The 517,382-nt window shown below is 41.3% G+C and overlaps 1 protein-coding gene and 1 long non-coding RNA gene across 3 annotated transcripts; one reads left to right on the top strand and one right to left on the bottom strand.

The window, feature by feature from the left end:
- Window positions 1–30,123: 30,123 nt before the first annotated feature.
- On the top strand, window positions 30,124–515,852 carry LOC134344369 (E3 ubiquitin-protein ligase HECW1-like). Of its 2 annotated transcripts, XM_063044047.1 has the most exons (29): window positions 30,124–30,245; window positions 174,790–175,090; window positions 198,627–198,734; window positions 270,288–270,382; window positions 298,372–298,444; window positions 311,806–311,975; window positions 317,324–317,466; window positions 321,366–321,466; window positions 322,868–324,229; window positions 343,267–343,368; window positions 379,372–379,522; window positions 394,326–394,396; window positions 399,820–399,941; window positions 403,613–403,798; window positions 407,892–408,026; window positions 412,717–412,822; window positions 413,794–413,890; window positions 420,882–420,965; window positions 434,105–434,214; window positions 434,822–434,942; window positions 435,598–435,711; window positions 450,537–450,689; window positions 467,406–467,504; window positions 481,258–481,387; window positions 484,255–484,401; window positions 486,756–486,870; window positions 493,156–493,241; window positions 493,666–493,778; window positions 515,192–515,852. In XM_063044047.1, exons 1-29 carry the CDS (start codon window positions 30,216–30,218, stop codon window positions 515,301–515,303), a joined length of 4,737 nt encoding a protein of 1,578 aa, XP_062900117.1. In that variant the 5' UTR covers window positions 30,124–30,215; the 3' UTR covers window positions 515,304–515,852. The 2 variants fall into 2 exon arrangements, with proteins under 2 accessions (XP_062900117.1, XP_062900118.1); XM_063044048.1 differs by lacking the exons at window positions 30,124–30,245; window positions 174,790–175,090; window positions 198,627–198,734; window positions 270,288–270,382; window positions 317,324–317,466.
- On the bottom strand, window positions 142,919–168,922 carry LOC134344370 (uncharacterized). The gene is made up of 3 exons (XR_010017426.1): window positions 168,152–168,922; window positions 166,026–166,152; window positions 142,919–143,925 (listed from the first exon to the last, which is right to left on the bottom strand). It is a non-coding gene; the product is annotated as an uncharacterized LOC134344370 (long non-coding RNA).
- Window positions 515,853–517,382: the final 1,530 nt, after the last annotated feature.

The following is a 517,382-nucleotide window of genomic DNA, read 5'->3' as shown; positions in this document are numbered from 1 at the left end:
CAGAATTAGGCCACAACCCATTGAGTCTGCTCCGATATTCCATTGAAGCTGATTTATTCCTCTCAACCACATTCTCCTGTCTTCTCCCTGAAACTTTTGATTCCCCAACTAATCAAGAGCCTATCAACTTATGCTTTAAATATACTCCACAGCCGTCAGTGGCAATGAATTGCACAGATTCATGGCCCTCTGGCTGAAGAAATTCCTTCTCATCTCTGTTTTAAATGGACGTTTTTCTATTCCAAGGGTTCCCAACCATTTTTATGCCATGGACCAATTATATTAAACAACGGGTCCGTGTATGGCAGGTTGCGAATCCCTGCTCTATTCTGAAGCTGTGCCCTCTGGTACTAGACACCCTCTATGGGAAACATTCTCTCCACATCCACTCTGTCTAGGCCATTCAATATTCTATATATTTCAATGAGATCACCCCGCATTTGTCTAAACTTCCATTGCATACAGGCCCAGAGCCATCAAACACTCCTCATACATTAACCCTTTCATTCCCAGAATCATTCTCGTGAACCACCTCTGGACCTTCTCCAATGCCAGCCCATCTTTTCTGAGATAAGGTGCCCAAAACTGCTCATAATACTCCAACTCCAATGTCTTGTAAATCCACAGCATCCTATCCTTACTCATACCGTATTCTAGTCCTCTCAAAATGAATGCTAACATTACAGTTGTCTTTCATGCCACTGATTAAACCTGCAAGTTAGCCTCTAGGGAACCCTGCATGAGGACTCCCAAATACCTTTGCACCTTGGATTAGCCTACACCTTGATTCCTTCTACCAACGTGCATAACCATGCAGTTCTCTACACTATATTACTTCTGCCACTTTTCCCATTCTCCCAATCTATCCAAGTCCTCCTGCAGACTCCTGCTTCCTCAATGCTACCTACCCCTCCACGTATCTTTGATTCATCTTCAAACTTGGCCAAAAAGCTATTAATTCCATCATCCAAATCGATGACATATAATGTGAAAAGAAGCAGTCCCAGTACTGACTCCTGCAGAACATCACGTCACTGGCAGCCAACCAGAACAGGCTACCTTTATTCTGACTCTTCGCCTCCTGCCATTCAGCCAATCTTCTATCCATGCTAGTATCTTTCCTGTAATACCATGGGCTGTTATATTGTCAAATAGCCTCATGTGTGGCACCTTGTCAAAGGCCTTCTGAAAATACAAGTAAACAACATCTACTGCCTCTCCTTTGTCTATCCTGCTTGTTATTTCCTCAAAGAATTCCAACAGATTTGTTGGACAAGATTTCCCTTTAAGAAAACCATGTTAACTTTGGTCTACTTTATCATGTGCCTCCGACAATCCTGAAACCTCATCCTTATTAATGGACTCCACCATCTCCCCAACCACTGATGTCAGGCTAACTGACCTTTAGTTTCCTTTTGCTTCCCTCTAGTCTTAAAGACTGGCATGTCATTTGCAGTTTTGCAGTCCTCTGGAACCATGCCAGAATATATTGATTCTTCAAAGATCATTACTAATCCGTCCACAATCTCTTCAGCTACTTCATTCAAAACACCGGGGTGTAGGCCATCTGGTCCAGGTGACTTACCTGCCTTCAGACCTTTCAGCTTCCGAAGAACCTTCTTAGAAATAGCAACTACATTCACTTCTGCCCTCTGACACTCAAATTTCTGGCATATTGCTAGTGTCATCCACAGTGAATCTTCTCAGTCTTGATGATTGGACAATCAAAGACAATTCACTGCCTTTTATAGTAGTTCTGGTACATCAAATCCTTATAAAGTGGTGACGAAAGACCATGATGGGAGTTATAAACTTAACAGGAATTAAATTAATCTGCCATTTCTTTGTTCCCCATTACTACCTCTCCAGCATCACTTCAAACAGTCTAATTTCCACTTTCACCTCCCTTTTGCTCTTAATATATGTGAAAAATCTTTTGGTATCCTCTTTGATATTTTTGGCTAGCTTACCTTCATAATTAATTTTTTCTCTACTTATAGTTTTTTTAGTTGCCTTCTGTTGGTTTTTAAAACCTTCCCAATCCTCTAGCTTCACACTAATTTTTGCTATATGCCCTGTCCTTTGCTTTTATGCTGCCTTTTACTTCCTTTGTCAACCACGGTCGCCTCATTCTTCCTTTCCAATATTTCTTTATCTTTGGGATATATCTACCCTGTGCCTTCCGATTTGCCTCCAGAAACTCTAGCCGTTGCTGATCTGCTGGTGTTCTCTTCCAATCAACTTTGGCCAGTTCCTGCCTTATGCCTCTGTAAGTCCCTTTACTCCACTGTAACATTGATACTTCTGACTTTTTCTGACATTTTCCTCTCAAACTGCAGGATGAATTCTATCATATTATGATTACTGCCTCCCAAGTGTTTCTTCACCTTAAGTTCCCTAATCAAATCTGGTTCATTACACAAGACCCAATCTAGAATTGCCTTTCCACAAGCTGCTCTCAAAAGCCATCTCACAGGCTTTCTACAAATTTCCTCTTGGGATCCAGCACCAGCCTAGTTTTCCCAGTCTACCTGCATACAGAAATACACATGACTATTGCCCTTATTACATGTCTTTTCTATTTCCTGTTGAAATTTGTTTCCCACATCCAGGCGACTGTTCAAGGGCCTGTATATAACTTCCACCAGGGTCTCTTTACCCTTGCAGTTTCTTAACTCTACCACAAAGGATTCTGCATTTTCTGAACCTATGTCACCTCCTTCTCAGAATTTGATTTACCAGAACCATTAGGCTGTGAATTGCCTTTGGTAGTCCAAGAGGCCAAACTAAGAAGATGGATGCCAAGCCTCTGAAAATAGTCTATGTACTCTGCAAAAACTGAATTTGGATCGTTAAGTAGTTCAGAGGTGCGTCATAAGGAAATGTCTGGAACAAAAAACTGAAGACTAATATTCTGATCATTATGTCTGATTCTAATGCTTTTTTTCTAATTTCTTCTAGGTAGTTAATTTTCGGTGTGCCATTATCAAATTCTCTCATACATAAACACAAGAGGTGCTGGCAATCCAGAGTAACACGTACAAAATGCTGGAGGAATTCAGTGGGTCAGAAAGCATCTGTAGAAAGGAATAAACAGTTGCTGGTTCAGGCTGAGATCCTTCATCAGGGCTGGAAAGGAAAGGGGGAAGAAGCTAGAATAAGGTAGTGGGATGGGGAGTGGAAAGAAAAAAGCTAGAAGGTGACAGGCGAAGCTAGGTGGGGTGGGCAAGTGGGGGATGGTGAGAAGCTGGAAAAGGTAAAGGACTGAAGGAGGAGGAGTCTGATAGGAGAGGAAAGTGGACTATAGAGGAAAAAAAGGATGGAGGAGGGGCACCAGGGAGAGATCATAGGCAGGTGAGGAGAAGACAAATAGATAAGAAGGGAGTCGGAGTAGGGAAGAGAAGAAATATAGAACTGATATAGTACCAAATATCTATGGTATGGGGTAATGTTTATTACAATCTACCAAATCTGTACAACTCTGTCAGGTTCCGCCTTACTAATTTGGTGTTCTTGCCTTTTTCTAGTGACTTGCCTAGTTTCCGTTAACCTAGGCTACTTGTGAAAGCCAATACCAGCCTGCTAATGAGTTAATTTACTATGCTGAAGGACGATATAAGGGTGATACGTCTGCAGGGATCAGCTGCTCATTGTATTAGTGAATTGAGTTCACTAGTACTCAAATGTAGCCTTAAATCACAATTTCAGTTGCAGCCATGCAGCAGCATTTTGATGGCGAGCAGTATGCAGAGTGAAGTCCTAAGGACTGACAAGTTTGGCTGCAATTAAGCAAGAGAGTTTAATTATGTGGGGTATTGCCTTGATATGCAGATGATAGGGTAAGGTTGTACAGTCGACTTGATAAAATAATCTAATTAAAAAGTCATTAGAACAGTTCTCAAAAGCACTGGAGGACTGATGTGTATAAATTTGAAAGTCTGATGAGTACCTTTTAAATGAAGATCAGGAACAGAAGAAAGAAGTTCACTGATTTTTGTTCTGGCAATCTTGAGATTGCAGGAGATTAAAACCGGCCTTTTATCTCTGGGTTTAGATGAAAGAAGCAGCCAGTGTTCTTAGTGTGACTGTTGATTTAGTTGACTGGCAAGAGCAGGATCTGGCAAAGGGTTGCTGCTGTGGGATCAAATATCCTGCAGTTAGCCTACTTTCATATGCTTGCTTCGCTTTGCTCTCTCCTTTTCTGTAAAGCTTTAACATTTGGGTGGAGAAGTTCCTCTGAAGGCTACCTCTGACAAAGGCATGTTTGTGTGAAATGTGCATGTATGCTTCTTGAAGATCAATAGCCTGTTCAGCTTTGCTGAAGTGATGAGCTAATGACCTCCACTTAAGTGTAATAACCACTTTTAATAACATCTCGCTAAAGAATGTCAGTGCAGGTGTTTTACTGCGCTACATGGGATAACACAACTGTATCACAAGAGCTGTATTTGGTTCTGCCTTTATTCAGAAATGTCAGAGGTCTCACTTCAACATGAACTTTGCCTCTCTTTTGACTTTCAACACAAACTATATCTTAAGGTTGGATTGCAAATTTGGTGCAGCGAAAATAATTCCACAAGGCTTCACTTTGAACACTGTATATTTGTAAGTGTATAATCTCTTTCTCCTCCCAATCAGGTGAGGAGAAGATAAAGGATAAGACATGTGCAGCCTCATCAATGATCTATACAGCTACAACATAATGTCCCTACTCCTATACTCAAGGACCCTAACTGATAAAGGCCAATGTGCTAAATGCCTTTTTCACTACCCTGTCTACCTGTGATGCTGCTTTCAACGAACCGTGCACTTGTACTCCTAGATACATGTAGCACCATGGTCCTGAAAAATGTTGTCTCGTTTTTACTGTGTACTGTACCAGCAGTTATGGGCGAAATGACAATAAAATGTGACTTGACTTGACTTGAGGTCCCTCTGTTTCATTCCATGGCCTTGTGCCCTACTATTCATAGTATAAGTTCTACTTTGCTTTGAATTTCCAAAAAGTTTCACCTCACAATGAAATCCATTTGCCACTCCTTCACCTAATTCCCTAAGTGAGCAAGATTCCCCTGTAATCTACAATAATCTTCACTATGTCAAACAGCTCAGCAAACTTGCTGATAAAACCTTATGCATGCCCATCCAAATCATTAGTATAGGTGATGAATAATAAGCATCCCAATACTAATGCCTGTGGCACACCAATAGTCGCTGGCCTCGATTTTGAGAAATAACTTGCAGTCACCACCCTCTGCTTCCTACCTTTGAGGCAATTTTGAATCCAACTAACTAGCTCTCTTTGAACTCCATGGGACCTAACCTTCCAGATCAGCCTGCCATGCAGGACCTTGCTGAAGGCCTTGCTAACGTTCAAATAGACAATATCTACTACCCTATCCTCATCTACCCTTTGGGTTACCTCTTCAAAAAACTCAAAAAGATTCATCAAGCACAATGGGTCGTCAAATCATTAAAGGCATAGCACCAGGGCCTTGGGACCACACTTAAGACCTTCAACATCATCATTAAGTTTTCTCCATTGTTCAACTCTCTGGAGAGTTGTCTGTCCTACTTCATCCTCTTCCTCCAGCAAGTCCTCTTGTGAAGCATCTAGAAATTGGAGGACACCCATTGACATCCCTTTCCCAGGTTATGTTCAGTTTCAGAATTCTCATGTTTTCTCTTACCAGCGGTGGTGGGCATTTGGCTTCTTGTGGCTACGCTGCTTGTCTGAGCAATGGCTGTGAGCCTGTGCTGCAACCACAAGGTATCTCCCCTTTAAAGAGTGCAGATTCCCTTTAATGATATCTCCACCATGGTCAATAGCTACTCACAGAAGTCATTGTAATTATCAGCCAGCAAGAAATTAGCATGCTGCCTGCATTCCAGCCCATGGGGTTAGTCATGTGTGACAATTCCAGATCTGTGTGAGATCTGATAAATTTAAAACTAGCTCTTTATTTGAATCAGAGTCTGATTTATTATCACTGACTTGTACATGAGAACTTTGTTGTTTTGCAGCAGTGATATAGCGCAAAACCATAAAATTACTATATATTGCAAACAAAACAAATAGCAGAAAAAAAGGATTAATGAGATAGTGTTCATGGGCTAATGGACCATTCAGAAATCTGATGGTGGAGGGGAAGGAGCTATTTCTGTGTGTGGCTAAGTAACATTAAATGTGTGCTGTTAACAATGCACATTTAATATCACTTAACCACTACCTAATAATTCATTTAATATCTTTTATGTTTTGCATTGATTTTTCAATTTTTGTCCCTTCTTGGATACCTTATAAAATCACTTCCATCTTTCTACTTGAACTTTGTCCTGTGTAAGAATTTGGTAATAATTTTACAGGATTTATACTAGAAAATATTGGTTCCATAGCACTTTTAAAGAATGGCTATTTCTTCCAAATTTCCAATCCTGTCACAAAAGTGATTTTTATGTACTTGTTGGAAAAAGGCCATGTGAACAAAGTCTCATTTATGTTTTCCATGAATGTTTTCCACGGGACTGGTACCGGAGGACTGGAGGGAGGTGAATGTTATCCCCTTGTTCAAAAAAGGTAGTAGGGATAGTCTGGGTAATTATAGACTAGTGAGCCTTATGTCTGTGGTGGGAAAGCTGTTGGAAAAGATTCTTAGAGATAGGATCTATGGGCATTTAGAGAATCATGGTCTGATCAGGGACAGTCAGCATGGCTTTGTGAAGGGCAGATCGTGTCTAACAAGCCTGATAGAGTTCTTTGAGGAGGTGATGAGGCATATAGATGAGGGTAGTGCAGTGGATGTGATCTACATGGATTTTAGTAAGGCATTTGACAAGGTTCCACATGGTAGGTTTATTCAGAAAGTCAGAAGGCATGGGATCCAGGAAAGTTTGGCCTGGTGGATTTAGAATTGGCTTGCCTGCAGAAGGCAGAGGGTCGTGGTGGAGGGAGTACATTCGGATTGGAGGATTGTGACTCGTGGTGTCCCACAAGGATCGGTTCTGGGACCTCTACTTTTCATGATTTTTATTAAATGACCTGGATGTTGGGGTAGAAGGGTGGGTTGGCAAGTTTGCAGACAACACAAAGGTTGGTGGTGTTGTAGATAGTGTAGAGGATTGTCAAAGATTGCAGAGAGACATTGATAGGATGCAGAAGTGGTCTGAGAAGTGGCAGATGGAGTTCAACCTGGAGAAGTATGAGGTGGTACACTTTGGAAGGACAAACTCCAAGGCAGAGTACAAAATAAATGGCAGGATACTTAGTAGTGTGGAGGAGCAGAGGGATCTGGGAGTACATGTCCACAGATCCCTGAAAGTTGCCTTACAGGTAGATAGGGTAGTTAAGAAAGCTTATGGGGTGTTAGCTTTCATAAGTCGAGGGATAGAGTTTAAGAGTCGCGATGTAATGATGCAGCTCTATAAAACTCTGGTTAGGCCACACTTGGAGTACTGTGTCCAGTTCTGGTTGCCTCACTATAGGAAGGATGTGGAAGCATTGAAGGGTACAGAGGAGATTTACCAGGATGTTACCTGGTTTAGAGAGTATGGATTATGATCAGAGATTAAGGGAGCTAGGGCTTTACTCTTTGGAGAGAAGGAGGATGAGAGGAGACATGATAGAGGTGTACAAGATATTAAGAGGAATAGATAGAGTGGATAGCCAGCGCGTCTTCCCCAGGGCACCACTGCTCAATACAAGGGGACATGGCTTTAAGATAAGGGGTGGGAAGTTCAAGGGGGATATTAGAGGAAGGTTTTTTACTCAGAGAGTGGTTGGTGCGTGGAATGCACTACCTGAATCAGTGGTGGAGGCAGATACACTCGTGAAATTTAAGAGACTACTAGTCAGGTATATGGAGGAATTTAAGGTGGGGGGTTATATGGGAGGCAGGGTTTGAGGGTCGGCACAACATTGTGGGCCAAAGGGCCCATACTTTGCTGTATTATTCTATGTTCTATGTTCTATTTGTGATACTCCATTTGTTTTTTGGTTGGGATTTCTTAAGTGTCTTTCCTGACAGTTCTAATGGTATGGCTTACGGTTATTGGTAGCTCTAACAAAAGATTTTAAGAAATTGCTCCAGATGAAAGGTTCACCCAATTAAAATGTTGCAGATTCAACTTGTTTTTTTTTAGCTGTGCTGTCAGATGTGACGGTATATTGTGGCACAAGCATGGGTATCAGCGGTTCCTATCTTCAATGGGGCAGGGGATGATTAGAAATGTAGTTGTAATGAAATTAGCTGTGGCTGCCAATCATAAGCAGTGCCACTGACCCTTACTTTTGCTGTACATTTGTAGGTGATGAGTGATGATGGGATTGATAATGACTCTAATTCTCACTTGATCAGAGAGCTTGCCAGGATTGGTTTGGTGTTATACGGAAGGGAGAAACTCACTGGTAAGTTTCAACACTGATAGAACTGCCTTCCAGCTCTTCTTGTACTTAATTTGATTTTGATTTCCCATAGTGAGATCTCCAACTTTTTAATTGTTTGTGATTTAAATTTGAAACACCGCAATGTGCCGTCATATCCTTACTGGTCAATTCTGGACACAATAATGTAAATATGCTTTCAAAGGTACCTCACAATATTGCTCACTGTATTGTCAAATATAATGACTGAATATATAGTGAATAGCCTGAGAAAAGTAAAGCAAGGTATGTAAATTGCTTAAATAAGGAACAATAAGTTATATTATAAAGTATCCAAGCCACAAACACCATTTTGATCAGCCGGTGTTGATAAAACTATTTGACAGAGAAATTAGTGATGAAAATTATTAGAATTTTCATTTATGAACTGTTTTCATGTTTTTCTTTACAAATGATAAAGGATATGTGTTTCTAGTATTCAGAATTAGCTTCATTATTAGACATATTATGAAATTTGTTGTTCAGTGGCAGCAAGACATAAAATATAGTATGTTATGAAAATATATTAACCATTAATATATAAATATGAAAATTACGTACGTAGTGCCAAAAGAAAGCAAAAGAGTGAGGTAATGTTCATGGGTTCAATGATGAGTTCGGAGAAGGACATAAAGATACGGAAGGCGCTGGCGTGGAAGGCTCTGAATGACATGAAGGAAATCTGGAAGCCGAACCTGACCAGAGGGCTTAAAAAGAGGATCTTCATAGCAGTCATAGAGTCCATTCTCACGTACGGATGCGAGGTGTGGACACTCACCAAGACGATGCGAAAGTCTCTAGATGGTTGCTATACACGAATGCTCCGGATGGGTCTTGACGTGAGTTGGCAACAGCACATGACGAGTATCGAGCCCTATGACAACCTACCGATGCTCACCACTAAAATCTAGGCGAGAAGACTGCAACTAGCGGGGCACTGTCTATGCCACCCCGAGCTACCTGCCAGCCTAGTCATCATATGGGAGCCCAAGCATGGGAGGATGAACCCTGGGCGCCCTCCCAAGACTCTGGTCAACACGCTCCTACAAGACAGTGGCGCGGCTATTGTAGATGAACTGAACATACTGATGAGGGAGAGGGAGAAGTGGAGAGTCTGTCATCGTGCCCGACACCGGCCCCCAGGCCTGAGTCGATGTAATAGTTCAGTGACCATTCAGAATTACAATGGCGGAGGGGAGGAAGTCGTTCCTAAAATGTTAAGTGTGTTTCTTCAGGCTCCTGAACCTCCTCCCTGATGATAGTAATGAGAAGAGGGAATGTCCTGTATGGTGGGGGTTCTTAATGATAGATGCTGCTTTTATGAGGCATTGCCTTTTGAAGATGATCTCAATTGTAGGCAGACCAGTGTCCATGATAGAGTTTGCTGAGTTTACAAAGGTATCTTTCCCATTACAAGAAAGATACTGGCATGGATAAGAGAATGGCTGACAGGCAGGAAGCAGGGAGTGGGAATAAAGGGAGCCTTTTCTGGTTGGCTGCCAGTGACTAGTGGTGTTCCTCAGGGCTCAAAATGGGGACCACTACTTTTCACATTGTTTGTTAATGATTTAGATAATGGAATTGATGGCTTTGTGGCAAAGTTTGCAGATGATACACTAAGAGGTAGAGGGGTAGGCAGTGCTGTGATTGCAACAGGACTTAGACAAATTGGAAGAATGGGCAAAAAAATGACAGATGGAATACAGTGAACAACAGGAATTCTGCAGATACTGGAAATTCAAGCAACAGACATCAAAGTTGCTGGTGAACGCAGCAGGCCAGGCAGCATCTCTAGGAAGAGGTACAGTCGACGTTTCAGGCCGAGACCCTTCGTCAGGACTAACTGAAGGAAGAGTTAGTAAGAGATTTGAAAGTGGGAGGGGGAGGGGGAGATCCAAAATGATAGGAGAAGACAGGAGGGGGAGGGATGGAGCCAAGAGCTGGACAGGTGATTGGCAAAGGGGATACGAGAGGATCATGGGACAGGAGGTCCGGGAAGAAAGACAAGGGGGAACCCAGAGGATGGGCAAGGGGTATAGTCAGAGGGACAGAGGGAGAAAAAGGAGAGTGAGAGAAAGAATGTGTGTATAGAAATAAGTAACAGATGGGGTACGAGGGGGAGGTGGGGCATTAGCGGAAGTTAGAGAAGTCGATGTTCATGCCATCAGGTTGGAGGCTACCCAGACGGAATATAAGGTGTTGTTCCTCCAACCTGAGTGTGGCTTCATCTTTACAGTAGAGGAGGCCGTGGATAGACATGTCAGAATGGGAATGGGATGTGGAATTAAAATGTGTGGCCACTGGGAGATCCTGCTTTCTCTGGCAGACAGAGCGTAGGTGTTCAGCAAAGTGGTCTCACAGTCTGCGTCGGGTCTCGCCAAAATATAGAAGGCCACATTAGGAGCACCGAACGCAGTATATCACCCCAGCCGACTCACAGGTGAAGTGTCGCCTCACCTGGAAGGACTGTTTGGGGCCCTGAATGGTGGTAAGGGAGGAAGTGTAAGGGCATGTGTAGCACTTGTTCCGCTTACAGGGATAAGTGCCAGGGGGGAGATCAGTGGGGAGGGATGGGGGGGAACGAATGGACAAGAGAGTCGCGTAAGGAGCGATCCCTGCGGAATGCAGAGGGGGGGAAGGAAAGATGTGCTTAGTGGTGGGATCCCGTTGGAGGTGGCGGAAGTTACGGAGAATAATATGTTGGACCCGGAGGCTGGTGGGGTGGTAGGTGAGGACCGGGGAACCCTATTCCTAGTGGGGTGGCGGAAGGATGGAGTGAGAGCAGATGTACGTGAAATGGGTGAGATGCGTTTGAGAGCAGAGTTGATAGTGGAGGAAGGGAAGCCCCTTTCTTTAAAAAAGGAGGACATCTCCCTCATCCTAGAATGAAAAGCCTCATCCTGAGAGCAGATGCGGCAGAGACGGAGGAATTGCGAGAAGGGGATGGCATTTTTGCAAGAGATAGGGTGAGAAGAGGAATAGTCCAGATAGCTGTGAGAGTCAGTAGGCTTATAGTAGACATCAGTGGATAAGCTGTCTCCAGAGACAGAGACAGAAAGATCTAGAAAGGGGAGGGAGGTGCCAGAAATGGACCAGGTAAACTTGAGGGCAGGGTGAAAGTTGGAGGCAAAGTTAATAAAGTCAATGAGCTCAGCATGCGTGCAGGAAGCAGCGCCAATGCAGTCGTCGATGTAGCAAAGGAAAAGTGGGGGACAGAGACCAGAATAGGCACAGAACATAGATTGTTCCACAAAGCCAACAAAAAGGCAGGCATAGCTAGGACCCATACGGGTGCCCATAGCTACACCTTTAGTTTGGAGGAAGTGGGAGGAGCCAAAAGAGAAATTATTAAGAGTAGGGACTAATTCCGCTAGACGGAGCAGAGTGGTGGTAGAGGGGAACTGATTAGGTCTGGAATCCAAAAAGAAGCGGAGAGCTTTGAGACCTTCCTGATGGGGGATGGAAGTATATAGGGACTGGACATCCATGGTGAAAATAAAGCGGTGGGGGCCAGGGAACTTAAAATCATCGAAAAGTTTAAGAGCGTGAGAAGTGTCACGAACATAGGTAGGAAGGGATTGAACAAGGGGGGATAAAACCGTGTCGAGGTATGCAGAAACGAGTTCGGTGGGGCAGGAGCAGGCTGAGACAATAGGTCGGCCAGGACAGGCAGGTTTGTGGATCTTGGGTAGGAGGTAGAAACGGGAAGTGCGAGGTGTGGGAACTATAAGGTTGGTAGCAGTGGATGGGATACAGTGTTGGGAAATGAATGATAATGCATTTTGGTAAAAGGAACAATAGTCTGGACTATTATCTAAATGGGGAGAAGGTTCACACATCAGAGATGCAGAGGGAATTCGGAGACCTTGTGCAAGACTCCCAGAAGGTTAATTTACAGGTTGAGTCTGTGGTAAAGAAGGCAAATGCAATATTAGCATTTACTTCAAGGGGAATAGAATATAAAAACAAGGAGATAATGCTGAGGCCTTATAAGATACTAGTCAGGCTGCACTTAGAGTATTGTCAACGGTTTTGGGCCCCATATCTCAGAAAGGATGTGTTGTCATTGGAGAAAGTCCAGAGGAGTTTCATGAGGATGATTCCGAGAATGAAGGGGTTAACATATGAGGCACTTTTGGGAGCTTTGGGCCTGTACTCACTGGAATTTAGAAGAATGTGTGGGGATCTCATTGAAATCTACCGAATGTTGAAAGGATGAGATAGGGTGGATGCGGAGAGGATTTTTCCTTGTGGAGGTAACCAGAACTAGAAGGCACAGCTTTAAAATTGAGGGGCAACCTTTTAGAACAGAGATAAGGAGGAATTGTTTTTAGCCACAGAGTAGTGAATCAGACTGCGGTGGAGGCCAAGTCCGTGGGTATATTTAAGGCAGAAGTTCATAGTTTCCTGATCAGTCAGTGTATCAAAGGATATGGTGAGAAGGCAGGTGTATGGAGTTGAGTGGGATCTGGGATCAGCCATGATGGAATGGTGGAGCAGACCCGATAGGCTGAATGGCCTAATTCTGCTCCTATGTCTTATGGTCTTACAACCCTTTGCAGCTTTTTCTGATCCTGTGCAGTGACCCCTCCAGACTAGACTGTAATGCAACCAGTTAGAATGCTCTCCATGGCTAATGAAGTAAAGCTGCTATCATGCCTTCTTTGTAGTTGCATCAATATGTTTGGCCCAGGACAGATTTTCAGAGATGTGGACACCCAGGAACTTGACTGCTCACCCTTTCCACCGTTAACCCCTCGATAAGAACTGGTGTGTGTTCCCTCGACTTCCCTTTCTTAGAGTCCACAATCAATTCCTTACGGACATCGAGTGGAAGGTTGTTTTTGAAACATCACTCAACCAGCTGATCTATCTTACTGCTGTATGTCTTTTTGTCATCATCTGAGATTCAGCCGACAACGGTTGTGTTCCCTCAGGATCTGTACTCAGCCCTGTGCTCTATGTTCTCTACATCCAAAACTATGTGACTAGGCACAGCACAAACACCTTCCGTACATAAAAAGATGTGCAACTCCTGTGTTACAGTTGTTCAGGTTAAAGAAATTCACAAATCAATACCAAAAAGTTTGAGAGACAGAATAAGATTATGTCTCAAGGAGCTCATGTGGTCCATTTTCTAGGAATGAACCTCCCCTCCCCAATAATGTGTGGATGGCCAATATTTCTTTCTTAGTGTGTGTCTGGTTCATCCCTGTAGATTACCTACAATGTTACTGTTGTGCGTTTAATATTTCAGCAACATTTGAGCAATATTGTAAATGTACTGTTTGATTAAGTATTCTTTGTTTAAATAATTCATTATAGGTTAGATGTAAAACTACATAAATGGCATATGTCATCATGCCAGTACATCATATGTGTGCGCCATGCTTAAAGTAAGAACGAAGTACACCCGTTTATTAACAAGAGGAAATCTGTAGATGCTGGAAATCCAAGCAACACACAAAATGCTGGAGGAGTTCAGCAGGCCAGGTAAACGCATGTTTATCCCTGGTCCCATGTCATTCTTTCGATTGGTCGAATGGTTTGGAATTACAAAACATAACAGTAGCAACAAGGATGGGATTGGAAAACTCAAACATATCATGGGTAAAATAGTGCTAAATGAAAATACCACACCCAAGTTTTGCAAACCCCATCCAGTTCCTTATACTATCTGTGATAATGCAGCCAGTGAGCTAGATCACATGGATGCTGAAGGAATTCTTTCCAAGGTTGCGTGGAGCCCATGGGCAGTGTCAGTGGTCCCAGTAAGAAGAATGGGTCCGCCAGGATTTGTGGTGATTCTAAGGTCAGCATCAACCCAGTATTGAAAGTAGATCAATACCCTCTACCCAGGATAGAGGATTTCTTTGCAGTCCTCTATGGAGGAAAACACTTCAGCAAAGCGGGCTTAGCTGAGGCTTACCTTCAGATGGAAATGTAAGAAGAGTCCAAAATGTTTCTCATGGTAAACACTCACAATGGGGTTTTATCGCTACAATAGGCTTACTTTTGGAGTAACATCTGCAGCTGCATTCTAGCAAGGCTGTCAAGACACTTGTTGTTACCGTTGTTACCAGTAAGGATGACAAAGAACATTACCAAAATCTTCTTTTCTTTTCCAATATTTTTATTGATTTCTATATAGAAGAATACGGAGTCCAAGAGAATACATATTATAAAATAAAAGAAAAAATATAATAATACCAGATACAGTATATTGAATCACATTAACGAATTCCTTACTCTATATTCATATAGATTAGATTAATTTGTATATTAGAATATAAATAATTTTATTTTAAAAATCTACACCCACTACCAAAGTCGAAGCTGTTTGTGGAAAAAAAAGAAAAAAACTTATCAGATAATAAAATATGCTATTAACCAACTTCTGTATTTTAATGAGAAGTCAAAGATTATGAAAATAATTTAAAAACGGTCCCCACAAATCTTGAAAATCTTGGTTAGATTCAGAAATTGAACAACAAATCTTTTCTAAATTTAGGCATGCCATAACATCCTGTAACCACTGAACATAATTAGGCGGAACAGCATCCTTCCATTTAAACAAAAACGTCCTCCTAGCCATAAGAGAGGTAAAAGCCAGAATGTGCAGATCAGATGTCTTTAAAATGATATCTTTCCTTCGAACAATACCAAATAGACCAGTCAAAGGATTAGCCTTAAAATTTACTTTAAAGAGGACAGAAAAAGTTTGGAATACAGTACTTCCTTCCAATATTTTCCAAGACTTGGGCACGTCCAAAACATATGAATAAATGAAGCTTCTCCATTGTAACACCTATCACAGTAGGAAGATATATCCATATAAAAATGAGATAACTTATCCATGGTCATATAAGCCCTATGAACCACTTTAAATTGTAGAAGGGAATGACGAGCACATAACGATGAAGTATTAACCAATTTAAAAATCTCATTCCAAGTTTCTTCAGAAATTGAAGTCTGTAAATCTTAAAATATTGTTAAAAATATGAGAATATTATGGGCTCAGAGCACAATGCAACGAGTGTGAATTCTTTAAACCAAGTAGTCACACCATTAATGCACAAGGATTCTAGAAGTGTACGGAGAAAATTCAAGCAGTGTTGTATGCCCCAGGTCTAAAAGACATGTCACAATTGCGGTCCTTTTTAGGATTTGCCAATTACTACAACAGGTTCCTGCCTATCCTGGCTACTGTGCTGCACCTCTTCCACACATTACTACAGATCGGGAAGAAATGGTAACAGACAAAGCAGTGTGAGGTGGCTTTCCAAAAGGTAAAGGAGACACATCCAAAAGGAAGGTGTCCAAAGCTGTCAGAACCATTTCCAGCATTCACAAAGCCAACTCCTACAACCACCATGTTGGAGGCCTAAGATTGTTTCACAGCCACAAGTCTCACCTGCCAAGCAGAGTAAACTTGTCTGGAAAGATGTTACCCTACAAGAGTAAGAAATCCATCACAGCAATTAAATCTTCAGGCCTGAATGGGACAATTTAAAATTTACTGTGCTGTAAATGTCGGTATAGTAGTTGTTTTATATAGTAGACGGTGTATATATGATTGAGATACATTCTCTACTGAGTTGGAGTTTATAGTTAAGCAAGGAGGAGCATTGTGTATTTGATATTTCATTAATATTTGTGTAATATTGTAAATATATTTGAATAAGCATTCTTTGTTTAAATAATTCATTATGGATTATATGTAAAAGTACATAAATGGCGTATATCATCACGCCACCACATCATACATGTGCACTTTGCTTAAAGTAAAAACGAAGTAAACAAGTTTATCCCTGGTCCAGAGTCTTTCTCTCTATAGAAGTTACAAAATGTAGAGAAAAGATGGCAACCTGATACACATCTAAGAGATACTCCATGGTTGTACTTTGGTCCCTGCTTCTCTTTGTGTTACTACCAATGGAAGTTCATTAAGTCGATAGGTCAATGGATACATTTAATTTCAGAGAAGTGTATACAATACACATCCTGAAATTCTTTTTCTTCACAAACATCCACGAAAACAGAAGAGTGCCCCAAAGAATAAATGACAGTTAAATATTAGAACCTCAAAGTCCCCTCCCCCAGCCCCCCCCACATACAAGTGGCAGCATGGCAACGACCTCCCCCCCACTCCCACTAGCAAGAAGCATCAGCACCCTCCAATGAGCATTCAAGCGTGCAGCAAAGCATCAATAAAGACACAGACTTGCAGTACTCCAAAGACTATTCGTTCACCCAGTATTCGACATACCACAGGCTCTCTCTCTCTCCCTAATAAGGGAAAAAGGAGTGTCCCTGTTTCACAGTGGGAGGGGAGACATAACAAACAACTCGTCGATTTATGATGTTGAAAGTCTGTTGTGTCGCTTTTTCTGAGATCTGTGCTCAAAGAACTTGGGTCTCTGGGCACACAGCCACCAGCAAGCTCGCCTCTTCTGATCTTCCGTGTTCTCCTGCGACACATCAGTAGGCAGCGGCACCAGCCTTGAATCAGCCCTTCTCCAAAACCACGAAAATCCGGCACCCTGACGTGCTAGTCTTCCAGGCCGCATCCTTGGCATATCGAAAAGTGGCCAGTCGTGAGGCCCTGAGAGCAGGTCCCATTCCCGCAAAGAACTGAAGTCAGCGTCAAACTCCAGGTCAGGGTCTTCAAAAAAACCTTGAAAGGTGAAAAAAGAGATATCGAAGATAGAAATAGAACTGTTTCAGAAGTACAAGCAAAGGAGTTGCCGATTAGCATGATCATCATTAAGCTCCGCCCTTCATTTGTTAATTATGACACCATTAGGACCTTTGCTAATTCAGCCATGAGTTCAGATACATGAAAATGCCTATTGCAGTTTTGTGGTCAACTAGATATAATCACTTGAATGATCTTCTCCAAGTTATTTAAATTTAACAATTAACACTTTAAAAATTAGTGTTAGTTGAACAAATTTCCAGGATTTGATCCTAATGTATATCCACCAGGTTAATTCTGCAAGGATACAATCATCAAGATAGCATGTGGAAATTTGGCAATTACTTGCATGCTTTTTTCCTGTACTTTATCAAATCTTACACATTTTTTTGATTTGAACGTTTCCTGTCTGACCATATCATTGCACAATCCAGTTGGTTGATAAGCAAGGCAGTCAAAGGACTGCCAAAGGCTTTTTAATTAAGGCAGGTGATTACAATACATTGAACTGGTTTTTGTTAATGGCACATTGTCGTTGTCTCATACCTGATTTTCTATTAAGGATGTTGGTTTTTAATATGTGTCTTGATATTGGTAACCCGAGTTTTGGCCAGGCATACAGGTGGGAAATTGTGTGTGTTGCTGGAAAATACAGAAGCTACTTTTAACCTTGAAACAAGACCTAGGGAATTAGTGAGTTTATTAAATGGGTTAAAATCTGTCATGACCATTCCAAAGGTAAGCTTTGCAAGGTTGCTGCTTATATTTTAAAAATACATCAAGTCATATATTAAATTCACTGTGTCTATCAAGCACCTCTTGTGATTTGTATGCAAAGTGACCTCACATAAAGAATTGCCTTCAAAGTAGTGTTGGAATTCATTAAATCCAAATATCTTATTTTCCAGTATTAAAATTATCTTGATTGAATTTATTTATACACTAGTTGATATATAAGGCATTTCCCACATAGTGACAGATTTATAACTTAAACACCTATATGTTTAAGGCAGCCTAGCATTCAGCATAACACTACAAAAAGTAGTGGATATGGCCCAGTCCATTGTGGGCAAAGACCTCCCCACCATTGAGCACGTCTACATGGAGAACTGTCACAGGGAAGTTGCATCCATCATCAAGGACTTCAACAATCTAAGCCATGCTCTCTTCTTGCTGCTGTCATCAGGAGAAGGTACTGGAGCCTCTGGACCCACACCAGCAGGGTCAGTTACTGCTCCTCAACCATCAGCCTCTTGAACCAGAGAGAATAACTTCACTCAACTTTACTTGACCCATCACTGAACTGTTCCCATAATCTATGGCCTCACTTGCAAGGACTTTTCATTGCATGTTCTCGATATTTATGGCTTGCTTATTTATTTATTTATTTTTCTTTCTTTCTGTATTTACTCAATTTGTTGCCATTTCTACATTGATTGTTTGTCTGTCCTGTTGGGTGCAGACTTTTATTGATTCTATTGCGTTTCATGTATTGTAAATGCTTGCAAAAAATGAATCGCTGGGTTGTATATGGTGACATATATGTATAGTACTTTGATAATAAATTTACCTTGAACTTTTGAGATTTGACTGTTGGTTCCAGAAGCATGGTGACACTTGCGGGCTGCCCACAGTGCATACTTGACACTAACAATGCATTCACTGTATTTTTCTGTTACGATGTACATGTGACAAATAAAGCTAGTCTTCAAAATACTGTACATGTGTGAGTATATAGTGAGTGAGTGAGGGCCTCCGTCAGCAGAGTTGGCCATGGATGTTGCATCCTGGCTGTCTAGATATGCAAGCCTGGGCAGTACAATATGGAGACCATGTAGCAAGCTCCCCTCTCCACGCATCTGATGAACCCAAAGGAACGGCAGAAACTGATACAGTTTGGGAGCTACAGTGTTGCAGGAGTTGTCAATCAGCATTGACTCAATGTAGAACTGTGTCAGGGACTCCAGCTCTGGATCTTTCCCTTGGGGTTTACTCCTGAAGTCTTCCCCATGAATGGGTATAGCTGCAAGGCAGCGGAGGTTTGAGATCGGAGTTTTCCTTCTCCTAGATGAGCTGCCAACCACAGCTGATGGGCCTCATCTGCCCAAAGGAACTGGTTTTAAGATGCCAGCAACTATAAACCTCCTGAAAGCTGCAATCAAATTCACTAGAAAGAAAAAAAAAACCTGTTTGTACAATATATTTAAACAGGAGTCAATGTTAGTACATTGGTGATCAACTTATGAGTAGCACACTGCCATGAAATCACAGTAAGTTCATGAGATAAGTAGTTAATTCATGTATGAGGCTCATGGTTGAAAGATCATTGTTATGCTTGATACTGGGGGATCTCTACTACAAGCCAATAATGGGTTAAGAATGTTCAACACACGGACACCCCTACAAACAAACAAACTCCCATAATATTATTAAATTCAAAAGTCTGATGTACACACAGTGCCTATAATACGTATTCAATAAGTATTCACCTCTGCCCCCACCCCCCCACCCAGGAGGTTTTCATATTTTATTGTTTTACAACATTGAATCACAGTGGATTTAATTTGGCTTTTTTGACACTGATCAACAACCAAAGACTCTTTCATGTCAAAGTGAAAACAGATATCTACAAAGTAATCTAAATTAATTACAAACATAAAACACGAAATAACTGATTGCTTAAGTACTCACCCCCTTTCATATAACTCACCAAATAATCACTGATGCAGTTAATTGGTTTTAGAAGTCACATAATTAGTTAGGGTGTGCTAACTATAAACCTGTGTACTGTCAAGGTGTTTCAATTGATTGTAGTAAAAATACACCTTTATCTGGAAGGTCCAACTGCTGGTGACTCAGAGTCTTGGCAAAACTACACCATGAAGCCAAAAGAACACTCCAGGCAGCTCTGCGAAAAGGTTGTTGAAAAGCACAAGTCTGGAGATGGATCCAAGGAAATTTTCAAGTAACTGAATATCCCTTGGAGTACAGTTAAGCCAATCGTCAAGAAATGGAAAGAATATAGCACAGCTGTAAATATGCTGAGAGCAGGCCATCCTCAAAAACTGAATAACCGTTAACAAGGTGACTAGTGAGGGGGGCCACCAAGAGACCTATTGACAACTCTAGAGGAGTTACTGTCTTCAGTGGCTGAAATGGGAGAGATTGCACATGCAACAACTGTTGCCCAGGTGCTTCACTGTTGCAGCTTTATGGGAGAGTGGCAAAGAGAAAGCCACTGTTGATTTAAAAAAAACTCACATGACGTCTCAGCTAGAGTTTGCCAGGAGGCATGTGGGAGACTCTGAAGCATCAGACTAAACACTATGTTTGGCGTAAGCCAGACACCTCACATCATCAAAAACATGAAGCATGGTGGTAGCCGCCTCATGTTCCCCTGTTTTGTGAGGATTTGTGGCTGGACTTGAAAAGGACTGTTCACTCACAATTCCTATGCAATCTGACAGAGCCTGAGCAGTTTTGTAAAGAAGAATGTTATGATGAGGTTGTATAAGGCATTGGTGAGGCTGAATCTGGAGTATTGTGTTCAGTTTTGGTCACCAAATTACAGGAAGGATATAAATAAGGTTGAAAGAGTGCAGAGAAGGTTTACAAGGATGTTGCCGGGACTTGAGAAACTCAGTTACAGAGAAAGGTTGAATAGGTTAGGACTTTATTCCCTGGAGCGTAGAAGAATGAGGGGAGATTTGATAGAGGTATATAAAATTATGATGGGTATAGATAGAGTGAATGCAAGCAGGCTTTTCCACTGAGGCAAGGGGAGAAAAAAACCAGAGAACATGGGTTAAGGGTGAGGGGGGAAAAGTTTAAAGGGAACATTAGGGGGGGCTTCTTCATACAGAGAGTGGTGGGAGTATGGAATGAGCTGCCAGACGAGGTGGTAAATGCGGGTTCTTTTTTAACATTTAAGAATAAATTGGACAGATACATGGATGAGAGGTGTATGGAGGGATATGGTCCATGTGCAGGTCAGTGGGACTAGGCAGAAAATGGTTCGGCACAGCCAAGAAGGGCCAAAAAGCCTGTTTCCGTGCTGTAGTTTCTATGGTTCTATGGTTCTAATGGAGGAAAATTGTGTCCCGATGTGTAAAACTGATAGAGACCTATCCGCACAGACTCAAGGATGTAATTGCTGCTACTAAATACTGACCTGAAGAGTGTGAGTAATTATGCAATCAATTAATGTATTTTGTGATTAATAATTGAAATAAATTTAGACCAGTTTGTTGGAATCTGTTTTTACCTTGACACGAAAGAGTCTTTTCTGTTGAGCAGTGTCAATGAATCTCAAATTAAACCTACAGTGATTCAATGTTGTAAAACTATCAAACGTGAAAACTTTGGGGGTGGGGTGGGTGGGGTGAATACTTTTTATAAGCACTGTGCGTTCGTTCTTACCAACAGCAGAACTAGTTTCTATAAGAATGTTCAGATTAACTCTCAGTATGGCAAACATATGAGGAGAGATTATGTACGATCTTTCACTTAGTGATATAGAAATGATCCCATTCATTCAAACTTTGTGGAGGCCTTCATGTGGTGGATGTGGGGCTGATGGTTCCCCTGACCGAGTGTGTGAATGCAGGGATCACAGTCTCATAATAACTGTCTGCTATTCAGGCAACTTTTTCACACTGACAGTGGTGGGTATATGGAACAAGTTGGTAGAGGCAGGTACAGACGCAGTTATGAAACATTTGGACAGGTACATGGATGGAAATAAAATAGTGGAACATGGCTCGAACACAGAAAAAATGGGATAAGTGTAGCTGAGCATATCGGTCAACATGAACAGGTCATGCCAAATGCTGGTTTCCATTGTCTATGACTGTGGCAGAGATGAGAAGAAATCCCTTCATTGGAAGGGTCTTTTGACCTCTACCCAAGGGAATGTGCAAGTTCTGTTACTGAGTATGCTTAAGGCAGAGAGCAATGAAGATTTAAATATTAATGAATCAAGTTATTTACTGTAGAGCTACTGAAAACAGTGGACCTGAGGTTAAATATCAACCATATCATTACTGAATGGCGGAGCAGTTATGAAACAGTCCCTACTTCTACTTCATGTGTTTTTATGTAATCACATGAAGTGTGAGCATACTTAGTAATGGAATTGCTTTCTGTTTTGTCAAACACAAAACATTTGGGATTTTATTTTATTTTATTTTATGTGATAAAACAAAGAGTGAATACGTAGGAGAACTGGGATAGTCACAAGACCAGAAGCCATTAAAGGCAAGCGTGGTAACTGTGGAATATGTAGAACTAGGTTGTTGAGTTTATTATGGAACTGTAATTGATTCTGTACTCTTGATGTTTGTGTGATAAACTTGCATGGATAAGTCTAAACCACAAGTGTTATTTTAATTTAAAGACAATTTCTCACAATAACAAAATACTGTTCGTACTAATGCGGTGTGGTTGCAAAGGTTAAAGTGATTTTGGTTACAAGTCATGACAGCCAGTACACTGCATGTACATAAACCTGCACACATTTCTCCCTTATGCCCATTGGAAGACCATTAGTGTACTCTTTAGGCCTCCTGGAGGGCCAAGAAGTCTACCTGATCCAGCAGCTAATGATCCAGTGATATGGACTTGAGGCTTTCAAATGATGGCATCCACAAAAAACTGCAGAACATTTTAGATTACGATATTGCACTGCAATTTTGTGTAAAACAATGTGTCTGTATCTCAGATGTCCCACCCTACAAGAACTCATTTCAGGGAGGTAGCACCAACAATTTGCGGGGGACTTCTGGGAGAGATGGGATGTCTGCAATCGAGTAGCTCCTTAGCAGCTGGCCAGCTAGTTTAAATAACATTAGCTACGCTAATGAACGAATGACACCTGTTAAACTCACCTCAACATGTCTTTTACAGTCTTAACCCACCATGGGCAATAGAACAGTCGTTGTTGCAAACAGTGCAGCAAGCAACACTGTCATTAATTTTGACCCCTATTAGGCTGGGGTACACTTTAGTGTAGTCTGGGGTGACGTACGTTTTATATTTTTTTTGGAACACTCTGCCACTCTGACTTTTTTTGGAACTCTCTCGCTTGTGGTCACTCTCACTCGCTCTTGCTTTCTCACTCTTGCTCTCGCTCTCTCGCGCTTGCTTTCTCGCTCTCTCTCTCTCGCGGTTGCTTTCTTGCTCTCTGTCTCTCGCGCGCTTGCTTTCTCGCTCTCTCTTTCTCTCTCTCTCTCTCTTGCGCTTGCTTTCTCACTCTCGCACTCTCTCTCACTCTCGCACTCTCTCGTGGTCACTCTCATTCGCGCTTGCTCGCACGTTCTCTCACGCTCGCTCTGAAAAAAATCAATTTCCGGGACATTGTATATAATTTGCGGGCATCAGGGAGCCACTATTAATTTGCGGGAGACTCCCGGACCTTCCGGGAGAGGTGGGATGTCTGGTATCTATCCTGTCAAATCTCTTGATCTTTTAAATGCATCAAATGCGATTTGCGAAAATTAGTGGAAAACATACTGAGATTACACAACCCGGACTTGTGGAGCACAGAAAGAGCTGCTTGGCCCAACTCATCCATCCCAACCAAAGTCTTCTTCAGTGAGTCCTGTTTCTCTGTATTTGGCCTCATATCCCTATAAATCTTCTCTGTCCATGAACATGTTTAAATGTCTTTTAAATGTTGTAATTGTACCAAACCCCACCACTTCCTGTGGCACTCACCGACAGATTAATGTAATAATATGCCTCAGAGAACATCTGTCACACTCTGTGCAAAATAAAAACACTTGGCCCTTGAGCTGGTTTAGACGTTGTGCCAGGCAATTGAACACAAAATCCAGGATGCCAAACAAATACACAAAATTTGGTGCTGTTGTAGACTGTGGGTTGTTTCTCAGCTGGAAATTTGAGTAGAGCAGGTGAAATTTCATCATGACAAGTGCAAAGTGACGCATTTTGGAAGGTCAATAAGGGTAAGATATACACAGTACTTGGTAGGACCCTGGGAGTGTTGGGGTACTCTCCCATAGCTCTCTGAAAATGGCAACACAGGCAGAGAGGTTGGTTTAAAAAAATACATTTGGGATAGTAGTTTTCATCAGCTATGATATAGATACAACTGGAGGGACATCTCTGAGGATCTAATCTGGTCCCATCATATCAATGCAGCTAGAAAGAAAGCAAAACAGTAGCTGTATTTCATTAAGAGCTTGAGGAAATTTGGTTTGTTACCTAACAATTTGGCTTGGTTTGGTCAGTGTGGACATGGTGGAGGATTTCAAATACCCAGGGATACGAATTGACAATAAACTGGACTGGTCAAAGAACACTGAGGCTGTCTACACGAAGGGTCAGAGCCGTCTCTATTTCTTGAGGAGACTGAGGTCCTTTAACATCTGTCAGACAATGCTGAGGATGTTCTACGAGTATGTGGTGGCCAGTGCTATCATGTTTGCTGTTGTGTGCTGGGGCAGCAGGCTGAGGGTAGCAGACACCAACAGAATCAGCAAACTCATTCGTAAGACCAGTGATGTTGTGGGGATGGAACTGGACTCTCTGACGGTGGTGTCTGAAAAGAGGATGCTGTCCAAGTTGCATGCCATCTTGGTCAATGTCTCCCATCCACTACATAATGTACTGGTTGTGCACAGGAGTACATTCAGCCAGAGACTCATTCCACCGAGATGCAACACTGAGCATCATAGGAAGTCATTCCTGCCTGTGGCCGTCAAACTTTACAACTCCTCCCTTGGAGGGTCAGACACTCTGAACCAATATGCTGGTTCTGGACTTATTTCCTGGCATAATTTACATATTACTATTTAATTATTTATGGTTTTATATTGCTATGTTTATACTCTATTCTTGGTTGGGGCAACTGTAACGAAAATCAATTTCCCTCGGGATCAATAAAGTATGACTATGACTATGACTATGACTATAAAACACTCAAACTTCTACAGATGTACCCTGGAGAGCATTCTGACAGGTTGCATCACTGTCTGGTATGGGGGGTGTGCACTTCTGCACAGGACCAAAAGAAGCTACAGAAAGTTGTAAAATTTGTTGACTACATCTTGGGTGCTAGACTCCATATTATCCATGACATCTTCAAGGAGTGGTGCCTCAGAAAAGTGATGTCCATTATTAAGGTCCCCCATCACCTCGGACATGCCCTCTTCTCATTGTTGCTGTCAGGAAGGAAGGCACACACTCAGCAATTCAGGAACCGCTTCTTCCCCTCTGCTGTATGATCCCTAATTAGGCATTGAACCCATGAATACTTCCTCACTTCGTAAACATATATTATTTCTGTTTTGCACTATTTTTAATCTAGCTATTTAACATACATGTATATACTTCAATTGATTTACTTTTTTTTCTTTCTCTGTTATCATGTATTGCATTGTACTGCTGCTGTGAAGATAACAAATTTCAGGATGCATGCTGATGGTAATAAAGCGGATTCTAATCCTGATCATGTTTCATAGAAACACAGAAAACATAGAAAGCCTACAGTATAATACAGGTCCTTCAGCCCACAAAGCTACAGTATACCGAACATGGCCTTACCTGAGAAGTTACCTAGGGTTACCCATAGCCCTCTATTTTTCTAAGCTCCATGTACCTATCCAGGAGTCTCTTAAAAGACCCTATCGTATCTGCCTCCACCACAGTTGCCGGCAGCCCATTCCACACACTCACCACTCTCTGCGTAAAAAAACTTACCCCTGACATCTCCTCTGTACCTACTTCCAGGCACCTTAAAACTGTGCCCTCTCATTTCGGCCCTGGGAAAAAGCCTCTGACTATCCACATGATCAATTCCACTCTTCATCTTGTACACCTCTATCAGATCATCTCTCATCCTCCATCACTCCAAGGAGAAAAGGCCGAGATCACTCAGCCATGCTCCCCAATCCAGGCAAAATTCTTGTAAATCTCCTCTGCACCCTCTCTATTGTTTCCACATCCTTCCTGTAGTGAGGCAACCAGAACTGAACACAGTACTCCAAGTGGGGTCTGACCAGGGTCCTATATTGCTGTAACATTACTTCTCAGCTCTTAAACTCAATCCCACAATTGATGAAGGACAACACACTGTATACCTTCTCAACAACAGAGTCAACCTGCACAGCAGCTTTGAGTGTCCTATGGACTCAGACCCCAAGATCCTTCTGATCCTCCACACTGCCAAGAGTCTTACCATTAATACTATATTCTGCCATCATATTTGACCTACCAAAATGAACCACCTCACACCTATCTGGGTTGAACTCAATCTGCCACTTCTCAGCCCAGTTTTGCATCCTATCAATGTCCCGCTGTAATCTCTGACAGCCCTCCACACTGTCCACAACATCCCCAACTTTTGTGTCATCAGCAAATTTACTAACCCATCCCTCCACTTCCTCATCAAAGTCATTTATAAAAATCATGAAGAGTAGGGGTCCCAGAACAGATCCCCGAGGAACCCAACTGGTCACCGACCTCCATTCAGAATATGACCCGTCTACAACTATTCTTTGCCTTCTGTGGGCAAGCCAGTTTTGGATCCACAAAGCAATGTCCCCTTGGATCCCATGCCTCCTTACTTTCTCAATAAGCCTTGCATTGGGTACCTTATCAAATGCCTTGCTGAAATCCATATACACTACATCTACTGCTCTACTTTCATCAATGTGTTTAGTCACATCCTGAAAAATTCAATCAGGCTCGTAAGGCATGACCTGCCTTTGACAAAGCCATGCTGACTATTCCTAATCATATAATGCCTCTATAAATGTTCATAAATCCTGCATCTCAGGATCTTCCCCATCAACTTACCAACCACTGAAGTAAGACTCACTGGTCTATAATTTCCTGGGCTATCTCTACTCCCTTTCTTCAATAAGGGAACAACATATGTAACTCTCCAATCCTCTGGAACCTCTCCCGTCCCCATTGATGATGCAAAGATCATCGCCAGAGGCTCAGCAATCTCCTCTCTTGCCTTCCACAGTAGCCTGGGGTACATCTCGTCTGGTCCCAGTGACTCGATGCTTTCCAAATGCTCCAGTACATCCTCTTCCTTAATATCTACATGCTCAAGCTTTTCAGTCCGCTGTAAGTCATTCCTACAATTGCCAAGATCCTTTTCTGTAGTGAATACTGAAGCAAAGTATTCATTAAGTGCCTCTGCTATCTCCTCTGGTTCCATACACACTTTTCCACTGTCACACTTGATTGATCCTGTTCTCCCACGTCTTGTGTTTTAACCTTATAAACATTGTTTAGGCTACACCTGGGGAATTGTGTGCCACATAGTCGCCACATTAGAGGAAGGATGTGGTTATGCTGGAGACAGTGTGGGAGAAATTCATGAGGATGTTGCCTGGATTGGAGCACTTCAGTTATAAGCAGAGATTAGGGTGGCTGGTTTGGTATTCCCTAGAGCAGAGGAGGCTGAGAGGGACCTGATAGAGGCATGTAAAATTATGAGATGGGGGAGATGGTGTCATAGCTAGACAGGATGGTGAAGAAGGATTTTGGCATACTCTCCTTCAATCAGGGCATTGCGTGTAGAAGTTGGCATGCATTTTTATGAGACATTGATGAAGCTACATTTGGAATACTGTATTGCATTCAGTTTTGATCCCACATTATAGGAAAGATACCCTTAAGCTGGAAAAAAGTGCAAAAAAGAATTAAGAGGATGTTACCAGAATTTAATGGACTGGGTAATATGGAGAGGTTTAGAAGGCTAAGTCTTTAGTCACTAGAGTATTGATTCATTGAATGAGTAGTGTATAAAATCATGAGGACCAAAGACAGAGTGAATGCACATGATCTTTTCCCCAGGGTTGGGGAATCAAGAACTAGAAGTTTAGATAGAGATAGAGGTTTAAGGTAAGAGCAGAAAGATTTAATGAAAATCTGAGGTGTAACTTTTTCACCCAGAGAGTGGTCTATATACAGAATGAGCTGTCAGTGGAAGTGGTTGAAGCAGGTACATTAACAACATTTAAGGTTCACTTGGACAGGTGAATGAATAGAAAAGATTTAGAGGGATATGGGTGAAACTTAGGCAATTGGGACCAGCTTAGATGGGCATCTTGGCTGGCATGGACCAATTGGACTGTTTCCTTGATGTATGAGATAGAAATAATCTTGCTCTCTCGGCGGGGCGTGGCGGGTGTTGGTAGGGGGAGTCTAAACCATGTTTACAATAAGAGGTAGGAGGCTCAGAGGAAATTTGAGAAAAGATGTTTTCACCCAAAGAGTGGTTGGAGTCTTCAAAACACTACTACCCATCTGGGTGGTGCAAACAGATGCTCTCTTGGTAAGACATCTACATAAGCAAATGAATCACTCAGACAGAGAAGGCTTTGAACCACGTGCAGGTAAATGGGATAAATGCAATGATTAATATGGACATGATAGACCAAAGGGGCTTCTTTCTGATTCCATTTCTATGCAATACTGAAAGAATGCTGAAGATATCTAAAGATATGAATGAACCATTAAAACGTTCTCTCAGATTGACATATTTTTGAAAAGTGCATTGTTTATAAAAACTATACTGAGTGTCCTGGCCAAAATACCCTTCGGTGAATAATGGAAAAAATGTAACTTGGTTATTATGACACTGCTGCTTACTGAACACAAGTTGACTGGTATCTTTCTTGTATTGCATGAGTGGCTGCACTTTGGAAGCTATAAAGTTCCATGGAAAGGAATGTGCAAAACTTAGTACTAAATGCAGAATTTTCTTAGGAATGTCCCAGCAAAGCAGTTAAACATTGTCGTTAGTCATATTGGTTTGTCAACACTGAGCTGCTCACAAAATAAGAGGAGAAAGTGAACTGGTACTGGGAGATAATTGGCTGAGTACTGTGATAAAAGTATTTCTATTCAGTGCCTCCTAAATAAGTGCTTAATCTCATAATTCAGAAGTGTAGAGATTTTCATCCCTAGAAAAAAATATAGTGCTTAACATTTAAAGTTGAAGTGATGCAGGAATTTACACTTTTATCACTTCATCTTGTTCAGATATATATTTTTAAATTCATTGTAGTTAGAGCTGTATTAGAATATCAACAATGCAATTTTAGAAAGCCTACATCACATTTATTGTAATTATTGATGATGAAAAGGAACTTTTTGAAATAGATTTAATTTCTTTAAAATAAAATTTTAAAAAACGTGATTTTAGTGAGATTTACTGCTGAAATTTAGCTTGGTTAGCACAGTCCAGTCCAGTCCAGTATTTGGAAAGGCTGGCTGTATCCGAATAAATGACACCAGTATCAAGCACTTGCTCAATTGCTTCTACTTCCTCTGCAGTTTCTGTGAAAGTGTTGCATTTTGGCAGCCACCAGATGGAATGCAGAGAGCTGTCTTACTGAATGAATTTAACCTTCTACTCTGCCAAGGCTGGTTAATACAAAAAATAATATAACAGGTTATGTGTTTTCCCTCATCTAATCTGAGCGCATTAAAAACAGGTAGGAAACACTAGTTCTCTATGAAATTCGGAATATTGAACCTTAAACGTATATTAGGATATTCCTGTGTCTAAAATTCTAAATTACTATTGTTTGGAAAACCTAATTCAGGATAAATGTCTTAAGAGATGCATTGAATTACATCTACTGCCTATACCTAAATATCACACAGCAGTTGCAGCATCATGTATATAAATTTCTAATAATGCTGCTTCCCAGCCTGAAGGAAACTCGTTGCTGCAGCAGAGAGTGCGGAAACGATCAGGCTTGTGTACGGACAGCCCCCTGGGACAGGGAGGTACAGCTGCAGAATTGACAACGCTTTGCTGAGCACTTGCTTGATATGTGTGGTATTAGTGTGTTTGTGTGTACGTGGGGAGGATAAGGAAAGAAAGGGGTTGGTTTAATAGCCTAAGTAGCAGGGAAACAGTAGCTGGTTGGCTGCAGCTGTCTGGTGCCGAGAGAGAGGCAGAGGGTGGAACGGAAATGAAGTGTGCAGTATCTCACTGTAGCAACTGTTGTTTGTGCTGGGATGTGATGAATCAGTGATTGGCTTACGGACTGTTACTACAAATCTAATCATGAGGGGTTTGCACTTGATTTAGCCAGCTGGTGAAGTATGATTCCTGCCCAGACCATTATTGTACAGGTAACGTAATGAGATGCTCTTTCCGTTGCTAAGCAAGTAATGTATATTTGGTATGATTTTTGCTTAAAATTACGAGGAAAAACGGATTTTACTGCTTTCTAGTACAGCATCAGGCAATGCATTAGTGTTGACATTAGGCATTGACAAGGGATAGCGTTTAATCAACAGATAACAGGATGAAATCGGTGTGTGTTTGGATCTAGGATAGCTGCTGCAGCTACTTTGCAGGTGAATTACTAGCTGAGCACTTTTGTTCGCGTAGTTCTGTGAATGATACGTGATGTGGCATATTCACGAGAAAATCATTGCACTGCTGGCAAGAAATGGGCACTCAAGACTAATCATTAGTGAAGCGCGTGTAATGCGGTGATGAAAACTATTTGCAGAAGAAGATGATTATAATATTTTAGAAATTAAAATAATAACTGAGGTAGTATGTTTCCTTTTGCCAGTGAAGTAAGATCTGCATAAATAACACAAGCACTGAACAGTACACAGCCAGGTTATGTTGCGGCAGGTTCTCAAGCCTGTAGTATCTATTTTTCCAGACCTGATGGCTCATTGAAAAGACAAAACAATGCTCCTAACAGGCTTTTAATTGTAAGTCCCGACAAAATTAAAGAAAATAATAGTGACAGTACATAATTAAGATAGATATTTTCAATCAAAGGGAATGACATGTATTGCGAGCATTAAGCACGCTACAGATCGGGGTTGATGTAATATGTTTTCTGTAGTGCTTAGCAGAAGTAGGGACTGACAGTCGTATCTTCCAGTGACAGAGACTACCAATTCTTCCAGTGCAGGGTGGAAACCTCTTTTGTTGTCTACTGCTGTCTTTAATTAGTAAGGTTAGGGCGCTGCAAATACACCCTCAGCTTGAATAGGATTTTGATTAGTAGGGACCATTTTGCAGTCCCAAAGAATTCACAGTCAGATGTTCAGCTATACTTTCATGCTTAAAAAATTATTGCCATTAATATAATGTCTCGTTGTGGTTAGATCTATTTATGCTCTAATATAGTGTGACATTATATTTCAAAGGAGTATATGAATTTTATATGTTAATTTTACTTGCATTCAGCTATTGACAAATGACATTTGAAAGAAAATGTATTTTAAGCTGGAAAATATATTGGAAATTATATAAACATTGGAAATTATTACTGCAGGGTTATACGGAATGTACAAATTGGGTACTGTTCAAGAGCCCATGTACCCTAAGATAGCTTTAAACCACTGCCCAACTCTCAGTGTCAATCATTGGATTGTCTTGGAGTCAGATTAGCAGTCGGTTTTATATACAGTATGACCTGATTAATGATTTCAAGTCACTTGGTTTGTATTTAGAGGAAGTTCTAAGAAACTGTTTAATGTATTTTTATAGTGGTGATACAGTCTAATTGCCAGTAGTTAGGATTATAGACTGGAAGAATATCTACAGTATATTTGAGAAAGCTTGAATTTAAATCAATCGAGAAAATCTGGATAACTTTTTCTGTACATCTAACTTTTAATATTCTGCTTCTCTTTACCATCATTATTTAATACCTTTCAAAAAATACACAGATGCTGAAAGTTTTATGCTGGAAATTGTGATGTGCATATCTTTGCAATTCTTTTGGTAAGGGCTTTTTAAACGACAGTAATGTTTCTATAAGAAAATAGGAAATAAATACAGGCTCTTTTTATAAGATTAATTTTAAGATGGATTTTACATATTTGCTGTATTTTTATATTTTCTCTATTATTAACAGTATAAAACAAAATGTGTAGTATGCTGCCAGATTTTCTTTCAACTGCAGTATTTTGTGAACCAATGGAAGTAGTAATTCCTTTCTCATTGTCTGGAAAAAGCATGCTGTCTGTGGCAAAGGACAGTTATAATTTCATCATGCAAAAGAAGCCCATACTAGCATATTCCCAGATATTCCACATTTGGAATGTTAGATTATAGTACCTGGCTACCTATAAAAAAGCATTATTTTGAATGGATTAAGTGATTTGTAATAATCACAATTTTTACTCTTTTAAGTGAATGTTATGTGCATTACTATGTATACAACTTGCAACACCTGTTAAAATAAAAATTGCCTTGTTTGCTTGTTATTTGGAATGGTAAATTTCCACTTGTTCTGAGCACAAGGTTTCTTTTTCTTTAATTGTGCACTATATGCAAGCTAACATTGTAGTCACACTATAGACTCTCTCAAATTAAAAAGTTATTCCGCAGATTTATTAATTTCCATTCAATGGAAGCACTGTTTCCAACATTACCAAGATTTAGGTAGACCAGTTGGCAAGTTATCCATTTTTGCTTATTCCATCTTTTTTGAAACAAGGTGGAATGTTCTATCACTTCTCCTTCTTTCCCCTTCCTCAAATGAGATGGTGTTTTTAAAAAAATCAGTTCCAGCTCATCCCCTACCTATCCCTTCACTGCTGGATATATAGTGTATAGATACTTTCAACCAATGTATAGACATTTTCCCTATAGACATTCACTCATCTATCCATCAGGAGATATACTTCAGCATGTTGGGAGATGGTCCCTGGCTGCTTTTTCTTCATCTCCACATGCCAAACTAGAAACAGTTGACAAAGTTTCCTCAGTAGGTAACCTAGTGGAACTGTTTCTTTTGCCTAAATATTAACTTTGAGGTTAATAGCAATGAGTGCATCATTTTAATGCTCTAGTTTAGAAATGATTTCTCTGATCACGCAAGACCGAATGCAACTAAATGTACTTATAGAACATAGAATAGTACAGCAGGCCATTTGGCACATTATATTGCGCCGACCTTTTAACCTGCTGTAAGGTCAATCTAACCCTTTCCCATAGCCCTCTTTTTTACTTTCATCCATTTGTCTATCTATGAGTTTCTTGAGTGTCCCTAATATATGTGTCTGCCTGGAATACGTCAATGTATTCTGTGGAGTGAATAAGTAAGAATAAAAATCTGCCTGTTAAATATAATTTAGCAGAATGGCCTGATAGCAGCTGTATAATTTAGCAACAAATGGGTGGTTATCCTGTGTTATCTGGAACCCAGACTATATTTAACATTTTACCTGATTTTTCTTTTGAAGAACATTGCTTCAAATTTGTAGTATCTGGTGTGATTATCTGTTACATTGGAGAACACTACTCAAAATAAACCAAAGCAGGATGACTTACAAATTTCAAGGTTAAGATCAAAGCAGGCTTTCTTGTAAAAAAAACATTTTGCTACATAATAAAGCATATTCTAGATGTTGCTAAGTATACAATAAACACAAAATAAAATTTTCTTGGTAGGATGCTTGTCTGTTTGTGGAGCAAACATCATCTCACTGGGAAATACATGGTTAAAATTTGAATTTGATGCGGCGATGTATTCTAGTGTTTCACACTGCTGTCCATCAAAATAATTAAGAGAATTATTCAAGTTCTGCAAGAATATTATGTGGGCAATCTCTAATAGGACCCCACTCAGCTAAATCCAATTGCTGAAATTTTGCTGCATGTGTGTGACATTTAGTGCATTGTCCTGAGCTACTCCATGCCTTCATACAGAAGATGGGCAGGCAAGACATGATTGAATGACAGGGCAGGCTTGAGGGGTTGTGCCCTATCCCTGTTTTCCCATGTTGTTCCTGTGTTCTTATTAACCCTGCAACCTTGAATCTCAATATTGAGTTAAGTCTCAATTTAGGCAATAATGACAAACATACTCAGTTTTCTTCATCATCTCCATGCAGGCAAGGACAACAAGAAATGAGAGGAAGAGCATCTATATGAGAGGTGTGGGAAAGATGGAGAGTCATGATTTCATTGTCTGTTTGCAATACAGGAAACTGATTCCCAAACTCATGTGACCTACCAGGTTTGCACACTGGCAGTACTTCATTGTGATCCCCTTGGTTTTAATCCAGAGTAGATATCGTAATTACCATCTGAGCTGCTTACATCACCATAAAGGTGCTTATACCACAGCTTGCATGCAGCTTCCTTCTGCTTTGCCTTTGCTGAGTATCAGAATAGTCTACCTGTTTCTCCTTCCCTTAAAGAGGAAGACGCCGAGCAAGGGAAATGGGAGGAAGAGGAAGAGATGTTGGAAACAGGAGGAGAAGAAGTAGATGAAGAAAACTTCAATTCATTGTGTGTCATTGCAACTAATATACTCCGGAGCATCTCAAAGATCAGCAAAATAAGAAGAGAGCATTCCATGCCTTCTCCCTGCCAATAATGAATTATTATATATTATTTATTCCATTATTGTAATCAACTATTGGCTCTTGACCTGAAGAAGTAAGGGGGAAATGAACACAACTCTGTCCGCTTTAATGGAGCACTGATCAAGAAAGTGCTTACATAAATTTGACATGTCCACAAGGATTCTTGAACTCGTTATAGAAACTGGTTTGCTCTGAACTAAAGTAACCTGCAGAGAGTTGTAAACACTGCCAAGTTTATCACAGGTTCATCACTTTCTTCCATCTAGTCCATCTTGACAGCACATTGCTTCAAGAAGGCTGGTAGAAACATCAAGGATGCCTGCCATCCTGCCGTACCCTTTTCACTTCTCTGTCTTCTGGGAGAAGATACAGGAGCTTGAAATCCCAGACAACCAGACCCAAGAACAGCTTCTTCCTCACTGCTTTCAGACTTCTGAACCAATCACCTCTTTCACACCCTTTTCCAGTAGTGGTGCCATTTTCCTATATGCTTAATTCTCCCTCTATTGGTGATTCTGTTATTGTCACCTCAGTCTGCAGTGCAATTTACCATTTTATTCTTGTATTTATTATTATCATGTATACTGTTTACTCTCAACTTCATATGAGCCAGGAATTTCATTGCAGCTTGGTGTATATGATGATAAACTAAGCAGAATCTGAAATGTTGGTTCACCTTAAAAAGGGCCCTAACCGTTTCCATTTGCCAGGTCAGTTTTAATTGATATTCTGTGATTGTTGATATGATTGTTGATTTGCTTTTCACTATCAAACTGCTCTCCTGTAAACTTGGCAGTTAAATAACCCTTGCAGACTAGATAGTTCCAGGTTTGAATTACAACACGCACTGAATTACCTGACTTGAGCCTTGAAATACCTGGACAAACCTTATTATCCTTCAATGTTTGCATAAGTGCCAGTTAGGGAGAGGTTTACCTTTGTTCTGATCAACTAACTCATACATCCAGCCTACTGCAGAGTGTCTTCCACAAAATCAGGTGCTACGTAAATTCAAACTGCTGCTCCTCACTTAATGAACAATTGTTGGTGTAGGATTTTTATTTTACTGAATTTTGAAAAAGAAATTAGTTAACATGCTACACATCATTACCTTAATTTTATCCATTGTCTGAAAAAATGCATAAAGTTAGTTCCATATTGTCCTGTAAAGGGTTTCTAAAGGGTTACTCTATAAAAGCTGGCAATTCCAGTAGCTGGACAAGCTTGAAACTCTCCTTAGAGCAGACATCCCACCTCTCCCGGAAGTTCTGTGCTGTCTGTCTGTCTGTATCTTGTTTTACGGCGGTTGGCATCCAGCTTAATGGTGCATTACCGCCACCCTCTGCTCCAGAATGTGCACTAGACATACATTCTAAATCCCTTCACCCAATCGCGCGCACACACACACACACACATATATATATATATATATACAAACCTACACTTCACCCTCCCATCTTTGACCATCCTAGTATCCTATTCCTGTTTATTCGTCATATTCTATAAAAAAAACCCTGTACCCCTTAAAAACGCTAAAAATACCGGGACTTGTGCTCTCTCACCCATGCCCAGCAACCCTTTTAATGTGAATTCCTGCATCCCCAACTCCCTTAATCTCCCGGAAGTTCCGCGAGTCTCCCGTATGTCAATAGTGGCTCTCTGACGCCCGGAAATGATGTACAATATCCTGGAAATAGATTTTTTTTGAGAAAGAGAGGGAGAGGGAGAGCGAGCATCCCGATTGGTCTCTCTTCGTGCTAAGATCGGTCCCCAACCACCGGGCTGCGAGGAAACGATATGATTTGGCGATATGAAACGATATGAGTCAGTTGCACCTTTCCTCATTCCCTGTCACGCATTGTTGAGCTTGAACGCATGCGAGGTTATTACCCGCGTGTCATCCATGCCAGTGCGGGAAGGAGATCAACTCCTCGAGCTTGCAAATGACGACGGGCTGAAAAGTCTGTTTGACCTAACATCTCTGCTGGATTTCTGGATCAAAGTGAAGGCTGAATATCCTGAGATAGCCACGAAAGCATTGAAAACTTTGCTTCCATTTCCAAAATCATATCGCTGCGGAGCAGAGTTTTCTGCAATGAATGCAACGAAAACTAAATTGCGGAATAGACTGGACATAAGGAACCCCCTTCGAGTATCGCTGTATCCCATCACCCCTCGATGGCACCGTCTTGTTGCAGGAAAACAAGCCCAGGGCTCCCACTGATTCAGCGATATTGGTGTGTTGCAATGATTTTATATGTTCATACGGGGAAAATATGTGCTGTGTGTTTAATATCCAAACGTTACTTAAAATGTTATGATGCTATTGACTTATCACCTATATTCCGTCGTGAATCCTACACCAACAATTGTTCATCAAGTGAGGAGTAGCAGTTGCATTTAACACCCCCCCCCCCCCCGTTGGCCGGTCCGCAAGAATATTGTCAATATTAAACCGGTCTGCGGCGCAAAAAATGTTGGGGACCCCTGCTAAGTAGACCTATCAGTTTTCCCCGTGGGCGGGCTTTACAGTTGACCTCAAAAATAATGACAGTGTTGCTCGCTGCACTGTTTGCAACAGTGACTTTTCTATTGCCCATGGTGGGTTAAAATGTAAAAGACATGTTGAGGTGAGTTTAACAGGTGTCATTCATTCATTAGCATAGCTAACATTATTTAATCTAGCTGGCTGCTAAGGAGCTACGCTATTGATGTCCTACGTGATGAGGCCAAACTCCCTGTAGACTTACTTAAAGTTGTAATGGAATGAATATGATAATATAAGTACATATTTTAATGTCATATTTTCTGCATATACCCAACTTGGTTTACAGATTAGACAAAATCACTAAACAAAGTATTACATACACCCTTGGAGGTCGACGGGTGGGGTGGGGGGATATGGGGTTGTGGGGGTGGGGTGTGGGTGATACCTCCCTGAAATGAGTTTTTGCAGGGTGGAATGTCTGTTAGAGGGAAGAAGTCTTTTAAGGACGTAGTCACTTAAGTAGAGTTGAATGCTGTATACACTATAATTGTCACACATTATGTTATCTGAAAGAAGCTAAGAAATTAGAGAGTCACTCACTTAATGTCAATATGTCTGATCTTGACATGTGAAAAAGGCATCCAAGGTGAAGTATGGCTTAGAAAAATACAAAGGGGCTATGCAGGCACACAAAGGCTGGAGCTGAAGTTAGAAACACAATGTACCTTGAAGATATTCAGATGCCGAATCAAAGGGATTGGGATGTTGCACGCAAAAACTACAAACCACTATGAAGTTAGCTAATTGAGAAGGATACAATGTGATAAATGTGGTGGCCACTTTATTAGGTACATCATCAATGCAAATATCTAATTGGCCAATCATGTAGCAGCAACTCAATAAAAGCATGCAGACATGGGTCAAGAGGTTAAATTGTTGTTCAGACCAAACATCAGAATGGGGAAGAAACGTGATATAAGTGGTTTTGATCAGGACTATCAAGACTAGGACTGGTAGACTGGGTAACAGCTTCGTCCCCAGGCTGTGAGACTAATGAATACCTCGCCACTAACGAGGTCTCATCACCAGGACAGTGAGCTGTTTACTGTTGACGTGTACTTCACACTTTACATCCATTTTGAATTATATTTATGTGCTGTGTGTGATGTATGTGTTGGGGTGAACCATGGTGTGGAGGAATGCTGTTTCGTTTGGTTGTATATATGTACTGTCAGACGACAATAAACTTGAACATTGACTGTGGAATGTTTGTTGGTGCTAGATAGGGTGGTTTGAATATCTCAGAAACTGCTGATAGAACATAGAACATAGGAATCTACAGCACATTACAGGCCCTTCGGCCCACAATGTTGTGCCGACCATGTAGCCTACTCTAGAAACTGCCTAAAATTTCCCTAGCGCATAGCCCTCTAGTTTTCTAACCTCCATGTACCTATCTAAGAGGCTCTTAAAAGACCCTATTGTATCCACTTCCACCATTGCTGCTGGCAGGGCATTCCACGCACCCACCACTCTTTATCTGAAAAACCTACCCCTGACCTCCCCTTGTTACCTTTTCCAAGCACCTTAAAACTATACCCGCTCGTGTTAGCCATTTCAACTCTGGGAAAAAGCCTCTGGCTATCCACACAATCAATGCCTCTCATCATCTTATACACCTCTATCAGGTCACCTCTCATCCTCCGTCACTCCTAGGAGAAAAGGCCGAGTTCACTCAACCTATGCCGGCATTTATAGCGAGAGGATTCGAGTACCGGAGCAGGGAGGTACTACTGCAGTTGTACAAGGCCTTGGTGAGACCACACCTGGAGTATTGTGTGCAGTTTTGGTCCCCTAATCTGAGGAAAGACATCCTTGCCATAGAGGGAGTACAAAGAAGGTTCACCAGATTGATTCCTGGGATGGCAGGACTTTCATATGAAGAAAGACTGGATGAACTGGGCTTGTACTCGTTGGAATTTAGAAGATTGAGGGGGGATCTGATTGAAACGTATAAAATCCTAAAGAGATTGGACAGGCTCGATGCAGGAAGATTGTTCCCGATGTTGGGGAAGTCCAGAACGAGGGGTCACAGTTTGAGGATAAAGGGGAAGCCTTTTAGGACCGAGATGAGGAAAAACTTCTTCACACAGAGAGTGGTGAACCTGTGGAATTCTCTGCCACAAGAAACAGTTGAGGCCAGTTCATTGGCTATATTTAAGAGGGAGTTAGATATGGCCCTTGTGGCTAAAGGGATCGGGGGTATGGAGAGAAGGCAAGTACAGGGTTCTGAGTTGGATGATCAGCCATGATCATACTGAATGGCGGTGCAGGCTCGAAGGGCCGAATGGCCTACTCCTGCATCTATTTTCTATGTTTCTATTCTCACACTGGACCTCCTGGATTTTTCACTCAAAACATTCTCCAGAGTTCACAGAGAATGGTGTGAAAAACATCCAGTCAGTGGCAGCTTCTGTGGGCAAAAACGCCTTGTTAATGAGAGAGGGCCGAGGATAATGGACAGACTAGTTCTGGCTGACAGTAAGTCAAATTACTGCGCCTTGCGACAGTGGTGTGCAGGAAAGCAGCTCTGAGCGCACAACACATTGAAACTTGAAGTGGATAGGCTACAGCAGTAGAAGACCATAAAAATACACTCGGTGACCATTTTATTAGGTGCAGGAGGTACCGAATAAAGTGGTCACTGAGTGTATGTTCATTGGTGGATGTTGTTCAACAATTATTTAAGATAAAATGAATGAAAAATGCTACATTCTTTAAATAATTAATTCCTTTAACTTAGATACCCAAGTGTACAGAATCAAAATCATTACTACACTAGGATAGAAGAATCACTGATCAAATCAAATCAGATTTTTAATGATAACAGTCAATTGTACACCAGAGTAAGAGCAGAAATATTCAGCATCTGTCAAGGAAAATATTTCAGAACAATCACCTTTCATCGGATCTAGACAAAGTTGAAGCTGAGAGTGTTTTAATTTGCAGAAGGGATGGAATAGAGAGAACACTGGTAGTGTCAGTGATGTAAATAGTTTTGATGTTGGCCACGAGAGAAGATCGTGAAGGTTGCTAATGGCAGGTGATGTGTTTGAAGGAAGTATGGGCTCTGACCAACAGAGCACCACAGCAATTAGTGCTGCGACCCGTGCTTCTGGATGAGCAAGTACTTAGACAGTAACTTTGCAAATGACTCAAAGAAGGGGAGGAGAAGATGGCGGCACGATGCAGCACGTGTGGCGGCTCCGAAATGATATAGTATTTGTTAAATAGGGGCCGTGCACAATCCTGATTTGATGGAGACAGACGTAAGAAGCACGAAGGAACATCTGGAGAAACTTCTGAAATGCCTGCTTCGCTGCCGCTGCTACTGTGCGATCGAGAATCTCTGGAGGGGAAGGCCCCAGATCCTTGGCTTTGCCTATTGCCTGTTGCCGGGGCCGGGGTCGGGGTCGAAGCACTCGACAGAGATGGTGCTCAGTGCTCGGTGTCGGAGGGCTGGTTGGAGGCTCGAAGTTTTCGGATGGACTCAAGAGTCGACTGTGGTCGGGTGCTTCCAGGGTGCTGCATCAGCAAGTTTGCGGCACTGGAAGCTCATGGCAGGGAGAGTTTCTCCCTTCTACTGTCTGCGTGAGATGATGAGACTTTCGAGAGACTTTGAGACTGTTTTTTTTTACTGTGCCCATGGTCTGTTCTTATCAAATTACGGTATTGCTTTGCACTGTTGTAACTATATGTTATAATTATGTGGTTTTTGTCAGTTATTTTTAGTCTTGGTTTGTCTTGTGTTTCTGTGATATCATTCTGGAGGAACATTGTATCATTTCTTAATGCATGCATTACTAAATGACAATAAGAGAGGACTGCGTGTCCTCATAATCTAATCTAAAGATTGCTGGCAGTGAGTCAGGGAGTATTCTGGAGTTATGTGAAAATATCTGCTATTAATTCAAACTGGAACCAGTCTTCAGTTTTTATTGTAAACTGCAAGCAGTAAACTGAAGTTAAAAGCCCACAAGCTAAGAGATATGATTTGCACAATGGTGACCATGAAGCATTTGCACATGCAAGGGCCTAATGTTAAGACAATGGGGTAGTGTTAATTGGCTTTGCACCATTGTGACTTGAGTTCAAGCTGTCAGATCAGACTGATGTTGTCACTTAGTGTATCAAACATGGTCACAGATATAGGTAATCAATAGTTTTGAGTACTCAGGATATTTGTGCACCTTGACAATATTAAATTTGGGTGCCTGGCTCTCTGTCATGGGAAGTTTTTAGAATATCTGTGGCAATTACTCTCTTGCAGCAAAGGTGTTTGAATCTTCAGAGGTGCCTTATCAATTACAATATGCTTCCACTGTAATTATGTACCTCAATGGAACCATTTGTCAACTCAAAGTATTGAAGTAAACAGTCATTGTAACTATTGAAATTGTATTGAATCAGCTGCTGTTAACTTTGACTTTAAAGGTATAAAAATGTGATGTATTTTTGGGTTTGGGAGCCTTTACCAAAGGTGACTCCAGAATGGTGGTCTGTTTTTTGTGATGAAAAAGACTTCTATATCACCAGTTTCAGTGTCTCTCCAGTGACTTAGTTCACAGTCTCAATGTTTGGGGCCTCGTCTGGGATACATTTGTGACCCACTGTGTGGCCAGCGATTTAAGTGGTCTAAGGTGGTGAGTATTTTTAAGACTAGCACCAATGCTTAGGTCAGAGTTCACATGGTCTGTTCAATGACCATGGGATGGCAAAGTATCAAAGAACATGGCAGAGAGCTGAACTGGTAGATATAAAAGTTGTGTGTGTGTATGTATAACGGACCAACAATCAGACAGTTTTTGGGTAGTTTGGTGAGGCAGGGCCACTAGTTACGGCTACTGACTGTTCAGGATATCAGAGGGATACGTGTATACTTGGGATACTGTGTAGTAGTATGTTCGTTTGTGCGTGTGTTTGTGTGTTTTAAGAATAAGTTTGAAACTTTTTGGAGTAACAGACTTTTATATGAAAGGGAATTTTATATTGAGTGAAAGGCTGTAACTAAGGAAAGCTGTTAGCATGGCATCTGTTGAGGTCAGACAACGACATGTTGAGAATCCTGAGAATCCCAGCCAGCCCTTGACCCCGATTACTACCATTCACAGACGCTTCACCCCAGGGAAAAGCAGAGCAATTCGTATGAACTGCCCTCACTTAATGTTGCTTGTGGGAATTCAGAATTCTGATGCAAGGAAATGATTGAAATTCACCAGGTGTATTCCAAAGATATACATGTGTTGGGTAAAGCAAAATGCTTGAGGAATATGTGAGACAGGGTGTGTGGGATGGTAGATGGATAACTACTGGTGATGTCAGTAAAGAAGAGAGAGATCATTTCTTTAAAGGTGAAGTGAGGCAGCAACTAGTGGAGGTGAGGGTAACTGGGGAATGATAATGTCAGCGGTTCAGAGAACTGATAAGCCAGCCATGGTGTTATACAGGGTGTTAATATTGAGCATACTATATGAGGAGTACATAGGGCTGGACAATCCAGAGAGGGATAATCCAGTCTTCCTGAAAATGCTGAAAGAAGCCCGAAGTTAAGCTCACCAAGAAGTTTTAGATTTGGGATAGCAGTAGGATCAACCCATCCCACGATAGTAGCATGGGCTGGGAGATAAAACGGAGAGGGGGAAGATAAGTCACAAAGTAACTGTAATGGATGTAGCTGCTGTGAAGGCACAGAGATTTGTTTTGTGTGCCAGCAACCAGGGCCCCTAGCAAGAAACTGCCAGAATAGACGCAGAAGGATAAAGGAGATGATTTGATACAGCTGTGGCCTGTCAGACCATGGTTGGAGGCAGTGCTCTAAAAAGGGAGGAAGGAAACAGGCAGAAATGACAATGCCCTTTCTGTCCAATTTAACCTCTGACCAGCTTATAGAGCTGTTAAATATAGCATCCATGTTCGAGAAATGGCTGGCAGCAGCCCCCATTGCCAGTAGTGGTCACCCATAGATGTAGTGGAAAGGTTTATTAGGGAGTGGGGCCAGCAGTATGATATGTTAGTGGACACGGGCTCATCAGTGTCAATAACTGACCTACCCTTGCCCACGACTGGAGAAGGGATTTACATTACCAGTGCCGGTCGTAAAGGGTAGGGAGAAGTAAGCCTCAATATTTCAAATTGAGGGAGTGCAGTATCCTGTGGAATTTTGGGTATGCCCAAACAGTGAGGTACTGAAATGGAGATAGGTGCACTACATAGGGTATGTGCTATCATAGATTCAGGAGAGGGAGAAATCACATGGACATGACAGGGACAACAAACAAGTATGATCCACAAAGCAGGCACCATGGCCCACAGCGAGGCAGCAGGAACAGTGTGGGAGTCATGTCAGAAAGTCCCAGGAGTAGGGCCCTAATATCGACTAGAAATGTAGAAGCAGAGCAGTTGCCTGCAGAGGGAGCAACAGTTAATGTAAAGACACACCAAAAGGGCAGAGTAAGGAGCAGAAAGGACAAGAATGTGCAGATCATGGGGCAAAGATGCAACAGAAGAACACAAGACAGAATTTGAAGAAAAAGAAACTAATTGGAGCCAATTTAGTTCAATTAAATGGAGATGTGAAGGTCAACTACAACCAGGTTAATGCGTTGAGGGATAGATCAAGAAAAACAGCAGCAACATATTGCAGATGAGAGAGAGACGGAGGGAGGGAAGATGTTCCTCCCACAGCTGAGTGACCAAGGCATATTAAGGGAGCTGCCTGAAACGGCTCCCAGGTGGATAGGATCAGAATCAGGTTTATTAGCATCAGCATGTGTTGTGAAGTTTGTTAATTTAGTCCCAGCAGTACAATGCAATACAGGATAATATAGAAAGAAAAATAAGTAAATCATTACAGTAAATACAGTGTACATATGTTTAGTAGATAGATTAAGAATAATGCAAAAATCAAATTAATATATATTTTAAAAATGAGGTAGTGTTCATGGGTTCAATATCCATTTAGAAATCGTATAGCAGAGGGGAAAGCTGGTCCTAAGTGTGTGCCTTCAGGCTTCTGTATCTCCTTCCTAATGGTAACAATGAGAAGCGTGCATGTCCGGGGGTGGGGGGGGGTGGTGTGAGGGTCCTTTCTGAGGCGCTGCTCCTTGAAGGTGTCTTGGATACTACGAAAGCTAGTACCCAAGATGGAGCTGACTAACTTTACAAATTTCTGTAGCTTCTTTCAGTCCTGTGCAGTAGCCCCCCCTCCCCCAACTCTCCCCATACCAGACAGTGATGCAGCCTCTCAGAACGCCCCTCCATGGAGCATGTATAGAAGTTTAGAGTGTTTTAGGTGAGAAACCAAATCTCTTCAAAACTCCTAATGGAATATAACCACTGTCTTTCTTCCTTTTTATTCCTGCATCAATATGTTGGGACCAGGTTAGATCATCAGAGATCTTGCTTGACACCCGGGACTTGAAACTGCTCCCTCTCTCCACTTCTGATCCCTCTATAAGGATTGGTTTGTGTTCCCTCGTCTTACCCTCTCTGAAGTTCACATTCAGCTCCTTTGTCTTACTAACATTGAGTGCAAGATTGTTGCTGCAGTGCCACTAAACTAGCTGGTATATCGTGCTGCTATATGTCCTCTATCTGAGATTCTACCAACAATGGTTGTATCATTAGCAAATTTATAGATGGCATTTCAACTATACTGAGCCACACAGTCATGTGCATAGAGGGAGTAGAGCAGTGGGCTAAGCACACACCCCTGAGGTGCACCAGTGCAGATCGTCAGCAAGGAGGATATGTCATCACCAATCCACACAGATTGTGGTCTTCCGGTTAGGAAGTTGAGCATCTAATTGCAGAGGGAGATACAGAGGCCCAGGTTCTGTAGCTTTTCTATCAGAGCTGTGGGAATGATGGTGTTAAACGCTGAGCTATGGTAACAAACAGCATCCTGTATGGTCTAGGTGATCTAAGGCCGTGCGAGGAGCCAATGAGATTAGGTCTGCCGTTGACCTATTGTGGTGATTGGCAAATTGTAGTGGGTCCGGGTCCTTGCTGAGCTGGAGTTCATTCTAACCATGACCAACCTCTGAAGGCAGTTCGTCATTGTGGATATGAGTGCTACTGGACAATTGTCATTAAGGCAGCTCACACAGGTGACAGATGACGCCTGCGTCAGTGTGCAGACCCGGTCAGGCAGCCAGTGGAAACACTGGACTGTATGACCCACCTTCTTGTTGCCCCCACAGACAAAACAAGGGATCAGGTCTACCCATTAACAATGTCATTTTAGAGAATCTAAGTGATGAACGCCAGCCTGCTGCTTCACATCTGGCCACTCCTGATACAAGTAGACCCACAGCTGAAAGACAACGGAAATACAAATTCAGTAGGCACGGAGAGAGTGCGTCAGCAACTGTAATAAAGTGTTAAAGTAATGCAGCAACTGAAATTGTTTCTGGATGGTAGATGATTAGTTGTATGGATTAGAATAGAAAGATATTGGGGAAAATAGATGGGAAAGGATCTGAGTTACGGCAGAGACATCAAGTTCTAAAACCTTGATGGCAAGACACACTGGGAAGGAGAAGAAATTACACACAGCGTCTATAGGCATTGACCCCGAACCTGGAATAGGTGTGTGAACAAATGAGTTGTTTTTCTCAGCAGGGTCAGCGAGCGAAAGGACAATCCAGGAGGGGGTGTCACTAGGGTGAGTTCCTTGTAGACATTCGAATAGAGACCACCCCAGCCCTCCTGTACATTGATCAAAGGGTCTGAGAGATTTGTCAGATTATTCTGACAATCTTTTGTCATGGTGTGGAAAGTGAGCAGTTGTCTGTGAGTCTGATATAGTCAGCTTGCTGATGGCCCCTGCCCACAGAATAACTACTGATAGCCACTGCTGAGTTTTAGCTATCAGAGGATAAATGGACAAAGGTAAGGATATGATTAAACTGTGGTGGGTCAACGGGGGAGGAAGCAACAAACACAAGAATGGCAAAACTGTATTTTAAAGACCGTTTGACAGTGAGAGGACAAAAATATCCAAGAGGAAGATATGATCAAATTTCTGTAATGTTTTATTGCCTTTTCTGCTTAATCTAGCTTAATCTTTAGCTAGCCAGTTAGGGATGATAATGTAGATGTACATAGAGACATAATAGGTTAGTAATTGGAGAAAGGATCCAACATGAAGGGTATTTTTGCTGCCCTACTTAATTAGATCCTCCTTAATATTTGGCTTTCCTGCGACAGATTTCTGTCTGGGGCCAAGAGGAAGGTATGTTAAGGAGTATTCAAGAGTTATATGAATATAGTAGATATTACTTCAAATAAGAATCAGTCTTCAGTTTTTATTGTAAATTGCAAGCAGTAAACTGGTTAAAAGCCCACAGACTGAGATATGGTTTGCAAAATGGTGACCATGCGATATCTGCATATGCATGAGCCAACCATTAAGATGTTGGGGCTGTGTTAATTGGCTTGCATAAAACAAAGTCATATTGGCTAAGTTATTTGCATCATTATGACTTGAGTTCAAGCTGGCAGACCAGATGGATGTTAACACTTAGTATATCAAACATGGTCACAGGTATAGACAATCAATAGTTTTTGTGTACTTAGAGACAGTATTGACAACGTTACTTTTGAGTGTGTGGCTTTCTGTTGTGACAAGGTTTTGAATGTTTGGAGGTATCTTACAATGTGCTTCCACTATAAATATATACTATATCTCAAAGAAATCATTTGTCAACCCAGATGTTGAAGTAAACAATGTCATTGTAACTATTGAAATTGTATTGAATCGCCGACTGTTAACTTTGATCTTAAGAATATAAAAATGTGGTGTACTTTTAGATTCGTGAGCCTCTAACCAATGGTGCTTCCGGAATGTTGTGATGAATGAATACTTATTTATCTCCAGCGTCAGTGTCTCTCTGGTGACTTTGTTCACAGTTACAACAATGAGAAAGATCATCTTTAGCCGTGCAAAATACTAATCAGTAGGTAGGATTGGTGGTGAAACAGCACATGGAATTGAATCTTGAAGGAAGCCATGTGACACATTCTGGGAAGAGTCATAAGGATAGGCTGAGGACAATGAGTGCTAGGATTCTAGGGAGTACTGAGAAAGAAAGGGATCTTGGTGTACGTGTCCAGTGGTCTCTGAAGGTTGCAATATGTGGCTGGTATGATTACAAAGTCATACACAATTCTTAACTTTATTAGCTGAGCCAGTGAATATAGGAACAGAAGATTAGGTACAATTTGGGGAAATGTGATTGAAACGTGATTAACATGAGGAAACGATTTGAAGCAGCGGAGATGTGGTTTTTGAGGAGGATGCAAAGAATAGCATGGATGAAACAAATATCTAATGAGGATGTCATGAACAGACCAAGCACAAAAAGAGAAATAATGTATGAGATCATGAAAAGGCAATGTAACTTCATTGGATATGAGATTAGGAAAGAGGAGTTAGAATGCATGGTAATTATACTTTATACTTTATGCTTTATCGTTGCCAAACAATTGATACTAGAACGTACAATCATCACAGTGATATTTGATTCTGCGCTTCCCACTCCCTGCATTACAAATATTAAATATTAAAAATATTAAAAATAGTAAAATTTAGTAAATATTAAAAATTTGAATTATAAATCATAAATAGAAAATAGAAAAATGGAAAGTAAGGTAGTGCAAAAAAAAAACTGAGAGGCAGGTCCGGATATTTGGAGGGTACGGCCCAGATCCGGGTTGGGATTCGTTCAGCAGTTGGAAAGAAGCTGTTCCCAAATCTGGCTGTATGAGCCTTCAAGCTCCTGAGCCTTCTCCTGGAGGGAAGAGGGACGAGAAGTGTGTTGGCTGGGTGGATCATGTCCTTGATTATCCTGGCAGCACTGCTCCAACAGTGTGCGGTGTAAAGTGAGTCCAAGGACGGAAGATTGGTTTGTGTGATGTGCTGCGCCGTGTTCACAATCTTCTGCAGCTTCTTTTGGTCTTGGACAGGACAACTTCCATACCAGGTTGTGATGCACCCTAGAAGAATTCTTTCTACGGTGCATCTATAAAAATTAGTGAGGGTTTTAGGGGACAGGCCAAATTTCTTTAGTTTTCTCAGGAAGTAAAGGCACTGGTGGGCCTTCTTGGCAGTGAACTCTGCTTGGTTGGACCAAGTCAGGTCATTTGTGATATTGACCCCGAGGAACTTAAAGCTTTTGACCTGTTCCACTTGACACCACCGATGTAAATTGGGTCGTGCAGTCCGCTACTCCTTCTGAAGTCAACAACCAATTCCTTCGTCTTGCTGATATTGAGGGATAGGTTATTGTCTTTGCACCATGCCATCAGGTTCTTAATTTCCTCTCTGTACTCAAACTCATCATTACCCGAGATACGGCCGACAATTGTTGTGTCATAGGCAAACTTATATATTGAGTTTGATGGAAACTTGGCCACACAATCATGGGTGTACAGTGAGTACAGCAGAGGGCTGAGTACACAGCCTTGTGGGGCACCGGTGCTCAGAGTGATTGTAGAGGAGAGCTTGTCCCCTATTTTTACAGCCTGGGTCCTGTCTGTGAGGAAGTTGAAGATCTAGCTGCAGATCTGAGTGCTAAGGCCCAGGTTGTGGAGCTTAGGAATCAGTTTATTTGGAATGATGGTATTAAAGGCAGAGCTGTAGTCAATGAAAAGGAGCCTTACGTATGCGTCTTTATTCTCCAGGTGTTCTAAGGAGGAATGTAGGGCCAGAGAGATGGCATCTGCCGTTGACCTGTTGCTCCGGTAGGTGAATTGCAAAGCAGCGAGGTTGACCGGTAGGCTGTGGTTGATGTGTGCCATAACCAATCTCTCGAAGCACTTCATAGTAATTGATGTCAGAGCCACCGGTTGATAGTCATTCAGGCATACCACCTTGCTCTTCTTCAGCACTGGGATTATCGTTGCCTTCTTAAAACACGAGGGGACCTTCGACTGAAGCAAGGAGTAGTTGAAGATGTCAGCAAACACTCCTGCTAGCTCGCTTTCACAGGCCCGGAGAACCCATCCTGGGACGCCATCTAGGCCCGTCGCCTTCCTTGGATTTATCTTCAGGAAGACCCTTCTAACGTCCTCCTCGGTGACGATGAATCTTGATGCCACCAGGTCCAGTTCATCCGGAGGGAGCAGGATACTCCTCTTCTGTTCGAATCTTGCGTAGAATACGTTTAGTTCGTCAGGAAGAGAAGCGCCGCAGTTATTGATATTCCCAACCTTTTCTTTGCGCCCAGTGATCTCATTTAGACCCTGCCATAGTCTACTGGCATCCCTCTGGTTAGCCTGGGCTTCCAACTTGGCTCGATATTGCCTCTTGGCGCCCTTAATGGCTTTTCGTAGTTCCAGCCTGGATTCCGTGTAGCGACTGGTATCCCTGGACCTAAAAGCCTCAGCTCTAGCCTTTAAAAGGGACTTGACCTCATAATTCATCCAAGGTTTCCAGTTAGGGAATACCCAGATCATCTTGCGAGACACACAGTCCTCTGTGCATTTCCAAATAAAGTCCGTGACAGCTGAGGCATACTCATCGAGGTTAGCTGCCGAGTCCTTGAATACTAACCAGTCCACCGATTCAAAGCAGTCACAGAGGACCTCATCCGTTTCCTCCGTCCAATGCAACACTACTTTTGACACCTTGACCTCCCGCTTCAGTTTCTGTTTGTAAGCTGGGAGGAGGAGTAAGGCCTGATGGTCTGATTTTCCGAAGTGAGGTCGTGGGACGGAACGGTAGGCATCCTTGACTGCTGTGTAGCAGTGGTCAAGTATATTCGGGCCTCTAGTGGGGCAGGAGACATGTTGGTACAACTTTGGCAGCGCCAAAATTATTGGGAAAGATTGAAGAGAAGAAAGCAAAAGGAAGGCAAAGACAAATGATAATGGAGGCAGCAGCCAGAGAACTGGAAATGAATACCAATGAATTGATCTACTTGATCCGAAACAGGAGTGTGTGGGCCATGGCAGTCAAAGCTCAAACTGGGCATGGCACATGATGATGATGACAATTTGATGAAACATTGGATAGGCCATGGCTGGATATTATACACAGTTCTGGTCAGCAAGATATAGGAAGGAAGTGATTGGAGAAAGTGTAGATGAGATTCACCAGGATGTTGCCTGGAATTATTTGTTTCAGTTATTCAGAGAGGCTGTTTTCTTTGGAGCAGAGAAGGCCAAGAGGTTACCTGATGAAGGTTACCTCCCACTGTGTAAAATCTCTACTCATTCTCCTCTGTTTCAGGGAACAACGTGCTTACCTTTTCAACTTTTCCCTATAAGTCAGGTTCTCAAATCCCAGCAACATCCTTGTGAATTTTCTCTGCACTCTTTTTTTATATATTTTATTTTTTTATTTGGGAAAGGTATTCATAAGTATTAGACAAACTTTTTTGCATATAAAAACCTTTTCCATTTTTTTTATATATGTATAAATCTGTATATATTTATACATTCACAAGTAAATGTTCATATTTGCTCCTACCCACAGGCAAACTTATCCAATCCCTGTGTACTTATTTACTTCATTTTATCATTTTTTTCCCCAAATCTTTTCCTTTACCTGTATTAATTCCATGTTCTCCATAAATAAAACAGTGAACATTCTAACCAAGGGAGCTTACGTTAACACTATAACTACATTGATGAGGAAATCAGTGTGAACCTTAAGCAGCGTCATATGAAGTCTGCTCACATTGGGGTTATAAGTTCAATCCATTTATTCCAAATTTGATAAAATATTTCTTTTTGAATTCTCAGAGAGTAAGTCATCTTTTCCATATTAAATATTTCCAAAATAATTTCATGCCAATCTTCTAATATTGGTGATGTTGGATTTAGCTACTTTCTGGAGATTGATTTCTTACTTGCCGCTAAAAGGACCTGCAGCAGCTTTATGTCTTTCTTCTGTTCCAAAAACAATACATGCCCCAAATAGAGAGTCTGTAAGTTCAGAGGTATCTGAGTCTTAAGTACCTTAATTAAGGATTCTGTGAATACCTTTCCAATATAAACTTAATTTAGGGCAATCCCAAAAAATATGAAAGTGATTGGCCTCCTTGGAGCCAGTGAGAGAAGACGTTTCCTCCCATGTTCCCCTTAAACTTTTCACCTTTCATCCTTAACCCATGACTTTTAGTTGTAATCCCACCCAACCTTAATTGCAACATCTGAGAGATGTTTGGATGAGTATGTGGATGTGACATTATGGAGAGTGACGGTGCAGCTAGATGGGACTAGGCAGAAAAATAGGTTGGCACGAACTGGAAAGGCCAAAGGGGCTGGTTCTGTTCTGTAGTGCTCTATTATTCTACTGACGTGACAAATCAGGCAGCATCTGTGGGGGTTGGCGGGGGGGTAGTTGAAATTTTGATTTGAAATCCTGCCTGCCTGACTTTTTAACCTGGAACATTGACTCTGTTCCCTCCTCACTCATGCTGCCTGATCTGCTTTATTTTACGTATTTACTTTGACTTATTTATAGAGCACTTTCCATACAATGGAGTTCGAAGTACTTTACAGTGGGATAAAGTGCAAACATGATATAAAAGACAGAATGATGTTAGTTATTGCAAGGTTTTGAGCTGGACTTTAAAAGTGTCAGCTGAATGCATCCCTTATAGTTTTAGGTTTTGAATTCCACAGTTTAGGATTGTGGTACAAAAAAGCTGACCAGCCAATTATCTTTTGAGGGATGTTGTTTAAGTTTGAGAGACTGGCAGAAGAAGACCTGGGAGCTCGAGCAAGATTATGAAGCCAAAGCAATTCTGTGATGTACTCTGGTCCCAGACCATTGAGAGCTTTCAAAATAAGTAGGAGAACCTGAACATCAGTCGGAAAAGAGACAGGAAGCCGATGCAGGATAACTAGTTTGGAAGTGATAAGCTCTCTCATCCTGCTTTCAGTTAAAAGTCTAATGGATTTTAAGTATGTCGATAGATTGCTTTGGAAGGCCAGTAAAATGTGCTTTGGAGTAATCTAGTCAAATCTATATTAAGCCATGAATTAGATTTTCAGCATCATTACCTACATACCTTTGTAATATTTCTTAAGTATAGAAATGCTACTCTGGTTGTTTTCTTTATGAGGGGTTTAAAATTCAAATCTGAATCAAGGATAACACCAGGTTTGTTATTCTGATATTACAAGTTCCACAGTTTATCAAGATTTTTTTTCCTCTTTTGGCTTTGGAACGAACCAAAAGTATCTCAGTTTTATCTTCATTTATAGAATAGTACAGCACAGTACGGGCCCTTCGGCCCACAATGTTGTGCCATCCCTCAAACCCTGCCTCCCATCTAACCCCCCACCTTGAATTCCTCCATATACCTGTCTAGTAGTCTCTTAAACTTCACGAGTGTGTCTGCCTCCACCACTGACTCAGGCAGTGCATTCCATGCACCAACCACTCTCTGAGTAAAAAACCTTTCTCTAATATCCCCCTTGAACTTCCCACCCCTTACCTTAAAGCCATGTCCTCTTGTATTGAGCAGTGGTGCCCTGGGGAAGAGGCGCTGGCTGTCCACTCTATCTATTCCTCTTATTATCTTGTACACCTCTATCATGTCTCCTCTCATCCTCCTTCTCTCCAAAGAGTAAAGCCCTAGCTCCCTTAATCTCTGATCATAATGCATACTCTCTAAACTAGGCAGCAGCCTGGTAAATCTCCCCTGTACCCTTTCCAATGCTTCCACATCCTTCCTATAGTGAGGCGACCAGAACTGGACACAGTACTCCAAGTGTAGCCTAACCAGAGTTTTATAGAGCTGCATCATTACCTAACGACTTTTAAACTCAATCCCTCAACTTATGAAAGCCTACACCCCATAAGCTTTCTTAACTATCCTATCTACCTGTGAGGCAACTTCCAGGGACCTGTGGACATGTACCCCGAGATCCTGCTGCTCCTCCACACTACCAAGTATCCTGCCATTTACTTTGTACTCTACCTTGGAGTTTGTCCTTCCAAAGTGTACCACCTCACACTTCTCCGGGTTGAACACCATCTGCCACCTCTCAGCCCACTTCTGCATCCTATCAATGTCTCTCTGCAATCTTCAACAATCCTCTATACTATCCACAACACCACCAACCTTTGTGTTGTCTGCAAACTTGCCAACCCACCCTTGTACCCCAACATCCAGCTAGTTAATAAAAAACATGAAAAGTAGAGGTCCCAGAACCGATCCTTATGGAACACCACTAGTCACAACCCTCCAATCCAAATGTACTCCCTCCGCCATGACCCTCTGTTTTCTGCAGGCAGGCCAATTCTGAATCCACCAGGCCAAATTCCCTGGATCCCATACCTTCTGACTTTCTGAATAAGCCTACCGTGTGGAACCTTGTCAAATGCCTTACTAAAATCCATGTAGATCACATCCACTGCACTACCCTCATCTATATGCCTCATCACCTCCTCAAAGAACTCTATCAGGCTTGTTAGACACGATCTGCCCTTCACAAAGCCATGCTGACTGTCCCTGATCAGACCATGATTCTCTAAATGCCCATAGATCCTATCTCTAAGAATCTTTTCCAACAGTTTTCCCACCACAGACGTAAGGCTCACTGGTCTATAATTACACGGACTATCCTTACTACCTTTTTTGAACAAGGAGACAACATTGGCCTCCCTCCAATCCTCCAGTACCATTCCCATGGACAACGAGGACATAAAGGTCCTAGCCAGAGGCTCAGCAATCTCCTCCCTCGCCTCGTGGAGCAGCCTGGAGAATATTCCGTCAGGCCCCGGGGACTTATCCATCCTAATGTATTTTAATATCTCCAATACCTCCTCTCCCTTAATACAAACATGCTCCTCAACCTCACTCATATTGTACTCACCATCATCAAGTTCCCTCTCATTGGTGAATACCGAAGAGAAGTATTCATTGAGGACCTCGCTCACTTCCACAGCCTCCAGGCACATCTTCCCACCTTTATCTCTAATCAGTCCTATCTTCACTCCTGTCATCCTTTTTTTCTTCACATAATTGAAGAATGCCTTGGGGTTTTCCTTTACCCTACTCGCCAAGGCCTTCTCATGCCCCCTTCTTGCTCTTCTCAGCCCTTTCTTAAGCTCCTTTCTTGCTTCCCTATATTCCTCAATAGACACATCTGATCCTTGCTTCCTAAACCTCATGTATGCTGCCTTCTTCCACTTGACTAGATTTTCCATCTCACTTGTCACCCATGGTTCCTTCACCCTACCATTCTTTATCTTGCTTACCAGGACAAATTTATCCGTAACATCCTGCAAGAGATCCCTAAACATCGACCACATGTCCATAGTAGATTTCCCTGTAAAAACATCATCCCAATTCACACCTGCAAGTTCTAGCCTTATAGCCTCATAATTTGCCCTTCCCCAATTAAAAATTTTCCTTGTCCTTTCTGATTCTATCCTTTTCCATGATAATGCTAAAGGCCAGGGAGTGGTGGTCACTGTCCCCCAGATGCTCACCCACTGAGAGATCTGTGACCTGACCCGGTTCGTTACCTAATACTAGATCTAGTATTGCATTCCCCCTAGTCCGCCTGTCAGCATACTGTGACAGGAATCCGTCCTGGACACACTTATAAAACTCTGCCCCGTATAAACCCTTGGAACTAATCAGGTGCCAATCAATATTAGGGAAGTCAAAGTCACCCATGATAACAACCCTATTATTTTTGCACCTTTCCAAAATCTGCCTCCCAATCTGCTCCTCGGTATCTCTGCTGCTACCAGGGGGTCTATAGAATACCCCCAATAGAGTAACTGCTCCCTTCCTGTTCCTGACTTCCACCCATACCAACTCAGAAGAGGATTCTGCTACATTACCCACCCTTTCTGTAGCTGTAATAGTATCCCTGACCAGTAATGCCACCCCTCCTCCCCTTTTTCCACCCTCTCTATCCCTTTTAAAGCATTGAAATCCAGGAATATTGAGAATCCATTCCTGCCTTGGTTTGAGGAAATTATTGCTCATCCAGTTGTGTATTACATTCTTAGGAATAAATCAGAGAAGAAGGGTGTTATCATCATCAATTGAGATATACAATTTTGTGTTATCTGTTTAAGTTTGGCATCAAGTTTGTGCTCTCTGTTGATATCTCCAAAGCAGAACATGTATAAGGAGAAGAGTAGGAGAACAAGATCTGAGCAAAGCCAAAAGGTACGTTGTATCTCTTAGAAAATTGGTCTTCAAGACAGACCAATTTGTGTCTTTTCCGATTTGTCACTTTGATCTTCAGCCTGTTGACAAGCAATAAATAGTGCATATGCAGAAGAAGTTAATTATGACAGATGCTGTTCTAAGAGTAAAATTCATTTGCAGGCGATGTGCAGAGTTCCAGCTGAAATTTTATTGTTTTAGTTTCTTTATCCTGCTGGTTTCAAGGATACTAGCTTACTGCTCTAATTTCTCTTTCAATGATCTTATTTATTAGATAGCTCAGTATACTGTACAGTTATTAGTAAACTTGCCTCATTCTGATTTTATGAGAAAGGACACATCATTACAGCAAATTGGGCCTAGGACTGCATTAGAAATTCCTGGCATGAATTCTGGGCTGAGATAATTGACTTCCAACACCACAGCAATTTTCTTTGAGCTCTTTCTAAGTAATACTTTGCTTGTACAAATGTTACTTCAACAATAAAGTAGCCTTTTCAATGAAGTAGTTCCATAAGGAAAAAGTCCACATTTGTAGTGCTCCAACATAGGTGTATAAGATCATGAGAGGTATTGATCATGTGGATAGTCAGAGGCTTCTTCCTAGGGCTGAAATGGCTAACACAAGAGGGCACAGTTTTAAGGTGCTTGGAAGAAGGTACAGAGGGGATATCAGGGGTAGGTTTTTTACGCAGAGAGTGGTGAGTGTGTGGAATGGTCTGCCAGCAACAGTGGTGGAGGTGGATGCAAAAGGGACTTTTTAAGAGACTCCTGGATAGGTACATGGAGTTCAGAAAAATAGAGGGCTATGGGTAACCCTAGGTAATTTCTAAAGTAGGTACGTGTTCGGCACAGCATTGTGGGCCGAGGGGCCTGTATTGTGCTGTAGGTTTTCTATATTTTCTATAAACGTATAACCTCTTCACTTTGAGCATGGTTCTTTTTTTACATAGTGCTCCATTTTGAAAGAGAAGATGAAAGTAGAAATTCCAATTCTTTCACTGAATGCCTGGCAATTCTCAGATGCAGTTCCTCAAAGCAAAGTAAATTGATACTTAGGGTCATGCCATTGGTTTTCAAGATTTATTTTGTTTACTGGAAAGTTACCAATGGGCCAAATGCGAGCAGATGGGATTAACTGGCTGGACATAAACGAGCTAGGCTGAAGGGCCTGTTTCCATATTCCGTGACACTCTGATTCGATAATCCACCATATTTACAGAGCTGTACTATAGAAGATTATTTCTAGATGGAAAATAAACCAGATTTTCTCTTTCACCTGTCCCTGCCCTTTCTGTGATTCCTGATGATCATCAGATATGAACTTGTATTTGTCAGCTGATAATACAGCAGCGTACAAAAATTCTTCAGCTTATTTTCATTGTTTAATCTTGAGTTTGATGTTCCAACCTTACAATAATACAGGAAACTATCTTTCATTAAATCACCTCTATAAGCAAGTTTTACTGAGGAGATTGTGCCCAGTAGCAGTAGGTATTGAGATTGCTTTTCAAGTCCTGAGTGGTGCCAGTGGGAGAGCAGCATTTCATGCAGGGGAGATTATTTAAATCGCTGGTGATATTTAGAAGGATGTGTTTGCTTATTATTAAGTAGATTCAAAGAGACACGAAAGGTCTTTCCAGCTGTGGAAAGACCAGTGCCTAGAAGTTCATCGTACCACTACGCTGACATCATCCAAACATACCCACTTTTCAACATTAATTTCCATTGATTTCGGTCACTGCTATATATCACATTTATATATAATGTTCTCTCACTTGGGGCTGAAATTGTGACAAATCTTAAGAACCATGGAATGTTACCCAGGTCTTCTGCGTTTAGCGTATGGACTTAGACTACAGACTTTTTTTTTTGTCTTATAGTTTTTTATATTCTGTTTTTTGCCTGTTCTTTTTTTTTGTCCATGGAGGGGGATTTGGGGGGTGGGGGAGGTCAATGAGCCTGTTCCGTTTTGTTAATTTTTCTGTGTGCGAGAAGGGATTTGGGGGGTTGATGATTGTGCTGCCTTTCTTGGTTCATGGCTACCCGGAGATGAAGAAATTCAGAGTTGTACACTTTGATAATAAACCTTTGAAAATAAGCCAGGCCAACACTGCCATATAACAAGTTATGGTCCAATAATGACACAGTTATGCTTACTGCTTCTTCATGCTTACACATAAGCGATAGCTCTTTGATTACTTTACAACTTGCAACTTGGCAAATGTGGTGTATTTATATTTTCCCAGAGATGTCGGTATTGATGATTACTAACACAAATATGGTTGGTTATGATACCTGGACTACAGATGCTGGAGAAATAAATGAAAACAAAACCTGCTGGAAATACTCAGTGGCATCAGTCGTGAAAGAAACAGAGTTAACATTTTAGTTTGATTACATTTCCTCAGTATCAGCTACAGTTATGAGCATGTTTTAATTTGTGTGGAGATGAGTGGGTGGCAGAAGGTTGTGGAGAGAATAAAGGGGTACATGACAAGATGGATCTCAAGTAACACAGTGATTATGGAGAAGGTTACTTAAGCACACGTGCTTAATACAGTCATCAATGATTGTTAGGACAATCATCAATGCCCCTTGTACTTCAGAAGTTTTGATGTAGTTATTGTCAACTGTTGAGATGGGAGGGAAATTCTTTTCTGATTAATTCTGTACATGTGAGTGGCACGTAGGCATGAATTTAATGCTCATCCGTAATTGCTTTTAAGAAGGTGATGGTGAGCCCCTTCTTGAACTGCTACAGTCCTTGTCGTGAAGTTGTTCCATGGTACTGTTTGGAGAGGAACATCCAGGACTTTGACACGACAATGATGCAAGAAGAATAAGAAATTTCCAAGCCAGTGCGAAGTGCACTTGGAGGAGTACTTAGAGGCTATAGCATTCCTGTTTGCCTGTTGTCCTTGACAGAGATGTTGGAAGGATCAGGTTAGAGACATGATGTCAAAGAAGTAGTGCATAGTAACTACAGGACTAAGGCATTAACTGATCGATGGAGCTGCCAAGTGATTGTCTGACCTTTTCCTGAATAGTGCAAAACATCTTGTGTGTTATTGGAACTGCACTCATCTGGTCCTCTCCTGACTTGTATGTCCTGTGTGGTGGAAAGGCTTTGGGGTGACATGTGCTGAAATATTCACTGCAGAATGCCTGGCCTCTGACTTGCTTGTGTACGGCCAGTCTGTTCCCATCTGTGGTGATGCCCCCCTCATGTTTTCTGACTTTGGGGGACACTGCAAGGTAATGGCAGGGAGTATCTTTTTCAGAGATGAAAATTGACCTGCACTTGGATGGTGTGAACATTTCTTGCCAATTATCTCAGTATACCTGAATCTTTTCCAGGTTTTATTACATGCAGAGATAAGCTGCCTAATTAACTGAGGAGTTACTAATGGATTTATGTAGGGTACAGTTATCAGTAGACTTACCTCAATCTGACTTCATGAGGAAGGACATGTCTTTAAAGCGAATTGGGCCTAGACTGCATTAGAAATTCCTGACGTGTATTCTGGGGCTGGGATGATTGATTTCCAACACCACAGCAATTTTCTTTGTGCTAGTTGTGGCTCAGTGCAATGGATATTTATCCAAATGGCTTGGTGTCAAGGGCAGTCACTGTCTGTTCATTTTCGAACTCAATTTTTCTGTTCATATTTTTGTCAAAGATGTAATGGTGTCTGGATCTGGATAGTCTTGGCAGAATGCTAAGGGAGCATCATTGAAATGGTTAACAGTAAATTCCTGCCTGTTGGCATCCTGGCCGAGTTTTTCTTATTTTCTTTGTATGGGCTGGTCTGCTGGGCATGGTCCACAACCTTGCTGTTTACAACAACATGATGCAAACAAAAAGTTTATTATGCTCATAATTAATTCCATTAACCCAGCTGGACATCTATCAAAGATGTTGCCTTTTATTATACCCAAACCTCCTTCGCTTTCTGTTTTATTCTAAATTAGTTTGTTTATTTTTTCCTAGTTTTGATGAGAGTTCCAGACCTGAACATAACTTTCTTCTTCTTTCCACAGGTGTTGTTGGACCTTCTGAAGTGAATGTTTCTTGCTTTTTCTGTTTCAATTTCAGATTTCCATCATCTGCAGTTTTTTGATTTTCTATTCCGTTGAATTGTTGAGTTATACAGTAGTGTTCAAAAGTCTGAGGCATGTGTATATAATTGTAATACTGTGTATTGGCTAAAATAGGAAGGTGACAAGGAAACAGAAATAAGTCTACTTATCTTTGTATTAGCTCAATAGTATTAAGTGTTTCTTGGCAACTGGACATATGTAATATACAGTACTGAACAAAAATCTTTGGCACTCTAGCTATGTGCCTAAGACTTTTGCACAATATTGTAAATTAAAATGAGTTCATTTTTTAAATTCACAAATGAGATAATGGATAAAAATGGAACTTAACTTTTTCAAAACAGTAAACAAAATTAAAGGAGTGGGGTATGAAATCTTTGAACTGAGTACAGTTGTAAATCAAAATACAGAAGCTGTGATGTCATAGTCACAGTAGTCATAGTCATACTTTATTGATCCCAGGGGAAATTGGTTTTCGTTCTCCTTATAGTTGCACCATAAATAATAAATAGTAATAGAACCATAAATAGTTAAATAGTAATATGTAAATTATGCCAAGAAATTATGAAATAAGTCCAGGACCAGCCTATTCGCTCAGGGTGTCTGACCCTCCAAGGGAGGAGTTGTAAAGTTTGATGACCACAGGCAGGAATGACTTCCTATGACGCTCTGTGTTGCATCTCGGTGGAATGAGTCTCCGGCTGAATGTACTCCTGTGCCCAACCAGTACATTATGTAGTGGATGGGAGACATTGACCAAGATGGCATGCAACTTAGACAGCTTCCTCTTTTCAGACACCACCGTCAGAGAGTCCAGTTCCACCCCCACAACATCACTGGCCTTACGAATAAGTTTGTTGATTCTGTTGGTGTCTGCTACCCTCAGCCTGCTGCCCCAGCACACAACAACAAACATGATAGCACTGGCCATGTATGAAGTTTGCTAAAATAACTTTGCACATATTTTCAACAAGGTCATTTAGCCAACTTTAAACAGGTTCAAGCTTACATCAAGATAGCAATAGAGTGCAGATTTGGTTGATCACAAAGAAGGACCATGCTGCTGAGTTAAAAGTGGTGGATTCCCAACTGAACAATATTTTGATTTCCAAATACCTCGTCCTCTTGGGCTTGGGTATAATAAAGGCCAACTTGCTCATTGTTTAGGATAAAACAGAAGGAGAGCTGGCAAATGATGGAGAAATGTGAACTCTTTAAGAATATGGAAAGGCACAAGATGATGCTTTATAGGGAAAAAGTAAAGGAATGGTAGTATGGACTCATAGAAAAGACAATAACATGCAGCTGAACAAAGACTTTGCTGCTGAAGTATATAATTCCATTAATGCATGAGTACAGACAGATTAAGTAAGTAATTTGTGGAGAATAAAGAGATGTTGTTTACTTCATACAATACATTGGCTTGAACATTTAAATTAATAGTGTGTGCAGTTTTGTAGAACCCATTTTACAGAGACATTAAAACCAAAGTAAGTGTTCATTATACATTTCCTAGGCAGCATACCCCATTATAAAGAGTAACTTGAAATGCTGGGGCTGTTAGTGGAACAAACGAGGTTAAGAGAAACTTTAATAGCAGTTTTCAGAAGTTTGAAGAACTCTGACAGAATGAATAAGCAAAGACAATTATCTCTGGTTGTAGAGTTAACAGCAAGGTTTTACTGAGGAGACTGGGAAGCGGATGTTACTTTGCAATGAAAAATCACTGCTATGGATACAGAAAAATGCTCACAGTCATAAGTCAGCAAATCTGACTAAAGTTCAGAATTGCTGAGTTCAAATATGATCATGGAAATTTGATTTTTTTTAAGTAAACTGCTAAAATGAAAATTGGATATTTGTAAATAAAGATCATGAGGGTATCAAAGTGCCATAGACACCCACTATCATTTATCTTTTTACTTAGCTGCCCTGAATGTGACTGCAATTACACATCTCTAACATTTTTAACTTCCTCTGTGACAACCCTACATTTCACTATGTCTGATTAAAGCTACTACAAAATATAACACAGACTGCAGAGGTGTATCACGTCCTAATATCAGACAGTATTCACATTCCAAAAATAGGAGGGAAGCTGTGTTGAGCACTACTCTAGTTGCACATCTCTGACAGAAAAAGCCATCTCTCTGGCCCTACACTCAGGTGCACCTGGACAGTACTTTCATTAGACGATTGTTTATTGAATATGCTCAGCCTTCAATTACAAGTAAACTTCTCTCCAAATCTTTAGATCTGGGACCTCACACCTCCCTTTTCTTGACTTCCTGACCAACAGACCACAATAAGTAAGCATAGGTAGCAACAACTCTGCCATGATTATTCTCAATACTGATGCCCGTCAATGCCGCATCCCCAGCCCCCTATACACTCACGAATATGTGTTCAGATTTACTCTAATTCACCATACTGGGCCAAACCTCAAATGATGAGTAGGCGGACTACAGAAAAGAGATAGAGGGTCTAGTGACGTGGCATCATGACGACAACCTTTCTCTCAATGTCAGCAAAACAGAAGAACTGATCGTGGATTTGGGGGTGGGGTGGGGGGAGAGCAGTGCATTTGCTCCTGTTTACATCGATAGATTTGATGTTAAGAGGGTTGAGAGCTTCAAATTCCTAGCCTGTCCAGATCCAACCATATAGACACCTCAGCCAAGAAAACTCACCAACACCTGTACTTCCTCAGGAGGCCAATGAAATCTAGCATGTTTCTTTTGACCTACACCGATTTTACTAATGCATCACAGAGAGCATCCTGTCCGGCTTGGGATGGCAACTGCTCTGTCCATGACGGCAAGAACACTGCAAAAAGTTGTGGACACAACATAGCACATCACAGAGAGCAAACTTCCCTCCATGGACTCTGTCTACACTTATCACTATCTCTGTAAAGCAGCCAACATAGTTAAAGACTGACCCCTCCCCCCACCCGGACATAAGACCACAAGACATGAGAGCAGAATTGAGCCATTTCGCCCTTTGAGTCTGTTCTGCCGTTGCATCATGGCTAACCCTGTTCCCACTCAAACCCTTCTCCTCTTTACATTTCATGCCCTAATTACTCAAGAACCCATCGACCTATGCCCTAAATATATCTAATGACCTGGCCTCAATTGCCACCTGTGGCAATAAATTCCACAAATTCATCACCCTCTGGCTAAAGAAATTCCTCCGCATCTCCGTTTTAAATAGACATCCTCTGTTTTGAGGCGGTGCTTTCTGATCTTAGACTCCCCCAACAAAGGAAACACCCTCTCCTCATCCACTCTATCTAGGCCTTCCAACATTCGATAGGTTTCAGTGAGATCCCCCCTCATTCTTCTAAATTCTGGTGAGTGCAGGCCCAGAGCCATCAGTCACTCCTCATGAAATAATTTTCCCTCATGGACTCATTCCCACAATCACTGTCATGAACCTCCTGTAAATGCTTTCCAATACAGTATCAGCACAAAACTGTTCACAATACTCCTAGTGGAGTCTCACCAGTGCCTTAAAGCCTTAGTGTTACATCCTTGCTTTTAAATTCTAGTCCTCTTGAAATGAATGCTAACATTGCATTTGCCTTCCTCACCACTGACTCAACCTACAAATTAACCTTCAAGGAATCTTGCACAATGAGTCCCAAGTCCCTTTGCACCTTGGATTTTTGATTTTTTTCTGTTTAGAAAATAGTCTATGTAGTTATTCCATCTACCTAGGTGCATGACCTTGTACTTCCCTACACTACAACAGGAATTCTGCAGATGCTGGAAATTCAAGCAACATATATCAAAGTTGCTGGTGAACGCAGCAGGCCAAGCAGCATCTATAGGAAGAGGCGCAGTCGACGTTTCAGGCCGAGACCCTTCGTCAGGACGAGGGTCTCGGCCTGAAACGTCGACTGCGCCTCTTCCTATAGATGCTACTTCCCTACACTATATTGAATCTGCCACTTCTTAGCCCATTCACCTCCTCCAGCCTCCCTGCTTCCTCAACACTATCTTCCCCTCCACCTTTCTTCATATTTTCCACAATCAAAAAGCAATCAATTCCATCATCCAAATAATTGACATACAACTTAAAAAGAGGTCCCAACACTGAACCCGAGGAACACCACTCGTCACTGGCAGCCAATCAGTAAAGGCTCCCTCTGTTCCTACTTCTCCTTCTGCCAATCAGCCAATGTTCTATCCATGCTAGTATGTTTCCTGTAAAACCATGGGTTCTCTTCTTGTTAAACAGCCTCACGTGTGGCACCTTGTCAAAGGCCTTCTGAAAATCCAAGTACACAACATTCACCGATTCTCCTTTGTTTATCCTGCTTGTTATTTCCTCAAAGAATAACAACAGATTTATCAGGCAAGATTTTCCCTTGAGGAAACCATGCTGACTTTGGCCTATTTTATCATGTGCCTCCAAGTACCCTGACACCACATCCTTAGCAATCGACTCCGACATCTTTCCCATCACTGAGGTCAGGGTAACTGGCCTATAATTTCCTTTCTTCTGCTACCTTCCCCTTTTGAAGAGTGGAGTGTGTTACGAGAATACACATAAAATTAAGATGTTTGCTGGCCTGGGCTAGCATCAGTGGCATCAGCAGTTTGTCTGCCACCTGCCCTCAGGGGAAGGAGAGATAAGGAACAATGGAGCAGCGTCTGGAGATGTGTAATGAAGGGATGTGGGAGAGAGAGCTGTCTGGAGCGGCTCCCCCTTTGAACCCTGAACTGTTTGAAGTGATGGACAGGCGATACCCCAGCAGGGGGATAAAAAGGGACAGGTTCGCTAAGACAGGGACACACACGCCACCCGAGGTAATGAGACCCTGGAAGCGGTACGCTTCTCACGAGTGGGTGAGAAGTACCAGACAACGACCAGGGTGGAAAGGTACGATCAGCGGGAACCCGGTGTGTGTCCGCCCTTGCCTGGGTGCCGGGTTCACTGCAGAGGATCGACCGCATCTGGAGGAGGGGTCACAGTCGGTGACCTCAGGTGACATCACCGAGGACCCGCCCAAATGCTGTTTGTGAGCCATCTCGCTGGTCTGTGAGTGAAGCTGTGCTGAATGATGAGTTGTTCCTATTCTATGTCTCTCTTCCCCCACCTTGTCCATCGCCATGGCAACGATTACTGCGAACTGAACTACAAACTGGACTGAACTTTGAGTCATTTTGAAATTGGTCATTTACCCCTAGACAACGATAGAGCTTGATTGATGCTGTTATCTTAATTCTGTGCACATGTGTGGTTATCATTGTTGAATTGTTGCATTTATTATCCTTTCGATTACTGTGTTGCTTGTTTCTTTAATAAAACTTTCTTAGTTCTAGTAATCCAGACTCCAACTGAGTGATCCATTTCTGCTGGTTTGGCAACCCAGTTAAGGGGTACGTAACATAAGTGGGGTTCTCGTCCGCGATTTTGAACGCTAAATTTGGGACGGAGTAAATTGATTGGGTTAAAATTCCCGAAAGAAAGAAAAGACAAACAGCAGAAATGGAGGTTGAGGAATTTATAAAGGCGCCGACCTTGGAGGCATTAGAGGATGCCAGGAAATCGGAATTGATAGCTGTGGCCAAACGGGTGAATCTTGCTAAGGTGAAGTCGACAATGAGGAGAGAGGAGATACACAGAGCTATTGTAGAGCACTATGTATCTAAAGGTGTGTTTCCCCAAGGTGAGCTGGGGGAGGTGTCTGTTGAAAAACCTGCTGGAGACGCAGTACAGGTACAGCTTGAAAAACTGAGACTCGAGCACGAGTTCCGGGTACGGCAGTTAGAACACGAAGAGAGAGAGAGGGACAGACAGTTGGAGAGAGAGGAGAAACAGAGGGAAAGGGAATTTGAGCTGGAGAAGTTAAAGATAAGGGCCGAGCAGGGGCTCGTGCCGAACCAAGGTGGAGGGTTCCGGGCGACCCAGGAGGTTAGGCTGGTTCCCCCATTTGACGATACCGATGTGGATCGGTACTTTCTCCACTTCGAAAAAGTAGCTATAAGTCAGGACTGGCCGAGGGATAAGTGGGTTGTTTTACTTCAGAGTGTACTGAAAGGGAAAGCCCAACAAGCTTACTCAGCTTTATCCGCGGAAGATGCCCAGAAGTATGAGGTGGTGAAGGAGGCCATCCTCAGGATTTATGAGTTGGTTCCGGAGGCATACCGGCAGAGGTTCCAGAATGCGAGGAAGCGGTGGGACCGCACGTATTTGGAGTTTGCTCGCGAGATGCAAACATATTGTGAGCGTTGGTGCGCCTCGAAAGGGGTAGAGGGGGATTATGACAGACTGCTGCAGCTGATTCTGATTGAGCAGTTTAAAGGTTGTGTCCCTGAGGGTATGAGACCCTACCTCGATGAGAAAGAGGCAGCCACGTTAGCCGCAACTGCTAAGTTAGCGGATGAGTATGCGTTGACGCATAAAATGAAGGTTGCCCCGAGTAAAGGCTACCAGAAGGGTAGTCAGGACGGCGGGGAGAGTCCACCGGAAAAGTCAGAAAGTAAGCCGGGGACTAGTGAAAAGGATAAGGTAGACCGGGAGCAGCCTGGTAGGAAGTCTCCTGGGGTCGTCTGTTATAATTGTGGGAAAGTCGGACACTTTGCGTCCAGGTGCTTTGCCCCAAGGAAGGAGACGGGGAAAGGAAAAGCGGAAATTTTGAATGGCTGTATTGAGCTGTTAAGCGAACCGCTAGGGAAGGACAGGTCTGAAAAAGTCCAGGAAGGGCGCGAGAGGTTTATCTCGGCCGGACTGGTGTCAGTGAAAAAGAGGTTAAAACCAGTTCCAGTGCGGATCTGGAGAGACACGGGATCGTGTCAGTCACTAATACTGAAGAGTGTATTAGAGTTTAGCTCAGAGACCCAGACTGGGGAGGTAGAGGTCAAAGGTGTTGGGGAAGGGACAGAGTCAGTCCCTTTGCACCAGATACATTTACAGAGCAACCTGGTCTCTGGACTAGTCACGATCGGGGTGAGGTCCGAATTACCGATGAAAGACGTGGAAGTCTTGCTCGGTAATGACATCGCCGGAGGAATCGTGTTCCCAGTCGTGAGATTGACGGGTCAGCCTGCCAGCATGGAGGCCCCGCCCGCGATGGTGAATTTGGCTGAAACATTTCTGCCAACCTTGTATGAGACAGGGTGTAGTGAGATAAGAGGTAGTGAGGGAGCTGGGACGGACGTAGCAGTAGCCAGGAAAGAATTTGTGCAGACGCAGGAGCGAGACGAGGGGTTGATGGTTTTTGCCGAGACCGCTCTCTCTGACACAGCCTTGACAAGCTATTGTGCGGATGAGGAAGTGCTAAGGAAGAAAGGGAAATCAAGTACAGCATCCGCAGATGAGGAGTGGGGGGTGGTGCAAAAGAGTTATGGGGATGAGGTTTTTAACATGGCCCACGAGGTACCCCCCGGTGGACATTTTGCGGTGCTGGAGGAAACAGTTGGTGGAATCATGAAAGAGATTTACCGGCTGCCCAGGGGGAAGAATGTTATCGATCATGACCGACGCGAACTGAGACGGTCACCGGCTTTTGATATGCTAACAAACCTAGTCGGTGTTAGCGTGGAAATCAATGAAGCTAGGGGCCCCCTGCTAAGAGAAAAAAACCATTTTGAAAAGATTAGGATGGGATTGGTCAGATGGGAGAAGGCTATTGTTTTGGCCAGGTCTACTGATAAGGTCTCTCCCTTAATCCCCGAAGGAGTAATTAAACGACTCGCACCCATGTGTTTGATTGTCCCGAGGAAATGCAAAGAACTGGGACGTTGGGTGATTGTGGTTACAATAGGGCAGCCAAGTAAACAACACCCATATTTTTCGAGTAATTCAGTGACTAAAGGGCTGATGAACACAGAGGTGTGTATTGGCAATTTAACACGGCTGTCTGAAGCCAGTTTGATAGTGAACCTTGAAAAAAATGAATTCGGCCACACGAGAGTCACTTACCTGGGAATTGTGGTGACACAGGGGCAGCTGGCAGTGATGCAAGCTACAGTGCAGGCTATCGCTGACCTCCCAACCCCGACAGACAAGAGGGCCCTCAGAAGGCTTTTGGAGATGGTGGGGTACTGCAGGAAGTTTTGCAATAACTCTGCGGTCAATACCCGTCCCCCTCCTACTAAGCCCTTGCGAGAGAAAATTGAGTCGGAATGGGACGACCCTTGTTGTTGTGGTCCGGGACAAAACCAAATGAGAGGTTACATTGGTCGCAATTCATCAGTGTTTTTGGCCACTATGAAGTTTGCTGAGTTGGAGCCTGGTCTAAGGGATTATTAATAACACGTGTAAAAGGAACAGAAAATGTGATGACTGTCTGTCAAGGTGTTGACAGCTTCAAATTCTCTGTATTAGCTAAATAACTGTTAAAGATGTATATTGTGTATGTATCAGATAATGTAGTCATGTTTGTAATTTTTACCTCCCGGTAAAAATCCTTAAAGGGGGGAAGTGTTACGAGAATACACATAAAATTAAGATGTTTGCTGGCCTGGGCTAGCATCAGTGGCATCAGCAGTTGGTCTGCCACCTGCCCTCAGGGGAAGGAGAGATAAGGAACAATGGAGCAGCGTCTGGAGATGTGTAATGAAGGGATGTGGGAGAGAGAGCTGTCTGGAGCGGCTCCCCCTTTGAACCCTGAACTGTTTGAAGTGATGGACAGGCGATACCCCAGCAGGGGGATAAAAAGGGACAGGTTCGCTAAGACAGGGACACACACGCCACCCGAGGTAATGAGACCCTGGAAGCGGTACGCTTCTCACGAGTGGGTGAGAAGTACCAGACAACGACCAGGGTGGAAAGGTACGATCAGCGGGAACCCGGTGTGTGTCCGCCCTTGCCTGGGTGCCGGGTTCACTGCAGAGGATCGACCGCATCTGGAGGAGGGGTCACAGTCGGTGACCTCAGGTGACATCACCGAGGACCCGCCCAAATGCTGTTTGTGAGCCATCTCGCTGGTCTGTGAGTGAAGCTGTGCTGAATGATGAGTTGTTCCTATTCTATGTCTCTCTTCCCCCACCTTGTCCATCGCCATGGCAACGATTACTGCGAACTGAACTACAAACTGGACTGAACTTTGAGTCATTTTGAAATTGGTCATTTACCCCTAGACAACGATAGAGCTTGATTGATGCTGTTATCTTAATTCTGTGCACATGTGTGGTTATCATTGTTGAATTGTTGCATTTATTATCCTTTCGATTACTGTGTTGCTTGTTTCTTTAATAAAACTTTCTTAGTTCTAGTAATCCAGACTCCAACTGAGTGATCCATTTCTGCTGGTTTGGCAACCCAGTTACGGGGTACGTAACAAGTGACATTTGCAATTTTACAGTAATAGATGCCAGAATCTATTGATTCTTGAAAAATCATTACTAATGCCTGCATAATCTGTTCCGCTACCTCTTTCACAACACTGGGGCGTAGTCCATCTGGTCCAGGTGATTTATCGACCTTCAGTCTTTTTCAGCTTCCCAAACACCTTCTCCCTAATAGCAGCAAATTCATTTACTTCTGCCCTCTGACACTCTTGAACTTTTGGCATTCTGCTAGTATCTTCCACAGTGAAGACTAGTGCAAAACATTTATTCAGTTTATCTGCCGTTTCCTTGTCCTTCATTACTACCTCTCCAGTATCATTTCCCAGCGGTCCAATATCTTCTCTCATCTGACTTTTACTCTTTATAAGTCTGAAAAAAACATCTGGACATTCTCTCTTCCCCGCCTTCCTTTCAGGCAGAAGCTAAAAAAGTCTGAAAGTATGTACAACTAGGCTCAAGGACAGCTTCTGTTCTGATTTTATAAGGCTATTGAGCAGTTCCCTATTGTGATAAGATGGGCACTTAACCACACAATCTACCTTGTTGTGATCTTTCATCTTATTGTCTGCCTGCATTGCACTTTCTCTGTAGCTATGCTGTAGCACTTAATTCTGCATTCTGTTATTGTTTTATCTTGCATTACCTCAATGAACTGTTATAATGAATTGATTTGTATGGAAGGTATGCAAGAGAAGTATGTAACTGTACCTCAATATATATGACAATAATAACCCAGTTTATGAAAGCTAGAAGCAAGGTATTCTGCAGCCATAAGTAGGACATTAATTTTCTCAGAAGAAAGAAATTATAAATAAATAACAGAACTGCAAATTCATAAAAGAGGTTCATCAAAAATTCCTTGCATAGCATGTGGAACACTTTTAGAAACATGATAGAGAATGTGTCAGATAAATGCATGATTAAATTCCGCAAGGAGAAACCTTATCCTAATTGCCTTTAGATCAATAAATTGATTAACAAGAGTCATAGGCACAGTAAAAGGCTCTTTAGCCAATCCTGTGCATGATGTCTATTGAACCTTTTACACGAATGTGATCTATCCATGTTAGGGCTGTCCCCTTCTGTACTTTTTTGATTAAAATACTGGTTTTGATGCTTCTTAAATGTTTTGAGAGTATCTATCTCCACTACTGCTTCTTAAAGGATATTCCAGACACCCTCTACCCTTTCCATGACAAAATTCTACCTCAAATTGCCACTAAACATGTCTCACCTTAAACCTACAATATGTCATCACATCTTTGACACCCCCTCCCAGATATTTTTACTATTCATCATCTTTATAATTTTATATACCTTTGTCAGGTCACTCCTCAGCCTGCTTGCTCAATGCCAGGGGGAAAAAAACCAAGCCTGTACAACATTTTCTTACAACTGGAATACTCTGATCCAGGCAACATCCTAATGAATCTCTGCTCCTCTCCAGTGCAATCACATCCTTTCTCCAATGTGATGATTCAAACTACACAGGACACTCCAGGTGTGGCTTAGTCAATATTTAACAGATTTGTAACAGCATGTCCCAGCTGTTATCAGCCACCTTCATCACCTCATCCACCAGTGCTCCTTTTTCCAGAGCCCTATGAACTTGAACCCCAAGATCCCTCTTTTCATCAACAATACTACTATGTACATTCTACCATTGTTCGTCCTCCCAAAGTGCATCATCACACACTTGTAAGTATTAAATTCCACTTGCTATTTTTCCGCACAATTTTCTAGCTAACCAATTTTCCAGCTATACCATTCTGTAGCCTTGGACAACCTTCCTTGCTACCCATGATACCACCAATTTTCAGATCATCTGTAAACTTACTGATCATAACTCCTACATTCACATCCGGAGACGAGGAGGAAAAGTAATTTTCCCCAATAGGGAATAAGCATGTTAAAGACTGATAAGAGGAGGAAAGAAAAATCTATGTATAATCTGAGTTGAGAAAAGAAAAGAATAATGGGGAAATGTTGCTCAGCAAGATCATCATTGCTTTTGTAGGTTTCTGTCATTGGTTGGACTTCCCCTTGTGTCCTTCAATTGTGCAACAAGGGATTCCAATATCTCCTTAGCCACAGGGATTTAACAAGTGAGGACTAAACAATGGAAAGACAGAGAGGAGAGTAAAACAAAATAGTTATATTCAAGGTTTAATCAGGTACAGGAAAAGAAATATAGAAAAGGAGACTTGGGAATGAAAACATTGGGAAAATGGGACTGTTCTCTCAAAATCATGAAGCTCGGGGACTGAACTCTGCACTGTTAACTAATTCCTGAGGGATGATGGCAGTATTTAATAACTATTATATTGTTCAAACAGTACTTGTACTGTTAAGTACTGGACATATATAACTGTGTGGCTTCAAATCATGTCTGCCACACTAGTCCTTAATGCCATTAAAGGTGGCATGGTAGTATTGTGGTTAGCACAATGCTTTACAGTGCCGGTTATAAGATTGGGTTTCAATTTCTGCTGCTGTCTATGAGGAGTTTGTATATTCTTCCTGTGACCCCAGGGGTTTCCTCCCACATTCCCCAAAAGGTGAATGAAGAAGAAGAAAGCCCTTAACTCTGAGTGGAGTCATCAGGACGCCGTCATGACGGCGGTTTTTTTTAGCAGGCTTTCTTATTTTTACAAGGCCCAGTTGCTAGTTCGACGCTCAACCCAGCACGGATGGAAAGCGTGTAAGGGAGCTGGCTGGCTGGATTGGAACTCAGGAGCCTTCGCTCCGAAGTCCGGCGCTAATGCCGCTACGCCACCAGCCGGCAAAGGCACATGGGTTAGGGTTATTAAGATGTGATCCTGCCTTGCTGGCATTGGAAGCATGTTGACACATGTGAGTTACCATGATGCAAGCAACACATTTTACTGCATGTATCGATATATATGTAACAATTAAAGCTAATCCCTGTGTATATCAGTTGAGAGAAAGTCAGCAAAATGGTACTTTTGTAAAGCTAATAGTGGAGAAATGAACCCAGAGCAAATTTTGGATATTTATGATGAGCATCTGATTCTCATGTACAGTTGCAGTAGTATTTATATAGTAATATCAAGGAATCTTATTAAGGTCAGGGTTAGCTTGATCGGAAATCTGGGCCAACAGTAATTTTTTCCAGTCGTACAATTGTAAGAGGGCAATAAGAATACAAAAAGTGATGAGAAAATTGCTCTGAAAAAAAGATAAACATATGTTTACTTGGAAGAAAAACATGATGTTTTTCTTCTGAGTATTCAAAGGGGCACTGATCAGCAAGAATTTGAGCTCATTCAGTGATATTGATGTAAATGAAGTAGAAATTGTAATCAATGACATTGGTTAAGTTCAATTGCAACTTTAGATGGGAAGCAGATACTCATTTATTGTTAAGATCCAAATGTTGCTTGTCTGGTTCGCTTCTCCATCATTTGCTTTATGAAAGTGACATTGTGATAACTTCCGCATTACTGATGCACAAAAATGTTATGATGAGGTTGTATAAGGCATTGGTGAGGCCGAATCTGAAGTATTGTGTTCAGTTTTGGTCACCAAATTACAGGAAGGATATTGATAAGGTTGAAAGAGTGCAGAGAAGGTTTACAAGAATGTTGCTGGGACTTGAGAAACTCAGTTACAGAGAAAGATTGAATAGGTTAGGACTTTATTCCCTGGAGCATAGAAGAATGAGGGGAGATTTGATAGAGGTATATAAAATTATGATGGGTATAGATAGAGTGAATGCAAGCAGGCTTTTTCCACTGAGGCAAGGGGAGAAAAAACCAGAGGACATGGGTTAAGGGTGAGGGGAGAAAAGTTTAAAGGGAACGTTAGGGAGGGGCTTCTTCACACAGAGAGTGGTGGGAGTATGGAATGAGCTGCCAGACGAAGTGGTAAATGAGGGTTCTTTTTTAACATTTAAGAATAAATTGGACAGATACATGGATGGGAGGTGTATGGAGGGATATGGTCTGTGTGCAGGTCAGTGGGACTAGGCAGAAAATGGTTCGGCACAGCCAAGAAGGGCCAAAAGGCCTGTTTCTGTGCTGTAGTTTCTATGGTTTCTAATGGCACATTGATACATTTGCATGGTAAACATGTTTGGAGCTATTTAATAGAATAAGTACCCTTTGACCATTGCAATAATTATGATTAATTTAGATATTATTTTTCCAAGAGATAAACAATGGAAAAACTGTAATCCATTGATGAACATTATAGTTTGAAAAAAAGACTACAGTACAAGAAAGTTCAGTAAATAAGGTAACACAATGGAACATAGGACAGTATAGCACAGGAATAGCCCTTACAGCCACAATGTTGTGCCGAACTAATTAAATTAGTAATCAAATGCCCAAATAAACTAATTAATTCTCCTTATATGATGTCCATATCCTGCATTAATCTGTCTTCATATACATGTAAGTAATGGGCTGAATTACCATGAGTAAGCTATTCATGTATCCAAGCAATAATCAGTCAGCTCTTACTCCCAGCAATGGGCTGCCTCTGCTTCTTGCTGTGATAAGTAAAACCATGGAGAAACACCATGGTCATCTTTCAATCCCAAGCTTGCCTGATTTCTGATGACAAACCCATGTGTGGAGGTAGCCCCTTGTGCAATATGAAGTTCTCATGTTAGGGGGCAGGATAAGTCCCATCTAACCATAAACAAGCTGGCTAATCTATACTCCCTGCTTTGTCAATTGTCAAATAAATGTTTCTGAATGTCTCTGGTATTGGAATCCCAAACTCTATCAAAAATTTAAAAACTGTTAATTTCCAATTAAAATAATTTAAATGTTGTTTAAAATTACAATAAATAAAAACTAAAGTACTTGGAGCATTTAAGACATTAGAATAATTAAACATGTCACTAATTAACAATGTTAGTTAGCTAATAGATAACTTGTTTCACATCCAGCTGTGCCAGGACTAATGAGAAGCAGCTTCAGTGAGTAGATTTTTCCCAGGGAATTGCTGTAAGTTATAGCACTGCTTATGGGGGTCATTGGGAGCTCAATATCGGAGAGCTGGGAGGAAATTGCAAATGAAGATTGGTTAGTAGGCTTGTGACATCTCTGCTAGCATTGGAATCCCAAACTTTCAAAGAAAGCCTAGTAGTTCCCCACAAAATCCAACAAAATAATTTATAGTCAATGGGAGTCCACATGAATTACAAAGAGAATGGTTCTGTCTGAACTTGTTGACTTTAGTTTTAGACATAATATGAGTGATGCGCCTGAAATATTTTTAGAACTGGGAGTGGAGTTGGGTAGGATAGGTTGCAAGGGAGATCTGGGTTCTTGTTTGATGGATAAAGTAAGATGGTTTGAAGGATATTATACAAACCTCTGTGTATTTTAAAGGGCTTAATCTTCAATAGAGTTTGACCCAGTCTCCAACCATAATTTGCAGGATCAGCAACATCTCCTGAAAAGGAGTAGATAACCAATTTTTGTTTATTTGACTATGGTTTTCATCTGTCTTTGGGTAAAGTTAGAATTAGAGATTGAGACGTTAACCACAGAAGTTCAATGTTCCTGCTTCTTTAATTGCAGCCAGAGTAATTGGTGCTAGCCCAGTTTAAATTAAAATAATCAAGCCCTATCTTTTTGGAGATGTAATGTATTGGATGAAGTATTAAAACAAAACCCCTTCTGCTTCTGCATTCCTTCCTAAAGAAAGGCACCACCTTAGCCACCCTACAGTCTTCAATACCTCACAGAGATAAGAAAGGTACTAAAAACTCTATTAAAGTCCCTGAAACCTCTTCCCTGGCTTCTCACAATGTCCTGGAATAGACTTGATCACACTGCAAGGATTTATCAACTATTATCTGCCTCAACACTCCAGCACCTCTTGTTTCATAATGTTGATTTCCTCAAATGTGTAAAAAAGTAAGATTTTAATTATTTCAAGACCTTCTGGACTAGGTTTTCAGTGGACTTGATATCTGGCTGTTGAATGTACTTTAGAGAGAAGTTGCCTTGAAAATATTTCATAAATGGCAAATTGGGTTCACAGTTTATAGATATCATATTTTGCATTGTGAGCAATCGGTCAAGCTTGCAGAAAGTCTATCTTTCCTTTATCCTGTGATTGAACTTTCTTCACAGGTGTATTTTTTCACTGCAGGGTCAATCTGGGTATGACTCAACACTAACGCTTAAGTATAAACAAGCAACCACAACCAAGCCTCAGGGTTTGTGTGCTGGGGGTTAGGCTGGAACTGGTTTGTATAATATCTTGTCAGTAATTGTGTGTCGGTAATCTTGCAGAGCAGGTCACCCACCCATTGCAGCAGCTCCATTTCTATTGATTTAATTTTGGGGGTTAATGAATTGAGGTACTTGAAAACATTAGGAGATTTTACAGAGGCGATAGAGGAATTATTCCTGAATCAGAGCAAGAGGGCACAAGAATTATTTCTTAAAATTGGAACCAGACAGACCTTTTAGAAATCAAGAAACATTTCATTAAAGAAGGGTTAGCGACAATATGCAAGTCCCACCCCAAAAGCCTATGGATGCAGGTTATTTAAATTTTTATGACTGAGATTAACACATTTTAATAAGGAATTTGGGACAAAGGCAAATCAAACTGGAGTATGATGTAACGGGTGAAATGGATTTGAGAAGCATAGAAAGAGCAGCCCAATCATGTGAAAATTCTTGTTTATTTGGATTGTAATGCTTGTTAATTTTAATTAATGCATGTTTTTCCTGCATGCTGAAAATATTTGAATCTATGGCAGATGTTTTGTTTAAACCTTTTGTCCTTACATTATTATTGCAGTTGAGTATTTTGAATTTTTTTTGACAATTTTACAATGTAGTAAATTTGCATGGGCTTTCTTATACTATGGCTGCAGCATTAATTCTGAGCCACAGCCTTGGGCACTGCAGTCAGGGATACAATGACGCATACTGCTAGGCAAGCCAGTCCAACATTTCAGGCACTCTGCCAGCTGCAGAGGCATTTTATTTCAAAGCTAGGTAATGGATTCTTTTTCAAAGGTCCAACATTCACGCTTCCTTTATCAGAAAGTCAAAAAAAAAATCAACATATACAGTGGGAGACAAATTCTCATCCAAATGTTACAAGTGGTAAACCTCGGACACTGACTGAATATTAAACTCATCCAGAATCAGGCAAGATTAAATGAATTAATGGAACATAAAGATTGGTTTCAATATGTATATAATTTGCCTTGACCTATTTTTAAAGGAAATTATATGCTGTCACTCAATTTTTAGCACCCTGGGGTGTTATATTGTATTAAAATAAGTAATTTTTGATTGGGAACAGGTTGCAAAGATGGCAATTAGACTTAAGAGAAAGGCAGTCTTCTACAATATCAGATTAATAGCTGCTCTGGAATATTATATGGCAGGAGGGATAGTATTACATTAGAAAGATGCACTCTTACCAATCATTCTAACTTGATTGCTAGATATTTACCCAGGTCCTCCTTGAAGTTTCCAGCAACCCGTACATCCATTAGAATAGAAAACCTACTTGATAACTAATAGATAAAGCAATTAAATATTGCTCTTCCAGAGCAAGCATTTATTGAATCCACATCAATATGGGCATCTTAAGTTAGCTACTTCTCACAGTATTCTGTGTTATACTTCTGTGTAAATATACCTGTGTTGATAGACTTGTGAAAGCCAGGAAGAAAATTAATATTTTGAGAAGCATTATATTTTTATTCAAATTGCAGTGTTTTGAACAGGATCATTGGTATGGATGGAACAAGTAGTATTTTGGAATCTTATCAATATTCTTGAAAGGGTATGAAGATTCTGTGGAGAAAACTGTCGCGAGTTAGATACTGTTAGATTATATCTTACAAATCCACTCTAAATCGGTAAGCAAAATAGCAGGTATAATTTAGTAATTTTTTAAAGGTTGCCTATACAGATCCATATCCCCAACTTAAACAGCTGGTCATTTAAATTAGCGATTGCTAGTTGTATAGTTGAAAGTTGACTCATCAACAGTAAACAGAAGTGGCAACACGTGGACATTGCTCTACCAGTGTACCAATGATTAGAGAAAGTCTAATGGACCTGCCCTCTTGCATCTCACATTACTTACAGTGCCTGTAAAAAGTATTCACCCCCCCACCCCCCAGAAGTTTTCATGTCTTATTGTTTTACAACATTGAATCACAGTGGATTTAATTTAGCTTTTTTATTGTCATTGATGAACAGAAAAAGACTCTTTCGTGTCAATGTGAAAGATCTCTACAAAGTGATCTAAATTAATTGCAAAAACTCATCCCCTTCAAGTCTATATTTAGTAGTTGCACCTTTGGCAGCGATTACAGCCTTGAGTCTGTGTGGATAGGTCTCCACCAGCTTTGCACATCTAGACACTGCAATTTTTCCCCATTCTTCTTTACAAAACTGCACAAGCTCTGTCACATTGCATGGAAATCCTGATAACAACCCTTTTCCAGTCCAGCCACAAATCCTCAATTGGATTGAGGTCTGAACTCTGACTTGACCACTCCATAACATTAATTTTTCTGTTTTTAGGCCATTCCTGTGTGGCTTTAGCTTTATGCTTGGTGTCATTGTCTTGCTGAAAAACATATCTTCTCCCAAGCTGCACTTCTCGCAACAGGCTACATCAGATTTTCCTCCAGGATTTCCAAGGCTTTCCAGGGCCTGCTGCAGTGAAGAGTCCCCACAGCATGATGCAGCCACCACCATGCTTCAAGGTAGGGATGGCAGGGAACGTAACATTTAGTCTGATGGCCAAAAAGCTCAATTTTGTTTCATCAGATCATAGAACCTTCTTCCAGCTGACTTTAGCATCTACCACATGCCTTCTGGCAAACTCTAGCTGAGATTTCATGTGCGATTTTTTTCAACAGTGGCTTTCTCTTTGCCACTCTCTCATAACTCTGTGACTGGTGATGTACCCGGGCAGCAGTTGTTGTATGTGCAGTCTCTCCCTTCTCAGCCACTGAAGGTTTTATTTCCTCCAACATTGTCATAGGTATCTTTGTGGCCTCCCTCACCAGTCCCATTCTTGCATGGTTTTTGAGGACAGCCTACTCTAGGCAGGTTTACAGCTGTGCCATATTCTTCCATTTCTTGATGATTGACTTAACTGTACTCCAAGGTCAGTTGACTTGGAAATTTTCTTGTATTCATCTCCTGACTTATGCTTTTCAAGAACCTTTTGGCAAGGCCTTTCAATATTCAGTAGGTTTCAATGAGATCTTCCTTCATTCTTTGAAACACCAGCGAATACAGGCCCAGAATCATCAAATGATCCTTATATGTTAACCCTTTCATTCGCAGAATCATTCCTGTGAACCTCCTCTGGACCCTTTATAAGACCAGTATATCTTTTCTTAGGTAAGGGGCCCAAAACTGCTCCCAATACTCCAGGTGTGGTCTGAACAATGCCTTATAAAACCTTAGCATTACAGCATGCTTTTATATTCTAGTCCTCTTGAAACGAATGCTAACATTGATTTGCCATCCTTACCACCAACTCAACCTGCAAGTTAACCTTTAAGGAATCCTGCATATGTCCCAAGTTCCTTTGCACATATGATATGTTGAATTTTCTTTCCATTTGGAAAATACTTTATGCCTTTATTTCTTCTACCCAAGTGCATGACCATATACTTCCCCACACTATATTCCATCTGCAACTTCTTTGTCCATTCTCCCAATCTGACTAAGTCCTTCTGCAGATTCCTTGATTCCTTGACACTACCTGCCCCCTCAACCTATCTTTGTATTGCTGGCAAACTTGGCCACAAAGCCATTAATTCCATCATCTAAATCATTGACATACAATGAGAAAAGAAGTGGTCCCAATTCCAACACCTGCAGAACACCAGTCATCATTGGCAGCCAACTACAAGAGGACCCTCTTTCATCCCACCCTTTGCCTCTTGCCAGTCAGCCAATCTTCTATCCATGCTGGATCTTCCCTGTAACACCATGGGTTCTTACCTTATTAAGCAGCCTCATATGTAGCTTGTCCTTCTGAAAATCCAAGTAAGCAACATCCACTGACTTTTCTATGTCTATCCTGCTAGTTATTTCCTCAAAGAATTTCAAAGGATTTGTCAGGCAAGATTTCCCCTGACTTTGGCCTATTTTATCATGTGCCTCCAAGTACTCTGAAACCTCATACTCAATAATCAACTCCAACATCATCCCAACCACTGAAGTCAGGCTAACTGGCCTGTAATTTCCTTTCTTCTGTCTTCCTCCCTTCTTAAAGATTGGAGTGACATTTGAAATTTTCCAGTCCTCCGGAACCATTCCAGAACAAGATCACTGCTAATGCCACCATAATATCTTTAGCTCCTTCTTTTAGAACCCTGGGGTGTAGTCCATTGGTTAAGGCAACTTGTTTACCTTCAGACCATTCAGCTTCCCAAAAATATTATCCTTACTAATTGCAACTACATTCACTTCTGACCCCTGACACTCTCAAATTTCTGGCATACTGCGTGTGTCTTCCACAGTGAAGGTTGACACAAAATACTTATTAAGGCATCTGCCATTTCTTAGTTCCCCATTACTACCTCTCCAGTGTAATTTTCTAGCAGTCTGATATCCACTGTCCCCTTTCTTTTACTCTTTATATATCTGAAAAAACTTTTGGTATCCTCTTTAATATTATTGGCTAGCTTCCCTTCATATTTTGTCTTTTCTCTCTTTATGGCCATTTTAGTTACCCTGTTGGATTATAAAAGCTTCGCAATCCTCTAACTTGTCACCGATTTTTGCTATATTTTATGCCCTCTCTTGCTTTTATGCTCCCTTTGACTGTCTTTGTCAGCCACGGTTACCTCATTGTCCCTTTAGAATACATCTTCATCTTTGGGATGTATCTATCTTGCACCTTCTGGCTTGCTTTCAGAAGCTCCAGCCATTGCTGTTTTCCTATCATCCCTGCTAGTGTCCCCTTCCAATCAACTTTGGCCAGCTCCTCTCTCATGCCTCTGTAATTCCCTTTAGTCCATTGTATACTGATACATTTGACTTTAGCCTCTCTCAAAAACTGCAGGGTGATTTCCTCAGTGTTCCTTTACCTTAAGCTCCCTCATTAAATCTGGTTCATAACACAACACCCAATCCAGAGTTGCCTTTTCCCAGGTGAGTTCAACATCAAGTCGCTTTAAATAGACATCTTGTGGAAATTCTACAAACTCTATCACTTGGGATCAAGCGCCAACCTGATTTTCCTGATCTACATGAATATTGAAATTCCCCAATGACTGGCATTTACCCTTTTTACGTGTCTTTTCTACAAACGTTTGTATTTACATTGTTATTTCTACACCATCCAGGCTATGGTTTGGAGGCCTGTATATAACTCCTATCAGGATCTTTAATCTTTACAGTTTATAGAACATAGAATAGTACAGCACAGTACAGGCCCTTCGGCCCACATTGGGCCGACCCCTCAAACCCTGCCTCCCATATAACCCCCCCCACCTTAAATTCCTCCATATACCTGTCTAATAGTCTCCTAAATTACACTAGTGAATCTGCCTCCACCACTGACCCAGGCAGCGCATTCCACGCACCAACCACTCTCTGAGTGAAAAACCTTTCTCTAATATCCCCCTTGAACTTCCCATCCCTTACCTTAAAGCTATGTCCCCTTGTATCGAGCAGTGGTGCCCTGGGGAAGAGGCGCTGGCTATCTACTCTACCTATTCCTCTTAATATCTTGTATACCTCTATCATGTCTCCTCTCATCCTGCTTCTCTCCAAAGAGTAAAGCCCTAGCTCCCTTAATTTCTGATCATAATCCATACTCTCTAAACCAGGCAACATCCTGGTAAATCTCCTCTGTACCCTTTCCAATGCTTCCACATCCTTCCTATAGTGAGGTGACCAGAACTGGACACAGTACTCCAAGTGTGGCCTAACCAGAGTTTTACAGCTGCTTCATTACCTCGCGACTCTTAAACTCTATCCCTCAACTTATGAAAGCTAACACCCCATAAGCTTTCTTAACTACCCTATCTACCTGTGAGGCAACTTTCAGAGATCTGTGGACATGTACCCCCAGATCCCTCTGCTCCTCCACACTACCAAGTATCCTACCATTTACTTTGTACTCTGCCTTGGAGTTTGTCCTTCCAAAGTGTACCACCTCACACTTCTCCAGGTTGAACTCCATCTGCCACTTCTCAGCCCACTTCTACAACCTATCAATGTCTCTCTGCAATCTTCAACAATCCTCTACACTGTCTACAACACCACCAACCTGTGTGTCGTCTGCAAACTTGCCAACCCACCCTTCTACCCCCAGGTCGTTAATAAAAATCACGAGAAGTAGAGGTCCCAGAACCGATCCTTGTGGAACACCACTAGTCACAACCCTCCAATCCGAATGTACTCCCTCCACCATGACTTTCTGCCTTCTGTAGGCAAGCCAATTCTGAATCCACCTGGCCAAACTTCCCTGGATCCCATGCCTCCTGACTTTCTGAATAAGCCTACTGTGTGGAACCTTGTCAAATGCCTTACTAAAATCCATGTAGATCACATCCACTGCACTACCCTCATCTATATGCCTGGTCACCTCTGTAAAGAACTCTATCAGGCTAGTTAGACACGATCTGCCCTTCGCAAAGCCATGCTGACTGTCCCTGATCAGACCATGATTCTCTAAATGCCCAGAGATCCTATCTCTAAGAATCTTTTCCAACAGCTTTCCCACCACAGACAGAAGGCTCACTGGTCTATAATTACCTAGACTATCCCTACTAACTTGTTTGATCAAGGGGACAACATTCGCCTCCCACCAAACCTCTGGTACCATTCCCGTAGACAACGAGGACGTAAAGATCCTAGCCAGAGGCTCAGCAATATCTTCCCTCGCCTCGTGGAGCAGCCTGGGAAATATACCGTCAGGCCCTGGGGACTTAGCCATCCTAACGTATTTTAACAATTCCAACACCTCCTCTCCCTTAATATCAACATGCTCCAGAACATCAACCTCACTCATATTTTCCTCATCGTCATCAAGTCCCCTCTCATTGGTGAATACTGAAGAGAATTATTCATTGAGGATCTCGCTCACTTCCGCAGCCTCCAGGCACATCTTCCCACCTTTATCTCTAATTGGTCCTACCTTCACTCCTGTCATCTTTTTGTTCTTCACATAATTGAAGAATGCCTTGGGGTTTTCCTTTACCCTACTCGCCAAGACCTTTTCATGCCCCCTTCTTGCTCTTCTCAGCCCCTTCTTAAGCTCCTTTCTTGCTTCCCTGTATTCCTCAATAGACCCATCTGATCCTTGCTTCCTAAACCTCATGTATGCTGCCTTCTTCCACCTGACTAGATTCTCCACCTCACTTGTCACCCATGGTTCCTTCACCCTACCATTCTTTATCTTCCTCACTGGGACAAATTTATCCCTTACATCTTGCAAGACATAGACATAGAATAGTACAGCACAGTACAGGCCCTTCGGCCCACAATGTTGTGCCGACCATCAAACCCTGCCTCCCACATAAGCCCCCAACTTAAATTCCTCCATATACCTGTCTAGTAGTCTCTTAAACTTCACTAGTATATCTGCCTCCACCACTGACTCAGGCAGTGCATTCCATGCACCAACCACTCTCTGAGTAAAAAACCTTCCTCTAATATCCCCCTTGAACTTCCCACCCCTTACCTTAAAGCCATGTCCTCTTGTATTGAGCAGTGGTGCCCTGGGGAAGAGGCACTGGCTTTCCACTCTATCTATTCCTCTTAATATCTTGTAAACCTCTATCATGTCTCCTCTCATCCTCCTTCTCTCCAAAGAGTAAAGCCCTAGCTCCCTTAATCTCTGATCATAATCCATACTCTCTAAACCAGGCAGCAGCCTGGTAAATCTCCTCTGTACCCTTTCCAATGCTTCCACATCCTTCTATAGTGAGGTGACCAGAACTGGACACAGTACTCCAAGTGTGACCTAACCAGAGTTTTATAGTGCTGCATCATTACCTCGCGACTCTTAAATTCTATCCCTGGACTTATGAAAGCTAACACCCCATAAGCTTTCTTAACTACACCCTATCTACCTGTGAGGCAACTTTCAGGGATCTGTGGACATGTACCCCCAGATCCCTCTGCTCCTCCACACTACCAAGTATCCTGCCATTTACTTTGTATTCTGCCTTGGAGTTTGTCCTTCCAAAGTGTACCACCTCACACTTCTCCAGGTTGAACTCCACCTGCCACTTCTCAGCCCACTTCTGCAAGCTATCAATGTCTCTCTGCAATCTTCGACAACCCTCTACACTATCTACAACATCTACAACATCACCAACCTTTGTGTTGTCTGCAAACTTCCCAACCCACCCTTCTACCGCCACATCTAGGTCATTAATAAACATCACGAAAAGTAGAGATCCCAGAACCGATCTTTGTGGGACACCACTAGTCACAACCTTCCAATCTGAATGTACTCCCTCCACCACGACCCTCTGCCTTCTGCAGGCAAGCCAATTCTGAATCCACCTGGCCAAACTTCCCTGGATCCCATGATTTCTGACTTTCTGAATAATCCTACAGTATGGAACCTTGTCGAATGCCTTACTAAAATCCATATAGATCACATCCACTGTACTACCCTCATTTATATGCCTGGTCACCTCCTCAAAGAACTCTATCAGGCTTGTTAGACACGATCTGCCCTTCACAAAGCCATGCTGACTGTCCCTGATCAGACATGATTCTCTAAATGCCCATAGATCCTATCTCTAAGGATCTTTTCCAACAGCTTTCCCACCACAGACGTAAGGCTCACTGGTCTATAATTACCTGGACTATCCCTACTACCTTTTTTGAACAAGGGGACAACATTCACCTCCCTCCAATCCTCCGGTACCATTCCCATGGACAACGAGGACATAAAGATCCTAGCCAGAGGCTCTGTAATCTCTTCTCTCGCCTCGTGGAGCAGCCTGGGGAATATTCCGTCAGGCCCCAGGGACTTATCCATCCTAACGTCTTTTAAAAACTCTAGCACCTCCTCTCTCTTAATATCAACATGCTCCAGAATATCAACCTCACTCATATTGTCCTCACTGAAAATCAAGTTCCCTCTCATTGGTGAATACCGAAGAGAAGTATTCATTGAGGACCTCGCTCGCTTCCACAGCCTCCAGGCACATCTTCCCATCTTTATCTCTAATTGGTCCTACCTTCACTCCTGTCATCTTTTTGTTCTTCACATAATTGAAGAATGCCTTGGGGTTTTCCTTTACCCTTCTCACCAAGACCTTCTCATGCCCCCTTCTTGCTCTTCTCAGCCCTTTCTTAAGCTCCTTTCTTGCTACCCTATATTCCTCAATAGACCCATCTGATCCTTGCTTCCGAAACCTCATGTATGCTGCCTTCTTCCACCTGACTAGATTTTCCACCTCACTTGTAGAGATCTCTAAACATCGACCACATGTTCTTAGTACATTTCCCTGCAAAAACATCATCCCAATTCACACCCGCAGGTTCCAGCCTTATAGCCTCATAATTTGCCCTTCCCCAATTAAAAATTTTCCTGTCCTCTCTGATTTTTTCCTTTTCTATGATAATGCTGAAGGCCAGGGAGCGGTGGTCACTGTCCCCAGATGCTCACCCACTGAGAGATCTGTGACCTGACCCGGTTCATTACCTAATACTAGATCTAGTATGGCATTCCCCCGAGTCGGCCTGGTCACATACTGTGACAGGAATCCATCCTGGACACACTTAACAAACTCTGCCTCGTGGAACTAATCAGGTGCCAATCAATATTAGGGAAGTTAAAGTCACCCATGATAACAACCCTGTTATTTTTGCACCCTTCCAAAATCGGCCTCCCACTCTGCTCCCCGGTATCTCTGCAGCTACCAGGGGGCCTGTAGAATACTCCCAATAGAGTAACTGCTCCCTTGCTGTTCCTGACTTCCACCCATACTGACTCAAAAGAGGATCCTGCTACATTACCCAGCCTTTCTGTGGCTGTAATCGTATCCCTGACCAGTAATGCCACCCCTCCTCCCCTTTTCCCCCCTCTCTATCCTTTTTAAAGCACTGAAATCCAGGAATATTGAGAATCCATTCCTGCCCTGGTGCCAGCCAAGTCTCTGTAATGGCCACTACATCATAATTCCATGTATGTATCCAAGCTCTCAGCTCATCACCTTTGTTCCTGATGCTTCTTGCATTGAGGTACACACACTTTAGCCCTTCTACCTTCCTACCTTTATACCCTTTATTCTGCTTCTCTTTCCTCAAAGCCTCTCTGTATGTTAGATCTGGCTTTACTCCATGCACTTCTTTCACTGCTCTATCGCTCTGGGTCCCATCCCCCTTGCAAATTAGTTTAAACCCTCCCAAACCATGCTAGCAAACCTACCTGTAAGGATATTGCTGCCCCTCGAGTTCTGTGCAACCCATCCAATTTGTACAGGTCCCACTTTCCCCAGAAGAGATCTCAATGATCCATAAATCTAAAACCCTGCCCCCTGCACCAACTCCTCAGCCACACATTCAACTGCCATCTCCTCCAATTCTTACCATCACTATCAGGTAGCATTGGCAGCAATCCTGAGAATGCCATCTTTGAGGTTCTGTTCTTCAGTCTTCTGCCTAGTTCCCGAAACTCACACTTCAGGACTTCATCCCTCTTCCTGCCTATGTCGTTGGTGCCAACGTATATCACGACTTCTGGTTGTTTCCCCTCTCGTACCAGGATGTCGTGCATCCGGTCAGAGACATCCCGGACCAGGATACCCGGGAGGCAACAAACCATATGGGTGTCCTTCTTACATCCACAAAATCTCCTGTCTGCTCCCCTGACTATAGAGTCTCCAGTGACGACAGCTCTCCTCTTCTCCATCCCACCCTTCTGCACCACAGGGTCAGACTCAGTGCAGGAGGCCCTGCCACTGTGGCTCACACCTGGTCAGTCATCCCTGCCAACAGTATCCAGGACGGTAAACTTATTATTCAGGGGAATAGCTACAGGGGTGCTCTCCACTACCTGTCTGCTCACCTTCGCTTCCCCCCCCCGACTGTCACCCAACGACCCGCTTCTGGCAGCCTAGGTGTGACTACCTCCTTGTAGTTCTCATCTATGACTGCCTCATTCTCCCTTACGAGTCGAAAGTCATCCAGCTGCTGCTCCAGATTCCTAACATGGTCTTCCAGTTCACCCAGCCGCATGCACTTCTTAACTCTACCCACAAGGATTCTATATCTTCCCATTCTATGTCACATCTTTTTAAGGATTTGATTTTACCCATAGAGCCATCCACCCCCTCTGTCCACCTGTCTGTCCTTTTGAGATGATGTGTATCCTCGGATGTTAAGCTTCCAACTCTTATCTTCCTTTAGCCATGATTCGATGAAGCCCACAACATCATACCTGCCCATCTCTAACTCTGCCACAAGATCATCTACCGTATACTACATGCATTCAAATATAACATCTTCAGCCCTGTGTACATCACACTTTCTGATTTTGCTCCTGTGTTACAATTCAACTGACTGAAATTTGCCGTTCTCATCTGCCTGCCTTTCCTCACCGTCTCACCACACACTGTTAGTACTTGTACACAAACTGCTCCATCTTCATCCCTGTCGCTCTCATGCTCATCCCCTTGCCAAATTAGTTTAAACCCTTCCCAACAGCTCTAGCAAACCTTCCCACAAGGATATTGATCCCCCTTGGGTGTAAACTGCCCATTTCGTACAAGTCATACATTTCCCAGAAGAGATGGCAATGGTCCAGAAATCTGAAACCCTGCCTCCTGCAGCAGTTCCTCAACCACACGTTCATTGACCTATTTTTACCGACACTGACACATGGCACAAACAGTAATCCAGAGATTACCAACACTGAAATCCTGCTTTCTACCTAACTCCCTATACTAACTGGAAAGATGGGGAGTATTGAAAGAAATCTACTTACAATAAGTAATAAATCAAGAATTCATAAGCTACTGACATGAATACATTTAAAGATAGGTTGATGTGGGAGTGACCATTTGCAGTAAAAGTACAGGAAGGACACTGAACAGGTTGTATTTTAAACATTTTTGTTGCATAATTATTAAAAACCAACTTTTGAAATGGGAAATCTGACAGAATCAATACCTGCTGATTTTTCATCATTTCCTTGTGCTATTTGGTCCCTCTTGTAATCCTTCACTAAATCCTGAGCTCTTTAATTTACATCTTAAATATGTTCATGACCAATGGGAGCCATGTGGCTTCATGTCTCCTGCTTTCACATTTGCATTGAGTAATTCAGTCTGTGTTTTGTATGTGTGGAATCTCGAGAGTTTTTTTGGAGTAGCTGCAAGTACAACTCAGACAAGGGAGAGCCACCAACAGAATATCCTGTATTGAGGACAGCTATTTAAATTAAACTATAATGTTTGGATGAACAATCTATGAGGGCTACATCTCATTGTTAACTCAGTTTGTAAAGTTACACTCACACTTATAGATGTTAAATTGCACCTTTTAATAAGCGTGCAATAAACCCTTACAGTTACTTTCATACATTGTAAATTTGATCAGTTGCTAATTGTCTATGTCTAAGTCAATCTACAAAACATTTCACTGTCAGCAATGCCTCTCACTTATTTTGCTTTTTATTCCTTCCTGCGGATTTAGTCACCATTTTTTCCCTCAGGATACATGAATCTTGGGCTTTGTCTCCATCAGAGCTCTCCAATGCAGTGCTGCTGTGTTCGGGCTATGTTAGGGTTGCCAACTGTCCTGTATTAGCTGGGACATCCCATATATTGGGCTAAATTGGTTTGTCCCATATGGGGCCGCCCTTGTCCCGTATTTCCCCCGCTAAGGTAGAGCGTTCCTATGAAACCATTTGTAAGCCAAAATGGCGTAAAGCAGGGGTCCCCAACCTTTTTTGCACTGCGGACTGGTTTATTATTGACAATATTCTTGTGGATTGGCCAACCGGTCGGGGGTGGGGGGTACGGTTGCCAATGGACGAGAGTAGCAGTCAAATACAAAATACTCTGCAGATGCTGGGGTCAAAGCACCACTCCCAACATGCTGGAGGAACTCAGCAAGTCGGGCAGCATCAGTGGAAATGATCAGTCAACATTTCGAGCAGGAACTCTTCGTCAGGACTGAAGAGGGAAGGGGCAGAGGCCCTATAAAGAAGGTGAGGGGAGGGTGGGAAGGAGAAGGCTGGTAGTAGGTCTCCAACCACCGTGCCTCTTCCCTCTTCAGTCCTAATGAAGGGTTCTGGCCCAAAATGTTGACTGATCGTTTCCATGGATGCTGCCCGACCTGCTGAGTTCCTCCAGTGTGTTGTGAGTGTAGCAGTCAAATACGTTGTGTTTACCCGAGAAAGACTACCATGACCATGAAGCCTTTCATGAGCACCTGTGTGCACATGCATGTACGTGCCGATTTTTTTCTACAAATCATTTTTGGTGATTTTGTTCAGTGAAACTACACTGTACTTACATTATTTCTGCTTTATATAGGCTATGTATTCATCATATCATCCTGCTTTTACTATACATTCGTGTTATTTTAGGCTTTATGTGTTATTTGGTATGATTTGGTAGGTTATTTTTTGGGTCTGGGAATGCTCAAAAATTTTTCCCATATAAATTAAAGGTAATTGCTTCTTCGCTTTACGCCATTTCAGCACGAAAGGTTTCATAGGAACGCTCTACCTTAGCGGGGGAAACATGGGACAAGGGCGGTCCTGTATGGGACAAACCAATTTACCCCTATGTACGGGATGTCCTGGCTAATACGGGACAGTTGGCAACCCGGGGTGGGGGGGGGGGGTTGTGTGTTAATCACGACCGGAATATAGGTGATAAGTCAACTATAAATCACTTATAAGTGGCTAATACACACAATTTCGTTTCTAAAAGGGTTTATCTAATGAATTTAATATTAAACACACAGTGCATATTTTCCTCACATGAATATAGTGATGTCAATTATAAGTCACTTATAGGTCAATAGCATCATAACATTTTAAGTAACGTTTGGATATTAAACACACAGCACATATTTTCTCCGTACGAACATATAAAATCATTGTAACACACCAATATCACTGAATCAGTGCGAGCCCTGGGCTTGTTTCCCTGCAACAAGACGGTGCCATCGAGGGGTGATGGGAGACAGCGATACTCGAAGGGGGTTCCTTATGTCCAGTCTATTCCGCAATTTAGTTTCCTTTGCTTTCATTGCAGAAAACCCCGCTTTGCAGAGATATGTTGGAAATGGAAGCAGCGTTTTCAGTGCTTTCATGGCTATCTCAGGATATTTAGCCTTGACGTTGATTGAGAACGCTGGCAGAGAGGTTATGTCAAACATACTTTTCAGCCCGCCATCATTTGCAAGCTCTAGGAGTTGATCTTCTTCCCGTGCTGACATGGATAATGCATGGATAATAACCTCGCATGTGTTCAAGTTCAATAGTGCGTGACAGGAAATGAGGAAAGGTGCAGCTGACTCATACCGCCAAATCATATCGTGTCCTCACGGCCCATAGCACATGGTTTGTGGCCCGGTACCAGTCCATGGCCCGGTGGTTGGGGACCACTGGCGTAAAGCGCAGAAGCAATTACCATTAATTTATTTTGGGAAAGATTTTTGTGCATTTCCAGACCCAAAAAATAACCTACCAAATCATACCAAATAACACAAAACCTAAAATAACACTAACACATAGTAAAAGCAGGAATAATATGATAAATACACAGCCTATATAAAGTAGAAATAATAAATGTACACAGCGTATCAGAATCGGGAAGATTAAGCCAAATCCAATTTGTAGAAAAAAAATCGACACGTACACGCATGCGCCCACAGGTGCCTGCGCAAGGCTTCATGGTCATGGTAGTCTTTCTCAGGGTAAACACAACTGTCCCGTATTTGACTGCTACTTTTGTCCCTTATTTGGGAGTGAGAAAGTTGGCAACCCTAGGCTATGTAGACAATCCACTTACTGCCCCCTGTTGAATCGTCCAAGCCTCCTTGCACTGTCAATGGCCTACAAAATCTAAATGTGATGTTCCCTGAGCAACACTGATCAAGCATGTGTGACATTTATTTTGAATGAGGGGAGTCATGGCTCATATTCTCTTTAAAGCTTCTTCATTTTCTTGTTTGCACCCACATCCATCGTCACTTATTTCCATATTCTGGCTTCTGACTGTCGACCTGTTTACAGCCCTGTGTTCACTGTACTGTTTCCATTTCTGGAGCCTTGGTCTATCTTTAGATTACTCTTGCCCTCAGCCTACAGCGTCTGGAAGCATCTCTCCTCCTTTTCTTGACCAGTGCTGTGTATTTTTATGTCAATGTCCGTTATATCAGAACTTGCTGTTTTCAGTGTTATAAGTATCTTTGAATCTTGATGTGTGTTTGCAAGATCTACTGTTGAGATGCTGATGTGAATTGTAAACCAGCCCTTTGTTTCTACACATTATCCCCATTCCATTGTTTCTGCTGCTGCTGTCCCTTTACTCTCAAATAAACATAACACTCAGTTTTCAGTGACAAACCAGGAGCCCCCGTTCTAATATTTAGAGCATCATTGAATATTCGTTGGAAGTCAGCCAGCAACTTTTTGTGGGGATGATTGTTAATAATGTTCTGTAGCTAATCTCTGAGTTGCCATCTCTGCAGTAGCTTCATCGATATGGAATCGATATGGGTAGAGCTACGTAACACTAAGGGGCAGAAGACGCTGGTGGGAGTTGTGTACAGGCCACCTAACAGTAGTAGTGAGGTCGGAGATGGTATTAAACAGGAAATTAGAAATGTGTGCAATAAAGGAACAGCAGTTATAATGGGTGACTTCAATCTACATGTAGACTGGGTGAACCAAATTGGTAAAGGTGCTGAGGAAGAGGATTTCTTGGAATGTATGCGGGATGGTTTTTTGAACCAACATGTCAAGGAACCAACTAGAGAGCAGGCTATTCTGGACTGGGTTTTGAGCAATGAGGAAGGGTTAATTAGCAATCTTGTCGTGAGAGGCCCCTTGGGTAAGAGTGACCATAATATGGTGGAATTCTTCATTAAGATGGAGAGTGACATAGTTAATTCAGAAACAAAGGTTCTGAACTTAAAGAGGGGTAACTTTGAAGGTATGAGACGTGAATTAGCTAAGATAGACTGGCAAATGACACTTAAAGGATTGACAGTGGATATGCAATGGCAAGCATTTAAAGGTTGCATGGATGAACTACAACAATTGTTCATCCCAGTTTGGCAAAAGAATAAATCAAGGAAGGTAGTGCACCCGTGGCTGACAAGAGAAATTAGGGATAGTATCAATTCCAAAGAAGTAGCATACAAATTAGCCAGAGAAAGTGGCTCACCTGAGGACTGGGAGAAATTCAGAGTTCAGCAGAGGAGGACAAAGGGCTTAATTAGGAAGGGGAAAAAAGATTATGAGAGAAAACTGGCAGGGAACATAAAAACTGACTGTAAAAGCTTTTATAGATATGTAAAAAGGAAAAAACTGGTAAAGACAAATGTAGGTCCCCTACAGACAGAAACAGGTGAATTGATTATGGGGAGCAAGGACATGGCAGACCAATTGAATAATTACTTTGATTCTGTCTTCACTAAGGAGGACATAGATAATCTTCCAGAAATAATAGGGGACAGAGGGTCCAGTGAGATGGAGGAACTGAGCGAAATACATGTGAGTAGGGAAGTGGTGTTAGGTAAATTGAAGGGATTGAAGGCAGATAAATCCCCAGGGCCAGATGGTCTGCATCCTAGAGTGCTAAAGGAAGTAGCCCAAGAAATAGTGGATGCATTAGTGATAAATTTTAAAAACTCGTTAGATTCTGGACTAGTTCCTGAGGATTGGAGGGTGGCTAATGTAACCCCACTTTTTGAAAAAGGAGGGAGAGAGAAACCGGGGAATTATAGACCGGTTAGTCTAACGTCGGTGGTGGGGAAACTGCTGGAGTCAGTTATCAAAGATGTGATAACAGCACATTTGGAAAGCGGTGAAATCATCGGACAAAGTCAGCATGGATTTGTGAAAGGAAAATCATGTCTGACGAATCTCATAGAATTTTTTGAGGATGTAACTAGTAGAGTGGATAGGGGAGAATCAGTGGATGTGGTATATTTGGATTTTCAAAAGGCTTTTGACAAGGTCCCACACAGGAGATTAGTGTGCAAACTTAAAGCACACGGTATTGGGGGTAAGGTATTGATGTGGATAGAGAATTGGTTAGCAGACAGGAAGCAAAGAGTGGGAATAAACGGGACCTTTTCAGAATGGCAGGCGGTGACTAGTGGGGTACCGCAAGGCTCAGTGCTGGGACCCCAGTTGTTTACAATATATATTAATGACTTGGATGAGGGAATTAAATGCAGCAGCTCCAAGTTTGCGGATGACACGAAACTGGGTGGCAGTGTTAGCTGTGAGGAGGATGCTAAGAGGATGCAGAGTGACTTGGATAGGTTGGGTGAGTGGGCAAATTCATGGCAGATGCAATTTAATGTGGATAAATGTGAAGTTATCCACTTTGGTGGCAAAAATAAGAAAACAGATTATTATTATTATCTGAATGGAGGCCGATTAGGAAAAGGGGAGGAGCAACGAGACCTGGGTGTCATTATACACCAGTCATTGAAAGTGGGCATGCAGGTACAGCAGGCGGTGAAAAAGGCGAATGGTATGCTGGCATTTATAGTGAGAGGATTCGAGTACAGGAGCAGGGAGGTACTACTGCAGTTGTACAAGGCCTTGGTGAGACCACACCTGGAGTATTGTGTGCAGTTTTGGTCCCCTAATCTGAGGAAAGACATCCTTGCCATAGAGGGAGTACAAAGAAGGTTCACCAGATTGATTCCTGGGATGGCAGGACTTTCATATGAAGAAAGACTGGATGAACTGGGCTTGTACTCGTTGGAATTTAGAAGATTGAGGGGGGATCCGATTGAAACGTATAAAATCCTAAAGGGATTGGACAGGCTAGATGCAGGAAGATTGTTCCCGATGTTGGGGAAGTCCAGAACAAGGGGCCACAGTTTGAGGATAAAGGGGAAGCCTTTTAGGACCGAGATTAGGAAAAACTTCTTCACACAGAGAGTGGTGAACCTGTGGAATTCTCTGCCACAGGAAACAGTTGAGGCCAGTTCATTGGCTATATTTAAGAGGGAGTTAGATATGGCCCTTGTGGCTACGGGGATCAGGGGGTATGGAGGGAAGGCTGGGGCGGGGTTCTGAGTTGGATGATCAGCCATGATCATAATAAATGGCGGTGCAGGCTCGAAGGGCCGAATGGCCTACTCCTGCACCTATTTTCTATGTTTCTATGTTTCTATCTGTTTCTCTCCAGTTATCAGCAATTCCTTGAACCGTTTCTCCTTCACTGGCTTTCCCAACTGTGGGGGCTTCATTTAACACACTTTTGTGAAGAATTGCTTTCTTTTGTACTACCCTACTGTGCTGAGATATTGTTCAGCAGATGACTTCCCTGGTTTTTCCTGGAGATTAGGCACCTATGTTTCTAAATCTTGCAGCTACACTTGACACCTCAGTTTAATTTGCTTGATCTGGTCACAGAGTGAACGATTCTCCTTTTCCAGATCCATCAAGTTATCTGTCGTGCCTTCGTGGGTAGAGTTAAGAAACTACATTGGTAAAAAGATACCAATGGAAATTATATGCAAGCTTCCAAACGGTAGCTAGGATGTGGTGTACAAATTACATTGGGAGATAAAAAACAAATGTAAGAAGGGCAGTGCTAGTCATGGGGGAATTTCAATATGCAGGTAGATTAGGAAAATTAGGTTGGTGCTGGATCCTAACAGAAAGAATTTGTAGAATGCCTACACGATGGCTTTTTAAAGTTGCTTGTAGTTGAGCCCACTAGGGAAAAGGCAATTCTGGATTGGTTGTTGTGTAATGAACCAGATTTGATTAGGGAGTTTAAGGTGAAAGAACCCTTAGGTGGCAGTGATTATTATAGGATAGAATTCACATTGCAGTTTGAGAGGGGAAACCTAAAGTGAAATGTATCAGTACTACAGTGGAGTAAAGGGAACTACAGAAGCATGAGAAAGGAGCGAGCCAAATTGATTGGAAGCAGTTACTAGCAGGGATGGCAGCAGAACAGCGATGACTGAAGTTTCTGGGAGCAATCGGGAAGGCACAGGATAGATGCATCCCACAGAAGAAGAATCTAAAGGCAGAATGATGAACCGTTACTGACAAAGGAAGTCAAAGACAGCACAACAGCAAAAGAGAGGGCATGTAATATAACAAAAATCAGTGGGAAGCGAGAGATTTGGGAAGCTTTTAAAAACCAACAGAAGGAAATTAAAAAAGTAATGAGAGAAAAAACAAACTGTGAAGGAAGCTACTTAATAACGTAAAAGAGGATAAGAGAATTTTTTTCCTGAGGTATAAGTGTATAAAGAGAGGTGAGAGTTGATATCATAGCACTAGAAAATGATGCTGGAAAGGTAATAATTGGGGGGGGGGCGGGAAACAAAGAAATGGCGGACAAACCTTAAGTATTTTGCATTGGTCTTTACTGTGGAAGACACCAGCAGTATGCCAGAAATTCACAAATGTCAGGGGGCAGAAGTGAGTGGAGTGAATATTAATGAGGAGAAAGTGCTTGGGAAGCTAAGTTCTGAAAGCAGATAAGTCATCTTGACCAGATGGACTACACCCTATGGTTCTGAAAAAGGTGGCTGAAGAGATTGTGAAGGCATTAGTGGTGATCTTTGAAGAATCCCTTGATTCTGGCATAGTTCTTTTGGACTACAAAATTACAAATGTCACTCCAGTCTTTAAGGAAAGAGAGAGACAGAAGAAAGGATATTATAGGCCTGATAGTCTGACTTCGATGGTTGGGAAGATGTTGGAGTCCATTATTAAGGATGAGGTCTCAAAGTTCTTGGAGGCACATTGTAAAATAAACCAAAGTCAGCATAGTTTTTTTAAGGGGGAATCTTGTCTGTCCAATCTGTTGGAATTCTTTCAGGAAAAAAGACAGGATAGATCAGGAGTCAATGGATATCGGCACCCAGTTGCCCACCATTGAGAACATCTGCCATAAACGCTGTCTGGTCAGGGCGAGAAGAATTATCAAGGATGCATCTCACCCTAACCATGGACTTTTTACTCTCCTCCCATCCGATAGGCACTACAGGAGCCTCCGCTCCCGCACCAGCAGGCACAGGAAGAGCTTCTTCCCTGAGGCTGTGACCCTGCTGAACCTCACATCACAGCGCTAAGCAGTATTGCACCCATATTGTACTGTCTCAGTACTTTGATATTTGTGTGCTGTAGCACTTACTTTTTATTCACAGTTATTTTGTAAATAACACTATTCTTTACATTTCTGGTCAGATGCTAACTGCATTACATTGGCTTTGTATCTGTACTTGGCACAATGACAATAAAGTTGAATCCATTCTGAAGATCTTGGAGCTAGTGTGCTGTATCAGAGGGACATTAGGACCACTTGCATCTTCTGTTTTACAGACTCTTGGTTAACCCCTTCTGGCTGGATGCAGCGATTTGGATTGATGTGTTCACAATACACCACCAAGGTAGGACTGCTGAGTCTTTCGAAGGCAAGGGTGGTGGCATGTGCTTCACACCCAACTCCTGATGGTGTACAAATGTGGTAGTGCTGTCTCAGTCCTGATCACCAGACCTGGAACACCTCGCGATAAAGTGGTGTCCATTTTACCTGCCGCGGGAGATCACAGCGATCATTTTGGTAGTGGTGTACATCCCACCACAGCCCAATGTCAGGTTCTAGATGAACTGTGATCAACATGCATGAAACAACACAGTCTGGTGCCTTCCCCTTTACTTTAGGGGATTTTAACCAGGCCAGCTTGAAAAAGTCTCTAACTGATTATCACCAACAAATCACTAGTAGTACCAGAGGAACTAACACACATGACCACTGTTAGGATCAGAATCAGAATGTTACACCATTATCAAGAGTGCTTACTGTGCTATCCCACGCCCACATTTTGTAAAGTCTGATCACCTGGCTGTACCTCTACTCCCTGAGTATAGGCAGAGACTGAAAACGGCAGCACTAGTAGTGAGGACCAAGAAAGTACTGTATGGACAAGGGAGGCACAGGAGCGCTTACAGGATTGCTTTGAATCGGTGAACTGGAGTATATTCTGAATATGCCACAGCTTTCAATGACTTCATTAAAACCTGTGTGGATGAGTGTGTGCCTCTGTGTATAACCAAATCAAAAACCATGAATGAACTAAGAAGTTTGTGGTCTGTTGAGAGCTAAATCTGTGGCATTTAAGTCTGGCAGCTCAGATCTGTACAAGAAAACCAAGAATGACTTGCAGAGGGCTGTTTCAAGAGCTGAGGAACAATTCCAAGTGAGGCTCGAGGCGACATTGGATGTATGTCAACTCTGCCAGGGTTTGCAGGCCATTACTTCCTACAAAGGGAAAAGCAACATCATGAATGGCAGTGATGCTTCACTCTCAGACGAGCTCAACGCCTTTTATGCTCGCTTTGTAAGGCAGAATAAGCTACTAGGATCCTTGCAGCACCCAGCGACCCTGTGATTTCTGATTTGCAGGCTGATGTCAGGCTGTCTTTCAGGAGGGTGAACCCTCGCAAGGTGCTAGGCCTCAATGGAGTACCTGATAAGACCCTGAAAGCTTGTGCTAACCAACTGGCCGGTGTGTTCAAAGATATTTTCAATCTCTCTTTGCTACAGTGGGAAGTTCCCACCTACTTCAAAAGAGCAACAATTATATCAGTTCCCAAGAAGAGCGGCGTGAGTGCCTTAATATCATCCAGTAGCACTGACATATACAATGATGAAATGCTTTGAGAGGTTTTTCATGGCTAGAATCAGCTCCTGCCTCAGTAAGGAACTGGACCCACTGCAATTTGCCTATCACCACAATAGGATGGACTGGGCTGAATTTCTTACTTTTTGTAGACTTTCCATTGAAGGGCATTGGTATTTCCATACCAGGCTGTATATTCTCCATCTATAGAAGTTTGTCAAAATTTTAGATGACATGCCAAATTTCTGCAAGCTTTTAAGCAAGTAGAGGCGCTGTAGTGCCTTCTTTGTAATGGCACTTTAAAGCTGGACATGCATTGTTGCATGTCATTGACTCCTAACCAGAGCAAGCAACTGGATGCAGCTGCACCTTCTACTCACCCAACAGTCCATCTCATCCATGTCTTGGTCCACTTCCTTGGACAGTGGTAGAAATATTCTTTATATGCATCTTGTCTCAATATAGAAGGGTTCAGAACACATCCTTATGATTGCTCCCTCCATGGCGTTACAAGCATCATCTTAATCATTATTTTCAGCGGTTCAACCAAAAGCACTGAATATTTCCAGTTCCAGTCTACATGGCTCTGTAAGCCTGTTCTATTATGTTGCCATGTATTAATTCAGGTATTACTTCCTCCATTGGCTGCTAGCTTCTTGAAGGAATTGTACAAGGTACAATGTGTTTTGTCCAAAGGCAGTTTTATCACCGAGCTGTAGAATAGCATTTTGAGTTTAGGCGCCTCCCATGGCATCCATAAGAAATAGGAGCAGGAGTGGGCCATTTAACATCATGGCTGATCTGGCCATGTACTCATCTCCACATACCTGCCTTTTCCCCATAACCCTTAATTCCCTTACTATACAAAAATCTATCTAACCTTGTCTTAAATATATTTACTGAGGTAGCCTCCACTGCTTTATTGGGCAGAGAATTCCACAGATTCATCACTCTCTGCAAAAAGCAGTTCCTCCTCATCTCCGTCCTAAATCTACCTCCACCGAATCTTGAGGCTATGTCCCCTAGTTCTAGTCTCACCTACCATCACCTACAACTTTCCTACCTTCATCTTATCTATCCCTTTCATAATTTTATATGTTTTGCTAAGATCTTTCCTCTCATTCTTCTGAATTCTGGCGAGTACAGTACCAGGCGACTCAATATCTCCTCATAGGTTAACCCCTTCATGTCCTGAATCAACTTGGTGAACCTCCTCTGCACCGCCTCCAAAGTCAGTATATCCTTCTTCAGGTAAGGAAACCAGAACTGTACCCAGTACTCCAGGTGTGGCCTCACCAGTACCCTGTATCGTTGCAGTATAACCTCCCTGCTCTTAAATTCAATCCCTCTAGCAACGATTGCCAACATTTCCATTTGCCTTCTTGATAGCCTGCTGCACCTGCAAACCAACGTTTTGTGATTCATGTGCTAGCAAGAATTCATGGCAAGGCTCATGTCCTTCCACCCCTGTGAACTGTAGCTTCCCTTCCTTTAATGCTAATGAGACTTATTTTCCAGCTTAACCCACAGGAGCATTCAGTTCTCTTGCTGTCACAAGGATCTTGGCACAATTAGCAACTCAATGCTAAAAACTACTTCATTTTTCCACATAATAGCCCCTACTTGTGGTGAAGCCCTCCTCACCTTTGAGAACTTCTATAAGAAGTGCTGTTGTAGGAAAGCAGCATCTATCATGAAGGACCACCTTCATCCCAGCCATGCTCTCTTCTCACTGCAGCCATCAGGAAGGAGGAGAAGGAGCATTAGGTCCCACACCACCAGGTTTATGAACAGCTGTTACTCCTCAACTATCAGGCTCCTCAACCCGAGTGGGTGATGGTACTCACCCCAACACTGAACTGATTCCACAAACTTCGGACTCACTTTGAAGGGCCCTGCAACTCAAGTTCTCAATATATATTATTTATTCATTTATTATTATTTTGCTTTTTTTTCATTTTTGAATTTACACAGTTTGTTGCATTTTGCATATTGGTTGTCTGTCTTTGTTGTGTGCAGTTTTATTAACTTGATTATGTTTCTTTGTTTTTACTATGAATGCCCATAAGAAAATGAATTTCCAGGTAGTATACACTGACATATATGTACTTTGATCATAAATTTACTTTGAACTTTGATCCTGCTGCTCCCTCATACATTAGAGCTACGATATTGACTCCTTTTGCTTGAATTGTCTCATCATTTCCCTTCAGCATCAGACCGGAATGCCCCGTTAGTTTGCAACCCAGGTCAGCGGTGCATAAAAAGAGCTAGCTTTCAATCAGGATGATGATCAAGATTTTAAAGGCAGAGCTTTGCAGCAGTTCCTCTGAGTCGAGGAGTGACAAATCAGTAAGAAGGATTAATTAGAAAGGGCAAATAAAGGTGCAAGCGGAGCGGCCATTGTTGTGAGTGTGCCAGTATTTAGAGTGGCTTTGGCTCATCAGGCCAGAGATCTGGCTTGGGTGAAGTATCTCGGGTAAAATATCTTTCAGTTACTCTCATTCTGTTCTTATTTGTTCATTCCTCATCTGTTAGGACATAGAAGCTCAGTGAGAATAGCTCCAGGGCCAGTGCTTTGTACCTTCAGTCTCCCAGATAAACACATCTGCACCAGGTGCACCGAGCTGCATCTCCTGAGGGAACGTGTTAAAGAACTGGAGCTGCAGCTTGATGACCTTTGACTCATACGGGAGAATAAGGAGGTGATGGACAGGAGCTGCAAGGAGGTAGTCACCCCTAGATTGTAGGAGACAGGTAACTGGGAGACTGTCAGGAGAAGGAGGGAAAATGCACAGCCAGTGCAGGGTATACCTGTGGCTATTCCCTTCAATAATAAGTATACTACGTTAGATATTATTGAAGCAGATGACCAACGGGGGGAGGGTGGGAGTGGGTAGTGGGGGTGGTTGACCACGGTGACTGGGTCTCTGGAATTAACTCACTAACTCAGGTGCTGTGGCTCAGAAGAGCAAAGAGGTGAAGAGGATTGCAGTGTTGATAGGAGATTCCATAGTCAGAGGAATAGAGATGGGGTTCTGTGGGTGTGATAGAGAAACCCAAATGGTACAAATGGTACATTGCCTCCCTTGTGCCAGGATCAGGGATGTCTCAGATCAGGTGCAAGGTGTTCTTAAGGGCGAGAGTGAACATTCAGAAATCTTAGTGTTGTGCAATGAACCAGAATTGATTAGAGAGCTTAAGAACAATTGGACAAGTGATCGTAACATGACTAAATTCACCCTGAAATTTAAGAAGCTAGTGTCAGATGAGTCAGTAATACATTGGAGTAAAGGGAATTACAGAAGTATGAGAGAAGAGTTGTCTGGAATCGATTGGAAAGGAACACTGGCAGTGCTGACGGCAAAGCAATAATGGCTGGAATTTCTGGAAGCTGTTTGGAAGGCATAGGATATATATATCCCAAAGAGGAAGAAGTATTCTAAAGGAAAGATAACACAACCTTGGCTAACAAGAGAAGTCAAAGCAAACATAAAAGTCAAAGAGAGAGGGCATATACTAGAGCAAAAATTAGTGGGAACAGAATATTGGGAAGCTTTTAAAAACAAACAGAAGGCAACTAAAAATGTCATTAAGAATGTAAAGATGGAATACAAAAGTAAGCTAGCCAATGGTATTAACGAGGATACCAGAAATTTCTTCAAATACATAAAGTGTAAAAGAGAGGCAAGAGTGGATGTTGGACAGCTGAAAAATGATGCTGTAAATGTCCTGAGGTAGTAATGCAGGATGCGGAAATGGCAAATGAACTAAATAAGTATTTTGCATCAGTCTTCACTGTGAAACACACTAGCCGCATGGTTGAAGTTCCAGGTGTCAGGGGTGATGAAGTGTGTGAAGTTACCATTTCTAGAGAGTCCCATTGCTAAACTGATGGGACTGAAGGTAGATAATTTATCTGGGCCAGATGGACTACACCACAGGGTAGATAAATCTGTTGCAATTCTTTGAAGAAATAACAAACAGAATGAACAAAGGAGAATCAGTTGATGTTGTTTACTTGGATTTTCAGAAAGCCTTTGACAAGATGCCACACATGAGGCTGTTTAACAACCTTTGAGCTATGGTATAACAGCAAAGATTTTAGCATGGATAAAGCAGTGGCAGGAGGCTAAGAGTGGGAAATTCTGCTTTGCTGCTGGTGACTAGTGGTTTTCCATAGGAGTCTGTGTTGTGACCGATTCTTTTTACGTTATATGTGAATGATGTGGATGATGGAATTGATGGCTTTATTGCAAAGTTTGCAGAGAATATGAAGATAGGTAGGTAGTTCTGAGGAAGTAGAGAGGCTACAGAAGGACTTAGTTTAGGAGAATGGGCAAAGAGGTGGCAGATGTTGGGAAGTTTATATCATGCACTTTGGTGGAAGGAATGAAAGGGGGTTGACTATTTTCTAAATGGAGAGAAAATACAAAAAACTGAGGTGCAAAGGGACGTGGGAGTCCTTGTGCAGGATTCTCTAAAGGTTAATTTGCAGGTTGAATCTGTGGTGAGGAAGGCAAATGTGATTTTAGTATTCATTTTAAGAGGACTGGAATATAAAATCAAGGATGTAATATTGAGACTTTATAGAGCACTGGTGAAGCCTCACTTGGAGTATTGTAAGCAGTTTTGGGCATGTATCCGTATACAACTCTGAAATTTGTATTTCTCCAGATAGCCAAGAAACAAAGAAAGAAGATGAAAGTAGTTCAGAGTGAAACTGAAAGTACAACACCCCCCCATACAAAAAAAACAGCATCCTGATCATCAACCCCCCCCAAAACCCTCCTCCCCCACACAAAATGGAACAGGAACATCAATACCCCAAAAATCCACCCTTCCCCTGAAGAACACAACAGAACATCAACCCCCAAGCCCCCTCCCCACTCACAATAAAACGGAAAAGGAACAGGAGATTTAAAAACGCACAATATAAAATCCATTTCTGAAAATGTCCATGATCCATTTGTACAATCAAGACACCCAGAACCATGATAAGATAGGTAGTGAGGCCTACAGCGAAAGGCCGCTCACAGACTCCTCTCTGGCAGTGATCAAAAGTCAGGCGGTCGGCACTGAAAGTCTTGCTTGCCTTCTGCTTTCGCCTCGATGTCTCAGTTGTCTTCGATGCTTTAATCAGTGATTAATGGACACTCTAAGTGGCAAAACGAGGTCAAACTTCAGCTTGGGCCCCATCTTGAAGTTTCTTGGCATCGAGGCTGTTTGAGTATGCGCTTGCTTCCTGGAATCTTCTCGGAGTCAGTAAAGTGCTGAATCACTCAAATGATCTCCAAACTGGAAATTGCAGGCTCTAGCAGTCCCAGAAATACATTTAAGGTGAAAAACAGACGTAAAAGAAGTTAAAAAAAGCTATTTTAATTTGCTATCTGGAAGATGTCAACTGAGGGAGCATTTTATGCTGGCGTCATCTTCTGTGTGTGTGGCATACATTTATCTATTCCTGACAACCCCAGACCACCAATAACCTCTGTGAAACTCCCCAACTTCAGCTTCAGCCTTCAGTGAGCTCCCTGGAATTGCATATGTTCTTCTGCAAGTGTGGGGATCGGGGTGGAGTGGGTGTAGAATGGCAGGCCACAGGAAGCTGTCATCATGGATCTAAAGCAATGGATTGTGATGATTAACCAAGTAGCTGTGAGAAGGTTTGGAAAGGCTTGTGGTGGATGGAGAGGAGTAGGTGGGGCACAAAGTCTTAATAGGGGTCATCATCTAGTGTTGAATCACCTTTCCCTTTGTTATCTTTCTTTTCTGATACTGATTCATTTTCCTCACCAGTCTGACCTGGTGAGAAGACCACCATGGCTTGGTTCAACATATAGTTTGGACAATTGGGACCACACCAAGGTATTCAGAGAAAACACCAGTATTTTTTTGTGTGTGCAAATTTGGAACCCAAAGAAGACAGAATTACTGAAAGAGGTGAGTGACATTGGTGATTCTGCAATTCTGGCTATTTAGCTCTTTATGATTCATTCCTGTGGCAATTCCAAGTTTGGATTTAATGGACCAAACCGAGCTGACTGACAGCTGGCTGTTAACTGCTCAGGATTCTCTATGACTAGACATGAGTGCATGCCAGTGAAACGCAGAGGGCCAAGGCAAGCTGGAGATCAAATAGTGGTGTACCTGACCATCTGCTGATGGATATTATCTGTCATGTTTTAATGTGTTTTTTATTATTTTTAGATCTTTGTTAATGACTTGAATGTTTTCTGAATGCCTCTCGGTGTCAGAAAAGAGGCTCCAGAGGTGACCAAGATGTTCTGAGGCACAGCATCAGATCAAGTTCAGTTTATTGTCATTCAGCTGTTTCCATGTATACTGCCAAACAAAACAACATTCCCCCAGGCCAAGTTGCACAACGCAGTGCATATAGCTCACACACATAACACATAAAGTAATTTATTTGTGGTAATATTAACAAATAATAAGGTGCTTCATGCATGATGAGACCTGGGTGGTGGCAGAGAGTTCAGTAGCCTTACCGTCTGGGGGAGAAAGCTGTTTCCATCCTAACAGTTCTCCTGCCTAATGCGGGGTTCAAAGAAATTGTTACACCTGAAGACATAATAGTTGAGGCCTACTCTCCACTCAGAGCCAACTCTGCCTCTCAAGGTATGCCTTAGGGTCAAAGTTGAAGGAATCAGCTGATTCAGTCTTTGCATCCAGAGAATCTGAGTCCAAACAGTTGGGGCCAGAGCGTGATGAGCCTGGACAATGGATGGGCCCACTGTGATCTGGACCAGGACACTAAGATCCTATTCTTGGGTTTTCCTTCCGGGACTTCAAACATCTGGAGAGACTGTTGAGAAATAACAGATAGTCATGCTTTAGGAGTTACAGATAAACTGATTTAAAAAGTCAGTACAATACAATTTATAACTGGTTTAATGGACAAAATTTGCACAATAGATTCCTTGGTTTCATTTTGCAGATGACATCAAAATTGGTGGTGTAGTGGAGAATGAAGATTACAATAGGATCTAAATCAGCTTGGAATTGGAACATGGATCAGGGAATAGAAGATAGAATTTAACTTGGACAAGTGCAAAGTGAGACATTTTGAAAAGCGTGACAGAACCCTACAGAGTATTGGTGAACAGAGAGACCTGAGATACAGGTACATAGTTCCCAAAAAGAGGCAATAGAGTTTGACGGCATGATGAAGAAGCTGTATGGCATCCCTGCCTTCATCGATCAAGGCACTGAGTCTAAGAGTTGGGATGTCATAGTTCAATTACACAAAACGCTGGTTAGGCTGCACTTAGAATATTGTGCATAGTTCCAGTTGCCCCAGTGCAGGACAGATGTGATGAAACCAGAGAGGAGCAGCAAAGGTCACAAGCTATGTTGCCCAGATTGGAGGGCTTGAGTTATTGGGACAGATTGGATAGGATGGGTCTGTTTTCCCCAGAGCAAAGGAGGCTGAGAGGTGACATGATAGAGGTATATAAAATTGTGAGAGGCATGCATAGAGTAGATAGCCAGAGGCACTAGTGTCATATAGGTTTAAGGTGAAAGGAAGAAGGTATAAAGAGGATATGAGTGGGTACTTTTTTCTAGTTGTTGGTATTTGGAATGAGTGACCAAAGGAGGTAGTGTAGGCAATACTTAAGAGGCATTTGGACAAGTACTTCAGTGAGAAAACCATAGAGGGATATGAAATGAATGCAGGCAAGTGGGATGTGCAGGTAGGCAATATGCAGTATAACATGGTGGACCAAGATTCTGTTTCTATGCTGTACTACATTCTGACACTGTTTCTTACTGTGCAAGCAATTAAACATCAAAGCAGAATCTGTTGTTATATGGTGACATCACCATTATAAACCCATTTAGAGGGAACAAGTATGGTATTGTTGTCTCAGGAAAAGATAGTTGGGAAGAATAATACAGCAAAGGATAATTACATGCTAGTTGTTCATTATTCTAACTAAATAATCTATTTTTTTATCAGTTCCTCCTTGGAAGCTTGTGATGTACACCATTAGTGTCTGCTGAGGAAATAGAGCATGCCAAAGGAACCCCCTTGGCGTGAACAAAATAGCAGAAGAATGAGCACATTGACTCCAGTGACAGTAACAGGATTCCCTTGACTGGAGTTTCAGTGCCTTTGCTTTTAACACATTATACGAATGAGTCAGTAAGGTCTCCACGGAGTATTATCTGAAGTGAAAATTTAAATTTGAATACTTAAAATAGATACATTTTAATAGTAGATTTTATAATTTATTTTTAAGATTTCATATTTATGGGTATGTAATTTACAAGTTGAAGTATGTTTCCCCAGTAGTCACTCGTTTGCAGGGATGATTTCTCATTGAAGACTTTGCTTCTTTCATTGACCCAGTGATGCTGATTGGCGTTTTAAAAACTAAATTCTTTATATATCAAAGATGAAATATAGTTACTGCCATGCTGGATTTTGGAATATGGTTAAATAAATATATTGTTTTATTTCTGTTTATACTTCTGGTTCAGATCCTTGGGATGTTTGATTTCTTTCCAAAGATATTACATTGTTCCTTTTCAAAATGTTGCCTATTTATTCTTAGTACTTTCATTGTTATAGTTCTTGCAATCCATAGTTTGAACTGCTTTACTCTGTCATTTAACTACAGAGTAGCAACTCTCTATGTCTGGTCATATGACCCAGTCCCCCCCATGCAGCAACCCCATCCAGGATGTTTCAATGGTTTTGGATTTGTCTGATATCTAATGAAAATTTCTCCACCACATAGTCTTTGGTTCCTTTTTGAAGGTCATAATGGAATCTGTCCTATGATAACTAAAGCAAAGGACTCTAACCACATGCTGAAAAGAAAAAAAAAAAATTTTCTTACGTTACTCTTCCCTTTTATTTTCTATCCATCAATTCTTCTAGTATTGATGACAACTTACCATAATCCATTCTATTTAGACCTTTCACCGCCATTCCAGAGAAAGCAAACCCATGCAAATTCATATCCCAGAAACCATTTTCGTAAATCACTCTGGGCCCACTATAATGCCTTCACATTCTTCCTGTAGTGAACAACCAGAAATGAACACAGTACCCAATGAGGCCAAGTCAATGTTCTATAAAGATTCAATATAACTGCAGACAATACTTCACGCACGGTCTAATCAGTGTTCCATAAAGCTATAATACAATGCCTATACTCTTATATCCCATGTTTCAACTTGTGAAGGCAAACAAACCATATGCCTTCTGCTTCATCCTGTTCACTTGTGTGGTCATTTTCAGGAAATTGTGTACTAGGTCTCATTGTTTATCAATATTCCTTACTGGCCAATCACTTATTACCCCTATTAGACTTCCCAAAATGTATCACCTTGTACTTGTTGGGATTAAACTCTGTCTGCCAATGGTCGGCTCATCTTTCCATCTGACCTATAACCAGCTGTAATTTTAGACAAACTTCATTGCTATCCATAATACCACAAATTTTAATCTCATCTACAAACTTACTAATCATATCTCCTATGTTCTTATCGAAGTCATTAATATATATCACACACATTAAAAGTCCCAGCACCAGATGCTGTGGACACAAATGATCATAGATTTCCAATCAGGCTGCAATCATAATGTCTCTTAGGCACTTGGCAGGGGCCAACATAAAGAAGTGGGGTGTAAGCAGAACAGCCCTTGTTGGAGTGGACAATGTTAGAGTGGCCAGACTTTGCCTCAACAGACTTGGGCAAGAACAGGTGTAAGCTGGAACTCAAGCTTGAGAAGTTAGAGGCATAACAAGTTTAGGCAGGATGGTAGTTAAGGGAGTGGAATGCTTCTCCTGTGAGACGTGGAATTTCAGGCTACGTGACAGTTTCCGTGATGACTCCATTTATGAGAAGTGCATCCAGCTGCAGCTGCTGAAAACCCAATAGAGGTGGTCACACCCAGAGTGCAGGCTTCAGCGAGTAGATGGGGACCACCGGGAGAAATAAGGGGAGTAAACAATCAGTGCAGGCCATTCCCTTCAGCAGCAAGTATGCCCTTTGGATGCTGCTGGGGGGAATGACCTATCAAAGTACAGCAGCAGCAGCCAGGCCAGTGACACTGTGGCCAGGGAAGGGTAAAATCAGACAGAGTGATAGCAATAGGAGACTCAGTAGTTAGCTGGATGGACAGGAGATTCTGTGACCACTAAAGAGACGTCAGGATGATATTATTTCTACAGTTTTGTGTATGGATTTACAACCTCACCCCATCACTGCAGTTTTTGGGTTACCAATGATGGAAGGTAGTTACTTATCCCGTTCTGCCTGCCGGATGATTCCATTCCTTACATTAACGGCTAGAAGATCAATCTTATTGAATTAGAAAGATGTCAATTCTCCTACTACATTTCAATGGTTTTCTAAAACTATATCTTGCTTAAATTTAGAGAAAATCAGAAATGGCACCTCTGATCCTTCGGTTAAATTTGAAGAAGCTTGGAGACCATTTATTCAACATTTTCATATGATGTAGTTTGACCTTTTTCGAATCTTTTGTTTTAACTAAAAATATACAGATAGAGGAGTGGAGTTAACGATGTCAATGATTATATCCAATGTAATATGTTAGCCCGACTTTGTTTTAGTTTAGTTTAGGTTTGCTTAACTCAATTTAGTGTGTCATTTTTCATTTCTAGTTTGGGGTTTTTTTTTAGTCTTTTTTCCATTTATCTTTTACCATGTTCAATTATATTTAGAGCTGGGGAGATCTAATATACTTGTATTATCAGCAATTTTATATTTGCAAATGTTAGCTATTAATAATGTAATCCCATTCTCTGTTTATCACTATTATTTTTATGTCTATAATTTTGAAAATTAATAAAAGGACTTGAAAAGAAAGAAAGAGATGTCAGGTTGGTGTGTTGCCTCCCAGGTTCTAGGGTCTAGGATGTCTCAGAGCAGCTGCAGAAGATTCTCAAGAAGGAGTGTGAACAGCCAGAGGTCGTGGTGCACGTTATGATACAAAGATAGGTGGGGGCAGGTAGTGTTGAGGAAGCACGGAGTCTGCAGAAAAACTTAGACAAATGGGGAGAGTGAGAAAAGAAGTGGCAGATGGAATATAGTGTAGGAAATTTTATGATCATGCATTTGGGTAAAACCATTTTTTTTACCAGTAACGGTTGTTAGCCCTGAGCTGAACCCTTGAACCTGAAGGACCACTTCTAAAAATTCTTGTGCCTGCTTCGTGTTTGCTTGAGCAGAACTTCTGCAGTGTCCCAGTTAACGTGGTGTCCTTCTCGGTCTTTGTGTACTGAAATCAGTGACAGTGGATCATGTCTCTGTGCCGCTGGTTTCCGTTCCCATAAACGAGTTGAGAGTTTGGTTTGCGTGATTGTGATGATATGAGGTTTGAGCGGTTGCGCTGTCAGTCCTGAGCTGTTTTTGATGTAGGACAAGGTTGTGCGTTTGTTTCAGTGATATACTTTGAACTTGGTAAAGGTGCTTAACGGATTAGGCCAAAAAAATCCAAAGTGCTTCAAAGGTTAAAGTCACAATGTAAAGAATGTAGGAAATTAATGAGCTTAAAAGGAATTGATTTCTTTTATCCAAATATCTAGACTCGAGAAGAAACAAAAATACATCTATGAACTGGACAAATGGGAAATTAATATATTGGGAGTAAATAGTTCACAAGATCAATGGAATGCTATAATGGGCTGGCTATCAAATATGGCAGATAATGACAAGAGAAGACTAAAGGGAGGTGTATTTCAATAATATTTAGAGGATAGGGAAGGAAGCATAAATATTTAAAGAATAGTAACTTTGTCAATAAAATTGATTGAGAGAATTATGTCAGCGAAGGACCATAAATTTCCTGCTCTACCCTTGTATCTCTTACACTTGGACCTGGGAAATTTTTTTTAAAAGTTGCATTACTACTTATCTTTCAAATTATGGGAAAGTAATAGAGAGGACGTCTTATTTTGGGTCAAAGCTTTGATCATGAATAACAATGTTACTGTTAGAAAATGGCCAGCATTTGTTGCCCATCTATAATTGTCCTTGGTGAGTTGTTACATAAACTGCAGCAACCCATCTGGTAAAGTTTGTAAATAGTATGCTAGCTTTTATAGCAAGAAGATCCAAGTATAGAAGCAGGGATGTCTTGCTACAGTTATACAGGGCCTTCTTGAGACTGCACCTTGAGTATCATGTGCAGTAAATGGTGGTACACTCGGAAATAGTGAACAACAGGGCAATCTAGGGATATCCTGTAAGTGAAAACACAGGTCAGTAGTTAAAGAAGGCATTTAAGATGCTTGCCTTCATAATGCAAAATCTGGGAGGTTATATAGCAATTTTACAAAACACTGGTTGGACAATGCTTGGAGTATTGTGTGCCTTTCTAGTTGCTATGTTATGGAAAGAATGTGTATGTCCTGGAGAGTGTAGAGGATATTCATTAGGATGTGGCCTGATCTGGTGCGGCTTAATTATGGGGAAATATTGGGTAGGATGTGTTTGTTTTCCCTGGAGCAAGAGGTCATCCTTAAACCTCAAGGGCACTCATTCCCAATTTACCATGCTAAGAGCAACCCTGTGATGAGGTCGGTACCAACCGATCCAGGCAAGAATCAAACTGGATGCTGTTGATGAATAACTGCCACTTGAAAGCATATTGTGATACCTTAGTCACTTCACTGCACTGATGGTTAAGATTGGAATTGATTTCTTCTCTTTGGAAAGTGTACATTGCTAGGTTCTCAGCAGTGGGGATATAACATGGACTGAATCAAATTAGCTGTTGATTAATTTCCAGGACGGTAGGAATCTTGGAAGGAGTCCATGGTGGATCATCCTCTTTCCTGTTCTGATTGAACATAGTTGCAAATGTTTCGGTCAAGTCTTTGGCACTCATATGGTGGGCCCTACCACTGTTGAGGTCAGGGAGCCTTCACTATTCATGACAAGATCTGGTAGGATTGTGGAGGCGGCATTTTGGGATCACTTGTCTCTGCCTATTGCATAACGTTTTCTTTCTCACAAACATGTACTCCCGTGTTGCACCTTTGGTGTGATGTGACCTCATCATATTTAGGTACACTTATTGATCCGGTGTAACTCCTAGAATGCCTTCTACATTCCTCCTTGAGCTTGGATTGGTTCCCTTGGTGGGATAACTGCTGGGTCATGAGTCTAAATACAATTCTGTTGCTGCTGTTGGTGCAAAAGCTTCATCAGCTGCCACATTTTCATGATCATATACATATTGATTAGACTGAAAGCAGGAGATGGAATATTTCCGAAGTATTTACAATTTCTTCAGCAAACATGATGTTAGTTTGTCCGTAGTGAGGCATTGCCAGCTCTGGTATAGGTATTAGTAATGATTTTAGTGGAATATCGAAATATAGGTAAGGAACTTGGAAGTTGTAACCATTGTAATTTTTGAATTTCATTGTTGTGTTATGGAACTTTTAGTTCATGAGCCAGTAGGGTTGATCAGTACCATCTGAGGGGAATAATGCTCATAGTGATTTTTGGCAAGGTATACATCTCTAGAGTTAGAAAATATGTGATAGCATTGCACCAGTGGTAGCTTTATCACTTCAAATAAGTAATCACTTTTTGTATATATTCCATATTAATATCAGTACAGCAGAAAATGTTACCTCACCCCCAAAAGGTAAAAAACCTCATCTGGAGAGATTTCTGGAGTTTTATCAATGTTATGATATTTTCCATATTGTTGTATCAAATCAAAACAATCTTAAGCTTTTGTCCTGTACAATAATTCAAATGTGGGGTTCCACACGGCCATAACCTAGGCCCCATTTGGTTGTAAAATGAATATGTTTAATCAAAGACTGCTTTCCATACTTTGTTTTCCATACTTTTGTAACCTATTAATAAGCATAATAATTTTTGCAAGTCTTCCACGTCTTCCACATCTTCATCTGAACTTTCCACACTCTCTGAGGTGGATGCCTGGTTCTCACAGTCTGCCAGTCTACACATGTCAGTATATCTGAAGCCATTTGCAACACACATACATCTTGGGAGTGATCATTTTTTTGTACAGTTACCCACCAGTAGATCCAGGACGGCATCCGGTGCTGGCTGGCCTTCCATCCAGTGCACCACCAACTGTTCAGCTTCCTCTTCTCTCTCTATCTTCCATCCTCTGCCAACAGGGCTTGGCACTTGTGGGTCCTTCTCCAAACATCTCCTCCGTATACCAGCCTGGTAGTTGGGTCGCTGTGCATGTTTTGTTAAGCAGTCCTTGCATGGTGGGAGTTGATGACTTTCGATTTCACCTTTTTTGGGACAGAAAAGGTGATACCTGAGCTCATTGACCTTGGTGGTCGATGCTTTTGGGGCATACAAGAGACATGTAAATGCCTCCAGTTTGTCCATCAGTTCTGGGGAGAGGTCCCATTCCTGACGCAACTCTAAGAATGTGTCCTGAGTTTCCTTGTTGCTGGTCAGAAGTTTTAGGGCACTTGTCTTCCCTTTGCCTGCAAAAGCACTTACAGTGTCACATCCTGTATATGCGTGCAACCTGATGAGAGCCCTACAAACCTCTATGCCAACAGTGGCAGCAACCTTCCTGATGTCTACAAGCCTTGTACGGGTTCTAGTGCCACACTTCTGGAACAGTGGGGCCTCAATCTTGTCACAAAATGCTAAAGACATGATAAAGATATCTGTGTCTTCTGAGCAGATCACTACAGATTGGTATCCCTCTCGTGGCATGGGCAGCATGGAGAAGTAGGCAGCCATCTGCTTCTTCTTGTTGACATTGAAGAGCTGACACCTCCTCACTGTCTTGAGACGTGATTTTGTAACATTTGTCATTCACAGTTGCATACAGAATCTTCTCCTGTAGCTTTGCTCTGTACTCTGCCTTCCTCCATTCATGGACTATGAAGCTAATGAGACTATTTTTGTTACTGACTTTGGTCAGGAAGCTTCTCCACTGCCTCAGCATTTGTGTGCCTCTGATACCTTGCAACTCATGACCAGTCTGTTCACCCCATAGAGATCTTTCACTATTCGTGATAGAGTTCTCCTTGTATGTGTTGAACACAACATCTATTCTGTTACTCTGACTGCCTTCCTTCAGAACCGTACCCAGAATTATTGTGGCAACATCTCTGAAAGTAACTTGATCACCTTTCACTCTTTGGACCAAGTTCATTCCATCACCCACTGTAGCAGAGTTTCCTAGGAGTTGCTCTACTACTGCTTTATTTTTCTGCAAGGTTGTGGCTAAAGTAGCTTTATTTGTCTTTCTCAGCAATCCTTCTGGTGTGGACAGGGCCCAGGACAATGGTCCAAGGAGATGAGAAAGGATATCCTCCATACGTAGACTGCGCCCTTGTGTCATCACTATGATGTGTCCAAACAAAGTCCTGTCTGCTTTCAAGATGATCACCCTCTCACTTGATTTCACTTCTCTCTTCTTGCACATATCACTGAATGTTTTCAGCTTGTTGCTTTTCATTGGGTCATGGAATTTCTTTGCTGGTGGGTCTTCCTCTAGTCTCCCATCCTTGAAGGTTGCATAGCATTGCTCACCAATCTCATATGCCTTCATCAGGTTGGAGGCAATGTCCTTGGGGGCTGCCTTTGCTGTAGGGATGCTAATGAGGTCCCGCTTCTCTGCAAATGGGTTGACCCATTCATGTATGAGGCTAACCACTGCTGAAACTGCTTCCTCGTCCTTCTGGATTCTTGGCCGCTGTAGCTCCGCATGACAAAGCTCTGATTTGTTGTCTTGCACCATCTCCCTTAACTGTCCCAGGAATGCACTGTGGTGCTCAGCTGTTAGTAGTAACGCTTGATAGTTCCAGCATTCTGGCTGAACTGTGACGTGCCTCCAGGAGTCTGTGTGTCTTTGTTCACTGTGGCTTCAGTAGCCTGGTCCACAGGGATCTGCCCAAACGGGGTGTTACTTGACAGCTGCACTGAGAATTGGCCTGTCTTGAAGGCCTCATACACAGAAGGATTCTTCTCTGGGAGGTTCATCATCTGAGCAAAGTGAGGGGACAGGTACCTGGCATAATTCATCTTAGCATAGGCAAAGCACCATGGGATCATGGTTCTTATAGCATGGAGGTTACCATTGCAAGCTACCACTGCTACAATGCTATCACATACCTAGCACTAGGGGTGTATGCCTTGCCAAAAATCACTATAAGAATTATTCCCCCCAAATGGTACCGGTGGCCCAAATTTGGGGTCCTGGCTCACGGACTATTTGGGCAAGATACCACAGAAGCATATAGCATGGAAGGATATCACATTGGCCATTGTGTCTATGGGATTAGTGAATAATCACCAAATATTTTCCAGTATCTCAAAGAAAGATAGAGATGTTATCTCATCCTTACCAATTAGGCCAAACTCCCTATCAATACAAATATTTCTCCGTATCTACCTACTCAAAATCATTGAAAATGTTCAGACTTTATAAAGCACTGATCAGGCCATACTTGAAGTATTGTGAGCAGTTTTGGGCCGCTTATGTTAGAAAAGATGTGCTATAACTGGAGGGGTTTCAAAGGAGGTTTGCAAAAATGATTTCAGGATTGAATGGCTTATCATATGAAAAGTATTTGATGGCTTTGGGCCTATATTCACTAGAAGTCAGAGGAATGAGGGGTGACCTCATTGAAACCTATCGGAAGGTGAAAGGCCTTGATAGAGTGGATGTGGAAAGGATATGGTGGGAGAGTCTTAAGACCAGAGGACTCAGCCTCAGAATGGAGGAATCCTTTTAGAATGAAGATGAGGAGGAATTTCTTTAGTCAGAGAGTGGTGAATCTGTGGAATCCTTTGCCATAGGCAGCTGTGGAGAACAAGTTTTTATGTATATTTAAGGCAGAGAGTTGATAGATTCTTGATTGTTCAAGGCATGCAGGGATACCAGGAGAAAACAGGAGATTGAGGCTGAGAGGAAAATTGGATCAGCCATGATGAAATGGCGGAGCAGATTCGATGGGCCATACGGCCTAATTCTGCTCCTATGTATTATGGACTTATAGTCTTATGGAAAATGTTAAGCATTTCTGGTAAATCCATGACAAAAACAGGAATTGCTGGAAATTCTCAGCAAGGTCAGGCTGCATCTGTGGGAAAAGAAACAGGGTCAATGTTTCAGGTCAGGGAGGTGAAGGGTCGGATCTGCTGAGTATTTCTAGCTGCTTCTGTAATTATTTTAGATTTCCAGTATCTGCAGTTCTTTTTAAATTTTCTTTCTGGTAAGTACATCTCTGCCGTAAGGAAACTAGCCAAAACTGCACTCATTCCTGTTAAAATAATCATAAATCATTATATGGTTTCCAGAACTGAAGCCAGTACAATAACTGAGTTCTAACCAATGATTTGAAGCTTTTGCCAAAGTTTCTTTGTCCCTGTTTTTTAAATGCCTGCTCTGAATACAAGTTCTTTTCCTGACATAAGACGTGCTTACAAGTAAATTGGCAAAATTAGTTTATTGCCCATGTACTGAGATACAGTGAAAACTTTAGTTTTACATGCCATCCATACAAATAATTTTATTACATCAGTATATTAAGGTAGTACAAGGGAAATACAATAACAGAATGCAGAATATAGTGTCATAGTTACAAAGAGAGTTCCTTCTGAGTAGGCAATAATGTGCAAAGCCACGATGAGGAGGATTTTGAAGTCGAGTCTTTCTGATTGTACGAACTATTCAGTAGACTTATATCAGTAGGATAGTAGCTGTCTTTGACCTAGAGGTATATACTTTAAGGCTTTTCTTTTAAATCACTGCCCATGGGAGGTGAGAAAAGAAAGAATGAGGGGGGTGGGTGGAGTCTTTGATTATGTTGACTGCCTAACTGAGGCAGAAAGAAGGGTAGACAGAGTCTGTGGAGATGAGTCTGGTTTCTGTAATGTGCTGAGCAGCGTATGCACTGCCTGCAGTTTTTGACGGTCTCGGGCAGAACAATTGACATACCAAACCCTGATAGTTGGTGAGAATCCAAGTGGAAATGCCAAATTTCTTTAGCCTTCTGCTGGTGCACTTCCTTGTTCATGGAGTCTTTGTGACTGAACCAAGACAAGCTGCTAGTAATGTTCACTCCTGGGAACTCGAAGCTCTCAACCACAATGCTGTTGATGTAGACAGGAGAATGTGCACTACACCCTTCCTAAAATCAATGACCCGCTCTTGTGTTTTGACGACATTGAGGGAAAGGGTGTCGTCATTGGCACCATGCCACTATCACCTTCCTACACTGAGATTCAGCCTACTATGGTGGTGCCATATGTAAACTTGTAGGGTTAGAGCCGAAGCTGGACACGGTCATGAGTGTATAGGGAGTAAAGTAATGGGCTGAGGATGCAGTTTTGTGGGGCACCAGTACTGGGAGTGATTGTGGCGGAGGTGTTGCTGCCTATCCTCACTGTTTGGGATCTGTTGCTCAGAACCTTAAGGAATGATCCATACTATATTTTGAGCCTGTGACCCATGCGTTTATGCAATGCAGTCAAAGGAAAAATCATCCCTGCATCTCCCTTCTAGCTCTGTAAGAAATTTGTATATTTCATTGAGATCACCTCTCAAATAATTGTCCTGCCTGAGAAATCCATCTGATATACTTTTGCTACATGTCCTCTTGCAAGTGTGTCCTTCCTTAAGTACCCTTGTACTCAAATCCTTTTGCAATAAAAGCCATTTATGCTATTTTACCATTTAGTCATCTATGTGCCACAACATCTAGGTTCCTCTGAACACCAACACCTTTCAATCCTTCTTCATTAAAAAAAAATGAGCTTCCATTCTTTCCATCACATCATAATTAATAAAACTCTGTATAGTAAAGATGTCGGATCATAGGAGTGATAGGAGTCTATTAGTGTCACAATATAATTTGGAATTCATTGAACCTGTGGCATTATTTGAATTGAGGAATATAAAGTGAATCATAACTTCCAAGGATGGGTGGGGTGGTTTTCTAAGGTAGGATCTAGTGTTGGTTTGTTCCATTGCAGTACGATTCTGCCCTTACATTGGGCCTTCAGTGATAAAATTGGATATCGGGAGGGAGGGCGGGAGGGTTAGCCTGCAGGCCAAGTTCTATGCACACAAAAGCCCGTAGAAAGTCCTTGACAGCTGACTGTCAAAATTATCAAACTCTTTGAAGGATTTTGAATATTTTTGTCATTGAATTAAACGCAATTAGAACAGACTTTAAACATATTCAATTAAAAAAATAAATACATTCAAACAATTGTTTCAAATATCCAAATTAATTAATAGTTAACTGCTCCGTCACATTTCAACCCCCTGTTCAAATGAATAGACGTGCTGCCCACACTCTGGGAACTATGCACAGATTCCCCACTGAGGGTAGAGGGGTGTTATGACACCATTACACTGGCTTACTGGATGTCAATACAGCGTAGTGTTAGCTAACCAATGGTATTACTGGACCAACAACCTCAAAAACAGAGCATAAACTCTACAGAGTTGAGTCTAATCCCAAGGCAACTCTGGAATTTAAATTTGGATAATATTTATTTTAAGAAGTAGAGTCAAAATAACCAGATTATTGTTAAAATATGGTTCAGATCAGCTGACAGCACTTAAAAAGTATTTAGATGGACATTTGAGCAATGCATGCAAAATGGCGAAGGAACTCAAGTCAGGCAGCATCTATGCAGGGAAATGAACAACTAATGTTTTGTACTGATTCAAGTACTGATGAAGGGTGTTGGCCTGAAATGCTGGCTGTTTATTTCCCTCCATTGATGCAGCCTGGCCTGCTGAGTTGCTCAAGATTTCCAGCATCTACAGAGTCTCTTATATCTCTATAGATGAACACGCGAATTGCCTGGCATAAAGACTATGAGACGTAAGCATTAATATGGAGGAATATCTACAAGTCTGCATGAATGTGGTGACCTGAATGGTATAGCTCTATCATTTTATGACTGCAATTTCCCTTAGAAGAAGAAATCTGCTGGCGTTACCAGATCTGGCCTGTAAGTTACTCAATAAAATGCTCAAGGATAATTAGGGATATGGAATAAATGGTGAGCTTGCCAGGAAATCCTATTCCTGAAGAATGAAAAAAAAAACCTGATTTGATGTTTAGGACATGCATTTGCTTATATCTTGTCAAGTTGATGAAGGCTGAATGGGAGATATGGTCAGATTTACAGACAAAATGTGATGTTTTTTCATAAGATTGGAACATTTGGTTAAACAGATGATTGTACAAGTTGGTGTTGTATAGATTCATTTGAAAGGTAGTTGGAGTATAATATTAAAGTTAGAGCATGACATGGTAAAATAAACCGGACTCTTGCACTGAGTGAATGATCTTTATTGAAAAGAGTGTCAATGTAGATGCAGAATTGAGTTTGACTATATTGTCCTCCAGAATCACATGGTACACTGACACTCAATGATAAGGATGTTTTTATACAAAGCTGAAGGTTCCCCTGAAATACTATATAGATATACTTCCAGATTTTCCATGTTGCTAATGAAAAGTATGGGGCGCAGAAGTGCATTTTCCAGTTTTTGTACGGCACAAGATTTCCAGATTTATTTTTAGGTATAAAAATTTCTGAGCCATTTGCTATTGCGTCTATGATGCATACTTTCATACCTCAGCAATAAACTTTAAAATATGACTGATCCCTAGGCATGGAGGCTCGTGTTTATATGAATATAGCAATGTAAATTTACAGAGAACCTGGAGTTTTGATTGATGGAAGTGAAGTAAGATGAAACAGCTGTCAGAAAAAAGACAAATTTTTGACTCTTTTCCCATCAAAGTCATGACATCTCAGTAAATTTTCATTCTGGTGTTCATAAAACTGAAATTCTCCCCTTGTATTTCAACATGAAATTGTTTTCACTTTAATATGTGAACCAAAACCTTTGTGTTGTTTCTTTTCTTATTCCATCATTGTGACAGAAAATTTTCTATGCTTCAGAGCTATATAAAACCTTTGCAGCTACAATAGTTCTTTCCAGATAACAAAGAAACAAAGTTCAAAGTAAAATTTATTATCAGAGTACATACACGTCACCATATACAACTCGGAGATTCTGTTTCTGCGGGCATATTTAGCAAATCTATCGAACAGTAATTGTAAACAGGATCAGTGGATAACAAACTGTGCAAATTCAGATATAAATAAATAGCGATAAATAGCAAGCATGAAATAACAAGATAAAAGAGTCCTTAAATGAGTGTGGTTATCCCTTTTTCTTCAAGAACCTGAAGGTTGAGGGGTAGTAACTGTTTTTGAACCTAGTGGTGCGAGTCCTGAGGCACCTGTACCTTCTGCCTGATGGCAACAGTGAGAAAAGAGCATGGCCTGGGTGGTGAGGATCTTTCATGGATGCTGCTTTCCTACGGCCACATTCCATGTAGATGTGCTCAGGGATTGGAGAGTTTTACCTGTGATATACTAGGCTGAATCCACTACCTTTTGTAGGATTTTCCACTCAAAGGCTTTGGTGTTCCCATACCAGGATGTAATGCAGCCAGTCAGCACACTTTCCACCACACATCTATAGAAGTTTGCCAAGGGTTTTGATGCCATGCAGACTCCTGAGGAAGTAGAGGCACTGTTGTACTTCGTTTGCAATAATATTTATATGATGGGTGCAGGACAGGTCCTCTGAGATAGTAACACCCAGAAATTTAAAGTTACTGACCATCTCCACCTCTGATCCTCTGATGATTAAAGGCTCATGGACCTCTGGTTTCCTTCTCCTGAAGTCTACAATCAGTTCCTTGGTCTTAGTGACATTCAGTAAGAGGTTGTTGTTATTACACCACTCAGCCAAATTGTCAATCTCCCTCCTGTGTGCTGATTCATCACCACATTTGATACAGCCCACAATAGTAGTTTCATTAGCAAAAGTGTGTTGGAGCTGTACTTAGCCACACAGTCACAGGTGTGAAGCGAGTGGGGCAGGGATCTAAGTACAGATCCCTGTGGTACTCCTATGTTGATGGAATAACCTAACAATGGAGAACCAAAAGTAACTAGTCTTGAAATTTGGCACATGCAATGACATGTGACCCAAGTTTTTCACAGGGTATGTATGTAAGTGAGACTGGTATAGATAAACTGCAGCCCGTCCAACTGGCCACCAAGGTGAGCTACTTTGAGTCACATTCATAACCGAGATTGTCTTTCTTCAGGAAATATATAACCAAAGATATCAAGACACAGAGTAAACTGTATAGGCTTCTGAGGTCAAGATGCTGAACATGCAGTGTCTTAGTAGACAGATGGATGGAGTTTCTCACTAAAACTATTAGGTCAAAGGCACCTTTTACTTTATCTAATTATAATATTTACAGCATTAATATTTGGTCTATGCAAATTCCTTAAGATTTGATGTTACACAACATTAACTTGCTGCCACTTTTGTCGTCTCAACTATTATGCAGCTACAATAACATATACATATCTATGTGCAGAGTATGTATTGAACATGTGTCACTGTGGAAGTGTTGCGCATAATTCCCATTCTAAGTAACTTAACAATTGTTCTCTACTGAGCTGAGTTAAATAGAAACTATGTTGCTGATTTTGACATAAACCTTGAATCAACTTGTCTCAGCACATTGAATATACTTCTGCAAATTAAGGATGTAGAAATAAATGCAATGGAAAGTAATAAAATACTTATATTGTACTAGCCAATATTCTTGAATAATTTAGTGGATCAAAATCTTTGCTTTCCCAGTATTTTACTGTTCTCCACTTTCACTTATACCTACTTGTTCTTTGATATACTCTCCTTTGAATCATTGCTTAGCTACCATAGAGAAGAAGGCTGGGTGATGGTACTTGAAGTGAGTTTCCAATAACCTCCTCACAAGATGAACAGATAAAGGAATTTTGCAATTCGGTTTCAACAGTGGCTTTAAAGGCAAGATTCACAAAACCAAGTTTCACAGGACTTTTCCCCATATTAGGTTTATGTTAAGAACTTGCCACTTATTAAATCCCTTTATTAAATGACATAGATAGGACAAAGGAGGAGGTCCTGAAGAGAGATTTCCAGGAGTTAGGAAGGAAGCTGAGAAGCAGGCCCTCCAGGGTAGTAATCTCGGGATTGCTACCTGTGCCACGTGCTAGCGAGGGCAAGAATAGTCGGATTAGGCAGATGAATGCGTGGCTGAGAGACTGGTGTAGGGGGGCAGGGCTTCAGATTCTTGAATAATTGGGATCTCTTCTGGGGGAAGTATGACCTGTTCAAATAGGGCAGGTTACACCTGAACCCGAAGGGGACCAATATCCTGGCGGGAAAGTTTAATAGAGCTGTTAAGGAGGGTTTAAGCTAATTTGGCAGGGGAATGGGAACCGGAATGACAGAGCGGAGGAAGGGGAAAACGGAAATAAATCTAAGATAGTGAGCAGTTGAGCAGTAAAGATGTCAGGAAAGACAGGCAGGTGATGGGGCAAATTTGTAGCCACTGGGATGAGTTGCAGTGCAATAAAGTTGCAGTGAAATCAAAGAGAAAAGTATCAAATACTGGTCTTAAGGTGTTGTACTTAAATGCACACAGCATAAGGAATAAGGTGGATGATCTTGTCGTACAGCTACAGATTGGCAGGTATGATATTGTGGCCATCACTGAGATGTGGCTAAAGGATACACGGTGTATCGGAAGGATAGGAAGGTAGGCAGAGGGGGAGGCGTGGCTTTATTGGTAAGAAATGATATTAAATCATTAGAAAGAGGTGATATAAGATTGGAAGGTGCAGAATCTTTATGGGTTGAGCTAGGAAATAGCAGGCGTAAAAGGACCCTGATGGCAGTTATTTATAGGCCTCCAAACAGCTGCAGGGATATGGACTACAAATTACAACTGGAAATAGAAAAGGCTTGTCAGAAGGGCAGTGTTATAATAATTGTGGGGGATTTTAACATGCGAGTGGATTGGGAAAATCAGGTCGGCACTGGATCTCAAGAGGGAGAATTTGTAGAATGTCTGTGAGATGGCTTTTTAGAACGGCTTGTTGTTGAGCCCACTAGGGGATCGGCTGTACTGGATTGGGTATTGAGTAATGAACCGGAGGTGATTAGAGAGATTGAGGTGAAGGAACCCTTAGGAGGCAGTGATCATAACATGATTGAGTTCACTGTGAAATTTGAAAAAGAGAAGCCGAAATCTGATGTGTGGGTATTTCAGTGGAGTAAAGGAAATTACAGTGGCGTGAGAGAGGAACTGGCCAAAGTTGACTGGAAAGGGACACTGGCGGGAAAGGCAGCAGAGCAGCAGTGGCTGGAGTTTATGCGAGAAGTGAGGAAGGTGCAAGACAGGTATATTCCAAAAAAGAAGAAATTTTCGAGTGGAAGAAGGATGCAACCGTGGTTGACGAGAAGTCAAAGCCAAAGTTAAAGCAAAGGAGACGGCATACAAGGAAGCAAAAATTAGTGGGAAGACAGAAGATTGGGAAGTTTTTAAAATCTTACAAAAGGAAACCAAGAAGGTCATTAAGAGAGAAAAGATTAACTATGAAAGGACGCTAGCAAATAATATCAAAGAGCAAATATCAAATATCAAATATCTAAAAGCTTTTTCAAGTATATAAAGAGTAAAAGGCAGGTGAGAGTAGATATAGGACCGATAGAAAATGATGCTGGATAAATTGTAATGGGAGATAAGGAGATGGCAGAGGAACTGAACAAGTATTTTGCATCAGTCTTCACTGAGGAAGACATCAGCAGTATACCGGACACTCAAGGGTGGCAGGGAAGAGAAGTGTGCGCAGTCACAATTACGACAGAGAAAGTACTCAGGAAGCTGAATAGTCTAAAGGTAGATAAATCTTCTGGACCAGATGGAATGCACCCGTGTGTTCTGAAGGAAGTAGCTGTGGAGATTGGGAGGCATTAGCGATGATCTTTCAAAAGTCGATAGATTCTGGCATGGTTCCGGAGGACTGGAAGATTGCAAATGTCACTCTGCTATTTAAAAAGGGGGCAAGGAAGCAAAAAGGAAATTATAGACGTGTTAGCTTGACATCGGTGGTTGGGAAGTTGTTGGAGTCGATTGTCAAGGAAGAGGTTACAGAGTACCTGGAGGCATATGACAAGATAGGCAGAACTCAGCATGGATTCCTTAAAGGAAAATCCTGCCTGACAAACCTATTACAGTGCAGTGGATGTTGTATATTTGGATTTTTAGAAGGCCTTTGACAAGGTGCCACACATGAGGCTACTTAACAAGATAAGAGCCCATGGAATTACGAGAAGTTATATACGTGGATAGAGCGTTGGTTGATTGGCAGGAAACAGAGAGTGGGAATAAAGGGATCCTATTCTGCATGGCTGCCGGTTACCAGTGGTGTTCCACAGGGGTCAGTGTTGGGGCCGCTTCTTTTTACATTATACATCAATGATTTGGATTATGGAATAGATGGCTTTGTGGCTAAATTTGCTGACGATACAAAGATAGGTGGAGGGGTCGGTAGTGCTGAGGAAATGGAGAGTCTGCAGAGAGACTTGAATAGATTGGAAGAATGGGCAGAGAAGTGGCAAATGAAGTACAATGTTGGAAAGTGTATGGTTGTGCACTTCGGCAGAAAAAATAAATGGACAGACTATTATTTAAATGGGGAAAGAATTCAAAGTTCTGAGATGCAACGGGACTTGGGAGTCCTCGTACAGGATACCCTGAAAGTTAACCTCCAGGTTGAGTCAGTAGTGAAGAAGGCGAATGCAATGTTGGCATTCATTTCTAGAGGAATAGAGTATAGGAGCAGGCATGTGATGTTGAGGCTCTATAAGGCGCTGGTGAGACCTCACTTGGAGTACTGTGGGTAGTTTTGGTCTCCTTATTTAAGAAAGGATGTGCTGACGTTGGAGAGGGTACAGAGAAGATTCACTAGAATGATTCCGGGAATGAGAGGGTTAACATACGAGCAACGTTTGTCCGCTCTTGGACAGTATTCCTTGGAGTTTAGAAGAATGAGGGGAGACCTCATAGAAACATTTCGAACGTTGAAAGGCACGGACAGAGTGGATGTGGCAAAGTTGTTTCCCATGATGGGGGAGTCTAGTACAAGAGGGCATGACTTAAGGATTGAAGGGCGCCCATTCAGAACAGAAATGTGAAGAAATTTTTTTAGTCAGAGGGTGGTGAATCTATGGAATTTGTTGCCACAGGCAGCAGTGGAGGCCAAGTCATTGAGTGTATTTAAGGCAGAGATTGAAAGGTATCTGAGTAGCCAGGGCATCAAAGGTTATGGTGAGAAGGCGGGGGAGTGGGACTAAATGGGAGAATGGATCAGCTCATGATAAAATGGCAGAGCAGACTTGATGGGCCGAATGGCAGACTTCTGCTCCTTTGTCTTGTGGTCTTTATTCTTTCCAATTACACTGCTTTTCCTTGTTATCTGGAAAGGAGTTTGCAAACCAGGCATTATTTAAAACCAGGTATTATCTTCTGCGCTCGAAATGACTTTGGGTGTTCAATAGCATAAAATCAAGAGGTTCTGCAGATGCTGCAAGTCTTGAGCAACACACACACAAAATGATGGAGTAGATCAGCAAGGTATAATCTCCCTGCGGTTGTCCATTTCAATTCAACTTCTGATTCCCACTCTGTCTGTCCATGGCTTCGTATTCTGTCATGAAGAGGCCAAACTCAGGTTGGAGGAGCAGCAACTCATATACCATCTAGGTAGCCTCCAACCTGGTAGCATGAACATCAATTTCTTTAACTTCCAGGAATTTCTGTCTTTCCCTCCTTCTTTCTTTTTTTTTTAGTTCCCAATCTGGCTCCCATCTTACCCCTTATCTTCTCCTCACCTGCCCATCACCTCCCTTAGGTCCTTCCCTTTCTTCCATGGTCTTCCATCCTCTCCCATGGGATTCCTTCTTCTTTGGTGCTTTATCTTTTTCACATAATCCTTCTCAGCTTCTTACTTCATCACCCCTCCCTCCATCCATCCAGCTCCCCCCCCCCACCTGAGCTTACCTATCGCCTGCCAGTTTGTTTTCCAACACCCCAACCTCCTTATTCCTGATTCTGTCCCTTTCCTTTCTATTCCCAATGGAGCATTTTGTTTGGGTGTTCAATATTCTTGCTGAATTTAGGACAGGTACTCTGAACACTGGAAAGATAGTAATATGTCTTAGATATTTCCTGTCACTTAACACCCTGGTAAAACTGGCTGAAGGGAATACTAATTGTAGCCCTGTTGGAGATCCACCCTCAGCTTCTCGAGCAACCATCACTCTTTAGATCAAAATCTGCATCTTTTTTGGGGGGGATTTGGGCATGATCGTGATTAAGTTTAATTTTCCATCCTGTGGTGAAAATAATATAATCATTCCAATAAAAAATATATAAATTTCTTATTCTAGGGTCATAGCATAAACATAGCTTCAACCATTTTCTTACTGCAGTGCCTGTATTGATTTCCTTTTTCCTATATTCATTCCCAAATACACTTGAGAAGGTGGTGCTGAGTCAACTCCTTGGATACTGCAGGGTTTCCGGTGAAGGTACTCCAATGGTGCACGGAGTTCCAGGATTTGGACCCGGTAACAATAAAGGATGTGTGACATGTTTCTCATTCATGACAGTGAACAACATGGAGAAGAACCTGAGATGGTGGTAATCCCATGTACTTTCTGCTCTTAACCCTTTGATGTTATTGGAACTGCAGTGTATTTTGTTGGTGTTTACACTGCAGCCACTGTGCAGCCGTGGAAGTGGCCATGAATATTTGGACAATGCATGTGTTACCAGATTTGAATAGTTGGAGCCACACTCGTCAAGGCAAATGGATGAGTATGGCTCCACTTTGCCTTGCTGATGGTAGAAAGACTATCTGTTGTCGGAAATAGGCTATCCATCCTTTGACCTACTGGTCCATTTTGTTTCAGGTCACTGGTAACCTCAAAAATACTGAAAGCAAGAAACTTGGCAGTAGAAATGTCATTTAATAACAAGGACAGGTGGTTAAACTCTTTCTTACTAGAGATAATCATTGTTTCAGTAGTTAACATGCCTGTGACATGAACGTTACTTATTGGGCATCAGCACATGATAACATAGAACATAGAATAGTACAGCACGGTACAGAATGTTGTGCTGACCCTCAAACCCTGCCTCCCATATAAGCCCCCACCTTAAATTCCTCTGTATACCTGTCTAGTAGTCTCTTAAACTTCACTAGAGTATCTGCCTCCACCACTGACTCAGGCAGTGCATTCCACGCACCAACCACTCTCTGAGTAAAAAAAACTTCTTCTAATATCCCCCTTGAACTTCCCATCCCTTACCTTAAAGCCATGTCCTCTTGAGCAGTGGTACCCTGGGAAAGAGGCGCTGGCTATCCACTCTATCTATTCCTCTTAATATCTTGAATACCTCTATCATGTCTCCTCTCATCCTCCTCCTCTCCAAAGAGTAAAGCCCTAGCTCCCTTAATCTCTGATCATAATGCATACTCTCTAATCCAGGCAGCATCCTGGTAAATCTCCTCTGTATCCTTTCCAGTGCTTCCACATCCTTCCTATAGTGAGGCGACCAGAACTGGACACAGTACTCCAAGTGTGGCCTAATGATGATTGAATATTGTGCATCATGTACACACTTCTGACTTTATGATGGAAGGTTGGTTATTACTGGAGCAGCTGAACATAGCTGGACCTGAAGTAACACCCTGACAAACTCATTAAAACATAAGGAGTAGGAGCAGATATAGGTCATCCAGTTTGCTCCTCCATTCTCAAGATCATGTCTGATCCATCTCAGCACCATTTTCCTATATCCCTTGATGCTCAGAAATCTATTGATTTCTGCTTTGAACATCATGATAGAGCTCCTCCTGTGATGCCCTCTGACAAGGTATTGACTTCCAACAACTACAACCATCCTTCTTTGTGCAATTTATGATTTCAGTTCTATCAGAGCTTCTTGATCCGAATCAGAATCCTTCATTATTGCCAGTATGTGGACACATACAGGGAATTTGATGCCAGTTTCCCTGAGCCCTGGCTGTACAGAATCAAAAAGCAAACAAAACAATAGTGCAAATAATCGTGAACTATATACAATGAGGTATACCTGTGTATGTACAGGTGGACTTGGTTTATAATAGACTAAAATTCAAGTGTTCATAAGACTGATGGCATACGGAAAGAAAGTGTTCTTGTACCTATTTGGCCTGGCATACAGTGATCTAAAGCGCCTACCAGAATGAAGGAGTTGGAACAGGTGATGTCCAGGGTGTGATGGGTCTACAGCGATGCTGCTTGCTCGCTTCCTGACTTTAGATGCATATAAGTCCTGGATCGAGGGCAGCTTCACACCAATAATCACACCGGTGCCCCACAAGGCTGGGTACTCAGCCCCCTGCTGTACTCACTGTACACCCATGATTGTGTAGCCAAGTTTCCATCGAACTCAATATATAAGTTTGCTGCTGACACAACAATTATAGGCCGTATCTCGGGTAATGATGAGTTTGAGTACAGAGAGGAAATTAAGAACCTGGTGGCATGATGCGAAGACAATAACCTATCCCTCAACGTCAGCAAGACGTAGGAATTGGTTGTTGACTTCAGAAGGAGTAGCGGACTGCACGACCCAATTTACATCGGTGGTGCGCAAGTGGAACAGGTCAAAAGCTTTAAGTTCCTCGGGGTCAATATCACAAATGACCTGACTTGGTCCAACCAAGCAGAGTTCACTGCCAAGAAGGCCCACCAGCACCTTTACTTCTTGAGAAAACTAAAGAAATTTGGCCTGTCCCCTAAAACCCTCACTAATTTTTATAGATGCACCGTAGAAAGCATTCTTCTAGGGTGCATCACAACCTGGTATGGAAGTTGTCCTGTCCAAGACTGAAAGAAGCTGCAGAAGATCGTGAACACGGCGCAGCACATCACACAAATCAATCTTCTGTGCTTGGACTCACTTTACACCGCAGGCTGTCGGAGCAGTGCTGCCAGGATAATCAAGGATACGACCCACCCAGCCAACAGACTTTTCATCCCTCTTCCCTCCGGGAGAAGGCTCAGGAGCTTGAAGACTCATATGGCCAGATTTGGGAACAGTTTCTTTCCAACTGTGATAAGACTGCTGAATGGATCCTGACCCGGATCTGGGCTGTACCCTCCAAATATCCGGACCTGCATCTCAGTTTTTTTGCACTACCTTACTTTCCATTTTTCTATTTTCTATTTATGATTTATAATTTAAATTTTTAATATTTACTAATTTTTACTATCTTTAATATTTGTAATGCAGGGAGTGGGAAGCGCAGAATCAAATATCGCTGTGATGATTGTACATTCTAGTATCAATTGTTTGGCAACAATAAAGTATAAAGTATAATCCTTTCCGCAGCCCTGACGGTTCTTTGGAGTCTATTCTTGTCTTGTTTGGTAGGTGATCCAAACCAGACAGTGATGGACGAACAGAGAACAGACTGGATTATTCCTGAATAGAATTGAATCAGCAGCTCCTGAGGCAGGTTGTACTTCCTGAGTTGACGTAGGAAATACAACCTCTGCTGAGCCTTTTTGATAAGAGTGTCCGTGTTGGGTGTCCACTTCAGGTCCTGGGAGATTGTGACACCCAGAAACCTGAAGGTCTCCACAGCAGACACGATACTGTTGAGTATAGTGAGTGGGGGGTGTATTGGGGGGCTCCTCCTGAAGTCCACTGTCATCTCCACAGTCTTGAGCGTATTTAGCTCCAGATTGTTCTGACCACACCAGAGGGCCAGCTGTTCCACCACCCGTCTGTATGCAGACTCATCACCGTCTCGGGTAAGGCCAATGACAGTTGTGTCGTCTGCAAACTTCAGGAGTTTAACAGATGGATCCTGTGAGGTGCAGTCATTAGTGTAAAGGGAGAAGAGCAGAGGGGAGAGCATACATCCCTGGGGGGCACCGGTACTGATTGTCCAGGTGCTAGAAATGATACTCCCCAGCCTCACTTGCTGCACTCTGTCGGTCAGAAAGCTTGTGATCCACTGACAGATGGCGGGGGAGACAGTGAGCTGGGTGAGTTTGGAGTGGAGGATTTCTGGGACGATGGTGTTGAACGCTGAGCTGAAGTCAACAAACAGGACCCTCGCAGAAGTTCCTGGGTTGTCGAGGTGTGGTAGTATGTAATGCAGTCCCATGTTGACTGCATCATCCACTGACCTATTTGCCGATAAGCAAACTGCAGGGGGCCTGTGATGTCCTTCAGGTGAGCCAACACTAGTCTCTCAAAGGACTTCATGACCACAGATGTCAATGCAACAGGCCTGTAGTCATTTTCTTGATAGTGGGTTTCTTAGGGACTGGAATGATAATGGAGCACTTGAAGCAATGAGGGACTTCACACAGCTCCGGTGATCTATTGAAGATCCGTGTGTAGTTGGGGGCCAGCTGATCAGCGCAGGTCTTCAGGCAGGAGGGCGACACGCCATCTGGGCCTGGCTCTTTCCTGGTCTTCTGCCTCGGGATCAGCTGACTCATCTCCCTCTCACAGATCCTGAGTGCAGGTACAAGAGGATTGAAGTGAAGGGGGGTTGGGGGAGCAGTTTTGTAATGTAGGTTGAGAAAGCGGATGCTGAGATGTTGGGGTGATGGATGATGGGGGTTGCAGGTAGGTCTGTGTTTTGGCTGGGGGAGGAATGAAGGTGTCGAACCTACAATAAAGCTTGTTCAGATCGTCAGCCAGTTGATGGTTCGCCACAGCCTGGGGGAATGGTTTCCTGTAGCTGGTGATCTTTTGGAGCCCCTTCCACACTGACACTGGGTCGTTGTCTGAAAACCTGTTTTGCAGTTTTCCAACGCAGCGCGTCTTCGCTGCCTTAGTCTCCCTTGTCAGTGTGTTCCTGGCTCGCTTGTACAGAATCAAGGGCAGCCATTCTTACTTCACCTCTGGAATTTATATCTTTGCCTCAAGCTCAGATTGTTTCTGTGATGAAACCCAAAATCTTGTTGAAACTCAAATTAGACATCAGTTATTGGAGAGCAGATGCTGTTTGATAGCAATGTAAACAACACTTTCCATCACTTTGGTTATTGAGAGAAAACATTGAATGGTGATTAGCTGGATTGAATTTTTATTACAATATGTTATTGTTCAGCTTTTTTGTGAACTGGGCAGATCAATAGACGCCAGTGTTGCAAGTGTACTGGAACTGATTGAGTATACTGTCTGGCTTAATCTGCAGTGCAGGTCTTCAGTACCACAACTAGGATGTTGTCTGGTCTTATGGTCTTTGCCGAATCCCTTGTCTCTTGAGTGGTTTGAATAATGGAGGAAGCTGAAACAAGTCATCCATTTGATTCTTCTCGATCAACACGGTTGTATATTCTGAGGCCTTGTTTTTAGTAATCGCATTCTGGGCATGCCATTGTTGAAATCTTGAAATCTTCCTCCTCCTCCCATCAGTTGCATAATTACCGTATTTTCTTTCATCATTGAAGGGAGGCCATTCAGGTATCAAGTCCAGGCTGGATCTGAAAGCAATCCTATCAATCCTGTTTCTCTATGCTTGCTCTCCCGTAGGCCAATTGATGCTCTTCTGAGACTCCCACCGTCAACCGACACTGGGAGCAATTTACAGGAGCCAAATAAACTACAATCAGCCTTGTAGCATACATGTATCTTGTTGTGGCAGCTTCAATGGGTTGGCAACACATCTTTAGGCATTCCTAGCATGTCCTCATTGAATCAAAATCATTCCCTTAGCTTGATTATATGGTAGAGTGATGGCCATGAGGTTACCGATGGTGGCGTACACTCCTGCTGATGTTGATGGTCCCATTTGTTCATTATTATCATATGTACTTAGGTAAATTTAAAACTTTATTTTGCATGCCATCCATATAGATAATTTCATCACATCAGTACATTAAGGCGATACAACAGAATGCAGAATAATGTGTTACAATTGCAGAGAATTTGAAGTGCAGGTAGACAATAAGGTAAAAGGCCATGATGAGGTAGATCGTGAGGTCAAGTGTCCATTATTGTTTCATATTCTTTTAACAGTGGGGTAGAAAATATCCTTGAGCATTGAATTTGAGCTTTGGTCATCATGAATGGTCAGTTTTCACGAATCAGATCTATTATAACTTTATTCTATTTACCACAATTGCGATGCCACACACCATGAAGGAGAATGTCCTTTCTGTGATGATGGGATTTTGCCTCCACAAGGATTGTACTGTTGGCGCCTTAAACAATGCTATCATGGGCAGGGAAATGGTAGACTGATGAGGATAAGGGCAAGGACATTTACCTCCAATATTCCTAGCTTCCATCTTCCAGCAGAGGCAGTCTGGCACCAATGTCCTACATGCCACAGCTAGCTTGATCCATAATGGTGCTATCAAGTCCTTATTGGTAATGATGGATGTGGAAATTTCCCACCTAGGGCACATTTCACTGGTTCAATATTTCCTTGAAGTCTTGTGCAACAAGGAGGAGCACTAATTCATCATCTGAGGTGAGGCCGTGAGTGTTAACAAGGAGGTTTCCTTTTCCACATTGGAGCTGATGCTCTGAGAAACCACAGGTTCATAGAGTAATATGGAGCAGACACAGCTCATGTGAATCAGCAAACATTTATTTGCATTTACACTGGTCCCATCCGCAAGAGGATATTGATTTGAGACAAGGATTAAATGCTAAGGTGTAATTTGAATGATTTTTCCATACAGAGAGTGGTTGGAATCTGGAATACACTGCCTGAAAGGATATTAGAGACTGGTGTTATGCTGCTATCATTTAAAACAATCTGTTGTGAGTCCAGCATGTAAGTGATATTACAATGAACACATGACAGCACCTCTACTTGCTTAGAAGTTTGTGAAGATTTGGTACGTCACCTAAAATTTGACAAACTTCTATAGATCTATGGTGAAGAGCATATTGACTTGTTGCATCACGGCCTGCTACAGAATTACCAATGCCCTTGAATGGAAAATCCTCCCAAAAGTAGTGGATACAGCCAGTCCCACTACTCTGATAGTAAAGCCTTCCCATCACTGAGCACATCTACATGGATTGCTGTCGCAGGAAAGCAGCATACATCTCAAAGACCCCCACCATCCAGGCCATGCTGTCTTCTCGCTGCAGCCATGAGGAAGGAGGTACATGAACCCACAGCACCAGCTTCGGAAACAGTTACCAAATGGTGAAAGGCCTTGATAGAGTGGATGTGGAGAGGATGTTTCCTATGGTGGGAGAATCTTAAGACTGCAGCCTCAGAATAGAGTGTTGTCCTTTTAGAATGGAGATGAAGAGGAATTTCTTTAGCCAGAGAGAGGTGAATCTGTGGAATTCATTGCCACAGACAGCTGTGGAGGCCAAGTCTGTATGTAAATTTAAGGTGGAGTTTGATAGATCCTTAATTGGTCAGAGCATGAAGGAATATGGGGAGAAGACAGGAGATTGGGGCTGAGAGGAAAATGGATCCGCCACGATGAAATGGCGGAGCAGACGATGGGCCAAATGGCCTAATTCTGCTCATATGTATTATATTTCATGGTCTTATGTTATTATCCCTCAACCATCAGTCTCTTGAACCGGTGGAGATAACTTCACTCACCGCAACACTGAACTGTTCCCGCAACCTATGGACTTACTTTCAAGAGCTCTTTGTCCCATGTTCTTGATATTTTTTGCTTATTTATTATTATTATTATTATTTTGTTTATTTTCTTTTTTTTATTTGCACAGTTTGTGCCCTTTTGCACTTTAGTTGTCTGGTGTGCATGGTCTTTCTTTGATTCTGTTGTATTTATTTGTACTTACTGTGAATGCCCACAGAAAATGAATCTAGGGTAGTATATGGCAACATATATGTACCTTGATAATAAATTTATTTTGAATTTTGATCTTTCTCACAACATTTAAGACGTATTCAGACAAGCATTTGAATCGCCTACATTTAGAAGGTTGCAGACCAAGTAGTGTTAAATGGTATTGATGCAGATACATACCAACGGGCGTAATGTTTGTCTTATGTTCTGTATGACTGCATGACTTGAGCCTGATAATTCAATCACTACATCACCACCATTCAGAGTGGGGGAACTCTAACCATCTGACTCCTGGCAGTTTTGAACGCAAACAGGAGAAATTCAAGCAACACACGCAAGATGCTGGTGGAACGCAGCAGGCCAGGCAGCATCTATAGGAAGAAGTACAGTCGACGTTTCGGGTCGAGACCCTTCATCAGGACTAACGGGAAAAAGAGATAGTAAGAGATTTGAAAGTGGGGGTTGAGGGGGAGCCCCTAAATGATAGGAGAAGATGGGAGGGGGAGGGATGAAGCCAAGAGCTGGGAAGTTGATTGGCAAAAGGGATACAAAGCTGGAGAAGGGGGAGTATCATAGGATGGAAGGCCGTGGAAGAAAGAAAGGGGGAAGCGGAACACCAGAGGAAGATGGAGAACAGGCAAGGTGAGAGGGAAAGAGAGAAAAAAAAATTAAAAATTAAAAATTAGGGATGGGTGAGAAGGGGAGGAGGGCATTAGCGGAAGTTAGAGAAATCAATGTCTCCTCTACTGTTGAGATGATCAATCCATGGCCTCCTCTACTGTCGAAATGAAGCCACACTCAGGTTGGAGGAACAACACCTTATATTCTGTCTGGGTAGCCTCCAACCTGATGGCATGAACATTGATTTCTCTGACTTCTGTTAATGCCCCTCCTCCCCTTCTTACCCCATCCCTAATTTTTAATTTTAAACTTTTTTTTCTCTCTTTCCCTCTCACAATAACTCCTTGCCTGTTCTCCATCTTCCTCTGGTGTTCCCCTCCCCCTTTCTTTCTTCCAAGGCCTTCTGTGCTATGATACTCCCCCTTCTCCAGCCTTGTATCCCTTTTGCCAATCACCTTCCCAGCTCTTGGCTTCATCCCTCCCTCTCTGTCTTCTCCTATCATTTAGGGGCTCCCCCTCCTCCTCCCACTTTAAAATTTCTTTTTTCCGTTAGTCCTGACAAAGGGTCTCGACCCGAAACGTTGACTGTACTTCTTCCTATACATGCTGCCTGGCCTGCTGCGTTCCACCAGCATTTTGTGTGTGTTGCCTGGCAGTTTTGAATCTTATTTTTCACATTTGGGTCTATTGTAGTTATACCATCAGCAATGGAACTATATCACTTTGGGTGCCAAATTAGTAAGATAGTCATGAAAAGATTTTTTAAGACCATCACCTCATCTATAAAGCATACTATGTGGGGGTTTCATCATAATTCATTATTGGATTGTCTTCATGTCTTGCAATCATTTACTATTCAGCCATTTACTGACCAAGTTTAGGGATGTTGGACATCTGGGTTTACTTGTACTTTCCGGCAGGAGGCTGCTTTTTTCAGAAGTATGAGTGGGTATTTTGAAGAGGATGGGCAGTAGTGGTAGGTAGCGAGAGTTAATAACTAGAGCAGTACACCTTTAGTAAGTAACCTAGTGTGGAACCAGTGATGGACTAATTGAAGTGAGTTGTGTAGATGTATATTCAGCAAAGCTTGAAAGTAGTGAGATTGCTAAGTTTTTGAAGGATTTGTTGATTGATTTCAATGAAACAGAGACGAAAGTCTCTCCATTGTATAGATGACAAATAGCCTCCTTGTATGCTGCAATGTAGTTATTTTGGCCTTGATATATTGCAAAATTAAAAGAAATATGTAGCCCTATTTTTAAGTTGAGGGTGAAAGTCTCCATGGGAATGTGGGAAAACAAGTTAGCCATTTATCCTCTGGAGCCTGTTGTGCCATGCAATGCTGTGGCTATTTAATCTCAGAACTCCATGTACCTGGCCTTTTCCCCATATACTTTAAGATCTCAGGTTAACACAAATCTTGCAATCTCAGATTTGAGTTGGATGGCAGATTTTGGAAATAAACTGAAGGGAGGTTTCTGCAAGCAATGCAACAAATTCAATTACACTCCCAGGTGTTATTGCAAGGAAGATGAGGGGATAATTTTACCTCAGGGGCACATTGCTGCTTCAAGCTTGTGAACATTTCTAATCGTCTCAGCAGCAGGTTACTTTCAATGGAATGACACAGCAGGTAGGTTGTGAATCGTGCATCTGATTCGCTATTTTCAGCAGGTGGGCTACATCCCTATACCTTGGCACTTGCTGGTGATGACGCCACCACTTGTAGATGCATGTGAAAGAAAGTCAAAAATATTCATTCATTGAGTGTATAAAATGTTAGGGCATTTAGAGGTCAAGGAGGAGGAAGTGTTGGACCTCCTAATGAGTGTTAAAGTGGATATGTCCCCAGGACCTGATGGGAATTACCCCAGGTTATCGATTGAGGCAAGAGACGAGCTTGCTGAGGCCTTGAGCTGTATCTTTGTGTTCTCACTAGGCACAGGCGAGGTCCTAGAGGACTGGTGAGTGGCTAATGTACGTCTATTTAAGAAGGAAACAAGGGAAAATCCTGGGAACTATAGACTAGTGGGTCTCATGTCAGTTATAGGGAAATTGCTATAGAAAATTCTTCGGGATAGGATATTTGAGTATTTGGAAACCCATTTGGCCTAATTAGGGAGAGCTAGCAATGCTTTGCATGGGGCAGGTCATGTCTTACCAACTTGATTGAGTTTTTGACAAGGTGATGAGAGGAGTGATGAGGATAGGGGTGTTGTCTACATGGATTTTAGTAAGGCATTTACCAAAGTCCATCATGGGAGGCTAATTCAGAAGATTAAGGTGTATGGAGTCCGGGGTGAAATGAATGTTTGGATTTGGAACTGGCTTGTACATGAAGGCTGATGGTAACGGTTGAAGGGACTTGTTCAAGCCGGAGGTCTGTAGTTAGTGGTGTTTTGTAGGTATCTGTGCTGGGACCTCTGTTGTTTGTAATGTATATAAATGACCTGGACGAAATGTAGATGGGTGGGTTAGTAAGTTTGCAGTGATGTCAAGATTGGTGGCGTTGTGAATAGTGTAAAAGACTAGCAAAGAATACAGAATGATATAGATCAGTTGCAGATATGGGAAAAGAAATGGCAGATGGAGTTTAACCTAAATAAATGTGAGGTTTTGCACCTTTGTAGGGCAAAAGTAAGGAGACAGTACAGTTAAGGGCAAGATCCTTAACAGTGTTGCTGAACAGAGAGATCTTGGGATCCACGTTTTCTAGTTGCTCCTTGAAAGTGGCTACACAGGTCGATTAGGGTGCTTAAGAAGGCTTATGGAATGATCGCTTTTATTAGTCCAGGCATTGAGTTCAAAAGTCAAGAGGTTATGTTGCAACCTTCTAAAATTCTGGTTAGGCCACATCTGGTGTATTGCATACAATTCTGTTTGCCCAACTATAGGAAGGATGTTGAGGCTTTGGAGAGGGTGCAGAAGAGGTTTATCTGGATGCTAACAACAGGAATTCTGCAGATGCTGGAAATTCAAGCAACATACATCAAAGTTGCTGGTGAACGCAGCAGGCCAAGCAGCATCTGTAGGAAGAGGTGCAGTCGACGTTTCAGGCCGAGACCCTTCGTCAGGACTAACTGAAGGAAGAGTGAGTAAGGGATTTGAAAGTTGGAGGGGGAGGGGGAGATCCAAAATGAATGGATGCTGCCTGGTTTTGAAAATGTGCTCTCATGAAGGGCTGGATAAACTTGGGTTGTTTTATCCGGAGCAGTGGGGGCTAAGGGTAGATCTGATAGAGGTTTACAGGATTATGAGATGGATACACAGAGTAGACAGGGAGTATGTTTCCCAGGGTAGAAATGTCCAATACCAGAGAGCATGCATTGAAGGTGAGAGAGGGTAAGTTCAAAGGGGATACGAGGGATAACTCTTTTCTCACAGTGATGAATGTCTGGAATGCACTGCCTGGTATGGAGGTGGAGGCAAATACATTGGAGGTTTTTAAGAAACCTTTAGATAGGCACATGGATGCAAGGATGGTGGAGGGATACGGACATTGTGTAGGTAGGAGGGATTAGTGTCTGTGTGTTTTTGATTTACTTTTTAGCTGGCTCAGCACAGCATTGTGAGCCAAAGGGCATGTTCCTTTGCTGTACTGTTAACCATATAACCATATAACATATATTCTATGCTCTATGCTTACTTTCCTTGTGGAACCAGAGGTGTGCTCCCGCTTTCCCTTGCCAACAGACACTCAGTGGCCACTTTATTAGGAGCACCTGTACATCTGCTCATTAATGCATTTTCTGTGTGTCACGGTTCCTGGGGAGGAGTTCAATTGCTTTGTGAGAGAGAGTTCAAAAGATGCGAGCGGAGACAGTCGGGCCATTCTGCACGCCACAGTTCCCAAGGAGACGTTAGATTGCATAGCAGGAGAGAGAGAGAGAGAGAGAGTTCAAAAGAAGTGAGAAAGAGCAGTGGGGATATTCTACACGCCACAGGTCCCGAGGAGACGTTGAATTGTGCATGACTTGGCATTTGGATGTGGGTAGACAGGGAGACCTGTTGTGTCGCTGATGACAAGACCTGCAAGAGCTATAGCCAGCTGCAGCTCTTTCAGACAGTATTAAGGAATTGGAACTGGAACTGAATGAATGCAGGATCATTCAGGAAGCTGAGAGGTTGATCAATAGGAAATACAGGGAGGTAGTTACACCCCAGGTGCAGGGCACAGGTAACTGGGAGAAAGGGGATAGGCAGTCAGTGCAGAGTACCCCTGTGACCATTGCCCTCAACAACATCTGTAGTGTTTTGGATACTGTTGGGGGCGGGGGGGGGGATGATCTAGCCTCAGGCCTCCGGCACTGGGTCTGGCTCTATTACTCAGAGGGGGAGGAGGTAGAAGGGAAGTGTAGTAGTGATAGGGGATTCCATGGTTAGAGAACAGAGAGGAGGTTCTGTGGACATGGAAGAGACACCTGGGATGGTATGTTGCCTTCCAGGTGCTAGAGTCAGGTCCATGGTATTCTAAAGGGGGAGAGTAAGAAGCCCAAAGTTGTAGTGCATATTGGTACCACTGACATAGGTCGGAAAAGGAAGGCGATCTTGAAGAAAGAATTTAGCAACTTAGCCAGAAAGCTGAAAAGCAGGACCTCCAGAGTAGTAATGTCTGGATGCTGCCTGTGCAATGTGCTAGGGAGGGTAAGAATAGAATGGTTTTGCAGATGAATGTGTGGCTGAGGAATTGGTGCAAGGGGCAGGGTTTCAGATACCTGGATCTTCGGGATCTGGGAAAGGTATGACCTGCACAAAAAGGACAGGTTACACCTAAGCACAAGCAGTCCAATGTCCTTGTAGGCTATTTTGCTGGTGGTGTCGGGGAGGATTTAAAGTAATTTGGCAGGGGGATGAGAACTGATGGGACTGAGGATGGGGCAGTTGGTATACAATTAGGTGCAGTTTGTAGTGAGACTGTGAGGAAGGGTAGGTAGATGGTAGGGCAAAGTTGCAGTCAGTGAGATGAGTTGAAGTGTAACATGGGGGCAGAATCAAAAGGGTAATGAATACTGGACTGAAGATGTTATATTTGAATGCACGTAGTATACAGAATAAAGTAGATCATCTTGTACTGCAATTAGAGATTGGCAGGTATGTCATTGCGGGCATCACTGAGTCGTGGCTGAAAGAAGATCACAGCTGGGAGCTTAACAACCAACGATATACATTAGATTATGAAGGCACGTAGTCCTCTTTTATTGTCATTTAGTAATGCATGCATTAAGAAATGATACAATATTTCTTCCGGTGTGATATCACAAAACACAGGACAGACCAAGACTGAAAAAACTGACAAACCCACATAATTATAACATATAGTTACAACAGTGCAACAATACCATAACTTGATCAAGAAGTCCATGAGCACAGTAAAGTTTAAAGTCTCTCGAATGTCCCACATCTCACGCAGGCGGGAGAAGGAAGAAGAACTCTCCCTGCCATGCCGACCACAATCCGACTCTGAGTCACCCGAAAACTTCGAGCTCTGATCAGCTCTCCAACACTGAGTACTGAGCGCCATCTCTGTCCGAATGATTTGACCTCCTTCTCGGTCGCCAAAAGCAGGCAAGGCCAGGGATTTTGAGGCCTACCCTCTGAAAGATTCCCGACCACACAGTAATGACAGCAGCAAACGGGCGTTTCAGAAATTTCTCCAGATGTTCCTCTGTGCTTTCACATCCATTCTCCATCAAATCAGAATTGTCCACGGCCCCCATTTAACAGATACGATATCATTTTTCACTGGAGGAATGCACACATGCAGGTGCGCCGCCATCTTCTCCTCCTGCCTTTATTCATTATATCAAAAGGATAGGCAGGTAGGCAGAGGGGATGGGTGGTTATGTTCGTAAAAAGTGAAATTAAATACTTAAAAAGAAATGACATAGGAACAGGAGATGTAAAATTGTTGTAGGCAGAGTTAGGAAACTGCAAGGGTAAATAGACCATGATAGGTGTTATATAGAGACCTTGGAACAGCAGCTAGGATGTGGGGTACGAATTACAACGTGAGATAGGAAAGATATGTCAAAAGTGCAATGTTACCATAGTCATGGGAGACTTCTCTAAGCAGGTAGATTGGGAAAATCAGGTTGGTGCTGGATCCCAAGAGGTGGAATTTGTAGAATGTCTATGAGCTGGCTTCTTATAGCAGCTTGTGGTTGGGCCCACTTGGCGAAAGGCTTTTCTGGATTGGGTGTTGTGTAATGAACAAAATTTGATTGGGGAGCTTAAGATAAAGAAACCTTTTGGAGACAGTGATTATAATATGATAGAATTCTTACTGCAGTTTGAGGGGGAGAAGATAAAGTCAGATGTATCAGTATTACAGTGGAGTAAAGGGAGAAGAGAGAAGAGGTGGCCAAAGAGGTGTGAAGCAGGGACACCTCTTTTTCCCCTATTAGGAAGAGAGAGAGCCTGTGGTATGTTGCATTACTGGGTGAACAAGTAGCCTTTGGGGTACTGCAAGTCTGGGCCTTTATTGATACTTTGCTGCATGTTTGAGTGCTCGGTAGATGGTGCAGATGCTTTTTTGCTGGAGGGGGTCGTCACTTTGCTGCTGCTTATGTGTGGGTGGGGGAGCTGGGGGGACTTTGGGGTTCTCACATTTAACTCATTCATTCTTTGGGGCACTCCTCTGTTTTCGTGGATGTTTGCAAAGAAAAAAAAATTCAGGATGTATATTGTATACATTTCTACAACATTAAACGTACCTATTGAAATCTATTGAATTTGACTGAAAGGGAATGCTAGCAGGGATGATAGCAGAACAGTAAAGACCAGAGTTTCTGGGAGCAATTTGGAAGGTGTAGGATAGATACATCCCAAAGATGAAGATTATTTCTAAAGGGACAATGAAGTAACCATGGCTGATAAGGACAGTAAAAGACAGCATAAAATAAAAGAGAGGGCGTAGAATATAGCAAAAATTAGAGGAAAGTTAGAGGTTTGAGAAGCTTTTAAAAAACCAACAGAAGGCAACTTAAGGAGAGAAAAGACAAAATATGAAAGTAAGCTAGCTGATAATATAAAAGAGGATACCAAAATGCATAAACTCTTCTTGGGCTTCCAGCTGGGTACAGGTATCGATTTTAATCAATGTTTCGATGACAGATTCTGCCATCTTCATCTGGGATAATGACTGGGCATGTCTAGTCCGGTGGTATTTACACCCCTGCCGTCCGTCCCTCCTGATTGATTAATCCTTATCCAATCAGGTTTCTGTTCTCTCACCTTGTTCACAATCGAATTCCAATTCTTACTTAGAACAAGACCTTCATCTTTGTTAAAATTCTTTTCCTCTAGTTTTATTTCAATGGTTTTCTTCACCTGGTGGTCGCAAAAGCCATTGGCACAGCACAGTAATGATTTCCCATCAAAATCAATCCTATGGTCATTGAGAATGCAATGTTCTGTTACTGCTGATTTCTCCAGGTAAACCAAATGGATACACCTCCCGTGCTCCTTGATGCGGGTTTCCACCGTGTGTCCCATCTGACTGATATATGCTTCTCAGCGTTCTAAGGGAATCGTGTAAACGCCAGCCGTCCTGAGTCCCAGGTCATCTTTGACCCACATAATCTGCGATTCAAGCTCCCTTATAGGTTTGTGGATTGTATTAATCCGATATTTCTTCAGGATCATTACTACTTCGATTAACTGTTTGAAAACTATTTTGAACCTGGAGAGTATCCATGAGGAAATAAGACAATTACACATGACATCCCTTCAGAGTGGCTACAAGATGAAGTAAATCAATCGGGCACTTAAACGAGTCGAATGGAAAACCAGGAAACCTAACAATGAGGAGGAACCCATCATGACTGCCTCTCTTCCCTATATTTCCATGGTTTCTGGAAGGATCGCCAGGATCCTGAAGAAATACCAGATTAATACCATCTACAAACCCGTAGGGAAACTCAAATTACAGCCTAAGCAGGTCAGAGATGAACTGGGCGTCAGGATGGCTGATGTTTACAGGATTCCCTGTAACTGCGGAGCAGCATATATCAGGCAGACGCAAGGTACGGTGGAAACCCGCATCAAGGAGCACAGGAGGTGCATTCATTTGGGTAACCTGGAGAAATCAGCAGAAGCAGAAAATTGCATTTACAATGGCCATAGGATTGACTTCGATGCCACAAAACTACTGTGCCGCATCAATGGCTTTTGAGATGGTCAGGTGAAGTGAGCCATTGAAATAAAACTAGAGGAAAAGAATTTTAACAGACTAAAGTCTCTAAGTAAGAAATGGAAATCAATTGTAAACAAAGTTGGACAGCAGAAACCTGATTGGATGAGGGCTAACTAATCAGGAGGGACAGACAATGAGGTTTAAATACCACTGGACTAGACATGCCCAGGCATCATCCCCAATGAAAATGGCAGAGTTTGTCATTGAAACTGCAGTTAAAGTCTGTACCCGGCTGGAAGCCCAAGAAGACTTAATTCATCATATATGCTGGGAAAGTACCAGATCTTCTTTCAGGATACCAAAAGTTTATTCAGATATATAAAGAATTAAAGAGAAACTGGAGTGGATATCAGACCACTGGAAAATAATGCAGGACATGTAGTAATGGGGGGGGGGGGGAAGAAATGGTGAATGAACTTAGTAGTATTTTGTGATAATCTTCACTTGGAAGACACTAGCAGTATGCCAGGAATTCAAGAGTGTCAGAGGCAGAAGTGAGTGTAGCTGCTTTTACCTGGGAAGAAGATGCTTTGGAAACTGAAAGGTCTGAAAGTAGATCAGTCACCTGGACCAGACGAACTGCACCCCAGGGTTCTGAAAGGGGTAGCTGAAAAGTTGTGGAGGCATTAGTAATAATCTGATAAGACTCATTAGATTGGTTCAGGAGGGCTGAAAATTGCAAACATCACTCCTCGTTTTAACAAGGGAGGGAGGTGGAAGAAAGGAAATTGTAGGCCAGTTAGCCTGATGTCAGTGGTTGGGAAGATGCTGGAGTTGATTGTTAAGGTATTGGAGGCACATGATAAAATAAGCCAAAATCAGTATGGTTTCCTCGAGGGGAAATCTGCCTGGCAAATCTGTTGGAATTCTTTGAGGAAATAACAAGCAGGATAGACCAAAGAAGAGTCAGTGGGGATGTTATATACTTAGATTTTCAGAAGGCCTTTGACAAGGAGCTGCACATGAGGCTGCTTAACAAGCTAAGAACCCATGGTATTACAGAAACGATGCTAGCATGGATAGTAGATTGGGTGCCTGGCAAGAGACAAAGAGTGAGAATAAAAGGGACCTTTTCTGGTTGGCTGCCAATAACTACTAGTGTTCCTCAAGGGTCAGTATTAGGACCACTTCTTTTCACATTATAGGTCAATGATTTGGATGGCAGAATTGATGGCTTTGTGGCAAAGTTTGTAAATGATTTGAAAATAGGTGGAGGTGCAGGCAGTGTTGAGGAAGCTCTGCAGAGGGTTTTAGGAGAATGGCATAGAATTGGCAGATGAAATATAGTGTTGCGGGGTGGTGGTACATCTCTACCAAAGGAAGTGTAAGGCACTCCCCTCTGCTAGCCTGCAGGTCACCCTCAGGCAAGGTGTAGCACCTGCCTAGCCCTCCAATTAGGATCACGTGACAACACTGGAGTAGGTGGTGGATGGTCATATGAGTAGCTGGTGCATATCACAAGTACTGGTTATGCCACCACTGATGCCAGGCAGACAATCTTTGAAGAGTATTGATGGTGGCTGGGGTCAACTGTCTTTGTAAAGACACTGCCCAGAAGAAGGCAATGGCAAACCACTTCTGTATAAAAATCTGCCAAGAGCAATCATGGCCATAATGATGATGATGAATTTAGTATAGGGAACTGTATTATTATGCACTTTGGAAGAAGGAATAAAGGTGTAGACTATTTTCAAATATAGAGTAAATTCAAAAATCTGAGATCCTCCTGCGAGATTCCATAAAGGTTAATTTAGGTTGAGTCGGTGGTAAGGAAGGCAAATGTAATGTTAGCATTCATTTCAAGAGAAGTAGAATATAAAGACAAGGATCTAATACTGAGTCTTTATAAAGCATTGGGAAAATAAGGAGGCATGGGATCCAAGGGGACATTGCTTTGTGGATCCAGAACTGGCTTGCCCACAGAAGGCAAAGAGTTGTTGTAGACAGGTCATATTCTGCATGGAGGTCGGTGACCGGTGGTGTGCCTCAGGGATCTGTTCTGGGACCCCTACTCTTTGTGATTTTTATAAATGAGGAAGTGGAGGGATGGGTTAGTAAATTTGCTGATGGCACAAATGTTGGGGGTGTTGTGGGTAGTGTGGAGGGCTGTCAGAGGTTACAGCAGGACATTGATAGGATGCAAGACTGGGCTGAGAAGTTGCAGATGGGGTTCTACCCAGGTAAGTGTGAACTGGTTCATTCTGGTAGGTCAAATATGATGGCAGAATATGGTATTAATGGTAAGACTCTCGGCAGTGTGGAAGATCAGAGGGATCTTGGGGTCTGAGTCCATAGGACAGTCAAAGCTGCTGTACAGGTTGACTCTGTGGTTAAGAAGGCATACAGTGCATTGGCTGTCATCGGTTGTGGGATTGAGTTTAGGAGCTGAGAGGTAATGTTGCAGCTATATAGGACCCTGGTCAGACCCCACTTGGAGTACTGTGCTCAGTTCTGGTCACCTCACTACAGGAAGGATGTGGAAACTATAGAAAGGGTGCAGAGGACATTTACCAGGATGTTGCCTGGATTGGGGAGCATGCCTTATGAGAATAGGTTGAGTGAACTCAGCCTTTTCTCTTTGGAGTGGCGGAGGATGAGAGGTGACCGGATAGAGGTGTATAAGATGATGAGAGGCATTGATTGTGTGGATAGTCAGAGGCTTTTTCCCAGGGTTGAAATGGCTAGCACGAGAGGGCACAGTTTTATGGTGCTTGGAAGTAGATACAGAGGAGATGTCAGGGGTAAGTTTTTTTTTAATTTTATTTTTATTTGGATAAGGAATTCACAATTATCATGTACTTTTTTCACACATATAACCTTTTCCATTTTTTTATATGTATAAAACTACAATTATTTATACATTCTTAAGTACACATTGAGATGATATAAAAGGAAAATAAACATTTAAATAGATAATTATGTACTGTGGTAAATCTAACCTATTAGGCTAAGTAATGAAATTAGTTGTTAAGAAAAATGGTAATAATAGTTTCCATACAACCCTTCTGGACCATTTCCACTGGTCCAAAATGTTGCATACAAGCCTATATACCAACCATTGTAGGTGTTTATATCCCAATTTGTTCGTGCTTGTTCCTGCCCGCAGACATAATTATCCAAGAGAGTGGTGAGTGCGTGGAATGGGCTGCTGGCAACGGTGATAGAGGCATTGTGAGCAGTTTTGGGTCCCTTATCTAAGAAAACTTGCTGGCATTGGAGAGGATCCAGAGGAGGTTCACGAGAATGATTCCTGGAATGGATGGGTTTCACATATGAGTTCCATTTGATGGCTTTGGGCCTGCACTTGCTGGAGTTTATAAGAATGAGGGGGGAATCACATTGAAACCTATTGATTAATGAAAGGCCCAGATAAAGTGGATGTGGAGAGGATGTTTTATATAGTTGGAGATTCTAAGGCTAGAAGGCACACCCTCAGAATAGAGGGATGTTCATTTAGAACAGAGATGAGGAGGAATTTCTTCAGCCAGGGGGTGGTGAATCTGTGGAATTCATTCCCACAGACAGCTGTGGAGGCCAAGTCGTTGGGTACGTTTAAAGTGGAGGTTGAGATGTTCTTGATTAGTTAGGGTATCAGGGTTTGAGGAGAGAAGGCAGGAGATGGGGTTGAGAGTGCTAATAAATTAGCCGTGATGGAATGGTGGAGCAGACATAATGGGCTGAATGGCCTAGTTCTGCTTCTATGTCTTATGGTCTAATCAGCCAATCATGTGGCAGCAACTCAATGCATGAAAGCATGCAGGTGTGATCAAGAGTTTCAGTTCTTGGTCAGATGAAACATCAGAATGGGGAAGAAATGTGACCTGAGTGACTTTGACCATGGAATAATTGTTGGTACCAGACGGGGTGGTTTGAGTATCTCAGAAACTGCTGATCTCCTGGGGTTTTCATGCACAATCGTCTCTGGAGTTTACAGAAAATGCTGTGAAAAAACAAAAAAAAAAATCCAGTGACTGGCAGTTCTGTGGGCGAAAATGCCTGATTAATGAGAGGTCAGAGCAGAAAGCCCAGATTGGTTCAAAATGACAGGAAGGCAACATTAACTCAAATACACACATTGCAGAAGAGCATCTCTGAACCTTGAAGTGGACGGGCTTCTGCAGCAGAAGACCACGAAGGTACGCTCAGTGATCGCTTTATTAGTTCTGTTCATAACGTGGCCACTGAGTGTAGAAGCTTGCTGTTCCTCTCCACGACTTGTGGTGCATCGGGCAGCCATCTTGGCGTTTCTTTAGCATTTGTCTGTTTTACCTGGTCGAGTTGCCAGCTGGACACTCAGCCCAGCGCGGATGGGAAGTGTGCAAGGAGCCAGCCAGATTCAGACTTGGGACCACTTGCCTCGAAGCCTGGGGCAGATGCTATAACACCACCGGCCAGCTAGTGTAGAGCCTATTAAGAATTATTCCAACTTGTAACAGTTGGGTGTCCGTGTGCTGGAGGTCACCTGCTGCTAACTTTCCAGCTAGTTTTGTAGCTGTGCACTTCTTGTGTAGGATCACCTTACAGCATTAACCAACTTACGATGACTCCAGGTTTATTATACAACATCCTGGTCTGAGATTCAACCACACCACTACCCCTGCCCTGCTCTCCCGTCTCACCAGCTGAAGCCTTTCAACTTAGGACGTTGCAGAACGAGAGATGGTATATTGAGTAGGAGCTCAAAATTCAGTCCATTAATGTTTGTGATTGTAATTTATTTTATGTTGGCAGTAAAAGGGTGACTATAGCTTTAAGACTGTGTCCTTATTAATTACTGACTTACATGAGCAGTCGTGCTGTGGGTTGTAGCAGTGGGGTTGACAAGAATAAACAGATATTTTGCTGCCTCATAAAGTGAGTTTGAGAGTCTATTCCTTGCCTGTGATGATGAGAGTATCTGAACTATGTCATCTTTTGTTAGGTGCTGTACAAGGATGTGAAATTTCTCACAGAGAGTGACTTATATATTGATTGGAGGGATATCATGGGCTACTGTTGCGCAGTCTCCCAGCATTGCTGATTGTTGGTTGGAAGGGGAAACTTGAGAGGATGAAGGTAGAGCAGCAGTGACTGGAGTTTCTGAGAGTAATTCAGAAGACACAGAATTGATTCATCCCAAAGAAGAGGAAGAGTTCTAAAAGGAGGATTAAGCACCCATAGCTGGCAAAGGAAGTCAAAGGCAGCACAGAAGCAAAAGAAAGGGCACACGTTATAGGGAGCAAAAATTAGTGGAAAGCTTTGAAAAAAAAACAAAAAAGACAGTTAAAAAAAAAAGCAATAAGAAGAGAAAAGATTAAATATGAAGGTAAGCTACTCAATAATCAGAATCAGGTTTATTATCACTGGCATGTGACGTGAAATTTGTTAAGTTAGCAGCTAGCAATTCAATGCAATACATAATCTAGCAGAGAGAAAAATAATAATAATAAATATAATAAAACATAATAAATTAACATGTAACTCAATTATATATATTGGATAGATTAAAAAAAAACATGCCAAAACAGAAATACTGTATACTTAAAAAAAAAGCAAGGTAGTGTCCAAAGCTTCAATATCCATTTAGGAATCGGATGGCAGAGGGGAAGAAGCTGTTCCTGAATCATTGAGTGTGTGCCTTCAGGCTTCTGTACCTTCTACCTGATGGAAGCAGTGAGAAAAGGTCATGCCCTGGGTGCTGGAGGTCCTTAATAATAGACATTGCCTTTCTGAGACACCGCTCCCTAAAGTTGTCCTGGGTACTTTGTAGGCTAGTGCCCAAGATGGAGCTGACTAGATTTACAACCTTCTGCAGCTTCTTTTGGTCCTGTGCAGTAGCCCCTCCATACCAGACAGTGATGCAGCCTGTCAGAATGCTCTCCAGAGCATAAAAGAGGATACCAGAAGGTTTTTTTTCAGATATATAAAGAGAAAAAGAGAGGTAAAAGTAGACAATGGTCTGCTGGAAAATGACACTGGAGAGATAGTAATGGTGAATGAAGAAATGCTGGATGTACTGATGAGTACTTTGTATCAGTGTTCACTGTGAAAGACACCAGCAACATGCCAGAAATCCAAAAGTCAGGGGACAGAAGTGAGTGTAGTCACTATTATAAGGAGAAAGTGTTTGGGAAGCTGTAAGGTTTGAAGATAGGCAAGTCGCCTGGAGCAGATTGACTATAGCCCAGGATTCTGAGTGAGGTGGCTAAAGAGACTGTAGAAGCATTTATAAAGATCTTTCACAAATCACCAGATCCTGGAATGGTTCTGGAGGACTAGAAAATTGCAAAAGTTTTTCTCTTTAAGTCTTTCTTCTTTAAGAAGGGAGAGAGGCAAAAAAGAAGAAATTATAGACTAGTTAGCCTGATTTCAGTGATTGGTAAGATGTTCGAGTGCGTTATTAAGGATACTTGAAGGCGTTTGACAAAATAGACCAAAGTCAACATGGTTTCCTTAAGGGGAAATCCTAACTGACAGATCTGGTGTAATTATTGGATGTTGTTTACTTGGCTTTTCAGAAGGCTTTTGACAAGGCTGCTAAACAAGGAAGGAGCCCATGGTATTACGGGAAAGATACTAGCACAGGTAGAGGATTAGCTAACTAAGATAGGTGGAGGAGCAAGTGGTGATGAGCATGCAGGGCGTCTGTAGAAGGACTTGGTAAAGAAATGGCAGATGGAATATGGCATAGGGAAATGTACCGTCATATACTTTGGTAAAAGGAATAAAGGGGTAGACTACTTTCATTTTGAGAGGGCTAGAATATAAAAGCAAGGATGTGATGTTGAGGCTTTTTAAGGCTTTGGTCAGACTGCATTTGGAATATTCTGAGCAGTTTTTGGCCCCATAGCTAGGAAAGGATGTGCTGACATTGGAGAGGGTTCAGAAGTGGTACACAAGGATGATCCAGGGAATTGAAAGCTTAATGTATGAGGAGTGTTTGATGGCTCTATGTCTATATTCACTAGAGTTTAGAAGAGTGAGGGGGATCTCTTTGAAACCTACAGCATATTAGAAAGACTGGATAGAGTGGATACTGGTGAAGATGTTTCCAATAGTGGGAGAGTCTAGGACCAGAGAGCAAAGCCAAATAGAGGACATCTCTTTAAAACAGTGATGAGACGGGATTTCTTTACCCAAAGGGTGGAGGATTGGTGGAATTCATTGCCACAGACAGCCTCAGCTGTAGGGGCCAGGACATTGGGTGTATTTAAACCAGACATTGCTAAGTTCTTGATTAGTAAAGACTCCAAGTGTTACAGCAAGAATGCAGGAGAATGGGTTTGAGGGAAATGAAATCAGCCATGTTCAAATTTCTCCTTGGAGGGACGGAGGATGAGAGGTGACCTGATAGAGGTATGTAAGATGATGAGAGGCATTGGTCGTGTGGATAGTCAGAGGCTTTTTCTCAGGCCTGAAATGGCTGTCACAAGAGGGCACAGGTTTAAGGTGCTTGGGAGTAGGTACAGATTAGGTACATCTCGTCAGGGTTAAGTTTTATACGCAGAGTGGTGAGTGCGTGGAATGGGCTGCCGGCAACTGTGGTGGAGGTGGATACGATAGGGTCTTTTAAGAGGCTTTTGGCTAGGTACATGGAGCTTAGAAAAGTAGAGGGCTATGGGTAACCCTAGTAATTTCTAAGGTAAGGACATGTTCGGCACAACTTTGTGGGCCAAAGGGCCTGTATTGTGCTGTAGGTTTTCTATGTTTCTAGAACAGGCTCGATGAGCCAAGTTGCCTAATTCTTCCCCTGTGTCTTATAGTCTTTTGGTTCCTGGAGCCAATTCAAATTTGACAATAGTAGAAAACGTATCAGAGAATAAAATTACGGTAAAAGAAAATTAAAGAAAAAACATAATTTAGGAAATTATAACTTATCATATGTAAACATTCCAACAGGGTAATTATTTCAAGCTGATGCAGTATTTCATAACTAATTTGACTTTGCACGTGTTACTTCTGATTCATTAACATACATAGTTTATTGTACAAAGGGCCATTTAGATACTGTTCAGAGCCAATCACTTACATTGAAGCATTCTTGTTGCAACTGACGAAATGCTGTGACAGCTAATTCTTATGTATTTTAAAGAGCATTGCCATTTCTCTCAAAATATAAATTCAGTTGTTAATCAGAATCAGAATCCTTTATTATCGCCAAGTATGTGGACACATACAGGGAATTTCATGTCGGTTTCCCTGAGCTCTCACTCTACAGAATCAAAAAGCAAACAAAACAATAGTGCAAATAGTCGTGAACTATATACAATGAGGTATACCTGTGTATGTACAGGTGGACTTGGTTTATAATAGACTAAAATTCAAGTGTTCCTAAGACTGATGGCAAATGGAAAGAAACTGTTCTTGTACCTATTTGTCCTGGCATACAGTGATCTAAAGGGCCTACCAGAAGGAAGGAGTTGGAACAGGTGATGTCCAGGTTGTGAAGGGTCTGCAGTGATGCTAATTGAGTGCAGCCTTGCCCCAGGTTAATTCTTTAGCTACTCTAGTCCCTGTATTGAGTAATTCTTCTAAATGATTGCAACAATCAAAGGACTGTGCCCAGTTGATGTACAATTATGAAGAGGCCTATTGGGGGAGAGAAATTAATCACTCCATTTACCTTGATGGCCTGAAAATAGCTTCATTCTGACCCTTTAGACTGATTGGGCAGATGCTTGTATCATGGAGCAGAGCCATGGGCCCTGCTTATCTCAGCTCCACATCCAAGAACAAGGTTAGAATAAATGGCCCTCTGGAGAAGAGTCCCACTGATCTCGTATTCAGCATCTGAGAAAGGCTCCTGGAGTTTGCAGACTAATATTTTGATCTCTTATCTCCAGTGTTTGTTATCCTTAAATCTCAAGTGGGAAATTAAGAGCATGTCATTACCCAGCTGCTTCCTAGAATTGAGAAAGGTTTGGTGCAGAATGCTGTACATCCATAAATCCAGTATTTGTCTGCTGTAGGGAGCTAAATAAATCCGATTGATAGTCCTTGTTTCTTAATATTTCCAACCAGAAGATGTAAAACAGTAGTCGAGTGTACATTGATCCGCTGGTGTGCTTTAAGATGCTTGTTACATTGCACCAGTTGTTCTGATACAGTACAATAAATCTCTTTATTATGAAGCTGTGCTTCGCTTATTTTATTACAACTCACAACAAGGAGATATTGTACCACATGGAAATGAGTCAAATTACTAGAGCAGAGCCATTTAATTTTATACGCTACTGGCAGGAGATTATATTATCTTCACATGAATTCTGCTCAGATTGTAGTTATTTTACCCAGCAATGACATGATTACAACAGTATAGAAAGGCTCTGCATCAGAAGTCAATACATTTTTTTTGTTGTGAAGCCAAGCTGATTAATTTGCTGCATAGGTACAGATAAACTGACCCCTAAATTGATTTTTTTTGTTTTATTCATTAGGGAATGTTTAAAATTTTACAATATTTTTGTAATGTGTACAAAGAAATCTTATTTATCAACCATTGATCAACAAACACAAGGAGTGATGTGCCAAGCTAGTTAGTATAACAAGTCATCCTTTCTTAGAAACCAACACAACCTCCCTCAGTTAATCTGATTGCCTCCTGGATGAACTGGAGGATTTGCTTCTGTTTCCTGACCTGGAAAGCCTTTCCATATATTCATCGTTCTTTGCCACAGTTTTGCAAAATCAGTTATGATTGCTTTTAAGGGTGTGATGTGACAGAGGCGTGCTACTTGTCATAGCGTTTCTGCAGGGATCTCTGGATATATATATATATATATATATATATATATATATATATATAGACAATAGGTGCAGAAGTAGATCATTTGGCCCTTCGAACCTGCACTGCCATTCTGAGATCATGGCTGATCATCTACTATCAATATCCGGTTCCTGCCTTGTCCCCATAACCCTTGATTCCCCTATCCATAAGATACCTACCTAGCTCCTTCTTGAAAGCATCCAGAGAATTGGCCTCCACTGCCTTCTGAGGCAGCGCGTTCCACACCTCCACAACTCTCTGGGAGAAGAAGTTCCTCCTCAACTCTGTCCTAAATGACCTACCCCTTATTCTTAAACCATGCCCTCTGGTACTGGACTCTCCCAGCATCTGGGACATATTTCCTGCCTCTATCTTGTCCAATCCCTTAATAATCTTATATGTCTCAGTCAGATCCCCCCTCAATCTCCTTAATTCCAGCGTGTACAAGCCCAGTCTCTCTAACCTCTCTGCGTAAGACAGTCCAGACATGCCAGGAATTAATATATTCCCAGGAATATATATAATTCCAGGAATAATTGAAGGAAAAATCATGCAAAGTAACAATGGAGCATAATAGAACAAAAAAGATTGTTACTGTTTTGGATCCTTTTCAGGTCACACCATGAATACTATGTTTAGTCTGTTCAACTATAGTAGGAAAGATAATTTTGAACTTGCAAGAACACTGAGATTTGCAACAAAAATAATAACAATGATTAAGAGTTTAAGGATTCTGGAAAATTGTCCTTTTATTTGAAAAAAGATTTAATTTGAGTTTTCAAAGTTGTGAATGAAATAAAAATTCTGAATATATATTTAGTCTGGTAAAAGATTAAATATTCAATTAATACAGGTTAAAATTATTAAGTGACACAACAACATAGAATATACAGCGCAGAAAAATGCTATTTGACACAATGGATTAATGTAACTGTGTACATTCTGCATATAACTCCTTCCATTCTACTGTTTGTACATACATCGACCTCGTCTTTAAACAGATTTTTACTTCTTTCTTTCCTCATGTAAGCCATGAAATCTGCTGAACATCTAAGCAATTTGTTCCAACCACATGCCAAGCAGTGAGTTCCAACTGCACTCTGAAGAAGTATTTCCTTTTTCCCCTTCGGACTTCATTAACGGCAAGAATCAGCATTTCCAATTCACATTCAGCAGTGTGGAAGTCTGTAATAACATGTAAAAATGCTGGAGGAACTCAGCAGGCCAGGCAGCACCTAGGAAGAGTGCAGTCGACGTTTCAGGCTGAAACCTGGGCTTCGGCCCGAAACGTTGACTGTTCTCTGGATTATCAGCACCTGCAGATTTTCTCTTGTTTGTGGAAGTCTGTAGTATACAAATCGAGACTAGCCAAACAACAGCCTGACATAGTTGTACTCACGGAATCATATCTAACAATGTGCCAGACTTCTCCATCACAATCCTTGAGTACATCTCAATCCAGAACAGACCGTTAAGAATTGGTGGTGCAATGGTAGACAAGCAGCTGAATGTGCCCACAGGAGTCTTCACGTTCTACTTCCACTCCATGGAATCTCATGAAACCAGGTCAAATGTGAGCCAGAAAGTCTCTTCCTGAATCCCACCTACCTTTCATCCTCAGCTGATGAACTAGCGCTCCTTTGTATTGAGCAACACTTGGAAACTGCATTGAAAGTAGTGAGGGCACAGGGTGAAGTCCAGCAGTTAAAGTGACCTGGTGTGATAAACATAATGTCCTGAAGGGCATAGCTCTAGACTGGATCTGGTGCAGGAATTGAGAGAGCCAGCAAAAGGAATTAAGTCTAAATAGTTTTCTCGTCAGTAGACTGCCTTTTGCTGAATTGGTTATGGCGAGCAGATGGTCTGCATCCTAGAGTGCTTAAGGAAGTAGCCCAAGAAATAGTGGATGCATTAGTGATAATTTTTCAAAACTCGTTAGATTCTGGACTAGTTCCGGAGGATTGTAGGGTGGCTAATGTAACCCCACTTTTTTAAAAAGGAGGGAGACAGAAACTGGGGAATTATAGACCCGTTAGCCTAATGTCGGTGGTGGGGAAACTGCTGGAGTCAGTTATCAAAGATGTGATAACAGCACATTTGGAAAGCGGTGAAATCATCGGACGAAGTCAACATGGATTTGTGAAAGGAAAATCATGTCTGACGAATCTCATAGAATTTTTTGAGGATGTAACTAGTAGAGTGGATAGGGGAGAACCAGTGGATGTGGTATATTTGGATTTTCAAAAGGCTTTTGACAAGGTCCCACGCAGGAGATTAGTGTGCAAACTTAAAGCACACGGTATTGGGGGTAAGGTATTGATGTGGATGGAGAATTGGTTAGCAGACAGGAAGCAAAGAGTGGGAATAAACGGGACCTTTTCAGAATGGCAGGCGGTGACTAGTGGGGTACCACAAGGCTCAGTGCTGGGACCCCAGTTGTTTACAATATATATTAATGACTTGGATGAGGGAATTAAATGCAGCATCTCCAAGTTTGCGGATGACACAAAGCTGGGCGGCAGTGTTAGCTGTGAGGAGGATGCTAAGAGGATGCAGAGTGACTTGGATAGGTTGGGTGAGTGGGCAAATTCATGGCAGATGCAATTTAATGTGGATAAATGTGAAGTTATCCACTTCCTATCCACAAAAATAGGAAAACAGATTATTATCTGAATGGTGGCCGATTAGGAAAAGGGGAGGTGCAACGAGACCTGGGTGTCATTATACACCAGTCATTGAAAGTGGGCATGCAGGTACAGCAGGCGGTGAAAAAGGCGAATGGTATGCTGGCATTTATAGCGAGAGGATTCGAGTACTGGAGCAGGGAGGTACTACTGCAGTTGTACAAGGCCTTGGTGAGACCACACCTGGAGTATTGTGTGCAGTTTTGGTCCCCTAATCTGAGGAAAGACATCCTTGCCATAGAGGGAGTACAAAGAAGGTTCACCAGATTGATTCCTGGGATGGCAGGACTTTCATATGAAGAAAGACTGGATGAACTGGGCTTGTACTCGTTGGAATTTAGAAGATTGAAGGGGGATCTGATTGAAACGCATAAAATTCTAAAGGGATTGGACAGGCTAGATGCAGGAAGATTGTTCCCGATGTTGGGGAAGTCCAGAACGAGGGGTCACAGTTTGAGGATAAAGGGGAAGCCTTTTAGGACCGAGATTAGGAAAAACTTCTTCACACAGAGAGTGGTGAATCTGTGGAATTCTCTGCCACAGGAAACAGTTGAGGCCAGTTCATTGGCTATATTTAAGAGGGAGTTAGATATGGCCCTTGTGGCTACGGGGATCAGGGGGTATGGAGGGAAGGCTGGCGTGGGGTTCTGAGTTGGATGATCAGCCATGATCATAATAAATGGCGGTGCAGGCTCGAAGGGCCGAATGGCCTACTCCTGCACCTATTTTCTATGTTTCTATGTTTCTATCACTGAACGCTTCTAGAGTCAAAGCCCAATGTTCATATTCAGAAGAATTACTTTCATGTTTTCTGGCAGTACTCCTTCCATTCTACATAGATTGAAATCAGCTTTAAGCATATTTTCACTGCCTCCTTCTCTCCTGTAAGTGATTTTGTTGTGTGCCTCAGCTATTCATCCCAACACAGTCATGTTAAATTGCACCACAAGCTGGATATCCACAATGGATGGTGGGTAGGCAGTACAATTGTGAGAATGTATCTCACCCCAATCTTTAATCCAATGGGACCAGGAAATATCCTGACTGTGATTAAAAAAAAACATTTGTGCTCCAGACCTAGCTGTGCCACCGGTCAAATTGATCCAGTGCAATTTGCAATACTGATAATGGGGAAACAAACAAAAACATTGAATATTTCATAAATGATGAGAGGTCATGGTTGACTTTGCACACAAGTTTCTGATAGCTAACATAAATTTGCAAAAAGCAATTGAGAGGGCAAATTGTATGCTGTCTTTTGTTGAAAGAGGATTTGAGTACAATGGCAAGGATATCTTACAACAATTATATATGGCCTTTGTGAGACCACTGTTGGTGTATCATGTAAACTTTAGGCTCCTCACCCAACAAAGTGTAAACTTACTAAAGTGGGAGTGCAGCAAAGTTTCATCTTTCTGGTTTCTATGATAATAGACCTAAGAGGAGATTTTGAAAAGAAAACATCTCTAATTTCTGGAGTTTAAAAGAATGAGAAATGATTCTTTTGCAAAATACAAATTTACTAGAGAGCTCAACAGGGTAAAAATAGGAAGGATGTTTCCTTTGGCGACAGTTCATAATTGGAAGTTTGGAACTCTATATAAAAGGTAGACAATGTAGGGCTGAAATGAGGAGATTATTTTTCTTTCTGAGGGTGGTGAGTCTTTGGAATTCTCTACCTCAGTGGGCTGGAGAGGTTCAGCTTATTGCTTATACAGGCTGATGGATTTCAGAATATTAAGTAAATCAAAAAATATGGGCTTAAGGCAGGAAAATGCTGCTGAGAGAGAAGATCACTGAACTATATTAATGACAGTTTACAAAGGACAACCAGCATATTCCGAGGATGTGGCAAGGGGCCAGAGATCCAGAGGAAACCCATGTTGTCTGTTTTCATGCCATCTTTCCTTCAATGATTTGTTCACATGGAGCCATATTTAAGTTACATACTGACCTGCAGGTCTTATATTGTCTCCTTCCGTTCGGCAACATTTTCCTATTTGTCAGTTGGAATCACAATTTGTTATCGCCTTCAATTCTGATGCCAAATTTCTTTTCTTGAAATTCAGGTCAATAATTTAAGTTGTTAATATCAATGGACTCTGCATTGATCCTCATAGGTTCCGTCCCTCCAATCTGAAACACTTCCCTTCTAATAGCTTCTCTCTGCTTAAAGGGCAATTTGTTATCATTCAGCTTTCTGTGCCTTGACATTAATTGCCTGAGTTGTGTGTTGGCGCGTGGCCAAATGGTTAAGGCGTTCATCAAGTGATTTGAAGGTCGCTAGTTCGAGCCTTGGCTGAGGCAGCGTGTGTGTCCTTGAGCAAGGCACTTAACCACACATTGCTCTGTGACAACACCAGTGCCAGGCTGTATGGGTCCTAATGCCCTTCCCTTGGACAACATCGGTGGCATGGAGAGGGAAGACTTGCAGCATGGGCAACTGCTGGTCTTCCATGCAACCTTGCCCAGGCCTGTGCCCTGGAAACTCTCCAAGGTGCAAATCCATGGTCTCATGAGACCAACAGATGCCTATTATTATTGTGTCTGGATTCCATTGTGTCTGCCTGATCAAAGTTCTAGTAAAGCATGGCTCCTTACAACATGTCTTTTTTCTACACACATCTTAGAGAATTCTACTTTAGAAAATACCTGAATATTTATCACTCAAACATTAAAGATGTGTGACAAAATACCTTGGAATATTTAATAAAATTCTAGAGGACGATTTAATTAGTTTAAAGACGCAAATTGATTTAATTGAGGGAAAAAATTGTGGTGATCTGCAGAGATAATAAATTGATGAGTTCTTACAACTAGGTCAACATGGTCTTCAAGTAAAGAGCAGAAATGAGAAGAAATTTATGCACTTATTTCTATCAAGGGGACTATGGTAACTTAGTCACTAATTATATTCCAGACAGATATCTATGGGCTTTCATATATTAAGGGAATTTAGTGTTGTGGGATTAGTAATGGGAAAGTGATGCTCAAGTGGAAGATCAGCAATAATCTTGTGGGAAGGGAGTGCAGGTGCGATGGACCAAATGGCCTACTTTTGCTTTAGTTTCTTATGTTTTTGTGTTCTTATCCAGGTGTGACTTTCTTACATCTTATCAATGGCCTGACCGGGAACAGATCTGAATTTTCAGTTGCTTAGCTCCAAACATTTAACTCTACAGTACCAAAACATTTCCCTTCAGCCTTGAGCAGAAAAAAATACCAGGTTGCTCTTAAATCCATGTTACTCATGCTGGGAGTTCTCAGGCAGTAGGAATAAATTTGCAACACATAATAGGAAACAATAAGTGACAAACATTTTGGCATTGTGTTAGGAATACGAAGCAGCCCGTGAAGTACGTTTGTGTCTCACTAATGAATCAATTGTAAATGGTTTAGTTTACGGATGTCAAGAGAGGGCAGCAGATTGAATTTTCCAGGATAAATAAGTGTCTGATTTCTGATTTGATAATATTAAAATATATTCATTGCTGCAAACCAACAAATCTGTTGTTACTGTGGATGAAGAAGATGATATGATATTTCTGTAAAGGTAAAGATATTGAGGACAGAAGGAGAAGGAGGAGGAACTGTGACACAGCGGCACCAAACCCAGAACAGAATTTCCCTTGCAACTGCTGTGATCGGACCTGCCTGTCCCGTATTGGCCTCGTCAGCCACCAGCGAGCCTGCAGCAGACGTGGGCAGTCCCCTTCTTAAATCTTCATTCACGAAGCCAAGCCATGATGATGATGATGAATGTTATAGTGGTACAGCTGGTAGGGCTGCTACCACCTAGCTCCAGCGATCTGGGTTCAATCCTAACCGCTGTGCTATCTGTGTGGAGTTCACAGTCTCCCTGTGAGTGTTTGATAGGAATGTGGGAAATATAAAATCGGCCAGTGTTTGGATTTGTGTAAAAATAGATGCTTGTTGGACAGCATAGATTTGGTGGGCAGAAGTGCCTCTGTCTGTGTTATATCTCTCTATGAGTATTATGTCTACTTTCTCCATTGGAAATCTCTGAAGTATTCTCTAATTCCCAGGAGCAGTTTATTCGACACTGTTTTATCCAATATAATGCAAAAGAGTCAAGTTGGACAGCCCTCTGCCTTGCACTTCCAGTTACCGCCTAGACTAAAAGCTGCTTCCTTGCCTTTATGTCCTTTCTTTATGCACAGAGTGACGTTGACTGGAGACCGAACCAGTTTCTTTGCCTTTCCCAGTACAGTTGTTGTCTCAAGAGAGGGTGAGCTTTGGGGTCTGCTGAACGATTTTGTTGAGTGAAACTAGCATGGGCTCTTATCATTCTCCTCTAGCTTCCTAATATCTTATAGTTGCAGCTCAGTCAAGCCCTAAATGTGAACCAGCTCCTCACAAATGTGGGCTGTTTTCCACACTGTGTGTGGCCAACCTGCAGCAGCCACAGCTGGTGCCTCACGCTAATTTCCTTCTTCAGCACTTGTTGGCCTTCTGTAGTTGTAGAGATCTCCCAAACAGCCCACCCTGAATAGACATTGATCATTGATCCTGAAAACAGGGAAGAGAAAAACTCTGCTCCTGGAACTGCAAGGAGTGCAAATACCTTATTCCCTCAAGTGATCTGTTTCTTTTATAGTTCACCTGTCATGGGGTGCATCCTGCCCTCACAAACCAACTAAAATCACGTCTATTTGAACTGTTATTCATCAATTCACTTTGTGAATTGGAATAATTAGCTACTAAGTAGATTCCAAACTATTATTTCTGGTTTTCCACTTTCTTGTTCTACTCTGACTTTTCATCTTTCTTTCAAAGCAATTTTAAATTATTTTAAAACAAGTTGGTTTGGCTATGACCATTCAGTTAAATAGCTGGAGATGAAACTTTATCTAACTCAACTTGATGTATTGAATTTTAAATTGCTTAAAATGTATTGTGTTCAGGGGACACGATCATTATTCATTCACCATGTAGCAAGATATGTTAAACCAAACAACAATGGAGTAGAATATACTTAACCATTGCTGAGTCTGTTAATAATTTCCATTCTTAATCATTTGTGGTCACTCTGGACCAGAAACTCAAGAGGATCACATAAATGCCATGTTCACAAGAGCAGGTAAAGGTCGGTATATCAGTAAAGAGTGGCTCACCTGTCCCTTCAAAGCCTTTTCATTATCTAGCAGGCACAAATCCACAAATCAGGATTGTGATGGAAGAAACACACAAAATGCCGCAGGAACCCAGCATCAATGGAACAGTGTAAACAGATGATATTTCAGGCCGAGATTTGCGTGTGTTGCTTGGAGTTCCATCTTCAGATTTTCCTCTCTTTGTGATGGAAGACCCTTCTTCTTTGAATGAGCACGGCATCAACAAGAAGCTCGATGCCATTCGGGGCAAAGGAGCCTACTTAATTGGCATCCCATCCATTACTCTAAACTTTCATTTCACCACCATTGGCACACAGTGACTGCTGTGTACAACAATTGCAAAACGTGTTGCAGTAATTTATCCAGGCTACACTGACAGCAGCTCCCAGACATGTGATCTCTACCACCAGGAAGGACAAGGGCATTAGGTGCATGAAAACATACACCACATATTCCCCTCCAGGGAATGCACTATCCCAGCTTGCAAATAATCTCCTGGGTTTAAATCCTCTCCAAAAGTATTGTGTGACTATCTTCACCAGGTGCTTTCAGCACTAAGTTTTCTAGGTCAGCAAGGACAGTGGTTGATGCAGGGTCTCGGTCTGAAATATTGGCAATTTCATTATCCCTACAGATGTTGTTCAACCCACTGAGTTCCTCCAGATTAATACCATGGTAATAACATAGGTTGGTGACCTGGATTTTGAGAGACTGAAAGCAATAACATCATGACTTCAAAAATGCTGAACCACAAGCTGTACACAAATTCTGAAATGCAATGTGCAAATATAACTCAGACCAAAGACAATTTATTTTACAGAGCCATCTACGTGGCTATATAGATGGCCACAAGCAATATATTGTAAAGTTCCAGGCAGATGTAAGAAACCACTCAATACTGTTTTATGCATAAAATGTTTGATATTATGGAAAGAATTGCATTTTAGGGCCAGTTTCTTTTTCTAAATATATCTTTTGCTGTTCTATAAGTCATTCATTAGATGTGAATATACTGCTTGAAAGATAATAGGCTGAAACATCATGTGAAATATAGCTTAAAAATACATTTCCAAAAATACATTTCCAAAAATACAATCAGCAATGAGACTGAGCTCAAGTATGTCTTATTTTCCTCAGCAGTGAATTTACTTCTTCACTTTCAGATTTTCAGCTGGCCAAAGAGAAATTCATGGGCTGAGCAGTGGAAATGAAGACTCTGTTAATCCTTTACCATATAAGCAGAACAAAAATAGACTAGGACTCAGCAATTCTTCAAAAGCAAAATCAACAGAAAATACAGTATTTTAGATGCTTTATACAATAAATTCCTTTGATGGGTTCTCTAAAGGTTGTACTGTTTGCTGTGGCGTTTTAAAATGTTTTTAATGGGGTGTGAGAAACAGTAGCAAGGGGAACAATTTTTGCCCTTCTCTGTTCACTCTTTGGAAAATGATGTTGAAATGCCTAATAAAATTGTTGCTGTCTATTTAGTGCAAAAACAGTACTGTTTGGATTTTCTATGGTTTTGACACAGTCACAATGGAAGGTCAACTCAATATTTCCTTCTCAGAAGTGTGACTGTGAAGGGAACTAATCAGTGTAATATGCCTTTGTTCCCACCGGCAGTAGACATTGTGCGTTTGGGTGATGCTATTTCAAAAAGACTGTTGCTGTTCATCTGAGAGATGATGTACGAATGCTGAAACTATAATCAACCAGGTATGGAGGGTATGAATGTTTGAGTTGAGTGGCTATCAAGCAAACTACTTTGATCTGGACGCTGCTGAGTTTCTTAGAGTAGCATTCATCCATCACTCTCCTGATTTTAGCCTTTTTTGAAGAAAGTGTTTGAGAAATAAAGAGATATGTCATTCCCTGCAGAATCTCACCCTTTGCTGTATTCTGATAGATGCAGCATTTAGGCAGCTTGTCCAGTTTCTGATCAGCTTTGACCCGCATGGTCTCAATAAATGGGATCATGTTTGCTGTTGTGAGCTGGGGCAGCAGGCTGAGGGTAGCAGACACCAACAGAATCAACAAACTCATTCGTAAGGCCAGTGATGTTGTAGAACTGGACTCTCTCATGGTGGTGTCTGAAAAGAGGATGCTGTCCAAGTTGCATGCCATCTTGGACAATGTCTCCCATCCACTGCATAATGTACTGGTTGGGCACAGGAGTACATTCAGCCAGAGACTCATTCCACCGAGATGCAGCACAGAGCGTCATAGGAAGTCATTCCTGCCTGTGGCCATCAAACTTTACAACTCCTGTGGAGGGTCAGACACCCTGAGCCAATAGGCTGGTCCTGGACTTATTTCCTGGCATAATTTACGTAATACTATTTAACTATTTATGGTTTTATATTGCTATATTTATACTCTATTCTTGGTTGGTGCAACTGTAACGGAAACCAATTTCCCTCGGGATCAATAAAGTATGACTATGACTACTATTGATATTTCAGTGTGAAGAAGAAGAAGAATCAGAATCTGGATTACTATCAGTGACATTTGTTGCAAAATATGTTGTTTTGCAGCAGCAGAACAGTCCCAAACATAAAGAAATATTGTTGCAAAAATAAGTAAATAATGTGAAAGACAAAACTCAGAAATCTGATGGCGGAGGGGAAGAAACTGTTTTTAAAATGTTGAGTGCGGGATTTAGATTCCTGCGCCTTCTCCTGATGGTAGTAACGGCAAGAAGAAATGTCCCAGATGGAGAAATTTCTTCACCCAGAAAGGAGCAAGCATCTCTACTACAGACTTTTATAATGGAGGGATATTCATTAATGAGCTCCCAAAGAAGTGAATAGGACACCACCCTGCGGAACATCTGCAGTTGTATGGGCTATTACATAAATATGTTATAATTCAGCTTCACAGTAGTTTTATTTTATATTTATGATTAAATATTTTGGTGACAATCTGAATGCACAAAATCTATTATTCAATTATATAACCTGCTGCACCTGTAGGAAAAGACAAAGTGATATTCTTATGAAAATATGTAATGGCTGCAGTGTGGACTTTGAGAGTAAATTTTATTGTTTATTCATTGAAAAGATGTTCTGTATACTACAAATCTGTGCTTGAATTTGCTAATAAATGTATTGACTACTATTTGTGCTAAGGAATCAATGCTAAGTAATTTCATTAACCTTTTCCCAGGATTTGATGTGCTTGCAGTTAGTGAGTCATTATGCTGCTACATCTGTGTAGTGTTAAGGTTAGTGTTTTTTTCCTGTTTTTGTCACTCATCACTATCCATTACACATTCACCTTCATTGACAATGGAATGCACCTTCAGAAGCTAAAAACTTGCTGGTAAAGTTTTGTTTGCAATTAAAGCTTAATGATATTTAAAGGTACCCACGTCACAGGTAGGTACATTTAAGAATATTTGTTTCAAATATTTCTCATGTTTCCTTATGGAAACACTCAAATCTTCATCACGTCAGAGTGATCTGAAAATGGCTGTTCACTAAGCTAGACTCACATAGTCAATGCATGTAATATAGTAAAAATAGAAAAGTTAAAGTGTCAATAGATTATGCTCAAAGATCAAATATTGTGGAAGGTGAGATCATATGACAGAGTCTCTGAGTTATTGCAATTTGAGCTGATAAAATCCAAGCAAGGATCAATCGATTTATTCGCTCCTTTATTTCTGAAAATATTACATGCATTTGCAACAAGACCAACTTTCATTTCATTAAAAATATATAGAAACACCTTTGCCTGCTAATGCATGTATTTCATTAATATCATGAAGCTTTGCCAATCAATTAGTGAGTATGAGCATCGCTGGATACTTTTAAAGATATAAATGAATAGATGTTGAGATGTTGTGAAGATGGAGACGGGTTTTAAAGATTGAGCATTTGAGGGTTATGCTGAAGTGGAGTGGAAGTGGAGTTGCAGCCAACATAGATTAGTCATGATCGTATTGACTGGCAGGGGCTCAAGGGGTTCTGATATGTGGGAGGCAATCAGAGCACCCTGAGGAAACCCATACAGCCACAGGAAGAATGGTCAAAACCCATGCAGGAAGCACCTGTGGTCAGGTTTGAACCTATTGTAGGTCTCCAGAGCTGTTTAGCAGTTGCTCCACTAGCTTTTCCACAGTGCTGCCTAATTTCTTGTTTAAGTTTTAGTTTGTTTAAGCATTTATGACGTCACTATGCTGCCATTCATTGCTTGTGTAGAAGCCAGGACATCAATTCCTCAACTTTTGTAAAGAGGTACAATCTCAGAGTAATGCTATTCTCGTAATTGGATCATTTTTAATTGACTTTTATTTCCATGAATAATCAAGGAAATGATACCAGTTGTTCATATTTCAAAGTCTAAACTTAAAACAGCTAGGAGGTTTTTTTTCTAAACCTAATCTAGAGTGTGTTCAAACACCTTATGTGTAACAACATATTTATTTTTATTTGCTTAGAGATACAGTGCAGAATAGCCCTTCTGGTCCTTCGAGCTGCACTGTCCAGCAACTCCCTGACAAACCTGATTTAACGATAATCCAATCTCGTGACAATTTACAATGAACAATTAACCTACACGGAACATCTTTGGACTATGGGAGGAAACTGGAGGGCCCGGAGAAAAGCCACACACTCCACAAGCAGGACGTACAGAGTCTCCTTTCAGAGGATGCCGGGATTGAACCCCTAACTCCGACGCTCCAAGCCGTGATAGCATCACACTAACCGCTACACTACCATGTGTGCCCTATGTGCAAGGTTATGCTCTGACCCCTGACATAAGATACCACAAAAATATATAAATCTGAAAGTTAACAATTTATAACCTAATGTATCATTCATCTTCCTCGTGAATTTTAACAGTCCTAGCCACTAAATAGTCAAGAAGCATGCGCTGGAAATATTACTGTGCACAGGCAGTCGGAACTACTTCACTGCCCAGAACAATAATAGATTATATTCTATGTATAATGTTGTGCATACCTTTCGTCTGTAATTGAATTAATTATGATGGTTTGCTTGACAAAATTATAAAACATTTTAGCTCTGGGTTTGGTGAGGCTGCATCTCCCTTTCCATCCATGCAGACTTCACAGCAAAGATTGTTCCAATCATCTAACCACAGGGTAATCTGATTAGTCTGCATTCACTCAGTACACAGACAAGCTGTAACAGTTATCTAAACTGTTTTCCACACTTCCTGTGGTTCTCATCTTTTCAGGTTCAAACTCTCAATTATTATTTCTTTTGATGTTCTATTCATAGTTCTCTATCCTTTAGTGTTTTCTTGATTTTGTTTACCATTGTTGTGGTTTTAGAGACATTCAATCTGGTATGCCAACCCATTTACACTAATCCTACACAAATCCCATTTACTCTCTCTGCATTCTCATTAATTGCCCCAAATTCTACCCCTTACCTGCACATTAGGGGCAATTAACAGTGGCCAATTAAGCTACCAATCCTTCGAAATTAAAGCACCAAGGTAAAACCCACATGAGCACAGGGGAGAATATGAAAACTACACATAGACATCATTAGAGATCAGGATTGAATTCAGATCACTGGGACAGTGAGAGGCTGTGGTTCTACTAATCATAGGTGATGCTGCATGTATACTGCCTTTGTTCAGTATTACCAAAGCATTGCACACTTAATGCAAGTTGCCCGAACAGAGGATAAATATGTAAGTGTAGTGGCCAATTCTGAATTGGCAATTACAAGAAGGGTGGAACTTTAGATGAGAAGCAGAATGATACTATCTAGGAAAAAGTGGCGATAAGTTCCTGGTTGAATTGTTGCTGAATCAGAATCTATAAATTATTTTGGAAGAGTAATTGGATATTTGATTAGAAAATGAAAAGTTTAAGAGGGATGAACAGCAAACAGTAGCATGAAAATGAACTGTACTTCAGATTTAAAATATTTCAAAATGAATAGTGGGTTACAATAATGTTGAAGTAGCAAAATGAAAAATCAGGACTCATGACAACTGGATTTAAATCATAACTCAATGGCTTGTACAGCATTTTCTTCTTTAGCTCTCTAATCTCTAAGAACCAACCCCGTTGTCAATAGCACCTGGATATGGAAGCATTTCTTAAATTTTTCTGTAAGAATCCCAAATAGTTCTGCTGGGGAAGATTTAATGATATGGAAATGCTTTTTGTTGATTTAGTAGAGCCTATAAAGTTGACCTTTCACCCCGTGAACTACAAAAGGCAAAAATCAGGCCCATTGCTGTCTAGTAACCAGAATCGTTAGGGACTTCTGTGGTGAGAAGATTTGCCTTGGCCATTACCCTGCCATGATGGGGTAATCAATTAGTATTCTGTTAGAGCTCATTCCTCAACCATGTGTAAAGATTTATTATTTACAAATGTGGTGATAGCTTTAGCATCAGGAGAAAAGGGGATAAATTTGGAGAGATGAAGAAATATCCGAACAGCAATGTCATATCAAAACTGCCTCCTCTCTACATCTTATAACTAACCCACTGGAAATGTCAATGTCTGAATTGTTTTGGGACCAAATCATTACTTATGGAACGATGATAAATAAAGTGTATTGGCTGAGAGTTCTTTTGAGGCCCAGGCTATTTTCAAAATACAATTGGTGGGCCTCAGAGTTACATGGATGCTTCAATGCAGTTTGTGGGTTTAAGGTTAAGAAAAGCATTGTGTACTAAAAGTCAGTTGGTTGACAGCAAGGCAAGATTTCAGGGGGAGTTGTAATTCTTGAAGACTCTGATTCTTTTATGGAGCCCAGAGAGAAATAATTAGGTATCCCTTTGACAATACTACTCACATCCCAACTAATTTGCTCTAAAATTGTGTTGAAGGGTTGGTGGGTGGGGATTCTTGTGTATTTCTCAGGACCCTGATTTATATGTTGACACTGGCTTGAGGCCGTCATGCATATTGCCCCACCCTGTGGGATTCCCGTATACCTCTGACAATGGCTAACCAGTCAACTTTAAAAATGGGTTGTAAGATCTGAGGCCAATAAATGCCTCAGTGATGCTGATTTCAGCTGTATAGGTGACAGTAAGATAGGTTGTAGTGTTGTTGTCTCACAGTTGCGTGGACCTTGTTCTAGCCTTGTTGTGTTGACTCTGTGAGGTTTGTACACTCTCCCTGTCACCGCGTGGGGTTCTCCCAGATGTTCTTGATCCCTTCCTCATCCTAAAGATGTGCAGGTTGGGAAGATAACTGACCCGTATAAATTTTTTTTATTTAATAATTTTTATTTATTTATTACAAACAAACAAAAAAAAATACAGCACATCCACAAAAACCACAACCATAACAAAATCAAATTAAATATTGAGCAGCAAAAGCGAGAAAAATATAAAGGCAAAAGTAAACATACACAGCAGAGGTGCACCACACCAAAAAAACCTCAGTCCTCATCTCGAAAGAAAGCCCAATACGGGGCCCCATATCCTTTCAAAGATGTCCCCTCTGTCCTCATTACACAGTCTCTCCAAGTGTAAAGTATTTGCCAGTTCTCTCAGCCACAGATTGTACGTAGGCACAGAGTCCATTTTCCACATTTGCGGGATTAACTTCTTAGCAATCACCATTCCAAATAATACAGCCATTTTTTCACACATATTGGCTGAAGGTAGGGAGCTTGTTGTCCCAAGGAATGCTATGAGCGGGTCTAGTTCCCACCGCTTCCCAAAAGCCTCAGAGAAACAGTGAAAAATATTTTATAAATTGCCCTTATGCTAAAGATGTGCAGGTTGGGAAGCTAACTGACCCGTATAAATTCTCCTTATGCTAGAGGTGACTTGCAGAGCTTCATGAATTTTGGGGAGAATAGATTGCAGAGAATACTTTTGCGGATTGTACTATAAACTGGTTTATATTCGATGGGTAACTATGTCCTCCTGCACTGACATAAAAATAGATGAAAGGTGGAAATATTCAATCTGTATCAAATGCCACTATCCCCCTTTGAACAGAATTTCTTAAATAACCTGTAGCTGGCACTTAATGCACTGCAGATATACATAAGTAACTAAGCCAAATTCATTGGCATGATAATATTGTAGAGCATACAGCATGAAAAGAGGCCCTTTGGCTGACCAAGTCAAACACCCACTCACATTATTCCCACTTTGCTTTTGTTTATCGACAGTATTATTTCCATCAGTCGCCCTTGGACTCTACTACTCACTTTTATAAGCTATTGTCTGTTTGCCTGCCGATAGACTCTGGAACATCACTCCACGTCCAGTAAGAGTAAGACATTTCCAGGAAGACAAAACCTTCTCGATAAAATATCCTCACTTACTTATGAGAAGCCTTGGCACGTGACTGCTCAGAATATGGAGGCACCCCGGAAAGTGCTGAGAAACAAGTGTCTTGTTGGAAGCATATGGGAACGGGGTGAAATGGTGGAAGGAACAGAGCAGCCTCCAAGTTACCCGCTCAACAACACCTCCCCACACCCACCTTGCCTTCACCCCTCACGAAACCCACCGTCATTTAACGGCTCCTGATCCACCTGTAGCAGTCTTCAGACACCAGATCAACACTGGCCTCATCAGCTGCCTCAGAATTCATAGAAGTAGATTGGAAACAAGTCAGTCTTGATCCTAAGGGTATACTGTATAATAGGAATAACAACCAAGAACTTCATAAGTTTCAATAATATACAATAATAACATATTTAGCTATAACACATGATACATACTAAAATGTATAATAAAAAAAGATAGCCTTTTACTGTAATAAACATATTTAAATACAAGGGTACACAGGAGTACAAGTGCATGGCACATTGAAAGTAGCCATGCAAGGAGACAGGGTGGTGAAGAATACATTTGCCATGCTGGACTTCATCAGTCAGGCCATCAAGTGTAAGTGTACAGACGTTATGTTGCAGTTATGTAAGTTGCTATTGAGGCTGCACTTAGAGAAGTGTGTACAGTTTTGGTCACCCTGTTGCAGGAGAGACTGGCAAGCTGGGGAGGGTGCAGAGGGTGCTGCCTGGACTAGAGGGCCTGAGTTATAGGGAACGGTTGGCATGTTGGATATTTATTCCCTGGAACACAGGGGAATGAAGGGGATCCTCATAGAAGTTTATAAAATCACGAAGGGTATGGATAAGGTGGATAGTTATGGTCTTTTCTCCAGTGTTGGAGAGTCCAAAACTAAGGACATAGATACAAGATAAGAGGGGAGAAATTGAAGGGACCTGAGAGGTAACTTCTTTACCCAAAGAGTAGGGAGTAGCTGGAATGAACTGCCAGAGGAAGTGCTGAGGATACATTTGCAATATTTAAGAGACATTCGGGCAGGTACATGGAGGGGAAAGGCTTGGAAGGTTATGAGCCAAACACAAGATATTGCGATTAGCTGGCTGAGTATGGACTTATCGGACTTATCCGTGCTGCTTTACTCTGTAGCTTTGGAAATTTCTGTGGAGTCATAAAGATAATATGCTTTCACGGGCAAAATTCATGGCTGATATTAATATTAAATAGATTTACGACTGAGTAGTAGGGAAAAAAACAATAGCAAGTATCTAGAATTAAAAGGTTGGGTGAAGTCACCAAAATGCTAAAATCCTAAAAATTTGTGAGGGGGTATATTAGATCAAGAGTTTAAAGCCAGGCTTGCACAGTGAGCTGTTACTGTCACTGGTGCCTTTGTCTGAAGGTTGTAGAGTCAATCAGCATTGCGGGAGACACAGACACTGCGGAAGCTAGGATCTGGAACATAAAACAAGCTACAGGAGGAGCTTGGTGGGTCACACAGTATCTGTGGAGGAAAATGGACAATCAATGGTCTGGGTTGAGATCCTGCATCAAGTCTGTTTCCTTATTGTCCAGCCAATTTTTGATCCAGCTTACCCTGGATCTCATGACCTTTTGAATCAATGCCCCTCATGGAACTTTGTCAAAGGCTTTACTCTGTAGTCAAAGTCAGGATGTTGAGTCCTAATTGTCAACTGCAAGCCAGGGCAGTACAATATGGAGAACAAGCTGTTGCCCATGCAGCAGACACACCCTCTCCACGCAGCTGATGAATCCAAAGGAACAGCAGAGAACAATATAATGTGGCACCAGTGGCATCACAGGAGTTGCCAGTCAGCATTGAACTAAACATAAGCCCTGGGGCCTCTGGCTGCAGATTTTTCCTCGGGGGTTACTCCCAAAGCCTTCCCCATGAGTGGGTATAACTGCAAGGCAGTGAAGGTTTGAGATAAGAGTTTTCCCTCTCCGAGATGTGCTGCCAACCGTGGCCAAGCTCCATCTGCCCAAATCAACTGGTTTTAAGATGCCAGCAACCTGCCTTTGCCTCTTCTTCTGTGAGTAGAGACGGTGCTACTGGCCTTAGTATCTAAGCCACACGTGAAGGCCAGGAGCTGAACATGGTTGTCAAAGGCTATTTGAGATGCATGTTTTTGGGTGCATTTAATAGGTGTTGCGAGCTCATTCCCACCAACCCTCCCCCTCCCACCCAGCTCTAACAACCTTAAGTAACCAAAGGCTTTACTTAAGTCCATATAAATCACTTACTATCCTGTACTCTTTCATGCAATTTGTTACCTCATCAAAAACACAGGGGACTGTTTTTGTTGTCCTCCAGTCATTTAGTACCTTATTTTTGTGCAGCAAATGTTTAGAAAGGTCAGCCAGAGTATCAGCATTCTTTTTTCTCGCCTCCTGTAACCACATTAGATAAATGCCATTCAGTCCTGGGATTTATCCAACCTTTGAGTCGGCTGGGGCATTGAGCACCTTCTCTTTACTTATGGGGACCTTCTCTGGACTCTCACCTTCCCATTTATTGAATTCTCCAGCCACAAAGTCTATTTCCTTTATGAATACTAATGAAAAGTATTCATTTAAAACCTTATTTATATCTTCTGGCTCCATGCACAAATTACTCTGTTGATCTTAATGGGCTCTACTTTTTCACTGGTCTCTCCTTTACCCTTAATGTATTTCAAGAATGCCTTTAGATTTGCCATAATACTGTCCGCCAGCGATTTTTGTAACCCCTCTTGCCTTCCTAATGTCTTTCCTATACTTTTTATACGTTAACAGGCCTCTCCCATTAATTAGCTGTACCTCTCATATATTGTCTTTCTCCTCTTCATTCAACCCTCAATATCCCTCAACATCCAAAGTCCCCTGTATTTTTACCCCAGGCTTTTATCCTTACAGGAACACGTTGTCCCTGCGAGTTATCCTTTGAATGCTTCTCACTGTGCAGATGCAAACTTATCTGCAAATAGATGGTCCCAGTCTACTTTTGCGCGGTCCATCCTAATAAAAATGGCCTTCCAGTAATTTAAGACTTTTATTACTGGTTCAAACCTATCATTTTTCAGAAGCACTTTAAAATATATGGTGATATAGTTACTGCTTCTAAAATAATCCCCCAAACACTTGCTCTACTTGATCAGCATTATTCCCCAATTTATCGTCCAGTAATGTTCCTTTGCTCATTGGTCTATCTAAATACTGCATCAAAAATACACACCTCAAAAATTCTGCTCCCTCTGAACCTTTAAGGCAAACGCAATTAATATTATGGAAATTGAAATTTTAATTAAAGCTTTGAGTTCATCAGCTTTACTAGTTATACTTCTAGCCTTAAAATAGGCACAATTTAGCTTTGAATACTTCTGCTGTTCTTTTACTTTATTGTTGTACGTTCTGGACTTACTAACCATTTTTCTCTAATTGATTGTATCTCTCCATCTGGGAAACCACTCCGAGCCCCCTGATGGAGAGGTGAATCACCTAGAGGAGATATAGTAAGTTGGGAGGATGGAGAGTTAAATTAAAACTCAGAGGACTAAATCACAACTCTGAATTTACATAAAGGATTCTACAGCACTGATCAAAAAGAAGCTGCATTATTATCTGGCATTCCAGCAAATATTTATCCTTAACTGACATCATCAAAGTTATATTTGTTTTTAAAGTGTTGGTTCCCCCAAAATAATGTAGAAACCAGCTAAGTGACTTTAGGATGTAACCGGCTAAATGACTCACACTTTAAAGGTTATGCCACCTATTGTTACCAGAATGACTATTATATTACTCATGGCACTTCTTCTTCATTGACAGCATTTTCATGATATGATAGCTGTCTGCAACAAACTTGCTGTTATATAGAATTTTTAAAACTCTGCTAGTTGCCAAATGAACTTTGAAGCAACCTGTATAACGTCCATTAATTTAAGTTTATGTCTTTGGAGGAGATTAATCCAATATATTATATGCATAAACATTAAGAAAAACATTCTTACTCTCTGCCCTGAAGCTGTATCTGCCCTGTAAAGCAATTTTTTTTTAGGATTTGAGGAAATCTTGTTCCTTTCTTTCTGGTTTTAGTCTTTTTTTTCTTCTATGTTGAGATACAGTTCAGTTTACAGTTTAATCTTCTGCTTAAAATTACGGTCAATGGACAAAAAAAAAGTATTCATGTAAAATCCAAAACCCAATAATTACTTGAAGGAATCAGATCAAATTATTTCAATCTTCCTTAAATATTGCTTAAGCCATCTTTTGTAAGAACCAGCTAACATGTCATAGTATTTTCTGTTACAATTTAAATAAGTTGAATGTTATTTAATTTATATCTGAGATTAATACAGTAAATATTAATTAGCAGATTTTTTTCTAACATTGAAACATGAGAACCTTTGTATAAACAGTGGAAATGCTGCTTCTGTGGCTAGCTTTGATGAGAGTTATTTCATCATTTGATTTATATAGACTGTCACCAATCACATAGATCAATCTTTCAGTTTATACCTTAAGTTGACTTGTGACTCGTGCATTTTTAAATCTCTTTTTGTTACCTAACATTTTGAGTATTTCATTAATAAGCTAGTGCATTATATTTCTCCAATTTGCTTTCTCCTTTTCCTGATGGTTTTGAGTTTGCTGAGGTATGCTAATGTGTGCTCAATCATCTAGCATTTTGTCAAAGTGGCAATTCTTTGTGCATGAAAATCAAGGGTGAATGCCAGTAGGCATTGGGGGATGTCACAACTGATCTTCGTTTTACTTGCACTTTTCAACAAGGTTACCAATTAGAGCAGAAACGTTGAGTAGTCATTTACCTTTACAGCCCAAATGTTTTTCTATTTCGTTGCAATGCACAAGAGCTGCATTTGACTAAACTTGTGTATTTAGTAGCAAACTAGAGAGTGAAACTGGAATTTTCCTCATCCAAATGGCTGTTTCACATTGCCCATTGAGCTTCTGATGAAGCATTTACATTAACTATCACCATCTTTTATATTCTGAGGTTTATCTGAAAGAGCACAATCACATTGCTGCAATTTGGAAACCACCTTTTTGCAGTAGGCATTGGCAAAACTCAGCAAGTCTTCACCCTCCCATAACTATTTCCAGTTCATTCATATTCCCGAGACAGCTTTCTTATTTAATCAATAATTTAAGATATATTTTAAATGATCAAGCTCTACCAATATCAATTTCATAGCACCTAGTATTCTGAAGTACTAATCCTTTCCCCTCTAGTAATGGAATTCTTCAGAATAATTTTATTACCAAACCACACTCAAGTTTAATTTAAACATGCCACCTTATTTTTCAGTGTTACTTGAACAGTCTGTGAGGAATAACCTGTTCTGCAGAATTAACCACAATGTATTGCAGTTTCTTGATGGCCTTAAATGAATTTCTTCATCCATTGCAGACTGTAATGTTTGCTGTGACCTTTGTTATAGATTGCTGGGCAAACGTTCCTTTCTTTCAGTACTCTATCCTTATCCCGATATATAGACTGCAAAATCATAAAGTATATGAAGGTTGACTAAATAAAATTCACTGAGAGTAATAATTTATAATACCACACACCTGAACTCTAAATGCCACCTCATTATCAGCAGCAATTGCAGAAAGTGAATTATTTATGTGTAAATCTTGGTTAAGTAGAAAAGTAAGAGTAGGAGTAGGCCATTTGACCCTTTGAGTCTGTTCTGTCATTCAGTACATACATGGCTAATCATCAGTCTCAATATGACATTCCCACTCTTTCCCCATTCTTCGTGTTATCTGGGCGAGTGCTGTTTCAATCACACTGAATAAATTTGACACCATACAAGACATAGCAGCTCACTTGATAAGTACCTAGTCCACAACTGTTCAGAATAGCTACTTAGAATAGGCTAAGTTCCTGATAAATTCATTAATAAATGGCATTAGAATTTATTTTAATGTGATATATTTCTATCAACTAGTGAAAGTCAGAATCTAATAAAAGCAATCATCCACCTGATCAAGAATTCGGGCCCATTATCCAAAAGAAATGTATACACACTGGTCTTGATGACATAAGCATTGACATTTCTCTTACACCAGACACCTCTGTGCTTAGCTACCCCCTGCTTTCCCAGAAAGTGCATTACATTAACCAAGCCCTGGGTAGTAATCTGACAAACAATATATTCCTGCCAATCTAAAAGAGAAAATAAAAAAGTGATACCTTGTAATACTTTTAATCTAATCTCTATTACATCATTAAATATTCTTGTACTGCTGATGAGGACATAAATATGAATGCTTAAACTTCAGCTACATTAGGGAAAATTGTATTTTCAACACATATTTGTGAATTATAAGTATTTTTGAACAATATTCAATTGATTCAATTTAATATGTTGTAATTATTCATTTAGCTAATAGAGACAATATGGTGTAATCAAAATAATTTAGTCAGTACCTCTCTGATTAAAGCCATATAATTTTGAGATTCGTCTGTTGAAGGAGTATCTTTATCTCCAGAAAATATAAAGTAAAAATAGATGTTAGAAATAAGATATTTTTGTACTTTTCTTATTATTCAGATTGTAGTTCAAGATTAATTTAAAAACTAGATTGGAGAAAACCAAGCTAACAGCCTACCCTATGCTCGAGTCAAAATACACCCTGTTTAAAAAAAATCTTTGAGGTTGAGGAATGATATTTCTGGAGGCTGAAACAAATTTTAATTTAGGTTATCCAAAGTCAGTGTCAAATACACCCACGTCAATTATAGCTAGGATCAAATAAACACTGAGTGTATATAGCCACTGAATGCCAAATTAGAGTTAGTTTCATACTGTGGCTTCATGCCTGCTATTTTAATTATTTAAAGGTATTTAATTAAAAATACTCAAGCTCATTTCAAGTTGTAACAGTTGACAGGTAGCGAGACCTTCATTCCACCAGCCTGATAACCACTTGAATCCCAAAAATACAAGGACGGTGTTTTAATCCATTGCACCGCTGAAAGTCACTCTGTGGCTATTTTTCTATGTAGATCTAACATGCACACATGCACATACATGTACTCAGATATACACACACACACACACACACACAGTGATAAAACACTAATTTTACAATGTGTCTAAGCACCATACTTACCTCTCTCCCTGCTGATTGTATTGGCAGGACTCAGAGTTCTGTTGTGTGAGTCGAGTTCATCAACCTCTGGCCTCAAGGTTCTGTTCCACAGTGGAACTTTCGCACCATCAGGGAGTGAGGTAAGAATGGAGCCTCTGAGCAAAGTTTAGAAACTTAATCAAAACAAAAATGTAGCTGGCAAATATATAGAAATAGAACATACATCATAAACAGAAATATTCTTTCAAAACAGTGGTCCATTCAACTCCACAGAATCTATTATATATTCAAAACCAAAGTGAAACGGGAAATAAGGTGATTTCACTGAATGTTTTGCCCAGTGAAATAGCTTCTTCAAGGCTACTTGGACTGGGTAGTACCATTCTGGACTGGTTAATTTGCCTTATCACTTGCCTTATAAATGTTGCATTCTGAGAAAAAAGTTGCATTTTACATATCCTGTGGATTTTTTCCTCTTATCTACATTCATATCCTTAATTAATTTTTGCTCTTTTTTTCACCTTTTCAATTTCTTTATTTTCAAAAATTCAAATTAATGTTGGTCAAGATATTTCCATTACCTGTCTGTAGAATTATTTCTGTTGGAAACATTTGAAGGCCAGAAACAGAAGCAGTACGATATTGGACAAGCTTTTAAAAACATGATTTAAATTAGAGGACACAATTGTGTGTTTGGTTTCATGACTTGTTTTCACTTTTACACGTCACTAACCTCAAGAGTGTGGCACATTTCAGGACTGAAAGATGAGATCCACTGAAGCTATAAATATATGTATCTTTTGATGTATCTGAGCCTATGACAATTTGCTTACAAAGATTAAATTTGGCATAAGAGTTTAAGGCATATGTTCATGGACAGCTCTTTAGTCCAACTAACATCATCTGTCACTTGAAAAAAGCTCATTAATGGTCCATAACATGACGCTAGGCATCAGGAGGTATTTCTGCCATTAAAACTGTCACAGAAACAGCAAAATGCCAGCATGAATTTACAGTGTACAATTCTTTTTCAGCAGTGTTTATGAAATGGGCCAGTTGTTAATCTGTCATGAAGTCCAATCAGCACTGATCTTAATCAATTATCTTCGTGAGCTAACCCATATTTTGAAAGCCATTTGGAAGAAAATGTGATGTAAAAAAAATGACCAACTTAAAATATTTGTACAAATATTTTACAAATGATTCAATTATATCAATTTCTGCTTTTTGTAATAATTTTCAAAAGGTTAAAAGAAATATATGATTAAAATATTTCAAGGTTAATAGTTACACTTTACAAAAATGTGCGCGCAAGTTTATTTCCTATTTCTGTCCAAAGTAACATAATTTCAACCAGGTAGCGTTGGAAGATAATTCCTATAGTAACAGAGATGTCAGTGTATATGACAACAGAAATTTCTCTGACATGTTGTAGGATTTTGGTAGATAAATTTGAATTTCTTCTTCAAGTGCAACAAAACTCTCCAAGCACGTGAACAAGAGGATTAAGCATGTTTAAAGTACAAAAGTTTAAAAATGTTCTAACTCTTTACCTTCCTGAATAACCTAGGCTACTATTATTAATTTGAAGGTATGTCTTTAGCAAGAGCAGTGCTTAAAGCAGCATGCTACCTAATTCCATTATATCTCATGAATGTTACACTTCCATTCATTTTATAAAGAAGAATTATTAACAAGTTATAGCACACAGTCCTGTCCATGAATACTATAATAACTTTGAAGAATATGCTTCATAAATACTATTGTCATTCATTTATTCAACCACAAACTTAGTTATTGTGTATGATTAATTGGCACCAGAAATCTGATGTGGAACTGACAATCATTTTATATTATTTCAGAACTTGTACCAGAATAGGTTTCTGGGTTTGGCAGCCATGGCATCGCCTTCCCGAAACTCTCAGAGCCGACGGCGATGCAAAGATCCCCTCAGATACAGCTACAACCCTGAGCAATTCCGTAACATGGCCGTCACCATTCCACGTGCAAACAGTGACACGAACCTGGTGAATTCAGGGAGTCGTTCCACCTTGATGGTCAGCAGCTCCCGCTACACCATCGGCCAGTCACAGGACCTTATCATCTGCTGGGATATTAAGGAAGAGGTAGACGCTGGGGATTGGATTGGCATGTATCTCATAGGTAAGGATGTTTATTACCATTAGTTAAATACACAGAGGATTTGTTTATGATTAGGTGCAGTCAGAATATGCAGAGTTATTCATCCTTTGTTTTCAGATTTTCATTTTATCTGACATTTACAATTGTCTTGCAATAACATTAAATTGCAAAGGAAAGTGTTATGGGCAGCAAGGATCATATTTAATGGTAGAGCAGGAGTCAAGGGACAAAAGCCTAAACCTATTTCTGTTTTTAATGTTCATGAAATAATAGAGGTCACTTGCCTTTGCTTCCTTTCCAAATAAGTTGCATATCTCTTAAAAGTATTAACTATCATGTGACACTGTATTGTTCAAAAAAGACTGGTACATATTTTGAAGAATAATGTACAATTTCTTAGAAATGAATGCCATGAATTTCTAAGGTTTCTCAAATTCAGTGGAAATCTGGGTGAAATGGACAAATGACATGAGTGGTCACCAAGGATGGACATAAATTACATTTCCTAGCAGTATGACTGTGTCACTGAAGTTGCCAATTTAAACCATCTGTATTGACTGCATTGGCCACTTTCATACTCGGGGGTTTCCACTGGCAAATCCCTTATTGAGGCTCTAATCGTGTTTGTTTCTCTTGACTTTATAATCAATTACTGCATTCCTCTATTAGAGTTTATACCCATCACTGCCTTCCACTGTTAAATCATAGACTACTTTTATTTTTAAAATCTTTTTATATTTTTAAATATTCCTTACCATAAACTGAAGCAAAGAAGTCCTGAAAAAAGGGGGACTAGAAAATAGTGTACTTGGAATCAGAATCAGGTTTATTATCACCGGCATGTGTCATGAAATCTGTTAACTTAGCAGTTGCAGTATAATGCGATACACGATAATATGGAAACAAAATAAATAAATAGATAAATAATAAGTAAGTAATAAATACTGGTCGCATTTTAAATAGTAAAAATTGGTATATGCTGGTAACTCATTTGCCCGAAAAAGCTAGTGTAGCACTTTATAACGCCAGATATAGGAAGATCAGGATTCAATCCTCACTGCTGTCTGCTCGGAATTTGTACATTCTCCCCATGACCACATGGTTTTCCTACAGGAACTCTGGTTTCCTCACACATTCCAGAAACACATATAGGTTAGGGTTAGTAATTTGTGGGCATGCTGTTTTAGTACCTGAAGCCACAATTGTGACACTTGTGGGTTCCTCCCAGCGCTTCACAAATGATGATGCAGATGACACATTTCACCGTATGTTTCAATGTACATGTGACAAATAATCTAATCTAATATTACAATGCACACGTATGAACTTAAAATTTTACCTAGACCTCGTGGAAGTGTAGGATTTTCAAAGATCTTACAGTATGACGAATTACAAAATAACTTGAATTTACAAAATTTCAAATGATGCCTTTTGATTTTGTCAAGATTATTACAAATAGAGCATCCTATGGAGAGCTCCTCCGTCAGTGACCGTAGCTTCTGGATTCTTGTCAGCTTAATGGTGTAACAATGGCAGCTTTCATCAATACTAATACAAAATCTGGGCCCTATGTCTGTTTGTTTCTGTTACTGGTGCTCTATGTTTTGGATCACTGACACCTAAATTGGAATCCTACTCTGCAACTTGAGTATTATGTCTACACTGCAATGGTGATGAAACATGGAGGGCATATTATTCTTTTTGTCTTTTCTTCAAGATATTAAAAAGATGCTTCATATCTCTGTTCTGATAGTTCGGGTGGGTCTAAGGATCAAAGGGAATTTATACAAACTGGACGTCTGGAGCTTGGTTAGTTAAGTGCCACTTGAAGATTTTGGATGAGGAGTTCAGTTGGGGAAGGGATGGTTCTTACATGCTTTGGATAATGATAAGCATATCTAACTTAATATTGTTTCAGTCACAGTTTCTGATCAGACAGGCAAAGGGAATGCCCTTAGATGTTGTGTAAGTTTTCAATGAATTGTCTTCTAAATTTTTACATCTCTTTCCAATCCCTTTGTGGGATGGGAGAGCCAACAGCTTAATTTGATCATTCATTTCAATACATCTCAATAGAATCTTGCTTCATCAATACAGCAGTGGGGTTAAGTTGAAATCCTATTTGCCTGTGAACATCTTGAGGATCTGCAGGAAGCTGGCAAAGCTACTGGGGTGGTCTGTCTCTGACCGAAGATTTGATTGAAAAAGATTGACTAGTTCATGATGGAGAGCAACAATATCCAATTTTCCTTCACATTGTCAAAGAAAATATGGGATCATTGATTAGAAGGACAAAGTGCTAAAGTAAAAACCAATGGATATTTCCTAAATGGTGAAATTTAATCCTGCTCATTTTTACCATTTGTTTAGATGATTTTGGTGATAAAAGAAATTAACATGGATTTACATAGAAACATAGAAAATAGGTGCAAGAGTAGGCCATTCGGCCCTTCGAGCCTGCATCACCATTTATTATGATCATGGCTGATCATCCAACTCAGAACCCCGCCCCAGCCTTCCCTCCATACCCCCTGACCCCTGTAGCCACAAGGGCCATATCTAACTCCCTCTTAAACATAGCCAATGAACTGGCCTCAACAGTTTGCTGTGGCAGAGAATTCCACAGATTCACCACTCTCTGTGTGAAGAAGTTTTTCCTAATCTCAGTCCTAAAAGGCTTCCCCTCTATCCTCAAACTGTGACCCCTCGTTCTGGACTTCCCCAACATCGGGAACAATCTTCCTGCATCTAGCCTGTCCAATCCCTTTAGGATTTTATACGTTTCAATCAGATCCCCCCTCAATCTTCTAAATTCCAACGAGTACAAGCCCAGTTCATCCAGTCTTTCTTCATATGAAAGTCCTGCTATCCCAGGAATCAATCTGGTGAACCTTCTTTGTACTCCCTCTATGGCAAGGATGTCTTTCCTCAGATTAGGGGACCAAAACTGCACACAATACTCCAGGTGTGGTCTCACCAAGGCCTTGTACAACTGCAGTAGTACTTCCCTGCTCCAGTACTCGAATCCTCTCGCTATAAATGCCAGCATACCATTCGCCTTTTTCACCGCCTGCTGTACCTGCATGCCCACTTTCAATGACTGGTGTATAATGACACCCAGGTCTCGTTGCACCTCCCCTTTTCCTAATCGGCCACCATTCAGATAATAATCTGTTTTCCTATTTTTGCCACCAAAGTGGATAACTTCACATTTATCCACATTAAATTGCATCTGCCATGAGTTTGCCCACTCACCCAACCTATCCAAGTCACCCTGCATCCTCTTAGCATCCTCCTCACTGCTAACACTGCCACCCAGCTTCGTGTCATCCGCAAACTTGGAGATGCTGCATTTAATTCCCTCATCCAAGTCATTAATATATATTGTAAACAACTGGGGTCCCAGCACTGAGCCTTGCGGTACCCCACTAGTCACCGCCTGCCATTCTGAAAAGGTCCCGTTTATTCCCACTCTTTGCTTCCTGTCTGCTAACCAATTCTCCACCCACACCAATACCTTACCCCCAATACCGTGTGCTTTAAGTTTGCACACTAATCTCCTGTGTGGGACCTTGTTAAAAGCCTTTTGAAAATCCAAATATACCACATCCACTGGTTCTCCCCTATCCACTCTACTAGTTACATCCTCAAAAAATTCTATGAGATTCGTCAGACATGATTTTCCTTTCACAAATCCATGCTGACTTTGTCCAATCATTTCACCGCTTTCCAAATGTGCTGTTATCACATCCTTGATAACTGACTCCAGCAGTTTCCCTACCACCGACGTTAGGCTAACCGGTCTATAATTCCCCGGTTTCTCTCTCCTTCCTTTTTTAAAAAGTGGGGTTACATTAGCCACCCCCCAATCCTCAGGAACTAGTCCAGAATCTAACGAGTTTTGAAAAATTATCACTAATGCATCCACTATTTCTTGGGCTACTTCCTTAAGCACTCTAGGATGCAGACCATCTGGCCCTGGGGATTTATCTGCCTTCAATCCCTTCAATTTACCTAACACCACTTCCCTACTAACATGTATTTCATTCAGTTCCTCCATCTCACTGGACCCTCTGTCCCTTACTATTTCAGGAAGATTATTTATGTCCTCCTTAGTGAAGACAGAACCAAAGTAATTATTCAATTGGTCTGCCATGTCCTTGCTCCCCATAATCAATTCACCTGTTTCTGTCTGCAGGGGACCTACATTTGTCTTTACCAGTCTTTTCCTTTTTACATATCTATAAAAGCTTTTACAGTCCGTTTTTATGTTCCCCGCCAGTTTTCTCTCATAATCTTTTTTCCCCTTCCTAATTAAGCCCTTTGTCCTCCTCTGCTGAACTCTGAATTTCTCCCAGTCCTCAGGTGAGCCACTTTCTCTGGCTAATTTGTATGCTACTTCTTTGGAATTGATACTATCCCTAATTTCTCTTGTCAGCCACGGGTGCACTACCTTCCTTGATTTATTCTTTTGCCAAACTGGGATGAACAATTGTTGTAGTTCATCCATGCAACCTTTAAATGCTTGCCATTGCATATCCACCATCAATCCTTTAAGTGTCATTTGCCAGTCTATCTTAGCTAATTCACGTCTCATACCTTCAAAGTTACCCCTCTTTAAGTTCAGAACCTTTGTTTCTGAATTAACTATGTCACTCTCCATATTAATGAAGAATTCCACCATATTATGGTCACTCTTACCCAAGGGGCCTCTCACGACAAGATTGCTAATTAACCCTTCCTCATTGCTCAAAACCCAGTCCAGAATAGCCTGCTCTCTAGTTGGTTCCTCGACATGTTGGTTCAAAAAACCATCCCGCATACATTCCAAGAAATCCTCTTCCTCAGCACCTTTACCAATTTGGTTCACCCAATCTACATGTAGATTGAAGTCACCCATTATAACTGCTGTTCCTTTATTGCACACATTTCTAATTTCCTGTTTAATACCATCTCCGACCTCACTACTACTGTTAGGTGGCCTGTACACAACTCCCACCAGCGTCTTCTGCCCCTTAGTGTTACGCAGCTCTACCCATATCGATTCCACATCTTCCCGGCTTATGTCCTTCCTTTCTATTGCGTTAATCTCTTCTTTAACCAGCAACGCCACCCCACCTCCCCTTCCTTCATGTCTATCCCTCCTGAATATTGAATATCCCTGAACGTTGAGCTCCCATCCCTGGTCACCCTGGAGCCATGTCTCTGTGATCCCAACTATATCATAATCATTAATAACAATCTGCACTTTCAATTCATCCACCTTATTACGAATGCTCCTTGCATTGACACATAAAGCCTTCAGGCGCTCTTTTACAACTCTCTTAGCCCTTGTACAATTATGTTGAAAAGTGGCCCTTTTTAATGCTTGCCCTGGATTTGTCGGCCTGCCACTTTTACTTTTCTCCTTTGTACTTTTTGCTTCTACGCTCACTTTACACCCCTCTGTTTCTCTGCACTGGTTCCCATCCCTCTGTTGTGAACTAACCTCCTCACGCCTAGCCTCTTTAATTTGATTCCCACCCCCCAACCATTCTAGTTTAAAGTCACCTCAGTAGCCCCCGCTAATCTCCCTGCCAGGATATTGGTCCCCCTAGGATTCAAGTGTAACCCGTCCTTTTTGTACAGGTCACGCCTGCGCCAAAAGAGGTCCCAATGATCCAAAAACTTGAATCCCTGCCCCCTGCTCCAATCCCTCAGCCACGCATTTATCCTCCACCTCATCGCATTCCTACTCTCACTGTCGCGTGGCACAGGCAGTAATCCCGAGATTACTACCTTTGCGGTCCTTTTTCTCAACTCCCTTCCTAGCTCCCTATATTCTCCTTTCAGGACCTCATCCCTTTTCCTACCTATGTCATTGGTACCTATATGTACCACGACCTCTGGCTCCTCACCCTCCCACTTCAGGATATCTTGGACACGATCAGAAATATCCCGGACCCTGGCACCAGGGAGGCAAACTACCATCCGGGTCTCTGGACTGCGTCCACAGAATCGCCTATCTGACCCCCTTACTATCGAGTCCCCTATCACAACTGCCCTCCTCTTCCTTGCCCTACCCTTCTGAGCTACAGGGCTACATTATGTAAAAATATTCCAGTACTCAATAACAAAATGAATATCGTAATATAATAGATTAGATACAGCACAGAAGGAGGACATTTGTATGCACTGACTCCTGTAATAGGCTGGGTTGATTAGACCTAATCTACCCAAGTGTACAGGAGATGTGCTAATATACATACAAGCCCAGCAAAGTAACAAGCCGAATTTACTATCATAAAATAGAAAGTACAAATAAACCTCGCCAATGACTATGTTGCAAGTCATAAAGATTTCCACAAAGATTTCAAGGCTTGCAATTCTTGGACATCACTTGATTTTTGCTGATGTCAGGGGAATTCCGAATTCCAACTCACTCATAAAACTAAGCCTAGGTCGCAGGCACCAATTGCGACTTCTGGTCTGGGCGAAATCCAACGAAACCAGGGAAAGACAGTTCAAGATATTCACAAGTTTCACAAGGCAGAAAAACCCAGAAACAGCCAGACTACTTGATCTTTAATTCTCATGCCTTTAACTCAACCTGTTTTTTTTCATTTAAACAACACATGGTCGTTAAAATAGTGTTCAGCATACCCTTATAAATCAATTAGTCTCTTTAATGGTCACTCCTCATCCACCAATCCACCAATGGTTTGGACACAACATTCCTTTATAATCACTAAAGGATATTAATATTACATGTAATGTACGTGATAAGCCTGACTCCAAAAAATAATCAATCAAGCCAACTTGACAAGACACTAAGAAAGGATCCATCAACTTAGCTCTCAAAGTGACTAACAAACATTTAGTTATTAACAGACATCCTCATGTTAATGGTACCTGAAACTAAGGCTACGTCCACACTAGACCAGATAATTTTGAAAATGCCGGTTTCACGTAAAAAAGATAGGCATCCACACCAGGCATTTTTGAAAATACCTCCATCCACATTAAAACGGGTATTTGGGCAAATCTCCTCCTACTGGGCACGCACAAGACACATCTACAGAAAACAAGCGAAGAGGAAATGGTGTACTTGGTGCACGTTTGTCCAGTTACAGACAAGAAAAACTTAAAAGGAAATTGCCAAACGACAGACAGCTGTTGGCTCTCACGCAGGAGGACTTAAAACGAAATAAGCAAATACTGGAGGGTATGGAGGCAACCGACAGGGAGTTCACCGACAGAATGACCCAGCTGACGACAAACATTGAAAAACTGACTAACTATGTTGTAGAGGGATTTGCAATGATGAGGAATATGATGGCACCCCCCAAGTACTTTTCACCGCCACAATACCAGCCTCACAGCCACTACAATAGCTACACATACGGACACACAGACCCCCGGGTGGCCCCACCAACATCTTCCCCACTCCCACAGAGGGGTCACCCTGGAAATATTTCCTACAGCCATAGTCTCTTCACTGATGAAAGGGTGGACAGGTTTTTTAAAATCCCCGGTTACCCCGTACACACTACAACACTCAGCCGGTGTTTTCAGATTTAAACACTCTGGAGAGCGTTTTAGAAAAGCTCCATTTTCGGGGGAGGAAAACGCCATTTCAGTGCGAACGGAGGGTCAAAACGAAGAGAAAAAGCTTCGGTTACGGATTTATCTGGTCTAGTGTAGACATAGCCTAAGAAAGAATCTAACTGCTATTAGCAAACATTAGACATTAACAGACTTACAGTGTTTGATCTGTACAGACACTTCACAAACATTACACATTAAACAGACATACAGGCCAAGCATGCTGAGTTCAAAAAGAGTCAAATTGTCATTTTAAACTGTTCGGATATTCATCCAATGTTTTACAAAATTTAAATACACTACAGCTCCCTACCAGAGAAACATTCTAGTTCCATGCACTGGACCTTTTTCTGTAACCTTTCAACTTTACCTCTACTATATTTTATCCTATTCCCTCTTGAAGGCTACAACGAAACAATGGAATTTGTCTCCACCATGTCACTCATTATTCTTCTCCCATTTATTTATACATCACAGCTCCAGTTCTTGAACCTTTCACCAAAAGGAACAGTTTCCTGCTATCAATCTGTCCAGACCCTTCATTATTTATATACCGCACAGTACTTTAATCAAATCTTTAACCACCTCCAAATAAAGCATCTATCATGTAACTGTGGTTCTTGACGGTAGGTTATACTCAAGCAAATTTATTCTTGAACAAATCTCTTTACTATCTTTTTCTAATTCTTATAATGCAGCAAACAGACTAGACCACAGTATGCTGGACACAGTAAGGCTGGACCAGTGTTTTATAAATGTTCAGCATAACCTCCCTGATTTACACTCTATGTCTGTCCAGTTAAAGATCAAAATTGTGTATGCCTTTTTATTTAAACCTGCCTGCCACTTCCAATAACGTGTGCACAATTCCTGAACTGCTTTTAGAACAATGTTCTATATGCCCTATCTTCATTCTTTCTACTGAATGTCATCATCACACATTTTTCTGTGCTCTTCATCTCGTATGCATCTGCCAATTCCAGCAGCCTGTTTATATTTTGTCTCGATCTATCACCATCTTGTTTGCCGTTCATAATACTGCCAGTTTCTGTGTCATCTAGAAATTTAGAAATTGTGGCTTGTGTCCCCAAGTTTAGGGCATTAACATAAATCAAAAAAAGGCAAAGGCCTTTACTCCTGACCTAGAGGATTGTCAATGTACACTTCCTTTAGTCAGGAAAAATAACCATTCACTACAATTATTTGTTGTCAGTTAACTAGTCAGCTTGATATCCATTCCATCAGTTTCAACTTTGCTGAGAAGTCTGTTATGTTGCAATGTATCAAGAGCCTTCGACAAGTCCATGTCCATCACATTGACTGCATTACTCAAATCAATTCCATTATTGGCTCATCCCTTAACAAATCAAGGTTGCCTTGCTTTAATTAATCCATTTTTCTCTGGGTGACAGTTCGTCTTGTATCAGATCCATATTTCTAAAAGTTTTCTCACCACCAAGTTAAACTGATTGGTTCAGTAGTTGCTGGGCTTATCCTTAGATCCTTTTGAACATGGGAATTAGCTTCTCTCCAGTCCTCTAACATCACTGCAGTTTCCAATAGTCATTGTTGGATTATAATCAGAGCAACTGTGATGTCCTCCTGTGCTTTGGTCAAGATCCCAGAACGTATCCCATCTGGTCCTGCTGTCTTACTCACTTTAAATTCAGCCGTCCATCAATCTTTTAATGCTGCAAGTGTCTGCTTCTTTACTTTTATTTTAGAAGTAACTCATCAGTAGTGAAAACAGAAATAAAAAACTCGATCAGTGCCTTAACGGAGGCCTCAACATCCACGCACAAGTTTCCATTTTTTGTCCTTTCCGGACCTGACATCACCTTTTCCCTATTGTGATGTCTAAAGAATACCTTTAGATCCTAATTTCTGTTGATTGTTGATCTTGTCTCCAAAATTCTCTTTTCCCATCTTATCTTAATTATTATTTCCCTATAATTCTTCTATAATTAGTCTGATTCTCACTTATACTTACAACCAGACACTTATCCTACGCAGCCTTTTTTTTGTGCTTTATCTTCTTCTCATCACTTTGGATTTGTTTCATCTTCTCTGCCCCTCGTAGGGACGTGCCTCTCCTGGATCATGTTTCCTTTAATGGTACATTACGGTGTAGCTTTGCCTGTCAACTTTTGGTTGATTTAACTTGGCCAAATCCACTCTCACCCCATTGAAACTGGCCTTCTTATTTTTACTTTAGATTAATATTTTGAGCTGAATCATTTCATACAAGAACATTAAAAGCTGAAGCATTGTCACATGTAAAATTAATTATGCTTAAGACTGATCTTAAACTCAAAATACTGAACAATGTTCTCTTTTCAAATATCTTAGATGAGGTTAAGACTAAATAAAGTTATTGCAGGTAAAAGGTCATTTCTTGGAACTGGAATTTTGATGTGTTATGTACATTGACGAGATAAAGGTAAAACATTTACAGTACATTGGATTGGCCATGAACTTGCACTCAACAGCAATAAAGATGCAGTGAGCTGTGCTGTGTGAATGTTAACACAGCATAATTAAATGTACAAGGAATAGAACTGTTTCAGATCTCCTTTTATGCAGCTTTGCCAACTGTTACTTCTTTTCAAAAGCTAAACACAACACATTATTGATACTAAAGAATTTAAATGACTGTTGGTGACAAGAAACAAATTGTACTTCTGTTTACCTTATATAAGCTATTGCCTTTCAAAACAACACTACTAATTACTTCAAGTAAAAGTAAGGTTGAGCATAAATTATAACTCTTACTTGGAAAATATATTATAAATTTTATTTCTTATTTTGTCATCTCTGCAAAATACTAGTTTAATTTTTTGGTCAGGGTATTAAGTAATTTGCTGCTATTGTTTGAAATAGTGACATGGGATAATTTACGTGCTCCTGAAGGGAGTTAGGGGCTCAGGTTACAGCCTCTAAGAATCAATCAAGACAGGAAAATGTATAAGTCTTCCACTATTTTCATTATGTTGCATTGGCCATGTGGACATTAGGATGTATGCAGATCCTCTTCATTATTCACTTCCCTCATGGTTATATCTGAGCACGACTACACGCACATAATATGAATGAAGAAAGAAGCAGATGTGTGAGTAGAGATAGTCAGACATTAAAAGAACAGTACTCAGAGGAACCAGGCTGGTCTCCAGACTGGAAAAAAATTCTCTGGCATTAAAAGCATCTGAGTCAAGAAAGATCTTTTGTCATTTTAATGATTAGTTCTTAGGAAAATAATATAAGTCTTTTTGTTTGAATAAAAAAATAAAATTAGATTAACTCAATCAGAGTATTTTTCCCTCTGTTTTTACCTTGGAGAAAGATATGAAGAATTCAGACCTTGAGATAGTTAATGGGGAGCTCACGGGGTTAGTCTGCATTACAACAGAGGAAGTATTCGATATAAAACATTTGGCTTGATGTTCGGAAGAACAGGCTGATGGTAGAAGTTTGACTTCCTGACTAGAGGCCCATGACGAGTGGTGTTCTCCAGGACTCTGTGCTAGGCCCTTTGGTATTTTTCAAATATATCAATGATTTTGATGAGACTGTACGAAGCATGATTAGCGCATTTGTAGATTACACTAAAATAGGTGCTGTTGTTGACAGGGAAGATGGTTATCAAGATTTACAGCGGGATCTTCATCAGCTGGGTAAGTGGGCTGGGGAATGGAAAATGAAGTTTAATTTGGATATATAAGAGGTGTTACATTTTGGGAAGACAGATCAGGATAGCATATTCGCAGTGAATGGTAGGGTCCTCAGGTGTGTTGTAGAACAGATGAACTTAAGAGTACAGGTATATGGTTCCCTGAAAGTAGTGTCACAGATAGAAAGCATGGTCTTTACCAGTCAGGGCACTGAGTATAAAGCAACACACATAAAATGCTGAAGAACTCAGCAGGTCGGGCAGTATCTGTGGAAATTAATAAATAGTTGACATTTCGGGTGAGACCCTACTTCAGGACTGAAAAGGAGGGGGGTAGATTCCAGAATAAAAAGGTGAGAGAAGGGGAAGGAGGCTAGCTGGAAGGTGATAGGTAAAGCCAGATGGAACATAAGAACATAAGAAATAGGAGCAGGAGTAGGCCATCCAACCCATCGAGCCTGCCCTGCCATTCAATAAGCTCATGCTGATCTGTCCGTAAATTCAGCTTTATCTGCCTGCCGTTTCCCCATATCCCTTAATTCCCTTACTATGTGAAAACCTATCTAAACTGCTTTTTAAATATATTAGTGAAGAAGCTTCAACTGCTTCCCTGGGCAGAGAATTCCACAGATTCACCACTCTCTGGGAAAAACAGTTTCTCCTCATCTCCACCCTAAATCTTCTCCCCTGAATCTTGAGGCAATGTCCCCTAGTTCTAGTCCCACCTACCACTGGAAACAACTTTCCTACTTCTATCTTGTCTATCCCTTTCAAAATTTTATATGCTTCTATAAGGTCCCCTCTCATTCTTCTGAACTCCAGAGAGTAAAGTCCCAGGCAACTCAATTTCTCCTCATAGGCTAACCCCTTCATCTCTAGAATCAACCTGGTGAACTTCCTCAGCACTGCCTCCAAAGCCAGTATATCCTTCCTCAAGTACGGAGACCAGAACTGCACACAGCACTCCAGGTGCGGCCTGACCAGTTTTCTGTATCGTTGCAGCATGACCTCCCTGCTCTTGAATTCAATCCCTCTAGCAGTGAAGGCCAACATTCCTTATGCCTTAATAACCTATTGTACCTGCAAGCCAACTTTTTGCGGTGGGAAAGGTAAAGGGCTGGAGAAGAAGGAATCTGATAGGAGAGGAGAGTGGAACATAGGAGAATGCAAAAAGGAGGGGACCCAGGGGGAAGTGATAGGCAGAGAAGAAGTAAAAGAACAGAGTGGAGAATAGAAGAGGGGAAGGAGAGGGAAAGAAATCAATATTCATGCCATTAGGTTGGAGACTACCCAAACGGCATATGAGGTGTTGTTCCTCCACCTGAGGGTGGCCTTATCTGAGCACAAGAAGAGGGAATGGACTGGCATGTTTGAATGGGAATGAGAATTGGAATTAAAATGTTTGGCCACCGGGAGGTACTGCTTTTGGCGGATGCAGTGGAGGTGCTCAATGAAGCGGTCCCCCAATTTACAATGGGTCTCACCAATGTAAAGGAGGCGGCATTGTGAGCACCAGACGCAATAGACGACCCCAGCAGATTCACGACTGAAGTGTTGCCTCACTTGGACGGACTGTTTGGGGCCCCGAATGGAGATGAGGCAGAGGTTAATGGACAGGTGCAGCATTTAGGCTGCTTGAGGAATAAGTACCAGGAGGGATGGATGGACAAGGGAATTGTGGAGGGAATTATCCCTATGGAAAGTGGGGGGGGGGGTGGTAAAGATATGTTTAGTGGCAGGATCCTTTTGGAGATGGCATAATTTGCAGAGGATGATGTGTGGGATGTGGAGGCTCGTGGGGTGGTAGGTAAGGACAAGAGCAACTCTTATCACTGACAAGGCAGCAGGAAGATGGGGTGAATGCGGACCTACAGGAAATGTAGGAGATGCAAGTGAGGGCAGTATCAAAAGTGAAGGAGAGGAAGGGAAACCTCGATTTTTGAAGAAGGGGGACATCTTCGATTGCCTGGAAAGAAAAGCAGCATCCTGGGAACAGATGGGGTGAAGGCAAAGGAATTGAGAAAAGGGATTAGCATTTTTACAGGAGACAGGATGGGAAGAGGTATAGTCAGGATAACTGTGGGAATTGGTAGGTTTATTAAAGATGTCGATTGACAATTTGTCTTCGGAGAGGAAGACAGCGAGCTGAGGCCGAGTATAAAGGTTGTGATGTTATGTTGCAAGCCATGGTTGAGGCTGCCTGCTATGGGAAAGTGCGGAGGAGATTTACAAGCATGTTTCCAGGACTCAAAGGGACTAAGTAATGGAGAGAGGTTGCGCCTTCTTTCATTGGAGCATAGGGGAATGAGGAGTGATCTTATAGAGGTGTATAGATATGTTAACAGTCATAATAAATGAAATGTTTCCATTTTCATTTATAAATGACTTGCTCTGGTTCAGAAATATATGGAATGGTACCATCAATTTCATTCTGCTTTCATTCAGATATCATTTTGATTCACTATAATTCATGAGCTATCTTATTATCACTATGTATGACATAGGCGATCATGGTCTCATAATCATGGATTGTTCTCGGCTAATTTTTCTACAGAAGTGATTTGCCATTGCCTTCTTCTGGCAGTGACCCCAGCCATTAGCAATACTCTTCAGAGACTGTCTGCCTGGTGTCAGTGGACACAAAACCAGGACTTGTGATAAGCACCAGCTGCTCCCATGGCTTCATGTGGTCCTGATAGTGGGTTGGGGAGGGGGGGGTGGGTCCAAGCAGGTGCTAAACCTTGCCCATGGGTGACCTGCAGGCTGGTAGAGGGAAGGAACTTCTTACACCTCCTTTGGCAGAGACATATCTCTACCCCACCACCCATTATTAATTCTGTTATGATAGTCAGAGCCCTTTGAAAAAAAAATGCAGCATTCCCTTTGACTTCTGAGAATCCCTGGCATACGACCATTTAGACTGAAGAAGCCTTTGGGTTGTTACTGAAAATCTAGAAGCCATGCATCAGGAACACACAGAAATCTGCACAAAATGCAGAAGCAGAATATAATCTCACAAAATACCCAATGCCAAACCATCAGACATCTTTTGCCTAACTGTGTAAGAGAATGTGATTCCCACTTTGGCCTTATCAATCATCTCAGATCCAGAAATGAAGCAAGCTATCTATCCTCAGTCCCAAGGTACTGCCAGAGAATATGGTTCCCAACTTGTTCTCATCTGTCACCTCAGATCCAAAATGGAAACAAGCTACTCTCATTCTCAAGGTACTACCAAAGTGTTATTGAATATAAAATCCTAAAAGATGACAACATTGTGATAACTCATGTAACAAGGCTGTGAACAACAACTAGGTAATTTACAGCCTCTGCACAGTTACCTCCTAAATACTGCCCAGATTTTTTTGCAACTGGCTTCAAGGGTAAAGAAAGCCAAATAGAACGTACAGTCTTGAGATCTACTTCAACACACTTGAAAGCTTATAAATCAAGAAATACTACCCCTGGTTAGCAGCACTAAACAACAGTTTAGTAGAGTTAGGACAGGATATTGTGTCTCTGAATTACATTCCATTATTTCAATAATCCATTTCAGCTGCCAGTCACTGAGGGTTACTTAACCTGGGGACAACCTGGAATTCCTCTTTCACCTTTCTTCGGTAAAGAGCTGAGAGTATTTTTTTTTTTGTATCCATCTGAGAGGGCAGCAGGCTGTGGTTTTAACAACTCAGCTGTTTAATCTGTCTTATTTTAATGAAATAGGAATTGAGATGCAGTACAGCCACAATCTAATCAAATGATGGAGCAGGCTTGAGATGCCAAGTTATCTGCTTCTGTTCATCTGGCTAGACCTCATATCAATTTGATCCGGAATTGCCACCACTAGAAAAGCAGAGACAGCTGCTTACCAAAGGTGGACAATCGTCCTGAGCTGACCAAGCAGGGTTGTAACTCATCCACGACGATGCTGGCAACACTGGCTTTTATTACGCTTTCTTAACTGCCCTTAACTTAAGTGAATAGTTTCAGAGGACAGTTAAAAGTCAATCCTATCAGGGAAGGAAGATTAGTCCTACACCATACAGTTATAGAAAGAGATACTTTTCAGCCCAACGTGCTCCCGCTGACCTGGGTGTTTTCTTGAGTTAATCTAATATACCTCCATTTCTACACAGTGAAGATAACTGTAGTTCACAGATCTAAAAGATTGAATTTTGTCTTAAAGCAATCTATTTGTTTCATGGTCAACCTCACTAATTCTACCTTTTTATAAACCCAGATTTATTTAATGGCTCAACCTAAATTTCTCTGATGCCACAGTGGGATTTGAACTCGTGTTTTTGACCTATATTCTGGGATGAGTAATATAACCACTACTCCATCTTATTTTTAACAAAAAGGGAGATGCAGTGCTGGAAAGGGTGGATGATGGAGAGCCATCTTGGGTCAACAGTTGAAGGGGTGATGTCTGTGGTGCCTAGTGAATCATACTTCCTTGCACCTGGCTGAAAAGCTCTCTTTCAGAATGCTTGGTTCAACTTATCAACATTCATATTCACTGTGCATGTGTGTAAGCATATAATGAACTCTGCCCAGTAGAAGGCCAAATACACAGATGTTCTGCATAATAAGAAAAATCTTAAAAATTGAGGCAGGTTTTTAAACTTTGGTCTTATTCTCATTGAGAATTGCTTCAAGGATATAAAAATAAGCAGATGTATCATGTCTTTAGGAAAAGATAGAAAGCATGTCTGTGTATTAACATATGTCACAAAATGTAATATTACTTGAATAAATATGTTCATTTTCCATTATAGCCAGACCAAGTTATTGTATAAAGCCAACTTTACAATACCCCTCTTTCAGTGCGCTGGTACTGCACCCAAATACCCTACTCACTTTGACAAAAGCCTTATCACATTATGTAGCTCTAAAGTTCTTCTTCTTCTATTTCCGGCAGTTTAGACACATCTAGGTGTATTACTGCCCTCCGCAGGATGTATAATTAATTATAATTCCGCTTGCAAATGCTGTATGTGCTCATTAAATAGCAATGCCACAGATTGTTGTCCTTCTCAAATTTTGTCACGTGGTTTCCAAATAATTGCATTGCCTCAAATATACACACACACACAGCCATTAATTTCCTGCCTCTCCTGCCTGTGAACTGTTTGATCCTCCATTCAGCATACCTTTGACTGCTTCCCACCTAAGCCCTGTAGTACCAAGATATTTTTCTGCAGACTTGACTATAATTTTAATTTTTTCAGTTCTTTTGTCTGTTTGCGCTGAACAGTTAATTGCAGCTACCGTGAACAGTACAAAATCTTCTTATTCATAATTAGTGTCCTTATTTATCATATTACAACCCTCACAGGTCACCGGTTTATTATTCCCTGTATTTGTTTGCTTGATAGCCTTCTTTTTTCCAGCAAATGCTTTCACTGCCTCTACGTAACTGATCCCTTGAGTTACTTTTACATGTTGTATCTCAGCTTCTTTCTTGCTAATAATGCACCCTCGATAAGCTGCACTGTGTTCCTCACCACAATTGCAGTATTTCAGCCTAGCTCCCACCTCACATTTCCCATATTCATGTTCTTCAGCGCATTTTCCACATCTTTGTTTCCCTCTGCAGATCGCCACAATATGCCCGAATTTCTGACATTTAAAGCATCTTAAAGGCGGTGGTATATATATTCTGACCTCATAACACATATACATAAATAAACTTTAATCAGCAATCTCTCCATCAAAGTTGATCATAACCAATAAACTATCACACTTTTCCCATTTCTTGTAATTTTCAAACATTTGGCCTCAATTTTTGCTCCTTTTATGTTCTGTTTAATCTCATTCATAGTAACTTTTGTTGGTATCCCCAAACTAACTCTTCTAGTACACTTTCTATTGTTGGGTATTGAGCATTGTACTTTTTTGCTGTCTATTTTATTTAACCTTATCACTTTGCCTTGTTGAGCACTAGCCCAACAAATCACTAATAGCGATCCATTTCATAAAATCTTTGCTCTTTTGACTTCGCCTACAAGTTTGTTGATTATCTTCATCAAATGAATCAGGTTCCATTCACCAAAAGACACTCCATCTTCACTCAGTGTTATAATTGCTTTATCTCATCATCTTTCCATTGTTTTGCTATCCTATTTTTGTTTGTCCCCTGACTCCTTAGAGTTTGACATCTCATACCCGTTTCCTTTTCACTCCATTCCTCCATCTCAAACTCACTTTCACTATCCATCAACCTGTTCATCCTACAGGGCATTTTCTTCATCAACTCAGCAGTTGCAGCCTCCATGCTCTTTTCCAACACACTCCAACACAACACAACACAACACACCTCAGTTCCACAGCTATAAGTGACAGATGTCACAACCTGGTAATTAAATTTGGCCAATAAAACTCTGCACTGAAAGTCTTCTGTTATCATTGGCCTTAACTCAGGTTTTCTTAATTAGTCTGCAATCTGTATACAAATCTTGTATCTGGTACCTAAATACTCTTCTGTGTCATTAGCAAATTTAAGGATCTTACTAATTCAAACCAGATAAAACAAGTTAACACTAATTTAGCATGGAAAAACTGCAGCTGCTGGAAATCTAAAGTAAAACCGGAAATGCTCCTTGGTTCAGGCAGCAACTGTGTTAAGTGAAACGACTAAAATTTCAGGTCAAAAACAGCAACCAATCCCCGTTTCATGGCATTTTCCCATGTCACTGGGGGATTTCTTCTTGTTAAGTAGTGCTCCATGTGTCATCAGACATACCAGCTGCTGGTTGAGTAACTGCTGGACAGAACACCTCCATTCTGTTTGCAAGAGTGATTCTGAGCTTCCTGTGATCTGTCGCTTTAATTCTCCATCACATTTCCTCTCTGATGTCTCTATTCTTTGCTTCTGGCACTGTTCCAATAAAGACAATGTAAACTCAAGGCACAGCAGTCCATCTTCTGTCTCACCTGCTACAGGCCTTAGTACTCAAGGTTGTGTTCAGTAATTTCAGATAATCAACCTTTCCTGTGTCAGGGCTGACTAGTTCTTAAGTAAGATCATCCATCTGTATTCATTTATTTCTCTCCACACGTGTTGCCTGAACTGATAGGTATTTTCAGGACTTGCTATTGTTTTGCGGTACCAGCGGCTGCTGTGTTCTGCTTCTTACAGCTTCAGCAGGTTCAATCTTTCCTTTATTCTCTCTCTAATTGTCACCACTCATCCATCAAAAACAAAAATAATTTTATCACCTGGGACAAGCAATCCAGACTCTCGACTCCAGTCATTGTCTGGCCATTTTCTACCAAAGAAACTGACTGACCCACTGTTCCTCAAGCAGTTTAGTTTGCTCCAGACTGTAGCATCTGCAGTCTCCTGTGGTTCAACTTGTTCTCCACCCTATCATGATCAACCTCTTTGCTTCCTTCACCTCCCCAAACCCCTGCCCTCTGCAACTTAAAACACGCTTCTTATTTTTTCGCACTTCTTGTGACCTAAAAAAGAAAGGGTCAGTAACCTAAGATGCTAATTGTTTTCCTCTCTCCACACAATGCTACCTGACCTGCTGTGCGTGTTTCCAGCATTTTCTGTTTCTAGTCTTAACACTAATACTTGCAGCACAGCCGTGGTGACTGTCTCCCACACAGAGCAACTGCTATTAATAAATAAACTCTGCCTACACAAAAACAACCATTTCACCACCCAGTTTAAACACGGACTGATAATCTAATCTCACAGGCTGAATTCTTATTCAATAACATTTCATACAGGATTTTATTATGATAGTTTCTTGAAATAAATTTTCACAATATTAATCAGGTAATTAATTTTACCTCATCAAACATTTTGTCAAATTAGATTGACCACAATTTTTTAAAACTATGTTGCTGTTCTTTAACAACGATCTTTTTATTTCTAAGTAATTATACAGCATATCTCATAATAATTAATGTGATTAACTTGTTTATAACTGGTTTGTTCACTTAACACAGTTGGTGATTTTTTTCAGGCATAATTTTATCTTTTGACAGCAGTGCTTCCACAAATATATTAAAGCCAATGGGCAAATATTCATTATTACCCATTCTTTTTCACATACCTGATGGTATGTCTGCATGCAAGTTTGGCTCATGCTTGTAAAAGTGACTCCAAACTTTGAGCAGCTTGTTTAATTCTCTCATCTAAAAGCTGATCTCATATTGCTTCAAGTTGGTATGCCTCAGCCTGGTGTTAAAATGCCAGATGGCTAGTTGGGCACTAAAGTATTTTCAATTGTCCTTTAAAAGTTGGTAGGGAAAGTGAAATGCGTAGTTGCTATTCTCACCATGTTGGTGCGTGGCCAAGTGGTTAACGTTTTGGTCTAGTGATCTGAAGGTCACTAGTTCGAGCCTCAGCTGAGGCAGCGTGTTGTGTCCTTGAGCAAGGCACTTAAGCACACATTGCTCTGCGATGACACCGGTGCCAAGCTGTATCAGCCCTAGTACCCTTCCCTTGGACAACATCAGTGGCATGGAGAGGGAAGACTTGCAGCATGGGCAACTGCCAGTCTTCCATACAACCTTGCCCAGGCCTGCGCCCTGGAAACCTTCCAAGGCGTAAATCCATGGTCTCACGAGACTAACGGACGCCTATTCTCACCAATGGGTAGCTCAAGGGCAAGGGGCATGGCTTCAAAGTGGGAAGGTGGGGGATAAAAGACACAGTAGATGTGAAGAAACATATTTTTATGCATGAAGAGGTTCTGATCTGGAGCACAATGTAGGAGCTTTGGAAATGGTCATAGTTTCCAAAAATAAATTGAGTATATAGGTACACAAACACGAGAAAATCTGCAGATGCTGGAAATACAAAGGAACACACAAAAATGCTGGAGGAACTCAGCAGGCCAGGCAGCATTTATGGAAAAGAGTAAATAGTCACCATTTCTGATCCTGAAGAACGGTCTCATCCTGAAATGTCGACTTTTTACTCTTTTCCATAGGTGCTGCCTGGCCTGCTAAGTTCCTCCAGCATTTTGTGTGTGTTGCCTTGATAGGTAAGTAGTTAGGGAAATAAGGCCACCCTCAGGGTGGAGGAGCATCACCTTATATTCCATCTGGGTAGCATCCAACCTGTTGCATGAATACAATTTCTTCCTCCATTTAAAAAGTACCCTCACCCCACTTCTTCGTCTATTCCCCACTCTGACCTTTAACTTCTTTTCACCTGCCTTTTATTTCTCCTGGGTCCCCTCCTTCGCTTTTTCTGATAGTCCATTCACCTCTCCTATCAGCTTCCTTCTTCTGCAGCCCTTGACCTTTCCCACCCATCTGGCTTGACCTATCACCTTCCAGCTATCCTCTTTCTGCCTTCCTTTCCACTGCTGAAGAAGGGTCTCAGCCCAAAACGTTGACTGTTTACTCTTTCCCATCAATGCTGCCTGACCTGCTGAGTTCCTCCAGTCTTTTGTGTGTGTTGCTTTGGATTTCCAGCATCTGCAGACTTTCTCTTGTTTATAGTTAGGGAAATATTATGCAGAATTGTGTTTGACAATGAGAATGAATGGATTGTTGCCCAAGGAGGTAGCATGATCTAAATGGCCCCTATACTGTAATGAATCCAATATTCTTTAATGACACCTGAATGGATGTTGCAAAGGGTGACACTCGTGCAATTTTCACCTGTGATCGGAGCATCACATGCCATTGGGGATCACCACATTTTAGAAGCATCCACAACACTTTCGTTGCGCTTAGTGCTTTAAAATTAAGTCATAAAGATAAGGAAACAGTATTTGGACCGTGCTGAAACACGGTGATGGTGCTAACATTATAATGTCTTGAAATCCTGTATTAAAGGAAAGAAAACTGAACTGGAGCCCCTACTCTTGATCACAGCCTACTGATGTGTGCTGGAATTATGACTGCAAATGCCAGTTACTCACTGAGTCTCATAGAATTTTTTGAGGATGTAACTAGTAGAGTGGATGGGGGAGAACCAGTGGATGTGGTATACTCGGATTTTCAAAAGGCTTTTGACAAGGTCCCACACAGGAGATTAATGTGCAAACTTAAAGCACACGGTATTGGGGGTAAGGTATTGATGTGGATGGAGAATTGGTTAGCAGACAGGAAGCAAAGAGTGGGAATAAACGGGACCTTTTCAGAATGGCAGGCGCTGACTAGTGGGGTACCGCAAGGCTCAGTGCTGGGACACCAGTTGTTTACAATATATATTAATGACTTGGATGAGGGAATTAAATGCAGCATCTTCAAGTTTGCGGATGACACGAAGCTGGGTGGCAGTGTTAGCTGTGAGGAGGATGCTAAGAGGATGCAGAGTGACTTGGATAAGTTGGGTGAGAGGGCAAATTCATGGCAGATGCAATTTAATGTGGATAAATGTGAAGTTATCCACTTTGGTGGCAAAAATAGGAAAACAGATTATTATCTGAATGGTGGCCGATTAGGAAAAGGGGAGGTGCAACGAGACCTGGGTGTCATTATACACCAGTCATTGAAAGTGGGCATGCAGGTACAGCAGGCGGTGAAAAAGGCGAATGGTATGCTGGCATTTATAGCGAGAGGATTCGAGTACTGGAGCAGGGAGGTACTACTGCAGTTGTACAAGGCCTTGGTGAGACCACACCTGGAGTATTGTGTGCAGTTTTGGTCCCCTAATCTGAGGAAAGACATCCTTGCCATAGAGGGAGTACAAAGAAGGTTCACCAGATTGATTCCTGGAATGGCAGGACTTTCATATTAAGAAAGACTGGATGAACTGGGCTTGTACTCGTTGGAATTTAGAAGATTGAGGGGGGATCTGATTGAAACGTATAAAATCCTAAAGGGATTGGACAGGCTAGATGCAGGAAGATTGTTCCCGATGTTGGGGAAGTCCAGAACAAGCGGTCACAGTTTGAGGATAAAGGGGAAGCCTTTTAGGACCGAGATGAGGAAAAACTTCTTCACACAGAGAGTGGTGAATCTGTGGAATTCTCTGCCACAGGAAACAGTTGAGGCCAGTTCATTGGCTATATTTAAGAGGGAGTTAGATATGGCCCTTGTGGCTACGGGGATCAGGGGGTATGGAGGGAAGGCTGGGGCGGGGTTCTGAGTTGGATGATCAGCCATGATCATAATAAATGGCGGTGTAGGCTCAAAGGGCCGAATGGCCTACTCCTGCACCTATTTTCTATGTTTCTATGTTTCTATGTTTCGTACAAGTGAATGATGCACCACTTATTTTGACCATACGCAGATATGAAAACTGAGGTAAAACCAGGAAGAACTGGAAATACTTAGCGGGACAGGATATATTTGTGGAGAAGGAATGACATTTAACATGTTAGTTCAATGGCCCTTCAGAATGGAAAATCACGCATGTACAGTTTCACAAACTGAATCATGACACAACTTCAATAAAGTAGAAGAAAAAGTACAGAAAGTAAATAATATTCTACATATCATGTATAAACAATTTCAAAAGATAGAAGACTAAAAAAATCTATGTTAATTGTACATTTACCTAAGCTTAAAAGAAGATAGTGTGGGCATGTGGCCAAGTGGTTAAGGCATTGGACTAGTGACCTGAAGGTCATGAGTTTGAGCCCCAACCAAGGCAACATGTGTTGTGTCCTTGAGCAAGGCATTTAATCACACAGTGCTCTGTGATGACACTGGTGCCAAGCTGTATGGGTCCTAATGCCCTTCCCTTGGACAACATTGGTGTTGTGGAGAGGGGAGACTTGCAGCATGGGCAACTGCTGGTCTTCCATACAACCTTGCCCAGGCCTGTGCCCTGGAGGGTGAAGACTTTCCAGGCGCAGATCCATGGTCTCGGATGCCTTCCGAGAAGATAAGTACTTCAGTTACCTGTTTTTAACACTGGACAGTAAGTTGCCTGGTGATTAAACAAACATCATTTTTCAATAAAAGTGCAACCATAATGTCACATTTATTCATCATCATACCTCAAGAAAGCATATCATGCAGCGTGCATCAGTGTTACCCCAGCCTGTTATACCCAACTGAAATAAGATAACTTCCCCCTCCCATGGGCTGTTAATTCAGTGTATATAATAAAGAAAATAGCAAAGCTTGATGTATAGGTTGTTTTGTATCCTTAGGGTTCAAACTATATCTGTCAACTACTCAGATCTCATTCACATTGTGTTGTCAACCATCTGAAGACGTCAACCATATCGTGGCTTAGCAGTCATTTTATTTGTGCTTGTTCTTTCCCTGAAAATGATAAGGTTTCTGACTGCCCCTTAATCCAATGAGACATGACGTGCTGTAATCGAGATGTCATCTTTGTAAAATAATCTTGTAAATTCTGCTTCCTTCCAATTACAGATGAGATTCTCTCTGAAAACTTCCTGGATTACAAAAACCGTGGGGTTAATGGTTCACACCAAGGACAGATCATTTGGAAAATCGAGCCAAGTTCTTATTTTGTGGAGCGTAAGTACACTGACTGCCTATGCTAACTACTTTAAAGGATGTAATCTTTAGTTTTTATTTGCTTATTGTACATTATATGCTTTGATGCAGGAATTTAAAGAAAACATGTTTAGATTGTTTGCAGAGACACAAGGAACTGTAGATGCTCAAATCTGGAGCAACAAATCCCCTGCCAGAAGAAGTCAGTGTGCCCAGCAGCACCATAAAAGAAAATAAACTGTCAATGTTTCATGCCAAAAGGACCTGAAATATTATTTTTCCTCCATAAATTTGCCCCACATCCTGGGTTCCTCTGGCAGTTAGTTTATTACTTTAGGCTGCTTGTCACTGCCATGACAAAATAAATGTGAAATGTGGACAAATTTTCTGCTTCAATACAGATTTTGCTTTATTTAAAAATAATTAGGTAAATTTCATATCACTTAGTAAAAGCTCACCTGCAAAACATTTCTTTTGCCTTAGTACTGATTTTATTACAGTATAATGTATGCAGATTAAGGAGACTTGGAATATGTGGTTCCTTCCTAGAGAATTGGAATGCTGTACAGATCATATTGAATTCTCCATAACATTGGAAACCAGAATGAAATGGGCAGTCAAACACCTTCTGCAGTTATTGGAAGCTTGATAGTAGACATATGATTTCAGTCATGAATCCTGGACTTCCCTGCATACTGCAGACCATTACTTTAATTGTTTTGCTAACTCAGTTTTCCTTCTGATGCTGTCACGTTCCCATCGTTCATTCAGCAGAATAGGCAACTTTTTACTGCATAGAGCTGAAATGAATGAAATAAGGCACTGGAGGTGCAGAGCATTTTTTTTCCAGAGCAGTAAGTGCTGAGTCAATTTGCAAAATTATCTGTACCAGCTGTCAAGTTACAAATCAAGGAGTAACTGGGGGATGTTGTGAATGCAGTTTCTTGGAGATGTATTAAATGTAACCAAACAAGTTCATTTTACTGGAATGTTTTGGTGTATTTTTTGCAATTTTTGTGTATGACTTTCTTCATCTGGGTGCTCTTGCTGAATATGCTTCTGCATCTGCAGTGAACTTTTTTAAAAGTCATGTTGTTGGTCATGTTGTTTATGCAACTGATAGAGACAAGTTGACAGTGCTTAATTGCTGCAATTAATCAACAACTCCATTTTTGCTGTTTCATACAACTACAAGAGCGGTAGCTGGCAAACTAGATGAACTTAGTCATTCTTTTTCCTCAAGCAATTTCTATTTTATGAATGCTGACTAGCCTTATTTAAATAATATGATCACACCAGCAGATGAACGCAGCAAGAAATCTTTGGAAGTTCATTATTTAAGCTTAGATTTTTGTACATGTTCCACTCCACTTTATTTTCAAATAGATTTGGAGTTCTGCATGTGAAAAAACTGCTCAAGATCTGATGGAAATGCACTTGGATGTATTTTTCTGCACTCAGCATTAGCAGAGATAGAAACATGCACTTCAAACAAATGGGCGCATAGTCTCTGTCTGATGCGTGACAGTCCTGGGTGTCACTTTCCCTAAGGGCATAATTTGGACAAGTCACACAGGTTCTAACAAGTACAAGGAGTCACACATTATGCTAATGTAGTCTTTTGTGGCTTTCCTTATTACTTCCATTACCATCAAGGGAAGGGTTTCATTAGGATTCATGTGCATTTTGACCAACAACACTTTTCCTGCCAGTTGTTGTTTCACACGAAGAGCATCTTGGTGAAGATGCACCTGAGAAATTGCCATTGCTTAGTGTAATTATGCTGTGAGAAACTACTATGTTCATTGAATTTGTTGTTGTTGTTTTATGCAACAGATCAAGGGAATATTCTTAAAGTAGACCATTGCACTATTGAACATAATGCAGGAGGTCATGTTCAGCCAACAGTTACAACTATAAAATATTACAAATTATAAAGCCACATTCAATAATTTCATTTAATATCAGAGAATTGGATACAATATACATCCTGAAATTCTTGCTCTTCGCAGACATTCCCGAAAACAGAAGAGTTCCCTTAAAGAATGAGTGACAGTAAAAATGTTAGAAGCCTAAAGCCCCCTCTCACACACAAGTAGCAGCAAAGCAACAATCCTCCCACCAAGCAAGCAACAGTAAAGCCCCCAAGAAAGACCATGATCTGCAGTACAACACAAACTAATTGTTCACCCGACAATTCAACAAACGACAGACTCTCTCACTCCCTAATAAAGGAAAAAAGAGGTGTCTCCTTTCACAGCGGGAGGGGAGACGTACAAAACAACTCACTGATTTACAATGATAAAGTCTGTTGCACTGCTTTTTTCCCCCAAGTTCTCTCACCCGAGAATTGGCAACAAACTCCTCCCACCACCGAGAGAGAGAGTGTGATTTGTTGTGTACAGAGCCTCTGACAGCTGATCTGCTGCTCCCGATATCCTGTGACACTTCAGGTGGCAGCACTGGCATAGAATCAGCCTGTTGACAGGGCTGCGAAACCTCGGAACCACGAAGTACACTGGTCTTCTAGGCCGTGTCCTTGGGATTTCGAAAAGTGGCCAGTCGTGAGCCTCCAGGAGCAGGTCCCACCACTGCAAAGAACCGAAGTCTAAGTGTAACTCCAGGTTAGGATCTTCAATAGAACCCCATCTACCCTGAAAAGAAAAAAAGAGCGACATCAAAGTAGAAATTAAGCTGCATCTGCAGATGAACTCAAATGAGTCGCCATTGAATGCCATCGTAACTCCACCTCCATCTATGTACATTCAATAAAAAAATCCTTTTATTTGAACATAGTAATAGATACTTTGAAAGCCAGCAATGTGTCGAACTTATTTCCACCATGTTCCATAGCAAACAACAAATAAATCAGAGTGGATCAGTCATAAGCACATTTATTTTACTTGCAGCAAGGGAAATCTAGCACCGCGCGAGCTGGTGATAGCTTTGAAAATACAGACAGCATAGTCTCTCCTTTTACACAAGTGCGGCTACCCACACCTCAGTTCAAGGACAGGGTACAATCATTCCTCTGCTTAATCAGTGTACTTGGTATTCTTCCAGTAACTGAATCCTACAGTTTATCATACACTCAGTGTCCATCGGCATAATGTTGCACGAACACTAGTAGCAAAGCACTCTTGTACAATACAGGTTCTATTTGGTTACAGACAGAAATGCCATTTTGTTATTACATTTCCATATTCCCTCCTTTTTACACTACATTTCATCAAATACAGTAATTGAAATATATAAATATATAAAGCAATGATGCAATTTCAATGCCCAACCCAAAATTCCCTTTTTATCCACCTACTTCAACAAGCAGCCATTCCTTTCCTTACTATCCTTTCCTTTGTCCTGTTATTTCTAACAAAAATCATTAAAGAATAACAGCTATTATTATGATACTGTGATGCACAACAGTTACCCACCATCCTCCCAGCGTCCGGAATGTCCACCATCCATCTCCCGCAGGGTAGTGGTTGTGATACTGATCTCCTGCTTTCTTCGTCTCTTTGGTAGCTTCTCGGATGTGGTTTGCCAAGTTAGTTATTTTTTCTGATTCATCAATTATGTTAGTAGAGCATTCTTGCTCCATCAGGGCACAAGTGCCCCCTTTTCTGATAGAATAAAATCCAAAGCCATTCTGGTCTGTAACAGCCACTAATTCTGCCGACAACTTGGTTAATGTTTGTTGGGTTTGATCAAAGGCATGGTGGTCTCATTCACTATTTTCTCCAAAGCTGATGCGTATTGATCATTTCCCAGGACAGCCTAGCAGTCCCATATCCCAGAAAGGGAATCATCCAGAACCTCTTGGCCTCTGTTATGGACTTCTGGTATACACACAGTAAGTCCCCCAGGAATGCAGGTAATAGTAGCTCGCATATTACAAAATAAATCTCATCCATATAAGTTTACAGGCACATCCGGAGAAAGTAGAAAGTTATTATATAAACCTCCACCGGGTCTGATTTCAGGACATTAATAGGCTGTGACCCTTTTTAGGTTATACAATATTTTCCATACTAGACCTTGGTGTGGGATTGTCCTCTATCATCATAGAACAGATGGCTCCTCTGTCCATCAGAAACGGTTGGCATTATCCACTTAGCCCATCTAGGCAATTCTCCCACCCATCCCTTCCCATAGTCATCAAACGTATACTGTGCTGGTGTCCCTTTATTTGGGACAGGGAAAGACTCCCCTTGTCCCATTATTACTAATTTCTAGTCTCTCTTCCCCCAACTTACCATATTTTCTATTTCTTTTGCTAACTATATTGTCCTGAAGGGATTAAATTTAAGAGCTGTTTCCACAAATCTCACCCTTAAATACTCTTTTTACCGGTGCGTCCCTGACACCAGACTTTAGCTGACTCTGATGCTTTTACCATTCAGATTTCAGGTGTCATAGAGTCATAGAAAAGTACAGCTCTGCAACAGGCCCTTCAGCCCATCTAATGCATAACCATTTTAATTACCTACTTCTATCGACCTGCACTCGGACTATTGCCCTCCATACCCTTGCCATCCATTGTACCTATCCAAACTTCTCTTAAACTTTGAAATTAAGCTTGCCTACTCTACTTGTGCTAGCAGCTTGTTCCACACCCTCATGACCCTCTGAGTGAAGAAGTTTTTCCTCATGTACCCCTTAAACACTTCATCTTTCACCCTTAACCCATGACCTCTGGGTGTAATCCATCCAACCTCAATGAAAAATGTTATCTTGCATTTACCCAATCTATACCCTTCATAATTTTGTATACCTCTATCAAATCTCCCCTCAATCTTCTACCATCCAAGGAATAAAGTCCTAACCTATTCAGTCTTTCCTTTAAACTCAGGTCTTTTAGTCCTGGCAACATTGTGGTAAATTTTCTCTTTACACTTTCAACCTTATTTGTACCTTTCCTATAGGTAGACCAAAACTGCACATAATACTCCAAATTAGCCCTCACAAATATCTTATACAACTTCAACATAACATCCCATCTCCCGTACTCAGTACTTTGATTTACAAAGGCTAATATGCAAAGCACTCCTGTACAATACAGGTCCGTTCTGTTACAGACAAAATTAACATTTTGTTGCTATAGATAAAGTACATTTCTGCAAATGCATTGACAGTTATGCTGAAGTAAGGAATTATGAGACTGTGGAAGAAAATCATTGCATTATTTACTTCTTGTAGATTTTTAAACTTTTTATACAGCATAATTTTAAATTCTCAGGAATTGATTCAGTCTGTGCCTTAAAGTTAAACATCATACAGAATTTTTCAACTTATTGAGCCAAAATACACTAGATCTGGATTGTTGTTCTGAATCTCCACCAGATACTCCCATATCCGTATTAACCTAATATAATGCTTTATGTGCCACTGGGATCTGGTGGTGTTACAAGGCAATGTGAGGATTCTGTAGCAACTAAGTCTCAGGTGGTATCCAGCTTAGTACATGTTGTCAGAATACGTCTGACAAGTTTAAACAGAAAACAATGAATATCAAGATGTAAAATCAGTTCATGAAACTAAGAAGCATCAAGTGACAGAAAATCATGGTGGGAGTTATCAAGCGGTCTACAAGCATTAATATTAGTGTTGATCTTGTAATTAAACAGGAAATTAGAGATGCAAAGTTATTGCAGTTGCCATGGTGACTTTCATCTACATGTGGACTGATCAAATCAAATTAGCTCTAATAATGTGGACAAATTATACAGATTAGTGTTTTAGATCAGTATAGTGATAAGTAGGAGACAGCCTAACCTAGACTGGGCAATGAGAAGCATTTATTTAATAATCTGGTTGTTTTGGAGTCCTTCAAAGAAGAGTGGCCATAAGATGTTGAATTTTCCATTATGGAGAAAAGTGAGGAATTGCAATCTGAAACTAAGTTCCTGAATCTAACCAAATGATACTATAGGGCATTGAGGAGTGAATTATCTATTAAATACTGAGGAGTATCCATGAAGTATGACTGTTAGTAGAAAATAGCTAATATTAGAACAAATGCTGCAGCTGCAATATGGAAATGGCAAATATAAAATGTAGGCCTTCAATGCAAGAGGTTTTGAGTACAGGGGTAAGTATGCCTTACTACATTTAAATGGGAGTTTGGTAAGGCCACACCTAGAGTAGTATGTGCAGAAGAAAAGATATACTTACCATAGATGAGTGCTACAGAAGATCTTCATCAAATTCCTGGCATGTAAGTATGTTATTTGAGGAGACATTTAGTTATCTAGGACTGTATTCACTAGAGATTAGAAGAATTTAAGGAGAACTCATTGAAATGTTCAAAACTCTGACCATTCAATAAGCTGACAGGAGGGAGAATGATTTTCCTGACTGGGCGAGGGGGACAAGGAGTCACAGTCTCAGGATATAGAATAAGACTTTTAGGATCAAAAGATATAGGAGCAGAATTAGGCCTCTTGGTCCATCAAGTCTGCTCCACCATTTCATCATGGCTGATCCATTTGCCCTCTCAGCCTCAATCTCCTGCCTTCTCCCTGTATCCCTTCATGCCCTGACTAAACAAGAATGCATTAACTTCTGCCTTAAGTATACCCAATGACTCGGCCTTCACAGCCGCCTGTGGCAACAAATTCCATATATTTACCACTCTCTGGCTAAAGAAATTCCTCCTCATCTCCATTCTAAAAGGACGCCCCTTTATTCTGAGGTTGTGTCCTCTGGTCTTAGTCTCTCTCACCATAGGAAACATCATCTTCACATCCACTCTATCAAGGCCTTTCAAACATTCAATAGGTTTCAATGAGGTCACCCCTCATTCTTCTGAATTCCAGTTAGTAGAGGTGCAGAGCCATCAAATGCTCCTCATAAGACAAGCCTTTCAATCTCAGAATTGCTTCCATGAGCTTCCTTCGAACCCTCTCCAGTTTCAGCACATCCTTTCTTCGATAAGGGGCCCAAAACTACTCACAGTGCTCCATGTGAGTCCTCACCAGTGCTTTATAAAGTCTCAATATTACATCCTTGCTTTTATATTCTAGTCCGCTTGAAATGAATGCTAACATCACATTTGCCTTCCTCACCATCAACTCAACCTGCAAATTAACCTTTAGGGAATCCTGTATTTGGACTCCTAAGTCCCCTTTGTACCTCAGATTTTTGAATTTTCTCTCCACTTAGAAAATAGTCTACGGTTTCATTTCTTCTACCAAAATGCATGATCATACACTTCCTGACACTGTATTCCATTTGCCACTTCTCTGGTCCATTCTCCTAACCTGCCTAAGTCCTTCTGTAGCCTCTCTAGTTTCTCAAAATTGCCTGCCCCTCTACATAAAACCGATATAACAGGACATTTGTTCACCTGGGCTATGGTAAATCTATGCAATTCTTTAACACAAAAGATCATGGAGGTAACGTCATTACATCTAATTGAGAAAGAGATAATTATATTGCTAAAATTCATCTGGAGGCATGGGAGGAAAGTGGAAATTGATAATGTGTAGGAGCACGTTTGAAGGACTGAAGAGCCTGTTCCTGCACCTAATTTTCCATGTTTGTACTGAGCTTTGTCATATGTCAAAGCTGTCAAGGCATGTAAATATCTCTGTCATTCAGTATATTAAAAGTTAATTGAAACTGATTTAAATGATTAAAGCATAAACATTAAAACATTTTAGGTTCACTAAAAGCACATACATTCACTCAATATCATTAAAAACATTAAACTAAAGTAAAATTTATCGAAAGCATGGCCCTAGTTATTCAACAGGCAGTAAATCCCTGTTAAAATAAACGTAGCCTTCCTTTCTGCACTGAGGATGTGGTCGAGTATCAGAGAGGTGGATTCTCCAGTGTACCGCAAAGGAACCTCAGCAAGACTGAGCTCTGCTGTTTCACTGCAGTGGATATGTTGCCATCTATCTTTCAATAAATCTTGGGTTTACTGTGGGTTTACATTAGCTCAGGACTGATCTCATTGCAAATGGCTGAACACTGATGCTTTCACCTGGAACTGTCAGCAACATCCAACGTGATTCAGCCCTTTAATGATCTAAGCATTGGAACTTAGATTATGATTCATACTGAACAAATCAATACAGTCTGCAATCATTTTTCATATTGTCAACATTGACCATTTTTTTCTAATTTGCATCTGGTTTTGTGATTTTTTTTTATATTTAGACTGGACACATCAAAAGCCAATAATAAAATCAATATTTATCTGGCATCTGTAAATTCAGATAAACCAGCATATGTGCTATTAACTGTCAGTTCAGAATTAGCTGACAAGAGGCAAGATCATCTCGAAAGGTAGAGACAAATCTCCAGCTCAGTCCATTTCTCCCCTTAGTTCATTTTTCCTCCAACTGCAAACTTAGCTGAGACCAGCAAAACTTACCTCCTGAGAAAAAAAACTTAAAAATCAGTTAATGCCATCTAATATATTGGCTTCTGGCACCTTAATTAATGGGCACTATTTAAAATGCTACTGAAATATCTTGGGAACTGGATCTGGTTTACATCTGCATTGCTCAGAGCTTTGCTTTGAGAAGACATTTTACTAAGTATACAACAGTAGAATCCAGTATATCCAACACTGCCACCCAGGATTTTATTTGCTTATATTAGCAAAAAGGTTTCTGAAAAAGAAATAGTCGTGTCTGTTTATTGGCTAAGGATGCACAATAAATTAATCTCAAAAGCAAAATACCGTGGAAATTAAAAGTTTGAGGTAACAATAAAAAATGCTAAAAACTCTTAGCAGGTCAAGTAGCATCTTTGGAGAAAGAAACAGATTCTGCATTTTAGGTCAGTGATCTTCATCAGGTCTGCTATTTCTAGCAGTTACCATTTGTCTGTGATAAATTAATTTGATGAATCACTATAGATTCATTGGTAAAAGCTGCAAGAGCTTATCGCCACCCTAAACATTTGAAACATTAAAGGTACGTTTACATCTTCACTGGCCAGTAACCTTACAAACTGGTTTACCCACTAGTGAAGATCCACAATTGATCTGATCACAATGAATAGACAATCCAGAATATCGCCAAAATGATAAGGACAAAAATTTGATGCATTAAAACATTGACATAATTTGGAAAGTACTGTGAGGTTGATTTTAAAGAGTTCAAAATTCATCAGTAATTGTGCACAGAGGACAAGAACACTGCGATCTCAAGAGGAATCAACCCAGTTGTAATTGTTGGGAATTTCATTGTTCCATACTTACTTGGAGAAGTGCTTGAGGTACTGAAAGGACTAACGTTCTGATTCACTGTGACATCCACATGTTTTCATAGCAATAGTCCTACAATGATTAACCTTCTACTTCTGAGTACCCATAATGATAAAGGGAAGACATACCTCTGAATGTATCCCAGTTCATTGCAGCCAGTGCTTGGGGCCGGAGGTCCCATCTCTGAATGCCAATACTTGTCTGCAATAGAGTTTGAAACTCTCCCCCTTTGATTCAGGGACAGGAATGCAGCCAACAAGCTAAGTTTGGTTAGCACCGTTCATATATAATGAGCACGTTATGAAAAACACATTCTATGGCCTGTTCTTCCTGTTGATTGAGGTTATGTAGGGTATGTTTTCAGACTCTACTCTGTGCAGCCTACTTGAAACCTAGTGAAAATTTCTGGACTGGTCCAACACAATGTAAATTCTGCCCTCTCGAAAAGAAATGGAGTTATGGTGTATGCTGAGTAAATTAGCAGTTGTTATGAGTGAAATTAAAACTTGATTTTCCTTGTCATTCATCTTCTCTGACTGTAAGGGTTGGGGCCAGAAGTTTGCAAATGCCAAATTTTCAGGTAAATGGATGCTTGCCCCATGCAAAGCAGGCATTCTTCTCAGTGAGCACCATGTTTTGAAGCTCTTGATACACTTCCTCATACCCCACAACTACTTAGGAATTTTCTGTCACATTTTAAGAGCAGAATTTGCCTTTTAAAATGACCATTCTCTTAAGTGCTGAACTGCTTCACTGTTGCACCTTTAGTGGAAGAACAACCTTTCTTTGGTCTTTGATGTTGCTGTTCTTTCATCTTCACCATAAGACATAGGAGCTGTGTCAGGCCTTTCGGCCCATCAAGTCTGCTGTGCCATTTCATCATGGCTAATCCATTTCCCTCTCAATCATCTAAGATGACTATCCAGCGTACAACAGTTCACCACCCCTGTGAGTTAGCAATCTCTGCATTCATGGCATATGGAGCCAAAATACGTAATTTCAATGGGAAGGTCTTCTTGAATCTGATATTATTGCTTCACTAAGCAGCCAGCAGAGATGTACCCAGCCGACTGCTAAATCATCGACATCATGGTGCAACTCGAGGTGGCAGTGCCTCACAATCCTGGTTCAATCCTGATTTTGGGTGCTGTCTGTGTCGAAGTTACGCTTTCAACCCATGACCATGTGAGCTTCCTCTTGGTCCCCTGTTTTCCATTCACTTTGCAGCTGTTCCAATATCACAGGGCTAGGCTCATTGTTTCTCAGCAAGCAGTCTGGAGATCTGCAGTGCTGCTCATTAAAACTGAGAACTCTTTCATTAATGAAAGCTTTTATCTATGCATGTGAGCAATCTGAAATTCCCAGCTGGTTCACCCTCGAACATTAATAAGCAATTTATGCATTTTTGTTGCCTCAGTAGTAACTGGAACAGAGAATGCAATAGGGTAAAAGACTGAGTTCTTAGAATTAGCTCAGCATGCCTCTGCCCAACAGTTTCATTGCAATTTATTTTAACTCTTTCATAGATGGGCAGCACAAGAAAATGTTCCTATAGCTGATGAGTTAAAAATGTAAACTGTATATTGAGGTTTAATGCAATGACTTCATCAAATTTTAATATGCATAGAAAACTGGGTATAGAGTAAGAAAAGGAAAGGTGGGGTGGGGGAAGGACAAAGGGAAGTTCTCTATAAAGGTAAATGGAATTTGTTTCTTTGTTATTTCAGTTAACATTAATGTTTTCATAAATTTGTATAATCTTGGTGTTTCAAATTAATAGGACATTTTTATGTGTATGTTTCTCTACAGTTTCTAAATATCTCCTTCAGGAGCTGATAGTGGGCCATCAAGTTGGTCTTTGGGTGGGGCTATGGTTTCTGCACCCTGCCTATGTACTTCCCCCTACACTGGTCTGTCCTGCTAAATGACTGTGGCCACAGGCATCTTGCAAGAGGTGAATGTGAGGCAAAGCCTAGGTTCAGTGCTGTCTGGCCCAGTGTCAGACTCTGCTGTACTTTAATGACCCGATGTTTGCTTTATAACCACTTTGTTCCACACTACCTCACTCCCAAAATAGAATGTCTGTCCACAATCCATACTAGAGTCACCCATTGTTTTCCAGCTGACCTTCAGGTACCAATCTTTGATAATCTCATTTTACAGCACGTGGCCTGTAGCCTTCCACACTGCGAGATGCCGTGTGTTCCTCTGAATATTTATTAAATATTATGAGAGTACCTGCTTCTACCAGTTCTTCAGGTAAAGCATTCCGGACTTGACCGTGCTCAGGCTCGAAAAATTCCTCCTCAAAATCCATTTTGAATCATGAATGAGGAGACATAGTTCCAAGTTAAAGAACTGATTGTTTAAAACTGGAGTGTGTAAAATTTTCTTCTTGCAGAGAGTGGTAAATATCAAGAATTTTCTACCCTAGAGGTTTGTGAAGGTTAAATTATTATAAGTATTTAATGTGAGTAAATAGATTTTCGGAAGATCAGAATATTGAGGACTACGGGGAAAATGCACAGTATTTATGTCTAAGTAGATCAGTTATGTTCATACTGAATGGGGGGGTAGGCTTAAGTGGTCTATACTTGCTCCCATTTTCTTGTATTCTTGTACCTTTCACCTTAAGCCCATGTCCATAAGGCCATAAGATAGGAGCAGAATTAGGCCATTTGGCCCACTGAGTCTGCTCCACCATTCAATCATAGCTGATCCTTTTTTCCCCTCCTCAGCCCCACTCGCTGGCCTTCTCCCCGTAATCTTTGATGCCGTGGCCAACCAAGAAGCTATCAATCTCCATTTTAAATACACCCAATGACCTGGCCTCTGCAGCTACATGTGGTAACAAATTCCACCGCAGGTTCAGAGGAGGTTTACAAGGATGATTCTGGAAATGAAAAGGTTATCGTATGAGGAACGTTTGATGGCTCTGGGTCAGTACTCGCTGGATTTTAGAAGGATGAGGAATGCGGGGGGGTTCTTATTGAAACCTTTTGAATGTTAAAAGGCTTAGAGAGAGTAGAGGTGGAAAGGATATTTCCCAGGGTGCAGGAGTCTAGGACAAGAGGGTACACCCTTTGGGTGGGGAGGCACCTAACTCATTTCCCAGGGTGCAGGAGTCTAGGACAAGAGGGTACACCCTTTGGGTGGGGAGGCATCTAACTCATTTCCCAGGGTGCAGGAGTCTAGGACAAGAGGGTACACCCTTTGGATAGAGAGGCATCTAACTCATTTCCCAGGGTGCAGGAGTCTAGGGCAAGAGGGTACACCCTGTGGATAGAGAGGCATCCAACTCACCATCCTCTGACTGTAGAAATTTCTCTGCAGCTGTGGTCATTTTGGTAGCAGTTTACATCCCACCTCAGGCCTATGTCAAGCAGGCTTTACACGGTCTGAGTAATGGGAGCAACATGCACAAAACAGCTCACCCTAACGCCTTCACCATCGTTTTGGGAAATGTTAACCAGGCCAGTCTGAAAAATTCACTTAGCAACTACCATCAATAGATCACTTGCAATACCAGAGGAGACAACACACCGGACCATTGCCACACCATCATCAAGAATGCCTACCATGCTATTCCATGGCCTCATTTCGGGAAGTCTGATCACCTAGCTGTACTTCTACTCCCTGAGTGTAGGCAGAGACTGAAGACTGCAGTGCCAGCAGTGAGGACTAAGAAGGTATGGACAAGGGAAGCACAGGAGCGCCTACAGGACTGCTTTGAATCAGTGGACTGGACTGTATTCAGGGATTCATCTTTGAACCTGGATGAGTATGCTGCAGTTGTTACTGACTTCATTAAAACCTGTGTGGATGAGTGTGTGCCTACAAAGACTTACTGTACATTCCCAAACCAAAAGCCGTGGATGAACCAGGAGGTACGTCGTCTGCTGAAGGCTAGATCTGGCAACCCAGGCCTGTACCAGAAAATCAGGTATGATTTGTGGAGGCCTATTTCAAGGGTGAAGAGAAAATTTCAAACGAGGTTGGAGGAGACATCAGATGCACAGCAACTCTGGCAGGGTCTGCAAGATATTACTTCCTACAAAGTGAAACCCAATAGTATGAATGGCAGTGATGCTTCACTACCAGATGAACTCAATGCCTTCTATGCACACTTTGAAAGGGAGAACACAACTACAGCTGCGAAGATCCCTGCTGCACCTGATGACCCTGTGATCTCTGTCTCAGAGGCTGATGTTAGACTGTCCTTAAAGAGAGTAAACCCTCGCAAGACGGGAGGTCCAGATGGAGTACCTGTTAAGGCTCTGAAAACCTGTGCGAACCAACTAACAGGAGTATTCAAGGACATTTTCAACTTCTCACTGCTACGGGCAGAAGTTCCCATTTGCTTCAAAAAGGCAACAATTATACCAGTGCCTAAGAAGAATAAAGTGAGCTGCCTTAATGACTATCGCCCGGTAGCACTCACATCGACAGTGATGAGATACTCTGAGAGGTTGGTCATGACTAGACTGAACTCCTGCCTCAGCAAGGACCTGGACCCATTGCAATTTGCCTATTGTCACAATAGGTCAATGGCAGATGCAATCTCCATGGCTCTTCACATGGCTTTAGACCACCTGGACAACATAAACACCTACGTCAGGATGCTGTTCATCAACTATAGCTCAGCATTTAATACCATCATTCCCACAGTCCTGATTGAGAAGTTGCAGAATCTGGGCCTCTTTACCTCCCTCTGCAATTGGATACTCAACTTCCTAACCGGAACGCGACAGTCTGTGTGGATTGGTGATAACATGTCCTCCTCGCTGATGATCAACACTGGCGCACCTCAGGGGTGTGTGCTTAACCCACTGCTCTACTCTGTATATACCCATGACTGTGTGGCTAGGCGTAGCTCAAATACCATCTATAAAATTTCTGATAATACAACCATTGTTGGTAGAATCTCAGGTGGTGACGAAAGGGCGTACAGGAGTGAGATATGCCAACTAGTGGAATGGTGCCACAGTAACATCCTGGCACTCAACGTCAGTAAGGCGAAAGAGCTGATTGTGGACTTCAGGGAGGGTAAGACGAAGTAACACATACCAATCCTCATAGAGGGATCAGAAGTGGAGAGAGTGAGCAGTTTCAATTTCCTGGGGGTCAAGATCTCTGAGGATCTAACCTGGTCCCAACATGTCGATATAGTCATAAAGAAGGCAAGACAGCGGTTATACTTTATTAGGAGTTTGAAAAAATTTGGCATGTCAACAAACACATTCAAAAACTTCTATAGTTGTACCATGGAGAGCATTCTGACAGGCTGCATCACTGTCTGGTATGGAGGAGCTACTGCACAGGACTGAGAGAAGCTGCAGAGGGTTGTAAATCTAGTCAGCTCCATCTTGGGCACTATCCTACAAAGTACCCCGGACATCTTCAGGGAGCGGTGTCTCAGAAAGGCAGTGTCCATTATTAAGGACCTCCAGCACCCAGGGCATGCCCCTTTCTCACTGTTACCATCAGGTAGGAGGTACAGAAGCCTGAAGGCACATACTCAGTGATTCAGGAACAGCTTCTTCCCCTCTCCCATCCGATTCCTGAATGGACATTGAAGCTTCGGACACTACCTCACTTTTTTTTTGATATACAGTATTTCTGTTTTTGCATTTTTTAAAATCTATTCAATATACATAATTGATTTACTTGTTTATCTATTATTGTTTTATTTTATTTATTATTATTTTTCTCTCTGCTAGATTATGTATTGCGTTCAACTGCTGCTGCTAAGTTAACAAATTTAAAGCCACATGCCGTTGATAATAAACCTGATTCTGATCTCTGTTTTAAATGGACGCCCCTCTACCCTGAGGCTGTGCCCTCTTGTCCTAGAATTCCCACATCTACTCTGTCTAGGCCTTTCAACATTTGACAGGTTTCAATAGAATCCCCCTCATCCTTCTAGGTTCGAGCGAGTATAGGCCCAGGGCCATCAAACTTTCCTCATATGATAACCCTTTCATTTCTGGAAATATCCTCGTGAACCTCCTCTGAACACTCTCCAATGCCAGCACATCTTTTTTTCGATAAGGAGCCCAAAACTGTTGACAATACTCAAGGTGAGGCCTCACCAGTGCCTTATAAAGCCTCAGTATCATATCCCTGCTCTTTTATTCTAGAGCTCTTGAAATGAATGCTAACATTGTATTTGCCTTCCTCACCACCGACTCAACCTGCAAGTTAACCTTTGGGGTGTTCTGCACAAGGACTCTCAGGTTTTTGGATTTTCTTCTTGTTTAGAAAATAGTCTGCACATTTATTTCTTCTACCAAAGTGCATAACCATGCACTTGCCAACATTGTATTTCATTTGCCACTTTCTTTGCCATTCCTAATTTGTGTCAGTCCTTCTGCAGCCTTCCTGTTTCCTCAACACTACCTGCCCCTCCACCAATCTTCATATCATCTGCAAACTTGGCAACAAAACCATCAATTCCCTCATTTAAATTATTGCTAGACAGTATAAAAAGAAGCGGTCCAACACCAACCCCTGCGGAGCACCACTGATACTCACCCTGCTGGCTGCAATTTTGTTCTATCATTTGCCTGCCCTTCCTGACAGTTTGACTGCATGCTATCTTTGTTTTTTCACCATTGTCCTATCCTGAGTCCCTTCACTCCTGTTCCCATCCTCTGCCAAAATAATCTCAACCCTCCCCAACAGCTGTAACAAACCTGCCCGCGAGAATATTGGTCCCCCTCGGGTTCAGGTGCAACCTGTCCTTTTGTACAAATCATACCTCACCAGAAGAGATCCCAATGATCCAAACACCTGAAGCCCTGCCCCCTGCACCAGCAGCTCAGCCACAAATTTATCTGCCAAATCATCCTGCTTCTACCCTCACTGGTGCGTGCCACAGGTAGCAATCCAGAAATTACTACCCGGACGGTCCTACTTCTTTCTGCCTAGCTATCTACCTAGCTCTCTAACTTCTGTCTTCAGGACTTCTTTGCTTTTCCTTCCTATGCCATTGGTACCAATATGTACCAAGACATCTGGCTGCTCTCCCTCCCCCCTCCAAAATGCTGTGGATACTATCCAAAACATCCCTGACCTCGGCACCTGGGAGCCAATATACCATCTGGGTGTCCCAATCACATCCACAGAATCTCCTGTCTGTTCCTTTGACTACTGAGTCCCCTATTGCTACCATTCTTCTCTCTCTTTCCTCTCTGCACCACGGACCCATGCTCAGTGCCAGTAACCTGATCTCCGTGGCATTCCCCTGGTTGGGAGGTCATCCCACACAATAGTACCCAAAACGGTATATTTATTATTGAGGGGAATGGGCACAGGGGTGCTCTGCGCTAACTACTTATTCACCATCCCATTCCTTCTGACAGTCGCCCAACTACCCGCCTCCTGCAACTTAGGTGTGACTACTTCTCTGCAAATCTGATCGATGATCTCCTCACTCTTTGTAGAAACCAAAGGTCATCCAGCTGCTGCTCCAGATCCCTAACCTGGTCTTCAAGGAGCTGCATCTAGATGCAGTTCCCTGTGGTACTCTTGGTCTCCCAGGACTCCCAACATCCAGCATGAAGAACACACAATGGCCATTTAAACTACACCAAGTACCCCTGACACAGTAAGGACAAAGGGAAACTTAACAGAAACTTACTTTGTTCTTTGATTGTAGACACCTTATGCAGCCCACATTTTGTACTTCTCAATTAAATTCCCCCTCAGCTTTCTTCACCCCAAATAAATCAGTCCAAGTGTTTTCTCATCGTTCAGACATCCACCCCAGGGTATTTCTTGGTGAATCACTGCTGAAGCTTCCTCTGTGCAAGCACATCTTTTAGAGTTAAAAATATGCGTGGACTAAGATGTTAATTGTCCTGTGCTATCACCAGTGGGATCATCAGTTGATCTGCCACCTCTCTTCAGGAGTTTCGGCCCACTTATGATCAAGACCCCCTTGAGGTGGTGGGCCAGCAGTGCTAAAGCACCACCTCCCACCGGTGAGCTTAAAAACTTGGCATCTGCCTCTATCAGAGTTGTTGGTCACTTCCATCCAACAGATAGTCTGCTCTTCAGGTGTCTATGCAACTACTGAAGGGTTTGCAAAAGATGTATACACTGTCTGACTATCTGCCCCTCTGGACATACTTGGCCCACACCCATGCTGATCCTTTCTCTGCTGCCTCAGCTACAGCCCTGCTGGTTGACTTGATCTCTCTTCTAGTGAAGCCAAGGTCACGCAGCCACTTCTGGAAAGTGAACACAATAAACCCACGGCAGCCTACTTCGAATGGATAGCATGAGACCTTCCACCCTCTGTCTCTGCACTCTGATCTTAATTCTGCATACTTGGTTAACTTGCGTTCATGGGCTTCATCGATGTTGTCTTCCCAGGGGACTGTGAGTTCACCAATAACCACTTCTCTACTGGTGTCAGATCATATGATTATATCTGGACGCAATGTGGTGAAAGCTATTTGCTCCGGGAAACTGCCTTTCCCATCCAGGTCAGCCTTGACACACCAATCACTGGCTGAAGAAAGTATGCTTAATCATGAGCCTGCGCTGTACACTCTTGACTTGGAGCCTTCTTTCACAAATGTTATAATTTGTTGACCAAAACTGCACATAGAAATCCAGCTGTGGCCTAACTAATGTTTTGCATAGTTCCACAATAACCTTTTATACACCAGCTCGTGACACTGTATCCAATGTATCTGCTTAATCAGCTTATCTACAGTATTTGTGCAAACACGTTTTCTCATGCTTGTGTTATCTATTTGTGCTGCTGCTTTAAGAGATTATTGAGCACCTACTCTAAAGTCTTTCTGGTTCTCAGTGATTCCTATTATATATCCCAGCTACATAAATCTTCTGAAGATGCATCTTCTCACATTTTTCAAGATTAAATTGCATCTGCCATTTCTCATCTCACCAGCAGATCAATATTATTCTGCAGTTAAAGATGACCTTCCTCACCATCGGTATCACCAATCTATATGTCATTTTTATACTTGCTAATCATATCTCCTATATTCACGTCCAGATGGTTTGTAGCATAGCTCTGATCGCTGTACTCAGCCATTGGTTACAAGCTTTCAATCATATATTTAAAAAAATCCCTTGATCACCAATCTATGCTTCCTTTCACAAAGACAATTTTGGAACCAATTTGTCAAATTGGCTTGTATCCAGTGGGCATAATAAATGGCATAAATCTCCTTCAACTGGGAAAGAAAACCCTGCAATTATACAGGATTTTCTAAAACCTGCAGCTGCTGGAAATCTGAAAGGCAAACAGCAAAAGCTGAGAAGATTCAGTAGGTTGGGCAGCAAGATAGAGCAGAACATCATCCAGAGACCCAAGGACTCTCTCTAAGGAAATGGTGACTTATTTTCACTTCTTCCAATCTAATGTTCAGCACTCTGTGTCCAGCATTGGAAAAAAGCAATACAGATTGGGTGATTGCTATGTGGAGCTCCTGCATTCAGACATCAAAGCTGGATGTCTGCCGCTTTAACTTTCCATTCCACTCCTACTGCGACCAATGTTTCTATAGCCCCTTCTACTGATCACTGTAACCTCGAGGAATTGTGCCTCATCTTCTTCCTGATACTTGACTGCCATTTGATCTCAATGTTAAAATCTTTGATTGGAAGAAATCCTCTACAATCAGAACTGACAATTTCTCCTGTAAGTTATTATTCTGTGCTTTTTGCTTCAATTTTTCTTTCTTCATTAGCGTAACCTAGCCTGTTGTGCAAGACCTATGTTTCTTTGTTTCCATTCACACTCTCTAATTGTCCTCATTTCTAGTTTTTATTCATTTTCTCTTCTAACTTCTCCCATTAGCCCATCTATCACTTCTATAATCATAACAATTCTGGCCTCACCCTGTCAACAATATTCCCTCCCCTATCCCCTCCAATTCCCATTTTTGAATGAGTTTTCCTTCTGAAGCATTAACTTTATACTCCAACCCCTTTGAAATAAGAGCTAATTTTCTATTAGCCTTAATGACGATTTCCTGCACATGTGTGCTAGCTTTTGACGTTTTGTGCACAAGGATAATCTCTCCTATACAATGAAGAAATGGTTGCCAGAGGCCATCGAGGGCTTGAAGGTCTGATTTGAGGCTGCTGACTGGAATGTGCTTTGTGAACCATATGGGGAGGACATCAGCTGGACTTACCGATTGCATCACTGGCTACATCAACTTCTATATAAACACTGTAATACCAACAAGGACTGTTTGCTGCTTTCCAAACAACAAACCATGCGTCACTGGTAATCTAAAGGATCTTCTTAACCACCATAAGAGAGCTCTTAGATCAAGAGATAGGGAGGAATTGTAACATGTACAGAGGGAGCTAAAGGAGAAGGTCAAGGTGGTCGGAGAGAACTGGAGAACAAGTTTGGGCAGAGTAGCACCGGGGAGGTGGGAAGGGGCATGAAGAACATCACTGGTTTCAATTGGCTTGGCTGTAGAGCCTCGGAATGCAGCCATGAATAGGCTAACGAGTTAAACTGATTCTTCAATAGGTTTGACAATTTCCCTCCTGTTCACACCCCCCTCAGAACCTCCCCTCCTCCTATCTTCCCCCCTCCAGTTCAACACGTGGATGAACAACACAGTTTACACTGTCTACAACCCCTCCTTCCTGTGCACCTACCATCCACCAACTCCTCGTCGTCATGGACTCACCTTCACTGCTGAGCAGGTGAGAAGGACTGGGGAAACTCAGACACAGCAAAGCACTGGGACCGGATGTTGTGAACCCCAAGGTCCTGAAGGAGTGTGCTGAGCAGCTGTGTGGAGTTCTGCAGTGCTTTTTCAATCTGAGTCCCAGCCTGGAATGGGTCCCAACTGTGCGGAAAACGTGTGTGGTCCCAGTACCCAAGAAGGGCCTAAAGTCTTGAATGACTACTGTCCAGTGGCCCTGACCTCTCACATCATGAAGACCCTGGAGAGGCCGGTTGTAACTCACCTCTGACCCCTGGTCAGATCAGCCCTTGATCCCCTGCAGTTTGTCTACCAGGTGCACATTGGAGTCTTGGATGCTGTCATCTACCTGCTGAACAGAGCCAACTCCCATTTGGATAAGCAGGGCAGCACTGTGAGGATCATGTTTTTTGATTTCTCAACTGCCTTCAATATCACACAGGCCTCATTGCTAGGGGAATAGTTCTGTTCAATGCAGGTTAGTACTTCCATTGTATCCTGAACTACCCGACTGGCAGACCACAGTTTGTGCAGCTTCAGAGCTGTGTGCCAGACATGGCTATAAAGCAACACTGGGGCCCCACAGGGGACTGTATTGGCTCCCTTCCTGTTTACCCTGTATACCTTAGACTTCAGGTACCACATTGAGTCGTGTCATCTGTGAAAATTCTCTGATAACTCAGCAATAGTTGGGTGTATAAAGGGAGGACGGGAGGATGAATACAGAGCACTGGTGGAGGACTTTGTTAAATGGTGCGAGCTGAATCATCTGGAGCTCAGCATCAGTAAGACAAAGGAAATGGTGATGGTTTTAGAAAGACTAAGCCTGCACTGCTCCCTGTTACTGTTGATGGTGAGGACATGGATGTGGTGAGGACCTACAAGTACCTGGGGGTGCACCTGGATGACAGACTTGAGTGGAGCACCAACACAGAAGCTGTGTACAAGAAGGGCCAGAGCTGCCTCTACTTCCTGAGGAGACTGAGGTCCTTTGGAGTATGCAGGCCTCTCCTTCACATGTTCTACCAGTCTGTGGTCACCAATGCAACCTTCTATGTGATGGTGTGCTGGGGTAATGGCATCAATACGGGAGATGCAAACAGGTTCAACAAACTGATAAGAAAGGCTGGCTCTGTTATAGGAGTCAAACTCGACACACTGGAGGCTGTGGTAGAACAAAGGACCCTGTGGAAAAAATGTCAGTTCTGTACAATGTTTCTCACCCTCTGCATGCCACCTTGGCTGAACAGAGGGGCACATTCAGTAATAAACTAAGCCAACTGTGCTGCTCCAAACAGCACTATATGAGGTCATTTTTACCCTCTATAATGAGCCAACCTATAGCTGGGAAAGTGATGACCCCCTCCTGTTAGACTGTTATTAACCTCTGTCTACTGGAACTCTGTTTATCACACCCTGCTATTGCGAACACCTTGTGCAATACCACCATCACTTCTTATCAGGATGGGGTGTGTGTGTGTGCGCGCGCGCGCACCCAGTACTGTATAATAGTACGGTAATTCTTGCATTACCATCTTATCACTGTAAACTTAGAAATCTCTAAACCTAGTAAGCTTTGACTTGTAAATCTTGTACATCTTCACTGTAATTTCCTTTGGGATCAATGATTATCTATCTATCTATCTATCTGGAACTTCAGCACCTTTGAGGAAAATTTTCAGCTTTGGGTATTGGCTCAGCTGCCTGTTAAGTACAGTACTCAGATTTAATTTTCAACCAAGTTAAAGAGAATGAAAATTAAGTGCGTTTAAAAGTGGGTCAATCAGATATTGTGTGCTTTATATCAGTATCCATAAAAAAATCTATACTACCCCCTTTGCGTTTTGACATACAGTATAATCTGTATGTAAAACATTTACTTGTCTTTATTTATTCGAGCCCTGTCAAAACTTATGTGTACTTCAGCACTTTATTTCTGAATATTTAGTATGTGAATTTTTTATATCTTTATCACTTTCTTCTGTTGACTAATGTTTCAAAGGTTTCAAAGGTACATTTAATGCCAGAGAAATGTATACAATATACATCCTGAAATGCTTTTTCTTTGCAACCATCCACGAAAACAGAGGAGTGCCCGCAAAGAATGAATAACAGTTAAATGTTAGAACCTCAAGGTCCTCCCCCCACCAGCTCGCCTCTCTCCTGCCTGTAAGCAGCAGCAAGCAATGATTCCCCCCCCCAGCAAAGAAAACTTCAGTACCCACTACTGAGCACTCGAGCGTGCTGCAAAACAGCAGTAAAGACACAGACTTGCAGTACTCCAAAGACTACTTGTTCACCTGGTATTTGACATGCCACAGGCTCTCTCTCTCTCTAATAAGGGAGAAAGAAGTATCTCTATTTCACAGCAAGAGGGGAGACATAACAAAGAACTTGCTGCTTTATGATGTTGAAAGTTCTATAATGTTCTATATTTATTAATTTTTCTCAGTTTTCCCTTTTGTATTTTATCTTGAAAGAAGCTTTGAAGGACAGAGGTAACATTTCCAACTACACACTTTAGAAATCTGGCAATACCACAAACATTTTCCTGACAATTATTTTAAATAGTTGTAAATTCATTAGATTCCCACACTCGAATTTTTCATATGAGCCTCAGGCAGGAGAAATTCTGTAATCGATAACTAAAATTACAAGATTATCCGTCGTTAAGTAACATTGCCCTCAAAGATATCCGCATCAGGAACATCTAGGTTGTTTTCACCTTTTCAACCTATTTTTGAAGGAAAATATAACAATGTCTCATGAGGAAAATGGCTGGAGTTTGCTTTTAACAAAGTTTCTTGGCAAAAGTGTCCTATCGGATTATAGTAATAGGCTGAATTTGCATATTTCAGAAAGCATTTTACTGTGGAAAGATTTTAATTGCATGACAAGAACAAATGATATCAACTTGTGCTGTCCATCACTGCCTTAAAATGAACTACTGTAGACAATCTACATGGTGAATAATAAAATTATAACATTTGTATTAAATGGAACTTAAGGATTGTAGATAGAAAATTCAAATAATGTTATCCAGTTATTGTCAAAAGTACTCACTTAATCAGCAAATACCAATTAAAATTATTGACATGAGATTATGCAGATGCTAGAAATCCTGAGCAACACACACAAAATGCTGGAGGAACTCAGCCGATGGAGCAGCATCTATGGAGATGAATTAATAGTTGGCATTTCGGGCCAAAACCCTTCCTCTTAACTAATTAAAGTAAGATTATTTATTTTGAATGTATTACGTTTCTATGGCATAACTAAGTTTCTTTGTTTTACCTATTGGAGCCTATTAATAATGTGCTACACCAGTCAGTTGTGTACATAATTATTCAAGCAGCATAGTTATTGCTCTCCTATTCGCACTGCAAGGCAAGTAGATTCATTTACGGGTCTCCAGCACCTCCAGTGTTGAAAGTAGTATCACCAAGCATGACATTTACAATGGTACGAATGACGTGATTCTTCTACAGACTGATTCTGACATTAGGAAATTAAACTTGCTAAAATTAGAGTGGACCTGAGGCATAATGCCAGCACTGCAAGACTGTTTTCCTTGGTAGGACAAAATGCCAATTTAAAATTGCTTATTGCTTAATGTAAAGCTATATATGTGTAAAAAAATCTCATTGCACAAAATGGCAAAATGCAGCGCAGGAATGAATTCATGCTGTCTGTTTTCCTGTGGCTACATAAAGGTTTTTTTGTAAAGGTTTTACCTTGTGAGGTCTTCACAATTCATCAGTGCAGTAGTTGAAGAAATAGCCTAGAATTTCCTGTCAGTGACAAGCCACCAAAGTTATCTACTGATTCATAGCATGAGTTCACAATGATCACATGAGACACACTAAAGGAGCTCTTGTTACCAATATCCTACAAAATATTAGTCCAATCCTCAGTGGCAAGTCCTTGCACACTTGCAGAGATTTGCACACTTGAATACTACTTCATAAGGGGAACAAAACAAACCCAACCATGGAAGTCAAAGGAAATCTTTGATGGCTGGGTAACCCATAACCCTACCCCTATCTTAGGCAAGTGGCAAAGTTGTCAAAATCTTTGAATATTTGTAATTTATCAATGACTTTTGTAAATATTTTATCGGGAGAAGATGGCGACACGAGGCAGCTCGCAGCAGCCACTCCGGTGGTGATGTCTGTTATCTGTCAAGTAGGGTGCCATGCACAATCCTGATTTGATGGAGACGGACGTGAGAGCACGGAGGAACATCTGGTGAAACTTCTGAAATGTCTGCTTCGCTGCTGCTGCTACTGTGTGGTCCAGAATCTCCGGAGGGGAAGGCCCCGAGTCCTCGGCTTTGCTTATTGCTCGGTGGCCGGGGTGGGGTAGAAGCGCTCGGCAGAGGATGGTGCTTGGAGAGGCTGTGTCGGAGGGCTGGTCGGAGGCTTGAAGTTTTCGGATGGACTCAGAATCTGCTGCAGTCAGGTGCTCCCAGTGGTGCTGCATTGGCAAGTTGGCGGCGCTTGGAGGTTCATGGCAGGGAGAGTTTCTCCCTTCTGCCACCTGCGCGAGATGATGAGTCTATCGGGACCTTTTTTACCGTGCCCATGGTCTGCTCTTTATCAAATTATGGTATTGTTTTGCACTGTTGTAACTATATGTTATAATAATGTGGTTTTGTCAGTTTTAGTCAAGGTTTATCCTGTGTTTTCTTGTGATATCATTCCGGAGGAACATTGTATCATTTTTTAATGCATGCATTTCTAAATGACAATAAACAAAGATTGAGTGTCCTCATAATCTAATAATCTAATCTATTCAAAAGCAAGTAAAACTTGTTAAGGTTAACAAAGTATTTTTTTAAATAACCAAAAATACTTTAGAGCATTTAAGTTATTTAAAAAAATGAGTTAAGCAATTAATTCCAAAAAAGACTAACTTACCTACCACAATTTTGCATTTCTCATTCCATTGATGCATTTTCTGCATCAATTCTAACATAGAATTAGAATCAGGTTTATTATCCCCAGCATGTGACATGATATTTGTTAACTTAGTAGCAGCAGTTCAAACCAATACATAATCTAGCAGAGAGAGAGAAAAAATTAAATAAAATAAAACATAATAATAAATAAACAAGTAAATCAATTATGTATATTGAATAGATTTTTTAAAATGTGCAAAAGCAGTAATACTGTATATTTTAAAAAGTGAGGTAGTGTCCAAAGCTTCAATGTCCATTTAGGAATCGGATGGCAGAGGGGAAGAAGCTGTTCCTGAATCGCTGAGTGTGAACCTTCAGGCTTTTGTACCTCCTACCTGATGGTAACAGTGAGAAAAGGGCATGCCCTGTGTGCTGGAGGTCCTTAATAATAGACGCTGCCTTTCTGAGACACCGCTCCCTAAAGATGGCCTGGGTACTTTGTAGGCTAATGTCCAAGATGGAGATGACTAGATTTACAACATTCTGCAGCTTCTTTTGGTCCTGTGCAGTAGCCCCTCTATACCAGACGGTGATGCAGCCTGTCAGAACGTTCTTCACGGTACAATTAACTATAGAAGTTTTTGAGTGTATTTGTTGACATGCCAAATCTCTTCAAACTCCTAATAAAGTATAACCGCTGCCTTGCCTTCTTTATAACTACATCGATATGTTGGGACCAGGTTAGATCCTCAGGGATCATGACACCCAGGAACTTGAAGCTACTCACTCTCTCTATTTCTGATCCCTCTATGAGGATTGGTATGTGCTCCTTCGTCTTACCCTTCCTGAAGTCCACAACCAGCTCTTTCATCTTACTGAAGTTGAGTGCCAGGTTGTTGCTGTTTCACCATTCTACTAGTTGGCATATCTCATTCCTGTATGCCCTCCCGTTACCACTTGAGATTCTACCAACAATGGTTGTATTGTCAGAAAATTTATAGATGGTACTTGAGCTATGCCTAGTCACACAGTCATGTGTATATAGAGAATTGAGCAGTGGGTGAAGCACACACCCCTGAGGTGCACCAGTGTTGATCGTCAGCGAGGAGGATATGTTATCACCAATCCACACAGACTGTGGTCTTCTGGTTAGGAAGTTGAGGATCCAATTGCAGAGAGAGGTACAGAGGCCCAGGTTCTGCAACTTCTCAATCAGACCAGGTTCTTTTGCCTGATTTCCCAATGTAACAGCAAGGTAATTGCTACAACTTTATGCTACTTGGCTTGAGTCTATGATAAAGTATGTAAAGGGTTAACACGGTCAGTTAAACATAGCAGGCTGTTTTTTCAGTAAGAAACCTTGATGATCAACAGATGTACTAATATTGCTATTCAATGCTGAGCAATATTTCTTCCCAAAGTAAGCCAATTAGTGTTTCAGGATGCTTGTCTCCTTGTGCAGTCATGTGCAGAGTTAAGGCTGATTTATACTTCCACATCAAATGGACACCATAACCTTCGCAAGTGGCCTATGCACGTTGTGAGCATTTATACTTGTGCGTTGGTATGTCTGCATCACTCTGCAATTTGGGCACGTCGCGCATGTGCACACAGCAAGGCTTCATGGTCATGGTAGTCTTTCTCGGGGTAAGCAAGTTTAAAGTGAGCGTCTTTTCTCATAAAAACGAAATGTGTCCTCTATAATCTCGGAGGTCTGTAAAGCTTTATGGAAAGCATTGCAGCCAGAGTTCCTTCCCTGCCCTTCAGTCGCCCAATGGGAAGCTATTGCAGCGTAGGAGGAAATGCGATGCTACCAAGTGGACTAATCACAGTTGTTGTGGTCTGCATTGCTGCGACACGTAGTTACATTCTGGGAGAGGTGCAGATCAGGCTACGGCGTAGGGATCTGCATAGGGTTCACGGTGGCGCCGTACCTACGCTGTCGATTTGATGCAGAAGTATAAATCAGCTTTTAAGACCACTCCAGTCTATTTTGTGTATGTGAGCCATTATGCCTATTCTGTCATTTGTCTCTCAGGACTGTCATATACGTAGATAAGTCTGGCTCCAGCCTGTCTTGTGTGGGGGTATCTGAACGACGATATTCATTTTGTAAGGGGAATTGTGAGTTAGTTGGTCGACCAAGCAGGAACAGTCATAGACTGTTTCTATTTGAGCAACTAACAGAAACATCCCAGAGGCTTTGAATCAAGGGTTTATACTTATATGGTCTCTGAGTGACTTTATCTGGATTCAAATTCCACATCTAAGTGGGAAGCAATGTTGTGGCATATATAGAGAAAGGCTGGTAAACAGCTTGCCAGCAAGTTTGCATATGTCTTGTTTGTTCATACACAGGAATCCCATACTTAAAGGACATAAGTAATGAAAAGCTAGTAATTCCACACTAAACCAATGTAATTAATACTGTTTAAGTGTACTGGTGTTGGTTAGAATAAGCCGAATTTATCAAACACACTTCTGCCACATTATATATAAGCTTTCCTGCTCTTTAAAAAGAAACTGTCCAATAGTTCCACACAACTGTTGTCTGACCCCCACCAAATGTCGTTAGGTAAAACTATAAAATACTACCCATTCCAGATGTGCAGAATCTGAAGTTAGCACATGTATTTTAAAGAAAAGGCCTGTGATTCAGGTATTGGGTGATTGCAGTTATAGTTTTATTATCAATTTTCTGAAGTCTGCTCGTTGCTCAGCTTCATGTCCAGAAGCAGATGGATGTTGGAAGGGTTTTTGAACTTAACGGGATTGAAAAGGGACACAGATGAAGGGAAAAGAAGTTCAGGGTGCTAACTAATGAATTAATTTGTTTATTTGATACGTTTACACAATACATTTCTTGCGATATTTTCCACATAGATATGATCCCTGATTGACATTCAGGCAGCCAGAACAATTGCTGGAAATGCCAATGATTTCATACCAAAATGTCAGTATTCCTTTGTGTAATTGTCAAAGCTCTGGAAGGCAGCCTGTGAATTTTTCAGGACCTGGGAACATCCAAAGTCTCCTTTTTTTTTCAGTCACGGAAGCCTGGAAGAACAGAATAGCTTAAAAAACTATAAAAGTGTTTTGTAACAGTTGTATGAGGTGAGCTTGCTCTGGCACACTCACTGATGAGATAATATTTCGCAAGGACATGCCACCATGTACGACTGCTGCATTTTAGATTTGGGCAATCTATGCAAGTAGGTTTGCAACAGTATGTATGCTCTTATGACATATGTCAATACTAAGAAAACATACACATGAAACGTTACATTTTTCTATACATTTCTGTTATTTTCCTCTTAGTACACAGCAAGGAATTGGCAAGTTGTCTATTCTAGGACTGTTTGATGACAAAATCTCAAAACAATTTGAGGCTCTGTGGTGACAATTGCTTTCAGTGATTAGAAAATGTAACTTCAATTGGATAATATGGTTGTAAAGTATGATCCTACAAAAAGCGATAGTACAGGAAGCAGGTACAGGAGGACCCATACTACCAGGTTCAGAAACAGTTATTACCCCTCAACCATCAGGCTCCTGAACCAGACTGGATAACTTCACTTGGCATGGAGGTCGGTCACCAGTGGAGTACCTCAGGAATCTGTTCTGGGACCCTTACTCTTCTTGATTTTTATAAATAACCTGGATAAGGAAATGGAGGGATTGGTTAGTAAGTTTGCTGATGACACAAAGGTTGGAGGTGTTGTGGATAGTGTGGAGGGCTGTCAGAGGTTACAGCGGGACATTAATGGGATGCAAAACTGGGCTAAGAAGTGGCAGATGGAGTTCAACCCAGATAAGTGTGGTTTTGGTAGGTCAAATATGATGGCAGAATATAGTATTAATAATAAGACTCTTGGCAGTGTGGAGGATCAGAGGGATCTTGGGGTCGGAGTCCATAGGACACTCAAAGCTGCTGCGCAGGTGGACTCTGTGGTTAAGAAGACGTACAGTGTATTGGCCTTCATCAATTGTGGAATTGAATTTAGGAGCCGAGAGGTAATGTTGCAGCTAAATAGGACCCTGGTCAGACCCCACCTGGAGTACTGTGCTCAGTTCTGGTCACCTCACTGCAGGAAGGATGTGATAGCCATAGAAAGGGTGCAGAGGAGATTTACAAGGATGTTGCCTGGATTGGGGAGCATGCCTTATGAGAATAGGTTGAGTGAACTCGGCCTTTTCTCCTTGGAGTGACGGAGGATGAGAGGTGACCTGATAGAGGTGTATAAGATGATGAGAGGCATTGATCGTGTGGATAGTCAGAGTCTTTTTCCTAGGGCTGAAATGGTTGCCACAGGAGGACACAGGTTTAAGGTGCTGAGGAGTGGATACAGAGGAGATGTCAGGGGTAAGTTTTTTACTCAGAGAGTGGTGAGTGCTTGGAATGGGTTGCCAGCAACGCTGGTGGAGGCGGATACGATAGGGTGTTTTAAGAGACTTTTGGATAGGTACATGGAGCTTAGTAAAATAGAGGGCTATAGGTAAGCCTAGTAATTTCTAAGGTAGGGACATGCTCGGCACAACTTTGTGGGCCAAAGAGCCTGTAGCGTGCTGTAGGTTTTCTATATTTCTATGTTTCAAAAGTGAACTTATTCAACAACCTATGGACTGCTTTCAAGGATGCTACAACTTATGATCTGAATATTGAATATTTATCTGTTTTTTTTAATATTTGCACAATTTGTTGTATTTTGCACATTGATCGTTTGTCTGCCTTTGTTTCATGTGCTGTTTTTCATTGATTCCATTGTGTTTCTTTATATTCATTAGCATGTTTGCAAGAAAATAAATCTCAGGGTAGTATATGGTGACATGTATGTATTTTGATAATAACTTTACTTTGAACTTTGAACATTTTAGGGTATTTAGATATGTACATGTCTATGACCCCTCACTATAAACTCCCTCCTTAGGAGGACAGTGATCTATTTAGAAGTCTGGTTACAATAAACCAATCTCCTTCGATTTTATTATTATGATTTCCTGCTGCAAAGATAGCTGGAATTTTGGTTATTAAAATATAACTTCTCTTTAAGATATAAAATACTGTATGTGTCAGCTACCAATCTGTGAAGAACAGACTAATTACTTTCCTCACACAAAATGCTAGAGGAACTCAGCAGGCCAGGCAGTATCCATGGAAGAGAGTAAACAGTTGACGTTTCGGTCTGAGAATGCTTGCTGAGTTCTTCCAGCATTTTGTGTGTGTTGCTTTGGATTTCCAGCATATGTAGATTTTCTTGTAATTATTTTCCTCCTTCAATTTTCAGACACTCTGAGGGTTATGTTTGTTGCTCAAAATATCAACTGCACCATTTAACACACCTACACATTCAGATGGTTCATTCTTGTGCATTACAATGCACTTTGTGATTTCTATAAATGGTATTTTAAAAGTTTTACAATTTTCTCAAAAGGAGGTATATTAAAAATCTGACAAAAATATTAAACATTTTTAGAGAAAAGTAGTAAGTACTTGGAAGAACTTTGAAAAGGATCAATGCCGAAGTGAAATTTGTAAAAACAACAATATACAAATGTTTTTCCAAGTGTACGAACTGTTTTTATAGAAATTTATCAGTAAGATGTCTAAGTGTTGCATTATTTCTTCTTTCACCTATTTGTTCATAAAAATGCTGAAGTGACATGCAATGTCAGAACCTATTGGCCATACTTATTTGTCTCTGAATCAGGGAGGCAGAGAAGATTCATCAGAGTTGATCAGTTTGCTATTGCATTCAGCCAGGCTGGACAAGAATAGCAGATTTCCCTTCAAGACTTAAGTGAACTAGACAGGATGTTAGGATAATCTTTTGGTTTCTTGCCTCCTTTGCTGAAACTAGCTTTTTCTTTAAGTTCCAGATTTAGCTCTTTTTAATCTCTGGAACTCAAATTCCCCAGGTGTCATGCAAGAAGTTTGAAATATGTTTTGTCCATAATCTGTTTAGCCTTTCTAATATACTATTGAGCTATCAGACTAAATTGAACCTAGAAAGTTTACTCTATTTCAGGTAAATATTTTACACAATGCCATTCTCATGCATTTTGTATTAGTTTATTTCTGAATAATGCCCTTTGGAACAGCAACATTCCTTTGACCATCAAGCCATTAGGAAATAAATGATCAAGAATGGAATTCACTCCAATACTAATATATGTTTTTGTTATTCAAATTATAAAGTTCTTGTTTTTCTAGTGAATATATTACAAGATGCTTCCTCTGTAGCCCCAGATCTAGCAGAAAGGTGCCTTGCTCACATGAAGAAGTAGTGGCCTGTTATGTCAGTCACAGCACAGTGTTCTGTAACTCAACAGCTTCCCGTCAGTCTAGCTGTTTGGCACCAATGCATGTTGATGAGCTGAACCCAGAGAAGAATTGATACAGTAAATGGCACTTTGCAGAAATTCACATCACAGGGTAAAGGTGCATTTCAGATTCACTTTGAAGGTTGTATGGGTTAATGGTCTGGCAATAAAGCAGAGACCTAGAGACCTAGAGTGTTTGCGCCCTATTGCTGCCCCCCCCCCCCGCCCCTGGGAAGTGTATCCACTGATCTATGGCAGAGAAAAACATTCTCCTTGCATGCTCCTATTCCAGTGGTCTGCTTGTTACTTGGGGAATTGATGTTGGTATTGGCTAGTGTCACGTGTATGCATGCCGTCCAGACAGATCATTTCTTACGTCGAGGTAATACAAAAAAGAAATTAAAAACCGAATGCAAGATATGATGTTGCAGTTAGAGATTTCTAGGCAGGTCGACAAGGCGCAAGAGCCGTGATAAGGTCGATATATCGCAGTGAACACTTACAAGTCCAAAATGAAGCCGAACGTATGTACTATGAAGATTCTGATAATTTCTTATTTACGAGGGGGATGAAGTAAGAATGTAGAACATCATGAATGGGATCAGAAAATGCTGGAAACCAATGGCTCCACCAAATCTCAAGATGAATTATCGGAACATTTTCAAGATAGTCAGGTCACAGTTTTCAAGGCAGTCAAGTAATTCTCTCCTGTTGTGAGATAATGCTGCAGGGTGGAAAGTTGATGTTTGGATTCATGGTGCTGAAAGTGCATCCCTAGCTTTCAAATACCTGGCTCACCTGCTTGTGTGAAACTATCCATTTTCATATCCTCGCCAGACCCCTGAACAAACCATTGTTCTTTCACTGAAGAGATCCTTATCTCTGTTGAGTCATCTCCTGTCCTGTCTTCATTATTACTCTTTCTTCCTGTTTTTCCAAGTTTCACTGTGTACAAATTCCTTTAAATAACTCAGTATCTTGCCAGGGTAGCAAACTCCAGTAGGACAGCAAGTAAATTGGTCTTTTCTGAGAAATAGTCCCATGTGGTGAATTCTAGATGTTGCAATTGTAGAAAAAGAAAACAGAATAAAGAAGAAACGTGATGCTTCCAGAAGCTGGATAGGACCTGATAAAAGGGATCAAAATTGAGTTTTGATATTGGAGGCTACCTACTTTCCTTACAATTTGCATTCAACTAAGTCAACAGCCTTGAGATCATCTGTGCTGATATCCTTGGAGGAGTCACTAATTTCCAGCACTTGCTGATCCAATTCATGATGCTGGACATTCTTACTTCATATCCCTTAAATTGTGGCTATTCTATCCCACAGAAAGGGAATTTGTGAATCACTGTGAAGACTGAAGGAATATCTAGGGCTTTTCATGGTCTTGCCCAAGAGAGAGAAAGAATTTGTTAGCAGGTTGAGATGTTGATTGGAAAGCACATTCTCAAAATATGAAATTAACAATTAAAAGTTGCTGATTCTCCTGTACATAACAAGTTGAAAGAGAATACAACTTCAGAGATCTTATTCTTTACTGATTTTACAAAATTATTCATCATCTTGAAGATTTGATTTCCAAGATTGACTTCAGCATCCAACATTATTATCCCATAAGTCTCAGTAAACAAACTGCCAATTGCTGGAAAAAATTTGTGAATGCTTTGCAGTTACCTAGTTTTCTGCATTAATTACTCATAAAATGTGGTCTGATCTTCTCTACTGTAAGTCACAAAATAGACAAACACAATCTACCTTAATTAATAACATATTAACAATTGTACTTCTTCTTGTCGTTACTGAATACACCATTTAAACAATCACAGTCTAGGTTCAAAGAAGTATGTGAACCTCTGGGGTAATGCCTTCTACAAAAGCAACTTGGAGTCAGGTGTTTCAGTCAATGAGATGAGATTGGAGGTGTGTGTTGTAGAGGTGCCCTGCCTTTTAAAAAAGACAAAGTCAGGTTACTGACAGAGCCTGCACGTCTCAGGTAAGATCTCTTTATGTGCACCATGCTTCGATCAAAACAACTTTCAGAGGACTTTAGAAGAAGGATTGTAGAGATGCATGAGGCTGGAAAAGGCAACAGAAACATTTCTAAAGACCTGACTGTTCATCAGTCCACAGAAGGAGAAATTGTCTCCAAATAGAGGTAATTCAGTTCCATTCCTACCCTCCCTAGGAGTGGACATCCTGCAAAGATCACACCAAGAGCACAATGTGTAATGCTAAAGGAGGTGAAAAAGAACCAAAGGGTAACAGCAAAAGACCTGCAGAAATCTCTAGAACTTGCTAAAGTCTCTATACATGTGTCCCCTTTAAGAAAAACACAGAACAAGAATGGTGTTCATGGAAGGACACCATGGGGGTAACCACTGCTCCCCCCCAAAAAAAGACATTGCTGCATATCTCAAGTTTGTAAAGACCACCTGGATGTTCCACAACACTTCTGGGACAATGCTGTGAAGACAGTTGAGACTAAAGTTGAAATTTTTAGCTGAAATGCACACTGCTATGTTTGGAGGAAAAAGAGCAGAGCACACCAGCAACCAAACCTCAACCCAACTGTGAAGCATGGTGGAAGGAGCATCATTGTTTGGAGCTGCATTGCTGCCTCAGAGCCTGGACAGCTTGCAATCATTGAGGGACAATGAATTCAAAATTGTATCAAGACATTTTAGAGGAGAATGTCAAGGTAAAGGTCTATCACCTGAAGCTTAATAGAAGTTGGATGATGCAACAAGACAATGATGCAAAAGACAAGAGTAAATCAACAGAATGGTTTAAAAAAAAGAAAACTTGTGTTTTGAATTGGTCAAGACCGAGTCAAGAACCTTAACCCAATTGAAATGCTATGACATGACCTGAAAAGGGCTGTTCATGTAAGGCATCCTAGAAATATTGATGAACTGAAACAGTTTTGATGGAGGAATGGTCTAAAATTCCTCCAAGCCAATGTGTAGGATTGATCAACAGTTACCAGAAAAGTTTGGTTGAAGTTCTTGCTGTACACCAGTTACCGAAAGCAAAGGTTCACATACTCTTTCCAACAAATGTATGTAATATTGAATAATTTTTCTCAATAAATAAATGAACAAGCATAATGTTTTTTGTGTTAATTTGGTTTTCGTTATCCAGTTTTAGGACTTATGTGAAGATCTGATCACATTTTAGATCACACTTATGCAAAAATTGAGAAAACTCTAAAGGGCTCACAAACTTTCTAGCATCATTGTGCTCCTTGGTCTAAATACGTCACTGTGCAGCCAAGTGTTGAACGAACAGACCTCAGACACTCAGGATACGCAGCCACTCCTCCCTCCTCCTCATCATCCTCAACACGGGTGACCCCCAAGGCAGGGTGCTGAGCCCATTGCTCTACAATCTACTCTCTCACAACTGCATGGCCAAACACCTGAGCAATCACAAACAGAGGGGAGTTGGAAGAGCTCGAGGCCTGGCTCCAGGCAAATAACCTCTTCCTCAATGTCAACAAGAACAAGGAGATGGTTATCGACTTCAGGGGACCCGCATCTCTCACAATCTCCTTTACATCGAGAGCATAGAAGTGGAAACTGCGAGCAATTTCAGTCCCCTGGGCGTGCACTTCTCACACAACCTCTCATAGTCTCAGAGCTCATCCTGCACAGTCATGAAGGCTCACCAGTGCCTCTCCTTTCTGAGGAGGGCGAAAAGAGCTTGATTATGCACATGAATACTCAGCTGAGAGCATCCTAACATGCTGCATCCCTGTGTGGTATGCAACTGCACTGTAGAGGACAGGAGGGCACTAGAATGTGTAGTTAAAACTGACCAGCACATAGGCTGCAACAGCCTACCCACCGTCAAGGACAAATGTACAGAAAGGTGCCAGGAGAAGGCCAGCAATATCATGAAGGCTCCCACCCGCCCTGCTTATGGACTGTTGTCCCTCTCCCATCAGGGAAGAAGATACGTGGTAGACTCAAAAGCAGATACGTCCCCCAAGCCGTCAGGTTGATAAAAACCTCCAACCATTGACCCGCCTCCCCCACCGCTACTACATTTGTGTCAGCCCCTCAGCATCCTTCAACACCCTCTGTCTGCCACTTTTTACTTGTACATTTTGTCTGAAAGAAACACTTATATATTTGTTCTTTGTGCACGTTTTTATAATACTGGAGTAACAATCATTTCATTCTCTTGTGTACTGAAGAATGAAACTAAACGATCTTGAATCGTGAATCTTGAATCTTGAATAAGTATGAGAGTGCATATTGGGATATCAAACACAAGAGGGAAGTGTACAGTAAATGACAGGACTCTTAATGTCGATGTACAGAGGGACCTTGTCCACATCTTCCAAGTAATAAAGTGGTACCTCCAAGAGGACCACAACCTTGTTGTAGGGTTTGGAGGCTTGCATGCCTCAAATGACCTAGAGAGGTATGTTGGCTGAAGTGAGGGCTTTGTGCTTTGGCACTTGATGGGGTCACCCATACCAAACAGGTCAAAGGGTAGAGGCCAGACTAACAGTGGTCCACCGGTCCTCCAGGATTGGGAGTTCAGGTCAGGGCTAACAATCCTGACTGGTCAAAATACAATTGTTATGGAAACAGCAATGAGGAATGCTGATATACAGACAGAGATGGAGGACCTTCCTGGCTGCCTTAAATGCCAGCAGTGTAATGGGTAGTAAGATAAGGATAGAGTGGTAAAGAAGGAATACAGCATGCTTGACTTCATTTAGTCAAGGCACTGAACATAAAAGTTAAGAAGTCATTTTGCAGCTGTGTTAGTTTGCCAGAGGTATTACCACCAATTCCCATGCAACTTTAAAATGGCACATTAATTGAGGGATATGATTCAGACCATTTGGATCTTAAGGTGCAAGCAAGCAATAAGATTCCTGAAACAACACACATCAAAGTTGCTGGTGAACGCAGCAGGCCAGGCAGCATCTATAGGAAGAGGCGCAGTCGACGTTTCAGGCCGAGACCCTTCGTCAGGACTGCCTGGCCTGCTGCGTTCACCAGCAACTTTGATGTGTGTTGCTTGAATTTCCAGCATCTGCAGAATTCCTGTTGTTTGCGAATAAGATTCCTGAGGTAATTATACACCTGAACAACAGAACTGATCTTTGATTAGCTAGATTATTCCACAACCTGGTTTTGTCAGCATTGTTTTTAACATTACTTTATTTGTGTGAAAGGAATATCCTATAAACAGCTCATTAAAATTGTTTAAATCTGATTTTGTTAATGTTAATAAGGTATACTTATTGTTCTCCTGTCATGGTTCACGAAATATTCCAACAATTCTGAGATATGTCAGGCTGATTGGAATTGTCTTCCAATAAGAGGTTTCAAGTTGTTCATTTTCTCTGTTGTCTGTGATTTTTAAACTAGTTTGTTATTCTGACGTTTTGGATCTAAGCTTCAATTATTTTGAGAGATTTTCAGGCAATTACAGAAATACTGGCAATATTTAAATTTATAGAATTCAAATAAATGTGAAATATACAGAACAAGGCTAATTTTCCTTTTGCTTCATTGCTCAGTGTGACTTGGGCAATGCAGTTTGTCTGCAAACTGTTCCTTAACTAAACCAATTATTTCTCTGGATTCAGCTCCATGTATTGTCTGCACATTGGGTGAAAGCAGCAATGCTTGCTCTAAGTCTGGCAGGAAATTTGGATTCAGTTAAAAGCATCATAAATTCCTAGCAACACACACAAAATGCTGGATAAACTCAACAGGCAGCATGTATGGAAATGAATTATAGTCAACGTTTTGGGCCAAGACCCTTCTTCAGGACTGGAAAGGAAGGGGGAAGATGCCAGAGTAAAAAGGTTGGGGGAGAGAGCAACGCCTTACATTCTGTCAACTTAGTGCTACACCTGTACATACACCTCCTCCCTCACCTCCATTCTGGGCCCCAGACAGTCCTTCCAGGTGAGGCAACACTTTACCTCTGAATTTGCTGGGGTCACCTATCGTGTCCAGTGCTCCTGATGTGGCCTCCTCTACATTGGTGAGTCCTGTTGTAAACTGGGGGACTGCTTCGTTAAGCACCTCCGCTCTATTCACCAAAAGTGGAACTTCCCTGTGGCCAAACATTTTAATTACAATTCCCATTCTCATTCCGACATGTCACCTCATGGCCTCCTCTTGTGCTGGGATGAGGGCATCCTCAGAGTGGAGGAGCAACATCTTATATTCCGTCTGAGTTGCCTCCAACCTGATGGCATGAATATCGATCTCTCCTTACAGTAAGAATATTTTTCCTTCCTCATCCCCTCTTCTATTCCCCACTCTGGACACTTAGCTCTTCTCACCTCTGTCTTCCCTCCTCCTTCCCTTTCTCCTATGGTCCACTCTCCTCTCTTATCAGATTCTTTCCTCTCCAGCCTTTAGCTTTCCTACCCACTTGGCTTCACTTATCACCTTCTAACTATCCTTCTTCCCCTCCACCCAACTTTTTATTCCGGCATTCTCCCCCTTCCTTTCAGCACTGAAGAAGGGTCTTGGCCTGAAATGTTGACTGTTTATTCATTTCCATAGATGCTGCCTGACTTGCTGAGTTCCTCTAAAATTTTGTGTGTGTTGCTTTGGATTTCCAGCACCTGCAGAATTTCTCGTATTTATAAATTCTGAGCAATATTTTGGACAGAAGTAACAGGCATCTAATCTGTGTGGCAGCATTCAAAAGAATTTGATTTTACATTCACGAGATGAAGGGAAATTGCTGTTTGCTTCATTCAGGTTGTCTGATCTGAAAGCACAGCTCCAGGTGAATTCCACAGAGGATTTTTCAGGACTGGCCAATGACCCGCAGTATCCCTGTAGAATGATGTTGGAGGCAGTGTGATTCAGTTGTCTGGACACTGGATATGACCATCATTAGTGAAAGAGCTGAACACTATAACAGGAGGGTATGGAACTGAGGGGGTGTATCTGAGACGCCAGGTAGCACCGTTGAGCCCTCTGGAGACATCGTGGGCTTATCAACGAAACGTCAAAGAAGGAGGGTGCCCACCTGATGACCCCGATGACGTACCTACCCTCCCTCCTTGTCACACTCCAAGCCCACTGCCAACATCGAGAGTGCCGACTTACCATAGGGATTGAAACATCAAGTCCTAGTAGCTCTACTGAGACTCTGCTCCTTTGTTTTGACCTATCCTAACAGGCGCTGGCAAAGGCAGGAAATTAGGGATGGAGAGTCAGCCCCAGTTGTTCCCCTCACTCCTCCCCCATTTCACACTTCCCTGATATACCTGTTTGTTGCTTTTTCTCAGACTCAAGAGCTTCTTCAGTGAACCCTCACTACTTAGTTAAAATAGAAATTAAAGATAAAACTGAAGAAGCTTGAATCCAGACCAGATCCATTTGTTTAGGTTTCAAATGCTTAATGTGTATTAGATCTCAGGTTTCAGATGACAATCTTGCCATTTCAAAGGTACATTTAATGTCAGAGAAATGTATACAATATGCATCCTGAAATCCTTTTGCTTTGCAACCATCCACGAAAACAGGGGAGTGCCCCCAAAGGATGAATAACAGTTAAATGTTAGAATCCCCCCAGCTTCCCCCTCCCATGTGTGTAAGTAGCAGCAAAGCAACAATCACCCCTCCCCCAACAGCAACAGAAGCATCGGCACCCACCACCGAGCACTCAAGTGTGCAGCAAAGCAACAGCAAAGACACAGACTTGCAGTACCCCAAAGACTACTCTTTCACCCGGTATTCGACATACCACAGGCTCTCTCTCTCTCCCCACTTAATAAGGGAGAAAGAGGTGTCTCTGCTTCACAGCAAGAGGAGAAACATAACAAACAACTCGCTGATTTACGATGTTAAAAGTCAGTTGTGTCGCTTTTTCCAAGCTCTGTGCCCAAAGGTTTGGGGTCTCTGGGCACACAGCCAGAAATCTTCCATCTCCCAAGATACATTGATTTCCTGCTGGGACACCAACCTTCAGTCCACCCGTCTCCAGAGCCACGAGATCCCGGAATTCCGAAGGCGAGCTAATCTGTTAGGCCGCACGCTTAGCATATCGAATAATAGCCGGTCTTTAGACCCCAAGAGCAGTCCTATTCCTGCAAAGAACTGAAATCAGCATGTAATTCCAAGTCAGGGTCTTCAAAAGAACGCTAAAAGGGAAAAATAGAGATATTAAAGATGAAAATAGTGCTATTTCTGAAGATGCAAGCAAAGGAGTTACCGTTAGGCACCATTAATCCTCCTAAGCTCTCTGTTTATTATTCAAGGTATGCTGTAATATTGGATATTGCTGCCATTCCAGATAATATCCCAGTAAATCAAATTTACCATTGCAACAATGAAAAGCATCACTTTGAGGAAGCTAAGTAAGTGCACGAGGGAGAGAGAATTAGGTTATGTCAACAGAATGAGTTGAAATTAGGTGGAAGGAGAGTAATGTGGAGCTTAATACTGGTATGGACCTATTGTGCTAAAATATATGTAACTGTATATGTTTTTGTTTCATTATCTCACCATTATTCCCACTCCTCATTAGCAATATACCTTGGATTTGAACTTGGTTCCTGTTTGAGAATGGTGCAGGCATTTTCCAAGTGCAAAAACAATTTATAGGGCTCAGGCCTAGATCAGATATAATGTACTGGAGCTCATTTCTAATATAACAATGTGAAGTTAATTTATAATACTGCAAAATATTCTGGCCAAATTGTACCCAATGCATGCTAGAGGCCCCCAGTCAGACGTGGTATCATAGAACATGTAAATCAGGAGAGTGTAAGGACATTTAGCAAGCTTAATATAATAACAATAGGATTTTTATCTAGGTATCGACTGCACAAACCAAATCAGCAGCATTACTGTGGAAGACAAATGCATTAAAATCAGGCTATTGAGAAACTAATGAAAGGACAGGCTTTTTTCTAATCCTACTATTGTGCAATTGAAAAGGGACAATTAGTAATTTGGTAAATCAAATGGAATTGGGGGTATTATTGAGATGTAAGGGACTGCAGATCCTGCAAATCTGGACCAACAGAAAAGAGCTGAATGAACTCAGATCAGGAAGCATTTATGGAGAGAATTTGACAGTCAACATTTTAGGTCGGGACTCTTTATCTAATGAAGCCCTGAATTCTATAATTTGTTTTTGCACTTAGTATTAATTGATGGATGGAAGGAGTAGATCAGGGCCATTATTGGTACTGATTGATGACTGGTTACTGTGACTAATTGTGTGCTGCAGAGATCAATGCCACAATCTGCATCACTGATTTGGATGAGAGGATCAGGTATTCAAGTCTACTGATGATACCAAGCTTTGTGGCAGTGTGGGTGAAAGAGTTGTCGGGTTTGAAACCAATGTAAACAAGCCTAGTGAATATTCAAGGACATGGCATTTGGACAATAAGATCGAAGAATATGTGGTCAAATATGATTATAAGTATTGAGGGATTGAAAGATATTGGAGTTGGAGGTCTCACTTCCAGCAACTGCTCCTTGCCTCAGTCTAAGATCCCCTCATGTTTTAAGAAGGCAGCGATACTCCCAGTGCCGAAGAAGAGCAAGGTGGCATGCCTGAATGACTATTGGCCTGTGGCTCTGACATCAGTTGCTATGAAGTGCTTTGAGTGGCTGGTTATGGCACACATCAACCACAGCCTACCGGGCAACCTCGACGCTTTGCAATTCGCCTACTGGAGCAACAGGTTAACAGCAGATGCCATCTCTCTGGCCCTACATTCCTCCTTAGAACACCTGGAGAATTAAGACGCATACGTAAGGCTCCTTTTCATTGACTACAGCTCTGCCTTTAATACCGTCCTTCCAAATAAACTGATTCCTAAGCTCCGAAACCTGGGCCTTAGCACTCAGATCTGCAGCTGGATCTTCAACTTCCTCACAGACAGGACCCAGGCTGAAAAATAGGGGACAATCTCTCCTCTACAATCACTCTGAGCACTGGTGCCCCACTAGGCTATGTACTCAGCCCCCTGCTGTACTCACTGTACACCCATAATTGTGTAGCCAAGTATCCATCGAACTCAATACAGGTGTCCACCGCTTTACGTTTTACGAAACCTCACTGTTACAAAAGACCTACATTAGTACCCTGTTTTCGCTTTCAGAAGGTGTTTTCACTGTTACGAAAAAAATCAGCGCTCTCCCCCGGATTTGGAGCGGCGTTGCTTTAACACGTACCTGTGAGCAGCCGTTTGCAAGGTGAGTTCTATGGTATTGGAAAAGCCTGAAAGAGCTCATAAGGGTGTTACACTTAGTGTAAAACTAGACATAATTAAGCCTTTTGATCGTGGTGAACGAAGTAAGGACAACGTGAGTTTGGCTTCTGGAAGCTGACAAAGATGATGTTGAAGAGGTTTTGGCATCCCATAGCCAAGAACTGATAAATGAAGAGCTGATGCAATTGGAAGAGGAAAGGATAACAATCGAAACTGAATGCAGTAGTGAAATAAACGTGAAGCAACTGCGTGAGATTTTTGTTGCAATGATAAAGTACGACTTTAATTTTGAAAGGGTACGTAGGTTTAGGGGATATTTGCAGGATGGTTTGAGTGCTTACAAAGAACTGTATGATAGAAAAATGCGCGAGGCTCAGAAGTCAAGAAAGCCTTCCACATCAGCCACAGCAGATGATGAACCTCGACCTTCAAAATCGAGGCGGGTAGTCATAAGAGAAGATGAGCCGCCTGCTCTAATGGAAACAGACGACGATGAGATGACACCCCAGTGTCCCACCAGCCCAACCCCTAGGCCGCGGACAGATACCGATTCGTGGAGAATGCAGCGGTAGCCAGGAGGCACACAGCACATCTTTAAGAAAGAAGCCGAAATAAACATGCCAATTAATTAGATGCAGCCCAACACGTAAATGTCAGCCCAGACCAGAGGTGTTGCAATTGGCAATCGGCACTGATCTGGGCCAACAGTTACGTGTTGGGCAGCACCTAATTAATTAGCATGTTTATTTCAGCTTTTTTCTTAAAGATGTGCTGTGTGCCTTCCGGCTACCGCTGCATTCTTCGCGGCAATGTATCGGTCGGCGGCCTTTAGGGTGGGGGCCACTGCACCACCCCAGCCTGCGACGACTCAGTCTAACACACCATCATCAGTGTGCTCGGTGCTGTCTTCCCAATTCCAGTAAGTGATACTACGCTGTACATACATTATTTCTACTTTTATATAGGCTGTGTATTTTTACATGTTATTTGGTATGATCTGGCAGCTTCATAGCTTAAAGGTTACTGGAGAGAGTGTTTTTGTCAACAGAGCTTACGTGAGATTTTCACTTCTGAGAACAGTGCCGGCAATGATTGTGGAAAAGTATTCCTACTTTATATAGGCTGTATTTATCATATCATTGCTGCTTTTACTATGTGTTACTGTTATTTTAGGTTTTATGTGTTATTTGGCATGATTTGGTAAGTTATTTTTGGGTCTGCGCACGCTCACAAATTTTTCCCATATAAATAAATGGTAATTGCTTCTTCGCTTTACGACATTTTGGCTTACGAACCGTTTCATAGGAACGCTCTACCTTCATATGGCGGGGAAACCTGTATATAAGTTTGCTGATGACACCACAATTGTAGGCCGTATCTCGGGTGATGATGAGTTTGAGTACAGAGGGGAAATTAAGAACCTGGTGGCATGGTGCAAAGACAATAACCTATCCCTCAACATCAGCAAGATGAAGGAATTGGTTGTTGACTTCAGAAGGAGTAGCGGACTGCACGACCCAATTTACATCGGTGGTGCGCAAGTGGAACAGGTCAAAAGCTTTAAGTTCCTCAGGGTCAATATCACAAATGACCTGACTTGGTTCAACCAAGCAGAGTCCACTGCCAAGAAGGCCCACCAGTGCCTTTACTTCCTGAGAAAACTAAAGAAATTGGCCTGTCCCCTAAAACCCTCACTAATTTTTGTAGATGCACTGTAGAAAGCATTCTTCTAGGGTGCATCACAACCTGGTATGGAAGTTGTCCTGTCCTAGAACCGGAAGAAGCTGCAGAAGATCGTGAACACGGTGCAGTACATCAAACAAACCAATCTTCCGTCCTTGGACTCACTTTACACCACACACTGTCGGAGCAGTGCTACCAGAATAATCAAGGACACGGCCCACCCAGCCAACATACTTTTCGTCCCTCTTCCCTCCAGGAGAAGGCTCAAGAGCTTGAAGACTCGTACGGCCAGATTTGGGAACAGCTTCTTTCCAACTGTGATAAGACTGCTGAACGGATCCTGACCCAGATCTGGGCGTACCCTCCAAATATCCGGACCTGCCTCTCGGTTTTTTTGCACTACCTTACTTTCCATTTTTCTATTTTCTATTTATGATTTATAATTTAAATTTTTAATATTTTAATATTTACTATCGATTTGTAATCTAGGGAGCGGGAAGCGCAGAATCAAATATCGCTGTGATGATTGTACATTCTAGTATCAATTGTTTGGCGATAATGAAATATAAAGTAAGTAAGTAAGTTAGGTGGAACTTGGAAATCCTTGTATTGAGAGCTAATATTCATGTACAACGGCAAATTAGGAAATCATATAATAAGTTGTCCCTTTACTGCGTGAGGATTTGAGTACAAGAGTAAAGACATTGATCTACAATCACAAGGTGACATTTCACCTGGAATATTGTGTACCAGAAGAATGATATGCTTGCACATTGACCCCATACTTTCTAGAAGTTAGAAGAAACTCCTAAATAAGAGTGTGAAGGGATGAATGCAGGGATGATATTTCCCTGGCTGGAGAGTCTAGAACCAGGAGTTACCCAGGATGGAATTCAATTTTTTTATTTCATACAAAGGCAAGTGAATCATTGAAATTCTCTACCAATTGGGAGGCTCAATTGCTGTGTGCATTCAGAAACATGATCAGCAGAGTTTTTGACATTAGGTGTTATGGGGTTAGTGCAGGGAAGTAGCACCAGGGTTAAAGTCAGCTGTGATCTCACTCAGTGATAGAGCAAAGACAAGGAGTCAAATGATCTACTCCTGCATTTACTACTTCTGCACTAACAAAATGAGGGCATTTCCTGAAAACAAAATACAGGTCGAAGCCTCTTTCAGCTCATGAAGGTCATAAAAATGGCTGATTTTACATCTGAGTCTTTGCAGTTTTCATTTATTCTCCTGCCTCCACCTTTCACAGAATTATATTACTGTGATGAGTAACTTTCTCTGTTGGAGGGTTGGCATTGCACTCCTTTTTCATTTCCTCTCATAATTCTAGAGTTAAAGTATGCAAGGATATTGAGAGGGAAACTTGTATCATTTAAGTGAATGCCATTGTTCTGCTAAGACTGAAACATCACAGAGTACAGGCTGCACCCTGTTCCTCAGTTGTCATGCTCACCATTAACATCCTTAGGCATGTGATGGGAAAGTTGACAAGGTAGCTTTTCCCTACTTTGGCCCTAAACCCTCACCTGGTTGTATCAGCAGGAAAGTCATCTTAACGAATCTGAAGTAGAAGATTAGAAAAAGATTAGTAGAAATAGATCACATATTAGTTCTCAGTAAGACCTTGCTCATTATGAAGTTTTGATGTTCTGAAATAATTTAACTAGATGGTCCAGAGGCCCTGTTTCTGTGCTGTACATTTCTATGACTCTACCACCAATGGGAGTGTGGTGAGACTTTGAATATCTATCAATATCTTATGTATAATAGAATCATCTCATCCGTTCCTGCCTATCCATACTAATTTACCAGCACTTCATCTGTAGTCTAACGTGCTTTGGCATTTCAGCAGCTTCTTAAATTTTGTGAGACAACGTGCTTCTGTTGTTTCTAATATATGTGCATCACATTTCAACCACTCTTCCTGGGGTTCCATCTTAAAGTTATTACTCTTCATATTAAACTTGCTTCCTTTGGAGTTAGATGTCTCTGCCATTGAGTGGAAGTTCCTTACTATCTACCCTATCTATGCTTCTCATAATATATATTTTAATCATGTTGCCCCCACAGCCTCCTCTACTCCAAGGAAAACAAACATGCTGAAACAAATATCCAGTCTCCTCTCATAACTAAAATATTCTATCTTGAGCAACACCTTGGTATATTTCCTCTGGATCCTCCTAGTGCAATCACATCCTCTGTAGAGAGTGTCAACCAGCTGTGGCCTAACACGTTCTACCAAGAGCTCCCTGCTTTTGCAGCTATTCTCATTGATCTTTAGATTTGTACACAGATGTCCCTTTGTTCCTCAACCCCTCCTCACCTTTCACGTATTTATTCTGTCCTTATTTGAGCTTCCAAAATCATCACATTGCACTTGTCAAGATTTCTTTACATTCTATCTGCCACTTCTCTGCCCAACTTACCAACCATTTAGTTATCATTCTGTAGACAAAGGCTATCATTGCTGATGAAAGCATCTTCAATTTTCAAAGTTCAAAAGTTGAAAGTACAACCTTGAGATTTGTTTCCTTACAGGCAGCCATGAAACAAAGACCCCCAATAGAACCCACTAAAAGCAAAAAGATGGCCATCAAACTCCCAATGACAAAGAGGAAAAAAAGCTAATCAAAAAATAAAGCAAACAAGCAGTATTCAGAATTGAAGTTCACGACACCAGGCATCACTGCAGCTGATTCAGAAGTCCACTGAAGCTGATTTCGAAGACCTTAGTGCAGCACAAAGTTGAGCAAACTCTTCAGAGCAGCAAGCTGAACAGGCCAGTTTCTTGCCTCTGACCCCCCTTGACACCTCAACCATTTTGCTCTGGCCTTGCAGTTAAATCATTCCAACCTCAAGATGTTACTTGTCCTCGGGCTCTGTTGCCTCGATAAGGCCCGTACCCAACTTTTCTAATTCGGTTTGGCTATTAATTCGATCAAACCTGGGATCTTTCCATGACTCAGCTCCACCGTATCAAATTGCCTCCAAGTCCACCCCTGAAACTCCATCCTGGACATGCTGCAACTGTCCTGCCCCACTGAGACTCCAGTTACACCACAAAAATGCCCGGTCATACTGACGATTCCACTCAACTCCAATAAGGAAGCCACAGGCCACTGTTTGCAGCATCATTTACCCGAAAAAATGTGAATAACAAAGTATTTAGTTGCTTTTTTGTTTCATTGGCCACCAGCAAGCTGTTACTCAAACCAGTAAGTCGCACCATCTTAAAATGGAACCTTTCACAATGGTGTGGATAACTAAGATACAGATATTCTTAAGTTATTAAGCGTTTGATGGGGAGGAAGTGTAAATACTCAGCAGACAACACTTTGTGGAAAAACATTAAAAGTCTCATGGCAAAATATTTATTGCCTGATATTGCATCACCACAGGTTATGTTGAATTTGCTGTGTTCTCTTCCACTTACTCCCATAGGTATAGCACACAGTATGGAAGTTGCTTCATATTGACATCAGGAATGGTGCTCTGTTGTCATCTAAGCCATAACCTCCTGATGTGCCCAAAAAGGAAATATTCATTGTACCCACCTTATACATCTCCGCATTCATTTAATCATTCTGATTGAGAAGGCCAGCATTATAACACACTTGCCTTTATTTGGGGCTTCTTTTTTATTCTAACAACTCTGCCCTTTCCAGCCTGGATATAAGTTTATATTGAGAGCTCAGGTTCAGAGTCTGATGAAGTTTGAAATGTATATTTGTCCCCATGTTAGAGGTGTTAATTTTTTATATTAAAACTGCTGGCCAAACATTCCATAATGCATCTGCGCAGGACAGAAATGTGCTTGTAGTAAAGCAACATATTCTTCCAGATGTGGGAATCTGGAGCGACAAGCAACCTGCTGGAGGAACTTAGCGGGTTGAGCAGCATCCACTGGGGGAAGTTAATTGTTGACACCGTGGGTTAAAACTTTACATCAGCCCACAGATACTGCTTGACTGAGTGAGTTCCTCCAACAAATTTAGTTGCTGCAAAGAAATGGAAGAATCTGGAGAAGAAGATAGATGTTGAAGGCTGGTACTTTGTTGAAGACCTTAAAGGTAGCTGTCGATAAGTGTGAGTCAATAAGGTGGACATATCATACAAAGTATTTTCTTTCACAGAATGCAATATAGCAGCAGCGAGATTATAATGTAATTCTATTCTGTAATGAATACACTATGGCTCAAAATCTGTACAGAGTATGGTTACTGTTCGGTAGGAAAAACATGATTACACCAGAGATGCTGCAAAAGAAATTTATGAAAATGTTGGAAGAAATAGAAAATTTTTGCTAAGAGAAAAAAATCAGAATGGCAGTCTCCAAGGAGAGACTTAACTGGTAAGTAACATTATGGGGGGCTTACATCTTATAGATTGAAGAACTGTTCCTGCAACAGAGGGCATAGATTTAAATGAAATGGTAAAAGAATTAGAGGGGAGATGAGTTTTTTTTTCCAAAAGGTGGAAGGAATCTAAAACTCACAGCCTAAAGGCATGGTAAAGGCAGAAACTCTCATCACATTTATAAAAGTAATTGGATTTGTTCTGCAGGGGTACCGGCCAATTGCTGCCAGACAGAATTCAGCTGGCTAGTCGTTTTTCAACTGGTATAATGGATCATATAGCTTTCTTTCATGTTACGGATTTTCTGATTTTAAGAAGAATCTCAATTTTACCTCTTGCTGAATAGCTGACTATAAAAATGGATAAACAATTTTCCCTCTTTTATTAATATCATAGCTATGATTATTGTTCTGTAAGATTTGCTGATCTTGTTAAACAATGAAGAAATTTAGAACCATAGAACATTACAGCACAGAAACAGGCCTTTTGGCCCTTCTTGGCTATGCTGAACTATTTTTCTGCCTAGTCCCACTGACCTGCACCTGGACCATATCCCTCTATACACCTCTCATCCATGTATCTGTCCAAGTTTTTTCTTAAATGTTGAAAGTGAGCCCACATTTACCACTTCATCTGGCAGCTCATTCCACACTCCCACCACTCTCTGTGTGAAGAAGCCTGCACTAATCTTCCCTTTAAACTTTTCCCCTTTCACCCTTAACCCATGTCCTCTGGTTTTTTTCTCCCCTAGCCTCAGTGGAAAAAACCTGCTTGCATTCACTATACCCATCATAATTTTATATACCTCTATCAAATCTCCCCTCATTCTTCTACGCTCCAGGGAATAAAGTCCTAACCTATTCAACCTTTCTCTGTAACTCAGTTTCTCGAGTCCCGGCAACATCCTTGTAAACCTCTTAAGGATTCTTTTTCTTACTCAGAAAGAGAGGGTCAAAAAATAATCAAACGGAAGAAAGAGTGTACAAGTGATAGCAAGTTGATTGAAAAAGAAGCAACAGAAAGGCATTCATTGAGTAAAATAAAGAGGGATAGAAAGACTGACACTAGAAATACAGAAAGAGATAGAGTGAGGGACAGAGAAACAATTAGTAGAAAAAATTTATTGAAGTGTGTTTCAGACCCAAAATTCTGTGGCATGTGCTGTTTTACCCATGTTCCAGATAGACTGTAAACTTCAGATATTCTTAAAATGATGGGGACATGAAAGCAAACTCACAGCTTTATGTTAACCGGTCATTTCTTTTTCTGTACTTTAAAAGAATATTCAATTATTTCTGAAATGGGTATTGAAAATGAACAAGCTAAAAGCAACTGAAATGTGAGTAAAAATTGGATACAATTAATTCATCAACTATTCTGGATTGTCACAGAATGTAATGAAAAATATAAATGTTGAGTCTTGCAAATTAGCTTGACTTGGTCATTAAATTATTCTCGTTCATATTCAATTTAGGCAAGCAGATTGAATTAATCTTGGAATTTCAACTGTTAGTAATGCCAGGTTCTGGAACTATGGTAATGTGTTCTTTATTTCATTAGGGGAAAGTAAAAAGCAATTGCCAAACTGATGATACTCATTTCTCAAAGTAATTTGTGTTTTTTTTAAGTATTTGAGTTGTCTGTATTTCTTAATCTAAAGTGCTTTACCAAAAATACCATCCTTTCTCTTGTTCCTGTTTGCTCTCTCATTCTTTTCCCCAGTTGTCTTACGCTCGTTTTTTGCTCAATGCTTCTTATTCCTTAGTGTTTGTTTATTATCTTGTCTGATTCTGTTCATTGTTTCTATAATGCACGCTTTCCGCTCTAAGTCTCCCACTCTCTTCATGTAACTCTCACTTTTTTTGACAAGATGTTCATTTTTTTTATTATTTCCACCTCTCCACTGATGAACTTTACTTGGAAATCTGTATATTTTGGACAACAGTAAATGACTAGCTTTTATATTCTAGTGCCAATTCATTTCCATTGAGATGAGTTAATGGAAAGTCTGGAGTTGGTATTGAATGGCAGATTGGGGCTTCTGGCCATGGTGGGGCAGATGGTTGTGTCAGCAAGAAGGAGAACATGGAAGGACTGATTAATGTGGTGGGGGAGGCAATAGCTCAGCAGATAATCTAGAAGCTGAGACAGAATTGTAACCTAGAGAATGGAGGTGAAGCCTGGGAGGGAATGGGAGGTAGTTTACAGATCTGGCGCTGTCAAGAGCATACAGAATATAATGAATACAGATAATGCCGAAAATATTCAGCAGCCTTGAACATCTGTGAATTTCACATCTCTGGTCAATGACTTTTCATCAGGACAAGTAAATTTAGAACGGTACCAAGTGTTAAGCAAGTAGAGCCAAAGTTGCTTTTGAAAAGTTGCTTGGATAGGCAATAATTAAGTGTAAAGAATAGGTCAAGGAAATGGTACAAGAGTGACTTACGTGGTCTTAGTGCGTTAGTAATAATAACAAATCATAGAGAGATGATATAGAGGCCAGAAAATGCATGTAAAATATTAAAGGTGAACTAGCTGCACCATAAAAAAAGGTGGTTAGAAAGAGCTGGAATTAAGTTCACCATTCATGTGTAACAGTTCATTTCTAATTTGATGTTCATTTATTATATGTGAATGAGTGGGTAAAATACACACAAGACTGATAAATGTTAACATTTTGTTTTTACAGTGGAAATTTATCACATTAAGAATGACAATGCCTTGGTTTTGAGCAGTTGGATTTCAGAAGCAGAGGTGTTGAGGTGTTAAATGCACAGTACAAATGTTTCCTCTGCAGCAGCATGATTACATTGGTAGAAAATTGCTAAGTGTGTTATGTTTGACAAAATCATAAACCCATTTATGAAGAATAAACATTTCTGATTAATGACCTTAACACCTCTATTCTGAGCAACAACTGGGTATTTTTCTGGCTAGCTGTGAACATACATTAACCTATTTTTTCAGTCAGATGTTCAACATAGATAAATCTCATGTGAGGGCTTTTTAATCTATGCAATATCTTTATACTCTCAACTACTTTTCCCTAAAATTGTCAGAGTAATAGGACTCTATATAATGCATTGATTCCTTAAGGTTATCATAGCTGGGGGAGTAGTACGGATGAACTCCCACTATCTATTAGATGCTCCCAATGACATGTTCCTCAAAAATCCTCTGACAACCAAGACCAGCCCCTGTCCTTCACATGTGGCTTAGCTACTAAGCCCAGTGAAATCACTGCTACTGACAGGCGAAGGGGCAAAGGCAGGTTCCTGGAACCTTAAAACCAGTTGCTTTGACCAGATGGGGCTCATCAGCCATGGCTGGCACTCATCTAGAAGGAAGACCATCTCAAGCCTCTACTGCCGTGTGCCTATACCCACTTATGGGAAGGCTCTGGGAGTAAACCCCAAGGGACACCTCTGGAGCTGGAGTCCCTAAGGCAGTCCAACGTTGAGTTCAATACCGACTGGCAACTCCTGCGATGCCGCAGGTGCTAAACTGTATCGGTCTCTGCCGGACCTTTGGATTCATCAGCTGCATGGAGAGGGGGAGCCTGCTGCGGGCAACAGCTTGCTGTCCGTATCGTACTGCCCCGGCTTGTGTACCACCTTGAGTATCATATTAATAGCTAGGACTCGATATCCATGGTCAACCCTGGCCAATGGAGAACCCCAGCATTCCATTACTCTGCTGATATGTTGCATCGTTGGAAAGGATTGCAATTTTACATAAAGAGATACAGTAGAAAAAGCACAATTTATTGGAATAAAAAAAGCTAACTTGCAAAAAATGCACAATTTCAGCAGAAAATCCAAAATTATTTGATTACCCATGTGTGAAGTATCATAATGGGTAAATGCACTTGCAAAGGCCAAGCTTCAGTCTCCTGAAGCACATTATTTCTCTAAGCTCAGTCATAGCAAGTGCTCAGTTGGAGGAGACAGAAGTAACTGAATTAAATCCTCAAGATAAACATGAAGAAGTACAACATATACACAAACTCCTGGATTAGTATTGCCTGGAAAACTGTCCCTGCCTGTCCCCATGTGCCTGAGATGACAGATGGACCTGGTACAAAAATCATAGCATTTTGTACCGTTCAACAAATTATAGAAAACAGGAATGGCAGGAATAGGAGTTCCACACATTCCTCGTAAAGATATCTACAAGTCTTAGATCAACTTCATTAATTCTCTTCAAACCTCCAAGTAAACTAATCCTTGAAAAAGGATCTAGTGCATATATCATGAATAAACTCTCCTCAAAATTTCAACTGGGTACTGATATCAATTTTAATCAATGTTTCGATGACAAACTCTGCCATCTTCATCAGGATGATGCCTAGGCATGTCTAGTCTGGTGGTATTTATACCCCCGTCATCTGTCCCTCCTGATTGGTTAGTCCTCACCCAATCAGGGTTCTGCTGTCCCACCTTGTTTACAAAGGAATTCCAATTCTTACTTAGAGCGAGACCTTCACCTTTGTTAAGATTCTTTTCCTCTAGTTTTATTTTACTGGCTTCCTCCACCAGACACCTCCCATTCCTGGATATTCTATGGTGGAAACCGGACAGTAGCTTCGGACATAGCATCTATTGGAAACCCACTCATACAGACTTATACCTCAACAATAACAGCCACCATTACACCTCCCAATGCAGAGCAGTTCTTTCTACTTCGATTAATTGTGCAAAAACTATTCCAGACCCATACAGTCTCCATGAAAAAATAAGATGATTACACACGACGTTCCTACAAAATGTCTACAAGGTTAAGAAAATCAATCAGGCCTTTAAAAGGGCTGACAGAAAAACCAGGAAACCTAACAACGAGGAGGAACCCTTAACTACTGTCTGTCTTCCCTATATTTCCATAGTTTCTGGAAGATCACTAAGATCCTGAAGAAATACTGGTTTAATTACCATCCACAAACCCATAGGGAAGCTCAAATCACAGCTTATGCGGGTCAAAGATGACCTGGATCTCAGGACAGCTGGCATTTACAGGATTCCCTCTGCATATGGAGCAGCATATATTGGTCAAACAGGACACACATTGGAAAACCGCATCAAGGAATACAGGAGGTGTATCTGTTTGGGTTACCTGGAGAAATTGGCAGTAGCAGAACATTGCATTCGCAAAGGCCATAGGATTGACTTCGACGATGCAAAACTACTGTGCTGTGCCAGTGGGTTTTGGGACTGCCTGTGAAGGAAGCCATTGAAGTAAAAGTAGAGGAAATGAATTTTAGTGATGATGATGGTCTCGGTCTAAGTAAGAACAGGAATTCAATCATAAACAAGGTGGGACAGAGGAAACCTGATTGGATGAGGACTAACCGATCAGAAGGGACAGACGATGGGGGTATAAATACCACCAGACTAGACATGCCCAGGCATCGTCTCTGATGACGATGGCAGAGTTTGTCATTGAAAAGTCGATCAGAATGCCTGTACTCGGCTCTCAGCCCGAGAAGAGTTTATTCGTAAACTAATCCTTGACATAATTATAGGCCAGTTCTTGGATGATACTAAGGTTTTAGTATCCCTGGTGTGCTTGGATGGAAATCCATTATGGCTTTGCAGGATAAAGTTATTTTTCAGCAATGCCCAGGCCGGCCACATAAACATTAACAGTGCAATGGAAATCCTATTTCAGTGGTAAAGTTGAAATGATGAAAACGGGGCACAAGAATTATAGCTTTTCACTGCGACCAAAGCCACTAGAGCTATTGAAGCTAATAATCTGTTTTTAAGGAAATTTTACTGAAGAGGCTACTCTCAGAACATCTTGAATGATTCTCTCAGTTTTCTTTTCAGTGGAACTTGTACCTTCATTCATAGTTGCCTTAATATACATTGTCTGTTTTAAGAAATGTCATACACATTCGTTATAAATGATGTTTGCATCAGACCTAAATTAATATTAGAAAAGCATTTGTGAAAGTTCAGTCACTTTGTTTGTAGAAAGAAGAACTATATCATCATTGAAAGGAGGAAAGGAAGATTAAGCTCAGATCTTTCATGGGGAGGAGGAATATCAATATGAGCATATTTGTGAAAGGACAAAGGGAGGCTACAATAGTAAAGTGGGTCAGACATTTCTTCCCAGAAATATTATCCATTGATAATATTTCCTAGTGAATGACACAGAAAGTTCGGACAATATTCATAATAATCTAAAATTCAGATTTCATCTGTGTGACATTAGATTTGTGAACAATGTATCTCAGTTATGGGCAGCATTAAGTGTTATGAGCAACACACACAAAATGCTGGAGGAACTCAGCAAGCCAGGCAGCATCTATGGAAAACAGTTTTGGACCCAGACCCTTCACCAGGGCATTGTGCTGTGTGTTGGTTTGGATTTCAGGCATCTGCAGATTTTGTCGTGTTTGTGATTAAATGTCACAAGGTTGTGATATTGGCATGGTAAATACCAACTAAACTTTCCTCTGAGAACTTAAGTAGTCACATTGAGTATGAATAGCTTTTAGATGTTGTTGTAAATATTTTATTATTTCTAGTCAACCTCTACCACTTCAACTACAGAGATTTGTAGCTTCAGTTTTTGCTGTGGGCCATTTTTTTAAAAAAACATACATGCTTCCCTTATTCTTGTCTTTTTTTCTCTCTCTTTCCATTTTTCTTCCTATATTTTCAAACATTAGTTCATGGTAATTTATACGTTATCATGCTTATTTTACAATTCTTCACTATAATTAGTGATGGCGAGAGAAGGAAATACAGTTTCTTTCCTTGTTCACTTCATCCTTTTTTGCACAGTGCAATGTGATCACCACTTACTTTGCAAAAAGTTGTATTACCCTATATGTACAAGGCAAATTCCAGCTAATGTAATACTGCAGCAATTTGTTGTTTTCCTTCCTTAAGCCTTTTTTTAATCAAATCAGAGAATACATAAATACTAAACCACCGACAGTGATGAGATGACCTACAGAGAGGAGGTGGAAGAGCCTAAGGCCTGGTCCCAGGCAAATAACCTCTTCCTCAACATCAGCAAGACAAAGGAGATGGTTATCGACTTCAGAAGAACACGCACCATTCCTTCACCTTTACAGCAGTGGTACAGCAGCGGAAACAGAAAGCAGTTTCAAACTCCTGGGAGTGCACATCTTAGAACCATAGAACCATAGAAACTACAGCACAGAAATATGCCTTTTTGGCCCTTCTTGGCTGTGCCGAACCATTTTCTACCTAGTCCCACTGACCTGCACACGGACCATATCCCTCCATACACCTCCCATCCATGTATCTGTCCAATTTATTCTTAAATGTTAAAAAAGAACCCGCATTAACCACCTCGTCTGGCAGCTCGTTCCATACTCCCACCACTCGCTGCGTGAAGAAGCCCCCCCCTAATGTTCCCTTTAAACTTTCCCCCCCTCACCCTTAACCCATGTCCTCTGGTTTTTTTCTCCCCTTGCCTCAGTGGAAAAAGCCTGCTTGCATTTACTCTATCTATACCCATCATAATTTTATATACCTCTATCAAATCTCCCCTCATTCTTCTACGCTCCAGGGAATAAAGTCCTAACCTATTCAACCTTTCTCTGTAACTGAGTTTCTCAAGTCCCAGCAACATCCTTGTAAACCTTCTCTGCACTCTTTCAACCTTATTTATATCCTTCCTGTAATTTGGTGACCAAAACTGAACACAATACTCCAGATTCGGCCTCACCAATGCCTTATACAACCTCATCATAACATTCCAGCTCTTATACTCAATACTTTGATTAATAAAGGCCAATGTACCAAAAGCTCTCTTTACGACCCTATTTACCTGCAACACCACTTTTAGGGAATTTTGTATCTGTATTCCCAGATCCCTCTGTTCCACTGCACTCCTCAGTGCCTTACCATTAACCCTGTATGTTCTACCTTGGTTTGTCCTTCCAACGTGCAATACCTCACACTTGTCTGTATTAAGCTCCATCTGCCATTTTTCAGCCCATTTTTTCAGCTGGTCCAATTCCCTCTGCAGGCTCTGAAAACCTTGCTCACTGTCTACTACACCTCCAATCTTTGTATCATCAGCAAATTTGCTGATCCAATTTACCACATTATCATCCAGATCATTGATATAGATGACAAATAACAATGGACCCAGCACTGATCCCTGTGGCACACCACTAGTCACAGGCCTCCACTCGGAGAAGCAATTCTCTACTACCACTCTTTGGCTTCTTCCATTGAGCCAATGTCTAATCCAATTTACCACCTCTCCATGTATACCTAGCGACTGAATTTTCCTAACTAACCTCCCATGCGGGACCTTGTCAAAGGCCTTACTGAAGTCCATGTAGACAATATCCACTGCCTTCCCTTCATCCACTTTCCTGGTAACCTCCTCGAAAAACTCCAACAGATTGGTCAAACATGACCTATCACGCACAAAGCCATGTTGACTCTCCCTAATAAGTCCCTGTCTATCCAAATGCTTGTAGATTCTGTCTCTTAGTACTCCCTCCAATAACTTACCTACTACCGGCGTTAAACTTACTGGCCTATAATTTCCCGGATTACTTTTCGATCCTTTTTTAAACAATGGAACAACATGAGCCACTCTCCAATCCTCCTGCACCTCACCTGTAGACAGCGACATTTTAAATATTTCTGCCAGGGCCCCTGCAATTTCAACACTAGTTTCCTTCAAGGTCTGAGGGAACACCCTGTCAGGTCCTGGGGATTTATCCACTTTAATTTTCCTCAAGACAGCAAGGATCTGTACAGTTTCCATGATCTCACTGCTTGTTTCCCTTAATTCCATAGACTTCATGCCAGTTTCCTTAGTAAATACAGACGCAAAAAACCTATTTAAGATCTCCCCCATTTCCTTTGGTTCCGCACATAGCCGACCACTCTGATCTTCAAGAGGACCACTTTTATCCCTTACAATCCTTTTTGCTCTTAATATACCTGTAAAAGCTCTTTGGATTATCCTTCACTTTGACTGCCAAGGCAACCTCATGTCTTCTTTTAGCCCTCCTGATTTCTTTCTTAAGTATTTTCTTGCACTTCTTATGCTTCTCAAGAACCTTATTTACTCCCTGCTTCCTATACATGTCATACAACTCCCTCTTCTTCTTTATCAGAGTTGCAATATCCCTTGAGAACCAAGGTTCCTTATTCCTATTCACTTTGCCTTTAATCTTGACAGGAACATACAAATTCTGCACTCTCAAAATTTCTCCTTTGAAGGCTTCCCACCTACCAATCACATCCTTGCCAGAGAACAACCTATCCCAATCCATGCTTTTTAGATCCTTTCTCATTTCTTCAAATTTGTTCTTCTTCCAGTTAAGAACTTCAACCCTAGGACCAGATCTATTCTTGTCCATGATCAAGTTGAAACTAATGGTGTTATGATTACTGGAACCAAAGTGCTCCCCTACACAGACTTCTGTCACTTGTCCTAACTCGTTTCCTAACAGGAGATCCAATATTGCATCCCCTCTAGGTGGTCCCTCCATATATTGATTTAGAAAACTTTCCTGAACACATTTTACAAACTCTAAACCATCTAGACCCCTAACAGTATGGGAGACCCAATCAATATATGGAAAATTAAAATCCCTTACCACCACAACTTTATGTTTCCTGCAGTTGCCTGCTATCTCTCTGTAGATTTGCTCTTCCAATTCTCGTTGACTATTGGGTGGTCTGTAATACAATCCCACTAATGTGGCCATACCTTTCCTGTTTCTCAGCTCCACCCACAAGGACTCAGTAGACAAGCCCTCTAATCTGTCCTACCTGAGCACTGCTGTAATATTTTCCCTAACAAGCAATGCCACTCCCCCACCTTTCAGTCCTCTGCCTCGATCACATCTGAAACATCAGAACCCTGGAATATTAAGCTGCCAGTCCTGCCCCTCCTGTAGCCAAGTTTCACTAATTGCTATAACATCACAATTCCACGTGTCAATCCACGCCCTCAACTCATCCGCCTTCCCCGCAATACTCCTAGCATTGGAATATATACACCTCAGAAGATTTTTACCACCACTCACAACCTTTCTATTTGCAGATTTGCTTGAACTTTTAACATCATTTATTTTCACTCCAGCCATACTGTCAGCTCTGGCGCTCTGGTTCCCATCCCCCTGCAAATCTAGTTTAAAGCCTCCCCAATAGCACTAACAAACCTCCCTGAAAGGATATTGGTCCCCCTGTAGTTCAAGTGTAACCCGTCTCTCTTGTACAGGTCCTACCTGCCCCAGAAGAGGTCCCAGTTATCCTGAAATCTGAAATCTTGTACAAGATCCCATGGTCCCAGAACCCATCCTACAAGTCATCCCATAAATGCAGAGTAGAGAGCATCCTAACAAGCTGCATCAGTGCTTGGTACGGAAACTGCACCGTGGTGGGCAGGAAGACTCTCCAACGGGTAATCAAATCTGCCGAACGTATCGCCAGCACCAGCCTTCGAGGACATATATACAGAAAAGTGCCAGATAAGGGGCAATAACATCACCAAGGCTCTCATCCACCCTACTCGTTGACTGTCTGACCCACTCCCATTAGGGAAAAGGCTTCATAGCATCCGCGCCAGGACCAGCGTACTCAAAATCAGTTACTTTCCCCAAGGAGTAAGGCTCTTCAACACCAACACCTCTGCCCCAACTACCACTACTTTATTGTTTCCCGTCAGTCATCTTATGTACAGATGTTCCTGTTCCTAGCATCACTTTATGGATGCACAATCGGTCTATGTATATAAGATGTCTTATGTATTTATATTCATTGTGCTTTTCTTACTGTCGTTCTGTTCTTTATCTTATTGTGTGTTTTTTTTTGAGTTGCACAGGATCCTGAGTAACAATTATTTCATTTTTCTTTACACTTGTGTGCTAGAAATGACATTAAACAATATACAAGCAAACATGGTGGATCAGAATAAGTAGATACTTTATTAAATAGTTTTAAATGAATTATGACAGTTAAAAAGAAAAGGTAGGCATTGAGTTCAAGAGTAAGGAAGTTAAGCTGCAGCTTTATAAGACTGCTTAAACTACATCTGGAGATTTGCATTCAGTTCTGGACACCCAATTGTCCAGAACTTTAGAGAGGGTGTGTCAAAGACTTACCAGGAAATTGCCTAGATTAGAATGCATCTGCTTTCAGGAGTGGTTGGCCAGATTGTATTCTCTGGAGCGGAGGAAGCCAGCGGGAGACTTGATAGAAGTTTATAAAAAGTATGGAAGGTATAGAGTTAATCGCCATTATCTTTCTCATTTGGTTGAAATGTCTAATACTAGAAGGCATGTATATAAGATGAAAGGGGATAGGTTTTTACACTTATGGTGGATGCCTGGAACACACTGCCAGGGTTGGTAGTGGAGGCAAATACGATCAAGGTAGCTCTTAGTTAGCAGCATGAATATGCAGAGAATGGAGGAATATGGACATTGTGCAGATAAAAGGGATTAATTCAGATACACATTAAATGATTAATTTATTTTGTTTGGTACAGCATTGTGAATTGAAGGGCCTGCTCTTATGCTGTACAGTTCTAAGTTCTTGAATTGAACTTGATCCAGAAAATCCACAGATGCCAACTTGGTATTGGAGAGAGTAAGCTAGTCTTATTTGTTTTCGTTTATTATTGTCACATATCCTAAGATACAGAGAAGAGTTTGTCTCGCATAGCCTTTTTACACATCAATTCACTGCACAGTACTTTGAGGTTGGACAGGTGAAACAATAAGAGAATGCAGAATTAAGTGCAACAGCCACGGTGAAGTACAGTGTAGTTTGATAAAAATGTGCAAGATCCAATCAAGGTTAATTGTGAGGTCAAGACTCCATCTCATCATACCAGGAAGCCATTCAATTACCTTATATCAGTGCAGTAGAAGCTGTCCTTGAGCCTGGTGGTACGTGCTTTCAGGCCTTTGTATCTTTTGCCCAATGGGAAAGGGGTGAAGGGAGAATATCTGAGGTGGGTGCTTTATTGAGGAGGAAAACAAGTATAGAGAGATTGCATGGAGTGCAGTCTGATTTCTCTGATGTGCTGAGCTGTGTCCAGAATTGTCTGTAGTTTCCTGAAGTCAGAGGCAGAGCAGTTATCATGCCAAGCTGTGATGCATCCAGATAGGATGCCTTCTATGGTGCATTCATAAGGGTCGACAGGGACATGCCAAATTTCTTCAGCCTCCCAAGGAAGTAGAGGCGTTGGTGATCTTTCTTGGTAGTGGCATTCATGTGGTTGAACTAGGTCAGGTTTTTGGTTATGTTCACACCTAGGAACTTGAAGCTATTAACCCTCTCAAACTCAACACAGTTAATCAAGGCAGGAGCATGTGCACTGCCCCCTTCCTGAAGTCCAGTTTCCAGAGCGATTTAGCAGAACCACAGTTTGAAATTACTTTCTGACAAATGATGTCATTCAGAATATTGACCATTTTTTTCTTTAAGATACACGCAGCACAATTCCACAATTGTAAATTATGCTCATCTTCAAGATGTCACAACAACTTGTTTAATAAAGACTATTTTTTAATTTAAAAAATAAATTGCATATTAGCAAATGAATACAGATTTTATTCAGCAAACAACAAAAATTCTGCAGATGCTGGAAATTCAAGCAACACACATCAAAGTTGCTGGTGAACGCAGCAGGCCAGGCAGCATCTCTAGGAAGAGGTACCTCTTCCTAGAGATGCTGCCTGGCCTGCTGCGTTCATCAGCAACTTTGATGTGTGTTGCACATATTTTATTCATTTGACTTTTGATTAGTACTACAAAATAATGAAATTTAATGTAAGATATTATTGTAGACACTTCCCTCCCCTTTCTCACTCTCTCTGTCTCCATTTCTGGAGACAAAATATTGGTAGACATCTTTTATAAACTTTCTGATTCCCATGGTTATCACGACTATACCTCTTCTCACCCTATCTCCTATAAAAATGTTGTTCTCTTTTCTCAGTTCCATCTTCTCTGCTGCATTTGTTCCCAGGCTATGGCTTTCCATTTCAGGGCCTCAAAGATGTTCTCTCTCTTTAAAGAACGGGGTTTCCCTTCTTCCCCCATAGATTGCTGCCCTCACCCACTTCTCTTCCATTTCCCAAACATCTGCACTCACCCCATCTTCCTGCCGCCCTAACAGTGATACAGTTCCTATTGTCTTTACCTATCACTCCATGAGCCTCTGCATCTAACACATCAATCCTTCACAACTTCCACCATCTCCAAAGGGATCCTACCTCTAAACATAACTTTACCACCTCACTCTCCCTCTCCACAGGGATCACTCCATCCGTGCTTTCTTTGACCATTTGTCCCTCTCCCCTAATCTCCCTCTTGACACTTATCCTGCAACTGGCCTCATTCACCTCCTCCCTCACCTCCATTAAGCGCCCCAAAAACTGCTTCCAAATGAGGCAATACATGACTGCGAATCTGCTGGGGTCTTCCATTGTGTCCAGAGCACCAGATGCAGCCTCCTCTAGATTGGTGAAACCCATAGTAAATTGGGGGACCCCTTCGTTGAGCAACTCCGCTCCATCCACCAAAAGCAGTACTTCCTGGCATCTTTCCCCTTCCTTCCCAGTCCTGAAGAAGGGTCTTAGTCTGAAACATCGACTGTTTATTCATTTCTGTGGATGCTGCCTGACCTGGTGAATTCCTCCAGCATTCTGTGCGTGTAGCATCTGATGGTTAATTCCAATTATGCTGTCTTATCCTGTGGACGTAACATAACTTGAGTTAATGGAAGAAATATAACTTTTCTTTTCGGATCTCTATTTTTGATCTACATCCAAGAGTTCATAAGGAGCCTTCAGGCTATTCAGAGGGAGTGGAGGGAGTGGTAATCCCATCTTTGATGCTTGACTTTTGTTTGGAGGATCCAAAATATGGAAAATAGTGCAGTTTTCCAGAATCTTCTTGTGGATTCTTATTGCTGGATCAGAGTCATGCAGATGTGCAGTTTGGCATCAGTCTTCCAGATATTCATTATAAGGCCAGTTCTCCAGTAAATGCGTCAAAGGTAAACAAGGGCATCCTTTGAGTGTGGTTTTGTGCAAGTATATGTTGTATGTCATTAGCTGGGGTTGGGATAATTCTGGTTCTGGAGTGGAGACAATGAAGTCTAAAGAGTTTCCCTCTCCCTGTAACTTTATACCATTGCAGAAGGAAGTTTGTTGGAGAGATGGTGCAATATTGCACTGAGGAAGAAGTTGCCCCTGTTATTTGAAACTTGCATCCACCAGATGGGACGCTGACATGCTGCGTTCTAGTGGGTTGTTCAGAGTCAGATCTGCCAAAGGTGATTAGAGGGCAGTGACATAGGTACCTTATACTGTATGTTGTTCTGCAGGGGACAAGATGGCAGGAGTTCTGTTCCAGGGACTCATTTGCAGACTGGATGAGCAATAGGAGGAGGAGGAGAATGAGCATTGTCAAGCCTGGCTGAGAGCATGTGTGAACGGTACAGTCTTCTGGCTGTTCCTGGAGCCTGTCCTGTGAAATGTGGATGTACTCTTTGTCAAAACTTGCAGACCCAGCATCTGATGACCATTACAGCTCCCATTGCAGTTCAAGCAGAAGCACCCAATACACGAGTCCTGCAAGGAAATGCAGACCTTTGCTGTGCAAGTGTAGATCATTGACACCTTAGCTCTGGAGCTCAGGGTTCACCAGGAAATCAGTCTTCCATCCATCTGTTGCCAATGTTCCTGAGATCCCCAGCTATTGTCCCCCCAGGGTGACAAAATTTATGATCCCATCATTGCTGTGGAATGTCAGTGAGGTATCCCAGGTTGCTACTGCTCATCATGGTGAAGCCACCTCAAGCCAGAACTGCAGACGTTAATCTGCCTAGCACTTCAATTCTAAAGGAAACGTAGACACATAGAAACATAGAAAATAGGTGCAGGAGTAGGCCATTCAGCCCTTCGAGCCTGCACCGCCATTCAGTATGATCATGGCTGATCATCCAACTCAGAACCTTGTACCTGCTTTCTCTCCATATCCCCTGACCCCTTTAGCCACAAGGGCCATATCTAACTCCCTCTTAAATATAGCCAATGAACTGGCGTCAGCTGTTTCCTGTGGCAGAGTATTCCACAGATTCACCACTCTCTGTGTGAAGAAGTTTTTCCTCATCTCGGTCCTAAAAGGCTTCCCCTTTATCAGGAAGCAGTCTGTCGACAGGTTAATTAGAGGCACTGTCTCTGGTGGAGCACTGTGTGGAAGGGGCATCTCAGGCAAAGACGCATGGAGTCACATATAGTATAGAAATAGGCCGTTGGCCTATCTGAGCTAGTTGCCAAGTTGCCTGATTTAGTTAGTCCATTTTCCTGTGAACCGTTCCTACCCATGAAGCTGTCCAAATGCCTATTCTATATGTTTGGTAAGTATGCCCGCAGAAAAAGAATCTCAGGGTTGTATGTGGTCACATGTATGTGATCTGATAATAGATTTTACTGTGAACTTTGAAATATCACATTTGTACCAGTCTCTGGCAGCTCGTCCCATATCTAACCACCATCTGAGTGAAAAACCTGCACTTGGGTCCCTTTTAAATCTTTCCCGTCTTACTTTAAACTTATGCTCTTGAGTTTTTCACTCTGCTGCCCCAAGGAAAAGATGGTGACTATTTACCTTTACTGTGCACAAAATAATCTGCAGATGCTGGGGTCAAAGCAACACTCACAATGCACTGGAGGAACTCAGCAGGTCGGGCAGCATCCGTGGAAAAGATCAGTCGACGTTCCTGACGAAGGGTTCCAGCCCAAAACGTCGACCGATCTTTTCCACGGATGCTGCCCGACCTGCTGAGTTCCTCCAGCACGTTGTAAGTGTTACCTTTACTATGCCCCTCTTGCTTTTATAAAACCCTACAACCTATCAGCCTTCTCTACTCCAAGGGAAAATAAATACTAGCCTATCTAGCCTCTGCTTGTAATTCAAACTCTCTAGGCCTGGTAACATAGAAACATAGAAAACCTACAGCACAATACAGGCCCTTTGGCCCACAGAGTTGCACCGAACATGTCCCTACCCTAGAAATTATTAGGCTTACCTATAGACCTCTATTTTACTAAGCTCCATGTACCTATCTAAAAGTCTCTTAAGATACCCTATCGTATCCACCTCCACCACCGTTGCTGGCAGCCCATTCCATGCACTCACCACTCTGAGTAAAAAACCTGCCCCTGACATCTCCTCTGTACCTACTCCCCAGCACCTTAAACCTGTGTCCTCTTGTGGCAACCATTTCAGCCCTGGGAAAAAGCCTCTGACTATCCACACGATCAATGCCTCTCATCATCTTATACACCTCTATTAGGTCCCCTCTCATCCTCCGTTGCTCCAAGGAGAAAAGGCTGAGTTCACTCAACCTATTCTCATAAGGCATGCTCCCCAATCCAGGCAACATCCTTGTAAATCTCCCCTGCACCCTTTCTATGGCTTTCACATCCTTCCTACAGTGAGGCGACCAGAACTGAACACAATATTCCAAGTGTGGTCTGACCAGGGTCCTATATAGCTGCAACATTACCTCTCGGCTCCTAAGTTCAATTCCATGATTGATGAACGCCAATACACCATACGCCTTCTTAACTACAGAGTCAACCTGCGCAGCTGCTTTGAGTGTCCTATGGACTCGGACCCCAAGATCCCTCTGATCCTCCACACTGCCAAGAGTCTCACCATTAATACTATATTCTGCCATTATGTTTTACCTACCAAAATGAACCACTTCACACTTATCTGGATTGAACTCCATCTGCCACTTCTCAGCCCAGTTTTGCATCCTATCAATGTCCCGCTGTAACCTCTGACAGCCCTCCACACTATCCACAAGACCTCCAACCTTTGTGTTATCAGCAAACTTACTAACCCATCCCTCCACTTCCTCATCCAGGTCATTTATAAAAACCATGAAGAGTGAGGGTCCCAGAACAGATCCCTGAGGCACTCCACTGGTGACCAACCTCCATGCAGAATATGACCCGTCTACAACCACTCTTTGCCTTCTGTTGTCAAGCCAGTTCTGGATGTATAAAGCAATGTCCTCTTGGATCCCATGCCTCCTTAATTTCTCAATAAGCCTTGCATGGGGTACCTTATCAAATGCCTTGCTGAAATCCATATACACTACATCTACGGCTGTTCCTTCCTTTTACACCCCTTCCAGTTTAATGACATCCTTCTAATAGTAGGATGACCAGAAATGTATGCACAACTCCAAATGTGACCTTACCAATGTACACCTGTAACATGACATCCCAACTCCTGTAATCAATATCCTGACAATGAGTGCAAGTTTGCCGAGCATTTTCTTCAACCATCCGCATGGAGAACAGTTACAGCGGCTAAATACTTAAAACAAATAACTGACTGGATTGATTACCTCACATTTTACTGACTGTATTGAAAAAGGTTCTAAGCCACAGTTCCCCAGGGTCAACTCAGCCCCTATACAGTCAGCCAACGTTAGTACAGGCATCGGGCTCTTGCCTGTACCCAAAGATAGCTTCCTTCTTTCAGCTCTACTTCCTGCATGTAGTTTACATAATGCAGTAGGTGCAATGAAACTACCCAATTTGGCAGGTCAAGAATCATATCAGCTTCATATAAGGACTAAGATAATCGACTGTCATTCCTCTGACATGTGCACTCAGTGCATGGGCAACCATACTGCTCCGTTTGATAATAGTACAATCATAAACTGTGACCGAGTTTCCGGATAAATAGAGAACTCCACCACTGAAAATCTCAGCCTGACACAGACTGATAGGAACATGTGTGTCTCAGTGTTGAAATTGTTGAAAGGAGATATATGGGATAAAAAAACAAACAGTTTTTTGTTCAATAGACTCTGTGGTGTTAGACGTCACCCACTTTCACCTGCTTCCTTTATTACCGTATCAGCCAGTATCTCAAAGCTCGCTTATAATGAACTGATGATTGCAGCTTCAGTCAGTCTTTAGGTAAAAAAAACTAGAAAAAGAATTAGGCTACTTAGCCCAATGAGTCTGCTCTGCCATTCCATCATGCTGATTTATCATCCCTCTCAACCCCATTCTTCTGCCTTCTTCCTATAACATTTGATGCCCTGACTAACCAAGAATCTGATAACCTCTGCTTTAAATGCTCAATGACTTGGCCTCCACAGCTGTCTGTGGCAAAGAATTCCACAGATTCATCACCCTCTGGCTAAAGAAATTCCTTCTTCCCTCTGTTCTAAATGGATGTCCCTCTATTCTGAGACTGCGCCCTCTGGTTCTAGACTCATCCACTATAGGAAACATCCTCTCCTCATTCTGTATACTCAATCTAGGCCTTTCAATATTCAATCACAAACACGAGAAGATCTGCAGATACTGGGAATTCAAGCAACACACACAGAAGGCTGAAGGGACTCCGCAGGCCAGGTAGAGTCTTGACCCAAAGCATCGATTGTATTCTTTTCCATAGATGCTGCCTGGCCTGTTGAGTTCCTCCAGCATTTTGTATGTGTTGCTTACAAGGACTCCCAAGTTCCCTTGCACCTCTGATTTTTGAATTTTCTCCCAATTTAGAAAATAGTCTACACTTTTATTCCTTCTACTAAAGTGCATGACCATTACATTTCCATCTGCCAATTCTTTGCCCATTCTTCCAATTTGTCCTCTTCTACAGCCTCCTTGCCTCCTCAACACTCTCTGCCCCTCCACCTATCTTTGTATCATCTGCAAACTTGGCCACAAAGCCATCAATTCCGTCATGCAAACATTGATATATGCCATGAAAAACAGTCCCAATACCAACCCCTGTGAACACCACTAGTCACTGGCAGCCAACCAGAATAGGCTCCCTTTATTCTGAATCTTTGCCTCCTGGCAATCAGCCTATCTTCTATCCACATTAGACTACCTACGCTAGACTTTCTTTGTCACCAACGGTTACCTCATTCTCCCTTTAGAATACGTCTTCCTATTTAGGATGTATCTATCCTGTGCCTTCCAAATCGCTCCCAGAATCTCCAGCCATTGCTGCTCTGCCATCTTCCCTGCTTGTGTCCCCTTCCAATAAACTTTGGCCAGCTCCTCTCTTATGCCACTAATTCCCTTTACTCCACTCTAATACTGATACATCTGACTTTAGCTTCTCCCTCTCAAACTGCAGGGTGAATTCTAACATATGTAGAACATAGAAACCTACAGCACATTACAGGCCCTTCGGCCCACAATGTTGTGCCAACCATATAACCTACTCTAGAAACTGCCTAGAATTTCCCTAGCACATAGCCCTTTATTTTACTAAGCTCCATGTACTGTGATCACTGTTTCCTAAGGGTTCCTTTACCTTGTGCTCCCCAATTAAATCCAGTTCATTACACAGCACCAAATCCAGAATTACCTTTCCCTAATGAGCTCAACCATAAATTGCTCTAAAAAGCCATTTCATAGATATTCTATAAATACCCTCTCTTGAGATCCAGCAACAACCTGATTTCCCCAACCTACCTGCATATTGAAATCCCCCAGCACTATCCCAACATTGCCCTTATTGAATGCCTTTTCTGTTTCCCATTGAAATTTATATCCCACATCCAGGATACTGTTCGAGGGTCTGTGTATACTTCCCATCAGGGTCTTTTTACCCTTGCAGTTTCTTAACTCTACACACAAAGATTCTATATCTTACGATCCTATGTCACCTCTTTCTCAGGATTTGATTTAATTGATTACAAACAGAGCCAGAGCATTCAGGTCGTATCTTCCCCAGAAGAGATCCCAATGATCCAGATATCTGAAACACTGCCCCCAGCACCTATTCCTCAGCCACTCGGTCATCTGTACTATCAACCTATTCCTGCCCTGATTAGCACATGGTACAATTAAATTGTGTGTTTGGAAATAAATGAAGTTCTAAGAGAGCTGTACATTTCTGCTTAACCAGAAACTCACCTATCATCATAACAAGCAAAATTTGTATGGACAAATGTAACTTCAAGATGCATAATACAACCAAAGTCATTAAACTTGTTAGAGGGACTGTGATGTCAGTGGCCAGACAGTCAGAAGAACATAAAAAATAGATCAATTGGTCCCTCTTCCATTCAATAAGATGATCAAAAATATTTTAACTGGCGCATCACTTTCCTGCACTAAGCCCATATCACTTGATTCCCATATTTTAAGTACAGATATCAACCTTAGTCTTAAATAATCTAACCGACTGAGTTTCCAAAGCACTCTCGATAATTTACTTCCCTCCATATGAAGTATTATTTCTCATTTCTGTAATGGACCACTGAGCCCTTATTCCGTGACTGTAACTCCTGGTTCTAGACATCCTAATCAGGGGGAACATCTCCAAATCTTCTCTAATAAGCCACGTGACCTTTTTTAAACATTTCGCGAGATCCTCTTTCATGCTCTTAAAATCATGAGAGTGCAGATTTAGCTTGCTTAATCACTCCACACATGACAAATCTACTGTCCCTGGAATCAGTCTGGTGAAATGGCAAGCAATCTAGTCAAAACTGCTTGCATCCTTTGTATCACTGCGCTTTTCAAAGGAACAGCAGACCATATTGGCCTGCACTCCTATTCCATATTACACAGATTCAATTAAGCCAATTAAAGCAATTGCTACTAATTGCCCTTGGAAGCATAGTGCAGCACACTGTATACCTTAACCCAAAGTGAAGGGCAATGTTGATAACATTGTTTATATTGATATTGGTTTATTATTGTCACATGTACAAAGATGCTATAAAGAGATTTTGTTTAGTGTGCCGTCCTGACAATTATGCCATACAGTTACATGGAAGTACTAAAAGGAAAACAGAATGCAGAATATAGCATGAAGTTGCAAGGACAGTGCACTGGGAGGCATTGGGAAATGAGTCACTGGAAGTGAGGTTGGTTTATGTGATTGTCTGGGCTATGTTCACAACTCTGCAACTATTTGTGGTCTTGGGCAGAGCAGTTGCCATACCAAGCTGCAATGCATCTCGATACGATGTTTTCTGTGATGTGTCTATAAAAACTGATACAGTAATAGCCGTTGGGGACATGCTGAACTTCCATAGCCTTCCACGTAAGTAGAGGTGTTGTTTCTATCATTTTTGACCTTAGTATCTGCCCGGTCAGAGCAAGACAAATTTTTGGTGATATTTACACCCAGGTATTTGAAGTTAATGATGGAAACCTGCACATGAAGCTCCTTGAATGTCAGAGGTCTTCAAATGGCTGCAGTGATCTGCAAGTTGGTCAGGTGGGCTTGCAGTAACACATAGCTGTAGGTTGTGATGTGCTTAGCACTCTCTCAAATCAGTGCATGAACTGCTGCTGGTGAGTTACTAAAGCAGTTTGGCTGGGCTCAGCATTTACGGTATTAGAGAGATTCAGTTCTGCAACTGCTTTTTCTGATCCCTGCTTCTTCATGTACACCACTGGGATGCCGGATTGTCCATTCTTGGATATCAAGAAGAGCAGGATAAGATATTGTAGAATCATAGCTGTAGGGAATATTGAAGTAGAGAATTACATGGTGAAACAGCGAACTGAGTTCTGCAGTGCAGCAATGCACACTTAGCTGAGCAACTCACTGCAGCTGCACATTCCAGCTATTTTAAACATTTTGTGGTTATTGGCAATCCCCTTTAGGACTGCTGGTGAGTCAGCATGTAAAGCACGTTATTCGAATGCAGAACTCTCGGCACCAGCTGCATCTAGAATGATTCAACTCGAAGGTTTCCTCAAGCAGGATTTTAGCTCTTAATTTGTAAGAGGGGAGTTGAGCTGCAAGTTAGGATGTCTATACTGGAGATAGAAGAGCTGCAATCCTTTCAATGACTCTTTACCTGAATTCACCCATCGCTTATAGCTCTTGCCCTCCCCCTCATCTCTTTAATTCCCATTTATTCTTTCTGTACAGACGGAGGGTCTTAGTCTGAAATGTCAAATGTACATTTGCCATGACAGATGGTGCTTGAGATCTTTCAGCAAATCATCTATACTGGAATCTCCTGCCCTTGTGTGGCAGGACCTGTGTGGTCATGGCAGCTATGATCTTACATGGGTAAAACTGGTGTGTTGGCAATATAGATCCTGGCTAAATAGAAAGACTGGAGAGTGGTAGTTTGAAAATTGAACCTGCCCAGGGGACTTTAGTGCTGTATCTTGGCGATGTGCAACTGTCAAGTGTCCAGATGAAGTAAGTTATGGAAAAACTAAAGTACAGATGCTGGAATCTGAATCAAACACAAAAAAATGTTGGAAGAACTCAACCAGCCATGCAACATCAGTGGAGAGAGAAGGAATGACGTTGAAGATCCTTTATAAAGTCCTTGTCATTACTTGTATCTCAACCAACATTGATGAAACCTTATTGACAAGTCAGACAGTATATGTCAGTAGTGATATAGGAGATGAGACCCATAGACTAGGGATGTAAGTATTTGATATACTAGGCTGTAGAGGAATTGAGACCCACATGCTAGTGGGTATAGGGGATTAGATATACTAGGGGTGTAGGGGATTGAGACCCACAGACTAGTGGCTATAGGGGATTAGATATACTAGCGGTGTAGGGGATTGAGACCCACGCACTGGGGTATAGGGGATTAGATATACTACAGGTGTAGGGGATTAAGACCTACACACTGGGCGTATAGGAGATTAGATATACTAGGGGTGTAGGGGATTGAGGCCCACACACTGGGGTATAGGAGGTTAGATATACTAGGGGTGTAGGGGATTGAAACACAGACGCAATAGGGGTAAAGGTACTTGAATCACAGGCACTAGGGATGAAGATTGAGTCACACATACTTGGAGTGAAGGAGGCTGAACCATGGTAAATGTACGTATGCACCCGAGAAAGGTCTAAAGTGTTTCTAATCCTGTGTTTTTATATTTTTGATCAAAAGTATTACAAAATGAAAAAAAAACTTGCAGCACCGTTCTAGTGAATGTGAGGACAGACCATATCACCATGCCATACTTCTTTGTTAGTGTTTCATTTTCTTGGAACTCATAACATTTATTCCTCACAAATCTCCCAGACTCTAATACAGCAGCATGTCCTGTATCTGGCACAAACCCTGCAGGATTAAAACAACTCAGCTCTGTTCTCAATAGGATTTATTTTACTCTGAGTATTATTTCTTTTCTGTCAACCGCTTTAGTTCAGGATTAAGCTGAGATCTGATTTAGAGTGAACTGATGAATGATAAACACTTCGAAGGATTCTGGTATATTTGAACTTTCTCTGAAGATGTTGAAACAAAACTAAGAAGCTTTATTAAATGTGCCTATGCATCTGAAAAGTTTAAGTTGCTTTGGACTCACAAAAAGTGATGATTTAAATGAAAACATCCACAAATTAGGGCCGGCTGGTGGTGCAATGACATCAGCGCCAGACTCTGGAATGGAGGTTCCAGGGTTCGAACCCAGTCGGGTCTGCTCCCAAGTACGCTTTCCATCCATACAGGGTTGAATGTTGAGATCGCATCTCGACCTCGTAAAATAAAAGGGAAAAATACTGCGAAATGTCTGTGTGAAGAGTGGTGCACCACACAGTCTCTGTCTCTCTCGCTCCACGCCTTGTAAAGGCATGAAAAAGACATCATCCCGCCTACATCACACACACACACACACACACACACACACACACACACACACACACACAGACGCACATGCACAGAAGCACACGCACGCACTCGCCAAAAAAAATCCACAAATTAATGTTTTGTTTTTGTTTGTTCATATTGATTATTGCTTCTTTGAAATTAACATAGCATGCTTACACAGAGAGAGGAAATTAGGGTCCCTGTGACTATTGATGGTATTCATCACTATCTGTAACTTGTACGAAAATGACATGATGCTTGACAGTGATATCTGTACATTCATATATCCTAGTGACACTTGTGAAGTGCTCATGTGAATGTCTCAGTCAGACAATGCAGCTATTCCTTACAGGAACTAACATCATTTACCACAAAATTGAAATTGCAGAATTGAGAAAATGGTGAGAAATTATGTAGAAAACAAAATATCATTCTTGCTTTGTTCATAGCTACAGAACCATAAGAAATTATAACATCCCACACAGTAATCTCTCCAAGATTTAATTTGATCTTAATCTATTTTACAGCTGAAACAAAAATCTGCTTTAAGTATTACCATGGAGCCACTGGAGCGCTTCGAGCAACAACACCGAGTATCAGTGTGAGAAACCCTTCTGCTCCTGTGAGTTCCTTATTGCATTGTACTACTTACATTGTGTATCCATATAGATTCTGTTAAATTACTCTTCACATTAATTTTTTAGCATGGTACTGACAAGTTTACATCTGACTGAAACAGGAACAAAAATAGAATGTGTCCTCTTTCTCACCACTGTTTGTAGTCTCCGGAAGCAACCCATAATTCTTATTGCAATACATAAAATCACATCAATAAGGCCCTGTCCTTCCTATCTTTTTTTTTGCATCGAATAGTACAGCACAGTATAGTCCATTCAGCCCATGATGCTGTGCTAACCTTTTCACCTACTCCACGATCAATCTAACCCTTCCCTCCCACATAATGTTCCATTTTTCCTTCATCCTGTGCCTTTCTAAGACTCTCTTAAATCTCCCTAATATATCTGCACCTTCCAACAACCCCAGCAGCGCATTCCACACACCCACCATTCTGTATTAAAAAAAACTACCTCTAACCCCCTATACTTTCCTCCAATCACCTTAAAATTATGTCCTCTCATGTTAGCATTTCCACCCTGGGAAAAGGGCACTGGCTGTCCACTCTGCAGAGTTTGAAAGTCTGCAGATGCTGGAAATCCAAAGCAACACTTTCAAAATGCTGGAAGAGCTCAGCAGATCAGGCAGCATCTATGGAAATGAATAAACAGTTGACATTTCAGGCTGAGACCCTTCATCAGGACTGGAAAGGAAAGGGGAAGATGCCAGAATAAAAAGGTTGGGTGGAGGAGAGGAGGATAGCTAGAAGATGATAGGTAAAGCGAAGTGGGTGAGAGGAAGGAAGCTGAAAGGAGAGGAGAGTGGACCATAGGAGAAACTGCCTCTTCGAGCACATCTGCACATCCACCAAAAGCAGAATCTCCTAGTGGCCAAACATTTTATTTCCAATTCCCATCTGACATATAAGTCTGTGGCCTCCTCAGGTTGGAGGAACAACACCTTATTTTCCATCTGGGTAGCCTCCAACCTGATGGCATGAACGTCGATTTCTCCTTCTGATTTAAAAACTCCACCTCCCCTCTTGTTCTTTTCCCCCTCTGGCCCTCTACCTCTGCTCACCTGCCTGTCACCTCCCCCTGGGTCCTCTCCTCCTCCTCTTTCTCCAGTGGTCCCCTCTCCTCTTCTAACAGGTTCTTTCACCTCCAGCCTTTTATCTTTCACTTGTCTTCACCTATCACCTTCTAGCTAGCCTCCTTCCCCTTTCCCACCTTTTTACTCTGGTGTCTTCCCCCTTTCTTTTCAGCCGTGAAGAAGGGTCTCAGCCTGAAATGTTGACTGTTTATTCATTTCCATAGATGTTGCCTGACCTGCTGAATTCCTCCAGCATTTTGTAACTGCCTTTCTACCTATGCCTCTTACCAGCTTAGACACCTCTATCAAGTCACCTTCCATTCTTCTTCACTCCAAAGGGAAAAGCCCTGACTCACTCAGCCTTTCCTCATCTTGTATGTTCTCTAATCCAGGCAGCATCCTGGTAAATCTACTCTCCACTCTCTCTAAGGCTTCCACATCCTTCCTATAATGGGGTAACCGTGGTCTAACCAGAGTATTATAGAGTTGCAACATTAGCTCATGGCTCTTGAACTCCATTCCCAGACAAATGAAGGTCAATACTCCATTACTTTTTAACCACCCTATCAGCTTGCCTGCCAACTTTGAGGGATCAATGGATATGGACTCCAAGATCCCTCTGAACTCCACACTCCTAAGAATACTGACATTAACCTTGTACTCTTCTTTCAAGTTTAACCTTCCAAAGTGAATCACTTCACACTTTTCCAGATTGAACTCCATCTGCCACTTCTCAGCCCAGCTTTCCATCCTATCAATGTCCTGTTGTGATATACGACAACCTTGTACACTATGCACAACACCAACAGCTATCATGTCATCAGCAAACTTACTAACCCACCCTTCCACTTTCTCATCCAGTACATTGATAAAAATCATAAAGATCATGAGTCTCAGAACATATCCCTGTGGAACACTGCTGGTCACCGACTTCCAGGCAGCCAGCCTCAGCCTTTTGTGATCCCAGGCAGCCAAGTTTCCCTGGATCCCATGCCTCCTGACTTTAACAATGACCCTACTGTGGAGAACCTTGTCAAACACCTTACTAAAATCCATACACACCACATCCACCACCTTCATCAATTTGTTTTGTTACTTACTCAAAGAACTCAATCAGGTCACGAGGCATAATGTGTCCCTCACAAAGTCATGCAAACTATTCCTAATCAGACTATGCTTCTCCAAATGCTTGTAAATCCTATCTCTAGGAATCCTCCCCAGTGATCATGACTGATGTAAATATTGCTGGTCTATAATTCCCAAGATTATCCCTAGTAACATTTGTTAGTCTCTAAGCTCCTGGTACTACTGCTGTGCCCGTAAGGATGCAAAGATCATCGCTAGTGTGCAACAATCTCTTCCCTCGCGGAGTTGTGGTCACTGTCTCCAAAACGCTCACCCTCCCAGATCTGTCATCTGACCAGGTTCATTGCCTGGTACCAGATCCAATATGGCCTCTCCTCTGGATGGCCTGCCCATATAATGTGTCAGGAATCCTTCCTGATACACCTTACAGATTCTCCCCCATCTAAACCTCTTGCACTAAGGAGGTGCCAATCAGTAATAGGGAAATTGAAGTCATCCCTGTTCTCATCTGCTCCTCCATGTCTCTGTTGTTACTGGGGTGTCTTTTGCATATTCCTAGTAGAGTGATTGCTCCCTTCCTCTTTCTGACTTCGACCCATACTGACACAGTAGATGATCCCTTCACAACATCGTCCCTTTCTGCAGCGGTGATACAATCCCTGATTAGTAATGTCACTTCCACACTCTTTTACCTCCCTCCCTGTCCCTTTTGAAACATCTAAACCCCGGATAATCAATCGCCATTCTTGCTCTTGAGAGTCAAGTCTCTGTAATGGCCACAACGTACTTACCCTTGTTCCTGATACTTCTTGCAATGGAGCAGACACATTTCAACCCATCCAGCTGACTGTATTTATGTCCCATCCACCTCTTGATTCTCCTCACAGTCTCTTTACACGTTGCATCTATCTTTACACTAACGGTTCCATTCTCCGACCTATCACTCTGGTTCCCATACCCCTGCCAACCAAGTTTAAACCCTCCCCCACAGGTCTAGCAAACCTTTATTGGTCCCTTTGTAACCAGTCCTTTTTCTACAGGTCATGTCTTCCCCAGAAGAGATCCTAATGATCCAGAAACCTGAAGCCCTGCCCCCTGCACCAACTTCTCAACCATGCACTCATCTGCAAAATCATCCTATTCTTACCCTCACTGGCATGGGGCACAGCCAGCAAACCAGAGAACACCACCCTTGAGGTCCTGCATTTCAGCTTCCTACCAAGCTCCCTATATTTGCTCTTCAGGACCTCATTCCTTTTCCTATCTATGTCGTTGCTACCAATGTGTACCATGATGTTTGGCTGCTCACACTCCTACTTAAGAATGTTGGAATATGAATCTGAATATTTAGTTTTACCTAAGTTGCAGCAAAAGCACATTACTTAACAACTGATCTCAAGCAACTTTTAATCCTGATTTGCCTTTATAAATGCTGCTGATAAAAGCATATGTGTCCTTATGCTGTGCACGTAAACATTTAAATATTATTATGATCTTCCTTATCACAAAATGCAAATGGGTACCAAGATTCACAGAGAGGCTGGTCCCCTGGGGTTTCCTTTCTTGCACAGTCTACTTATATCTGGATGAAAGTGGAGGTGGTCTGATTGGGAAACTCAGTAAGTCTGCAAATACACAAAACTGTTGGAACTGTGGAAGGTTGTCAAAGCATACTGTAGCTCATTGATCAGTTGGAAATTTGGGCAGAAAAATGCCTGATAAAGTTTAAACTGGGTAATTATGAGGTATTGCATTTAAGGTGGTCAAATGCAAGAGGAAAATATAGAGCCAATTGCAGCACCCATAAGCACAAGGTTGTGATTGTGGGAGATTTTAATTTTCCACACATAGACTGGGAAGCCCATACTGTAAAAGGGCTGGATGGTTTGGAGTTTGTAAAATGTGTTCAGGATAGTTTTTTACAGCAATACATAGAGGTACCAACTAGAGAAGGGGCAGTGTTGGATCTCCTGTTAGGGAATGAGATAGGTCAGGTGACGGAGGTATGTGTTGGGGAGCACTTCGGGTCCAGTGATCACAATGCCATTAGTTTCAATATAATTATGGAGAAGGATAGGTCTGGACCCAGAGTTGAGATTTTTGATTGGAGAAAAGCTAACTTTGAGGAGATGCAAAAGGATTTAGAAGGAGTGGATTGGGACAAATTGTTTTATGGGAAGGATGTAATAGAGAAATGGAGGTCATTTAAAGGTGAAATTTTGAGGGTACAGAATCTTTACGTTCCTGTTAGGTTGAAAGGAAAGGTTAAAAGTTTGAGAGAGCCATGGTTTTCAAGGGATATTGGAAAGTTGGTTCGGAAAAAGAGAAATATCTACAATAAATATAGGCAGCATAGAGTAAATGAGATGCTCAAGGAATATAAAGAATGTAAAAAGAATCTTAAGAAAGAAATTAGAAAAGCTAAAAGAAGATACGAGGTTGCTTTGGCAATTAAGGTGAAAATAAATCCAAAGGGTTTCTACAGTTATATTAATAGCAAAAGGATAGTGAGGGATAAAATATAGAGAATCAAAGTGGACAGCTACGTGTGGAACCAAAAGAGATGGGGGAGATTTTGTACCATTTCTTTTCTTCGGTATTCACTAAGGAGAAGGATATTGAATTGTGTAAGGTAAAGGAAACAGGTAGGGAAGTTATGGAAACTATGATGATTAAAGAAGAGGAAGTATTGGCGCTTTTAAGGAATATAAAAGTGGATACGTCACCGGGTCCTGACAGGATATTCCCTAGGACCTTGAGGGAAGTTAGTGTGGAAATAGCAGGGGCTCTGACAGAAATATTTCAAATGTCATTAGAAATGGGGATGGTGCCGGGGGATTGGCGTATTGCTCATGTTGTTCCATTGTTTAAAAAGGGTTCTAAGAGTAAACCTAGCAATTACCGGCCTGTGAGTTTGACGTCATTGGTGGATAAATTGATGGAAAGTATTCTTAGAGATGGTATATATAATTATCTGGATAAACAGGGTCTGATTAGGAACAGTCAACATGGATTTGTGCGTGGAAGGTCATGTTTGACAAATCTTATTGAATTTTTTGAAGAAGTTACGAGGAAAGTTGACGAGGATAAAACAGTGGATGTTGTCTATATGGACTTCAGTAAGGCCTTTGATAAGGTTCCACATGAAAGGTTAGTTAGGAAGGTTCAATCGTTAGGTATTAATATTGAAGTAGTAAAATGGATTCAGCAGTGGCTGGATGGGAGACGCCAGAGAGTAGTAGTGGATAACTACTTGTCAGATTGTAGGCCAGTGACTAGTGGTGTGCCTCAGGGATCTGTACTGGGTCCGATGATGTTTGTCATATACATTAATGTTCTGGATGATGGGGTGGTAAATTGGATTAGTAAGTATGCAGATGATACTAAAATAGGTGGCTTTGTGGATAATGAAGTAGGTTTTCAAAGCTTGCAGAGAGATTTAGGCCAGTTAAAAGAGTGGGCTGAAAGATGGCAGATGGAGTTTAATGCTGAAAAATATGAGGGGCTATATTTTGGTAGGACTAATCAAAATAGGACATACATGGTAAATGGTAGGGCATTGAAGAATGCAGTAGAACAAAGGGATCTAGGAATAATGGTGCATAGTTCCCAGAAGGTGGAATCTCATGTGGATAGGGTGGTGAAGAAAGCTTTTGGTATGCTGGCCTTTATAAATCAGAGCATTGAGTACAGGAATTGGGATGTAATGTTAAAATTGTACAAGGCATTGGTAAGGCCAAATTTGGAGTATTGTGTACAGTTCTGGTCACCAAATTATAGGAAAGATGTCAACAAAATAGAGAGAGTACAGAGAAGATTTACTGGAATGCTACCTAAGTTATAGGGAAAGGTTGAACAAATTGGGTCTTCATTCATTGGAGCATAGAAGGTTGAGGGGGGGACTTAATAGAGGTATTTAAAATTATGAGGGGGATAGATAGAGTTGACATGGATAGGCTTTTTCCATTGAGAGTAGAGGAGATTCAAACAAGAGGACATGAGTTGAGAGTTAGGGGGCAGAGGTTTAGGGGTAACATGAGGGGGAACTTCTTTACTCAGAGAGTGGTAGCTGTGTGGAACGAGCTTCCAGCAGAAGTGGTAGAGGCAGGTTCGATATTGTCATTTGAAGTAAAATTGGATAGGTATATGGAAAGGAAAGGAATGGAGGGTTCTGGGCTGAGTGCAGGTCGGTCGGACTAGGTGAGAGTAAGCATTCGGCACAGACTAGAAGGGCCAAGATAGCCTGTTTCTGTGCTGTAATTGCTATATGGTTATATGGTTATAAGAGCACTGATGCACAGAGGGATGTTTGATTGCAAGTCTATAGTTCCCTGAAAGAGGCAACACAAGTGGATAGAGTAATGAAGAAGGCATTGGGTATGCTTGTCTTCATTAGTTGGGAAATTGAGCATAAAAATCAGGAGGTTGTGTTGCAGCAATATATCATTGTAGTTAGGCCACAACTGGGGTATTATATGCAATTCTGGTTGTCATCCCACTGGGAGGATGTGGAGATCTTGGAGGCTGTGCAGAAGCTGCCAGGATTAGCTATATGGAGAGGCTGCACGACATTGAATTGTTTTCTCTGCAACCTTGAATGCTGAGAGTGACCTGATCGAGGTGGATACAATTCAGAGAGGCACAGAAAGGGTGGATCAGCAGAGTCTTTTTCCCAGGCTTGAAATGCCAAATTCTAGACTAAGGGATTTGGCTTTGAGGTGATAGCCAGAAATTTTAAAGTCAATTTGAGAGACAAGTTTTTTAGACAGAGAATGGTAAGTACCTGTAATACACTGCCAGGGAGGTGGTAGAAGCAGTTACAAACACATTGTTTAAGAGGCATTTTAATAGACACAACAACAAGCAGGGAATGGAAGGATACAGATCATGTGCTGGCAAATGGGATGTTAGATTGACATTATGTTCAACACAGACATTGTGGGGTGAAGGTCCTATTCCTGTAGTGTACTGTCTTCTGTTTTATATTCTATAAATAAACGCAGATTCATTATTCAGATTTAAGTTTCTTTTCATTCTGGGATAATCACAGTCTAGCACTATTCTGCCCTTATCCCTTGGGCACAAATTTGCGTTTGTTAGGGTAGTTTTGACAGTGGATAGTAACCTAAAACAGTGAATTGGCATCCTTTTAGCATATCTCCTGATTATTATTTCCACTGAGGTTCATGGAAGTAAAAATCAGAGGACAGGTAAAATGGGTTGCAGGTATACTATCACTCATACCACTGAGGAAAGTAAAATTCAACTTCATCAGCAACAATTGGGAAAAGAAATTTAAGTTAATTTGTCCTCCTCAACATAACAAGTTACTGAGAAGGATTATAGTATTTTTGCGCATAGTCTCACCTACCCAAGCTGAGACACTGAGCAAACCATCAGGAAGGTCTCAAAGCTCTATGCTTCTTTTTGGATTCCAGACCTAATCAGTTCTCCTCTACCACCACTCTGCTCCGTCTAGCGGAATTAGTCCTTACTCTTAATAATTTCTCCTTTGGCACCTCCCACTTCCTCCAAACTAAAGATGTAGCTATGGGCACCCGTATGGGTCCTAGCTATGCTTCCTTTTTGTTGGGTTTGTGGAACAATCTGTGTTCCGTGCCTATTCTGGTATCTGTCCCCCACTTTTCCTTCGCTACATCGACGACTGCATTGGCGCTGCATCCTGCACGCATGCAGAACTCGTTGACTTTATTAACTTTGCCTCCAACTTTCACCCTGCCCTCAAGTTTACCTGGTCCATTTCCGACACCTCCCTCCCCTTTCTAGATCTTTCTGTCTCTGTCTCTGGAGACAGCTTATCCACTGATTTCTACTATAAGCCTACTGACTCTCACAGCTATCTGGGCTATTCCTCTCAACACACATAAAAGTTTCTGGTGAACGCAGCAGGCCAGGCAGCATCTGTAGGAAGAGGTGCAGTCGACGTTTCAGGCCGAGACCCTTCGTCAGGACTAACTGAAGGAAGAGTGAGTAAGGGATTTGAAAGCGGGAGGGGGAGATGCAAAATGATAGGAGAAGACAGGAGGGGGAGGGATGGAGCCGAGAGCTGGACAGGTGATAGGCAGAAGGGGATACGAGAGGATCATGGGACAGGAGGTCCGGGAAGAAAGACGGGGGGGGGGGTGACCCAGAGGATGGGCAAGAGGTATATTCAGAGGGACAGAGGGAGAAAAAGGAGAGTGAGAGAAAGAATGTGTGCATAAAAAAGAGTAACAGATGGGAACAAGTGCTACACATGCCCTTACACTTCCTCCCTTACCACCATTCAGGGCCTCAAACAGTCCTTCCAGGTGAGGCATCACTTCACCTGTGAGTCGACTGGGGTGATATACTGCGTCCGGTGCTCCCGATGTGGCCTTTTATATATTGGTGAGACCCGACGCAGACTGGGAGACCGCTTTGCTGAACATCTACGCTCTGTCCGCCAGAGAAAGCAGGATCTCCCAGTGGCCACACATTTTAATTCCACATCCCATTCCCATTCTGACATGTCTATCCCCGGCCTCCTCTACTGTAAAGATGAAGCCACACTCAGGTTGGAGGAACAACACCTTATATTCCGTATGGGTAGCCTCCAACCTGATGGCATGAACATTGACTTCTCTAACTTCCGCTAGGCCCCACCTCCCCCTCGTACCCCATCTGTTACTCTTTTTTATGCACACATTCTTTCTCTCACTCTCCTTTTTCTCCCTCTGTCCCTCTGAATATACCTCTTGCCCATCCTCTGGGTCACCCCCCCCACCGTCTTTCTTCCCGGACCTCCTGTCCCATGATCCTCTCGTATCCCCTTCTGCCTATCACCTGTCCAGCTCTCGGCTCCATCCCTCCCCCTCCTGTCTTCTCCTATCATTTTGCATCTCCCCCTCCCCCTCCAGCTTTCAAATCCCTTACTCACTCTTCCTTCAGTTAGTCCTGACGAAGGGTCTCGGCCTGAAACGTCGACTGCACCTCTTCCTACAGATGCTGCCTGGCCTGCTGCGTTCACCAGCAACTTTTATGTGTGTTGCTTGAATTTCCAGCATCTGCAGAATTCCTGTTGTTTGGGCTATTCCTCTTCTCACCCTGTCTCTTGCAAAAACGCCATCCCCTTCTCGCAATTCCTCCGTCTCCGCCGCATCTGCTCTCAGGATGAGGTTTTTCATTCTAGGACGAGGGAGATGTCTTCCTTTTTTAAAGAAAGGGGCTTCCCTTCCTCCACTATCAACTCTGCTCTTAAACGCATCTCCCCCATTTCACGTACATCTGCTCTCACTCCATCCTCCCGCCACCCCACTAGGAATAGGGTTCCCCTGGTCCTCACCTACCACCCCACCAGCCTCCGGGTCCAACATATTATTCTCCGTAACTTCCGCCACCTGCAACGGGATCCCACCACTAAGCACATCTTTCCCTCCCCGCCTCTCTCTGCATTCCGCAGGGATCGCTCCCTACACAACTCCCTTGTCCATTCGTCCCCCCCATCCCTCCCCACTGATCTCCCTCCTGGCACTTATCCGTGTAAGCGGAACAAGTGCTACACATGCCCTTACACTTCCTCCCTTACCACCATTCAGGGCCCCAAACAGTCCTTCCAGGTGAGGCAACACTTCACCTGTGAGTCGACTGGGGTGATATACTGCGTCCGGTGCTCCCGATGTGGCCTTTTATATATTGGCGAGACCCGACGCAGACTGGGAGACCGCTTTCCTGAACATCTACGCTCTGTCCGCCAGAGAAAGCAGGATCTCCCAGTGGCCACACATTTTAATTCCACATCCCATTCCCATTCTGACATGTCTATCCACAGCCTCCTCTACTGTAAAGATGAAGCCACACTCAGGTTGGAGGAACAACACCTTATATTCCGTCTGGGTAGCCTCCAACCTGATGGCATGAACATCGACTTCTCTAACTTCCGCTAAGGCCCCACCTCCCCCTCGTACCCCATCTGTTACTTGTTTTTATGCACACATTCTTTCTCTCACTCTCCTTTTTCTCCTTCTGTCCCTCTGAATATACCTCTTGCCCATCCTCTGGGTCCCCCCTCTTGTCTTTCTTCCCGGACCTCCTGTCCCATGATCCTCTCATATCCCTTTTGCCAATCACCTGTCCAGCTCTTGGCTCTATCCCTCCCCCTCCCCCTCCAACTTTCAAATCCCTTACTCACTCTTCCTTCAGTTAGTCCTGACGAAGGGTCTCGGCCTGAAACGTCGACTGCACCTCTTCCTACAGATGCTGCTTGGCCTGCTGCGTTCACCAGCAACTTTGATGTGTGTTGCTTGAATTTCCAGCATCTGCAGAATTCCTGTTGTTAACACTTCATTGCTACTCATTTCTGTCAGTCCCCCTTAGAGCTCTTCCCTCCACTGCCTTACCCAGTGTCTGTGTTACACTTATATTTATTTGTACTGAAGACCACCTTTTTTTTTGGGTGAAATAAAGATTGTAGTGGAGAGGAGGATGAGGTCCACCATCCCCTACATTGGAGCTTGGCCACAATGTTGGAGAAGCTTTAAATGAGCAGCAAGAACACAGAGCATATGACAATTGAGCACAGTACAGGCCGCCCTAGCCTACGCTGTTGTGCTAACCAATGTAACTACTCCTCAATCAATCTAACCCTTCCCTCCCACCAGCCCATAGCACTCATCTTTTCTTACACCCATGTGCCTATCTCTTTTAAATGTCGCGATATGTCAGGGAGTCTCACATCCCAAAGCTATGAAGTTGGCAGGATAATTGCCACTGTAGACTGCCGCAGATGTGAAGGTGAGTCACAGAATCTGGAGTAATTCTGAGGGGGCGTCGTTTTAAGGTGCTTGGAAGTAGGTACAGAGGAGATATCAGGGGTAAGTTTTTTACGCAGAGGATGGTGAGTGTGTAGAATTGGCTGCTGGCGATGGTGGTGGAGGTGGATACAATAGGGTCTTTTAAGAGAGTTACATGGACCTTAGGAAAATAGAGGGCTGTGGGTAACCCTATGTAATTTCTAAAGTAAGTACATGTTCGGCACTGCATCGTGGGCTGAAGGGCCTGTAATGTGCTGTAGATTTTCTATGTTTCTAATTGATGAAAATATAAGGAGAATAAAATGGGATTAGTGTAGAATTGATGTAAATGGGTGCATGATGGTCAGTGGGTAGTTGATGGGTTGAAGATCCTGTTTCTTTGCTGTATGACTGATGTCAGAAAGTCACTCAATTTTAAATGTCCCTTCCCTGTAATTTTTCTCAGAAGAGGAACTTAACTGTCTTCCTCTATCTCTTTTTTTCAGTAGACTAAGGATAGATTTGTGCTGTATGGAGACTGAGCAATTTGACACTGCATTCTTTTGTGTATAGAAGAGAGGAGAACCCACTTAATTTTCAGGACTCAATATATGATAAAGGGAGGATGTTTCCCTTGTCCAGGGAATCTAGAACCAGAGGTCATAAAGAGGTGTTTTCCATTGGTTTTTTGTGTCATTTAAGTTGTTCTTTGGGCTAAACTAAAGTTCATTTAAAATGCTTAGTTTCTGCTCTGAAACTGTCTGATTAAAGAGCTGTTTACTTCCAGACTGACAAATCTAATTCTGCTGGTAAGCACTTTCACCTGTGATTTTGGGCTTTTATCAAGTACTGCTGGGACCCCAGTGAAAAGCTAACTGTTAACGTAAAGGGAACCTTCCAATGGTGTAAACAACAAACAACAGGAATTCCGTCTGGGTAGCCTCCAACCTGATGGCATGAACATCGACTTCTCTAACTTCCGCTAATGCCCCACCTCCCCCTCGTACCCCATCTGTTACTTACTTTTATACACACATTCTTTCTCTCACTCTCCTTTTTCTCCCTCTGTCCCTCTGAATATGCCCCTTGCCCATCCTCTGGGTCCCCACCCCCTTGTCTTTCTTCCCGGACCTCCTGTCCCATGATCCTCTCGTATCCTTTTTGCCAATCACCTGCCCAGCTCTTGGCTCCATCCCTCCCCCTCCTGTCTTCTCCTATCATTTTGCATCTCCCCCTCCCCCTCCAACTTTCAAATCTCTTACTCACTCTTCCTTCAGTTAGTCCTGACGAAGGGTCTCGGCCTGAAACGTCGACTGCACCTCTTCCTAGAGATGCTGCCTGGCCTGCTGCGTTCACCAGCAACTTTGATGTGTGTTGCTTATTCCAATGGTGTAATGTAGTTTTAGAGATCCTGTAGGTTTTAAACATTCAAGTGCCAGAACATGATTGACGTATAAAGTGATGATTGCTTTTGCAAATGAGAACTCTGCTAAAATTTAAAAAGAAATGCTGCAAACACAAAGGAAGCCAGTTAATGTCTGTGGAAAACAGGGCTGTAGTGTCAGGTTAATAGCCTTTTATCAAAACAGGGAAATGTTAGAACTTAACAGGTTTTAAAGGTGCGGAGTTTGGTACATGATAGTGCCATTCTATAATGGTTAAATACAATATGCTGTCATTGCATTATACCACCTTACTACTATTAATACAGTGCTAATTGAGGATAAACTTACAGGAAAATATATTTTATATGATGCTCACATGGCAGTCTCCTCCGCGCTGGGGCGATTAAACATAGGTTCAGTGATTGCTTTGCAGAACACAAGTTGGCCCTCTAGTGCTTGTCCCTTTATTTTTTACTCTTTTACTCTCACAAGCTGAATGGAAAATTGAACAACAGCTCTTCACCTTTTGATTACACAGTCAACACTGAATTCACTAATATCAGGTCATAAGTAATGTTTTTTTCATTCTTTCCAACAGTGTGTACAGTATGCCTCCTGCAGACCTATGCTTTGTTACCTTACTTGTCCCATTAGTTTCCTCTTTGGGCTCGAGAATAACTTGCTTCCACTCCAAACTGTTGTTACAAAGGTGACTGACAGGAGACACACTGACTCTGCTAATGGTGGACAATGATGTTGGTTCACTTATCCTGCCAGTTGATTTAGAGGATTTTACAAAAGCTGCATTGCTGATATCTCTACCGTGCACTGAGGTACCGCCTCAATGATAGTACATGTGTTCGAAGGTAAGCAATCACAACTGAGCTCTGAGTTTGAGTCTTCATCTTCAAAAACACTTTTCCTCAGCTGGCCAAAAGGTGTGCAGTGCACAAAATGTGAATTGATCTTCACTGAGAAGGAACACCCAAAATATGAGGGAAATGTGCATGTTTTCCAGGCTCCTGATGTAAATGTTTATTGTTCGAGGACAGGATTATATTGCAGCTGTTGGTTGGTAGAAGGCCTTTGTTTTGTGGATATTAAATGGAGCTCCATTCTCTCCAACACCAGTGAACGATTCAGCAATGACCTTCTGCTTGGTTTTGGAGCAAAGTACAGTTCAATGACTGACGTCAGAGTGACCTTGAGTAATGTCGATGAAGATCCAGCAATCCCCTTTGTCCTGTACACTGGCTCCAGTCCAGTGAGCTAAAGTACAGGGCAATGGCAGCTTGTTGGATGTAAGGTGCAGCACTTCAGCAAGTAGGATTGACAAAACTGTTGGGCATTTCAGTCCTTCTTGACACATGTCTGTTCTGAGTTTGGATCCCTGTGGAAATGACCATGTCTTGTGGTTAGGGTGACGCTATTACACCTCAGAGTTCGATATCAGCACCATCCGTAAGGAGTCTCTGTGCATCTTCCCCATGGAATTGTGGGTTTTCCCCACTTTCCTCCCACAGTCCAAATACATACCAGACAGGTTGGTTGGTCATTGTAAATTGTCCTGTGATTAGGTTAACGTTAATTGGAGTTGCTGGGGGATGCTGGGACAGCATGGCTTGAAGAACCAGAAGGACCGACTCCACTCTGCATCACTAAATAAAATAAATAAATAAAATCATCAGGCTGGTACACGATGGAAATGAATTTCGGTGTACGTAGGCACATATGGACAGGAACATTTCCCATTGGCTCCCCTCCATGGACTTTGTCCATACTTCTTACTGCCTCAGTAACACATCCAGCATAATCAAAAACCCCAGCCACATTCTCTCTTCTCCCTTCTTCTATCAGGAAGAAGACACAAAAGCCTGAGTGCACAAGGGCAGTTTCTACCTCAATGTTATAAGTCTATTATATAAGACCATAAGTCCATAAGATATAGGAGCAGAAGTAGGCCATTCGGCACATCCCTTTGATGCCCTGGTTAATCAAGAACCAATCTATCTCTGCCTTAAATACACCCAATGACTTGGCCTCCACAGCCACTCGTGGCAACAAATTCCACAGATTTACCACCCTCTGACTAAAGTAATTTCTCCGCATCTCAGTTCTAAATGGACATCCTTCAATCCTGAAGTAGTGCTATCTTGTCCTAGAATCCCCTACCATGGGAAATAACTTTGCCATATCTAATCCGTTCAGGCCTTATAACACTCGTAATGTTTCTATGACATCTCTCCTCATTCTCCTGAACTCCAGGGAAAGGATTGCCTTATGAAGATTTTCCCCATCTCCTGTAATTTTAATAATGTAATTCTATTTATTTCTTTGTGTTCATTTTCTTGTTTCTGTGATCATGTCTGTGATTTTAGAACTTGGTACTTGCAATCAGATAGGTCACACTTTGGGATCAAGGCCTGGAGTTGTACGAAGGGATCAATTCCCAGTCTGAGTCAGCTCCATGACACCTCCTCCACCATATTTAAGAAGCATGCGTTAACTGGCCTTAAGGAAATTTAAGCAGAGACGAGCACCTTTCTTATTAGGAAGCAAAAAAATAAACACCTAACCTATTTTTATTCTGTCCACGATATGTGAGTGTCGCTGAGTAGGCCTGCATTTATTGCTTTTGAACTGATTGGCTTGCTACATAATTTCAGAGCACAATTCAAAGCCAGCCATGTTAACTGAGGGTCTGCGAGTCTTGTGTCAGAAAAGTAAGGATAGCCATTTCCTTTTCTGAATGAAATTACTGAACTAGATGGTTTACAACCGTCTACTGATCATATTCACTAGGACCAACTTTGTACTCTAGATTTATTTGGTTTCTTGCATCTAAAATCCCCATCAGCAGTGGTGGAATTCAAACCTGTGTCTCCATTCAACAGAACAAGGCTCTTGACATTTAACAAATGAAGAGTTTTGACCAACAGTCAGCAGGAAATAGGATGCGGTAAACAGTTAATGAGCTGGTTGAATTATTTATATTACTTCCAAATTTTTTGACACCAGTTTTCCCATTAGTTTATTTTCTCTATTAAATACAAGATATCAGCGGCTGATTAAATATATTTTAAACAGAAGACACACTTTCTTCACTATGCTGAGGCAGATTAGCAAAGTCATATTGATGAAGAAGGTCTTTAGTTTAAGTACTGCTGTGACACGCAATAACATTGAAACTTATTGCTTTTTTTAAAAATAATTGATCCACGGTTGATTTGACAGATTTAAACAAGTAGAACTAGTACATTGCTGCCGGGAGGAGAGACAGGGTACATTGGAAAATTAGGAAGGATACATAGCAAAATGGCAGATATTGAAGAAAAATGAAGACCTACCTAGAGGTAAAAAGCAAAGCAGACTGGCATGGTCTTGGAATTTATGTGTGTTAATGCAAAGTATCATACAAATAACGTAAATATCAAGCTGCTGGAGAGACTCAACAGGTCAAGGCAGCATTTGTGAAGGCAAATGAATAGAATCAGGTTTAATATCACCGTCATACGTTGTGAAATTTGTTAACTTAGCAGCAGCAGTACAATGATAAATATAGAAAAAACAATTACAGAAAGTATATAAATATATATTAAATGATTAAATTAAAATAGTGCAAAAACAGAAATAAGAAAAGAAAGTGAGGTAGAGTTAATGGGTTAAATGTCCATTTAGAAATCAGATGGCGGAAGGGAAGAAGCTGTTCCTGAATTGCTGGATGTGTGCCTTCAGGCTTCTGTACCTCCTTCTCAACAGTAACAATGAGAATAGCTAACATTTCCAGTTATGACCACACATCAGGACTAAAAGGGTAAAGGCGAGATGACTGGTATTAGTAATTAGTTGTTTATTGTCACATGTACAGAGGTACAGTGAAGCATTTGTTTTGAAATGCTATCTATACAGTTCATTTCATCACATCCACATTGAGGTAGTATAGGGGAATAGCAATAACAGGACACAAAATGTAAATATAGTGCTTCAGTCACAAAGGGAGTGCAGTTTAGGCAGACAATAAGATCCAATGCCATGACAAAGTAAACTGAGGTCAAGAGTCCATCTTATTTTACAAGAGGACCATTCATTAATCTTATAACACCGGGATAGAAACGGTCCTTGAGCCTGGAGATACGAGTATTAAGGAGTTTATATGTTCTCATTGAAGATCAGTGTGCCTGCAGAACCTTTAGCCAGCTGAGGAAAGCTGTGTTTGAAGATCAACACTCAAACTCAGAACACAGTTGTGATTGTTTACCTTCTAACACATGTACTATCTACAGGAGGCACCTCAGTGCATGGTCGAGATACCAAAAATGCAGCTGTTGTAAAATCCTCTAAATCAACTACCAGATAAGTGTTGTTGGATTCTGGTGTTTTCATCCAACTTTCTTTCAGAAATCAGGAAAGAGGGACAAAACACTTGTTTTATTAAGTGTTAATAGAACTAAGGAAACAGGAGTAGAAGCTAGTAGCAGAAGGCCTAAAGACAAGAGACTAAGTTGCTAAGATCACAAACATGAGGAAATAGTAAGAGATTTGATGGTGCCCAGAATAGAGCAGCTATTTTAATACCATAGAGATAAGGAAAATTCCTTTCAAATTTATAAATAAGAATTAATCAATTAGAAAGCTATTATTCAAATACTGAAGTACCAAGTTAGCCAAAGAGAAAGTGTTTCCCAGGGTGGAGCAGATCCACCCATTTGCAGTCGCGACTGCACTTTTCCACTTTGGTTTAGTTTGCTTCTGAGCTCTGCATAATACATTTCAATTGAATTACCATGTTGTTCTCTTGCTTGTTTGGTTTATGCAAAGATTAGCTCTTTAGACTTTTTACTGTCTCTATCATGGTGCTTTTGTAGCTTATCGCAAGTTTCACATTTCCTTCAATTAGTAGAGGACTTTACTCATCCCTTAACTCTTTCAACCACTCAAACATTCAATCAAATGGACCACGCCGTCTCACTTCCGCAGCAGCCATTTTCTGGATCTTAATGCAGGCCTTCTTTTTCTAAGTAAACTTAACATTGTTTTTTGTCTGGACTTTTTCATTAATTTTATCAAACAGATGTTTAATTCGAGTAAGAGGTCTTAGAAGGTTTCATGACATTGGCCATTGTGTTTATTCAATCTTAATTCATACATGCATTTTATCATTTTGACTGCAATCTCAAAATATTAATAGTTTATATCCAAACAGATAGATCCAGCAACCAAATAGATAGTATCTGAATAGGTTGATCCAATAACCGTAGATTGATCCAGTGCCAAATAGGTCGCAATCAAATTAATTACAGCTAAATAGATTATATATTATTTTTACTAGGTATTGAAATAGATCATTGTGTGACCAAATAGATTGTAATCAAGTAGGTTACAACCAAATAGATTGCAACCAATACTTTCACAGCTGTTTTCTTTTTAAATAGCAATGCAGCAGTCCTCAATCCTAATTTCCATCTGATATTTGACGGCAGAACTTTTTCTCTCTCAGAGAACAGAGGAACTGGGAAGTTCTTACACCTTTTGTTTAGGCACCATAAATTCCACATTGTGTGATTGTTTCAAATCCTAAATCTTCAAAATCTTCACTGACTACACCATTTTGGATTCTGGTGTTCTTTCAGAAGTCAGGAAAGAGGCACAAAACCTGTTGCTTCCCAATTTTTGTATTAAGTGTTGATAGAACAAAGAAAACAGGAGCAAGACTTAGTAGCAGAAGGCTTAAAGACAAGAGACTTAGATGCTAAAGTAGCATCCAGCATGGAACAGCTATTTTAATACCACAGATTATAAAGATAATCCCATTCAAATTTATAGATAAGAATTAATAATCAGAAAGCCACTATTCAAATACTTCAGTACCAAGATAACCACTGAGAAAGCACTTGTTCAAGTAATGCAGAACAAAGCTTTCCAGAATTACACTTTGTATAGCCACTGGAGTTGTATTAAACAGTTATATGCACATAAGAAATACTTAAAATACAAACAAATAATTAATTGTTAAGATGAAAAGGAAATAGCAATTAAACTGTTGGACTCCAACAGTGTCCACCGTTACCAGAGTCTGCAACTCCCGTAACGGCTGCATCAGTCACCTTAGTAACCACATATGGAGTGGAAGCAAGTTACCCTCGAGCCTAAGGGACTGCCTAAGAGGAGAAAAACTAATGGGACAAGTAACAGAGCATGGGGCTGGAGGACACATAATCAGAAATACACACTGTTTGAAAGAATGAGATCAGTGAATTCAACGTTAACCCATCACTGCATGAAAAAAAGGTGAAGAGTTGTTGCTCAAACTTCCATTCAGCTTGTGAGAGAGAACGGGACATCAAGGATAGAATAGGAGAAACATAAAAAATTAAAGTGACAGGCATGGGGGTGCAGGGTCAACTTGTGTTCTGCAAAGCAATCACAGAATCTATGTTTAATCATCCCAGCGTGGAGGAGACTGTTATGTGAGCATGAAATTAAATATATTTGCCTATAAATTTATCCTCAATTATCAGTGTATCAATAGGTACACTGGTAGTATACCTATTAGGTAGTATACGGCAATGACAGCATATTATGTTTAGCCCTTATAGAATGGTCCTATCATTTACCAAGCTCTGCACCTTTAAAATCTGTTAAGTTCTAACATTTCCCTGTTTTGATGAAAGGCTCTTAACCTGACACTACAGCCCTGTTTTCCACAGACATTATCGGCTTCCTTTGTGTTTGCAGCATTTCTTTTTCAATTTTAGCAGTATTCTCATTTGCAAAAACAGTTGTCACTTTCTACTTCAATCATGCTCTAAGTGTTTAAAACCTACAGGACCTCAAAGCCAGACACAAAAGCTAGAGTTACCTGGCCATGGTATCTACATTGTTGGACCAAGATGGACAACTTGTGATGTTCACTCCTAAGAACTTGAAGCTCTTAACCTTCTCCCCTCAGCACCATCGACATAAACAGGATAGTTTGCACCCACCCCACCTTGCTGAATTCAATGGGCAACTCTTCAGATTTGCTGGCTTTGAAGAAAGGTTATTGTCATGACACCATGCCGCTGGGCTCCCAATTTCCTTCTTGTGCTCTGACTCAGTGTTATTTGAGATTTGGCCCACAGTGGTGGCATCAGCAAACTTGTAGAATGAGTTAGACCAGAGCAGGGGGAGCAGTCCCAAGGGTACAGGGAGTAGAGCGGAGGCTTGAGGATGCGGCCTAGCGTGGCACCGGTGTTGAGGATTATCGTGGCAGAGGTGCAGCTGCCTGTCCTTATCGGTTGCATTCTGTTGGCCAGGAAGTCAAGGATCAAGTTGCAAAGGGAGACGTTGAGTCCGACGGTATTGAAATTCAGAGGTGAGTTTGCTTGGAATTATGGTTTTGAAGGCTGAAATGTAGTCAACGAATAATAGGCTGGCATAATTGTCTTTTTTCTCAGAGGTGAGTGTAGGGCCAGGGGATGTGGATTTGCTTTGACTGTCGGAGAATTACAGTGTGTTGATGTTGTCTGGGAAGCTGGAGTTAATGTGTGCCATGACCAGCCTCTCGAAACGTAAAGAGCCTAATCCTAATCCTAATCTCATATTTTCCTTGCAACACATGTTGTTTCAAAGCAGAAAGAGATTACTCAGCTCACCGTGTCCAGACCAGAGCATTCCCATTCAGTCGCCTTCCTGATTCTCCTGTGGGTAACCTACACTAGGGGCAACTTACAGTAGGTAATTTAACTTGCCTTTAAGATGTGGAAGAAAACTTGAGTTTCCGGAGAAAACCCATTCAGTTACAGGATCACAGACTGCATCCAGTGAACCTGGATTTCTGAAACAGTGCAGGAACAGCAGCACTAACTGTCTTAGATCTGCATCCACTGATTATTAACTTTTCCTTCACTCCTGACATTGGAGCTCCATCGCTTAGCACAGTATTTTTAAATGCAGTGCAATAGTTTTGGAGTTGAAATTTATTGCCTGGAGTATTTCATCTCATTGTCTGAAAAGATATTGACATATATCATTAATTCCGTTTCTCTCTCCCTCCCACTGAAGCACACATACAAAATGCTAGAACTCAGCAGGTCATGCAGCATCCATGGAGAGGAATCAACAGTCAGTGTTTCGGGCTGAGATCCTTCAAGAGGACTCAGCCCAAAATGTTGACTGTTTATTCCTCTCTATAGATGCTGCATGACCAGCTGAGTTCCTCCAGCACTTTTTGTGTGTTCTTCTGGATTTCCAGCATCTGCAGAAACTCTTGTGTTAATAGTATGTGGACCCACTGAGTGCATCTCATGTTTTCTGTGATTCTGAGTTTGTTTTATTGATGACCAAGAAGAAAAATGAATCAGCGGGACGTTGAGAAAGAAGGTGATAAGAGCAAACAATGGCAATTAATTTACACTTGTATTGCCCATCCTTGTTTCATTCAATTTCAACATGGTTACTGGCTGACTGAAGATTTAGGTTGTTCAACAGTGACACTTACTGGATATGTCCTCCAACTACATCTGGACTCAACAATAACATTGACTCTCAGGACAGTCTATTGTTTCTGTGTGATATGTGAAACCATAGATAAAATCTTGATATTCTTTTAAAGGCTTTGTCCTCTGAAAAAGCATGAGTAGAGATTTCAGTGTATTTTGTAATAGTATGTTGTGTCGCAGACATCTTTTCTCATTTTCCAAAAATGTACATGAATCTTGGAATTGTCAATCGTATTTTGAAAAAAAAATAATTTGTTATGAATCATAAAGGTCAGATCACTATGATATGATCAATGTTGTAGGGCTAACTTTGCTTTGTGAAGCTTTTGCAGTCCTTACATAAAGAGATTATTTTTAAAAAAGACAAGATTAGAAGGCCACAATCATTCATGTACCTTGTGGAGTCCAGATCACTTGAGGACCCCCACCAATATCATTGGCTGAGATGAAACTTCAGCAAATAGTAATTTCCTTCCCTGATCAACCTGATAATATTGACAACACTGAATCCATATTTTCAATGGGTGTTGATCTAGCTCAATTTTAAACATGCCAAAATTACAACACCTTTTCTAACAGCTTATTTCACTTTAACTTCTTTGGCAGTTTGAACGGGGCACGACTGCGCAAGCATGTGAAAGTCGGCCCGTGAGACAGTGGGAGAGTTTAAAAAGTGAGCAGGTTGAGAAGGAGCGGTCATTTCTTCGGCAATTTGAACAGGGCACAACTGCACAAGCACATGAAAGTCAGCCTGTGAGACAGCAGGAGAGTTTAAAAAGCGAGCAGATTAAAGGAGCGGGCGACGGAGTAGTGGGAGACAGAGTAGGAAGGCTTTGGTTCGAGAGGCTTCAGCGAGCAGAGGCTGAGGACAAACTTGCTCCCAGTGTGGCAAGGCCGGGTCTGCACAGGCACGTGACCTCAGAGCGCAGAAGGCTTAAAAAAGAACACCGACATATCCAGCAGGCAGCGGAGTGTGAGGGTGCAGAGTGATAGGGCTTAGGCCGAAACGGGAAGAGGCTTCCTGCGACCATTGAGTCTCATAGTAAGGGGGTAAGTTACAGGTTTATTTATTTAATAATTAGAGGTATGCATCTAGGATTAGTGTTGTGCTTGGAGTGCTAGATGTGGGGACCCTGGGAGACTCCCAGCCTCCCCAAGGATTACATCTGCACCAGGTGCATTGAGATGAGGCTCCTTAAGGACTGTGTTAGGGTTCTGGAGCTGCAACATGATGACCTTCAGCTAATTAGGGAAAGTGAGGAGGTGATTGATAATACCTATAGAGAGAGATAGTGGACAGCACCCCTGTGACAGTCTCCCTCAGAAATCGATATATCATTTTAGATCCTGTTGGAGAGGTTGACCTGACAGAGGAAGACCACAACGAACAGGACTCTGGCACTCTGCCCAGTGCAGTGATCAAGAGAGCAACAAGAAATGCAGTAATTATAGGGGATTCCATAGTGAGGGGAACAGACAAAAGATTCTGTGAGCCGGACAAGGATACCTGGATGGTGTGTTGCCTCCCTGGTGCCAGGGTACGGGATGTCTCAGATCAGGTCCAGAGTGTTCTGAGGAGAGAGGGCGAGCAGCCAGAAGTCTTGGTACATATTGGTACCAATGACATAGACAGAAAAAGAGAGGAGCTCCTGAAGGAAGGTTACTAGCAGCTAGGAAGAAAGTTGAAAAGCTGGACCTCCAGAGCAATAATCTCAGGATTACTGCCTGAGCCACGTGCTAATGAAGGTAAGAATAGCAGAATTAAGCAGATGAACGTATGGCTAAGTAACTGGTGCAGGGGGCAGGGCTTCAATTTCTTGGATCATTGGGATCTATTTTGGGGGAGGTAAGACTTATACAAAAATGATGGGTTACACCTGAACTCAAAGGGTACTAATATCCTGGTGGGATTGTTTAATATAGCTGATAGGGAGGGTTTAAACTAAGTTGGCAGGGGGAAGCAAACCAGGGTGTTAGGGTCAAGGAAGCGGAAGATAGAAATAAGTCAAAAATACTGTGCAGCAAAGATGGCAAGAAGGACAGGCAGGTGAATAGACAGGGTAATTTGCTGTGCAATAGAAATATAGCAAAATCGGTAACAGATACTGATCTAAATGTACTGTACTTAAATGCACACAGCATTAGAAATAAAGTGGATAACCTTGTTGTACAGCTGCAGGTTAAAAAATATGACATTGTGTCCATCACCAAGTCATGGCTAAATGATGGATGTGATTGGGAACTGAATGTCCAAGGATACACAGTGTATAGGAAAGATAGGAAGGTAGGTAAAGGGGGTGGCGTGGCCCTGATGGTAAGCAACGATATCAAATCACTAGAAAGAAGGGATATAGGATTAGAAGAGGTAGAATCCTTATGAGTTGAGTTGAGAAATGGCAAGGGTAAAAAGACTAGTGTCTTAGCAGTTATATACAGGCCTCCAAACAGCAGCCGGGATGTGGACTACAAGTTACAGCTCGAAATAGAAAAAGTGTGTCAGAAAGAAAATGTCAAGATAATTATGGGGGATTTTAATATGAAAGTGGATTGGGAAAGTCAGGAAGGTACTGGATCTCGAGAGAGGGAGTTTGTAGAATGCCTACAGGATGGGTTTATGGAGCAGCTTGTCCATAAGCCCACCAGGGGATTGGCTGTTTTGGATTGGGTGCTGTGTACTGAACCTGAGGCGATTAGGGAGCTGGAGGTAAAGGAACCCCTTGGAAGTAGTGATCATAATGTGATTGAGTTCAGTTTCAAGTTTGAAAAGGAGAAGCTGGTATCAGGTGTATCGATATTTCAGTGGAACAAAGGAAATTACAGTGGTATGAGAGAGGAACTGGCCCAAGTAGGTTGGAAAAGTAAGCTAGGTGGAGGGACGGTAGAGCAGAATTGGATGAAATTCCTACAAGGAATAAGGAAAGTGCAGGAAAAATATATTCCAAGAAAAAAGAAAATCATGAATGGAAAAATGGCACAAATGTGGCTAACGAGAGAGGTTAAGGCTAAAATAAAAACAAAAGAAACCGCGTATGAGGAAGCAAAAATTAGTGGGAAAACTGAGGACTGGACGACTTTTAAAAACTTACAGAAGGAAACTAAGAAAGTCATTAAGAAAAAAAAGATGAATTATAAAAGGAAGTTGGCAATTAACATTAAAAAGGATACTAAGAGTTTTTTTTTAAATATATGGAGAGTAAAAGAGTGACACAGGTAGATATAGGACCAATTGAAAATGATGCTGGAAAAATTATAATGGGTAACAAAGAGATGGCAGAGGAACTAAATGAGTGTTTTGCATCTGTCTTCACAATGGAAGACATTAGCAACATACCTGATAGCTAGAGGTCTCAGGGAATAGAATTAGGTACAGTCAAGATTACTAGAGAGAAAGTGCTTGGGAAGCTAAATGGACTAAGAATAGATAAGTCTCCCAGACCGGATGAGGTGTACCCATGGGTTCTGAAGGAGGTGGCTTTGGAGATTGTGGAAGCACTGGAAATGATCTTCCAGGAATCAATAGACTCTGGCATGGTTCTGGAGGACTGGAAGGTCACAAATGTAGTTTTGCTGTTTAAGAAAGGAGGGAGGCAGCAAAAAGAAAATTACAGACCTATTAGTCTGACATCGGTAACTGGAAAGTTATTGGAATCAATCCTCAAGGACGAGGTTATGAAATACCTTGAGGTGCATGACAAGATAGGCCCAAGCCAGCATGGTTTCATGAAGGGAAGATCCTGCCTCACCAATCTATTGGAATTTTTTGAGGTAATCTCAAATAAGATTGATAAGGGAGAGACTGTGGATGTTGTGTATTTGGATTTTCAAAAGGCCTTCGATAAGGTGCTGCATAAGAGGCTGCTTAATAAGATGAGAGCCCATGGAATTACAAGAAAGATATTGCGCCAGCTGGTGGTGCAACGACATCAGCGCCGGACCTGGGAGCGGAGGTTACCGGGCTCGAAACTAGTCGGATCCGCTCCCGAGTACGCTTTCCATCTGTGCCGGGTTAAGTGTCGAGATCGCAACTCGACCTCGTAAAATAAATAAAAGGAAAATACTGTGAAAATGTCTGTGTGAGGAGTGGTGCACCACAGTCTCTCTCTCGCTCCACGCCTTGTAAAAGCCATGAAAAAGACATCATCACGGACGCACACACGGACACGCAGACACATACGCACAGATCTGCACACACGCAGGCACATGCCAAAAAAAAGATATTGGAGTGGGTGGAGCATTGGCTGATAGGCAGAAAGCAAAGGGTGGGAATAAAGGGATCCTATTCTGATCGGTTGCCGGTTACTAATGGTGTTCCAAAAGGGGCGGTGTTGGGGCCGCTTCTTTTTACAATGTATATCGATGATTTAGATTATGGATTAAATGGTTTTGTGGCTAAATATGCGGATGACACCAGGATAGGTGGAGGAGCAGGAAGTGTTGAAGAAACGGAAAGGTTGCAGAGAGACTTGGTCAGTTTAGGAGAGTGGGCAAAGAAATGGCAGATGAGATGCAATGTTGAGAAATGTGCGGTTGTACATTTTGGAAGAAGAAATAATCAGGCAGATTATTATTAGGATGGGGAGAAAATTCAAAAATCGGAAGTGCAAGGGGACTTGGGGGTCCTCGTGCAGGATATCCTAAAGGTTAACCACCAAGTTGGATCGGTGGTAAGGAAAGCGAATGCTATGTTGGCATTCATTTCAAGAGGAATAGTGTATAAGAGTAAGGAGGTGTTGATGAGGCTCTATGGGGCACTGGTGAGACCTCATTTGGAATACTGTGTGCAGTTTTGGGCCCCCTATCTTAGAAAGGAAGGGACGTTCTGATGTTGGAGAGAGTTCAGAGAAGATTTACGAGGATGATTCCTGGAATGCAGGGGCTAACATATGAGGAGCGTTTGGCGGCTCTTGGACTGTATTCATTAGAGTATAGAAGAATGAGAGGGGATCTCATAGAAACATTTCGAATGTTGAAAGGGTTGGACAGAGTAGATGTGGAAAAGTTGTTTCCCTTGGTGGGTAAGTCCAGGACAAGAGGCCACAGTCTTAGAATTAGAGGGTACCCATTTAAAACAGAGATGATGAGAAATTTTTTTAGCCAGAGGGTCGTGGATCTATGGAATTTGTTACAACATACAGCTGTGGAGGCCCGATCATTGAGGGTGTTTAAGGAGAAGATTGATAGGTATCTAATTAGTCAGGGTATCAAGAGATATGGGGAAAAAACCGGAAATTGGTACGAGATGGGAGAACAGTTTAGCTCATGGTGGAATTACAGAGCAGACTCGATGGGCTGAATGGCCTACTTCTGCTCCTTTGTTTTGTGATCTTGTGAACCACATTAAGGGAGAAGAACGTTATACAGCTTCCTCCTCCATAAGTTCCTATTTATCCAATGAATCCTGGTCTCAGTAGCAAATATCTCTATCCTCATTGAACTAAAGTCAAGGGGCACGACAGCACAGAAGCAGTCGCTTCAGCCCATCCTGTTTGTGCTGGACTGTTACGCTGTCTCATCCTATTGGCCCACACCTGGACCATTGCCCTCCACACCCCTCTATGTAAACTTACCTTAAATGCTGAAATCAAACCTGCACCCAATACTTCCTCTCGCAGCTTGTTCCAAACTCACACCACCCTCTGAGTGAAGAGATTCCCCCTCACGTTCCCCTTAAATATTTCACATTCCACCCTTAACCCATGACATCTAGTTTTAGTTTCATCCAGCCTCAGTGGGAAAAGCCTGCTGGCATTAACCCTATCTATGCCCCTCATACTTTTGTAAACCTCTATCAAATCTACACATGCCCCTTATCCATTACTGTTTCAAATTTAAAACCTGCGTAGTATACTTGAAATTACTGAATGATCTTACCAACCTATCTCCTTTAGCCAACCTTCTCACTACCCTATCTGCCCCTCCTCAATTGAGTCCACATTGGCTGCAGAGTTTGCAGTAGCCTGGGCGTTATACCCAAATATTTCCTTTTCACCAGTTTTCCTTAAAAGCCTTTCGAAACAACATTATATGGCTCCAGATTTTTATGTATTTTTATTTAGCGATACAGCAAGGCCCTTTGGCCCTTTGAGCTATGCTGCCCCAGCAATCCCACAGCCCTGATTAACCCTAACCTCATCACAGAACAATTTACAATGACCAATTAACCTACCCAGAATGTGTTTGGACTGTGAGAGGAGACCAGAGCACTCGGGGAGAAACCCACACGTTCCATGCGGAGGGCGTACAGAACAACGCTGGAATTGAACTCCGAAACACCCGAGTTGTGATAGTGTCACTATAACTGTTACACTACCATGGCAACCTAATTTTGGTTCACCTCTCCCATTTTCTTCATCCCAGCTGTGACTATCATGACACATTTTGAAAACTGTCTCCGAGTATTTTTGAAAAGTCCAGTATAAATTAATGTTTGTTTCAAGTTTATAAGATTTGTTTTATGTACTCTAGCCCCTAAGCCCATTGTCTAATTATCATTATTTTGAAAACGGTTGTCATATTCACATTTTTCTCCAGCATCCCATCCGTACTCCAGTACCATATGGCCCTTTAATGTGTCCTTATCATTGAAAGTAAGTTTGGTTTTGAGGACACAAACACGGGGAAATCTGCAGATGCTGGAATTTCAAGCAACACACATAAAAGTTGCTGGTGAACGCAGCAGGCCAGGCAGCATCTCTAGGAAGAGGTACAGTCGACGTTTTGGGCCAAGACCCTTCGACTGTACCTCTTCCTAGAGATGCTGCCTGGCCTGCTGCATTCACCAGCAACTTTTATGTGTGTTGTTTGGTTTTGAGGAGATAGCTGTGAGGATTATCCTGATCTTTTCACTCTGCAGTGATGTAAGTATGAGATTCAAAGGGTTAAAGAGAAATTTGCATGCTGAAGTATTGCTTCTGTTTCTTTTCAGATACTCCTTGTCATGAATGATTTTAGTTCGTTTGTAAACTTCGTGTCTGGAGGAGATCTTTCCATTAGTACATTTCTCTGACATTATATGTACCTATTGAAACCTATTGAGCATTTTGTGTTATACTTCACCAATGCGAAGAGTGAGGATACACAAATAAATTTTGTCAATTTTACTATCTGTTACAAATTTTGTAACTTTCTGTGCTTTGGTCCTTTGAGGAAGAAACTCAATATTTTTCTTCTTCTTCCTAACAGATTTTTAAAACTATTTCCAATGAAGGTGCTCAAGGCCAGGGAAACCGGAGACTGATCAGCTTTACATTGTCAGGTATGGTGGCCTTTTAAAGAGCATCAACCTCACCATGCCAGTAACTGTGGAATTATAGAACATAGAGTACAGGCCCATCAGTCCACAGTGTTGAGCAAATAGTTTAACCTACCCCACCGACCATAGAACCGTAGAACCATAGAACACTACAGCACAGAAAACAGGCCATTCGGCCCTTCTGTCTGTGCTGAAACATTATTCCGCTAGTCCCATTGACCTGCATCCAGTCCATAACCCTCCAGGCCTCTCCCACCCATGTACCTATCCAATTTATTCTTAAAACGTAAAAGTAAGCCCACATTTACCATGTCAGATGGCAGCTCGTTCCATACTCCCACCACTCTCTGAGTGAAGAAGTTCCCCCTAAACCTTTCCCCTTTCACCCTAAAGCCATGTGCTCTCATATTTATCTCTCCTAATCTAAGTGGAAAGAGCCTACTCGCATTTACTCTGTCTATACCCCTCATAATTTTGTAAGCCTCTATCAAATCCCTCCTCATTCTTCTACGTTCAAAGGAATAAAGTCTTAACCTGTTCAATCTTTCCCTGTAACTCAACTGCTGAAGACCCAGCAACATCCTAGTAAATCTTCTCTGTTCTCTTTCAATCTTACTGATATCCTTCCTACAGTTAGGTGAATAGAACTGCACACAATACTCCAAATTTGGCCTCACCGACGTCTTATACAACCTCACCATAACATTCCAACTCCTATACTCAATACTTTGATTTATGAATACCAGGACGCCAAAAGCCTTCTTTACAACCCTGTCTACCTGTGACAACTAAGGTCCTTTAACATCTGTCGGACGATGCTGAGGATGTTCTACGAGTCTGTGGCGGTCAGTGCTATCATGTTTGCTGCTGTGTGCTAGGGCAGCAGGCTGAGGGTAGCAGACACCAACAGAATCAACAAACTTATTCGTAAGGCCAGTGATGTCGTGGGGATGGAACTGGACTCTGTCACGGTGGTGTCTGAAAAGAAGATGCTGTCTAAGTTGCATGCCATCTTGGACAATGTCTCCCATCCACTACATAATGTACTGGGTGGGCACAGGAGTACATTCAGCCAGAGACTCATTCCACCGAGATGCAGCACAGAGCATCATAGGATGTCATTCTTGCCTGTGGCCATCAAACTTTACAACTCCCCCTTGGAGGGTCAGACACCCTGTGCCAATAGGCTGGTCCTGGACTTATTTCATAATTACTGGCATAATTTACATATTACTATTTAACTATTTATGGTTCTATTACTATTTATTACTTATGGTGCAACTGTGACGAAAACCAATTTCCCCCCTGGGATCAATAAAGTATGACTATGACTATGACTATGACTTTCAAGGATTTATGTATCTGAACTTCCAGATCCCTTTGTTCCTCTGCACTCCTCAGTGCCCTACCATATCATCTGCAGACTTACTACCCACCATTCCACTTCCTCATCCAAGTAATTTATAAAAATCACAAAGCGTAGTGGTCCCAGAACAGACCTCTGTGAAACACCACTGGTCACCGACCTCAAGGCAGAATACTGTCCATGTACTACCTCCCCCTGCATTCAACAGGTAATCCAAATCTGTATCTGTACAGCCAGGTTTCCCTAGAATGTTGTCTTTCCATGTACTGACTCAGGCTCTAAATTCATCTCCCTTGTTTCTGATATTTCTTACATTAAAATAGGCTCACTTCAACCCATCCTACTGACTGCGATTTAACATTATCAAATGCCTACATGCCTCTACATGCTTCATCTACCTGTACACAAACTGCCCCCTCTTCTGACATGTCACTCTGATTCTTAACCCCCTGCCAGACTAGTTTAAACCCTCCCCAACAATCCTAACAAATCTGCCCGCATGGATATTAGTCCCCCTCAAATTCAAGTGTAATTCGTCCTGTTTGTACAGGTCATACCTTCCCCAGTACAGATCACAGTGATCCATAAATCTGAAGCTCGGTCTCCTACACCAACTCCTCAGCCAGTCTATATCAGATCATCCTATTCCGACACTCACTGGCAAGTGATGCAGCCAGCAAACACTAAAGATCACTACCCTTGAGGTCCTTCTTTCCAGCTGCTTACCTGGCTTACTGTATTCTCTCTTCAGGACCTAATCCCCTTTCTTACCTATGTCGTTGGTACTAATATGTAACACAGCTTCTGGGTGCTCCCCCTCTCCCTTTAGAGTGCTATGGATACAATCCGAGACATCCCTGATCCTGGCACCCGGAAGGCAACGTACCATCCAGGTGTCTTTTTCATGTACGCAGAATCTCCTGTCTGCTTTCCTAACTATGGAATCCCCTGTCACCACTGTTTCCTCCCCCTTCCCTTCTCAGCCACAGAGCCGGACTCAGTGCCAAGGACCTAGTCACCGTGGCTTTCCTCTGGTAGGTTTTGACCACCTTTCCCAACTGTTCTAAAGCAGTATACTTATTATAGAGGGGAATGGCCACAGACGTACTCTACACCGCCTGTCTATTCCCTCTCCCTCTTCTGACAGTCACCCAGCTACCTGCTTCCCTGTCGGTCTTGTCTATCTTCTCTTCATTCTTCTGAATGAGCTGTGGGTCATCCACCTGAAGCCCCAATCCCTAACACAGTCTGTCAGGAGCTGCCCTTGGGTGCACCTCACGCGGATGTAGTTATCAGGGAGACTGGGGAATTCCTACATCTGACATGAAGAACACACCATCCTCACGACACTAGCTGGACACTAATGGACAAAGAGAGAAAGAAACAAGTATGTGAAGAGCAAGGGGATAAGATGTGAGAGAACAGGATCAATCAAGTGTGACAGTGGAAAAGTGTGTATGAAACCGGAGGAGATAGCAGAGGTACTTAATGAATACTTTGCTTCAGTAGTCACTACAGAAAAGGATTTTGGCGATTGTAGGGATGACTTGCAGTGGACTGAAAAGCTTGAGAATGTAGATACTAAGAAAGAGGATGTGCTGGAGCTTTTGGAAAGCATCAAGTTGGATAAGTCACCAGGACTGGATGAGATGTACCCCAGGCTACTGTGGGAGGCGAGGGAGGAGATTGCTGAGCCTCTGGCAATGATCTTTGCATCATCAATGGGGACGGGAGAGGTTCCGGAGGATTGGAGAGTTGCGGATGTTGTTTCCTTATTCAAGAAAGGGAGTAGAGATAGCCCAGGAAATTATAGACCAGTGAGTCTCACTTCAGTGGTTGGTAAGTTGATGGAGATGATCCTGAGAGGCAGGATTTATGAACATTTGGAGAGGCATAATATGATTAGGAGTAGTCAGCATGGCTTTGTCAAAGGCAGGTTGTGCCTTATGAGCCTGATTGAATCTTTTGAGGATGAGACTAAACACATTGATGAAGCTAGAGCAGTGGATGTAGTGTATGTGGATTTTAGCAAGGCATTTGATAAGGTACCCCATGCAAGGCTTAGTGAGAAAAGGATCCAAGGGGACATTGCTTTGTGGATCCAGAACTGGCTTGCCCACAGAAGGCAAAGAGTGGTTGTAGATGGGTCATATTCTGCATGGAGGCCGGTGACCAGTGGTGTGCCTCGGGGATCTGTTCTGGGACCCCCTACTCTTTGTGATTTTATAAATGACTTGGATGAGGAAGTGGAGGGATGGGTTACCAAATTTGCTGATGACACAATGGTTGGGGGTGCTGTGGATAGTGTGGAGGGCTGTCAGAGCTTACAACAGGACATTGATAGGATGCAAAACTGGGCTGAGAACTGGCAGATGAAGTTCAACCCGGATAAGTGTGAGGTGGTTCATTTTGGTAGGTCAGATATGATGGCAAATATAGTATTAATGGTAAGACAGTTGGCAATGTGGAGGATCAGAGGGATGTTGGGGTCCGAGTCCATAGGATACTTAAAGCTGCTACGCAGGTTGGCTCTGTGGTTAAGAAGGCATACTGTGCAATTGGCCTTCATCAACCGTGGGATTGAGTTTAAGAGCTGAGAGATAATGTCGCAGCTATATAGGACACTGGTCAGACCCCACTTGGAGTACTGTGCTCAGTTCTGGTCACCTCACAACAGGAAGGACGTGGAAACCATAGAGAGGGTGCAAAGGTGATTTACAAGGATGTTGCCTGGATTAGGGAGCATGCCTTATGAGAATAGGTTGAGTGAACTTGGCCTTTTCTCCTTGGAGCGATGGAGGATGAGAGATGACCTGATAGAGGTATACAAGATAATGAGAGGCATTGATCATGTGGATAGTCAGAGGCTTTTCCCCAGGGCTGAAATGGCTAGCATGAGAGGGGATAGTTTTAAGGTGCTTGGAAGTAGGTACAGAGGAGATATCAGGGGTACGTTTTTTACACAGAGAGTGGTGAGTGCATGGAATGGGCTGCCAGTGGCGATGGTGAAGGCAGAAACAATAGGGTCTTTTAAGAGACTCCTAGATGGTTACGTGGAACTTAGAAAAATAGAGGGCTATGGGTAAAGCCTAGGTAGTTCTAAGGTAGGGACACATTCAGCACAGCTTTGTGGGCCGAAGGGCCTGCATTGTGCTGTATGTTTTCTATGTTTCTAAACTTGCCAGAAACTTGCCTCAGCCTCTGCCTCTAATGCTGAAGTCTCTTGGGCTAAAGCCTCAAGTAATCCACTGTCCGTCTCACAGTTTGGCCACTCTGTTTAATCCTCTCTTCTTTTGATACACTCTTGCCAAGAGCCTTGGCAAGGAGTAACAGAGTGTGAGGTCATTAAAATGTGTGTTTTTGGTGAGAATGTTTTTAACTGGATGCATTGAGGAACTAAGTTGATGATAATGTAGGAAGGGATTTAAGCAACAGATTTCCTAAAGAAATGAAGCCTTGCATTCATCATCTGCTGCTGATGGTTGCAAATGAATTATAGACTGTGCAATGAAGCAGATACCGAGGAAATCCTGTCATTTGGTAAGACTGCAAGGTCTTTTCACTTTGTTGCCAATTGTCCACTAAGTTGGAGATGAAATTGGTTGCCCCGATAAGAAAAGTATCTGACACTAGTTCCACAGAATCCACTTCCTTCAGATTGCTTAATAACTGTGATATTCTGGCGTGAGAATGTCCATCCTCTTCAGGGGACCCTGACCCCAGTGCCAGTGTCTCGCCTCATTGCAGGGAGGAGTGAGTGAGTGGGTGGGTGGGTAGATGGTTGGACTGCAGTACAGCAACGCTTCTCCAGAGTGATATCACATCACACAAACCAATCTTCCGTCCTTGGACTCACTTTACACCGCACGCTGTTGGAGCAGTGCTGCCAGGATAATCAAGAACACGACACAGCCAGCCAACCGACTTTTCGTCCCTCTTCCCTCCGGGAGAAGGCTCAGGAGCTTGAAGACTCATACGGCCAGATTTGGGAACAGTTTCTTTCCAACTGTGATAAAGCTGCTGAACGGATCCTGACCCGGATCCGGGCCGTACCCTCCAAATATCCAGACCTGCCTCTTGGTTTTTTTGCACTACCTTACTTTCCCTTTGCTATTTTCTATTTATGATTTATAATTTAAATTTTTAATATTTACTATTGATTTGTACTCCAGGGAGCACAAAGAGCAGAATCAAATATCGCTGTGATGATTGTACGCTCTGGTATCATAAGACCATAAGACCATAAGACAAAGGAGCAGAAGTCGGCCATTCGGCCCATCGAGTCTGCTCCGCCATTTTATCATGAGCTGATCCATTCTCCCATTTAGTCCCACTCCCCTGCCTTCTCACCATAACCTTTGATGCCCTGGCTACTCAGATACCTATCAATCTCTGCCTTAAATACTCCCAATGACTTGGCCTCCACTGCTGCCCGTGGCAACAAATTCCATAGATTCACCACCCTCTGACTAAAAAAATTTCTTCGCATTTCTGTTCTGAATGGGCGCCCTTCAATCCTTAAGTCATGCCCTCTCGTACTAGACTCCCCCATTATGGGAAACAGCTTTGCCACATCCACTCTGTCCATGCCTTTCAACATTCGAAATGTATCTATGAGGTATCCCCTCATTCTTCTAAACTCCAAGGAATACAGTCCAAGAGCAGACAAACATTCCTCATATGTTAACCCTTTCATTCCCGGAATCATTCTGGTGAATCTTCTCTATACCCTCTCCAACGTCTGCACATCCTTTCTTAAATAAGGAGACCAAAACTGCCCACAGTACTCCAAGTGAGGTCTCACCAGCGCCTTATAGAGCCTCAACATCACATCCCTGCTCCTATACTCTATTCCTCTAGAAATGAATGCCAACATTGCATTCACCTTCTTCACTACCGACTCAACTTGGAGGTTAACCTTAAGGGTATCCTGTACGAGGACTCCCAAGTCCCATTGCATCTCCGAACTTTGAATTCTTTCCCCATTTAAATAATAGTCTGACCGTTTATTTCTTCTGCCAGAGTGCATAACCATACACTTTCCAACATTGTATTTCATTTGCCACTTCTTTGCCCATTCTTTCAATTTATCCAAGTCTCTCTGCGGACACTCCGTTTCCTCAGCACTACCGGCCCCTCCACCTATCTTCGTATCGTCAGCAAACTTAGCCACAAAGCGATCGATTCCATAATCCAAATCGTTGATGTACAATGTGAAAAGAAATGGCCCCAACACGGACCCCTGTGGAACACCACTGGTAACCGGCAGCCAACCAGAACAGGATCCCTTTATTCCCAGTCTCTGTTTCCTGCCAATCAGCCAACGCTCTATCCACGTATGTAACTTTCCCGTAATTCCATGGGCTCTTATCTTGTTAAGTAGCCTCACGTGTGGCACCTTGTCAAAAGCCTTCTGAAAATCCAAATATACAACATCCACTGCATCTCCCTTGTCTAGCCTACTGGTAATTTCCTCAAAAAATTGTAATAGGTTTGTCAGGCAGGATTTTCCTTTAAGGAATCCATGCTGAGTTCTGCCTATCTTGTCATATGCCTCCAGGTACTCTGTAACCTCATCCTTGACAATCGACTCCAACAACTTCCCAACCACCGATGTCAAGCTAACACGTCTATAATTTCCTTTTTGCTTCCTTGCCCTCTTCTTAAATAGCGGAGTGACATTTGCAATCTTCCAGTCCTCCGGAACCCTGCCAGAATCTATCGACTTTTGAAAGATCATCGCTAATGCCTCCGCAATCTCCACAGCTACTTCTTTCAGAACAGGAGGGTGCATTCCATCCGGTCCTGGAGATTTATCTACCTTTAGACTATTCAGCTTTCTGAGTACTTTCTCTGTCGTAATTGTGACTGCACACACTTCTCTTCCCTGCCACCCTTGAGTGTCCGGTATACTGCTGATGTCTTCCTCAGTGAAGACTGGTGCAAAATACTCATTCAGTTCCTCTGCCATCTCCTTATCTCCCATTACAATTTCTCCAGCATCATTTTCTATCTTTCCTGTATCTACTCTCACCTGTCTTTTACTCTTTATATACTTGAAAAAGCTTTTAGTATCCTCTTTGATATTATTTGCTAACTTCCTTTCATAGTTAATCTTTTCCCTCTTAATGACCTTCTTAGTTTCCTTTTGTAAAGTTTTAAAAACTTCCCAATCCTCTGTCTTCCCACTAATTTTTGCTTCCTTGTATGCCCTGTCCTTTGCTTTAACTTTGGCTTTGACTTCCCTTGTCAACCACGGTTGCATCCTTTTTCCATTCGAAAATTTCTTCTTTTTTGGAATATACCCGTCTTGCACCTTCCTCACTTCTCGCATAAACTCCAACCACTGCTGCTCTGCCATCTTTCCTGCCAGTGTCCCTTTCCAGTCAACTTTGGCCAGTTTCTCTCTCATGCCACTGGATGAATAGCAGAGAGACAGTCCCAAATGAATATGAATATGAAATGAATATGTCACTTCATTTTAATGTTATTGTTTTTCCAAGTGATATCTTACAGATATTTCCCACATGATATATTAAACCTATTGACCATTAGTTGTTCAAGATTTAGCATGGTTATTAAGTATCCAAATTCAGTACTGTCGGTATTAAGTTTAGTACTTGTCAATATGACTGGTTATATGTGAAAATGAGGTTCTGTTGGCCTGAAGAAAACTACATAGAGCTGAATTTTTTCCAAATTTTAGTGGGAATGTTCTCCGAACATCACAAACGTGCTGCAAGTCATAGATGGACAAACTTATCTTCCTTAACACTTCACCTGCTGCAGCCTGGCACAAACTTACCAGTGGGTGCAGGTTCTGACAAGTGTAGAATGGGATTGGTTGGGTTTATAGGAGGTTTTAACTTGATAGCCTTAAAAATTCTCCCTGACCTGTATAAAGGTGAAAACAGAGTCATCATTAGCATATGGGGTTCAAACTATTAGCAGTGAAGTATGCAAGGCCTAGCACAGGATAACATAAGTGAAAGTCAAGTAATGTTCCATAATAATGATCAAATGTTGATATTACATATTAACATAGAACATAGAATAGTACAGCACAGTACAGGCCCTTCGGCCCACAATGTTGTGCCGACCCTCAAACCCTGCCTCCCATATAAGCCCCCACCTTAAGTTCCTCCATATACCTGTCTAGTAGTCTGTTAAACTTCGCTAGTGTATCTGCCTCCACCACTGACTCAGGCAGTGCATTCCACGCACCAACCACTCTCTGAGTAAAAAAACCTTCCTCTAATATCCCTATTGAACTTCCCACCCTTTACCTTAAAGCCATGTCCTCTTGTATTGAGCAGTGGTGCCCTGGGGAAGAGGCACTGGCTATCCACTCTATCTATTCCTCTTATTATCTTGTACACACCTATCATGTCTCCTCTCATCCTCCTTCTCTCCAAAGAGTAAAGCCCTAGCTCCCTTAATCTCTGATCATAATGCATACTTTCTAAACCAGGCAGCATCCTGGTAAATCTCCTCTGTACCCTTTCCAATGCTTCCACATCCTTCCTATAGTGAGGTGACCAGAACTGGACACAGTACTCCAAGTGTGGCGTAACCAGAGTTTTATAGAGCTGCATCGTTACATTGCGACTCTTAAACTCTATCCCTTGACCCATAAGCTTTCTTAACTACCCTATCCACCTGTGAGGCAACTTTCAGGGATCTGTGGACATGTACCCCCAGATCCCTCTGCTCCTCCACACTACCAAGTATCCTGCCATTTACTTTGTACTCTGCCTTGGAGTTTGTCCTTCCAAAGTGTACCACCTCACACTTCTCTGGGTTGAACTCCATCTGCCACTTCTCAGCCCACTTCTGCATCCTATCAATGTCTCTCTGCAATCTTTGACAATCTTCTACACTATCTACAACACCACCAATCTTTGTGTCGTCTGCAAACTTGCCAACCCACCCTTCTACCCCAACATCCAGGTCGTTAATAAAAGTCACGAAAATTAGAGGTCCCAGAACAGATCCTTGTGGGACACCACTAGTCACAATCCTCCAATCTGAATGTACTCCCTCCACCACCACCCTCTGCCTTCTGCAGGCAAGCCAATTCTGAATCCATCTGGCCAAACTTCCCTGGATCCCATGCCTTCTAACTTTCTGAATAAGCCTACCTTGTGGAACCTTGTCGAATGCCTTACTAAAATCCATATAGATCATATCCACTGCACTACCCTCATCTATATGCCTGGTCACCTCCTCAAAGAACTCTATCAGGCTTGTGAGACATGATCTGCCCTTCACAAAGCCATGCTGACTGTCCCTGATCAGACCATGATTCTCTAAATGCCTATAGATTCTATCTCTAAGAATCTTTTCCAACAGCTTTCCCACCACAGACATAAGGCTCACTGGTCTATAATTACCCGGACTATCCCTACTACCTTTTTTGAACAAAGGGGACAACATTCGCCTCCCTCCAATCCTCTGGTACCATTCCCGTGGACAACGAGGACATAAAGATCCTAGCCAGAGGCTCAGCAATCTCTTCTCTCAGCTCATGGAGCAGCCTGGGGAAAATTCCGTCAGGCCCCGGGGACTTATCTGTCCTAATGTATTTTAATAACTCCAACACCTCCTCTCCCTTAATATCAACATGCTCCAGAACATCAACCTCACTCATATTGTTCTCACCATTATCAAGTTCCCTCTCATTGGTGAATACCGAAGAGAAGTATTCATTGAGGACCTCGCTCACTTCCATAGCCTCCAGGCACATCTTCCCACCTTTATTTCTAATCGGTCCTACCTTCACTCATGTCATACTTTTTTTCTTCACATAATTGAAGAATGCCTTGGGGTTTTCCTTTACCGTACTCACCAAGGCCTCCTCATGCCCCCTTCTTGCTCTTCTCAGCCCCTTCTTAAGCTCCTTTCTTGCTTCCCTATATTCCTCAATAGACCCATCTGATCCTTGCTCCCTAAACCTCATGTATGCTGCCTTCTTCCACTTGACTAGATTTTCCACCTCACTTGTCACCCATGGTTCCTTCACCCTATCATTCTTTATCTTCCTCACTGGGACAAATTTATCCCTAACATTCCGCAAGAGATCTCTAAACATCGACCACATGTCCATAGTACATTTCCCTGCAAAAACATCATCCCAATTCACACCCGTAAATTCTAGCCTTATAGCCTCATAATTTGCCTTTCCCCAATTAAAAATTTTCCTGTCCTCTCTGATTCTATCCTTTTCCATGATAAGGCTAAAGGCCAGGGAGCAGTGGTCACTGTCCCCCAGATGCTCACCCACTGAGAGATCTGTGACTTGACCTGGTTCATTACCTTGTACTAGATCTAGTATGGCATTCCCCCTGGTCGGCCTGTCAACATACTGTGACAGGAATCCGTCCTGGACACACTTAACAAACTCTGCCCCATCTAAACCCTTGGAACTAATCAGGTGCCGATCAATATTAGGGAAGTTAAAGTCACCCATGGTAACAACCCTGTTATTTTTGCACCTTTCCAAAATCTGCCTCCCAATCTGCTCCTCGGTATCTCTGCTGCTACCAGGCAGCCTATAGAATACCCCCAGTAGAGTAACTGCTCACTTCCTGTTCCTGACTTCTACACATACTGATGCAAAAGAGGATCCTGCTACATTACCCATCCTTTCTGTAGCTGTAATAGTATCCCTGACCAGTAATGCCACCCCCCTCCCCTCTTTCCACCCTCTCTATCCCTTTTAAAGCACTGAAATCCAGGAATATTGAGAATCCATTCCTGCCCCAGTGCCAGCCAAGTATTATTATTTGTATTATTATTTAATAATACAAAAGGGATTAATCTCATCTGTCTAATGTTTCCTTCATTTGTCTTTCTTTGAAGGTAAATTTCTCCTTATCATGTTTTAATGTAAGAAAATAAGAATACTATTAAGTATTAATTGCACTAAATTATTTGAAATAACTACATCAATTAACATGAGACTCACAATAATTTCTGCAGCTCTTAATATTTAATGACAATGAGAGCTAAACTTATTTCCATTTCTGCGATAGACCACAGAAGAAGTAGGTGTGGACATCCAATTACACCTCTGCTCAAAGTTCCATCAGTTTAAATTGCCATTCAATATGTTGCATGGTCACTGCTCTTCTTGGGCCTCTTGTCAGCCATACTGCGTTTCCACCAAACACAAGCATGTTTAACATCTGCAACTCCTCTCTTTATGGAGAATTCCAATGTTTGTAATCATTCAAATTAATGTTATTCACCCCAAGTGTATTTTAGACTTAATACATATTGGTACTTAGTTATGAAAATCCTCAATGGTTTTCTTAACAAAAGCACCACTAAAGGAGGAGGTTATTCAGTTACTGTGTATGTACTGACCCTTTGTTAGGATAACCCTGAATTAATCCCATAACCAGCATCTCCCTGTCTATTTGCTCCATCTGCAATGGCTATCTGTAGCTACCAGATGCTACCCATTTTAAATCCCCTCCCCATTCCCACACCAACCTTCTCTACTGCCAGTGTGAGGCCAATTGCAAACTAGAGGAATAATGTCTCATATTTTGCCTGGATAGTTTTGAAATCAACATTGATTCTTGAATTTCAGCCAACCCGCAGTTTAAATTCCTTTCTCTCTCCTTCAGACACATTCTGGTCTCTTCCTTTCTTCCAACACCCCCCCCCCAATGTTACCCAGTTTCTTTTCTTTCCCCCACCTAGTTCCATCTGCCTATCGCCACACAATCCCTTATACCTACCTACTACAGTTCCTTCTGCCCATCATCCCTCCATTATCTGGCTCCATTCATCATCTTTCTTATCAGCCATAATCCGAAGCCCTTTGTTGTCTCCATCTTTCACTTCTCCAACTCTTTCCCCACCCTTCCCTTCCCCACCTGCCCATGAATCCTTCTTCACTTGCATCCACCTACTGCTTGCCGGCTCCTGTTTCACCTTCTCCCTTCACCTCTTCCAACTTGCTCACCCTTTGCTCTCACTGTCCTGATGAAGAGTCATGACTCGAAATGTCAATTATCCCTTTGCCTCCATAGACACTGCCTGACCCACTGAGATCCTCCCACCTGACCCCTCCCCCCCAGCAGCTTGAATTTTTTTGTCCCATCTGTCAGCCCTGATGGTCGCTTGAATCTCCTGACTTTCCTCCACTTCAAATATACGTCTAATTTTCCACTACAACACCGTGGTCTCTGCCTTGACTCCTCTGTGTGATAGACTATCCTGTAAACCATGTTTCTATTGTAATACAATGAGATGGATTTTCTTGGTGTTGCCAGATGTGGCTTTTCAGAAACAAATCTTTCTATTAAAAATGAAAAATGTTTAAATTGCATTTGCAGCAGGCAGGTGCATGGAGATATATCAAAATGATCAGATTTAAGACAGCTGCCAGCTGGATGTCCTGACACAGCATTAAATTTGATAAAGCTTTAATCTTGACACCTGGGAATGCACATTCCAGCACTTTAAACACTTTCACCTTGCACAGAAAGATTTGTTTTCAAAGTGCTTCCTGCTAATGCTAATTCTGAGTCAAGGGACAGCTTCTATCCTGCTGTTATAAGACTATTTATTGTTGCCCTAGCATGATAAAATGGACTCTTGACCTCATCATCGACCCCGTTATTCACAATCTATTTTATTATGATCTTGTACATTGTTGTTTCCTGCATGGTTCTTTCTCTGTTGCTGTTTCACTCTGTTCTGCATTGTTATTATCGTTACCCTATTCTACCTCAATGCACTGTGTAGTGATTTGATCTGTATAAACAGTATGCAACACAAGATTTTCACCAAATCTCGATCCAAGTGACAATTGTAGTCAAATTCCAATTCCAATATTGTTTGATGTGAAGATCATGATTATTTATTAGAATCTCAAATGTTTTAAAAGTCACAAAAGTAAATTATTTGCAATATAAAATGTTGACACTTTATTGGAGAATATCTTTCATATCCTCATTAAAAAATGTTTTGATTACTTTGATAGGGTTTCAAGCCATTGGTCTGAAGAAGGGGATGTTCTTTAATCCTGATCCTTACCTGAAGATTTCCATTCAGCCGGGCAAACATAGCATTTTCCCAGTATTACCTCACCATGGGCAAGAGAAAAGAACTGGAATTACTTTTAACACCATCAACCCTGTCTGGCAGAGAGAGGTAGGAAGAGGAAGCCTTAACATACAAACCCAATGAACCAAGATCATTAATTGAAAATATACATTATATCAGTGTGGTCTTGATTGAACCAAGTGAGATTTGGAACATGACAAGAAAGAACTTAGAAAGGCTAGGAGAAGCCACAAAATGACTTTGGCAGGTAGGATCGTGAAGAATCCTGAAATCTTGTATAAGTATGTTAGAAGCAAGAGGGTAGCTTAAAAAAAAGGAAAAGTCCTCTCTGGCACCAGAGCCATAACGTATGTGTGGAGCCAGCGAGACCCAAAGTGAATACTTCTCATCGGGATTCACCAGGGAGAGGGATGTAGGTGTATAGTTAAGGGGGAGGTACACTGATATCCTAGAGCACATCTATATCGGGAAGGAGGAAGTGCAAGAAATATTGGAGCACATTGGGATGAATAAATCCCCAGAGACAGAAGGGATCTACCTATGGACGTCAAGGGAAGCAAGGGAAGAGATGGCTAGGGCTCTGACAGAAAGCTTTTCACCTTTGTTAGCCAATAGTGAGGTACCAGAAGACTGGAGGGTAGCTGATGTTAAAACCGTGTTCAAAAAGGACACTGGGGATAAGCCTGGAATTCTCAGGCCAATGAGCATTTGTCAACTGTAGAGAAGTTTTGGAGGAAACTCTGAGGGATCAAACTTGGAAAGGCAGGTACTGGCAAAGAGCAGTCAGCATGGTTTTGTATATGGGAGATTCTGGCTCATAAATCTGATTGACATTTTTGATACTGTAACCAAGAAATTAATGAAGGAAGATTTAACCCGAGCTTAATCACGGGACAATTTACAATGACCACTTAACCTACGTCTTTGGACTGTGGGAGGAAACCAGAGCACCCAGAGGAAACACACACAGTCAAAGGAGAACATACAAACTACTTACAGACAGTAGCGGGAATGATGGAGGCAGGTATAATTACATTTAGAAGATATTTGAACAAGAATGAAGAGGCCCTAAAGTGGACAAATAGGATTAGCATAGATTGGCACCATCATCAGGATGAAGAAGGTGAGCCGTAGCTGCCCATTAATGATCACAACATACACAAAATACTGGAGGAACTGAGCAGGCCAGGCAGCATCTATGGAAAAAAAAAAGTACAGTCATCAACTCTCGTTTTTTTTGCACTACCATACTTCCCATTTTTCTATTTTCTATTTATGATTTATAATTTAAAGTTTTAATATTTAGTAATTTTAACTACTTTTAATATTTAATATTTGTAATCCAGGGAGTGTGAAGCGCAGAATCAAATATCGCTGTGATGATTGTACGTTCTAGTACCAATTGTTTGGTGACAATAAAGTATAAAGTAATAAAGTATTCCATTGATGGTGCCTGGCCTGCTGAGTTCCTCCAGCATTTTCTGTGTGTTGCCTGGATTTCCAGCACCTGCAGATTTTCTCTTGTTTGCCCATTAATGATCTGTGGTTTCTAAGATTATATTTAATTGTCTAAATTCTTCTTAAACGTTGTGATTGTTTCTGATTTAACTACCTCCTCTGACAGTGAGTTCCAGGTTTTAAGCATTCAACATGTATGTAAAAGAAAAATTTCTCCACAAATCCCCTTTAAAACTCCTCATCTTAAACCTACCCCTACCATGGGAAGGTAAATTAATTGGCCACTGTGAATTGTCCCTGGTGTGTAGTCAAATGGGATGATCTGGGGAGTTGATGGAAATGTGAGGAGAGTAACATGGGATTAGTGTTAATTGGTCACTGAAAGTTGTCCCTGATACAATGTGGGGGTGTATGATTCTGATCTTGTTACAATTAAGCAGCTACTTGCCACAAAATATGCAATGTTGCAAATAAAATAAGAATCACATTAAGGAGAGCAAGACGGGAAACTCGATAGATAAATGGTGGATGGTAGAACACAGTGAACTGAGGAGGAGCCAAGACTTTGGAATGCAAGTCCATTGAAACCTAGAGTAGCAAAGTGAATCGAGTAAGCAAGCCTTTTTGAGAGTGTGTGCCCAAATTGGTGACAAACTTCAAAAAAAAATTCTTTCACATCCATGGTAATTTTGAGCAGAGATTGTTATTGTTTAATGAATTAATAACAATAATTATGGACTTATTATGAAGAACATTGAGAAAATAGACTTTTTTGATCAAAATCAGTTACTTCCTCTCACATATATTAAAAAATTGGAGTTGATCTTAAATCTGTAATGATATTTTTGAATAGTTCACTGAAGACCGGATTAAAATGGAAATATTATTGTAGTTTTTATAAGATAAAGTGGACTTATTTACTATGATACTATGATATTAAAATATAACCTAGTCTAAATCTGTAATAGGAGGTGACTTGTATAGATTTCACTTGATCTCTTGCTATACTCTATGGGAGATTTGCAGGTGAACATTTAGTGGTGTCCGCGTGGAGAGATTTAGTAAGTAGGACTGAATTAACTCTAGATATTTAATAAATCAGATGCTACATGTATTATACTCAAGCTTTAATTATGCCTGGCACTTTGATTTTTATTGCTCGTGAGTCTTTTGAAAAAGGAGATTTGGCAGATTTAATTGGTGATGAGCAAACATTTATCAACTATGACAATAAAATTAATTACAGACTGAAAAACTGATTTAAAATTCTTTATTTAATAAGCTGCTAAGTCAAAAGAAACTGTAATAGATTTTGAAATCTAATGTCCATGTGGGATTTAAAATACAATCAAGTCACAGTTTCCAATAAATCATAAAATCATAGAATTGCTGTGGCATTGATGGAGTCCATTTGGCCCATACTGGTTCAAAGTAAAGCAAACCTGTCAGTTTATTGGTCAATGGATGAAAATGTAAAAAAAATTCTGCAGATCCTGGAAATCTGAAAGAAACAGGAAATGGTGGAAGCTCTCAGCAAGCCAGTCAGCATCAAATGCAAAGAAGAACAGAGTTAGTGTTTCAAGTGGAGGCCTTTCACCAGAACTGGGAAAGAGAGGAAAAACTACTTTCAAGTTGTGGAGAAGATGAAGAAGGGATGATTAAGATATGGGAATGTCTCTGATATAGAGAGGAGAGGGTTGATGGGTTTTTCTTATGAAATATAGTGACCTCAGCTCTCGTATAGCACAGTGGGCACTGGCCATCCATCTCTTACTGACATTAAAAAGAATGAATGCAACTTCCCCCAAGCAATCACCTATTTGTGGTTTCTGCCTAAAACCAGTATAGGCTCAGACTGGCTTGCTGCCTCACCCAATGTCCTCATGCAGCTGTATGGAATTTTTACAGTAGATGAGTTGGTCTTAAACACGTAATGACATTTTTAAATAGTTCACTGAAGACCAGATTAAAATCGTTAAGGGTATGTTCCTTGGTTTTAAATGTTTTCCTCCCCCACCAACTTAGATATCATGGCAGGAGCAAGGTTGGAATCTTTGTTCTCATCAGGAGGCATCTGGAGCTCTATGTCTACAAATATTGAAAGAACAAGTCAATTAATCTCATCCACCTACCTAGATTGGACGCAAAGTTTCAGCTAATAGCTAACCAATGATTATAAAATGTTTTGTATAATTTTTATGCTTATGTTTCCCGCTGCTTCTCTCATTGCTGCTTTAACAAGTTAAGGACTGTGTCTTGTTGCTTTAAGATGTTTGAGTATTGAAGGAGGAGTGAATGTGTTGCCTATCTATGTGTGCACATACACATTCCCACGCACATCTCCACTAACAATACAATATGAATGTTTTCTAGTGTAACTTCAATATAAATCAAATCACTTTGCTTACCTTTGCTAAGAAAGGAATTTCTAGTTTTCATGCAATTGCCATCTGAAGTATGTTAGGACATTCATGGAAAACTAAATTAGTAACTACAGGCACTGCAGAATAATACTTTAACTAAGATTTGCAGCTCAAATTGTTTACCTCTTGATAGATTAAATTTTGAATTCATTTGTGGATACTTATAAATCTTCAGCCAGCATTTATTGTATATAGTAAACATATATTTTGTAGTAAGTTATGTCTACTTGTACTCACTGTAATTAAATAATAGATCAGTCAGAATCTTCTGATGTCAGTTGAAGGTGGAAATCAGCAATTGATGTTAGAGTTGCCCTGTGCCTCCAGAATCTTAATTGAATCTTACTAAAAGACTGGTTGATATTCACCGAACTCGTTAGAGCAGGCCTGTCCACCATTGGTAAATATTTTCACATTTTGACGTTTTAATTATTCATACAACCATTCTGCAATGAAAACTGACTTTTATAAGTGTGGAGTTCTGTTTCTTCCAGATTTTAGGTAAAATTTGGGAATTTAAAAATTATTCAAATACAATTAATCATTTCTTGCTTTCATTCTTTCTCATCTCTCTGTTACTTGCATTTTTCATACTCTCATTACTTCATCCTAGGATGATGGTATGTTTCAAAATTACTTTAGTTGTTATTAAATGCTTTGGAATATCCCAAATGCTTTGGAAGACCTTGGGAAGTTTAGCAAAGTCACTTCGGTCAAGATTTTTCCATGATAATAACAGGGAAACAATAAGGCATTTTCTGTTGTTTCATCTTTCCAATGTGCTACATTATTACTTACATGGCAATGCAAGTTGGAATCAGACTCAAGCAAGTATTCCGCATACTGCCTCTGCGGTTAGACCCTGTGCCTGCTGAAGCCCAGTCTTACACTGGAGAGTGAAAATCTAACTGCCTCAACCGGCTGATCAATGGACTTAAAAGCTGAAATTAATTTATATTTTTCTTTTAAGCTCCAGCTATATAACATTTTCACTATACTTTTTAATTACTTTGCAACACTAGTTCCATTGTTTAATAAATATGATCATTGCATTATTTGCTATTGTGGCACAAGAAGAAAAGTATAATGTAAACCTAGTTCAGATAGGGCTGTTGCTGTTCAGAGGTAAACATGACGTGTAGAGTACATAGTGGGTATTTATGCTGGCTAAAACTTTTAAAAATTAGAAAATGCTGGAAATACTCATAAGGTCAGACGGCATCTGCAGGATTAACATTTCTGATCTGGGCACTTTCTCATAATTGTTTGCCAGACTTTTAACACAGTTCAAAGGCATACAGATCCAAAGCATTTTCTTTTTCTCTTTCTAGACTTTCCACAGCTGCTGCCTGACCTACTAGGTGTTTCTGGCAGTTTGTTTTTATTTCAAATTTGCAGCATTGCAAGAGGTTTGTTTTTTTTTGATTTTTATTCATGCTGGGCTATTTGTTGGATTTTGTAAGTAGTATGTAGCTTTGTTTTTTTTTACTCGTGTCTCTCTCTCTCTCTCTCTTCTCCTGTCTCTCTCTCTCTTTCCCTCTCTGTCCTTTGCAGCAGCACAGTTTTGTTTCACTTCCCACAGATGTGCTAGAAATTGAGGTCAAGGACAAGTTTGCAAAGAGCCGTCCCATTATAAAGCGCTTTCTAGGAAAGCTTTCAATGCCAGTACAGAGATTACTGGAAAGACATGCAATCGGGTAAGCCTGTATTTTTTCATATTGGGAATTGAATTGTTTATCTTGACTGGAAGAATATATTTTAATACTATGTGTAGGAAAATATTGGTTCTGTAGCTAATTCAAAAGGGTGATTTATTTGATGAAATGTTGATTTTTAAGGAAAGTATTGAGGTCAGAATTTAACAGATAATACTACAACTGAGAGGCATGTCAACATCAGATGTTAGCTTTTTAATTATGTTTTTGGTTTTGTCATGTTCTTGATAAAGCTGAAATTCTGATCAGGATAGATGATGTACAAATCTGCCAGAATATAGTCAAATGCTGCCTATTTCTGCATCATGATGTGAATGGAAAACCTTCTTATATTTGTAATTTTGATGGGGAAAGTCAACAACACCAACAAGGCAGTGTCTACAGTTACCCAAAACAGAAATCAACATAAAGTATTAGGTTAGCAGATTCGTTATCTTGAAGGACAGTGGAGAATCCTTTGGACCATAATAAAAAAGCCTGTACTTTTCATAGCTATCTTTTTATCACATGTTGGCTCACAAACCACAAAATTCATTTTGATAACTAGGCCCACTGAGTGGAGCTGCTAACCTCCTGGTCATTGTGATAGTCAGTGGGTTTCTGAGCCTTGGTTTACTATCTCATTGAAAGGATGGCCCTTCCAACAGTGCACCAATCCCCTTCTGCCACCTTGCATCGTTTTCTTCCACCTCTGTTCTAATTTTCAAACTCACAGCTTTGTGATTCAGGTAATGATCCTACCAATAGTTAACACTTGCCACATAAAAGAGCAACATGCTGACTAGAACACCTATGTTTTTGACTAACTGACCATGAATGAAATGCTTGCTAGATAAGCAAGTGATGTTCAATGCCATCGGATGGAAGGCTTAATCCAGCTTCCAACATAGTTGGAACACAACAAATTGTACAGCGAAGTCACATTCACTTGACTACTCATTCTCTGGGATGGAAGGTGAGGCCTGGTGCAGGTCAGCCGTGATCACTGTGAATGATGAGGCATTCCTAAGAGACCGAGGGGCCTATTCTTGTTGCTATTTTCTTATATTCTCCCTTTAAAAACAATATGTCTACAGATAATTATTTTAAATCATAATTTTGCATTGAAGGAAAAGTAGTTTGATATTTCTAGTAAGTTTTCATATATAGTGGTTCTGTTCCTCCCCTGTTGAGAAGTAGGATGTAGTGATGGGACTTACTATTCCTCTGGATCAGCTCATGATAAAATGGCAGAGCAGACTTGATGGGCCGAATGGCTGACTTCTGCTCCTTTGTCTTATGGCCTTATGGTCTTATGAATGGTAAAAGTGAGGTTTCAGTGAATACCTGGAGGGAGAGTTAATGGAGTTACCAACACGCAAGGTGTAATCACCCTAGGGTTGAATGTATTTTCTCTAATAAAGTGGAAAGCATATTGCAGTTCTTTGAATGTTCAGTCTGTGTTGTTATGATGTATATGTTGTCATGCAGCCCTCTGGTGGTGAGAATTGGGATGACTTATAAATAACAACTCCAGAATGGCAGATTGCTTTATTGTATGAATGTCAAACCGCAAACTTTTGAATGAAGAAAGAAAACAGCAAGCTATTTCACAACTGCTTCAATAAAAGTAGTGAAAAAAAGCTCCTTTATTTGTACTGAACAACACACACAAAATACTGGAGGAACTCTGCAAGTTAGGCTGTACCTGTGGAAGTAAATAAACAGTTGATGTTTTGGGCCGAGACCCTTCATCAGAACTTCATCCTGTGTTTGTACAGTAACATTTGTATCCTCAAACCCTGTACAATCAATGATTTATTTTTGAAATATTGTCCTGTAGCAACACCAATTTTAAAATTCCCATCTCACTACCTCAGTATATTTGGCAAATATCTAGCTAACCTTGATTTTCTAGTTGGGATAATTCAAGGGACAAATGTTGTCTGGAACATTGTGAAGGCAGTTTGCACTTCAAACAGCGAGGTGTTTCACATTTCCCCAAAACAGCAGATAGGTCTGCAATTCAGTATTTCACCTGTCAGATGACATCAATGCAAATGCAGCACTTCCTCCAAACCACAGTAAAGAGTTGGTGTAAACAACATGATTTTATCCTAAGGGAGGGCTTGACCCAAAACTTTAATAAATGAACCAAGTGTCAGAATCTAAGTAACTAATCCTTTCCTTCACAAATACTGCATCAGGCAGGTTAGGGTTCATTTATCTGAAGAAGATGAATAGAATCCAGCTTTATCCTGTGCAAAGATGAAGTATTAAATCCTTGTTTTACAATAGCAAGAGGTTTCCAATTGGAATCAAATGGCCTATCCACAATTTAATCTCCACAAGACCAAATGGTCTGTATGGATTAAGTAGAAATATTTAATAATAGTCATTTAGTTTTGCAATTATGTGAGGATTGAGCTTATATAAAATCATTGACGGAAGAAGGGATGTCACAATATTGAGGCATTTTGCTTAAAGGTGAACCAGCTCTGGGTGTCTGCTGTTCAAATAGGCTGATATGTACAAACACATTACAGTTATTACATTTACAACAGTATGTTTGGCAACATGAGAGATCCTTCTGTTAGATGCAGAAGTAATCCCTTTCCTCCAATGGCATTTGTCTCTCTAATAACTGGAAAAGTGAAATTCTTACACATTTAGCCTTTTGTATATACATAGAAAACCAGGCAAACTGTCAAACAGCCCAAAGTAGCCAACGCACTTTGATCTGGAGTAGAAGAATTTTCACTGTGCTGCTGTCTCACAGCTTTAGTACTAAATACCTGGTGTTGAATGCTCACATTTTAAAATATGTGAGTTGAAACTGAATACAGTTTGATTCCTTCCCAATATTTACAACCCCTTGGCTTTTATTTACTTTCATTACTCACAGATCTGGTTTCTGTGATTGCTTTACAGCCTTATGTAATTTACAACTGCTAAAGTTTTACACACAGGACTTGACTTGTGCCTGGGCTATAGGTGTTCTAAATTATTTTGAAATGTTGCCTCCATCAAAGCTGCAAACCTGATCAAAAAAACCAGAAACTATTGCTGTGACGTTATGTGCTCTGAGCCCTCTGAAAACAGTTGATTGCTTTTAGGTGCCCTTTTGTTCCAATCCAGAAGTTGATAAACTACAAACAAGAACCTGAATAAGATTTTCAAAGTACAAATCCAGAGCAGAAAGTGACAAAATTAAGGGAGAATTATTATGTTTTCTCCATTTGGTTGAGGTAGCGCAATATCCAAAAGCAAGGGCAAAATAAAAATCTGCAGATGCTGAAAATCTGAAATGAAGCCAGGAATGTTGGAAACACTTAACAGTTCAGAGAGCATTTATGGAAAGAGAAACGAAGATAATTCAGATCAAAGTCCCAGAAACAGAACCGGCATAAGCAAAATGACTGCTGCAGCCCAATGGTGGATTTTTTATATATATGGCAAGACATATACAAAAAAGAAAATCTCTTGTTTCTCTTTTTTTCAATTCCATTAAGAGTCCCAGGTCTTAAACATTAACTGTTTCTTTTTCCATGGATGCAGCCTAACCCGCTGAGATCTTCCAGCTATATCCGTTTTTACTTGGGGGTGAAATAAACGCCGCTAGTGTTTTCTTGCTAATTCTACTGGGAAGAAACATATTGAGTGAATGGTGTAGATCATCCACTTAATTAATTAAATTAGACTCAATTTGGTGTCTACCAATCCAACAGAATTTATGTAACTAGTCACCAGTAACTCCCCACAGCTACTAATAAATGCACTGAATTTTTCTCTGCACACTTTTTATCATTAATTGTTGAGCTAGTTTCAGTCTATTAGATGGCCAGATACTGTTATATAATTCATCTGGGAAACATTCTTTAAACCTGTTTGTTTCCTTTCAGGGACAGAGTGGTGAGCTATACACTGGGCCGTAGACTGCCGACAGACCACGTTAGCGGACAGCTGCAGTTCCGATTCGAAATAACATCTTCAATCCACCAAGGTTGTTTGGGTTTCAACACATGAAATGAAAGTTTAAAAGCATCTGCAGCAAAACATTTAGTTACTACTGACGCAATGCGATTGGAATTATTTTAGTTTAATTTTTATGAGGGGATAAAGAGCATAGCTAGATACCTTTCACTTTATTGTAATTTACAGGCATCTCTGGAATCAGAGAATTAGCTGAGATCATATGATTGAGTTTGGTAGTCTGCATGGTGTGATAGGGCCTCAATACTTTGTCTGTTCCATGCATTTTTAAATGTTCCACAACATTGTAGTTCACTAGTGAACTAATATCAAGTGGCATTTTACTTGCTCATTTTATGAATGTGGGCATCAAGGACAATGCCAGCAATTTTAGCCCATTTCTATTTGACTCTGAACTGGCAAGGCAGTCAAGATTCAATCACATGGATTAAACTAAGTGACCCAAAAAAAATAAATCCTTTCCTGAAGCACCCTAGTAAGCCAAGTGATGTTTATGGCAATTAATGTAGGTTTCCTGGTCAAAATTACTGAGAATTGTTTGTTACAATCCTTGCAACTTATATTAAAGGTTGAAGTGGAGACACAAGAGATTGTGGATGCTGGAATCTTAAGCAACGCAAAGGGCAGTAAAGGAACTCAGCAGGTCAGGCAGCATTTATCTGGTCCAGGTGAAGGGTCTCAAGTTGAAACATTGACTGTCCATTTCCCTCCATAGATGCTGCCAGAACTACTAATTTCCTCCAATGCTTTTTGTATTGCTAAAGATTATCATATTGATTTTAAAGGTTATTGTGGTATCTGTAAATATCTGATCAAGATAGAAGCATATTCATGTCTAATGAGTTGGGGATGTGATATTGGACAAAGTAAACTATTCTCTTGTTTAGATTGTAATAGGAGAATAGAACTCAATCAGTAGTCCAAAATGGGAAAGGTAAGGAAACGTGTACTTCATCTCCCCATCTAGGGGTTCAGGTAATGGATGGATTTGAGCCCAAGTTATGATACATTGTATCCTCCTGCTTCTACATTAAACTATCCTTGGTCATTCCTTAAGTGAGGACCACACCAGAAAGTGACAAGTTGAGTGGGTAGTAACGAGCAATGGATGAAGCAACGGTCCAAGTTAACAGATCATATGACCTGAGGGTCGGTGGAGTTGTGGTGATATTCTACTGTTCTCCAGGTGTTTTGGGGCAAATAACACAAGCAGCAGTGGAATATTACCCTTGTGATCTGGCTTTTGTTCTTAGAGATTCTTAATGATCTGTGGTGTACTTCTAGCATTTATTGCTTTTAAAAGCTCAATTATGTGAGCTTCGTATGGAATCGTACATAATAGGTGGTATGGAATAGTTTATAATAGGATGCTTTCACTTTTTCTAATTCTTCTTTCTCTGATAACTTTCAGACGATGAAGATATCTCAGCGAGTGCTGAATCAGGAACAGCTGAACAACAGGAAAATCAGATAATAGATGCAATCGAGCAGACCTGTTGTGAGCCCCAGAGTGTCAGTGGTACAGAAGAGGTTGAGCAGTTGAATGAGAGTGAAAGTAATGTGAATGGTGTGGACTTGAGTAGCCCGCCCAACAGTACTGATGTTGTGACTTTGGGTGAGCCATCACCTCCTGTCAGTGAATTAGACCTAACCATTGAAAATGTGAACGGTGAAGGTGACAACAATAAAGAGGATAATTTACCAGCAAGTACATTGGATCTCAGGGAGCCAGTACCCGACGTAACTGATTTAACCGAGCCTGAGGCCAGCGCAGTTTTGGATGCAACGCCAGAGAGAGAAAGGACACTGGAAAGCGATGAGACAGAGAACACACAAGAAGAAGTGTGTTCTGGTCAATCCATGCCCGAGGCTGAAAATGTCACTCAAGACCTGTGTGAGGTAGACAAGACTGACAACACTGAAGCTTCACTTCAGCAGGAAGACGGAGACGGAACATTGAAAATGAGGAAAACAGGGAAGAGGAAAACCAGGCCATTCTCACTGCCAGTGTCGGAGCTGGAATCTGTGATTGCTTCGGCTTGTGGTTCAGGAGAACCAGAAACCCCTCGGACCCACTACATCACTCTGCACCGGCTACTCCATAGTCTGCCTTCTGCACAGCTGGATAATGATGATGCCCAGGAAGAGGCCAGTTGCAATTTTGTTTCCCTAGAACTAACAGAAAAAGAAACCGTGGATCAAATTGGAACATGTGAGATGGATACAGCAGAGCTTCAAACCGGTAGTGATACAAGTGGGCCCAGCAATGCTGGGAGAAGGATGCTGCCTCGTAGTGCATCAGTTGAACATCTTTCAGAGTTAAACCAAATCTTAGAGAAGGATCAGCAAAGCAATCAAAGTGAGACTGTAACAGATACGGAACAGCAGGTCAATAATGAATGGGACATCTGTGGTACACCATGTTGTAGAACTTCTTGTTACAGCACTTCCTGTTACAGTACATCCTGTTATAGCACTTCCTGCCAAAGTACTTCCTGTTACGATAGTACAAATCACTTCTCCTCAAGCCATACCAGGTTCTCCTCAATTGACAGTGCACGGCTATCTGAAAGTACAGTTTTCTCTTCACAAGAAGAGGAAGATGAGAACAGTGCATTTGAGTCAATGCCAGAGTCGGGCCACAGCCCTGAGTACTGTGACAGAATACAAGTGGACAGCATCCTTCAGTGGCCTGAAGAGTCTGCCGCCCAGGGACTGGAAAGGATATTGGTAAATGATGAGGCTGCTGCAGGGCAGAGCAGCAGAATGGAAGGTCAGAGTCACAGATGTTTACCTTGGCTAGTAGCTTGGAATTCCCTCAACACTATTATGCTTTCATTGGTTATATAAGTTCACATCATAAAAATAGTTCATAAACATGTAATAATGAAGCATTTTCTTATCTATTCCTCTCTCTCTTAATTTTCCTGTCATCAGTAATGCAAAGAACATATTGTTGGCAAGATGTAGGGGGCTATGTTTGATATCTGCTCAAGTTAATAGATTGGTTGTAGAGTGGTGGAGATTGACATTGTAAATGGTAGCTACTTCTATTCAGAAAACAATCAACCATGATTCTCCAAATAAAGATGAATCTTGTGATGTTAGCTCCCCCTCCCTACACTTTGGGGAAACTCATATCAAGATCAAGCTTTATCTAAGATAAGATAAAGCTTGCAAAGGTAAAGGGAAAACTGGTGATATTATCTCCCCCCCCCCACCAGCCCTACACCAAGGTTCCCTCTCAACACACTGCTTTATTGTTCCAAGTTCCAGCACTGTCAATGTGCATTGGAGAAATCATCATTCATGATTCAAGATCTAGTGTTTAATCTTATTTCAAGTACACAAGTGTAAAAGAGAACAAAATAATTGTTACTCCAGATCCGATGCAGCACAAAACATAAAAAAACACAACAATAAAGAAACACAATAAATATAAACACATAAGGTAACTTGTATACATAGATTAGTTGTATGTCCATAATGTGACATGAGGCAGAGGAGATGACTGACAGGGAATGATAAAGCAGTAGTGGTGGGTTGGGTTAGTGCTGGAGGTGTTGATCAGCCTTCCTGTTTGGGATAAGTAACTGTTTTTGAGTCTGATGGTCCTGGCATCAATGCTCATTAGCCTACACCCTGTGGGACGTGGGATAAACAGTCCATGAGCAGGGTGAGAGGGATCCTTCACGATGTTACTGGCCTTTTCCAGCACCTTTCTGTATATATGTCACCTATCACCCCACCAGCCTCCGTATCCAATGCATAATTTTCCATCACTTTCCGCATCTCCAATGGGACCCTACCACCAAGCACATTTTTTCCTCCCCCCCCCCCACTTCTGCTTTCTGCAGGGATCTTTCCCTATGCGATTCCCTTGTCCATTCATCCCTCACCTCTGATCTCCCTCCTGGCACTTATCCTTGCAAGCAGAACAAGTGCTACACCTGCCCCTACACCTCCTCTCTCACTACCATTCAGGGCCCCAAACAGCCCTTCCAGGTGAGATGACCCTTCACCTGTGAGTTTGTTGGGGTCATCCACTGTATCCAGTGCTCCCGGTGTGGCCTCCTGTACACCAGTAAGACCTGACGTAGGTTGGGAGACTGTTTCGCTGAGCACCTATGCTCCATCTGCCAGAAAAAGCGGGATATCCCGGTTTTCCACCCATTTTAATTCCACTTCCCATTCCCATGCCAACACGTCAGACCATGCTGTCCTCTACTGTCGCAATGAGGCCACACTCAGGTTGGAGGAGCAACACCTTATACTCCATCTGGGTAGCCTCCAACCTGATGGCATGAACATCGATTTCTCAAAATTCCAGTATTGCTTCCCCCCCCCATCATTCCCCATTCCCATTTTCCTCTCTCACCTTATCTCCTTACCTGCCCTTAATCTCCCTCTGGTGCTCCTCCCCCATTTCTTTCTTCCATGGCCTTCTGTCTTCTCCTAACAGATTCTCCCTTCTCCAGCCCTGTTTCTCTTTCACCAATCAACTTCTCAGCTCTTTACTTCACGCCCCCCCCCCTCAGTTTCACCTATCACCTTGTGTTTCTTCCTCTCCTCCCCCACCTTCTTACTCTGACTCCTCGTCTTTTCTTCTTTGGTCCTAGTGAAAGGTCTCGGCCCAAAATGTGACTGTACTCTTTTCCTAAGATACTGCTTGGCCTGCTGAATTTCTCCAGCATTTTGTGTGTGTTGTTTGGATTTCCAGCATCAGCATATTTCCTATTATTTGTATATATGTCTTTGATGGCTGGTAGGCTCATACAGATGATGTCTTGGGCTGTTTTGACCAGCCATAGTAGAGCCTTCTTGTCCACCTCAGTGCAGTGATGCAGCATGTTACGATGCTCTCTACCGCACACCTGGAGAATCGCATGAGTATTGGTGTGCAACGCCCAGCTCTCCTCAGCCTCCTCAGAAAGCAGAGGCATCTGTGAGCTTTCCTGATTGCATTGGATGTGCTCTGGGACCATGAGAGGTTGTGCGAGATGTGCACTCCCAGGAGCCTGAAACTGCTTGCAGTTTCCACGCTGTGCCAACAACGTAAAGAGGGATCTGCATGGTGTGAGTTCCCCTGAAGTCAATAACCATCTCCTTTGTCTTATTGACATTGAGGAAGAGATTATTTGCCTGGCAACAGGCCTCCAGGACTTGGCATTATTTTCACTTCGGTAAATGATAAAAGATTTCATTGGATGGAAGTTTTTCTTTATTGAGGAAGAATAAAAATGGTTTTAAAAATTATCAAACCCTGCAGTGTTTAAGGAAAATCAACCAGGGACCCAATAATGTAGTCTCTGCACTTTGGGCAGAAATGTGCCCTTAGTCTTTTAGATTAGATTAGATTAGATGCAACTTTATTGTCATTGTGCCGAGTACAGATACAAAAGCAATGAAATGCAGTTAGCATCTAACCAGAAATGCAAAGAATAGAGTTATTTCTGTGTTCATTCTAAATCTAAGCAGGTAGTATTCAGCTGCTCAGGTGCTCCAGTAGTAGCTGGGAGGGGGCACGGTGGTAGTCCACAGAACAAGTGTTGTGAGTCTTGAAGAGCCTTCTGCAAACACCTGAAACACAACACTGATGTCAGATTTTCCTTCTCTGAATTCCTTGGCCATGCAGAAAGACTGAACTCCTCAGGTCTTGTGTTTCCACATACTTTGTAGATTTTTAAAGAGACTAAGTCCTAACCTGAACATAGCAAAATAGTTTCAAGAGCTTGTAGACAGGTGGGCTCAGAACGGGCTCTCTATATCTGACACTCTCACTATGTTTAATCAGTAAATGATAAATTGAAGTTACTAATTTGTACTATTAACAGTATCTTCTACGTGGAAGAATCTGTGGTGTCTCATTAGTCATCTTAAAAACAACACAACTGACTTGTTAGTGAGTCATCCCTGAGTCCAAAGAAGTGCCTTGTAAGAAGGATTAATTTTGCAACACACATTGAGCCCTAATAGGGTTAAATGGATTTCTTATACCAAACAATTAGAATTTTATTTTAGTTGATGTCAACATTGTTTTTAGTACAGGTTCACCTGTGGGTTCTAAGCTGCTTCAATCCATAATGTGAGCTCAGGAAATTTGAATTTCCAGTGCTTCTGCCATTTGCTTGAACAGGATAACAAACACAATTCTGGAATATTCTGTGAGTCGCCACATTTGCTGCTAATGGTAAACAGCTCAGTCCCTTTCCAAAAATGTGTTTCATATCTGAAATTGAGGGCTTACCTCCCCGCCTGTAACAACTTACACCGGTTCTGGACAGCACGCTGAGCTTGGAGTATAGATTTACTTAAGGTTAAATTAGGAGGATCGTCTGCAGAATCTAAGGCTGCATTTTGTGGCAGCAAATTAATTGAAGCATTTAATGTATTAGTGGGGGCTACTCGGCCAGAGAGTGGAAATTATTTCCCCTTATTGGGAAGCCTTAATATTACTGTTTAATTAGACCCGGAGTTTTCAGCACTGGCACAGATAGTAAATTTCTGCCTTACAATTCAGGCTACCTGAGATCAACTCAAACTGCAGATACTGTCTGTATAGAGTTTGCTCATTCTCCTAGTGACCATGTGGGTTTCCTCCTGTAGCTGCAGTTTTCTCCCATGTCCCAAAGCAGCGTGGATTTAAAAGCTAAAAATGATAAAATTCGTGGGAATGCCGTGACGATGAAAAAAAGTGGGGAAGTGAGATTGCTCTATGGATGGGCATTGACTCGGGATAAAAGGCCTCTGGTGTTCTACGAAAATATATGTAGCGAAGTTAGGAAATAATTTCACACACAAGATGTTGGTAGAGATTTAGGAGTTTGTATAATTAATGCTGATTAGATATTAATTGTAAATTTGAGACTGATATATTTGATGAGTTATGTATTTAAGTCCCAGATTATGTTTTGTTCCTTTTAAATGGTGCATCGGCTCAAGGGGCAAAGGGGCTTGAATGTAAAGAGGAGCATTACTGGACCAGATGACTGTTGTTACTGAGATCATAGCCTGAGAAGAAACAAGTGGTGCTTGGAAAATGCAGCATGTCAAATTCACAGAATAATGTCGGACAGTGACACCCTTTCTACTTTTATATGGAATCTAAGGCCTCACTCTTAGCTGCCGAACCTTTCAGGCCAATCAAAATTCTCCTGAGGTAGAAATGAGCTGCCTCTTGCAACACATTTTAGTAAGCAAGTAGATGAGATGTGTTTCATGGTTTTGGTCTTGGGGCCAGAGTCACACTCCAGGGCATCACATATCACACGCGGAAGTTAATGGCGTTCTGCAAAGATAGCAAAACTGAAGCTTCAAACCACAAAGTAAAGTTCAAAGAAAGGAAAATCACAGTGATTTTAAATTGACTTTTAAGGAATTGATTTTTAATGTGATATATTATTCTACAAGTTTGGTTTTGGGTTATTAATCCAAAATAATCTTCTTGCTAAAAGCATTTTCAGTTATCTTGAACAGTTCTATTGGTTGTCTATTTCTGACACAAGTGGCATATTAGTTTTGTTTTTTATATAGTGACTGATTCTTTAATCTCTTACAAAGACTTATTCCTTGTCTACTACTGGCTTTTGTTTCTCATTTGGTGCAATGGCTATAAAATAGTAATTTACTGTGATCAGTTGTTTTTTATTGAAGTAAATAGGAAAGACAATGTTAATCTGCTTTAAATTATAGAAATTTGATGAATGATGGGATCTTTCTTATTCCTCGGAGATGTGCAAGATTCAGGAGACCAAACAACTTTGGCTTTGTTTTGCTGGCTCGTTGTATATGATCCAGACTTTTCAGTTTTTCAAATGTGCAGCATTAGGGTGATGTTACCTCATCAAAATCTCCAAGCAGTACCAATGTCTATGTCAAGGATGCTAATCTGGGTGTGCGCAGAAACAGTGATACTGTTATGTTATTTTCAAAGTGGCCTTAAAAATGCCTTTGATGCACATGACAACCAACATTCTTATCTGTAAAAGTTCTACCAAATATCACACTATGCTGCTTTATTCTTCATTGCATATCTTGGTTCGGATGAATCATATGTGACACAATGAAAGCACAGATTATACACGTCCTGCCCTAACCAACCCTGTGTTCCCCTTGCCTCTCAGGGATGGATTTGTAGAAAATGGAAATGAAATCTTCAATTGACAAGGTGTAGAAAAAATACATTATCTGTGGATTTCTACTGTGAACTTGGCTTCATAAATCTTAAATTATTGATGAGATGACATAAAATGCAAGAGCACAAGAAAGTAGGAGCAGAAGTAGACCACATGAGATCTCAGGCCTTTCAATATAAACATCAGAAAGCATCAACTCATCTTCTGTGCCAGTTTTCTATGGTCCTGATTTTCCCTGATCTCTCATTAAAGTTGTCTAACTCCTGACTTTAATATAACTTACACTTGAGATAGAGAATTCCAGTGATTCACAGTCTTATAGGAGAAGAAATTCCTTTTCACCAGAGTATTAAATAACCACCTGCTTACCTTGTAATAATGTGTGTTGTATTAAATTTGCAGATGGCCTTGAGTTAGAAGGTTATGTGGATGAGGGCATAAAATTACAGAAGGACATAAATCAAATGAGTTGGCAAAATCCATTGGTAGATAGGATTTCAATTTGGTGAAGAATGAGTTGCAACAATTTAAATCAGCTTTGAATGCATTCTTAATAGTAAAAAGACCAGGAAGTGTAAGGGATCAAATAGTCAGAATCTTGTAGAAGGAAAAGGGCCTTTTGTTATATCATACTTATATTGGTTTTATGAAAAGATATCACATTTAACCTCCCTGTATCTTCCCAAATCAACCTTACTCAAATACCCAACTATTTGCATTTTGAAAATTCAAATGATTTATTTTTCTTTTCATATCCAGCCATCCAAGTCAAGGAACAGTATAGATTTAATGGACCAAAATGCCATCCTTCTGTGCCATTAGGAACTATGAAAGATAAATTGAGTTCCAATCATTGATTGTAAAGGTTTAACATATCTGCTTTTTTGTAGTTGTTATATTTATTTACTAATGGAGATGTCCCATAAACCTTTAAGATTAGTACACATCAACCCCAGGCCCTTCTCTCCGTGAATCACATGTGCTGCTCATTGCAGTAGTGTACTGCAGCCGTCCTTCTAAAGCATTTTTACCATCCTACCTACTGCCATGTTGCTGAATTTCATATGCTCCACAAATCTAACAAAAAAAAAGCAATATGTCCTGAAGTCCCCTAAGGACTTCAGGACTTATTCCCCCTCCCTCTTCAGAAAACCATCTCTTCTCTACTGGCATGTCTATTATCCCTTAGTTGATTTTGTATCCAAATCACACTGACCATTGAGAACTATATGCTTTGGCTTTTCAAATGTAATGTTATAAATTCATACAGTGCTACAGCACAGAAACAGATCCTTTGAGCAATCTAAGCTGTGCCAGCCAGGTCTTCTGCCTAGTCCCATCTACCTGTTGTCAGACTGTAGCCCTCCATACTGCTCACCCATGTACCTATCCACACTTCTTTTAAGTGTTACGTCTTTTAAGTGTTACAATTGAACTTTAATCTACCACTTCCACTGGCAGCTCGTTCAGCCCTCTTAGTGTAGTACCCTTCAGATTCCCCTTAAATGTTTAACCTTCCACCCTAAACCTGTAACCTCTAGTTCTAATCTCACCCAACCTGAGGGGGAAAAGTCTGCGTACATTCACGCTTCATAATTTTGTATAAGATCTCCCCTCATTCTCCTGCACTCCAGGGAATAAAGTGCTAACTCATTCAACCTATCCCTGTAACTTATTATATTATATTTGATCGGATAGTTTTTGAAAATCCACATGTACAACTGAAAATACACAGTCCTTTCAGCCCTCTCTTAATTTCATCAAAGAGTACTTTGGTCTGAGAGTAATTTAACAAATATGTGGAGGTTAGTAAAATATACTTCTCCAAATGAAAATTAATTTTGTCCTTTAGAATGATCTTTGATGGTTTTTATCCATCACTGACATTAGACTAATTAGCCCCATAGCTACCCCTCTGCCCTTTTATTTGGGACAATGATTTCACTGACTGTTATCCAGTTCTGTGGTTTCATGCCAAAATCTTACTAAACTGGTTAAAATTTCTGATCTCTTTGGATAATCTGATCAAACTAGGATTTGTTTTATTTAGATCAGGTTGCTTAGTAACTTTGCATTATATAGTATGTAGATATCTATGTAGCCAGTGTATAGATACTAAAAGTAGTGGGAAATCTGGCATTGCATTTTGACTCAAAGACTTGTGTTCAGTTCCAGTTCACAATGCCAAACTGAAAGCTTACATTCAATACAGAAAAAGTATTGGTAAATAGTCAATCAATTCCTGGAACCTATTATCCTATGGCTTAAAATGTTTGATAATTTACTGTGAATGTTCTATTCAATATCTACAGCTTGGCCAATGAGGACATGGTGCAATAGAAAACAGTTGAGGGACTCGGACAAAGACATGTTAGCGAAACGTAGGGAGTTCTACTCTGCATCCTGTTGACTCAAGTGGTTCACATTCGCTGACAGTAAAATTCCATCCTTATGTAGGCAACACCTTTGATTCCGTGGTTCTGCTCAAACGTATGATTCAGAAGTTTGAGGGTGAAACACCAACTTGGTGATTTGAATTCAGAACCTTTGCTGTTTCCCCTGTGAAGGTTCATGGGACTTTCGGAGTTTATCTTCAGGCTGAAATGTTAATTGAGGTCACATTTCCCTCACAATTAAATAAGATCTTATGATATCAGGTCCAGGAAATTTCTCCTAGAGCCCAAGTCCATGTTTATTCTTCATGAATAGATGACCTGGCCGTTGTCACGTTGCAGTTTATGGGCTGCCTTGTTCCCTGTGTCAGGTTGGATTTCTTAAAGATGCCTCTCTGTGAAGCAGCATGGGTGAGCATATAAAGTACCACATAAATCCACTTTTTCCTTAAATAACATACGCACAAAAAGTAATGGAAAATATTAAAGAAACTACACATAAGACTATCTATGGAGCTAGACTTAGTACTAGTTAAAGAGGTGATCAAAAGTTGTCCCAAGGACTTCACAAACTATCTGGGCATTAATATTTTATGTCAGATCTGGTTAGTTCCCTGGTGCTTTTAGTCTTTACTCTGCAAATAATCCAGACTGAGCAGAATGTTTTAATTGCTTATTATGGGCTAGAATTTCTATGCAGTTCCCCAATCTCCTATTTTAATTTATATAGGAAGTCAGCAGAAACTCAAAGGAATGACAACAATTGAAATTTCTAGAAAATATCCAGTTTCCCCATCTCCTGCTGAAAAGTAAGGAAATTCCTTTTAAATGCTCAGAAATTCCAGGTGCATTTTTATTGGATCAGAAAAATACATTTTCCTTATTTTTTTTCTTTTAACCAAAGCAGATAATTCCAATAATATTCTGATTTGCAAGTTGTAAGCTTCACCTGTTTGGTTAGCTGAACGACCATTAGGTCTTGCTTCTCTTGCATGCAGTATTTTTTCCCTGTTCTGCTGAAGGGAATGATTTTGGCTCGGATTAGGTTTCAACAAGCACCAATTACCATTGGTATTCATCCAAGTTGCCGTTTCTATTGAGTCAAATGAACCAAGTAGGGTTTAACCACAAGTTATTCAAAACAAAGGGATCGTAAGAAATGCAAAAAATGCTGGAGATTCTCAGTGGATCAGGCAAGAACCTATGGAGAGAAAGTGGACAGGGAATGTTTCAGGCTGAAATCCTTCATTTGACTGCACTTGGTGAAGAACAGCAGTGTGAATTACCATATCATATTTACTTTTTCCCAGTTCCAGGATGTTAGGGTGAGTGCAGAGATCTCAATGACTTTGGAACTGCACTCGATAGAAATAATGGTTATAAGACTTCTTAGTGTAAATATAATGTTGCAGTCTTATATTTTCATGAAACCTCTCAAACTTCTCATTTACAATGGATTTCTGTCAGCATATTGGGATGTTTTCCTACTGGTCCAAGGAAAACGTGACATAAGTGCAAGTTGTTAACTCATCTTTTTTGTAATATTCCCCATTTACTATTATGAGACCGCTAAATATTTTATATATGATATCTAGCAAGGAACCCTCAAGTCTGTAATGTAGTCAAGCTGCTGTATTATTGCATACAGTTTAAGAATATCAAGTGGATAAAATAATATTGAAAATTGGCCTTTTAGAGAGCAATAACAGAATATAATCTTTCTTGTCCAGTAAACCATTTTTGTAAGATGTTATTATCAACATTTCATCTACGCTACAATAACCAAACCATTGGCACTTTCATTCTATAGTTTTCAGTTGAGAATCTTGATATTCTCAAGATCATTTTAACATTATTCGTAGTCATAGAAACATAGAAAATCTACAGCACAATACAGGCCCTTCGGCCCACAAAGCTGTGCTGAACATGTCCTGACCTTAGAACTACCTAGGTTTACCCATAGCCCTCTATTTTTCTAAGCTCCATGTCTCTTAAAAGACCCTATTGTTTCTGCCTCCACCACCGCCGCTAGCAGCCCATTCCACGCACTCACCACTCTCTGCATTTTTTAAAAAACTTACCCTGACATCTCCTCTGTACCTACTTCCAAGCACCTTAAAACTATGCCCTCTCATGCTAGCCATTTCAACCCTGGGAGAAAGCTTCTGACTATCCACACGATCAATGCCTCTCATTATCTTGTACATCCCTACCAGGTCACCTCTCATCCTCCATTGCTCCAAGGAGAAAAGGCCAAATTCACTCAACCTATTCTCATAAGGCATGCTCCCCAATACAGACAACATCCTTGTAAATCTCCTCTGCACCCTTTCTATGGTTTCCACATCTTTCCTGTAGTGAGGCGACCAGAATTGAGCACAGTACTCCAAGTGGGGTCTGACCAGGGTCCTATATAGCTGTACCATTACCTCTCGGCTCCTAAATTCAATTTCACAGTTAATGAAGGCCAATACACCGTATGCCTTCTTAACCACAAAGTCAATCTGCGCAGCAGCTTTGAGTGCCCTATGGACTCGGACCCCAAGATTCCTCTGATCCTTCACACTGCCAAGAGTCTTACCATTAATGCTATATTCTGCCATCATATTTGACCTGCCAAAATGAACCACCTCACACTTATCTGGGTTGGACTCCATCTGTCACTTCCCAGCCCGGTTTTGCATCCTATCATTGTCCGGCTGTAAACTTTGACAGCCCTCCACACTATCCACAATACACCCAACCTTTGCATCATCAGCAAATTTACTAACCCATCCCTCCAGTTCCTCATCCAGGTCATTTATAAAAATCACAAAGAGTAGGGGTCCCAGAACAGATCCCTGAGGCACACCACTGGTCACCGACCTCCATACAGAATATGACCCATCTACAACCACTCTTTGCCTTCTGTGGGCAAGCCAGCTCTGGATCCACAAAGCAATGCCCCTTGGATCCCATGCCTCCTTACTTTCTCAATAAGCCTGGCATAGGGTACCTTATTAAATACCTTGCTGAAGGCACTTAACTAATGCTTTCATAAACTAATACAGCACAGAAACAGGTCCTTCCACACAGCTCGTCGATGCTGACATCTAATCTAGTCCCATTTCCCGAAGTTTGCCTGCATCCGTCTAAATCTTTCCTATCCATGTAGTTATCCAAATATCTTTTAAATGTTGTTTTTGTACCTACCTCAACTCTGTTCTCTGCTAACTCATTCCATATATGCAGCACTGTCATTCCTTTGGTTTGACAAGACTGACTGATTCACCATTATAGAATCATGGAAAATTTATAACGTGGGCCATTTGAATTCTGTTGCCTCCTTCAGTTGGTGAGTTGGCAATCCCCAGCCTCCCTTCCATATCTTGACCTGCAGCCCTGCAGGCCACGGCTTTCAAGTGCCGTTTAGGTGAGTTGTAGGACTCTGCTTCCACTACCCTTCAGGGCAGTGAATTAGCAGATCCACCATCCTTTGAGTAAAAACATTTTCCCCCATCTCCCCTCTAATCCCCATACCAATTACTTTAAATCTCTGCCCTTTGTTGTTTTTATTTTGACTCATTGGCTGTCAGAACCGAGCTCTTCCTATCCACTGTAACCTGGCCCCTTAATCAAATGACTCCTCAGCCTCCTCTTTTGTGTTCAAAAAAATACAACCCCAGCTTACCCAATTGTTCCCTAAAACAACAATTTTCTGGTTTCGTAAGTACCTTCTTATGAAACCCCCTCTTTCTGGGCATCCCTGGAAATGTGGCTTGTTACCCCCTCGGTAACAGTCACTGGATTCCGTGGCAAGAGCCCACCTTTGTCCGGCTTTGAGCATCTAGGGCATAAATGACTTTGGTCCTGCCAAATCTGTGGAGTAGGGATGTCTCACCCACCCAGACCGGTTTGTGAGAATGCTGTGTGATTTATTGCCCTGCAAAAGCCAGTCAGCATAAAATAACATATTGCACACTGCATACAATTATAAAGAAGTATATTTGTGAACATCAACTTAACCAAAGAGTTAGTAAAGAAAAGAAAGAAAAAACAAAAGGGCCCATTATAATTAAACAGTCATACGTGCAGAGGTTGGAGCTCAAATCTTCCAAAAGCTATATTCACCAATCCTCAGCAGACCTCTGTGCCTCGGCTCCATCGAATCACGTTTCCTCACAATAGAATCCCACGCCCGGTTCTCTTCAGCGTCCTCTCTTCATCTTCCGCCAGACAAAGACAAAGACTCACCACCAGCGTCAGTCACAAAACCGCTTCTCCAGCCTTCTCCAGAACCTTCTCCCCATTCCACTCTCCTGATTGGATGGCCCACATTCCTAAGCATCCCTTATCTCCAGTAGTAACCCAAACACTGTGTCTACAGAAAGGCCATTCCATGAAATACCCTGCAGCACTAGCAGTAAGACCTTTACCAGGGTGTTCTACTTATAATGTTGTAACCAGCAATTGTCCAATTGGAGTAGTCTCCAGTACTAGCACAGCTAGCCAGCTCTTACATTTATCCAGTTCGGTCAATAAGGGAAAGCATCCCATATGTGTTTTTAATTAACCTATTGACCTGTCTTGGTAGTTTACATCTCCCACTTTGTTACATCTCCCAAAGGCATTAACTTGCAACTCTCTGACCTAAATTTGACGTAATCTTTTTGCCAACTGACCAGAGGATTGATGTCTTCCTGCAGTCTAATGTTTTCTTCCTCACTCACAAGTATATTGCCTTTACTTAAATCACCTGCAAACTTCCTTATCAATCCCCTGCATTTGGGTTCTAATTCCTCAACATACACTCTGTGGCCACTTTATTAGGTGTACTTCATTAAATGGCCACTAAGTGTACGTTAGTGGTCTTTTGCTGCTGGAGTTCGACATGCTGTATGTTCAAGGATGCTCTTCTGCACACTACTATCGTAATGCATGGTTATTTGAGTTATTCTTGCCTTCTTGTCAGCTTGAACCAGTCTTGGAACTGCCTCTGATCTCTGTCATTAACAAGGCATTTTCACCCACAGAAATGCAACTCTGGATTTTTTTTTGTTTTTTGCACCATTCTCTGTAAACTCCAGAGATGGTTGTGTGTGAAAATCCCAGGAGATCAGCAGTTTCTGAGATACTCAAACCACCCTGTTTGGCGCCAACAATCCTATTCAAAGCCACATTACTTCCCCATTCTGATTTTCGGTTTGAACAAATGAACCTCATGACCATGTCTGCAAGCTTTTATGCATTGTGTTGCTGCCAGATAATTGGCAGATTAGGTATTTGTATTTATGAACGGGTATACAAGTGTATCTGATAAAGTAATCACTGAGTGTAAGGGATGAAATAATGAGTCCAGTGAAACACCACACTGGTAACAGCTTTCCTTTAACAAAAATATCTTTCAAATATTGCCTTTCACGTCTAATCCATTTAGACCAGGGTTTCCCAACCCTTTTTGTGGCATGGACCTCTACCATTAACCAAAGAGTCTGTGGACCCCAGCTTGGGAACTCCTGATTTACACTATATCAAATACTTCTACCAAATCAACCTTCCAAGTTAATTCCACAAATAATTGAGTTATTAGTCAAGCATGACCTTCCCTTATTACTGTACACTGGCTACCTCTGATTAATCTATTACTTACTAACAGAATCTTTGTACTGTTCCCAATAATTTGTCCACTGCCAAAGTTAAACTATCTGGCCTTGGTTTAGGCCTTGTTCCCTTTTAAAATAATGGTATAATGTTAGAGGCCACCGTATCTCCAGTACCAGTCCTATTGCCAGAATATGATTTCCTTCACTAATTAATGCCCCAAATACTGACAGATCTGTGTGGAATTGTGTGCATTCCCATGTCTAAGAGTCTGCTATTTGACCAAAAGACAGAGGAGCAGAATTCGGCCATTTGGTCCACTGATTCTGCTCCACCATTCCTAAATTTATTATCCCTCTCAACCCCATCCTTCTGCCTTCTCTCTGTAACTTTTGACTCCCTGATTAATCAAGAACCTATCATCCGCTGCCTTAAATATACCCAATATTTTGACCTGCACAGTCGTCTGTGACAATGAAGTCCACAAACACACCACCAAAGGAATTTTTCCTCACCTCTGTTCTAAATAGATGTCCTTCTATTCTGAGGTTGTGTCCTGTGGTTGTAGACTCAGCCACTCTTGGAAACATTGTCTCCACATCCACTCTATCTAAATCTTTCAATATTCAATAGGTTTCGATGAGATCCCCCCTCATTCTTCAAAACTCCAGTGCATATAGGCCCAGAGCCATCAAACACCTTTCATTCTTAGGATCATTTTTGTGAATCACCTCTGGACCCTCTCTAATGCCAGCACATCTTTTTTAGATAAGGTGCCCAAAACTGCTTACAAATCTCCAAATGCAGTCTGACCAATGCCTTATAAAGCCTCACCATTACATCCTTGTTATTCCACTCGAAATGTATGCTAACATTGCATTTGCTTTCCTTACCACTGACTCAACCTGCAAGTTAACCTTTAGAGAATCCTGCATAAGGACTCCCAAGTCCCTTTGTACCTTTGATTTTTGAGCTTTCACCCCATTTATAAAATAGTCCAGGCCTTTATCCCTTCTATCAAACTGCATGACCATTGCATTTCCATACACTATATTCCATCTACCATGTCTTTACCCATTCCCCCAGTCTGTTTAAGTCCTTCTGCTTCCTCCACACCACCTGCCCCTCCATCTATCTTTGTATCATCTGCAAACTTGGCCGCAAATCCATCGATTCCTTCATAGAAACCATTGACATATAACATGAAATGAGTCGTCCCAACAATGAGCCCCGCGGCACCCTACTAGTCATCAGCAGCCAACTAGAAAAGGCTCCCTTTATTTCCACTTTGCCTTCAGCTGGTCAGCCAATCTTAGACCATATGATGTAGGAGCAGAATTAGGCCATTTGGCCCATTGAGTCTACTCCACCATTTCATCATGGCTAATTCATTTTCCCTCTCAGCCCCAACCCCTGCCTCCACACCGCTCCGCGCCCCCCCCCCATATCTCATCAGGCCCTAACCAGTCAAGAACTTATCAACCTCTGCCTTAAATATACATAAATACTTGGGCTCCACTGATTTACTACTCTCTGGTTAAAGGAATTCGTCCTCACCTGTGTTCTAAAAGGACGCTCCTCTACTCTGAGGCTGTATCCTCTGCTCTTTGACACTCCCACCATAGGAAACATTCTCTCCACATCCACCCGATCGAGGCCTTTCACCATTCAATAGGTTTCAATGAGGTCATCCCTCATTCTTCTGAATTCCAGTGAAAACAGGCCCAGAGCCATCAAATGCTCTTCATATGACTAGCCATTTAATCCTGGAATCATTTTTGTGAACCTCCTTTTGAACCCTCTCCAATTTCAGCACATCCTTTGTAAGGGGCCGAAAACTGCTCACAATACTCCAGGTGAGGCCTCACCAGTGCTTTATAAAGTCTCAACATTACATCCTTCTTTTATATTCTAGATCTCTTGAAATGAATGCAAACATCACTTTTGCCTCCCTCACCACTGACTCAATCTGCAAATAAACCTTTAGGGAATCCGGCACAAGGACTTCCAAATCCCTTTGCACCTCAGATTTTTGTTTTGTCTCTCCATTTAGAAAATAGTCAACCCTTTTATTTTCTTTTACCAAAGTGCATGACCACACATTTCCCAACATTGTATTCCATCTGCCACTTCTTTGCCCATTCATCTAATCTCTCTAAGTCCTTCTGTAGCCTCTCTATTTCCTCAGAACTACCTGCCCCTCCACCTGTCTTCGTATCGTTGGCAAATTTTGCAACAAAGCCATCTATTCCATATCCAAATCACTGACATATAGCATGAAAAGAATTGGTCCCAATACAGACCCTTGTGGAACACCACTAGTCACCAGCAGCCAACCAGAAAAGGCTCCCTTTATTCCCATTCTTTGCCTCCTGCCAATCAGCCACTGCTTTATCCACATGCTAGAATCTTTCTTGTAATACCTTGGGCTCATAGCTTGTTAGGCAGCCTCATGTGTGGCGCCTTGTCTACGGCCTTTTGAAAATCCAAGTATGCAATATCCATGGATTCCCTTTGTCCATCCTGCCTGTTATTTTCCCAAAGAATTCCAACAGATTTGGAAGGCAAGGTTTTCCCTTAAGGAAACCATTCTGATTTTGGCCTATTTTGTCATGTGCCTCCAAGTACCCCAAAACCTCATCCTTAATAATAGACTCCAACATCTACCCAACCACTGAAGTCAGACTAACTGACCTAGAATATCCTTTCTTCTGTTCTCCCTCCCTTCTTAAAGAGTGAAGTGATATTTGCAATTTTCAGCCCTCTGAAACCATTCCAGAATCTAGTAATTCTTGAAAGATCATTACTAAAGCCTCCATGATCTCTTCAGCTACCTCTTTCATAACCTTGGGGTGTTGTTCATCTGGTCCATATGACCTTTCAGCTTCTCAAGCACTTTCTACTTAGTAATAGCAACAACATTCACTTCTTTATCCTGACTCTCATGCATTTTTGACATTTTGCTAGTGTCTTCCACAGTAAGGACTGATGCAGAACAATTATTAAGTTTGTCTGCCATTTCTTTGTCCCCTGTAATTACCCCTCCAGCGTCATTTGCAGCCATGTCCCAGCGTCATCTCCCACCTCCCTTTTACTCTTCATATATCTGGAAAAAAAAACTTTTGTTATCCTCTTTTATGTTATTGGCCAGCTTACCTTCATATTCCATCTTTTCTGTCATGGTGAATTTTTAGTTGCCTTTTGTTGGTTTTTAAAAGCTTCCCAATCCGCCACCTTCCCACTAATTTTGCTATATTATATGCCCTCTTTTGCTTTTGTGCTCTCTTTGACTTCCCTTGTCAGCCATGGTTGCCTCATCCTCCCTTTAGAATACTTCTTCATCTTTGGGATGTGTCTTTCCTATGCCTTCCAAATTACTCCCAGAAACTTCAGCCACTGCTGTCTTGCTGTCATCACTGCTGGTGTCCTCTTCCAATCAACTCTGGACAGCTCCTTGCTTAGTGCCTCTGTAATTCCCTTTACTCCACTGCAATACTGATACATATGATTTTGACGTTTCGTTCACAAACTGCAGGGTGAATTTTATCATAGTATGATAACTGTGCTCTAAGGATTTCTTTTCAAGTTTCTTAATCAAATATGGTTCATTACACAATACCTAATCCAGAATTGCCTTTCCATTGGTGGGCTGAACCACAAGCTGCTCTAAAAAGTCATCTTGTAGGCATTCTACAAATTCCTTCTCTTGGAATCCAGCACCAACCTGATTTTCCCAATCTGCCTGCATATTGAAATCCCCATGATTGTCACAACATTGCCCTTTTTACATTCCTTTTCTATCTCCCGTTATAATTTGTAGTCTACATCTTGGTTACTATTTGGAGTTCTGTATATAACTCCTGTCAAGGTCTTTTTACCCTTGTAGTTTCTTATTTCCACCGACAAGGATTCTACACCTTCCGATCCTATGTCATCTCTGTGTAAGGAATTGATTTAACTTTTTACCAGCAGAGCCACGCATAATTGCCTGTCCTTTCAATACAATGTGCATCTTTGGATGTTAAACCCCCAAATGTATCTTTTTTCCAACCACAACTCAGCGATGCAAACAACATCATATCTGCCAATCTCTAACTGCGATACAAGGTCTTCTACCTTATTCTGTATACTGCGTGCATTCAAATATCACACCTTTAGTCCTCTATTCATCACCCTTTTCAAATTTGGCCCCCTATTACAATTGAACTCATCCCATTGACTTTAATTTTGCCCTATCATCTGCCTGTCCTTCCTGACAGTCTCACTACACACTGCATCTACTTGTATTCCAACTGCCCACATCTCAGCCCTATCACTCCAATTCCCTTCCCATCCCCCTGCTAAATCCCCCAACAATTCTAGCAAACCTGTCTGCAATGATATTGGTCCCCCTCAGGTTCAGGTGTAACCCGTCCTTTTATTACTGGTCACTCCTTCCCCAGAAAAGATCCCAATGATCCAGAATTGTGATCTCTGCACCAAATCTTCAGCCACATATTCATCTACCAAATCATCCTGTTCGTATCCTCACTGGCGCATGGCGCAGGCGGCAATCCAGAGACTACTACCCTGGAGGTTCTGTTTTCAGCTTTCTACCTAATTCCCCATATTCTCACTTCAGGACCTCCTCCCTTCTTTGTCTATATCATTGGTTCCAATGTGTACCACAGCCTTATGCTGTTCTCCCTCCCCCTTTAGAATGCTGTGGACCCAAACGGAGACATCCCTGGCCCTGGCACCTGAGAGGGTGTGTCCTTCACATCCACAGAATCTGCTATCTGCTCCTCTCATTATGGACTCCCCTATCACTACTGCACTCCTCGTCTTTCCCCCATCCTTCCCTTCCCAGCCACAGAGACAGTCACCAGGTCACCGCGGCTTCTCCCTGGTAGTTCATTCTTCTCCAACAGGATCCAAAGCAGTATACTTATTATTGAGGAAAACAGTCACAGGGGTACTCTGAGGATGCCCAAACTTACTGGGAGCAGGCTGTCTGCATTTTTCTGACTGTGGTCTGCCAATGGACCTCTTGCGAAGTACATTAGGGAGTATGAAACTGTGGCAGGTACCCATTTCTTTCTGTAGGGCATCCACACAAATAACCTGTGCCAAGGTAGCCACAGCATATAAATAGCATCTCAATTCTTATGAGTGGAGAGGAATGAGTAAATGTATGTTTGGAATTGTTTTAGTTTCTTTAAATAGTTTTGATTTGCCTTTCATTGTATTTAACTTTTAATTTTTTTAATGTTCAGTCACTTCATAAAAATCAATTGAAATGTTTTTGATTGCTTCTCAATGTCAAAAGCATTCATGCAATTTTGACAGCTTTTGACTGACAATTAAACCTACCTCTGAAGTTTCATAATTTTTTTCCTTGGGTTTGCTCTGAGCTGAATGGGATTTATGTGCAGAGGACCCTCTGCTACTAGGCTGGGAGCCAATATTTTACAGGAAGTTGTCCTTTTGAAATCCTTGCAAGGTAAGTGTGGTCATCCTTCTTAGGTCAGTGGTGAGCAAAGATGTCTTGCCATTGACCACAAAATCTAGGCCTGTGTTATTAAAATTCAGCATGAGTATAATTTCCCAGCTTTGCACTTGCATCAGCTATTTTTATAATTACTGGGACAAAGAAAATATTTAATAGTTTATTGCATTAATGTAAAGCAAAATAATTTTTGAATACATTTTTCCTCTTGTAGGTGATATCCCTTTACCACACTGTGCTCAGACAATAAATCAGCTGCCTTCTTTGAGACAAGACAGCAACCGTTACCCTACCATCGATGAGCCCCTTCCTCCCAGTAAGCTTTAATTTCTTTGTAATCTTTTTGTTGTGTTATCAGTGCAGGAAGCATATTGACTATATTCATTCTGAATCTATTGATTATATTCATTTTGAATCAACTCAGATCATTTGAACTGATAATTAGCTAATGAATAAAATGCTTGCACTTCTTCACAAGAAATCTATCTAAACAAAGACCAGCATCTACTAAGAAAAATCTCCAGTTCTTTTGTTAAATATGTGCAACTTTTTAAATATTACAGAAGATGTATGTTATGCTTTGATTATCAAATTGTATGTTTGGCAAAAAAGGCACATTTTAAGAAACAAAATGTATAAAATCTGCAAAAGTGGCTGTTTGATCTTAAGACTAGGCAGTTTGATCAGTTATGAACAAAAAAAGTTCACCAAAGATGCATCGGTCTGTTTTACATTAAATGGTGATCACATTTACAAAGGACCTTGGAACTCAAAAATGAGTGCAATTCATAATTGACCTCTGCTACTAAGATAAGGAGGTTCTAAAGTTTCCAGTACTAGGTTATTTGACTCAATGGCAATCTTTAGAATAGATATCATTTGCTTGGATTCCATATTGTCAAGGCATGTGAAATATGTTTTCATTTCACTGAGAACTTTATTGTTGTCTGAGGGATACAGTTAAGGAAAGTAACATATTTTCACATACTTTTGATTGTCATCCTTTAAAATCAAAGATAAGCTATTGCTGTTGATTAATAGGTAAACTGGTAAATCCATCACCCTCTCCCTAATTGGATCCTGGCATTGGTTGCTGTCATGATCATATGTGCTGCCCTTTCCTCCATTTCACTTTGCACCAGTGGACAATATGTATCCATCTTCCAGCCTTCTAGGACAGTTACCATTCAACATGAAAAGCGCATGTTGGTTCCATTTCCCTCAGTGACAAAAATTAACATATCATGACATTCTGACAGATTCAGAAAAGTTATTTTAGCAGCAGATGTGCTTATAACACAACCAAAGACCTTCTATATATTGGCGAGACCCGACGCAGACTGGGAGATCATTTTGCTGAACACCTACACTCTGTCCGCCAGAGAAAGCAGGATCTCCCAGTGGCCACACATTTTAATTCCACATCCCATTCCCATTCTGATATGTCTATCCACGGCCTCCTCTACTGTAAAGATGAAGCCACACTCAGGTTGGAGGAACAACACCTTATATTCCGTCTGGGTAGCCTCCAACCTGATGGCATGAACATCGACTTCTCTAACTTCCGCTAATGCCCCATCTCCCCCTCGTACCTCATCCGTTATTTATTTATATACACACATTCTTTCTCTCTCTCTCCTTTTTTCTCCCTCTGTCCCTCTGATTATACCCCTTGCCCACCCTCTGGGTTCCCCCCCTTCCCCTTTTCCTTCTCCCTGGGCTTCCTGTCCCATGATCCTCTCATACCCCTTTTGCCAATCACCTGTCCAGCTCTTGGCTCCATCCCTCCCCGTCCTGTCTTCTCCTATCATTTTGGATCTCCCCCTCCCCCTCCCACTATCAAATCTCTTACTAGCTCTTCCTTCAGTTAGTCCTGACAAAGGGTCTCGGCCAGCAACTTTAATGTGTGTTGCTTGAATTTCCAGCATCTGCAGAATTCCTCGTGTTTACAAAGACAGAAAAGTGACTTTAAAAGCAGAGTGCAGAAGATTACACATATATCTGCTTTAATTTTTCCCTATCATACAATTGATGAAATATTAGATGTGGTCATGATAGGAGTAACAAGAGGTTAATGTCCCGGTGTATTCTCAGGTTAACTACATTATTTGATTTTAATACATAGAACCGCATAATTACAGCCTCCAGAGAAAACTGTGAAATTTGCTTCAAAGTCCAGTGTAACAAAAACGATTTTGAAGTTGATGATCATTCCATAGCAAAATTTAGGACCCTGTTCATTAATGTAAAGTTACTTTGCATATACTTCGATAATTGTGCTGACTGTTGAGAAACTGGGATTGCTGCTGGCCATTATGGGGCCTTACGAGTGACTTGTAACTCCAGGTGGGGGACATACCTTTGTGGGGAAGATCAGTCCAAATGCTGTAACACCATTAGAGAGCACATGCAACATCTGCAGCATAGATATATCACGTTAAGCAATGCTTGATAATGTGATGCCAGTACTGCCATTTTACTGTCAGTTCTCCGGTTAACATCCTTTCTTGAACTTAAATAACTATCTTCTCCTTTGATTTCAAGAAGCATCTCAACTAGTACTTTTTAAAGAAATCAACTTTTTAAATAAAATCAGGAAATTCTGGAAGTAACAGCTTAGGGTAGCATCAACAGAGAGAGAAACAGAGTTCATGCTTCCGACAACGAACTTTCATCAAAATTGTTTGCGAGAGAACATACTTCGTCGTCATTATGAGGGTACATTTTTTTCTCTCAGCTTTGGGGCAAGCAGTCTATAAAGGCTGAAGTCCCTAATTTACTGTTCATAGTGTCCTGAGTTTACTGAGATTCACTGGCATTTACTGTATATGGCCCATGAACCATGAGCTCATTTTTTTGAATGGGAATTGCAGGGCTGTTAGAAAGAAGAGAAAGTAAAGGTCTGTAGTATATTTTAGTTATTAGAATTTTGTTTAATGTTTTAATTACTTACAGGTGTTTGAAGATCTTAAAACAAGTTTTGGTGTTTGTTTCTTTTATTTCAATATTTAATCATTTTTAAATATTTCTGAAATGTTAGCGATATTTATCAAAACATTTTATCAAAACAAAGGTTCTGAACTTAAAGAGGGGTAACTTTGAAGGTATGAGACGTGAATTAGCTAAGATAGACTGGCAAATGACACTTACAGGATTGACGGTGGATATGCAATGGCAAGCATTTATAGGTTGCATGGATGAACTACAACAATTGTTCATCCCAGTTTGGCAAAAGAATAAATCAAGGAAGGTAGTGCACCCGTGGCTGACAAGAGAAATTAGGGATAGTATCAATTCCAAAGAAGTAGCATACAAATTAGCCAGAGAAAGTGGCTCACCTGAGGACTGGGAGAAATTCAGAGTTCAGCAGAGGAGGACAAAGGGCTTAATTAGGAAGGGGAAAAAAGATTATGAGAGAAAACTGGCAGAGAACATAAAAACAGACGGTAAAAGCTTTTATAGATTGTAAAAAGGAAAAGACTGGTAAAGACAAATGTAGGTCCCCTGCAGACAGAAACAGGTGAATTGATTATGGGGAGCAAGGACATGGCAGACCAATTGAATAATTACTTTGGTTCTGTCTTCACTAAGGAGGACATAAATAATCTTCCAGAAATAGTAAGGGACAGAGGGTCCAGTGAGATGGAGGAACTGAGTGAAATACATGTTAGTAGGGAAGTGGTGTTAGATAAATTGAAGGGATTGAAGGCAGATAAATCCCCAGGGCCAGATGGTCTGCATCCTAGAGTGCTTAAGGAAGTAGCCCAAGAAATAGTGGATGCATTAGTGATAATTTTTCAAAACTCGTTAGATTCTGGACTAGTTCCTGAGGATTGGAGGGTGGCTAATGTAACCCCAATTTTTAAAAAAGGAGGAAGAGAGAAACCGGGGAATTATAGACCAGTTAGCCTAACGTCGGTGGTGGGGAAACTGCTGGAGTCAGTTATCAAGGATGTGATAACAGCACATTTGGAAAGCGGAGAAATGATCGGACAAAGTCAGCATGGATTTGTGAAAGGAAAATCATGTCTGACGAATCTCATAGAATTTTTTGAGGATGTAACTAGTAGAGTGGATAGGGGAGAACCAGTGGATGTGGTATATTTGGATTTTCAAAAGGCTTTTGACAAGGTCCCACACAGGAGATTAGTGTGCAAACTTAAAGCACACGGTATTGGGTGTAAGGTATTGGTGTGGGTGGAGAATTGGTTAGCAGACAGGAAGCAAAGAGTGGGAATAAACGGGACCTTTTCAGAATGGCAGGCGGTGACTAGTGGGGTACCGCAAGGCTCAGTGCTGGGACCCCAGTTGTTTACAATATATATTAATGACTTGGATGAGGGAATTAAATGCAGCATCTCCAAGTTTGCGGATGACACGAAGCTGGGTGGCAGTGTTAGCAGTGAGGAGGATGCTAAGAGGATGCAGGGTGACTTGGATAGGTTGGGTGAGTGGGCAAACTCATGGCAGATGCAATTTAATGTGGATAAATGTGAAGTTATCCACTTTGGTGGCAAAAATAGGAAAACAGATTATTATCTGAATGGTGGCCGATTAGGAAAGGGGGAGGTGCAACGAGACCTGGGTGTCATTATACACCAGTCATTGAAAGTGGGCATGCAGGTACAGCAGGCGGTGAAAAAGGCGAATGGTATGCTGGCATTTATAGCGAGAGGATTCGAGTACAGGAGCAGGGAGGTACTACTGCAGTTGTACAAGGCCTTGGTGAGACCACACCTGGAGTATTGTGTGCAGTTTTGGTCCCCTAATCTGAGGAAAGACATCTTTGCCATAGAGGGAGTACAAAGAAGGTTCACCAGATTGATTCCTGGGATGGCAGGACTTTCATATGAAGAAAGACTGGATGAACTGGGCTTGTACTCGTTGGAATTTAGAAGATTGAGGGGGGATCTGATTGAAACGTATAAGATCCTAAAGGGATTGGGCAGGCTAGATGCAGGAAGATTGTTCCCGATGTTGGGGAAGTCCAGAACGAGGGGTCACAGTTTGAGGATAGAGGGGAAGCCTTTTAGGACCGAGATTAGGAAAAACTTCTTCACACAGAGAGTGGTGAATCTGTGGAATTCTCTGCCACAGCAAACTGTTGAGGCCAGTTCATTGGCTATGTTTAAGAGGGAGTTAGATATGGCCCTTGTGGCTACAGGGGTCAGGGGGTATGGAGGGAAGGCTGGGGTGGGGTTCTGAGTTGGATGATCAGCCATGATCATAATAAATGGCGGTGCAGGCTCGAAGGGCCGAATGGCCTACTCCTGCACCTATTTTCTATGTTTCTATGTTTCTATTTTCAAAACATGCTTTTTATTTGGAAGTGAGAGAGGTCACAATTCTATTAGCTTTTGTGTAAAGATGTACTTCCTGATATTATTTTTGAATGACAAACAAACTAGATAATGTTGTTCTCCACCAGAGTAGTTTCTCTTGTCAACAACTTTAAAAATGACTCTATTAATCTCAAACACTTCAGTGATATCAGTCCTTGATCTCTACATTTTATAGCTCCTTCCTGCACTATGAAACCCACCATTACAATGGCATTCTATTGGGCCATGAAAATTTATGGAGCCAGATTTTATCAGAAGCTTGCTGCCCACACTTCCTCTCCATTTTCTCCATCCATCCAAAGTTATTTTTTCTGGAAACAGCAGGCCTTTCTTGCTGGCCCAAATGGCCACAGAGCCTGATAGCAAGGCTTTGAATGACATGATAGGTTGTTGTGTGAGAGCCAGAACAAGTCCCACCAACACAATTCCGTTGCAAGCCTTTGACAGATGATATGCCTTTCCTCTTGTTCTCCAAAGCTGGCAAAGATTTTTAGTGTTGAATCGTGAACTGAGAATAAATCAGAATCAGGTTTATTTGTTTGTTTGTTTTGTGACACAGTGCAGAGTGGGGCCTCCCAGCCCTTCAAGCCACGACACCCCAGCATCCCCCGACAAACCCAATTTAGCGCTAACCGAATTACGGGACATTTTACAATGGCCAATTAACGTACCCAGTAAGTCTTTGGACAGTGGGTGGAAACCGGGGGACACAGAGGAAGCCCATGGATTCTGTAGGGAGGATGCACAGAGACTCTTCACAGAAAGGCACTGGAATTGAACTCTGAACTCCAGAACACCCTGAGCTGTAATAGCGTTGTGCTATCCGCTACGCTACTGTGGCGCCCATTATCACTGATGTTTATCATAAAGTAAGCTGATTTGCAGCAGCAGTACAGTGTAATACATATAAGATTTTATATAATTTACGATAAGTAATATATAAAGATAAATAGCACAAAAAGAAAGCAAAATATTGAGGTAATGTTTGTGAATTCACAGAGCATTCTGAAATCTGATGAGAGAGGGGAAGAACCTATTCCTAAATCATTGGGTATGTGTCTTCAGCCTTGTGTACCTCCTTGCTGGTGGTAACAATAAGATGGCGGCTGTCCGGGGTGGTGGGGGTCCTTACTGATGGATGCCACCTTCAGGCACCACCTTTTGAACATATTCTCGATGCTGGTCAATATGTTGGGCCTGAGATTGATCCTCTGAAATGCTGATGCCCAGGAACATGAAGCTGCTGACTCCTCAGTCAGGACTGGTGTGTGTTTTCCCAGCTTCGCCCTCTTGAAGTCCACAATCAATTCCTTGGATTTACTGACATTGAGTGAGAGGTTGTTGTTGCGACACAACTCAACCAGCCAATCTATCTTACGTTTTTATGCCTCCTCGTCACCATCTGAGATCCTGGCAACAGCAGTTGTGTCATTGGCAAATCTATAGATGGCGTTTGAGCTGTGCCTAGCCACTCAGTCGTGAGTGTAGAGAGATTAAGTACCCATCCATGAGGTGCACCTGTGTTGATTGTCAGTGAGGAGATGATGTTATTTCCAATCTGCTGTGGCTGAGGAAGTCAAGGATCCAGTTGCAGAGGGAGGTACAGAGCCTACGTTTTGAAGCTTGTTGATTGGTACAAGTACTGAAGGTATGATCGTGTAGAACGCTGAGCTCTAATCAATGAACAGCAGTCTGACATGGGTATTGCGGTTCTCCAAGTAGTCCAGGGCTGAGTGGAGAGCCATTGAGTCTTCAGTCTCACACCCCAGTGAGACATCTGCTCTAGGCTTGTTGTGGCAACAGGCAAATTGCAGGGTCTCCAGGTTCTTCATTAGGTAGAGTTATTTCCAGCCATGACTGACCTCTAAGCACTTCATCATAGTAGATGCAAGTTCTATTGAGTGATAGTTTTTGAGGCAGCTCACCCTGTTCACCTTATGCACCAGTATGATTGATGCCCTATTGAAACAGATGGGAACCTCGGACTGCAGCAGTGAAAGGTTGAAGATGTCCTTGAACACTCCCATCAGATAGTCAGCACAGGTTTTCTGTACCCCACCGGGTACACCATTGAGACTGATGCTTTGCAAGGTTTCACCCTCTTGCCTCAATGACAGATATCAAAGGGTCGCTGCAGAGATTCACACAGGTACTGTTTTATTCTCCCTTTCAAACCATGCATAAAATGCATTGAACCCATCTGGGGGTGAAGCATCACAGCCTTTGTACTGTTAGGTTATGCCTTACAGGAAATAATAGTATGCAAATACTGCCACAGCAGACATTCATCTGACTGAGCCTTAACATCATTTGGAATTGCGTTTTTGTCCTTGCAATAAGATTCATTTTGTTGTCAAAGTATGCGTGTAGGATACAACTCCGATATTTTTCTTCTCCAGATAGCCATTAAATACAGAAAGACCATGGGTGTTGATGAAAGAAAAGACATCAACTCCCCCCAACTGGCACAAAAAATGAAAAGAAACAAAACTCACAGACTCCAAAATCCCACCCCACCCCACCCCCACCTGCAGCAAAACACAGCCATAATAACAATCCCCGACCACCTCTCGCTGAAAAGTGGTCTATACATAAACAAAACAAGGTTATATCTGGAAATTTGTGGAGTTCTTGATCACTAACATTACATTGGTACTCTAGTGGCTATAAAACTTATTCAATATTCTTCAGAGCAGAACTCCAGAGATCAAAGGCTGCTCACTTTCCTAAATTACGTAAGTCATCTTTCCTAAAGTGAATGCACTAAAACTGACCAATAATGTACATAGATTTAGCATTGACTTAGTGGTTTCATATTGGATATATACACAGGATCCTGCGGCTGATTTTGTACATATTCCTCATCCTATTCTCAGATTGCCATCTCTCACCATTGTGCCACCATGAGGGTTGTGACTGAAGAAGTGTTACAGTTAGAAAGATTGCCAATAAAGAGTAGGGGAGCCGGTAGCTTACTTCAGCTTCTCGAGAGAAATTTTTTTAATATCTTTTCCTGAAGGGTTAACAAGTCAAGAAAGTGAAACAACTCTCCAGCACCTAATATAAAACTGGGTGCAGCACATCTCCTAGGCATGTCTGCTTACATGAAGCCTGCCAGAAATTTGAGATGTGCGCTACAACCTGTGCCAACTGGAACTTTGGGGAATGCACGGAATAAGCTATGATTTCATATAAAATTGTCAAAGGCTGTCGGAGTTGGGAAATGAGTTCCACTATTTCAGGTTAACTGTGACAATGCCTGTACATGAAAATGTCTCACTCCTGGTACAGCACCAAGAATCAAAAAAATGTGGGAAATTATTCCAAACTTTGGATTTTTATTTCAGGAATATTTGTTTCAACTGTCAAACTAACTAATGGCTCATAAAATCAGAAAATATTTAGCAGGTCTGTCAGCACCCACAGAGGAACAGCAATAGTGTTTCGGCTCAGAAACCTTCCTTCACAACTGAAAGTTGGAGATTTAACAGCTGTAGATTTAACAAGGCCAAAGGAGACCTGCTGAATAAATCTCATTATAAAGAGCAGCCTTCCAGGCAAGGTTCTCTCTCATTTTTTTTAACAGCTGTGCAGACCAACCATTGCTCTGAGCAGGAAATTTTTACACGGCCTGAAGAGTGCATGGCACTTTAAATGTCTATTTTTGTGATATGCACACTATGAATATATGAAATAAAGAACTGGCGGCAACAAACGCTTTGAACTGTGCTTCCAAACTTATTTCCCCCTTAAAAGGAGGATATGCTTTATCGACTTTCAATGTCATGTGGTACCCCTGATCCTCACTATTCCAGTGTAACTGCTGCTTTCAGTACACTTGCTTTGGCAGTGTTGAGTTCACTTTTGAACAGCAAGAGGGCCAGAGTTTCAGCAAATGAGCAGCAGAATTGACTTCATGCTTCAGGACTGTTTTGAACAGACTGACAGAGAAGACACAGACCTCAAGAAATATGCTTCATCTGTCACTGGCTATATCTGTAAGTGTGTAGACGACATTGGTACCTCAAGAATCGTCATCACACGGCCCAACCAGATGCCTTGCCTGAATGCAGAGATGCGATCCCTACTAAAATCCTGGGACGCTGCCTTCAAGTCTGGTGACCGAACAGCTCTCAGAGCAGCCAGGCAAAGCCTCATCTTAGGCATCAGAGGGCAAAGATCACCCACGCACAAAAAATTCAGGACACCTGTCTGATAATGATCCCCAGTGTATGTAACTGGCTATCAAGGGTATTACTCAATACACAAGGGAAAACAGCATCCACTGTGTTGTGTTTCTGCAACTACATATCAATTAAATTAAAGTACGCATGCAGGAGATGGATTTAACTGTTGTACTCACATTGCAGTGAGAGAAGGAGAATGCACATGCGTAGACAACTGATCAATATACATGCATGGATGCAGATCAATACATAGTGCTGGGGGAGTCATTGCTCTAAAAGAAACAGACCCATACATTACACTTCCTCTCCCTTTAGATTAATGCAACATTAAACTACATATGTGCAAAACATTCAATTTCCCTTTCATAAACCATATTCAAATAAACATGCTTTCACAATAACGGTCCATAACTTCACTACACTAAAAATTCAGTCTTTTGTATGGCGGCTGTGAAAGGTGCAGAAATGTCTTCTATTCGTGGCAGGGGAATTGCACAGTATGCAGCACTGGGTTGGTGCTTACTTCAAAATCCCCACATATGCGAATGGATCAGACCTTCCCTTTCTTGTTCACCAGGACAATGGGTGTGGTCAAATCGTTCCACTCAACCTCGGAGAGGCTTCCAGGTGCCTCCAAGCACTGAAGTTCAGCATCCACTTTAGGACATAGTGCGTAAGACACTGGGCACGCTTTATGGAATCTTGGTATTGCTGATTCATGCAGTTCAATTCTGGCCTTCATGCCTTTGAGTTGACAATCCCCTTCTCAAACACCTTCTCATTAGCATTAAGCAGCTGTGACAGTCTCTGGTTAGTGCTGCCATTTGGGCTGCAGTTGCCTGTTGATGACATATTGAGAGCTTGGATTGTGTGCCAGTTTAGTTGGATTTTTCTCAACCATTCACGTCCAAAAAGTGCAGGCTCTCCACTTCACAATATTTAAACTCTAACTGCTGTGTTTGATCTCCATATGTCACATTCACTTTAATTTTGCCTTTGGGAGTCTTTTTTTTTGTCTGTGCAGTACTTCAGCATCACTGAGGTCACCTCTAATAGTAGCATAGAAACCAGTCTGGTGTAATCAGCCTCTCAAATTATAGACAAAGCTGACGCTATATTCAGCTCCATTTTTAGTTTTACACCAGACACATGTCATCCATATGATTTTGTGATCTGCTTCAGTAACACGATGTAGTTCTAGGCATGACAGTTCACCTTCGTCAATTTTGCTTCACGTTCGGTAACTATATGCATTTGCCTAGTTTTTGTGTTTGAAACTTTTCACTCAATCATGCTTTTTGTCTGCCTTGCCATTGCCTTCTATGTGATCTTGTTTGCAACACTTTCTGCAAGCTTTTCCTTTGAACCAACAATCATTTGCATTGTGGGAGGATTTGCCTCTTCAATGACATTTTTGGCTTTTTGCACCATTCAGGAACATTTTGTGCATTTCACATTCTAAACTCTTTTTCTATAGTTCTGCTGCATCCTTTGCTGCAGTCTCTAATGATATTACAATGGTCAATGCTCATTCTAAGGTTAGGTCTCTTTCTGACAGAAGCTACTTCTGAGTCCTTTGATTATGCATGCCACATACAGAGCTGCCCGTTAATGTATTAGAAAGTGTATCTCTAAAGACACAGTAATGGGAAAGTTTGTGTAGTTCTGCAGTGTATTCAGAAATGCTTTCATCCTTTGGCTGGTTCATTTTGTAAAATCTAAAAATCTCAGCTATTACCAGTGGTTTAGGGCTCAAGTGATTTTGCAAAATTGTAACAATTTCATTGAACGTCTTTGCTGCCTTTTCAGGGATTACTGGGTTGCATAAGAGTCTGTACATCCTAGCACCCGTTAAGCTAAGAAGCATGGGTGCTTTCTTTTCCTCATTCACGCTGCTCCCATTACATTACAGTTCAACCCCCTTGATATACTGCTCTCAGCCTTCATTTGCACTATTAAATTCATCGACTTTCCTGACTAAAGCCATTGCCACATTTCACTGTATACGATGCAGTTACTCACACTGTCATGGTCCGGTCCATGAAATCCGCATTCCGGTTCACGGTCTGGGCCATGTTTCTTATTTCAGGTTTTCCGGTTTTCCCCAGTTTCTGTTGAGGCAGCTGATTCTCGTTTGGGCTGGCTTCATCAATACCTTCAGGATTCAGCCTCTGGCTGCTGGATTGTTCCTGTCCAAACCCCCTTTCTGAATCCCTTCCTTTCCCCTTCCCCCTGTTGCCTCGTCTGAAGCATTGCCTTGCCTCGTCTGAAGCCTCGCCTCGCCTGCACCGCAGTCAAATTCTATCACCGGTGCAAGATAAGGAACTGTCTATTGCTGTTTTGAACTGTTTCTGTGTCCACACCTTCACTAGGTAGGTCTGGCTGTTTACCACTACCTAGTGTTGGGATCTGCCTTTGTGTCCTCGCCTTCACTAGGTAGGTCGGGCAGTTTGCCGCTACGTAGTGTTGGGAATCATCTGTGTCCACGCCTTCGCTAGGTAGGTCTGGCTGTTTGCCACTACTTAGTGTTGGGAACTGTCTGTATCCACGCCTTCGCAAGGTAGGTCCGGCAGTCTGCCGCTGCCTTGTGTTGGGAACCATCTCGTCGTATTCTGCATTCTGTGTAATGAGTCCCGGCTCTACGGCCTGTTTCCAAGGAGGAGTCCCGGCTCTGTGTTCTATGTTCCTGTCTCTCCCAAGACCAAGGCTCTGTGTTCCATGTTCCTATTCTCCCAAGACCAAGATTCTGTGTTCCATGTTCCTGTTCTCCCAAGACCAAGTCTCTGTGTTCCTGTTCTGCCAAGACCAAGTCAAGGCTTCGGGGTCTCATCCTGTCCTTGTGCCTCACCCAGCCCAGGAGTACCGCGTCGTGCCCAGGAAAACCTCGAAGAATCCAAACCTCATCTCATCCTGTAGCTATGTCTTGTTCTCGCCTAGTTCTGGAGTCTGAGCCCGAGTCAAGTCCCAGGTTCTGGGTCCTTGCCCAGTCTCTGGCTTGGAGTCCATACCCAAGCCTCGAAGTACCCTGGCCTCGAAGAACTCAAGCCTTGACATGTCTTCGCCTAGACCTGAGGTCCGAGCCCGAGTCAAGACCCAGGTTTCGGGCCCTTGTCCAGTCTCTGGCTCGGAGTCCAAGCCCAGGCTCCTAGTTCCAAGTTCCATGTCCTGGTTCCACTATCCTAGTCAAGGCCTAGCCCAGGCTCTGTATCCTTGTCTCATCCAGGGCCTGTGTCATGTCCAGCATCCTTTCTTCCCCACTTCCCTTGCTTTCTTGACGAACCTAGTCCTGTTCCTTGTACTTCAGTGTCTGTGCCTCGCATTTGGGTCCACCTCCCAGTGCCCCCACTGACACACACGTCCCTTTGTTAAATTCTGTGACAACATACTCCATACTGTTTAACTCTTTCCTCTCACTGTTTCGTCCCATAACTGGCAGTGCAGTTGGTAATATTCTCTGACATTCAGGTTCATATTTATCACCAATTTGTTGTGTCTTTGCAACTACGAATAAATAAAAGCACGCACATGGGAAATGGCTTTAACTGGTGTAATCACGTTGCAGTGAGAGAGAAAGAGACAATGTGTATGCATAGGCAACACAGGACATTCACCAAGATGCTTAACGACAGACCACTCTACAACAAATGCATCTGTCATTCACCTGACCCCTGCACACAAGGACAAAAAAACAAGGGCACTTTGTACAGAAAGTTGCTTCTGGATTTCAGTTCAGCATTCAACACTATCTTCCTGCTTATCAAGATAAAATCCTATGGCGATACAGGAAAAATACTGGCATGGATAGAAGAATGGCTGACAGGCAGGAGGCAGCAAATGGGAATAAAGGAGACCTTTTTTGGTTGGCTGCCAATGACTAGTGGTGTTCCTCGGGTCAGTATTGGGACTGCTACTTTTCACGATGTGTGTCAATGTTTTGGATAGTGGAAGTAATGGCTTTGTGGCAAATTTTGCAGATGATACAAAGATAGGTGGAGGGGTATATAGTGCTGAGGAAGCAATGTGATTGCAGCAGGACTTAGGCAAATTGGAAGAATGGGCAAAAAAATGGCAGATGGAATACAGTGTTGGGAAATGTATGATAATGCATTTTCATAAAAGGAACAGTAGTGTGGACTATTATCCAAATGAGGAGAAGGTTCAAACATCAGAGATGCAGAGGGACTTAGGAGTCCTCATGCAAGACTCCCAGAAGGTTAATTTACAGGTTGAGTCTGTAGTAAAGAAGGCAAGTGCATTGTTGGCATTTATTTCAAGGGGAATAGAATATAAAAGCAAGGAGCTAATGCTGAGGCTTTATAAGACACTAGTCAGGCCACATTTGGAGTACTGTCAACAGTTTTAGGCCCCATATCTCAGAAAGGGTGTGTTGTCATTGGAGAGAGTCCAGAGGAGGTTCACAAGGATGATTACAGGAATGAAGGGGTTAACATATGAGGAGCATTTGGTAGCTTTGTACCTATACCCACTGGACTTTAGAAGAATGTGGGAGACCTCATTGAAGCCTACCAAATCTTGAAAGAACTAGATAGGGTGGATGGGGAGAGTTTCCTATTGAGGGGGCAACCTTTTAGAACAGAGGTAAGGAGGAAGTTTTTAACCAGAGAGTAGTGAATCTGTGGAATGCTCTACCACAGACTCTGATGGAGGCTAAGTCCTTGGGTATGTTTAAGGCAGAAGTTGATAGTATCCTGGTTAGTCAGGGCATCAAAGGATGTGGTGAGAAGGTAGGTGTATGGGGTTGAGTAGGATCTGGGATCAGCCATGATGGAGTGGTGGAACAGACTTGATGGGCTGAATTGCCTAATTCTGTTCCTATGATTTATGGTCTTATCCCACAGATCTTGGTGAACAAACTCCTACTCCTTGGTCTACACAACTGGGTGTTGGACTTTCTAACCAACAGACCATAGATAGTCAGGATGCACAAGTGCTTCTCCCTCTGCATCATCCTCAACATCGATGCCCTCCAGAGGCGTGTGCTCTGCCCATTGATGTACATTCTGCTCACATGTGACGGCACAGCCAAGCACCCGTGAAATTGCACTGTTAAGATAACCAATGACACAACAGTGATGGGGCTTATTACCAACAGTGATGAGTTGACCTACAGAGAGGATGTGGAAGAGCTTGAGGCCTGTGGTGCCAGGCAAATAACCTCTTACTCAATGTCAACAAGACAAAGGAGATGGCTAACGACTTCAGGAGAACTTGTATCACTCCCACCTTTCTGTAGAATGGTGGCACAAAAGTGGAAACTGAGAACAGTTTCAAACTTTTGGGAGTGCACACTTTGCACAACCTCTCACGGCCCCAGAACAAATCCTACTCAATCAGGAAAGCTCACCTATACCTCTACTTTCTGAGGAGGCTGAAGAGAGCTGCATTATGCATATCTATGCCCATGACCTTCTACAAATGTGCAGTCGAGAGCATCCTAACATCCTGCATCACTGTATGGTATAGAAGCTGCACAGCAGCGAACAGGAAGGCTCAACAAAGGGTAGTCTAAACTGCCCAACCCATCACCAGCACCAGCTTACCTGCCATCAAGAACATACATACAGAAAGGTGCCAGAATAGGGCCAAAACATCATGAAGGACCCCATCCACTCTGCTCATGGACTGTTTGTTCCAGTCCTATCAGGAAGGAGGTTACCTAGAATCCACACCAAGACCACCGGACTCAAAAGCAGTTACTTCCCCTAAGCAATAAGGCTGATCAGCATCTCCGCACACTAACCCACCCGTCCACAACCCCCGTCACCACTACTTTATCATTTCCTGTCAGAGTCACCGTATGTACAGACATTCCTGTGCTTAGTGTCTCTTTATGGACATACAATCACTCTATGTATATACTGTAAGCTATCTTATGTATTTATATTTATTGAGTTTCTTTGTTATTGTTTTCTTTATCTTACTGTTTTTTTTGCTGTGCTGCATCAGATCCAGAGTAACAATTATTTTGTTCTCCTTTACACTTGTGTGCAGGAAACAACATTCAATAATCTTGATTCTTATGCCACAGGTGGTTCAACCACGATCTCATTGAATGACAAAGCTAACTCATGAGGTCACGTGGCCTGTCCCTGCTTCTTTTATAATTGGGACCACAGAGACCCACTTTTACAAAGGAAATTATGAAATATCATATCAACAGTTTCATTTTTAATCTTGGTAACAAAAATTATTGAACATTCATTTTAAGTGTTAATCGTAGACTGCTTATAATCATAGAACTGTCTGTCAATTCTGCATTCTGTTTCGATGTTGTCTGTACATATCCTTATGAATCTCATGTGCTGCAAAGTTTACGAACAATATATTCTGTAAGAATCTTCTTCAGGAACGAGTGGGAGTTCCTTTGAATTTACATCCCACCCGCTTTAATCTTTTCTATTCATGCAGTGGAAATCCCATTCAGAAATCATTTTTGAAGTATCAATTGACTTTTGTCGAATGTTCATGTTTGATATCACTGCCAACTTATAAAGTTTAGTAGTGAGAGCATTATGCTATGCTTTTTGCCCCATTATTTAATCGCCATTAATTGCCTATAATGAATCTCAAACACAGTCCCTTTTCAGCTAACATTGCTTTGTGGTGGTTTATTTGGAAAGAAAATGAATCGAATAATCACTTGCACAAGACTTTTAAATTAACATTAAGAAAGATGAAAGGCTAAAATGTATGTCAGTGGTAAAAAATGCAAGAGCTAAATTTCTTCTGTAGCTGTCTGCATTATTTTGTGGCAAATATGTAAAAAGCTACAGGATATTGAAACAAGCCTGTGTACTTCAAACATAAAATCAAACAAGGAAATGTGTCGTTATCCACTTTGAAATAAAGAATGAAAAAGTAAAATGTGTTTGAAATGGAGCAAGGCATACAGAAGCAAGATAGATCAGCTGGTTGAGTGGTGTCACAGCAACAACCTTGCACTCGATGTCATGGAATTGATTGTGGACTTCAGGAAGAGGAAGTTGAGGAAAGGCACACCAGTCCTCATTGAGTGATCAAAGGGTGAACAGTTTCAAGTTCCTGGGCATCAACAACTCTGAGGATCTACAGTATCCTGGGTCCAACATGTAGATGCAATTAAAAAGAAAGTACGACAATGGCAATATTTCATTTTGAGTTTGAGGAGAATTGGTATGTCACCAAAGAAACTCACAAATTTCTACAGATATACTGTGGAGAGCATCCTAACTGGTTGTATCACCATCTGGCATTGAGGGGCCACTGCACAGTATCAGAAAATCTGCAGAAAGTTGTAAACTCAGTCAGCTCCATCATGTGTACTAGCCCCCTATTTTCAAAAGGCGTAATCTCAGAAATGCAGCATCCAGTATTAAGGACCCCCACCACCTAGAACATGGCCTCTTCTTAATGCTACCATCCAGAAGGAGGTGCAGAAACCTGAAGACGCACACTCAATGTTTCAGGAACAGCTTCTTCCCCTCCTCCATTTGCTTTCTGAATGGACAATGAACCCATAAACTTTGCCTCGGTATTTTACCTGCTTATTTAATTTAATTTTTTATATATGTTTATTGCAATTTATAGACTTATTACTATGCATTGCAATGTACTGCTGCTACAAAACACCAAATTCCATGATATACATCAGTGATATTAAACCTCATTTAGATTCTGATACAAAATTTTGCAGTATAAAGTTATCAGAGCACTCTAGTACATGAAGCTAAAAGTTAGCATGTAGAGACAGGAGGCAATTTAGAAGACTAATGGAATGTGGTCTTTATTGCAAGCTGTGTGGGTAAGGAATTTTAAATGCAAGTTTACAGGGTGTTGGTAAAACGGCACCTGGAATATTTATTATGTGCTATTTTAGTCACTATCATAAAAGAAGCTTGTGTTTGCACTGAAGACGATGCAGAGAAGGTCATCTAGATGATTCCTTTGATGAAGGTTGACTGTGAAGAGTTGCTGAGTAAGATGGCCTGTATACGGAAAAGTGGTCTATATGCACTGGAGATCAGAAAATTGAAACGTACATCATTCTCAGGGATCAGATCAGCATTTGCAGAAAGAGCAACTGTTAATGTTTCAGGTCCAAGGTGAAGATTATTTCATTGAAATTTTAGCTCTGTTTCTCTTTCCACAGATATACTACCTGGACTATTGAGTGTTTCCAACATTTTGTGTTTTTGTTCCAGATTGCCATCATGTAAAGTTGTTGATTTTCAGGGTTCTGCGGTGGATTGACATCGTAGATTCTAGGAGGATGTTTCTCTTAGTGGGGTTTGCTGGAACCTGTGGAAGAAATGGAGATCCATATTAGATGAACATGATAATAGGCTTCCTCTTTCACAGGATTGCCAATGGGGAGGGGGTAGGAAGGCGCTATTGAATCAAAATTATGTCAGCCAAATGAAATTCAAAAATAGACGAAGCACCAACTGGTCCATTCCTGCTCCTGTTTCTTACTACTGATATTCCTTAAATTCATTATATCTAATACATAGGAATAAAACAACTGAGTTCTAGTATTGTTCACATTCACTTTAAACCTTTCATCTAGATTCGCATCCAAATCATCAAGTCATTTGAACAGTTCATTCCTTATTTATTACCTGAAAGATGTTAGTCAACAATAATCTCAGTTCTGTGTTTAATTTCATTACATTTTGTTGGATCAGCTGAGTCAGATGGGACTTCACTTTAAAGAGTCTTTATCTCTGTAAACTTTCTCAGTTTTATAAACTCTGAATAATGCATAATGCAAGAGCAGCAGTTCATTGTCAACATACAGTATTTCCTTGTCAGTTTAGTACTTAATTTGAGTCAAAGTTTCACTTTTCATAATAGCATCTTAAAGAGAGGAGATGTATCATTTGTGGCATTGCTAAATTTCTTTTTAAAAATTGTAACAATTCACCATGCCACTCAGAAACTCTTTAAGGAGTTCACAATCCCATTTTGCATGAATGCAAACTACTTTGCATAAATGGAAATCCCACACATTCCACATGTATTCACTGAGGGGTGAACTTTAAGCAGATGAGAATCTTGTTGAATTGTTTGTAAGATATTGAGCCTGGACTGCGTGGACACAGGAACTATGATGCACAGCTGTCCACATTTATGTGCCAAATTACCTTCCACCACCAACAGGCATCCACCAAGGTGTAGGGAGGCCTCAGTGGTCAGTAGGCCAAAGGCAGTTCCCCCAAAATGTCTTGACAGCTTGTGATGAGAGGCTAGCGTGGAACCTTACCTTCTGTTAAATTGTGTCAATGCTTTATTATGATTTTCAATGTTTTATTGATACAGGCTTCCCCTGCCATCCGAAGGTAGAGTGTTCCTATGAAACGGTTCGTAAGCCAGAATGTCGTAAAGCGAAGAAGCAATTACCATTTATTTATATGGGAAAAATTTGTGAGTGTTCGCAGACCCAAAAATTTAACCTACCAAATCATGCCAAATAACAGTAACATATAGTAAAAGCAGGAATGATGTGATGAATACACAGCCTATATAAAGTAGAAATACTTTTCCACAATAATTGCCTGCACTGTTCTCCGTAGCGAAAATCTCACACAAGCGCTTTCGGCAAAATCACGCGGAAGTGCTCTCCAGTAACCTTTAAGCTATGAAGCTGCCAAATCATACCAAATAACACGTAAAAATACACAGCCTATATAAAGTAGAAATAATGTATGTACAGTGTAGTATTACAGGAATCAGGAAGACAGCGAGCACACTGATGATGGTGTGTTAGGCTGAGTCGTCGGAGATTGGGGCGGTGCAGTGGCCCCCACCCTCCGGGCAGCAAACCGATACTGATCTGTGAAGAATGCAGCGGTCCAGCAATCAGCAATTGTCTCTGATCTGGGCCGACATTTACGTGCCGAGCGGCACCTAATTAATTAGCTTGTTTATTTCGGTTTTTTTTTAAAGATGTGCTGGGTGCCTTCCGGCTACCGCTGCATTCTCCGTGGATCGGTATCTGTCTGCGGCCTGGGGTTTGGGGTGGTGGGACACTGGGGTGTCAGCTCATCGTCGATCAGGGCAGGCAGGCCATCTTCTCCTATGTCAAAGGTCGAGGTTCATTGTCTGCTGTGGCTGATATGGAAGGCTTGCTTGACTGACAATTGACAACAGACAATAGGTGCAGGAGTAGGCCATTCAGCTCTTTGAGCCAGCACCGCCATTCACTGTGATCATGGCTGATCATCCACAATCAGTATCCAGTTCCTGCCTTATCCCCATAACCTTTGATTCCGCTATCTTTAAGAGCTCTATCGATCTCTTTCTTGAAAGCATCCAGAGACTTGGCCTCCACAACCTTCTGGGGCAGAGCATTCCCTATATCCACCACTCTCTGGGTGAAAAAGTTTTTCATCAACTCCGTTCTAAATGGCCTACCCCCTATTCTTAAACTGTGGCCTCTGGTTCTGGACTCACCCATCAGCGGGAACCTGCTTCCTGCCTCCAGCGTGTCCAATCCCTTAATAATCTTACATGTTTCAATAAGATCCCCTCTCAGCCTTCTAAATTCCAGAGTATACAAGCCCAGTTGCTCCAATCTTTCGACATATGACAGTCCCGCCATTCTGGGAATTAACCTTGTGAACCTACGCTGCACTCCCTCAATAGCAAGAATGTCCTTCCTCAAATTTGGAGACCAAAACTGCACACAATACTCCAGGTGTGGTCTCACCAGGGCCCTGTACAGCTGCAGAAGGACCTCTTTGTTCTTATACTCAATTGTGAAGGCCAGCATGCTTTGCCTCGCGCATTCTTAGATCATACAGTTCTCTGTAAGCACTCAAACCATCCTTCAAATATGCCCTAAACCGACGTACTCTTTCAAAATTAAAGTCATACTTTATCATTGCAGTGAAAATCTCACGTAGTTGCCTCACGTTCAGTTCCTGGACGATTTCACTTTCGGTCAGTTTGCTACTGCATTCGGTTTTGATTGTTATCCTTTCCTCTTGCAATTGCATCAGCTCTTCATCTATCAGTTCTTGGTCATGGGATGCCAAAACCTCTTCAACATCATCTTCGGGCTCATTTTGCCCTTACTTCGTTCACCACGATCGAAACGCTTAATTATGTCTAGTTTTACGCTAAGTGTAACACCCTTACGAGCTCTTTTAGGCTTTTCCGATACCTTAGAACTCATCTTGCAAACGGCTGCTTACAGGCATGTGTTTAAGCAATGCCAGCGAGAATGCAGTTCTGAATCCGGGGGAGAGCGGCTGCTCAGGGCGCGCGCTGCTTTTACCGCACGCTGCCTTTTTTCGTAACAGTGAAAACACTTTCTGTTAGCAAAAACAGGTAACTAATGTAGGTCTTTCATAACAGTGAGGTTTTGTAAAGCGAATGTTCGAAAAGCGGGGGACACCTGTATTGTGGGAAAAATAGGAAGTAAACTAAATAATAATTAAATCATCAAAATATAGCAAAATAAAAAAAAAATACTTTTTTCAACTGTTCAAGGGGATGTGCCCATTGCAGACTGATCTATATTTAATTTCCCATCCCTAACTACCCTTGACAATATGCCGCTATGCTGCCTTCTTGAACCTGCAGGCGTGGCTAAGTGGTTAAGGTGCCGGTCTAGAGATCTAAAGGTCGCTAGTTCGAGCCTCAGCTGAGGCAGTGTGACGTGTCCTTGAGCAAGGCACTTAACCACATGTTGCTCTGCAACAACACCGGTGCCAAGCTGTATCGGCCCTAGTGCCCTTCCCTTGGACAACATCAGTGGCGTGGAGAGGGGAGACTTGCAGCATGGGCAACTGCCAGTCTTCCATACAACCTTGCCCAGGCCTGCACCCTGGAAACCTTCCAGGGCACAACTCCATGGTCTCATGAGACTAACAGATGCCTTTCAGGTGTGGTTATGTCTGGAATGCTGTTGGGGAGAGAGTTTCAGTATTTTGACAGTGAAGGAATGCCAATATGTTTTCAAATGAGGGTGGTGTGTGGCTTGGAGGCAATTAACCAATGGTGGTGTTCCCATTCTTATACTGCCTCTGCCCTACTAACTGGTTGAGACTATAGGTTTGGAAAGTGTGTTAAAGGGGACTTGAGGAGTTGCTGCAGTGCATCCTGTAGATCAGTGGTCCCCAACCTCCAGGCCACAGACCGATACCGATACAGCGGTAGTCAGAACGCACCCAGCACATCTTTAAGAAAACAGCTGAAATAAACAAGCTAATTTAATTAGGTGCCACCCGGCATGTAAATGTTGGCCCAATCAGAGGCGATTGCCTTTGAAAATTATTGGAAGGTTATTGTCAGAGCCATGTAACACAGGGGAGAGAAAAGTCCAATTGAGCATTTGTAGTGCAGGATTCATTAGTGAGGGGAAGAGAGAGTTGCTTCGGTGACCTAAACAAGACTCCAGAATGGTACTTTCCTTCCCTGCTAACAGAATCAGAGGTGTCTTGGACCAGCTAGAGAATATTTTGAAGGGTGAGAGAGAGGTTGTATTATATGTTGGCAGTTACCACAGAGGTAGAGGAAGGATGAGCACCTGCCTAGTGAAACTAGAGTATGACAAAAGATTTTAACTAAAGGACCCATGGATTACTCCCTGTGCACTCTGCTAGTGAGGGTAGAAGTCAGAGGACAGGTTAGATCAGGGGTTCCAAACCTGGAGTCCGTGTACTCTTCCCCTTAAGCAGACTCCTGTGTGGCACCTTTTCAAGGCCTTCTGAAAGTCCAAGTGTGCAATATCCACTGACCTCCCTTTGTCCATCCTGGCTAATACTGACACATCTGACTTTAGCTTCTCCTCAGAAATTTCTGGGTGAATTTGATTATAATATGATCTCTTTCCCCTAAGGGTTCTTTTACCTTAAGCTCTGGGATCAATTCTAGTTCATTGCACAACACCCAATTCAGAATAGCTGATGCCCTAGTGGGCTTAACCACGAGCTGCTCTAAAAAGCCATCTCACAGGCACTCTAGAAATTTCCCATCCTGGAATCCAGCACCAACCTGATTTTCCCAATCTACCTGCATATTGAAGTTCCCCATGACTATTGTAAGATTTTCATTTTGGCATGCATTTTCTACCTCCCATTGTAATTTGTAGGCCACAATCTTACTAATGTTTTGGGGGTCTGTATACATCTCCCATCAGGGTATTTTTACCCTATCAGTTCCTTAGGTCTATCCGCAATGATTCAACACCTTCTGACCCTATGTCGCCTCTTCCTACTGACTTGATCTAATTTTTTTACCAACAGAGCAACAACGCCCCCTTTGCCTTCATGCCTGTCCTTTCAATACAATGTGTATCCTTGGACATAAGCTCCCAGCTATAACCTTCTTTCAGCCGTGATTCAGTGATGCCTGCAATATCATACCTGCCAATCAGTAACTGTGCGGCAAGTTCATCTACCTTATTCCATATACTGTGCGCATTCAATTATATCATCTTTAGTCCTGTATTCGCCCTTTTTGATTTTGTGTGCCTCTTACGTTGCAGCTCATACTGTTGACTGCAATGTTGCCCTATCAACAGCCTCTCCTCACTACACATTGCCTCTGTTTGTAAACCAGCTACCTCATCTTCAGCACTATCATCCACCTTTACCACAATACTTCTTGCATTGAAATATATGCAGCTCAGGATATTAATTACACCATGCTCAACATTTTGATTCTAAACTTTGTCTGATGTCATACCAACAACTGCCTCCATAACTTCTCCACTAACTATTCTGGCACTCTGGTTCCCATCCCCTTGCATTTCTGGTTTAAACCCCACTCTAGCTTATTCTTACCTCTGATATACAATAGACAATAGACAATAGGTGCAGGAGTAGGCCACTTGGCCCTTCAAGCCAGCACCGCCATTCACTGTAATCATGGCTGATCATACACAATCAGTATCCAGTTCCTGCCTTATCCCCATAACCTTTGAGTCTGCTATCTTTAAGAGCTCTATCCATATCTTCCTTGAAAGCATCCAGAGACTTGGCCTCCACAGCCTTCTGGGGCAGAGCATTCCATATATCCACCACTCTCTGGGTGAAAAAGTTTTTCTCAACTCCGTTCCAAATGGCCTACCCCCGTATATTCCTCCAATCACCTAAAAATTATACACCCTTGTATTAGGTATTTCTGTCCTAGAAAAATGTCTCTGTATATTCACTCTATCTATGCTTCTTATCATCATATATACCTCTACCTTAAAGTCACATAGCTCTCAAGTTGGCCTTCATTCTCTGAAGGCTGACGTGAGAGCATCCTTCAGGAGTGTGAACCCATGGAAAGCTTCTGGACCAGATGGAATACCTGGCTGAGTACTGAAGGTCTGAGCTGATCACCAATATCTTTAACCTCTTGCTTCACCAGTCTAAGATACTCACTTGCTTCAAGGAGGAATCAATTATACTGGTGCCTAAGTCAGTTCAGATTGGCAACCACATCTCCTCCACAATCTCCATCAGCACAGGTGCGCCACAAGGTTGTGTGCTTAGCCCCCTGCTCTACTCGCTTTATACTTATGACTGTGAGGCTAAATAGAGCTCCAATGCCATATTTAAGTTTCCTGATGACACCATTATCATTTGCTAAATCAAAGGTAGTAATGTGTCAGCATATAGGAGGGAGATTGAAAATTTGGCTGAGCAGTGCCACAACAACCCCTTTTTCAATGTCAGTAAGACCAAGGAGCTAATTATTGACTTCAGAAGGTGGAAACTGGAGGTCCATGAGCCAGTCATCATTGGGGGAATCAGAGGTGGAGAGGGTCACCAACTTTAAATTCCTCAGTGTTTTAATTTCAGAGGATCTCTCCTAGCCCCAGCTTGTAAGTACCATTACAAAGAAAGCATGGCAGAATCTCTACTTACTCAGAAGTTTGCGAAGATTTGGCATGACATCTAGAACTTCGACAAACTTCTATAGATGTGTGATAGAGAGTATATTGACCAGTTGCATCACAGCCAGGTATAGAAATATAAATGCCTTTGTACGAAAAATTCTACAAAAAGTAGTGGATACAGCCCAGACCATCATGGGTAAAACCTTCCCCACCATTGAGCACATCTACACAGAGCACTGTTGCAGGAAAGCAGCATCCATCATCAAGGACCTCACCACCAGGCCATGCTCTTGTAACCCTGAGGTTTGGCCAGCATATGTTTGTCTAGGGTAAGACAGCCTCCGGCCCAGCCAAACTGAGAAATCTCGTTTGTGTGGACGCTGCGTGATGTGTTGCCCGGTTACAAATCCGAACTGCAAAATATCAGACAGTACACCATATGCAATTAAACAATTGAGCTTAGTAAATCTTAATCTGGCTATAGGGTTACTAAAGAAGATAAAAAGAAAAAGGGCCCATTTTAATGAAACAGTCTATAGTGCACGTTGGAGCTCATGGAATCGTCCATTTGACCCCCATCGACCTCCAAGCGTTGCTGACTGACGGACCCTTGCTCCGAGTCCACTCCATCCGGCGGTCTCCCAACTCTTTCCACTCGCGTCTTCTCTCTTCATCTCTCGCCAACAAAAGATTGTGAAATCCCTGCTCCCAGACCCACAAGAAAGAACAACGTGCCTCTCATTGGGTAGTATGGACTCCAAAGCCTCTGTTATCTCTAGCCATAACCCAAACATTGCTGCTACAGAGAAACCATTACCTTAGCAGTGGAACGTTACAGAGCGGCCATTACATTAGCAGTAATGCCTTGCAATGCATTACAGTCTCTTCTCACTGCTGCCATCAGGAAGAAGATAAAGGAGCCTTAGGACAGTTGTCACACCACTAGGTCAAGAACAGTTGTTACTGCTCAATCATCAGGCTTTTGAATCAGAGGGGTTAACCTCACTCACCCCATCACTGAACTGTTCCCACAACCTATGAGCTCACTTTCAAGGACACTTCACCTCATGTTCTAGACACTTACTGTTTATATATTTTTTTTTAATTTTGTACTTGCAGAGTTTGTTGTCTTTTGCACTTTCATTATCCATTCTGTTGGGTGAGGTTTTCCATTGATCCTGTTGTGTTTCTTGGATTTATGTGTATGTCCACAAGGAAAAAAATCTCAGGTTTGTATGTGATGACCTTGATAATAAATTTACTTTGAACCTCTCATCCTCCTTTGCCCCAAAGAGAAAAGCCCTAGCTCTCTCAACCTATCTTCATAAGACAGCCCTCTTATCCAGGCAGTATTCTGGTAAATTTCTACTGCACCCTCTCTAAAGCTTCCTCATCCTTCCCATAATGAGGTGACCAAAACTGAACACAATAGTCCAAGTGTGGTCTAACCAGGGTTTTATAGAGCTATATTTTAGCCTCTTCTCATTTTTTCCAGCAAAATGTGACCTTTCATATTTGTACCCAAAAAAGTAATCTACAGCCCATTTGTCCAGCTCTCTATAACTCTTTGAATGAAATGAAAAAAATGCTGGAAATTATGAACAGGACTGCCAGCATCTGTGGAGAAAGGAACAGAGTTTTGGTGTGAATAACTAGAAAAAAAATAGTATTTTCAGTGCAAAGGAAGTTGGGGGAAGCTAAGGCAATATTTATGATAGTGTGGTCACCAAGTAAATCTGTAGACTGTGAAAGCATGGTGAAAATTTGTTGATTTCAATTGACATGCTTTCAAGAAGTCAAACTAAAGAGAGATGAATGATAATAGAGGAGAGAGAAAAATTAATACTGCTGGAACTGAAATTTAAGGTAATGCTGGAAAAGCCCAGAAGTCTCTAAGGGGAGAGAAAGAGAGAATAAAATGTGTTTAATTGTTTATCTTGCATCTAAACTAGCTGGTCCTGAAAGCCCTAGAGGCTGGTTATCTGAAATTATTGAGAAATGCAAATGCCATTCCTGAGGTTCCTCAGAAACATAGAAAACCTACAGCACAACACAGGCCCTTCAGCCCATAATGCTGTGCCGAATGTGTACTTACTTTAGAAATTACCTAGGGTCACCCATGGGCCTCTATTTTATATTGGTCTTTGTTGAAGCCACATAAGAAACCAAGAACAGAAACATCAGGATGGGAAAAGGATGAAGAATTAAAGTGACAAGCAATTAGAAGCTTAGAGCCACCCATGCTGACTGAACAAAGTTGATTTGCAGAGAGGTCACACAATTTGCCTTTAGCTTCTCTGGTGCAGAATACATCGCCTGCACTGAATGCAGTGAAGTAGAAGGACAACTTAATATTTCCTCAAGTCTGCTGCTGTCCTCTCATTTCACTGTTCCTTCACATTTTGGGTCACCTGTAGAGGTAGAATTCATGCCCTTTACACCCGCACGCAAGAATGAATATATGCTATGCATGATAGGCAGAGGTCCTAACTTTTTTAGAGGTGACAACACACAACGCAAAATGCTGATTGTTCACTGTTACACAATATACTGAGGATCAGTTTTCCTTTGTGGAAAAACTTGTTATTAATTCTGATTGTATATAATTTAAAATCTGACTGTAGATGGTTAAACCTTTCAATTCAATTGGAAACAAAACTAATAAAATCTTGCCCACCTACAAAGTTAACTGATAAAAGAATACAAACTAGAAGCGTTTGTGTAACCTAATGGTGCATTGGGTTCAATTTAATCTAACCCTCATCTGATTGATCTTCCTGTTCAATTCGGTGTATAAGTGACTAATCAAAAAACTCTGCTGCCCATCTCCCAACACGACAAGTTCCATTTCTCATGTCACTGCATTTGCTGACACAGACGAGCTCCCAGTCAACGTGATGCCTTAATTTTAAAAATCACACGTTGGTTTGCAAATCAGTTGATGATCCCATGACTCCTTAGTTCTATAACTGCCCAGCATATATATGATGTTCTAATTCTGACTTCTTGACTGTCCCTGAATTTAATTGTTCCCCTTTGATCATACCCTTAGGTGCAAAGGCCCTAAATTTGGTAGGGATGTCAGCAGAGCAGCAATGGCATGCATTTCTGGGGAAAATGAGGAAGGTGCAGAACATATGTATTCCAAAAATGAAGAAATATGCAAATGGTAAAATAGTACAACCGTGGCTGACAAGGGAAGTCAAAGCTATTGTAAAAGCAAAAGAAAGGACATACAACGAAGTGAAAATTAGTGGGAAGACAGAGGATTGGGAAATTTTTAAAAACCTACAGAGAGCAACTAAAATATCATTAAAAGGGAAACGATGAAATATGAAAGCAAGCCAGCAAATAACATCAAAGTGGATAGTAGAAGTTTTTCAAATATGTTAAAAATGAAAGAGAATGAGAGTAGACATACGATCACTAGAAAATGAAGCAAGATAAATAATAATGGGGGATGAGGAGAAGGCTGATTAAATAAATGAGTATTTTGCATCAGTCTTCACTGTGGAAGACTGTAGTATGCCTGATGTTGTAGTGTGTGAAGGAAGAGAAGTGGGTGCAGTTACTATTACAAGAGAGAAGGTGCTCAAAAAGCTAAAAAACCTAAAGGTACCTAAGTCACCCAGACCAGATGAACTGCACCCTGGAGTTCTGAAAGAGGTAGCATTAGAGATTGTGGTGGCATTAGAAATGATCTTTTAAAAATCATTAGACTCTGGCATGATGCCAGAGGACTGGAAAAGTACAAATGTCACTCCAGTCTTTAAGAAGGAGGAAGGCAGCAGAAAGGAAATTATAGACCAGTTAGGCTGACCTCAGTGGTTAGGAAGATGTTCGAGTCAATTGTTAAGGATGAGATGATGGAGTACTTGGTAACACAGGACAAGATAGTACAAAGTCAGCATGGTTTCCTTCAGGGAAAATCCTGCCTGACAAATCTGTTGGAATTCTTTGAGGAGATTACAAGTAGGATAGATAGAGGGGATGCAGTGGATGTTGTATATTTTGACTTTCAGAAGGCCTTTGACAAGATGCCACACATGAGGCTGCCTACCAATTTAAGAGCCCATGGTATTACAGGAAAATTACTAACATGGTTAGAGCATTGGCTGATTGGTAGGAGGCAGTGAGTGGGAATAAAAGGATCCTTTTTTGGCTGGCTGCCAGTGACTAGTGGTATTCCGCAAGGGTCAGTGTTGGGGCCACTTCTTTTTATGCTGTATATAAATAATTTAGATGATGGAATAAATGGCTTTGTTGCCACGTTTGAGGATGATATGAAGATTGGTGGAGGGGCAGGTAGTGTTGAGGAAATTGGTAGGATGCAGAAGGACTTAGATTAGGAGAATGGGCAAGAAAGTGGCAGGTGAAATACAATGTTGGAAGATGCATGATCGTCACTTCAGTAGTAGAAATAGATGTGCGGACAATTTTCTAAACAGGGAGAAAATCCAAAAATCTGAGATGCAAGGGGACTTAGGAGTCCTTGTGCAGAATACCCTAAAGTTAACTTACAGGTTGAGTCGGTGGTGAGGAAGGCAAATGTCATGTTAGCGCTCATTTCAAGAGGTCTAGAATACAAGAGCAAGGATGTGATGCTGAGGCTTTGTAAGGCAGTGGTGAGGCCTCACCTTGAGAATTGTGAACAGTTTTGAGCCCCTCATCTTAGAAAAGATGTGCTGGCATTGGAAAGGGTCCAGAGGAGGTTCACAAGGATGATTCCAGGAATGAAAGGGTTATCATATGAGGCTCTAGGTCTGTACTTGATGAAATTCAGAAAGATGAGGGGGGAATCTGATTGAAAGCTTTCGAATGTTAGAAGGGCTAGACAGAGTAGATGTGGAAAGGAGGTTTTGCATGATGGGAGAGTCTAGGACAAGAGGGCATACCTCAGGATAGAGGGGCGTACATTGAAAACAGAGACACAGAGAAACTTCTTTAACCAAAAGGTATTGAATTTGTGGAATTTGTTGCCACATGCAGCTGTGGAGGCCAGGTCGTTGGATGTATTTAGAGCAAAGATGGATAGGTTCTTGATTAGACATGGCATCAAAGGTTACGGGGAGAAGTCCGGGAACTGGGGTTGAGGAGGAGAAGAAAAAAGGATCAGCCATGATTGAATGGCGGAGCTGACTCGATGGGCCAGATGGCCTAATTCTGCTCCTATGTCTTATGGTCTTATGATCTTATGATCATGCATCAGAGTACAGCTTGTGATGTGAGGAATTAATCTAGAATGGAGCCACTTAGTAAAGGCATAAAGAGTTTTGACTGTATTTTAATAATGCTTATATGTTTGGAGTCACATTTCTTGTGTATGTTAATTGCAGTTCATTTTCTTTGTTTTAAGACTGTCTCATTTTGTGCCAATAAATTGTAACCTCTGTGGAATTAGCTCTCAGCAAGCAGAACTGAATTAAAATGGTGATCAGTTTATTCATCAAACCTTTCAAACTTGGCTTGTAATTCTCACTTCTCACTCTTGAAGCAAGTATTAAATTTAACCACAACAAATTACTTTGCCTTGTTGCTTTTACTGCCTTGAATTCAAAATTGGTACTAAATCCATTCTATATCTTAATTGTCTTCATTATTGGGGATGTTATGCCGCTCTATCCTTTGTGAAAATTTAAACTTCTCTTATCTACTAGTTGTCTTCACTGCATGGATGTCTAGATGTATGTGCAAGTATGTAATAGAATACAATAAAAATCAAAACACTCTTCACATTTGCATTCCATATCTACATTTATTGATCTTTTTTACCCCGGTACTAAAATATTGCTAAATGAACATTCTTGCCTTCTGTCACAAACACTTGTATAATTCGTGAACCTGCAGGTGGAATTATCATGGGTGTGTTTGTCATAAGGAACTAGTTACACTTCTCTTAATGGCTTAGGTATGTGGAAGGAATCTGCAAATCCTTAACACAACATACCATTGAGCCCAGATGAGATCATCACCATAAACCTTACTCACTAACTACTTCCATGGAATTTTTTAGAAACTAATAAATGTACAAGAAGCTAGAGTTATAAAATTAAAAAAAATGTAAGAAATTGCCAAAGGAAATATATGAAAGGCCAGATCTGTAAGATCCCTGTGGGAGATATCCTTAAATTCATGCGTTCTGTTATTACTCCATTTACAAAATTACTGGTCAACTTCATCTGAAATATTAACTCTATAGATTCAAAGCTCTATAATGTTGCTGCATACACAACAGTTGGAAGTTAGAAATCTATGTGATTAATCAATAGCTGCTGCCTGTTTCATTCTCTAATAAACGTGAGACAAACGGCAAGAAAAATCAGGCACACAATGTTAGAAAACTTCAATCGTGTCCAATAATTTTCCATCCCTGGAACTCCTTTCTCTACTCAACAGCTCTTATGAGTTTTCTGTGATTGACTCATGCTAGGAAGATTTCTTCTAGCAAATTCATAAATGTACACAAAGAACATGTTTATAAATGCACAGCGAGCAATTCCTCTTCTTAGTTTTTGATGCAACACAAAACAATAAGGTATTTTTGTAATACAATGTTTTTTAAATGTAACCCTCCCTCACCGGGGCACCTATACAAATGTGGCTTGTTAGCTAACTATGCTAACAGTCATGTGACTCAGCGGTGAGAAGCAATGTACGTCTAGGATTGGTATGATTTGGGTTCCACCAAACAGAAAAGCTGGAATGTTCCTATTAAGGAACACTGATTGTAGTGAATGCTGTGTAAATACTGCCCCATACACAATAATCGGTTGCCAAGAATGATAGATTGTACACCATAGTTGAGTGTATCATTGTTGTCATTGAACCCATGTTCTGTGTGAAGGACACCAGCCACAGTTTGAACTTCCCTCAAACGAACTGGATAACTCTGGAGTATTGGCAGTTCCTCCTTCTGAACCATTCATCTGCACAAAGCACTTCTTTCATTGGGGACTCTCCTTCCAGCAGCATTCAACGAGCATCTTCTCTTATGCCCTGCTCCGCAGCTCCCGCCAAAAGACCCCAAACCAGACTATGGTACATCAGAACTCATCCCACCCTGCCTGCTTGAATGTACCTTTGCATCCACTGGGCAGAAAGTTACAACACATACCAAGACAGCCCCGAATGGCTGACACAATATTCCTAAATTGGACAAGATGGCTCCTTATCTTTAGCCAAATACAAAACACTATTGATACCAGGACACACTGCTTTTGCAGAAAAATGCTAAAATAAAAATACCTCACAGAATAACAGTAGAAATCTTTACCAGGGCATTGCATAAATATTTGCTTTATTTGTCATATGTGCGTCGAAATATATAGTGAAATGTGCTGCTTTGCGTCAACAACCAATGGAGTCTGAGATGTGCACGTAATTTCTTTCCTATCTTTTGAATCCAGTGATAGCACTGAGCACATTGGTATTTCTGTGAGACAGCCTATTTGTCTCCATAAATGCAATTGAGGCTGAAAAATGACGTCCATAAGGATTTCAACAATGTACTGTATATTTATTACTTCATTAATAGGTAATATTTAATGTAACAATGTTGGTATGAATCTCCTTACTATCCATGTACTCAACCAGACTTTATGGCATGTGAGAAGGTAAAATATTTTTGCACAAGCAGCTTAATGAGGGCCACCCAGAGAGAGTGCTTGCCAAACCAGACTCTCCTGCCATTCCACCAAGATGCAACACAGAGCGTCATAGGAAGTCATTCCTGCCTGTGGCCATCAAACTTTACAACTCCTCCCTTGGAGGGTCAGACACCCTGAGCCAATAGGCTGGCTCTGGACTTATTTCCTGGCATAATTTACATATTACTATTTAACTATTTATGGTTTTATTACTATTTATTATTTATGGTGCAACTGTAACGAAAACCAATTTCCCCCAGGATCAATAAAGTATGACTATGACTATGACTATGAATCATCCCTATTTGTTCTGCTACCTATTACTCACTTTGCTTTCAAGTTCTTTCTCGAGGTGAATTCCTCTTCATTTGTTCCAAGTTGCTAGCCTCTGATCTAAAGTTCAGTGTAAGTAATGCTTTCATTGCTTCAGTCTGCCACTTGCCTTTGAAATTAATTATGAACTCCTGGTTCTTGCATCAGCACCTGAAAAGGGAAGCAGAAGATACATTTATAATCCATTATGGCATGTACCATTTTTTAGTGCGATAGTCTGCAAAACTTTAGTTTTTGAAATGAGAACACGTCCATTTATTCTTCCCTGTTCTGCCTATGTGGAGAATGTGGCATAATTGTTTTATGTAATACTATCTGGCTTATGCCTGTCTTCTGCCTCTGTTGAAGAGATTTGATCATTGATGAAGTTCCACATAATGTATCAAAATTTTCAGGGCTTCAAAGCATTTCTTCTCCAATTCTGTAATTGTGGACACCGTGTCTAAGTGCACCTTTGCTTCCATTATCTTTTCTGTATAACCAGAGCATTCACAGTATAAATCTGCAAGACACTTCCAAGATAGCATCTTGATTAGGACGCAAACACGAGGAAATCTGCAGATGCTGGAATTTCAAGCAACACACATGAAAGTTGCTGGTGAACACAGCAGCCAGGCAGCATCTCTAGGAAGAGGTACAGCCGACGTTTCTCACATTCTTTTTCTCTCTCTCTCTCATTTTTCCCCCTCTGTCCCCCTCACTATACCCCTTGCCCATCCTCTGGGTTCTCTTCCCCCTTTTCTTTCTCCCTAGGCCTCCTGTCCCATGATCCTCTCAAATCCCTTTTGCCAATCACCTGTCCAGCTCTTGGCTCCATCCCTCCCCCTCCTGTCTTCTCCTATCATTTTGGATCTCTCCCTCCCCCTCCCACTTTCAAATCTCTTACTAGCTCTTCTTTCAGTTAGTCCTGACGAAGGGTCTCGGCCCGAAATGCCGACTGTACCTTTTCCTAGAGATGCCGCCTGGCCTGCTGCATTCACCGGCAACGTTTATGTGTGTATCTTGACTAGGACATCATTGTTCAATTATATATGTATTAGCAAAGAACTAAAGATGATTTCCAGGATTAAAATCTTAACTATCTTGAACAGCTGCATTCAATCCTTTATATAAATATTGCCAAATTTTAGCTCCATATCCTAACATTACTTTGGATGCAATCCTTAAGTCATGGTATTTTTTCACAATTGGACTGCAGAGACAAGTTTCCCAGTAGTGTAGGTATCTTTCTTTTTCTCCATGCGGTCTGGTTACATCACATATTCCTTTTTGAAGTTATGACAATTTAAATACTACATTTATATTTGATTTCAAAATATCAGTATGAACCTCAAACTGGTAAGCTTATTTTTCAAATGTATGAAATTACAGAGAATCTCAGAAGAATCAGACTGCTGGTTAAGAGGGCAGGTGATACTTACAAATTGAAATAGGTAAACTTTATTTTTTACATTGGAAAATATTTTGGAACTATTTTGATGGTTCAGGAGAATCAGATGTGCCACAACACACCAATGCTATAAAAACTGCTCACAAACGTGCTCAATTCTCAGCCTGCAATTATCAGACGATCCTGAAACACATTTTCTTATTCTGTAAATAAATCTGCTTTAAAACCTCCTAGAGATGCCTTAATGACAACTTAAAGTTTAATTTCACTCCCACCTTTTTATTACTGATTGTTTTCACTCTCTCAATCAGTCTAGGATACTGTGTTGACAATCAAAAGGTCTGCAGATGGCAGAATTTTAACATTAGAATAATAAGTGTTGTAAAACCTCAGTAGTTTAGGCAGCACCTGTGCAAAGAGAAGTAGAATTTGGGTGAAGGGTTATCAACTTGAAACCCTGTCCCTTTCCATAATTGCTGCAGTAAGTGCTGATTTTTTTCTAGCATGATGTTACTCAGGACACTTTGATGCAGAATAATTGAGATTCACGCTCTTAAATGTATAATTTGTTATTTGTTTATAAGGATTTGAGCTTTGTTGGCAAGATTACCATTTAATGTCCATACCTAATTATTTAAGAAGGTGTGAAGTTACCTTCTGGATCTGCCATACAGTGTTCTTGTTGTATCAATCATGTAAGTCTCAGTGTAATGATCAATACTCCTACGTTACACCTGCTAAAGGCCATCAGTATAGTAGGAAAAAAATGAGAGCAAGAGACTAAATCAGCCCAAAGTACTCACGAGGACTGCTGGAAATAATTTTCCAATGAGTTGTTTTTTTTTGGCCGCCTTTGTAGAACACGGGACTTGATATCTCCCCATTTACAATATTGCATTTATTCCAGAGTCCAAGCTAGATATTTTTTGATTGACCATATTGTAATACTGTCAGAAAGCTTTTTTTATTAATACATTCATCAATTGTACAAAAATAACAATAAATAGAAAATTATTGACTTACAGTATATGAATTATATAAATGATTTAGATGATGGAATAGATGGTTTTGTTGCCAATTTTGCAGATGATACGAAGGTTAATGGAGGGGCAGGTGGTGTTGAGGAAACAGGTAGGCTGCAGAAGGGCTTAGACAGCTTAAGAGAATGGGCAAAAACGTGGCAAATGAAATACAATGTTGGAAAATGCATGGTGACGCAATTTAGTAAAGAAATATATGTGCAGACTATTTTCTAAACAGGGAGGAAATCTAGAAATCTGAGATGCAAGGGGACTTGGGAGTCCTTGTGCAGAACACCCTAAAGCTTTATTTGCAGATTGAGTTAGTGGTGAGGAAGGCAAATGCAATATTAACAATAATTTCAAGAGATCTAGAATACAAGAGCAGGGATGTGATATTGAGGCTTTATAAGGCACTGGTGCGGCCTCACCTTGAGTATTGTGAACAGTTTTGGTCTTCTCATCTAAGAAAAGATGTGCTGGCATTGGAGAGGGTTCAGGGGAGGTTCACAAGGATGATTCCAGGAATGAAAGGGTTATCATACAAGGAACGTTGGATGGCTTTGGGTCTGTACTCACTGGAATTTAGAAGGATGAGGGGGGATCTCATTGAAGCTTTTTGAATGTTGAAAGGGCTAGACAGTGTAGATGTGGAAAGGATATTTCCCATGGTTGCAGAGTCTAGGACAAGAGGGCACAGCCTCAGGATAGAGGGGTGTCCATTTAAAACAGAGAAATTTCTTTAGCCAGAAGGTGGTGAATTTGTGGAACTTGTTACCACAGGCAGCTGTGGAGGCCTGATCATCGGGTGTATTTAAGGGAGAGCTTGGTAGGTTCTTGATTGGACATAGCATCAAAGATTACGGGGAGTAGGCCAGGGTGTGGGGCTGAGCAGGGGAAAAAAGGATCAGCCATGATTGAATGGCAGAGCAGACTCGATGGGCCAAATGGTCTAATTCTGTTCCTGTGTCTTATGATTTTCTCTGAATTGTTGAATTTCCCATTAGAAACTCTCCTTCACTTTCAACAGAAATTGGTAAACTGGTTTATTATTGTCATGCCTCAAAGTACGGAGAAGAAGTCATCTTAGAATCCATTCATGCAGATCAATCCATTACAACATTGAAGTACTCATTGAAGTAGTACAAGGTAAAACAATAACAGAATGCAGAATAGTTATGGTACAGAGGAGGTGCAATGCTGGTAGGTGCAAGGTCACAAGGTAGATCATGAGGTCAAGTCCATTTTATTACACTAGGGAAACATTCAGTAGTGGATTAAAACTGTCCTTGAGCCTGGTGATACATGCTTTCAGATTTTGTATCTTCTGCCAGGTAGGAGGCGGGGAAAGAGTGAATATTTTAGGTGGATGAGATCTTTGATTATGATAGCATCTTTACTGAGGCTGTGTGAAGTATAGACAGAGTTATTGGAGGGATATGCTGTCCACAACTCTCTGCAGATAATATTACAGATTTTTGTGACGTTTAGTTATATTTCTGCATGAAATTAAAATTCTTTGATTTTCAGCCATAGAAGCTAACAATAAGTCTTGTTAAATTCCAGATTGGGAAGCGCGAATTGATAGCCACGGGAGGGTGTTTTATGTGGATCACGTAAACCGGACGACAACATGGCAACGACCTACAACAGCTGCTACGCTCGATGGTTTGCGCAGGTCGAACTCCATCCAACAAATGGAACAGCTTAACCGGCGGTAGGTGGTGCATTCACTACTCATCAATGTCAGTGTTAAGAGAGAATGTGACTGGAAAGATCGCCATTTGTTTGACTATTCTGTTTGTGTGTGTGCGCACGTATGTATCAATGGTTATGGCAGCCAATTCTCTCACAGAGCAGAGAGAGTTACAGTGTAGGCAATGAATGAAAAGTAATAGTTCCATTGTGGTCTTCTAGGAAAAGGTGAAGGAAAATTTGCAAGGCTGTGGAGAAAATACTCATGAACCGGTAAAGAGTTGGCATGGACATGATAGATTCCTGGGGAATAACCATTCTGTTATTCAGTGGTACTTTTTTTTTGGTGAGAGATTCAATATCAAGTTGCATGTTGTTCAAAGATCAGCCAAGAATGTGAACAATGTATTCTGTACCTACTTAAGCTTGTTGCTTCGTGTATTTGAAATAGAAACAAGAATGTGAAAAGATGCAAAATGATAGAACGATAGATTCTACAGTTTCTATAGAGCAAAATAACACTCTCCAGACACCGTATCCAAATATCTGAATAGTAGAGTGTGAGAAGGAAAGAGGACGGTGTACCAATGAGTTGCTATCTGAGACCAAGTAGGATGTTGATGCTTGAAGACAAGACATATAAACTGGATTGTAATTGAATCTATCTGAGGTTCATCGATGCATGTACACAGGCGACATATATGAGAAGTAATTCTCTGCACGATTAGCATATTCAACATCTCAGCTGAAAATATTGTCATGAGAAGCTATTGATGCATGGCAACGTGACATAAACACGGTTGAGCGAAAACCTCCACTGGAGCTTTTCTGGTCCCCTGCCAAGGCTTTGCCCATCCCTTTGTAGCTTGAAATGAAGTACAATACTTGGCAGAATTACTTAGTAAATTTTAATAGCTATTTCAAACAAGTAAATACATTAAACATATATATCATCCTAAACTTTGTCATGTTAACAAATTATGTAATTAAAGAAATTTACACATATATAATGTATAATATTTATTAAGTAGGGATGCAGCAGTATGGCACTACATTCACCAAGCCTACTTGAAGCCAGCAACATACTTCTCAATTCCTTCACGGCACTATTCAAAATGACTGCAAAAGATCACTGCCGTATGCTTTGTCCCTTATAGCGCTGAGTCTCTCTTGGAATTGTAGCAAACAATGAGGGAGATAGTAATCGATTACAAAACATGTGAAAAAGCTGGTTGATTAGAGGAGACAGGTGGTACAGGAAATTCAGTTCAGCAGAGTGAGATTATACATTTTGTACGGAGAACTGGAATTGGTTTATTATTGTCACGTGTACTGAAGTACAGTGAAAAACTGTTCATACAGATCAATTTATCACAACAATATATTGAGGTGCAACAAGGTAAAACACCAACAGAATGCAGAATAAAGTGTAAGCACTACAGAGAAAATCCAGTGCAGGTAGACTATAAGGTGTAAGATCTTAACAAGGTAGATTGTGAGGTCAGGAGTGAGTCGTACCGTACCAGGGAACCATTCTTATAAGAGCAGAGTAGAAGCTGTCTTTGAGCCTGGTGGTGCATGCTTTCAGGCTCTTGTACCTTATACCTGATGGGAGAGGGGAGAAGAGTGAACGTCCGTGGTCTTCGGTTATACCAAAGCAGTGAGAGATATAAAAGAATCAGATGTAATTAAAATGTGCGAACTCACTAAATCTGGAGAGGATAAAAGAACTGAAATGCCAGATGGTATTTGTGCACAAATCCTTGTAGGTGCCGGGATAGATAACATGACAATTAATAAGGTTTGTAAGATTTATAAATGCAGGTGTACACTTCAAAAGATCCCAAAGCGAGGTTGTAACAACTCAGCTTGAGTACTGTATCCACTTCTGGGCAAGGCACTTAACTAAGGCCATAATTAAAAAGAATGGTTGCAGGAATGGGCTGCAATTGTCTGGATAAGTGCAGAAACTGAGATTATTTTCCATAAGATCAGGGAACTCTGAGAAGAATTGATGGGAGGGTTTAGTCAAAATAAATAAAATGAAACTCTTTCCAAAGGCTAAAGGATCAATAACCAAAAGAAAGGGATTTAAGGTAACTGTCAAAGTACCCAGAAGAAATTGAAGGGAAATATTTTATGCAGCAAGCAATTAGGATTTGGAATGCATTGCCTGAAAAAGTAAGAACATTTAACATTGATATACAGAAATCTATGACTGAGTCTCCATACAACCCTGCAGGGTGTGGTAAACCGTGTGTGTGTGTGTGTGTGTGTGTGTGTATATATATATATATATGTTGTAACTGGGTTAACTGTCTGGACACACCCCTCTGCTGACTGCCCCTGTGGCTCCTCCCACAGACCCCTGAATAAAGGTGATTTCACCTTGCCCCTCCTCCTCAGTCCAGGGGCAGACACTCAGCATGCTGGAAGAGATATTTTACTGCGAATAAAAGCCTTTCAGTATTTACCCTACTTCAGTCTTTGGTGTAATTGAAGGTGCATCATGGGGAAAAGAATTCCACATAGTCCATAGCCTCTTGAGTTTCAAAATTTCTTCTCATCTCAGACTTACAAGGCTTACTTCTTATTCTGAAACGCTACTATTCTGCAACTGAAGAGGATTCCAAGGGATAAGTTATGCAAGTATTTGGAAAGATACGGGTTGATTCAAGATTGTCAGCATGGCTTTATGCATTGGAGATTATGTCTTACAAATTTGATTGAGTTCTTTGAACAATTAGCCAAAAAGATTGATGAGGGAAGGGCCATAGACACATTCTGTATGGTTTTCAGCAAAGCCTTTGATAAGGTCCCACACGCTAGATGCTATGGAAAGTTAGATCACATGGAATCAAGGAAGAACTGGCTAACTGGATGCACAATTGGCTTGATGGTAGGGAACAAGAGTATGATCGTGGAGGATTGTTTTACCACTGGAAGACTGTGATTAGTGGTGTTCACTGGAAATCAGTGCTAAACCCATTGCTATGTCATTTGTATCAACGTTGCATTTTGGGCAGAGAAATGAGATTAGAGGTTTCACAGTGAATGGTGGGGAGTGTTGTAGAATAGAGGTGCCTAGGACCATGAGTACAAGCACGCAGGTCTTCATCTGTCACATCTTTCTGCATAAAAGTTAGGGTGCAATGTTGCAGTTGTAGAAGACAGTGGTGAGACTGCCTTTGGAATATTGTGTTCAGTTTTAGTCTTCCTACATTAGGATAGACACCATTACATTGGAAAGGGTGCAGAAGAGATTTACAAGCAAGTTGTTCCGACTTGAGGGACAGAGTTATGGAGAGAGGCTGAGAATAGAAGCATGAGGAGTGACCTTAGAGAGGTGTATAAATCGTGACGGGCATAGATAGGATCATTGTCCAGTCCTTTTTCCCAAGGATGGGGATCAATAACTGGAGGGCATAGATTTAAGGTGAGGGGGCTCGAAGCGACTCGTATTAAGGTCCTCGTAACCCACTTTTGCCCATTCTCCTGTCAGTAGAAACAGTTCCGCCAGCCCCAGCAGCTAAGCCACGTGTGAAGGCCAGGAGCTGGACTTGGTTGAAAGAGGTTATATGAGGCACACGCCATGGAGAGCATTCAATAGGTAGTGGGAGCTTATCCCCATTACCACCCCCAGCTATAACAACCTGAAGGAACCTTCAGACTGAGTCTATTGAATTTCTTCTTGTAAACCAACCACACCACCCCAGAAAAAATCGGTTGATTCTTCTCTACACCTTCACTATGGGAAAGAAGACCAAAATTAAGTCAAATAGTTTAGGCATGGTCTCACCAACGGGTTGTAAGTGAATGTACCATGATCTTTTTTCAACTATCCTCATATAAATTTACAGTTAAAGTCAACAACACACACAAAATGCTGGAGGAACTCAGCAGGTCTGGCAGCATCTATGGAAAAGCGTACAGTCAATGTTTCAGGCCAAGACCCTTCATCAGGACTGGATAAAAAGTGCTGAGGAGTCAGTTAGCAGGTAGGGGGATGGAAGGAAGGAACACAGGTGATAGGTGAAACCGGGAGGAGGGGGGAGGGGAGGATGGAACACAGGTGATAGGTGAAACTGGGAGGAGGGGGGAGGAAGGAACACAAAGTGATAGGTGAAACCAGGAGGAGGGGGGATGGAAGGAAGGAACACAGGTGATAGGTGAAACTGGGAGGAGGGGGGAGGGGAGGAAGGAACACAGGTGATGGGTGAAACCAGGAGGAGTGGGGAGGAAGGAACACAAAGTGATAGGTGAAACCGGGAGGAGGGGGGAGGAAGATACACAGGTGATGGGTGAAACCGGGAGGAGGGGGGAGGGGAGGATGGAACACAGGTGATAGGTGAAACCGGGAGGAGGGGGGAGGAAGGAACACAGGTGATGGGTGAAACCGGGAGGAGGGGGGAGGGGAGGAAGGAACACAGGTGATGGGTGAAACCAGGAGGAGTGGGGAGGAAGGAACACAAAGTGATAGGTGAAACCGGGAGGAGGGGGGAGGAAGATACACAGGTGATGGGTGAAACCGGGAGGAGGGGGGAGGGGAGGATGGAACACAGGTGATAGGTGAAACCGGGAGGAGGGGGGAGGGGAGGATGGAACACAGGTGATAGGTGAAACCGGGAGGAGGGGGGAGGAAGGAACACAGGTGATGGGTGAAACCGGGAGGAGGAGGGAGGAAGGAACACAAAGTGATAGGTGAAACCGGGAGGAGGGGAGATGGGAGGGTAGGAGGGAACACAGGTGATAGGTGAAACCGGGAGGAGGGGGAAGGAAGGAACACAGGTGATAGGTGAAGTTGGAAAGAAGAGGTGAAGTAAAGAGCTGGAAGTTGATTGGTGAAATAGATACAGGGATGGAGAAGGAGGATTCCGATGGAGAATTATGTGCTCGACGTGGAGCTGGTGGGTGGTAGGTGAGGACAAGAGGAACCCTATCGCTGGTGGGGTGCCAGGAGGATGGGTTGAGGGCAGACGTGCACAAAATGGAATCTCTTCTTGCAAGCGAAACATATGCACACCTGCCCCTACACCACCTCCCTCATTACCATTCAGGGCCCAAAACAGTCCTTCCAGATGAGGCGACACTTCACCTGTGAGTCTGTTGGGGTCATCTACTGTATCCAGTGCTCCCAGTGTGGCCATCTGTGTATCAGTGAGGCCCAACATAGATTGAGAGATCACTTTGCTGAGCACCTGCACTCCGTCCGCTGGAAAAAGCAAGATCTCACAGTGGCCACTCATTTTTTAAAATTTTTTTTTTGCTCAGCATAACAAAGCTTTCAATTTCCAGATACGCTTACATTTCTTCCCTTCACAGATCTCAGCTATCAGAACACTTCCATCAAACTATAGACATCACCACCGCATCCTATACAAAAGCCCTTATTAGTATAGCAGACAGGTTTACATCTATATACTGCAGAAAAGGTTGCCATGTTTTATGAAAACTATTTGTTTTTGAGTGTACCCCACTTCCCATTCCCATGTCAGGCAAAGCATGTTGTAACATGTCAATCCATTGCTTCCTCTACTGTTGTGATGAGGCCACACTCAGGTTGGAGGGGCAATACCTTATATATTCCATTTGGGTGGCCTCCAACCTGATGGCATGAACATTGATTTGTCGAACTTCCAGTAGTGTTCCCCCGCTTCACCACTCCCCATTCCCTTTTCCTTATCTCCTTACCTGACTATCCCTTACCTGACCATAGCCTCCGTGGTGCTCTTCCCCCTTTACTTTTTTCCTGTGGCCTTCTGTCCTCTCCTCTCAGATTCCCTCTTCTCCAGCCCTGTATCTCTTTCACCAATCAATTTCCAGCTCTTTATTTCACCCCTCCCCTCTCCCGGTTTCACCTATCACCTTGTGTTTCTTCCTCCTCTCCCCCACCTTCTAACTCTAACTCCTCATCTTTTTTTTCTCCAGTCCTGAGGAATGGTCTCGGCCTGAAACATTGATTGTTTACTCTTTTCCATAGATGCTGCCTGGCCTGCTGAGTTCCTCTAGCATTTGTGTGTGTTGCTTGAATTTCCAGCATTTGCACATTTTCTCTTGTAATTGAAGTCGACAGATCATTTTCTCTTGAAGTGCTACGCCTGTATGTTTGCTTTCAGTGACATGTATATGGAAGGTGTTTTTGTTCCATTTTGTCATGTTTTCACTCAGTTTGTCCAAATTCTCTGGAAACCTCTCTATACTAGTTTAGTATTAGAGTACATACATGTCACCACGTACAACCCCGAGATTCTTTTTCCGCAGGCATACTCGGCAAATCTGTAGAACAGTAACTGTAAACACCATCAATGGACAACAAACTGTGTAAATACAGATATAATTAAATAGCCATAAATATCGAGCATGAAATAACTAGATAAAAGAGTCCTGAAATGAGCGTAGTTATCCTCTTTTGTTCAGGAGCCTGATTGCTGAGGGGTAGTAACCTTGAACCTGGTGGTGTGCGTCCTGAGGCAGGGCACTTACACGTTCTGCCTGATGGCGACAGTGAGAAAAGAGCATGGTGAGGATTGTTGATGATGGACACTGTTTTTCTACGGAATGTTTCATGTAGACGTGCTCAGTGGTTGGGAGGGTTTTACCGTGATATACTGGGCTGAATCCACTACCTTTTGTAGGATTTTCTGCTCAAAGGCATTGGTGTTCCCATACCAGGCTGTAATTCAGCCAGTCAGCGCACTGCCTACCATACATCCATAGAAGTCTGCCAAGATTTTCAATGATATGCCTAACCTCTGCAATTACCTGAGGAAGTAGAGGCGCTGTTGTGCTTTCTTTGTAATAATGCATATATGATGGGTCCAGGACAGGTCCTCTGAGATAGTGACACTCAGGAGTTTAAAGTTACTGACCCTCTCCACCTCTGATCCTCTGATGAGTACTGGTTCATGGACCTCTGATTTCCCTCTCCTGAAGTCTACAATCAGTTCCTTGGTCTTATTGACATTGAGTGAGAGGTTGTTATTATTACACCACTCAGTCAATTTTCAATATGACTCCTGTATGCTGATTCGTCACCCCCTTTGACACAGCCCACAATAGCGGTGTTATCAGCAAACCTTATACTTTATACTTTATTGTCGCCAAACAATTGGTACTAGAACGTACAATCGTCACAGCGATATTTGATTCTGTGCTTCCCACTCCCTGGATTACAAATATTAAATATTAAAATATTAAAAATAGTTTAAATTAGCAAATATTAAAATTTAAATTATAAATCATAAATAGAAAATAGAAAAATGGAAAGTAAGGGAGTGCAAAAAAACTGAGAGGCAGGTCCGGATATTTGGAGGGTACGGCCCAGATCAGGGTCAGGATCCGTTCAGCAGTCTTATCACAGTTGGAAAGAAGCTGTTCCCAAATCTGGCCATACGAGTCTTCAAGCTCCTCAGCCTTCTCCCGGAGGGAAGAGGGATGAAAAGTGTGTTGGCTGGGTGGGTCGTGTCCTTGATTATCCTGGCAGCACTGCTCCGACAGCATGCAGTGTAAGGTGAGTCCAAGGACGGAAGATTGGTTTGTGTGATGTGCTTCGCTGTGTTCACGATCTTCTGCAGCTTCTTTTGGTCTTGGACAGGACAACTTCCATACCAGGTTGTGATGCACCCTAGAAGAATGCTTTCTACAGTGCATCCGTAAAAATTAGTGAGGGTTTTAGGGGACAGGCAAAATTTCTTTAGTTTTCTCAGGAGGTAAATGCACTGGTGGGCCTTCTTGGCAGTGAACTCTGCTTGGTTGGACCAAGTCAGGTCATTTGTGATATTGACCCCGAGGAACTTAAAGCCTTTGACCTGTTCCACTTGCGCACCACCGATGTAAATTGGGTCGTGCGGTCTGCTACTCCTTCTGAAGTCAACAACCAATTCCTTCGTCTTGCTGACGTTGAGGGATAGGTTATTGTCTTTGCACCATGCCACCAGGTTCTGAATTTCCCTCTCTGTACTCAAACTCATCATTACCTGAGATGTGGCCTACAATTGTTGTGTCATCAGCAAACTTAATATATTGAGTTTGATGGAAACTTGGCTACACAATCATGGGTGTACAGTGAGTACAGCAAACTTGTTTATGGTGTTGGAGCTGTACTTAGCCACACGGTCATAGGTGTAAAGTGAGCAGAGCAGGGGGCTAAGTACACATCCCTGCAGTACTCTTGTGCTGATGGAGATTGTGGAGGAGATGTTTTTGCCAATCCAAACTGTTATAGAGATTGTAATTGTTTGGAAGCATTTTTGTGTTCTGTGTTAAGTTAAAAGAAAACTCAGATATATGACAATTAATTATGAAAAGCTAATGCCTAAGCACTATTCATTGTGTATTTCATTAGTCGCAGGCTACCAATCTGAGAAAAACCTGCTTCTTTCCACTGTGCTTTCTCTCTGCTGTCAGTTTTCAATCCATATCAATATAATGCCTTCAATTCCATTTAGCTATCTTGATCAACTTCTGTGTGGTAATTTATTGAAAGCTTTCTGAAAATCTAGATAAACCACACCTTTTCTATTCTACTTGTCACATCCTCAAAGACCTCCAGTAGATTGGTCAAACATGTTTTTTCTTTCGTAAATCTATGCTGTTAATCATCTCTCTCCTACTATTTTTTCCTTGTGTTCTGTCATTACATCCTTCATGATAGTTAACTTTATATACCTGGCCAGTTTCTCTCTGAGACTTTGCTGAAGCTGGGTTGTTTCTTCAGCCATCTAATCAGACATAAAACATCAAGATACTCATTTATTCCACTTCACACTTCCTTTTACTGAACTGCAAATCAATGTTGAGAATTTGTGGAATTCCTCTCTTCTCACTGGAATTCCACCTTTAAGTTCTTTAATCTCCATTGTGGAAACTTCCATTAACTTGTACCATTGAGCATGTTTTTACATCTCAGGGTTTCTGCTTTGAATTATCTGCAAAGACTGTTATTAACTATCTTGATCTCCATGTATTGTAACTGATCCAGGCTGCTTTTTATACTGTCTGTCTTAAATCTCCCCCAGGAGATTCAACTTCCAGACGCTGAAGGTACATCAGAAACACTGCTATGTTCTGCCCTTGAAACTAACCCAGATGTCTACTTGAGGGTTCAAAGATCCAGAGTCAACACAAAATAATTTGTTTTTTCTAAGGAATCCTATTTCTAATATTTCAAACAATTTGATTTTCAAAGTTACGTTTATTTGTAACTACTGATCATATTTGAAATATTAAATTGGCATTAGCGAATAAAATGCTTTTAATCCACTTTTTCCCAATGTGTCTCATATTTCTGAGAAAATCTAGTTGAGGAAATTATCTCATGTTTATGTCAACAGTAATCAAAGATCAGTCGTTTAATTCACCACATCAACAAACTTAAAAGTCTTCAAAAGAATGTTGGAATTGTCTTTTCTCTGCAGCTAATAAAGGAACATTGTGAGACTGGTTTAATTTAGGGAGTGTTAAGCAATCTCTTTGAATTATTGGCATAATGTCAAGAAAGCTTGTTGTGCTACATATAAAATTAGGTTGGAAAAATAGACAGATACAGGATAAGCAATGTTATAAAATAGATTTATTCTCGGTAATTGTTTAGATGCATTTTTTGTGTTCTGTGTTAAGTTAAAAGAAAACACTGATATTGTATATGAAAGACAATCCCCTGCTCCTATGTCAGTAGAAAGTGGTGCTGATAGTAAGCTTTTCACAGGATATTGCAGGTGCTTAGTCTATGATAACCTGTTTTAATTTTCATTAGGAGAAATTCAATCAACATCATGTTTTTAAAGAGGAAATCAAAAGAAAATTTGTCAAGTGCGCATGTGCAGTTAAATGTGAAAATTGGGAGGTTGCTGCTCACAAACATGAGAAAATCTGCAAATACTGGAAGTCCAAAGCAACACATGCAAAATGATGAAAGTACTCAGCAGGTCAGGCAGCATCTATAGAAAAGATTCCTGATGAAGGGTCTTGGCCCGAAACATAACTGTTTACTCTTTTCTATGGATGCTGCCTAGCCTGCTGATTTCCTCCAGCATTTTGTGTAAGTTGCTGCTCAGATAGCTACATTTATATCATGCCAAGAAAGTCTGCATGTAACATAAGGGCCGAGCTGAAGTTACTTCAATGATAGATAAGGAATGAACTGAAGTTATTTAGGTAATAGATGCATTCAAAAAGTGATGTTAAAGGGCTAAAGCTTATCCATTCAAATATTGGTAAATGATATTAGTATAGATGGGTACTTGATGATCAGAAGGTTAGGATGAGTTGAAAGACATTTTTGTGCCATATGAATCTATGACTCATTCGAGTAAAATTAAAGTTGTGTTATGTCCTCAAACATCTCATAACACCTTTGGCTTTAAAATTTAATAATTACAATTTGTGGTGTTTCAATTCTTCTGATTTTAAATATTGTAGGAATAGCAAGGTAAATATCTTTTTAAATCTCTTCTTCTGTTTTTTTTTATCTGTCACTTTATCCTATCTTTATCCTGACTTTGCTTTTAATAGATATATTGGCATTGGGTAGCGGGGTGGAGGTATGGCTCTACTAAAGGAGATGTAAAGCATTCCTTCCCTCCGCTAGCATGCAGGTCACCCTTGGGCAAGGTGTAGCACCTGCTTAATCCCCCCCACCCCCACCAACCGATCATGGTTGTGAAGCGAAGGGAGCAGGTGATGGATGGTCATATGAGCAGCTGGTGCATATCACAAGTCCTGGTTATGCGACCACTGACTCCATGCAGACAATCTCTGAAGAATAGTGATAATGGCTGAGGTTACCTGTCTTGTAAAGACACAGCCCAAAAGAAGGTAATGCCAAACTACTTCTGTAGAAAAAAAATTACCAAGAACAATCATGGGTGTAGGACCATGATCGCCTACGTCATATAACACAGCACATAATGATGATGATGATGATTGGCACTGGATCATCTATTGTATGTTACACTTCCTATTTCAGGTTGTGTGCTTCATTATACCTCCAGATTTCTACAAAACATGCTGACTTAAAATGATTAGTTAATCACTGAAAGTAGCAAAGCAATGAACATCTTCATTTACTCCAAACCACTAAGACCAAGCCATTAGCATCACCATGAAGGCATTACTGAGGAATGACTATTAAGGAGGTCTTTTACCATTGGTAGACATTCCAATAGGTTGGGTGTAGGTTGGATTTTACCCATTTTCATGCTCTATAGAAGCCTGTATTACCCATGTGTGTAGCACTAACAGTGAATCAGGAAATCCACAAGAAAAATCTAAAAATTGGTGAAAAATCCTTAGTGGGGTTTTCACTCTGAATCATGTGTATTTCCTGAAGGTGCCTGCCTGAAGAACTTGTATCTGCTGTGTCTTTGACACAGTGACTAAGGGGAAGCAAGTCAGCTGTTTAAGAACACTCACTGCAGCAGCCACGGTATTGAAGCGTGAAACACTTCCATGCATTCTCCAGAGAGGACGGACAGACTCCTTACAGAAAACGTTGGAATTGAACTCTGAACTCCCCTGCCCTGAGCTGGAATAGTGTGGCACTAACTGCTGCAATACCATGGCACCCAAAAGTGCCATTGCTTATGCCAGCTTTCACTGAGCTGCTTAATGAAGAGAAGGTACAATCATTATTAGTGATATTTGTGGATAAAGGTGTGCAGCACAGACAAGTGAGTCTGTCATTGTCAGTGGGCAAGACCTTTTATTCCCAGCAGGGACCCTGAAACTGACATTTAATTGTGAAATTACTAAACAGTTTTCTGTTTGATTTAATCTGAGTGGAAGATGAACATGTATGACAAATCATGTTCACAATCCAATTGGATCACTTGGTTGCCTAGAAACTGAATTTCACCCTCTTTTGGTGGAGTATATGCTGTATATAGCGGTAATGCTGGATTAAATCTACTACAAAAATTCACATAAATATGTGAAAAAGGGTATTGCAGATGGGATGTCATCTATTTTTGCCCATTTTATGATGGGCAAGTGTTCAGTGTGCTAAAGTGAACTGAGGCCGGAAACGTCCGGGAAGTTTTGTGATAGCCATTAAATGGCCCGGGACTTAAATGACCTTCATATGTAACAGCAGCGTGAGTCAATACAATTGCCAGGCAACAGTTCCTCACTCACCACACTTCTTACTCCATGTTTCAGTACTTCTCAACATCTTAATCATGAAGATTTTGTGTTTAAAAATTAAGGAAATAAAATAAATACTGAAAATAGTGTTAAAAGCCTTTGTAATATTTGAATTAACTACCTGTTCTTGTCGTATTAAATAAATTTAAGGCATAATTTATTTCTTGAAAAATCTTGGGAGGACAATAAAGTCCATGTAGAAAATGCTGAAAACTCTAATAGTCTATTTTTGCAAAATGGCACTTATCCTTTGTGGGCAGGCCCTGCAGCTGACCGCAGAACAAATCCTTGGAGATGAAAGAGAATGAGGACGGAAAGATTATTTACCCCTCTGAATGTGAATAAGCATGACATGAATGCTTATTTTGAATTACTCCTTCAAATATCATCTCCATTGCTTTAAAATACATATATTCCAGTCTGCACAATCTATTTGGATTATAATGTGCACACAAATGTATTGGTATACATAAACATATAAAAGGACTAGTACTTTAGCAATGCAAGACCAAAACTTCATGCTGTAACAGAGCTGAATAAGTAACGTGGCCAGTGTCTCAGCCTTTTTCCTAATCAGTCTGAAATCAATCAAGCACTAATTTTCCAACAAATGAAAGCGGTAGCCCAGATATCAAGAACGACACAAAGGGTACATTTATCAAATCCATACTCCCAGCAGGGAGTTGCACTAGCAGAGGTCATAGAATAAATTGTATAATCGTTGCTATAACACCAACTTAACTCCCTTCAAGCTTGGCTCCTCTCAATGATTGGTGATTATTTTCCCTCTTATTGCTACAATGCTGTTGATTGTACAGTGATCCTCTTGTAACAGTTGTTAAATGTTTTGGCAGGATTTAGTACAACTCTTGTGTTGAGTGCAACTTGATCATCAACTGGGTTGAGGCAACAATTCTTGGTAGGTGGGGTGTTGCGGGTCTGGAATCTGAGAACTATTTCAAAATATTTGACATAAATGGCATATGAAATATTATTCCACTGTAATGTCAGACTTAATTTAGAGTGCTATTGTACATCTAATAGTACCATTTTTAGTGCATATTGTTCCAAGTTCTGAAATTCCCTCTCTAAATATTTTCTATATCTCCCTTCAACTTCTAAGAAATGCTTTAAAATTTTGCTACTAAAATTATGCCTGTGCGACATGCCTCCAAAGGGACCACAGGCCCTGTCGTGGTTTAGAGGCCTGTGTGCCTCAATGACCCAGAGAACTATGTTGGCTGGAGTCAGGGCTTTATGCTTTGGCTCTTGGTAGAGTCACCCACGCCAAACAGGTCAAAGGGTAGAGGCCAGGCTAAGAGTGGTCCACCAGTCCTCCAGGTTTGAGGGTTCAGCTCAGGGCTAACAACCCTGATTGGTAAAGCAAAATTGTTACAGAAATAGCAATGAAGAACCCTCTACATCTGAGTCCGATGGTATTCCTGAGTCTCCACCCGGGACTTGCATGACCGACAGTAGTGAGAACTGATGGGAAGCTACTGACATGATGAAGGAAGCCCTGAACTCTGCCAGAGATGTTGGACCTTCATTGCTGCCCTAAATGCCAATGGCATAACGGCCAGTATCATTATGTGGCACGGTTTCTAAAGTTTCATAAAGTTGCAAATTATCTTCGGACACTTCAGTGCAATAAAGATACTAAATAGTTACAAGTTCTTTCTCAGCATACAAGTTCTCATAAATGTTTAGAAGTCTTTACCTAAGAACAGTGCTGTGAACATCTGTATAACTTAGAATCATAAAGTAAAACAACAAAGAAACAGGCCCTTTGGGACAACTCGTCCATATTGATCAAGATGCCCATCTAAGTTAGTCCTATTTATCTACTTCTGAGCCTATACCACTAAACCTTCTCTAGCCATTTACAGTACTTGTCCAAGTGTGTCTTAAATGTTCAGCTTGTGTGTGTTCACTCCAGAATTGTTGTATATTTAATGTTTCAATAATATTTGAGTAATCTTGTGTGTGTGTGTGTGTGTGTATACATGTATATATTTGATTAAGCATTCTTGTTCCTTTAATTAGTTCATCACAAGTTATATGTATAAATACATGAATTGCTTACATCATCACACTACCACATGATATGTGGGCACCTCTATTAGAGCAAGCTCAAATGTTAGATGTGCATGTTCAGACTCTCATGTCTTCCTTTGAACTAGTGTAATGTTCTGCTGTCAGTTACAAAACATAACAAGAGCGTGGTCATGTGTATAACATGTTGCCTGGCAATTAGAATACTAAGGCATCCTAACACATTTTCACATGTACTGGTGAGAATTGACTCCATGCTCTGAAATGCCCTTCGTCCTGAAACATCGACCGTGCTTCTTCCTATGGATGCTGCCTGGCCTGTTGCGCTCCACCAGCATTTTGTGTGTGTTGCTTCAAAATCGGAACTGGCAGAGTTTGGAGAGTGTGACAACACTATGTCAAGGGCAGAAGAAATAACCTATACACTGAAAGAAAGACCATTACTGCCTGAGGTCACTTGAGTTATGGTTGATTTATAACACAAACCTAGTTGCCATGGCAATTATTTATAACTGGTTTCAAACTGTGACTATAGAAATGTTGTTTCTTTCCTCACTCCAGTATAAACACCATGGTGCAGCTATTTCTGCATTCCAATAAAATTATTTCGCCTTCTGGTTTGACAACAGGTATCAGAATATCCAGCGGACAATTGCAACAGAAGATGAGGCCACGACAGAGATTTCACAACCAAACACAGGCTTGTATTCTTACCTAATCTATTATTGAACCAGTTCTTTGTAAACCCTTAGCACAGTTCCAAGTATAACATCGAGATTTCTTACTTACTCAGGCATAATCACTACAGTTAAAATGTCCAGAAAAGGTCAGCTATAATGTCACAAGACCATCTTCTGTGGTTATTGTGAAGTTTCGTTTGTTTGCTTAAAGTAATTAATAGGATTTTTGTCGAATACTTTTGCTAATTGTCAATGCATGAAAGTAGATCAAGGTCTCATGAAGAAGCCAGTAATGCTCCGTAAGATCTTTCTGGTGCACCTGCAGGTTTGGGAAAAGAATGAGCGAAAAGATGAAAGCTTTCATGAGTAAATGTGATCTGCTTGTTCCTCTTAATACCTCCTGTGGGGTAGTGAAAATCCTGATGAGCTTCAAACTGCAGCAGTTGGAATCAATCACTTACCTTGTACAGATTCTTCAGAGCTGTTGTACATCATGTAACATATGTAGGAGTGAATGACACGTTGAAATGCTGATTGAAGCAAGGTTGCCACGTACAAAAAGCACAAATTAGCTTATGGAAAAGTCAGAGATTTAATGTATATTCATTATACATTGAAAGCTCTGAATACTTATACAATAAAGTAAATCCTGGGCCCATCAACTACTTTGCTTATAATGTGAATCTTATTGGATTTGCTTTTGAGTTTGATTTTCAATAACTGCATGCCACCTAAAAAGTCTCAGTTCTAGTTTTTTCCTGACTAGGACGTCTTCGTAAATTACCACAGTGCATCATGTAGATGATACATTGTGGGCCTGGTTAGAGATTTACAGTATGCACTGTTTTTAACTTCTGCAAATTAGTCATTAACATGGGATGTGGGTGCGGCTGTCAAGGAAACCTTTTATTGCTCACCCCTAGCCCTGGAGACAGTGAGCCACCATGAACCACGTAGTTAAGTCACTGGTTCTCATCGTGGGCCATATGGCTCCCCAGGAGACATGTAAAGAACAAGAAACTGGGAGCCACAGGAGTTTCTGAATAGGGCATGATAAGTTTACTGTTTTAATGAAATATTACCAAAATATATCAATATAAAAGAAATGAGTACATGTAATTTAATTGAAAACCTGAATTAAATGAATGGGGAAATATGCTGGATAATGCAAAGGAGGCAGCAAAACAGTATAGCCTCAGTGTGAGGTGGCAGCGGTAGTGGGAGTGTGCGCCACGTCAATTGTTTTCTCTATTCCTGCTTGATCATGAACAAATTACTGTTCACTCCCTACAAGGCAGCCCGCTGAGCCCTGTTCCACCCCACCCCCAAATCTTTGAACAGATGAGCCGAGTGCAGGGAACGAGCCAATGTTTGGCTGCTAGAATGGACTTGGAGGCGATCCAAAGTGGCAAGATGGTGCGACCCGGGCACGAGAGCAAGGAACAAGCCGATGTTTGATGATTTAAGCGCTGAGTCGAATTGAAAAGATCAGGATGTCATGGCTGGAAGCAAGGGACAGGCTGGTGTTCAATTCACTGCTCCATGAGGTTTACTTGGCCCTGCGCTGAACTGAGGCTGTGGCCCACAACTAAACCTACTAAATGCCCAGCAGATTATGGGCACCCGATTGCCCACCATTGAGAACATCTACCATAAACGCTCCCTGGGCAGGGCGAAAAGCATTATCAGGGGTGCATCTCACCCTAACCATGGACTTTTTACTCTCCCCCCATCCGGTAGGCACTACAGGAGCCTCCGCTCCCACACCAGCAGGCACAGGAAGAGCTTCTTCCCCGAGGCTGTGACACTGCTGAACCTCTCATCACAGCGCTAAGCAGTATTGCATCCGTATTGTACTGTCTCAGTACTTTTATATTTGTGTGCTGTAGCACTTCCTTATTCGCAGTTATTTTGAATAACACTATTCTTTGCATTTCTGGTCAGATGCTAAATGCATTTCATTGGCTTTGTATCTGTACTCGGCACAATGACAATAAAGTTGAATCTAATCTAATCTACTCTAAAGAGCTCTTGTGTCAGCTTCAGTGATGACTGGCTTAGTGGCTGTGGACCCACTTTTGTGAACTTCGGTTCTGAATGTTATCTGCCTACTTTTATTGTCTGCATGATTCATTTTCTTTTCTCTACACATTGGGTGTTTAACACTTCTTTTTTAATGGGTTTATTGGGTTTCTTTGTTTTGTGGCTGCTTGTAAGAGAACAAATCTCAAGTTTGTATATATTACACATACTTTGATTATAAATATACTTTAAATTTTGAACATATACATAAAGTATCCTATTCAAAGTTTTGAAATAGTTTTATTTTTCATATACACCTGTTACTTTATATTTAACCCATAATAATACCTAAAACCCATTAATAATGAATATTGATTGTATATAGGATACAGTTGACCAAAAATAACTTTAGCAACTAACAGAGACCATGGAGGATGGGAGCCACAGAGGTAAATGAAAGTCACAAGTGGGTCATGAGCAGAAAATGTTTGAGAACCACTGAGTTAAATCACTTCCAAGGTGCTGTGAGGTCAGTTATTTGTTCCTTTCACCTCACTAAATAAAAGGTTGGAATTTAGTGAATTCAAATCAGTTTTAACAGAAGCACCCTGATACACTTCCTTCCACCAAAATTTTCTTTAAAGGCAAAATCATAGAATACAAACAAAATATCTCATGGGACTTAGAGTCTTCAAGTAAATGGCTAGACAAAGTGATCTTCTGCTTCCTAATAGTCTAGGAACCATTTGACCTGACGAGAATTTTTAAAATAATTCTTTTAAAAGTAAGAGGCATTGTTGTTGTTGATGTTAGTACTGTTTTTTCTCTGTTCCTTCTCTCTATGTTCCTGCTTCTTCCTCCTTGCTCAACCTCCTTACTCCCTCTCCCACCTCAGGGAGAAATTAGGAACTAGGAACTGCTTAGTTATTTTTGAGTCATCTTACATTTATTTGTTTATTTATTTATTATTTCTTCTTTTTGTATGTAACCCCCTCACTGAGCCCGTATGGAAACTTGGCCCATCAGCTGGCTCTGCTAACAGCCATGGGATTCAGTGGTGAGAAAGCCACCTTTCATAAACAATATACATCTAGAGTCGATATGATTTCGGGTTCAACCAAACAGGAAAGTCATGATGTTCCGATTTTTAAAAAACCTCGATTTGAGCAAACGCTGTGTAAATAGTGCCCATACACTGTTGTCAGTTGGCATGAAATATCAGATTGTACACAGCATAAAGTTTTAAATAAAGAATATTTACAAATTTCAGCTTTATCAAACAGTTAGTAGGAAAAAGAAAAGAAAAATAAAATAAAAGGGCCCATTTCTGTTAACACCGGCCAAATGTGCACATAAAGTTGGAGTTCATCTTGAAGTTTTCTTTTTTACTCTCATGCTGGACCTACGGTCTGTGTGAAAACACACATCACCTTCCGAAGTTAGCTCGAAATCCATCTCAAACAAACGGGCTCTGTCTCAGGAGTATTGGCCCTTCCTTCTTGGAGCCATTCATTTGCACACAGCACTCTGTGCAAAAGGGATGCTCCTTCCCCTGACATCCTCAGCCTTCTTCCCTCCTGTCCTCTCTGCAGTTCCCGCCTAAAAAAAAAACCGCGAACCACACTGTCCAACACCATCTTACTCCACCCAGCTTTCTCCCAATTCCACCATCCTGATTGGCTGACACAACATTCCTAAGTTGAACATCATAGCCCCTTATCTATTAGCTAAAACCAAACATCCTAAAAGCTGAAACACTGCTTTTACAGAACTGCTGAAATGAAATACCTACAGCATAGCAGTGAAAATTGTAGCCAAGGCATTACATGTAGTTGCACAGTTTGTTGTCTTCTCCACATTGGTTGAAGACCCAGATTGGTTAATCGTTCATTGATTGTATAATGGTTATTATTCTATAGATTTATTGCATATGCCCACTATAAAATGAATCTCAGAGTTGAATATGCTGATGTATATGTACTTAAATAATAAAATTTACTTTGAACTTTCACCAAGTATACTGCACGATTTCTCCAAGGTTTCAAGTTGGAAGCAGAGGTCTAGGATTTGACTACAATAACTGTCGAGCAGCATCAATATATTTCCAATTCAGAATGGATGACTTGGAGAGGAAGATGTAGGAGGTGGTGGTCTTATGCTGGAGCTACACAAAGCAGGACTCACAAATTTGGTTTGTGGAGAAGCCCTGGCCAGTTTGTTCCAGGGAATCTATGCAAGTATAAGAAATAAGGTAAGTTTGTGGCCTAAGGTAGAAGGAGTCAATTTTAGAAAACCTTGCACATTTATTTTTTCCACATTTATTATTTCCAACCGTCATGGAGCATACAGATCCCTTCTTTGTAGAAGTCGGCATCTTGGACCTCCAGAAAGTGGTCCACAGCAGGGGTGATTGATAAGTTTGTGGCCTAAGGTAGAATGAGATGAGTTATACAGCTCTCGTTACATGCACATGCAGTTCAACTCTTTGAGTGATTATGCAGAAAGTTTGAAGTTAATAACTCATCTCTTTCAACCTAGGACACGAACGTATCAATCACCCTTGTTGTGGACCATTTTCTAGAGGTCCAAGATGCTGACTTCTACAAAGAAGAAATCCATATGCTTCACAACCACTGGACTAAGTGTGTAAATATAGAAGGGAACTATGTTGAAAAATAAATGTGCTAGGTTTTCTAAAATTGACTCCTTCTACCTTAGGCCACGAACTTATCAATCACCCCTCATATACCGCACTCATAATGCTCAGCTGGTGGGGGACTGAATGTTTAATGTCATGGACCAGATTACAACAAGTAAACTGCTTTTATCTGGATGCCATCAAGCTTCTTTAGTGTTGTTAGACCTATAATCATTCAGGTAAATGGTATGTATTTCATCACACTTCTGCCTTCTAGAGTGAGGTAATGAAAGCACTTGGGATTGTCAGGTGTAGATCATTTGCCAAAGAGTACCCCACCCCATCTCCAATCGGGTCTTGTAGCCACAGTTTTTTAACTGGTATTGTCAATGTTATGTTAAAAGTCAGTCCTCACAACAGGGAAGAACTTGATGAGTTGGTGACATTGAACGTCAGTGCCTTTACAAAAAGAGGTATGTCGACTCCTTTGTTGAATACAGGTGACCCAAAATCCCAGTTTTTCATAATTCAAAGCTATGTCAACTTCGCATGTGTCAAGAAACACAAGTTGAAAAGAGGTCTATTTATTTTATTTTATCACATTAATGCTGTAAGTGTGAATTTTATTCTGTGAGTCAATTTTTTGGATAGATACTTGTGAATTCTTTGAAGGTGAATTTCCATTACCCAAATGGCCATAATGTGAGGGTTGCCTCTACGGTCATTTTCTGGCACTTTGTGTGTTTTAGCAATAATATTGTATTTCCACTTTTTTTTTACTAGAACTAAGACGGGAAGGCTCTTTGTCTCCAATGAATTCTCAGAAAATTAACATGTTATTGCAGTCTCCAACTGTCAAATTTATTACCAATCCTGAATTTTTCACTGTGCTGCATTCAAACAATGTAAGTACACTTTATGATGTCTACAATTTTTGCTATTGTTTAATAAATGACACTCAGCATACTGGTTTGTACCTGAATGTGATGGTTCTGCATTTTCTTGTTCCCAACCATTTCTTATACTGTAACTGGAAATGCCAGTTTCCACCTGCATGTCTACAACACCCAGTTCTACTTTATCTCCCTCAATCTTTGCTCAGCATCTGGTTTGTACAGGATGAGCAGAAACATGTTCAGTCCCACTGTAAACTCTATTCTGTAGCCAATGGGTTGCATCTTTCTCCCTGATAGCTGACTGAAATTGGGCCAGACTATTCACAAACTTGGTTTTAAACCTGACCCCATGAAGAGAATATGCATGTTTTTCTTAAGACTGTTTCCACCACTGATACGTCATGTGACTTCACTGTATCTTAACTCACCTGTGGATGAAGTCCTTATACACCCCCTTGTCATCACAGGAATTGATCATTCCAGTATATTCCTGTCTAGCCTCTAAGAACTTGAAATCTGATTCTCTTTTTTAACTATTAAACTGAAAACCTATGGATATTGACTTCCAGTTATACATTTCTCACCTATTCTTCAAATGCCTGTGTGACATTTCCCTCTCTATTTTTGGAAACTTCATCCAAGACAACCCTCCTGTCATTTCTGGATGATTCTCCATAAACCTAAACCTAGGCAATTTTCTCTTCTCCCTCTGCCTTTTCTACTTCCCCTTCCTTCCTCAGAAACTCCCTAAAACCCATCTCTTCTCTGACCAATCTTCTGGTCATTAATCTAATATCTAATTGGTTCAATGTCTGATTTTCATGAAGGGATTGAGTTATACAGCACAAAAACAGGCCCTTTGTTCCAATTTGTCCTCATCAACCAAGCTGCCTCCTGAGTTAGTGCCATTTCCATGCATTTAGCCTATATAAACCTTCCCATCCGTGAGCCTGTCTAGATAACTTTTAAATGTAAATACTTATAGCCGACTCCACCATTTCTAAACACCCACCACTCTTCGTGTGAAAAACTTTCCTCTAGGATTCCTTTTAAAACTTTCCCCTCTCTCCTTAAATCAATGTCCTCTATTTTAAACTTTCGACCCTGGGTAAAAGACTGTGACCTTATCTCTGCCCCTTATGATTTTGTATGCTTCTATAAGAATGTGGTGCGTGGCCAAGTGGTTAAGGTGTCGGTCTAATGATCTGAAGGTCACTAGCTCGTGCCTCAGCTGAGGCAGCGTGTTTTGTCCTTGAGCAAGGCACTTAACCACACATTGCTCTGCGATGACACCAGTGCCAAGCTGTATGGGTCCTAGTGCCCTTCCCTTGGACAACGTCGGTGGCGTGGGGAGGGGAGACTTGCAGCATGGGCAACTGCCGGTCTTCTATACAACATTGCCCAGGCCTCAGTCAACATTGAAAATCGATGGACGGCCGAAGAAGAAGAAGAAGCTTCTATAAGATCATCTTTCAGCCTCCTCTCCAGGAAAAACAGTCCAAACCTATCCAGTCCCTCCTCATCAGTCCTTCGGTCCTGGTAACATTCTTGTGAATTATTTTTCCACCATCTCTAGCTAAATCACATGCTTCCTTTAGTGCCGTGACCAGAAAGAACTACAAGCAATATTCCATGTACAATCTCACTAACATCCCTTTAAGTGTAAAATTATGCCCCAGCTCATGTACACAATACCCATCTACTGAAGACAAGCATGTTCACCATGTTACCTACCTATTGTCCATCTTTGTTCATTAACTGTCCTATGAAATACTTCAGAGCATGTCACTACATTACATGCATTATAATCTGGTCTTTTTTTTGTAATATAGCCTACATTTTTTTCTTGTATGGTCTAATTTGTGTTCTTTCCCTTGTAACCTAAATTCACTAGTCCATCCATTCTATGCCCAGATTCAATGCAGCATTGTTCCCACTTCATTACTGTGCTTGTTTTAATTCTGCTAAAAATGTTGGAATCTTCACCCTTCTCTCCAAAGTCATCTTCAATCCACACAACTTCACTATCTGCAGTCTCTCCCAAAACAAAAACATTTTAATTCCCTGTCTCATACTCACTCTCGGTGTCCCACGTTGTTCCAATTAAACTCAATGTATGCCTGAGGAGCCTGGACAAGTTGCAGACCCCAGGCTCACCATTGAGTTCAACCATTTCAAATAAGGAGCAGTTCCAGTATTCTTTGCAAATTCCTGAGGTAATTCAGATGATCGTTTTGCATTTCATCTCCTTCAAACTTGTACTGTCTTATACCATCATATTTATCATATAATGTCACCACTGTCCCTTTGGTTCTTTCCCATCACTATAACTTACCTCTAACCGTACCTATAACCGTATCTCTTCCTGTTCCCCATTCTAGTGACAAGTTATCGACCTGAAATGTTAACTCTCTTTCTTTCGTACAGATGATGCGTGACATGCTGGTTTTCTAGCAATTTCTGTTTTATTCATTTTGTGTCTCTTGAATGATAATTTTTTGTGATTTATCTCTTTTGTTTAGCAAATTTGCGGTAGTTAATGGCCAAATGACTTTTTTAAACATTTCTTTCCATCCCATGTTTTCCTATCTATGCTACCTATCTGACCTTTGATAGATTATTATTGGTGATAGCTCTGTGTTTGTGTCAGAGGAATATAAAATCACTTGACAAACGATACACAAGAAAACAGTTATTCAAATTATTTGATTAAATTTCAAGTATGCCAGCTTTTTTCCTTGCAGTTACTTCTATTCTAATGTAAAATGGATCCAATCTTATCCAGATTGAAACTTGCCACATGGAATTGCACTGTTTGGGAAGTGGCCTAGGTACTTGTGTATGCATCTCACCTCCGTGCAGTTAGTGTTTCCTAGCATCATGTACACACTAAATAATACGAAGGACTGTGTATCGCACATTTCCTTTATTACTTGCATACCTTCTGACTTCTGGATACAACCTGTAACTCCTTAAAGGTTCAGAGAGAAACTCCGAGTGCATTGCTCAGGATTGGCAAAAGGGCATCTATGAAATGGTTGCAGTGGGATTTCGATGACTGGCACACAGAACCTACCAGCCTCAGTTACCAAGGGTCAGGATAATGGAAAGTGTAACAGCTTGCATCAGAGCTACTTGTTGAGACTTTTATCCCCCTTCACTTTCCACACCTTGCAGTAACGTAAGGCCACAGTTGGTCGGAGTTTGTTTGTACTGGACTATCACATGGGAGGCCAGGGATACACATGTTTCTCCTTCAGAGTGGTTTCCTTCACCCTCAGGGCTTTCTTTTAGACTGACTTCTGGAGGCTGCAAAGAGGGAAGTACTTCAAAATCTGACACTCTGCCCAATGATCTTTGTGGCAGTCGTAGGACAAATGTAAGCTTCTCAGGCAGTTCCTGATGGGAACTGCTCAGCTCATACTTTAGCTCACAATTACCATTGGGCTGGTTTTGTGTTGCTCAGTTCCATAGTTTTTGCAGTAGATCTAAATGAGCACAAATGCTGCACGCTTTATGTGTTCACTGCATCAAAACAGGGAAAAATTCACTTTTTAGACAAATGAGTGGCCCAGCTGGATTATGAACAAGATCTGACAGTTAGCGGACAGCAGTGAGTTGTTATTGTTCTCTGCTAGTAATCTACGTCGACCCACTCAGGCTGCTTCTTCCATTTTCAGAGTGCCTATCGAATGTTTACCAACAGTACTTGTTTGAAGCACATGATACTGAAGGTCCGCAGGGATGCCCGGAATTTTGAGCGGTACCAACATAACAGGGACCTGGTGACTTTCCTGAACATGTTTGCAGATACACAGCTAGAGCTTCCTCGAGGGTGGGAGATAAAGACAGATCAGCAGGGCAAGGTAAGAGAAACTAGGCTGAAGAAAATAAGATGTTTCTACAGGTTGTTATCTGTAAATAATTCAGTGCAATTTTGCTACTCAGCCAGTCCACCAGTTTCTACAATCTGTCTCCCCTGCCCAAACAGTTCTTTCAAGAAGTTTACTTTCCCTCATTATGTTTTTACAATTTTGTTAACAGAGTACGACCAATTCCTTTTCTACTGAAGTTCTTTTTCCTGTAATGTTTTACTCCATGATTTATGGTGCTGATAAAGTGAATAATTTTACTTAAATTAGCTCTGCAAATAATATATCATGAATTCACTTTTTTTGTCTTTTATAATTTTTTACATAATTTGCATAAAAAGTCACTTACTAAAACGATAAAAAGATTGTGCAGTATAATTGTTATCTTTGATTGCACACATAATAACATATCTACACCACACTCCTTTTGCTGAGCAATTTACTGCCTTTGTTGAAACAAACGAATTGAGCAGAGATTCGCGTTTGCTCAAACTGCAGTTATTTTGTAGACTGTTTCCACCACCAGGGCTCCTTGATATTCCAAATCCAGCTCTAGCATGCCAGGTGATTTGCTTTGTTTTTTGTTCAGACGCGGAAGAATAATTGAATGTTGGATTTTTTACTTATTACTTCAATGGTTTGATTACATAATAAGGCTGATGTGATGGAGCAAAGGTAAAACAAGTCAAGTGACTGAAATTTTATCCTCTCTCTGGTGGATCCAGCAACCCATTACCAGAATTAAAAAAATATTTTTGAATAAGAGGCAAATATGTAAAACAAGAAAGGTTAGCTCTTGGTGGGGCCATGATTTTGTACTAAATTAGTGTTTTAATAAATTTCAATAGTATTCATTATTTTAGAGTGACAAAGATATTCAGGGAGATGCATGATGTTTGCCAGGATATCTATCTAAGTCAGAGCTGTCAGTGTTTTTCACACTTCCCTGGGCAGTGCTTGGGTTTTCACCAATCACTATACACACCGATCAATCATATGTGATCCCTTTACCATGCTAAAAAGTGTCTCAACATGCGCCAATATATTCTCTGGGGCTTCCAATACTCAGTGGCCACTTTATTAGGTACACCTGCTTGTTAATACAAATATCTAATCAGCCAGTTGTGTGGCAGCAACTCAATGCATGAAACCATGCAACCATGAAGAGATTCAGTTGTTGTTCAGACCAAACATCAGAATGGGGAGGAAATGTGATCTAAGTGACTTTGACCATGGAATGTCTGTTGGTGCCAGACAGGGTGGTTTGAGTATCTCGGATACTACTGATCTCCTGGGATTTTCACACACTGGAGAGCAGGGATGGCCAACTTATGGTGCATGCGGCAAAAGTGGCGCATTGGATGATTAGAAGTGGCACATTGCACCCCAGTGATAATAATAAAAAAGTAAGCCTACTCATGGAAAAAGAATTAACCAAAAACCAATTTGTAGAAAAAAAACCTATAACAGGAATTCAAGTAGCTTAGAGCTAGAAATTGGTTTTATTGAGAATAAATCTAAAACTTAGCAATTACTTTTAGCGATTTTATTATTTTGTGCACATCTTTTGGTGAATATTATCTTCTTTCACATTAATCTATTTTCAATTTTAAAAGAATGTTCAGTGAGTCTAACTAGGAAAGAAGGACTTTTGTTCTGCAGTTGTTCCATAACTGTTCAATACACGTTTGATACTTGTTTGATTCTGAGGTGCCAGGCAACTGCACCAGCGGTGCGTCGCAGGTTTTTGCCAGTCAGTTTACAATTGACACTCGTGCACCAATTGACACTCTTCAGCCAATGATTGGTGTGTCAAGGCCGACCTGGACGGGAAAGGCAGTTTCCCGGAGCAAATAGCTTTCACCACATTGCGTCCAGATATAATCGTATGGTCTGACACCAGTAGAGAAGTGGTTATTGGTGAACTCAATGTTTATTAGGAAGACAACATCGTGAAGCCCATGAGCACAAGTTAACTAAGTATGCAGAATTAAGGTCGGAGTGCAGAGGCAGAGGGTGGAAGGTCTCATGCTATCCATTCGAAGTAGGTTGCCATGGCTTTATTGCGTTCACTTTCCAGAAGTGGCTGCGTGACCTTGGCTTCACTAGATCGTCAACCAGCAGGGCTGTAGCTGAGGCAGTAGAGAAAGGATCATCATGGGTATGGACCAAGTATGTCCAGAGGGGCAGATAGTCAGACAGTGTATACATATCTTGCAAACCCTTCAGTAGTTGCATAGACACCTGAAGAGCAGGCTATCTGTTGGATGGAAGTGACCAGCAACTCTGATAGAGGCAGATGCCAAGTTTTTAAGCTCACCAGTGGGAGGTGGTGCTTTAGCACTGCTAGCCCACCACCTCGAGGGGGTCTTGATCATAAGTGGGCCGAAACTCCTGAAGACAGGTGGTAGATCAACTGATGATCCCACTGGTGATAGCACAGGACAGTTAACATCTTAGTCCATGTGTATTTTTAATTCTTTGTTCGTCCTTTGTGAGCTTTGCAGTTTTGTACTTTTTCGAAAATTAAGCCTTGTTTTTATATTCAGTTACCCATCACAGTGCAAAAGAAAATGAGCAAAAGAAAAGCAGAAAGTGATTGTAAGCATGAATTCAATAAACAGTGTGTGAGGAGTGGCGCCCCACACAGACTTCCAATCTGCGCCTTGTAAGGCATGAAAATGCCCAACGCAGGCCTCTCCAGGTCTGAGTCGACGTTCGCTCCCTCCCTCCCTCCCAATGAATAGTGGGACAGTGGGAAAATGAGTTCTTATTGATAGCGGGTCCGTCAGGAAAACCGTTGTGCATTGTTTGTGAAAACACTTCCTCACATAATAGAAGACATGATCTTAATAGACACTATAAAACACAACATCAGACTGAAGTAGAAGGAAAACTGAAGCTAGTGCTTGGGTCTGAGTTATGGAAAGAATATGTGATTAAGATAAAGGAAGAAATCAAAAGAAGAGAAAATATATTAAAAGTTTCATTAAGGTAAGTAATGTTTATCTTGTTTTATATTAAATCAATATATCATGTATAAATGCTAAATATGTCAATATTAGCATATTTTTACAAGAATTGAATGGTGGGGGGGTGGGTACAAGAGTTGTATGGCGCATCTGAACGTGCGTGAGAAAATTGACGCATGGTCTGTAAAAGGTTGGCCATCCCTGCTCTAGAGGTTACAGAGAATGGTGCAAAGAACAAAAAAAAAAATCATCCAGTAAGGGGCAGTTCTGTGGGCAATAGTTGCTTGGTAATGAGAGATAATGGCCAGATCGGTTCAAGCTGACAGGAAGGTGACAGTAATTCAAATAACCACACAGTGGTTACAACAGTGGTGTGCAGAAGATTATCTTTGAACACACAGCAGATACAACAGGCACCTAATAAAGTGCATGCTGAGTATATGTAAGCCAACTTGCTCCAGATAAGTTTGATTTTTATTCTGAAGCTAGCAACATGAGTGGATGATTTGAAACAGTTTGTAAATTCTAGTCCGTGAACAAGAAGTGTGGTACTTGTGCGTAAAGTGTAAAAATGGAGCGGTTGAGTTCCTAGCTAATTCTGCATGCCTGAATGTGGAGATCTTTCATTTCTCAAAACACGATGTGAAATAGATCAAAGTTACTTGGATTCTCATAGCTCTGTGCTCCATCATTGATTAATAGATAAGGAAGACAAAATTGAAGCTATGCTAACAGAGTCAAATGAAGTAGGAGGGAGTTTATGGGAGCATTAACTTGCACAAATCTGTCAAGACAATGTCCTATTTCTATGTTGTAATATGTATATATTTCTAACATGCTATTTCCTACCTTGTTTTAACCAAGGGAGTTAAACCATCATACATTAATCAATCAATAACATTGCTCACAGTTTTCAGTTTTATGTATCTTATGTGCTTTTTGTTTTGCTCTGTAGCCCATTTCCAGCATCACAAAAATACTTAAAAAACATTGTTTTGAGTAATTGTACCTGTTTAAAAGTATTACATGCATATTAATATTGCACACCTGAATTAATATGGAGTAGTTTATTAATGAAGAACATAGCTTGCTAACAGAATCATTCTCCTTTCCAGTCATTTTTTGTTGATCACAACAGTCGTGCAACAACATTTATTGATCCCAGGCTTCCACTGCAGAATGGCCGTTTGCCGAACCATTTGACACATAGGCAGCATTTGCAGCGCCTGCGCAGTTACAGTGCAGGGGAGGTGAGTACATACTGGGCTTATCGTCAATTTCTAGGAACAAATTTACATGCCTTTAAATTGTGTTCTGTTAAGTTGTTTTGCACAGTTGTGGATGATAGCTTATGTCAGGGGTTCCCAATCTGTGGTCTACAGACCTCTTGGTTAATGATAGGGGTCCACAGCATAAAAGAGGTTGGGAACCCCTGACTTATGGGGACCAGTCTGGTTCAGTTTGTACTCCACATATAATCCGCAGCTAGCAAAACCATAAGCAAAGACTTCCCTACAGTTGATTTCACATGTGCACTAAAACGAATGATGCCAAGCCACACAGACAAGATGTCTCTCCATTTATTGACCAGTCTGTTGAATTTTTTAATTACAATGCAACATTGTGTAAAATCATAAGCTAAATTTGAAAGGATTTATAATGAGGAAAGTAAGATGCCTTTGAATGAGACTGGAATGAGCCAGTTCTATTGAAATAAAATTAACATGTTTCTTCTCTACTGAAATAAGCAGTACATTTTGAAGATTAATATAATGTCGAAACAAGAATCTAAATGTATAGTTTGCCTGATGTCATAAGTTTGGCTTACGAGCTGAACAAATGTTCAGTCTAATATCCAAATCCTGGTTGTCCATAAATACAAATCTTGCCTGAACTAAACATTTATGGAAGTTCATTCATTGATTAGCTCTGCTGTTTGAATTATTTTGCCATGCCAGATCTTGTGACTCTGCTGTAAAACCATAACAACCTGAAGCACATGACCTAACTTTGAAAGCAGATAGCAGATAACAGGAAGAATGTTTGGTAAATACAAATAAATATATATATATATTTACTTTATTTTTATGTTGTCCAATATCTGAAATTTGTGATGGTCTCTGTCTCAAATGTGCCAGATTTGGACATCAGACCTGTATTGATCAAGTTCAAATTTTAAATGAAATAGCTTCAAAGTAAGGAATAGGCAATTTAGGACTGAAATGAGGAGAAATTTCTTCATTCAGAGTGGTGAATTTTTGGGAAACTTTCTTCCATGGAGGGCTATTAACACTCAGCCAGCAACTTCAAATCTGAGATTGTTACATTTTGAGATATTAGAAAAATAGGGGATATGGAGTTAGTGCTGAAAATATTGTTAAAACAGAAGCCTTGATCTACTGAATGGCTTACTCCTGCTTCTTTTGTTATGTTCTTATTCAGCCCTCACACCTTCTGCACCATTCAGTAAAATCATCATTGTACCTCAGCACCATTTACTGTGCTGACCATATTTGCCTTGATCCCTTGGTCAAGGATCAAAGATCAGCTTTATTCTCCATGTATAGTTAAGTGATTAGGTGAACTGGCGCGAGATGTAAAATAAAAACAGCGACTTTCAACAATTAAACAGAATAAAAACTTATATAAAAATAAAGTTAGAAGTACAGAATAAAATCTACATAAATATATAAATATCAGTATGTATGTAAAATGCAAATACCATTATATAAAGCATTATATATTATCCAAAATCTATCAATCTCTATCTTGAATATATTTTGATAATGAACCTTCAGAACCCCCTCTACCATCCAGGTGAAGAAATTTCTGTTCACCTCTGTTCTGAATGACCAACTCTTATTTTAAAAGTATGACTCCTGATTTATGACATTCCAACCAGGGGAAATATCATCCCAGCATTTATCCTGGCATGTCCCATCAGAGTTTTGTGTTTCCTCTGGGACAGTGTTGTGTTTTGTGTGACATTGTTTGTCTCTTTCTAAACTCAAGAGAGCATTGACCTTTTAGCTTCATACAACAAGAGAGACATGCCCTTGTGAATCTTCATGGCACTCCCTCTATCACAGATACTTTTTTCAATTAGGGAGATGAAGTGACTGCACAATATTACAGCTGTGGTCCTACCAGGTGATACAATTATAGTAAGAGTTCCCTATGATTGTACACATATCTTCCTGCAATGAAGGCTAACAACTTTTTGGTTTCTTAACTGCTTGCTATAACTCTATATGAACGCTCAGTGCTTGGTGTAAAATGACATCTAATAGTATGACATCCCTTATCATTTGGAAATTATTCCACATTTCTTTTCTAACGTAGTGGGTGACCTCGCATTTTTCTACATTATATTCCATCTGATGTGACCATTTCTAATCACGTAACACATTTTTGTCCCTTGAGGCCTCTCTTCCTTACAACTCACGCTTTTGATCATCAGGATACATGGATATGTTGCTCTTGATTCTGTCGCCAAACCATTGCAAATAGGTTGTTATATTGGCTGATAAATGCTTTGTAAATAGTGAGCAGTTATTTTTGGTTTTGAATGATAGAATTGCTCAGATTCTAGTGTTTGTGCTTGATCATCATTGATTCCAGTGATACAACACCAGTCAAATCCTTCCAACTCAAAGATGACCTGCTTCTTCTGATTTTCATTTTTTTCCTCCACTAACCAATCCCCATTCCTTGGCAGTATATGACTTCCAACCCCATGCACAAAATTATTCAATTCTTTCCTGGCATCTTATCAAGTGGCTTTTGGAAGTCTCAATGCACCACTCAAAACTGTCCATCTTGGCAAGAAATATTAAGAATAAACATATAATCTAAAGGGAGTTACATCATAGAGCTCCAAGATGCAGAGGCATCTTGGTGTCATGGTGCTTGTTTCACAAAAGGTTAACATTGCAGGTTCTGCAAGTAATTAAGAACAGTAACAAAGTTATCAGTTATTGCTCAGGGGAGGGGGGATATTAAAAACAAAAGTATTGCTTCTTTTGGTGGTGATTTGTAAGACCACATCTGCAACAGTGTATAAAGCATTGGCTGATTACTTAAGGAAGATTGATAGAATATTGGAAGCAGTAGGTTTACAAAGCTGGTTCTTGGAATGGGTGAATTGTTACAAAAGGAGTTTAGAAGAGTAAGATATGACATGATTGAAATATGCAAGATCCTGTGGGGTCTTGACTGCCTGGATGTGAAATGGACGCTTCCTCTTGTGGGAGAGTCTGGAACTAAGGAATACTGTTTACATATACAGTATGTCATCATCCAATTAAGACAAAGGTGAACAATTTTTTTTCTGTCAGCTTCGGATTCATGACTCTTTGGAACTCTCTTCCTCACAGGGCAGAATAAGCACGCAGTCTTGGAATAATTTTAAGGGGACAAAATGTGGGAGGAGGAGTTCCTGTCAGAAGTTAGAGAAACTGATGTTCATGATGTCAGGTTGGAGGTACCACGGTGGAATATGAGATGCTGTCCCTCTCACCTACACCTAGCATCAACTTGGCAGAGGAGGAAGTTGTAGACACTCGTGGTGTGGCAATGGGAAGTGCAATTAAAATGGCTGACCACTGGGAAATCCAAGCCGGTGTGGCAGATGGAACAACAATGCTCAATAAAGTGATTTCCCCCAACCTTCGTCAGGTCTCACTGATGTAGAGGAGGTCACACCATGAGCACCGGATGTAATAAATAAGCTGTTGGATTCACTTGTGAAGAGCTGCTTCACATAGAAGCATAGAAAACCTACAGCACAATACAAGCCCTTCAGCCCACAAAGTTGTGCCGAACATGTCCCTACCTTAGAAATTACTCGGCTTACCGAGAGCCCTCTAGTTTTCTAAGTTCCATGTACCTATCCAAAAATCTCTTAAAAGACCCTATCGTATCTGCCTCCACCACCGTTGCCGGCAGCCCATTCCACGCACTCACCACTCTCTGTGTAAAAAACATACCCCTGACATCTCCTCTGTACGTACTCCCCAGCACTTTAAACCTGTGCCCTCTTGTGGCAACCATTTCAGCCCTGGGAAAGAGCCTCTAACTATCCACACGATCAATGCCTCTCATCATCTTCTACCTTAGAATCTGCAGATTTCCTCGTGTTTGCAAGTTAGTCTTTTTACCATTTTCCCTTGCTCTGACTTGAATTAGAAGTACACTGATATTGTTGCACACTTGGACACTAAAAGGACTTCCAGACGTGCAGTTTAACATAACGTCTTTATTTTCCTTTCTGGAAATACAGGAACACAAGCGCATCGGCTTACCATGCATGCTGTGGGGCTATCTCCGTCTACTCCATCACGTGCGCACTCCCATGCCCCCCAGGAACCCTCAGCTGCCCCAAGTGCCTGTATAAGCTTTGCCCCTTGTAACCATCAACCAACCCTCTAAAATATTACCGTTGCTAATGCAACTGAACATTAATCAAATTGTGAATGAACAAAATAACAACCCAAAGCAATAAAAATAATATGAACATAATATAAGAAAATTAGGGGGGTATCCGGTGTCCATTAATATGCTCCACATTACTGTGGGTCCCACAATATATCTGTCAGCTTTGTTCCTTCCTAACAAACTCTGGTATTGTTATCCATTCCTTTACTTTGCATCATCACCTTGTCCCTTCTCCTTATCTTAACACAATTCCCCTTTCCAGAACCCTCCCTCCCTTACCTCTTGGCTTTCTAGTGATGATGAAACTTCATATTAAGAATAGAAATATTTTAGGACAGCATGTGTTGTGACCGAGAGGTTCTCCACTAAAATTATGTCATGTGGTTTAAAACATCAATGTTGAACTCATGTAGCCAACTCTACTGGGTAGCCGTGTACTCAGTCATAATAGTCACTTATTTCCCGATTCTGATACTGAAAAGATTATTTTGTGCTCTGGTATAGGCTTCTGATGTTTCACGAGTCCGGGGATCTGCACTGTTAGCCAGACCTACTAACACTCTGGTGGCAGCCATACGCAATCAGTACCATCAAGATGCTGTGCCTGTGGGTAAGCAGATGAAAATACATTTAGTTTTTATTTCCTTCTCGCTGTCACAGGGCTTTACGATAAAATTCAGCCGTCCTGCTTGGAGCATGTTCTGAAAGAGTACACTCTTTTTGGAAGAGCTTTCTAAGTTTATTGGCAAAATATAAGCACTAAGCCCTGGCTTCAGTTTCCAGAAATTCCACAGTGTCAGTTTTTGAACTTTCTTGATAGGATTTTTAAAAAATGAGGCATAGAAGTATTTTTAAAGTTTAATTTGGTTGAGGAGTAATCATTAATTACAACCAAACTGGGTTTGAAGAGTTGTGTGTGTGTGGGGGTGGGGAAATGATGGTGGTGATGTTATTTGTTGATGGGGGGAGTGAGGGAGGGGAAATAAGGAATATTGGTGGTGATGGCAGAGGAAATAAATGTTCTATGCTCCACAAACTTGATGTTATTCCAGATCACGTATTTTTCCTCCTGTTTTTAATTGGTCAAAAAATCCTCAGCCTTGCCTTCAACATAATATGAAACAAACCTTTCCTCATCTCATGGTTAAACTGAGGTGTACACGTCAGGTTACATCCAATTTCTGTACATTACTATTGCAGAGTTAGCTAATCTCATTCAGGAAATACCAGGGCTGTTTCTAGAGGGGTGCAATTAAAAAGAAAAGGATTAGTCAGGCCTGGATGTCCAGCTACTGTGGTTGTACGATTAATATATAGGTAGAATATGAGCACAGGGTTAAATCTTAATGTAAAATTCTTCCTTCAGTGGGGAATCAACTGCCTGTATTTGCTATTCAGAAGCATGCTAGATAATGGCCGTCTGCGTAAGATGTGCATGTACGTGTGAATCAGTAAGTGTGAAATCTTGTCCCCATTAGGAGTCACTATCTTTCAGCAAAAATGTTGACAAAATATTAAACATATAAACAGGTGTACAAAATGCTTAGAATGCTCATTTTTCATTTTTTTCCCCAATTACAGCATACAATGACAAGATCGTAGCTTTCCTCCGTCAGGCAAACATTTTCGAGATGCTTCAAGAGCGGCAGCCCAGCCTAAGCAGAAATCACACGCTCAGGTAAATATACATATTATCAACTGAGTTCAGGGAGACACAAGAGACTCTGCAGATGCTGGAGATCTTGAGCACCGCGCACAAACCGCTGGGGTAATTCAGTAGGTCAAGCAGCATCTGTGGAGACAGTGTTTCGGGCCAGGGCCCTTCATCAGGACTGGAAAGGAAAGGAGCAGAAGCCACAATAAAAAGGCAGGGAAAGGATGAAGCAGGAGCTGGCAAGTGATAAGTGAGAGCAGATGAGAGAGGGAATGGGTGATGGAGCAGGGAGGCTGAAGAAAGAATCTGATGGGAGAGGACAGTGGACCATGGAATAAAGGTGGGGAACCAGAGGAAGTCTGTGAGATGGGGGAGAGGAAGAGACAGGTTGAGGAGACCACAGGAGTGGGAGAAAACGGGGGCGGAGTGGAGACAGAGGGGAGTGGTTACCAAAAGTTAGAGAAATCAATGTGTTGTTGGAGGCAGCCAATATAGAATATAAAGTCCAACCTGCACCTGGTCTCAATGTGACAGGAGAGGAGGCCGAATACAGACATCAGTGTGGGAAGGGGAAGTGAAATTGAAACTGACGGCCATTAGGAACTCTTGGCTGCTGTGTCGGATCTGACTTTTGAACCACTCCATCTGTTTTTCTTTCTCACCCCTGCCTTTGTTTTCCCTGATTCCTGTGGTTAGCTCATCCCTTCACTCCCACTCCCCCACCCGCACAATCTGACCATCACCTCCTTCCTTTTATTCCATGATCCATTGTCCTTTCCTATCAGGTTCCTCTTTCTTCAGCCCTTTACCTTTTCCACCTATCACCTCCTAGTTTAAGCATCATTCCTTTTCCCCACCCACATACCTACCCCTCCCCTCATCTGGGCACACCTCTGATCTGACAGCTTGTGCTCCTCCCCTCCCCTAACTTCTTATTCTGGCTCCTGCCCGCTTCCCTTCCACTCCTGGTGAATGGTCTCAGCCAGAAATGCCAACCATTCATTTCCCTCCAAAGCCGCTGCCTGATCTGCTGTGTTCCTCCAGCATTCTGTGTTTTATAACTGAGTTCATGGTTTAGTGTTATTTCCGTATGTGGAACTGATTGAAGTTCATGCCAGTTTACAAAATGCAGGCGGCCATGGTGTGCTTTATAGCCCAGAGACTGAATTCACTAAGTAAGGGTATCATTTTGAACTTGTTTCCTTTAGCTGTCCTTCCTTATTGTAACTCACTGGTCTTGAGAGTTACCTTCTCAAATATTGCAGTGGTAACCCAAGATTGACTTGTGCCATGGACATTTTGACTCCCAAGACCTTCAAAACTGAGTTTGTTCTTAATTAATTATTAATACTAAAATCCTTTGGATTACTAATAGAATAAGACACATTAAATACTGTACATTTCCATAAGCATCTTATTTTATGAATTTTACTGTTTCCCCATTTCTTGAACCACCTCAGGCTTTAGACAATTCCAGGAACCTGCAGAACATTAATCTGGATCAAAGTTGAATGTCAGAACAATCAGTCCAGATGCAAAATCTGCCATCTGCACCACAGTTCTGCACAAGACCATTTAATAAGAACAACTTTAAGCAAAGGTTCATTTATTATCAAAGTACGTATGCAGTATACATCTCTGAGATTCTTCTTCTTCAGATAGCCACAGAACAAAGAAAAGTTCAGAGAGAGACAGCAAACCCACCAGCATGATCAACAACCCCCCAACCCTCCTCCTCCGCTCAAAAAGCAACAAGAACATTGACACCACCCCCCAAATCCCCTTTCCCCCATGCAAAAATAGAGAGACTTCGGGCACAGCATTAGGCCACACAAGCCTCCGCTTCGGCAGCAGAGTTATCCCACCAGCAATCAGAAGGCCTTCGGCACTCGCCCCTGCATTCACCTCAATATTTTGACCGTCATTGTCACTTTAGTCAGCAAAATGGAGTCAAATATCGGCTCATGCCCGTCTCATAGTTTCTTCACCTCGAGATTTGTGCTTGTGGCATCCTTGAGTTTTCTTGGAGACAGCAAAGCGCTGGATTGCTCAAGCGATCTTCAAACTGGAAATCACAGCCTCTAGCAGATCTAGAAACACGTTCAAGATGAAAAACAGACATAAAAGAAGTGAAATATCGGTTTTGTGATTTATCCAGAAGAATGAAAGAGCTTTGTACGCAGGTGCTATCTTGACCGTAGAAGGTGTAATGAGAATAAAGCGGAAAATGTCAATACAGTTCTCATTGAATGCACCTCTAATTTTGAATGGACTTTGAAGATTTTGTTTAGCAGCAACTGTAAAAATATATTCCTCCAGTGGCTTAATAAACATTGACAATAATTTGACTGATATTTACAGATGATGAAGATCAGCACTTTGAATCCTGGCCAGAACCAAAGTGGTTAGTTTATCTCCTTGGGTCGGTCATGCTGTTGGCCTTAATTGTGCAGATTATTAAGAAGTGCTCAGTTAGAGTTGCTGCTCCTAACTTGTATTGAATGTCAGAGCAGGCTTGAGGGAATATATATCCCTAGGTACCAAAGTGATCAATGACCTTGAAGTATATCCCAACCTAATAAAAAAAGTTGGATTATAATTAGAGGATATGGGTAACCCTAGGTAATTTCTAACATAAGTACATGTTCGACACAGCATTGTGGGCTGAAGGGCCTGTATTGTGCTGTAGGTCTTCCATGTTTCTATGTTCTCTCCATTTTGATCCCTTGCTCAGAGTAGCTCATCTTCACTTTAATAATAAGACATGAAGTTGAAGAACTATGGTCAGGAATTGTTGTGCTTTTGGACATTTGGGGTAATCACTTTTGAATTGTGTTAATTGGGTTACCGATGAAGTTTTGGTGGCAGAAGAAGGCTCCCACCAAATTTTTAAATGCACAGGACTTCCTCATATCTGCTGTAAATTAGATATTTTAAAGCTCAGGACTAAGTGCTAATCTCCCACTGCCATGAGGGTGGCAGAATGGACAATGGACAATGGGTGATTTGTTACTCATTACTTTTGATGAGAAGGGAGCTGGATTTATTGCTTGTTCTCAATACATTTTAACATAGAAAATGTAATCAACCAGTGATAGCTATAACAAAATGAAATAACAACAGTTGTGATCTGAAGACACAGGAAAGTGTACAGATGCTGGAAAACTGGAGCAACACATACAAAACGCTGGAGGAGTTCAGCAGGTCAGGCAGCATCTATGGAGGGAAATGAACATTACGTTACAGAGTTGACATTACGGGCCAATACACTTCATCATGACTGGAAAGAAAGAGGGCAGAAGCCAGAGTAAGTGATGGGGAAATGAGGAGGAGGATGAGCTGTCAGGTAATAGGTGAGTCCATGCGAAGGGGGGAAAGGTAGATGGGAGCAAGGGGAAGGGGATGATGTGAGAAGCTGAAAGATGATTTGTGGAAGAGGCAAAGGGCTCAAGTAGAAGAAATATGATTATAGAAGATGGTAGACCATGACATGAAGGAAATGAGGTGACAAACCAGAGGAAGAGAGGTGTAGGTGATGGGCAGGTCGTGAGGCCATGGGATTCATATTTGATGGGAATGTCTGTTTCAGTTTAGGATATTGTTCAATATTGAATAAAAAGTTCACTAAATGTTGTGCGGGTAAATCACCAAGCAGGGGTACGGAAAGCAACCAGGTGGTCTGGATAAAACAAATGCTTTTGAAAGATGGTGTGAGTTAAATTTGGAAGGGATGATTTATCAGTCCTTTTTAGAACAAAGGAAAGCCCACATCTGATTTGGAGACACACAAGAGACTGCAGATGCTGTAAATCTGGAGAACGCGGTGGAGGAGCAAGTGGAGACATGAGAGAGACTGCGTGTGTTACTCTATGTTCGATTTGATTTTCTCCCCTCCCCAAATGGTACTCTTATAAATCATGGACTGACAGTAATATACAACACCACTGCACTGTTCGTTTGCAAGTTCCACATGCTGCATTCATTTTAGAGAGTGCTCTTGAGAAATAGATGATATCTCTTCCTGCCATCACAGGGTCATTTGTTTTTTTTAGTTTCAAGCATACAGAAAAGCTCTGAAGTCTGCTTCAGTGAATTGTGCAGAATAGCAGAAAGGTTACAGAATGGTGGGAGACCATTGAGCCCATTGAGACTGGGCTGGCTTACTGCAGCAGGGGTAATCAGCAGCTCCATACCTGCTTTGTCCTTTTTGAAAGTCCACAGTGGATTCCACCTCCCCCTGTCTTACTCACTAAGTATTAAATCATCTCACTCTTTGGCTCTTTTGCCAATCAATCTCATTTCCCGTCCTCTGGGTTTTGACCCTTTTACCAATGGGAGTAGCTTCTCTCTATCTATTCTGTAGACCCTACATGATTTTAAACATTTCCTTTAGACTCCCACACAATCTCCTCTATTCCAAGGCAAACAACCCAGTTTTCCCAATGTGTTCATATAGTCAGAGGCCACTCATTCCTGGAAGCATTCCACTGAGTTGCTTCTGGACAATTACCGAAGTATTTTTGTTTGTCTGAAGCTTTGTTTCATGATTACTTTTAATTAGTTAAAGATTTTCCCACCACCCACTATTGTTTTCCTATGACACCTTTCACCCCTCATCTCGCTCTTTCAGTGAGAGTCACAAATTCACATCTTCTCTACCAGCTGACTTAAATTCTATTAGACACATGTGAAGACTAAAATAAAGCCAGTTGAGGACAGACAAGCTATGGGCCAGTCACCATTTATAACTGGACATGAGATGATCACCACAAGAGTTCATGGTGTGAACTACACAGTCAACAAACCTTCACCTCCCCAACAATCAGCATATCTACATGAAGCATTGTCATAGGAAAGCAGCATCCATCATCAGAGACCCCTACCACCCAACTCATTCTCTCTTCCCATCAGGAAGAAGGTACAGGAGCCTCAAGACCCACACCACCAGATTCAGGAGCAGTTATTACCCCTCAACCATCAGGCTCTTGAACCAGAGGGGATAACTTCACTCGACTTCACTGAACTGTTCCCTCAACCTATGGACTCAATTTGAAAGACTCTTCACCTCATCTCCTCGATGTTTATTGCTTACTTAGTTACTTAGTTGTTTATTTATTATTTCTTTTTGTATTTGTAGAAAAGTAAAAACTGGTTGTCTGCCCTGTTGGTGCGGTCTTTCATTGATTCCATGATGACGATTAGATTTAGCCTTCTCTTCTCCCGAAGATACCCACAAGGCAGTGGGGTTCGTAACCCTGAATAGGGGCCCATACCAGGTACTGTCAGCCAGAGCCAGCTGAGCCCAGGACTCGTGTAAGGCGGGGTCGTCACACCCTGTTATAGTGACATGTGGAGCCACTACCCACTACCAAACCCTACAGAAATCCAGAGTGGAGTCCCTAAGGCGGTTGGGTGACGTATCACGTCACCTCCCGGCAGCTCCTACAGCCAAGCTGATGCCAAAAGTACTGCTTTGCATTCCTTTCGACCACATCCGCGAGGCCGAGAGGAGGATCTTGATGTCTGGACAGCCCAGGATCTCCATATTCATCGCCCAGGTCTGTGCCCTGGAACCCGGCGCATTCATTGTCTACTTAGACAGACGGAGCCCTGATGATGATGATTAGATGTATTAAGTATGCCAGCAAGAAAATGAATATCAGGGGTGTATATGGTGACATATATGTAGTTAGATATTAAATTTACTTTGCACTTTGAACTTTGACTTTGAACCTCAACAAAGCTTACACCAATCAGTCAAGCCAATGGCTGCAGTGGGCTTGGGACTGAGCTGAATGAGTTGGAGTTGGATGGTCTAGGTCATGCGTGATGGTCACCTGAGAACTACGAATATATAGTGCATGGCAAATGCCTGAGGAATATCTTTTTTTTGCTGAATTTAATTTGATTATTTTTATTAACTTTGGTAGCCACATTCCTGACTTTTGGTGACCACTGCTGAAGACAGAAGGCAGAATGTACCTTATGTCATTTACATCGGAGATGTGAACACTTTGATATAATTTTTCAAAGAACTAATGCACCACCTGCTTTAATAATGAACTCTTAAGGACTAAGATGTCTGGCATTGTATGGCACCAGCAGGGAAGGTCCAATCCACATGCTGTGTTAAATTTGATTTACAGCACCTGCTGTAGTTAGCCTCAACATCCTCCGCTAAGAAGTGGAAAATAAAGAATAGACGCTGCAGATCTGACTAGATAGGGCAGGGTGGGGAAAAGTTTCTATCTGTGTGACTGTAAGATTAGGCTCAGGTAAAATGGATGCCAAGGTCAAATAATCTTTCTGCACTTGAGAGCAGGACAGGAGAATAAAAACAGCTTTGAGAATGCGCCACGTTAACAAGGGGAGAGAACTCTTAATTTATTTTAATTAAGATACCAAATACAGAAAAGAATGATTTCCACAAACTATGTCTTAGCGGAAATATAATACTGAAATTACTTTTTGTAACAGAAACCAATGGTAATTGAATGACATTTCTCTGTTCACTGTTGTAACAAGTAACCTACTATTTCCCTGTGTCAGATTTCCTTCCTTCACTCGACTATCAGACTGAACTATGTCATATGGACAGGTCCATCATTATGACTAATAGTAGCCTGGACTCCGGATACAATATTGTGCACGTTAATGTATTTATACATGACTGGGATCACCTAAGAATAGAAAGCTTAAACCATTCTGCACCTTGGCAGAGCATAGGCAGTTTTCCACTTTTGTGCTTTCGTGGATTCCTGATACACACTCCCAACATTATCTACTTCAGAGTGAATTTCATGTTAATTAAAACGGATTGGAAATTAGTTTTAATGTATCAGGTTTACTTGGTAAAGTCGGTTTGCATGCAATGGAGAAGGAAAGTTGAACCATTTATGAAAGGAAATCTAGGTAAATAGATCCAGGTCATATTTTCCTTCCCTGCAAAATTGCTTAACTATGTGCTCCTAAGTTCCTTTCAAAAATCCTCTATTTCTGTACCTTTTGATTTCAGGGAGAAAATCCATTATATTCGGACAGAAGGAACACTTGGTCTTGAAAAGCTGTCATGTGATGCGGATTTGGTTATTTTGCTGAGGTAAAACAATTTTATTTTGGTCTGTTATTTTCCCTGACTTTCTTAGTTGATCATTGACATAGTTGTGTGACTGCACCATGCACAGACATGTTTTGAATGTTATTTGAAAAATTTAGTGAAATGCAAATTATGAAGCTCTTTCATTTTACAGATAGCAAGCAAACACACAAAGTTACATTATAGTCAAAGCTTAAGTTCACTTTAATCCTTCACAAATACAAAGCAAAAATATTCAACTAATTATATGTAATAAATAAATTAGAGGTCTGATATAATTTATCTAGTTGTCTGGTTATCACCAGCCTTTATTTTGAGTCGCAAAATTTCTCTCATTAGTTCAAGGCCCCTTTCCCAACCAACTAACTTATTACTGCCCATTACACCACTGGTGTTTAGCACAGCAATGAAAATCCTCCATCTCTGGCAGAGTTCAGAGCTTCCTTCATCACGTCAGTAGATTCCTCTCAGTTTTCACTACTGTCAGTCATGGAAGTCCCAGGTGGAGACTCAGGAATACTGTCGCACTCAGATGTGGAAGGATTCTTCGTTGCTGTTTCTGTAACAATTTTGTTAGCCCTGAGCTGAACCCCTGAACCTGGAGAACCGGTAAACCTTAGTCTGGCTTCCACCCTTTGACCTTTTTGGCATGGGTGACCCTAAAGCATAAAGCCCTGACTCCAGCCAACATAGCACTCTGGGTCATTGAGGCAAGCAACCCTCCAAATCCAACGACAAGGGTTACGGTGCTCTTGGAGGAAAACCAGCTAAGCAATACTAAAATGTAAGTTAACGAATATTAGTAGAGAAAAAGATTTAAAAATTAGTGGGACTGATGACCCACAAATCCCCTGGATCACATGTCGTGCCTCCTCAGGTTTTAAGAGGTGACTGTGAAGGCAGTCAACCTTTTATTTTGATATCAAGAATTCCTTTGATTACCAAAAAATTATGTGGTTCAGACGTTATAAAGGAGAAAGAGAAACAGAAAAAGAGAAGGATAGAGAGAGAGGGAAAGATAAGATAAGATAATAAAATAATGTGGCTGCTCCTGACAGCAGATTTCCATGAAGGTTTTGTTACTGAGGTGGAGACATATCATATGTTGATTGTGGATGAGACTCACACATCAGGATTACTTGTTGAATATTACGTCCTGCTGAGATTACTTTCTCCCCCTACTCCTCCTGGCAGGACATGTTGAAACAGTAATTAGATGATTAGTAATTTTGAAAGAGAATTGGGTTAGGTTTTGAGGAAAATAAACTTGCACGAATATGGTTAAAACAAGGGGAATGGAACTTACTGGATTGCCCTACAGTGAGCTCGAATGGAGCAGATAAGCTGAATGACCTTTTTCACTGCTGCGATACACAACGATCTGCCAATCTGAACCCACAAAAGAGGGCTCAGAATTAGAATCAGGTTTAATGTCACCAGCTTATGTCGTGAAATTTGTTAACTTACCAGTAGCAGTACAATGCAATACATGATAAATGTAGAAAAATAAATAAGTTTATAAATTACTGTAAGTGTATGTCTGTATATTAAATAGTTAAATTAAAAATAGTGCCAAAACAGAAGTAATAAAAAAAGTGAGGTGGTGTTCATGAGTTCAATGTTCATTTAGAAATCGGATGGCAGAGGGGAAGAAGCTGTTTCTGAATCGCTGAGTGTGTGCCTTCAGGCTTCTGTACCTCCTACCTGATGGTAGCAATGAGAAGAGGGCATGTCCTGGGTGATGGGAGTCTTTAATGACTTGTGGAATTTTATAAAGATAAGCAAACCGTGGATTGTTGATTATCTCTTTAAATGCTGATCACACAACTGTAGGCCGCATCTCGGGTAATGATGAGTTTGAGCACAGAGAGGAAATTAAGTACCTGGTGGCATGGTGCCAAGACAATAACCTATCCCTCAACATCAGCAAGACAACGGAATTAGTTGTTGACTTCAGAAGGAGTAGCGGACCGCACGACCCAATTTACATAGGTGGTGCGCAAGTGGAACAGGTCAAAAGCTTTAAGTTCCTCGGGGTCAATATCACAAATGACCTGACTTGGTCCAACCAAGCAGAGTTCACTGCCAAGAAGGCCCACCAGCACCTTTACTTCCTGAGAAAACTAAAGAAATTTGGCCTGTCCCCTGAAACCCTCACTTATTTTTATAGATGCACCGTAGAAAGCATTCTTCTGGGGTGCATCACAACCTGGTATGGAAGTTGTCCTGTCCAAGACCAAAAGAAGCTGCAGAAGATCGTGAACACAGCGAAGCACATCACACAAGCCAATCTTCCGTCCTTGGACTCACCTTACACTGCATGCTGTCGGAGCAGTGCTGCCAGGATAATCAAGGACACGACCCATCCAGCCAACAGACTTTTCGTCCCTCTTCCCTCCGGGAGAAGGTTCAGGAGCTTGAAGACTCGTACGGCCAGATTTGGGAACAGCTTCTTTCCAACTGTGATAAGGCTGCTGAACGAAGATCCTAACCCGGATCTGGGCCGTACCCTACAAATATCCGGACCTGCCTCTCGGTTTTTGTGCACTACCTTACTTCCCATTTTTCTATTTTCTATTTATGATTTATAATTTAAATTTTTAATATTTACTAATTTTAACTATTTTTAATATTTAATATTTGTAATCCAGGGAGTGCAGAATCCAATATCGCTGTGATGATTATACGTTCTAGTACCAATTGTTTGGCGACAATAAAGTATAAAGTATAAAATAATGATCTTGAGTGAGGTGGGTTGGGAAAGGGATAGCTAAGAGAAGTTGTCAACAGGAGTATTATGTTCCACAATGGAAATGATTTTCTAACATCGACATTGAATTGTGATTGATGATAATCTGCCTTCTCTGCTTGCTTCTGATGCACATTCAGTGTGTAAGCACTAATACACATACCCAGCTATTCACACAGGCCATTAATATCATGTTGGAGCTCACAGCAACCAAAAAAAAATCCATTACTGAATCCACTCTTATGCTCTATGACTTATATTTGCCAACAGTCAAAAAAGCTGCTTGAAATGTATGTCCTGTTTCTGGATTAAGATTCATAATGTGTAGTAAAAAAAAATGTCATGCCAGAGTTCACTACAGGGTAAATTTGAAACCACTGTAAAACTGTATCATTTAATTTGAGTTCTCTACTCATTCAATGTCTAATGTGCCAGTTGTTATCTCTCTCATTGGTCCCTCTTTAACCTCCTGGAGTCTGTTACAGTCTTCCACACTCTTCACTATTCCCCGCAAGTTTCATATTACTTGCAGACTTTGGAAATTATTGAATGCCACTTCACTAATATACATCAAAAAGAACAACAGCACTAAAGTACGTTTGGGCTGGAAATTATTCAATGCAATAGCAAAGCACTATGTGGTGGAAATCTAAACTAAAGGAAGGAAATGTGGAAACTCTCAACAGGTTAGACAGTGTCGATGGGTAAAGGAACAAGTTACGTTTCAACTCAACAATCTTTCATCAGAACTCACTCCGCAGCCTAGCCTGTTGAGTAATTCATCATTCTCCTTTTGCAAAACAGTCAGTTTTTTGTGTATTTTCTCTCATACTCATCACATACTAGTTAGAAAATCAGCTCTTTCAGAAGTTAATAATGCTGACTGGCCCATGCAACTCCAATTTTACACTTCTAGGGATCAATCTTTGGCTTTGGTTCTGTGCTTTGAAAAGCTATTCTCAATAATTTGAACGAAGACCAATTGGACAACCAACAGATAGTCCAGTAGATAGATCTTTCTTGTGACAATGCAACAGCACAAGTGTTTCTTAGCCAAGCTCCATTAAAAGGTGTTAACATCAGGAAGATTTCAAAACATATTTCTCATAGGTAGGAAGTACTGACAAATAAAGCAATGTTGAATTGTTTAGTTCCAATGGCTGTTCAGCCGTTCACACGTTGTTTTGATCTTGACTATTTGGTATATTAACTCTACTCACCTTTTCACCATCTCTTGATAGCAGAGCTAACACTAATCCATTAATCAGGGCTGTAAATTTCAGTTGATCCACTTTCTACAGGCTTTTGAAAGGAAAGCGTTTAGGATTTTCATTGCTGTGAGTAATCACAGATTTCTCAGAGATTTACTGTTCATAATAAAGTCCTTTTTTTCCTGTGCAACATATACAAAATGCTGGATAAATTTGTACAGGTCGACCTTCACTAATCCGACCACCTGTAATTCGGTTCCTTCGATAATCTGCTGCGTGTTGTTTTGGTTGCGCTAGATCTCTTCAAGTGTTGGCACGCTCTTGTAAGCACAGACAGGTGATTCCTGCTTGTCTTCCTGCATTTATTAATATCATTTGCCTGAGGCATGGCCGCCCGGCCCCCGCCCGTCTCACCCGCCAGCGGGAAAAGAAACTAACGAGTAACTCAGTAACTGCGAGTGCAATGTAGTCTTTGGGGTAACTGCAAGTCTGTGTCTTTGCTATTGTTTGAGTGCAGGTAGCGGGTGCACTTTATTTTTTGCCGGTGGGGAGGGGTGAACTGTTGCTCGCTGCCGCTTGCGCATGGGAGGGAGGGGAGCGGGGGGACCTTAGGGGTTCTAACATTTAACTGTCGTTCATTCTTTGGGGCACTCCTCTGTTTTCATAGGTGGTAGCGAAGAAAAAGCATTTCAGGATGTATATTGTATACACTTCTCTGACATTAAATGTACCTTTGAATCCTTTGATATTTTAGAGGTATGCTGAGGTGGTTAGCTATTGCTTAATGTGACCCTTCTGTAATTCAGCATTTTCACTAATCCGGCACTCAGGTCCCAATGGTGCTGGATTATAGAAGGTCAACCTGTATTGATTAGATTTATTTTCATATAAAACCATGCCATATTTGACTAATTCCTTCTGAGAGATTTGATGAAGTTTTTTCTATCAATCATGAATTTTGTGCCATATCAGAATTTAAACTAAATGCTTCCCCCCACCCCCATCACTTTCAGAGCTTTCAGGGCTAATGTGTTTTGTTTTCCCTGGAACAAGGTTTAATATCTCATTCATTTGTCTCTGCGCAGGAAAAATGAACAGTAAAACTGAATGCATTTGCTTCAATGGCCAGTCAATGTAAGGTAGACACAGATGGAGTTCAGAACTAGAGGTTATGAAAACAGGTTGATCCAAAGTGATTATTGTTGAAACTTTTAAGACCTTAAGAAGTAGCTAGGGTGCACTGAATTTAGGGCCCTCAAGATTAGAAGGAAACAGCTGACAGGCTAAACTCATAGCCATTGAAAATTAGGGAAAACTATCATAAAAGGTTAAAATAAAAGACCTTAAAAAGGGGAAAATTGTGACAATCCTCTTGAAGAAGCAAAGAGATCAATATTGCAGGGGGTCAGAATGAAAATGGCCTTAAAAGGAAAAATGGATTTTTTAAAAGTATTGTTTCTATTTTGTTCAGTCTGAGAGCTGTCCTAAGAACATGAATTAAGATGTCAAAATGGCATGGAGTGGTGAACCATCTCCACAAATATATCACTTTAGCAAAAAGATAGAATGACATTTTCTGTGTTCATATGACATGAAGGTACGTCACATTAAAAAAATAGAAAAAATTGTTCACCCCCTTCAGTCAATGAATTTTGAAAACTCTCACAAGCAACAATGTTGACCTGCTTTGGGGATATTGAATGAAAAATAAACATTGGTCTGGTCTCCAGAAATATCTCCTCTACTCTTCTGCAAAATAATGCTTTTGAAATGAGTGACATGTCCTTCCAAGAGAGCAGACAGAACCTTGGTTTAATGTGTGTCTGAAAGATGATTCATCTGACAGCACATCACTCCCTCACTACTGCACAGAGTGTCCATTTTAATTTCCATGCTCATATTTTTGCAAGAGGTTTAGAAGGAATATCTTTAGGATAATAGCAAATGTAAAGAGAGAGAGGTTGAAGTGCCATTCTTGGTATGAAGGCTGGAGCGAAGAAATCACATTAAAACCACTGTTGAAGCAGAGTCCCCATATTCTAAAATGACACTGGGTGAAAGAGGCTTGTAAAGAACCATGAAATAATAGCCTGATTAATCAGAAAGGTGGTTTTGGCCTGCAATGAGTGTTCCCAAATTTAAATATACAAAATGACCATAAGATTATTACATGGAAACCATCCATTTTAATGTTGTTAATTAAAGCAATCCACATAAGTATTATTAATATTAGGGAAATCAACATTTCAGGAGTAATAACTAGAATATGAAGAAAAAAATGATATACAGCATTTGAGGGATATACCAAAGTGGCGTAAAGAGGGCACTTGCACTGTTCCTCCAGAGTTTCCTTTGATATACCATTAATCATATTTCACCTTTCAATAAAAAGGTCTTGTAATCTTTCTGAATTCTCCATCAGAATTAATTCCTTCCAATTTCTCCATTTTATTAAATCCCTTGAAGATTTCAAAGCTGATTTACGGAGGTACTTAAATGATTCAGTCAATCTGAAATTTGTGCATTGCTGCCATGACCAGCTTTTATTTTTAGGTATTTTGTAGATGTCACTCTCTGCGGTGTTAATGTGCTAGTGGTAGAAGAAATGAATGTTTGGATAAGATGATAATCAACCTGACTGAATTTGTGCTGCTCTTTGTAAACATGGCAGACCTGGGCCATTGCTAAGGACCATCTCATGCTATAGAGCTGGATAAAACATTACTTCCAGTTAAGATGGCACGACTGAATGTGCACAACAGCTTCTGGTAGTCAAAAAGATAAGAAATCCGACTGAAAACATCATTAAAAATAACTTTTCTGTGGTAAATCGTGTTAAATTATTGCCTCAAAGAGTGAAGGGGCAGCCGATGGTAAGATGAGTTCAGGGCCTGAGCTGAGACAGTGTGTTGTAGAATCGTTGCAGTTGGAGTTCTGATGCCAGTACAGCTGGCCCAGGAGTGAGGTTGGATGGCTTTGGGCACTAAAAGGAGAAGCTGGGGCCTGGGCAGAGAAGATCCAATGCTCGTTCAACTGGCCTGGGTGCGAGGTTGTGTCATTCTGGGCACCAAACTGACCTGAAGAGCTTGAGAGCAGCTTCAGGCTGGGCACGGAGCAAGTCACTGAGCAACGTGGTCTAGGCCCGGAGCCTTTAAGTGCAGCAGTGTCTGGGTCCTAGTGCGAGGTACATTATGCTGTTCAGACAGTTTAAATGCCAGCTGATTTCACTCACTCCATGATCTTCACTCCTCTCTCCAGGGCGCTGGAGCCTTTTGCTGTTCTGTTGTTGGATCAATTTAAATGCTAGCCCAGGTGGACTGAAAAGACAGGGTGTTGGTCAGGACAAGAGGTGATTTCACTCATTCTCTGCTGTTATCTCCATGGCGCTGAGGCTATGAAGACTGCCTCGGCTGCTGTGCTCCATGCCTGGTAATATGATAAACTGATAAGCAAGGCTTTGGGCCTACTCTGGGCTGCTCCAGGGTTCAGATCAATTTTGGTTCAGAATAGCTGTTGTTCGCTTCAAATGTTTGCATGATTTGTATTTTTTTTCTTTCTTTTGTGCATCGGGTGTTGGTCTTTTATTATTATTTTTATTGTTTCTTTTCTTTAATTGGGTTCCTTTGAGTTTCTTGCTTTGTGGCTACCTGTGAGGCCAGTCAACCCCTCAGGCGCTTGCGATCACATGTACTGAACCAGCATAATATCTGAAAAGCCATGAAACTCAAGGTGTACAAAGCGGTAGTCCTTAGTAGTCTATTATATGGCTGTGAAACCTGGACCGTATATAGAAGGCACCTTGAAATGCTGAAACTCTTCCACACACATAGCCTGAGATCAATCCTGGGCATCCACTGGCAGGACCGTGTCCCCAAACTGAAAGTCCCCGAAAGAGCAAAGAGCACAAGCATTGAAGCAATGATCCTGCAAGCCCAGCTCTGCTGGACAGGACCATGTTATACGCATGGAGAATTCCAGAAAACCTAAACATTTGCCATACAGAGAGCTGTCGCAAGGAAGAAGACACAGGGGGCGACCTTGTAAGAGGTTCAAGGCCTGTGTAAAAGCCAACCTCACGCATGCTGACATTGCTCCTCAGCAACTTGAGTGGAGTGCTTAGGACAGGACTGGATGGCATGCCCTGGTAAGACGAGCCTCCAATAACTTAAAGAATAGTCACCATGCAGAACTGGTCACTGTTGGAGAGAGGAGGAAAATGGCTATATCACTTGCTCCAACAGTAGCCAGACAGTTTACCTGCCTCACTGTCAACACTCATGCCCTCCTAGAATTGGACTGCAGAGCCACCGTAGAACACACAATTGTTGAGCTGCACAGACATACATCATTGTCAGAAACGACTGACAACCAACACAAACCTGTGAGCAAGCAAATCTCAAGTTTGTTTAATTTATATATTCTTTGATAATAAATGCAAGTTGAATCTTGAACAAATGTGTTTCATGCATTTCATTTTGTATGTTTCTGCAAACACTTGGTTTCTGTTGTGTATTTAATATTTTAGAATATAATTGAGTAATATTGTAAATATATTGTTTGATTAAATATTCTTTGTTGTTTACATAATACATTGAGGGTTATATGTAAAAGTACATAAATGGCATACGTCATTACCCTGCCACATCATACATATGCAGCTCGCTTAAAGTAAAAATGAAGTTAGACTCACATTTCCAACTCTTTTGTTTTCCCTTCTATTAGTTTTTGTGTTTTGGAGTGGTGACCAGGTTTTAAGATGAACGCGAGACCTACCTGTTGAAGTGCAGCAAGACAGTCGAGTCTGAAGAAAGCACAGTGAGACGTTTGAGGTTTTAAAAGAAGTGCAGTGAGATGTTAGAGCAAAAAAAAGACAAATTCACAGGTTCATAAACAGTGAGTACTGGGTGATAAGAATCATAATTTTTTTTTAAAAAAGCAGAAATGGCTGGCTCTGTCAGAAAGAAAGACTCCCTTAATTAAACAACTGATAACTGGAATATGTATACTGAGCATATTGAGCTGTATTTTTGAAGCAAATGAAATAGCCAGTGTGAAGTGAATGCTAGTTTTGCTCAGTGCCTTGGTACAGTTTGCTTAGAAATTTGACTGTTCCAACCAAACCAGCTAAAATGAGCTTTGCTGATATCGTGAAAGTGATGCAGTAATATTTAGAACTGAAACCATTGTTGATTGCAGATGCTTTAGGTTTCATAAGCAGAGTTATAAGGAATGGGAGGCCATTTCAGCGAGCGTGATTAAATTGAAGAGATAGTCTGAACACTGTCAGTTCAGTAATGCTCTGAGAGGTCATTTAGTTTGTGGAATCTTATAAGAAAGCATTCCAAAATGGCTCCTAACTGAAGTACAACTTACATTTAAAAGAGCAGATAAAATCAATGGAAAGAGCAGACAGAGATTAAATGAGTTGCAGTCAGGAATGAAAGTGAGAGTGAAGAAAATTCCATTGTTTAAACAGTAACCAGCCTGGCCAAACTAATTGTGTGACTGTTGTGGCAGGGGCTGACATATACCAGACCAACGCAGGTTTAAAAGTGAAACTTGTTGAAAATGCAGCAAAGTAGGACACAATATACAAAGAGCGTGTTGGGCAGACAAAAATAAACGAACCGCAGAGGGAAGAGAAAACGATAAAGAATCAAGTTGCAGGTTCAAAAACAGCACTAATTTGCATCCTGTTGATGAAAAATATGATAATCTTCCACTATTTATGTCAGTCTCCCCAGCCTATAATCTCCTGGTTTATTTTTAGAGCCTTATTTAAACAGTGGAATAACAAGAGCTATCCTTCAGTCCTCCAGAAGCTCACCTGTTGCTAAGGATGATTGAAATATCTTTGCTAGGGCCCCTGCAATTTCTGCACTTGCCTGCTACAGGACACCTTTGGCAGAAAACAGCCTGTCCCAATCCATACTTGCCAAATCTGTTCTGATACCGTCAAAATTGGCCTTTCTCCAGTTTAGAATTTTAACCCGAGGACCAGGTCTATCCTTTCTCCATAAATACCTTGAAACGAATAGCATTATGATCACTAGATGCAAAGTGTTCCCCTACACAAACTTCTGTCACCTGTCATGTTGCATTCCCTGACAGCAGATCAAGTATTACACACTCTCTGTTTGGGACTTCTATGGACTGATGAAGGACACTTTACTGAACACAGCTGACAATCTCTATCCCCTAGTCCTTTTACAGTATGGGAGTCCCAGTCAATATGTGGAAAGTTAAAATCACCTACTATCATAACCTTATGTTTCTTGCAACAGTCAGCGATCTCTCTACAAATTTGATCTTCTAGATCCCACAGACTGTTGGGTGGTCTATAATATAATCCCATTTATGTGATCATACCTTTCTTATTCCTCAGTTCCATCCATAGAGCCTCACAAGAGAAGTTCTCCAATCTGTCCTGACTGAGCACTGCTGTGACAATTTCCCTGACTAGTAACGCCACCCCTTCCCCTTTAATCCCTCCCACTTTGTTGTACCTAAAACAATGGAACCCCAGAATATTGAGCTGCCGGTCCTGACTCTTCTGCAACCAAGACTCACTAATATCCATGTGTTGATCCATGCCCTGAGCTCATCTGCCTTTCCTACAATACTTCTTGCATTGACATGTACGCAGCTCAGAACATTAGTCACACCATGCTCAACCTTTTGATTCCTAACTTTGTTGGAGTCTTAATAACATCTGATTCCATAACCACTGCACCCTCTGTTCATTCACTCTGGTTCCTATACCTCTCCCCCCACCCCATGCAGCATGAGCAAATATCCTGCTAGGATATTCGATCCTTCCAGTTCAAATGCAACCATCTCTTCCGTACAGGTCTCAACTTCCCTGAAAGAAACTCCTCCCCTAAATATCTGATGCCCTCCTGCCTACACATGCTAGACTGTATGATATTCCAATTTCTCACCTCACTAGCACATGGCATGGGTAGCAACCCTGAGATTAGAACCCTGGAGGTCTTGCCCTTTAACTTAGCACCTAACTCCCTGAATTTCCTATACAGAACCTCATCACCCTTCCGACCTATGTCATTGGTACCTACATGAACTACACCCTCCCACTTAAAGAATACTGAGGACTCGACCCTTGCACCCAAGTGGCAACATGCCATCCAGTAATCTCGTTCTCATCCACAGACCCTTCTGTCTGTTCCCCGAATGAAGGAATCACTTATCTCCACAGTTTACCTCTTCTTCCCTCTTCCCTTCTGAGTCACAAAGCCAGACTCAGTGCCAGAGATCTGACCACTGCGACTTTCCTCTGCTATCTCAAACACCCCCAAACACTATCCAAAGTGATATACCTGATGTTGAGGGGGATGGCCTCAGGGATACTCTGCACTAGCTTTTTTAACCTCTTTCCCCTTCCTGACTGTCACCCAGTTTCCTGTGTCCTGCACCTTGGGTGTAACTACCTCTCTATATGTCCTGTCTATCACCCCGTCAGCCTGCCGAATGTGCTGGAGTTCATCCAGTTCCAGCTCCAACTCCTTAGCGTGGATTGTTAGAAGCTGCAGTGGGATGCACTTCCCATAGACGTCATCATTAGGAACACTGGAGGTTTCCTTGCCTTCCCACATCTTTTAAGCATTCTACAATCCTGCCTGGCATCCCTACTGTTCTAACTGTGTAAGTGTAAAGAAGGAAAACAATGAACAAACGGGGAGAAAAAAATCTACCTACAGCCTTTTCACCTTCTCTCTCTTAAGCCTCTCCTTGCTAAAGCCTTGAAGAGCTAAAGCCTCTAATAACCACTCTACACTGTCTACTTCAAAGACGGCCACTCCAACAATGGTCGTTTCATTTGTTCCTGATGTTAGTTATCCCACAAGAGTGAAAAAAGCCTCCACAGCAATTAAATCTTCAGGCCTGAATGGGACAATTTAAAATTTACAATGCTGTGGATGTCTATATACAGTAGTTGTATTATATAGTATACTGTATATACTGTTGAGATGCATTCTATATTAATTTGAAGTTTACAGCTAAGCAGAGAGGAGTGTAGTGTATTTAATATTTAAGTAATATTGTAAATATATTGTTTGATTAAATATCCTTTGTTGTTTACAGAATTCACTATGGATTATATGTAAAAGTATGTAAATTGCAAACATCATTTTGCTGCCACACCATACATACGCACCTCACTTAAAATAAAAACTGGTTGGACTCACATTGCCAGCTCCCTTGTTTTCCTTTCAATTGTTTATTACACTTTGGAGTTACAAAACACAACAGCTTCTATTTATAGACTGATGCTGTCAGGTTTTTAAATTATTTATATAATTCAAATGCTATATGTTAATTGCAGGTCTTTATTATGTCAAATATATAGAAGAACAATATTATTTGAATATATGTAGATTACACTTGCTTCAAGTAAAAAATTACTGTATGTTGAATTCCTTATGGGAAATTTTTCGAGTTGATGCTAATATGATACTATTGAAACCAACAGCAACTCAAGACATACAGAGTTAAACATAGAAGTTTAGAAGTCACTGATATGAATACACTTTTGCTTTATGAGTGAGCTTACTGAATTTGTCAGAGATGCAGCCAATGTAGAATTTATTTTTGTAATGCGAGTCTCATTGCCATGACAGAAAATGTAAATATTAATGTTATTAAAATTTCAATCAAAATTGATATTTTGCTATGTAACTTTCTTTTCACACCACATAAATGTCCCAACCACTTTTCTATTACATCCAATGACTTATGTGTGATATGTGTTGCCCCCTTTTTCACTTCCTGCTTTGCCAACTGTTAAGTGCTCTGATGAACGTTTGTTCTATACCTGCTGCTTTGATGGACGGCACAAATCCCCGGATGGAAGCAGCAAACTGTAGAGTTTGTAGCTCTGAAGACACCCCATTGTAAGATCATGATCAAGAACATTCCTTTGACACTGACCACAGAATCCACCTGGCATTTATTTTAATATTTTTCTGAGTATGAAATCTTATTTACGTTCACGTACAAGAAGTAAGTTTAAAATTCACACTGCATTCTGAAAAGCAAATGTTTTTGTCAATAGCAGTTGTATCACTTTTGCATATGGCAATAAACTCAACTTTGAGTTTGCCCCTATCCAAAGCAAGTTGCCAAAGAAATCAAATGTGGATTTATGCTCTCTTTTCTTTTAGCCTCTTTGAAGATGAAATCATGTCCTATGTTCCAGCGCATGCTTTATTTCACCCAGGATACAGCTACTCTCCCCGGTGCTCCCCTGGATCCTCACCTCAGAATTCGCCAGGTGAATTGTGTTTCGTGTTGGAATTGCATTGAAGCACATCTGCACATCATTGTAACCTGAGGCAGATAAACCAGCGTAGGCCATGCAGCACACAATCAAAACTGGAAATTTCATTCATGGTGGTCGTTTTCAGTCAAACAAAAGTGAGCAGCTCTTAAAATAGATATGTACTGCATGTCTTCTGGAACACCACAGACTCAACTCTTTTTATCCAGTAGTTCAGCAGTAGTTGCACTTATTTTTCTTAGTGTTAAATTTCACAATAGAACATGATCAAAGCCTAAGGATCAACAATAGTGTTGCAAGCGAACCTGAAGCTGACACACATTGTTGGGTCCTGTCAGACTCCGATCAGATGGATTGGCTCTTAGGATTGTTTACGTCAATCTACACCATTGCATTTTATACAATTATTTAAGGACCATTGTGTAGATGGGCACTAATTGATCAAACAGATCATAGTATTGTGCCAATTATTGCAATCTGTCATATAGACCATAGCACAGGCACTGAGAGAATTCATGTCACAGAAATGGGTAAGTCCTGATTTTACTTCATGTCATAAACTAGAAAATGGAAATGATATGTTCAATGTTTTATTTGCTAGGTATGCAGCGTGCAAGTGCAAGGGCCCCTGCACCATACAGGAGGGATTTTGAAGCTAAATTGAGAAATTTCTACAGAAAGCTTGAAGCCAAAGGTTATGGGCAAGGACCAGGAAAGATTAAGTAAGGACACCACATTTATAATTTCCTCATGTTGTTAATGAGCTCTATTTTACAAACTCAAGCAGCAGCATGGAGCTTTGGGAAACAGAACCATGTAGAAATTTGGCATAGGGTTTGATTGAGCATCACTGAATGTATTATCCTTAAAACCAATGGGCAAAAGTTGGCAAGAACATATATTTGTGGTAACTGCTCAATATACTGAGTACATTAGTAATTTTTGGCTGTAAAACACTTGGCTATTTCTAATGTTATGATGAAATAACACATGAAGGCATATTTTATTCTTCCTTTGCAAAAATACACCTTTTTTTGGTAAAAGGAATCTCTATTTGGTGATAGTAGAAGTATGTGAGAATTGTATTAAAACTAATGGCAGATAGTTCAGTCAACAGTGTTTTGTAGTTTCATTTTTAAAAAGTGTCTTGTGAAGATGAGGTCAATTTAAGAGATGTGTTAATAAGCAAAAGCCCCAATTCAAAAACGTACACATTTTCTCCAAGAAAATTAATTTGGTACTTTCTAAATGAGTAATACATGTGCTTTCAATTATATAAAAAAATGAAATTCCTTAAGTGACAATCCCACTGGCAACAGTTCTTCACACCCAGCTATTTCTATAACCTCATTCTAAGCACTACTCTATCCGTTACAGGTTAATTATACGGCGGGATCACTTGCTGGAGGGTACTTTCAATCAGGTTATGGCCTATTCACGCAAAGACCTCCAACGGAACAAGCTGTTTGTCACATTCGTGGGAGAAGAAGGGTATGGAGTTCCTTCATTAGCTTGCCATTGATTAAACTTTGTTTACTTTATTTTTTGCATTACATTAGTAACTGTCAATCAATACTAATGGGAATACTTTTGTAACCTTGCCAAAGTAACTTTATAGAAAAGCTCAGTTTGATCATTAAACCCTTATTCCAAACTGTTCCTACCTCTGAATAATCTATTTGTTTTCTGATGAAGATTGTAAATTCCCAGTAAGTGAATACGACCTCATAACATGTCTAATACATATTTATACATGATTTTTACAGCTTCACGGTTCCATATGATTTAAGATTTGCCAAATAATATGAAATCCTGCCCAAATAACAGCATTCAAGAATGTATGTACAGTATTCCATGAATGCTTTCCTTATAATGTAAATCTAAAGCAAATCCACAGGCATTCAGGGTCAATCCTGGATTCTCCTGTACAGTATCAGCAGGTTTTAACAGTTCGCTCTTCTTGCAATAAGAATTGACCCTAGATAGTCCTGTTTAATAAAATCTGATTCTAGAGACTTAGTGTTCAACATTTCCTAACACTTTGCAACATGCAGAAATTGTTTTCTTACTAGAGTCATGGGGGTGAATTGTTAAAGGAATTTTCCCGGTAACTTTAACTATGTTGGGAAATAAACAGTGAACCTCACTGGGAAATACTGATGACAGGGTTGTATCTCAGTTCTGCTATCCAACTTGCTTTATAAAGAATATAGCCATTGGCTATATTTTACAAAATGTGCAGAGGGAGTATGGGGAAACCTCACTACCTTGAGGCTTCTGGATGTATTGGAAGCCAAAGTATTTTTAAGTGTTATAGCTGAATATAATTGAATATTCCAAACTCCACACGGCAATCTTTTGACTCCAGTGATGGGTTAAGTGAGCACCAAAGGAAAAGCGTTTTTTTTGAGAACTTTTTATCCTCTGTTCCACAAAGGATTAGCACAACCTGCACAACTGGGGTGAAGCTGCAAATCGAACAATTGCTGAGTTGACTAACATTTTGTGCAGGCACATGCTTGCAGTTACAGATGCCATGTGCCCTTTAAAAATTAGTTGAAGTAAAGCCATTATATTCACATGTGTTGTGATCTTTATACATAGAAATATAGAAAATAGGTGCAGGAGTAGGCCCTTCGGTCCTTCAAGCCTGCACCGCCATTCAGTATGATCATGGCTGATCATCCAACTCAGAACCCTGTACCAGCCTTCTCTCCATACCCCCCCCCCGATCCCCTTAGCCACAAGGACCATATCTAACTCCCTCTTAAATATAGTCAATGAACTGGCCTCAACTGTTTCTTGTGGCAGAGAATTCCACAGATTCACCACTCTCTGTGTGAAGAAATTTTTCCTAATCTCGGTCCTAAAAGGCTTCCCCTTTATCCTCAAACTGTGACCCCTCATTCTGGACTTCCCCAACATTGGGAACAATCTTCCTGCATCTAGCCTGTCCAATCCCTTTAGGATTTTATATGTTTCAATAATACGTACCGTGGGTTACTAAGAACAAACCATATTCTGGAAGAATTAAAACTAGAACTTTTATTTACAACAGCAAACATCAACCACATTTACACCATACAAGTTTCTAGATCATTCTGTCATTTCTGCGCATGCGCTGAACTCTGTCCAATCACGGTCTGACACGTGACACGTGATATCACCACATCTTCCTTTCCTTAAAAAGAAAAACAATTAGCAACATTAATCAAAAGAAATGCATAATTTAACATGTCTCTATCAGTCTCTCTGGGGGTTTACGAACACGAATAGACCTTCTAAGTGGCTCACACAGTTCTTGTGTTTCGTTGTTATTTTCATGTTTTGTCTGGTCTGCATCAGTTAACTGAAACTCTGAAGTTGGCTCTTTCTTAAGGTCTTTGCGATTTCTTCTTAACATTGCTCCTTCTTCGGTTTGGACCATATATGATCTGGGTTGTACTTCCTCAAGTACTGTAGCTTTCTTAATTCTTCCACTTCCATTTGTAATGAAATATAAATCTTCTTTTCTTCATCTAATTCATTCATTAACTGTGTAATCTCTTTTTTATACTGAGACTTCATCATTTGAATAAAACTTCTCAATTCCTTCACTTGTGCTTTCAATTCTTCAATTGGATCCTGATTCTTGTCACTCTTTAGCTTCAGATCAGTATTGTTACTGTACCGGCAAGTTTGGTCTCTGTATGGCTTCATACTCTTTCATCAAGTCACTCTATTCTGACTCTGTGTCACTGTCCAGGACTAAGACTTTTTTCACCAAATTCAGTCTCTCACAGGCAGATAAACCCAGTATTGACGTACATTCCTTGGCACCACCACAAATGAAAGCGTGTGCACAATATTTTTGTGCGATACTTCAGGCACATGTTCCTTTAACTGGAATGTCTGCTCCTGAATACCCAGTCACTTTTATATTTGTCTTATGTAACTTTGGTCTTGGCTTTAATACATTAAACTCAGATTCGGCAAGAACATTTACTTGTGCTCCAGTATCAAGTTTAAACAGAATATTGTTCTGGTTCACTTGCAATGGAATAGTCCAGTCATTCTTACTTTGTTTGTTTTCACAAAGCACATCTATATAAAACTCCTCACATTCATTTTCAAGCACAGCATTTACTTGTTTTATTTTCTTTCTACTTCTGCAACAGTGGGAAAAATGATGACTCTTCCCACAGTCATTGCACGTTTTCTGATACGTTGGAAATTTTTTGGTTGCTGCTGCCGCCCACAGCAATCACAAAGTTTTTTTCTTTCAGATGACGTCTTGCTCTCTGTCGGTTTCATTGTCGCTTCATTATTTTTCCTAATATGTTCGCGCTTTACAGCGTCTACGCAGCTCTCAATAAAAAGTTCTTTTTGCCTGCGACATCACAGTTTCTGAAGCTTTGCGCAGCCTCAAAGCTTCTTCCAGGTCAATGTCTTGCTCTCTTAACAGTCTTTCTCTCAGACCATTATCCAAAATGCCAGAAACAATTCCGTCTTTAATGAGAGAGTCTGTGAGCTCTGCAAACTCGCAATTTTTACTGTGGTGTCTCAACTCGTTAACAAATTGATCAATCGTTTGACCAGGTCTCTGCCGACATTTGAAAAATTTGTACTGTTCATACACCATATTGCGCTTCGGTATACAAAATGCGTCAATTTTGTCCATTATCGCTTTGAAATTTAAATTCTTTCCATTTTGAAAAGTAAAATGCTTATATACCTCAACTGCGTCGTCCCCTATTACGTGGAGTACAATTGCAGCTTTCGTTTTTTCCATTTTATTATCTGCTCCAATTGCCGATAAATAAATTTCAAAACGCTGTTTAAATCTTTTCCAGTTTTCAGCTACGTTTCCAGTCAGCTGAAGTGTTGATGGGGGTTGCAAAACTTCCATTTTTAAAGCTGTTAGCAAACAACGAAAAAGTTTGCGTTCTTTTTTCGATTATCTTCGCTACTCCTGTGTTAGTGAAACATATTATTCTTCCAGACCAACTTCTGACACCATGTTGTGTTCTTTATATATACTGTGGGTTACTAAGAACAAACCATATTCTGGAAGAATTAAAACTAGAACTTTTATTTGCAACAGCAAACATCAACCACGTTTTCACCATGCAAGTTTCTAGATCATTCTGTCATTTCTGCACATACTCTGAACTCTGTCCAATCACGTTCTTACACGTGATACGTGATATCACTACAACATGCCAAGGGAATTTCAAGCAGTACACTTCAAATCTCAAACAAGAGAAAATCTGCAGATGCTGGAAATCCAAGCAACACACACAAAATGCATGAGTCCTGATGAAGGGTCTCGGCCTGAAACGTTGACTGTTTACTTTTTTCCATAGATGCTGCCTGGCCTGCTGAGTTCCTCCAGCATTTTGTGTGTGACACTTCGAATCTTCCTTATTTGGTTATGTTATTGCCCTGACTGCAATGCAATTGTCAACTGACGTCGTGGCAATGCAGACCGTGATCATAAAAACTGCAAGCTCACTCACTGAATGTACAAGTGTGTACATTCGAATGTTGAAAGGCATGGACAGAATGGATGTGGCAAAGTTGTTTCCCACAATGGGGTGACTAGTACGAGTGGGCATGATTTAAGGATTGTAGGGCACCCATTCAGAACAGAAATGCGAAGAAATTTTTTTAGTCAGAGGGCGGTGAATCTTTGGAATTTGTTGCCACGGGCAGCAGTGGAGGCCAAGTCATTGGGTGTATTTAAGGCAGAGATTGATAGGTATCTGAGTAGCCAGGGCATCAAAGGTTATTGTGAGAAGGCGGGGGAGTGGGACTAAATGGGAGAATGGATCAGCTCATGATAAAATGGCGGAGCAGACTCGATGGGCCGAATGGCTGACTTCTGCTCCTTTGTCTTATGGTCTTAAGTGCAAACTGTTTTCTGTTGTAGCAACAGAGATCTTAGTCATCAAAGATCATTCACTAATGAGAAACACAATTGCCATTTGAACTACTTAACAACTCTACTAAGACATTCAATATTACCATTGGGGCATTGCAATAGAATTCAGAACACTGGGAAGCACAGCATGTAAATACTCCTTTTTAAATTAGTTTTGTACCCTCAGTGACACTTGCGTGTTAATGCAAATATTGAATCAGCCAATTATGTGGCAGCAACTCAATGCATAAAAACATGCAGACATGGTCAAGAAATTCAGGTGTTCAGACCAAACATCAGAATGAAGAAGTGTGGTCAAAGTGACTTTGTTTGTGGAGTGATTGTTGATAACAGACAGAGTGGTTTGAGTATTTTAGAAACTGCTGATCTCCTGGGATTTTCACGCACAACCGCCTCTTGAATTACAGAGACAATTCTGTGAGCAAAACTGCCTTGTTAATAAGAGAGGTGAGCGGTGAATGGCCAGACTGGTTTAAGCTGATAGGAAAGTGGTAGTAACTCATATAACCACGTGTTACAACAGTGGTGTGCAGAAGAGTGTCTCAGAATGCACAATATATAAAAGCTTGAAGTGAATGGACTACAGCAGCAGAAGACTACAAACATATATTCAGAGGCCACCTTATTAGGTAAAGGAGGTACCTAATAAAGTGGCCATTGACTGTATTGTTGAACAGAAACATTCTGAGCACAATCCAATCAGGAGAAATACAAAATAACCTCTAAGATCTCTGCATAAAAAGATGTATTTAATGAATCAGTATTTCACATCTGGGAGCACATCTTCACACAGGATGACCAAACAGCTAGAGGAAACAGGTCTATTTAAAAAATTGTAGAATTAGCTCACAAGAAGAAGTAAGAATCGTTTGTGCAATCATAACCTGTGTCAAGAACTCCCACTAATTTCTACCTCTTTGAATCTGGTAGATTTTGGCCAATCTCTTATTCCCGTTGCAGCAGTGCAGATAGATAGGTCTTCATGGACTGATAAACAGAGCTCAAAGATTCAGAAAGGCAAGATCATGCCTGAGCTATCACTTCAGCATTGAGCAATAAACAGTACTGAGGAAAGCTCTATACCAAAATTCCATGCAGTTACTAAGCAAGCTCAAAGATGGATTCAGAATCAACCTCAGAATAACCATGGAGGTGCAAAAAAAACGTATTTACTGGAGGTATAATTTCAGGGGCAAAGATGGAACTAAGAAGTATAATAGTTTATTTATTTCCATAAATGCCTTGGTTTCAAGAACTCACCTCAGAGTTTTAGATACTTGTATAGAATATTCACTCGTGAAGTTCAGTGCAGGCAACTGCATTTTAGTTCACAAGGAGGAAACAGTAGGCAACATACAAACTCCTGAAAAACATGTTAAGCTAAGTAAGAACAGGTATGGGAAGGGTGGGGTATAGGAGTTGGGCACTGACAGCTCGCAAATTCCCAACATGTGGATATGGGTTGGGATCACAGTTTCACAAGGGTGAACGGGATTATAAAATAGGTGGATTATTGGTTATGGGACCTGGGGCATAGCATTTGTGGGGTGAGGAGGCAGAGAGAGAGTGAGGGAACAATATTGGAGATGAGGATGCCAAAGTTTGAAGGTGAATAATTCACTGATAGGCAACGAACAGTGTGGTGAAGGAAATCAGTGGGTCATCTGTTTGGGGAGGGAGGGGAGGGGAAGAAATTGGCCTTGATGTAGGGCTTTGACCTACACTGTTGACAATTCCTCCCCCCCCCACCCAACAGATATTGTTTGACTTGCTGAATTCTTTCAGCAAATTGTACATTCCTCTAGGTTCCAGCATCTGCCATCGCTTGTGTCTCCAGTGACCAGGCGTGTGTTGTGTGCTGCAGTGGGTAACCCCATTACCAACCATTGTGATTGTTAAGGAAATTAATGAATTAAACCAAGCAATATTAATACTTTAAAGAGAACTTGCTCTTAAATCCTTCACTAGATTGCAGTACCATTTCTATGATTTGTCTTTAAAATGATGAGAAAGCTTGATGAAGGAATAAATTATTTTGTCGCTTAATTTACTTTACTTTATTGTCACCAAACAATTGATTCTAGAGCATACAATCTTCACAGCAATATTAGATTCTGCACTTCGCGCTCCCTGGAGTACCAATCAATAGTAAATAGTAAAAATTTTAAATATAAATCATAAATAGAAAATAGAAAAGGGAAAGTAAGGTAGTGCAAAAAACCGAGAGGCAGTTCCAGATATTTGGAGGGTACAGCCCAGATCCGGGTCAGAGTAATCCGGGAAAGAGTAATTTTCCAATTACTCTTTATTGTAGCACTTGTAAGATCACATACCACAAAAAACCAACACCATCTCAAATTTCAAGCTATAAACTTGAACCCTAATTCCAATCACAATCATCTGGGTTTTTAACATATCTCTCACATGATACACATGGGTGTATATTGTTTTGTTCCAAGAATTCTTTAAAAAGCTCTAAAACTAGCAAGTATCCCAACAATCAACAGTTTTTCACAATGATGGATCAATTTCCTTTTTGTTCCACTTTTGTAATGATTGAAGGTCCTTTCACAATTGCCACTTCTGACTTTCTACCAAAGTTCAAATGGCAGATTCAGAGAAGCTCCAAGGAACTTGCAGATCTCTGTCATTGTCAGTTCAACTTAGAAGGAAAGTTAACACAAGAGAGACTACAGGCACTGGAGAAAAGAAGCAAGGTGCTGGAGCAACACAGCAAGGGAAGCAGCATTGGTGGAGGCAGAGGGGTGCTCGACATTCATCAGAACTGAGAGTGTAGAAGAAATATGACGAACTCCAATTGAAATCCAATGATATTAACGTTATAATTTCAGATGACCCCCCAACTCTGTTCCTTCTACCACTCCAGCCATGTTGTCTCTCTCTGTGCCTACCTTTTCCATTCCATCTGTCGATCACCCACACACCCACCCACCTGGGTTTCCCTCTTCCCTGGTCTACTCTTCCTGTCCCCTTCCACACCTGACTCCATCTGCTGATTTGTTTTTTTTTCTTATCTTCCACCAGTCTCTGGCTTCACACACCTGCTCTCTTCCCCACCATCTCACCTGGTTCCATCTATGCATCATCCTCCTTTCCCCCCATCTAGTTCCACATATCACATACCAGCCCCTGTATCTCATCTCTTTCCGTTATCTTCCCTCCACATTCAAACCTGATGCGGAGTGAAGAGCCATAACATCGACTATCCTTTTGCCCCCACAGATGCTGCTCCACCCACTGAGTTCCTCCAGCAGTTTATTTGAGGTGGAAAGTGTATGTTCATCATGTCGTCAAATGGCACAGAAACTGATGGTTCAGCCAGCCTTGTCTATGCTAACCATCAAGTACATATCTATACCAATCCTGTTCATCAGCACTCAGTCCTTTGCCTTCTATGCCTTCGTCATACATGCGCTAGACGAGATACTTCTTAAAGATCTCCCAGAATGCATCACGTTGCATTTTTTCTATTAGTGCAAATCAAAACAAATTAAAAAGAGAACCCAATTAGACCTCTTTCAGAAATAAAAAAGAAAAACAGGAACAGTGATGCACGCACTTAGCAACTTGTAAAATACCTTTGTGTGATAAATTGTTAAAAACGGGAAACATACCAATTGGAAAAATTCTTGAACCTTGCCAAAAATCTGAGGGAGTGGCATTAGGGTAAATGATGGTGACATTACAGTTCAATGTGTCCGTATTCATTAGAGACAAACACTGCTTAAACTTGATTTTGACAACAAGCCAGCATATTGAAAACAATAGGATAATGTGGAGACTTGGTGGGAAATGAAGTACTGCATATTTAATGTGGCTGATAGCAAGCTGAGCAATTGATAAAGTGCAATGGAAGATATTGCAAAGGAGCAAACTATCACTTCATCCTGGCAAATGTACAAAATGTTTGTTTCTAAACTTAGGAATCTCATAAACAGCAGCCAAACTGACTACTTTCCCACAGGAAGGATGTTAGTGGGGGGGGGGTGCAAGCTGCAAGCCCCATTAAGATCCTATTATCAAATTCTGCTAGCAAGTCTTTTATCATAAATAACTACTGAGCGCTTGGACTTGACCAGTTGATCCAAATGTGTCAAAAAATGTGGAGGAGGCTTGACCCAAAAGCGGAGCAGCGGAAACGATATAGCTGGAACGATAACTTTAATAATTGACTGCAAAATAACAAGCCACGAGGGGCCGCAAAACAAAAGAGAACAGATCTAAACTCACAGGCAACAAGGTAACTGAAGGCTTGGAACAACTGGTTGAGTCTGGCTGGTTTGATAAGTGAACCAGAGCTGTGCACGAGAGCTGGGTTTAAATACGATGCAGGTAATGAATTGGAAATGACTGTTAGGTGACTCCTATTAGCTGAGTGGAGAAAGGGAGGCCCGACAAGACACACCCCCTCCCACCTCCGATAGATGGTACCCAGCACGCAGTGGCCCTAGATGACTCGAATGGGTCTTGTGGAACTAATCAATGAGTGATGGGTGCAAGATGAAACTGGACATCACCCAAGATCTCTCCTCCAGGCCGTACCCTTCCCACTCAACCAGATACAGCATAGCCCATCCATGATGACATGAATCCATCAACCGCCAAGCCGTCACACTAGACCACCTTCCACTATTCCAGGTAATGGAGATACAGTCTCAGGTGGTACAGGTGGTTCATGGACAACAGGCTTGAAGCAGGACACATAGACGGTAGATGTGATCTTGAGGGACGGTGGCAGTTGGAGACAGCATGTAACTGGATTGATGCGATGGGTAATTTTGAAGGGGCCAGTGCACCGGGGAAAGAACTTGTGGGAGTTGGTGCGCAGGGACAGATGTCGGGTGGATGACCTCACATGGTCTCCAGGCAGGAGTCGTCTGGCTGGGCACTGCCAGTGGTTGGCCTGGCAGCAGTAGTGCAGTTGGCAGCTAGAACAGCTTTCCGTGCCCCTCGTCCAAGCATTCTGGCAGGGGCAAACCTGGACCCTGGATGCCGAGTTCTCCACCATTGCTCCTCTGTGGGGAATAACAGGGTTTGGTAGCCATGACGCACTTCAAAGGGTGGCAAAGGAGGTATGTAGATTGTGGGACAGCTTGGCCCAGAGCAGGTTCTTCTTCCATGTGGAAGGGTTAGAGATAGCAAAGCAGTGTAGAAACCTCTCCATTTTGTCATTGGCTCCTTCTGATTGACCATTGGTCTGTGAATGAAAGCCAGAGGACAAACTCACTGAGGTGTGGAGGAGGGAGCAGAAGGCTTCCCAGAGGTGGGAGACGAATTGTAGGCCCTGGTCTGATGCTGTGCCCTGCGGGAAGCTGGAAGCTGTAGAGGCAAAATAGATGTTGGAGAACCGGGCCCGCCATCTCAGCGGCTGAGTTTGGGGAGGACAGTGATACACCAGGCAGCAACGAACTGACGTATATATGCAATCATGGTGGGTCACAGGAATGGGTGACACAGGAAATCTAGAGTCCATTGTGCACCTGGATGGCTGGAGAGGTTTGAGGTGTGGGCCCAGTGGTGTGTCGCAGAGTACACAGATGCTGACATGTACATGAAGTTGTTCGGTGAGCTGGCTGAAATGGGTTTGTGCTGTAGGGACTGGTGGATCTAGTTCTCTTCTCAAGGTTCCAGATAATCAAGGCAAAGATCTGAGAAGATGGGATGAAGGGCTGAGGGTTGATCGCCATTTCTGCTGGATCAAACTGCCGTGACTGGGCATCCATCTTAATGTTCTTGGAACCAGGGCAGTAAGAGATGGTGAAGTTGAATTTCTTGAAGAAGAGGGCCCAGTGAGCCTGACCCAGGCTGAGTTGCTGGGTCTCTTGTATGGATTATGAGGTTCTGGTGGTCAGGCCAGGTTTGGAAGGGCTCGGTGTTTCCCATCAACCAACATCTCCTTTCCTCCAAGGCCCATTTGATGGTAAGTAGCTCCATAAGGGCACTGTGCAGAGTTGAACTTATGCGAGTAGGCACAACGGTGTGTCTTCCTGTTCGATCCTCACTGGGAGAGGATGACCCCGGTGCCCACGTCAGATGGATCCACCTCTACCACAAAAGGAGTTCAAATTGCAGAGAATAGGAGCAGTGGTGAAACATCTTTTCAGCTTCTCGAAGGTGTGGTTTGCGGCAGCAGACCTGGTTATCCGAGACATAGGTGACTTGGAGAGAGAGGGAGGTGGGAGGACCAGCGATCTGACTGTAGGTTCTCATAAAATGGGAGTAGAAGTTGGAGAAGCCTAAGAAGTGCTGTAGCTGCTGGAGGGAGCGCGGTCAGCACCACTCAATGATGGCGTGCCCTTCTCTGGGTTCATGGTTATGCCTTCGGGTAAAAGGATGTAACCCAGGAAGGAAACAACTGGAGTGTGGAGCAGGCATTTCTCTAACTTGCAGGACTGTTGGATTTCGAAGAGACAAAGGACTGAATGAATGTGATGGTCATCATCTTGGGGGTTTTTGGAGAAGATGAGGATGTTATCAAAGTAGACAAACATGGTATTGTGCAAAAGTCTTACACTAGGGTTCCTGAGACTTTGGCACAGTACTGTCATAATTTTATGCATTGCGCTGTACTGCTACCACAAAAAACACAAATTTCATGACATATGTGAGTGATGATAACCCTAATTCTGATATGGGTCTCTATTGTGGACTGAGAGTGGGAAGGGGGCAGGGAGCGGGGAATCATGGTTGGGAAAATGGGAAAGGAGCGGGAAGCACCACAGAGAGATTCTGTAGTGATCAATAAACCAATTGTTTGGAATGAAATGACTTTGCCTGATATCTCAGGGCTGGGTGTGTCTGCATCCATGCCACCCCCACACCTGGAACTCCTCTGCCACCTGTCCCACACCCCTCCTGTGGCATTCTACCCTTGCCGTTCTCAACATCCTTATTTCCCACCAGATTTACGAACTCACTCTCTGCTCCATGTTGACAAATACTTACCTGTACAAAAGCCTTAGGCACCCTAGCTACCTGTGTAACACATCTCAAAGATTTTGTTAATGAAGACTTGGATAACAGTTGGACTGTTGGAAAGTCCAAATGGCATCATCAAGTATTCGTAGTGGCCAGTGGGTGTTATGAACGCCATCTTCTACTCATACCCCTGGCAGATGTGGCTCAGGTTGTACGCACTCCATAGATCCAGATGATGAAGATTTGGGCACCACAGAGTGTTTTGAATGCACTATCTGTCAAGGGAAGAAGGGAGTTCTCCTTACTGGTGATCTTGTTGAGTCTATGGTAGTCAATGCAGGGACGAAGACCCCCATCTTTCTTTTTGACAAAGAAAAATCCTGCCTTGGCTGAGAACTGGGATGGTTGAATGAAGCCATGCTGTAGCACTTCAGCGATGTAGTCATTCCTGGCTTGGGTCTCAGAAGGGGAGAGCAAGAACAGATGACCTTGGGGAGGGTTGGTGCCCAGGAGGAGATCGACCATGCACTCGTGTGGTCTGTGAGGCAGCAGAGTGCTGACTTCCCTTTTACTGAAGGCAAAAGTTAAGTCATGGTATTCCTCTGGGAATTTGGTGAGGTCAGGTGTTGGATAAGTTGATCAGGAGGAATGAGATGTACTTACAGTGCTCTCTGATGCTCATGTGCACAGGCTGTGTGCAAGCTTTGACCATCTCAGGCCCCAAGGGATGTCCATCAATGGGCGTGATGTTGAAGGCATGAGAAATAGGCTCAGTGGGCAGTCCAAACTGCACACAGTCTAGTCCAGGAAGTTGCCTGCTGCATTGGTGTCCATCAGAGCCTCCTGTGCGTGTAGAGCTGTCAGGGTGTAAAGGATAGGGAGAGTGAGTCAGAGTATGGTGCTGAGATGAGGAGCTGGGGGAGACTTCCCAGATAGAAGACCTCTACCAGAACTCTGCCTGGTGGTGTCATTTCCTGAACGCAGTGAGCATTTGATGTGTGGATGATCGGTGGCTCCACAGTAACCTCACAAGTTGTTTCCCCACCAATGTTCAATGTTCAAGGGGATTAAGTGAGCTCTCCCAACCTAAACAACACACACAAAATGCTGGAGGAACTCAGCAGGCCAGGCAGGGGAGGGAGGGGGGAACGTCGACTCAGACCATGAGAGACCTGCATCCAGCACTTTCATGCCTTACAAGGCAGCATCCATGGAAAAAAGTACAGTTGATGTTTCAGACTGAAACCCAACTTGCATGGGTTCTGAAGATGTTGATGACGAGGGTCCTGCAGCCTGAAATGGTTCTGGGGATGGAACTGGGGTTCTGGCTGATGACCTGGAGGGTCGTTCCATAAGGCGCTTGTCAATTGGAGGGCCAGAGTGATGAGGATTTCAAGGTCGGTGGGCATCTCCCAGGTAGACAACTTGTCTTTCAAGTGCTCTGAGAGGCCATGCTGGTAATGGGCCAGCAGTGTTTTACATATTCCAGCCGTGCGCCACTGCGAGGGTCTTGAATTCCATGGTGTAACTTAGACGCAGGTGAAGTATCTGATCTGCTCTCCCCCCACCCCCTGCACTTCCCGGATGGTCGAAAACCCCGCACATCTCAGCAGTGAATTCTCCATATTTATTGCAAATAGTAGTTTCATTGTCCCAGTTAGTGGCAGACCGGGTCAGAGCTCACCCAGTCAAGAAGGCAATTGTGGCTCGGTCTGTAGAATGGAGAGATGGCTGGAGCTCGAAGTGTAAGATGTACTGGGACAAGAAGTTGCAGCATCGGGTTGGGGATCTGTTGATGCGTTCGGACACCGGAATCCAGGGCTCCAAGAGAGGAGATTGACTGCCTCGGGGTTGCTGCATCAAGATGGAGAGTTGGAATAGAATGGCGAGATAGATGGTTAATGGTTTCTTCCATTGCTAACCATAACTCTCTAGTGGGGTAGACTTGAGGTTCTTGGTGTTCTTAATATTCAATAGTGTCATGCGATCATGATAAAGGTGTTAAAGATGAATAATTGCATCTTTGGTTGGATCCAGAGAGGCCGCAGCATCTGAGCATGCTGCCATCTTACCAAAAGATCATAGTGAATTTCCATTCTGAAACACTGCAGTCCAATTGATGCAGCTACAACTTCTGCACCATTCAGCGGGGAATACCAGCCTTTACAATGAAGGAACAAGAATAATTTAAGTCAGGATAATGTGCATCATTGATGAGAACCTGCAAGTGGTGGCATTCCCATGCACCTGTTCTCTTGTTCTTCTGGGTAGTGTATGTGGTGATTTGGAAAATGCTAATGGTAAACAACATACTCTAAAAAAACACATGAAGGATAAGATAAGTCTGATTAACAAATTGAATTTCTAAAGTAGGTGACCAGCGTGTACATCTAGATGTGTCTGTAATGTTGTCTGTGTTTGTGTTCCATGCATGATTATGTACAAGAGTAACTAGAAGCTATCTTGTGTAGTGGGTGGTAGGCTTTAGACATGAAGAATAATGATACATCATTTTTCCTCTGTTTGCTTGGCTTACCAAGTGTCATTCCAAGAGATCTTGACCTCGCATCAAATGTGTGAGGAAGCAGAGTCTATGGACAAGGATTTGCTGTTGCATTCATAGTAGGAGGAAGTTACTAAGTAAGTTCGAGGAGCTACGATAGTTTGGAAAATACAGATTAAATGTAAGAAATATGTGTTAATCCATATTAGAACTGAGGGTGACAAATCAGAAGTTCTCTTTCATAAGCACGATTTGATTCAAGGATAATTGTTAATTTTAGATTTGAGATGGATCGAGTTTTGTTAAGCAAAGGTATGAAATATAAGGGAATGACAGGTATAAAATTCAAGATTGCAGATGATCTCATTGATCAAAGGAACATAGTTTGATTGTGTGGGTATCTTACTATTAAAACCATTTTTCCAGTGCTTTTACCAGTGAGATACTCAGAACTTTGGTAGTTCACATCCTTAAATCATGAGAACCTGATGAATAGGTATAGAAAGTAATAAATTAAAAAGCCAATGGAATCTTGACCTTCACCTCAGTGGGCTGGAATTTCAAAAATGAAGAAGACGCACACACCTTGTTTAGACAACTTCTGAAAAAGTGTATTCAGATTGAAAACTGATGGTAAAAGCAGATGCCTCCACATAGCCAAAATATTCTGGTCTTTCACAGGAAGAACTACCATTCAGACAAGGTGTGGAAGAGTCCACTGTGAGCTATTGGCTACTAAGGGAGAGGATAAACATGATATTGGAGGCTGAAGTCACTAAGTAATCTAATTTAAATCGCCCTGAAAATAATTGGACACAGAAGAACCTCTCAGAAACACGCAGCTTCATTGTTAGCATTTTAACTCATTTAGTAGAGTATATGACTGTTCCAAGATGTCCTCCGAGCTGTACTGTATATTGTACCTTATTTTCTTTTGTGCTTCCTTTACAGTCTGGATTACAGTGGACCATCGAGAGAGTTTTTCTTCCTCTTATCACAAGAGCTATTCAATCCTTACTATGGTTTATTTGAATACTCAGCCAATGATACATACACTGTGCAGATCAGTCCGATGTCAGCGTTTGTAGAAAATCACCTGGAATGGTAACGTCTTTTCCTTCATTCTTCCTCTACTCTTGATGTTCCCAAAAAAAAGTCACAAAAGCCTTATTTCCCATAAATTTTAATGTAAAGAATGCAATGATCAGAAAATAGATTTTTACAATGCACAAAAGGGACTACGGTCCTGAGGATCCGGTTCAGGGCTCTGCAGAGCAAGTTCATCAGTCCCATAACTCTAGTCCTTGCTGGTAGCTCTGAAATGTATTGACACTCAGATGCCTGGTTTATTCCTTGTTGAAAGTCTTGACTGATACTGCTTCCATCTCCCTGTGATTCCAGATCATAGCTTTCCTCGGTGTGTCACTAAAGATTAGGCAATTACAATTATTTGACAGCCACCCTTATCAAACCATTGTGAAAAGTTCCCCATTTCTTATCTACCATTTCCCTCTCTGATTTATCCCGTTGGCTCATGCAAGAAGTGAAGCTTGCTTGAATTATGGCCTATCCTATTAAATCATAATTCATATGTTGTTATTCTCTAAAGAAATGAAGGTATACTTTTCTTCTTATTCTTGCTAGTATCTTTGCTATTCTGAGTTGATTTCTATGAAAGAACCAAAAGGCATTCTATTCCACTGTGCTTCCTTGAGCTAGCTTAGTAGAGCTGCACAGAATGGAGGGCAGGAATGGGGTGGTGTGAGATTCAAGGTTTAGCACTTGCGTTGGAATTATGAGTCAAAAAAAGTGTTGAGGGCAGCAGTAATGTCTTAATCTATTTGGGAAAATGGGTCATTATTAAATAGGATATTAAGTTTAGATACTTGGCATCATTTCAATATTAGAAGCAACATTTAAACATAAAATAGGTTAGGTATGGATTCCTTCACAGTGCCATGCTCTTTTACGAGTGCTGTTACTATTTGGAATAAATTTACGAGATGAATTTAAGGGGAGTTCTTTCATTTATTTGTTGTAACTTAGCCAGAATATCTGTGGTAACACTCAGAGAATGGTGGAAATTTATGCAATTTGCATGCCAGGTTTATGCTCAGTGGGTTTTAGTGGTTTGAGTGAATAAAAGTTCTCACAGTTGCATACATCTTAAAACTATTTTTTATAATAAGCTGTCAGAATTCGGTCAAATTGTCCACATCCCGCTGGCCTTAACCTAAGAAAGTTTGTTGATAGATAACAAAGTGCATACTTTCATATCTCCTGAAACTTCAGTGATCACTCTGTCTGCTTTATTTTGCCCTATAAATTCAGTTGACTCTATAACAGGCAAACAGTGAAGGCCTGGAATGATTCACTGTGGTCATTGCTACCAGAGGATTAAATTGGTATTACATTAAAGTAATTTTTTTTATAGCTTTCTGCTCATTATTCATAAGAACTGTTTTAAGATTAGAGAATATATTTGTAATAATCAATGGCTTTTAATAATGAGCCCTTGAAACAAAATTTTCACATTACAGCAGATGATACAATTTATATGAGACACTTCTATGCACAGAACCATATCCTTTTTACCCCTCTGTGTCATAGTCATGTTGCTGACAGCAGATGAACACAGCTACAAAGAGTGCTGCCACAAGAAAGCAAAATCCATCATCAAGGACCCCAATATCCAGACAATGTTCTCTTCTTGCTACTACCATTAGGAAGGAGGTACAGGGGCCTTGGGACCCAGGCGACTAGGTTCAGAAACAGCTATTACCCTTCATCCATCAGGTTTATTTAAAATTTTATTTTTTATTATTTTGTTTTCTCTGCTAGATTATATATTGCATTGAACTGCTGCTGCTAAGTTAACAAATTTCACGTCACATGCCGATGATAATAAACCCGATTCTGATTCTGATTCCTGAACCACTGTGGACATCTTCGCTCACCACAACATTGAATTGATCATTGAACACAACCAATGGATTCACTTTCAAGGACTCTACAACTCATGTCTTCATTATTATTTATTTACTTATCTATTTATTTTTTTGTTTCAGTTTGAATTTGCAGAGTTTGTCTTTTTTTGCACATTGGTTGCTTGTCAGTCTGTAGTTTTTCATTGATTCTATTGCACTTGTTCTACTATGAATGCCTGCAAGAAAATGAATCACAGAGTATTATTTGGCGACACATGTACTTTGATAATTAATTTACTTTGAACCTTTGATTAGAAGAAAGTAGAACAGCAAGATTAACGGCTGGTAAGAAAATCAAGCTAAGCCAGAGGTCACAGTTTACTGCTAATTTTCCTACATGTCACAGAAGCAACTTGACCCAGTATTCCCCACATCCTGAGAACAAAATAATTAGCAAATAACCAATTCCTCTCTAATAGATAGAGTATACAGAAGTGATTTTTTTTCCAAGGGCAGAAATGGCTAATGCAAGGGAAAATAATTGTAACATCATTGGAGGAAAGTATGGGGGGAGGTGGATGTCAGAGGTAAGTTTTTGCACAGAGACTGGTAGATGCATGAAAAGCACTGCCAGGAGTGTTGGTCCAGACAGGTAGTTAGGGACTCTTAGATAGGCAGATGGATGAAATGTTCTTAATCTACTCTAAATTCAATCGAATCTTTCTGTGGAAGGCTATGCGTGAGGGAAGGGTTAGATCAATCTGAAAATAGGTTAAAAGATCAGCACATCATCATGGGTTGAAGGGCTGTACTGTTCCATGCTGGCCTTCCGGATCAAGCAGAGGGACAGTCAACTTTTAGATCGAGACCCTGCATCAGGGCTGAGAGTATAAAGGGAAGATAGCTAGTATAAGGGAGGGGTGAGATAGGTTGGTATGTGAATTGGTGGTTGATAGAACCAGACGGGGAATAGGAAGGGTAGGCCATGGGGATGAAACCCATATGGACAGGTGTGTGGGTAATGAGCAGATGGAAATGAGAATGGTGAACAGTGCGTCTAGGTGAACCAGTAGATGTGGGTAAGGAACACAGAGGTGTTCCTTATCCCTCTGTTCTAGGATAGCACTGTTACACTCCTGAACTCACTAGGTGTCATGTCAATCATGTAAAAAATATTCTGCTATTTGAGTTTTTCTATCAAAGATGATGGCTTCACTCCTTCCTATTATATGGCTAAGTTTGCTGACGATACGAAGATAGGTGGAGGGGCCGGTAGTGCTGAGGAAACGGGGAGTCTGCAGAGAGACTTGGATAAATTGGAAGAATGGGCAGAGAAGTGGCAAATGAAGTACAATGTTGGAAAGTGTATGGTTATGCACTTTGGCAGAAAAAATAAATGGGCAGACTATTATTTAAATGGGGAAAGAATTCAAAGTTCGGATGCAACGGGACTTGGGAGTCCTCATACAGGATACCCTTAAAGTTAACCTCCAGGTTGAATCAGTAGTGAAGAAGGCGAATGCAATGTTGGCATTCATTTCTAGAGGAATAGAGTATAGGAGCAGGGATGTGATGTTGAGGTTCTATAAGGCGCTGGTGAGACCTCACTTGGAGTACTGTGGGCAGTTTTGGTCTCCTTATTTAAGAAAGGATGTGCTGACGTTGGAGAGAATACAGAGAAGATTCACTAGAATGATTCCAGGAATGAGAGGGTTAACATATGAGGAACGTTTGTCCGCTCTTGGACTGTATTCCTTGGAGTTTAGAAGAATGAGGGGAGACCTCATAGAAACATTTCGAATGTTGAAAGGCATGGACAGAGTGGATGTGGCAAAGTTGTTTCCCATGATGGGGGAATCTAGTACGAGACGGCATGACTTAAGGATTGAAGGGCGCCTATTCAGAACAGAAATGCGAAGAAATTTTTTTAGTCAGAGGGTGGTGAATCTATGGAATTTGTTGCCATGGGCAGCAGTGGAGGCCAAGTCATTGGGTGTATTTAAGGCAGAGATTCTGAGTAGCCAGGGCATCAAAGGTTATGGTGAGAAGGCGGGGGAGTGGGACTAAATAGGAGAATGGATCAGCTCATGATAAAATGGCAGAGCAGACTCGATGGGCCGAATGGCCGGCTTCTGCTCCTTTGTCTTATGGTCTTATGGTCTTATATTCAACTGGCCAAGTTCATGCTTATTCAGCTAACTCACCAGAGTCCCCTAAAAACCCCTCCATCTCTCTCACTGCCAGACTAGTTCTGTAATTTTAACAAGTCTGTATATACTACATTAGATCCTTTAATCATTAATATCAACTGTGAATAGCTGAGACCCACCACATATTCCTGCAGCATCCAACATTCAAGCCTCCCCATCTTAAAATAATTAATTAATTCTTACTCCTAAATTTCTGTCCATTCACTAATCCTTATTCTACACCTGTATATTATCACAGGAACTGTGCCCCCTGGTTTTGTTCAATGATCGCCCACCAAAGACCTTCTGTATCTCCAAACATATTGCATCAATGATTTACCTTATCTATTTTTCTAATAATACTTTAGAAAACTTCTATCAGATTTGTCTAACATGACTTCTGGGCATAAATCTGTGCTGACTCTACCATTCCTCTTTCACTATCCACGTCCCCTGTTATCACTTTCTCGATAACAAAACATAGCATGTTCCTACTATTAATTGGTCTGCAGTTCCCTGTTTATTCTCTTTCTCTTTTATTAAGGTGGCAGAGGAAGGACATTTCCTGGAATTTGCATTATAAATCATTGCTTGCATTTATCATTACATGCCTGAATTGGGTCAAGTTCCTGCTGTATAGAGTTCTTCCACTACTGGAGATGCCTGGGTTGAGTGAGGAAGCCCCCCAATTATTGTAGTACTGTACAATCACAGAGGGCCACATGATTGGTGATAGTCCTGTTGGTTTTACGGAATGCAATGGAAGAGTACTGAAAGCATTGACTATGAATCTAAAAGTGAAACAGATTGCAAGAGGTCCTACTGTATGCAAGCACAGACAGCTTCAATTTCTGAGGAGACACAAATGAATTTGAACATTGTACATTCTTCAGTGAACATATTGTCTTCTGTCCTTAGGATGAAAGGAAACCACAAAGACTTCTGACAAACATCCAAACCCAACCCCACTTTCTGTGCCTTCACATTCCTAAACATTCAAAAACTATTTAAAAAAAACATTGAAGCAATTAACATGATAAAAATTATTTAAATTATAAGTACATTTTTAAATACTTTTGGATTATTAAAACCAGTCAATTAAAATCAGTTCATAAAATATGTATCATTTAATGCCCATCTTTGTTCCTTGCAGTCATTTCTTTTGAAATGCATGGTCCCAATGTTTCTGAATAAGGTTCAGCAGGTAGATTTTGCTGAGGGACTGCAGCAAGCTTAAGCCTTCATTCTGGACTTCCATAAGGAGTTCAACATTGTGGAGCTGTCATGAAATCACTAAGTAAAAGTAATTTCCACATTGATACAGGTGTATGCAGGAATCCCTGACCTACTGGCACTCATATCAAGAAATGACATCTGGTCAGCATAGAAACACTGGGATTTCCAAGCAAATTCCATCCCATAATGGTTTCAAGCCTCCCATTATTTAACCGGAGGAAATTGTCCCTCCTCCAGAACTGAGACAAGCAGCATGATAACATAGAGGGTGTGAATGGTTCAGTGGAGGTGACTGAGAGCTTGATCTGGGTCTAATGAGCTTGAATATGGAACCAGCCACTGTGAAAACACTAACTACAATGCAGGGATGGGTTGAAATTATGGACAGAAAACCTAGAAGTGTGACATACAGTTGTGCCATCTCTGGTACACAAGCAATGCCATGAAGGCCTAAAGCTGACTTATGCTTTCATCCCTTCTCTCACCTTTTAAATTGTTGGGTTTTCTATGAATCAAGAAACCCAGCAGAAGGTATAAAAACAAAAATGATATTAAATGAAGCAATGCTACCTCATTGGGAGATTTTAAAATGTTTGATCAGGAAAACTCCCCCTTTCCACGCCTTCATTTAAAGCAGGTGGGTTTGAGATGTGACTGTGTATAAAATGCATCCTCCTAACAGTAACATGCAGAAACTTGTTTTTGTTCTTTAACCAGGGTGTAGACTGTGCAGTTGCTTTAGGTAGATTGGTGCTAAACTTGAAACAAAAGCAAATCTAAGTGGAATTCATTTCTATGGAAATGATGAAAGGTTGTTGCATTTTACTGGAAAATATCAATTGTTTAAGTACAACAATCTACAATAGGATTTTACAGTTCTACTTTTTTATTTATAAATTATAAGATTCCTTGCCACACAGGAGCATGCCAGCAGTTCCAAGCAGAGCTGGCAATCTATCATAGGAAAATACAGACCGTGATATAAATTGTAACTGTACTTGAGTTAGATAACAAGCATCACAGCATGTATATTCCCAAATGTGTATGTGTAATGGTTTTGATTTATTTTTCTTCCTTTTCTAAAGGAATTCCAGAAGTTACAGTTCAGCATAAGTAGCCCCTCAGTTACCGATGGGGCAGCAGTGGCAATCGGAGAAATATGGAATCCACGCTGAGCTCATAAAACATTTATATTTGTTAGGCTTGACTAGACTCATACTATATATGTATTGAGATAGTTTTCTTCTAACAGTTTGTTGCTGCGAGAATTGCACTTCAAAACAAGCATTTATATGTATTTAAATGTGTTCAACAGCCACTCTTTGTTGCCAATATAGAAACAGCTGTACAGCCAGCACAATATGTCCACTGTTAGAAAATGGCTTTCAGCCACAACACTTTTCTAAAAGTAGCTTACAATTAGATTTCAGCCTGATAACATCTAAATTAGAAAGTATATTTTCATTCCTTCTTAAAGGGGCTACCTATTGAATTAAAGGGAGTGCAGCACGATCATTTGATCTGGTTCACTGTTCTGCCTTACCAGGCATTTTGCTGAGGAGATGTTTAATTCCTACTGAATATTCAATAGATACTGTTTTTCCTGTCTCTGTCTTCTCCCTTCCCTGCCTACTCAAAATAAAATCCATATCCAAGAAAGGTTTCCTTTGGAAACTCAGCCAAAAGGCTATCAAAATTTGGGAATCGAGCTTAATAAATTGGCAAAGTTTTAATTGTAATTTAGGATTTCCCATTATCTGATGTCAATTCTGATTATAGCATACTGCAGGAAATAATGAATGGTCAAACCGGAGACACTTAATAAATTTCTACAAGTCCGAAACAAATGGTTACTGTGGTGGTACCACCTTGAACTTCATTCACGCCCAAGATCAAAATATTGCACATTTTCAGGGGTGCATATGGGCCATCCAGGAGCAAAGCCTGGCATAAGATATCCATGGGGAAAGGGCCAGCAGTTTTCATCATAGAGCATGACCTAGACTTGGACTGATTATCGGGCAAGTGGTATGGGTAAGGAAGGTGGAGATTAGGGCTTTGTAGAATTGCTGGGATATGAGAAACAGATTAGTGTACAGTTTGGTCTAAAGAGAATGCTAGGTGAGAGGTAATGGAGGGAGAGAGAAATGAGTGGGAGGGTCAGAGCCTGAAAAGGATAGATGATCCTACTGGCCAAGTGGTTGGAGGCAGGTGTAAGTATCAGAACCTAGACAGAATCGCATATTGTGGAGCATTGGGAGAGATGGAGATCAAGGAGGACACTGTGAATGGGGTGCTGTTTCAATAGGGCCAATTAAAGTATTGGAGAGGCATTATCACATCTTATTCCATGGCAAGTATTTTCTCATTTGTCTTGTCCCAATGTAGAGTGATAGAGATGTACTTTATGGAACAGGCCCTTCGGTTCATCTCATCCATGCTGACCAAGATGCCTTCTTGAGCTAATTCATTTGCCTGCAATTATCCCATATCCCTCTAAACCAGGGGTCTTATCTTGGGTTCCCTGAATAGATTCCAGGGGGTCTGTGAACTTGGATGGGAAAAAAAATTACATCTTTACTTTCACAAACATCTGACTGAAATTTAACATTTCCTTCAATAAAGAATGTAGACAACAAACCACAGTGGTATTAGCGGTACCTGTGACTTTACCAACAATAGAAACCACAGATATTTTCATGTCATATATTGTTACCAATATCTCAAAATATCATTTACAGAATGCTCATCACTACTTCAGAATTATGGTAGTTATTAGACACCACTAGATTGAAAATAATCGCAGCTCGTTCAACGTAGCTGGCCAATTATTGGGCAGCCCTGTGATTGGAAGTCCAACGTGACACGCATGTTGCTTTGTCAAAGATCACCCCACATTTAATGTTTGTGTTCAAGCTAAGCAACAATAGCTTTTACAGTGATAGACCTTTAAAAAATAAAATATAATTTTAACTTGCCTATATTTTAAATGTATATAATCTTATTTAATGCATTAATAAGGAAGCACATATATTACTATACCACAAATGTGTTTTTTAATATTTTGATAACTATATTTCAATATAATTGATTTATTTTGTAATCCAATGTACTTTATTTTATATATTTAAATGCATTATTTTGAGAAGGGGTTCATAGGCGTCACTAGACTGTTAAAAATTGTAACCACCTATACCATTTCCTCAGGCAACTGATTCAATGTTCCCACCACTTTCTTCATGAAAAATTTGCCTCTCAGGTCACCTTTAAATTTTTCCTTCCCACCTTAAACCAATGCCCTCTATCCTGGGAAAAAGACTGACTATCCAAATTATCTTTGCCCCCTCCCCCAAGATTTAATAAACCTCCATAATGCCACCACTCAGCCTCCTTCACTCCAGGAAAAACTGCTCCAGCCTCTCCTGTCTCTCCTTAGTTCTCCAGTGCTGGCAACATCCTCATGAATCTTTTCCACGCCATCTCTAGCTGAATCACATCCTTCCTATAGTCCGGTGACCAAAACTACGCACATTATTCCATGTGTAGACTCACCAACATCTTGTACAGCTGTAACATGACATGCCAGTTCTTGTACTCAGCGACCCATCCTATGAAGACAAGCACGTCATGTATTAAATTTCTATTACTGTCCACCTTGGAGTCATAGTAACAAGCCTAGGTCTTCTTTTAAAATAGTTAACTCTAGTTTGCTTGATATTTTTCCCATTTTGTTCATTATAATATATTCAATCCAACTATTATTCTCAGTTTTAAAACTCTACCCCATAAATAATGGTAATCAAAAAACTGCAGATGAAAACAAAAACTCTTTCCTATTTCTGAGAGTCTTCAGTGTGAAATGTTAATTCTGTTTCTTCCTAGATGCTCCTTAATCTACTGTTCTTTGCCTTAAATGTAGTGCATTTCTTTTGCCAAACTACTTATTATCTTCATTTCGGTCATTTAAAATGATGGCATTTCAGAATAATTAAAAAATGGAGGCCTATGTAGGAGGGAAGGGTTAGATCGAATTTCGAGTGGGTAAAAAGGTGGGCACAACATTCTGTATTCTATTTCCACGGATCAAAAAGGGACCAATTCATCCACTATCCCTGTGTTAACTCATTAAAATAACTAATTAGGGTCACTGCTTCTCTTTTATCCCTCAATCATTTGAATGTTCCTTTCAATAACATGCCCTACCACCTTTAACAATCCCTGTTGAATCTTCATTTACCACCCTTTCCAAAAGGGAACTCCTGATTCTTGTCCTCTCATTTTATTCCTCTAATGGCATCATCTCTGATCATTTTAATTTCCCAACTTAATCATTTTATCATTTGTGTTTCCCCATTGTACTAAAATATTTAGTGTTCACGCACACAGCCCGCACAATTTTCGCCTGCTTCTGCTCTAATGCCTTCATCAAAATGGTCGATTTGCTTTTATTTGTACCAAGTAAATCTTTCTATCCTTTCTATTCTGCCAGTTAGTTGGGGGAGTAATCTGGTGTTGCCAGCAATGAAATTCAATTCCCAAGCCTGAACCCTAATCTTCTAAATCATTTTTTAACTTAAACCCCTATTTAATCAGTTGCATGTCATTTTGATATTGGAGACACAGCAAAAATGCAGCCCGGAATCTGAAGCTACAAACAATCCACTGGATTGTCTCACTAAATTGAGCTGAGTTGAGTTGAGCAGTATCTGTAGAGGGAAAGGAATTGTTGACGTTTTGGGTTGAAACCTTGCATCAGGATTCATAAAGACGGCTAGTATAAAGAGAAATTGGGGGAGTGTGAGGCGAGAGTTCAAGACGACTGGTGGATTGAGGAAGGGTGGAAGGTAACAGACGTTTTTCCAGGTAGGGGAGGGAGTGGGAGTAGAGTTGGGAGATAGTGGCAAGATGGAGAGGGTCAAAGAGAGAGAGGGAAAAAAATGAGAGTTAATTGGAACAAGATAGGCGAGGAGTGTGTGAAGGCTAAAAACAGGCTCCGAAGGGAGATGAGCTGAAAGATAAACTGTACCAGTGCTGGACTTTGATAAGTAAGCAGTATGATAATGGAGGGTGAATGGCAGATGGAACCAAAGCCAGACAGGGAAGTGGGGATGCATTTGGTAAACATTGTCTGTAGTGGATGGATGATGGAGACTGAGGACGGGGAATCATCGAGAGAAAGGGGACAAAAATGGAAGGATCAGAAGGAGAGGGATAAACAACCCACTGGAGGGGAGGGTTACCTAAAGCTGAAAAACTCAACATTAATGCCATTAGTTGTAGACTACCCAGGTGGAATGTGAGGTGTTGTACAAGATAGTTTGCATTGGCCTTCATCCTGACGGTAGAGAAACATAGAAACATAGAAAATAGGTGCAGGAGTAGGCCATTCGGCCCTTCGAGCCTGCACCGCCATTCAGTATGATCATGGCTGATCATCCAACTCAGAACCCTGTACCAGCCTTCCCTCCATACCCCCTGATCCCTTTAGCCACAAGGGCCATATCTAACTCCCTCTTAAATATAGCCAATGAACTGGCCTCAACTGTTTCCTGTGGCAGAGAATTCCACAGATTCACCACTCTCTGTGTGAAGAAGTTTTTCCTCATCTCGGTCCTAAAAGGCTTCCCCTTTATCCTCAAACTGTGACCCCTCATTCTGGACTTCCCCATCATCGGGAACAATCTTCCTGCATCTAGCCTGTCCAATCCCTTTACGATTTTATACGTTTCAATCAGATCCCCCCTCAATCTTCTAAATTCCGAGTATAAGCCTAGTTCATCCAGTCTTTCATCATATGAAAGTCCTGCCATCCCAGGAATCAATCTGGTGAACCTTCTTTGTACTCCCTCTATGACAAGGATGTCTTTCCTCAGATTAGGGGACCAAAACTGCACACAATACTCCAGGTGTGGTCTCACCAAGGCCTTGTACAACTGCAGTAGTACCTCCCTGCTCCTGTACTCGAATCCTCTTGCTATAAATGCCAGCATACCATTCGCCTTTTTCACCACCTGCTGTACCTGCATGCCCACTTTCAATGACTGGTGTATAATGACACCCAGGTCTCGTTGCACCTCCCCTTTTCCTAATCGGCCACCATTCAGATAATAATCTGTTTTCCTGTTTTTGCCACCAAGGTGGATAACCTCACATTTATCCACATTAAATTGCCAAGGCCAGGGATAGATAGGTGATTGTGGGAAGGAGAAGGGGAAATGAAACAGCATGCAACTAAGGGCTAAGGATGCTCGCTGAGGGCCAAATGCAGGTACAAAATGGACATCCTATTGATTTGGTCTTACCAATGTAAAGGAACCCACATCAGGAGCACCAAACACAGTAGATAAGATTGAGAAGATGCACCTGAACCTTTGTCTCAACTGGAAGAACTGATGTGGTCCCTGGATTGTAGTGAGGGAGGGGATGTAAGGACAAGTGCTACATCTCTTGTGACTGACTGTAGGCAAAACGTACTAGGAGTCATGGAGGGATGGGTGGAGTGGGGTGGTGTCGTGTTGGGCCAGTGGTTGGGAGGCCATGCCGGGCTGCAGGTCGGTAGGCCATGCTGGGCCAGCAGTTGGGAAGCCGCGCTGGACCGGTGGTCAGAAAGCCGTGGGTTGTTGGACCAAGGCTACGGGTTGGTGGTCACTCTGCAAAGAAGGACTAAGTTCAAACTGTCGTTCTTCTCGATGCTGACACAGGATGTTTTCGAATTTCCAAGACATATGTGATTATCAGTGTGGACTGTAGTTTATATTGTCTCCTTCAGTTTTCTGTGTTTTCTTTCTTGTTGCCATTTTCTGGGAGTGCAATACGTTACTTTTTGTGTGAGGGAGGGGTTGGAGATTTGGAGGCTGATGTTCCTGTTGGTGTTTTTCTGCGTGGGCCACCTGTTTGTTTTTTCATTTGTGAGAGAGAGGGTTGGGGGTTTGATATTGTCACTGCTTTTTTGAGTGGGAAGGGCTTGGGGGTTAGGGGTTTGATGTTCTGACTGCTGTTTTCCGGGCGGGCGATCTTCTAGTTTTGGTGTGAGGGAGTCGTTGTGGGGGGGGGAGGGGAATTCATGCGGGGGGGGCGTTGATCTCTTTTCTTTCAATGATTTCCAGTTTTTCTGTATTTCTCGAGAAGATGAATCTCAGAGGTGTATTCTGTGTACATACTTTGATAATAAAATGAACCTTGAACTTTTGAGTCAGGGAGGGATGGGTGGGGTGAGATGATTAGACCAGGGAGTCACAGTATTCCTTCCTTGCAATATATTTTCCATAAAGTGTTTAAACCTGACCTGCTGAGAGAAGAGAGTTTTCTAAACCATTTCCTTTTCCTGTAAAGTATATTAGAATAATTTACAATTGAGCAATATAAACATAAATTATTTTCCTGTAATTTGTTGCTCTTAATTATTTAATTAGCATTCTCTATTGTATAACTAACCATATTGCTTATCCCACTCCTTACACATCACCCAACAATCTCCTTATCAGTGGTGCCAGTATTATTTTATGTCCCTATCCATAAACAGATAAAGTTTCAAGTTATATTTTACAGTATTAACTGGTGTGAATATTCCTCTTTTTTCCATTCCTTCCTGCCATGACCCCAACATTCAAATGATGATCCTTTTCATGCTGACACTCTCTACTCCCCATCACCCAATTGTCACCCTATCTCTCAGACTCTCCCTCAAAAAGACATCTTACCCTTTCTTGGATTCCCTCCACCTTCTCCCAAGGCATTGGGGTTCTGAGGAGCAAATACTCTGAACTAAGTACTTGCGGCATAGCTTAACGTTTCCTCAATCTAAAACTCTGCAGCACTGGTAAAAGCTTGCAAAGTTTGCTCTCTTTTCTTCTATCTTTATTGACAAGTCCTTTGCAATACAATTTTTAAAAATCTCACAGAAGATAGAAATTTACAGCACATTACAGGCTCCTCGGCCCATACTGTTGTGCCGACCATGTAATCTGTCTAGAATTTCCCGACGGCATAGCCCTCTATTTTTCTATGCTCCATGTACCTATCTATGAGCATGATCCAGATACTCATAATAATTTATTATAAACTACTGACATCTTTTACAAAGATGTCTCTCACATTTTGTTTTGCTATGAGGATTGAATTGCTGTGGAATAATTATTCATCATCTATTAGTCACAGTGCTGTGCTGTTTGAGCTGTTTCTCAGGTACACTGAAGACAACATTACACAATGTTAAACATGTCACTCAGGGTGGGGAACTTGGAATGATTATGAATAATGAACTACTGATAATTGCAGAAAGGGTGGATGGGTGCATGAATCAACCACAAAAGGATTTTGTTCTTTCTTTTCCTTTTATATCGAGTGTGGTATAACTGTAATACATTGGTAAAAGTGATCATAGTAAGTCAGAAAAACAAGTAAAATGCACTCCTGAATTTTGGGGAGAAAGTTTTGAAACTACTTTGTTGATAATATAGAGAAAATTGAAGAAACTATCTCTGCAGGATACCGTTTGCAATTAGTGGTGCAAGCATTCCTGGCAGTGTATTAACATCCAATAAAATGATGAGATGCATTCTTCTGCTGATGAGTAAGAACCATGACAAAACTCAGATCAAGCAATTTGAAAGCTGGTTCTTGGATATAAAAGATATGAAGTAAAAGTCACATTCCTCATTATGACCTGTAGGAACTGCATCAATTAGGATTAAGCTAACTAGTACCACTAATTACTTCTGGTTCTAGATTCCAGATTTGTGTTGGACACGTGGCCAAGTGGTTAAGGTGTTTGTCTAGTGATCTGAAGGTCACTAGTTCGAGCCTCAGCTGTGGTAGTGTGTTTGTGTCTTTGAGCAAGGCACTTAACCACACATTGCTCTAGGGTCTGTGCGAGGAGTGGCACCCCACACAGACTTCCAATCTGCCCTTGTAAGGCATGAAAATGCCCGATGCAAGCCTCTCATGGTCTGAGTCGACATTCGCTCCCTCCCCTAGATTCCAGCAACTGAGCCTGTCTTCAGACCACCAATCATCAACGTATAGTGGCGTAGTACTGGCGTGTAATGATGTCTTCAAATTAGACTACAAACATTGATAAAATGCCATTTCTTTAATATCTTACCAATCATACTATGTGTAAACCTTGCCTTTAAAAGAGTGAAAGTGTCCAAATAAAGAAAGTGAATTATTTACTCACAATGCTTGTTCCATTATTTTAATGTTTTCCAGTTGGTCAAACCTCCCTTCTGAAAAATTTCTTTCTATATATTTGGAATTGGTTTATTATTATTGTCACATGCCACAAGTGAAAAGCTTGTCTTGCATACAGATCAAATCTTTACACATTATATTGAGGTAAAACGAGGTAAAATAATAGCACTTTATAGAATAAAGTGCAAGAGCTACAGAGAATGTGTACTGCAGGTAAATGCAAAATCATTACAAGATAAATTATGAGGTCAAGAGTCCATCTTATCATGCTAGGGAACCATTCAATAGTCTCGAAACAGTGGGACAGAAGCTGTCCTTGAGCCTGGTGGTACATGTTTTCAAGCTTTTGTATCTTCTGCCTGGTAGGAGAGGAGAGGAGAGCGAATATTTGGGGTGGGTGGGGTCTTTGATTATGCTGGCCAATTTACTGAAGCAGCAAGAAGTATAGACAGACCCGGTGGAGAGGAGGCTGGTTCCAAAGCTGTGCTGAGCTGTGTATGCAAACCTCTGCAGTTTCTTGCTGCCACGTGCAAAGCAATTGCCATATTAAACCGTTATGCATCCTGATAGGATGCTTTCTGTGGTGCATCAGTTAAAGTTGGTAAGGCTGATAGGGTCATGCCAGATTTCTTTAGCCTCCTGAGGAAGTGGAGGCACTGATGAGCTTTCTTGGCCTTGGATTCTATGTGGTTAGACTACAATAGACTCTTGGTGATAGTCACTCCTAGGAGCTTGAAGTTCTCAACCCCCTCAACCTCAACACCATTAAGATAGGCAGGAGCACGTGCACTGTACCCCTTCCTGAGGTCCATGACCAGCTCTTTGGCATTGAGGGAAAGGTTGTCATCACCCTATATTACTAAGCTCTCCATTTCCTTCATGTACTCTGACTCGTTGTTATTTGAGATACCATCCACAATGATGATAAGTCATATCTCAAATAACAATGAGATAGGGTTAAAGCTGCACATTTACTAGTCTTTTATTATCAACTGGTGTGCAGAAGAATTGGTGTTTTAACCCTTATCTTTATGAACAGCAATAAGAAGGATAACATTTTTCAGTTAATGCAGGATTTAAATTTGAAACATCGATAATTCCTCAGTCCCCAGTCCTCTCCAGAGATGCTACTCAGTCTGTCGAGTTCCACCAGCAGATTCTTTGTTGTTCCATATTACAGCAAATTCAGTCTCTTGTGTCTCTGTCTAACATTTTTCAGGATCTTTCTGAATTTTACATACTCAGCGATACCAATATTTTAACTAGATATTCACTAAAATTCAGAAGTTGGATTTTTCTTTTAAATATTACAGTCCAGTCATTCCAGTTTGCTCTGTATGCTTATGTCCAGCTACTTGCTCAGTTCCAGTAACTAAATCTGAAGTGTATCAATTTCAATGGTTTTATTTAGCTTGGAGAACAATCAAAGAAGAACATTTCAGAAATAGGGCTAAGTGTTGGGACCACTTCCCTATTGCACATATTTGTGCAATAAGAGTCTTACATGAGACAATGTGAGCTTGCCACCATGTATCCATTCCATTGTTTTACCTTCCATCTTTCCTCCTCTGTAATCATAGACTAATTAAAACTCTTAAATCTGAAACCTAACTCAATAGTCTGTTCACACAAACCCCTGAGCTCACTGACCTCCATCAGTTCCCAGGCTAGAAACACTTTGATTTTAAAACTCACATCTTTACTTTCATTTCCTTACAAAGTTTCACTCTTTCGTCTCCTTGTAGTCTTACAGCTCTCTGAAAGGTCTCTGTTCCTCCAATTCTACTTTCTTGTACATCTACTGTATAAATCACTCTGAATTGGCATTGTTCTTCATCTTGCTGGGCCATAAGCCCTGGAATTCTTTTCTGAAGCCCCTCTGGCTCCCTGGATGTCTCCTATGCGGCTCAATATTTGTTAAATGTTCCGCAAAATTCCTTGGACTATATAGACATTTAGCAGTTATTTTATCCCATGTATTTTTTAATGTTACATGGCAGCTGTTTTCAGGAAAACCAGATGGAAAGTAAATCAGCTTTTGTCATCTTGGTACTGATTTTTTGCTCAAGTGTACTGCTCCTACAAGGGTTATTAAACTGTTCATTATTGCACTGCTCAGTATTGATGACTGGATGTAAACCATCTTCCATAACAGGGGAGTGTTCCAATTTAGATATTTTTCAGGTTGTAAGAGGCATAAATGAATAACCTAACATTAACAAATGCAGCTTTAAATGGTTCCTTAATAACCTCACAGTGGTTACTCTTCCTTTCAGGTTCCGATTCAGTGGTCGTATTCTGGGCCTTGCCCTAATTCACCAGTACCTGTTGGATGCCTTCTTCACTCGGCCCTTCTATAAGGCACTACTACGGCTGTAAGTGTAGAACTCTGCAAGCCTCTGCACAAATTTGGTGGATTCATGTATCATAACTGTTTAGATATAGCTTCAAAAGCAATATCATTCTAATATACTTTGGAATGAGGTTCTGAGGCCATTTTATGTAATTTTAGCCCTTTAATAAATGTTTTATTAGCTTTAAATCGTAAACTTTCCTCTGGTTGAGGCTAACCAGAATCCCACAGCATGTAAAATCAAAAGCTAACATTGCAGACCCTACAGTTGTCAGTCAGCTTTGTTCCTCAGTTTTATCCATGGAGTTCCCTCGATCCATAATGTTTTGCTGGGCTATGTCATTGAATATTGTAAAGAATTCCAATTGCTCAATGGTTTTTATGAAAAACAGTTACAATTGTAGCTTCGCAAGAGTTTGATATGGTAAAGATAGTAAGAACTTTCCCTTAAATTTCCATCATGTTACAGGGGTGTTGGACTATTATAATATCACTTTCAACAACTAAATGGAAAAATCTGTATGATTTTAACAAACAAAGCCTTGAAGACTCAGGATTATAATCCATGGTAGTTTAACAAATTGCCTGCATTGAAGTATTTTGGATTCTTAAACTATTCAAACAATGTTTTAAAAGTGAGTGGATGTTAATGAATACATTATCATAGAAGACATAGAACAGAGATGAATGTGAAAGAACAATGATATCTGGGTTTTCTTGTACTTGAGTAATAATTATTACAATATGCTTTTGCCAAAATTGTATTTTGCTGAGAACAGAATAAAGCACAGTCAATGGCAATTTGGATAAATTAAACAAGTCCTCACTTTGAAGATTACTAAACCTCTAGTTTCAAAAATGTGTGACAGTGAAAGTGTAGTTAAATAACTAATCCACTACATAACAGTAAGCCATTAAGACTTTAAAACTTAAAAAAAATCATCTGGCCAGTTGATTCTGAGCCATTTAGTTATAGACGACCAAAGAGACAATGTCTCCTCAGAACCGAAAATCTGGTAAATGTGGTGCACAGTACTTTTTCCTTACTTATACATTTTGTAACTATTATCATACCCAGCTTTATTTTTTTTGGTCCACCAAAATAGCCATTCTTATTCAGTCAGACAACGAATGTCACAATAGGCTGTGTTGAACCAGTGTAGAAAAGATTTATGAGGACAAACACAAGATGCTGGAAATCCAGAGTGACTCACACAAAATGCTGGAGGAACTCAGCAGGTCAGACAGCATCTATGGAAAGGAATAGAAAATCTACATTTTGGGCCAGTATTCTTCATCAGGACTGGGAAGGAAGGGGAAGAAGCCAGTGTAGAAAGTGGAGGGAGGGGAAGGAGTAAAAACTAGGTGATTGGTGAAGCCAGGAGTGGAGGAGGTAGGTGGGTGGGGGAGGAGGTGATAAGTGGTTAACATTGAGGGCTGAAGAAGAAGGAATCTGATAGGAGAGGAGGGGGGACCATGCGAGAAAGGGCACCAGAGGGAGGTGATAGGCAGGTAAGGAGAAGAGAAGAGGTAAGAGGGGAGCCAAAATAGGGAATGGAAGAAGAGAGAAGAGGGAGGGGAATGAAATTACCTGAAGTTAGAGAAATCAATATTCATGCTCCAAACATCCCTTCCAGGTGAAGCAATACTTCACCTGTGAGTATGTCAGGGTCATCTGCTGTATCTGGTAAACCCAGTCTGGCCTCCTCTTCGTCAATGAAACCGACGTAGATGAGGGACCGCTTTGTCAAACACCTTTGCTCCATCCGCAATAAGCAGGATTTCCTGGTGGCCAAACATTTTAATTCCAATCCCAGTTCCCATTCCAACATGTTTGTCCATGGCCTCCTCTACTGGCACCATCAGGCCACTCTTAAGTTGAAGGAGCAGCACCTCATATTCCATCTGGGTAGCCTCCAAGCTGATGGCATGAACATGGATATCTCTAACTTCCTTTTCCACCTAACACCCCCCAGCATCTCACTTCATCCTCCCTCCCCACCCACCTACCTTCCCCCTCATCTGGCTTCTAGCTTGCACTTCTTCCCCTCCCCCAACATTCTTATTCTGGCTTCTTCCTCCATCCTTTCCAGTCCTGGTGAAGGGTCTTGGCTTGAAACATATATGCCCTAATCCTTCCCATAGATGCTGCCTGACCTGTTGAGTTTCTTCAGCATTTTGTGAGATTTACAAGGATGTATACAGGACTGTAGACACTGAATTATAAGGAGAGGTTAGCTAGGAATTTATTCCATGGACTGCAGGAGACTGAGCAGTGATCTTATAGAGGACTATAAAAGCAAGAGATGAATAGAGTGAATTTCCCAGGGATGGAAAATCAAAAGCTAGAAGGCCTAAATTTGAAGGTGAGGGGGGGAAGATTTAATAGGATCTTGAGGGCAACATTTTTGCGCTAAGAATGGATCTACGTGGGCTGAGCTAGCAGAGTGGTTGAGGCAGGTATATGAGCAACTTTTAAAAAGCAGTTGGACAGGTACAAGGATTGGAAAGATTTAGAAGATTACAGGGCCATTTCTGGTAAAATGGGACTATCTTGGATGGGGCATCTTTGTCAGCATGTGCCAATTAGGTCGAAGAGCTGCTTCCATATTGTATCGCTCTACGACCCAGACGCTACATTGATCAAAATCTGCACCAATGCATTTTAAACTGAGATCAGTGGATAGTGAATAAGAGCAGGAGTTGTGATTGATGTAGTTCTCCTGGAGTTCTGCTGTGACTTTGAACAAAAACTACAGAATGATCAAGTGACAATGACATAGCACAAGGGGAAGAACCATTTTTGTAAATGCTACGAGCGTGCCTCACATCCAACTTCCACTCTATTTTTGCATATTCGTTTTAATATTTTTGTTTTTTAAAATTTATTATTGAAGTATGTATATGTCACCATATACTACCCCAAGATTCATCTTCTTGCGGGCATGCACAGTAGATACAAAGAAACACAATAGAATCAATGCTATGGTCAGAAACTTCCACCTGCTCCAAAAGGGCAACAAATATAACCGGGCCCTAGAAAAGTAGGGTGAGCTTTCTTAATGACTATCATCCAGTTGCACTCACATCTATGGTGATGAAATGCTTTGAGAGGCTGGTCATGGCTAGAATCAACTTCTGCCTCAGCAAGGACCTGGACCTACTGTAATTTGCCTATTTCCACAGTATATCTATACCAGACACAATCTCAATGGCTCTTCATGTGGCCTTGTATCACCGGGACAATACAAACACCTGTATCAAGATGCTGTTCGTTGACTATAGCTCAGTGTTTAACACCATTATTCCTACAGTCCTGATTGAAAAGCTACAGAACCTGGGCCTCTGTACCTCCCTCTGCAATTGGAGCCTCGACTTCCTAATCAGAAGACCACAATCTGTACAGATTGGTAATAAAGTCACCTCCTCGTTGATGAGCAACATTGGAGCCCTGAGGGGTGTGTGCTTAGCCCACTGCTCTACTATCTCTGTGTGGCTAGGCATAGCTCAAATTCCATCTATAAATTTGCTGATGATACAACCATTGTTGGCAGAATCTCAGATGGAGACGAGAGGGTGTACAGGAGCGAGATATACCAGCTAGTTGAATGGTGTCGCAGCAACAACTTTGCACTCAATCTCAATAAGACCAAAGATTGAGGACTTCAGAAGGTAGGATGAGGGAACATGAGCCAATCCTCATAGAAAGATCAGATGTGGAGAGAGTGAGCAATTTCAAGTTCCTGGGTGTCAATATCTCTGAGGATATAACCTGATCCCAACATATTGATGCAGCTGTAAGGAAGGCAAGACAGTGGCTATATTTCATTTGGAGTTTGAGGAGATTTGGTTTGTTGCCTAAGTTAACAAATTTCACGACATATGCTAGTGATGTTAAACCTGATTCTGATTTTGATTCTGAAAAACTCCACAGAAGCAAAAATGGACAAACAAACAATGTACAAAAAGCAAACATTACAAATACAAAAGAAGACAAATAAGATTAATCATAAATGAGCAATAAATAATTTTGAGAATGTGACTTGTAGATTTCTTGAAAGTGCGCCCATTGTTTGTGGAATCAGTTCATGGTTGAGGTGAGTGAAGTTATCCACACTGATTCAGAAACCTGTTGGTTGAAGGGTAATAACTGTTCTTGAACCTGACGGAGTGGAACCTAAAAGCTCCTGTACCCTCTTCACCATGACAGCAGTGAGAAGGGAGCATTGCCTTGGTGGTGAGGTCCTTGATGATAGATGTTTCTTTCCTGAGGTAGAGCTCTTTATAGATGTGCTCAACAGTGGGAAGGCTTTTTCTGTGATGAACTGGGCTGTATCTACTACATTTTGTAGGCTATTTCATTCATGGACAATGGTGATTCCACAGCAGCCTGCAATGCAACCAGTCAGGATACTCTCCACTGTCATCTAGAGAAGTTGGTCAAAGTTTTAAATGACATATCAAATCTGAACAAACTTCTAAGAAAGCAGAGGTGCTGCTGTGCCTTCTTGATAAAGGTACATACATGCTGGACCCAGGACACATCCTCCAAAATGATAACACTGGGGAATTTTAAATTGCTGACCAGTTCCACCTCTGATCCCCTGATGAGGATTGGCTCATGGGCTTCCGGTGTCCTCCTCCTGTATCAGTAATCAGCTCTTTGCTTTTGCTAACGTTGAGTGAGAGGTTGTTGCTATGACACCACTCAGCCAGATTTTCAGTCTCCCTCCTATAAGCCAATTCATCAAAACAGTGCTGATTTGGCAAACAACAGAAATTTTGAATATGGAATTGGAGCTGTGCTTAGCCACACAGTCTTAAGTATAAAGCATCCCGATATTGCATCTTCACTGTCCAGATGTCTCAGGGATGAGTGAAGAGCTAATAAAGCAGCATCTACAGCTGATCTGTTGTGACGGTAGGCAATTTGGAGCCCATCCGTCACTCCTCAGGCAGGAGTAGATATGCTTCTGAAACAACCTCTCAAATCAATTCATCACAGTATAAATTCTATTGGATGATAGTCATTGAGGCAGGTTATTACATTCTTCGTGATTGAAGCCTGCTTGAAGCAGGTGGGGACCTCAGACTGCCAAAGCGAGAGGTTAAAGATGTCAGTAAACACTCCTGCCAGTTGATTTGCATCAGTCTTTGATACTCGGCCAGGTACACCATCTGGGCCAGATGCTTTCTGTGAGTTCACCCTCCTGAAGAATGCTCTCAAGTCGACCTCAGAGACTGAAATCACAGTGTCGACGGCAACTGTGGGAGTTTATGAAGGTGTTAGTTAAAGCGAGCATAAAAGGCATTGAGCTCATCTGAGAGCAAAGCTTTGTTGTCACATATGCCACTTGGTTTAGATTTAATTAATTTACTGTAATCAATACCTGATGTACAAATTGCCCTCATAAATAATCCCTTTTGGTTATGGAACATGATACTGTTGAATAGCTGCTCAGTGATTTCTGTGCATTTGTACGTGTTGAGTAATTACTCATATATAAAGTGACTATTATTATTCCTGGCTTACTACTGATGGCCAAATAAAGTCTGTATTTATAGAGTGATCCCGATAACCATGGATCCCTCATGGCAAAACAAGTCCAACCACAGTGCAGTGAGAAGTTTCGAATAGCTGGCTAAGCCATACCCTCCAGCGTAGGCCAAACTGTCTCAGCTGTAAGGTACTCTTGACTGTTTCTGAATGGCCCAGGTATTCACAAATGTTCAGTAACATTCAAAATCTTTTAAAAGTGCTAAAAGATTTGAAAAGTAGAAGAATAAAATGTTTAAGCTTAATTAATTAAAACATGAATTAATGCAATGGTTTGTCTCTTCTATTTCCTCCCATTGAAAGTATTAGTGCAACACGCACGAAGTGCTTGGGCAGGCTCTGCAGATTAGGCAGCTTCTATGGAAATTAATAAACAGTCAACTTTTCAGGACAGAATGAAAAGATATCTAGAAGGTAGCCAGTGAAGCCAGATGGATGGGAAAGGTAAAGGGCTGGAGAAGAAGGAATCTGACCGTGGGAGAAAGAGGAGGAGGAGGGGACACAGGGGGAAGTGGTAGGCAAATGAGAAGAGGTAAAGGGCCAAGTGGGGAATAGAAGAAGAGGGGAGGGGGGAGGCATTTTTTTTTATCCAGAAGGAGAAATCGATATTCATGCCATCAGGTTGAATTGAATTGAATTGACCTTACTTATATCCTTCATATACATGAGGAGAAAAAATCTTTATGTTACATCTCTGTCTAAATGTGCAATTTTTAGTAGTTTGTAATAAATAGTATGTACAATAGGACAGTCAGTATAATATAGAAATTCAATTGTATCAACATGAGTTAATCAGTCTGATGGCCTGGTGGAAGAAGCTGTCCCGGAGCCTGTTGGTCCTGGCTTTTATGCTGCAGTACCCTTTCCCGGATGGTAGCAGCTGGAACAGTTTGTGGTTGGGGTGACTCAGGTCCCCAATGATTCTTCGGGCCCTTTTTACATACCTGTCTTTGTAAATGTCCTGAATAGTGGGAAGTTCACATCTACAGATGCGCTTGGCTGTCCGTACCACTCTCTGCAGAGTCCTGTGATTGAGGGAAGTACAGTTCCCATACCAGGCAGTGATGCAGCCAGTCAGGATGCTCTCAATTGTGCCCCTGTAGAAAATTCTTTGGATTTGGGGGCCCATACCAAGCTTCCTCAACCATCTGAGGTGAAAGAGGCGTTGTTCTGCTTTTTTCACCACACAGATGGTATGTACAGACCACGTGAGATCCTCGGTGATGTGTATACCGAAGAACTTAAAGCTGTTCACCCTCTAAACCCCAGATCCATTGATGTCAATAGGGGTTAGCCTGTCTCCATTCCTCCTGTAATCCACGACCAGCTCCTTTGATTTGCCAACATTGAGGGAGGCTACGCAGACAAAATATAAGGTGTTGCTCTTCCGCCTTGAGGGTGGCCTCATTTAGGCACAAGAGTAGGCCATGGACCAACATGTTGGAAAAGGAGTGGGAATCAGAATTAAAATGTTTGGCCACTGGCAAGTTCCACTTTTGACGGATGGAGCCCAGGGGATTGACGAAGCAGTCCCCCAATTTATAACAGGTCTCACCAATGTAGAGGAGGCTGCATCGGGAGCACTGTATGCCATAGATGAATCTAGCTGATTCGCAGGTAAAGTGTTACCTGACCTGGAAGTACTGTTTGGAGCCCTGAATGGAGATGAGGAAGGAGGTGAATAGGCAGGTGTGTGCCGGGAGGGAGGTTAATGGAGAGGGACAAATGGACAAGGGAATAGTAGAGCGAGCAATCCCTGTGGAAAGTGGGGGGAGGGGAGAAGAGAAGGGTAACAGACCTTATACCAGGTGCAGCCCATATGGGAATATCAGCATTTACCAGTGAAACATATTTTAAATGAAACAGGGAGACCCACCTAAGATCAGTACAAAACTCAATTGTATTAAAGTGCAATGAGAATTCAATGACTTTTTTTGTCCATATTTCTGCCCAGCATTTGAACTTCAGAAATTATTTTGTTGATTTGGGCAACTGCAGTATGATTTCTGATTTAGCAATGGTATATAGCCGTTAGTCAGTAAAATTATAGTGTCCTTTTCATCATCTCAGATGAAGTGTCTTGAATTGATGTATCATCCTTAGCATATTGAAATCAACAGCACCAGTTGAAGATATGTGTACGAACTGACAACACACTGTTTATAGTGCAAACAACAGGAATTCTGCAGATGCTGGAAATTCAAGCAACACACATCAAAGTTGCTGGTGAACGCAGCAGGCCAGGCAGCATCTGTAGGAAGAGGTGCAGTCGACGTTTCAGGCCAAGACCCTTCGTCAGGACTAACTGAAGGAAGAGTGGGTAAGGGATTTGAAAGTTGGAGGGGGAGGGGGAGATCCAAAATGATAGGAGAAGACAGGAGGGGGAGGGATAGAGCCAAGAGCTGGACAGGTGATAGGCAAAAGGGGATACGAGAGCATCACGGGACAGGAGGTCCGGGAAGAAAGACAAGGGGGGGGGACCCAGAGGATGGGCAAGAGGTATAATCCCACCACTAAGCACATCTTTCCCTCCCCCCCCATCTGCATTCCACAGGGATCGCTCCCTACTCAACTCCCTTGTCCATTCGTCCCCCCCATCCCTCCCCACTGATCTCCCTCCTGGCACTTATCCGTGTAAGCGGAACAAGTGCTACACATGCCCTTACACTTCCTCCCTTACCACCATTCAGGGCCCCAAACAGTCCTTCCAGGTGAGGCAACACTTCACCTGTGAGTCGACTGGGGTGATATACTGCGTCCGGTGCTCCCGATGTGGCCTTTTATATATTGGCGAGACCCGACGCAGACTGGGAGACCGCTTTGCTGAACATCTACGCTCTGTCTGCCAGAGAAAGCAGGATCTCCCAGTGGCCACACATTTTAATTCCACATCCCATTCCCATTCTGACATGTCTATCCACGGCCTCCTCTACTGTAAAGATGAAGCCACACTCAGGTTGGAGGTACAACACCTTATATTCCGTCTGGGTAGCCTCCAACCTGATGGCATGAACATCGACTTCTCTAACTTCCGCTAAGGCCCCACCTCCCCCTCGTACCCCATCTGTTACTTATTTTTATGCACACATTCTTTCTCTCACTCTCTTTCTCCCTCTGAATATACCTCTTGCCCATCCTCTGGGTCCCCCCCCCTTGTCTTTCTTCCCGGACCTCCTGTCCCATGATCCTCTCGTATCCCCTTTTGCCTATCACCTATCCAGCTCTTGGCTCTATCCCTCCCCCTCCCCCTCCAACTTTCAAATCCCTTACTCACTCTTCCTTCAGTTAGTCCTGACGAAGGGTCTCGGCCTGAAACGTCGACTGCACCTCTTCCTACAGATGCTGCCTGGCCTGCTGCGTTCACCAGCAACTTTGATGTGTGCACTGTTTATAGTGGAAGTGTTCCTCATTTGTATTTCTCAGCACCATAAGATCTTCTCTGGTGAAATTAGTGCAAGCTACTTAATCTAACTATGTAGGCATTTTAATACCAGGTTTTCCTATCAGAGTAAAGAACCATTCCGCAAATATCTACCAATTCAGAAAAACCAAAGGTCTGTTGGATGTCAGGTAGTGCTATGAAGCAAACTGGGTGGAGTCAAATTGATTGTTTCGTCAGTCTATTCAGGAGCCATGGCAACAGCTCTTGCCACAAAGGACTCAGGTGAGTGCACTGAGACCACTTTTCTCCCAAAACCATTCGTTTTTCCAATCGTTGAGATGATCCTTGCTCCAGTAGCCAAGTAATCCTTTGGAAGATATGTGAGATAAATATGTAAGCAGAATAAAGTGATGCAAGAACAATGAAATACAAAGAAATTAGTTTTGTCCTGTTGATGATTCTTTTTACATCTATTATCTGGGACAATTTTGCTGTAACACCGCAAAAGTATGCAGAAAGTCAGATTATAGCAAAAATGAGAGAACCCCCAGAGAGTGTCTAGAAAAGATAGAGTTTTATTCCCCAGTATCTCATTCTTTGCCCTCACACCTGCCATTCTGTCATTGTTTTCAATAAGACCAAGGAGTTGATTGTAGACTTCAGGAAAGGGAATCCAAAGGTCCGAGAGCCAATAATCATCAGAGGATCAGAGGTGGAGAGGGTCAGTAACTTTAAATTACTGGGGACCTGTATCTCAGAGGACCTGTCCTGGACCCGTCATATAAATATTATTGCAAAGAAAGCATGACAGTGCCTCTACTTTTTCAAGAATCTGCGGAGGTTCGGCATGTCATTGAAAACCTTCACAAGCTTCTATAGATGTGTGGTGGAAAGTGTGCTGACTGGCTGCATTATGGCCTGGTAGGGGAACACCGATGCCTTTGAGTGGGAAGTCCAACAAAAGTTAGTGGATTCAGCCCAGTACGTCACAGGTAAAACCCTCCCAACTATCTATATGAAACGTTGCTATAGAAAAGCAACATCCATCATCAAAGATCCTTACCACCCAGGCAATGTGCTTTTCTCACTGCTGCCATCAGGTAGAAGGTACAAGAGCCTCAGGACTCACACCACCAGGTTCAAGACCAGTTACTGTCCCTCAGCCATCAGGCTCTTGAACTGAAGGGGATAGCTACTCTCATTTAAGGGCTCTGTTGTATTATTGTTTCAAGCTTGTTATTTATTACTATTTATTTATATCCACATTTGCACAGTTTGTTTACAGTTTACAGTTCCTGATGTTTACAGTTTACAGTTACTATTCTATAGATTTGCTTAGATGCCTGCAGAAAAAGAATCTGGGGGCTGTGTGTGACGACATGTATGTACTCTGATAATAAATTTTACTTTGAACTTTGAGTCGGGAGCTGGAGGCATAGGGGGATCTTCTATTCTGTTGCAAGTTGATAGCTGAGTCTTTTAGAAATGCTTCAGGCTCCTCAAAAGATTCATGTGAAGTGACACCAGTGGAAATAAACTAGATGTGCCTGGAATATTGGATCCACCCATGGTGGAGTGTCTGTGGATCATTCCATCCTTAAGAAGATCAGTCTGGTGCTGTTGAGGTTCTGCTGTGTTCCTCTGGCTCATCCTGCCCTTAGACAATGCACTTATCCACAGTGTGACGTGGAATGTGGATTGGGGATTGATGGATTAATAAACTGCCCTGCCGCATTCCCTCCATTGGATCAAATCTATTGGATTTTCAGGCTCATAATGTTTACTTCTTCCATCTATTCACATCTCGTGCAAGTATTGCAAGAGTGTAAATATGCCAATATAAAGGTTGGTTTTAAAGTACAATGAAGCAATTAGTTTACCTGCTCTATTTTTAGCATATTGTATTTATTCATTTCATAATTAGCTCAAAGTTCAAACAAAGTTTATTATCAAAGTACACTGATGTCACCATATTCATGCCCAAGATTGATTTTCTTGCAGGCATATGCAATAAATCCAATAACCATAATAGAATCATGAAAGACCACACCAGCTAAGCATACAATCTGCAAAAGACAACAAGCTGTGAAAATACAGAAAGAAGGAAAGAAACAAGCAAGCTAGCAATAAATATTGAGAACATAAGATGAAGAGTCCTTGAAATGAGTCCATTGGTTGAAGGAACATTTCAGTGATGGGGCAAGTGAGGTTCAGTGAAACTTTCCCCTTTGGTTCAAGAGTCTGAAGGTTGAGGGGTAATAACTGTTACTGAACCAGGTGGTAAGAGTCCTGAGGCTCCTGTATCTTCTTCCTGATGGCAACAATGAGAAGAGAGTGGGTGTCCCTAATGATGGATGCTGCTTCCTGTGACAGCATTTCATGTAGATGTGCTCAATGGTGGGGAGGGCTTTACTCTTGATGAATTGGGCCATAACTACTACTCATTGTAGAATTTTTCCATTCAAGTGCATTGGTGTTTCCTTACCAGGCTGTGATGCAGCCAGTCAATATACTCCCCACTTCACACCTATAAAAGCTTGTCAAAGTGTTAGATGTCATGCCGAAACTTCACAAACTCCTAAGGATGTAGAGGCCCTGCCATGCTTTCTTCGTACAGTATGTGCTGGGCCCAGGGCAGGTCCACTGAAATAATAATACCAAGGAATTTAAAATTGCTGACCTGCCCCACCTCTGATCCCCTGATGAGGACTGGCTCATGGACTTCTGGTTTCCTTTTCCTGAAGTCCTTGGTCTCACTGACGTTGAGTAAGAGGTTGTTGTTGTGGCACTGCTCAGCCAGATTTTCAATCTCCCTCTTATATGCTAATTCATCACCACCTTTGATTTGGCCTGACAGTGGTGTCATCAACAAACTTCAAGATAGCACTGGCACTGCACTTGGAATAAGTGCATATGTGTATAGCATAAGTGAAAAGCAAGTAGAGCAGGGTACAAAGCACAGAGCCTTCAGGTGCACCTTTGCTGATGGAGATCGTGGAGGAGGTGTTGTTGCCAATCCGGACTGACTGGGGTCTGCAAGTGAGGAAATCGAGGATCCAATTGCACAAGGAGGTTTTGAGGCCAAGGTCTTGAAGCTTATTGATTAGTTTTGAGGGCACCATAGTATTGAATGTTGAGCTGTAATCGATAAAGAGCATCCTGATGTATGCATCGTTGCTGTCCAGATGTTCCGGGGTTATGTGAAGAGCTGACTTCACTCACCATGCAATAAACATCAGTTATTGCATCAAGCCTTGACTAATTACTACATTCATTTATTAACGTAATAGGGTACTAAATAATCTGCAAAAGCACTTTTAAAATATTATCCAAACTATCTACTCTACTACATAGATATAACATAAAAGATTTAAACATAGCCTCCTCTTATTCGCTAGAGAGTTAATGCAGGCTACACCGTTTCTTAGAAAAGTTAAATCATTAGAGAGTCTGTTCCTGATTTTTTTTTTATGGATTCTGAAGATTTCAGAAAATATATCTTGAGATATTTTGCTATTAATGCACTTTGTTGAGGTACCTTTGGACATGAATTAATAATTTAAATTTCAAAAAGTGGTCAAGATACTTCCACATAATATTACAAAGGTTAATATCTATTTAATAAATAAGACACACAGTAATTAATTCAGCATTAACACATAAAATATGTCTACATATCTTCATTATTGATAAACATATTTGCTTAAATTATTTACATTTTTTGAATTTGCTTTCAACAACTGGAAATAGGGTTCATGATATTTGTAAATAAAACTTAAGACTTAATAAACTGTGGCTATAAAGATCAAGAAATAAGTACTTCACATGGGAATTCTTCTAGAGTACTTTCAGTCACATGTTCTTGATAAAGCGTTTATCAAAGTTATCAGCTGCAGTAATTGATACAACCAACAGAGCTCTTAGTCACAGAGATTTTATCTGCCGAGGGAGTTTTCCATCAACATCTTAGCAGTGGTGTACATTCCACCTTAGGTCAATGTCAGACAGGCAGTGACGGAGCTGGGTGTTGCAATCAGCAGTCATGAAACACCACACCCAGATAGTTTCCCTATTATTGCAGGGGATTTGAACCAGGCCAACTTGAAGAAGTCTCTGAACAATGACCAGCTACATATCACCTTTGTAGCCAGAGGAGCCAACACCATATCACCATCAAGAATACTTTCCATGCAATCCCTCACCCACACTTTAGAAAGTCCAATCACCTGGCTGTACTTTTGGCAGAGACTAAAGACTGCATCACCAATGGTGAGGACCAAAAAGGTAGTAGGCAGCCGTTGATCCCAGGGAATTATGGCTTTGCACCTCTGATGGACTGTGTCCTCTCCAGGGCACAAGCCTGGGCAGGAAGATTTGAAGAACTGACTGTTGCCCATGCAGCAGGTTCCTCCCCTCCACGTCATTGATGTAGTCCAAGGGAAGGTCAAGTGCCAATACAGCTTGGCACCAGTGTCATCGCAGAGGTTGCCAGAGTGAAGTTGTAAACAACATCAAACTGCCTTAGGGACCCCGGCTCTGGATTTCTTCCTTGGGGTTTACTCTGGAAGCTTTTCCCATGGGTTGGTATGGCTACAAGGCAGCGGAGGTTTAAAATCAGCTCTCCAAGGCTGACGAGCCCCACCTGCCCGAACCCAACCAAAAAGGTATAGTTAAGGGAAGCTTACAGGACTGTTCTGAATTGGTGGACTGGGCAATATTCAGCAATTCCCTTTTATTCTTAACACCAATTTACAGTTGATAAAACATATGATGAACCCGTCTGAGGATGCATACAGTATTGCAAATTTATATTAAACGTTTGTTATTCTCTTTCAGACCATGTGACCTAAGTGACCTGGAATACCTGGATGAAGAGTTCCATCAAAGTCTACAATGGATGAAGGATAATGACATTACAGATATCCTTGACCTCACCTTTACAGTTAATGAGGAGGTGTTTGGACAGGTTTGTGCATTTTCTCCTGCAGCAATCGCAAGACCGGGTAAACACAGAGGCTGATATTTGAAAGCCAAAGTGATGAAGTTAATTTATTAAAGAGTTTCCTTGATGAATTTGCCAGTGTCAAGCCCACCAGTAAAAAGTTCATTGACTCCCTGAAAACCACTGTTTAACACACAAGTTGCCTTTCATCTTCTGACATCTGTGGGGTTTTGCTCCAAATTTATTATCAGACATTCTTGAACAAGCTTCCAAACTGCTTCCTGCTAAATATTTGGCCGATTTAAGGCAAGAAGGATGGAACACAGCCCAGAAACAAACGCTACATTCCCACTTCCTGGCACACCCTCTCATTTCCCACTCCATGGTATTGAAGGAATTCCTTTTGATGCAAGGAAATGTTGTGCAACTGAAGAACTCAACATTTCCTCTGATTGAATGATTTCAATACTGATCTGAAAGGACAATTGTTGGATCCATGTTGCTCAGTTAAAATTTCATGAGTAATTCCTCTCTTAATTGCATGCAGTCTGGGTTAAATCAAACACACATAAGGTATAGGAATGGAATTAGCACATTCAGCCCAATGACTTTGCTCCACTATTCAATCATGGATTATTTATTTTACAACCCCATTCTTCCCATAATATTTAACCCCTATCTGATCAAGAATCTTTCAATTTGTGCCATAAATATACCCCACAACTTGGCCTCCACAGCCCTCTCTGGCAACGTATTCCACAGATTCACCATCCTTGGGCTGAAGAAATAACTCCTCATCTCACATTTAAAGGGACATCCTTTTATTCTGAGGCTGTGCACTTCGATCTGGGACATCACATAAACAAATGTGACATTTTGAGCAAGACTGAGTTATGCGCACTGTGCCAAAAATTTTCTTGATGTATGACCATCATTTATTGACCACTCAGTCTGAATGTACCCTCACATATATTAATAACCCGTTTCTTAATATGACTTCTTCAAGCCAAGATTCCTAAAACTGTGAGACTCCTTTCAGATTTGGAGCAGTTTTTCAAACACAACTTGAAAAAAGTTATTAACATCATTGAACCTGTGTTACCAATTCTTGATTTCCTCATACAGATTTCTGGCACTTGTTTAAGGTACAATAAAAACTTTTTGAAAACTTATGTGATTGCATCTTCTTAAATGTCTTATTTCAGTCACACTCTGTGATCTGGGCACAAACTGACCTAATTTTGACAAGCCATTTTCCCTTATTTGTATTCAAACTAATTTTAATCTAATTTTAAAAAGACATTATATTAATATGTTTAGGGCAGTCAAAAGGCAAAGTTTGTGTAATATAGCTGGAAATAATTTAATTGCCAAAAGTAACCATTTTAGTTAGGGGTCAAGTCCCGAGTAAGGCTATTTTAATCGTCATTCCTCTCCCTGCTTCCCAATCTACTACAAAGCTATCTTACTACCTTTCTCTTCATTTTAAAACAAACAATCTGTTGAAAGAGCTCAGACAATCTGGAATTGTCCACATGTTGATTCGAAACCCTGCATCAGGACCTGATGTTGATACTGCTCCTGATGCAGGGTTTAAGCCTGAAACATCAACAGTTCCTTTCCTCCCACAGATTCTGCTTGATCCACAAAGTTCTTCCAGTTGTGTGTTTCCCCAGTTTCCATCATCTGCAGTCTCTACTGTCTCGACTGCATTTTAAAGTATGTTTCTCTTTAACTTTCCCCAGTTCCAATAAAGCACCTGTGACCTACAATGTTATATCTAATTCTCTTTCATCAGATGCTACCAAAATGTTTCCAATGCTTTTAGTTTCTGTTTCAGATTTACAAAATCTGGCTATTCTGCTTTTGATTTTTCCTAATTGAAACTGACCATACAAAAATAAACCAAGTTGGTTTTCTTATGTTGGTGTATCCAGTCAGTTTCTAAATGAAGTTCTTAGAATTTCTTTAAAACTTCTTCATCATTTGTGTTACTCTTGATGATGGGTGCCATTTTCAATGATTAATGGTTGAAATTTTAATTTTAATTTTTAAAAGAAGAAATGTACTCGTGGTGTGAATACAGCATCTGAACAGTAATTGTCAATTTCTTGTTTTCATGTTTGTATTGATTTCCAGGAATTTTGAACACGACTGAATGGATATATTTTCAGGCATGATTTCTGGATTGCAACTGGATAAGTAATTCCAGGCTGCAGGATTATAAAGTTTGCAGAGAGAGACCAATACACTTTTTGTAATCAGATCAATGAAATGTGCAGGTGGGAAAGACAGATCAAAAACATTTAGATTTTTAAAAAGTACATATCACAGACTACACAGAGACTGCTTCCATTGTCATGGCTGTGATTTTTCACTCCAGTACATCAATCACTCTCTCTCTCATTTGGAGACTTACCATGGGATGTCAACTAAGCTTCCGCAATATTTAAGGAACCACCAGATTTGGATATTACTGCGGTTGAGGTCAGATCTCAATGCAGAGTAGAAATCCTGCTGAAATAGGAAAACTTAGATTGTAAAATATGCTGTTTGTTTGCTTTCTGCTTAATGGGATAATTCCATTTTGTTGTGCAGCGAAAACATTCATATTCTCTGAAAGTTTTTGTGGAGATTTTCCTGAAATCCTGGGGCAGAATACTGTAATTCTATGACTATGGGAAATATCTTAAGTTTCTTTATTGCTTAAAGAGGAAAAGGAAGGCTGATTATTCAAGGAGCAGGATACATGAACCTTATTTATTGTCTGTGCAAACCTTTAATAATAAAATATCAATTTTTATTCTTTGAATATAAATTTGAAAGCTTTTCCTTCCCTCAATATTTGCACTTCCGTGTTTAAATAGTGCTTTTACTACTTTTACTCATAGGTCACCGAACGAGAACTAAAGTCAGGAGGAGCCAATATTCAAGTATCAGAGAAAAACAAAAAGGAATATATCGAGCGGATGGTGAAATGGAGAGTGGAAAGGGGTGTTGTTCAGCAGACTGAGGCCTTGGTTCGTGGGTTCTATGAGGTAGATTGAAGCCTTTAGAATATTGAAAATATACATGAGCTCAATCAGTAAAACACAACATTCCCTCCATACAGGCTATTGGACTTACTGAGAGTTTCCTGATTTCAGATTCCTTGACATTAATACACTTTTCATTTTGCTTTAGTAAATGATTGGAGAAATTCCTTTAAAATTAACTTCCAATTGAGTTTCTACTTCCAACTAGATCCACCATCCAGCCAACAACAGGCCACTCTCTCCCAATACCCTAACCACCAATCATTACATCCCCTTGTTATTCTCAGAATTTTTGAAAACTTTTGTTCTTTGGCAGGGGAAATCTTATGGACTGACCAAGTTCATAATGTATAACCCCCAACAGTAAGGGTTGACAAACTACTTAATGTAATAGCTGAGACTGATCTTGCCCAGTGAAGACTTTCAGGAGAAGTCACTGGATACAGATCACATTTAGGAGAGTCAAGTTTTGGAATTTTAGACGTTTAGTTATCCAGGAGCTGGAACAAATGATTTGATGTTGATGGGTCTGAATTTCTGAGTGAGGACATTGTTGTTAAAATAGAATGATTGCTCATCTTGCAATTCCAGATCAGAATTCTAATACTGAGTACTCAATAATCCTGATAGAAGTTATGACAAATGCAGTTTATGACTGATGGATGCTATGAGTCATAAATGAATTTCTGTTACAAAGCATGCAGATATACTGTATAAATTCACTGTTTTTCTTTGACATAATGTCATGCAATTGAAATCTAGAATTAGAAAATATGTTCAAATTAATCTGTTTATGAGAACAAAATCAAACATTCCTGGAACTACCCATTACTTTTTCTATTGAATAAATGTTATGGGTATTTGATCCTTTGGACGATCAGTCACAGTTAATACTCTGTGATAAGAACCATCTCTTTTGGAAGTTCCCACCTATTTGACTTTCCATCTGCTGGTTATGAGATTAGTTATCTCTGCCAATTGTGTACTGCATTTTCTGCTTAATATATATGTAGTCTTGCGTTGGCAATTCACCAGGTAGGCAATTCATTTTTGGTGCTGCCTTCTACAGCTCAGCATATCACAGAGTCCAACCTCTCCTCCATGGAATCTGTCCACACTTCTGGCTACCTCAATAAAACAGCAAAGACCCAAATGACCTCAGCATTCTCTCTTCTCTTCCCCTCCCCCCACCATTGGGCAGAAAATATCAATGCCTAAAAGCACCTACCATTAGGCTGAAGGACAGCTTCTATCCAGACTACCAGTCACCTAGTATGATAAAAATGGGCTCTTGACCTCACAGTCTACCTTATTATGGCCTTGGACCTTAGTATCTAGCTACATTGCAATTTCTCTGCATTTTGTAATTGTTTTTCCCTTGTATTACCTCAATGAACTGATGCGATGAAATGAATTGTATGGATGGCACACAAAACAAAGTTTTTCACTGTACCTCAGTACCTATGACAATACTAAACCAATTTACCGATGTAAAGGTTGGCTCTCCTAGTTTGGTAGTTCCTCTGATGGTGTGTCCTGCCAGTGGGACAGGAAGTACCCAGTGCAGGGAGTTTGTAAGGTATGATTGTATGAGGAAGACTATCTCAGACTATTTCCTGACTAATCTGTAGAACAGCCATCCCAACTTAGAGACCAACTTACTTGTTCAACTGGAGGATATTTCAAAATTGACTGGGCTAGGAGTGACTCTGATACATTCAAATTCATTTCCTTGGTTGATGCTGGATGACTTCATTCTTTTCTGTAACAATGTCTTCCCCGGCCATTTCAGAATTAGCCACACCTTTGAGTCTGGAGTCACATTCTGGCCGGATAAGTAAATACCTTCAAGGGACATTAGTGAAAGACGTGGAGCGTTTAGCGATGCCACTGGAAGACACCCCCCCCCCCCCACAATTTCCAGATTACTAATTGAAATTAAAATTCACAGCAGCTGTGCCTGGGTTTGAACTCAGCCCTGTGAGCTGTCAGTCTACAATAGAGCTGCTCTGTTGCCACCATTCTCATGAAGATGTTTTAAAGCAAAAGTGATAAATATATGAAAAAGGCGTTAATGTATACATACATGGATTAGACTATTCAAAGTGCCATGTGATATGCAAGCCGCCTCTGTCTATACTCCCAAATTCTTTGATTCAGTAAATCAAATTCCAAGTATTACATTTATAACACCATTCACCTTATACTTACAAAGCTACATCCAATATGTATTTTTCCAGTTCTATTTTGATTCACAATGTGAGATAATTCTCTACAGATAAACTGTTGTAGTTGTCATATCTGTTGTAAACCTGTTGTTAAACTTCCAACAGATTAACAGTTGACTTGTATTACAGGTGGTAGATTCAAGGCTGGTATCAGTGTTTGATGCCCGAGAGCTGGAACTGGTGATTGCAGGCACAGCAGAGATTGATCTGAATGACTGGCGTAATAACACTGAGTATCGAAGTGGTGAGTGCTTCCCTGTTTCTCAGTCCTTGGGAGACTGCAGATAGCTGAATTACATGCTTGACAATATGTTTGTCTCGTTGCCACCCTGAATTAAAATTAAATCCTCATTACACAACAGTGCAGTTGTGGCCTTCTGCTGTCATGGTATTCTGACCTAGTAGATGATTATCTAAGAAGACTGCACTGGGGATGGCACTCACATATTGTGATACAGCTTGCTATCCAGGGCCCTGGAAGGAGGTTGTTGGCTCTGAGGTCCTGGGATAAACGTTGGACTGTGCTGGGTTGATGAAGGCTCACGTCATCACTGAGGAATGAGATGTGGGGTTTACTTGTATTTTCTCAGCAGTTTTCAGGACTAGTTAGTTCCCAACAGATCTGGAAAAATTAAATACAATATTCATGGAATATTGAGGGAAGGAAAAGCTTTCAAATTTATATTCAAAGAATAAAAATTAAATACAATATCCACTCAGTTTAAGGTGCATTTTTTACCTGATTACCATACTTAACAAGTTTAGGCAAATGTTCTGAACATTTAACTGTTGTCTAATTGCTTGTCACCACATCTCAGCAACCACTTCCTTCTACCTCTCCACCAAATTTCATGCCCTCCATACAGTTCTCCTGTATAAATATAAGTTCTGTTTCTCTTATGTATTTCAAGCAATGGGAAGACATTCATAAATCAGAAAATGTTTTCTGAAAATGAGGTCGGGATTGAATCCCAGGCACTGGATTTGTGAGGTAGCAGCTCTCTTATCTGTGTCACTGGACTACAGCTCACATTGATGCGTGTACTTCTTTTTTCATTAATACCATTTTTCATCAGATCTTGTCTAAAGGATTTATCTCCAAATCCACTTTGAGACTCTCCAACCTTTTCTAGAAGGGTCATTATATAACAGAGAGGGAAAGAGGTGACCTTAAGCCTATCACCATGTACCAAATTACCATCCACTTCCTAGAGATAAAAAGGTTTGTTATAATCAACTGCTAATCCAGTCCCCATATCTAATTTCAAATTAAGTGGAATGTTATTTCCTTCAATGTCATTCATCTCTAATTAAAAAAGGATTTAAACCCCAAACTTATTCTTGAACACTTAATTTGGCTGACATTGTGTGCGATACTGAGAGAAAGCTGAATTGTCCGAAAGTCATATTTTTCCATGATCTAAAACCATTTTTTGTCTATGCTGTTGATTTAGATTGATGTGAAAGATGTTGTGGTGCCATTTAGAAAGAGCAATTTGCCCCCTCAGTCCTTTTAACTGATCACTTCCCTCAGTGTTGCTTACACCAGTCATTGAAAGTGGGCATGCAGGGACAACAGGCGGTGAAAAAGGCGAATGGGATGCTGGCATTCATAGCGAGAGGATTCGAGTACAGGAGCAGGGAGGTACTACTGCAGTTGTACAAGGCCTTGGTGAGACCACACCTGGAGTATTGTGTGCAGTTTTGGTCCCCTAATCTGAGGAAAGACATCTTTGCCATAGAGGGAGTACAAAGAAGGTTCACCAGATTGATTCCTGGGATGGCAGGACTTTCATATGAAGAAAGACTGGATGAACTGGGCTTGTACTAGTTGGAGTTTAGAAGATTGAGGGGAGATCTGATTGAAACGTATAAGATCCTAAAGGGATTGGACAGGCTAGATGCAGGAAGATTGTTCCCGATGTTGGGGAAGTCCAGAACGAGGGGCCACAGTTTGAGGATAGAGGGGTAGCCTTTTAGGACCGAGATTAGGAAAAACTTCTTCACACAGAGAGTGGTGAATCTGTGGAATTCTCTGCCACAGCAAACTGTTGAGGCTAGTTCATTGGCTATATTTAAGAGGGAGTTAGATATGGCCCTTGTGGCTACGGGGGTCAGGGGGTATGGAGGGAAGGCTGGGGCGGGGTTCTGAGTTGGATGATCAGCCATGATCATAATAAATGGCGGTGCAGGCTCGAAGGGCCGAATGGCCTACTCCTGCACCTATTTTCTATGTTTCTATGTTTCTATGTTTCTATGTTTCAAAAGCATCACGACCGGGAGCAGGCCAGGCCAACGCCAAGCCCTTGGTACAGGCAGCGCAGCATCACACACAAAATGCTGGAGGAGCTCGGTTAGCCAGGCTGCTTCTGTGGAGGAGAATAAACGGCCAATAATTGACTGGGTCCCACACAGGAGATTAGTGTGCAAACTTAAAGCACACGGTATTGGGGGTAAGGTATTGGTGTGGGTGGAGAATTGGTTAGCAGACAGGAAGCAAAGAGTGGGAATAAACGGGACCTTTTCAGAATGGCAGGCAGTGACTAGTGGGGTACCGCAAGGCTCAGTGCTGGGACCCAAGTTGTTTACAATATAAATGACTTGGATGAGGGAATTAAATGCAGCATCTCCAAGTTTGCGGATGACACGAAGCTGGGTGGCAGTGTTAGCTGTGAGGAAGATGCTAAGAGGATGCAGGGTGACTTGGATAGGTTGGGTGAGTGGGCAAATTCATGGCAGATGCAATTTAATGTGGATAAATGTGAAGTTATCCACTTTGGTGGCAAAAATAGGAAAACAGATTATTATCTGAATGGTGGCTGATTAGGAAAAGGGGAGGTGCAACGAGACCTGGGTGTCATTATACACCAGTCATTGAAAGTGGGCATGCAGGTACAGCAGGCGGTGAAAAAGGCAAATGGTATGCTGGAATTCATAGCAAGAGGATTCGAGTACAGGAGCAGGGAGGTACTACTGCAGTTGTACAAGGCCTTGGTGAGACCACACCTGGAGTATTGTGTGCAGTTTTGGTCCCCTAATCTGAGGAAAGACATCTTTGCCATAGAGGGAGTACAAAGAAGGTTCACCAGATTGATTCCTGGGATGGCAGGACTTTCATATGAAGAAAGACTGGATGAACTGGGCTTGTACTAGTTGGAGTTTAGAAGATTGAGGGGAGATCTGATTGAAACGTATAAGATCCTAAAGGGATTGGACAGGCTAGATGCAGGAAGATTGTTCCCGATGTTGGGGAAGTCCAGAACGAGGGGCCACAGTTTGAGGATAGAGGGGTAGCCTTTTAGGACCGAGATTAGGAAAAACTTCTTCACACAGAGAGTGGTGAATCTGTGGAATTCTCTGCCACAGCAAACTGTTGAGGCTAGTTCATTGGCTATATTTAAGAGGGAGTTAGATATGGCCCTTGTGGCTACGGGGGTCAGGGGGTATGGAGGGAAGGCTGGGGCGGGGTTCTGAGTTGGATGATCAGCCATGATCATAATAAATGGCGGTGCAGGCTCGAAGGGCCGAATGGCCTACTCCTGCACCTATTTTCTATGTTTCTATGTTTCTATGTTTCTATGTTTCAAAAGCATCACGACCGGGAGCAGGCCAGGCCAACGCCAAGCCCTTGGTACAGGCAGCGCAGCATCACACACAAAATGCTGGAGGAGCTCGGTTAGCCAGGCTGCTTCTGTGGAGGAGAATAAACGGCCAATAATTGACTGGGTCCCACACAGGAGATTAGTGTGCAAACTTAAAGCACACGGTATTGGGGGTAAGGTATTGGTGTGGGTGGAGAATTGGTTAGCAGACAGGAAGCAAAGAGTGGGAATAAACGGGACCTTTTCAGAATGGCAGGCAGTGACTAGTGGGGTACCGCAAGGCTCAGTGCTGGGACCCAAGTTGTTTACAATATAAATGACTTGGATGAGGGAATTAAATGCAGCATCTCCAAGTTTGCGGATGACACGAAGCTGGGTGGCAGTGTTAGCTGTGAGGAAGATGCTAAGAGGATGCAGGGTGACTTGGATAGGTTGGGTGAGTGGGCAAATTCATGGCAGATGCAATTTAATGTGGATAAATGTGAAGTTATCCACTTTGGTGGCAAAAATAGGAAAACAGATTATTATCTGAATGGTGGCTGATTAGGAAAAGGGGAGGTGCAACGAGACCTGGGTGTCATTATACACCAGTCATTGAAAGTGGGCATGCAGGTACAGCAGGCGGTGAAAAAGGCAAATGGTATGCTGGAATTCATAGCAAGAGGATTCGAGTACAGGAGCAGGGAGGTACTACTGCAGTTGTACAAGGCCTTGGTGAGACCACACCTGGAGTATTGTGTGCAGTTTTGGTCCCCTAATCTGAGGAAAGACATCTTTGCCATAGAGGGAGTACAAAGAAGGTTCACCAGATTGATTCCTGGGATGGCAGGACTTTCATATGAAGAAAGACTGGATGAACTGGGCTTGTACTAGTTGGAGTTTAGAAGATTGAGGGGAGATCTGATTGAAACGTATAAGATCCTAAAGGGATTGGACAGGCTAGATGCAGGAAGATTGTTCCCGATGTTGGGGAAGTCCAGAACGAGGGGCCACAGTTTGAGGATAGAGGGGTAGCCTTTTAGGACCGAGATTAGGAAAAACTTCTTCACACAGAGAGTGGTGAATCTGTGGAATTCTCTGCCACAGCAAACTGTTGAGGCTAGTTCATTGGCTATATTTAAGAGGGAGTTAGATATGGCCCTTGTGGCTACGGGGGTCAGGGGGTATGGAGGGAAGGCTGGGGCGGGGTTCTGAGTTGGATGATCAGCCATGATCATAATAAATGGCGGTGCAGGCTCGAAGGGCCGAATAGCCTACTCCTGCACCTATTTTCTATGTTTCTATGTTTCTATGTTTCTATGTTTCAAAAGCATCACGACCGGGAGCAGGCCAGGCCAACGCCAAGCCCTTGGTACAGGCAGCGCAGCATCACACACAAAATGCTGGAGGAGCTCGGTTAGCCAGGCTGCTTCTGTGGAGGAGAATAAACGGCCGATAATTGACTGGGTCCCACACAGGAGATTAGTGTGCAAACTTAAAGCACACGGTATTGGGGGTAAGGTATTGGTGTGGGTGGAGAATTGGTTAGCAGACAGGAAGCAAAGAGTGGGAATAAACGGGACCTTTTCAGAATGGCAGGCAGTGACTAGTGGGGTACCGCAAGGCTCAGTGCTGGGACCCAAGTTGTTTACAATATAAATGACTTGGATGAGGGAATTAAATGCAGCATCTCCAAGTTTGCGGATGACACGAAGCTGGGTGGCAGTGTTAGCTGTGAGGAAGATGCTAAGAGGATGCAGGGTGACTTGGATAGGTTGGGTGAGTGGGCAAATTCATGGCAGATGCAATTTAATGTGGATAAATGTGAAGTTATCCACTTTGGTGGCAAAAATAGGAAAACAGATTATTATCTGAATGGTGGCTGATTAGGAAAAGGGGAGGTGCAACGAGACCTGGGTGTCATTATACACCAGTCATTGAAAGTGGGCATGCAGGTACAGCAGGCGGTGAAAAAGGCAAATGGTATGCTGGAATTCATAGCAAGAGGATTCGAGTACAGGAGCAGGGAGGTACTACTGCAGTTGTACAAGGCCTTGGTGAGACCACACCTGGAGTATTGTGTGCAGTTTTGGTCCTCTGAGGAAAGACATTCTTGCCATAGAGGGGGTACAAAGAAGGTTCACCAGATTGATTCCTGGAATGGCAGGACTTTCATATGATGAAAGACTGGATCGACTAGGCTTATACTCTCTGGAATTTAGAAGGTTGAGGGGGGATCTTATTGAACCATATAAAATTCTAAAGGGATTGGACAGGCGAGATGTAGGAAGATTGTTCCCGATGTTGGGGATGTCCAGAACGAGGGGTCACAGTTTGAGGATAAAGGGGAAGCCTTTCAGGACCGAGATGAGGAAAAACTTCTTCACACAGAGAGTGGTGAATCTGTGGAATTCTCTGCCACAGGAAACAGTTGAGGCCAGTTCATTGGCTATATTTAAGAGGGAGTTAGATAAGGCCCTTGTGGCTAAAGGGATCAGTGTGTACGGAGAGAAGGCAGGTACAGGGTTCTGAGTTGGATGATCAGCCTTGATCGTACTGAATGGCGGTGCAGGCTCGAAGGGCTGAATGGCCTACTCCCGCACCTATTCTCTATGTTTCTATGTGATCCTGTTATCTGCAAAATGAATACCATTTTTGTGTGAAATAATTTCTGTTTCCAACCTTCTATAAAAATTCTCCTCCCACTACAACATTCACACATATTTAATTATTGATTTAAATATACAGTTCAATTTATTTTTTTGCTATTATCGGGATTGAAGGTAATTTATCAATTATTTTCTGGAGTAATCTGCCCTACTAAATCTAGATGGAAATTATTGTGAAGACTCTTGTTAAAAGTTCAGATGTGCCAGAAACCCAGCCAATTGATAAACATATAGTCATGGATATGGTCTTGCACTTAATGCAGGTTTTCTCTTGCACAGGTTATCATGATGGTCACATTGTGATAAAGTGGTTCTGGACGGCTGTGGAGCACTTCAACAATGAGCAGCGTCTCCGGCTTTTACAGGTACGTAATAGGTGAGGTTGGTATTGATCTCACATGGCTCAGGAGGTTGGATGCTAGCCCTAACAGTTTGGTTTAAGTCCATTTGTTTCACATTTCTTATAACTGTTTTTAAGACCCAAAATTGCTGTGTTGAACCACTGAACACCTCTGTTAAAGTAACCAGTAGAAGCATCCAATTAGAATGCATGAGGTGTTGCTAATTAATATTGTAAATGGCCATTTTTGGTTTACAAAATTACTACAGAATAAAAGATAATCGGTGAAAGCTCTTTAAAATAATTTCAACTGATTGTTTTCAAAAGCAATGTGAAATATTTACCTGAGACAATGTTCTGGTTAGTCTAAATCCATGCAGGATAGACACTGTAAGTTAACTAGTAGCTGGTATATTTATTTATAGGACAGTTTTCGCTTTCTTTACCAGTTTGTGACGGGGACATCCAGCATCCCTTACGAAGGCTTTGCTGCACTGAGAGGGAGCAATGGACTCAGGCGATTCTGTATCGAGAAATGGGGGAAAGTGACATCACTGCCAAGGTATATTTCAGGGAATAATTTTTTAAAAAGTTACTTCAGTGTGTAGCAATAATCCTGTTGCTTCGTACATCAAAATGTTCTTTAGGAATGAGGTGATAAGACCTGCTGATTTCTTGATCACCTGAATCAATGCTGCATTGTGTTTCTTTGCTAGGTGATACGATGTATATAATTCAGTTCTTTGTTCCTCTCTCCTCACTTCCTACAAGGAAGAATTGTGCCCAGAAATGATATTGAACATAAGTTGGCTGTATTATATTCCTAAAATATATGTGAGCAGCAATAGAACCCACTTTGACAATAGTTGACAAATATATTAATTCCTGTGTAACAACTAATTGAAATAATGCACTGGATGTATGGTCCTTCATAGATGGAAAGTGTAATTTCTGCAACGCTGCATGCTAATAACTAATGCTGACCATTAGGAAATTAATGCCTTTTAGTTTTGATAACTGACAAATCCTCAGTTAAAGCACCAGCATTTCTAAGTAGATAGAATTTAACAAAACTGCTTAAATGCATGATGCAAAATGCATAATCTTTAAACATTTTGTATTCATGCATGAGTTGTTAAACATGGTCATTTCCGGAGCTAAGAGGACTACAGAATATCAACTCCACAATCTCTGTCAGCACAGGTGCACCACAAGGCTGTTTGCTTAGTCCCCTGCCCTTCTCACTTTACACCTATGACTGTGAGGCTAATGCCGTAATTAAGTTTGCTGACAACGCCACGGTCAATGACCGAATCAAAGGTGGTGATGAATCAGCGCGTAGAAGGGAAATCGAAAATTTGGCTGTGTGGTGGCACCACAACAATCGCTCATTCAGTCTCAGCAAGACCAAGTAGATGATTGTTAACTTCAGGAGGAGGAAACCGGAGGTACATGAGCCAGTGGTCATTGGAGGGTCAGAGGTGGAGAGGGTCAGCAACTTAAAATTCCTCAGTGTTATCTTTTCAGGGGATCTGTCCTAGGTCTAGCACACAAGTGCAATTATGAAGATAGCATGGCAGCATCTCTACTTTATTAGAAGTTTACAAAGATTAGGCACAACATCTAAAATTTTGATAACTTTCTGTATTTGTGCGGTGGAGAGTATACCAACTGGTTGCATTGGAGCCTGGTATGGAAACACCAATGCCCTTGAATGGAAAAGCCTACAAAAAATAATGGATATGGCCTAGTCCATCACACTCAAGACCTCCCCACCATTGAACACATCTACATGGTGCATTGTTGCAGGAAAGCAGCATCCATCATCAAGGATTCTCACCATTCCCACCCCATACTCTCTTCTTGCTGCTGCCATCAGGACGAAGGTACGAGAGTCTCAAGACCCACACTAGGTTCAGGAACAGTAATTATCTCTCAACCAGAGAGGAGAACTTCACTCAACTTCACTCGCCCCATCACTGAACTGTTCCCACAACCTTTGGACTCACTTTCAAGGACTCTTCATCTCCTGTTCTTGATATTTATTGCTTAATTGTTTATTTTTTTTTGCAGTTTGTTTTCTTTTGCACATTGTTTTTTGCCCATCCTGTTGGATGTAGTCTTTCATTGATTCTATTGTGTTTCTTGTGTTTAGTGTGATTGCCCACAGAAAATTAATCTCAAGGTTGTATAGGTTGACAGATATATACTTTGAACTTTGAACTTTAAAATTGTATTTTGCACCTGAGTTGCCCACTGCTTTGTATCATACGTTGTGATGAGGATATTGGAAAGGCCAAATATTACTGGAAAAATCTTTTGTAGAAAGTAAAAGTAAACAATTTTCTGTCTCTGCAGTCTTAGTATCTTCTTGAAGACAAAAACAGAACCTACACCAGGCTCAGGGGTTGCCGTCAGATATATCATAATGATTCTGCCTCACAGAAAAGGAGGGAATTAGAAATGTCTCCTAGGTTCCCAGCCAGATTTTGGTGCAAATCAGAAAATGAGGCGGTCCGCAACACAGCAGCTGGACTATACTGTGTCTTCTCTCCCCAAGCCTAAGATCTTTGACTTTATCATTCTGACATATAAAAAAAATCACTTAGTATGTTGAATGAAAATTGTCAAAGAGTGTTAACTGTACAACGCATGGCCCAGATTTTGTGGTCAGCAACAGAGCAATAGCACTGCCACCAATCACAAAGAAAGTTACAACAAACCTCATATTCATCACCATCCTAAACCTCATATTCCACCTGGTAGCCTCAAAACTGATGGCATGGACATTCATTTCTCTAAATTAAGGTAATTACCCCCCTTTCCTTTTTCCATTCCCCATTCTGGATCCCCTCTCATCCCTCCTCTTCACCTGCCATTCATCTCCCACTGATTCCCCTCCCCCTTGGTTATCTTCTATGGTCCACTCTCCTCTCCTTTTAGATTCCTATACTTCAGCCCTTTATCACCTCCTGGTTTCTTACTTCATCCCCCAGCTGAACCCACCCAACTTCTACCTCTCCTGGACTCATCTATTACCTGCCAGCTTGTGCTACTCCCCTCCCCCCCCCCACCGTCTTTCTCTGGCTTCTACCCCCTTGCTTTCTAGTCCTGATGAAAGGTATCAGCCCCAAACATCAACAGTTTATTCCCTTCCATAGATGCTGCCTGACTTGCTGAGCTCCTCCAGTATATTGTGTATGTTGCTATGGATTTCCAGAATCTTTCATTTCACAAACCTTGTGATCTCTATGAGATTTTGGCTGTTGTCTAGGTTCAACCGAAGGGAATTCTGTGGTGCTCAGTAACACTATGTCCTGGGCAGTGAAAAAAAATGCAAACAATCAGGAAATAAAGACTAATTCTTAGACCTCCTACTAGCAAGCAAAATAAAGATAAAGTATAATAACACAAGATTACAGCAGCATCTGAAAAATAATATTTTTAGAAAACAATGGAATCTGAAGTAGGGATGTTTATGTAAGAGCAGTTTTTTTGGGCCGGAGAGATTGTTAAGAAGTATCTGTGGCTCATTTTAACTGAGTTGTAACCAATTCAACAAGATGTTTTATAGATATGTAAAAAGGAAAAGACTGATAAAGACAAATGTAGGTCCCCTGCAAACAGAAACAGGTGAATTGATTATGGGGAGCAAGGACATGGCAGACCAATTGAATAATTACTTTGGTTCTGTCTTCACTAAGGAGGACATAAATAATCTTCCAGAAATAGTAAGGGACAGAGGGTCCAGTGAGATGGAGGAACTGAGCGAAATACATGTTAGTAGGGAAGTGGTGTTAGGTAAATTGAAGGGATTGAAGGCAGATAAATCCCCAGGGCCAGATGGTCTGCATCCCAGAGTGCTTAAGGAAGTGGCCCAAGAAATAGTGGATGCATTAGTGATAATTTTTCAAAGCTCGTTAGATTCTGGACTAGTTCCTGAGGATTGGAGGGTGGCTAATGTAACCCCACTTTTTAAAAAAGGAGGGAGAGAGAAACCGGGGAATTATAGGCCGGTTAGCCTAACGTCGGTGGTGGGGAAACTGCTGGAGTCAGTTATCAAGGATGTGATAACAGCACATTTGGAAAGCGGTGAAATGATCGGACAAAGTCAGCATGGATTTGTGGAAGGAAAATCATGTCTGACGAATCTCATAGAATTTTTTGAGGATGTAACTAGTAGAGTGGATAGGGGAGAACCAGTGGATGTGGTATATTTGGATTTTCAAAAGGCTTTTGACAAGGTCCCACACAGGAGATTAGTGTGCAAACTTAAAGCACATGGTATTGGGGGTAAGGTATTGGTGTGGGTGGAGAATTGGTTAGCAGACAGGAAGCAAAGAGTGGGAATAAACGGGACCTTTTCAGAATGGCAGGCGGTGACTAGTGGGGTACCGCAAGGCTCAGTGCTGGGACCCCAGTTGTTTACAATATATATTAATGACTTGGATGAGGGAATTAAATGCAGCATCTCCAAGTTTGCGGATGACACGAAGCTGGGTGGCAATGTTAGCAGTGAGGAGGATGCTAAGAGGATGCAGGGTGACTTGGATAGGTTGGGTGAGTGGGCAAACTCATGGCAGATGCAATTTAATGTGGATAAATGTGAAGTTATCCACTTTGGTGGCAAAAATAGGAAAACAGATTATTATCTGAATGGTGGCCGATTAGGAAAAGGGGAGGTGCAACGAGACCTGGGTGTCATTATACACCAGTCATTGAAAGTGGGCATGCAGGTACAGCAGGCGGTGAAAAAGGCGAACGGTATGCTGGCATTTATAGCGAGAGGATTCGAGTACAGGAGCAGGGAGGTACTACTGCAGTTGTACAAGGCCTTGGTGAGACCACACCTGGAGTATTGTGTGCAGTTTTGGTCCCCTAATCTGAGGAAAGACATCCTTGCCATAGAGGGAGTACAAAGAAGGTTCACCAGATTGATTCCTGGGATGGCAGGTCTTTCATATGAAGAAAGACTGGATGAACTGGGCTTGTACTCGTTGGAATTTAGAAGATTGAGGGGGGATCTGATTGAAACGTATAAGATCCTAAAGGGATTGGACAGGCTAGATGCGGGAAGATTGTTCCCGATGTTGGGGAGGTCTAGAACGAGGGGTCACAGTTTGAGGATAGAGGGGAAGCCTTTTAGGACCGAGGTTAGGAAAAACTTCTTCACACAGAGAGTGGTGAATCTGTGGAATTCTCTGCCACAGCAAACTGTTGAGGCCAGTTCATTAGCTATGTTTAAAAGGAAGTTAGATATGGCCCTTGTGGCTACAGGGGTCACGGGGTATGGAGGGAAGGCTGGGTTCTGAGTTGGATGATCAGCCATGATCATAATAAATGGCGGTGCAGGCTCGAAGGGCCGAATGGCCTACTCCTGCACCTATTTTCTATGTTTCTATGTTTCTATGTAACGTTTCATGATTTTGAACAAGGAGAACAATTTGTAAATAGTCGAAGCTTTTATCATCTCTCGAGATTACACTAGAGAATGCTCCAACGTTAAAACCTGTGGAAGAGTAGGAATTGTTGACAACAGCTTTTGAGTCTCTCTGGACATGTACATAGTCATGGGTTTATTGTCAGATTCTTTTCATTAGAAATGTCAGTGCAAATTCGGGGCTTTATATCATAGTCAAGAACTGATAGCTATGCTACATCAGGGCAAATACAATAATAAAAAAAAGGAAGTTCTCAAAAAGGCTGAGAACAGGAACTACTCAGCTGAATCATCAGCAGCTATTTCAGACGTAAAGTGTAGGTAGACTCAGATCAAAGCAAAACATGCTTTAAGTCAAGCAACACACACAAAATACTGGTGGAACACAGCAGGCCAGGCTTTAAGTCATATGCTGTGCTTCAAGCGACTTTCAAATCTTCATGTCTTGGAAAGGCAACCTGACTTCAGCATTAATTCTGTGAACTGGTCACTTTATTGTTTGACCAGAGTATGCAGAGGGTAATCTGTAATATATTCTCCAATATTATTGTATAGAATAATTCACTTGAGCAGATCTATGTGCCTTGACACAAATTAGTTGCATGATGCAAGCCAACTGTTGTATGGGATTGACTCAGTAGGCTTGCATCATGCAACTAATTTTGTGTCAGGACGTAAGTGCGGTATGCTGTATAATAACAATGCTGACAGAAGGGAAATCATAACTGTGGGTGAGAAGCCCAGGCAAGATGGGGGGAGGAGGCATCAATAAATCAAGGAATTTGTAGCTTCAGCTGCACCTAGATCTGCTCTTGAGATTACAGAGCAACAATAATATAGAAGTACTTTAGGAGACTTCTGAATTCTGGAGAATAGCTGACACACATGGGACTATCACTTGTCTGTTGCTTTACAAACAGGCCTATCACTTGGTCCCAAAAAAAAATTGCCCTCTTATGCAGCAGACTGAGAAGCCTGTTGCTCAATCAAGAATACTTGGTAATGTATGACATGGAGCAGGTAAAAGTGAGACATGAAAGCAAGGCAGAACAAACAAAATGAGAATCAAAAATTAATTGCCGGTGGAGCTCATTTGGTCGGGCAGCATCTGCAGAGGGAAATGGAAAGGTGGCTTTTCAGATGAATATGTCCAGCTGAAGGGGCTTAACCTGAAATATTGACTGTTTGTTTCATTCTATAAATGCCTCCTCACCCACGGAGATCCACATCAGTTTGTTTCTTTGTTCTAGATTCCTGTACCTACACTATTGCATATACCCCAGAATATTGAAAGACGCATACAGTAGCAAGCAAAAGTTTGGGCAGTACTTAGTAACACCCCCTTTGGCAAGTATCACAGCTTGTAAACACTTTTTGTAGCCAGCTGAATCTTTCATTTCTTGTTTGGGGGATTTTTCCTCCGTCCTCACCACAAAATTCAGCATCAGAAGTTTGCAAAGGAACATCGAAAGAAGCCTGATGTATTTTGGAAACAAGTCCTGTGGACTGATGAAGTTAAATTAGAACTTTTTGGCCGCAATGAGCAAAGGTATGTTTGGAGAAAAAAGGGTGCAGAATTTCATGAAAAGAACCCCTCTCCAACTGTTAAGCACGGGGGTGGATCAATCATGCTTTGGGCTTGTGTTGCAGCCAGTGGCGCGGGGAATATTTACTGGTAGAGGGAAGAATGAATTCAATTAAATACCAGCAAATTCTGGAAGCAAACATCACACCATCTGTAAAAAAGCTGAAGATGAAAAGAGGATGGCTTCTACAACAGGATAATGACCCTAAACGCACCTCAAAATCCACAATGGACTACCTCAAGAGGCGCAGCTGAAGGTTTTGCCATGGCCCTCACAGTCCCCTGACCTAAACATCATCGAGAAGCTGTGGCTAGACCTCAAAAGTGCAGTGCATGCAAGACGGCCCAAGATTCTCACAGAACTAGAAGCCTTTTGCGAGGAAGAATGGGCGAAAATCCCCCAAACAAGAATTGAAAGACTCTTAACTGGCTACAAAAAGCGTTTACAAGCTGTGATACTTGCCAAAGGGGGTGTTACTAAGTACTGACCATGCAGGGTGCCCAAACTTTTGCTTCGGGCCCTTTTCCTTTTTTGTTATTTTGAAACTGTAAAATATGGAAATAAAAAAGTAATCTTGCTTAAAATATTAAAGAAATGTGTCATCTTTAACTTTATGCCTTTTGGAAATCAGTTCATCTTTTACCCGCTTAGCTATTCACAGTAACAGAAATTTTGACCAGGGTGCCCAAACTTTTGCATGCCACTGTATAAGGAGATTATAAACACGAAAATTTCTGCACTTGATGGAAATCCAAAGCAACACACAAAAGATGCTGGAGGAACTCAGCAGGTCGTGCAGTATCTGTGGAAATGAATAAACAGTCAAGCTGAAACCTTTCTTCGGGACTGTTTATCCATTTATTCAAAGGTTGGACAAATGCGCATTGTTCTCCCTAGAGTCTCAGAGGCTGTATGAGAATCAACGCACACAAAATGCTGGAGGAGCTTAGCAGGCCAGGCAACATCTGTGGAGAAAAGTACAGTCGATGCTGCCTGGCCTGCTGAGTTCCTCCACCATGTGTGTGTTGCTTGGATTTCCAGCATCTGCAGATTTTCTCTTGTACGTGAGCTGTATGGGAAGTATAATTAGGGCGGACAGTCTGAATCTTTTCCCCAGGATAGGCATGTCAAACACCAGAGGACATGCTTTTATGGTCAGAGGTGGGGAGTCTGAAGGTGACATGAGGAACGAAGCAGAGAGTGGTAGGCATTTGGATAGGTTCCATGCATAGTCATGGAAGCAGGCAGTTTGGTGGAGTTTAAGAGGTTTTTAGATTGACGCATGAATATAGAGGGAATGGAGAGATGTGGATGATATACGGGAAGATATATATCAAAATTGGCCTATCATCATGTGCTGAATGGTCTCTCCCATGCCTTACCACTCTATGTTCTACATTGTCTGTGCCTTCAGGAAAATGAGAATTCTGGAAGTGCTCCAGATATCTGGTTAATTTGATTAGCAGGACTGGAGTTAACTTTTTTTTGAAGAAAACCAAAGAGTATAGCAATTTGCATTGTCAATCATTCAGAAAAGAACTTGGGTTATCAGTTATCAGCTTTTTAATAAATTAGATAATACATGGAGGTGTAGATGTCAGTGTGATGTGCATTTAAGTTATGATATTATGAAAATAAAATTACAAGGCTATCATGTTTCATAATTATCAACTGGAAAGGTTGTGAAATGATAACTATATTGGTTTTACTGACAGATAAGGACTGTAGTATGAATTAAGGAGATAAAGACTTTGAATATGGTCTACAATTATCTATTTTCTTTTACTCTATGCCTGTCCAGTTCTGCTTCAATTGATTTGTTTTCAGAAATGGCCTTGGACCTATCAGTTAATTGTGATATTTTCATGGAGAAGACAATTTCTCACACCAGCGGAGAAGCACTGGCCTCACAAATAATGGACCATTCCCATCAGCTTCAACATGAGCGAGAACTCCGAATTGGAGCTTCTGGGAAAGGTTACACAACAAGGAGTGAGAAAAAAAGATGCAGGAGTGAGTTGCATATTCAAGGCTGAAAATACATTCTGATACTCTCCCCCGTTGTTTTATAGTTTCCTCCAGCACCTTTCAGAATTATGAACTGGAGCTCTAATTTGTTGTTAATATATATCCAGCTTCTCTATACACACAAACTTCTTGTCCTCTAGATGTGTCTCCAAGACCTGAAGAAAGAGAAGATAAAGAAACATGCTTCTTTACATCCAGTTGTACCATCAAATCAGGGCAAATACATTAATATTCACTCTTCCTCTTTTATGCATATGCGTCTTTTACGATGTTTAACTATGGGTTGGAAAAGTAAGAGTCACCAAAAGTGAGTAGACAGGGTCATGAAATAAAGAATAAGCAAGCCAGATGGAAAATGTAAAGTGAGATATGCCTGACCACTGAGTTGGGAAGAGTTGTCAGAATGATGTGGAGTTCCATATTCCAAAGACTGTGCTTTTAAACAAATGATACCTTCAGAAGGCTCTTGGGGCCATTAACCCCTGTGGTACAGGAATGAAGACACTGCTTTGCATTGGATGATTGTATTTCCTTCTTTTGCTCCACAAAATGGAAACTTAATGAGCTACCTTGTGAAAACAAAACAAGATTAGAAGAAAGACTGCGCCTCTTCCTATAGATGCTGCTTGGCCTGCTGCGTTCACCAGCAACTTTGATGTATGTTGCTTGAATTTCCAGCATCTGCAGAATTCCTGTTGTTTAAGATTAGAAGAAAGGAGTCTCACGTCAGGAATCACAAGAATAAGAGGAATGGGACTGATCTTGGATTGATGATGTGGAAAAAATTGCTGACACCAGAAATGATTTGATGAACCTTTTATGGTCTTATTGTTGAGGTACTATCTCTAGTGAATCAAAATAAATGGACTTTGGACTGGAGGACACCATTCAGTAAGGACGATTAATATGCATTGTAATCTTGTGTACTGTGGAAAGAGAAAGCTATTCTATTTAATCTCCAATTAAATCAGGTTGAAATCAATGCTTGGCAAATTAATAATCAATAAGTCTTTAAATTATTTAATTGGACAGTAAAATTCAGGAAATGGTAAATCAAAAATAGTACCAAAGATGTCAGGTCTGTTATTAAAAATAAGGAAGGCTCTGAAAGCAACAAGATAACAGACATTAATGTTGAAGGTAACAGAAGGGGGAAAAGCTCAAAACAAAATAGGACAAAGGAAAATTGTCATTGTAGAGATGCTGAAAGGTATGGCCAAGGTTAGTTACTAAACTTTGTAGTCAACATTTTAGAATAAATAAGTAAAATGGAAAAGGAGACATGAAGCCGCAGATGCTGAAATCTGTAGTGACAAACAATCTGCTGGAGGAATTCAGCAGGTTGAGCAACATCTGTGGTAGAAAAGGAACTTTTGACACTTTGGGTCAAAGCCCTTCATTGGGATGGAAAATGGGAAAGAAGGTGGTTTTAGAAGGGAGGTAGCCCTGATAGTGAAGTCTGAAGAAAGAAAAACTTAGGAATTAGTTCATGTAGCTTGTTTTTTCCATTTAAAAAAAACCATCACCCATTTTCCCTCAAGTCAATTGTGCTAGTTATCAGTTCTAGGTTCAATAATGTCATAATGTGACGTATGTTAGGATGACCGACCCTTACCCAGAATCTCTCTAAACTCAGAGATATCATTATGAATGTAATGCCCATTTACACCTGTACCAAAATAAATTAGAGCCAAAGCTTCACACAACAGTCATGGTGGAACAGTCTCATTCTAACTCATGCACTTTGTGCTGATCAAGGCCCTCCACTGGTTGGGGTCAACCATGGACGTTGCATAATAGCTGTCATATGCAAGCCAAGGCAGTACAATCTGGAGAGCAAGCTGTTGCCCATGCAGCAGGATCCCCATCCACACAGCTGATGAATCCAAAGGAACAGCAGAGACCAATACAGTTTGGCACTAGTGGCATCCCTGGATTTGCCAGTCAGTATTGACCTCAATATTGGATTGCCTTAGGTACACCAGCTCCAGCTCTTTCCCCAGGGTTTACTGCAGAAGACGTCCCCATGAGTGGGTATAGCCACAAGGCAGTGAAGGATTCAGATCAGAGTTTTCCTTCCCCTAGATGAGCTGCCAACCACAGCTGATGAGCCCCATCTGCCCTATAATCTGCCTTTGGCCCTTCTCCTGTAGGTAAAAGTGGTGCCCCACTATTGTGTTTTTCTCTAGTTATTTAAAGGGACATTCTAACTTTTATAAAGGAAGCTGACCGTGCAGTTTCAGAAATGACTGCCAGCTGTTCAGACATCTTCAGTGGCCCAAAGAGCTTATTACATCTGAGGTGGAAGGTTTTCAACTGCAGGAAGATATAAATGGTCTGCTCAATCAGGCAGAAAAGAGGCATCTGGGATTTAATTGGGAGAAGTGTGAAATAATGCATTTAAGGAGGTGTAAAAATACAAAGGAGCATATGGCACATGGGAGTATTTTGAGAGATGTGGAGGAACAGAGGGACCTCGACTTAAAGGTACCCAATTCCTAAGTGTAACAGGACTAGTCAATTAAGTCATTAAAAAGCATATGGAATGCTTTGTTTTTGACTGCTAGGTGTGGCATAGGAGAACAGAAGTGCAATGCTAGAATTGCTAATGCCATTGGTAAGCCAGACACTAAGCCTTATGGAATTGTTTCCTGTTGACTCACTTATCTCTGTCATCCTCATACACTTCATTCATCTTTTCCTAGAATAGTGCTCATTCCATCTACCATATTCTCCTGATCATTCAACTGTTCCCCCCTTGGTTACCTACTCTATAACTCTGTCTTTTCCTCTTCATCCCACATGTCAAAAGTCATGTCAGTTTTCTCTGGGAAGACTTAAATATAGGCCCTCGTGTTCTTGCTTTAGACTCGTAGAAAGAACTGCGTACTTTCCGATATCCCGAAGCCATTCCTATTTCAGAGGTAATTTACTGGTGATGTGGAACATCACCTGCTCATCTAAAGTCTTGTCATCCTTGTCTCTTGTTAAAACTCTGTCATACTCTTGGCTCTAGGACTGGTCTCCCTCTGCCTACCTATGTTGATAATGGACCATTAACCGAATAATTGGCAGCTGTGCACAAGTCCTACCTTGGCACTTTCAGTAAATGATGAAAAGAACTGAAGTCCTTAATCTATGGTTAAATGCTTGTGGTTGAGACATTGCAGTAATCTTAAAGCAACAGCGGATCCTTCCCTTCATCTCTACCTTTCTGAACAGAGATTTGTATATATTTATGTCTGTCCCAGTGGTTAATTCACCAACTTATGGTGACTAACCAAAGCACTTTTTGTCCAACTGCAGTGCCTTTATGGCAGAGAGGTCTTACTTCTCTGTAATTGCTTTCCTTATTGGAATGCCATTGTTAAACCTGTTTCCACCTTCCTTTAAGACAATGCACTCAGATCATAACAGTGTTGAGAAATCATCTTCTCCTCTTCTGCCAAATCTTCCACACAATAATTTCCTTTCTATCAACTGCCCCAGTAACATCTGCCACAGTGTGAATAAGAGGTTCCCTCGGAATTTTACTAGGGTCATTCCTAAACGCCTTGAGGGAGACACTACATATTCCGCCCAGTTACTCAATCTATCTCAATACAGGTATCAAAAGGGAGTTTACAAGTTTCATTATGCAGCATCAACATAGTTTCAATGAAATATTTAGAACATAGAACATTACAGCACAGTACAGCACACATTGTTGTGCTGAGCTTTTAACCTACTCCAAGATCAACCTAATACTTCTCTCCACAAAACCCTCTCTTTTTCCTATCATCCATATACTTATCTAAGTTTCTTAAATGTCCCTAATGTGTCCACACCTACCACCACCCATGGCTGGCCATTCCATTCACCAACACTCTCTGTGTGAAAAAACTTGCCTCTGACATCCCCCCATTCCCCCTGAGGTTAGTCACTTCCGCCCTGGGAAACAGTCTCTGACTATCCACTCGGTCTATGTCGCTTAACATTCCTTAACTGTTGTTGTCTGCTCTTCTCAGTATTCAGTACAAGACATAATTTGCACGCTTTGAAAGGGAGAACTACAGCTGTGAAGATCCCTGCTGCACCTGATGACCCTGTGATCTCTGTCTCAGAGGCTGATGTTAGACTGTCTTTAAAGAGAATGAACCCTCGCAAGGCAGAAAGTCCCGATGGAGTACCTGGTAAGGCTCTGAAAACCTGTGCCAACCAACTAGCAGGAGTATTCAAGGACATTTTCAACCTCTCACCGCTACGGACGGAAGATCCCACTTGCTTCAAAAAGGCAACCAGTGCCAAAGAAAAATAATGTGGACTGCCTTAATGACCATTGCCCGGTAGGACTCACATCGACAGTGATGAAATGCTTTGAGAAGTTGGTCATGACTAGACTGAACTCCTACCTCAGCAAGGACCTGGACCCATTGCAATTTCCCTATCGCCTAAATAAGTCAACGGCAGACGCAATCTCAATGGCTCTCCACACGGCTTTAGACCACCTAGACAACACAAACACCTATGTCAGGATGCTGTTCATTGACTATGGCTCAGCATTTAATATCATCATTCCCACAATTCTGATTGAGAAGTTTCAGAGCCTGGGCCTCTGTACCTCCCTCTGCAACTGGGGAGGAGAAGATGGCGCGACGCAGTGCGCGCAGCCTCTACAGTGAATGAAATCGGTATCTGTCAAGTAGGATGCCATGTACAATCCTGATTTGATGGAGACAGACGTGAGAAACACGGAGGAACATCTGGAGAAACTTCTGAAATGCCCACTTCGCTGCCACTGCTACTGTGCGATCGAGAATCTCTGGAGGGGAAGGCCCCAAATCCTCGGCTTTGCCTATTGCCTGTTGCCGGGGCCGGGGTCAAAGCACTCGGCAGAGATGGTGCTCGGTGTCGGAGGGCTGGTCGGAGGCTCGAAGTTTTCAGATGGACTCAAGAGTCAGCTGTGGTCGGGTGCTTCCAGGGTGCTGCATCAGCAAGTTTGCGGCACTGGAGGTTCATGGCAGGGAGAGTTTTCTTCCTACTTCTACCGTCTGCGTGAGATGATGGGACTTTCGAGACTTTGAGACTTTATTTTACCATGCCCATGGTCTGTTCTTTATCAAATTATGGTATTGTTTTGCACTGTTGTAACTATATGTTATAATTATCAGGTTTTTGTCAGTTTTTTAGTCTTGGTCTGTCTTGTGTTTCTGTGATATCGACTGGAGGAACATTGTATCATTTTTAATGCATGCATTACTAAATGACAATAAATGAGGACTGCGTGTCCTCATAATCTAATCTAAAAAAAAACTTCCTAACCGGAAGACCACAGTCTGTGCGGATTGGTGATAACATATCCTCCTTGCTGACGATCAACTCTGGCGCACCTCGGGTGTATGCTTAGCCCACTGCTGTACTCTATGTATACCCATGACTGTGTGGCTTGGCATAGCTCAAGTACCATCTACAAATTTGGTGATGTTGGTAGAATCTCAGGTGGTGACGAGAGGGCGTACAGGAGTGAGATATGCCAATTAGTGGAATGGTGCCGCAGCAACAACCTGGCACTCAACATCAGTAAGACGAAAGAGCTGATTGTGGACTTCAGGAAGGGTAAGACCAAGGAACACATACCAATCCTCATAGAGGGATCAGAATTGGAGAGTGTGAGCAGCTTTAAGTTCCTGGGCGTCAAGATCTCTGAGGATCTAACCTGGTCCCAACATAGCGATGTAGTCATAAAGAAGACAAGACAGCGGCTATACTTTATTAGGAGTTTGAAGAGATTTGGCATGTCAACAAATACACTCAAAAACTTCTATAGGTGTACAGTTGAGAGCATTCTGACAGGCTGCATCACTGTCTGGTATGGAGGGGCTACTGCACAGGACCGAAAGAAGCTGCAGAAGGTTGTAAATCTAGTCAGCTCCATCTTGGGTACTAGCCTACAAAGTACCCTGGACATCTTTAGGGAGTGGTGTCTCAGAAAGGCAGAGTCCATTATAAAGGACCTTCAGCACCCAGGGCATGCCCTTTTCTCATTGTTACCATCAGGCAGGAGGTACAGAAGCCTGAACGCACACACGTAGCCATTCAGGAACAGCTTCTTCCCCTCTGCCAACCGATTCCTGAATGGACATTGAATCTTTGGACACTACCTCACTTTTTTTTAATATACAGTATTTCTGTTTTTGCACATTTAAAAAAAATCAATTCAATATACGTAATTGATTTACAGTCAACCTTCACTAATCTGACTACCTGTAATCCGGTTCCTTTGATAATCTGGCACTGATTATGCTTAATGTGATACTTCTGTAATTCGGTATTTTCACTAATCCAGCACTTCTCAGGTCCCGGTGGTGCCGGATTAGTGAAGGTTAACCTGTACTTGTTTATTTATTATTTTTTTTTTCTCTCTCTGCTATATTATGTATTGCATTGAACTGCTGATGCTAAATTAACAAATTTCATGTCACATGCCAGTGATAATAAACCCGATTCTGAATTTCTCCTCTTGTAAATCGGATTTCTCTCTATCATGGTGCAGGGAATTAGTTGGTGTTTAAATACCAGATGGTGAGTGGAAAAGCAGCCATTGGGTTATATCATCACAGGTATAGCATATGGCCCTTCTCTTCTCCATTCATTCCTGCTTGCCTGATATCTATTGCGCCACTAGCTCTGGCTCAGTCCTCTGGCTTGTGGTTTGTTTCTCAATGTTGTACCATATGTTTCAGTCTCTGGGCATATGGTTTGCCGGCATTGCAACTGCTCTTGTTTTGCTCTGCCTGTTGCTACTTATCTTATGGAATGAATCTTCAATCATATTCTTCAAATTGTACTATGGAGTATTTCAGGGAAGAAGTCCTAAGCTAGTTCTATTAATTTAATAGCAAAACCAGGGATAGCAGTGAGCCTTTTGTTCCAACAACTGTGTTGCAATGGGATCTCTAAACTTTTAGTTTTGATTACTCAATCTTTCTGTGAATTATTATCATAAATAGTTATTTAAAGGTGAGAGGGGACCTGAAGAGCAGATTTTTCACACAGAGGGTTGTGGTTAAATGGAATGATCTGCCAGAGGAAGTGGCAGATGTTGATGAAATTACATCTTTTAAAAGACATTTGGACAGGTACGTGGATAAGACAAGTTCAGAGAGATAAGGGCCAAATGCAGCTGAGGAAGACACCTTGTTGGCATGGACAAGTTGGGCTGAAGGCCTGTATCCATGCTGTACACCTCTAAGAGTCTTAGCTTTAAAAGTAGCAATTTCATATTTAAATTATGCATCAGTGATGTTCAGAATTTAATTACCTTTTAATCTGTTTGGTTGTAATTCAAAGCTTTACCCTTGTTTTCTGGATTTCACTGCCACCATTTGCTACCAGAAAAATAATTTCCAAAATGAATTATTTGTCCAGTCAAATCCTATTCCCTGTTTCAAACGTTATTGTCAGTTTACTTGTTTACTCCTTCTCTACGTGGAATATAATCTAACTCTATCAAGACGATTCCCCTGCCAGGCACACAGGATTCTTGCCCAATGAAATGTGTTTTCCTGTACTTCTATTTTCTGGTCTTGAGAAGGTGCATTCTTAGAAATGTGATTGAATGTTCAGAAAGCATTGGAAATGATCATCTTTGGGTCTTTTTAATACATAATCTTTTATATTCCTTTTTTCTACTGTTATCTGTGTATTTTAGAAATAAAAGACTTGCTTTCAAAGAAATATTTCTCATAGCACAGCTGCTGACAACAGCTGCTTCCTCAGTGCTTCCAGTGACCACAGTTCTACACAAGGCTATTCCATTAGACTGTCAATGGCTATTGTGGATTTGGAGGAAAAAGAGGAATTTAAGACAGGCTGGGAAAGATATGGAATCTGATATCCATTAAAATTCACCCCTGCATTCAAGCAAATAGGTCTAAGTGAACACGAGTTTTGATATATTGAAGAGAATTATCAGTTCACAAACAAGGCAATTGTCTTGTGGCATTTAGTTCAGGGACACCATCCCAAGTGCTCAGTTCCGTATTACTATGAAAATTACCAGAGGTCCTGATTGATTTCAAACCAGCACTGATGGTATTTGACACATAGATAACTGATGATGTATTGATGTTTAATATATATTTTTACCCCAGAGGGAATATCATATTAACAAAGTGGAAAAAGAGAGTTTCCTTTTTAGAGAGTCATTCCTGGTGTCAGAATGTTTCCTACAGTTTTGCAAGGAACGGATAATGTGGTGCATTTCAATTTTCATAAGACACTAAATAAGGTATCAGATAAAAAAATTATTGAGTCAAGGGGTTAAGGGTAATACATTAGAATAGATAAATGAATAGAAGTTATCCACTATTACATACAGTACAAAGATAAGAGAGTGAGTTACAAACAGAACAAAGTCTTTAGAGAAACAATTTATGTGAGTGGGAAAAAAGATGGCAGATGCAGTATAATTGAGGTGAATATAAGATTACCACTGTGTTAGGAAAAAGAGAAGAGCAGATGGCGTGAAACTATTAAGTGTTTGTGTTCACAGAGATCAAAGTGATCTTCTACATGAAATGTAGAAAGCTAGCATACCGGTAAAGCAAGTAATTAAGGAGGCAGATGGAATGTTGCAGGAGGATGGAGAACACGGCAGATGAAGTCTTGCTACAATATGCAGGATTTGGTGAGATTTCACCTGGATCACTGCAGACAGTTTTGTTCTTTAAAGTCAGTGCCCTGAAGATTTACCAGTTCTTTTTTCTTTGAGATGAGAGACCTATAATATGAGGGAGGATTGAATAAAATGGCATAAACTCGCCAGAGCTGTAGTGGAGAGAGGTGATGTCATGAAAGCGTCAAATTTTGAGGAGTTGGGGATATCTAGAAGTAGAGTGTTGTCCGAGAATAATGGGTCAGCCACTTAGGACTGAGTTTAGAAAGAACATCTCTCTGACAAGACCCAGTTAGGACTGAGGTGAGAAAGAACATCTCTCTCACAAGACCCACTTAGGACTGAGTTTAGAAAGAACATCTCTCTCACAAGACCCAGTTAGGGCTGAGTTTAGAAAGAACAACTCCCTCACAAGACCCAGTTAGGACTGAGTTTAGGAAGAACATCTCTCTGACAAGACCCAATTAGGACTGAGGTGAGAAAGAATATCTCTCTCACAAGACCCACTTAGGACTGAGTTTAGAAAGAACATCTCTCTCACAAGACCCAGTTAGGGCTGAGTTTAGAAAGAACATCTCTCTCACAAGACCCAGTTAGGACTGAGTTTAGAAAGAACATCTCTCTCACAAGACCCACTTAGGACTGAGGTGAGAAAGAACATCTCTCTCCCAAGACCCACTTAGGACTGAGTTTAGAAAGAACATCTCTCTCACAAGAGCCAGTTAGGACTGAGTTTAGAAAGAACATGTGTCTCACAAGACCCAGTTAGGACTGAGGTGAGAAGGAACATCTTTCTCACAAGACCCAGTTAGGACTGAGTTTAGAAAGAATATCTCTCTCACAAGACCCAGTTAGGAATGAATTTAGAAAGAACATCTCTCTCACAAGCAAACAACAGGAATTCTGCAGATGCTGGAAATTCAAGCAACACACATCAAAGTTGCCGGTGAACGCAGCAGGCCAGGCAGCATCTCTAGGAAGAGGTACAGTCGACATTTCAGGCCGAGACCCTTCGTCAGGACTTATCTCTTATCTCTCTCACAAGACCCAGTTAGGACTGAGGTGAGAAGGAACATCTTTCTCACAGGAAGTTTAACATACCAATCCTTGGAATTCTCTCCCTCAACACCATTAAGTATATTTCAGTCTAATGTAGAAGTATTTGGACCATAGGAGCATAAATGTTGGTCAGGATCAGACAAGAAAATATAACTGAATTTAAAGATGAGATCTCCGATCTACCATAGGTAGGTTTTCCACACAGAGAATGGAGGAAGCATGGAATACCCTGCCAGAGTAGTGGTAGAGGCAGATACATTCGGGGCATTTAAGAAACTCTCAGATAGGGACATGGATGATAGAAAAATGGAGGGCTATGTAGGAGGGAAGGATTAGATTAATCTTAAACTCGGTTTAAAGGTTAGCACAATATCATGGGTCGAAGAGCTTGTAGTGTGTTGTAATATTCTATGTTTTATGTTCTTATTGAATGGTGCCAGAGGTACAAGCAGCATATGTCCAATTGGTGCTCTTTTTTGTGTTATGTTCTCCAAAGTGTAGTCATTGTGTCAATGATATCAAAATATAAAATGCAATAGCCAATTTTCAAACAGCAGCTCCCATAAACAATTATAATAATCAGGCATTCTCGTAATTATATTCACATTGTTTAAGGAATAACTATTAGCCATGACAGACAAATAACTAACAGCACCTGAAAAGTTTGCACTATTATGAGACCGTAATCTTTTACGTGCACTGTCTTTTATGGCATTGATGAAATATTGAAGCCCTTAACCACTTCCCCCGACACACCTAAATTAGAATTCTGTTTGATTCCATTAGCATTTAGGTGTTGCTTGACATGTAAATGGAATAATGTAAGGTATGATACCAGGACAAAAAGTTACAATTTCTGTGTACTAATCTTAACTTGAAGGGAGGAAGAAAATGGATGACATGTCAATTGTTCATACTAGTAAAATGCCCTGAGCAGAGGCCCATTGGAAAAGGCTTGGTCTTAATAAATCTTAGTGAAATACATAACTGAAACATTAACATTACTTTACAATTAATAGACTCATCAGGCTCACAACTATAGCCTATAATTTATTAACTCACGATAGGAAAGCTTTTATCGTGAGAGAAGGAACCAAAAAGTAAATCCAAAATATTTCAAATGTTTGTGCAGTCAGAAGGAGTGATATGTTAATTATTCTTAAAGGGTTTCTCTTTGAATTTTTTATTATGGTCGTATTCAATGCTGCTATCCATATATTAATTTCTGGAAATTCTTGTTAGTTTTCAGACTTCTCAGAGGGATAATAGTTTCATTTTCCACTGCAAGATAAATGCAAATAACTAATGTGCTAGTCAAGAATGATCAGTGCTCCCTCAGAACTGGACTTGCGTGTCAACCTGGAATATTGTGCCCAGGGTCTTTTACCTCTGCAGTGAAGTTTGAACATGGATAATTGAAGCAGCAGCAAGAATAGTACCACCTGAGCCACAACTGGCAGTGTCATCCGGCACTGAGTAGCTACATGGAGATCATGATGCCTGAGCTCTGTTAAAATTATGCTGAGGTTTTAGTCAGATGAATGTCAGCTTTATCTGCACCTGTCTCTTGATGAAACTATTGCCTTAGGAATTGCAGTCCCTGTGTATTTCAGCTATGTCATGAAGTAACTATAGATGGAAAGGCATGAGTATCAGTGGGCATATGGTTAAAGGTTGCCTACTTAGCATGAACTCCTTGCATTAGATGTCTAATCTATCTACTCTTCTTTCATAAAGCTATGTAATGTGTGGAAACCAAAGTGGGAACTCAGTGATTGCCAATAACTAGTCTACAAAATCAAGCTTAATAAGGAATGTTAAACAAAATTTGTGGAAGTGTTGAGAGAAAGAAAGAAGGAAGGAAAAAAAGCATGACAGACTTCTCAGCAATTATTGGTCATTAGTCATACCAATGAACACTGAGAAGTCTGTCATGCTTCTTTTCCCGATTTCTTTCTCTCACACACTTCCACAAATACACATTCATCCTCACATACATACACAATGCAGGTTAGCCTCCACATATACAACAAACATCATTCAGTTCCACCTTCCGACTGATCGTCTTTGTTTGAGAGTGTTTGTCCTATGTTAGGCTCAGATGAATCTCATCTTCCTACAATTAAATACTGAATGAGAAAACACATTACCATCTGTTTTGCCACTGATGATTGAAATCAATGGAACTGGATTTTTGAAGCGGAGTTCAATGTGCACACATTGCTGTTGAGCACATTCAGAATACAAGCCAAGAACAGATTTTCTAGTCCTGCTTCAGATAGCTTACATGCAAACCAAGTTTGGCTGGATAGTACCCAAGAAATATGGAATGAAACCCCAAGCAAGAAGTAAAGCTTAAAGGAGGGGAAGAGGCAAGAGGAGAAAATTCACAGCAAATGCAAGAATTCATAAACAAAAACAAAAACTGTAGTAATTGTTTTCAAAACACTGTATTCAGTAATAAAGATAAAGTGTTAAAATTATGTTGGTGTCAAAATATTCTGGAAACTGCCTTCAGGAAAATTCACAGGCTGAAATTTTGGACTCACTACACCAGGATTGTGTGTGGCAGTGTGCCCGCTGACAGGCCTTGCCAGAGATGGTTTATTCTGTGGGAGGGCAGATTGTATATGCAGAAGTAATTGATGCCATGACTGGTAATCATTAATTTCCTTCTGCCATATATGGCTCTAAAGTAACTCTCCACTAACAATGCATTTGGTTAAGCCATCTTTCCTGTTACTCTACAATATACCCCTCAACCCCTAGCATAATAGATGTCATTAAAAAGCATGTCTCACTTCGATTACTGCATCTATCCCTAACGTTACAGGCTTTGCAACCTGTATTCATGATTCCACCCCAATGAGGTTGTGTAAGAGATTCTGTAATCAGCAGAAACTTGGTATATCTGATTCCCCTTGCTGAATCAAGTGGAACTTCTATAAAATATCTTTGTTACAGTGTTTTGCAACATTATGTGTGGCTGTAAGTTTGTCTTGGTTTTCCAGTGTCTTTGATCCATTTGTTCCTGCCTTAGATTCTCATCATATGAGGGGTAATGCTAATGGCAATGACATTATACTTCAACAATGCTAATTTTTTGGAAGAATAGAATATAAACATAAATTATCCCTGAATGCACTACTAGTTGAAAAGTGAGATTATATTCATAATGTTGATTTTTTTTTTCTGTACCATTGCAGGGCACACACATGTTTCAACCGCTTGGATCTTCCTTCATACCCATCGTATTCTATGCTGTATGAAAAGCTGCTCACAGCCGTGGAAGAAACCAGTACCTTTGGTCTTGAGTGAAAGAAGTGCTCACTTCTCATGATGAGTTGCACTACTGCAGTAAGCAAGGGCATCCTTGTCTTTACGACGTGAGAAGCACAAAATGAGCATGTGCAAAGAAGATGCCTGAAATGTAAAGTATTATAGACACCTCTTGATCTCAAGAAAGGAAGAAAACATTGATGTTGAACCATTGTAACTACTTTCCTGCTTGGATTCATTTTTTTATTTTTGTAAATAAACATTTCTCCTAAACAAATGGATTATAGACAATCTCATGCAATTAAAGCCATTTTCTTTCTTGACAGGACCATTTATGTTAAAGTCAACTAATGTAACCTCATTAACACATCTTCACAAATTAATGTGTAAGAATCATTGATTGTAATCACATTCAGTTACAAATTCATGAAAGAGGGTCTATCTTTGATTTGTGGAATATTTTATGGAACTTCACTATCAGACAACTACATATTAATTAGTTGATTGGCTGGTTCGAAAGTCACATGATACTCAGGCTGCACTTCCTGTACAATCATGCTGCTGTATAAGAATGTCAATAAAACTAATTTGTTATGCCACAATATTTATGGTAGTCTTGTTATGCAGTTTCTCCTCAGATTATCCAAAATCAGTTGCCTGTATGATGGTAGTTATCAATGTTAAGTAGAGACATACAAGGTCATTATGGATCATTGCAGATTTGACTTAAATTTATTGTTATTGAGTTATGGCGCAATGTTCAAAAATCCTGTATTCTGTTTTTTTGTATTAGCTTCCATGGAAAAGAAATACACTTGGTATATTTTCCTAGCAGCACACCACCACATCCTATTTTCAAATGTAAATTTAGTATGTCACAGAAAGCCAGAAGTTCATCAAGTAATGGCACCAACGTAGCCAGTGAATATTAACTGGTTCACTCTTTTCCATCATATTCTGTAAGCAGTGTCAAACTCTTAATTTGAAGAGGTTTTATTATTATCAACAGAGCCATTGTTTTTAGTTGTCAAATTTTGCTGTATAGAATGGCATCTTTAATTTGATATTGTTTTGTTATCCTTCATTGCAATATTTCAACTGATGTTTCCATTTTTTCCTAAGGAACGAATCATTAAATAAATCCATAATTGTAAATAGCTTATCAGTTGCAAACTATGTAAACTGAAAGTGGAGGATAAAAAATGTTACATGTGTCATTTGTACTTCACCAAGGAAGATAAAGTGACATGGAAAAGAGAACAAACAGTAGATACTGGTAAAGCATACATAAACATTCCATTTCATGTGCAAAATAACAAAAATCAACTAACATTAAAGTGCATAAGAATGCTGAGACAGAATATAAATCTTAATAAAAATATTTTGCATTTTAATATGGCCACAGTAAAATGTAGTTAATTTTAATATGATTTAAAATAAACATAACCTGCATTAACGTATTTTAGAATTTGGAAAAAATACACCATTTTAAGTAGTACAAATCAAACGAATGGATGGCTGGTAAAAGATCTTTCAGCCTGTGGTGTCATTCACTGGATGAAATGACATTTCAATCACAATTGAATTTGAATGTTGGCCTTAGAAGAATGAAAACCAATAATTAATTGGCTTATTTCACACACACATACCAAATGTCTATGGATAATAAATGGAAAATATGATCTTCTGAAACCATTAAATATTGGAGAAATTGTGAAAAATTCCACTGGTAACAAATATAGTGAATTATAGTAGTGGTGTTCTTTAGGCTGAATTTAGGGCTTCAGATAGTTTGTGACTTTTTCATAGCTGGAATCTAGTACCAGATTGGATTTTTGTTTATCAACCAAGATTTTTGGGTTTAATTGAGAATTCTTTACCTATTACTTATCTACATTCAGCATTTGTTATTTTATACTATGAAAACATTCTTAAAATATTTCATTCACAGCATATTCTATATCATTGGAAAAGGAGTAGGCCATTCAGCCACAAGAGCTTCTTATAGCATTTCGACCATTTGATTAAATCATGGCGAATATAAACTCAGTAACCACTTTATTAGGTACCCCCTGTACCAAATTAAGTGGCCACTGAGTGTATGTCCATGGTCTTATG

The sequence above is a fragment of the Mobula hypostoma genome, chromosome 3 (assembly GCF_963921235.1).
Source record: "Mobula hypostoma chromosome 3, sMobHyp1.1, whole genome shotgun sequence".
Classification (NCBI taxonomy): Eukaryota; Metazoa; Chordata; class Chondrichthyes; order Myliobatiformes; family Myliobatidae; genus Mobula; species Mobula hypostoma.
The sequence above is the reverse complement of the archived record's forward strand: the minus strand, read 5'-3'. Positions and strand labels throughout refer to the sequence as shown.

Excerpts from the sequence above, each read along its gene's own strand:
- LOC134344369 (XM_063044047.1), top strand. The coding sequence starts at position 30,216 with ATGATTCCTGCCCAGACCATTATTGTACAG. Across the intron at positions 30,246-174,789 it reads CCCAGACCATTATTGTACAG|AACTTGTACCAGAATAGGTT; the intron begins GTAACGTAATGA and ends ATATTATTTCAG. Across the intron at positions 298,445-311,805 it reads GATCAGCTTTACATTGTCAG|GGTTTCAAGCCATTGGTCTG; the intron begins GTATGGTGGCCT and ends TTACTTTGATAG.